We start from the raw sequence: 537252 nt of genomic DNA on the forward strand, positions 1-537252 counted from the left end.
CAAAGCATATTTTTAGTTTAGCCAAGGACTCTTCAATAATAGAATTCCTTAATTCTAGTCTGTTCAAGGTATTAAAAAAGCCCTGAACTGGAATTGAATCTTTTGGCCAGTCATTAGCATAACAAAGCATTAGCTTTGTCTCCATCTCTTGTGTTCAGAGTTTAGGTGTGTTTAACAATTTCTTGCAAAGGTTCTTGAAGAGAAAGACAATACTTTTGTAGTGTCATCCACTTGCAGCACTGAAAAAGGTAGTTCAGGAAAAGCTCAGTTTTGGATGGCTGTTTGGCTGCCACAGCAGTAAACAAAACAGTTGCCCTTGCAAATAAAAGTTCTTGAGTTTGATCCATCTGATTCAGATTTTCAAAGTCCTACCTTTGAACATTTTTCACACTTCTCAGACTTCTGCTTCAGTGCCCTCTCAATGGTTTGGCCCACACCACAGACACACACAGATTCCACATGTACTGTGCAATTCCACGTTGTCCAGCATTCTGTGATTCTGTACATGCACACTGATTGGACCTGCTCTGGTCTTGCATACCTCTGCAATGCACTCACACTTCTCACTGGGAGCAGATAGGGATTTAAGCAGTGCAGCATTTTTGTGCTTCATCCAAGTAGATGTCATCTGTGCAAAACTGGCACTGAAATAACATATTTAAGAATTGCTTAAATCATAATATTAAAACATTCGATATTTTTCTTCATCAAGATGCAGTTTGGATAGCAGAAACTTAAATTTATCTCCAAGTTAAAGTACAGGCAGAGAGAGGAAATGAGCTGGAAAAAAATATCATGTACATGTCTTCACCTGATCACATAAATCACTCGCTTGACGTTATGGAAAAGTCAGTGGCATCCTGCCCACAGAAGAGTCACAAGGCTATGTATATGTGCACATAAATATAGTAGCTGCATACTGAGCTACTTGCTCTGCATATTTACTCTGTATCTCTCACAAACTTTTCCAAAATGGAATGAAGACAAGTGTCAAACATCTTATGGATCCTGTGCAATTATCTTTCCCAACTAAACCCCTCATTATGTGTTAATTAGATTTAGCGATGTCATAGAAAATACTGTGTTTTTAACTGTACTTACATTCAGAGGACTGAAAAAGTACATATCAGATATCCATCCCCTTCTTCCCCCCAAAGTATAAACCCCCTAAAATTAATGTTCTTTTCTCAGTTGTAACTTTTTAGTATGGAATATATGATTCCTTTTGTAGAAATTCATTTTGTAAAAATGAAAGTGTGGAATTCAATGCTTGCTGATCTTGGATGCTCATCAAACTTAAAATATTGTGTTCTTTTTGCTTTTCCTCCAATGTTAGACTAGGAGAAAAATTTTAATATTTAAGGGTTTTTCCTCTTGATTCACAAAACATAACTCAGAAAAAAAACCGTTTCACTGTTTCTTTAAATAATACATGGGGCAAATCAGGAATCTGTGTATCTGTTCTTACTTATGGTTTTCTTACAAAATAGTAGAACGTGTTGTTTATAAATAAATAAACATCTATCAACTTTCTTTGGCCAATGAGTAACACAGCTATTGCTTCAATAGAATAGCTGTGTTCCCAGAAAATGGATCCATTATGAAAAATGGTAAGTGTGTTTGCTTCTTTTCATTTTACAAATCATAGGTGTCCACAGATTTGTTAAAAGGTTTCCAAAATTGATGAAATATATGTATCTATTAAATGCTAAGGACTGTCTTAATGTTAGATAGAACTTGTTCCCAGTACAATGATGTTAATTACTGTTTTGTGGAAGGAAATAGAGCACCTAATCAATATGTTCCTTACTCTGGCTGCAGGTTTTGTTAGTAAGGCCTGCTCTCTAAAGTGAAATGCTGAGAAGGCAAATGTTTCTTTTTCTTCCTTGTTCCATGTATGTTAATGTATGAGGATGATGCATAAAGAAATAATACTCAAGGAAATCTTGTCAAAAGTGACATCTGTAAATCTTCTTAGGTATTTCAAAGGAGATGATATAAGTGACTCCTATCAAAATGAAGTTAGTGAATAGGAACCCTGATAATGTGCGGTTTCCAGTAAGTTCTTCCCATATGAAACAGATAAAGTAATTTCAAAACTCACTTAGTGCCTTAATTTTGTTTTCTATTTTGGAAGCAACTGAAAGTGCCTTCTTCAGAAACAATTGTTTTGCAAGCAGGTTTTAGTTGTATTTAAAAAGGTTGAGGTATCTTGCATATTCAATTGCAGTGGCTCAGATAAGCACCTGAAAAGGCAGCAGCCTTTCAAAAGCCAGTTGCAGCACAAAAACATGGATATTCTTGTGCATACAATTCAATTAATAGCCTATGTTTAAGGTTCTAAAGTTTTTATTGCAAAGTACTGGGGGGGAAAGAGACATTGATAAGGGTGGTGGAAACGTGATTTGATTTTAAGTCATGCTTTAGTGGTTTAACAGTTTAGAATTTTTTAGTTATTTTTAAGCTTAAAGAAAGTGGGAGGGAGAAGGGAATTTAATTTTTTTCCAAAGTATACTTGGAAAAATGGAATTTAAACAAGAATATAATATATAAATATATTTGGGATTCTGTTTTGTTGGTTCTATAAGAACATAGGAGAGCATTTTTTCAGAGAGAAGTTTTATGTGAAGTTCTATTTAATGACTCTCTTGGTTCACATAGTTGATTGGAGGAGGGAGTAAACTGAAAATAGTAATTGAAAGGAGATACAGTAATTATTGTATAGGAATGAATGGAAGTGAGAAGTAAGGGAGACAGCAAAAATGGAAGGAGAGAAAGGAATGGCAAATGTACTCATTTTTTTTACACAGTTTGCAAACTGGCATTTTTAGATAGACTAAGGGACCAGGAAAGAAAGCAGAATTTATGTTACATTGGGTGTGCAGCTACTGCAGAGTACACTGGTAGTACAACACTGGCAGTGTTTGACAAATAATGAACAACAGTAAAGATCGTGAATTTTTTTAAAAGTATTAGGAAATTCCTCCCCATAAAGCACAGTAAAACCTTCCTTAGGTGGCACTTTGAAATTTTAAGTGTTCAAGAAAGAATTAATTTTGTCTTTATACTCTGCCTAGAGTCTTCAGCTTTCAAGGCATCTTCATGTGGACCTTATTAAGGCAGCTCCATGGATCAAGTAATTGGGATTGTTATAATTAATCAAAGTGATTCACACAGAGATTGCAGGTGTCCACACCACAATGTTTCACTGTGTTAAATATCACCTGCTACTCCTTAAATGTCTGGTGGCCTACAATGTACTACATGTACTAAACATTGGCAATATAGAGTTTATACTTCAAGCAGTAGCAGACTGAAGCAAGTGTTGAAATTTTCTATCCCCAAACAAAATGTCTTCCTGACAAAAAATTCTGCTTCATTATCTGGATCTGATTGTTGTTTGATGCTTGAGCAAAGAAACAATGTAATTTTTTACCAGCAGTGTCTTAGCTACACAATAAGACTGAAGTCATCCTTCTGATTTTTCTTGTGGATATGCTATGTGATACAAAACATGTAGAAATCATGTGATATCAATGTGACAGAAAGCATGCAGGATAAGTAATTCATATTTCCTTGAGGACAAGATAAATATTCCACTGTTTTGAAATTTTACTTCTGTATTTAAAGCAAAAAAAATTGAGAAGGTATAAACTTCTCTTGGAATAGAAATAGATTATTAGAAGTAATTTTAAAAGTTTATAAAAAAAGAAGGAACATATTTTTTTAAATACAGCATATCTGTATTTGAATGCAGGAAATTTTTTCCCTTGTAACTATTATTGTTACCAGTCATTGTTGACTTAATGGAAATAGAATATGAAAACATGGAAATGGAAAATGGACATAGGAAGTTCTGACCATCTCAAAATTTCAAAAGTGACAGGTTTTATATTTCTGTCATTTCAAAATGATCATGTATTCATAAACTTTTAAATTTTTTTGTTTGATTTAGACATCATCATTAAGCAGGCTGCATTTTTTAAGTTTGCAAATACTAGCCTGTGTTTTTCTTCAACTTTGAATTTTCACTATTTAAGTGTTTACCTACAGAGAAAAACAACTGTTTGCCAATTTAGCAGGCCTCTGTTTAGAAATAGACATTTTATACTCTTTACACAAGTTTCTTTAGATATTTTTAATACATTTTTTTAAATACAACCTAGCTTCAGCTCCCCCTCATTGCATAGAGTTGCATTTGGTGTCATACAAAGTCATGTACAGAGTGATTAGGCTCTCTGAAATCGTTTTGCAACAAGAAATTAAAAGTGAGCCGTAGTACTCTGACTTTCAGCCACTGTGAGAGTTCAGGTAGTACCAGTGTAGAGACTGTTCCTCCATTTTGTGTTGCTGCTGCATGCCAAGAGTAGCCATGAAGTTGCCACCTTATGGGATGGATGAATTGACTTTCAGATCAAATTTCTGAAGTTATTTTATGAAATTGCAGCAATATGTAATTCCTTATTTCTTTCAGATCTGCAAACTATAACATTAGGACTCCCTTGCAGGAATCACAGCAGTGAAACCCTCTCTCTCTCCTTGGCATTTTCTGCCTCTCTTGCTGGAGGTTTCCTTCAGGTTGTTTTCAAACACAAGTGCAGCTGATAGCACAAAGCTCCAATCTGTGTTTATTTTTCTGCGGTTACCAAGTTCCACTTTTCGATGTGGAACTTGGTAAACGCAGACTGAAGTCTCGTTTTACCAAACCACCTAAGCACATGCTTGATTTTAAGCAAGCAATTTTAAGTAGTCTTATGTGCCAGTTATGTGCTTAAAGAGTGTGCTAGATAGGCAGGAATAGAAACAGGCAGATGAGGCGGTGTGGTGAAACACCTCCCATTCCAGCCCTAAACAAGACTAGTCTCCTAACCCTGATGTCTGTTTCAGAAGCAGCCTCTCTAAAGGCACAACTAGCTGCATAGTGACAAAGCTGGGCTACTGAAGTTCCCAAGCCAATACGCTGTTCCATGGACGGAGGTCTGCAAAAGGCCTACACAGGTCTAGAAAAAAGCTGTTAGACTTAAAATCTTCTTTCTTAAAAATGACAGAATTTGCCCATGTTAATTTACTTAGACAAAATTTCTGTTTGTGCACATTGTATGCTACCGTTTGTTATGCTTAACTGCTGGGAACATCCAACAGGAAAATTGTAAAGGAAACAAGAACAACCCTAGAGAATGAAATCTATACATTAACAAAAAAATTTTACAATTCAAAGTTACAGGGAAAAAACAGTTCAAATGTGTATTCTAATAGTGTGCAGCCACTTGTCTGAGCTCGGCTTACTTATTTAGTCTGGTGATTGACATATGCATTTGGTGTGGCTTCTTGGATGTTTTATAATGAAAGAAAGTAAGGCTGAATCTCAATTTTCCATATGCCCTGTTAAAATGCTTTTTACTGCCTTCTTTGTCTTGTGATTATGAATTAGGAAATTTACAATGTAAACTGCACTTGGTAAACTAAATTGAATTATAAATCAAAAGCTTTGGAATGGCTGAGGTTTCCTCAGTGAATCCCTTTTGTGCCTCCAAAATTAGCATTGTCAGTCAAAACCAACAGGAGGTGTATGGTTACAGAGAGTGAATCCCCTCTCCCAAGAAACTTTCTTTCGGGAAACCAATCAGAAGTGGCACTGACATGATGAGGCAGACGTGTCAGCAGAGCTGGGGTATATAAAGCGAAACAACTATGTTAGCACTTCTGAGCAGTCGTGCATTCCCCGCCTCGCCTCGGGTGTAGGGATTGCAAAAAAACAAAACTACACTGTCAAGACTGTGTAGTTTTGTTTTTATGATTAGAGGCTCTTCAATTCTCATGCTGGGATTGTCTAAAAAAATCTTACTCTGGATAAGGACGTCGTTCAAGAAGATTTCGTTGGGCTTAGCCCACTCTTGCAGGCACTTTGAGAGATCAGGTTAGTAGCATGTTTCTGCTGGTGTAATAAGTGTTTTATCAGTCATTAATAATTCTGATACAATCTGTTATTTATAAATTTTCTCACAGGGGGTTGTAGATTTCAGGGTATAGACATGAAACATTTAAATGCTCTGTCAAGGTTATAGCCTTAATTTCTGGAGTAAGCTTTGATAACTTCTCAGCAAAAAGCTTTTTTTTCCAGGGTATTTTATTGCTAAAGACCACATAAATTACGATTTTAAAAGTGCATGGAAACATGTGCTTAACTTAAAAACTCCTTTCTGTTGGGAGTGTTCAAGGTTATGCTGCTGAGAGATAAACTGAGAAGCTCCAAGAATAGCTCTGATAAAATGCACATGGTATCAGCTAAGTGCTGATGACTTTTTAAGGAAAACAACTGCTAAGGTATCAGTTACACGGCAGCTCTGGAACACTTGTCTGCTGTCATTCATGGCTGCGAAGGTTATTTCTGGAACATGACATTTTAGATGCATACTTTCAATTCTAATTATACAAGAAGCCTTATAAGATCAGATCTTCATCACCAGAATTTGCTTGGACAATGAAATATAGAAACTTTGTGGGATCTCAATAGAACTTATTCTCAATTAAATTATTTCTGTTCTCCTCTGGAAACTACATATAAATATATATATATATATATATATATATACACGAACTTTCATAATGTTTAATTGTATTGTAAAATTATTCCCATTTATTTTAGCTGAGCTTAAAAACATAGTCATAACTGAACCTGAAAATTCCAATTCAATATCCAGTTCTGCCATTATGCTCTTATTGCATGTATGCATCAGGCCCTGTTTTCTATGAAGGAACCCAAGTAATGAAGAATTTTCACCACTGTGAGAGATAGAATAAATTTGACTCCTAGTGAAAGAAACTTCACTTTCTCATTTTAAATTTAACCTTGGGACTGTCACAAAATCAGGCACAAGAGCAAAAGTAAATGGAAGTAAATATATGAGTAAGTTTGCCTTGAAATATTGTGGGATTTTTCTGTTTGTTGATACCAGATATGCTCTGAGTGAATTTTTTTAATGAGAAAAAATGTAACTTTAATGGATGTATGATAATATTAAGAAAGTAATAGCTGCCTTTTTAAAAACTATACAATTCAACATCAGTTAATAAATATGTTATGCAAATATAAAATATCAACACACAAGCTTTTCTAGTGGCAGTGTGTTATTTCAAAGATCTTGTGGCATAGCAAGAGAAAGCAAACTTTCTTTCAGATTTCATATGGCTTTGCAGTTGTTCAAGCCATCAGTGTCAGTGGCTACTTTATATCCTAGCTCACATTTCGAAGGTGGCTGTCTTTCCATACTCAAAATTCCACTGAGATACTCTCTAAGAAAGAGGAGAATTTTGTATGCATCTTTATTGCCAATATGCTTCTGTAAAGTGAAATTATTCACTATTTACAGAGTGATTTAAAAATAGAGTCTTTTGGTATTTTTTGCATTATTGCATTATTAATAATGAAAAAATTAATAATATTATTATTTATTATTACTATTTTATTAATAATTTTAGTAATAATATTACTAATTTTATTAATGCCATTATTGGCATTATTAAGCTAAATACATTGCAGATTTCCACATTTCTTTCAATTGCTTCTTAGTGACCTAGTTGTCTTGTCATTGCAGAATGCAAATATTTTGCATCAGCAAAATATTTTTTAAAATTATACAGGGTAATTTTTTACTGTCAGATAAAACAAGTTAGTAGACAAAGAGAGGCAGCCTGAATGACCTGTGAAAGGTCACACAGTGAGTCAAGCAGAATTTTGTCTCCTGCTGCATACTTGCAGTGCCAAAGCAAGTGCCACAGCTCCACTAAATATAATGGTTTCCCATCCAATTCAGCCAAACATGTTCCAAGAGTAATTTGCAATACAAGTTTGTCAAAACCCACAATATTTGCATTTCACCAGATTGTTCTGATTTAAAACTGAGACGAGTAAATTGTTCAGAGAATAGCTGCATATGTTCTTAAAATCTTGCAAGTGTATGGATATAATAACATTTTCACCATTGATACCTAATTATGGGGTTATTTTCCTTGCAGAGTGCCTGTAAAGATGACGACGAAAGCACCAACATTCACACAGCCATTACAAAGTGTTGTGGCACTGGAGGGTAGTGCCGCAACCTTTGAGGCTCATATTAGTGGTAAGGCTTTGATTCATTCTTCCAAGATTTGCTATTGTTTAGCACTAACTTCTTTTCTAATGTTTATGATGAGAAAAATGATGGCACTTTTCATAGATCATAATCTGGTATGAATGGGTCAAGATGAGTGCTGAAATATGGATAAATATCCATATCATACTGTGCTGAACCGCTCCTTGAAATGTATATGCATAAAAATACATACTGTGCTAATAAGGGAACTTCATGTGGCTGCAGAAACAATAACCTCATTTGGATGATGACTGGGCAGAATTAGAAGTCAGGGTGCAAAAAGCAGGATTTATGCTAGTTCTTCCAAGACCTTTTGTTAAGCTTTACTCTAGCTAAGCTGTATTTCTGCTTCCCTTAAGTTTCTGCCCTTAAGTTTACTTAATTCTAGAGTTCTAGGAGGGGGATTAAAAGCAAAAAATCTAGGCCCAGCTGGCCACTGAAGAGGGCAGAAAACCCTCGTGTGCTAAAAAACAGATGTGTATGGTGATCATGATGTTAGCACAAGGCTGGATTAATATAAGTTGCCTGTGCAATTTAAAGATACCATGCAATTTAAAGGATACTTGATTTCTTTAGTCTACATACTATTCAAACACCCTATCTTGTGCAAAACTCCAAGCAAACCCCTGAGATAGCATTACCAGAGACACAACACCCTGTTCTGAGTGTCTCTGACCTCGGCAGTGACTAAGGAGAAATGACATGTGCTCCTGCTGGTGGAATTATATTGTCTTACAGGCATTAGCAATGTGATGATCCACATACCATAAAGCACTACTCAGATGCTCTGTGACAGGTGCAAACACATGATCTGTGCAGCTATAAAGATCTCTGACATCTATGGTCCATGTATTTCATCCCTTGGTCCCTTTGCGTGACACTGGCTCACACATTTGGTGTTTGAACATGTCCTGCAGTCTCCATCCATGACACTTTTTCATGCCATATTCTATTATTTGGCCCTTATTCTTCACTTAATTGCCCTGATTTTCTCTTCTTGCTTCTACACTGTAAATTTTCTGTGAAATTTTCTTTCATTTTTACAAATGTATTATTATTAGAAATACCTAAAAATATCATCAAAAAAAGTTAGGAGGCTAGTGTTATTATTCAATGTGTGATTTTGGCTAATTTCATTTGTATGATATTATGGAGTACTTGGGAGGGGAACTTGATTTCTTACCAAGTGAAGATACAGCAGTATTTCTAATAACATATGCCATATTTGTATGTTAGTCTTAAATATCTTTTGAGTCAACCTCTTGTTAGGTTTTTTTCACATTGTGAGATTCTGGTATATCCTTCCTGCCCTAAAAGCATCCTCCTGGTTTGAAAGATCTGACAGTGGCTTGGCATTTAGTTTTCTGCAGCATAAAAATCAGGAAAGGCTTTTACTATAACTAATTGCATAAATAAAGGATTACACAGCTTTATCCTGCTGTAATGTCTACCCTTTCTACCTGCAATGAATTACTGTGAGTTTAAAAATCAGAGTTTTTCTCTATCTCTAATAACACTGGTCTATTATAAACAAGTCAAGTGTTAATACACAGCTACAGTTCAAATGTGAAGAGCTCAGTTAATCTAAGAGTATCAAGAAGAGTTTAGCAACCACCTGAGATGTAATTTTGCTGTGTGTAAACTAGAACAAATGAACTGTGCTGGTGTATTAGAAGGTGAATTAAGTGTCACATTATAAAGGGATGATATCAGACGAATAAACCCAGCATGTAGCAGAAAGCACAGAACACACAAACCCTGTTATTAAAAGCAGCAAATGCCAGGCAGCCAGGACACTGTCACAGGGGGAGTCCTACTGGGTCACCAGTGACTGAGTCATGAGACAAGAAAGTCAGAACTGTCGCTGGCATTAGAACAGTGCCAAGCTCATGTCTCCACAGTACTGATCTAGTTCAAATTTTTTCATAAAGAATTAACCTAGGCACTGCTTACCTTTCTTGAACTGGTATTTTCAGGTATTACAAGTGCACAACAGCCTTTTCATAGTACTTCGTTTTGAAAGCAGCACACAGATCATACACAAGTTGGCAGTCCCTCACATCGTTGTCAGGAGAATCTTAATGAATTCAATTACTTAAGTGGTGAATTTGAGGCACTACAGGTCGATTTTCTTCTTTTTGGTATTAAAGTTCAAAAAACCTCAAGTACAGTTTTAAAATTAAAACAATTGTTCTTATCATTAACAGTCAAATCATAGTGTATTTGGGACATGTAGAAGTAAAACCCTACTCTATATAGACTGGGCACATATATCTATAATCTGAGTTAGATCTTACCTAGCTCTGTGACCTGGGACTAGCAGAGTGCTAGTAAATTTGTGGAGTTGAGTTTAAAATATAAACTTGGGCTCAGATTTCTAAAATGGCTTCTAGCTTTGGATGCCTTGTACATAGCAGTTTGAGACATCAAAATAGACTCCATTTTAAAAGTGCAGGCCTTTTTCAACCTGCCACAGAAACTCCCATTTTTGCTAATCATCATATAATACCACCGCAAAAGTTCAAATAGAACTTTTGAAATGTTTCAAGAAATTCACTACTGAGGACATGTTTTGGAGGATTGCCTAGCTTAAAATATTTTTAAACTAATTTTCACAAATATTGAAGACACATAGTTCTGAATGAAACAACTGTGGTCTGCTGCATACTCTAAGTTGATGATGATAATGCCCAAGTTGCCCTACATTATACCATCCCATCAGGACTGTTTGATAACTTCCATCTGTAAATTGACAATTCTTAAATCTACTTTTACTCTTTTGATTTCTAATCCTCCCTAAAACTGTCCACATTTTCTTTCACTCTGTGTGTGTGTTCATTTTACATTTCTCTAAATATCAGTCAGTGCTTTACTGTGAATCAGATTTTAAACTTTCCTAACCAAGTCTGATGGGACTGCAGTGAACCAGTGTAAGCCTCAATCTACATGTCAGCTTCTCTTTCACTTTAGTCTCACACAGTCATTTTCCTTGCACATCAAATTCCTTAATAATTTATTTGGTTTATAGGAAGGATCTAGAAAGGAAGCAGAATTCTGTGTACCTGGGGTTTTCCAAACCACAGACATTAGAACTGGGAAAATTAATTCAAGTCTCAGATCTCATTTCTTAGCCCCCATGCAGTGCAACTGGTGATTTGGGTTGAGTGGAGAAAAAAATGAAGTGAATTTGGGAGGATTTTAATTTTGAAGAAATTATGTTCTAGAACTACAAAAAAGACTTTGAGCTTGAACCATCTCCTTAAATTACCTGTGTGTGGTTATGTGTGGTTATGTGTGTGGTTCATATAAGAATTTTACACGTTCATCAAATGGATTTAAGTAACTCGATAAATTTGGCTGAGTAGAACACTGAGAAGAGAATTTCTGCAGGCAATCTCAAATCACCATTTAAAACCAAAGATCAGCTGTTGTTAAAATTGAATTTTTTCTGGCCCCAAGACTCTTGTTCATGACCCTGATAAAATAGAATAATATATTTGAACAACAGTTGATTCCAGGTGACTGCTGTTGATCAAACCCAAAAAATTGCAGAAAAAGAAATAAAAACCCCCAAAACTTTGCTAGCATTTGATTTTAATATCTACAGCAGTCACTTTTTCTATCACTTCATTTTCTAAAGCCATATTAGTTTTAGAACATATGCTTTATTTGGTTGGAAGTACTGATCTTTACATTATCTCCAGACTACTGGGCAGCATAAATATGCTAGCAATAATCAATCCTACTTAGATACCAGCAAATACATTTTAAAAATACCTCACATTAATTAATTCATCCTCCTCCTGAATTTGATGAACTTCTATTTCCTAGTAAGATTGCTAAATACAACAGTTTTCTCATTATTCAAGTGATTTATTAAACACAGGAGCCAATGCAGCTGCCCTATTGCTCTGTGCATTTTAGAGACCTTTCTAAAACCAAATTCCTTTGCCCCTGTGCCTCTGGACATGTATCTGTGCCTATGGCATTATGCTCCACCGCAACTGTGCACACATGGTAATTTTTTATGTCTGACATTTCATAATGTCTTGATCTCCATTTGTCTTCCTTTTTCTGTAGGTTTCCCAGTTCCTGAGGTGAACTGGTTTCGGGATGGCCAGGTTCTCTCTGCTGCAACTCTGCCCGGTGTGCAGATCTCGTTTAGTGATGGCCGCGCTAGACTGGTGATCCCCACCGTGACAGAAGCCAACAGCGGGAGATACACTGTGCAAGCCACCAATGGATCTGGGCAAGCGACTAGTACTGCTGAGCTGCTTGTCACAGGTACTCAGCAGCTACAGAAAGGCACCTCTCTCTGCCTGCTAGCAGTCTGAGGGAGATTTGAAATAGTTCAGATTTCAAGTACATGATCAGCAAAACATAGCAAAGCACATTCCTTTTCCTAAAGCAGTCTAGAACTCGGGGTGTGTTCTCACCAGTAATGTCTAACAGTGTGCTTTACATTTTAACTGTATCAAGTTTAATCTTGATTTCACAAACTCTTATTCATGATTACATGATTCAAGCTTCTGGCTCAGCCCTTATACATGTAGCTCCTTACGGTCTGTCATGCTGGCTACATTGAAATTGCCCATAAAAGAAAGGATGAATTTCTGCAGGATGGAGCCATTAAGGATATCCAATGGTATCAATGATATTTAACAGAACAAGTCACATAAAGGTCCATACCAAAAGACTGTGCTTAATGCCTATCGTTACAAGCAATATATCTGTAATTCTAGAAACATTTGCAATCATAGGTGTAATCAAAAATAATATTTTGAATGTTCAGAAGGTACTATGGTCGGTCAGTAGCATGTGAAGAAGAAATAGACCTCACACACTTCTAGTAATGAAAGTATCTAGTACCTGCCATTCTTTTTAACAGACACTATTGCTTTTCTATTTACTTCTTTAATAAAAATGCAGCTGCAACAGCACCACCAAACTTTTCACAACGACTACAGAGCATGACTGCAAGACAAGGAAGTCAAGTTCGACTTGACGTGAGAGTGACTGGAATCCCTACACCTGTGGTGAAGTTCTATCGGGATGGAGTAGAAATTAAAAGTTCCCCCGATTTTAAAATTTTACAAGAAGGAGACCTTTACAGCTTAATAATTGCAGAAGCATATCCTGAAGACTCCGGCACCTATTCCGTAAATGCCACAAATAGTGTGGGACGTGCTACTTCAACAGCTGAATTGCTAATTCAAGGTAACAGAGCTGAAGTTGCAGGAGCATTAATGGTAGTGGTGGAATATGCACCACTTCATTGCAGTTATATCAACAAGTTAATTTATCATTTCTTTCTCAAGAGTCATTAACTTGCTGTAAAAAAAAAAAAACAACCAACAGTGTCTTTGATGGAATTTGCCAAAGATTTTTGTCTGAGATTTAAAAATACCTTTTTTCTCCAGAATGGGTCTTTTTTAAGCAGAGAATATAGTTGAAGGAAAAAGTGTGAGACACCTTGAGTTGTTCTCATTTTGGTCTGTAAATCTCTCAAAGTTTTATTTGTAAGTTGGCTTTGATAGAATAGATAAATTAGACTGCATAGCTGTACCTAGTATTGTGAAGGAGGCTGGTAAGGATGAGGACAGTTTTTAGAGAATTGTGGCAGGAAAACATGCTATCCAGAGCACTCTTGCTTGGATTTCACCTCAGTCAGGCATAGAGACTCTGTAGTCATTTAAGATCCAGGACTGATATGAAGAATCTACAATGAATGTATTTTGTTTTGCTTTGAGGTTTTTTTCTAATGGCATGGTAATGAAGTAATATTGTTTCAACTGTTTTTACAACTATCTATCTGTAGATATTGAAGGCAAAAAAGATGGTTGTTTAATTATTTTTCTGTTGTATATGTAAATTTTTATATAATTGGAGTTGACCATTCATTTATTTCTCTGTTTATTGATTAACATATGCAATTCTTCTGACCACATTTTCTTTCCAAAGGTGAGGAAGAAGCCGTTCCTGCTAAAAAGACAAAGACCATTGTATCGACTGCTCAGATTTCACAAACAAGACAAGCCAGAATTGAAAAGGTATAATTTTCAAAAACAAAGCAGGTATGGCTAAAATGTGGAGGATTGCTTCTACAGTCCCTCACCCTAGTTTTCCTTTTCTTGTTTTTCATTGTAGAAGACAGAAGCCCACTTTGATGCCAGATCACTTACAAGTGTTGAAATGATGATAGAAGGTGCAACCACCCAACAGCTCCCACACAAGGCACCTCCACGAATGCCTCCTAGACCTACATCCAAATCACCAACCCCGACAACTGCTGCAAAAGCACAAATGGCACGACAGCAATCACCATCGCCCGTTAGACAATCACCATCACCTGTAAGACATGTCAGAGCACCAACACCTTCACCAGTAAGGTAAAATTACTATTCTTTTGGGCAGTATTGCTTTTGGAATCACTTTTACATATAGAAGTAATGCTGTAGAATGAGAGCACAGTATGAAATGAAAGAATGCACTCACTTAATAATGACTGGTTTTTTTCTGATGGTGAGCTGTAATGTGCTATATTTGCCACTGCTACAGAAGTGTGGGTCCCCTATGTAGACTTCTATCCCCTACTGTAGAAAATCCCATTTGATTGCTCTACATAGAGCCAAAATAGCACTCACAGCTCAATTTCATGATGAAACAGAAAAAAAAAAACCAGTAGAGCAGTTGGCTCTTGATTATTTTAGATGAACAGAGAAAAGAGCAATGACACTGATGAGTGGCAAACAGAATGAAAGGATATGTAAAAAAACCTTGAGCTCGTGTTCCATGTATGTGCTGGTAATAACTACAGAAATAATATTTTGAAGGTAGGCAAGCTAAATGTGGTTATGGAAAAATGAAGTTTATCTCTGCTGTGTAGAAGGGCCAGAGAGGGAAAGTGAGTTATGGGAAGAGCAAGGCTCGTGGTCTGGGAGACCCCATGAGGTCTGTAGTGAGGAACAGGTAAAGCCAAGAGCGTTTTGAAAGTCCTGCAGTTGCAGTATCCTGAAGTACTAGCATCATGGAAGGAATGTCTCCAAGCTAAATACTCAGAAGAGCCCCATTTAAGTTGCCAGAGCTGGGTATGCTGGTGAATTTTACCCCACTGATAATAACTTGCAAGGACAGGAATAAATGGATTGATAGCAACTAGCAGTAACTAACAAACTGCATAAATGAAAAAGGAATTCAATAGCGACATCTAGAGCACATATAGAACTAGAAGTTTGCTGTCCCTTGCTGGTCAGACCCCTTTTAGACATACAACGTTAGAAAAAACTAAATCTAAAAATTAATATGATGCGGCTGCCCCCTACTGCTGCTATTTGTTAATGTTCTCTGGGAAATACAGCACAAATAATTCCACTGAAAGAAATTCTAAGTTAGAAAGCCTGTTTAAGAATTTTGGAAAATGCTTTAAAACTGTCTCCTAGGATTAGGACTGAATTTTTGGAATATCAGAATTTAGAAACTAGCACTTTCCAAGTGGATATAAGTTATTGCATCTGAGATCTGTACATGTAAGTGCAGGGAAAAATATTCAGCACTGATAAAAAATTTGCCCAGATTATGGGTACATATATGGGTGACACATGAAAATAAGATATAGTACAGAAGTACATCCAGTTGTTTTGCTAGGTGGTAGCTACATGATGTTTTTCTCAAGATTGGTTACAATTATGATTTTGTCTCTCTACAGAGACTGGACCATGACTGTATTATGTAGTATTTACAGACTGTGAGCCTTTTCTATTATTCCTATAAGAAGAATTAGGATAGAGCAAATGCAAAATAATTTTTATATCTCAGATATATTTGGTTGGCTGGAATTTATTTTGCCACTTGTTCTTATTTCTTTTTGGAAACTAAGCTACTACAAAGACATGTTCAAGTTATGAGAATTACAACAGTTAAGCATAATGTTATAAAAACAAGTTAGTGTAATTTACAAGTAGAACCTCTCAAAAACCTTTCTTAAAATGAAACTACACATTAGTGGAGATACCCTATATGGGGAGTGAGTTCAAGTTCAGGCTGCAGTTGTTTATACAGTTCTCACTGTGGCAGTAGATTAGTGATATTGATACTGTATTTTTTTTTTAATAGGTCAGTTTCTCCTGCTGGGAGAATCTCCACCTCACCTATTAGACCAGTGAAATCTCCATCTCCAATCCGTAAACCACATGTAGTGACAACAGCTGGGGCTGATGTCCTTCCTCCTTGGAAGCAGGAAGGATATGCTGGAACCATGGAAGCCCAGATGAAGGAAACAAGAGTATCTACAAGCACTACCCAAGTCACTGAGGAAAGATGGGAAGGGAGATATGGGGTCCAAGAACAAGTCACTGTTACTGGCACTGCTGCTGGCGAGGTGGCCGCTGGTGCTAGAGAGGTAAAGTCTCTTTCTGGAAAAAATACTGGGTTTGGTTTGTGCAGGGTCTCACCACTGCTGGATAGATCTGCTAAATGGAATCTGAGAGGCTGTGTGTAAAACCTTGTGTGCATCTGCTGTTGAGAGAGTTCTGCTGCAGATGTGGAAATGCTTCTTTGCAATCTTCTGTCTCTGTACTGGTTTTGTTCTTATGAATGTATGCAAAATATGAAAAAATGTCTTTTGATGTGACTAATATAGGTGAGAAAGGACAGTGAAAAAACAGCAGCTATTGCTACAGTTGTTGCTGCTGTGGATCAAGCCATGGTGAGAGAACCAGCTCCAGGTGTTGCAGAGCAAACTGCTAAAAGGACCGCAATGACTGCAGTCCACGTTCAGCCTGTTCATGAGCAGGTAGAAATAGAGCACAGACATTCTATGGTTTCCCTTTATCCCTTCATCCAACACGCAAACAAGGCATGATTCACTGTGAGGAATTAACAAGATGTTACCCAGTGCACTGCAAAAGCATGCATACTCATCTAGAACACCTAGACTGTAAAGGAATGCTCAGGTTCATTTACACCATTCCATTCCATCATAACAGGATTGAACTAATTACTCTTTTTAAGTTGCTTTCTCTGAAAGTGATCCTCTATTCTCTCTTCTCCTTTATTCTCTAACATTACTCTTAGAATGATGACTTTTTTTTCTCTAATATCTCATTTATAATTTCCCCACTAGAAATAACATCATTCCCCCTTAGTATTTTTCCTTTATTTGAATTCCTCTCTTATTTTTCTTTCTCTTCTTATTTTGATGATCAAACTTTTAAAATGAGTTCTAAGGCTTGGGTTTTTTTTTTGTTTGTTGCTACAAAAATCAGATGAAAAAGGAGGCAATGGTAGTAGTTACCAGTGATAAAACCACAAAACAAACAGTGATATCGAGAACTAGAGAAGGAATTGTAACTTCACAAGAACAAAGACACATCTCTCCTGAAAAGGTGAATACAGATTGTACCTGAGATTTTTTTATGCTCTACCTTGTTCAAAAATCTGATATCTCATACAAAAGACAAGCCTATGGAAAAGAAAAATGAGATACTGTTATTCTTTGTCCCTTTTATATATGTTCACTCTTCCAGGTTACAGTGCTATCTTTTTCCTGTCTCTTCTCTGTGATTACTCTCTTGCATTTTCTATTTCACTTCCATTATTTATACCTAAGAATGTGATGGATAAAGTTGCAATAACTGAGACAACCTCTCTTTTCTCAAGCATTCTTGATAATTTAAAGAATTGACATGTAGAAACCAGCTCTTAAATTTTGTTGGGGGCTGGGTGTGTCTGTGGGGGGCTGTTCTGATACTGTCTCTAAGCTTGCCATTTGTACCTGCTTTGTCTGTTGGCAGCACAGGGGGTCAGAAAAAATGGAGGAAAAACTCATTCTGCATTGGAATCAATTTTGAAAATACAAATGATTGATTTGAATTGAACATGTATTTTATCAGAAAAATATGATTTAATGGAAGATGAGCTTTTATAGCCAATGTTATATTTGCATTATAGTAGAAATGCATGAGGAAGAAAGTGTAACCTCTCTTTAAAGCACTGAGAAACAGAAATCCACCTGGGCATTAATCTGAACTTAGCATTTCAATGCTAAGTCAAATTCTTGTCAAACGAAAGTTTCATTAAACTTATTTTTAGTATCCTACACTTTCTCAAAGTGATTTTAATGCAGGACAGTTTTTCTCTGAGCCTATTTTTTAGTACTGCTTTCAGTAGCAAACCAAGCATTTGTGCAATGTTTTATTATTTTTATGTTAAATGTTTTGTACCAAGTCCGTTTATGTTTATATTGTTGTTTCCAGACTAGATGATTTCAAAATACAGAATGTGACATCTTTGCTTTCTTTAATTTCTATGCTCTTTTCCAAATGTATTGAAATTCACATACCTTATATTTTAAAATAAAAATTAAAAGTTCCTTATTTGTAAATGTCCAGGTGAGAAAAGAACCAGAGAAAACTCCAGTACCGACAGTAATAATTGCCACAGACAAAGCCAAAGAACAAGAAAGAATAACAAGAGCTACAGAAGAAATATCTACCAGACATGAACAAGTGCACATTGCTCATGAACAGGTAAATAAATGTTACAATCTTTAGTTCACTGAGCTACTCTGGTTAATAAAATCTGTTAAGTAACTTTCCTGTCATCTTTTACAAAGAGAAGATTACTACACAAAAACTTTGTGAAACTAGGTATTCCAACCACAATCTCTGCAGGTCCAGTGCTACTGACCTCAAACAGCTCTGCCTGCCGAGGAGTGAGCTGCCCTTCTTACAGATCCTTCGAGCATTAGGGCTTTTATTGCCACAGAATTTCATCTGATGCTTAATGACACATTTATCTCTGAACATAGGTTTCTGAATATAAATTTTAAAGGTTATTTTTCATAGTATGATAGGTAGTGTGGAGCTTGATTTAGTGAAGTTAATATTTGTGTGAAGATGGAATACATCTGTTAGACCATACTGTGGAACCACTCAAGTCATGGGGTTAGCTATTAAGTCAATAATACTAATTTCTATGCAAACAGTTTCTACAAAGCATAATGATAAAAACTAGGAAGTACAAAGTTTCTTCTCTCATTCAAACAAAAATCAATGGAATATTTAATGACTTTGCATGAACTTCTCTCAGCATATAAGATGCGTTATAACTTGAGTACAAAGGTATTACTCCAATTCTGAAGTCATGTTTCTTTCTTCTTGATATGCATTTAGAAACATTATCCTGCTCTCCAAAAAAGTTGTGTAATCGTGACAACAGGCATAATCAATTACTATTATTTTTCTTTACCATAAAAAATAGATAAGAAGGGAAGAAATGAAACCTTCAGTACCAAAGGTAGTAATTACTACTGATAAACCTAAAGCACCGGTCATAATATCGAAAAGTAAAGAAAGAGTTGCCACCAAACAAGAACAAGTGAGCATAACACGTGAAAAGGTGAATAGCACTGTTTTAGCCATAGCTGGTTTTATCCTTTCTTCTTTGCAAACCTCCTGTTTTCCTCAAAAAATACTAACTATACATTTCCAGCTCATTTTTTCTGATTATTCCACTTACAAACTTTTAGACCTACTGCTAATTAGACTAAATAATTTCATCTTGATCTTTCTCTCTTATTTTCATTAATAGGACGCTCATAATTATCTTCTGCTGATGTTTGGAGTGGACTGACTGACTCCTGAAATGCATTTTAACTTTTTTCTTAATCATTACTTTTATTTAAATAGGTGGGAGGGTATAACAATACTTATCACTATAATACAGAGATGTGTGCAGTGCACAAGGATCTAACCCTTCAATTCTCCTTCCCTCTTCCCATTTCAAAATGTTTTCTCATTGTTCAAATATCTTTCAAGACTGAATGTAACTGAAACTTCTATTTCTTCAATAAAAACTAGATTAAAAAGGAAGCTGAGAAAACTACTGTAGTTCCAAAAGTAGTTGCCACTGCTAAAACTAAAGCACCAGTCACAGTGTCCAGAACTGGAGAAGAAATTACAGCCAGTGCACTGTTACAATTTGGTTTATCTGCAAACCTTACATTTTAAGACCTACTTTTGTACAACAGAATGCTCTCAAATTAACTCCTGAAAACATACCCATTCAGTGGGATGATTTTCAAGTAAAAGAGTCAGTAGGATTAACTTTCTAGCACTGACAGGGTTTATATCCCACCCTGCTAGGAAATGTCACACTTTAGGCTGTAGTCTGATTTCTCTGTGACAGTCTCCTCTCTATCAGTGGCTTTTAAGCAACATTTACTTATTCAAATTTCTGATTCTGCAATCTTTTTTTCTACTTGATGATTCCATGTAATTTCATGGTTGTCAGATGAAACAAGTTCTCTTTATTGAGGTATGAATTGTCCTTTGTACAAAAGAAACTTTAACATCCATTCAGGTCTGTCCAGTTTGTTACTTATGACCATCAGACACTTGTTGGCACTGCTTTGTTCCAGTAGGATTCCCACAGTAGGACAGATCCACAATGCAGTCAGGAATTCTTACATATGGAAGAAAAGCATAGTTGACAACAGCTGTTATTTAAAATCTATCTACCTACGGTGTAGTACATTCACAAAATACTTCTATAAAATACAAGTAAATGAGTGAAGCATATAAAACTCACTGAGAGTCAGACTGCTAGGTGAGTTCAGTCCCTTGTTATATGATATAAATTTAGGGCCAAATTCAAGCCAGTATAAAAAATTATTTGGAAAGCAACAGTAATAAGCAACTGAATAAGAGGTCCCTGTTACCTAAACACTGCTTTAATAAGAAAAAAAAATCTCTGTAAAGGATCACATTTTGGCCTCACCTAAGTAATTTTAGTTTAGGCTGGTAATGGTTTTTAAATCAGTATGAAATTATCTTTTAGGGGTTTTTTTCCCTTTTTCAAGGCATACATATCATATGGTCTGTTGCTCTGTCCAGATCAGTTGTGACAGTAATAACAACCAGTAGTAGTAGTCACTATTATCTACTGCTGGCTGACTGGGCAGAAGTTTGGACCCTAATAACAAAGTTGCAAAGTTCACAGTATTTATGAGTTATTAGAAACAAATAGAAGTCCTGATTCAAAAGTATTATTTTCAAATTATCAGACCTCTCAGTCTCCCTTCTTTTGTAAAATCCTTTAAAATAGATCAGTACTGAATTAACAGATATACCTGATGTAAAAATTTTTATGGGTCTGTCTCTTAGTAAATACATTCGCAATAGATGCTAGATGCATTTTTTGCATCCACAAGAGTTATAGGGAGCTGATGAGCATACTTTAAAACTATGTGCACATTTACCTACCTGCATACTCTTGGACACAAATGTGGCTGTAAAGTATTAGAATTAGTCTTGCAGACAAATATTGATATGCATAAAATACAGACGCACAGATATATTCTGAATTTGCAGAGATAGCACTTAGAGAATATATTTGCATTGAATTTACTTATTCTTAAGTGTATTTACAGGTGCATACTTTTGATCTCTTCATCATGACTTTTGCAAAACCATACAACCTCTCTGTGGAACATACTCAACACTATAACGGTGTGTCACATATGCAAGTTTTCAATATAGTTATGAATATGTGTGTAAATTCTGCTGATGTTATTTGCAGACTCAAGCTGGAATAAAGGCTGAAGCTGTAGCTACAGTTGTTGCAGCAGTTGATCAGGCTCGTGTTCGATCACCCTGGCAACCAGAACTAGCAGATGAAGCTTATGTAAAGGAGAAAACTTTGGAATATGGTTATAAAGAGCACACTGTAACAGACCGTGGTTCTGAGGCCCCAGCAGAACGTCATGTTGTCACCAAAGAAGTCAAAACAGTCTATGTTCCTCCTGAGAAACATATCTCAACTCCTGAAAAGCAGGAAGTTCATATATCAAAAGAGGTTAGACTCTTTTTTTACATTACATTCTTTTCCAGGAACTATGTCCCAGCAAAACTTGTTTCAGTTTAAAGAACAGCTTCACTTTCAACAACTTTTTTCCTTACTTTGTGTAGATAAAAAGAACAACAGAACTTGAGAAAACAATTCACGTTGAACCACCGCGGCCTCGCACAGCGAGTCCTCACTTCACGGTCTCCAGAGTCGCTGTTCCTAAACCAGATCATACATATGAGGTAAGCTGAAGCTGCATCCAAGAGGAGCAGCATGCTCATTTTCAATAGCCAGTAAGACATTCATTCCATTTGGATTTCCCCCCACACTCCAGTGTGGTGCTTCCCCAAGAGGAAGAGTTGTGTGCCCCTTGCAATTATTTTTGTTGGCTTGTTTGACTAATAAAGAACACTGCTGTAAACAGACAAAGGAATTGCTAAAATACAATTTGTTGTTATTACTTCTTATTTAAGTAATCTTATAAACTGTTTGAGAGTTTGAGCTTCAGTTCTTAATGACATACAGTGAAATTGTAGCTATTTGTCATGCAAGTTATATTTTTTAAACAGCAGAACTATCCCTCTTTAATCTTATTATGTGAATCGGTTCACTCACACACTGCTTTTTTCTTCCTTGCTAATTAATACATGCTAAGCTAATTTTTAAATAGAAAAAATCCACACTGACTTTAAAATATGATACCATCAATTTTTAAATTTATTATTCCATTTTGCTGTTGGACTCCTTTACATAGCATTAAAATTTTCCAGTTACTAATTTTCTCATTCAAGCATACTTTTTCTCTGCATCTGGAATTTAAAGATTATTTTCCCCCAAATATGATTAAACACTGTTATAAATATTTTTATGTATTTTTAAAAAGTTTTTCCACCTATAAAATATTTTGAAATCTTATAAGTTATTTTAATCATTAGAAGTTATATAATTAGTAGTATTCTTTATTGCAGTATTAGACAGACTAGATGGAAATCTAATGCTTCAAGTGAAAAAACGGAGAGAACATTTCTTGTGGGGCACTTAAGAGCTTCTTGACCATTTAAAGATGAAATTCTATTTGAAAAAGAAAATATTTAAATCTTAGACAGATCAAAAATAATACAGGGATATATGTCTGGCATTCTGCTACTGCAATCTAAAACTACTTCTCTTTTTTACATATAGCTTTTGCAGTGTCAAAACCAAGTAACTAAGGAAGCAGCTGCTGCATTTGCAATCTGCTCAAGAAATGCACTCTCTCCTTTGAAAATAAGACAACCACAAAGCTTTAACTCCTTTTCTTCTGTTCCCTAGGTTTCAATAGCTGGAACTGCCATGGCTACTCTGGAGAAAGAGCTATCAGCTACTTCTGCTGCGCAAAAGATCACCAAGCCTGTGAAGCCACCTCAGCTAAAGCCTCATGAAGTCAGGACTAAAGCAGAGCCAGTTGCCCCTCCACAGTTTCCCTTTGGAGAGGCTGTGGAGACACATAAGGGTCGCTATGATGTTGAGACTAAAAAGGAGACAAGCATTAAAAGTGAAGCAGTGCGGACAGAGCACTTGATGCTGCATAAAGAAGCTGAAGCAAAGGTATGTTTTTAAGCAAATTTCTGTCACTTTGACTGACTTTCATCTTAAAAATATGGAATAGCCTCACTTTTTTGCTGTCTTCTTATCTCAATTTTCCACTTCTAAAGCAATCTGCCGCCTTTTAATTTTTATTTGTTTTACCCAAATCCTTATTAGAACCTAATATTTACTTACAACATGCAAAGAGTTCATATTACCTGATTTATTTTCTTATGTAAATAATTTGTTCATTATTGTCCTCTAAACCACCTAGGTGACAGAAGCTGCCAGAGTTCCTGTGCCTGCAGAAATCCCTGCTACACCACCCACCTTAGTCTCAGTAAGTAATTTGTATGTAGTGTAGGGGAGTTACAGTAGATTTTCACCCATTCTATTTTCTAGTTTTTATCGCTTAATACTTAACCATTAAAAATTGGCTTTATATAATCATTTTAACTTTGAATTAGATTTACTCAGGCATATAATTTATTTCTGATACAAAGTCTTCTTGATGTTTTTTATGGTAGTGATTCTTCACATTTATGTCACATAGGTTGATCTACCTGCATAAATATGAACCTATCTTTTCATGTTGTTAATAACAGCAATGTTCAGAGACCCTAAAAGCCAGTTTCAAATACTTCCCTTTGGAAAATGACTTTTTCTCCCCTGCATTCATTGCTTCACAGAACAGTGTTTTGAACTAGATGTTAAATTTTCCATTCAAACAGGTTTTAGATATTTGAATATCTGTTTAGTATTGAAAAAGTAAACTGACTGTGATACTTAATTTTTGTCACACAGGGCCTCAAAAATAAGACTGTGACTGAAGGTGAGTCTGTCACGCTGGAGTGCCAAATAGCTGGTCATCCTCAACCTACAGTGACATGGTACAGGGAAGACTACAAAATTGAGAGCTCAATGGACTTCCAGATCACTTTCAAAGCAGGACTTGCTCGCCTTGTGATTCGTGAAGCCTTTGCAGAGGACAGCGGAAGATTTACCTGCACTGCTACCAATAAGGCTGGGAGTGTCAGCACTTCCTGCCACTTACATGTGAAAGGTAAGTATATTTATAGAATCATAGGATTATTAAAGTTGGAAAAGACCTTTGAGAGCATTGATTTCAATCATTAGCCCAAAACTGCCAAGTCCATCACTAAACCATATCCCTAGGTGCCACATCTACATGTCTTTTAAATACCTCCAGGGTAGAGAAGGTATCTAAAAGTTGGCCCCAGACTCATGGGCAACTGGTTCCTTGCTTTATAACCCTTGACAGCCTTTTTGGTGAAAGGCTTCTTTATATTCAAACTAAACCTTCCCTGGTGAAACTCAAAGACAGTCCCTCTTGTCACTGTAGGAAGTTAATAATTTAACAAAATAATTGTTAACTGTATATTGCTTGTAATGTATCTTGGACATTTAAAACTTGAGTTGTGTTCTGAGGTTATTAGGTAAAAGGGATGTAAGAATATGAGGAAAAGGCTGATAACTACATATTCTTTTTATGTTAACTGAACTATTGCTTTAGGCCTATTAAGATATTTTAAAATCCACTTTATCAAATTTGCCTTTTAGTTACTGAAGAAACTGAGACTCGAGAAACCATTTCTGAGAAGACTGTTACAGAAGAGAAACGGTAAAGTTACTTTCTAAACAGACTGCTCCTATCGCAGTCATTACGTTCTTGCACTCTTTTTTATGAGAGCTTCGGACATCAGCTCACTCACCTGCACTGAAATCTTGTTTCAGCTATGTGGAGACAAAGGACATTGTAATGGAAGATGTCTCTGCTGCAGCAGAGGAAGTATCGGGAGAACCCATACCTCCTTTCTTCATAAGAAAACCCATGGTACATAAATTAGTTGAAGGTGGGAGCATTATTTTTGAATGCCAAGTAGGGGGCAACCCAAAGCCACATGTCTACTGGAAAAAAGGCGGAGTTCCTCTCACGACTGGCTACAGGTACTATGAATACAATACCCAAAATCCATCTTAACATAATTTTTATGCATATTTAATTGGCAATGTCATAATTTGATTCCCTCAGTTATGCTGAGCCAAATAACGTCCTGATTTCTGTGAAATAAATTATTTTTTAATGTAAAAGTTATAGGCTCATGTCCTTATGTGTGACTTTAAAAGGTCATAAGTTTTAAAATATAAATATTCAAAAGACTATAAAATAAGATATACGGATATGTTATACTTATAAACAAATCAAGAAGCTTTGTATTTGTTTTATTCTGTCTGTTCAATGTTTGCATTCTCGCTAGGTAAGTCTTGTCTGTAGAAAGCAACATACTTTCTAGCTGAGAAAAAAATATTACATTTGTAGCATTCTTGAAATGATATGGTGATGCATACAAGGACACACATTCTGTGTGCACACAAAATATACCATTATATTGTGTTTGATAACTAGACCTCTGATATTTCAATACTGATGTTTGGAACCTATTTATTTAGTGACAACAAAAAGACCAGTATTCTACTTTCAGCATGGTTATTTTTCATATGCTACTCTGTATGCTCATTTATTCAGTGACAACTGCCTGGTAAAGTTTCTCTTTTTGTGCCTTGTACAAGTTAGGAGTATGTCTAACTGTAACTAAAAGCAAATTAACTAAAAATTCTGTCCATAATTATAGAGACTTTTTACTTTTATGTTTTCTATAGATACAAAGTGAGTTACAAAAAAGAAACCGGGGAATGCAAACTTGAAATTTCCATGACTTTTGCCGACGATGCCGGAGAATACACTATCGTTGTTCGTAATAATCTTGGAGAAGCTTCTGCAACGGTCTCCTTACTAGAAGAAGGTACATTTTAGATTAGGAAATGGGAACAACATTTCTTAAAATTAACTTCCACATGGCAAAAAATATTTTAAATTGTGCTGCAAATTCTTTGCAGCTTAGTTTATTCAGTTCAAGAAACATAAAGGGAGATCTAGTGGTTCTGTTTCTGCAAAACAAAATATCTGGCATCAGGCCCTTGAAGTTTGTACTTGTTTTCTCCATTCAGTCCAGTGAAAACTAAAAATTTATCAAAATAAATCTGTTCTCAATTCTTAGCTGATTACGAAGCCTACATAAAATCGCAACAAGAAATGATGTACCAAACTCAAATGACTGCATACGTACAGGAACCTAAAGTGGCTGAGGTAGCCCCACCCATTTCCTATGGTGACTTTGAAAAAGAGTATGAGAAAGAACAAGCTCTAATTAGGAAGAAAATGGCAAAAGATACAGTGATGGTCAGAAGTTTTGTAGAAGATGAGGTATGTCTATCCCTCCATACTAATTTTGGGTACCAACATTTTACCATACAAATCATTTATTTGCAAGGTCATTATTTGACACAGAAAACTAAACGAATGGTCTTGTTTTTCTATATAGGAATTCCATATTTCTTCTTTTGAAGAAAGACTTATCAAAGAAATTGAACTCAGAATTATTAAGACTACTTTACATGAACTTCTCGAAGAAGATGGAGAGGAGATGATGGTTGATATTTCTGAATCTGAAGCTGTAGAAGCAGGATTCGATTTAAGATTAAAGAACTACAGAACCTTTGAAGGGACAGGAGTTACCTTCCATTGCAAGACATCTGGATATCCATTGCCAAAGGTACCCCAAATCTGTATACCTTTTTTTTTTTTGTAAATCATTTGATGCTCTACTTAAATCCCTTAACATCTCATTGTCAAACATTCCACATTCTGCACAGGAAACAGAGACTTTCAAAAGAAATTCAGTCTTCTGGTTTGATATCCAACTGAATTTTCCTTTTGTCCCTTACTAGAATACAGTTAGGTTGGTTAGCCAGTTCAGAGGTAGGCTGGATTTACCAACTAAGTTGGTCTTGATTTTCAGTATCTCTGAGGTAGCCCAGACCAGTGGGGAACATAGTAGCAGTCCAGTCAAGGTTACTTTGCTCTTCATCAAAATGGTCTTTATATCTGTTTCTAGCTCCAAAACTTGTCTTTCAGGTTGCTATGCAAACATCTTACACTAGTCTCACCTATTTCAAGTAAAAATGTTAATGTTTAACACATATATGGTGGGCTGTGATGTTTTCCAGCTGAAAAATTGCAAGTTGTAATATCTCATATTTACTAGCCATTAGTGGATCCTTACCTTTAGGAAAACTCACATAGCAGTCTACTGTTTCTCTCCATTTAGGTTGCATGGTACAAGGATGGCAAACGTATAAGACATGGAGAGCGCTACCACATGGAACTTCTGCAAGATGGCAGCGCCACTCTTCGTTTACCTGTTGTTTTACCTGAAGATGAAGGAATTTATACTGTCTTTGCCAGTAATATGAAAGGAAATGCCATTTGCTCAGCAAAACTCTATGTTGAGCCAGTTGCACCTACAGCAACTCCAGGTTATATGCCAGGACCTGAAGTTATGAGAAGATATAGGTAGGCATACAATAATATAATTTTATGAGACTTCAATCTGCTGTGATAGTTCAAAAGCTCATTACATAGCAGTTAAATAAGCTTAAGCTATTGGAGTTTGCACACCCCTAGAAAAGTTCTAAATGCTGTTTTTATGACTCATATAGATTTATGTGCTAACTCAAATCAGAAAAAGGCAAAGGTTGAAATCTGTTTATCATGTCAGTCCACTGTTTATGACATTGCCATACACATCTGCCTTATCTCTTTCTTCCAGGTCTATCTCTCCACGGTCTCCAAGCCGGTCTCCTGCCCGCAGCTCTCCTTCTCGTTCTCCTGCCCGGAGATTAGAAGAAACTGATGAAGGGCAACTAGAGAGACTATATAAGCCAGTTTTTGTGCTGAAACCAACATCATTTAAATGTTCACAGGGGCAGACAGCAAGATTTGACTTAAAAGTTGTTGGCAGACCTATGCCAGAGACCTACTGGTTCCATAATGGTACATCAGCCTCATTTTCATGAAGAAATAATATTTTGAAAAATTTTTTATGTCTCGTTGAGACTGTCCTTGATTGCAACTCTTTTCTTTTCATCTCTATCTGCAGGCCAACAAGTGATTAATGACTACACCCATAAAATAGTGATTAAAGAAGATGGTACCCAGTCATTGATCATTGTTCCTGCAATGCCTGAAGACTCTGGAGAATGGGCTGTCATTGCTCAAAACAGGGCAGGCAAAGCTTCAGTCTCAATGACACTGACTGTAGAAGGTATTTTCTGTATTTTCTATTATATTCTGTATATCATGTTATTTATGAGTGTTTCTTATTTAAAATCATGGCTTTTTCATTTCTTCTTGTGATAACTAACATTTGCTCTTCCAGCTAAGGAAGACCTTGTCAGACCACACTTTGTGGAAAGGTTGAGAAATGTCAGCGTGAAGGAGGGCTCTAGACTGGAGATGGCAGTGAAAGCTACTGGTAACCCTAATCCTGACATTGTATGGCTCAAGAACAGTGACATCATTGTGCCTCATAAATATCCCAAAATAAAGTAAGGATTTTTATTATATTTAAATCTATTGAAATTTAAATTTTATTTACATTTTGTTTAATTTTATTTAAAATACTTTATATAAATTAAGTAGTAAATAACCACCATCCTGCAAAATGCTTCCTGCAGTTTCACAAAAGGAATTCACTAGGGGCTTTTGCATTGCAGCAAGGATTACAGATATAAAATAGCTTGTAGGATTCATTCAATATTTTTCCAGCATATGTTAGTTTCTAAAAGCCATCACAGAGATTTACTGAACTTTTCCCTGTCTCTGATTTTGAAGACCTCTGCAGGCAAAACTACCACAGAATATAAGACTGTTTTTTATTATTCTTCTCTGTTTGATTCTAAGGCACTGTACTCCCAAACATGAATAAACATAAACAAAATGTTTATTACCTCCAGATATTTACCTTTGGAGGCTTTGAACTAATTTGGAAGAAAGGCAAAAATGAATGACAAAGAAGGGAAAAATAGATAATTTTTTTTTTCATGTTTCAGGATTGAGGGAACCAAAGGGGCAGCTGCCCTTAAAATTGAATCTACTGCCAGGCAAGATGCTGCATGGTATACTGCTACCGCTATCAATAAAGCTGGGCGGGACACCACCCGCTGCAAAGTAAATGTTGAAGTTGAACACACAGAACCTGAACCAGAAAGAAAATTAATAATTCCAAAAGGAACTTACAAAGCCAAGGAGATTGCAGCACCAGAGTTAGAACCTCTCCATCTGCGTTATGGTCAAGAGCAATGGGAGGAAGGAGATCTCTATGACAAAGAAAAGCAACAGAAACCATTTTTTAAGAAGAAGCTCACATCTTTAAGGCTCAAACAATTTGGACCAGCACACTTTGAATGCAGGCTTACACCAATTGGCGACCCAACCATGGTGGTGGAGTGGTTGCATGATGGCAAACCCTTGGCAGCAGCTAACAGACTCCGCATGATCAATGAGTTTGGGTACTGTAGCCTGGACTATGGGGTAGCCTATTCCAGAGACAGTGGAGTGATCACTTGCAGAGCAACTAACAAATATGGTACAGACCACACATCTGCTACTCTGATCGTGAAGGATGAGAAAAGTCTTGTGGAAGAATCCCAGCTGCCAGAAGGCAAAAGGGGACTCCAGAGAATTGAAGAGTTAGAAAGAATGGCCCACGAGGGTGCTCTACCTGCTGTTGCACTGGACCAAAAGGAAAAACAAAAACCAGAAATCGTTTTGGTTCCTGAACCTGCAAGAGTCCTTGAAGGTGAAACAGCACGATTCCGCTGCCGTGTGACTGGCTATCCTATGCCCAAGGTCAACTGGTACCTCAATGGACAGCTCATCCGTAAAAGCAAAAGGTTTAGACTCCGTTATGATGGAATCTACTACCTGGATATTGTAGACTGCAAATCATATGACACAGGAGAGGTGAGAGTCACTGCAGAGAATCCAGAAGGCTTTATTGAACATAAGGTGAAACTTGAGATCCAGCAGAGGGAAGACTTCAGATCTGTTCTTCGTCGTGCTCCTGAACCCAAACATGAGCCTGTAGTTACAGAACCTGGGAAACTTCTGTTTGAGGTACAGAAGGTAGACAAACCTGCAGAAGCAACAACCAAAGAAGTGGTGAAGCTGAAAAGGGCTGAAAGAATCACTCACGAAAAGCTTTCAGAGGAATCTGAAGAGCTGCGTAGTAAATTCAAGCGCAGGACAGAAGAGGGCTACTATGAAGCCATTACAGCTGTGGAACTTAAATCTCGCAAAAAAGATGAATCATATGAAGAAATGCTAAAAAAGACAAAAGAAGAACTTCTCCACTGGACCAAAGAGATCCCAGAGGAAGAGAAGAAAGCACTTCCTCCTGAAGGCAAAATCACCATTCCAACATTCAAACCAGAGAAGGTGGAGCTTAGTCCAAGCATGGAGGCTCCCAAGATACTTGAACGTATTCAAAGCCAGACTGTAGCTCAAGGAACAGACGTACACTTCCGTGTGAGAGTGGTGGGAAAACCTGATCCTGAATGCCAGTGGTTCAAAAATGGTGTTCAAATTGAAAGGACTGATCGTGTGTACTGGTACTGGCCTGAAGATAATGTTTGCGAATTAGTTATCAGAGATGTGACTTCTGATGATTCTGCCAGCATCATGGTGAAAGCAGTCAATATAGCTGGTGAAACTTCTAGCCATGCTTTCCTGTTAGTACAAGGTAATTTCAATTCTTTTACTCATCCTACTGCTCATCATAGTGTGTTAAGTCTGTTTGGTCAGTGCATTGTTGATTGTTATATGTTTTCCAGCCAAGCAGTTAATCAGCTTCACGCAGGAGTTACAAGATGTTGTTGCTAAAGCAAGAGACTCCATGGCAACATTCGAATGTGAAACATCAGAGCCCTTTGTCAAAGTGAAATGGTTTAAGGATGGAATTGAGATTCATTCTGGAGACAAGTACAGGATGCACTCAGACAGAAAGGCTCACTTTCTTTCCGTATTAACAATTGACATGTCTGATGCTGATGACTACAGCTGTGCACTGGTTGAAGATGAATCTGTGAAAACCACTGCAAAGCTTACTGTTGAAGGTAAGAAGCATACAACTCAGTATCATGCCATACTGTTAAAGTGAAATCAGCTTCAGAAAGAAATAAAACTATTTAAACAGACATCTAACACCCTTAGAGATGTGGAGCTGCTTTCATACTTTTGGAATCTAGTATAAAAGTCTAGAGATGTATTTATGTAAAATGGTTGCACTATATATCTATATATATTCCCTTAGGCTCATTTAATAACTTTTTTTTTCTTCAGGAGAATCTAATCAAGCTTATTTACAAATGTAATTATTTGCCTTTAGGTGCTGCAATTGAGTTTATTAAAGAACTTGAGGATGTTGAAGCGCCAGAATCCTTCTCAGCTGAACTTGAATGTGAGATTTTCCCAGAAGATGCGGAGGGGAAATGGTATCATGGTGATGTTGAACTCACTTCTAGTCTTAAACATGTGATTGCATCCCGCCGTGGTCGCCAGACCCTCACTATTAAAGATATTAATAAAGACGATCAAGGAGAATATAGTTATGTTGTTGATGGAAAAAGGACTCAATGCAAACTGAAGATGAAGCGTAAGCATTTCTTACATTGTCTATATATTATCATTTTTCTATTTTATAGCATGTACTATAGCTGTATCATTGTATCCCAGAAAGCTTTAATGATTAATATTCTGCTTCTTATAAGAATTAATTAACTTCATTTAATTCCACAGCTCGTCCCATGGCAATTCTTCAAGGACTAACTGATCAAAGAGTCTGTGAGGGAGATATTGTGCAACTTGAAGTCAAAGTCTCCCTAGAAAATGCAGAAGGTGTCTGGATGAAAGATGGCCAAGAAATTCAGTCCAGTGATCGTATTCATATTGTGCTGGATAAACAATCACATATGTTGCTCATAGAAGATGCCACAAAGGAAGATAGTGGAACTTACTCTTTTAGTGTTCCTGATCTTGAGCTGTCAACCACTGGACAGATCACAGTTTACAGTAAGTCACTATGATGATTTTGAAGGTGTGTTTGATTTTTGGCTCCTTTAGGATTACTTTTTAAACACATAGTTTGTCTCATGATGAATATTTTTGCAACTTGGCAGGTGTGGAAATAGTGGTGCCTCTAGAAGATCTTCATGTAATTGAAGGAACAAAAGCCATCCTTGAATGTAAAGTTTCAGCACCTGATGTGTCCTCCTCAAAATGGTACCTAAATGATAATCAAATAAAGCCTGATGAACGTGTGCAAGCTGTATGTAAAGGTACCAAACAGAGGCTGGTGCTCACCAGAACCCATGCATCAGATGCAGGACGCTATAAGCTAATGGTTGGCAAAGTGGAAACAAGCTGCAATGTCACAGTTGAAGGTTGGTGTTTCTTAAGAAGCACAGTTCTTTGTGAAATGATTTCTTTGAAAACAAAACTAGTGGAAACAACTAATAAATTTATAATTTATTCTTTTTATAGAAATTGAGATTATTAGAGGTCTTCATGACATCACCTGCACTGAAACACAGAATGTGTCCTTTGAGGTTGAGCTCTCCCATTCAGGGATTGATGTAATTTGGCATTTCAAAGGCCAACCCATACAGGCCGGTCCTAAATATAAAATTGAAGCACGTGGCAAAATATACAAATTGACAGTGGTGAAGATGATGAAAGATGATGAAGGAGAATATGTGTTTTATGCTGGAGAGAAGAAAACATCTGGGAAGCTTATAGTAGCAGGTTAGTAGGGTTAAAGTCCAAGGTTTTTATTTCACTGATTTAGAAAGTACCCAATGGACTTGGAGCAATAGTGCTGTTCCAGTGGGAGTTTGTCTTTAATTTATCCATTTCTTTATGTTCTCCTTGCCTTTCCCCTTATCTTTTGTGATTACTATAATTTGAATCCTCAAATCTGCTGGGTTAATATATTTTGCTAGATCAGAAACACAGTATGAAATGCTGTATTATGCTTTTGATGTAAATACTGTAAGAAAGAGGTTTTGTCCTGTGTGTTCTCAGTATACCTGTGCTGATGGTAAAATAAAAGATAATAACTAGGATGGAAATAGGAAACATATATTTGTAATGTTCAGGTCATATTCTACTCCTGATTTTTCCCAGAGCTCAGAATGACTATGGCCATGCTGCAAATTAGGGCAAAGAATTCCAGCATCTACTTTTCATTTCTGTTTGGGGGAAAGCTGAACAGCAACACAACAAAAGAACATGCTTTTTCTTCCCAACAGGCGGTGCCATTTCAAAGCCTCTCAGTGACCTGACTGTGGCTGAGTCCCAGAGAGCTGTTTTTGAATGTGAGGTGGCAAATCCTGAATCAGAGGGCCAGTGGCTACAAAATGGTAGACCATTAGCTACGACAGATCAGTACCATGCTGAATCTGATGGTGTAAAAAGAAGGCTTGTTATCCCTGCCACCAAACTGGAGGATATGGGGGAATACAGCTATGAAATAGCAAGCTCAAAGACATCTGCCAAACTGAAGGTTGAAGGTCAGTACTTTCTATAATTAACTGATGTCTTTGAGACTTATTCCAGCATCACTCGCTCTATCTTGGACCAGTACTTAAGACACAAGTAAAATAAATCAAATAAAAAACCCCAAGCAAACAAAACCCTGAGCCTATCCAATAACAACAATGACAAAAACTAAACAAGCAAATTCCCAACCAACCAACCAACTAACAAAACAGACATATAAAACTCCAAAAACTCCAGAAACCAGATATTTGTCATGGATACTACAAGTAAAGCTTCCTTACTGTGTTCCCAGCACACTACTTTGCTGGAAAGTGTATAAACTACTATATACATAAAATGAACCAGCATTATTCCGTTTTATTAAAATTCAATTTTAGGCTTTAATTTTGATCTATTTTGTAAATTTTTTTTTTCTATTTTCTCCCTTTTTTTTTCTAGCTGTTAAGATAAAGAAAACGCTAAAGAACTTGACTGTGACAGAATCACAGGAGGCAGTTTTCAGTGTAGAACTGACCCACCCTGATGTGAAAGGAGCTCTATGGATTAAAAATGGTGTTGAACTTGAATCAAGTGACAAATATGAAATTACAGTGAAAGGAACTGTTCACACACTGAGAATCAAACACTGTCTTGTCACTGATGAGTCTGTTTACAGCTTTAAACTTGGAAAAATAGGAGCAAATGCCAGACTTCATGTGGAAAGTAAGCCATTCTGCTTTGAATATTTGCTGTAATGTGTGTTTTGAATTCATATCATACACGGTGCTGAATATTGCTAACTTTTTTCCTCAAGCTGTCAAGATCATCAAAAAGCCAAAGGATGTGACTGCTTTGGAAAATGCTGTTGTATCATTTGAACTGAGTGTTTCCCATGATACTGTACCAGTCCGCTGGTTCCACAAAAATATTGAGCTTAAACAAAGTGATAAATACAAGATGATCTCTCAAAGAAAAGTTCACAAGCTTATGCTGCACAACATATCTCCCGATGACGCTGGGGAATACACAGCTCTTGTTGGGCAAATCGAGTGCAAAGCAAAACTGTTTGTGGAAAGTAAGTATTTTAAGAAAGTAGTTATATGAATTGTTACACCAACACTGAGCAACTTGACCTGACATGTCATAGCCTGTTACCCTTGGTTTTTTGCAGTCTTCCAAACATACTAACTTTTAGAAAATTCTCTCTTTTTTCCCTATCCTTTTAGGCATACACATCACAAAGACCATGAAAAATATTGAGATCCCTGAGACCAAAACTGCCTCTTTTGAATGTGAAGTTTCTCATTTCAATGTGCCAGCTGTCTGGCTGAAAAATGGTGTGGAGATTGAAATGAGTGAAAAGTTCAAAATAGTTGTCCAAGGGAAACTCCATCAGCTCAATATAATGAACACAAGCAGTGAAGACTCTGCGGAATACACTTTTGTCTGTGGAAATGATAGAGTCAGCGCAACCCTGACTGTAAAACGTATGTAAAAATTAAATTAACCAGAATACTTTACAGTTACCAGTAATAAGAAGTTTGTGTTAACACATGGGCTTAATGAAATTCTGACAAAACCAGCAGACTGTAGTGGTTTTAAACAACACTAAATAGCTTCAACAGCATTCTTTAAAGAGATATAGAAGTGGTGAACTTGAAAGTCAGATCCTGTGTTATTGTCTTTAGGCCAATATGCCTAAATGTCTGGTCACTGTAGGAGACTGAATTTGGATTCCTGTGTCATTCAGTAGTTGTGGAACATTTAATTGTAATAATCATTCTGAACACAACATGTACTTTTTAATACTTCCAAAATCTTCTTAAAGAAGTTGAAGCATCTCTAATCTGGTTAGCATGCATTTAAAATAAATTAAAATAATGGAAAAAAGCAAACCATGTCCATTCCTTTCCTTTTAGCCATCCTAATTACCTCCATGCTAAAAGACATCAATGCTGAAGAGAAAGATACAATAACCTTTGAAGTTACTGTTAATTATGAAGGCATCTCATATAAATGGTTAAAGAATGGAGTAGAAATAAAATCGACTGATAAATGCCAGATACGAACAAAGAAGCTTACACACTCCCTCTCCATAAGGAATGTGCATTTTGGTGATGCAGCAGAATATACTTTTGTTGCTGGAAAAGCAGCTTCATCAGCCACTTTATATGTGGAAGGTATTTGCTCTCTTGATTTGTACGTTTAGCAATTTCTCAGGCTGAAATAACATCACAGCGCTCACTCTACTTTTTTTCTGCCCTAGCTCGTCACATTGAGTTTAGGAAGCATATTAAAGACATCAAAGTGGTGGAGAAGAAGAGGGCTATTTTTGAATGTGAAGTTTCAGAACCTGACATTCAGGTCCAGTGGATGAAGGATGGGCAAGAACTCCAGATTGGTGATAGGTAAACTATTGCTTCTACACCATATTAACTTCTGGTGTGTGTTTTCCCCCAGGGAATATCTAGCTCACTTTCTTTTCTGATGTGCTCAGGATGAAAATTCAGAGAGAGAAATATGTCCATCGTCTCATCATTGCTTCCACAAAGATGTCTGATGCTGGTCAGTACACTGTAGTAGCAGGTGGAAACACATCCAGTGCCAATTTGATTGTGGAAGGTCGTGACATTCGCATCAGAAGTGCCCAGAAAGATATTCAGGTAAGGTCTATACAGATGAATAAATATTTCATAGCTTTGTCACTCAAAGAATAATCCAAGGGAAGTGCAACAATATCTAACCAGAAAGAGTCATAGCACAAAAATCTGTAATCATAAGGTCAGAACCTTCACCTAAGAAACTGGAAAGTGAGACCAGAGGAAAAACCAATATTACTTCTATTTTTTATTCTTTTTCAAAGGTCATTGAGAGACAAAGAGCTGAAATTGAATTTGAAGTCAATGAAGATGACATTGAGCCACAGTGGTACAAGGATGGTATTGAGATCAACTTCCAATATGAGGAAAGATACAAGTATGTGGTGGAAAGGAGAGTCCATCGAATGAGCATCTTTGAAACCACTTACTCTGACGCTGGAGAATATACTTTTGTTGCGGGACGGAATAGGAGTTCTGTTATTCTTTATGTGAATGGTATGTGGCCCCACAACCAATGTTTTGACTGTATTTATTACTCAGCAGTTTTCTGATTCTTATATGGCCTCTCTGGAATTCTAACTCTTCAAAGAAAAAAAAAAAATTCAAAGAGATCATTTGGAACACTACTGAATTCCTCATGTACATAGGTGTTTCTTACCCTATTGAAGTAACTGGCTAGTGGATGAAAATACCATAGCAGTTCCTTTCCTATGGTATTTAGTTAGGCCAGAAAATTCTTGAGTCTAAATAAAACTACTTTGTTCAAATGGACAAATATGCCTTTCCAGAGTGATCAACCTAACAATTATTGGACACATTTTGCCAGAAACACTTACGCTAACACAGCTAATTATGTTAAGGCACTTGCTGCTAAATCATTCCCCCTGTATCAAGGATGAGGACAGATTTTCATGGACACATAAGATTAGGAATAATAAGGGTTTGTTTTGCTTAATTCTTTGCAAATAATTTTCAATCACTAATAATATCAATAATGAGATTTCTCTCTCTTTCCTTCTTTCTCTTGTCTCTCTTTGCCACCTCACTTTCCCCCAATTTCCAGCTCCAGAGCCACCCCAGATTATTCGGGAGCTAGAGCCAACTACCGTGGAGTCTGGCAAACCTGCCCGCTTTTGTGCTATTGTATCAGGCAAACCCCAGCCCAAAATTTCCTGGTACAAAGATGATCAACAGCTTTCTCCAGGTTTCAAGTGCAAATTTCTTCATGATGCACAAGAATATACTCTATTGCTGATTGAAACTTTCCCTGAAGATGAAGCAGTGTACACCTGTGAAGCAAAAAATGACTATGGAGTAGCTACAACTTCAGCTTCACTTTCAGTCGAAAGTGAGTTTCCTATGCTCTTAACAACGTTTGTGAAATGAAATTTTCATTCTTCATCTTTAAAAATAACTTTTTTCTCTTTTTCTTCAGTCCCTGAAGTTGTCTCTCCTGAGCTAGAAATGCCAGTGTATCCACCTGCTGTCCTAATACCACTACGTGATATTGTTACATCTGAGGGCCATTCTGCTTGTTTTCAGTGCAGAGTTTCTGGAACAGGTGGGTTTAATGACATCCTATACATCTCTCCACCTCTCAAAATTTTTCGTCTTGAACTCAGAAAAAAATTCAGTAATATATGTGCTCAGATCAGTTTTCCCCCAGAAGTACAGATATTTGATACACACACAGCCAAGTGTTACTGACAAGTTTCAGTTAAGCACATCAAAGCATGGAAGTTTTAAACTGTCATAAACATATTAAGTGTTTCTAAAAAGATCTGTTTATCATAATTTCTCATAGTTTATCTTTGGAAACTTCTCAGCATTTTAAATGCTAACTGATGTTAGAAAACTCTGTCAGTGAGAAAGACACAGAGAGAAAAGCAGTACTGAATCAAATAAACATGAATTTCTGAAGACACACACTGCCATGTCCTTAACTACACGAAGTGACTGAAACTGTGACTCAACCTTTCTCCTAATATTTCTAAGTATCATTCTGCAAACACTAAACTCTGGTTACTTTCTTTATCCTAGCACAAAAAGTGTTTGCTAATTGTCCTTTGAGGTGTAGATTTTACTTGAATAAGTTTTTTGATTTAGATACATAGAATGTCCCTCTGCAATTAAAATATCTTTCTCCTTAAGACACATTCAAATAAAGCTACTTTTCTCCATTTAGTAAATGGCCTTGAGTATGACTACTAATGAAATATTCACATAGTAAACTGCAGAGTAATATCCAGTTCACAACCCAAAGAATTTAAAATTATTAACTATTATTTCAAGGCAAACAAAACTCCAAATTAAAAAATAATCCTATTTGACAGCTCAATAAAATCAATACAAATTGGTTATACACATATATATGCAAATATATATAATTTTCATTACCATCCCTTGAAATAAAACTCCATTAAAATAAAAAAAAAAGCTTTAGAACAAATCTGATTCTGCTTCAGAAAATATATGTTGGAAATACTGGCCCACCCTTTGTGCAATGCATGCTAGTGTAATATTTTTTAATAGAACTGTACTTATGTGAATGTGGAACCTGCATTTATAGCACAGAATATAAGGATCCTTTCATCTAGATCACCCATCGTAGAATCATTTAGGTAGAAAAAGACCTCAAAGATCATCCAGTCCAACTATTAACCCAGAACTACTGAGTCCAGAAATAAACCATGTCCCTAACTGCCAAATCTACATTGCTTTTAAATACCTCCAGGGACTGTGACTCTACATTTCACTGGGCAGCCTGCTCAATGCTTGACAACCCTTGCAATGAAGTAATTTTTCCTATTGAAAATCTCCTTTATTGAATACACTATCCAAATGCATTTTCATACCTCTCACTTGTGTTATAAAAACCTTTTATATTAGGTTAGGTAACAGATGATTGCAAGTACAGTTGTTTAATGGTAGGCATTGTGCAACTGGCTATTGAAAACACTCTTCTGACAATAGTAATAACACACTACTTGAGTAACAACATATGATTGATGATGTAGTACAGTGACAGATGGAGAGAAAAAGCTAAAATCTGCTTTAATTCCCTCCCATGTCTACAAGAATCTGTACAAGTAATACATTTTATATAGGAATATATAAATCTTTCTTGAGAAATATGGCAAGTAATGTTTGCAACAAAAAGAGGGAAGGTGCTGTACTTAGCAGAAGAATGATCTGTTTTAATTTCTTAACCTGACTAGCTCAAGCTAGATATTTTATAGCCTGTTTAATCACGCAACTGTAGCAAAATCACATTTTTAAAAAGATATTTTCTCTGACTTTAGCCATACAAAAATATTTTTAAATTTTTACACTAAGAGAGTCAAGGAAGAATGATTTTTAGTCAATAATATATCAGCACCAGAATCAGTTTTCCCATACAAATATTTCCAGTGCACAAATCAAAACCTAAAGCAACAAGTGGGTCACTTTCCACTCATCATATTTTACCAGAATAATACAAGGCACATTTAAATTTAAATGTTTGGGTTTAATACTTTTGAAAGATATAAATATAAAAATAACATTTACTTGCTAATATAATATCATAACTTAGACCTTTTTGTTTTCTATCTTTTGCCTGAGCAGATCTGAAAGTGTCTTGGTACAGCAAAGAGAAGGAGATCAAGCCATCACGTTTTTTCAGAATGACTCAATTTGAAGACACTTACCAGCTGGAGATTGCTGAAGCTTATCCAGAGGATGAAGGGATCTATACCTTTGTGGCGAGCAACTCTGTAGGCCAAGTGACCAGCACTGCCACCTTGAAGTTAGAAGGTACACTGTGCCATTAAAAAATTTGTCTTGTTCAGGTCATGTTCGAATAATTATCTTAATATACACTGATACTGATATGTGAGTTGTTGTCTGTCATGTTGTCTTTTAACTCAATTAATTGCTGCCATTTACAATGTCCACAGTGTACATTTATGTCTCCAAAATATATGCCATGAACAGAAAAAAGTATTTCAAGATTTTTTCATGTCCCATGCCCCCTTTTCATTTACTCCAGTCTTAAAATCTGACATGCACCAAAGGTAAAAACCTTCTTTCTAATGGAATTTTTTTGCTTACACATTCTTTGATTTGCCTTGTGAAGACAATCTAGTAGTTTTTGTATGAAATAAATTACTTTGAAGGTTTTGAAAAACATCTCAAATAGAGGTAAGTAACAGGTACGCGGGCAACTGAGAAGAAATCCTTTACATTCATATGAATTAGTGAAACATTGATCAAAATTTTAGAGCAGAAATACTGTTTGGAGAATTTGCTGTTCTATATTGTTCTTGATGTTATTTAACCATAAATATTTTGTTTTCTTTTTGCATTAGATTTTATAAATGATGAATGAGAATAATTCATGCTGTTGTGAGTTAGAAAAAAAAATTTGAATGAGAGAGAAAATTCATTGTAGTGTAGGGTAAGAAATTAAAAGTTGGCATGCTTCTTTTCAGGATTTAAAAATGTTGAAGAAGTTACATCAGAGTCCCCTTGGCATGTTTCTTCATCTGTTTCACTTAAGGAGGAATCTGTTGGCCAAAGGCCCACCTTTATCCAGCCTATTTCAAGCTGCAGGGTATGCAGCGGGGAATCAGTCAGATTTCAAGCTAGAGTCTCTGGCAGGCCCAAACCAAAAATCCAGTGGTTTCATAATCAACAACTCATGTTGCCAAAAAAAGACTTAGTTTTCCACTTTGATGAGTCTACAGGCACAGCTATACTGATAATAGTAGATGCTTTCTTAGAGCATGCTGGCCAATACTCTTGCAAGGCAAGAAATAGTGCTGGAGAAACAACTTGTACAGCTACACTTACAGTGACTGCAGAAGGTAAAGCCCCATTTTTACTTCAAAGGGATTCAATTTGTTGCATACCACACTTTTATGCTGTTACTAATTTTTTCCTTGTTTCACACCTTTTCTTTCCCACCTAACCTTAATAGAACCCTCAGTAACCCAGCCACTCTCATTTCTTGTCTTTAAGCTGTAACATTTGGAAATTTTCAAGTTTGCATCTCAATATAGGTCAAAGAAAAGAAATGCTTTAATGAAGGCATTCAGGATTTTAAAACAAGTGGTTTAATGATCTTTATAGCAGTGACTGAGGTATTTTGCACTATTCTGTAGGAAAAAAAAAGATAAAAAGGAAAATACCTCCTTTTAAAGTGCCATTAAGTTTCCAATACTAAAATGGACCACTTTGGTGAAAGAAGAGACAAGCACCAACTGAGTATCAACTGCATGACTAGTTTAGGCATCCTTTGTTATTCATACATGTGAATGGATAACTTCTATGTCAACAGAGTAGCATGTCTGGCATGCTGTGTTTTCAAATGAAGATAATTCATTTTCATCCTCCATGCTGTTTGATTTTGTTCAGAGCATGGCCCAGTAAAGTTCTTTAGATACTAATGTTGTTGTTTTTGTTACTTGATTACACAGTGCAAGCCCTAGATAGGCAAAGTTCTGGGAAAGATTTAAAAGAGTCTATCCGGTCACAGTCTATATCAGAACTTCATGTTTCTCCTCTCACAAAGAAGAACATTGAAACTTATCAAAAAGAATTTAAATCAGTGCAACAACCATCACAGGAATTGCATGTACAGGTTTTTGAAAGTGTATCAGAAAGTTTGACCATGAAGGCTACATCAATTGAAGAAATTAAAGCTGTGCACACCTCAGTTCTTTCTCAAACATCTCAGAGCACCAAAATCTCTATGATGACCTCTCAAGAAAACAAAGATGTCCCTCCAAAGATTCTCTTGCAACTCAGAGACCTAACTGTGAAATGTGGTGACACTGCTCAGTTCATATGTGCCCTAGAAAATGAATTCTATGAGTTTCTTTGGGCCCATGAAGGTAAAAAGATAGAATTGTCTGAAAAATTGAAGATATCACAAAACGGAAATGTTCTTCTGCTTACGATCCTGAATGCCCAGCTGCCTGATCAAGGACTGTACAGTTGTACTGTGTATAATGACTATGGAGGGACAACAACATCAGCAATACTAACAGTCAAAGGTGGTTATCTGACTTTTAACATTTTTACTTACTTTTTGCAGCTTCATTATAACTGCCTACAGCCCACTCCTATTACCTTTATTATCAGTATTTAATTGAGAAAGCTCTAGTAATAGTGCTCTGGGGTTTTTCCTCCACATTTACAGCTCTATTCATAAGTAACGTGCAGTACTGGGAAGTTGGTACTGTAACTTTGTGCCTCTTCCCATAAAGTCACAGATGTCTCAAGCTTTTTATTCCTCATATCCTTCATTATATGCAGTGAGATGTAAAGAAAAACAAGCTTGTAGGAATTTTTATATTTTGTTAATTCCTGAAGCAGGAGTTTAAGGAAGAAAAGAATGCCAGATACAATTTTGAATTAGATACCAGGTCATTTCTAACCCCAGCAGATTTCCAACAAATCCAAGATTCCAATTCCAAAGTTTGCAATATAAGTTAATGTACTTGAAAGGATTAATGGGTGGAAGTATTGTATTACTGCAATACTGAACTGTCTTCTACTTTTCACTCTTCCTAATATATTGTATTTACTTTTTGCTTAAACTCCTTCTACCTCTTCCTGACATCCATGTATTAAAATGTTAGTAGTGTTACCACTAGAGAAGACCCAAAAGTGTATTGTTACCACAGGTGATAGTATTTCAGATGAGTTCAAAGGAATCAAGACCAGAAAACTAAGATGAATAATGAAAAGGGCATTGACCCTGTTGATCTGGCTCTTAATTACTGAAACTTCTTTCTTCACTATAGAGCTACCAAAAGCACTTTACATAATCTTCTGCTGCTACTTTCCGAATTAAGGCTCTAGATTAGAAGCAAAGATGTGCTTTTTCTTAGTCACTCTGGGAAAGACCCACAGGCTTAGTTCTGGTACCTAGAACTAGCCCAACAGGAATAGAGCTCTTAAATGTGCCATCACTCATGTTTAATAGCACTGTTTTAGCACTAATATACAGCATAGTCTATCAATACTAACTACTGGGTTTTCTCCCCGTAAGTATAAGGATGTTTTTTATTCCTGCAAAACATCTGAACTAATACTTTTCCTAACTTTATTCTTACCTAGCAAAAGAAGCACAAGCCAAAGCAGTAACAAAAATTACTCTTGAATCAGATTCTAAAAGCTTTAAAGCAGCCAAAGATTGTCAGTTTAAAGCATCTGAAGTTAAGCAAGAATCTCCAAAGAAAACCTCAAGCTTGTTTATATCTACATCCCAAAGACCACATGAAACTGAGAAGCAAAGAAATAGAGTATACTATCCTGATGTTGTGCCATGTGAAGACATCGCAGAAACTGACGCCAAAGCACCAGAGTTTCTTGAAACTCTGCCTTCAGAAACCACTGTAAAAGAAGGAGATGATGTGTTTCTCTTTTGCATAATGAAAGGTGTGCCTACACCTTGCGTAGTCTGGATGTGCAATCAGCTAATAGTTGAGGAGTCTGCACTGTGTTCCCTAAAACACGATGGGCCACTGTGCAGTTTAAGATTGTTGAAAGTTGGTCAGGACCACGAGGGTATATACAAGTGCAGAATAGTTAACCCTGCAGGACAAGCCGAGTGCAGCACCCATCTGAAAGTGACAGGTTGGCAACTGCATGTTCCTTCCGAGTATCAATTCCTCATGCATAGCATCATAACTGCATTCCACTACATTCATTCCCTAGGAGATGATAAGGAACGAGAAGTATCTCATTAGTCTGTGGATTGTTGAATGTTTTCTTCAGGGATTTACGGCATGATAAAGGCATGTTGTTTTAGAAACTTTCCCCCACCCTGCAAAAAGAAAGCAAATTTTAGAGAAAAATGTACATTGCAAACAAGTTTGAAAACATTTGATTACTTTATTCTCAAAATTGATCAAGTGTTTGAATTGTCTGGCATGCATTTATGTGTGTGTGTACATGTGGATTTATGTCTATTTGCAAAACAGATTGGACATTTTTACTATATAAAGTGTTGATCGGGACATTTAACAATTATAGCTCAAAAATATTTGTCTTTTTTATTCTAGCTCCTGAAAAAATTGTTCATGAGAAGCTAGAGGAAGAGGTTGAAATGGAAGTGAAAGGTACAATAACCAATGAAAATAATTATTACCAGTTATTAGTAATGTTGTGGAAAGGTTTTATCAGCTTCCATGAAGTGTCTGATGGGGAAAGACACACTTTAAAGCATATTGGAACATGTTGCATGTTTGTTTTGATATGCAAAGGGTTACCTGCATTATAAGGTTATTTAAGTTTTAAAATATGTTTAAAACTTCAAATCTATAATTGTGCAGCCATATTTTTAACTTTTACTTCATGCTTTGCAGCTGTTCATAGAGCTCATATATGTTCAATTTCCTTTTGAATGCATGGAATAGTTTACTTCAGAAGGAAGTTATACAAATCTTAATTGTATTACTTTTAAACAAGTTAGCAGCCTAACATTAATAGGTTCAATGGACACTATTGGATGGATAGATGAAGTATACTAGAGAGTATTTGTTGTTTAGGATATGTGAAAGCTACACATTCCCATTGATTCCTCGCACTTTTTTTTACATACATTAATTCATCATTATACATCTCTTACCCTGGCTTGCAGATAGCATACGTGGTTCATGTTGCTTGCTTTTCCCCCCGTGCATAACACTGTGGAGTTAGTGGCTGTATTAGTTCGAATAAACGCCTTCTCATTTCATGTCACTTACTTTTAAAAAAATATATTTCAAACTATTTTTTTCAATTGTTTGAACATATCTACAAACAGAGGGGTCAGAAAGGGCGTTTATTCTACTGTCTGCAAGTCAGGTAAGATTTTCTTCTTTGCCACCCAAAGACACACAGCTTTTCCAGGCAACAAAAACATATACGCAGAAGAACATGTTATTTTGAAATTCTTTTTTTGCTTGTTCAAGAAGAAATTTCCAGTCTGAAGAAAGAACAGACAACGAACGATTTTCGTGTCAATCTTTAAAACAGAGCAAGGCGTTGCGTTTATTCGAACAAATATGGTGAGTGAATTACTTTTTTTTCCTGGGTGTGTGATGAAATCTGTTGCATGCCCATTTTTTATTTCAATATATTGCTACTTTTTTACAACCAGGTGGTAGGCAGAGCGTGACATGCTGTAACTCGGTCTCCTTCTCTTGCAGAACGGCGCAGCGTGGACTTCGAGGGACACGGCACAGCGGCGGTGCTGGCTTGCCCCCAGAACCGTAAACCCATCTTCACACAGGGACTGAAGTGTAGGTCTGTCCTGGAGGGGGACCCCGCGTTGTTCCGGTGCAAGCTGGTGGCGTGCCCGGCCCCGCACATGGCCTGGTTCCACAACAACCGGGCCGTGCTCCAGGACTGCCGCAAGGTGATTCGCACCGAGAGCACGGAGCACACGCACTGCGCCAGCCTGGAGCTGCGGGATGTGCGGGAGCACGACGCTGGCAGCTACAGGGTATTTGCCATTAACACTGAGGGCTCAGCCGAGTCCACCGCCTCCCTGCTGGTGTCCCGCAGGGGGGAGCGGCGGGGCCCAGCTCCGGCCGGGAGTGCGGAGTGGATGCGGCCGAGCTGGGGGTGCCTGCTGCAGCAGCGGCGGGAGGAGCGGCTGCGGGTGGTGCTGCGCTGCACCGGCTCCCCCTTCGACAAGGGGCAGGAGGCTGAGCCTGGGCACCTCTCACCAGCCCGGGGCAAGGTACGAACCATCCGTTTCCAGAGCCTGCCGATCGGGAGGCCGTGCCTCCCAGGGCTGGCGCACGGTAGGGAGCACAGGGCCACAGTGGCTAATGCTGAGGAGCTGCTGGATGAGGAGACCCGCTGGAAGCTGCAGAGGCTGCGGGAAGCAAAGAGGGCAGCACTGCAAAAGAAGCAGGAATTCCTCATGTCTACGCCTCAGGAGGCACCTCCTGAGCAGCCCAGCCCACGTAGGGTGGCTGCCAAAATGGTTGGCTCAAAGCCCCTCACAGTGCAGGTAGTGAAGCAATACTCCAGGTCCAAGGACCTGGGGGAGAGATGGCAGGTGCAAGGTGGGCTCCTGGAGCCCTGCCCACCCCTCTTTGTACAGGAGATCAAGCCCCAGGAAGCTGTTGAGGGACAAAGATGCGCTTTCTCCTGCCTCTTCCACGGCCGCCCACAGCCCACCATCACTTGGTACAACAATGACAAGCCCGTGGGGCGCATCCAGGGCACTGCTGTCCACACCACAGGGTGCTGCTCCACACTGACCTTCCCATCTGTGCTCCCACAGCATGGTGGCACTGTCACCTGTGTGATCTTCAACCCCCTGGGCACAGTCAGCACCTCTGCTGGACTCCGTGTGAGGCGGCGAATGCCAGCCTATCAGTACGCAAAGAAGGAAAAGGAGGAGATGAAAGTGGAGGAGAAGAAAGAGGTGAAGGAGGATAAAAGGGAGAAAGAGAAGAAGGAAGAGGAGAAGAAAATGACGGAGGAGGAGGAAGAAATTGGTGTGGTCTTTGCAGCAGAGAAGGGATTGCCAAGTGCAGTTCCAGACTCAGGCTTGCTGTCGCTGCCTGTGGAAATCAAAATCACTGCCCCCACTCCAACTCCAGAGCAAGACACAGAGACAAGAGAGGTCCCACGACTCCCTCCAGAGCAGGCTGCTTCCACCATGAAGCACAAATTTAAGTTTTCATTTGATATGGGAAACGAACCACCCCAAATTGTGACGGAAGCCCCAGCACATACTCATTGCTGTGAAGGAGAGGAAGTGGTGTTGGAGTGTGCTGTGTCTGGGCAGCCCCCACCTGTTGTGAGCTGGTCCTTGAATGGCCAGAGCCTCTCTGTCAGTGAGAGACTGAGATTTGAAGAGGGCAAGAATGGTGTGTACCGCTTACACCTTCAAGAGGTCTCTGTCACAGACGCTGGGCGATATTGTTGTGTGGCCACAAATGTGGCTGGAACAGCACAGACTGCCTCTGAGCTGACAGTGCAGCCCAGGGCACCCAAGCTGTATAGCAAGGGTGAAGGCACTGAGGAACTGCCTGCCATGGACCATGTTCTGCACATGCAAGACCTCAGCATACTTGGTAGGGATGAAGAGGAAAAAATTGCATGCCCCAAGGAGGAGGAAGCCCACCTACCCTGGTCCCTGAGGTTGTCTCCACCTCCTGGTGACCAGTTGGAAGATTGTGAGGAAACACCTCACATCAGGGAAAGTGAGATGGAGGGAAAAATGGTGCTGGATATCACAGAAGTTTATGCAAGGCAAGAAATGGGCAATACAGAAGAAAGGGTGAGTTATACAGATGGTATTTCTGAGATGAGGCAGAACAGGGGAAAAGCTGTCTCTGAGGAACACAGCTTTGGAATTGATACCACTGAATTGCACCCTACTATATCTAGGGAGGGATGTGAATTAGTAGCCAAGGACTCAGGTCACTTTTCTGAGGAACTGGAGCCTGAAGGAAGCAAGGTGCCACCACATACAGATACTCTGTCCTGGGACATCTTGAAGTCACCATTTATGGAAGTGCAAGGGCAAACACATGCTCCTGAGCAGTCTGCTCTGGCAGGGGAGTGTAAGGATTTATCGCTTATGGAAGTACAAGGGCAAATACATGCTACTGAGCAGTCTGCTCTGGCAGGGGAGTGTAAGGATTTATCACTTATGGAAGTGCAAGGGCAAATACATGCTCCTGAGCAGTCTGCTCTGGCAGGGAAGGGGAAGGATTTATCATTTATGGAAGTGCCAGAGCAAATACATGCTCCTGAGCAGTCTGCTCTGGCAAAAGAAGGTAAGGATTTCTCATTTATGGAAGTGCAAGAACAAACACATGTCTTTGAGCAATCTGCTCTAGCAGGGGAGTGCAAGGATTCATCATTTGTGGAAGTGCAAGGGCAAGCACATGCCCCTGAGCAGTCTGCTTTGGCAAGGGAGTGTAAGGTTTCACAATTTTTCATTCCTGTATCGCCTGTGGTGCAAGACAGAAGTGATGTCTGCACAGAGTGTGATGCCCCTGCCAGGGAGGCAGTGACTCCTGATGTGCCTCTTGTGGAAGAGCCAAGTGTGCCCCACCTGCAGGACCACATTGCAAGCACCCCCACAAAGGAGGAGTTTGGCTTTTATGAATTCGATGCAGGAGAGCAGCAGGAGGAACAGGAAAAGGAGCAGGAAAAATCAGTTGGTATTGAACAGAGCATTAAAGCTGATGATAATCTTTCTAAAGAAGAAGTAATTGATGATGGTGATGGCACACATTGGAAAATACAAAGTGACAGGCAAATGCTCAAAGAAATTGAGTGTGATGCATACAGCCCTTCTTTGAATCTAATCCCCACTCCTCCTGGCATAGAAAACTCAGGTCAGGTTTTTACTGAGAAAGCTGAAGAAGTGGAAGAGGTGCATTTCAGAGAGCAGCTGTTGCCCTCTGAGCCTGACACTGAGATCATATTTGATCTGAAGAAGTTTGCAGAGCCTTTCCCAGCTGCAGAGACTGTGCACACAGAACAGGCACAAACCCCCACAGCACTGGAAAGTGTGGAGGTCATCACTGGGATCATCTCCCCCGTGCACCAAGGTGATGTGCTTGAAGGAGAGATGTCTCTGAGTGAGGAGCTGCGTCAGAGCTACAGGATGCAGCAGGAGGAGGTTGATGCCCAGGAAGAGGAAGAGCAAAGAGAAATCACAACAGCTGATTTGCAAACTCCTAATGGGGACCTTGGCAGTGTCATGGTATCTGCTGAGGAGAGACATTCTGCTGAAGAAGTTCAGGATTCAAAGATGAGTGTCTGTGGAGAGGACTCAGAAAAAGTTAATGAATTTCTAGTGGAGCCCACACCAAGTTTCCAAAGAGGAGTTGAGGAAACACATGTATGGGAGAGTGGGGAACGGCTGGAGACCACAGACTCCCAGAGTGACAGCTTCATTATGGACTTGAAAAAAGCTGCACATGAAAAGAACCTCCAGGCTGGGCATGAGGCTGAGGAAGATGGTGGTTCTGAGACAGAAAAGTTCTTTGAGCCAGGAAGGAGCAGCTTCAGCTGTGAGATGGAAAGCACAGATTCCCCTGAGGAGATGCTCAGAGACATCCAGCAGGAACCAAACACAACAAAGGGCTTCTCTTTGGGGAAACTCATCCTTGGGTTAGTAATGGATGATCCTGTGGCACAGAAGGAGCAAAGGAAGGAGTCTTGGGACAAAAAGAGGACTCCCACTGAGGAAGCCTCTGAGAATAATGGAGAAGAAATGTGGGAGGATACTTCTGCAGGTCCAGAGCCCAGTGCTGTTCAAATCTCAGAGCTGGAGCCTGATTTGTCCCTGGCCAATTATTTAAGATCCACTGGGATATATGAAACTCCAACTCTCAAAGGCACAGTTCAGAAGGAGCAGCAAGAAACTATAACTTCACTGGAAGTGGAGGAGGTTACCTTCAGCACGGTTTATGATTATTACAATAACCATCAGGAATTTGCCCGGCCCTTCTCTCCTGAGTCAGAAATGTCTATAGAGCTGGAGAGTGGGAGCAGAGAGGAGTCACCTGATTCAGACCGCTTCTACACACCTCCATCCTCCGTGGAAATCTTCGAAACTGCTTCATCAGCATCCTACCACACGCCGCTCAGCACACCCGAGCGCTACTCCACACCCTCCGAGGGCTCAGGGTACAGCACGCCGCCCGAGCGCTACTCCACACCGTCCGAGGGCTCGGTGTATAGCATGGCCCCTGAGCACTACCCCTCACCTTTCGGCAGTTCAAAATGCAACACACCCTCAGAGCAGTATTTCACACCCTTTGAGGGACCCTACTCTGCATCGGGGGACAGCACTCCACCGGAACGCTACCGGACACCCACTGGGGAGTATATGGATGCCCTGACCATGCTCCCCCTGTGTGAGAGGAGGCATCAGCCTCCAGACCAGCCCCAGTCAAATGGGTTTATGACCCCCTGTGAAGCCCTGGAGCCATCAGGCAGGGACATGCCACCAGCATTCCTGAAGGCATTGAGCGGAAGGAGGTTGTATGAGGGCAGCACACTGATGTTTGTGGCTGAGGTGGTGGGTGTGCCCAAGCCAGGAGTGAAGTGGTATCATAATAAGTCTCTGCTAGAGCTGGATGAGAGAGTGCAAATAGAGAAGGACGGGGACAAATATATTCTGGAAATTACTAATGTCCAGAAAGCTGATGAAGGACAGTATCTGTGCCATGCAGTGAACATTGTCGGGGAAGCTAAAAGTATTGCAGAAGTGGAGGTTTTGCCTGAAGATGGACGGTCACTGGCGCTGCCACCCCCTGTCACCCACCAGCATGTTATACACTTTGACATGGAGCAAAGCACATCTTCGAGGTCCCCTTCACCACAGGAAATCCTCTTGGAAGTGGAGCTGGATGAAAATGAAGTGAAAGAGTTTGAGAAGCAGGTCAAAATCATAACCAGTCCTGAGTTTAGCCCAGACAAGAAGAGCATGGTGGTTTCCCTAGATGTACTTCCACTTGCCTTGTTAGAGCAAGCTGCAAGCTTGGCAGCAGGGGAGAATGAGGATGTAAAAATTGATTTCCAAGTAACTGAAATGCCTCCACGCTTTGCTGTGCCCATTACAGATATCAAGGTGACAGAAGGCTTGGATGCAGTTTTTGAGTGCGTTGTAACAGGTACTCCTGTCCCAGTAGTTCAGTGGTTCAGAGGTGACACATGTGCGACACCTGGCACAGGGAAGTATGTTGTGAGTCAGAAGGAGGGACTTCACAGTCTGAAGGTCAAAAATGTAGGACCTTCTGATAGTGGCTTGTATCGCTGTCAGGCAACTAATAGGCTGGGAGAAGCAACTTGCAAAGGCTCCCTTATGGTCATGGCTCAGCAGGAAGCAAATGCAGTGAGCAGTGAGACAGTCACAGGCTGTGAGCCACACAGGTCCCAGAAGTGTGACTTGCTTTTGAGTACGACTGTGAGCCCAGGTGATCAGTCAGAAATAGAGCTGGAATTTGAGTTTGAGCCGCACAAAGATGACTCAGAAAAAGCAATCCAACTGCTTGCAGTGACTCAACAAGAGCAGGAAGTGGAAGGGGAGAAGCATGTCAACATTAATTTTGATGTGTTTGCAGAGCCATCCAAAGAGGAATGGGTGGAGTTTAGGGCAGAGGACTCAGAGAGCTGCAGCTTTGAGTTCCAGGTCACAGAAGCTCCTCCCAGATTTGTGAGGCTTATTTCTGACTACAGTACATTTGTAGGTGCCTCAGTGTGCTTCCAGTGTCTTGTGACTGGTTCCCCCTGTCCCAGTGTCCACTGGTACAAGGATGGGGTGTTGTTGGAAGGGGATAGGTACTGTGCACAGGAAGAGCAGAACGGCTTGCACAGTCTTACCATTGAAAACCTGGTGCAGAGTGACAGTGGGCAGTACAAATGTATAGCTACTAACAGGGCAGGAACTGCTGAGACTTGTGCTGTGTTAACATTATACTAAATTTCCATCATTTATTTCAGAGTCTGTCTTGAAATACTAAGTGTTTTTATGTTGTTCTTCACTGCAGGTAAAAATGCAGCACTCATTTTAGGGGCATTGTTTTCATCTCTCTAAGGATGAAAACCACTCTGTGGGCATATTTGTATTTCACTTAGGTTTGCCTTCTTTGACAAATTTAAGTGAGATTTAATCCATGCATAGATTTTGTGCACACTTTCTGCACTGAGGGATATTTCAGACTCCTTCTACGCTCCTTGTTCATTCTTGTAAAGATATTTTAATTGACACTCATTTGCGTAGGATTAATTTTTTGGTATAATGTATATATACCATGTGTCTGTAACAGTGCAATCACTATTGTTTTATGTAGGCTAGAAATCACCTGAAAATGTAGACACCACCTTTTTCTTGTGACCTAAAGGTATGGAACGCTAACTTATGTTTGCTGTTTCGTTTGGGTATAGTTCTGTTAAAGAACTCCTTAAATTGTTACTTCCCCTTCTCAAAATGTTGTGTCAGAACATGATTCAAATCCTGTTTATGGTTTCTATCACTGCAAAATTCTTACATCTATGGGCCTCTTTCATGGAATTAAATGCCTTTTTTAAGTCAATGAAATTATGCTGTTGCAAAGAAAAGAGCAGAGCAATGGGAAGAAAAATGAAAATTTTGCACTTGTAGAGACTGAACAGGATTTTCTTCTCTATTACCAAGTAATAAACATGAAAGCATATTTTGTACTGTATTTTTAGAAGTTAAAGGGAAAGGACAAAGGGAGTGTATTAATAACGAATCAATTATATTACTGTAAATTCATTAAAATAATTTTGGTTGTCCCTGTATTCCAGTGTCATTCGTAAAAAAATGCATAGTAGTAAAAACCATAAGATATTTTTATGCAGTATTCTTCTCACATTAGAACTGGATCTCTACATATTCCTTTTTTCTTTCTCTCCTTTTTTTTTATTATTAAGAACAGTTAAGTGTGCTCTGTATCGAGATGACCAGAAATAAGGGGAATATATTCAGTTGTTATGTGTGGCATTTTCTCAGCACAGGAGATTTTTGCATTAATGTTCTCAATGTGAATGTATATTTTTATATTTAAAGTAATGCTAATATTTATGAGGAAGCAGCAGTAGCTGACATAATTGAATCAGAATTAAATCTATCTTACATAAACAATGATAAATTGATTAAGAAAATCTGTTAAATGGAGGAAAGCTATTAATTAACGTTCCTCAGAACCTAAATTACTTTCTAATGCACATACCAACTTTCCAGTCACCTATATGTCAAGATGAGATCTTGAGTTCAAGACCCCTAAGCAAAAATTGGTTTTACTTTATTTATCTGTTAATGAGATTCTTCCAGTTAGTTACAAATTGCTGTCAGTTGCCTTGCAAAAAGTTTTAAGCAGAGTGACTTTAAGCATAAAAACTACTCCTATAGTATGTTCAGTTTTCTTCATACCATTTCTTATTTCTGAGTTTGATGTGTCCTCAAAGTGAGACCAGCATGTCTCAAAAAATCTGTTATCTTCTAATACTATCCCATCACTCACCTGGGATACTAATTTTCATTCAAAAGATTCACTTTGCCCAATCATGATGCCTGATAAAAATTTAAAATCAGGAGTGGGAAGTTCTAATAACCCAGTACCCAGGCAAAATGACTGAAGTGTTTAGGCTAATGCAAATGTGTCACTTCAGTGTCTTCTCAGTCATGAGCCCTCGATAAATATTTAAGATTTGTATGTTAAAAGGCAGAGTTAATTGTGCTTTCTGCCATGGTGGTAGGAAAGAGAAGCATGACTGTCTGACTCGATGTTGTGCTGGGAATGAATTACTCCATGATGTGTCCTTAATCCATTCCTTGTGTAGATGTGTAGCACTAACTGGTTGATTAGACAGCAGAGGTCCTTAGGGAGGTTGGCATGAATTGTCTGATGTTCTATGTCAGCTGGGATGTCAGGGGTGTTTAAGTTCCAAAGTCAAAGAGGTCAGAGGCCCTTTGATTAGGTCCTGCGCAATTGTGAAGTGTGTTTATTTTGCATGTAAATCTGAATATTTTTAGAAGAAAGAGGCCCATAACTTGTTTTTTGAGCCATAAGCCACACAGGTCCAAGTTCATATCTGAACTATATATCTGAAATATATGGCCAAGCATCTTTATCTCTACCCATGTAGTGTTGTTTGTGGTTTATGTAAATTTATAAGTCTTGGTTTAAGTTTTGTACATTAGCCAGGAGCACCTGGTTCACCTAAGCTACAACTATTAAATCTGGAGTAATCCTAGGTTTGAATGAACTTAGTATGGGACAACTGGTATAGCTTGACTATCTCTTTTAAAAATTTTGTGGTTTTCATAGGAATCAAAAAGCTCACAATTTTATTTTCGGATTTAATGTTGTCTTCATTTCTACAAAACAAGTATCTTAAAAAAAGAATTAAGTATGTTTATTTGTCATCAATGTATATTGAATGTTAACATGTATGGTTAATTTGTGAAATAAATATGAAATTATTTATCTCCATTGCTTCTTGTACTTTATTCATTTTACAAACATATCTAAAATATGAAGAAGTATCTGTGTAGTTCTTCTCTCATAAATATCCAGGAACACACAAAAGTGCATTAATTTTTGCCACACTCCTATGTATAAAGCATTCTTCTGTGCTAACATGGGTTTCACTCTGCAATTTTTATATATTTAATTTTTTTATTTTATTGTCCCAATTCTGCCACCCATTCTCGAATTTATTTGCACAATTTATTACTGTTTTAACAAGGTTGGTAAGTTATGCTGAAGGATTGCTCTGATTTTTTTTTACTTAAGCATTTCTTCCCTGCAGTTAATCATTGCATGCTATGTCACTATAATCACTGTGCTATGTCATTTATATTATGGCATTTGTGGTGAGACTAATAATTACTAAAACAAATGAGAAAGAATTGGGTGACAGTTTGTTCTTTTTTTATGTTTGTTGCTGGAGTGCAGCAAAAATTCTTATCTCTCAATAAGTTTTAAAACTGAAGACACTGTAATTGAGAAGCTTCTCAATTACACTGCCTAGAGACATTAATCTGCTCACACTTTTATTCTTTTTTTTTAACTCATATCAATCAAATACTCTGGGCCTTTACTGAGGAAATTTTACTCAGTGAGGACAACTGTATTTGATTTCCAAAGGTTTTCCTTGCATCATGCTTTTCATGAATTTTTCCATTCCTGGAGATTCCATATTTCACTGATGTTTCTGTTGTCAAACATCTGCAGAGATGTTCTTGCCTCTGTTTCCTCTCATTTTAAACAACTGTTGGAACTAAAGTTGTCTAGTGCATAGATCTATAAATTCAAAAAGGCAAGAAAACAAAAAATCTTAAAAGTCTGTTCTCTTTTTCTCTGACATTGTGCGAGTTTTAATATGCCACATCTTGACAGAGAGGAGTTCAAAAGCAGAGACTTAAATCAATTATATTAAATCAAAGGTTTAAACTTGTGATGTTTGTAATAATGATGCTGTAAACTTAAGGGTCTAATGACAAAACCAGGACAAAGCTGTTAAGGTAGAAGTAATCTTTTGGTGTGCTAGACAAAAGATAGAGTTTAAAGAGATGAACTAATGCATCAAAAGAAAGGTTAGTGTGCTGAAAAGATTGCAGGTTTGTTGGTTGGTTTGGTGGAGGGGGGTAGGATTCAATCCTAATTATGGCATTCTGGTTTTTTTTGTTGGTGTTTGGAATTATATCAGGGTCTTAGCACTGTTCTGCTGTATTGTTTGCATAGGTGTACATACAAATATGTTTAAGACATGCTGCTTTAATTATATCTGTGAAATGCATCAATGTTGCTTGATTGTTACTTGCACAGTGCACCCAGGAGGGATATGTCTAACCCATACTGTGATGTCAGGTTTAAAGACACACCCGTCCTGATCAAGATAGGAAATTCTTAAGCAACCTGACAACACAGCATGTCTTACTCATTTTGGCAGGCGTGACAGCAAGGAGACCACACAGACCTCCTGTTCATTGCTAGCTGCTGTATAGTATTGAGAAAGCCTCTAGCTATAGAAAAATAGATGGCCTAACACTGTGTATTGCTATCTACAAGTGTTCTCATAAATATTCCAGTAAAACTAAACAATTTTTTTCCATACAGACATCACTAGGTCTCTTATTGCCTCTTCTGAGGAAGGAAGAAATGAAGGCTACAGCAGCGGCCTTCAGTTGCCTGATAGAGAGAAAACACTTGAATTTGAGCCTGAAAAACCAGTTTATTTCAGCAAAGCAAGGATGAAAATTGAGGAAGAGGGCAAAGCCCCTGTTTTCCTCAAACGGGTCTCAGATGTTGAAGTTTGGCAGGGAGATGTAGCTAGGCTCTCTGTTACTGTTACTGGCAGCCCCACACCCAAAATCCAATGGTTTTTCAATGGTAGGAAGCTAGCCCCATGCATGGACTGTAAGTTAGTATTTACTGGCAGTGACCACAGCCTCATCCTTCCATGCGCGGGAGTGCAGGATGAGGGTGAGTATCTGTGCGTGGCCAGCAATGCTCACGGTGAGACCAGCTGCAGCGCCCAGCTCCACGTGCGCCAGAGGCAGCCGGGCTCCCCCTGCTTTGCCAGGCAGCCGGGCAGCATGCTGTGTGCCCCGGGCTCCACGGCAGTCTTTGAGTACACTGTGGAGGGCAGGCCGTGCCCCGACGTGCTGTGGTCCAAGGGGAGCGAGCGGCTCCTCTCCGACGCCCGTCGCTCCATTGCTCAGCGCCCTGACGGCTCGGGCTCTCTGACGGTGTGGCACTGCGTGGAGGAGGACTCTGGGCTCTACACGTGCAGGGCTGTGAGTGCCCTGGGGGAGGCCACATGCTCTGCTGAGCTCCTGGTGCTGTGCCAGGAGCGCGCTGGGTGCAGCCAGAGCCCAGCCTTGCAGCACTCGGCAGTGGCAGAGGAGCAAAGCCCTCTTTTCTGCGAGGAGGCTGGTGAGCTTTCTGCAATGGAAGAAGCATTTAGTCTTGAGCCCAAGAGGGAGCCTTCAACCCTCCTTCAGCTCCAGATGAGCCAGGCAGTGTACATGCTGCCCAGGGAGGACATCTTGCCTGGCCTGCCACCGACCTGTCTGGCAGCGCAGAGTGTTGAAGAGATGCTCACCCAGGCAGCCACAATACAAGAGAGCAGCAGGCTTCCAGCAGAGCCTCTGGAAACCCTCCCTGCTGGCTCTCAGGGTGTGGTGCCTGCAGCAGTGATGGAGACACAACTGCCAGGCTGCCTTGGGACTGTAGCTGCACAGATACTCATGCCCAAAGAAGAAATCATCCCCAAGGCAGCAGAACAACTGGCTACTCTGAAGACAGAGGCTTCCCAAACCCTTCTACAGGTGTCCAGCACCACTGAGAGCCATGTCATGGATGGTGACCAAATCCAGATCCTTGAGGGCTTTCAGATAGCACAAGGTGAGCTGAAGGCTGAACCAAGATTTCTCTCTGAATTGGCTTCCACTGGGGGCCAAGCTGTCCCCCTGGAGAACATTTCTTTCCTGGAAACAGCAAAGGAAGATTTTGCTGCAAGAATACATGAGGGACAGGCTGTGAGATTTCCCTTGCTGCTGGAAGAAAACCAGTCCATGGAGGAAGAACATGTTGACCTTTCCGAGCCACTTAAGCAGTGGCACAGGACAGAAGGACAATCCCATGAAACAATGTACTCTCATGAGCTCCAGCCAAGCCAAGTCCTCAACAAAGACAGTGAGCTCACTGCTCTGGTTCCCAAGAGCTGCAGCTTAGACATAAAGTCTCAAATCAGAAATGCACTGAAAGCTGCAGTGGTAAGTGGGGAAAACCTCTTGTTTTCAGAATGGTTGGCTGATAAGGAAGATGTTAAAGTACAGGCAATAAACATCACCAAGGACAATACGCATACCTTGTGCACATACGTTGTGACCACAGGAGGATGCAGTCCCATAGAAATCCAAGTCTCCTTGGGAGAAGTGAACATTCAGACAGCTGACCAGAAAAGAGTCTTGAAGGAAGTTTTCTATTCCTTTCTTTGTGAAGATAAATGTTCCCTGACTGGTGAAAAATCCAAAGCATTGCCATTCTCTGCCAGTCCACTTCTGTCAGGAAAATCCTATGATGAAATCTTTGAGCTGGAGCCCCAGCAGGCTGAGAGGACTATGGAGGCAGAAATACAACTGGAACACCTTTTGTCTGCACAAGTAATCAAGGCTGAGCATGATCTAATCAAGGATGTGGGTGCTGATGTAGCCTCTGCAGATGTTCTTACAGAGACACCTACAGAGATACTGAAAAGAAAAGAGAAAAGGGAAGAAAACTGTGAGGAAGAGGGCAGAGAGGGTCTAGAAACTAGAGCTGGAAAGCAAAAGGATGAGCTGGGCAAAGAAGGTTATCCCATCATACACAGCAAACTGGTTGACATTGTTGTGGAGGAAGAGGAGAGTGTCGGGCTGGTGTCTGTCATAACAAACGCCAGAGAGGTGAACTGGTACTTTGAGGGTAAACTGGTCTCTTCAGGCAACAAATTCAAGTGTTTGCAAGATCAGGACACATACACACTAGCAATAAGCAAAGTGTGTGGGGAGATTCACCAAGGACAGTACACCTGTGAGGCGCTGAATCAAGGTGGAAAAAGAGCAACAGCAGCAAAACTCACAGTTGTTAAAAGAGGTTGGATTATGGGGATAAAATAATCTTTTTAATGCACTGCTCTACTAATGAACCTCCCCTACCATGTATATCTTTGGACAGAGATACAGTATTAATACCATCATGCCACTAATCAGAGGGCCCTATTTCTCTCTGGATTGATAGTCTCCTTTTACCACATTGCAAGGCCTCTCACTTCCATTACCCCAGTCTTTGGTCAGGAACTTTTTTGTTTCATTGCACTAGCATGTTCAGGACAAAGCCGTATCTCAATCCCAACCATTTCTCCTATTATTGGCTGAGAAGTGGACCTGCTCTTCCCATTTTTCTCACTGCTGCACCCTCTCTCACTCCTTAGAGTCATTGCACTTCTCGTTCACACCATAGTTGCTCACAAGTCCAGAACAGATTACTATAAATTTATATCCTATTGCTATTGTTCATTGCTATTTCACTTTGTTTTTCCAGTATCACCACTGTTTCCTGATGTCATTATGCACTGTGAGACTGTCTGTCCACTGAGTCTAGTACTGCTTTTAGTACTGCTTTCATTTCTTACAGATATTTTTTCTTTTACAGTCACTTTATGTGAATTGCAAGTATGTCACCTTTTTGGTGGTTTTTTTTTTTCAGTCAGTCAATCACTTAATTTCAGAATGGCAGCAGGCAGGGTTTTGAGTTACTCTCTGCTTCTAATTTCAGTTGCACCGATCCTGAGGAGAAGGCTTGAACCCTTGGAAGTGGCTGTGAATCATGTGGCCAAGTTTACCTGTGAGGTGGAGATGGCTCCCAATGTCAAGTTCCAGTGGTACAAAGCCGGACGAGAGATATATGACGGGGACAAATACTCCATTCGCACCTCCAACTACCTCTCCACACTGGAGATCCCAAGGCCTCAAGTTGTTGACTGTGGGGAATATAGCTGTAAGGCTTCCAACCAGCATGGCAGTGTAAGCTCTACAGCTGTTTTAACAGTAACTGGTAAGTACAGACCTTCAAACTCTTCTCTTTTTCCATAAAATACCTTGGTGTATTGTAATGCCTTCACTGCTATACTTGCATATGTTTATTGTAGGACTCTTGGTTGCCATCATAATACATAATCCATACCTAATTTTGGCAGGCACAAGCATATAAAAGAAATAACTTTTGAGAATGCTGCTTTTAGGGGCTTTCTCTATGAAGGGAATCAGTGTGAAAAAGCTTCAGAGGGAAAGGAAGAAGGGGGAAAGAGAGTAGGAAGAAACAGCATGGGATTGCTTTGCGAATTCATTCTTGAAGAAGGTTTATTTCACAAGAAACACTTTTAAATCTGATTTCTTGGTGTAATAGTCACTGTGTGATTATCCTAGCACCCTAGATTTATCCTGCAACTATACTTGCGACGCAGGTTATGCAGGTTTGCATACCTGAACATCTTTGTGCCGTTGCCAAAGGGGAGCTCTGTGACTGGGGAAATAGATCTTCTTAAATAAAAGGAGGTTTAAAGGGTTTCAATTTGCAAATTTTTTTGTGTCTATTGAGAGCTATACAGTGGGTTTTTTTCTTTAAAGAAAGAAACAAAAAGCTATTATCCTTTGGGAGTTTCTTTTATGATGACTTTTTTTACTCTGACTTTTCTCTTTCTGGGAGGAGTCCTTATGTGGTCTTTGCTACGTGCTAGGTGCTAGAGCCTAGAAAAAGGTGCATGAACAGTGAAATGCATACAAACTTGCCCATCTTGAGAGAACAGTGAGCAAATATCTCAGTCTTGAGGGAGGAATTTAGGGCTTTTTGTTTATTTTCCTTTAGTTCGTGCGTTGCTCCAGAGATTCAAGATGCCTTCAAGCTCTGGAGCAATACATAGACTGAAGAAGTACAAAACCAAAAGCCAAAATTTATCATCTTTAACACCTCTTATCTCCTTCACTGCTATTTTCTTTTGCTTAAGTGTTCAGTGACAAGCTAGCCTCTCTTGCTCTCTATCTCTGGAAAATGTGGCTCTACTCCTCACCTCTTGATAACATTGAACCCCTTTGTTTTGCAGAGGCATTTCCACCAACGTTTCTTACCAGACCTGAACCTATTACTACTTTTGTTGGCAAAAGTGCCAAGTTCCTGTGTACTGTTTCGGGCACTCCAGTCATCGACATCACCTGGCAGAAAGATGGAACAACTATTTCACCTTCAGACCACCATAAGATCTCCAAAGTGGAAAATAAACATGTTTTAGAAATTTCCCTTCTTACTGCTAGTGACAGAGGGGTTTACACTTGCAAAGCTTCCAACAAGTTTGGGGCTGATATTTGCCAGACTGAAATGGTCATTATAGACAAGCCCCACTTCATTAAAGATTTGCAGTCAGTACAGTCAGCAGTTAATAAAAAAATACGCCTTGAATGTCAGGTAGATGAAGACAGGAAAGTAACTGTAGGGTGGACAAAGGATGGAAACAAAATCCCTCCAGGCAAAGATTATAAGATTTACTTTGAAGACAAAATAGCCTCACTTGAGATTCCTCTGGCTAAGCTCAAGGACTCAGGCCACTATGTGTGTACTGCTTCAAATGAGGCAGGAAGCAGCTCCTCTTCTGCCAGCGTCACAGTCAGAGGTAAGATAGTTCTATGTCCCCTTTACCTTTTGTCTTCTTGGGTTCCCCATTTCTTCTTTCACAGGCAAAAGACTTCTTTGGGCTGAAATTACACTGAATTCTTCTCAGACCTGCTACCTGGTCCGTTCCCTGTAAAGTCTTTTCCCCTGCTGCCTTACAGTGCACCATGTGTTACTTCACTATTTCTTTCATCAGAGAAAATCAAGAATTTCTCCTGCCTGCGGGGTAGAGATGGATGAAGAGGGAAAGCAAAGACACAGACGCTGCACCTCAGCAAAGATTATGCTGATCTCTTGTGAAGCTGTATTTTGTTCTTGCTCTGGGAAGCAATCTTTCAAAGCTTTGTATTTCAGCTTTCTTTCCTTTTCCCCCTTACCTTTTCCCCTCCCCCCTTTTTACCATCTCTTCCCCTCTCTTCCCATTTTCAGAACCACCATCCTTTGTGAAGAAGGTTGATCCATCTTATTTACTGACCCCAGGCGACTCTGCACGCCTTCAATGCAAAATCAAAGGGTCTCCTGAAATCCAGGTTACTTGGTTCAAGAACAATAAGGAAATCCATGAAAGTAACACACACAGGATGTCCTTTGTCAATTCTGTGGCTGTGTTAGATATTTTGGAAATGAAAGTTGATGACACTGGGACCTACTCATGTGAAGCTGTCAACGAGGTTGGAAGTGACAGTTGCACCACCGAAGTGGTTGTCAAAGGTCTGTCCTTGTTGCTGCCAGTCACATTCTTGAGAAAAACCTTCCTTCCTTTTTTTTTGGCATGGTTGACTAATTCTTTCTTACTACTTTTATAGAGCCTCCATCTTTCATCCGAACACTTGAACCTGCAGAGCTAGTGAAGGGAACAAACCCCATTCTTCAGTGTGAGGTTGCTGGCACTGGACCCTTTGAGATTAGCTGGTACAAAGACAAGAAACAGATTCGCAGTAGTAAAAAATACAGGTTGACCTCTCAGAAGGCTGTTATTTCTTTGGAGGTGTCTTCATTTAATAGTGCAGATGTCGGTGAATATGAGTGTGTGATAGCTAATGAAGTCGGGAAGTGCATGTGCAGTGCCACATACATCTTGAAAGGTCAGTGGGAGAGAGAAAACTCCATTTACTGAAGGGAATGGCAAAAACCTCTTATTTCATAAAATGTCTTCTCTTTGGATTTGTGGGAGGCTGGGGAGACTGGGGACAAAGAATATCTTCTATTCTTAAAATTCTGTGTGTGTCTTGAGTCTTATCTGGCATCAAACCTGTGAATTTGAAGAACATTGAGATTAATGGGCCATTAGCTCCCAGCTGGAGAAAGCACTTCTCCAACTTGCCTGCTCTTTGGCTGAATTGCAACATGTACTGCACATACTGTCTTACAAAACTATCATTAAGTAGCATATTTTATGTGATGATGTAATAGTAGATGAGTATTTTTCTCTTGTCTCTTCTTTGAACTAGAACCACCATCATTTGTTAAGAAAATCGAAAATGTGACAGCTCTGGCTGGAGATAGTGTTACATTACAGGCCGTGGTGAAAGGGTCAGAGCCTATTTCTGTGACATGGATGAAAGGCAAAGACATTATTAAAGATGATAACAATGTGAGAGTGACATTTGATCATGGTCTAGCAACACTGCAAATTACCGGAGTCCAGCTGAGCTCTGGTGGCAAATACACCTGCGTGGCTGAGAATGATGCAGGAAGTCAGTCCTGCTTTGGTGAACTAGCAGTGAAAGGTCAGTGGAGAAGTGCTGTGATCCCTGCAGTCTGCCACCTGAGAGAAGAAGAAATTTCCTTTTGTCCTTAACACCAGTTGTTTAATTCTGTTGTAGAACCTGCCAAAATAATTGAAAAAGCCGAAATGATCCAGGTTACAGCAGGGGAACCAGCTATTTTGGAGTACACTGTCACAGGCACTCCAGAGCTGAAAACCAAATGGTTCAAAGATGGAAAGCCACTCCCTGCCAGCAAAAAATACAGGATCAGCTTCAAAAATAACATTGCTCAACTCAAGTTTTATGCCGCTGAAATGCAGGACAGTGGTGAATACACCTTTGAGATATCTAATGATGTGGGCATCAGCTCTTGTACTACCAGCTTCACTGTGCTAGGTTGGTACTGCCTCTTTGCAGAGAGCCCTGTTGCTCTGCTCTGTGCCTAACAAAGCCAGAAGCAGAACAGCACTCCTGTTTTGCTCATGTGTTCCTTTCTGTCATTTTTTTCACTCTCAACAGATCGCACTCTCCCTCCCTTCTTTACTAAACCACTGAAGAATATTGACAGCATCATTAGCGCCTCGTGCCGCCTAGACTGCAAAATTTCAGGCTCTCTTCCAATGACTGTCTCATGGTTTAAGCAAGATACTGAGATCACTTCAAGTGCCAAGTATACAGTACACTTTGCAGAAGGCTCAGCATCTCTGGAAATAAAACACCTTGATGCAAATGATGCTGGGGTCTACATTTGCAGAGCCACAAACTCTGCTGGTAGCAAAGAGAGCAGTAGCACTTTGTTTATAAAAGGTTTGGCAATTTGTTTCACTTTTCTTGGAATCTTGCTTATCTTGTGATAATACTTTTCTTTCCCAAAATACAAGCCCTCTCTTACTCATTGCATTTTTTTCCTTTCAACGCAATCCAGAGCCACCCAGCTTCACTGTAGAACCAGAGTCTCAAGATGTATTGCCTGCATCAACTGTACATTTCAAAGGAATGTTTAAAGGCACAACACCACTGACAGTGAAATGGTTTAAAGGTGATACTGAGCTGGTGACAGGAGGAGCCTGCTACATTATGACAGAAGCATTAGCAAGTTACTTGGAGCTTTATGCAGTCAAACCAACTGACTCTGGAAAATACACCTGCAAAGTCTCCAATGTAGCTGGTTCAGTATCATGCAGTGCAAATTTATTTGTGAAAGGTTTGCATTCTTACTCTTATTTAAAATTCTAGTTGCTGGATTAACACAGCAGCACTCTTTCCTGTGTTCTTTCTTCTGAACACTCTTCTTAAATCCACAGAACCTGCTGCCTTTAAGGAAAAGCTAGAGCCAACTCATCTCATAAAGAAAGGTGGATATGCTGAACTGACCTGTGAAGTCACTGGTACTCCTGAGATTAAAATCACGTGGTTCAAGGATGATAGAGAGCTAAAAGAGAGTGACAAATACAGGATATCTTTTACAAAATCTTTGGCAATACTCCGTGTTTCAGAGGTTGATACTGAAGACAGTGGGGAATACATTTGTGAAGCCAAAAATGATGCTGGAAAAGATATCTGCAGTAGCGTTGTTACAGTCAAAGGTGTGTGTGACATCCAGCCACAGAGTTTGTATCTTTACCCTCAGTACAGTGGTACCGGCTTCAAAAGTATGATTAATGCAAATTGCACTTTCTTTTTCATACTGTAGAGTCACCTTATTTTAGCAAGGAGTTTCAATCCATGGAAGTCTTGAAGGATTCTGATGTGGTTTTGCAGTGTGAGGTGCTTGGCACGCCTCCCTTTGAAGTGTTCTGGGTGAAAGATGATAAACCCGTGCGGAGCAGTAAGAAGCACAGAATAAACATTGAGAAATCTTTGATTAGCCTCCATGTTTTCAGGTTTGATGCTTCTGATGTTGGGGAGTATCAGTGTAGAGTAACAAACGATGTTGGGAGCTGCCTCTGCCGTTCAGAGGTCACGCTGAAAGGTTAGTGCAAGGTGCAGAACACCACTAGCATGCTCTTATCTCAGTGTGGTTTTCCATGCCACACTGTTTGTTACACACCAGACTTGTACTTACATAACCACTTTCTTCCTGCCAGAGCCTCCACAATTTTTGAAGAAGATAGAAAACATTAGCTCCCTTCGAGGGGGAACGGTTGTGTTTCAGGCTGCTATTAAAGGTTCCTTGCCCATCACTGTGTCCTGGTTGAAAGACAATGATGAAGTGATTGAAGACAACAATATCAAAATGACCTTTGTGAACAATGTTGCCACTCTTATGGTGAGATCTATTGAGCTGAAACATGATGGGAAATATTTCTGTCAGGCTAAAAACGAGGCAGGAATTCAGAGGTGTTCTGCTCTGCTGACTGTCAAAGGTTGGTCTTACCCTGAAGGCTTGCAATGATCTGGGACAGTTCCCTTGTGATTTTTACAGATGTGCTTAACACTCTATCTCCTTGTTTACAACAGAACCTGCTACAATTGTCGACAAGGCTGTGTCAATAGATGTGACTGAGGGAGACCCAGCAACCTTGCAGTGTAAATTTTCAGGAACAAAACCTATTACAGCCAAATGGTTCAAAGATGGCAAGGAACTGACATTGGGCCCAAAATATAAGATCAGTGTAACAGATACCGTCTCAGTCTTAAAGGTGCTTTATGCAGATAAGAAAGATAGTGGAGAATACATTTTTGAGGTTCAAAATGATGTTGGGAGCAGTAGCTGTTCTGCCAGCATTAATGTCCTAGGTGTGTATGGGCTTTCTCTTATTATTGCTTTTAGATACCAAATATTTTCTCCTGAGCTGACATGCCACAATCGCTGTTGAATTTTTATATTTTGTCTTTTTACTCTGTCTTGGATAGATCTCATTATACCACCTAAATTCACCAAAAAACTCAAGAAAATGGACAGCATTAAGGGGTCTTTTGTCCACCTGGAGTGCATAGTGTCTGGTTCACATCCTATAAGTATTCAGTGGTATAAGGATGGCCAAGAAATAACAACAAGTGAAAAGCATAAATACTCTTTCCATGATAATACTGCATTTCTGGAAATAAATAAACTGGAAGGCACAGACAGTGGCTCTTACACTTGTGAAGCAACAAATAAAGCAGGAAGCAGCCAATGCAGCGGGTTCTTAACAGTAAAAGGTTTGAGTTCCTTCTTTGTCTTCTGTTAGGTCTCTCATGCATGTTTTGGATTTCCCCATCTCAGAGTAATCCCCTTTCTTCCTTTTTGCATGTTATAGAGCCACCATATTTTGTGGAAAAACCCCAGTCTCAAGAGGTTGTGCCCAATGCTAGGGTTCAGTTCAAAGCGCTGGTGAAAGGGTCTACTCCTCTGCAGATAAAGTGGTTTAAAGACAGCCAGGAGCTCTTATCTGGAGCCAGTCGCTCTGTCTGGAAGGATGACACTTCTAGTGTTCTGGAGCTCTTCTCAGCTAGGACATCTGATTCTGGGAACTACACTTGTCAGATAAGCAATGACGTGGGGACTGCAACCTGCAAAGCAACTCTGTTTGTAAAAGGTGTGCAACCCAATCTTCTAATTTTTTTGGTTCTGATTTTTATGTGTAGTTTTGGTGGGAAGGGGAGGAGGCCTTTTAGCCTTTTTTTTTTTAATTTTGGGGTTTTTTTATTTTTTTATTCCTACCTTGAATATCATAAAGCCTCAACTTCTCTGTCCATCTTCTAGAGCCCCCCAGATTTATTCAGATGCCAACTTCTGTAGTAGCTTTGCGTGAAGGACAGTCCACCACTTTTGAGTGCCAGGTAGTAGGCACGCCAGAGATCCACATTACATGGTACCTGGATGGAAATGAAGTGACTGACAAAGCTAAGTACGGCATCTCCTTCATAGATGGTTTAGCCACTTTGAGAGTCACTCAAGCCAGAGTGGCAGATAGTGGGATTTATGTTTGTGAAGCCCACAATGATGCAGGTAGCGAGAGCTGCAGCGTCGAGCTGAAAGTAAAAGGTTGGTTTTGAACATCTTGTCATCTCTGTCACATATCTGGGGTGAGGAAGTAGGAGATACTTCTTCTCCCCTCAAAACTATTTGAGGTTATTATCTACTTTCCCCTCATTCTTCTTTATAGAGCCTCCAACCTTTGTTCGGGAGCTGCGTCCCACCGAGGTAGTGAAGGGCTCAGAGGCCACACTAGAGTGTGAGGTGTCTGGTACCCCTCCATTTGAGGTGAAGTGGCTGAAGAACAATAAGGAGATGTTCAGCAGCAAGAAATACACCATCTCCACCAAAGAATCAGTATTTACTCTTACTGTGACTAACTGTGACGTCTCAGATGTTGGTGAATATCAGTGTATTATATCAAATGAAGGTGGGAGCTGTTCTTGCAGCACAAGACTCAGCTTAAAAGGTCAGTCCTCTAGGAAGCACACCTCAAACATTATATGCCCCAGCTAAAGTGTAGTAAGTGGAATTACTTTATATGATCTCTCTTTCTCCTCTTCCCTTTCCATGATTTCTCTTCTGAACAACAAACAAAACTCACACCACAGAACCACCATCCTTCGTCAAGAAGCTGGAGAACGTCACTAGCATTTTGAAAGGTGATGCATTCTTTCAGTGTGTCGTAGCAGGTGCTCAACCCCTATCTGTGTCATGGATAAAAGATGAGAAAATACTAGAAGATGATGAGCACCACCACATTACCTTCGAGAACAGGGTAGCCACACTGAAGCTTACTAATGTTGACCTCAGCCACCGAGGGAGATACACCTGTCAGGCAAAGAACGAATCTGGCGTGGAGAAGTGTTTTGCTTTGCTTTTTGTACAAGGTGTGTACAAGGCGTAACCTTGATGAGTACTTGGAAAGTCAGTTCCCTACCTATGTAGCTAACTGCTGTAATTTTTATACTCTTTATACCTCAGAGCCCGCACAGATCATAGAAAAGGCTAAATCACTTAAAGTCACTGAAAAAGACCCCGTGACTTTGGAGTGTACTGTGGCTGGGACACCAGAGCTCCGAATAAGATGGTACAAAGATGGCAAACAGCTCCTGCCCAGTAGATACTACACAATGAGCTTTGAAAACAATGTGGCCAGTTTCAGGATTGAACCTGTATCAAAGGAGGATAGTGGCACATACAGTTTTAAGGTTGAAAATGACTTCGGAAGTAGCACCTGTGAAGCTGTTCTGACTGTACTAGGTTTGTATTGCCAATCCATCAAGGAGGAAATGAAAAATAATCTCCGTGAAAGATAAGCAAGAAGTTAACTGGTGTGTTTTTGCTATTTTTTTTGTTGGGCAGATCAATCAATTCCTCCTGTATTTATCAAAAAGCTAACCAAAAAGGATACCATTCTGGGATCTTCTATCCAAATGGAGTGTAAAGTGTCTGGGTCACTCCCAATTGTTGCAAAATGGTTTAAGGATGGAAAAGAAATAACTGACAGTGCAAAATATAGAAGCCTGTGCCATGAGAACACTATGTCACTTGAGATTGCTAACCTAGAGCTGGCAGACAGTGCAAATTACACATGCAGTGTCTCCAATGTTGCTGGAAACGATTCTTGCAGTGCTGTCCTGACTGTGAAAGGTTTGAAACTCTTTTACTACTTCTTATCTATGATAAATGCTGGGAAAATCTTATGCTAACACTCTTATACATCTTAATATTAACACTGGAAACTTGGTCCCCAAGCTTGCCTCACTGATTTTCTTCATTCTTAGACATTTCTGATGTAACTGTGTCTTTTTCTTAAAAACTGCAGAGCCACCAAGCTTCTTAGTAAAACCTGAAAGCCAACAAGCCATACCAGATTCCACAGTGGAGTTTAAGGCCACACTGAAAGGAACACCACCCTTCACAATAAAGTGGTTCAAAGAAGACTTAGAACTTGTATCTGGTCCAACTTGTTTCATTGGGATTGAAGGTTCAACTGGGTTCTTAACCCTCTATTCAGTGGATTCTTCTAGGAGTGGGCACTACACTTGCCATGTTTCAAACGATGTTGGCAGTGACTCTTGCACTACAACACTGTTGGTAACAGGTGTGCACTCTTTCTTGTTGTGTTATCTTTTTGTCTCCTTCTTCTCCTTTCTTTTTTCCAAGCCCACCTTGGTGATCTTTGATACACTGCCAAGTGAATTCCCTACCCTGTGTTTGCAACCCACTGTTGTTTGGCTCTTTTCTTACCATTTTCTCTCCAGTATTAGATCAGATCTTCCTGACCCCACTTTTTTTGGTTTTTTAGAACCCCCCAAGTTTGCTAAGAAGCTAGAGGCAACAAAAGTAGTCAAGCAGGGTGACTCAGCCCGGCTTGAGTGCAAAGTAAGTGGATCTCCAGAGATGAAAGTAGTGTGGTTCAGAAACGACCATGAAATTGTTGCCAGTGAAAAATTCCGGACATCATTCATTGACTCTGTGGCGGTGCTTGAAATGAATCATCTCAGCACTGATGAGAGCGGTGACTACATCTGTGAAGCTCACAATCCTGCCGGCAAGGCCAGCTGTAGCACCAAAGTCACAGTGAAAGGTTAGCTGTCCTCTTGTTTTCCAGCTGCACCTTATTTTTCCCCTGGTGGCTGTATCCCTTAGAAATACACAGGAACATGAGATTAATTAATTTCAGGACTGCCCTGTTCTTCATGTCATGTTTGTTTCTTGATGCCCCCACATCTTCTCTGCCAGTGTCTAAACAAGAGAGATGATGTTCTTAATGCAGATGAGTACTAAGCTAGTTTTTCCGCAGTTCTATAATTTTAATATCCAAGACAGTTCGTAGTGGGAATTGCTATATCAAGATGCTGAAATACAAAGAGAAAGAACAGACACAAACTGACTAGTGTCAGTTTTGCACCCTGTATGGGAGATTATTACCAGCTAAATGAGACCTGTACCCTCTCTGCCAAAGGTCTGTTTACCTTTTCAAAAGGGGAGTTAAGGGCTCTTAATGCTCACTTTTGTACAAGCTCATTTCATATTGTGCACAGAAAAAGAGGGAAGTCTTGCCCATTCTGTAGTTATTCTCAGCAGTCCCGTTTTCCAGAAGCTAGTATCTGTAGACTCTTTGTTGATCAAAGAGCTTCAAACTACTTTCTAAATGTTCCTTTCTTCCCTTGTTAGAACCTCCTGTCTTTAGCAGGAAGCCTTCTCCTGTAGACATTGTCAGAGGCTCTGAGGTTAGCCTGGAATGTGAGATTTCAGGAACACCTCCATTTGATGTTGCCTGGTACAAAGACAGGAGACAAATCCGCAGTAGTAAGAAGTACAAGGTTACAGCCAAAAACTACCACACGAGCGTTCGCATTCTTAATGTCGAAGCTGCAGATGTTGGTGAATATCACTGCAAAGCACAGAACGATGTAGGAAGTGACACTTGTATTTGCACTGTGAAGCTGAAAGGTAAAGTACTGGTACATGTGTCTTCTGCAGTGCTCCCAAGGGCGCTGCATTGCTCTTCCTTGTGGAACCACTGTGAGTATTTACTATAACTGCATATTTCTTCTTCAGAACCACCAAAATTCGTGACTAAAATAAACAGCATGACTGTTGTGGTTGGTGAACCAGTAGAGTTGCAAGCAAGAGTGGAGGGCTCCCAGCCAATTTCTGTGCAGTGGCTTAAAGACAAAGAGGAAATTATCAGAGAAAGTGAGAACACAAAGATAACATTTATAGAAAATATTGCAACTTTGCAATTTGTGCGCACAGAGACCAGCAGTGCTGGAAAATACACCTGTCAGATCACAAATGATGCTGGAAGTCGCGAGTGTATGGCTACCTTAACTATTCTAGGTAGGTAAAAAGCACAAATTCATGGAAGTTTCTTTTTAAAGTTAGAAAAAGTTGGCTTTTTTTATCAGCTGTATACTTTGCTTATGCCTCTGAGCTCAAAACAAAGAAAACAGAATCCTTCTCTCCCCAACAAGCAGAAGTCAGGTTCCATATTTCCAGTAGTCCAGCAATAGAGTTGGAAGGAACCACTCTATATTTCAGTCATGTCTTTTGCTCATGCCTGCTCAGAGAGGGAGATTAAAATACTTTATATTTTAAATTAAAAGATACTTTAAAATTATTTAAATATTTTAAAATAATTTTACTTAGTTTTGGAAAGTATTTGAAATTTGCAGTTTTAGAGTAACAGAAAGGATGGAAAAAACAGGTGTAAAAAACTCCACACCCCAAGAAATCAAAATTTCCTTAGTATTAAATGTGTAAGCCCCATCTCATAGTGTATAATACTTACAGCTAATACTTATCAAACCCTGTTTTAACCATGTATATTACCCATCTCTCCTTCCAGAGCCTGCAGTCATTGTAGACAAAGCAGAGCCAATGAAAGTTACTATAGGAGATGCCTGTACTTTGGAATGCAAAGTAGCAGGCACACCACAGCTTTCCACTGGGTGGTTCAAGGATGGCAAAGAACTGACCAGCAGCCAAAAATACAGAATCACTTTCCTCAATAATGTATCTACACTTAAAATTATGGATGCAGAAAAGGAAGATGGTGGATTGTACACTTTTGCTGTGCAAAACGACGTGGGGAAAAGCAGTTGCACAGCATCAGTTGATGTTTTAGGTTGGTTGGGTAGCTTGTCTTCTATCTTTTACAACAGCTTTTGTTTGGCCATTCTCTGTCTTTTACTCATTTTCTCTCTAACCATGGATTTATTATGTTTTCTTATGCAGACCGAATCATTCCTCCTTCTTTCACAAGAAAACTAAAGGACAGCCCTTGTGTTCTGGGTTCCTCAGCACTGCTGGAATGTAAAGTGTCAGGTTCACCTACTATTTCTGTTGCCTGGTTCCAAAATGGACTTAAGCTAGTCAGTGGAGAAAAACATCAAATGTCCTTTTCAGATAACCTATGTGTTTTAGAAATTAATTCACTGAGTCACTCAGATACTGGCACTTACACCTGCAAAGCTACCAACACAGCTGGCTCAGATGAATGCAGTGCTGTATTGACTGTACAAGGTGGGTATATGATAGTCAGGAAGCTCTCTGAGCTATTCTTTTCTCTTTCTCTCCTGAAATTATCTGCAGTCTTTTGTAAATATTCTTGGGGAAAATTATTGACAGAAAAATAAAGATTTTGCTCTTTATCTTCAGTAGGTGTGTGGAAATACTGGAGCTATGCTGCAGCAATTTGTCTTATCTATCTTTTTCTTTTGTGTATTTAGAGCCACCTTCTTTTGAGAGGACCCCAGAGCCTCTGGATGTACTGCCAGGCACAAGCATCACTTTCACATGCGTTGTCAGAGGAACCCCTCCTTTTAAGGTTAACTGGTTTAGAGGGGCCAATGAACTTGTGCCAGGGGACAAATGCAATATCTACTTGGAGGAGTCCACTGTGGAGCTTGAGTTATTTGATGTAACTCCTCCCCAAAGTGGAGAGTACACTTGTCTAGTGACTAATGATGCTGGCAGGGTAAATTGTACGACACACCTCACAGTAAAAGGTTTGTAAAGATGATGTCTCTCCATTTACCTTAAATTATTGTTTCCTTCTCTCCAATTGGCATGTTGTGCTCAACATTTGTGACTTACTCTCATTAGAGCCAGCTGTCTTTGTAAAGAAACTGAGTGATCAGTATGTGGAGCCTGGCAAGACCATCATCCTAGAGGGCACTTACACAGGCAGCCTGCCCATCTCTGTGACATGGAAGAAGAATGGCCACACCATCACACAATCTCAGAAGTGTAGCATCACCACCACAGAGAAATCCTGCATCCTAGAAATACTTGACAGCACCAAAGAAGATGCAGGAGAATACACTTGCCATGTTGAAAATGAGGCAGGAAGAGATGTTTGTGAGGCTGTAGTCTCTACCCTAGGTGTGTGCTCCCTTTGCTTCTTTTCCTTGCCCTTTTTTTCAAGTGTATGCTTTCCAAAACCTGGCACACAATAAGCCTGTCTAACTGCTTCTCTTTTTTTAGAACCTCCCTACTTTGTTACACACTTGGAACCTCTTGAGGTTTCAGTTGGGTCTTACACAACATTGCAATGCCATGTTGCTGGAACACCAGAAATTACTGTGTCTTGGTACAAAGGTGATACGAAACTCAGGTCTACTCCTGAGTATAAAGTGTTCTTTAAAGACAATGTTGCTACACTTATCTTCAACAAAGTGGCTAGCAGCGACAGTGGAGAATATATCTGCAAGGCAGAAAACAGTGTGGGAACTGCATCTACAAAGGCTCTCTTAACAGTTCAAGGTGATGATTTTATATTAGCTTGCTAAAACTCTTTTTGTCTTGCCAAACTATAAAAAGTTGCTTCCTGGGGTGTATTTATCCTTTACTTGCTTTCTTCCAGAACGCAAACAACCACCTTCCTTTGCAAGAAAATTAAAGGACCTTGAGCACCCTGCTGGTTTGCCCCTTAAGCTCATGTGTCGGCTCAATGGCTCAGAGCCCATTACTGTCACTTGGCACAAAGATGGTGTGCTGCTAAAGGATGACCACAATATGCACACATCCTTTGTAGATAATGTTGCAGTGCTGCAACTGGTGCGAACTGAGATGAATCATACTGGGCAATACACCTGCACAGCAACCAACTCTGTGGGCACTGCCACCTCAAGTGCTAGGCTCACAGTGGCAGGTGTGTTGGCTTATAAAACTTTTACTTGGATCACAGGTTCCTCCCTCTTATTTCATGCATGCAATGGTACCTGTGTGTTGGATTAGCTTTTTTCTGAGGTATGAGTATTACATGGCTTTCTTGTGTTTCTAGAACCCAAGCAAGCACCTGTCTTCGACATCAAACCAGAATCTATTGACGTGCCTTTTGGAGAAAGTGCTGATTTTGAATGCCACGTTACAGGAGCCCAGCCAATACACATAACGTGGTCCAAGGATGGTCGGGAGATCCGAACTGGAGGAAATTTCAATATTACGTTCACAGCCAACACAGCTCACCTTCGAGTGCTCAGAGTGGGTAAAGGAGACTCTGGCCAATATACTTGCCAAGCTAGTAATGAAGCTGGGAAAGACTTCTGCTCAGCCCAACTCAGCGTCAAAGGTATTAAGATTAAGTCACCTTTGTTTGTGCATTTTCTTTTTCTTGGGTAAAGAGACCTCTTTGTCTTTGATCTTCTACCATTTCTAGTTTAGAAATATATAGAAAGTAGCTTTCTAGACTGCAGATATAAATCATGTAATGACCTTCTCCCATCATACTGTGTAACTGCAGAAGTCTTGTGTGCCTGCAAAATCTCAAAGGAGAAAGGTACCTGTATGAACCTGTTTGTATGGAGAGTTGCACTCACACTGCTTTTTACTTTAATAACTATAGCACTGTGGTAGTCACTCATAGCAATTGCTATATGGAAAATTATTAGTAAATACAGCTCTACCTTGCATTTTTTGGCCTGTATAGGTGACTCTTTGAAATTTGATAAAGATTTCAGTTGGAGTTCTGAACTGTTGATTTAATCTAGACTATGAATCATCTAATTTCTTAATGCAGAAATATACTTTAAGGATGTCTAAGCAAGTGAAACGATCCCTACCGTGTTTCCGTTGCTCCCAGGGATGAAGGGCTTGTCAAATCTTTCATGTTGGCCTGGGAACTCTGTTACTTGTTACTACTCAAAGGTAACAGCAAAATTTCAATTGGGTGGAGCAACCATTCTTTGTGTATCTTTTACGGCTTCAACTGTCTGATGCAGCAGGGTCCAAAGCTGGCAGAACAGAGTTTGGCTTGTTGTCTTTGCCTTCTTTTCTTCATCTTCTGTATTCCCTTGGAAGGAAACTCTGGTTGGGAATGCAGCCAACTTCTGTAACGATTTTATTTTTGTGCTGTAGTACTCTTGTGCCTCCCAGAACTCTTGCTCCGTGCTGTAGATTTCACATGGCAAACAGGTAAGTTGTCATTCTCTACATACTTATTCTGTTCTGCAGAACCTCCCAAGTTCATCAAGAAGCCTGAAGCTTTGCGGTTCGTGAAGCAGGGGGACACAGTTCAGCTTGAATGTAAAATCAGTGGCACACCAGAGATCAGAATCGTGTGGTACAAAAACGATCAGGCACTCCAGGCAAGCGAGAGGCTGCACATGTCCTTTGTCGACTCTGTGGCAATGCTGACCATCTTGGGTGCCACTGCTGAAGATGCTGGGGATTACATCTGCGAAGCCCACAACTCTGCAGGCACAGCCAGCTGCAGCACTTCAGTGAAAGTGAAAGGTTAGCACAAGCTCCGCACTCCACCAGAATCCCTGGCTGCCAGGCTGCTCCCAGCTGCACTGCTGCTGCAGCAGCTGGTGCCTGCTGGCCCAGTGTCTCTCCAGCTGATCTTGCATTTAAATGCTGATGTGTTTAAGCAGCAGAGATCAGGCAGGAAACAATGGTGGGCGTTCAGCACTCTGCAGTCATTCCCTCCTCTCCCCATTTAAGTCAGTTGCAGGATGAGCAAGGCAAGCTTTTCAGATTACAGCGGAAGCATGGACTAGGTGGAACACCAGCCATGGTGAGGAAGCTGGGAATACTTTTCAGCCATCCCTCTGCCTCCTTTTTATACACAGTGATACTGACAGGAAGGAAATTTAAGAAGGAAGAGGAGGCTGTGTAGCTAAGCTTCACTGACTGTAGCTTTCATGACTAGAAAGAGTGGGGGGAAAGATGGAATGTAAGATGGAATGACACCCTAGAGTGCAGGAAGAGTGGCTTTTGGGGAAGGACACTGAGCACTGATTCCAAACAGGTGCAGAAGTATCACATTTTCTGCCCTTTCGACACAGAGTGGTGGGATTTTTTTAGAGGAGAGGCCACATATTTAAAAGCTAAATATGTGTTTACAATATAAGCGTAGGCTCCCTTCCTGAATATGTTGCTTCCTACTGCTATCCAGAAAACCACCCAGAGAAGGAAGCTCACACATTATGATGTGATTCTTTTTTTATAGAACCACCTGTTTTTAGCAAGGTGCCAAGCCCTGTGGACACTCTTAAAGGCTCAGATGTTATCCTTCAGTGCGAGATAGCAGGGACTCCACCCTTTGAGGTGGCTTGGTTCAAGGACCGGAGGCAGGTCAGGAGCAGCAAGAAGTTCAAGGTGACAGCAAAGCACTCCATTGCCAGTCTTCATATTCTCAATTTGGAATCTCAAGATACTGGAGAATACCAATGCAAAGCTATGAATGAGGTGGGAAGCGACACTTGCACCTGCCCAGTGAAATTCAAAGGTTTGTATGCCAGGGGATCAGCACTGCCCTCTTTTCTTGATCTCCTGACTGTCGCTTTTTCAAGCAAGCATGTATGATTAATTGTCCTCTGCCTCCTTGTTTTTGCTATCAGAACCTCCACGGTTTGCCAAGAAGCTGAGTGACACAGCAATCTTCATTGGGGAGCCAACAGCCCTGCAGGCAGTAGTGGAAGGATCCCCACCAATTTCTGTTGTCTGGCTCAAGGATAAGGGTGAAGTTATTAGGGAGAGTGAAAATGTTCAAATGTGGTTTATGGACAACATTGCAACTCTTGAGATTGCCAGTGCAGAGGGAGCTGACGTTGGGAAGTACATCTGTCAGATCAAAAATGATGCTGGCATGCGGGAGTGCTCTGCCTTTTTACAGGTCCTAGGTGGGTATAGCCTACTCCACTATAGGTACTGTGTCTTACAGCTTGCACAGCTGGCTCTACCAGCCTTTGCCTTCTGCTTACACCCTGTGCTCACAGGTTTGTGGGTAGATTTCCCTGTGACACACAGACCCCTCCCTTCCTATTTCAGAACCAGCAGTCATCTTAGAGAAGACCGAGCCGATCACAGTAATGGCTGGCAATCCTTTTACCTTGGAGGTCAAAGTAGGAGGAACACCTGAGCTTATCACCAAGTGGTACAAAGATGGCAGAGAACTAAAGAGTGATCGCAAATACCAGATTTCCTTTTTCAACAATATATCCACTTTGAAAGTCTTTTCTGCAGACAGGGGAGACAGGGGCTTGTATACTTTTGAGGTGCACAATGAAGTGGGGGACAGCAGCTGCACTTCTTCAGTTGATGTTTCAGGTCAGCTCTATGTCTTTATTGTTCACTCTTGTCTTTAAAGAAAGCTTTTAATTTTTTCCCCTTTTCTTTCCCTTGAAAGAAACCTCAACACTTGTCTTCCTCTTTTTCCCTGTCCTACTTAGATCGCCTCGTTCCTCCTTCATTTTCAAGAAAACTAAAGGAGACAAATGGGGTGCTGGGATCCTCTGTGCTGCTGGAGTGCAAAGTATCTGGCACAGCTCCCATATCTGTGTCTTGGTTTCAAGATGGGAATGAGATTGTTAGTGGAGAAAAATATGAAATCTCATTCTTGGATAATGTTTGTGCTTTGAAGTTGAATGCCCTGGATGTCACAGATACTGGGTCATACACATGTGTGGCAGCCAACATGGCTGGGTCTGATGAATGCAGTGCCTTCTTGACTGTACAAGGTCAGTGGAAGGATACTGCCATGACTTCAACAAAATTCTTCTTCCCTCTTCTCTTTCTTTTCTCTGGTTTCCCGTGGTTTCTTTTTCATGGTCTGTTTGGTTTGGTTTTTTTTCCCATGGTTTCTTTTTTCTTTTTTTTTCTTTTTGACTCAAACCTGCTCATTTTCCTCCCTGCAGAGACCGTCCTATTAATATCTTTCTCCCTCTTTCACTTCTTTGCATGATCCTTAGAACCACCTTCTTTTGTGAAGACACCTGATCCCCAGGAAGTTTTGCCTGGATCAAATGTGGCTTTCACCAGCTACATCAAGGGCAGTACTCCTTTCAAAGTGACCTGGTTCCGAGGCATCAGGGAGCTGGTGCCAGACAGCAACTGCTCCATCTCTCTCCATGAGTCCGAGGCACAGCTGCAGCTGTACAACGTGGAGCCAGGCCACAGTGGGGACTATGCCTGTGTGGTCACAAATGATGCTGGCAGTGCCTCATGTACAACACAGCTCTTTGTGAAAGGTGTGTTTGGGTGTGCACATGAATGCACAGTTATCTTCATTCATTCCCTGCCTGCAGCTCTTCCACATCTGTCCCTCTTACTATTGATTCATACCTCCCCACAGAGCCTGCAGTCTTTGTGAAGAAATTAAGTGATTTCAGTGTGGAGCAGGGGAAGTCCATTGTGCTAGAAAGCAGCTACATTGGCACCCCTCCCATCTCTGTCACCTGGAAAAGAAATGGGATGCCCATTTCTCAGTCTCAACGCTGCACTGTTACAACTACTGAAAAATCTGGCATTCTTGAAATCTTCAACAGCACAAAGAGTGATGAAGGCGAATATACCTGTGAGGTGGCAAATGAGGCGGGTGGGGACGTTTGCCACAGCCTTGTCTCCATCTTAGGTATTCATCACCCCCGATCCCCCTAACACACCCCAGTGATGCTCTGCCTCTGCTCACCACGTTCTCTCCTTCCCTAGAACCACCTTATTTTGTCACGCACCTGGACCGTGTGGAGGTGAAGGTTGGCGAGCCCTTGACCTTAAAATGCCAGATTGGCGGTTCACCAGAAATCAAGGTGTCCTGGTACAAAGATGACACCAAGCTCAGATCAACACAGGCTTACAAAATGCACTTCAAGAACAATGTGGCAACACTGGCATTCTCTGCTGTAGAGGATAGCAACATTGGAGAATATATCTGCAAAGCAGAAAATAGCATCGGCTTTGCAACCTCCACAGCTTTGCTTGTTGTTAAAGGTGATGGGCCAAGAGCCACTCTTTTGTGGGGTAGTTTGTAGGAGCTCTTTGTTGTCTACAGAAAGGGGGTTTTCTTAATTTTAAAGATAATTAATTCTAGGTTGGCTGCTTACTGATAGTAGTGATTATTACTGTTTTGCAGAACGTCAACTTCCCCCTACATTCACCAGAAAACTTAAAGATATTCAGGAGGTGGTTGGTGCTCCGGTGACATTTGACTGCCGCATAACTGGCTCAGAGCCTATCCAGGTGTCTTGGTACAAAGATGGGGCTCTCTTAAGCGACACTGATAACATGCAATCAGCCTTCTTAAATAATGTTGCGACTTTACAGATCTTAGAAACTAGTATGGATTACTGTGGCCAATATACTTGCTCAGCCCAAAACGCTCTGGGGACTGCCTCTTCCAGTGCCAAACTTCTCCTTACAGGTTTGTAGATCACACTTTAATAAAAATCTTTTGTATGTCTTTGCTCTTTTACTTCTCCACCCTTTTTCCCACTCTACCAATTGAATAGTGGACAATGGGCGTGGTGAGGCAGGCTTGGTGGTGAGCTCTGCCATGCTTTCCTCTTTGCAGAACACCTACGACCTCCCTTCTTTGATAGCAAGCCAGTATCAATCGATGTGGCACTAGGGGAAAGTGCAACTTTTAAGTGCCACGTGACTGGTTCTGCTCCCATGAGGATTACTTGGACCAGAGACAACAGAGAGATTCGTCCAGGTGGCAACTACAAAATGACACTGGTGGAAAACACGGCCAGCTTGACAGTCCTAAAAGTTGGTAAAGGGGATGCTGGACTCTACACATGTACTGCCAGCAACAGCGTTGGAAAGGACACCTGCGCAGCTCAGCTGGCTGTACAAGGTATTGCTGTGGGCTCTGGTGTTTATGAGGTTTTCTTTGCAAGGCAGACACCTGGAAAACACATTCTGTCCTGAATGCAGACATGTGTGCGACTAACAATTTTTAAAAGAGGTTACTCTGAGATGTCTTATTTCACTTAAATGTTATTGTAATACTTAAATACTTACTCATATTTCTTCTGCATTGGTATAGTACCTGATTTTTCTTATCAAAGGGATTCTTCCATTGAAACATTAACTCTTATTTGTTGCGCCTTTATGAATGGTTCTGTTGGACAGCAAAATCTATCTTTCTAAAGTCTTTCTCCGGCAGTGACAGTCACTAGGTTGCCCAGGGGAGTGAAAGGAAACTGAAAGAAATTCAGAAATTGGGGGATTCAGTTTCATATCCATCCCACCCAACACTTCACCTCTCCTTATAATGTGTGGATCTAAAAGTAAAATCCAAATTTATGAGTGGCTCAGACTGTCTTGGTGCAAGTGTCATGTATATTAGTGTAATTTCCTCAGTGTAGGTGGAAACATATTTATAGCTGTTCCGGATATTTCAATTTTACTGATTTTATAAGAGAAGTGAAACATACACTGCTTAGATTATGCCTGAGTTAAAAAGTCCCTGAGCAAAAAGGTTAAAAGTTAAAAGCACTTTCTTTCCTCTTTTTTCTTTCTTTTTCCTCTTTCCTCTGTATGAATTTGGAGTGCAAAGAGGGGGGGAAATATTTCAAGAGTAAATCCTTTTACTCTGTATGAAGAATAACACAGGAAACTAAGCTACTAGTAGCAAGATTTTGTATTAATTATTTGTCAAATATTTTATATATATCAAGTTTTTTCCAGCCATAAGCATTTTTCTTGGTGGGGGTGTAAATACTGTGTAAGACTGAATTACCTGGATTCAGTAATAAGTAGGGCTGCTGTATTATGTAGCTTGACTTCCAAAATGTATTGAAAAATTGTGGCAAGAAATCAAACCTCTTTAAAAGATCTGAAGTTTCTTTCTACCACAATAATTCTGTTTATTATTAATTAAATCATTGCTAATATCTTTATTTGAACACCATTACCATTTGTAAAATGATCCCAGCTGACCTTATTTATTTTTTTTACTCTTCAAATCTTTATTTGTAAAATCCTGAGGAGTATTATTATTTTATTTTTTGATCCTGAATTTACTGACACTTCTTAGTGTCAGTATTTTTTAGAATTTGGACAGTTTCCCCAAGGCTGTAAAATTACTGATGTTGATTTTTTTCAACCAATTACTGTAGAACTTGAAAGGTCAATCTCTTTGGCTGCATTGATTTGCATGTGTTTAATTTGGGCATATGCTGTCTCACTTCTATGACATGCAGCCTTTTGTTGGTAGAAATAAGATCTTCTTTTTAATTGACCTTGAAAACCTCACAGCTTTTTATTAACTTTCTCACTCTAGTATCTAATGTTCCCAATCTGTAGTTTTAATAACTGCTTTGTGTTCTAGAACTGCTTTACATTATAAATATATACCTTACTAATGTGTAGACCCTCATTTTTTGAAAGGAGTAGAATCAGAGTGTGACTACTCAGCAACTGTTAGTATGCAGATAAATAATCAACTCTTTCTCAAAGTGAAATTCGATAGCAAATTGCTAAGGTTCCAAAAGTCCTGATGTTAACCAATCATCATTTCTATTTCTAGAAACTCAGGAAGTTTTGTTTCTAGCAACACAGGATGTTTTGCAACTGTCCCAGGTTGAAATAATCCAAAATTAATTAGATATTCTTCCTACACTTTACAGGCACACAAAGAGGCGCTTCATCCTGTTTTGCAGAGAGATCTGTTTGTTGTGCCCACATTACCACCTCTTGGTTTTACTAGTTATAGCTTTGATCTGTGAGCATTTAGTCTTGTGATTCTAATCATCTAGATGCTACTTTTGATGAAAAGTATCAAACTTCCACTCCTTTCCCCTCCTTATGGAACAAAATGTAACCACCTGTTTTACTTTTTAATAACTGACATTTAACACCAATTCTATAAAACCGGCCATCTCACAATTCTCCTCAGCATGACTATTTCTAATCTCTTTTGTTTGCTACCTAAGCTCCTTAACTTTGAGTCCTTATGTGCAACTTTATGTTTGGTTTTGCATTAAATGTGTGAGGGGTTATAATGCAGATACATTCATTGACTACATTAATTTTTAATTACAGGATATAAAGCAATTGCTATAATACTCAACATAAATGCTTTTAATAACATTTTTTGGCTGAACAATTGGATTCTTGCATTTGCATTGGGCATTTTGATTACACATATTTAACAAGAGCATATTTTGTAAAGAAAATCACCCACATCAACTATCTGTAATGAATGCATACAAGGAGAGGTTAAGTGGGTCAGTAAACTAAGAAGAAACTCACTGAAATGCATATAGAAAACTTGTTTTCTTCTTAATCTGGATTTTAGATGAACTTGAAATCATCTAAAAAAATTTCATAGCAATGGCAAAATCAGAATTTTTGCTTAAGTCCCTAAACTTTGCAGTTTCAGTTACACATCTCCTTGCTTATTCAAACAATTAGTGCAGTTTAAAGCATCATCTCTCCTTTTTGGCTTTCCAGAACCACCAAGGTTTATTAAGAAACTAGACTCCTCAAAACTTGTGAAACAGCACGATTCCACAACGTATGAATGCAAGATAGGTGGATCTCCAGAAATCAAAGTCACCTGGTACAAAGGTGAAATTGAAATCCATCCCAGTGAAAAATACAGAATGTCCTTTGTGGATTCAGTGGCAGTCATTGAAATGCACAACCTCAGTGTTGAAGACAGTGGTGACTACACTTGTGAAGCTCAGAACCCAGCGGGTAGTGCAAGCACCAGTACTACACTGAGAGTAAAAGGTCAGAATCTCAGCTCTTTTCTTCCCTTTCTTACATTAAGGGTCCTCCTTTAGGAAAAGCTCTTAAATTCCACTTTCTTTTGTCAGAGGCCAAAAGCTTTCTGAGTAGATGGCAAATCTCTTTTCTGTTTTTGATCTCTGTGGCAGCTCTTTCTTATCTATTGTCTTTGCTATTTAGCATCAGAAGAGTTACTTCAATCTTCTGTCTTCTTTAATCTCTTTTGCTTAAATAACACAAATGATAACTCTTTTTTCTTTTTTCCAGCACCCCCTATTTTTACCAAGAAGCCCCGTCCAGTTGAGACCTTGAAAGGGTCTGATATTCATCTGGAGTGTGAGCTTCAGGGCACTCCTCCATTCCAGATTTCATGGTATAAAGACAAACGAGAAATTCGGAGCAGCAAGAAGTATAAGGTCATGTCTGAGAACTACATAGCTAGTCTTCACATTCTCAGTGTGGATACTGCAGATGTTGGTGAATATCACTGTAAGGCTGTAAATGATGTGGGAAGTGACTCTTGTATTGGCTCTGTAACACTAAGAGGTTTGTACAAAGATTGGCATCTTCTTGGCATTTCTTTGTTCCTGAAATTCTTCTCCTACTTTTCCACTCCTGGCAGGGTTCTTTACTGTTAAATATCTTCTCTTAAATAGCACCACCAACCTTTGTGAAGAAGCTGAGCGATCTCACAGTCGTAGTTGGGGAGTCGATTGAACTGCAGGCTACAGTACAAGGATCACAGCCCATTTCTGTTCTGTGGTTAAAAGACAAAGGAGAAGTCATCAGAGAAAGTGATAATCTTTGGATCTCCTACTCAGAAAACATTGCAACTATGCAGATTGGAAATGCAGAACCAACCAATGCTGGGAAATACATTTGTCAGATAAAAAATGATGCTGGAGTTCAGGAATGCTTTGCCATGCTGAAAGTGCTAGGTTGGTAGCATGAGATAAAAAACACAAAGTGTTTTAAGATGCTTTGAAATTTAAATTTTAATCATAATAATAACTATTTTCTTGTTCTAAAAGTTTTTCTGACTTGCGTTTCATTGCAGAACCTGCAGTCATTGTAGAGAAACCAGGCCCAGTCAAAGTTACAGCTGGAGACTCTTGTACTCTGGAATGCACAGTAGATGGCACACCAGAGCTGACTGCTAGGTGGTTTAAGGACGGTAATGAACTGTCCACTGACCATAAATATAAAATCAGTTTCTTCAACAAAGTATCTGGGCTTAAGATCCTCAATGCAACACTAGAAGACAGTGGAGAATATACTTTTGAGGTGAAAAACAGTGTTGGTAAAAGCAGCTGCACAGCTTCAGTGCACGTTTCAGGTTAGTTGGCTACTCTTTCTGAGTCACCTCTGATTCTTTAGTTCCTTTACAAAGCCTTCAGATAGCAAAGTGGTTATTGTGATTGGCAACCTAAGTTGTATAAACTTGGGAGTACTTGGCATGCCACTTTGACAGGCACCAAGGATAGATGCCTACCTAAAATCTGAAGGGCAAGAATCATTGAAAGGACTTGATTTCTTCAGCTTTAATCTACATGTTGTCTTGGACAGCTGGTGTAATATTGTCACTTACGAAAAAGAATGGAAAAAACAAACAGTGTTCCTCAAAGATTATGGATGAAAATTCCAGCATATCCTTAACCATTAACTATTTTTCAAATAATTAGCTGTTTCAGAGTATATTGCCAAAGCAGATACAGCAAAAGGTCACTAATTTTATTCTGCACAGAGAACTTCCTGCATTTAAGAATGCTGCATGGTAATTTCCTTTTAATTTCCTTTTTTTTATTTTGGAACAAATGCAGATCGTATGATACCTCCTTCTTTCACAAGAAAACTGAAAGAAACTTATGGTCAGCTGGGTTCTTCTGCTGTACTGGAGTGCAAAGTTTATGGGTCACCACCCATTCTGGTTTCCTGGTTTCATGATGGACAAGAGATTACCAGTGGAGAGAAGTATCAGGCTACTCTTACAGACAATACCTGTTCTCTGAAAGTGAATGGACTTCAGGAGTCTGATATGGGAACTTATTTGTGCACAGCTACTAATGTAGCTGGGTCTGATGAATGCAGTGCATTTTTGAGTGTTATAGGTCAGTATCAGTAAGAGGCCAGAATCAGAGTGTCCAAATTTATTTTCAGAAATATTTAATTTTTTCTTTGTTGAATATTTCTGAACACTGTGATCTTCAAAAGAAGTTCAAATGTACTTATTTTCTGTCTGTTTTATTTGTGTGCTTAGAACCACCATCTTTTGTGAAGAAACCTGAACCACTGGATGTTTTATCTGGGGCAAACATAACCTTTACTAGTATCGTAAAAGGTTCCCCTCCATTGGAAGTTAAATGGTTCAGAGGCAGTGTTGAGCTAGTACCAGGACCCAGATGCAATATCACCTTGCAAGATTCAGTTGCAGAACTGGAGCTGTTTGATGTACATCCACTTGAGACTGGAGACTACACCTGTCAGGTCTCTAATGAGGCAGGGAAAATTTCTTGCACAACACATCTTTTTGTCAAAGGTTTGTCCAGACTACTGCTTCTTATGCTTCTTAAAGATGATCTCTTGGCTTTATTTAATTTGTTTTCTTCCTGTTGTTCATTATAGAACCAGCCAAATTTGTGAAGAAGGTGAATGATTTAAATGTAGAGAAAGGGAAAAATTTAATCTTGGAATGCACATATGTGGGTACTCCACCGATTTCAGTGACATGGAAGAAAAATGGAGTGAAAATAATGCACTCTGAAAAGTGTAGCATCACCACTACAGACACATCTGCCATACTGGAAATCCCTAGCAGCAAACTAGAAGATCAGGGGCAATATTCTTGTTATATTGAAAATGATTCTGGGAAAGATACTTGTCATGGTACAATCACAATACTAGGTGCGTCAAGCCAGCAGCACTTCAACAAGTGTTGTTTGAACAACTAATGGTCTTCATGCAATATTTTTTTATGCTAATGGTGTGTCTTTGTCCTTCAGAACCACCTTACTTCATTAAACCCTTGGAGCCAGTGCAGGTGACTGTTGGGGATTCTGCATCCTTACAGTGCCAGGTTGCTGGAACACCAGAAATGATTGTGTCATGGTACAAAGGCGATACAAAGCTGAGAGGAACTGCTACTGTGAAAATGCACTTTAGGAACCAAATTGCTACTCTGGTTTTCAGCCAGATAGACAGTAGTGACAGTGGGGAGTACATCTGCAAAGTAGAAAACTCTGTTGGGGAGGCTTCTTCATCATCTTTGCTTACAGTTCAAGGTGAATATTTCAATTTTAAATATGAAATGGGAAATGGCCTATTTTTCTTAAGTATGCTTTTCTCTTTTGAAAAACAACAATTACCTCTTCATTGTAAAACACTTTACTGTTTCTTGATGTGTAAGGTACCCTGTGGTACTTTCTTCTACTAACAAAAGCCTTCCTGTAAAGCTAATTGAAATGCAGCACTTACTGACCACAGCTCTTCTGCGGCGTTACAAGCCTCTGTATCTTTCATCCCTGTTCAGGATATTGCTTTGATTGTTTCTAGTATTAGCAGTCCTGAGGCTCATTTGGTCTAAGATTAAAAAAAAAAAGAGACCTCTCTTCCTGCAAGCATATGCACAGGGCTCTTTACAACAAGTTCAAAATAAATTATATGCTAAACAATACTTTTAATTGGAAGTTATGAGCAAAAATCCACTGTACTCTACAGCATATTAGTCAGTGATTGTTGATGAGTACAGCAAGAGGTGCGTGTCTTCTGGAAGACTTCACTGTACAATACTTGTTCTCTTACAGAGCGTAAACTTCCTCCTTCTTTTACACGAAAATTAAGAGACATTCATGAAACTGTTGGCTTACCAGTCGTGTTTGATTGTGGCATTGCTGGCTCAGAACCCATCGAAGTATCTTGGTTTAAAGATGGCGCACGTGTTAAAGAGGACTACAATGTTCACACATCCTTTGTAGATAATGTAGCAACTCTCCAGATTTTGAAGACAGATAGGAGCCTTATTGGGCAATACACCTGCACAGCTGTCAATGCTATTGGGACTGCTTCTTCTAGTGGCAGGCTTGTCCTTACAGGTTGGTGGGCTGTGAAATATTTAATGGAAATGTCTTAAAACTGAGTTTTGCTTTATGTATGAGATTCTTATTTCACACAGTTTTACAGTAAATTGAGATTTTTATGTGACGGTTTTTTATTTCTTTGACACTTCAGAAGGGAAAACTCCTCCGTTCTTTGACATCCCACTTACACCTGTGGATGGCATTATTGGAGAAAGTGCTGATTTTGAGTGTCACGTTTCTGGAACACAGCCTATTAGAGTCACTTGGGCAAAAGATGACCAAGAAATTAGAACAGGAAAGAACTATCAAATCAGTTATGTAGACAACACAGCCCATCTGACCATCTTGAGAGTTGACAGGGGAGATTCTGGAAGATATACATGCTATGCTAGCAATGAAGTTGGAAAGGACTCTTGCACAGCTCAACTGGCTGTTAAAGGTACTGAATAGATAATACGTTGTGTTTACATTTTTCTTCCTTCAGTTATAAAGGAAGTCAGACTATTACTGCAAGATAACTTTGAGAAAACTTTTGGGATGTAGCCTGAGAGTACCTATCTGGAGATACCTATGAATCTTTTATGGGAATTAGGAAGGGTCACTAACAGCAACAGGAGGAGAAATAAAGCATTTTCTTTGGCCTACTTTCTCAATAGGCTCTGGTGTATTTCGTTCTTAAGAGCTTGACAAAACTCTTGGGGTTATCTAAATGGTGTATGACTTTAATCAATGTAAGAGAATTTTTTTCAAACAGGAAAACACAGTGACAATGACTGTAAGAGCAAGACTCCTGCTGTTTATCTTAGCATAATTTCACTTTAAAAATATATCCAGTTTAAATGAGAGTAAATATCAATTCCCCAATGTTCAAATTTTTCTTGAAGCATTGTCTTTAGGATTTTTCATCTCAAGATAGATTCATGGAATTTATGTTTTTTTTACAGAACGAAAAACTCCTCCTACTTTTACTAAGAAACTGTCTGAAGCAGTAGAAGAAACAGAAGGGAATGAACTTAAACTTGAGGGTCGTGTTTCCGGTTCTCAGCCTTTGACTGTTGCTTGGTATAAAAATAATCAGGAAGTCCATTCAAGTGCTCACTGTGAATTATCTTTCAAAAACAATGCCTTGCTTTTACATATCAAGAGTGTAGAGCAATCAGATGCTGGTTTATATACCTGTAAAGTGTCCAATGAAGCAGGAAGCGTGTTGAGTACATCTTCTGTTGTTATCAGAGGTTGGTTGAAGTCTTGTTTTTCTTTGCTTCCTGCTTAAAAAACAATTTCTTTGTTTTATTTAGCTGCAAGCATATAGCATCTCTCTTATGAGCTGGCTTTACTTACCTTAACAGCAGTGATTTGTCCAGAGATTCACATAAACCACAAAGTCAACAAATTCTTTTATATTTGTTTTTTTTTCTCAAGGAGAAACTTCTTCTCCTGTATTTGCTATGACTGATTTAAAGTGAACATTGAAATCTTTGTGAAATTTCTGTTAATTTTTAATCATTCCCCTTCAGTGGAGCAACAGGGGGTTTATGCAATGAAATCTAAGCTTAGGCAGTTGACACTGCATTTTGGTAGCATGACACTTCGTCATAATATTCTTGCAGAAAATTGCCGGTTTATTTCTTTAAAGATTTTTATATAGTTTTGCAACCTAATAGTGCTTTTGTTCTCATACTATTTTTTGCATGTAAAGGTTCTTGCTGAGAGGATAAAGATATTTCTTGCATGATTATATAGCAAATATGCTGTCATGCTCTCTTGATATTTATTCCATTTTACAACATTATGATTGACATTCTCAGACTTCTGTTTATCATCCTCCATTCCTTGCCATTGCCTCCTTAGTGATCACATGTATCTCTCTCTTATATTCTTGATCATACTTTCCTGAGTATTCACTCAAGCATTTTCATATTCCAGAACCCAAAAAGCCTCCAGTTTTTGACCAGCCTCTTCATCCAGCAGCAGCAGAGGAAGGTGATACCCTACAGCTTAGCTGTCATGTCCAGGGATCGCAGCCAATCCGGATCCAGTGGCTGAAGGCAGGAAGAGAAATAAGAGCCTCAGACAAATGCAACTTCAGCTTTGCTAATGGAGTAGCTCTTCTAGAACTTGCTGCTGTTACCAAATCAGATTCAGGAGAATATGTATGCAAAGCTTCAAATGCAGCTGGCACTGATACGTGCAAATCTAAAGTGACAGTCAAAGGTACAGTAACATGGAGAAAATAAGGCATATGACGAAAATGTCAACCAAAACACTATCCCACCTTTTTTTGTGTGGAACAAAAATGTTAATAATCTAATAACAAACAATTATTTATTTTTAGTTTTTTGTAAAATTCTAGAATCTGGTAAAACAGAGTATTTAACAATAATTTATATATCAATGTGACATAAGTGCTGAAAGATCAATGTCAAATCAATAGTACATTCCTACCAAAGAGATTAAAATTTTATTTTCTATCTAAACACGAAATTTACAAAAAATGCAAGCAAAATGGGTTAAATTACTTGGACATGCATGTTTTATGGAAAGCATGTCAAAAGTGGTGTTTATTAAAGGAAAATACAGAAGGAATTCAAGCATGTGGCCTTAGAGGCTAATTGTTTTAAGACTATTACAGCTTTAGACATTTTGACCTTTTAGCTGAAAGTAAATATTGTCTAGACATGAGTCTTTCTGTGTAGTTCTTGCTTTACCACTGCATAAAGGACACAAGAGCCCAGCAGTATGCACAAATATTCTTTTTCACTATATGATTAGCCACTAGGCTAAGGACTAAGACAAAGAAAACCAGGAGAATTTAAGAGATGATTGGTAAAAACCTGCAAGTAGCTCATAGGTCTTGATATCCAGAAATAGAATGGAAAGAGAAGACGTCACAAAAAAAAAACTTACCCATTTTAGAAAATGAGGCTTTCTAATTGCATATCTGTCTATGGATTTGCATCCATGGAGAGTATAAATGGCCTGACTGAACAGGACAGTATGGTCCATTGCGGAGAGTTTCATCTGGAAAGTAAACTGCAAGTTGGTAAAAACAATATGAAAATATTTTGCATTTTTAACTCTTGCATAGTATTTTGTTCCATCTCAGGAATTAATTCCTTTTTCACAATTCCTTCAGAAACATCATCACCTATGAACACTAACTGTTACATGAAGCCGTCTGCTATAACTCTCTGACTCTGTTTTTTTAGAAAAACCAGCAGCTGTTCCAGCAGCTAAGAAAGCAGAAGTGGAAGGCAAACTTTATTTTGTGTCAGAGCCTCAGAGTATCAAAGTCATGGAAAGTAAGAACACTTTTCAAAACAGTACAATGTCTTATATTTGCCTACACCTTTTGTTTGAGATGTCCCTCTGTCATAAACAACTGGATAGACTTAGCTTCCTCATTTGCATCTTTCTGCAGAGACCGTTGCAACATTTATTGCAAAAGTTGGAGGAGATCCAATTCCAAATGTTAAGTGGGTGAAGGGAAAATGGAGGCAACTCAACCAGGGAGGCCGCATTACAATCCAGCAGAGAGGAGATGAAGCCAAACTAGAAATAAAGGACACAATAAAAACTGACTCTGGCATGTACAAATGTGTTGCTTTTAACCAACATGGTGAAATTGAGAGGAGTGTAAACCTGCAAGTTGAAGAAAGAAAGAAAGAAGTTGTTGAAGGGGATCTCAGGGCAAAACTAAAAAGGTATATTGAAAGTTTTTATGGATTAATTTGCTATCAACACAGAAGAAATTTTTTTTATTATGCATCTCAGAACAAGATATAATTTTTAAAAATTCATTACATAGGAATTACTGTACTAAAAATAAAAGCACCTGACTAGACTAAGCTAAAGGATTCTATTGCACGGAACAGCTCTGAGATTATTCAATATTTCATTAAACAGCTTTCAGGAAGGAAATGCTGTGTAGTTAACTTCTGTTATTGATTTGAATAGCACTCCAACAAAAAGAAAAGAAGAGGAAGAGCAACCTATTGATATCTTGGAACTTCTCAAAAATGTAGATCCCAAAGAATATGAGAAATATGCTCGCATGTATGGAATTACAGATTTCCGTGGCCTCCTGCAAGCCTTTGAGTTACTAAAGCAAACCCAAGCAGAAGAAAGCCACAGACTGGTAAGATCCAGTGTGACTGCAGCATTGGTTCTCTTAGGAGTAATATGTTCCCCTTGAACAGACGTGGTGTCCACACTCTGAAGCTCTGAAATTATGATGTGTGGAGAAATTTCTGGTTCCTCTTTAGATCTTTTACTGGCAGTTCTCAATTTCTTGCATGCTCAAATCCAAGAAGAAAAAATGGGCTTCTGGCTAAGTAGGTTCTGTCTTCATAACTTGACTGCAATTGTTAGAATGGGAAGATTTCCTGGTTACAGTACAGTCACATAAAATTTGATGTAGGAATGAACTGTTTTGGATAAACATGACAGCTTGACATTTAGTATCCTTTAATCTTTGAGTATATTCTGCATTTTTATAGGAAATTGAGCTCACAGAGAAAGCTCAAAGGGAAGATCAGGAATTTGATGAACTTGTAGCTTTTATTCAGCAACGACTCACACAAACAGAGGTAAAACATTTTTGGACTGATTTATGAAATATTCAAACCTATAACAGGGAACTTGAAATTAACTTAAACTAATATTTTCCAGCCTATTACTCTGATCAAAGACATTGAAAATCAGACGGTTTTAGCAGATGAGGATGCTATCTTTGAATGTGAGATTAAGATTAACTATCCAGAAATTAAACTGTCATGGTACAAGGGAACACAGAAACTGGACTCCAATGACAAATATGAAATTAGAATTGAAGGTGATCGCCACATACTGAGAATTAGAAACTGCCAGCCTGAAGATCAAGGGAATTTCAGAATAGTGTGTGGACCACATATTGCCAGTGCCAAGCTAACTGTGATTGGTAAGTCTACTTCTGAAGTATATATTTGAATTAGTTTACACTGTATTTATTCCACTATCTGATCTCTGTTAAAATGTGTGTTTTAACACGCTAATAGAACCTGCAGTTGAGCGGCATCTTCATGACACTACTTTCAAGGAAGGAAAAACATGCACACTGACTTGTCAGTTCTCTATCCCAAATGCCAAGTCTCAGTGGTATAGAAATGGGAGACCCATTAAGATAGGAGGGAGATATTCAACACAAGTCTCTGACAAAGTGCACAAACTCATCATCAAGGATGTTAGAACGGAAGACGAGGGACAGTATACCTGCAAGCTTGACAGTCTAGAAACAACCGCAGATCTGGCCATTGAAGGTTTGTAAAGATGCAGAACCTCTTTCTTACAGTAGTGACAATTTCTGAAGGTTTCATTAGCAGAACAAATGAAAATATAAAGAATTTCTGAAAGACAGATTCCAAAACTTGGAAACAGACTAAATAAGAAATTTTACTGTCCTTTCTCTTTGAACAACATGTGACATACTTGTGTAATTCAATTAAGTGTGTTCTTCACTAAACCATGATTAATATCCCATAGCCCACAAGCAATCTGAGTTGTACTAGCTTCTATTTTCTTTGAAACTCTTATATTTTCCTTGGACTTTTTCTTAATTATTCTCTATCGTTAGTTTCCTTAATGGCTTCTCTTACAAAATGTATCGGTACATCAATCTTGTTATAGCTGACCTCTTACATCTTCTAATCTTCATTCTTATCTTCGTAGAAGATGGAATCCTTTTTTTATTACTCTACTTTTTGAAGATCTATTGCAAGTATCTCATTGAAATTTAGCTATTTTGATGACAACAATGAGAAGAATTCAGACACACTAAATGCAGTGGTGGTGCATAACAATTGACATATTTTTTCTTTCTAAAAACAGCGGAACCAATTCAGTTCACCAAGAGCATACAGAACATCGTTGTGAGTGAACACCAGTCTGCAACCTTCGAGTGTGAGGTGTCTTTTGATGATGCAGTTGTGACGTGGTATAAAGGCCCCACTGAACTGAGAGAGAGTCCCAAGTACAGCTTCAGAAGTGAAGGTCGTTGCCATTATATGACTATCCACAATGTTAATGCAGAAGATGAAGGTAAAAATGCATGAAACAGTTGTGCTGGTGCCATTTTTTATCTGTTTCTTTTTCGCCTGGTTTTAAATTATAAAATAATATAAATATGAACATTCTTGACTGCTGCAGGTGTTTATTCTGTAATTGCTCGTCTTGAACCAAGAGGGGAAGCAAGAAGCACTGCAGAGCTCTATCTTGTAACCAAAGGTTAGCAAATTTTCTGAATAAATTTGTGATCATAACCATGTACAAATTTGTCTGTTTGAAACATGATTCTGGAAAAATCAATAGTCCTAAAAGAAATCTAATATTCCTTTGCAGAAATGAAACTGGAGTTGAAGCCACCAGGTAAAGTCCTCAAGCAAGACTGGCATAAGATCTTGTCAATACTCTATCATAAAATTAAAGCATCGCTCTGCTTTTTTATTATTTTCAAATCTTTTTTTTTTTTGCTGGTTAGAGTAAGTATAAACTACATGCTGAAAAACCATTCCTCATCCACAGACATGTGGAGCTATTATTCTCATGAGTAGTGGCAATGAATACTGAGATAAATCCAAAAACAGTGACATTAATAGGGACCCTATTTTTTACAACATGGAATGCCCCATTCACTAAAACACACAAGTTATTTTTTTAACTGCTAAGAAATAGAACAATGAAGATGTAGCAATTAATAGATAGGATCTCCTCTGTGCAACTGAAAAAAATAACCAAGGAGACAAAATAGGTAAAAATCACCTCCTTATGATATGCAGTGATTTTCTTTTTTGAATGTTCTTCAGAGCCTACTCCAAATGCTGCAAGAATTATTTAGAAACAATACATAACATTGTATGGGCTGGTTGAACTGAAAGGTTAATACAATTATTTATCTATCAATTGGCTAGCTTATGCTTGAGGAGCAAGCTGCAATCCCTTTACATTACAAAAAGAAAGATTAAACCACCATCAACTACTAACCTTGAGGAGAGCACAATGAATTTTTTAATTCATACTATTTATTAAGCCAATTAAACATTTGATTTTCTAGATGTTCCTGATGCCAAGGTTGCAGTTCCACCTCAGAAACCAGCTGAAGGTAGGGTAACAAACCATACTTGTCTGTATCTGCACTGAACCAGAAGGCCAGTGGGAACCTCAGAGAAAAATCTTAGCTCAGCCATAAGATCTAGTTAATTGTCCCTGTTGGCAAGACTTGACTTGGATAGGATTCTTTGCTGTGTGAAAGGCAAAAACTCTACACAGGTAGTGGTAGGATTTAATTTAATTCTCTTAAAAAGAGAATTTTTAAGAATTTCTCTTTAAAAGAGAATTTTAATTCTCTTAAAAAGAGAATATTTTCCGTGATGTTTTCCTATCAGTCTGTTACTCATTTCACCTTCCTTCTATTTCCATCCTCCTCTCTGACAATTTTTTTAAAAATTTTTATCTCTTCTTTTTTTGCCACAAAATTATCTTTTAAACAAGCTGTCTGAATTACTGCCTTTTAAAAATATTCTTTTAATTGGACTGGATTCTTTACATTGTATTTTTTACATTGGATTTCATGTCTATGGCAAATGGTCTCCCCCCAGGCTCTGGTTTTGGACTAAAGGCTACAGACAATATTTATACTTCTGCTACATCCAGTAGTTTACTATAAACATCAGCGATTTGAACTTCTTGTGTTTTTTACCAGTATAATTTGGTAAATGCATGCAGTGGCAGCAGGAAGGGAAAGATTTGATATTTAGATGAAGTACAATCAGCAAAGATAGGAGAGTAATGGCAGCAATAAAAATAAAGCTGAAGACATTCAGGGTTCAGAAAAGTAGACTGGGGATTCCCACTCAAATTATATTTATTCAGCTGCTGTAAACTCTCAGAATAAGCACTATGTTTGCTTTTATTCTGCAGCTGCAATAAAATAATATAATCCATTTTACCAAACCTGGATTTTTTTTCATTTACAAGGAAATATCAAACTTAAATTTTGTTCTAAATATTTCATTTTTCCTACAAGCTGCCCCTATTCCCATTCTTCTGCCTCTTGTTCCACCTCCAGAGGAGAAAAAGCCAGGTAAAAGTCCTTACAGTATTTGAATACTATATTAATGTTTCATTATGACAGTTGATTTTTTTGATTTTTGTTTGTTTGGCTTTTTAGGGGTTCTTAAGGTTTTTTAATTCAAATTTTTAAATCTATTCTTTTTAAGCAGAGAAAAAGGTTCCATTAAAGAAAGTCCCCCAAAAGGTGGTTAAAAAAGCTCCTGAAGAAGTCCTGCCACCTAAAGGTAACTTTTTTCCTTTGTAAAAATTTTTAGAAGAGTAAAATTACCTTGTGGAAACAAGGTGTTTTGTTTTGAAATAACTTCCATTTATCACAATTGTTTGATTTCTGGCTTTATGTTAAAAACACACATTTAAAGCCCAAGCTGATTGTGACTGCCTAAAAAATATTCCCTTCTTTAAACCATCCATGAGGGTGAAATACTTTCACTAAAAGTGAACATCCAATATACCTTGCAAATTCCACACTATGATACCAATAATCAATTTATTTATTTTAAGTTCCTGAGGTGCTACCAGAGAAGCCCAAAGAGGTCAAAATAACATCCATGGCAAGGAGAGAGGAGATATATGAAGAAAAGAAAATACATGAAACACCCAAAGAAAGTTATGAAGAATGGGAAGAAGATTATGGTGAAGACCATGACTATTATGTCAAGGAAGAGGGCTATGATGAAGGGGAAGAGGAATGGGAAGAAGCTTACGAGAAAAAAGAAGTGACTTATGAAGAAAAAAGAATAATTCATGAAGAAGGTATTTGAATTATCATGTCATTTTATTTCTTCTCTTTTCTCATATTTATTATTAAGGCCCCAACATTTTGAACCATTTTGAACCAGGCAACATTTTGTTTTGTTTTGTTTTTGCTAAAATATCTGGAACCATAATATGCTGACAAATTTTAAGTGGCACTTGATGATAACACAAGGTATCACAAGGTATGGATGCAGATAGGAATGGATACATTAGAAATTCATTGCCAATGAACTTTGCAGGTCTTTGAAACCTAACATGAGTTAGTAGTTAGTAGTAAGGTTATGTGTCATTTTTAGGCTTTTGGCTATTTCTTCTATCATTTTCCTGTGCTCTTGATTTAATTAAAAATTTCTCACATTTATTGATTGGTGTTAATGGCTGTATTTTGCAATTTCTTGCATGTTAAAACTGTCTCTGGGATTAGTAACATGTATGTCTCCAGGAACAAAATTTGGCTCTCATGAGAAAAATGAAACTTGGAAATAAGCAAAACATTCCACTTCAACAGTTGGATCTCCAAAACTCTCTGTGTGTTTTTAGAATTCATAAAGTATAATGGCATAACTAATACCTTTCTGTCTACAGAGCCTTTAGACAACATACTTTTTATCATTAAGTGATGTTATTTTTTTTTAAGTGACCGAAGTTCCTAAGAAACCCGTGCCTGAACGAAAACCACCAGCCATTATAGCTGAAAAGAAGGAAAAGAAGGAAGTAACAGTTCAAAAAGGTATGACTTTCCCACAAAACTAACAGGAACAGATTAAGTTATGCAGTTTAAGATCTCTCATGCATCTCCTTCAAGCTGAATGGTGCTGGTTATTCACATTTTCTTGAAAAATGAAAATTCTCTTTATGTTGGACAGTGAGATGTGCAAGGGTCATGGCAACTCTCTTCTCCTACCTCATATTTCTGAGCTCTCTGCTCAAAGGTGGTTGAATCAAAACAAGAATTGATGGTAAAATCAAATTGAGCTTCAGTTATCCTTCCTTCTCCCTGTATAGTAGCCTTGGGCATGGGTGTAACTTTTAAGAAATTAAATGCTGCCTGTCTGGGAAGCGTTTTCCACTTGGATCACTGCAGATCTCTCAGGGCAGAGCAGGCCTCACTGCCATCACTGTTCACCACCATTAAACAATGTACTGAACAGAACACAGGTTTAATAGCATCCTAAACAAAAAAAACCCCTGCCAGTTCTATCTGGTTTATATCCAGAAAAAAATTTGCAAGATTACTTGAACAATAAATCTATCTGAATTACTTGCAGTTGTCAAGAAACCTGTCGATGAAAAAGTGGAGGTAACCACCCAGAGGGTTGCAGAAGAAAAAGTCAAAAGGGCTGAGGGTAAATACTGTTATCTTAATGTCATCTTTCTGTGAAAGTTGTGCCTCTTGTTACTTAGCTGATCTGTATATGCTTTGTCTTTACTTAACATGGTCTGATCAATTTTTCAGTCTTAGAAACATCTAATAAAAGCTTCTGCTGAATTCTTTAAAAAGAAGCTTAAAAGCTTTTTAGGGGAAAATACTACATGCTAATATTAACTACCAATGCTTTAAGAAAGTGTGTTTAAAATTGCACTGGGTGAAAAAGTGTGTTTCATTCTAAGCTGAAGATGTGAAATCCCTATCTTGCTCAGCTTTCCATTTTGACCCATCTGTCAAGATTCTTTGGTAAATTCTTTGGTTATAAAATAAATATGCACATTATTCTCTTAGTAGCTACTTCCTTTTGTGTAGCATTTCCCATTCTGCAGCAGGATTCTGTCAGCTGCAATTCAATACATATCAGGAAATTACCTGTGTGCTAAATGCCCTGAGTGCCTTTAGAACATAGCAATAAAAAGAAACAAACACATTCATTATGTTGCTTTATGTGATTCTAAGAAGCCTGACTTGGCTGATGAGTTAGATTGTTTGCCGTGTTGTATTTTCAACATCATTGATAGATTACTGTAGATTTATTTTGATCTCTTTGCTAAATGTTTGACTGAGTAACAAAATTCTAACACCAACAGTTACCAAGAAAGTTCTGCCACCAAAACCTACACCAGTGGTCGTTGAGGAAAAAGTTATGAGAAAGGAAGGTACAGATGAGCATCTTCGAATTGCAGTTTACCCTTTTTTTCAGCACCCAATGTGTTTCTGTGCTTTTTTGGAATATGTGGGCCTGTGTGTATGTATGTGGATCCATAGTAGTAGTCATGCTGTGACTGCTCTCAGTGTTTAATTAGTAAGTCTGCCATGCTTTTGTTTTTTATAAAGTCTGTTTTTAACATATTTGTGGATAGCCTTTTGGTTCTTGTTTAAATAGCCTACGGTCACACTGCAGTGTGACTTAGCTTTTTCTTCATCTATTCTGCTTGCTGGCCTATCCTTACATAATAAATATAATTGTGTCCTCATGCCCAAAAATATCTTTGAAGAACAACCTTTAGAATTCTTCTGATGTACTATTTCCAAAAGCCTGTGCATGCATTTTGTTTCAAATGTTTGGGTTAAAGGTGTCTGTGTCTTTAGTCTTTAACAAATACTAAATATTATTCTTGTGTGCTTGTTCTTTGTTCAGTATTTTACAATATGAATACTGACTGTCTAAATATGTCTAAGACTTTAATGTGCAATATGAATATAGACCTGATAAAAACTCACATGCTGACTACCACTAATGTGGATCTAGAATAATAAATACTAAAACAAAATCCTATCTTTAAAGTACCAACAGTAGAAACATGGACTGTTTCAGAAGAAAAGATGTCAGTTTCTGTCCACAGAGAAGAAGAGTATTCATATGATGTTACAGGTATGTACAAAACCAAAAGTCTGTGTACCCAAATCAACACAATCTATCAATCCTACTATATTTCTTTTCATCTATTTTTATGTATGTCAAATTACATATTTAGACATATTGTACATTTGTCTTTCAGTATGCCTTGCTTTTTTTGTCCATTGTGTTATGTAGCTTTAGTATTATTTAGCTTAATAGAAGGAAATATTTCAACTATTTTATCTTACTATTGTTTAAATACTTTTCTTTGAAGAGCCAACAGAGCATGAGAAAACAGTTGAAGAAAGATTCTTTGAAGCTGTTTACCCAATTGAAGGTAGTTTGATTATTGATGGAAGTCTAATAAATATTTGTCTGCTTGTTTGTTTTAATTTGACTCAAAATTCAGTACATGCTGTTCATTTTCTGGATTAAATTTTTTACATGTTAATATATATGTTTCAGTGATGATTGTGTCATGTACACATAATATCGTCTTGAAGTTTTTCAGATTTACTATGGACATTGATATTTCCTATCTCAACATTTAATATCTTTAAAATTCCTATTGTAGCACACAGAGAGGTTGAGGAGGAGGAAGAAGTTGTTTCTACGGAACTGGAGATCTCTCACGTTGAAGGTGAATGTCTTTGCATCAACATCTGCTCTGTTTTTCTGAACTTTCACATTATCTGTCTGTAACACTGTTTACCAAAAGATAGCATATCAGAACTGAGATCTTTCAATTTCTCTATGGCTCTGCTGTCAAAGCTTCAAGCCTTATTGCATTCTTATCTTATTCCTCTTCATGACTTTAAATAATTCCTTTAATAGCTTTTTGTGAGATGGGTTTGTTGTATCTGTTTGATAAAACAGGTTAGTTTTTGACATTTATTGTTTGCTTATACACCATGTAAAGAGTAGCCAACTGTGGTTTACCAATTATTTTAGCTGTCTCCTAAATGATCACCACCTATCTTTTAAAGTGCCTGAAATACCAGAGAGGCGTGTTCCAGAAGAAAGAAAGCCTGTTCCTGTGCCTAAAGCAAAAGCTCCACCAGTTAAAGGTATTTCTACTGCTCTAGTAAAAAAGAAAGAAGCAAAGCCCAAACAAATTTTCTTTCTTTGTATTACTTTTCATGTTTCTTGCATATATTTAGGAATTTACTCTCTATGTGTCTTTGTTTTGCACTATCTCCATATGCATTATGTGATTTTGCATTGTCTCTGTTGCACAATTTCAGTTTTTCAATTGTGCTATAACTTAGCTTACAGCTTGAATTTGTCTCTACTTGGGTCCTTCTCTCTCTTGACTCTCTTGTGCTTATTATTTCTATTTAAGTTGTGTGGCTTCTTCAGGCAAGTGTAGTGTGTTTTTACTTCAAGAGAGTAAAATGAAAGGAGCTAGTGCAGTGATTTTAACAGGACTTTTATACTGTATCATTATGTCTTTCCTGTACTGTCCACATTTGAACACACAAGGCTGTACATTGTATTGTGTCAGTTGCAGTGCTCATCTCCTTGTCCAAGCACTGTCTTCATTGTATAAAACAATCTTGGATTATTGAAATCTGGATTAGTGTTCCAAAAACTAAAGATCTCTTACTTTAACAATGTTTTCCAAAGTGCCTGAAGCCCCTAAGAAACCTGTTCCAGAAAAGAAAGTTGCTGTTGCTAAAAAGGAGGTGGCTCCCCCAGCAAAAGGTACAGCATCTTTTGAATGTGGGCTTTAACCAGTTCTGTGCTGTTGTCCCCTTTTCCTAACTTCTCTTATATTCTCAACACATATTACAAATGTAATCTTTGTGTGTTATGTGTGAATGTCTGTTCTCATCTAAGGCATTCAAAAGCCTTAGAAATATTACCTAGATGAATTTTAATACCTTTAGAGTTTTTGAAGGGCCTACAAAAACTGTGCCTGAAGAAAAAGGACGTGTTCCTTTTCCCAACACTTACTCAACAAGTGTGCACTACTTGTTGAGTTTTATTTTCTTGTTAGTCTGTATGTGAGCATGTTTGTGTTAGAATTTATATTCTATGTATAATTCTCTGTACATCCATGAGATTTTTTAAAACCCAGTAGTATATTTGAGCATCTCATTCTTCAGTTAAGAAATCAGTCTTAAAGTATTTGATAGTCTTCCAGTGACTGGTTTGATTTTGTTTTGTATCAAATATATGTTGCTTTTGTCATAGATCTTTCTATGTTAAGTGTATGAATGTGTTATGTGGTGTGTCTTGATATTCTTACAAATGGAAGATGTCTATCTATTAATGAAATCTATAATACTCCAATAAATCTTTGAAATTTAGAATACAGTTATCTTATACTTTATGGTTTTTTAAGTGCCAGAGGTTCCTAAGAAAGCTCCCCCAGAGAAAAAGGTTGCTGTTCCAAAAAGAGAGGAAGCTCCAACACCTAAAGGTACACTTTAAAAAATAATGTTCTTTTCTTATTATATTAAGCATCTTGTTTATGTCAAATTTTGGGTTTGATTGCTAAGTTAATCTGGTTATACTGGTACTTCATCTACGTTAATGTGTATCTTTTGTGTCAGTTTTGTGTATAGGTGTGCTGTAGATTTATTCTTTAAAAACTTGCTAATTTAAGCAGATTATATTATAATTAAGATCTTTGAGTGCCAGAAATACCTAAAAAAACAGCTCCAGAAGAAAAATTGCCATATGTTCCTAAAGTAGAAACTCCCCCTGCAAAAGGTACAATACAGCTCACTTTATTATCATTTATTGTAATCTTTAGAACATTGCATTTACCTCATTTTTGTCAACTGTCATGTTTGGTAAGCAAAACATATCCATGTGTAATCTTTCTCAACAACACATTTCTCTTGCGTGATGCATGTGTCAATTTTTACTTCAAATGTTCTAAAACAAATACTTTTTTTAAGTGCCTGCAGTTCCTAAGAAACTTGTCCCTAAAGAAAAAGTATCTCCTGCTGTTCCTAAAAAAATTGAGGCTCCTCCAGCTAAAGGTATGCTTTCCAGTAGAATACAAGAATATGCTATTTCTCAGCTTCTGTCTATGAGTTCTGTGCTATTATTAGTCATTGATTTGTGCTTCTCCTGTGAGTTCTTCTGCTCTGGTTTACACAATGAATCATTACAGTATGTTGTATCTCATGTGCAATACTTACATAGTATTCTTTCTAAATATTGAATCTCTGTTCTATGTTATGTGCTCAGTACCCTTCTTTGGAAACCTAGATTTAGCATTTCAAAACTTTGTTTCACAATGGAATTGGAAAAGCATACTTTAATATCATTATCTTCCAAAGTGCCTGAAGTGCAGAAGAAAGCCACTTTTGAAGAAAGAGTACTTATTACAGAAGAGAGAATATCTGTTGCCATTCCAGAGGAAATCCCGTCACCTGAAGGTACACTATAAGCAGACAATAGTGAGAAACTTGCGCTATGTCTGCAAGTCTGTTGTTCTAATATCACGATCAAAATAACACCAAACATTTTTTGATAGTTATCTTGTATAACTTTTGTGCTGAACTCCCAGTAGTTAAAAGCCTCCTAAAGTGCCATTTACAATTTTAGTTGTGAATGTAAGGGGCCTACCACATTGACATGGAAACTCTACTACTGAATACAATAATCTTCAGATAAGGGCCTCATAAATTTGCAGTAGCAAATTTATTTTACATTTATTTTTAGACTCTACAAATTAGGGCTGTAACCATCCATTTGTCATACTACCAAGCTTTCTGTAGCCCTCAAGATAAAATACTGCTTCTCTTCTCACCAGCTTTCAGTTCACATTCTCGTGTTCAGGGAAGATTGAGATCAGTTGTTTTAAGTTAGAATAATTCCACATAATATCTGCTTCAAGATAACTTCAAGAATGCTGAAACAGCATTTGTCTGTTTTTATGTCTCATTAATAACTACCCAGTCAAGAAAATTTGCACTTTCTTTTCAAAACCATAAATGAATTTTTGGAAGAAAATTCGGAACATGTCTATCTAAAACATGAACTTGCAAATGCACATCCATATGGATACATGCAGTCTTAATTTCTGTTTGTCTCCTGGAAATTAATCTTTTCTCCAGAACTAGCTGAGTTTTTCCCTGATACAGTCACCTTTGTAGATGAGTACATGCCAGGATTTCCTTTCAGTTCTTGACCTATCCATCTCATTTTTTCCTTTCCTCACTTTCATACAGTTGGATCAAGGAGAAACCTCTAATTCTTTGACTATTGTTCCCCCACTTCAGTTATTGTGATGGGGAAATTTGGGGAGCTGAGGCATTCTAATAAACTGACACTTGACAAGTGAATGATATTAGATACAACAACACACAATAGGGAACCTGGTACATGGACAAACCACATAATTTAGAACAAATCATACATATGCATACAGTGCACAGCACTTTCTGGGTTGTTTGCATATCTGTCATTGCCATATGCATATCTGTCATGCCAAGAATTGGACTTCATTTTCTCTATCCATCAACCCTTCCCTCTCTCCATTTATCCATCCTCCAAAAATACTAAAACTAATAATTTTCCTTAAAGAACCAACAGTTGAAGAATGGTCTGAAGAAGAAAGAGAGGAAGTATCTATTTCCATCCACAGAGAAGAAATTTCGGAAGGTATGACAATTCAGGAACACTAGGCAAAAGCAAAAAATTAATCCAAATAGACAGTTTGGATTAATATCTGCTTTATTTATAAGGAAAAAATTACTACTATATAAATATGTTTTGTACTTTACAAATTTTAATTTAAATTTCTTCAATTTCTATTACTTGCTTTTGAAAAGAGGAGTAGCTAATCCTGTTTCAATACGGTGAAAATAATAAGTTATCTCTTTGATAGTGAGATCTATCAGGACTTCTTTCTGTTTACAAAAATCCTCTGTTGGAAGTTCCTCTTCCACCAGGTTGCTTGGATAAAGTACATGTTCTTCCAAATGCCATGATGCACTTGGGTTCCTCAGATAATTTCACTGTAAAATAACAATCTTGGTCACATAATACTGTGAAGGACAGTAACACTGACTGACTCAGTTTCTGTGACTAATGACACCGCAGATTTTTCCAGGGACATCTTTAGTCAAGGAATTTTCTCAGTATTTGGGAAAGAAGGTTTCTCAAAATGGACAAATTTCAACATTAGTGACTTAGTGGAGAGAGGAGTGGAGCATTTTCAAATTCCACGCAAATACAAGATGACAGCTCAGTCTCTCAGTTCCATTTAAGCTGCTTGGAGTGTTTCCATTGGCCTCACTGGAAGCAGGACGGCTTGAATGTAGATTTTGTCATCCCAGAAGAGTCTGTTAATAAAGCATGCTCTTTATTTTTGTCTTACAAATATTTTGTTGCTGACCAGGGCCATAAAGACAGTAATATATATAAAATACTTAAGTATTTTTATATTTTACTCTTTTTAAAAGTGACTGAAGAAGAGTCTTACTACATAGAGGAGACAGTAACAGTTCCAAAAAGAGAGGAAGCCCTACCTAAAAAAGGTATAAGTTCATTTCACTTCAACATATGAGTTGTTTCATCATTCTTAACATTATATTGACGCCATACGTTTATGTCCATTTATGGCGTTTTTGTATGTGTTTGTGCTATAGTGATACTACTCCTCTATGTAAAACTATGTACTGTAATCTTTTAAAGTGCCTGAGAAGCACAGGAGAGTTGTCCCTGAGCCAAAAGTCCCAGCTGCTCCAAAGGAAGCTCCAGGAGCTAAAGGTATAAACCAATTCCTCAACTGGTTGATGTGTCTTCAAAGGGATTATGTTTGTCTTACTGTCTTGCTTGTACATGTTGACATAGGTGTTGTCTTCTCACAGTGATGAATACTGTCTCAAATTCCACCTTGTACTTTGAAAATTCTTGTTTGTGTTAACTCAGTAAAACACATTGTATAGGAGACAATTGCAAATATTACACTTTAATATTCTTTCTCATCTTCCTTCTCATCTTGCTCATTTTTCTAAAGTTCCTGAAGTTCATAAGAAGGCAGTTCCTAAAGAGAAAGTGCCTGTTCCTGTGTCTAAAAAAATTGTGGCTCCACCAGCAAAAGGTATATCAGTGTTTGTTTCTGTTGCAAAAAAAAGAAAAAAGCTTTTTTGCTACATTCCATTTTTAACATATATGCCTTGGCTGGGGATTGTATTGTTGATGCAACATAGATCTCTGGGATCAAATTTCTTCAACATTAAACAGTTTTTTGTGTCTGTTTGTCTACAATGACACCTGTGACCTGTGCTGTCTTGATGAGATTTATATGTCATTTTATGTTATTTTATGTTGTCTCATCTTCTATCTTATACCTGTTGATGAAATGAAACAAATTTTCTAAAGTTACACAATCTTTTTTAAGAACCTGAAGAAGCATTGGTGCCCACTTTTGAGGCAGAATTTGAAGAACCTCCAACAACCAAAGGTAAACAGATTATTACCATTGAGATTTTTTAGTTAGGTCTTGCAGTATTTGTGTTACTTAAATACAGTTTTGTTTGTTAGTATCTGTAACCTTTGTAGGGATCTCCCCTTTCTTTTGACTCTACTCATTTTGGTGCTATGGATGTAAAGGATGCTCTTTAGCAGTGTCTTATTTCTGTTGCTGTTGAAGTTCACTTAGCACTTTTTTAAACAATCAGAATAAGTAGAAGAAACATATATCTGCATTTCAAATATTGTAATTAAATATCCCTGCACATTATTTTTAAGTGACTGAAGTGCACAGGAAAATTATCACAGAAGAAAAAGTTGCAGTTGCTAAAAAAGAAGTGGCTCCACCAAAGAAAGGTATATAAATTTTCAGAGTTACACTAGAGAAGTCTTGTCTCAGAATAGTGGTTTGTATTTATGTCTAGTTATCTAACACAGACTCTAATGTTCAGTGTTTGCTGTCTTTTTTTCTTTTTTTACTTGAAGAAATGTCAAGTCTATGATTTGTGTTTTGTCATCTGCTTATATTTGTATACTGTGATTAATTCAACATCTATTACAATGAACTTTTTTTTACAAACTGCTAGCAGTGCCTAAGAAGCCTGTGCCAGAAGACAAAGTACCTGTTCCAATTTCACAGAAAGTGGCAGCTCCACCAGCTAAAGGTATACAAGTTGTTTTGGAAGTAGAGATGGCTTTTAAATATTAGACATCCATGTGCATCATAGTCACAGTCTGCCTAGTTAATAAAATCTGTGTCTCCTGATTTGGTTATAAATGAAAAGGACCTTCATCTTTTCTCCTTCTATATACTGCTGAATGTGACAGAGAATAGTCATGCACCTTCATTCTTTGCATTTTTTAACTACTATTTAATTTCATTGATCACTCTGGATGCTTAAATGCTTGCAAAGCTGAGTGACAACATTTACTCAGAGAAAAAAAAATTGAACACAAAATTTTTTAAAAAATCAATGTTTATAATATTGTCAATATTCAGTGAAGTGTTTCAAACTTACAAATATGTTCTCTGTTTCTGTGCTGTTCTTGTGTTTGATTTTGTTATGTACCCTGTGTGTGGTGTTCTATGGTTTAATTGAGTTTCTGAAGAGTTTAGAGACAAAGTCTTTTCCTCTTATTTTCATCTTCATTCCATCTTACTTCACAATTTGTGAATATCCTACTCAATTTTTTTGTCTATATATCTATTACTCTACTATTAGATATATTATTTTACTATGTTATCTGTATGTCTCGTGTGATTGTTGTGTTTATTATCTTTTCTTTTAAACAGTGTGCTATTTACTCCTAATTGTTTGTCTATAATTCTTTCATACAAGTTTCAGAATGTGTGTGATTTCTTTTAGAAGGTAGTTTTCTTACAATTACTATCTTTAAAGTGCCAGAAGCACAGAGGAAAACTGCCAGAGAAGAAAGAGTATCCATTGCTGTTCAAAAGAAAAAAGTGACTCCACCACCAGAAGGTAGTCCTGCCCATGGGTTAATCTATGAACAGATTGTGCTGATGAAAGACTACCAGAGCTTCAGGCCTATTGGTCTGGCATGTCTCCTGAGGTTCAAATTTAGGATTATAGAATCATTTAAGTTGGACATTCAGGTCATTGAGTCCAACCATTAACCTTACACAACCAAGTCCATCACTATGATCCATTGTAGTCCCAGAGGAACTTTTACAAAGCCTTTGAGAAATACTAGACACATTTTTCCCAATTAGTCTGGGTGTGGGTGGTGTCAGGAAACAATAGTTATTTTTCTAAGAAACTCCAAATGGGATATTTATTATTGTACATGATATTACACCAGAAAAAAAAATTAATCTTAGACTCTGTCTTTGAAGTACCAACAGAAGAAGAACATTGGGCTATGTCAGAGGAAGTATCTGTTTCTCTCCACACAGAAAAGGAGATTTCATACACAGGTATGAAGACTAAAAAAATTCTGTATCCAAAGTTACATCTCGTCAGCTAGTAAAAAAAACTGAGAGAGAATAAAACTAAATTTCATGTCCTTTGCTACTGCCAGTTTATCACAAAAGTGAAGCTTGTACAATAAAGCAGGACAGTATTTCATTCTCGCAATAAAATACTGTCTCTCATTTCATTCTTTCCCTTGGCTTGCTGCTGTTCACATCATGGAAGCCAAATAATTTCATTAGGTCCTCCTTTTTAAATCTTGCCACCTGTCTGACCTTTGAGGGGAAGCAAGAGACAGTCTTTGCTTTCATTCAAATTAATATGCTTTATTATTCTGAAAAGACAGACAGACCTTTCCTGTTCTGTAAAAGCAACTCCTCACCTAAATCTGAAGGCTAAAGAAAAAATCATTAGCTCTACTGTTGCCTGCATGGCTGAGACACTCAACACAATCCAATGTAATGGATCTGCCTGCTCAACAGTCCATAGCCTTTAAGGAAAATTTATTGCTCTTTTACTTTTGCAGATTATCAATTGATTTGTGAAAAATGACCCACAAGATGCCTCACACTCACTAATTTTAGATCTGATACTTTTGATAAATGGCATTTTCATATTCATATAATGAAAGATTAATACAGACAAATCAGCATGAAGTTAAACTATCTATTTAGTCTCCAAAGTTGGGGGGACAAGCATAATATGAGTACCGAGAGTGTGATGAAAGATGACCTTTGGCTCTCTGTTAGGCAGGTGTAATATGCCATTTGGTCTGGAAAGAAAAGGGTCAAAGCAGAAAGACATTAAAGGCAACAGTTCTCCAATAGGGTACAAACATTGGTGTTTTAGCTGGAAAAAAAAAGAATCCAAAGAAATCTGAGCTGTCTGAAAAGGGCACTCATGCATAATGCAATTTTTTGTTTCAAATCCACCAAAGTATCGGTTCCAAGCAGTTTCAGTTTAAGATTTCAAGTGTAGATGTACCTGGAATTTATAATTAAATATCAGGGAAGGCTGTGCCAGAAAATACTTAGAGAGCTAATGAGTCTTCACATTGCCCCAAAAATAACACCAAGCATCAAGACTTGTGGCAGCCACTCATCTATGCTCACTGTAGCTTGTCATGAATAAAGCTTCTACAAATTCTCAAATCTGTCAGCAACAGAATGCATTCCATCTCTGAAGGTCAGAAAAAAATCTCAAATCTTTTAAGAAAATGCCACAGTTATTCTCTGAATTGACAAGTCTGCCAGATCTTAAAATGCCAAGGTGATTTTCTGTGCAGTTTCCAATTATATTGGTCAAAAATTTTCCAAGACACCTCCCTCAGAAGACAAGACCCACACACTTCTGTGAAAGAGGATATGCTGCTTAAACACAGCATTCTTTCCCGAATAAGTCTTAAAAACTGAACATATCCACATCTTGATCTTTTGGCGATGCCCCTGCTTTTACAGGGAACAGCTCCTTGCCATGTCAGAAGAAGCAAGTCACTTCATAAAGTAATTGAGAGAAGAGGAAAAACACCTTCCTCACTGAGCACGTCATTCTTTTGCTTTTAATTAGACCCGAGCCCTTATCTTATTGCTAGTCACTCTCAAAGTTTTTCTCCATGCATTCCTTCACCTTCATCTAGAGTTTCCTACACAAATCTTTTGTTGCCAGTGAATGAGGACTCTTGATCTCTTCCTGAGGTAGTGCAAAGTGTCACTGCTCTGGCAAGGAGCTGCTTCAGAGAACAATGAAGTTTTTTGATTTTGTAATTGAATGGCTTTGGATTTTGAGTTCTGCCCATCAGCAAACTTAACTTCACTGTTGGCAGCAGTGGATGAAGCAGGAATCATATCAGTTGCTTATATTGGTACCTTGAAAAGTTTGTTGTTTCTTAATTGAAAAGAAGCCTAATGACTTCCCTCACTGCATGTCCAGTGGCAATAAGCATGTTTGTCTTTTACATGTCAGCTGTGTGTTTGTAAGATATCATTTTCTGTTTCTTGCCAATACATTTTCTTTTAAACAATTTGCATATAAAAATTCTTAAATGTAATTGTACTGTATCTTTTAAGTGCCTGATGTACCAGAGAGGGCTATCATTGAAGAAAGAGTACCAATTTATCCTCCTAAAAAAATGGCAAGACCACCAGCCAAAGGTATACTGGATCGAGTATTGAAATATGGTGTAAATGTTTTTTGTGTCTTGTATGTTCCATGTGCAGTGAGTACTGATTTGTTTTCTATGGAATGTTCTTCCTCTGGTTAATTCCTAGTTGACTGTGCCTTGTGATCATTATTATTAGTAAGATCTATGTGCTAAATTTTAAGGTTCTTTTAATTGGTATCTTTTTAAGTGCCCGAAGTACACAAGACAGTTGTCCGAAAAGAAAAAACCTATGTTGAAGTTCCTCAGTATGAGGAGGAGGAAGAGGTTCCAAGGTACGAGGAGGAAGATACCACCAGGTATGAGAGGGAGGTAATCCAATACAAGGAGGAAGTTCGCCATTATGAAGAAGTTAGTCACTATGAGGAGGAGGTCCCTCAGTATGAAGAGGAAGAAGTTCCTCAGTATGAAGAGGAAGAAGAAGTCACATATTATGAAGAAGAGGCTGCTTATTATGGAGAGGAAGTTGCTGAGTATGAGGAGGAAGAGCCACAGGTTCCTCAGTATGAAGAGAAGGCTGCCCTACCAGCCAGAGGTATACTTTAATTTTAGAGTTTGTGTGAGGAAAAGTAGTATCTTTTCTTTTTGTGAAAGTACCAAATATGTTTTAAAATGTTGCAGTGTGCTTTACAGTGTGCATTTTTTAACATGTTTATTGATTATTATATAGCACAGAAAACATGTGATGGCTGTATATCTACTCTTTACTACTAACTCCATAAATTAAAATTTTCCATGTCATACCTGTTCATTCCTCTTTCATATGAACTCTGTATAACCCACTATGAAAATTTAACCAAGCTGAATTTCATCCTCATCTGGGGCTCAATTTTTCTATCAGACTGTGCTTGAAATACTTTAAAATGCTTATGTAAAGTCTGCAATCAGAGACAAAAAATATATTTATCTAGAAAATAGCTAGGGTACTTGAAAATAAGTGATTTAGGAACACATGTCACACCGAATTTTTTTCAGAAATCTTAGAAAGCCCTATGGTTGATGTTTATTTCCATCTTGAAGAGAATAATATACTTTCATGAAAAAGAAAAATATCCGTATTTAAATAATCTTCATTTCAGATGTTTTCCTTAGGACTAATTTTTATGGTATGGGTATAAATTTTCTACATTGTTACTACAGGATGAACACAGTACTCACTACTTAAGAGAACTAGGTCATGCCAAGATCTTGGTAATAAAGCCATTCTGCATCAATATAAAGATATGGATCATGTATATCCAATTTTCCAAAATTACATAATCATCTAAGAGTATAATTTCCAGTCCTGATCCAAATCATTCCACAGTGTCTTTTTCCATCAAAGAATTTCAGAATTTCATTTGACTAATTAATATATGTCAAAATTATATCTAACATTGTTTGCAGTAGAAATTTTGTCATAAACATGAGAAAAGATGAGGCTGTAGACTGCAAAAGCCAGGTTAATCCTGAGCAGGGAGATTAGTGTTGGCTGAAATTTCCATTTAATCTCTCACAGTAGCTAAGTTTAATTCATATGTACTCCAAACTTTTTTCATTATGCTCAGAGACAGTGGAATTATTCTCCTGTCATTGTAAAATTTATATGGGCATTTCTAGGGTTTGGAGTACAAACAAAAGTTTAGATATGTTTTAGTTGAAGCCTTTGCCTCACTGCAGTTAAAGGAAAAGTCTGATTTCAGAAGAGTAAAAGGATTTTTTAAAAAGCATTTCATTTACCCAACAAATGGTGGTATAAACTGCTGGGTACTTATAATGGACAGTTCTGTGCTTGAAGTCAGTCAGTTGATAAACTAGATGTGCTTGGGTTTTTTGCATTTAGAAAGCTCTTGGAAATTTTTCAGGAAGAAAATGCAGTCAACAATTTATATTTAAAACATAGAATATGATCAGATGCAACCTATTACATGCCTGACAAGCATTGAAAACATGTTTTTAATAGCTGATTCAAGAAACTGACTGAATGTCTTTGACTTAATCTTCTTGATCTTCTTCTTTCAAAAAAGCCCTTGAAGTTGAAAACATTTTTATTGATGGTCTCCATGGCTAAGCAGGGAGAATAGACACAATAGCAGCTAAAATGATGAGTTTGTTATTTTATTTTGTCTTAGTGATAAAATCTTTTTAAATCATAGCTGGTTTTTTGAGTACATGGTGTTTGTTTGCATGAGTATATATTTGTGATGTTTGTTTGCACTTTATGTTCCTGTTGTTATGGAAGTAAATACCTAAAACATTAATGGTATCTTTCAAGTGCCTGAGGTTCCCAAGAAGCCTGTTCCAGAGGAAAAAATATCTATTCTGAAGAAAAAAGAACCTCCTCCAGCAAAAGGTATATATCATCTCTTTATGTTAGAAGGCATCCTCTGAATATTTAATTACCATTATTTTTCAGATGCCTTAATTGCTTATTACTTTTTTCTGTTCTTTTTGGAGAGGGGTCTTCATATGAAATATTTGTGTTGTTGTCTTTTTTGTTTCATTTGTGTTTTGAGTAGCATTTGGTTTATTTTTTTAACCAAACTCATGTTTTTGAAGTGCCCGAGGTGCCAAAGAAACCTGTACCTGAAAAGAAAGTCCAAGTGCCGAAGAAGGAAGCTCCCCCAGCTAAAGGTACATGCACTTGTCATTTTCTGTGATCAGAAAGATCTTCTAGAATTCCTTTATCTTCTCACTTGTGTTAAAAACTAGGATAGAAAAAGAATTGTTACTCTTAAGAGCTGTGGTTCTTTTTGTTTGTGTTTAATTGTTTTAGTGTGACTGGTTTGTATGTCATGTTGTTTTGATTTTCATGCCAAGCTCAATATTTAATAATATCTTACTAAGTTCCAGAAGTGCCAAAGAAACCTGTGCCAGAAGAGAAGGTTCCTGTTCCTGTACCAAAAAAGAAGGATGTTCCACCAGCCAAAGGTATAGGACTTGATATAGCTCTTGACTGAATGGTTTATTAAAAAATAATTTAAAAGTCAGTCTTTTTTCATACATGATGTACAGTGAAGAGTTTTCTATTCTTGACAGTTCAGTTCTTCTTTGTCACCCTACTTTATTGATTCATAGCAATATTCTTTACCTTATGGCTCAAAAATGAAATTCTTAAGCTACACTAATATTTTTTCAAGTGCCTGAAGTACCAAAGAAACTTGTGCCGGAAGAGAAGGTACATGTCCCAGTGCCTAAAAAAGTGGAAGAACCTCCACCAGCCAAAGGTATGCCATTTTCTGGTTCAACTGTGTGTTTCCACTTTTGTTTCTTCATCTTTATAAGAAGATTGTTGCTGGCAGTAACAATCCAATTCTTCAGCCTAATGTGTTTGAACCATTCCCTGAGCTGTTTGACACTGTTGTGTCTGTGTCTGTCAGTCATGGGGTCTATCCTTACTCTTTGCTTTGAAAATGTCTTTGTGTTTTGTATGGTCTCTGTCTTTTGGATCTTATATATCTAAATCTTTTAAAGGACTTGTTGCTTCAAAAACAGATGGTCCAAAAGAGAAAAAAATTACCTTAACAGCCAGACTTCCCCCTTAGCATTACCACACCAGTTTGTAGTCTTGTAGTCCCTGTATATTTGTTAGTTTACATCTGTGCATAATTCTGTGGATAAAATCAATGTTAACTTTAATCACATGACTAGATTTTACCCTATTTGTGTAGTTAACTTACTATCAGATATACAGTTATCTTTTTACTAGGTTTTATATTACATTGAAAATTAATTCCCTAAATAAAAATGTCTTTAAAGTGCCTGAAGTGCCCAAGAAGGTTCCAGAAAAGGCAGTACCTGTCCCCGTGCATAAAAAGCCAGAACCTCCACCAGCCAAAGGTATTACTTCCTATAGCTGGACATGTGGGTAATGCTTGTTCTTGGTTTTGTGTATTTGTTGTTAGAATTTAACTGCAGTGTCATAGCATTGTGTGACAAATGTACCTGCTTTAGCTTCTGTGCAAGTTGTGTCTAAGTTTTCTACAATTAAAAACTATCTTTAAAGTGCCAGAAGTACCAAGACGTCCCAGTGAAGAGGTACCTATTTTTGTTCCTGAAGAAGAAGAGGAAAAGGTTCCAGAGGTGCCAGCAAGAGGTACAGCATTGATTCTTGAAGATTATCAGAGCTTTGTTCAATTCATTAATTGATCTTCATCTCCAGTGATTGTTTTAAGCTTGGTATAAATCTCAATTAACCTTTTGAGAGGAGTTTTCTTCTTCTTCTTTCTGGTCTTTGTGACTTTGTTCTGTAGATTTAGTTGTTTTGATGCTCTAAAAGCAATTACCAATTTCTTATCAAAATAATATCTTTGAAGTGCCAGAGATGCGCAAGAGAGCTGTCCCAGAAGAAAAAGTACCTGTTGCAGTTCCTAAAGTAAAGAAAATTCCACCAGCTAAAGGTATATCATATCATGATGTATGCAGATAACTCCTGTCCCTCTTTTTTTTCATATTTCAGTGGAACCTAATTTTAACATTCAATTTATACTCGAGTGAATTCAGGTTCTGCTGTTCCCCTGCAGTGAGCAGTGCTAGGGCTCAGACAGGGCTTGTCTATTCTGTTATTGACTGCAGCCAGCTGAGAATCAGGCCTTGAATCATCTGCTTTTTTCCACTTTCAGTGGTTACTGTGAATGAAATAATTCCTTGTGATATTATCATCCAGAAATAATTTCTAAAGTAATATAAATTTTCTTTAAACAAAATAGCTGAAATTAAATTTTATGGCCCTTTACTTGGAAATTCTTTAATTTAGGGAGATCACTCTTACATATATCTTGAGAATAAGCTATATTCTCAAGGGTTTTAGCTAAAATTATACAAAAATAACATCAATATATAACTCATCATACTAATAACCAGATCCTATGCCCTAAATGTGAAATTCGAAGTGGAAGTAGACTATTGCAAAGGCCACAGTTAGATGACAAGAAGATTCTACCTCAGCAGCTGAGTAATTTAGAAAAAAAAAAAAAAAGAAAAGAAAAGCAGACACTGGAAAGTTTTTATGTAAAAAACCTTAATGCTAATAATGTTTTCTAACTGTGGTTTGTAGCATATCTTGCTAATATTTTCTGATGGCAATGACACTGTGGAATTACAAACTGGGCAAAAGTGCTAGTCCTCATATAAGACTTGCAACACAATTACACATCCCTGGTTTCAGGGAGTAAAAAACACCCAGTAGTTTCCCCTATTTTTTATTTCTATTTCTATTGTTACTTTAAAGTTGGTGTCTTTGTGTTTTATGTTATGGATTTTTCTTTGTGATGTCATGAAAGTAAAGTTCTTAAAACAATATCTTCAAAGTGCCTGAAGTTGCAAAGAAAGTTGTGTCTGAAGAAAAGGTTCCCATTTTTGCTCCTGAGGAAGAAGAAGAATTTATTCCAGAGGAAATTGTACCAGAAAAAGGTACATGATCTTTTCTTGTCACTCATGGCATCTTTTGTGTTCATTAAAATTCACCTCAATTTCTTGTTCTAAGTTTTATGTAACTCTTATATATGTTTTAGGGGGAGTTCGTGGTCTTGTTCTATGTTTTTGTTTTTTTCTTGTTTCCGTGTTCATGTTTTTACTGTTCCAAAAGCAATTTTAACACGTGTTTGCAAAATAATATCTTTAAAGAACCAGAGATTCCTAAGAAACCTGTCCCAAAGGAAAAAACACCTGTACCTCCACCTGAGAAACTGGAGCTTCCTCCAGCAAAAGATGCATAAGTTACCAATATGTTGTTATTCATTTTCTCTGTTTAGTTTGTTTATTATTTATGTTAGCTTTGTGTCCCTGCTGCATTTCTGTATTGATATCTATCTCAGAGTGCTTGTCAAATTCCTAGCACAAAACAAACTCTAAAACTATTTGAGTTGCTCAAGAAGTCTGCCCATGGATGTAAAGTGTCTTTTGTTTGAATTTCTGTTTCATCTTTTGAAAATATATTCTGCAGATCAGTTCTTATTATGTCTCTTTGTACATGTTTTCTGTTCTCTTTCTCATGCTACTGGTGGATGACATTCTTAAAATAAAATGTCTTTAAAGTGCCTGAGATGCCTAAGAAACCCATTCCTGAAGTGAAAGAACCTGTTCCTAAAAAGGTGCCAGCTCCATCAGCCAAAGGTACTGCAGACTGTAAATGCTGTTATGGTTAACTGATAATATTCTTGATCCAAGTTGAGTTTAGCAAGGGACACTTAACTATTTCTGTCCTGTATTGTATTTGTCACTATAGTATTTGTTTGTACGTTTCTGCTCTGTTGTTCATAAACTTCTGGCTTTCTGTCCATTTAAAAATTGTGCAAAAGTACACTGAAGTTAGGTTTTATCTTTAAAGTACCCAAGATGCCTAAGAAGGTTGCTCCTGAAGAGAAGGTGCGGGTTGCTCCTGCTGAAAAAGTGGAGGTTCCAGCTACAAAAGGTATATGTCCTCCTTATAATTAATATTTATGCTAGGAATACTCTTGACCTTCTTCTTTCTAACTTTTGTCTCTGTTGTACAAGATCTTTGTTTGAATTTATGTTTAAACTCTTCATTTTCAATGTTTGTGTTGTTGAACCATAAAGCTGTGTTTCTTGTGCTTTTCTGCTTACATTGCTCTAAGGTGATTTGTTGTTTTTAAATTCCTAAACAAAATCTGTATCTTTTAAGTCACGGAGGTGCGTAAAAGAGCTGTGGCAGAAGAGAAAGTGCAAGCTGTTGTGCCCAAACCCAAAGAACCGACACCAACCAAAGGTACAGGTATATTTCCTCTTATTTTTCCCAAAGATTTTTTGTCCTCTTCATTCTAAAATCTTTTATAATATACATATTTTTTAAGAAGCATAGTTTTATAATTTAATGTAACTTATGCTTGAGGTTGTCATGCATATTCTCTGTTCTTTGTCAGTTATCTTGTCTAACTGTAAAAAAAAAAAATTTAGAATAATTGTCAGGCAGTAACAATGATACTGTTTCTAAAGTGCCCGAAGTATCCAAGAAACTTGTACGGAAAGAAAAAGTCCCTGCTCCTGCACCTGCGGTGGAGAAGTATGAGTATGCCTATGAAGAATATGAGAAGTATGAGACATATGAAACCATTGAAGAATTTGAGAAGATTCAGGAAGCTGAAGAAGTTGAGGCATACGAGGAACCTGAAGAACCTGAGGGGTATAAGGAAATTCTGGAACACGAATATGAAGTAGAGGCTGAGGAGGAAGATGTCTATGAACAGTATGAGTTTAAGGAGAAGGAAGAGATCTATGAGAAGTATGAGGAGGTATATGAGGAGGCTTATGAGACCAAACCAGCTATAGGTAAATCAAGTCATGACTTCTTTGTTCTTATAGTGTGGTGAGTTTTCAGTTGCTGCTTAAGCCTCCTATGGGCGTTTATTTATATTTTGCCTTGTTTGTAGTCCTATGTGTGTCTGTTGCTGGTAATGATAAACCCATTCAGAGTTTGTCTCTATCCTAGTGCTTCCTAAGCAATTCCCTTCCCTGTAAAATGGGAGGGTTCCCTATCTGACTGCCCAAGAGTGAACTAGCAGATATATAACACAAGCAGAGAAAATGTTAATCTTATTATGTAATTCAGCTTCAACCTGAATTACTGTTTATGCATTAATATTTAATTCTTTTGTCCAGTTCAGGTTCTTTGAGTTATAAAGATATTAGGACTCATTTAGAACCTTCTTTCCCATAATTTAAATTTATGATCATAGGATCCCTCACACCAAACAGAAAGTGCATCTACATTGTACTAAATAGATGTACATTGATATTTCTTATTTCATTACTCAAGAATTCTGAGATAACTGCTCCCTCTTTTTATGCATGAATTATGAGATGGCTCCTCTACAAATGAGTGATTGCTCTGCTTGCTGTTTTTATGTGTTTCTTCATAAATAACTTATAATCCAAAATGACATATTTTTAAAGTGCCTGAGTTGCCCAAAAGACCTCTGCCAGAAGAAAAAGTACCTGCTCTTAAAAGAGAAGCTCCACCAGCTAAAGGTACATCATCCATCAGATAAATTTGAAAACACAGCCTTCTGCATGAGTCTCTGAATCCCCAAATCCAGTACTTTACCTGTTCTGACTTGACTGCTAGACTCTTAGCTTTCTTTCACAGTACTGTTAAAGACAAATTACAAAAAAAAAAAAAATTATTTAATAAACAAAAATCAAGCAAATTACTTCCTGGAGACAAAGGGAATGAAGTTAGTAACTTAATTTAATTTTTGCCATCACAACGTATGTGATATTTTAAAGCTCATTGTTAAAACTCTAGTTTCCTGCAGAATCCTAAAAACCTAGAACTTTTTTTAAATTAATGATGTGCTGCAGTGTGTGCTATCTTAATAGGTATTCTCTGTATCAGGCTTTATGAAACATAAGTGTCATGAATAGCAATTGTCAGCAAGTGCTTGAGAAGTTACTGCACTAGTCTAGAGTTCTGTAATTTTCTGTTCAGAGCACTAAATTTGCCAGGAATTTGTTTTAAACTAACTTTTATAGTTATTTCTCATATGAATTGTCAGAATGAAATCAGTGGGAAAAGGTGGGTCAGTTTGCTTGTTTGTTTTTACAAAAAAGCTTGGAGTTATTTGATAGGAAATTGAAACCTTACTGTATTCCCAGCTGCCATTAATTACAGCTGATAGCACATGAAACCTAATTGTTAAGGCTTATCCCCATTCAAAATTCATTCAACAGCAGTGTTTTTCTTTCACTGAATACTGAAACTCTGGCTGCATTAATCCAAGCAAAACAATCCAGATAGTTGGCCTCTTTTCTACAAAATGTATTTATTCATTTAAGAAATATTTTTGTGTTCTGACTGTTTGCGTTGTTTGCTTTTTGTTTAACTTCTATTCTTACATTATACTCATACTGCAAACATTCTTAAAAAAAACTACCAATGTCTTTAAAGTGCCAGCAGTGCCAAAGAAACCTGTTCCAAAAGAGAAAGTACCACCTGCTGTTCCTAAAAAGGAAACACCTCCACCTGCTAAAGGTATACTTCCTCTTCATTGTCCTTGTGAAACATGAACTCTAATGTCAGTCTTTTGTCCTCATTATTTGTTGAGAAACATGTGCATGTTTTATGTCCTCACGGTGGGTCTTTTTTCATTTGTTTGTCATTGAGTCTTTTTTGCCTGTTTGTTTCAACTCATTTGTTGAAAACATGTTAGTCACTTTAAAAATGTGTGTTCTGTCATTAATTTGCACATGAAAAAAGTTCAGAAAGAAATAATAGCTTTATTTCTTCTGGAAAGGAAGAAGAAAAAGTAATCTTTCAAGAATGTAATTTTTAATATGTTATTCTTCTGTCTAATCTTCAAAATTAACATAAATGTTCTTTCAGGAAGGATTTAATTCTTTGATGTTTCAAGAATCTTCCTTGCTAGACTTGCTCTTCTTCTTTTTAACTTCTTTCAAGTAGCTTTGAAAGCCCTAAAAGTAAATTATATCTTAAAGGGCCAGATGATTTCAAAAGACCTGTCCCTGAAGAAAAGAAACCTACACGTACACCTGAAATAGAAGTTCCACCAATGAAAGGTAAAGGAGCCTTTGATATGAGATTTTATGAAAAGGAAATAGTTGTGCCATTTTTTCCCAGCTAACATCACTAAAACCTGTCATGTTTTTTACACCACTGCAATCTCTAAGTGGAGATTGAAATCTCAGTGATAAATCCCAAACTCTGGGGCAAACATTTCAAACATATGCTAGACAGTAAATCCCTGAATTTATGAATGAAAACATGCTGAGGAGGTATTGCTGCTTACAACACCAGTATGTAAAGCTTCAGTGCTTTTCTATTTATAATATAGCTGTGAATTTAGTTTAAACTGGGGTTTTGATACCAATACAAGGTCATGATATTGGTGAAGAAGTAACAGAGCAAGAGCCAGTAAGTTAAGGCTATTAAAGCTGTTGCATCAACCAGAAGTAAGAGCATGACTATGCAGTAAGGAAAGCAAATGGCTCTCTCTTTGAGAGCTGAAACCATAAATTTCTTCACATAGTTCATTGTTCTAGGATGGCAGTTCTAGAACTGTATCATACTTAATTCTTGAAAAGTTTCCAAGACCTCAAAACAACTTAGTTTTCTGGGTTTATTTCTGTTTGGGATATTAAAAGTTGAAAATTACTTTGAAGTTACTAAAAAAAGCTAATATCTTTGAAGTTCCTGAGTTTCATAAGAGAGCTGTCCTTGAAGAGAAAGTACCCAGCATTATCCCTAGAGAAGAGGAGCCTCCTTTATATGAAGGTACATCAATGACTCATTTACCAAATCGTCAGTTGAAGACAATATATCAAGTCATGCTCTATATTATTCTGTAAAATATGAGCTATTTTTAATTCAATTTTAAAACTATTTAAAAGAAGCTTATATCAATATCTTTCAGACCATCTATGTCCTCAAATTTAGATATAATTCAGCATTTAAAAAAATTTTAAACTTAAAACCTTACGCTAAATGTAAAAATGGAGTTTAACATTTTAAAAATGCTATACTTTTTTCCTCGAGTAGAGTGAAAAAGATACATAAAGAAAAGAGAAGCTAAGTTTCTGATTCAGGAAGCACTTGAGTCACATTGGAGCAAAGAAATGAACTTAAGTAGACATTGGTTTAAGAGCCATCCTGAACAACACCTAATTTTTGAGTTGCAATGGAGATAGTCAACTCCAAATGAAGACATACGAAATTCAGTTACAAACTCTATCTAATAGACAGAACTAAGAAACTAGAAAATAAAATGAAATATTTCTGTAAACATATATTTTACTAATTAGGAATGGTAACTTTCAGCAGTAGTAAGTCAATGATCAGGCTGAAAGATATTTAAATAACTTATGCTCAAACAGCTCTTTGTCCATATGCATTTCTGCATGTTTTCATTTTGTCTTTCTACTCCTGTCTTGTAACTAATATTAAAATATGTAAAATAAACTAATATCTTTAAAGAACCTGAAGGTTATGGAGAAGTTCCAACAGAAGAAAAGATGCCTTTTATTACTCCTAGTGAACCAGAAGCTCCAGCAGCTAAAGGTAAACCAACTCTTCAAGCAATCTGTAAAGCAACACATTCCTACAAATTATCCATCTTCATCATTCCATCTGTGTGCTAATCTGTTATTTAATGTTTTCATTCTAATGTTTCTTTAGATGCTATGTGTCTGTTGCTTCTTTGCTACTTACACTTTGTGTATTTTAATGTTCTTTAAAAAATTTAATATCTTTGAAGTATCTGCAGTGACAAAGAAAACTGTCCCACCTAAGAAAATAACTGCTGCTGTACCTGCAGAAGAAGCTCCTCCAGCTAAAGGTACATTACCTCCAAATTAACCCTCTCTAACCTCTTATGAAAGTGAGATATCAAATAAGGAACTCAGCTTGCTTTTTTTCCTTAAACAACACAACTAGATGCTAGAGACACTTTACAGTTGGTTTTTATTTTTTTCCTATAAGTAGTTGCTTAAACAGATTGATACATTCTGCAACAATTTAAAATTTAGGAAGACTAAATTAGACACAGAAATTTAATAGGCATGAGAGTCACGGATTAGTCTTATATTTTTTCGACTTCATATCTCATGTTCTATTTCTCAAAATATTTTCTCTGACAATATATTGGGAAAAAATCTAAAAGTTTGTGAGAGAAGCTTATTTTCAGAAGGACTCTTTGTAGTCATGTAGAGGGCCTAAAGAAAGTCAGGATTAAGGTATCACTTTAAATCAGGACAAAATAGAAAGCCACAAAATTTTTAATAGAAACATAATTTTGTTATATGATTCCAGAATTGAAGAGCCCTATACATGTTGGAACCCTAAAAATTACTTAATTGAACTGGAGTTTTGCCTTGCTTTTATGGGTAATTTTTAAATTTCATAAAAGAAAACCCTTTTTAGTGCCTAAAGTTCTTAAACATACACATACACATGCACACAAAAACATCCCACCAACAAACAAACAAAACCAGGAAAAACAAACAAAAACCCAAACATAAAAAAAACCTCCTACCATCTTTTCAGAGAAGAGCATATCCAGAACCATAAATACTAGGAGTTAGAAAATTACCAGACTCCAGAAGGTGAAGTTGTTAAGTTTTATTCACATTTCAATACCACATATTTTTCCTATTGTTCTAGTAGATTTAATTTTTTTTTACAAAATTGTATTACTTATTTCATTATGCAAATTTCTAAAATAAGCCAATATTTTTAAGTTCCTGAAGTACGAAAGAAAGCTGTCCACAAAGAAAAAATACCTCCTGCTGTACCTAAAGAAGAACCTGCACACTTTACAGGTACAAGAAATTTTAAGTTTATTTGAAGAATTAAAAACACGTTTTCATATATAAATTATTTTGAGAGCATTCTGTTTATCGTGAACTTAACAATTTTGGTTACTTGCAACAGTAAAAAGTAATTAAAAAAACTATTGTCTGTAGATGTTCTTAAAATTAAGTGCTACTTGAGATCAGCCCAAAGGGGAAAAAAATAAAGAAAAAGTGACATAACTGAGATAGACATATCTCTGCACTCAGGGTAGTAGCTCAATTTAGGACACATCACACATCTTTTTTCTGACAAACTGCAGAGTTCAGGTCGGTGAGGGATTTTTCACCCCTTATTTGAAAGCATTCTAATTTTGCACATGGATGTAAAATAAACCTGGATGTGTTCAGAGGAGCTTGAATATTTTATTATGTTTGTTATTTATCTAACATGTTGTCTTGTTTTCTGAAGATACTCTAAGTTAATTTAAGTGTTTAAACTAATATCTTTCAAGTACATGAAGTTTATGAGGAGATTCACATAGAAGAAGAAATTTCTACTGTTCATAGGAAAGAGGAGGCTCCACCATCTAGAGGTATATGCCTTCTTCATCACCTCTTCCTACAATCTGCTAAGTCTTGAACTCCAGGAAAATTAAATTATTCATGTTTGTGTTTTAGTCCTTGTTCAGCATAATTCATATTTGTATTCATTCTTTCAGTACCTTACTTATATGAAAAATTTGAGATTTTTCATGACATGTTTTTCTCTCATTAATTTGAACTAATATCTTTTAAAGTGCCTGCAGCCATTAGGAAAGCTGTTCCAGAAGAAAAAGTACCTATTGTTAAGCCTAAAAAACCAGAACCCACTGCTGTGCCTAAAAGACCAGAATCTCCACCATCTAAAGGTACTTTGAGAGCCTGGTAGAACTGAGGTCTTTCACTGATAAAAATCTTTACTTTTTTCTTTTTCTTACATAGTTTCTGATTTTATAGTTCATGGTCCACATGTCAGATTTGTGGCGTTTATGTTGTATATGTCCCATTTTCTGTTTCTTAAGTTGTGTTTAAGTCATAAAATCAAAATCAGTAAATAGCTTTCAAGTGTCTGAATTGCCTATAAAAAGTATTCCTGAAGAAAAACTCGGCCTAAAAAGCCAGAAGCTGCCAAAGGTATAGGTCAGCATATCCTTTCATTCTTTTTCTACAAGTTTCTTCTGTCCCTTGTACTGTTGCTGTCAAATTATTAAAAATTAATTGAGTTGATCTATTTATTCCACCCAAGAATAACCTAGATATTGTATCAGAAGCCAGTGAAAGGGACTAGAAATAAGGAAAGCTCCAGCCATGTTAACACACAATGACATTTACAGAACGTTTTCACTTTTTGGGTACAGCCTCAGAAATTTGATCATACACTAGCAAGAAGTACATCCTATCCCTCTGTTTCACATTGCTCACGTTAAACTTTGGGGTCAATTGATTTCATTTTGAATGGAAGTAGAATTTGCACAGAAACCAGCTGTTACAATTCAATTCATTCAGGTGTTTTAAAAGCCTGTCAGAAGTGGCAGTTTGAGTGGCAATAACAACTGTCAAGCAGCACAGCTTATCCCACCCTAGTCATTATCACATAGCACTGCCAAGCACAGAACTGTTATGTATGACATTTAAAAGGTATTTCATTGAAGTTCAACTTTTGCCATGACTTCTTTAGCTTGGTTGCATCTTTATGGGGAGCATAGCAAATCTAAACCTGCTTGACAACAGATACCAAGCAAAGTCACTTCCAACTTATTCTTTGCCAGAGGGGTAGAACCATGAAGACTTCTCAGAAATTGTAACTTTTGTCAAAGCATCCTTATCCATCTACTTGTTTTGTCACATCCTTATATATCAATGTGTTTTGTCTTATGTCTCTGTATTGAATGTTTAATTTTTGTAATTTTAAAAACTACACTAATGTCTTTAATGTGTACAAGGTACCTAAGAAATCAATAAATACTGTTATATCTAAAATACCAAGGGTAACACTATCTAAAGCTTATATGTCAATAATAGTGTCTTTCAGAGGAGGAGATTTTTCTCTTGAGCATTAGAGTTTATAGCAAGACTCATTTATCATAATCCAATTAGTGTGTAATTGTATACAACGCTTTTTGCATGACATCTCTCTTTTTACATTTTTCCTTCTGATATGCTTCTTGTGATCCTCTTTCTCCTTTACAATGTACATATTTTAAATGCTTTAATTTTAAAAAATGAATGCTGTTTTCTTTAAAGTGCCAGAGGTGCCCAAGAAAATTCCAGAAGAGAAAGTGCCCACTGCTGTTCCTAAAAAACCAGAACCACCACCAGCCAAAGGTATGTTGTGCTACAGAAAACTAAAATTTGGAAGAGGAAAAACACCTCTATCTTGATTGTGCAGATTAGTTATCTGATTGCTTGTTTGTGTTTTCCTGTTACTTTTACTTTCTGCACCCATATTGTTCTATATATGTTACTGTGTTTAAAATTCTTCTCTTTTGAATCATAGTTGTAATCTGTACCAGAGTGTTAGAAATATTGAAGTAGAAATATTGAGCAGAAATGAGATTGACACTTGAGAACAAAGGAGAAATCTTAGGAGAAGAGGAGAAAAGATGGCCTCTGTGATGTAAAATTGTCCTGACTGACAATGCAAAACTAGCCCCAAAAGAGAGCATAGAATGAGTGATAGAGATGTCTAATATAGAAGAAAACTTGTGTGCAGAGACAAAAAAATTGATACCAAGAAGTCATCACACACAGAAGAATGTGACAAGGAATGCAAAATAGACAATGTCAGTCTCAGTCAAATAGAGATTTGGGAGATGTTTGAATAAAATGGAAAAATAATCTGATGTAGAAGAAGAAACTCCAGAAGACTGAGGTGTTTCCTGAGGCTTTACAGAGACATAAAATAACCTTAAGACAATAAACAAATCAAATCAGAGGTTTTATTAAGAACTTTGGCAATTTCTACTGAAAAGTTTTGAACATAACTGTAAAATTCTATATAATAACTGAAAATAATCTGTTTCCTAAAGGGCCTTAAGGACCCAAGGAAGTAGATGTCAAACAAAAATTCAAAGCTCCTGTGCCTAAAACCTTAAAAGTTACACTAGCTAAAGATACCTGATGTTATGACAAAAGTACAGAATAAAAAAAATTATTTTCTTGTTTTAACAATATAGAAGACAGTATTCAAGACCTCTGTTAGCATTTTCTTGTTGTCAAAAGTTTTTCAAGTGAGAAAATGTTTTGAGTGAAAAAAGTAGATCTTTGTCGTTGTGTTTTCACTGAGATCTGCTGTTATCCTTTAGTGTTTATGAAATTCTGACAGTATAAAGTTATTGTTATTTTTCGAGTGTCTGAGGTACCAAAGGAACTGGTCCCAGAAGAGGTTTAAGTTAAAGTATCAAAGACATCAGAACATCCAGTCACTAAAGTTGTATGTAAGGAAAGAAAACCCCTTCATTTTCTACAGTACCATTTTAACATAATGGTAACTTACTTTTACTATTAATGTCTTATAAATTTTTTTTGTTGTTTCAATTGTAGTTTTTGCATCTGTAACTCAGTGAGGCAACAGAGGGAGTTTTCTCTAGGGAAAGGAGAAATTACATCACTCATGCTTTTGAAGTGCCTGAGATTTACTTTTTCTTAATGTCCGAATGCTGCAGACATACATAAATAAAATTAACTGCTTTTTTTAAAGTGCCTGAGGTGCCCAAGAAAGTGATTTCAGAAGAAAAAATACACATTGAAGTTCCTAAAAAACCAGAACCTCCACCAGCCAAAGGTATATGTTCAACAGTAATAAGACTGCACAAAAACATTAATCTGTTTCTCCAAATATTATCTTGCTTATGTTTGTGTTAGTAGCTTTTTTGTATACTTTATAAGTGTTACAAACTGTGTTGTCTTCTTCCTTTGTGAATAGCTCCTGGTGACAGTGGCTACTAATAGTGTGTGTAAAGCAATATGAAAAAAACCAACAACAAAATGGTTTATAAGGGTGGGCTTTTTTCTGATGCTGTTAGCTATTTTTTTACTTTGGAGCTATTATTGTCTTTTTAATTCCTATTCTTCAAATTCCTGAAATTAAAACAAACAAATATCTTTAAAGAACCCGAGGTGCCGAAGAAAGTTGTTCCAGAAAAGAAAATACCTGTGCAAAAAATACCAGAACCTGTGGTTGTCCCAGAACCAGAGGCTGCACCTGAAGAACCAGAACTCCCACCAAAAGAAGGTAAATCTCAACACTAATAAAATAACAAAAGTAATGTTTTTCCTCTTTTCTTTAACATGTAATTATCCAAGCCTTCTGTTTCCTGAAATTTGAAATTCTGCTTGTTCTAGTTATCTATATATATATAGATATTTGAAATAGACACACATGATTGTTTTTGAAAAAATCTAGTGGCAAATATTGGATGTCTGAATTGCCTGTATGTTATTCTTGCTATTATTCTACTTCAGTTCTTCTTACTATTTTTGCATATTGCTATTCTACCTGCTTGTGTTCAAGAAAACCAACACAGCTAATAACTTAAAAGTTATAATAGGAGAAGAAAACAAAGTACCCATTCTAGTAGCTAAGAGGAGAAGTTATCAATTTAATTGAAATACCAGCAGTTCCACCAAGAAAAACTAGATGCCATCACTGCTGTTTCTTGAAAGAATCTTCAGCTTATTGCCTGCAGTGCAATTAATATCTTTTGTCCTGTCCATTCTGTTGACAATTATCATGGCTTTTACTTATATCTTAAGTTATATTATTAGTGCATGTGTGTACTTCCATATGGGAGCGTGAGTTTTGTGAGGCAGAGTGTGTGTATGTACTCTTGAGAGAAAAGCCAAAATGTTCTATATTCATCTTTTAAAAGGCCAGCATAAATGATTGATATCTGATATGTTTTTAATACTTCATCACAACTGTCTTTTTATGTTTCATGGTTGGCTTAATTTTGGTATGATTGTCCGTGCAGCTCTTAAATTTAGAACTAATATCTTTTATGTACATAAAGCAACCAAGACAACTTTGCCAGAAAAGAAAGTACCTGTTCCAGTTCCTCAAGAACCAAAGTCCATTGCAGGAAAGGCAACACCAAAGCCTCAAGAGAAAGCAAAGCCTTTGGAACCGCAAAAACCAGAAGTGGCTGGAGTGGCCCGAAAACTAAAGCCTGTAAAAGCAGTTCAAAAACTAGAGCCTGATCTGACATCTGAGCAGCCTGAGACTGTTTTGACACACCAAAAATCAGAATCTGTTGTAGCATCCCAAAAAACAGAGCATATTGTGTTCCCTGAGAAACCAGAGTTTGTTGTGGTACCTGAGGAACCCAAGCCTGATGTAGAACCCGAAAAACTAAAACATGGCGTGATGCCCCCAAAACAGAAGCCCATTGTGGAATCCCAAAAACTAGCCCAGGTTGTAGTGCTTGAGAAACAAGAATTTGTTGAGGTACCTGAGGAACTCAAGCCTGATGCTGAACCCGAAAAAGTAAAATATGGTGTGATGCCCCTAGAACAGAAGCCCATTGTGGAATTCCAAAAAGTAGCACATGTGGAAGTGCTTGAAAAACAAGAGTTTGTTGTGGTACCTGAAGAACCCATGCCAGATGTAGAACCCAAAAAACTAAAATATGGCGTGATGCCCCCAAAACAGAAGCCTGTTGTAGAATCCCAAAAACCAAAGCGTGTTATAGTGCCTGAGAAACCAGAGTCTGCTGTGGTACCTGAGGAACCCAAGCCTGATGTAGAACCCGAAAAACTAAAACATGGTGTGACACCCCCAAAACAGAAGCTCATTGTGGAATCCCAAAAACTAGCCCAGGTTGTAGCACTTGAGGAACCAGAGTTTGTTGTGGTACCTGAGGAACCCAAGCCTGATGTAGAGCCCCAAAAACTAAAACTGAAATATGGTGTGATGCCCCCAAAACAGAAGCCCATTGTGGAATTCCAAAAAGTAGCACATGTAGAAGTGCTTGAAAAACAAGAGTTTGTTGTGGTACCTGAGGAACCCAAGCCTGATGTAGAACCCAAAAAACTAAAATATGGCGTGATGCCCCTAGAACAGAAGCCCATTGTGGAATTCCAAAAAGTAGCACATGTGGAAGTGTTTGAAAAACAAGAGTTTGTTGTGGTACCTGAGGAACCCACGCCAGATGTAGAACCCGAAAAACTAAAATATGGCGTGATGCCCCCAAAACAGAAGCCCATTGTGGAATCCCAAAAACTAGCCCAGGTTGTAGTGCTTGAGAAACAAGAATTTGTTGTGGTACCTGAGGAACCCAAGTCTGATGTTCCACCCCAAAAACTAAAATATGGTGTGAAGCCCCCAGAACAAAAGCCAGTTCTAGAATCCCATAAACCAGAACCATTTATGGCCCCTGAGGAATATGAGCTCATAGTAGTGTCTGAGGAGTCAGAGACAGTTGAATCAACTCAAAAATCAAAGCGTGTAGTGGTGCCCCCCAAAACAAAACATTTTGTGCGGGTCCAAAAAACAGAGTTTGTAGCAGCTGAGGAAACAGACCTTGCTGCAGATTTCCAGAAGTCAAGGCCTACTGCAGTGTCCAGAAAATCAAAGCCTTTTGTGCCAGAACCTGTCATGGTGTCTGAGGCACCAGAAACTGTTTTAGAATCCCAAAACCTGAAGCCTTCTACACCTCTTCAAAAACCAAAGCCTGAAGTGGCATCCAAAGAACCAGAGCTGGTTTTGGCACCGGAGGAACCACCACCAGCCAAGGTGGCCGAAAAGGAGCAGCATGTTGCTGCTAAAAAGCGAGCAGCTGCACAGCCTAAAGGTATCTCTTGTGCATAGGATTTCTTTTCCTTCCCTCAAGTATGTTGTTTCACTGCTCATCTTAAAGCTTAATATATGTAACTAATATGTACTAATATCTTCAAAGAACATGCAATGCCCAAAAAGCTGTCCCAGAAAAGAAAATTTGTCTAGCTGTTCCTGAAAAAAATAAAACCTACATCAGTCAAAGCTATGTGTTATCATGAATACATGACAATCACACTGAATCTTCTTTAAGTAATATTTTAACCTCTTTTGTTCTGTCTGTCGTTTTTGATCTGTTTTAAATGATACTAACACTGAGTAAGAGTGTGTGCTAAATTATTACTTCAAAACAAGTCTGTTGTCCTCTGTGTTTCAGTCTTTGTATTTAATACTCAGTTTTATTGTAACTGTAAAATGAAATGCACTAATATCTTTGAAGTGCCTGAGATGGCTGAGAGGACTGCTCCAGAGAAGAAAGTGCCCCCTGCTCTATCTAAAAAAACAGAAGCTTCACTTCCTAAAGGTACATGTCACCACTATTATCATCATAAGTAAGGATGTTATTTGCATTTTAGGGTTATTTTAAATTCATATCAGTTTAAATTGATGTTTCACTGTTTACTCTGATATCAAAAATGTAGGAGAAATGTGCCAAATATGAATTGCTGTGCAGGGGTGTGAAATGTTTTTCTCAACTTAAACCATCCAAACTTTTGTTATACTGGGTTTATGTCATATCAAGCAGATATTATCAATTCCTGTTTATCCTCCTACCAAAAAAATGCCAAAATCTTATAGATGCAAGAGAAGGAGTTTGTAAACAGTTGTTCACATTATTAGTAGGGATGGCTTCATACATGGTTTAGTGGGACTAGGCAGTATTATATTTACAGTTAGATTTGATGATTCTAAAATTTTTTTCCAACCTTGATGATTCTATGAGGAAAGACAAAATAGACAGAAGCTAAAGGTTTCAGCAGAGAGTGGCAGTTTTAGTACATAGAGAAAAATAATCACAAATATCTCTATGTATCTGTATCACAGAGCAGAATATCTTCTTTAAACTGTTATTTCTAATTTGTCTCTATTCAGGTCATACATTAACATTTTCGACTATGGGATTTGCAAAGTTGCTACTTTGTATAAATACCATGAAAGAGCTGTAAACTTACTGTCAGCATGTAAGACAGTGAGCCTTTAAAAAGGCATTTATAATTGAAATACAAAAAAATTACTAAAGACACACTAAACTGAACACACTATCCATTGATGCAGTAATGCATCATTTAATTTCCTTTAGAACTCCCAAGCTCTGGCCAGAAAAAGCATTCCCTCTGCCATCAGATTCTCTCCATCTGAAATACAAAGACATTCCTCAAATGAAGTACCATCTCAAAGTGATGATATAATTTTTAAAAAAAATGAAATTAATATAAGAGAAAACAGTAATAAGCAACATATAGTGATTAGAATGAAAACCAGGGGATGACAGAGGGAAAATATCATAATTTAAAGCAGAGGGGGATAATGCAGAGATAGAAAAAGAAAGGTGAAGTCAACCTGAAGGATAAAAATAGTAATAGTAAAGGGGCAAGTAAAAATATGGCAATGACTGACCAGCACAGAGCGCAGTCATTTATGAAACATGACATTAGGATTCCACAAATAAATCTCTGATCATCTGTTACTAAGAAGCCAGATATATTTTCTACATTTCCACCCCGACCAAGAAACAAAGACCACACACAGATTTCCCATCTCCTGTGGGATGTCTTGGACACCCTGGTCATTCCACAGGTTGGAAGCAAAGCAGAGCTGATGGCTGAATGTAACCACAGCACTTTCTCAAAAAAGACTGTGTGCATTTACTACTGGTTGCTGTATTGTTACATAGCCATCTGCAGTGCCCACAAAACTAAAATACACTAATATCTTTGAAGTTCCCAAGGTGCCCAAGAAAGGTGCTCTGGAAGAGCCTACACCTGTAACTGTGCCCAAACAGCCAGAACCAGCAGCAGTTCGAGGTACCTGTGGCTTTGTGCATCAGTCCAAATGAGACTGTCCTTATTGTCTTACATGTTATTTCTGATGTCTCTTGTTGTCTGTTCATTGGTGATTTCCTGAAGTGTCTGCCCTGTGGGGGTTTGTGTGTGTGAGCCAGTGAGAGAGAGAGGTTGATGCTGTGAGACCACTTTGGTTCCCCTTCATGAGTGCATCTGCAGTCTCCATGTCACTGTGCATCCTCCTGTTGTGTGGACCAAACTGACTGCTACTAATATCTTTGAAGCACCCGAGGTGCCCCGGAAGGCTGCTCGTGAGGAAAAACTACCTGTGCCCTCTGCCAAAGCACCAGAGCTTCCAGCACCCAGAGGTACCTGTCCTCATGGATAACTTAACACAGAATGTACTGAATCCTCTTCTCCTAAGCCTTGTCCTACCCTCTCCTGGCCTGTCTCTGTTCCCTGACTGAGACTGCCAAGGCTGTGTGTGCTGGGACAGGGGTGCTGCTGCGTGGTGTGTGAGGGTCTGAGCTGGCTGCTGTGGTGTTCTGTGTCTGTGTCGCCCTGGCTGTTGTTCCTTCTTGCCATGTCTTCTCAGCTATGTAAAAGTAAATGCACTAATATCTTTGAAGTGCCTGAGGTGCCTGAAGCTGAGGTCCTGGAAGAGGAGGAAGAGGTGGAAGCAGCAGAAGAGGCGGCAGCAGTTGCTGAGCCTGGAGAGCCAGAAGTCTCTCCAGCTGGAGGTATAGGGTGGTGTCCTGCAAGAGCCTGCCATGCCCTGCCCATTGCTGCAGGGCTCAGCGTTCTTTGCCCCCCTGCACTTTTGTGGGAGGGCTGAGAGCAGCATTCTGTCATTTTGTATCTCTGTGTGTCGGCATACTCCCCACGAGAGAGGGTGGGGTTTTCCAGAAACCCCCCTATCAGCAAGCCCATATTTCTGCTCTTTGTGGCTTGTCCACCTTAAGTGGGAGTGATTGGCTGAAGAGGACACCCTGGTAGTCAGTCAAGTGTTCACTTTCCTCCTTTCCTGCTTTGCCATCTGCCTGTTTGCTGACCTTAAGCTCTGTCAAGTAAATGGGTCTAATTTCTTTAAAGTGCCTGAGGTGATTGAGGCGGAAGAGGCAGAAGAAGAGGTGCCAGTGGTCGTTCCCCCAAAACCTGTGGCTGTGCCAAAGAAACCAGAACCTCCTGAAGCTAAAGGTACATCTTTGGGAGAGAGGTTTTTTATTTTACTGTATTGATTAATATTTTCATTTGTTATTCCTTCTTTTGTGTAAGATTTGTTGTTTGTCCTTGACCCTTAACCTCTCCTGGACCAATCTTTGTGCATGACTAACCAACCCGTCACTAGAGGAATTTTATTGTGCTTAAAAATATCTAAACTCTTTGATTGAGTCTTATGATCTTTCCTACTAATTTAACTGTGAAATTAAGATGCAATAATATCTTTAAAGTGCTCAAGGTGCCCAAGAAAGCTGTCCCACAAGAAAAGATGCCTGTTGCAGTAACCAAACAACCAGAACCACCACCAGCCAAAGGTACAGGTCACTATTAGTATCATCATTAGAAAAAAAAACTTGCTTTTCTGGACTTCAGTTTAACTAATTTTTTGATGGTGATCAGAGATAGGTGCCTAAGAAAGATGAAGTGCAATGTGTAGTGTCAAAAACATAGCAGAAAAACTAGATTTAATTCCTTGAAAAAATATCTCTAGCTTACTGAATTTTTAGTAAAGTTTAAGAATTAACATTTATTGACTGTTTAGTTTAAACAGAATAGCTGTTTTTTCTGAAGAAGAGCCTGAAAATAAGTCTTGAGCTTTAAAAAAGAAGCATTATATCCCTGAGGCTTCTAATAGATGACAGCAGCAGAATAAGTTCTCTACCTCTTTAAAAGTAAGATAATGCCAATGTACTTGAGGAATTTCTGCTAGCAAAGGACTGGATATATCTAGTGATTATCTTATTAACACATTAATAGAACAAATAAAAGAAGAGAGAAGTACAAGAAGTATATCCATTTCTACAATAGAATTAAAATGAAAGGAACTGTGGAACATAAAAAGTTAGGAGGAGGTGTGAAGAATGGAAATAATTGATAGGGGATAAAACAGATGCTGATGATGAATCAATTGGTATTTCCTAAAAAAAAGTTGCAATGACAAAGTAGTCGTGATTTATATTGGCTGATACACAAATTCACTAGGATTCCACAAATAAATCTCTGATCATCTGTTACTAAGAAGCCAGATATATTTTCTACATTTCCACCCCGACCAAGAAACAAAGACCACACACAGATTTCCCATCTCCTGTGGGATGTCTTGGACACCCTGGTCATTCCACGGGTTGGAAGCAAAGCAGAGCTGATGGCTGAATGTAACCACAGCACTTTCTCAAAAAAGACTGTGTGCATTTACTACTGGTTGCTGTATTGTTACATAGCCATCTGCAGTGCCCACAAAACTAAAATACACTAATATCTTTGAAGTTCCAAAGGTGCCCAAGAAAGGTGCTCTGGAAGAGCCTACACCTGTAACTGTGCCCAAACAGCCAGAACCAGCAGCAGTTCGAGGTACCTGTGGCTTTGTGCATCAGTCCAAATGAGACTGTCCTTATTGTCTTACATGTTATTTCTGATGTCTCTTGTTGTCTGTTCATTGGTGATTTCCTGAAGTGTCTGCCCTGTGGGGGTTTGTGTGTGTGAGCCAGTGAGAGAGAGAGGTTGATGCTGTGAGACCACTTTGGTTCCCCTTCATGAGTGCATCTGCAGTCTCCATGTCACTGTGCATCCTCCTGTTGTGTGGACCAAACTGACTGCTACTAATATCTTTGAAGCACCCGAGGTGCCCCGGAAGGCTGCTCGTGAGGAAAAACTACCTGTGCCCTCTGCCAAAGCACCAGAGCTTCCAGCACCCAGAGGTACCTGTCCTCATGGATAACTTAACACAGAATGTACTGAATCCTCTTCTCCTAAGCCTTGTCCTACCCTCTCCTGGCCTGTCTCTGTTCCCTGACTGAGACTGCCAAGGCTGTGTGTGCTGGGACAGGGGTGCTGCTGCGTGGTGTGTGAGGGTCTGAGCTGGCTGCTGTGGTGTTCTGTGTCTGTGTCGCCCTGGCTGTTGTTCCTTCTTGCCATGTCTTCTCAGCTATGTAAAAGTAAATGCACTAATATCTTTGAAGTGCCTGAGGTGCCTGAAGCTGAGGTCCTGGAAGAGGAGGAAGAGGTGGAAGCAGCAGAAGAGGCGGCAGCAGTTGCTGAGCCTGGAGAGCCAGAAGTCTCTCCAGCTGAAGGTATAGGGTGGTGTCCTGCAAGAGCCTGCCATGCCCTGGACATTGCTGCAGGCTCAGTGTTCTTTGCCCCCCTGCACTTTTGTGGGAGGGCTGAGAGCAGCATTCTGTCATTTTGTCTGTTTGCATAACATTAAGCTCAGTCAGGTAAACAGATCTAATATCTTTAAAGTCCCTGAGGTGATTGAGGAGGAAGAGGCAGAAGAGGAGGTGCCAGTTGTTATTCCTCAAAAGCCTGTGGCTGTGCCCAAGAAACCTGTGGCTGTGCCCAAGAAACCTGTGGCTGTGCCCAAGAAACCTGTGGCTGTACCCAAGAAACCTGTGGCTGTACCCAAGAAACCTGTGGCTGTACCCAAGGAACCAGAGCCTGTGCCTGTCCTTAAAAAACATGAAGTTCCTTCAGTTAAAGGTACATACATCAGTGACTGAACATCTCCTTATCTCTCTTCTCTGAATACCTTTCCCCTTGTTTCACTGATGCATACATTGCCAGATGAATAATCTGATGCTTAAATTTATTATTCTTCATGTTTTGTATGCTCTCCTCTTTTTAGTCATTGCACTTTTCACTGTTATTTATATATATATGTGTCTTAATATTCAAAAAAATTAACATTTACTAATATCTTTAAAGAAACTGAAGTGCAAGAGAGAACTGTCCCAGAGGAGAAAGTGCCTCTTACAACACCTAAAAAGCCACAATTAGAAAAACCAGAGCTTCCTCCAACCAAAGGTACATATTGCCAGGAGGCATCTCCTGAGAATAAATGTTTTCTATACTCTCTCCTTTCTTTATTCATAGCTGCGTCTATAAAATTTGTCAGTTGAATGTAGCATGCCTTGAGAAAGACTGGAGCACAGCCTTTCATGGTTATGGCTACTGTTACTGTGATTTTGTGTGTGCTAGATGTCCTTGTCTTTTTATGTTTCATATGTACATTTATGTACACAAAAATAAAAGAAACCTAATTTTTTTTTTTAAAGTGGCTGAGGTACCCAAGAAACCTGTCTCAGAGGAGAAAGTACCTTTTCCTATTCCTAAAATACCTGAATCACTACCAAGTGAAGGTTTGTGCTACCCTAGACTTCACTCTAAGAACAATCTTTTGTCCCGTTCTTCTGAGTATAAGCTTTAACGTAAACATTTTCCTTTTTCTCCCATTGTGATGTTTGTAAGTTGCCCACATCATATTTTAGATTATACTAGTCAATATTTCTTGTATCTGTTAGTATATCTTCATATCTGGAAGTAAAATATAGGCTCCTGCACAGGATATGTCTCTTTTTAAGATAATATTAAGTTTCCACTAAATTGGAGTCTCTCAAAAGTTATTATTTATGTTGCTGTTATAATCTTGAATTAATTGAGAGCATTGACATTTTTATTCTTTCCTGTTATGGTAACTCATCCACAAATTTAATGTTTAGCTTATATTTTATACATAAAAAATTCTGTCCTTCATACAAGCTTCACACATGCTTAGAAAGAAAGTGGTTTTCAAAATCTTGCATTAACTGCAAAGGTAACAGATAGAATGATTACTTATCCTAACGTGTATTTGTCTGTGTCTGTTGAAGTAGATTTTAGTTATATCTGTATAACTGTTCATGTGAAACAATCTTATAATTGAAAACTTACACCAGTTGTCAATATTCTTTAAAGAATATGAAATCATAAAGGAGATTGAGCCTGAAGAAGCAGAAGAAATTCCAGTTGTAGAAGTTGAAGAAGCCTTACCAGTTGAAGGTATACCAAGTACTTCCCTAGAGGCTGCCACAGACCTTTCTTTCATCATCATCATCATCATCATCATGTGCAGATTTTTCTTGCTCTCTCATTTTTCACACATGTGCCTGTGTCTTGTAGGTCACCTCTGCATTGTAGGTCTTTCTGTGATTCTTCCATTGTTGTGTTCTGGAAGTTTTTCTGATCATTTAACTCTAAGTACAGCCTGAAGATTATTTTAAATGCTTTCATTTTGTTTCTTGTCCATAAGAGTCTTCCCATCATTTGGTTTTCTACTTTTGTTCTCATGTTATTAACATGCTTTTTAAAGTCAGCTTGGATATTTGTATTGTGTGCATGACTCAAAGCAGTAACCTAAGGCTCTTTCATACTCCCATTTAATTCAATGACATTTTTTCACTGGCTTCACTGGAAATGGAAAATGGTGGTCTTTAGGTTTGTACTACTCTTCTCATAACCACCATCATAGGAAATTTATTCTAAATCTGCCTAATGTTATTTAAAGTGCCGCAACCTGAAAAGAAGATCCCTGAAAAGCGAAAACCACCACCACCACCACCTGCTCCAAAAGAAGATATTAAACTGGCAAAAGATCTACTTAAAGGTATAATCATCTGAAGCCATAAATAATGGTGGAAACTCAATCTTTTAAAATTATACTGATGAACCTTGAAAAGCATGCTTTTAGACTATAATTTTGTGTCTTTTTTATTTCTTTTCTAATGTACTATATTTTAATGGTGCGCCTCACTAATGCTCAGTCCATCATGATTTTTTATCAGCGTTTACATGGGTTCTTTTCAATTATTACGGGTAAAAAAATTATTAAAACCATTTTAATCAAGTTAACACATTCTTCTATCCCTAACATAATTCTTCCCCCTTAACATATTCTTAAAAATGAAAAGAATCCCCAGCAATAATTTGCTGGTGTTATATGACCACGGGTTTCAGATCAATTGTGCTTCCTACAGACCATCTGACTTTTTCTAAACAGTTAATCAGCAAGGATCTTAGCTTTGCAGCTTTTCTCCTTCTTTTACATCAATACTATTAATGAGGTGTTCGGATTTTTTAGAACACTACTTTCTTTTTGGAGTCTAATATGTGTTGTAAAATTCAAATAATTTTCTTTAAAGCTCCTGAGGCAAGGAAGAAAGTTGTGGCTGCAAAACCTGGTGAGCCTCCGAAATTGGAACCTCCACCTGCTAAAGGTACCTAGCTAATATAAGACTCTAGCTTAAAATAATCCTCTCATGACCCCAAAGTTGTAGTTCTTAGTATCTTCTTGTTTAATTTCCTCAAATGTATCAAAACACTGTCTATGTTAGAATGCTCAACATGCATACCCTTCTTGGGCATATGTGTTTGTGTTATATTTATGTCCACTTTAATCATACATCATGCAATCTGTGAGATGTAAGAGACAGAAACACAGAAAAATGAGTTTTTATGAGTTTTATCACTTGTGTAGGTGCTCACTTTGGTTTTCTGCTTAGATACAAATACAAAATAAAATACTCTTTAAATGTATACACCATTGTTTCAACATACTTAGTTTATTATTTTTCTGAAATGTAACTTATTTATGTGAGAGGACACTTTAGTCTAGAGAAGGGAATGAATAATGTATTGAGCCAGCCACTTCACAGGTATGCCTTTATATTATTCATATGTCCTGGAGTTTAAGATAAGCTAAGCAGTGGACATTCCTTCTTAATGCTGTCCCATGTTTAGAGATTAAAGTGGATCCTTAAGAATATCACAGACAAATAGCTCTTAAGAATAGATATGTAACATAAGCCTATAGTGATAGAGGACGAGGAAATAAAAATGTTATGATGATGATTATTCTTGAATACACAACCTTTACAGTTTTCTCAAACCATACTTCTCATCTGTTGATTTGTATGAAAACTTTCTCTTTATCCATAAGCTTAGATGACAGCTGTATGCAAATTATATAGAAAATATATTAAAACTATTGGCTTCAATAGCAACAGTTTAACCTTTGATTTTAATATTCAGTAGTGGACTAGTATTTGATTTGTGTGTTTGGACATATTAGCTGTTGGTTAACTCTTACTGCTGTTATAAACCTATAATAAAATCTGGAATAATATTCTTTTAAGTGCCTGGACTTGTAAAGAAACCTCGCAAAATAATTCCTGAGCCTACTCCCCCACCAAAAGAAGAAGTTGTTTTGAAAAGAGGTATAGTAACTTGGGTCTGTTTTTAAAAACCCAGCATTTTAACATTGACCAGCATAAATCTATCTGATGTCTGTTTCTTGGGAAAAGCAGTTGTAGTTGCAGGGAGGAAGGGGGTAGCCTGAAAGTCTCTCAGATACCAAGGATCTGTAATGAAAACAGAGCAGAACAATGAAAATCTGGTTCCCTCTCTCTCTCTGTTCTGTTTTTCTTATCTCTTTGTACTAGACTTGAGAGTCTTCCACTGCCCACAGTGTAAATGTTATTAAAGTTACATGTGTAGTCTATGTATTCTCTTTTGTACTTTTCTCAAAAGTACCACACAGATCACAAAACCCCATGGTACTATTGGACATCATCCCATTTCCTGCAAAGTCTGGAGCACTCTGAATCATTTTGTGCTCAACTGTTGCTTAGAAAGATGAAGCATTAACTCCAATTCTCTTTGGAATACCACAGAGGGATGATTCATGTTTGTGTACCTTGTACCTTTAAATTTCAGACAACGTAAAAAAAATATAATACTCCATTTTTCAGATGAGAGTGTCATTACATACCCAAGATGGAGAACTGAGAGGACAAAATCAAGTGAAATCAATAAAATGGAAAACAGACATTATATAAATTTGAGCTCTCCAAATACAATTTTTGAGGATTTACATTAAAATTACATTTAAAAAAAATTAAAATCTTTTCTCTCAAATGGACTGCTCTTAATATAAATGTCTTTTTTCCTTAGATGACTTGAATTTTAAATTACTTTCAGAATAGTATCTTGAATAGTTACACAAATCTTCCATTTCTATTGAGCTATATATATTATTTTCTTTATGATTGATGTTTTAATCTTTGTCTTGTTCAATGTCTTATTCTTTTGTTTGCCTGTGCTTTAAAAACTGAGATTTCTTTTCTTTTGAAGTTCTTAAAAAGAAACCTGAAGAGGAAGAACCTAAACCAGAAAAAGAGCCTAAACCAGAAGTTAAACCAGTACCTACACCAATAGAAAAAATTAAGAAACCTGAAGGTACCAGATTACTATCAAATATATATATTGAAATACTTTTTTTTTTTAATCCTACTATTAAGTAGTGTTTTCTTAAGTTCAGGAATGAAACTGGTGTCTTAAAAGATAGCTTGCATTGGCCTAAATGTGCAACTCGCCTGGATGCACAACCAAGTTTGACATCCACATTTGAGTCTGAATTCTGTATTTTGGGACTGTTTCTCAATCTTCATTGTGTATAGAAAAGAGCTTTAAAAATATTTTATATAATACTGATAAAAACATAACTACAGCAAAACAGTTAATCCAAGCAATTTTTAGGTAACATTTTACAAGTATGGGTCCTTTTACCCATTTATAGTTTCTAATTTACTCAAATCTTACTCTAAGAAATGTATGTTCCTAAACCTTATGAACATCTGAAACTGGTTACATGTAAAAACAATGAAAGCTTTTAAATACACTTCAGGGTATTCTATTTAGGGATTTAAGGTGTTTTAATATATCTTAAAAAATAAAAATATTATTTTAAAGTCCCAGAAGTTCCTACAAAGAAAACTGAGATACCTGCCATAAAAAAAGAGGAGAAACCTGTGCTTGAACCAACAAAAGGTACAACTGTGTGGTGCTCTTTTTCCTTACTGCAGCAACTAAACAATATTCAGTGCTGAATATCATGCTATATTAACATAATGCATTACTGTCCTCCAGTCTGTCATGACTACTGTGTCCTCATTAACCATTTTGCAGTCTTCTGGATTTCTTGTTGTCTTTATTCTTCAATGCTTGAAAAAGTCATCTTTTTTCATTGTTTACAATCTTGCTTTACAAGAGTTAATCTCAAGGTAATTTCTTGCTTTTTGGCACAATAAAATAGAAACCAATGAATTCTGTCTTCATTTAGCTCTCTGTGTGTTGTTTATCCTAACTTCTAATGCTCAATGTGTTTGCAAAAAAATGTAAACTAACCTACTTGTAATTTCTGTGTTTGAAATGGCAGAAACTAAGCAAGCATCTGTCCCAGTTCCTGGGCCTGAACCTAAACCTGTAGTAGGTAAGAATTCTTTAGTTGTGAATACTGGTGAAGCTTCTCTTGTGTGTCTAGTATTTTCCATTCAGGGACTTCTTGCTCAAAGGATGTTCATAGAATCATAGAACACCAGGTTGGAAGGTGACTTCACGCGTAATCTGGTCCAACCTTTCTTGGCAAAAGCACATCTTTGACAATATAATTCAGCACCTTGTGCAGCAGAATACTAAAAGTGTCCACACAAAGACCTTTAGAATTAAGAAGAATAGAACTTTCCTACTATCTACATTTTAAAGAATATCATACTTAAAGTAATGTATTAAAACTTTTTTCTCCCATGCAGCTCTAAAATCTCCAAAACCAGCTGAAGAACCCGCTGTTACTGCTCCAGTGACAGCTCCAGTTGTTGGAAAGAAAGCAGGTATTTATATGTATTCTATGCTATTTAGAAGGATTTTCCCTGACATACATAAATACTTTCAGTATAAAAAGAGAGAAGAGCTGTACAATAACTCATTCATTACAGGAAGATTTGAGGTCCTATTCAAGTATTTGTTATTCTAGGTGCTGTCACCTAATTTAAAACAAAAACTGATATACTATGGAGACCAATCTGTGCTCTTTTGTCTGGATAGTAATATGTGTGTCTTTATTTGTTGTCCTACTATGAAATTTGTGTATTTTGTTGTTTTCTTGATGTTCCTCATGTCCTGATATGTGTTATATGAATTGCATCTTGTATTTTCTGTGTAGACAAAGAAAAGTTACACGTTTCTAAATAATTGTTGTGTTGTTTAGTTTCCTGCTTTTGATTTGTCATTGAAGCCCGAGAAAAACCAACAGTGATGTTGAAGAATTAGAGTATTGCTACTTCTGTCTGCTATGCTTAGGACCCTGGAACAAAGCCTGCTGTGAAAAAAAAAAAAAAGAGCTGGGATGGTTCCATTTTCTCTGAAACACTCAGGGAACTGAAGCATTGTGCTCCACCAGCAGAGCTGATGTCCATTCTGCTTGCCCACCATTCAAAGGGCTTCATGTTGCAGTAGAGCTCAGATCTTGGGCATTTGAGAAGCCAAATTATTAAAGTCTCTTGGCCATTGATCTGGTGATGCAGTCTGCAGTGGCACAATTAACCTGTTTTGTGTCAGTGACCAGATAGCTGTCATTTCTGCTACGTTTAACCTACACTGGATTTAAACTGTGTCTAACTGCTAAGAGTGGTTTACTTAGGTTTCTGTTCATGGGTGCTGTTCTTACCTTTGTTTTGTGGTTGTGTTTTAAGTTTCTGTTGTGTAGAGAAGTGTTCTATGTTCATTTTATTTCAGGTATCTTTGTAAAATTTGTCTTAAATGTATTCTTCCTGATTCTTATTCTTATGGATTTTTACTCTCTAAATTACCTATGAAACCTTTGTAGCTGCAGAAAGGCCTGATGCACCGTCTGTACTAAAACATAGAGTTAAAATGCCTCCAGTGGAAGAAGAAAAGCCTGAGTCAATTGTGTTGAAGAAGATTTCAGTTGAAAAAAGCTTGCATGTGAAAGAGAAAGTAAGTCCTAAGGAGACAGTTCCGGCCATAGAGCCACTTGAGTATAAAATCTCACTGGAAACAGCTGGTGGAATACTGAATTCAGAGACAGAGGAGCAGGAGAAAGTATCTCTTAAATATTTTGTCCTGGCTTCTGAGGAAGAGGAACCAGAAATGACACCTGTAGTTTCAGAAAAGACTGCTCTTAGAGGTGAGAAATTTAAAGTTGATATAGATCACATTACTTACACAGAGGAGGAACTACCACTACCTGATGAGGAAGTGAAATTGATTTCTATAATATCTGAACATGTGGAAAGAGATTCTGGAGAAGAAAGGGAAGATGAAATTAAATTGCTTGTTCATAAGGAGGATGCCATAGAGAAGGTCTCCGAAAAGCTTAGTGTTCTTCATGAAGGAGAGATTCCCAGCCATGAAAAAGAAGAAATTGAGTCAACTTGTGTACCTAAACCCAGAAAGCCAGTTCAGCCTAGGGACCAGAAAGGACTTCTAGGAAAAGAGAAAAAAACAAAAAAAGGTTTGCAACCTGAAAAATTTCATATTAAGGATAAAACTTCATTTGTACAGGATATCATAGAGGCAGACATAGCTGAAACTTCTCAGCTTAGAAATGAAGATGAGAGAGGAGGTTTTACTCCAGAGAAAGATGAAATTCCTCTTGGTGAATCCATGAAGGGACATGGCATACAAAGTAAAATTCAGAGGCTGAAGCAATCAGGTGGCACAGTACCTGAAATTGCTATAGATAAGATTCTTAACAAAGAAGCAAAGAAAATGGAAGATATTCAAGGTGATGAGAAAGGTAAGAATCTGGATTTTACATCAGCAGAAGTACATTCCTTAGACCTGTCTGAGGAGGCTCAGCCAGGATTGAGAAAAGATGTTGACCTAGAACACCCCACAGAAGATGAGGAAGTTCCTGGAGAAAAACCTCACACCATCTTTAAACCATCTGTTCTTAAGTCAGAAGTAGTAGAAATTAAAGCAAGAGAAAAATGCTCTACAGAGAAAGAAGCTCATTATGAGGAGGGTTTAGGACAATTGTTGACTGAGAAAGCACTCCTAAGTGATGAAAACACAGGCAAGAAGATTTTACCAGAGAAGGAAGAAAAAATTATCTTCAGCACCCACCTAAAAAAAGGCAAAATTAGGCTGTCAAATGCCCCTGAAAGTCTACCCGTGGAAAAAGAATTTGATACCGTGATTACAGGAGGGATGGGAAGTGAAGTTTCCACAGGAGAACATCAAAAGGGAATCATATCTGAGTCAGTAAAGAAAGTTGCTATTCAGCCACCACAAAGTCAAGATGAAAAACAAATTCAAGTTCATACCCTTCCGGATGAACATAAAGAAACTCTGGCTAACAAAAGCAGAAAAGGTAAAATTGAAGAAAAGCAATCTACAGAAGGTATTTCAGATGAAAAAGCATCACCTGAACATGGCATTGGAAAAAGCACATCTAGTACCATGAAAAAAGAGAAGGGAAAGCTCATAGACAAAGTATCATCAAGCAAAGGGATCCTTGCAAATGGAGAAGATACTCATTCCTCAAGCATAGGTAAGGTAATAACTTCAAAGAAAGCAGAAGGAGAGAAAGAATACCAGAAATCAGAACCTGCTCACCTGACTGAGCAGGCCTCTGGACTTGAGAGTGAAAATAAGAATTTGGATGCACCTGGAGAATCACGTGAGGTTCTGGATGTTCCAGCAAAGTCTCGTGCAAAGCGAGGTGAGGAAGACTGATGCCAAATTCTTCCACGAAGTGCTTGTACCATTTGCTTCAGGAGAGTGCCACCTGCCATTGTGTTTTAGTAACACCATTCGCAATTCCATCAAGTCTGTCAGCTGGCTTTACTGGCATTCAGCCACTCTTCACATGTTTGTCTTACCTGTCTGTACACACAGCTGTGTGATCACTGTTCATTGTCTTGGTCTTACACTTTTCTGAGACTTCATAAATCGTTGTGTGTGCCATTGTCTTCTCAGCAAAACTCACAGTTTTTTTCTAGTATTCATTTTTCCATCCATTGCAACAAAATCTGTCCTGCATTTCATTCATATCATTCTCCCGTTAAAAGTATCTTTCATATTTCCCTTCACAAAAAGGTAACCAGAGGCTTCATAGCACAGGTAATATTTTCAAAAGTCAGTAATGATTCATCACAAATTAGGTTACTAACAGGACATCCCTCACTTGTAAAAGTACTGCATTGTCCTGAAATATATATTTAATTTACACAGCTTATATTTTTGTGGTGTTCATTAGTAAAATTGTGTGGGTTTTAAAAAAAAAAAAACTCATATAATTTTAATAGGCACTTAAACTATTTTGTCAAGGAATGACAGAATTTTACAAATTACGGGCAGGACACCACAATAAGGAAATAGGAGATTTTAAGTTGCCTGTTAGGCTCTGCTGCTGGATAGGTCATTCCCATACTTCAGGATATTGAACTTACTATTGAGATATAAACAGTATATACTCTATAAAAATAGAGATATATTTATATCCTTTCCTCCCCTTTTACGTGTAGGTAACTAAAAGAAGAAAAAATCTGATATATAAAATAAATACTTGTCTTAGTTTTAGTAAGTATGTTTATTTAACTACATTTCTAATAATCTTACTGTTCTACTTCAGAGGCCAAGCCACCAAAAGAAGAATCTCCGAAGGGTATCAGTCCAGTCAAAGGTAGGATATTACAAGCAATACCTTGTCATGGTCTAACTCCAGCTGGCAATCAGGCCCCAAACAGCAACTCACTCACTCCCTTATAGTGGGAAGGAGGAAAGAATAAGGGTTAAATCGAGAAAACTCACAGATTAAGCAAAAGCAGAGCACACAAGCAAAGCAAGGTAAGGAATTCATTCTCTGCTTCCCATGAGCAGGGATGTGTTCACCCATATGCAGGACAGCGGGATGTCCTTCCATCCCTTGAAGGGCAAATGTCATAAATCTGAACGCCCTCCTCCTCCCCCCACCTTCTTCTTTCCCTGCTTTATATACTGAACATAACACCATGTGGTGTAGGATATCACTTTGGTCAGTTGGGATCAGCTTTCTTGGCTGTATCACTTCCCAATTTCTTGTGAACTCCCAGCCTGCTCAGTGGTGGGGCTGTATGAGAAGCAGAAAAGGCCTTAGCTCTGCAAGAGCCTCTCAGCAATCACCAAAATATCTCTCTATTATTAAGACTGCTCTCAACACAAATCCAAAACATTGCCCCATACTAGCTACTTAGAAGACTGTTAAATCTCCCCCAACAAAATCAGCACAGCCTGCAATCAAAAGCAATTAATCAAGACTCGTTTATTAATTTCTGAATCTGAATTACAGCCAAGAAGACACCTTCACCAGCAGATGCAGAAAGAAGGAAACTCAGGCCAGGCAGCGGTGGTGAAAAACCTCCTGAAGAGCCTCCATTTACTTACCAGCTCAAGGCTGTACCACTGAAGTTTGTCAAGGAGATGAAAGATATAGTGCTAAAGGAAGCTGAGTCTGTTGGGTCTTCTGCAATCTTTGAAGTCCTAATTTCACCATCCACTGCAATTACCAGCTGGATGAAAGATGGAAGCAATATCCGAGAGAGCCCAAAACACAAGTTTATTGCTGATGGCAAAGATAGGAAGCTGCATATTATTGATGTCCAGCTGTCTGATGCTGGTGAATATACTTGTGTATTAAAACTGGGGAACAAAGAGAAGACCTCTACAGCCAAACTTATTGTTGAAGGTATTCCCTATTTCAAATTTATCAATAAACTCCTCAAGTTGGTGCTTTGTAATTTTACAGTAGTTGGTAGATGCATGCTTTTGTTTCCCTCAATCACTACACACATTATATAAGGTATTTCTGCATCACATATTCTATGTATAAAGGAGACAAATCAAAATAATTTGTTTCCCACAGAACTCCCAGTGCGGTTTGTAAAAACCCTTGAAGAAGAAGTGACTGTCATTAAAACCCAGCCACTGTACTTAACATGTGAGCTTAACAAAGAAAGAAATGTGGTCTGGAGAAAGGATGGTAAAATCATCAAAGCCACGCCTGGGAAATTTGCTCTGGGTGTTATTGGTTTGGCACATTCCCTCACAGTCATGGATTCAGATGATGCTGATGCTGGCACTTACACTGTTACGGTGGAAGACTCTGAATTGTCATGCTCATCTTGTGTTAAGGTAGTAGGTAAGTAACAAAAATCATGTTCTTTTTTCTCTCAAGGATATTTGGGCTGCTCCAAAATTATGAAAACCTTTTCTCATTGTCTTAGAGTATAAGTGGACAGATAGGATTTTTACAGCTATTAAAAGCTTGTTGTAGTACAAAATCTCTTAGTTCTCTTTATTCTTTTTTATGACGCGTCTGTTTGTAGTAAAAGTCTGCTAAGCTGTTTTCTTGTGTAACTTTTTGTCATGCAGAAGTTATAAGGGACTGGTTAGTAAAACCCATAAGAGACCAGCATGTTAAACCAAAAGGAACAGCTACTTTCAGCTGTGACATTGTCAAGGATACACCAAACATTAAATGGTTCAAAGGAGATGAGGAAATCCCTGCTGAACCCACTGACAAGACAGAAATCTTGAAAGAAGGAAATAAAATTTTCCTGAAAATCAAGAATGCTGGTCCTGCTGATATTGGAGAATATGCAGTGGAAGTTGAAGGTCGCAGATACCCAGCTAAACTGACCCTTGGTGGTAAGGAAGCTTTTATTTGGATTATATTTAATCATCTTGTAGGCCAGTGTTGAAAAACATCTAAATGAACAAACATTAAAGGTAACCTGAATTATTATAAAGCTCTATCAAAACTTGATCTAATTATACATATGTTTATTTGTGCATTGTAGAACGTGAAGTTCAGCTTCTGAAGCCATTAGAGGATGTTACAGTTTATGAGAAGGAAACAGCAAGCTTTGATACAGAAATATCTGAGGATGATATTCCTGGTGAATGGAAGCTGAAAGGAGAAGTCCTGAGACCTTCACCTGTAAGCATCCTTGAATTTAAAAAAAAAATTTATTTAAATTAAATACTGTGAACAGATTCCTTGAATCTTAATATAAAGACTTGTCATTGCTACTCGGTCCAGAATATATGATTTAAAAAACTGATTCTCTAAGTAAGAATTATATTTTATAAAAGCTAAGTTTTGAAGGCCTTCACTTTCTTAAGGTATTACAGCACATAATTCAAGCAATAATAGAAATATCCTACATACACTGTGGGAATGATTCTGACATTCTGAAGAATTCTGTGGATTGCTGAAGAAATGTATTCCATATTTAATTATTGAGTCAAAGTATTAACTTTCCTTGAAAAGCAATTTCATTCTTCCTACCTGACTCTTTACTGTATATACAATGTTTATGAAAATCCCTTTATTAAAAGCACATAGCAGCAAGGCATTTGCATTATGTTGGTATTTGTATTTAACCAAGTCTGTCATCTCTCCAGACATGTGAAATCAAAGCTGAAGGAGGAAAACGCTTCCTAACCTTACACAAAGTCAAGTTAGAGCAAGCTGGTGAAGTCCTTTACCAGGCCCTGAACGCTGTCACTACAGCCATCCTGACAGTAAAAGGTACAATGTCCCACAGGGTGTGACACCAGCTTAGACAGAGTTCATGTGGAGCTCGTTACAAATGGTGTGTTGTCTTTTGCTTCCAGAAATCGAATTGGACTTCGCTGTGCCCCTGAAAGATGTCACTGTTCCTGAGAAGCGCCAAGCAAGGTTTGAATGTGTCCTTACCAGAGAGGCCAATGTTATATGGTCTAAGGGCACTGATATAATCAAGGTTGGAGAAAAATTTGACATCATTGCAGATGGAAAGAAGCACATTCTTGTTATCAATGATTCACAGTTTGATGATGAGGGAGAATACACTGCTGAAGTTGATGGCAAAAAGAGCACAGCAAGACTGTTTGTGGAAGGCAAGTGTTTTCTCATGAACAAAAGAACAACAAGAAGATAAAGAATATATCTTTCAGGACTACATTAGCCTTTTTTCTGAATGTATTTATGTGTCTGCATTACAGGTGTGAGGCTGAAGTTCATATCACCTCTGCAAGATCAAACAGTGAAAGAGGGGGAAACAGCCCACTTTCAGTTTGAGCTTTCTCATGAAGACATGCCTGTGAAATGGTTCAAAAATGACAAGAGACTTCACACAAGCAGAACAGTTTTGATTACTTCAGAAGGCAAAGTTCATAAACTAGAAATGAGAGAAGTAACACTTGATGATATCTCAGAAATAAAGGCCGTAGTCAAGGACTTGAATACACAAGCCAACCTGAAAGTCTTAGGTAATTACAAAAATAATTTGAAATCTGCTATAGAATAAATATTAACCATTTTTATAAGTAGAAAGTGACCAAATATTGACATTTTAGTATATTTGTATAACTAATTTATCTTATTTACTATGACTTTTGTAGAGGCCGATCCATATTTCACTGTGAAATTACAAGACTACAGTGCTGTCGAAAAAGATGATATTACTCTGGAGTGTGAACTTAGCAAAGATGTGCCAGTAAAATGGTACAAAGATGGTGAAGAACTAATAGCTTCCAACAGAATTTCCATAAAAACGGATGGCTTGCGCCGTATCCTGAAGATCAAGAAGGCTGCAGAGAATGACAAAGGTGTTTATGAGTGTGACTGTGGAACTGACAAGACAAGCGCCAATATCAGCGTGGAGTGTAAGTAATCATGTCTTCACTAAGGGAAAATAGCAAAACCTTTGTAAACCAGTGTAGACAGACAGACTGTCCAGAAAGCAAGACCAAAAATGTACCTGTGAAAAGCATGCTGTTACGATGAATGGCTGAAATACCTACATTTAAAGTTATTAACAGTGATTACAGGAGACAATATATTTGACAATTACTGGAGAGAGTTACTCTCTGTGTCCAGTCACCATCAGGAAATAAAAACAGTTTAGTTCACTGTAAGAGGTATCTGGGTAAATTATTAGGAAAAATATTCTTACCAAAAATAACTACATTTTCAGACATAGAAGGAGGTTGTAGACAACCCTTGCTGCTTTTTAGGAAGAGGTTAGATAAACATCTACTGGTCATAGCATTTGAATGCCCAAAAGAAAGAAAAGGGAGAGACTTAAGGTGCTTTCCAATATTACATTTCTATGGTATACAATTTTTGAGTAAACAGATGCAAACTTTTGATTTTTATTTTTTTTTTTAGCTCGCTTAATTAAAGTGGAGCGCCCACTGTATGGAGTGGAAGTATTTGTTGGTGAAACAGCACGCTTTGAAATTGAAATTTCTGAGCCTGATGTCCATCCTGTATGGAAGCTAAAAGGAGAAACCCTAACACCTTCACCTGTAAGAATTCTTCTTTATTGTTAGACCATCATTTCCAGTAGAAAAACATGATTAATAATAATTTTTTCTGAGTGGCATCTTAGAATATTAATATTTACGGTGGGATGTGTGTGTTTCTTTATCACCAGGACTGTGAAATCATTGAAGATGGGAAGAAGCATATTCTTGTCCTTCATAACTGCAAACTTGATATGACTGGAGAAGTGTCTTTCCAAGCTGCCAATGCTAAAAGTGCTGCTAATCTGAAAGTGAAAGGTACAGTCTGCACTTGGCCAACATTTCCATATATATTTCAGGGCATCAGAACAAATGTAGTGTCAGAAAGCACTGTATGAACTGATCTGAAAGAGCTCTTCTTTGATTTCAGAACTGCCTCTTATCTTCATCACTCCACTAAGTGATGTGAAGGTCTTTGAGAAGGATGAAGCTAAGTTTGAATGTGAGGTATCCAGAGAGCCCAAGACTTTCCGCTGGTTGAAAGGAACAGAAGAGATCACTCCTGATGAAAGATTTGAAATCATTTCAGATGGAACAAAGCATGCTCTGATTATTAAATCTGTTGCCTTTGAGGATGAAGTAAAATACACATTTGAAGCTGAGGATAAAAGAACAAGTGCCAAGCTAATTATTGAAGGTTTGTTATACTTTGTCTTTCTAGGAAAGTTTTGCATCATATACTTGCATAGTTTCTATTGATAAAATTATGACACGTTATGTTGTTACAGGTATCCGCCTGAAATTCATCACTCCTCTCAAGGATGTAACAAAGAAGGAAAGAGAAACTGCAGAGTTCACTGTGGAACTCTCCCATGAAAATATCACTGTGGTCTGGTTCAAGAATGACCAACGGTTACATACCAGCAAAGTGGTTTCAATGACAGATGATGGCAAATTCCATACACTCACAATCAAAGATCTTACTATTGATGATACTTCTCAGATAAAAGTGGAAGCTATGGGCAAATCCTCAGAAGCTAAACTCACTGTTCTTGGTAAGAATACCCAAAAAAATTCACCTGATGTATATTATCAGAAGAGTTTTATTAATAAAAATTAGTAATCAGAAGGTCTTGGGATTGGCCTAAATCTAAATTATGATTTTGAAAATCTAACAATTTGTTTTTCTTCCTTGGGTCTCCATTTACCTATTCATGAAGGATGATTATAATAACTTTAAAATTTCATGCAAAGTTGCAAAGTTAGTGAGTACATACTTAAAGCAGTGCTCTAAAACTCCTAGAGCATCAAAAGAATGTTGTCACTAATATTAGTAATGCCCTGAACAATTTATTAGGTGTTTATTGTTTTCTTTTTTGTAACAGAACTATGAAAAAGGACTGTATTTAATCCTTCTTGTGGGAAATATATTTTATGGTAGAAACTAGTTGTTCTTTCTAGAAGACTAAAACTTCAGACTGAAATATATCTTAACTTTTGCTTGCAGAGGGAGACCCTTATTTCACTGGGAAGCTGCAGGATTACACTGCTGTGGAGAAAGATGAAGTAATCCTACAATGTGAAATCAGCAAAGCAGATGCCCCAGTGAAATGGATGAAGGATGGCAAGCCAATTACTGCATCAAAGAATGTTGTTATTAAGGCTGATGGCAAAAAGAGAATCCTTATTCTCAAGAAAGCTTTGAAGAAAGACATTGGACAGTACACTTGTGACTGTGGTACTGACCAAACCTCTGCTAAACTTGATATTGAAGGTATGGCTATTTAAATGGGCTGCTCTGTAGAAGTCTTTTGGGATCTGCTAGAAACTGAGGGAGTCAATTGTGTTTTTCTTCTCCAGACCGGGATATTGAGATTGTGCGACCACTATACAGTGTGGAGGTGATTGAGACAGAGACTGCCCGTTTTGATATTGAAATCTCTGAGGAAGGTGTCCATGGCAATTGGAAGCTAAAAGGAGAACCCCTGACTGAATCAGCTGTAAGCAAATATTTCATTAATTTTTTTATGTGTGTCTCAACACTTTGCACGGAAGTAGAGTATGAGGGAGGGTGACCACAGAAACTAAATTTGATTTCCTGCTTTGAGGAAGAGTCACTATATTAAAAATAGTGGGTTTTTTAATTAATAATGTTTTAAATCTAGTACAAAAGTAATCCAAAATAGCTAAATAATAAATTATTTTCACATGAAATGGTACATTCTGCATTGTTAACAATACCTAACAATCATGTATCCTAAGTGCAAAGACCATGTGGAATTAACTTAAACACAACAGCATTTAAAAATGCAGGCATCAGATTTCATGCTTTTTCCTGTGGGTTTTGAGTTATATTTGGTTTAAATAGATGTAGATCACATTTCCAAACTCTCTTGCATTTCTGTGACAGCTAAAATTGGAGTAAAATGGTATAGAGCTTAATCAAATATAAACTTGTTGGAAAGATCGAGAAAATAAAGAAACAGTACAATCACAGTTGGCAATAATCTGGCTTCTATGTAATGGCATAAATGTGAATAATACAGAAAGACTGGAAGTGTCATGAAAATCACTGTCTCAATAAAAGAAGGAAATGTCTTCTCAAGGAAAGGTCACAGCACAAGCTGAGCAATTTCTAGTTCCCATGGGGGAACTAGGCCTCTGACTGGTCTGCACATATATTTCTATATTTGCTACTCAGTCAGCACAGAAATGTGTTGCCTCTTTCCCTTTCCTTCCAACTGTATTAAGAGAGTTGAAAGGAAAGACCTATGAATGAATGTTTATAAGGTATATTTCACATGGGCCCAAGAGTTGTGAATGGAGTAGAAGAAAACAGATTCATGGTATAAGAAGGAGGGGCTCTTTTGGTGAGTAGTACAAAAAAGATACTGAAAAAACTATTTCAATTCTGTTTCTGCAGGAATGTGAAATCAAGGAGGAAGGAAAAAAGCACTTCCTTACACTGTACAATGTACGCTTAGATCAAGCTGGTGGAGTAGATTTTCAAGCAGCAAATGCCAAGTCTGGTGCTCACCTTCGAGTGAAACGTGAGTGTCTTTTAAACTTTAATTAATTTATTAATTAAGTGAAAACCTGGTACTCACTGCCTCTTTGGAATGGGTAGCAAATCTCTATACTGTATTGAACCCACAGCAATCCTTTCCAAAACAGCAGCTAAGGGATTAGTTACTCAGGTTGTCTTAATTTTTTTTTGTTAAGGAATGTGCTATGTGTTTTTAACCTTATATATCATTTATTCACATAGGAGAAATAAAATTAAGGAGATGGCCTTGAAGGTTGCTTGATGGTCTGCCATCATATATGCTGTTATGAAATCAAATATTGCAAGCAAAGGCTGTGCTGCATCGAAGTGTCACGTTAGCTGGAAAGGATAGGATAACAGTGACATCTGGGGATAGGGTTAAGAGCTTGATGGACAGGGACAGACTACACGGTTGAAGACCACTTGTTTCCCACTCCAATCCTAGCCCTCGCTATTTTGGAAACACATGCCTTATCTAGCCACAGGCATGCAAGGCTTGGCAAGGAGACAGATGCAGAGCAACTTTCCTGCTGACCTTGTTCAATTTAAAGAAACACACTCTGCAAATAGGAAATTGTAGGTGACCAGCCCTCCCCTAAGAACCCAGGGTGGCCTCTTCTATTTAGGGAATTTAAAGAGCAGCATTGCGATGTCTGGCTCTCTTGAGGGAAGCCACCATGGAGATTAGTACGTAAGGGCAGCAGCTCTCTCTTGGGTAGAAGTGACTAATCTAAAAATTATGTCTTCTCCTTACCAAGCTCGAGTAATTGGCTTGCTGAGACCCCTCAAGGATGTAACAGTGACAGCTGGGGAATCAGCAACCTTCGATTGCGAACTCTCTTATGAGGGAATCCCAGTAGAATGGTTCCTGAAAGGAAAGAAACTGGAGCCCGGTGATCAGGTAAAAAACTAAACTTTACTTTTTCTCATGTTTCCTCCTCCTTGTTGTCTTTCAAGTCTCTTCCTCTGCTTTGTTTCTTATTTATTCTCTCCCAGCTGAAGTACTAAGGCACAGAAGTATTTTAGTACTGCTGTGTCAAATGCTAAATCATCCTTAAATCAGATACAACAGTTTTTCCCAGAAATTCCAGTATTCTGGAATGCTACAATTATTTATCATACAAAGGGAAACAAAGGTTCCAAAATATCAATCATTACAACAGTAGTTTTGTACCTGATTCTGTTGGAGACTCAGCCACAAGGATACTGAATAATTTTTACTCAGATTACCTGTGGTTACCGTGAGAGGATTTTGAAAGGTGCAATCAGGAAAAGCCTTTATTTCTCCTGAATGCTGAGTTGCAGTCCAATTCAACATATAAGGGGATTAAGAGGATTCAAATTCCATTTCAGGCATTTGTTCTGGCTCTCCAGATAACTCTCTGGGCAGATTTGCTTGTCAAGCTCTTCTCACTAGCTATTTTTAACACTTCATCAAGTGTTGGCTCTTAACTCTGAGATCTGAGCAGCCTGGAATGCAGTCAATTTAATGTTTAAAGTTAATGATAGGGGAAATAAATAAAGAAACGTAAATTAATAGATTAAGAAATGGAAATAGATATTACTGATTGTAAGACTTCTTTTTCACATACTAGACCCAAAAAAGTAATGCAAATTCAAATAAAAGTTGGAAGCTTAAGACAAAGTAAACTTTCAAGGCATTGCATGACCTAACAAAGTTTCAGAACCTGTAATAATGCTGCTAATAATACTTTGGTACAGATTACCATTTCTTTTAGATACAATTTGTAATTTTTTTTTCAGGTTTTGCTAGATCTTTCTTAGCTTTAAGAAATTTGCATAAATAAATATTTAATTTTTAAAAAATGTAGCAATATCAATACAGATCATTATGACAAGGGACCCTATTAAGGACACATAAACAAAGTTGAAACTCAGCACATGAATCATGAAATAAATCAAGATAATTACTTCTGAGTTTCAGAATAAAAATATGAAAAGCTATTGATCAGTGCAGTGGGTTGATAGTCATGACTGCCTGGCAAGAAAAATATTAATAATAAATAGACAAATTGGCATTTCCAGAGAAGTGTATGTGGGGGGTGCCAAACCTCTTCATAGTTGAAAAAGTTTTTCCTTTACATGTAGCCAGCAGTAATGCCAACTTTTCCCATAAATTTGCTCTTTTTTTTTGTATTTATTAATACCTGTTCAAAATAGACATCATCTCAAGTCAGTCCCAAAATCCTCAAAATTTTGAGGACTGAGTTATATCTAGTATATACAAAAGGAAGTTGTCAAAACTTCACGTGAAAGTGGACAACCGAACTCCACAAATCATAAATAGCATTCTATTTCATGAAATATTTCTTAAATACTTGTTGTAGATGTTCACAGTGGGGTTTTTATGTATTTTGTAAGGTTGTGACCCGTGCTGAAGGGAGAGTTCACACACTTGTTCTCAGAGACGTCAAGTTAACAGATGCAGGAGAAGTATCACTGACAGCAAAAGATTTCAGAACTCAAGCAAATCTTTTTGTGAAAGGTAAGTCAGTCATTTTAGTTAAACCATAATCAACATTATTGTTCCATTCATGCTTCATCCTGGAATAGGAAACTTTGATAAATACACATTATTTTATTAAAGAGTGGTATCGTATATACAATATTCAACTGGTAGATAACTTCCCTGATTAAAAAATCAACCTACATAAAATCTCTTCACAGAAGAGCTGAACAAGGGAAAACACTGGAAATGGGTCAAATCTGGGAGATAAACCAGTTCATTAGGACTTCCAGGGCTTTGCTGCAGTCTTGAACATTCAATTGGCCTCAAGAGGACCCACAAATACCATCCTTTGTGGCTCCCAGTGGCTTTTTCTGTTCTTTTGAATATCCAGAAACCTGTCAGAGTATAACTGCTCCATCAGTCAAGGGACAAGATAACATTGTCTGTACACCCACTTGTACTGCTTGCGGGCTGGGTTTTGTTTCAGAAGGAAAAGAACTGCACACACTGATCCAGTAATTCAAGGAAAAACTGAAAAAAAACCCTAAGCATTCTCTGAGCTCACAGTATAAGTTTAGAGTCTCTGAGATTACATGGGTATGGTTCAGCTAAAGAAATTGAGTTGCAAGTCTTTGTGATGATTTTTAATTAAAAAACCCATGGACAAGGATATCATCCAGTCTAATCTTACAGTAGGCTGAAAATGAGGAAATTAACCTGAATTAACAAAAAATGTCTGTTTATTAAAAATAAAAATTGTTTTAAGAAACCTTCAATAGGGACATCTAAGAGCCTTTTTGTCAAGGAAAATTAGTAAACAGCATAGGATAGTTCTATGCACGCAGAAGACTGCCTGTAGTTTAGATCTTTTCTACCAAAACTGTATCTGTTTCATTTAGAACCCCCAGTTGAATTTACTAAACCACTTGAGGACCAGACTGTTGAAGAGGAAGCCACTGCAGTACTGGAATGTGAAGTCTCCAGGGAAAATGCAAAAGTTAAATGGTTCAAAAATGGAGAAGAAATTCACAAATCAAAGAAGTATGATATCATTTCTGAAGGCAGGGTCAGAAAACTCATCATCCGCGGCTGCACATTGGACGATGCAAAAACATATGCCTGTGATGCTAAGGACTTTAAGACATCATGTTTCCTCAATGTGGAGCGTGAGTAATTCACGGTTTTCTACAAAATGTCTGGGTGCTGTAAAGGCATTGTACAAATGTGTATGACTGGCAGTAGTATCAATGTTGGCAATTTTTTTACTTCTCTAGCATAATTTCCCTCTACTAAAAATTTAAAAAATTCCTATTCTCTTATAGCTATTCGTGTCGACTTCCTTAAACCCCTGACTGACCTTGAGGTTAAAGAAAAAGAATCTGCTCGGTTTGAATGTGAAATTTCTCGTCCAAATGTCAAGGTCTGTAGTGACACTTTTTAATCTCAGTTACTCTTTCAGCTAGAGGGGAAAACTGTGATATATTGCTATAAAAGAACACACTGAAATTTATGATGGGTATGTTTAAACCATGTTAATTTGTTCTGGAACAGGTGAAGTGGTTTAAGGATGGCATGGAAATTAGAAAAGGCAAAAAGTATGACATAATTTCTAAAGGTGCAGAACACATTCTTGTCATCAGTAAATGTGTCTTTGATGATGAAGCTGAATATTCCTGTGAAGCAAAAACAGCTCGAACTTCAGGCCTACTTACAGTGATAGGTAAACACAGTGTTTTCGAATCTAATATGTGAACAATAAAGATGTGAGAGTGGGTTTGTTTTTTTTATGGCAGGCTTTAATCATCTTTTGAAACTCTTTTTGCAGAGGAAGAGGCTGTTTTCACAAAAAATCTTCCTGATCTTGAAGTAAATGAAAATGACACTGTAAAATTGATCTGTGAAGTTTCGAAGCCTAATGCTGAAGTTACTTGGCTTAAAGGAGATGAAGAGGTGCCTGATGGTGGGAGATTTGAACACATTTCTGATGGTAGAAAGAGAATTCTTGTTATACATAATGCTCATCCTGAAGATGCTGCCAAATATACTTGCAAGCTCCCAAGCTCTAGTACAACAGGAAAACTTACTGTACATGGTAAGAGTACTTCTTTGGTGGGCTTGTATCCTGGAAAAAAAAATTAAAATATTTGAAAATCAGTAATAATACACGATTTGGTTTATTGCATTCACAAGTAAAAAATAATATATATATATATATGTACAAAACTGTTTTCTTTCAGAACTTGCAGCAGAATTTCTTACCAGACCACAAAACCTTGAGGTGCTTGAAGGAGAAAAAGCTGAATTTGTCTGTTCAGTATCCAAAGAAGCCATTGCAGTACAGTGGCTAAGGGGTGACACAGTCCTGGAGCCTGGTGATAAGTACGACATCATTTCAGATGGCAAAAAGAGAACACTTGTGGTTAAAGAATCTGTTCTAGGAGATACAGGAATGTATACTGTCATGGTTGGTGAAGCTAAAGCTACAGCACACTTAGCAGTGATTGGTAAGTTTTATTTTATCAATGTGTAGATTTGTTGCATTCTTTATACTACATGATGTCCTATTTCTTCTGTTTTCTCAATTTCAGAAAAACTCAAGATTATAACTCCTCTTAAGGACCAAGAAGTTGCTGAGTGTCAAGAAATTATCTTCAACTGTGAAGTCAATAAAGAAGGTGCCAAAGAGAAGTGGTACAAAAATGACGAGGCAATATTTGATAGTGCAAAGTACATTATTGTTCAGAAGGGTGTAGTCTACACTCTCAGAATCAGAGATGCAGAGTTGAAAGATCAAGCTACCTACACCATCTCACTGACAAACCAGAGAGGTGAACATGTTAAAAGCTCTGCTGCCTTAAAAGTATTAGGTAAATAACTTGCACTACATTAAAATTGTTTCATCATTTACATTCCATTTTATATGAAGTTGTAAAAATATTTGCTTTTTTGTCCTAACAGAGGAGGATCTCAGAATTGTTGAGCCCCTTGAAGACATTGAGACCATGGAAAAGAAAACTGTCACATTCTGGTGCAAAGTCAATCGCCTCAATGCAACTCTCAAATGGACAAAGAATGGAGAAGAGATCACATTTGACAGGCGTATTTTGTACAAAATTGATAAATTCAAGCACTCATTGATCATTAAAGACTGTGGGTTTGTAGATGAAGGTGAATATACTGTTACTGCTGGACAAGACAAATCAGTTGCAGAGCTTCTCATCACAGAAGCACCAGCAGACTTCACTGAACATCTTCAGGACCAGACTGTCACTGAATTTGATGATGCTGTCTTTACATGCCAGCTTTCCAAAGAGAAAGTCAGTGTAAAATGGTACAGAAATGGAAGAGAAATCAAAGAAGGCAAAAAGTATGTACATTTTATTATGCTTCTGAATGTGCTAAACATGCTTGTTTTACTTTATGGCTTTGTCTGGAAACTAAAATACTGCCTATTTTTCTCCTCCATAAAGATACCAGTTTGAAAAGGATGGAAATCTGCACAGGTTAATCATAAAAGACTGTAGACTAGATGATGAGTGTGAATATTCCTGTGGAGTGGATGACAGGAGATCTAGGGCAAGACTTTTTGTTGAAGGTATGTGTAAAATTGGATGGGATTTATTTCAACATTATTTGATAATAGTAGAAACAATTAAAAAATAATACTGAATAAATCAACATTTATTTCAGAAATCCCTGTTGAGATTATTCGACCACCACAAGATATTTATGAAGCTCCTGGTGCAGATGTCATCTTCATGGCTGAATTGAACAAAGATGGTGTGGAGGTCAAGTGGCTGAGAAACAACATGATTATCATCCAAGGTGACAAACATCAGATGATGAGTGAAGGAAAGGTCCACAGGCTGCAGGTGTGTGACATAAAGCCCCGAGACCAAGGGGAATACAGATTTATCGCCAAAGACAAGGAAGCTAGAGCTAAACTTGAATTAGCTGGTAAGTTTCTTGTTTTCTGCTCCTTTTATAAAATCTTAGATTCATGAACTTAGTTTCTAACTAAATTGATTTTTTGCTCTTTCAAGGAGTTGAACTAAAATGAATACACAGTCAGGCTGAGAAAAGTGTTGAACTATTTGAGGATTGTTTAACAAGTCTGTTAAACTATGTGAATATGAATTTAAGGAACAAACCTCTTTTTGTTATTCCATGCTGATCCAGCTGTTGAGGAAAACCCATCACTTTTCAATGTGTATTTGCCAAAGAGCAAGATTAAAGGAACTTAAAGCTTTTATTTAAGTCAATAAAAGCAATGAAAATTATTTGGCCTACTCATTTAAGTCATATTAGATATATAGTTCCTAATTTGTCTATTTTACAGAATAGTTAAATTAGTTCTCAAAAAGCAATTCCTTCTTTCCTGATTTTATAGGAGGACACAGTACATTTCAACCAGCCTGTATTTCTTTCTCTGGAGTTGTTCTACGAGTATATGAAGGCTTTCCTTAGAGTTTACACAGCAGCTCCTTTTACTTTTCTGTGTTAGAGCTTCTTTACTGACTGCACAAATATATCAATTTTTGCATATATATATATGCAAGTACTGAACTTTTCACATTCATCTTTCTTAGCTGCACCTAAAATCAAGACTGGTGATCAAAACCTTGTGGTTGATGTTGGGAAACCTTTAACGATGACTGTTCCATATGATGCCTACCCAAGAGCAGAAGCTGAATGGTTTAAAGCAGGAGAAAGTCTGCCCACAACAACTGTTGATACAACAACTGACTGCACTACCTTCAAAATTTATGAAGCAAAGAAATCAGATAAGGGAAGGTACAGGATTGTGCTTCGAAACAAACATGGCCAGGCAGAAGCATTCATCAATGTAGAGGTCATTGGTAAGTACTCATATTATTAAAACCTTGCTTACCATTATTTCACAGAGTAAAAAGCCATTATTGAGGGGGAAGCCCTCTGCTTCCCCTCATGGGAAAGCTGCAGATCATATTGAGGTCTCCCCTCAAACTCCTCTTCTCTAGCCAGAGGGAAGAAAATCAATGCAATGCCCTGAAGTATTGTCATGTCTTTAATAGATGTTCCAGGTCCAGTAAGAAACTTGGAAGTCACTGAAACTTATGATGGTGAAGTTGGTCTCGCATGGCAAGAACCAGAAAGTGATGGTGGAAGTAAAATCATAGGCTACGTTGTTGAAAGACGTGATATCAAGCGTAAGACCTGGATTGTGGCCACAGATCGTGCTGAAAATTGTGAATACACTGTTACTGGACTTCAGAAAGGAGGAGTTGAGTACCTCTTCCGTGTCAGTGCACGCAACAGAGTGGGCACTGGTGAGCCAGTGGAAACAGACACACCTGTGGAAGCTAAGAGCAAATTTGGTGAGCAGAAGTTACAAAAAACTCAGTGTTTGATGGTTGTGTGGTACAATTTCTAACAGTAGAAGAACCTACATGTCTTTTTTTTCCTTTTTCCTCCTAAAATAAAATGCAGATGTTCCTGGTCCTCCTCAAAATGTAGAAGTTAGTGATGTGAACAGGTTTGGAGCCACACTTAGCTGGGAACCGCCTGAGGATGATGGAGGATCCCCGATTACTGGCTACGTTATTGAACTGCGTAACAGAGGTACCATCAGATGGGAGCCAGCTATGACCACAGGAGCTGATGAACTGTCAGCTGTCCTGACTGATGTTGTGGAAAATGAAGAGTATTTCTTCAGAGTAAGAGCTCAAAACATGGTTGGAGTTGGCAAACCAAGTCCTGCTACACGTGCAGTAAAAATCATGGATCCAATTGGTGAGTATGCAAAGTATATATAATTATGATTGCATTATGAGACAGTAGTATTTTGGATGCCATTTGTGCAGGAAAGTTTAACTGACAAACATCTGTGCTACAAATACTGTGTACAGTTATATTTTCCCTATTCCCTACTTTTGTCCTTCAAACATAGCAGGAATACCTTGCTACCACTTGGTTTAGTAAGAACTGCAAATAATTTTTTTCTCTGAAGTTAGGGTACAACCTCAATTTTAAAAAATCAGTTTAGAAAAAGCTAAGCAAAGGCTTTAAAAACTGTACTGTAAGATAGAAACACTTAATTTGAAGAACGATGCTGCTTTATCAGTTGCATAAACCTGTCTCAATTTTTTTTTTTCAGAGAGACCAAGTCCTCCCATTAACCTTGAGCATTCAGATCAAACTAAGTCATCAGTTCAGCTCACATGGGAGCCCCCTCTCGAAGATGGAGGAAGTCCAATCTTAGGCTATATTATTGAAAGGCAAGAGGAAGGAACAGACAAGTGGATTCGTTGTAACCCAAAACTAGTACCTGCTCTTACTTTTAAGGTACAATGTTCTCTTCATCAACAGGTAAAATGTGCAGATAATTTTTAATATGAGGTAGTAAATGATTGTGTGTTTTTAGGTCACTGGATTGAAACAAGGTTCCAGTTATTACTACAGAGTCTCAGCAGAAAATGCAGCTGGTGTGTCTGACCCAGCAGAAGCTATTGGGCCATTAACTGCAGATGATGTTTTTGGTAAGCCGCATGCCATTTTGTTTAATCAATTAATCGGATAAGGCACACAATTAAAGTGCACCTTGTGGGTAATATGTGTATTTTTCACCAGACAACTGGTACACCTTAGGCATTTGAGATCATGAGCTATTTCTCCTCCATTATAAATTTTGGAGGTAATTATCTGTACTATGAGATAGAGGCCTGTTAGGTTGCCTGAGGAGCAAGGCATGACTTTTTGTCTCCTGACCTACCTCTGTGGAAAGTGAGAGGTAACAGAAAGAAAGAAAGGCAGAGAAGATCCCTAAAAAAAAAAAACATCTCAAGATAATTTATTGAATCCTCTTTCCATTCTATTTCAGTTGAACCTACAATGGACCTAAGTGCATTTAAGGATGGGCTGGAAGTTATTGTACCAGAGCCAATCAAGATCCGTGTTCCCATCACTGGGTACCCTGTGCCAACTGCCACATGGTATTTTGGTGACCAAGTCTTAGAAGAGGGTGATCGTGTAAAAATGAAGACCACTGCCTCCTTTGCAGAACTCGTAATTACTCCGAGTGAGCGCCCAGACAAGGGAATTTATTTCTTGACATTAGAAAATCCTGTGTCATCTGTTACAGGAGAAATTAATGTTAATGTCATTGGTAAGTGGACATGTATATATTTTAGCAGTAACATTCCACATTTGTCTTGTTAAAATCTAATTAGGTTAATAATGTATAATCTTACACCATCCAACCAAGTATATTAAAATATTACTAAAAACTAAAAATCACTCCTCAAAAAACCTCTTTTCTAGTTTTCAATATGTAACTTTGCTGTTTAAAGAGGAATGACTTAACAAGACTAAGTCTTCTGGTAGATACATTACATAGAGATCATCTATCAAACACCAATTAGAAAATAATAGTATTTCTGTGACTTCTAGCTTGTCCAAGTGCACCAAGAGAGCTCAATGTTTTAGAAGTACTCAAGAGTACAGTGCAGCTCGCATGGGAACCTCCAGAAGATGATGGTGGAAGTCCAGTCACTGGCTATATAATTGAAAAACGTGAAGTAAGCCGGAAAACATGGAGCAAAGTAAGTTCATTCTTTCTCATTTGAATTTCTATATTATTTTCACATGTGCTACTGAGTTTTTTGTCTTATTTTTGTAATCACTCTTTGGAAATAAATTTTAAAAACACATTGGAACCTTTCTTCTCTTTAGGTTATGGATCATATTGTTGACCAAGAATTCACTGTACCTGACCTCGTCCAAGGGAAAGAATATTTATTTAGAGTTTTTGCATGCAATAAATGTGGCCCTGGAGAACCTGCATATATTGATGAACCTGTGAATATGTCAGTACCAGCAAGTAAGCATATTTGAAATTTTGCTGATTTTCTTCAAAGTAAGGTATAAAAATAACATATCTTCCTTACACTGGTTTCTAAGACCCCATATGTTTTTAATTTTTAATAGCGGTGCCTGACCCACCAGAAAATGTTAAATGGAGAAATCCAACATCAAAAGGAATCTTCCTAACATGGGAGCCTCCCAAATATGATGGTGGTGCACGCATTAAGGGTTATCTGGTAGAAAAATCCCAACGTGGCACAGACAAGTGGGAGATATGTGGGGAGCCTGTTATTGAAACAAAGTAAGTAAATCAACCCAGTAGATAAATCCTCTTAACTAATTGCGCCATCGTCTTGGCTCTAAATATTTTAATTTTATTTCTTTTTTTGACAGAATGGAAGTAACAAAGCTCCAGGAAGGAGAGTGGTATGCTTATCGGGTTAAGGCTTTGAACAGAATGGGAGCAAGTAGGCCAAGTAAGCCAACTGATGATATTCAGGCCATTGATGCAAAAGGTAACTACTTCACTTGCTAAATTGCCATAGCTGCTTTATTTTTACCAGTCTCTGAAATACTGTTTCTCTAACAACATTTTCATTCTCTCCTAAATCAGAGGCTCCAGAAATTTTCTTAGATGTGAAGCTTCTTGCTGGACTTACTGTGAAAGCTGGAACTAAAATTGAGCTGCCAGCTAAAGTAACTGGAAAGCCTGAGCCCCGGGTTACTTGGACCAAGGCTGACAAAATTTTGAGACCTGACAACAGAATCACCATTGAAAGCCAGCCTAATCATTCTACAGTCACTATTACAGACAGCAAGAGGAGTGACAGTGGAACCTATATCATAGAAGCTGTAAATTCCAGTGGACGTGCTACTGCTGTTGTTGAAGTTAATGTTCTCGGTATGCATATACTTTATGTTATTTATATAAATCATTAGTCATGTATCAAGGTATGCAAGCAGAAAATTAACATTCACATCTTGTTCTCTACAGATAAACCTGGTCCACCAGCTGCATTTGATGTAACAGAAATCACAAACGAATCCTGCCTTCTAACCTGGAATCCTCCACGAGATGATGGGGGTTCTAAAATTACCAACTACGTCCTTGAGAAAAGAGCTACAGACAGTGAAATATGGGACAAGTTGTCATCAACTATTAAAGATACAAAATTCAGAGCTACCAATTTAACTCCTCATAAAGAATATGTGTTTCGAGTCAGTGCTGAAAACATGTATGGTGTTGGGGAGCCAGCACAGTGTAGCCCCATCATTGCCAAATATTCATTTGGTTAGTTAATTAAATTAATGATAAATTATTACAGTATTTTAACAGGAAGGGAAAAAAAAACCTGACTGATGGTTTTGGTTTTTGTTTGTTTGTTTTTTAATTAATTTATACAGATCCGCCAGGCCCTCCAACAGGTCTCAAGCCCACAGAGGTCACTAAAGATTCAGTCACTTTAACATGGAATGAGCCAGATGAAGATGGTGGCAGCCCCATAACTGGCTACTGGGTTGAAAGATATGATCCTGAGCAGGATAAATGGATAAAATGCAACAAAATGCCAGTGAAAGATACAACATTCAAGTAAGACTATAGTCACATTAGGGTGAAATTGATCACAGAGACATAAAAAATTAACAGTAGCTTTTAAAATAAGTTTTACTTTGTTTTTATTTTTTCCTAGTTTCCCTAAGTTTTGATCCAACTACCCCTGGTAGCTTACTTTTTAAATTAGTTTTAATGAGGGGTATCTTTACAGAAGAATTTTTTTTCTTTTAAGTCTTATGCTAAATAATTCCTGTGCTTAATAATTCTGTAAGGTATTCTAACATGGCAGAGACATGGTCATCCCAAGTATAAATTTACCAAAATCCTTAGGGTTTTTTTTCTCCTGATACTCTCATTAACTAAAAACCATGGAACATGCAAAAATCCAAGATAGTTCTCAAAACATTCATTCAACCATTTTAGTGTTGACAATGTGTTGACATCATTAGCTGTAATTTGGATATTTTCAGATTTTCCAAGTAATCTGTGGTATAAATAGTGGAGAGAATGATGTTTTAGAAATTAATTAATGCCTAGGTTTCGTTTAATCAAATTTAATTTTTATTTCCAGAGTTAAAGGTCTTACAAATAAGAAGAAGTATAAGTTCCGTGTCTTGGCAGAGAATCTTGCAGGACCTGGAAAACCAAGCCGGGAAACAGAGCCAATCTTAGTGAAAGATCCAATCGGTACAATAAACACATTTTTTAATGGTTTAATTTAGCAACAATAACAAAAAAAAATTGTTATCAATGACATAATTAATACTGGACTCTTGCCTAGATCCACCATGGCCTCCTGGAAAGCCAACTGTGAAAGATATTGGCAAGACATTCCTTACCCTGAACTGGACAAAGCCAGAACATGATGGAGGGGCAAAAATTGAATCTTACGTCATTGAGCTGTTAAAGACTGGAACAGACGAATGGGTGAGAGTAGCTGAAGGAGTTCCAACAACGGAGCACTTCCTCAAAGATCTTATGGAGAAACAAGAATATTCATTCCGTGTGAGAGCTGTGAACAAGGCTGGCGAGAGCGAGCCCAGTGAGCCCAGTGACCCTGTGCTGTGCAAGGAGAGGCTCTGTGAGTACTGTTTCATGAATGTGCTGCTACTGCAAATACAGTCTCTGACTTTAATAAAGCCCCACGTCTGTCTGTCTTTGTAGGTACTAAATGAACTCTTGGAAGGCTTATGAAATACTAAGATCTGCCCTGCTTCAGTTCAGAAAATACAAAGTTTTGATAGTTTTGGTGTATTCCCTGTCTTCCAAGATCTTTTGTGGGAATTGCAACATTTTGGTTTATTTTTTCTTTTGCTATTTTGCAGATCCTCCTTCACCACCCCGATGGCTTGAAGTTATTAATATTACTAAAAATACAGCAGATCTTAAATGGACAGTACCAGAAAAAGATGGGGGTTCCCCAATTACCAACTACATTGTTGAGAAAAGAGATGTAAGGCGGAAAGGCTGGCAGACAGTTGATACGACAGTGAAGGATACCAAGTACACAGTAAGCCCACTGACTGAAGGCTCCCTCTATGTGTTCCGTGTGGCTGCTGAAAATGCCATTGGACAGAGTGACTACTGTGAAATTGAAGACTCAGTGCTTGCTAAAGATACTTTCAGTAAGTTTTGATTTGCTTACTGAGTGATCACTAGCTTACATGTCATGAATTCATAGTCTTCTAATATGTGCCTTTTTTTTTTACCTTAGCAACACCTGGGCCACCATATGCCCTTACAATAGTTGAAGTGAAAAAAGGCCATGTTGATTTGAAATGGGAACCACCTAAGAATGATGGTGGCAGACCAATTCAAAGGTAAGGTGATTTTAAGTTTGTGCAGGCTCCTGAAGATAAACATCTTTAAACAAGTGAAGACGTTTCTCTCAAAATATTTAAATTTTAAATTGAAACATTTTATATTAAAATTATGTGGATAGATTTAAGAGAAGCAATGAAGGGCTTGATTTTAAAATTTAGAAATGATGCAAATAAAATACCTAATGTGCCTGAGCAGTGAATGTGTGTCAACATCCTTAAAACAGCATATAATAATTAGGAGCTGCGAAAAAAAAAAATAATGTGACCATAGCCTCCAGTTCCTGTAGAATAATAGCCACTTAAAATCATCTAGCACGTAGTATGCTTGTATTTTCCTTCTGCCTTTGTTTGTCATTCAAACTGTATACATTCAGCTAAAATGAGTCTTTTCAGATAATTTTCTTCTTTATAACACTTTTCAAACAGACTGTTTTACTCCTTCGCAGTCACAAAAAGCACAAGAAACAACTACAGAGATCTGCCTGAAGAAACAGAAGTCACTCAATTTGCATTACTTTGCCATAGCCTGTCCTAAGCAGATTTTGACAGCCAAGTAATAGTATCTTCAAATATTCTCAATGGACTGACCACTGAGATCCAAACTAGCAAAGATACAAATATAGCTTGGAGGTTCTTTTGCCTCTGCAGCTCTCTATAACCTGAGAACACAGTTCAGTTCAGTTCTAAAACACAGAACAAATTTCAAGAATTGACAGCCAGACCCGGGTCTGTCAGTGATGTCAGCCCTATTAGGGGCTGAGACCCACTAGGACTAGGTGGCTAAAGTGTGAAGAAATTTAATTAAATCTATTATCCATTATTCTCTTTACTTTTCCACTGTCTAAACTAGTCTAATCTCTTTTAATCTACTTTCTTGAAGAAGTCTGAAATGTTCCTATTTCAAGTGCCTCATAGTATTCTCCCCAATCTCTTCAGATATGTTATTGAAAAGAAAGAAAAGCTAGCTACTCGCTGGGTAAAAGCTGGGAAGACATCTGGTCCAGATTGCAATTTCAGAGTGACAGATGTCATTGAAGGTACAGATGTACAGTTCCAGGTCCGTGCAGAAAATGAAGCTGGATGTGGTCATCCCAGTGAACCAACCGACCTCATTCATATTGAAGATCCAACAAGTAAGTAGAATAATACAGTGTATGAATTTTAGAAGCAGTGTACTGTTCTGGGAGGAAAATCCCACCATACTTTTCCATTTCTGCAGGCCCTCCTTCACCACCTCAGGATTTACACGTCACAGATGCAGGCCGAAAGCACATTTGCATTGCATGGAAACCTCCTGAGAAGAATGGTGGAAGTCCTATTATTGGATACAATGTGGAGATGTGTGAAGCAGGAACAGAAAAATGGATGCGAATCAATTCTCGTCCAATTAAAGATCTAAAATGTAAAGTGGAGGAGGGAGTTGTTCCAGACAAAGAATATGTGCTAAGAGTCAGAGCTGTCAATGCTGTTGGAGCTAGTGAGCCATCAGACATCTCAGAAAAAGTTGTTGCCAAGGACCCAGACTGTAAGAATAAATTCCTTTTTCTTTTCTTTTTTTTTTTTGGTCAGATCTGCATAACTGAAAAACAGAAGGGTGTTTGGCAACTTTCTGATAACATTATGCTTACCTTTACAGGTAATCCAACCATTGATCTACAAACTCGTGACATTGTTGTTGTTAAAGGACAGAAGCTAAGTATCCCTATACCCTTCAGAGCTGTTCCATCCCCAACTATAACATGGCACAAAGATGGCAAGGAGTTGAAAGCTGGTGACAGAACAACAATGAAGAGTGACTACACCTCTGCATTGCTTGAAGTGATAGACAGTGTTCATGCTGATGCTGGTGTTTATACTATCACACTGGAGAACAAGCTGGCATCAACAACTGGCTCAGTCAATGTCAAAGTCATAGGTAACTATGTTCTTCCATTCTGAGAAATATGTTTATCTTCACTTGGGCCCTGCAGCTGACAGAAGACAGGGCTAGAAAGAAATGGCTTCTGCCAGGCAGAAAAATCACTTCTGATTTATCTGATCAATCACATGTAGATTGATGTTATCAAGTCCCATGAAAAAACACTTTGCCTCAAGTTGCTCTAACTATTCAGTGACTACTGAAAGCCCAATTTTTTTGAGAAGTTAGCATATAAATATAAAAATTATTTAAGAATTCAGACTATTTTTCATCTTTGGAAACAGAAGTTCATATAGATGCTGTGTAGTCCACACTTGTGGTCTTTGCTTGCTGCAAAGCAAAGAAATGAAATATAATTTCATATTTATAAGAATACACTTCCACATCTATTTAATTAACTAATTGCTTCATTCTTATTTAAAACAGGTCCACCTGGACAGTGTAAAGACATCAAGGCAAGCGAAGTAACCAAGAATTCTTGCAAAGTATCCTGGGAGCCTCCAGACTTTGATGGTGGTACTCCTATTTTGCATTACGTTCTGGAACGCAGGGAAGCTGGTCGTAAAACATATATCCCAGTCATGTCTGGTGAAAATAAGCTTTCATGGCAAGTCAAAGATCTTATCCCAAACTGTGAATATTACTTCCGTGTTAAAGCTGTCAATAAGATTGGAGGGGGTGATTATCTTGAACTAAGAAACCCCATCATTGCAGAAGACCCAAAACGTAAGTTTGTCTTTCTGTTAAATAATCTAAAAATCTGATTTTTAAATAAAATCTTCATACTCTCTTGTCTCATATGATCCTTCTTTTGATCTACTCTTTCACAGAGCCCCCAGATCCGCCTGTCGACCTTGAAGTCCATAATCCAACATCAAAATCAGTAACTCTTACATGGAAACCACCCCTGTTTGATGGGGGAAGCAAGATTATGGGCTATATAATAGAGAAGCTTGCTAAGGGCAAAGAGAGGTGGGAGAGATGCAATGACTATCTGGTACCCTTACTAACTTACACGGTGAAAGGCCTTGAGGAAGGAAAGGAGTATCAGTTCCGTGCTCGTGCTGAGAATGCTGCTGGCATCAGTGAGCCTTCTCGGATTACTCCTTTTGTGAAAGCTGTGGATCCTATTGGTATGAATTGTTCATTAGATCATTTGTATTAATTGCCATATATCCTCAGACATATTGAAAGATTCTACGCTTCATTTCTCATTCTTTGTTATTACAGAGGCTCCAAAAGTCTTCCTTGCTGCAAACCTACAGTCTGGCCTTGAGGTGAAGAGAGGTGATGAGATCATACTTGAGGCACATATTTCAGGGTCACCCTATCCATCTATTACTTGGCTGAGGAATGATGAAGTTATCAGACCAGAGGATATCAAAAAGAGAGTAACAGCACCTAAAAAGAAGAAGGGTGAAGCTGAAGAAGAGAAACCTTTCCAACTTTCACTGCCAGAACGTATGAGTGTTGACAACCACAAGGAAGGAGAGTCCATACTATCAGTTCGTGACTCCATTAGAGCAGACCATGGCACATTTACAATTAAAGTAGAAAATGATCATGGAGTTGCAAAAGCCTCATGTGAAGTCAATGTGCTGGGTATGTAAAGAATGTCCTCAAAACATCTAGTTGTTCCGAGTATTAGGTAGGAAGTGCGCAAGTTGAGTACTCATCATTTTTCTTGGTTTACTAACAGATACACCTGGGCCACCAGTCAACTTTGTATTTGAAGATTTGAGGAAAAATTCTGTCCTTTGCAAGTGGGAGCCTCCCCTTGATGATGGTGGAAGTGAAATCCTAAACTATGTACTGGAAAAGAAAGACAATACAAAAGCTGAAATGGGCTGGGTCACTGTCAGTTCAACACTCAGGCATTGCAAATTCCATGTAACAAAACTGATTGAAGGAAAAGAGTATCTATTCCGTGTATTTGCTGAAAATAGAGTTGGAGCAGGACCACCATGTGTTTCAAAACCAATGACAGCTAAAGATCCTTTCTGTAAGTTTTAATTTTGAAAAACAACATTTTCAGAAAACAAGGTGTGAAACTTTATCAGACTGTTAGAATACTCAGCTTTATCTGTGCAGATGTTTCCCAGAAGAAACTTGAGCTATGTGATAATTATTGCACATTTTAAACCATTGAAATACAGACAACTATCAAAAATACTCTAATTTCAATGGTAAACACATAAGAATGATGATGACTGTCATAAAACTTTACCCTTAAAACACTTAACATCTGAATAGTGACATTCTTTGTGCTTCATAGACTAGTATTCTTATCAAAAAAGAGAACCATTGCAAATTTGCTTACTGATCACCTTTAGGAATCAAAGGCTCTTAGAGAACAGAAAAACTATGAATTAAAATTAGTAATTTGTTATATCATAGTGCTCTCTTAGCTTTCAATAAGCTCTGAAGAGACAGCAATGATGGCAAAACCACCTTTTTGTTTTTCAGCTCCACCAGATGCACCTAATAAGCCTGATGTGGAAGATGTAACCAGCAACAGTATGCTGGTTAAGTGGAATGAACCAAAAGATAATGGCAGCCCTATCATAGGATACTGGATTGAAAAACGTGAAATCAATAGTACTCATTGGGCTCGGGTCAACAGGAACCTTGTGAATGCTCTGGAAGTAAGAGTTGAAGGACTGTTGGAAGGTTTAACTTACATCTTTAGAGTGTGTGCTGAAAATGCAGCTGGCCCTGGTAAATTTAGTCCACCATCAGATCCAAAAACTGCGCAAGACCCAATAAGTAAGTGGATTAGGAGACGCTAATAGCAGACAGTTGGCAAGATAGGATTCTTTAACTTTTATTTACACGTATTTGTTTGTTTATTTATTTATTTTTTTATAGTGCCACCTGGTCCTCCAATTCCAAGGATTGCTGACACAAGTGCAACTTCCATTGAGCTAGAATGGCAACCTCCTGTGTATAATGGTGGTGGAGATATCACTGGTTACCATGTGTACAAACAACTGATGGGTGTGAATGAGTGGTCACGCTGCACAGCAAAACCCATTAAGGTCCTGCAGTTTACTGTTGGAGAGGTGAGGGAAGGTGCAGACTATAAGCTCCGTGTTACTGCACTCAATGCAGCTGGAGAAGGACCACCTGGGGAAACTGAACCCGCAACTGTTGCAGAACCTAAAGGTATTGAGATTGTATTATTTTTAAGAAATGCCCAGATGCTTAAAAGGTGGGTTTGAATCCCTCCCTCCAACTAATGAGCTTTTTCTCTTTCTTCCACAGAGCCTCCCACTGTTGAGCTGGATGTTTCTGTGAAAGCAGGCATTCAGGTCATGGCTGGACAGACTATTAAAATTCCTGCTACTGTGACAGGGCGTCCTGCTCCTACCATTACATGGGCTATAGACGAGGGGGAATTAGACAAAGATCGAGTTGTTATTGAAAATGTTGGCACAAAATCTGAGTTAACCATTAAGAATGCATTGAGAAAAGACCATGGAAGATATGTAATTACTGCTGCCAATAGCAGTGGTTCAAAATCGGCAGGAACCAGAGTAGAAGTATTTGGTAAGAAAAATATTTTCTCAAATTAAACAAGCGTTTCTTTTGGTCAGTGTAGGCTTTACCTTACTTGTTTGATTTTGTTTTTCAGATGTCCCTGGACCAGTCCTTGACCTAAAGCCAGTAGTCACAAACAGAAAGATGTGTTTGCTTAACTGGTCTGATCCTGAAGATGATGGTGGCAGTGATATCATAGGCTTCATTGTTGAAAGGAAGGATGCCAAAATGCATACATGGAGACTTGCTGTAGACACAGATAGATCTAAATGTGATATTACAGGTCTAATTGAAGGGCAGGAATATAAATTCCGCGTTAGTGCCAAGAACAAATTTGGTACTGGTCCAGCTGTGGAAATAGGACCCATTCTTGCAGTTGATCCATTAGGTAAGATGACTCATTTTGCCGGGTTTTTAAAAAGAAAAAAAATTAATGGCAGATTAATTAGACAATATTTTTGTCTTTCCTTCTATACAGAAAGTGTGTTTATTTTTCAACTACATGGGTAGGCATCTACCTTAGCTTCATTACTTCAGTCAAGTTTCTGAATCAGTTCTCTGAAGCTAGTGTAGTTCTTTACATAGCAAAATACCGGTGCCTACTGAGACACTACTTATTACTTTTTTCTCCACATACATGAGAAACTTTATACGAGCCACAATCATACTCAGATTCTTTGCATGTAAAAACTATGGTTTTAAAAGGCCAGAGCCACTGCATTCTTATGATTTAAAATTCTCTGGAATTTTAATTTTTTCTTATTGTAATTTATCTGTATTAATAGGTCCTCCAACAGCACCTGAGAGGTTCATGTACACAGAGAGGACAAAGTCATCCATTACTCTTGACTGGAAGCCTCCACGCAGTGATGGTGGTAGTCCCATCTTAGGATATATTGTTGAGAAGAGGAGACACGATTCAAAAGATTATGAGAGAGTTAATGCAAGGCTCTGTCCAAAAACGTCTCTTCTCGTTGAAAAACTCGATGAACTTCATATGTATGAGTTTCGTGTGAAAGCTGTCAATGAGATTGGAGAAAGCGAGCCATCCCTGCCCCTCAATGTAGTTATACAAGATGATGAAGGTATATCAACTTTAAATAAATCCATATAAATATCTTTAGAACACTTCAAGGCACTTTCTCTATTTCATCTCCATCTTCACTCTGTCACTTTCCTTCTTTCAGTGCCTCCAACGGTTACATTGCGTTTGGCTGTGAGAGGAGATACTATCAAAGTCAAGGCAGGAGAACCAGTTAGCATTCCTGCTGATGTAACAGGCCTGCCAATGCCGAAGATTGAATGGGACAAGAATGAAGTTTTAATTGACCAAACATCCGATGCACTTAAGATAAGCAAGGAAGAAGTATCTAGAACTGATGCAAAAACAGAACTCACCCTTCCTGCAGCAGTGAGGGGTGATAAAGGCACTTACACTGTGAGAGCTACCAATCGTCTTGGCACTGCATTCCGCAACGTGCATGTCGAAGTGTATGGTAAGGATGCAACATTTTAATAAAATGACAGCTATTTAAATGCCTTTGCCTTCTTTTTAATGTAGTTCCATGCTCTATTGCTTTCATACAGATCGTCCTTCTCCACCAAGAAATCTTGCTGTTTCTGATATTAAAGCAGAATCATGCTATTTAACATGGGATGCACCTCTTGATAATGGTGGTAGTGAAATTACCCATTACATTATTGAAAAACGTGATGCTAGTAAGAAGAAGTCTGAGTGGGAAGAAGTCTCCAAAGGCGCTGTTGAGAGAAGATATGGGGTAATTTATAAAATATTTTTATTACATACTTTAGTATGCATAAAAATAAAATTACTTCATATTTAATGGAAACTGCTACTTGCATAAGTACCTGTGCTCGTGCTCCATTTAGACTCCAGAATTACTGGATGAATGTTTCCCATCCATGCATCTGTCTTATCCCTTATGTGACAAAACAAAAGAAATTGTTCATTTTTGCTATTTAACCTCAGCTGAACTAGAGAGAAGACACCTTCCTTTCCATTTTCCAGAATTATTAATTTTTTTTTACCAACTGCAAGAACAAACATGATGACATTTTTATTTATGTTCAGTCCTATGCACATGAAATAAGAGTATTCTTAGGACATCACATAGAACTATGTAGTACATAAACATAAGTACATCAGTCTGATTGCAAGATAGAATTTGAAGTGAATACTTCTGCTTAAATCCAAATAAGTTGATTCTGAAAGCAGCCAAGTATTGATTTAAGTCCTCTTTTTCAGGTATGGAATCTTGCAACAAATGAAAAATACCAATTTAGAGTCCGGGCTGTAAACAAATATGGAATAAGTGATGAATGCCTCTCCGAAAAAGTTGTCATTAAGGATCCCTATGGTCTTCCTGGACCTCCTGGAAAGCCAAAAATTTTGGATCGCACCAGATCATCTATGCTGGTGACTTGGGAGCCTCCTTTGGACAACGGTGGCAGCCCAATAACTGGCTATTGGTTGGAGAAGAGAGAGGTGGGAGGTGTCTACTGGACACGTGTCAACAGGGCTCCTGTAACAAAACCATCAGTAAAAGGTCTGGAGCACAATGTGCTTCGTTTGGCTGAAGGTGTTGAATACCAGTTTAGAGTTATGGCTGAAAATCTTGCTGGAATTGGCCCTCCCAGTGAACCATCAGATCCAGCTTTGGCAGCAGATCCTATATGTAAGTATATTATTTGTATGACTCTCTTAGAGGACTGTATCACAGCAGAACAAAAACTGTGTTACTACTACTTTTTTAAAATTTATTAATGAAAATTATTAATAATGAAGTATTAATGTACTAACACTAATCAAAGGTTTTGTTTGCATTAAACCTAAGAGAATATATTGACACAAAGTTTCTGATTTTAAAATTTTAAAAGTAATTAGCTTTAATTTTAACTTTTTACCTCTTTTATGTACCTAATACTGTAATAACACCAGTGTAGGCATTGCCAAATAAACTTCTGCCTTGTACATAAGTATCCCTTGCTAACATAGGGAATATATATAATCAGTATGCACATTCCAGGATTTATACTCTATATACAGGTACAGAAATGAAAATACTTGCATTCTTTTAGAAACCTATCTAGAAAAATATAGGAAGACACTAACACTCAGGTAATTTTTACTTGATCTTGTTTTACCAGTTGTGCCTGGTCCACCATCATGCCCAGAGGTCAAAGACAAAACCAAATCATCTGTAGCACTTGCATGGAAGCCTCCTCAAAAGGATGGTGGGAGTCCTATAAAAGGATATATTGTTGAAATGCAAGATGAAGGTAGTACTGATTGGAAGAAGGTGAATGAAGGAGACAAACTCTTTCCTACTTGCGAATGTGTTATTCCCAACTTGAAAGAGCTCAGGAAATACAGATTTAGGGTGAAAGCTGTAAATGCTGCTGGAGAATCAGAACCAAGTCCTGCAACATCAGAGATACCTATCCAAGATATTCTAGGTAAGAGTTCCAAGAACTGATTTCAGTATTTTTATGTAAATGCCACTTACTGCTATGAATGTCCAAAAAGGATGCCAAGCAAGCCAAAGTCAAAACAAAATAAAAAATTATACAAGAATGTAACAAAAGACTGACACACATCTTTGAAAGTTTCATTATTATGCCCATTGCCAGGGAATGCTCCATCAGGAAACTGATGAGCACCTACATACATACTAATGAAATACTGTTTATTTTATGAAAAATTTACAGCAATGAGTTTTTCTATTTGTATACTTCCCAGTTTCCTTTTTGTATGTCCAGCCTTTCTCACATGAGCATGCATTCCACGTTTCTGGGGGATTTCAGCTCAGTGATGATGGGATTTTGCTTTCAGTAGCTCTTAAAATTTATATATTTAAATATTTTTGCAGAGGAACCAGAAATCTTCCTTGATCTTGGAGCACAGGATTTGCTCTCTTGTCGTGCTGGCACAACAATTAAAATCCCAGCTGTTATCAAAGGTCGTCCAGTTCCAAAAACATTTTGGGAGTATGAAGGAAAAGCAAAAACAGCAGCAAAGGTCAGTAAAAGTAATAGGTTTTTTTCCTACACCTCTTTCTAGACATTTAAGCCTATTCCCTTTTACATTTATATTATTTCCATTTGTTTCTAGGAGGGAGGTCATAATGTACCTGAAGAAGCTCAGGTAAAGCAAGCTATACTTTTAACCTCAGTATTGTTGCATTTTTGAAACATAAATAATCAAGTTTGCTCTATAACTTCTTTTTGCTCTTATAATACGCAGGTGGCAGCAACTGATACACGTTCAGAGATTATCATCCCTGACTGCAACAGAAGTCACTCTGGACGATACAGTATTACAGCAAAGAATAAAGCAGGACAAAAGACAGTGCATGTCAGAGTCAATGTGCTTGGTATGGCTTGCATATACTGAAGTATCCAAATGTTAGGGTTTAGTCTTATTTTTCTAAATACTTAAGTAAAATTTTGTCTGTTGTGCTCTTATCTCAACAGATGTCCCTGGTCCACCAAAAGACCTTAAAGTAAGTGATATTACAAGAGGTAGCTGTAAACTCTCATGGAAGATGCCAGATGATGATGGTGGAGATAGAATCAGAGGCTATGTTATAGAGAAGAGAAATATTGATGGGAAGGCCTGGACTAAAGTCAATCCTAACTGTGGCAGTACTTCCTTTGTGGTACCTGATCTCATAACTGGCCAAGAGTATTTCTTCCGGGTACGTGCAGAAAACCGTTTTGGAGTTGGGCCTCCTGCAGAAACCATCCAGCGCACCACAGCCAGAGATCCAATCCGTAAGTAAAATTAAAGTCAAACAAATCCTTTAAACCACATGGTACTGCATGCTGGATTTATTCACTCTTCTGTTTTGTTTGTGAAGATCCTCCTGATCCGCCTATTAAACTGAGGATTGGCCTTGTAACCAAGAACACAGTGAGCCTGACATGGAAACCACCAAAGAATGATGGTGGAGCTCCTGTTACACATTATAATGTTGAGTGTCTCCGCTGGGATCGTACTGGAGAAGTGAAAGAGTCTTGGAAGCAATGCAACAGACGTGATGTGGAAGAAACAAAGTTTACTGTTGAGGATCTTGTAGAAGGTGGAGAATACGAATTCAGAGTCAAAGCTGTAAATATAGCAGGTCCTAGCAGACCTTCAGCCACTGTTGGCCCACTTGTTGTCAAAGACCAGACATGTAAGTAGCGATACTAGAAATACAAATTCCATTTTAAAATTATGAAGTATTTTTGTATACTATTTTTTCAACATTTTGTTGTAGGTCCACCATCTATTGAGCTGAAAGAATTTATGGAAGTTGAAGAAGGAACAGATGTTAAAATTGTGGCCAAGATAAAGGGTGTACCCTTCCCCACATTAACATGGCTAAAAGCTCCTCCAAAGAAACCAGATGACAAATCACCAGTGGTGTATGATCAACATGTCAACAAGATCGTTGATGAAAATACTTGCACTTTATTGATCCAACAGTCTCGCAGAAATGATACAGGCCTATATACTATAACAGCTGTAAATGACCTGGGAACTGCTTCAAAGGAGATGCGCCTGAATGTTCTGGGTACATATCAAGAACTCTTACAATTACATTAATTGATAGCATGCATTTGATACTTGATTAATTATTCTCTCTTAAAACGTATCTTGTAGGTCGTCCTGGACCTCCAGTAGGACCTATTAAATTTGAATCCATTTTGGCTGATAAAATGACAATATCATGGCTTCCTCCATTAGATGATGGTGGTTCTAAGATTACAAACTATGTTATAGAGAAAAAAGAAGCAAATAGGAAGACATGGGTGGCTGTTACTAATGAGCCCAAGGAATGCATATTCACTGTTCCCAAGCTGATGGAAGGCCATGAATATGTGTTCCGCATTATGGCACAAAACAAATATGGTATTGGAGAACCTTTGGACAGTGAGCCAGAAACAGCACGAAATCTTTTCAGTAAGTAGAAATAAGCTTTCAAGTTATGTCCGTTGTTTCCATGTGCAGGTATGCATACAGCATCTGTTAAATACCACTGCTGTTTTCTCTCTTTACTAAGTTTTATAGAATAGCTTGAAGAGTTTTAGCAGTAGTACCTGGTTCTTAAAAGCATGTATAGCGCTTAAAATATTTTTCTGCCTATTTGTGTTATATTAAAGCACAATTTCAATACTTTTAATGCTTAAATACACAAGTAAACATTTGTTTGATAAGATTCAAGTTATTCTATTGTATTTGGACATTATTGATGTCTTGGACCAGAAAGAATCAATTTCCTACCTTCAGTTTTGAAAGATAAGTTATACAGAAAAGCTCAGACCTAGGAGGATTGTTAGGCTGGCAAGAGAAAATGGTTCTTAAAACAGCAAGTGTTAAGCTGAGCACTAAAATGAGGTAGTGATCCAGAAATAGGACAAAAAATTTTTTGACAATTTTTATCTAGAGGAAAGATGTTTCATTTTTCACAGAATTATATGTACCTGAATAGGGGTGAGAAACTGAATGAGGAAAGAAATCTTGTGCAGATGGCTAACTGCCTAGTGCAATGGTGACCATGTGAGTGCATAGCTCTTCTGCACTCTAGCTATTTCCATGTATTTGTAGCATATTTTTTTACAAGCTATGTGTGAATTTTTTCCCTTAGCTGTGCCTGGACCTCCTGACAAGCCAACAGTTAGCAGTATAACACGTGATTCAATGACAGTAAACTGGGAAGAACCAGAACATGATGGTGGCTCTCCTATTACTGGTTACTGGCTGGAGCGCAAAGAGACCACTGGAAAGAGATGGACCAGGGTTAACCGAGATCCTATCAAGCCTATGGCACTGGGGGTTTCATACAAGGTTACAGGCCTTATTGAAGGCTCTGAGTATCAGTTCCGTGTGTCAGCTATCAACGCGGCTGGTGTTGGCCCACCAAGCATGCCATCTGACCCAGCACTTGCTAGAGATCCCATTGGTAAATATTTAAATTATTTTTTTCTAAATTCGAAAGTATTCAAATAACATCATATAATACATTTTAATGCTGTATGATGATATTTTTCAGCCCCACCTGGCCCTCCTATACCAAAAGTTACTGATTGGACAAAGTCTTCTGTGGACTTGGAGTGGTCTCCACCAGTAAAGGACGGTGGTTCTAGAGTCACTGGCTACATTGTTGAGTTTAAAGAGGAAGGAAAGGAAGAATGGGAACGGGTAGGTGGAAAACCATTGCAGAATCAGCACTTCTCTCTGTGTCTATCAATATGAATTGCTCCAGAAAAAATTTCTTTAAAAATTTTTGCTATTCAAGTTATTTTCTAAAAGTTTGTACCATAATTATCTTTGTATGTTTAAAATACCAGACAAAGCTTGTCCTTCCTCAACATGAAGTTTATTTTGCGAATACTAGATATAGAATTTTACAATTTTTATTTCAAGATGTCAGAAAATATGTAGGTAATATGTGATTAAAAAACACAGAAGACCAAGTTAGAACTGTCAGATAAGTAAACCTCAGTGGTATCAGATGATGTCAAAGTGTTTACAACTACTATGTTTCTACATTTTCCTAATTTTTTTCAATAGTGCATTACTGAAAATCTAACTGGTGCACACCTTGGCTATTTTTTGTATCTCCATAAATACATGGGTTCATTTTAAGTAAAACCCATATTTTCTATACTGTTTCCAGGTAAAGAGACTTTCTATTGAATTTTGAAAAGAAAATAAATTAATTCCCTTTTTTTTGTTGCTCTCGCCTATACGAGTTGACGTGTCCAAAAATATATGTAATTCTTCTGATACCAGACTATTGTAATTGCTAAACAGATAATTCTAACAACCTTCTATGTTAGAATATGTTAGAAAAAAGACGAATCTTTAGAGTAGCTTGTAGGTCCATGAGATATATTTCTTTTAAAAATTCTGATGAATTCTGTGTGAGCTAGATCCATGTACATCCATGTACACTTAATACTTTCGTGTTTCTTAATGCTTTCTTGTAAATCTGAAATAATATCTAATGTCAGATTTGTTTCAAACTCTGCAAAGAAATTGATGGTATCTTGATGTTTGCTGATTACGATGTTTTTTTTCCAGGTAAAAGATAGAGAAATTAGAGGAACCAAGTTCGTTGTGACAGGATTAAAAGAAGGTTGTTTTTATAAATTTAGAGTTAGAGCAGTAAATGCTGCTGGCATCGGAGAGCCTGGAGAAGTTACAGACATTATTGAAATGAAGGACAGAATTGGTATTTATCATTTTGATTGACATTCTTAGTATCTCTAACACAAATTAAGAAAAGGAAGTCATTGACTTTTTTTTTTCTCTTCCCTCAGTGGCTCCTGATATTAATTTGGATGCAAGTGTCAGGGACAGAATTGTTGTTCATGCTGGAGGAGTAATTCGGATCATAGCATATGTCTCAGGAAAACCACCTCCAACAGTGAGTTGGAGCAGGGATGAGCAAGCTTTGCCAGAAGAAGCCAAAATTGAAGAAACAGCTATTAGTTCTTCTTTAGTCATCAGGAATTGCAAAAGGAGTCACCAGGGTTTATACACTCTTCTTGCTAAAAATGATGGTGGTGAGAGGAAGAAGACAATTATTGTTGATGTGCTAGGTAAATAGCAGCTTCAGTGCTTGTGAACAAGTACAGTTTCATAAGATTCAGCATGTATGTTTCAATACTCCATTTTTTCCTTTGCTTCCAGATGTGCCAGGCCCAGTTGGAATGCCACTCCTTACAGAGAATCTAACTAATGACTCTTGTAAATTGTCATGGTTTACTCCAGAAGATGATGGTGGTTCTCCTATTACCAACTATGTAATTGAAAAACGTGAATCTGACCACAGAGCTTGGACTCCAGTGACCTACACAGTTACAAGACAGAATGCTACTATTCAGGGACTCATTCAAGGGAAAGCCTACTTTTTCAGAATTGCAGCTGAGAATATAATTGGCATGGGTCCTTTCACAGAAACAACAAAAGAGATTCTCATTAGAGATCCGATAAGTAAGAATTTTTTTTTGTTTGGGAGCTTTCATATGAGATTAATACACAAGGAAGATTCTGAATATGAAGAAAAATGAATCTACCTTATTTTTACTTTATTCACAGCCGTTCCTGACCGTCCAGAAGACCTGGAAGTAAAAGCAGTTACCAAGAACTCTGTTACACTAACTTGGAACCCTCCAAAATATAATGGAGGCTCAGATATCACCATGTATGTTCTAGAGAGCCGCCTCATTGGAAAAGACAAATTCCACAAAGTTACAAAGGAGAAAATGCTTGATAGGAAATTCACTGTAGAAGGCTTGAAAGAAGGTGACTCCTATGAGTTTCGTGTGAGTGCTTGCAATATTGTGGGGCAAGGCAAGCCATCATTTTGCACTAAACCAATCACGTGCAAGGATGAAATTGGTATGTTTCTTTTTCATATTTGTTTTGAAAATAATAATTACATTTACTGATTCCTTACTTTTTCATATAATATTGCTGACATTTGTGGGCTTTGTGTATTTTGTGTTTCAGCTCCTCCCACACTTGACCTTGACTTTAGAGACAAGCTTATTGTCCGAGTTGGTGAAGCTTTCAGCTTGACTGGACGCTACTCAGGCAAACCTGCACCAAAGGTTACTTGGCTAAAGGATGATATTGTTGTGAAAGAAGATGACAGAATAAAGATTAAGACAACTCCTACAACTCTTTGTTTGGGGATAGTAAAATCTGTCCGTGAAGACACAGGCAGATATTGTGTTACTGTAGAGAACAGCACAGGATCAAGAAAAGGATTTTGTCAAGTTCATGTCGTTGGTAGGTTTTACTGAACAATATTGTATGTGATTTTTATTGGTGATTAGAATTCATTGATTTTTATAAAATTTAAGTATTGAAATCTGCTCTTTATTACAATAATTCAATTTACTGCTTTCTCAGTTATACTAAAAAGCTATTTATTTCTTTTAAGCACATATTTAACTCTGAATTTGTTTATTCAGCATGAATCATTTAATCTCTCTACATGCATTTAGAGAATCTCAACACTGTAAAAAATGTTAATCAACAAATACTTTCTAAGCATTGAGGAATTAATTCCAGTATGTCAAACATGTATTACAGAGGAATAACCCTGAAGTCTTGATTCCTTATTATAACTGTGCTGTCAAGTTTCTAATTTTATACTGTATTTGCTGTATTGACAGTGTTTAATCTATGTTGTTTTGTGAAGTTCATAAAAAAAGCATGGGTATGCTTTATTTTTTCTTAAACAGATCGCCCATCACCTCCAGTAGGCCCAGTTATATTTGATGAAGTCTTTAAAGATCATATGGTTGTTTCCTGGAAACCTCCATTAGATGATGGAGGCAGTGAAATTACAAATTACATAATTGAGAAGAAGGATACACACAAAGACTTGTGGATGCCAGTTACATCTGCGACAGTGAAGACAACATGCAAAATTCCCAAGCTGCTTGAAGGAAGAGAATATCAAATTCGAATTTATGCTGAAAATCTTTATGGCATAAGCGATCCTCTCATCTCTGATGAGATGAAAGCCAAGGATCGTTTCCGTAAGCTTTTAGTTTTCAATTTTATTTAGATACTCCAATCTTTAATCTGTTTGTAGTGCTCATACACTCTTTTTTTCTTCTCACCCCAGGTGTTCCTGATGCACCTGAGCAACCAATCATTAAGGATGTAACCAAAGACTCTGCTGTAGTGGTTTGGAACAAACCATATGATGGAGGCAAGCCAATAACAAACTACATTGTAGAAAAGAAGGAAACAATGGCTACAAGATGGGTCAAAGCTACCAAAGACCCAATTTTCCCTGGTACAAAGTTCAAAGTACCTGATCTTCTTGAAGGTTGTCAGTATGAATTCCGTGTTTCAGCAGAAAATGAAATTGGTGTTGGTGATCCTAGTCCACCATCAAAGCCAATTTTCGCTAGAGATCCAATCGGTAAAGTATCACATTTCATTTCTCATTGAATTTTAAATGCACTCAGTTTCAGTTTAAAAATTATTCTAATGGTTTCTTTTTTTTCTCTCCCATTTCTTTATTGTTTTATTTTTATAACAGCAAAACCAAGTCCACCTGTTAATCCAGAAGCAGTAGATAAAACTAAAAATTCAGTTGATTTATCTTGGCAACCACCACGCCATGATGGAAATGGCAAGATAATTGGCTACCTTATAGAATTTCAGAAAGTTGGAGATGAAGAATGGAAACAGGCTAATCTTACAGCAGATTCTTGTCCTGAAACAAACTACAAAGTCACTGGTCTTACTGAGGGATTAACCTATAAATTCAGGGTCAAGGCAGTCAATGCAGCAGGTGAATCTGATCCAGCGCATGTTCCTGATCCAGTAGAAGTAAAGGACAGGCTTGGTGAGTTTAATAAAATCAGATAAGTTAACCTAAGAACAGACCTTTTTTTTCCTCATTTGTAAAAACTTGTATTTTTGATTCCAGAACCTCCTGAGTTAATACTTGATGCTAATATGGCCCGTGAACAGCATGTAAAAGCTGGAGATACCCTGAGACTTAGTGCTGTTATTAAAGGTGTTCCATTCCCAAAAGTTACTTGGAAGAAGGAAGATCATGAGGTCTCACCCAAGGCTGATATTGAAGTTACAGGAGTTGGCAGTAAACTTGAAATCCGTAACACTGTCCATGAAGATGGTGGGATGTACTCCCTGACAGTTGAAAATCCAGCTGGTTCAAAGACTGTTTCAGTAAAAGTTGTGGTCTTAGGTAATCTTTTTGTTTTCCCTTTATACAACATCTTTTTACTCTATAACTGAAGATTAGGAAATAAAGGAATTTCTGGAAAATATCTGTAAACCAAGTTATCAACCAAGTTATATTTTTATTTTTATGCAAATATAAAAAATAGAAAAAGGACTAAAAACAACATAAAACATAATATAGTTTATCTTGAAATTTACAATGTTTTTAAAGAAATGCTTCAGTTACCAAATAAATAACAGATTATATTTTTATCAATGTTAGATAAGCCTGGTCCGCCCAGAAATCTGAATGTCAGTGATGTTAGAAGCGACTCATGCTATCTCACTTGGATGGAACCAGAAGATGATGGTGGCTCTGTGATTACCAACTATGTAGTGGAGAGGAAGGATGTAGCTTCTGCACAGTGGGTAGCCATCTCATCATCCTCCAAGAAACGCAGTCATATGGCTAAATATCTGATGGAAGGCACTCAGTATCTCTTCCGAGTTGCAGCTGAGAATCAGTATGGTAGAGGTCCATATGTGGAAACACTTAAGCCTATCAAAGCTATAGATCCACTGCGTAAGTGTTTTTCAGTTATATGGTTTGATTTTTTTTTATATGGGATTTGGTAATTTTGAGGTTGTCCTGTTGGTATGAACATGATACACTGGTACCGTAGATTTTTCATCCTAGTAACCATTTTGGTTTTGTGTTTCAAAAGATCCTCCAGGGCCACCAAAGAATCTGCATCATGTTGATGTTGACAAGACTGAAGTTTCCCTTGTTTGGAATCGACCAGATCGTGATGGTGGTGCTGAGATAACTGGGTATTTGGTGGAATATCAAGAAGATGGTGCAGATGAATGGACAAAGTTCCAGACAGTCCCTATGCTAGACTGTGTTGTTACAGGCCTACAGAAAGGAAAAATATACAAATTCCGTGTGAGAGCTCAAAACATTGTTGGTCTTAGCCTTCCAGATACAACTATACCAATTGAGTGTCAAGAAAAACTAGGTAATTTTTGTTTTTTCATGTTTTTTCACTGATTTTTTTTCTCTTTTTCTATAAGCATTTGCCCTGAAAAATTAATTTCCATTTTTCTCTAATTTCAGTACCTCCATCTGTGGATCTAGATGTGAAGTTAATTGAAGGTCTTGTTGTTAAAGCTGGAACCACAGTGCGCCTTCCAGCAATTATGAGAGGCGTGCCAGTTCCCACAGCAAAATGGGTTACTGATGACACTGAAATTAAACCAGATGGCAAATACAAGATTGAGACTGACAATTACTCAACTGTGCTTACTATCAAAGACTGTGTAAGAAAAGATACAGGAGAATATCTACTCACAGTATCTAATGCAGCTGGCAGCAAAACTGTGGCTCTGCACCTTACAGTTTTGGATGTTCCAGGCCCACCAACTGGTCCTATTAATATTCTTGAAGTAACACCAGAACATATGGTTATTTCTTGGCGCCCTCCTAAAGATGATGGTGGGAGTCCTATAATAAATTATATTGTTGAGAAGCGTCAATCAAAGAAAGAAACTTGGGGAGTGGTTAGCTCTGGAACAAGTCACACAAAAATTAAGGTTCCACGACTGCAGAAAGGATGTGAATATATTTTCCGTGTCCGTGCAGAAAATAAGATAGGCATTGGTGCACCTCTGGATTCAGAACCAACAGTTGCTAAATACATGTTTGATCCACCATCCCCACCTGGTAAACCAACTGTTTATGATATTACAGAAAATGCTGCAACAGTGTCTTGGACCCTACCAAAATCTGATGGTGGAACTCCAATAACTGGTTATATACTCGAACGTCGGGAAGCATCTGGTAAATGGGTGCGTGTCAATAAGACACCTATACTTGATATGAAATACAGAGTCACCGGTCTTTTCGAAGGCAACACATATGAATTCAGAGTTTTTGCAGAAAACATGGTGGGCTTAAGCAAACCATCCCCAAGCTCTGATCCAATAAAAGCATCACGTCCTATCACTCCTCCTGGACCACCTATAAATCCAAAATTAAAAGACAAAACTAAAGAATCAGCTGATCTTGTGTGGACAAAGCCCCTCAAGGATGGTGGCAGCCCAATTCTGGGATACATTGTGGAATGTCAGAAAAGTGGAACTACACAGTGGAATAGGATTAATAAGGATGAACTCATTAGACAGTGTGCTTTCAGAGTACCTGGATTAATAGAAGGAAATGAATATAAATTCCGAATAAAAGCTGTTAACATCGTGGGAGAAGGAGAACCAAGAGAACTACCAGAAACTGTACTTGCAAAAGATATTCTTTCTCCACCAGAAATAAGCCTAGATGTGACCTGTCGAGACTTAATTACTGTCCGAGTAGGTCAAACAATACGTATTACTGGTAAGGTAAAAGGCAGACCAGATCCTGAAATAACATGGTCTAAAGATGGCAAAGTACTAGTCCAAGAAAAGCATGTTGAAATGCTTCATGACCTACCTAATGTTGAACTGCAAGTGAAGGAAGCCAAAAGATCTGATCATGGCAAATATATAATAGCAGCTAAAAACAGCTGTGGACAGGCTCAAGCTTTTGCTATTGTTAATGTACTTGACAGACCTGGACCATGTCAGAACCTGAAAATAAGCTATGTCACAAAAGACTCTTGTATGATCTCTTGGGAGAGTCCAGCGGATAATGGTGGCTCTGAAATTACAAATTACATAGTAGAATATCGTCAGCCGAATCAGAGGGGGTGGTCAATTGTCTCCTCTGATATTACTAAGCGATTAGTAAAGGCAAATCTTGTAGAGAACCGTGAATACTTCTTCAGAGTTTGTGCAGAGAACAAAATAGGTCCAGGTCCTTGCATTGAGACCAAGACTCCTATTCTTGCTATCAATCCTATTGACAAGCCTGGAGAGCCAGAAAATCTTCACATTGCAGAGAAAGGAAAGACATTTGTATACCTGAAATGGAGAAGGCCAGATTATGATGGCGGAAGTCCCAATTTGAGTTACCATGTTGAAAGAAAACTGAAAGATTCAGATGAATGGGAAAGAGTTCACAAAGGCAGCATTAAGGAAACACACTACATGGTAGATAAATGTGTGGAAAATAAAATTTACCAATTCCGAGTTCAAACTAAGAATGAGGCCGGTGAAAGTAACTGGGTAAAAACAGCTGAAGTTGTTGTGAAGGAAGATCTCCAGAAACCAGTGCTAGATCTGAAGTTAAGTGGGGTTCTAACTGTGAAAGCAGGCGACACAATTAGAATTGAGGCTGGAGTCAGAGGAAAACCACAGCCTGAAGTTGTATGGGCAAAAGATAAAGATGCCACAGATCTCACCAGATCTCCAAGAGTCAGTATTGAAAACACTTCTGAAACATCTAAGTTTGTTCTCACAAAATCAAGGCGCACTGATGGTGGGAAATACGTGATTACAGCAACTAATGCAGCTGGTAGCTTTGTAGCATATGCTACTGTTATTGTCTTGGATAAACCAGGTCCCGTACGAAACTTGAAGGTCACTGACATTTCAAGTGATAGATGTACTGTTACTTGGGATCCTCCAGAAGATGATGGTGGTTGTGAAATACAGAACTACATCCTGGAAAAATGTGAAAGCAAGCGTATGGTTTGGTCTACATTCTCTTCCTCTGTCCTAACAAACTATGCCAAAGTGACACGCCTCATTGAAGGTAATGAATATATATTCAGAGTGCGTGCAGAGAATAAAATGGGCACTGGTCCACCAACAGAAACACATCCAATTATTGCAAAAACAAAATATGATAGACCTGGACGCCCCGATCCTCCAGATGTCACAAGAGTCAGCAAAGAAGAGATGACTGTAGTTTGGAATCCACCAGAATATGATGGTGGCAAATCAATTACAGGATACATTTTAGAGAAGAAAGAGAAGCGATCACTAAGATGGGTTCCTGTTACTAAAACCCCAATCCCAGAGAGACGCAAGAAGGTTACTAATCTCTTCCCTGGTCACGAATACCAGTTCCGCGTCAGTGCTGAAAATGAAGTCGGACTTGGAGAACCAAGCTTGCCATCAAGACCTGTAATAGCCAAAGACCCAATAGGTAAAATCCCACTGTGGTTTTCTGTATTATTTCAATGTTAACAGATTGCTAAACTGTACAGCTGTGTTCTAATCTGTAATTTTTACTGTCTTGCAGAACCACCTGGTCCTCCCACAAACTTGAGAGTGGTTGATAGCACAAAGACTTCCTTAACCCTTGGCTGGGGAAAACCAGTGTATGATGGTGGTGCTCCGATTATTGGATATGTTGTGGAAATGAGACCAAAAGTTGAGGGTGCTGATCCTGAAGCAGGATGGAAACGATGCAATGTTGCTGCTCAAGTTATTCATACAGAATTCACAGCTACCAGCCTGGATGAGAAGCAATTATATGAGTTCAGGGTTTCTGCCCAAAACCAGGTTGGCCTTGGCCGACCAGCAGAATTGAAAGAAGCTGTGTCTCCCAAAGAAATACTTGGTGGGTTTTCCCATCTTCTTTTGGGGTGTTTACATACAACACTTTATTTTCTTTATGCTTATTTTGTTTAATGTGCAAAACTTGCATTTTATTTCTTTGTCTTTCAGAACCTCCTGAGATTGAGCTGGATGCCAGCATGAGAAAGTTAGTCACAGTCAGAGCAGGATGCCCTATTAGACTTTTTGCCATTGTGAGGGGTCGCCCAGCACCAAAAGTCACCTGGAGGAGAATGGGTATTGATAATGTTATCAGAAAAGGACAAGTTGATCTGGTTGACACTATGGCCTTCTGTGTCATTCCCGATTCCACACGTGATGACTCTGGCAAATACTCATTGACACTTGTTAATGCAGCTGGAGAAAAGGCTGTATTTGTGAACGTCAGAGTTCTGGGTAAGTAATGAGAGAAATACCTCAAGACAATTCTAAAACTATTTTGGATGTTCCTTGCAGGAATGTTTATTATCCTCAGGTGCAACAGTTTTTGAGCATAATTGTATCACCTAACACTAACCCCCTCCATGTAGACAACTGTTGATCCCCTTTAATTTTAACTTATTAAAGAAGAAAATACTAACATAAATTGAAATTTCTTCATAGATACTCCTGGACCTGTGTCAGACTTCAAGGTTTCAGATGTCACCAAGATGTCCTGCCATCTTTCATGGGCACCTCCAGAGAATGATGGGGGTAGCCCAGTGACTCATTACATCCTGCAGAAACGGGAAGCTGACAGGAAGACATGGGCAACAGTCACAGCAGAACTAAAGAAAACTAGTTTCCAAATAGCAAACCTTGTGCCTGGAAATGAATATTACTTCAGAGTAACAGCAGTGAATGAATATGGATCAGGTGTTCCAAGTGACATACCAAAACCTGTTCTAGCATCAGATCCTCTAAGTGAGTGTGCCTTTATGTATATTTTATGTTTGCCTCCATGGATGTTTTCTGTTTCTTTTTCTCTAATTTTAGCAGATTTTTGCATTTTTGAGTTACTGCTTCTAAATGGAACAATGCTGCTAACTAATCAAGTATAAACATTAGTATGTCTGTATCAGTTTCTTTCAAATAATATGATCAATGAATATAGTACCTTTGAAATTATTACGAGTTTCCATCTTTTATATATTGTTCTTCTTGAATTTGCATGGATAGCATCCAATATTCAAGAGTAAGAAAATCTTGGAAATTCAGTGTTTAATGTGTTCCTTTTTTCCCCTTAAAGGTGAACCTGATCCACCAAGAAAACTTGAAGTTACTGAAATTACAAAGAATAGTGCTACTTTAGGCTGGCTGCCACCACTGCGTGATGGAGGCTCTAAGATTGACGGATACATTGTCAGCTACAAAGAACATGATCAACCAGCAGATCGCTGGATGGAGTATTCAGTCGTTAAAGATCTCTCCATTGTTGTGGCTGGTCTGAAAGAGGGAAAGAAGTACAACTTTAGAGTGGCAGCTAGAAATGCTGTAGGAGTAAGTTTGCCAATAGAAGCTACAGGAGAATATGAAATTAAAGAACAACTCAGTAAGTAACAATTTGAATACTACTGAATATAGTGCTTCAATAATTAAATGAGTGAGATATACAGGTTTTTGAGTCACAGAAAGATGTTTGCTTTACGGAGTTATCTGGAGGATTATGGTTAACTGCACTGAATATTTTAACAGGTCAGGAAAAAATGAGAGTTGACCACTAAGTCAGAATTATTAAATAATTTTTCAGGTACAGTTGCAGTTAGAACTGAGAGATAAGAATTAGGGAGAAATAAATAAATAAATTTAAAATACCTTCAATTAGGTTTAAATGAAAGAGAAGAAGTGTCAGACTGGTAGTTTGAGAGATAAATTGGAAAGATGGGCTTATTTTAATGTAAGAGAAAATAAGTGGTTTATATTATAAGGTTGATTGGGAATCTAAAACAAAAATCATGGAGGACAGGTTAGCCTATTTAAGGTGGCAGAGTTTCTGAGGCACAGAAAGATGTAGGGTAAGGGCAAGATGAGTAGAATCTTCTTAATTTGGGACATGGGAAGAAAAAGAGAGAGGTACAGGAACAGCAGAATGAAAAGTAGCCAGTGGAAGGAAGTACACCAAACATGCTGCCAAGTTTCTTTTTGGGAAAAATTTGATTTTGTGCAAAAGAAGAAGTAGGAGAAAAATAATTGAAAGATACAGAAAGACTGACTGTGCAAGCAGGTTTATCTCAGTAAGAACTTCCATTTTCTTCTGAATGTTTCTTGTAGAAGGTCAGCAATAAGCAAGCAACAGGTTTCAGATAAAAAGAGAAATTATATTTTGTGCATTAGTAGTGCACAAATCTCTACATAAATGTGTGTGAAGGCAATCCAAAGTCATAAATATTCTCTTATAAACTGTACAATAATAGAGAAGTAAGACTGGAATGGATATTGTCACCTGCATAAACGGAAGTTGTCCATAAGTGGAACCTAAAATAAAGAATTTCTAGTTGTTCATACAGATGATTCCACTTAAGAGAGAAGCAGAGAAGTTTCACATGAAAAAATAAGAAAAGTTAATTAATATGTCAAAGAAGTTGAACTTATTTGCCTCTGTGTGTGGTTTTTTTTTTTTACAGTCCCACCTAAAATTCTGATGCCTGATCACGTTCACATTAAAGCTGGAAAGAAACTGAGAATTGAAGCTCATGTATATGGGAAGCCTCAGCCGGTCTGTAAATGGCTGAAGGGAGATCAAGATGTAGTTACATCCAGTCGCCTTGCTGTGCATAAAGCAGAAAAGTCTTCTGTTCTTATTATTAAGGATGTAACAAGAAAAGATACTGATTTTTATACTCTTACTGCAGAAAATAGCTCTGGTACTGATAGTCAGAAAATCAAAGTGACAGTCATGGGTATGTTCCATTTGGTTATTTTTCAGTCCAGCTTTATACAAAGCTGGTTTTACTATATTCCAGTGGTTGCCTTTTATTTCATCCCTTTTTTCTTGATATACTTTTCTCATGCAGATAAACCAGGTCCGCCACAGCCTCCATTTGATATTTCTGAAATAGATGCTGATGCTTGCACTCTTTCATGGCACATACCTCTTGAAGATGGTGGCAGCAACATTACAAACTATGTAGTTGAGAAATGTGATGTAAGCCGAGGAGACTGGGTAACAGCTTTATCTTCTGTCACAAAGACAAGCTGCAGAATTGGAAAACTGATTCCTGGAGAAGAGTATATGTTCCGTGTTCGTGCTGAAAATCGTTTTGGGATTTCTGAGCCGCTTCCTTCTGACAAGATGATCGCAAGATTCCCATTTGGTATGCTAGTTTTTGATAGCAGCATTTCTCTATTTAAACTTTCTACTAGAAAACACACAATTGATGTCTATCTTCATATTCCTTTCTAGATGTTCCCAGTGAACCAAAGAATGCACGTATTACCAAGGTCAATAAGGACTGCATTTTTGTTGCTTGGGATAGACCAGATAGCGATGGAGGCAGTCCAATCACTGGTTATCTCATTGAGCGCAAAGAAAGAAACAGTTTACTGTGGGTGAAAGCTAACGACACCGCTGTGCGCTCCACAGAATACCCTTGTGTGGGCCTCATCGAAGGTCTTGAGTATACTTTCAGAATTTATGCATTGAACAGAGCTGGAGCAAGTAAACCTAGTAAACCAACTGAGTTTGTCACAGCAAGAGCACCAGTTGGTAAGCCACCCATACCAATACTTTGCAACAGACTGTTTTTATGATAATTTTCAATATATCTGCAACTTATGATCTTTAGTTTGCCCTTCTGTTTATACTTTCCTGTTTATAATGACATCACTCTGGTTGCACTGTCTAGGTATGCAGTAAATAGGATCCAGTAATGTTAAAGCCATTTTTTAATGTATTAGTTCTTTTTTGAAAAATATACTTCAATATGTTTTTATTTGCCATAGATCCCCCTGGAAAACCTGAAGTTATTGATGTCACTAAGAGTACTGCATCACTGGTATGGACAAGACCGAAGCATGATGGTGGTAGCAAACTTATTGGCTACTTTGTGGAGGCTTGCAAATTACCTGGTGATAAGTGGGTTCGGTGCAATACAACTCCATATCAAATACCCCAGGAAGAGTACACTGTGACTGGTTTGGAAGAAAATGCTCAGTACCAATTTAGAGCAATTGCCAAGACAGCAGTTAACATTAGTCGACCTTCAGAACCTTCTGATCCAGTGACCATTCATCCAGAAAATGGTAAGGAATACAAAAGCATTTGATAGCTCTGGAAGGAGTCTGTGCATATTGGGAACTAACACTCATGTGAAGAACGAGACATTCACCGCCTACTAGATCAATTAACTTTTGGACTCTTTCCTTTCAGTTCCTCCCAGAATAGAGTTGGATCTGTCTATGCAATCACAGCTTACAGTAAAAGCTGGAACTAATGTGCGCCTGGAGGCAAATGTGTATGGCAAGCCAATGCCAGCAATCACCTGGAAGAAAGAAGGAGAAGTTTTAAAGCCATCTGAAGGTCTTAAGATCACCACAAAGAGAAATCTTGCTACAGTTGAGTTGTTCAGTGTTAACAGGAAGCAAACAGGAGACTACACTATCACTGCTGAAAATGCAAGTGGATCAAAGTCAGCAACCATTAGGCTTAAAGTACTTGGTAAGCTAAAGACTGACTGTCTATTAATAAACACATTTATAATTAAATTATATAGCAAGAGATAGAACTATAACAATGTGATGTTAATTGTTCTAGATAAGCCTGGCCCACCAGCTTCTGTCAAAGTCAAACATATGTATGCAGATCGTGCAATGCTTTCTTGGGAGCCTCCTTTGGAAGATGGAGGTTCAGAAATTACTAACTACATTGTAGACAAGCGTGAAACAAGCAGACCTAACTGGGCCCAAGTCAGTGCCAATGTACCTATTACAAGCTGCACTGTGGAGAGACTGATAGAAGGACATGAGTATCAGTTCCGCATTTGTGCTGAAAACAAATACGGTGTTGGAGACCCCATCTTAACTGAACCTGCAGTTGCTAAGAACCCGTATGGTAAGTGCTTTGTGGAATAGTTTCATTAATCACTGGGTTTTTGTCTATACTTAAGAATGTGAGTGTAATTTTCAAATAAATCTCCACAGATGTGCCCGGACCTTGTGATCCACCAGTAATTAGCAATGTAACAAAAGACTTTATGACTGTTAGCTGGAAGCCGCCAGCTAGTGATGGTGGATCCCCAATAACTGGTTATATACTTGAGAAGCGTGAAACGAAGGCTCTTAACTGGACAAAAGTAAACAGGAAGCCTGTCATTGAAAGAACTGTTAAAGCTACTGGACTCCAAGAAGGAACAGAGTATGAGTTCCGGGTGATAGCATTGAATAAGGCTGGACCTGGCAAGCCTAGCGCACCGTCTAAAGCTGTGTATGCTCGTGACCCTCAATGTAAGCTAAAAGTCTCAGATATTTTCCATTGTTATTTCCAAATATTATCATGCAGCATTTGGTATGCTAACTTTATGTTGTTTTGATTCCCAGATCCTCCTGGCCCACCTGCTTTCCCAAAAGTGGTTGATACTACTCGTAATTCCATAAGCCTGTCATGGAGCAAACCAGCATATGATGGGGGAAGCCCTATCATTGGTTATCTAGTGGAATCAAAACGAGCTGACACAGACAACTGGGTCAGATGCAATCTACCCAAGAATTTACAGGCTACACAATTTGTGGTAACGGGGCTGATGGAGGGTACAGAGTACCAGTTCCGTGTTTATGCTGTCAATAAGATTGGATACAGCGATCCAAGTGATGTTCCGGATAAACACACTGCCAAAGACATTTTAAGTAAGTTCACTGAAAACACATTGCCTTGTTGGCTTTTGCTTCAATTTATGGGATGAGTTTCAAAGAAACACTTTGTCACAAGTCAGGCACAGATTAATTTGGAACATGTTTTTACTCAAAAAATGTGAGCTAAAGGTGGCTAATTTGGAAGAAAACAGAGCAGTTAGGAACAGAATAGAATTTGGTGTCTGCTTTTTTCATTGTATGCTTTATAGCCTTCTGCCTCCTACTGGATCATCAAGATTTTTTGTCTTTTTTTATAATATTATCACAATAATAATAATCATAATAATAATTTATCATAATAATAATTTATCATAATAATAATAATTATCATAATAATAATTTATCATAATATTAGAATTTTCAGACCTCTCATCTTTCTTAAAACTTTCAGTCACCTTCATATCTTCTAAATAATTCAAAGCCAAGATTACTATTCTAAGCAGCTGTATGATACTCTTTGATTGTATGACACTTGCTCCTTAAGATACAGGCTAGCTTTTGTATACATTTTGCTGTACCTACAAAAGCATTGCTTTATAAAACTATCTTAGTTCAAGAAAAGCATTGAAGTCCAGGGTGCTCTGAAACTCCTTTGAATTCTAGAGAAACTAAGAGCATTTCTAAGATAAATGGTGTAAAGGCAGAAAAAAAAGGAGACGAAATCACTAAAAAAAAAAGTATATTTTCAAATTATCTTCAAACAGGAGTCAGGATACTTACTAACATCATCACAGGCATGAGAAGTTGGGTAGTCAAGCGTAATGCCAGTAAAAGGGGAGTTTTTGTTACTGTAACTTTTGTGATAATCTTAAACATAATGATTTAATTACATGCGTTTTTTTCTTAAACACACAGTTCCACCTGAAGGAGAACTTGATGCAGAACTAAGGAAAGTCCTTGTGCTGCGTGCTGGAGTCACAATGAGACTTTATGTGCCAGTAAGAGGACGTCCACCTCCTAAGATTTCATGGTCTAAAGTGGGTGCCAACCTAAGAGATAGACAAGGATTAGACATCAAATCAACTGATTTTGATACCTTCCTGCGTTGTGAAAATGTAAATAAATATGATGCTGGAAAATATGTCCTCAGTCTGGAGAACAGCTGTGGCAAAAAGTCGTACACCATTGTTGTAAAAGTACTTGGTAAGTTTCAGGGCTTTCCCATTATAATATATTTGTTAACTTTTTAACTGTTTTTCAAAAGTCTGTTACTAAATCAAATATGGTGGTGTTGTGTTTATCCAGATACTCCAGGCCCGCCCATTAACCTGGTTGTAAAGGACGCATCTAAAGATTCTGCCTACATTACATGGGAACCTCCTCTGGTAGATGGGGGCAGTCCAATCACAAATTATGTTGTGGAAAAACGTGATGCAGAAAGAAAATCATGGTCCACGGTAACAACAGAATGTCCAAAGACAAGCTACAGGATAACTAACTTAGAAGAAGGCAAATCTTACTTCTTCAGAGTTTTTGCTGAAAATGAATATGGTATTGGTGATCCTTGTGAAACTCGTGATGCTGTCAAAGCTTCTGGTAGGAAAAATGAATCCTTTTCACCCATTTTTTTGTTCAAATAATCTTTATTTTTAGCTTGAATGAAAGCTTACTATGCTTTTCTTCCTTCCAGAAACACCTGGGCCGGTTGTGGATCTAAAAGCTTCAGCTGTAACAAAATCCTCATGCAATTTGGTATGGAAGAAACCTATCAGTGATGGTGGAAGCCGTATTTCTGCATATATTGTTGAGGTCCTGATTGGTGAAGATAAATGGCAAGAAGTCATGCGGGGAAAGAACCTCCATTTTTCAATGAGAGACTTAAAAGAAGGACAAGAATACACTTTCAGAGTGAGGGCCCAAAATGATGCTGGATATGGAACTCCATCAGAGATCACAATTGTAGCAAGAGATGATGTTGGTGAGAAGCAAGATCATTAATTCAATGCTTTACTTACCCAAATTATATTTTATGCATACTATCATTACCATGTATACATAGAAATAAGATACCTTTAAAACAGCATCTTAATTTTACCACAGAGTTTATGTGTGGTGGAATAACTGGATTCCTTCATTTTTTACAGCGGCACCTGAACTTGACTTAAGAGATCTACCTGATTTGTGCTATACTGCTAAAGAGGGTAGCAATTTCCGTCTTAAAATCCCTATGAAAGGCAAGCCTGTCCCAACCGTAACTTGGAAGAAGGATGAAGACCAGGCAATTACTGAGAGTGGAAGAGTTGCATTTGAATCTACAGCAGTTAACACCACCCTTGTGGTACATGACTGCCAGAAAGCTGATGCAGGAAAATACACAATAACTCTGAAGAATGTTGCTGGCAGCAAGGAAGGCACTATTTTTATGAAAGTTGTTGGCAAACCTGGCATACCAACAGGTCCAGTGAAATTTGAAGAAGTCACAGCTGATGCCATAACCTTAAAATGGGGCCCTCCAAAAGATGATGGTGGTTCAGAAATCACTAACTATGTTCTAGAGAAGAGAGATAATGTAAACAATAAGTGGGTGACTTGTGCCTCTGCGGTCCAGAAAACCACATTTAGAGTTACAAGACTTCATGAAGGAAATGAATATACATTCAGGATCAGGGCTGAAAATAAATATGGAGTAGGAGAAGGTCTTAAATCAGAGCCTGTCATTGCAAAACATCCATTTGGTAAGTATCCATTATAATTTTTGAAATCTAAAAAATTCATTTTAGAGGTAATAACAATTTTTAACACTGCTGCATTTTTTTTCAATATTGTTTAGATGTCCCAGATGCTCCTCCACCTCCCAATATTGTTGCTGTTCGGCATGAGTCTGTAGCCTTAACATGGACTGATCCCAGAAGAACTGGAGGTTCACCAATCACAGGTACATCCCCCAAAACCTCCCTAGCATTTCAGTAGTTAGTGCTACTTAATAGTTCTTTCTCTCTGTCAAAAGGCAAGATAAAAGTAGCAGGTGGTGATGCACTGACTTGATTGATTAATTGCTTGATTGACTGACTGATTAAGTGACTGATTTCACTGGTTTACTTCCTGTTTAAAAAAAGAAATAACTCAAATGTTGGGAAAATACTAACTGAGAAACAATATCTTTTCTCAGAGCCAAAATATGTAAAGAAATAAACACAGATTCACCTGTATGTGACAATACTTGGGTCTACAAAATTAGCAATTTGCATTTACGAACACCTCCTCATTGCAATTATGTACATCCACCATGTATGTCCTCATCCATTTCTTAACCTGATTTTCAGTGCTCCTCTTGCACAATGCATATACAATGTGCAATATGGGCAGTATGATGTTTCACAATGCTGTGAGAAATTCGGATTTCTAGAAACCCCCCCATATTTTTATCTCATAATTTATCTTCTAGGCTATCACATTGAAGTTAAAGAAAGAAATAGTCTTCTGTGGAAGAGAGCAAATACAACACCAATAAGAATGAAAGATTTCAGAGTGACAGGGTTAACTGAAGGTCTGGAATATGAATTCAGAGTAATGGCGATCAATTTGGCTGGAGTAGGTAAACCAAGTCTTCCATCTGAACCAGTTGTGGCACTTGATCCTATTGGTAAGTCATCAGGAGAATAAAAAAGAAAATTCTGAAATTTGAAATAGCTTTTGTTTGACTGCTATTATTTTTTTCCCTCTAGATCCTCCTGGGAAGCCTGAAGTTATCAATGTAACCAGGAGCTCAGTAACACTCATTTGGACAGAACCAAAATATGATGGTGGACATAAATTAACCGGCTATATTGTTGAAAAGCGTGATTTACCCAAAAAGACTTGGATGAAAGCTAATCACGTGAATGTTCCAGACTGTGCATTTACTGTAACTGACCTTACTGAAGGCTGCAAATACGAATTCAGAATTAGAGCAAAGAACACTGCTGGAGCTATCAGTCCTCCATCTGAATCCACAGGAACCATAATATGCAAGGATGAGTATGGTATGTAGATGGCATTGAAAAGGCAGAATTTTACTTGAATAGGTATTATCAGATTTCTTTTGTTTCCTATCTCTGTGTTCTTGTTGTAACAATCAGTATTTTTTGACTTGGTTTTGACAGAGGCACCAAGCATTGTTCTGGATCCTACTTTGAAGGAAGGTTTAACAGTAAAAGCAGGGGAAACCATCACACTATCTGCTATTAGTATCCGTGGCAAACCACCTCCAACTTCAGCATGGTCCAAAGCTGGAAAAGATTTTAGACCCTCAGAGCTTGTGCACATTGAAACCAAACCAACTTCTTCTACTCTAAGTGTCAAATATGCAGCCAGAAAAGATTCTGGAGAATACACCATCACTGCAACCAATCCTTTTGGCACTAAGCAGGAAACTGTACATGTGAAAGTTTTAGATATTCCAGGACCTCCAGGGCCTATTGAGATCAGCAATGTTTCAGCAGAAAAAGCTACTCTTACATGGACACCTCCTGCAGAAGATGGTGGATCACCAGTAAAATCATATGTTCTTGAAAAGAGAGAAACTAGTCGACTGCTCTGGACATTGGTTGCTGAAAACATTGAGAGCTGTAGGCATGTTGTTAGCAAGCTCATTCAAGGAAATGAATATGTTTTCCGTGTCTCAGCTGTAAATCAGTATGGCAAGGGTGAACCAGTACAATCAGAACCAGTTAAAATGGTGGATAGATTTGGTAAGTAGAACAAGCTAAGGAATTCCAGTGTGGTTTTATTAATTTCTAAAGACTTGATTTTTTGTTTAACTATACTTTTTTCTTCCTGAACAGGTCCTCCAGGCCCTCCTGGAAAACCAGAAGTAACAAATGTGACTAAAAATACTGTCACAGTTACCTGGAAAAGGCCAGTCGATGATGGTGGAAGTGAAATCACAGGCTACCATGTCGAGCGAAGAGAAAAGAAAGGTTTAAGATGGGTGAGAGCAACAAAGAAACCAGTTTCAGATCTTAGATGCAAAGTAACTGGTCTTCTGGAAGGAAACGAATATGAATTCCGTGTCAGTGCAGAAAATAGAGCTGGAGTCGGACCACCAAGTGACACTTCAAACTCAGTCCTTTGCAAAGATGTTGCATGTCAGTATCATGCTTTTTCTTTTTGGGGGTGGGTGGGATGCGTAGGGAACACATTCAGAGAGCATATAAATGACTTCTGCTGTAATGTAATGTTTTATCTTTTATTTGCTTTTCAGACCCACCAGGTCCACCTGCAAATCCAAGAGTGACTGATACCACAAAGACAAGTGCATCTTTAGCCTGGAACAAGCCTCACTATGATGGTGGTCTTGAAATCACTGGCTATATAGTAGAGCATCAAAAAGAAGGAGAAGATGAATGGGTGAAAGACACAATAGGGACTGCTTTAAGAATCACTCAATTTGTTGTAGCTCCTCTGCAGACCGGGGCCAAGTATAATTTCCGAATCTCTGCGATGAATGCTGCAGGTGTCGGTGAAGCAGCAATAATTCCAAGTGTGGAAATTGTTGACCGAGAAGAGATTCCTGACTTTGAACTGGATGCTGAGCTAAGAAGAACACTTGTTGTTAGAGCTGGATGCACTATTCGAATTTTTGTACCAATTAAAGGACGTCCAACTCCAGAAGTTACATGGACAAAAGATGATGTTTCACTCAAAGGACGTGCCAGTATTGAAAATACTGACTCTTTTACACTCTTGATTGTCACAGAGTGCACCAGATATGATGCAGGAAAATATGTAATGACTCTTGAAAATGCTGCTGGTAAGAAGACTGGCTTTGTAAATGTAAAAGTCTTGGATACACCAGGTCCACCAATAAACCTTAAGCCTAGAGAAATAACCAAAGACAGCATAACCCTCCAATGGGATATGCCTCTGGTAGATGGAGGCTCACGTATAACCAACTACATTGTTGAGAAACGCGAATCAACTCGGAAGGCATATTCAACAGTCACAACCAACTGCCAGAAGTGTTCCTTCAAGGTTCCTAATTTGGCTGAGGGGTGTGAATACTATTTCAGAGTACTGGCTGAAAATGAGTATGGTATTGGTGAGCCAGCTGAAACTACAGAACCAGTAAAAGCTTCCGAGGCCCCATCCCCACCTGAGAGCCTTAATATTATGGACGTAACACGGAATTCAGTTAGCCTGGCTTGGCCAAAACCAGAACACGATGGTGGCAGCAAGATCACTGGGTATGTAATTGAAGCACAGAGAAAAGGAACCAACCAGTGGGCACACATCACCACTGTAAAAACGCTGGACTGTGTAGTAAAGAATCTAACTGAAAATGAAGAGTATACTTTCCAGGTTATGGCAGTTAACAGTGCTGGAAGAAGTGCCCCAAGGGAAAGCAGACCAGTTATTATCAAGGAGCAAACAATGCTACCAGAGTTTGATCTCCGTGCTATTTACCAGAAAACAGTCATTGCCAAAGCTGGTGACAATATCAAGATTGAAATCCCTGTACTTGGTCGTCCAAGGCCTACTGTGACTTGGAAGAAAGAAGACCAAATACTTAAGCAAACACAAAGGGTAAATTATGAAAATACAGCAACTGCAACCATACTGACCATCAATGAATGCATTCGAAGTGATAGTGGTCAATATCCACTGTCAGCTAAAAATATTGTTGGAGAAGTTAGTGAAGTAATCACAGTTCAAGTTCATGACATACCTGGACCACCTACTGGACCAATCAAATTTGAAGAAATTTCATGTGATTTCCTAACATTCTCGTGGGAGCCTCCTTTGAATGATGGTGGTGTACCAATAAGTAACTATGTTGTAGAAATGCGTCAGACCGACAGTACCACGTGGACTGAATTGGCAACTACAGTGATACGCACTACATTTAAAGCCATTCGTCTCACTACTGGAGTTGAGTATCAGTTCCGCGTTAAAGCTCAAAACAGATATGGAGTTGGTCCAGCCATTACTTCAGAGTCTGTAGTTGCCAACTATCCGTTTAAGGTACCTGGGCCTCCTGGCACTCCTCAGGTGATTGCAGTCACCAAAGAAACCATGACCATTAGCTGGAATGAGCCAGTTAGTGATGGTGGAAGCCCAATACTAGGATATCACATTGAAAGAAAAGAGCGAAACAGCATTGTTTGGCAGACTGTAAGTAAAATGTTGGTGTCAGGAAATATCTTTAAATCATCTGGACTTACCGATGGCATTGCATATGAATTCCGTGTTATAGCAGAAAACCTGGCTGGGAAGAGTAAGCCAAGCAAGCCATCTGAGCCTGTGTTTGCCCTGGACCCAATAGATCCACCTGGTAAGCCGATACCTCTGAACATTACAAGACATGCAGTTACACTGAAGTGGACTAAACCAGAATATAATGGAGGTTTTAAGATAACTGGCTACACTGTTGAAAAAAGAGACCTTCCTAATGGCCGTTGGCTGAAGGCTAATTTCAGCAATATATTAGAGACTGAATTCACTGTAAGTGGTTTGACAGAAGATGCTGCTTATGAATTCCGTGTCATTGCTAGGAATGCTGGTGGAGCTGTTAGTCAGCCCTCAGAGCCATCAGATGCAATCACTTGTAGAGATGACATTGAAGCACCAAGGATAAAGGTGGATGCTAAATACAAGGACACCATAGTGCTGAAAGCAGGTGAAGTTTTCAGACTTGAGGCTGATGTTTCAGGTCGCCCTCCACCAACTATGACATGGACAAAGGGAGAAAAAGAACTTGAAGACACAGCAAAATTAGAAATAAAAATAGCAGATTTCTCTACCGTTCTCACCAACAAAGATTCCTCAAGAAGGGATGGTGGTGCTTACACACTTACTGCAACAAACCCTGGTGGCTTTGCCAAGCATATCTTCAATGTTAAAGTTCTTGATAGACCTGGTCCCCCAGAAGGGCCTTTGGCTGTGTCTGAAGTCACTGCAGAAAAATGTGTGCTGTCGTGGCTACCCCCACTGGATGATGGAGGAGCAAAGATTGACCATTATGTGGTTGAAAAACGTGAAACAAGTAGATTAGCGTGGACATCTGTAGGCACAGAAGTTCCAGTGACTAAACTGAAGGTTACTAAACTGTTGAAGGGCAATGAGTATGTGTTCCGAGTTATGGCTGTTAACAAATACGGAGTCGGTGAGCCTCTGGAATCAGAGCCCATTCTTGCAGTAAATCCATATGTTCCACCTGATCCACCTAAAACACCCGAAGTTACAGCAATTACAAAGGATTCTATGGTTGTCTGTTGGGGCCATCCTGATTCTGATGGTGGGAGCCCAATAACTAACTATATTGTAGAACGTCGAGACAAGACTGGTCTACGGTGGGTGAAATGTAACAAAAGGGTTGTTACTGACTTACGTTTTAAAGTGTCTGGACTGACAGAAGGCCATGAATATGAATACAGAGTCATGGCAGAAAATGCTGCTGGTGTCAGTGAGCCAAGCCCAACCAGTCCGTTCTATAAAGCCTGTGATACTGTGTTTAAGCCTGGTCCCCCAGGTAATCCTCGTGTTTTGGATAGCAGCAAGTCTTCTATTACAATAGCATGGAACAAACCAATATATGATGGTGGTTCAGAGATCACAGGTTACATGGTTGAGATTGCTCTACCTGAAGAAGATGAGTGGAAGATTGTAACTCCACCAGTGGGTCTAAAGGCCACTTCTTTTACCATCACTGACTTGAAAGAAAACCAAGAGTATAAAATACGGATATATGCTATGAACTCTGAAGGTCTTGGGGAACCTGCTCTTGTTCCTGGCACTCCAAAAGCTGAAGAAAGAATGCTACCTCCAGAGATTGAACTTGACGCAGAGCTACGTAAAGTTGTAACTATTAGAGCTTGCTGTACTCTGAGACTCTTTGTCCCAATTAAAGGAAGACCAGCACCTGAAGTTAAATGGACAAGAGAACATGGGGAATCTTTGGATAGAGCAAGCATTGAATCAACAAGTTCTTATACTTTACTTATTGTTGAAAATGTAAATAGATTTGATAGTGGCAAATACATACTGACAATTGAAAACAGCTCAGGTAGTAAAACAGCTTTTGTGAACGTCAGAGTTCTTGATACTCCAGGGGCACCTCAAGATTTGAAAATAAAGGAAGTTACAAAATCTTCAGTTACACTCACATGGGAGCCTCCTCTCATAGATGGTGGCTCTAAAATAAAAAATTACATAGTTGAAAAGCGTGAATCAACAAGAAAAGCTTATTCAACTGTTAATGCGAATTGCCACAAGACCAGCTGGAAAGTTGATTCACTGCAGGAAGGCTGCAACTACTACTTCAGAGTCCTTGCTGAAAATGAGTATGGAATAGGCCTTCCAGTTGAAACTTCAGAATCTGTAAAAGTGTCAGAAAGACCACTTCCACCAGGGAAAATAACTTTGTTGGATGTGACAAGAAATAGTGTAACCTTATCTTGGGAAAAACCCGAACACGATGGTGGTAGCAGAATTCTGGGCTATATTGTAGAAATGCAGAGCAAAGGCAGTGAAAAGTGGTCAACCTGTGCTACCGTAAAAGTTACTGAAGCCACCATCACAGGACTGATCCAAGGTGAAGAATACACCTTCCGTGTTTCAGCTCAGAATGAGAAAGGTATCAGTGATCCTCGCCAGCTGGGTATTCCAGTGGTTGCAAAAGATCTTGTGATCCCCCCAGCTTTCAAACTACTGTTTACCACTTTCAGTGTTCTAGCAGGAGAGGACTTAAAGGTTGATGTTCCTTTTGTTGGTCGACCCAAACCAGCAGTGTCTTGGCATAAAGACAATGTGGCACTGAAGCAAACTACAAGAGTAAATGCAGAAAGCTCAGAAAACAACACAGTGTTAACAATAAAAGAAGCATGCAGAGAAGATGTGGGATCATATTTAGTTAAACTTACAAACTCTGCTGGTGAAGCAGCTGAGACACTAAATATTGTTGTCCTTGACAAACCAGGACCTCCAACTGGACCAGTAAAAGTAGATGAAGTCACAGCAGATAGTATTACCATTTCCTGGGAACCACCCAAGTATGATGGTGGTAGCTCTATCAATAATTACATTGTAGAAAGAAGAGACACTTCCACCACGACTTGGCATATTGTGTCAGCTACTGTTGCTAGAACAACTATAAAAGCATGTCGTTTAAAGACTGGCTGTGAATATCAGTTCAGAATTGCAGCTGAGAACAGATATGGGAAGAGTACGTATCTCACCTCAGAGTCAATAGTAGCCCAATACCCATTTAAAGTTCCTGGTCCACCTGGAACTCCTTTTGTTACAAATATCACAAAAGACAGCATGGTGGTACAATGGCACGAACCGGTCAACGATGGCGGTAGCAGGATCATTGGTTATCACTTGGAGCGCAAAGAAAGAAACAGCATTCTGTGGGCTAAACTGAATAAAACACCTCTTCCAGATACCAAATTTAAGACAACTGGCCTTGAGGAAGGTCTTGAATATGAATTCAGAGTCTCTGCAGAAAACATAGTGGGAATTGGAAAGGCAAGTAGAGCATCTGAATGCTATACTGCACGTGACCCATGTGACCCTCCAGGTCGTCCAGAACCTATAATTGTCACAAGAAGCTCAGTAACACTCCAGTGGAAGAAACCTATATATGATGGTGGAAGTAAAATCACAGGTTATGTTGTTGAAAAGAAGGAATTACCTGATGGCCGTTGGATGAAAGCAAGCTTTACAAATGTCATTGATACTCAGTTTGAAGTAACTGGTCTAGTCGAAAACCAGAGATACGAGTTTCGTGTTATAGCACGAAATGCTGCAGGTGTTTTCAGTGAACCGTCTGAGAGCTCAGGGGCAATTACAGCAAGAGATGAGGTAGAACCACCTCAAATAAGTATGGATCCAAAATTCAGAGACACTATTGTAGTGCATGCCGGTGAGTCATTCAAGCTTGATGCTGATGTTCATGGCAAACCAATACCTTCCATTCAGTGGTTAAAAGGTGATCGTGAGCTGACAAGCACTGCTCATATGGAAATAAAAACTACTGATTTTGCAACAAGCCTCAGTGTGAAGGAAGCCACGAGAGTTGACAGTGGGCAGTATGTACTACTGGCAAAGAATGTTGCAGGTGAAAAGAAGGTTCCTGTTAACGTCAAAGTTCTTGATAGACCTGGACCTCCAGAAGGACCTGTTGAGTTTACAGGTGTTACAGCTGAAAAATGCACACTGTCATGGAAACCTCCACTACAAGATGGTGGTAGCGATATTTCACACTACGTTGTAGAAAAAAGGGAAACCAGTCGCTTGGTGTGGACTATTGTTGACTCAAATGTGCAAACCCTGAACTGCAAAGTTACAAAACTTCTAGAAGGAAATGAGTATGTTTTCCGCATCATGGCAGTAAATAAATACGGTGTTGGTGAACCTCTTGAGTCCGACCCAGTAGTCGCAAAGAACCCATTTGTTGTGCCACTTCCTCCAAAGGCTCCAGAAGTCACAGCAGTTACCAAGGATTCTATGATAGTTGTATGGGAAAGACCAGCCTCAGATGGTGGCAGTGAAATCCTTGGCTACGTCCTTGAAAAACGAGATAAGGAAGGCATTCGCTGGACAAGATGTAACAAACGCCTGATAAGTGAACTGCGATACAGAGTGACTGGTCTTATAGAAAATCATGATTATGAGTACAGAGTTTCAGCTGAAAATGCTGCTGGTCTTAGTGAACCAAGTCCACCTTCTACTTACTACAAAGCATGTGATCCTATTTACAAGCCAGGTCCACCCAATAATCCTAAAGTTACGGATGTCACAAGATCTTCAGTTTTTCTTTCATGGGGTAAACCCATATATGACGGTGGCTCTGAAATTCAGGGATACATTGTGGAAAAATGTGATGTAAGTGATGGTGAATGGTCAATTTGTACCCCTCCAACTGGAATTAAGAATACTCACATGGAAGTAGAAAAATTAGTGGAAAAACACGAATACAAATTCCGCATATGTGCAGTTAATAAAGCAGGAGTTGGAGAGCATGCAGATATTCCTGGTTCTGTTATTGTAGAAGAGAAGATGGAGGCACCAGACCTTGACCTTGACATGGAATTAAGGAAGATTGTAAATGTGAGAGCAGGAGGTTCCTTAAGACTGTTTGTTCCCATCAGAGGTCGTCCAACACCTGAAGTAAAATGGGGTAAAGTGGAAGGTGACATCAGAGAAGCAGCTATTATTGATACCACTAGTAGCTTTACTTCCCTTGTTCTAGATAATGTTAACAGATTTGATAGCGGAAAATATACTCTGACCTTGGAAAACAGCAGTGGAACAAAGTCTGCATTTGTCAGTGTAAGAGTACTGGATACCCCAAGTGCACCTGTTAATTTAAAAATCAGAGAGATCACTAAAGACTCTGTTTCACTTTCATGGGAGCCTCCTCTCTTGGATGGTGGAGCAAAAATAAAGAATTTCATTATTGAAAAGCGTGAAGCAACAAGAAAAGCATATGCAGCTGTTGTAACAAACTGCCACAAGACTTCATGGAAAGTAGATCAACTTCAGGAGGGCTGCTATTACTTCTTCAGAATCTCTGCTGAGAATGAATATGGAATTGGCCTCCCTGCAGAAACTAGCGACCCAATTAAAGTTGCTGAAGTTCCACAGCCTCCTGGGAAAATAACAGTGGATGATGTCACAAGAAACAGTGTCTCACTAAGCTGGGCAAAACCTGAGCATGATGGTGGTAGCAAAATTATACAATATATTGTTGAAATGCAAGCAAAGGGTAGTGAGAAGTGGTCAGAGTGTGCTCGTGTTAAAACACTTGAAGCAGTTGTTACTAATCTAACTCAAGGGGAAGAATATCTTTTTAGAGTAATGGCTGTAAATGAAAAGGGTAAGAGTGATCCTCGAGCACTTGCAGTTCCAATCGTTGCCAAAGACCTGGTGATTGAACCTGATGTAAGACCTGCTTTCCACAGTTACAGTGTTCAGGTGGGACAGGATCTAAAAGTAGAAATACCAATTGCAGGTCGACCTAAGCCAACTGTTACCTGGGTTAAAGATGGCCAGCCATTGAAGCAGACAACAAGAGTCAATGTTAGTGATTCAACTGACCTCACTGTATTGAATCTTAAGGAAACTAGCAAAGAAGACAGTGGCACTTATGAAATCACTGTGGCTAATGTTGTTGGGCAAAAGTCTGCCTCTGTTGAAATTATTACTCTAGACAAACCTGACCCGCCAGTTGGACCTGTGAAGTTTGATGAAATAAGTGCAGAAAGTATTACCCTGTCATGGAATCCCCCAGTGTACACAGGCGGCTGCCAAATCACCAACTATATTGTGCACAAGAGAGATACAACAACCACTGTATGGGAAACAGTTTCAGCTACTGTTGCAAGAACTACACTGAAGGTGACTAAACTGAAAACTGGTTCAGAATACCAGTTCAGAATATTTGCTGAGAACAGGTATGGGCAGAGTTTTGCATTGGAATCTGCACCCGTTGTAGCACAGTATCCCTACAAGGAACCAGGACCTCCTGGCACACCATTTGTGACAACAGTTACAAAAGACTCCATGGTTGTACAATGGCACGAACCAGTAAATGATGGTGGCAGTAGAGTGTTGGGCTACCATCTTGAGAGAAAGGAGAAAAACAGCATCCTATGGACTAAAGTAAACAAGACTATTATTCAGGACACAAGTTTTAAGACAAATAACCTTGAAGAAGGAATTGAGTATGAGTTTCGAGTTTCTGCAGAAAACATTGTTGGTGTAGGCAGAACAAGTAAAGTTTCTGAGTGCTATGTAGCTCGTGATCCATGTGATCCTCCAGGTCGCCCAGAAGCTATAATAATAAAAAGAAGCTCTATTACTCTACAGTGGACCAAACCAGAATATGATGGTGGAAGCAAGGTTACTGGTTATATTGTAGAGAAACGTGACTTACCAGATGGTCGCTGGATGAAAGCGAGCTTCACAAATATCATTGAAACTCAGTTCACTGTAACAGGACTTACTGAAGACCAAAGATATGAATTTAGAGTAATTGCAAAGAATGCTGCAGGTACAATAAGTAAACCTTCTGACAGTACAGGACCAATAACAGCAAGGGACGAAGTTGAACTTCCACGAATTTCAATGGATCCAAAGTACAAAGACACTATTGTTGTAAATGCTGGTGAGACATTCAGACTTGAGGCTGATGTTCATGGAAAGCCACTACCGACCATTAAGTGGTACAAAGGAGATAAAGAGCTTGAGGACACTGCTAGATATGAAATAAAGAACACCGATTTCAGTGCATTAATAATTGTAAAAGATGCTATTAGAGTTGATGGTGGACAGTACATTCTAGAAGCCTCTAATGTTGCAGGAACAAAGACAGTAACAGTAAATGTAAAAGTCTTGGACAGGCCAGGACCTCCAGAGGGCCCAGTGCAAGTGACAGGAGTTACAGCTGAAAAATGTGCACTGGCATGGGGTCCTCCTCTTCATGATGGTGGCAGTGATATTTCTCATTACATTGTAGAGAAGAGAGAAACTAGCCGCCTGGCATGGACTGTGGTTGCTTCAGAAGTTGTACCTACAATGCTGAAAGTAACAAAACTCTTGGAAGGAAATGAATACGTCTTCCGTATCATGGCAGTTAACAAATATGGGGTTGGTGAGCCATTAGAATCTGTGCCAGTAATGATGAGAAATCCATTTGTGGTTCCTGGACCACCAAAGGCCTTGGAAATTACCAACATCACGAAGGATTCTATGACTGTGTGCTGGACCCGGCCAGACAGTGATGGAGGTAGTGAAATCGTAGGTTACATTGTAGAAAAGAGAGACCGAGCAGGCATCAGATGGATAAAATGCAATAAACGCCGCATTACAGATTTGCGATTAAGAGTTACAGGTTTAACAGAGGATCATGAATATGAATTCAGAGTCTCTGCTGAAAATGCTGCTGGAGTTGGTGAACCAAGCCAAGTTTCTCCCTACTTCAAAGCTTGTGACCCGATGTTCAAGCCTGGCCCACCTACAAATGCCCATGTTGTGGATACCACCAAAAGTTCAGTTACACTCGGTTGGAGTAAACCTATTTATGATGGTGGTTGTGAAATCCAGGGATACCTTGTTGAAATCTGTAAAGCAGATGAAGATGAATGGTCGCTTGTTACTCCACAGACAGGCATACGCGCCACTCGATTTGAGATCAAAAAGCTTACTGAACATCAAGAATACAAACTACGAGTATGTGCTCTCAACAAGATCGGTGTGGGAGAGGCTGCATCAGTTCCTGGTACTATTAAACCAGAAGACAAACTTGAAGCTCCAGAACTTGATATTGATTCAGAGCTAAGGAAAGGGATAGTGGTTAGAGCTGGTGGGTCTGCTAGGATTCACATACCATTCAGGGGACGACCAACACCTGACATCACATGGTCCCGAGAAGAAGGTGACTTCTCAGAAAAAGTTCAGATTGATAAAGGCATAAACTACACACAACTTTCAATTGACAACTGTGATAGAAATGATGCTGGAAAGTATATTCTTAAACTGGAGAACAGCAGTGGTTCTAAATCTGCATTTGTTACAGTGAAAGTCTTGGACACACCAGGACCCCCACAAAACTTAGTGGTAAAGGATATAAAGAAGGATTCTGCTGTATTATCTTGGGAGCCACCAATTATTGATGGTGGTGCAAAGGTAAAGAACTATGTAATAGACAAGCGTGAGTCAACCAGGAAGGCATTTGCAAATGTAAGTGCTAAGTGTGCCAAGACAAGTTTTAAAGTTGAAAATCTTACAGAAGGAGCAATTTATTACTTCAGAGTTATGGCTGAAAATGAATATGGAATTGGTGTTCCAGTTGAAACCAGGGATGCTATCAAAGCCTCAGAGCCACCTCTGCCTCCTGGGAAAGTAACACTCACTGATGTCACTCAGAGAAGTGCATCACTTACGTGGGAAAAACCTGAACATGATGGAGGTAGCAGAATTTTGGGATATCTTGTTGAAATGTTGCCTAAAGGAACAGAAAAATGGAGTGTTGTTAGTGAGACCAAAACATGTAATGCAGAGGTGTCTGGTTTGAGTCCAGGACAGGAATATCAATTCCGTGTGATTGCCTACAATGAAAAAGGCAAAAGTGATCCCAGAGCACTTGGAATTCCTGTGATAGCTAAAGACCTGACTATTGAGCCAAGTTTCAAACTGATGTTTAATACATACAGTGTACAAGCTGGAGAAGATCTGAAGGTAGAAGTACCATTTATAGGTAGACCCAAACCTACTATTACTTGGACAAAAGATGAGCAGCCACTGAAACAGACAACCAGATTAAATATTGAGAATACGACAACATCAACTATTTTACATATTAAAGAAAGCAACAGGGAAGACTTTGGTAAATATACCGTGACAGCAACAAATGCAGCAGGTACAGCAACAGAGCACCTGAGCATAATTGTACTAGAAAAGCCTGGCCCACCACGAGGACCCATCCGCTTTGATGAAATTAGTGCAGACTTTGTTGTTTTATCATGGGAACCACCTGATTATACTGGTGGCTGCCAGATAAGCAACTATATAGTAGAAAAGCGTGACACAAGCACTACCACGTGGAACATTGTGTCAGCAACTGTTGCAAGAACAACCATCAAAGCAACAAAGCTTAAAACAGGTTCTGAATACCAGTTCAGGATTTCTGCTGAAAATAGATATGGGAAGAGCTCTCCTTTGGCTTCTAAATCAGTTGTTGTGCAATACCCCTACAAGGTGCCTGGACCACCTGGAACCCCATTTGTTACGGCATCTTCCAAGGACCACATGATTGTACAATGGCATGAACCAGTTAATGACGGAGGAAGCAAAGTTCTTGGCTACCATCTTGAGCGTAAAGATAAGAACAGCATTCTTTGGACAAAACAGAACAAGTCACTTATTGTGGACACCAAATATAAAACAGACGGCCTTGAAGAAGGTCTTGAATATGAGTTCAGAGTTTCTGCTGAAAACATTGTTGGCATTGGCAAAGTCAGCAAAGTATCAGAACTCTATGTTGCCCGAGATCCTTGTGACCCACCTGGCCGCCCAGAGGCCATTGTTGTTACAAGAAGTAATATCACACTGAAGTGGAAAAAGCCAGAATATGATGGTGGAAGCAAAATAACTGGTTATATTGTAGAAAAGAAAGAACTACCAGATGGTCGCTGGATGAAAGCCAGCTTTACAAATGTGTTGGAAACAGAATTTACAGTAAGTGGTCTTGTTGAAAACCAACGATATGAATTCAGAGTAATTGCAAGAAATGCAGCAGGTTGCTTCAGTGAACCATCTGAAAGTACAGGACCTATTACTGCCAGAGATGAAATTGAAGCACCAGGAGCTTCATTGGATCCTAAATACAGAGATGTCATTGTCGTTCATGCTGGAGAAACATTTGTTCTTGAAGCTGATATCCATGGCAAACCTATTCCTGACATTACATGGTCAAAAGATGGTAAAGACCTTGAAGAAACAACTGCAAGAATGGAAATTAAATCTACCATTGAGAAAACAAGTCTCACTGTCAAAGACTGTATAAGAGTAGATGGAGGTCACTATACTCTTAACCTCAAAAATGTTGGTGGCACCAAATCTATACCAATCACTGTGAAAGTGCTTGACAGACCAGGACCTCCAGAAGGACCTTTGAACATTACAGGTGTCACTGCAGAAAAATGCTACTTGTCATGGTCTCCACCTTCACATGACGGTGGTTCTAGTATCTCACATTATATCATTGAGAAGAGAGAGACAAGTAGGCTTTCATGGACACAAGTAGCAACAGATGTGCAGGCTCTAAATCACAAAGTAACCAAACTCCTTCCTGGCAATGAATACATTTTCCGTGTAATGGCAGTGAATAAATATGGAGTTGGAGAACCCTTGGAATCTGAACCAGTTGTGGCTCGTAATCCATACAAGCCCCCTGGTCCTCCTTCAACACCTGAAGTTTCAGCAATCACAAAAGATTCTATGGTGGTAACATGGGGTCGCCCAGAAGACAATGGAGGAGCTGAAATTGAAGGTTACATACTTGAAAAACGAGACAAGGATGGTATCCGGTGGACCAAATGCAATAAGAAAAGGCTGACAGACTTGCGATTCAGAGTAACAGGTCTAACTGATGGGCATTTCTATGAGTTTAGAGTGTCTGCTGAAAATGCTGCAGGGGTAGGGGAACCCAGTGAGCCATCCATTTTCTATCGTGCTTGTGATGTATTATATCCGCCAGGTCCACCTACCAATCCAAAGGTTACAGATACTTCCAGGTCATCAGTTTCCCTTGCCTGGAGTAAGCCCATTTATGATGGTGGCGCTCCTGTTAAAGGATATGTAGTGGAAGTAAAAGAAGCTGCTGCTGATGAATGGACTACCTGTACCCCACCAACAGGCCTACAAGCAAAACAGTTCACCGTGACAAAACTGAAGGAGAACCAGGAGTATAACTTCCGCATCTGTGCCATCAACTCAGAAGGAGTAGGAGAACCTGCAACTATACCTGGTGCAGTCTTGGCAGAGGACAAGACTGAACCTCCTGAAATTGAACTTGATGCGGATCTCAGAAAAGTAGTCACTGTACGTGCTAGTGGTACTTTACGCCTGTTTGTCACCATCAAAGGAAGACCAGAACCTGAAGTTAAATGGGAGAAAGCGGAAGGAACAATTAGTGAGCGAGCTCAGATTGAAGTCACCAGTTCCTACACAATGCTGGTCATTGACAATGTCAATAGATTTGATAGTGGTAGATATAATCTTACTTTAGAGAACAACAGTGGCAAAAAATCCGCTTTTGTTAATGTCAGAGTGCTTGATACACCTAGTGCACCTCTAAACCTGACAGTCAGAGAAGTGAAAAAAGATTTTGTAACTTTAGCCTGGGAAGCACCACTGATTGATGGCGGAGCTAAAATTACCAACTACATAGTTGAAAAGCGAGAATCCACAAGAAAGGCATATGCCACAGTTACAAGCAACTGTACTAAGAATTCCTTCAAGATTACTCAACTACAAGAAGGATGTAGTTATTACTTCCGTGTTCTGGCTGTAAATGAATATGGGGCTGGTTTACCAGCAGAAATTGCTGATCCAGTTAAGGTGTCTGAACCACCTTCTCCACCGTCAAAGGTCATTCTTGTTGACGTGACTCGCAATTCTGCATCGATTAAATGGGAAAAGCCAGAGAGTGATGGTGGTAGTAAAATTACTGGTTATATAGTAGAAATGCAGACTAAAGGAAGCGTAAAATGGAGTGCATGTACTCAGGTGAAAACACTGGAAGCAACAGTAACAGGCTTAAGTATGGGAGAAGAGTACAGTTTCAGGGTGATTGCTATTAATGAAAAAGGAAAAAGTGATCCAAGAGAACTTGGTGTCCCAGTCATTGCAAAAGATATTGAAATCCAGCCATCTGTTGAGCTTCTTTTTAACACATTCACAGTGAAAGCTGGAGATGATCTTAAGATTGACATTCCATTCAGAGGGCGACCTCTTCCCACTGTTAGCTGGAAGAAGGATGGGAATCCCTTAAAACAGACAACCAGGGTAAATGTTCAAACATCAAAGACTTTAACTTCACTGTCCATCAAGGAAGCTACAAATGAAGATCTGGGACAGTATGAATTACATCTTTCAAATACTGCTGGAACAACAACAGTTTCTCTAACCGTAGTTGTCCTTGACAGACCAGGACCACCAACTGATGTTAAAATTGATGAAGTTAGTGCTGATAGTGTAACTCTGTCTTGGAAACCTCCAGCATATGATGGTGGATGTCACATTAGCAATTACATTGTGGAGAAGAGAGATACTACCACAACAACATGGGAAGTTGTATCTGCAGCAGTTGCAAGAACATCAATTAAAGTATCTCGGCTCGTCACTGGATCTGAATATCAGTTCCGTGTTTGTGCAGAAAACCGCTATGGGAAGAGCACTTATACTAATTCTCCTTCTGTTGTGGCAGAGTATCCATTTAAGCCTCCAGGTCCACCAGGAACGCCTCGTGTGGCACATGCAACTAAATCTTTCATGATTGTAACTTGGCAGGTACCAGTTAATGATGGAGGCAGCGTAGTACTAGGATACCATTTGGAGCATAAAGAAAGAAGCAGCATTCTTTGGACAAAAGTCAACAAGAGCCTCATAACTGATACACAAATGAAAGTTACAGGTCTTGATGAAGGACTCATGTATGAATATCGTGTGTATGCAGAAAACATTGCTGGAATAGGCAAATGCAGCAAAGCATGTGAACCAGTTGCTGCAAGAGATCCATGTGATCCTCCTGGTCAACCAGAAGTTACTAATATTACAAGAACATCTGTCTCATTGAAGTGGACTAAACCAGAATACGATGGTGGAGCTAAAGTAACAGGATATATTATTGAACGCCGAGAACTACCGGATGGTCGTTGGCTAAAATGTAATTTTACTAATGTGCAAGAAACATACTTTGATGTAGGTGGACTTACAGAAGACCAGCGCTACGAATTCCATGTGATTGCAAAGAATGCTGCTGGGCTCTTCAGTCAGCCATCTGAATCAACTGGACCTGTGACCGTGAAAGATGACATAGAGGCTCCAAGAATTATGATGGATGCCAAATTCAGGGATGTTGTAGTTGTGAAAGCTGGAGAAGTGTTTAAAGTCAATGCTGATGTTGCAGGACGGCCAATACCAGTGATTTCATGGACAAAGGATGGCAAGGAGCTCGAAGGAAAAGCTAGAGTTGAAATAGTGTCAACAGATTACACTACTGCAATAACCATTAAGGACTGTATCCGAGGGGATTCAGGACAGTATGTACTAACATTACAGAATGTTGCAGGAACAAAATCTTTGGCAATTAATTGCAAAGTACTTGATAGACCTGGCCCACCTGCAGGTCCATTAGAAATAAATGGCCTTACTGCTGAAAAGTGCCATTTGTCATGGGGACCCCCTCAAGAAAATGGTGGTGCAGATATTGATCATTATATTGTGGAAAAACGTGAGACCAGCAGAATTGCATGGACACTTTGTGAAGGAGAGCTTAAAACAACATCTTGTAAAGTGACAAAATTACTGAAAGGTAATGAATATATTTTCAGAGTAATGGGAGTTAACAAATACGGCGTTGGTGAGCCTCTAGAAAGTGTTGCTGTCAAAGCCCTAGACCCATTTACAATTCCAAGCCCACCTACATCTTTAGAGATCACCAGTGTGAGCAAAGATTCAATAACTCTGTGCTGGGCAAGACCTGAGTCTGATGGAGGCAGTGAGATCTCAGGCTATGTAATTGAAAGGCGTGAGAAAACCAGCCTAAGATGGATTCGTGTAAACAAAAAGCCAGTTTATGATTTAAGAGTGAAATCATCGGGTCTCCGTGAGGGATGTGAATATGAATTCCGGGTTTATGCAGAAAATGCTGCTGGCCTAAGTCTCCCAAGTGAAACCACACCATTGATTAAGGCAGAAGATCCAATCTTCCTGCCATCGCCCCCATCTAAACCTAAGATTATGGATTCTACAAGGTCAAATATCACAATTGGTTGGACAAAGCCACTGTTTGATGGAGGTGCTCCAGTAACAGGATACACAGTTGAATACAAGAAAACTGATGAAACTGACTGGACAACAGCTATTCAGAATTTAAGAGGCACAGAATATACCATAAGTGGATTAACGTCAGGCTCTGAGTATGTTTTTAGAGTGAAATCCATTAACAAAATGGGTGTCAGTGAACCAAGTGATGTCTCAGAACCTCAGGTGGCTAAAGAAAGAGAGGAAGAACCTGCCTTTGAAATTGACAGTGAAATGCGGAAGACTTTAATTGTAAAGGCTGGTGGATCATTCACAATGACTGTTCCTTTCAGAGGCAAACCAGTCCCAAATGTAACATGGAACAAACCAGACACTGATCTCCGTACACGTGCAAGCATTGACACTTCAAGTAATTGCACATCTCTTACTATTGAAAAAGCAACAAGAAATGATTCTGGAAAATATACATTAACATTGCAAAACATCCTGAACACTACCGCCTTGACTTTAATGGTCAAAGTTCTTGATACGCCTGGCCCACCATCTAATGTTGCAACAAAAGACATAACTAAAGAATCTGCTGTGTTATCTTGGGATGTTCCTGAAAATGATGGTGGAGCACCTGTAAAGAACTATGTAATTGAAAAACGAGAAGCTAGCAAAAAGGCGTGGGTCACTGTGACAAACAACTGTCATCGCCTGTCCTACAAAGTGACTGGTTTGCAAGAAGGTGCCATTTACTACTTCCGTGTCTCCGGAGAAAATGAATATGGTGTTGGAGTGCCTTCTGAGACCAAAGACGGAACAAAAATAACAGGTATGTTTTACTATGAAAAAATTTGTTAATACTTAAAATAATATGTGTTTTAAAGTGTTTACTTCAAAATAATGTCAAAAGCTTTAAATCTACATACAGTAAAATAGATCATTTTTGTAGATATGTCAGTGGTTTTGCAAATAAAAAAGAGCTAATTAATAGCTTGAATTTTAAATTTTGCTTGGATTTTACTTAACATTTTTCTAATATACAAATTGGCTTAAAACCACATTTTCTTGATGGAGATTGTGTTCCTTTGTAATTGCTAATATAAAAAGCCAGTATCTTCTATATTGTTTAACCTGTTGCACTTTTTTTCTCAGAAAAACCCAGCCCACCAGAAAAGCTAGGAGTCACAAACGTCACAAAGGACAGTGTTTCTCTTTCATGGCTAAAACCAGAACATGATGGTGGAAGCAGAATTGTTAGCTACCTCCTTGAAGCTCTTGAGAAAGGACAGCAAAAATGGGTTAAGTGTGCAGTTGTAAAGACAACTCATCATGTTGTCCATGGTCTTAAGGAAAACGTTGACTATTTCTTCAGGGTGTCTGCAGAAAACCAAGCTGGTTTAAGTGATCCTAAGGAACTGCTGCTCCCCGTTACAGTTAAAGAACAATTAGGTATGCTTCCTGACATGAGACAAAAGTCACATTCAATTGCATTCATATTTTAAAAGATGGAACATCCTTTTTATGGTTTGGAATTGTTTTCTTTTTCAGAATCTCCTGAGATTGACATGAAGGGCTTCCCTCATAACACTGTATATGTTCGAGCAGGATCAAATCTAAAAGTTGAAATTCCAGTTTCTGGAAAACCAGTGCCAAAGGTGACGCTGTCTAGAGATGGTGTTGCACTGAAACCTACCATGAGATTTCACACAGAAACCACTGCAGAAAGTCTCATCATTAACCTTAAAGAAAGTGTGGCTGCTGATGCTGGCAGATATGACATTACTGCTGCAAACTCAAGTGGCACCACAAAATCATTTGTTAATATTGTTGTGCTGGATAGACCTGGTCCTCCTGTTGGTCCTGTTGTCCTTAGCGATGTCACTGAAGAGAGTGTAACACTCAGATGGCAACCACCAGCTTATGATGGTGGAAGTCAGGTTACCAATTATATCGTACTGAAAAGAGAAACAAGTACTGCTGCTTGGTCTGAAGTGTCTGCCACTGTTGCTAGAACCGTTATCAAAGTTATGAGGCTCACAACAGGAGAAGAGTACCAATTCCGCATCAAAGCTGAGAACCGCTTTGGCATCAGCGATCACATAGACTCACAGTGTGTGGTTGTCAAGCTTCCTTACAGTGAGTAACATGCTTCTCATGGTATACGTTGATGTTTTAGTGCTGTCATGTTGAAAATACAGTTTTGTTAACAATCAATTCTTTTGTTATCATCAGCTACACCGGGCCCTCCTTCTACACCATGGGTCACTAATGTTACCCGAGAGAGTATTACTGTTGGATGGCATGAACCAGTCACTAATGGTGGTAGTGCTATCACTGGATATCACCTGGAAATGAAAGACAGAAATAGCATATTATGGCAGAAGGCTAACAAGACCCTTATTCGTACCACTCATTTCAAAGTCACCACAATCAGCGCTGGCCTTATCTATGAATTTAGAGTTTATGCAGAAAATGCAGCTGGCATTGGAAAAGCAAGTCGTCCTTCTGATCCAGTCCTTGCAATTGATGCTTGTGGTATGTACTCTCTATGAAATAATGAAGCCCAGCCATTTTGTTCCCCTGTGATAATCTGTTCTGTACAATAAGACAACATTCGAAATAGCTGTTAATTATTGGCAATATTGTTGTTTTCTTCTGCAGAACCACCAAGAAACGTTCGTGCCTCAGATATTTCCAAGACCGCTATCACTCTCTCCTGGCAGAAGCCAGCATTTGATGGTGGTAGCAAAATCACTGGATACATCGTAGAAAAACGTGATCTCCCAGATGGCAGATGGACAAAAGCTAGCTTCACCAATGTTATTGAGACTCAGTTCACAGTATCTGGCCTGACACAGAATTCCAAGTATGAATTCCGGGTCTTTGCAAAGAATGCTGTCGGTTCCATCAGTAATCCCTCAGATGTTGTGGGTCCTATCACATGTGTTGATACATACGGTAAGAGTTTTGCAATGATATAATGATATCATTTTGGTGTACTAGAACAATGGCTGTGCTGTTTTGTAGATTCACGGTCTTTTAAATATATGGAAGGTTAGTTTACCGTGGTTGATTCAAGAAGCATGACTGTGAGCATTTGGGCATGATTGTAAGGAGCATCTTTGGCTGTATCTCCGTTTTTAAAGTCTTCTGGTATCTTTATTCTCTGAGCAAAAGAAGTCTGCCAATGGTTCAAGTGGTTATATTTATACATGTAATGGTCTTTTCATCATAGGATAAGTTCTACCTTATTCTAGGTTTATGATTAAAGTTATATATGCACTCTTACTTTGATCTGTATTTTTTAAATACCTTTAACTATTAGATTAAATAAGGTAGTGTTATTGGCGGATTTTATTAAATACAGGGCTACAATAAACATGTTTTTAACTTATTCTTATTTTTTCTTAAGGTGCACCTGAAATCGATGTGCCACCAGAATATACAGAAGTGGTGAAATACAAAGCAGGAACTTCAGTTAAGCTAAAACTAGGCATCTCAGGCAAGCCTATACCCACAATTGAATGGTTCAAAAATGGCAATGAGGTACTAACCAGTGCACTAGTGTCTTTTGAAAGCACAACAGAATTTGCTTCTATACTCATCAAGGATGCAAATCGACTCGACAGTGGCACCTATGAATTAAAATTGAAGAATGCCATGGGTTCAGCATCAGCCCATATTAGAGTACAGATACTTGGTAAGTCTTGAGATGCACCTGCATTTTACTATTAAACAATAATTCAGTAGTGAATACTTAACATCTTCTTTCTTCTGCCTTCCACAGACAAGCCAGGACCCCCAGGTGGACCTATACAGTTTAAGACAGTCACTGCTGAAAAGATTACAATAATGTGGGACCCACCAGCAGATGATGGTGGTGCACCTATAACACACTATGTTGTTGAAAAGCGGGAAACAAGTCGGGTTGTATGGTCTTTAATTTCTGAAAAACTGGAGGGATGTATCATAACTACAACAAAACTCATCAAAGGAAATGAGTATGTGTTCCGTGTCCGTGGTGTGAACAAGTTTGGAATTGGTGATCCACTGGAATCTGAGCCCGTTATAGCCAAAAATTCATTTGGTAAGAAATAAATTCTATAAAATAACTTATGCAACTGAATTTTTTTGTGTACTGTTTAAGTACTTTTTGTGTACTGTGTAAGTAGCTCTGATTTACTGCCATATGATTTTTTATTCAGTTACACCTGGACCACCTAGTACACCAGAAGTCACGAAGATAACCAAGAATTCAATGACTGTCGTCTGGAGTAGGCCCACTGTTGATGGAGGCAGTGAAATATCAGGATATTTTCTGGAGAAACGAGACAAGAAGAGTCTGAGTTGGTTCAAGGTCTCTAAAGAAACCATTCGGGACACCAGACAGAAAGTAACAGGTCTGACCGAAAATAGCGAATATCATTTCCGAGTTTGTGCCGTCAATGCAGCTGGACCAGGTCCCTTCTCTGAGGCTTCTGACTTCTACAAAGCTGCAGATCCTGTTGGTAAGAGTCAATGTGCATTTCTTCCAATAGGTTAGAAAGCAATGGAAAATTAGTAGCTAGGCTGGGATTATACCAATGTAATTGAAGGCAGATTTTCTTCCTCTTACAATTAATGGGATTCTGATTGGTGTTTTTTCCCCCATAAACTATCATTTACAGATAAGCCAGGCACACCAACAAAGCTGAAAGTTGTGGATACAACCAAGACATCTGTTACCCTTGGCTGGATTAAACCTGCCTATGATGGAGGAAGTCCAATTACCCACTATGTGGTGGAGAAGAGGGAAGGTGAAGAGCAAGAATGGACTGTAGTCAGTACCAAGGGAGAAGTGAGAACAACTGAATATGTAGTATCCCACCTTCAGCCAAGTGTTAATTACTATTTCCGTGTATCTGCTATGAATTGTGCTGGACAAGGAGAGCCTATTGAAATGATGGAACCCGTTCAAGCTAAAGATATTCTTGGTACTGTATTTCTTTGTGATTTATCATTTTCCTGTGTGTTTGGGGTTTTTTTTAAACCATTTCTTATTTTACATTCCAAGTATGCATTATTAATTTTTTATTTATTTCCACAGTGGCACCAGAGATTGATCTGGATGTTGCTCTTCGGACATCTATTGTCGCTAAAGCAGGTGAAGATGTGGAAATAATGATTCCGTTCAAGGGAAGACCTCCGCCAACAGTCACATGGAGAAAGGGGGACAAGAATCTTGGGACTGATGAAAGATATATCATCCAAAACACAGAATCATCTACACTAGTTGTTATTCCTCAAGTTACACGAAATGATACAGGAAAATATGTTCTTACAATTGAAAATGGAGTTGGAGAAGCAAAATCATCATTTGTGAATGTAAAAGTACTTGACACACCTTCTGCATGCCAGAAGCTGCAGCTCAAGCATGTTTCTCGTGGCACAGTTACACTGGTCTGGGAGCCACCTCTCATCAATGGTGGCTCTGAAATAACAAATTATGTTGTTGAAAGAAGAGATGCTACAAAGAGGGCCTGGTCAACTGTTACAACAAAGTGTTCTCATACCACCTTTAAACTGACTAACCTGTCAGAAAAGACTGCATTCTTTTTCCGTGTTCTTGCTGAAAATGAAATTGGATTAGGTGAACCTTGTGAGACAACTGAACCAGTGAAAGCTGCTGACGTACCTGGACCTGTAAAAGACCTAACCATGAAAGACTCTACAAAGAGTTCTGTTAAATTGCAGTGGAGCAAACCTGACTATGATGGTGGTAGCATTATATCAGACTATGTTATTGAAAAGAAACTTCAGGAAGAGAAAGAATGGACATATGCAGGCACAAGCAAGAGCTGTGAATTTGTAGCTGACAAACTTAAAGAGCTTTCTGTCATGGAATTCAGAGTATTTGCTAAAAACGAAAAAGGCATGAGTGACTCTGTTACTGTTGGACCTATTACTGTGAAAGAACTTATAATAACACCTGAGGCTGACCTTTCTGATATTCCTGGAGGTCAGATTGCAGTAAGAATTGGACATAATCTGCACGCTGAATTGCCCTATAAAGGTAAACCTAATCCATCAATGAGCTGGCTCAAGGACAATCTCCCTCTTAAAGAAACAGAACATCTTCGTTTCAAGAAAACTGAAAACAAGATAAGTTTAAGTATCAAGAATGTGAAAAAGGAGCATGGTGGCAAATATACTTTAATTCTTGATAATGTAGTCTGCAGAAAGTCATTCACAATCACTGTAATCACTCTTGGTCCACCGTCTAAGCCAAAAGCACCTTTAAGAATAGATGAAATCAAAGCAGATAGTGTAGTTTTGTCATGGGAGGCTCCTGATGATGACGGGGGAGGAGAAATTACTGGCTACAGTATTGAGAAGAGAGAAACATCACAAATGAACTGGAAGCTGGTGTGTTCAAGTGCTGCAAGAACAACCTTCAAAGTACCAAACCTTGTAAAAGATACTGAATATCAGTTTAGAGTTCGTGCAGAAAACAGATACGGAGTGAGCCCACCTCTTGTCTCAGCAGATGTTGTGGCAAAGCACCAGTTTAAACCACCAGGTGCCCCAGGCAAGCCTGTTGTATACAACGTAACTGCTGATGGAATGAGCATTTCTTGGGATGCTCCCGTTTATGATGGCGGTTCAGAGATTATGGGATACCATGTTGAAAAGAAGGAAAGAAACAGTATTTTGTGGCAGAAGGTTAATGTTGCATTAATATCTAACAGAGAATACAGGATTACTGGACTGCTTGAGGGCCTGGATTACCAATTCCAAGTATATGCTGAAAACGCTGCAGGTCTAAGCCGAGCTAGTGAGCCAAGCAAATTTACTTTGGCAGTTTCTCCAGTGGGTAAGTGAATAACTAATCACTCATCCAAGAAAATTCTGTTCTTGTAGATTATTGTGAGCAGTAATAAAAATAAATCTTCATTATTTCCCTTTCAGACCCACCTGGTACTCCTGATTACATTGATGTCACTAGGGAAACCATCACCCTGAAATGGAACCCTCCTCTGCGTGACGGAGGCAGTAAGATTGTGGCTTACAGCATTGAGAAGCGGCAAGGAAGTGCAGACCGCTGGCTCAGGTGTAACTTTACTGATGTCAGTGAGTGCCAATACACAGTCACAGGGCTCAGTCCAGGTGACCGATATGAATTCAGAGTGCTCGCAAGAAATGCTGTTGGTACCATCAGCCCACCTTCACAGTCTTCAGGCTATATCATGACAAGAGATGAAAATGGTAAGAATTATATTTAATATGCTTGGGTATTGAAGCCAGATAGCTTCTGGCTGTACTGATGGGAAGTGGGAAGTTAAGGGGCAAAGAACTTGTGACTGAGGTCCTCCCAGTCAATTCAGAACATTTATGTTCATACTCCAAGGTGGGAAGGTCTAAATTAAAGATCCAAATCTGGCAGACATACATAATCAATTGCTGAAAAGCATAGCACTCTACATTGCTCTTGGATAAGCAGCAGCAGCAAAATTGGAAAGAAGGCATGGACTGTAATATTCCAATGCACAGAATAATTTCAAAATTAAAATGTGCCTTAGGTCTCTTGGCATACTATTAACACCACATATCAACCGTACCTTTCACCTTTATATATGTGCAAATATATATATATATGATGCACTTATGGATACTTAGAGGAAAAATAAGTTTTTCATTCATATAATAACTGCTATTTAGAGAATGCCATTTTGTAAGGGAAATAATTTTATATTTCACAGACTTTTATAATTAATACATTTAGAAGAGTACCAGAAAAATATTATAAATTGATTTATATTTTCCTTTTTTAGTTGCTCCAACAATTGAATTTGGTGCTGAACACTTTGAAGGCCTTACTGTTAAAGCTGGAGAGAGCATTAGACTTAAAGCTCTAATCAGAGGACGTCCAGTACCTAAAGTGACATGGTTTAAGGATGGTAAAGAGATTGATAAAATGATGAATATAGAAATAACTACAGCTATTGGACATAGTACAATCTTCATTAGAGATGCTGTCCGGGAACATCGTGGAGTGTACACAGTAGAAGCCAAAAATGCATCAGGCACTAAACGAGAAGATATTACCATCAGAGTACAAGGTACTGCACCAAGCACTTTCAGCATGCTTTTTTAAAAATAGTATTTTATTCTAAGTGTCAGCAAATTATAACTCTGAACCTTTGATATTGCAGACACACCAGGAAAAGTTGGTGGACCAATACGATTCACAAACATCACTGGAGAAAAAGTCACATTATGGTGGGAGCCTCCAGCTAATGATGGCTGTGCTTCTATTTCTCACTACATAATTGAAAAACGTGAAACCAGCAGGATTGCTTGGGCATTAGTTGAAGATAAATGTGAAGCTTGCAGCTATACAGCACTTAAATTAATTAAGGGCAATGAGTATCAGTTCCGTGTCTCTGCAGTGAACAAATTCGGAGTTGGCAGACCATTGGAGTCTGATCCAGTTATCGCACAAATACCTTACAGTAAGTTTCCCCCTCCTTCTGCACAAATACCCATGGAGTTACCATCTTGTCCTTCTAATGACATTTTTCTTTGTTTTTAGCTCTCCCTGATGCACCAGGAACTCCAGAGCCTACCAATGTAACAGGAGACAGTATCACACTCACATGGGCAAGACCAGAGTCAGATGGTGGAAGCGAGATAAATGAGTACATTCTTGAAAGGAGAGAAAAGAAGAGCATGCGCTGGGTTAAAGTATCCAGTAAGAGGCCCATTACTGAGAACAGATACAGAGTAACTGGCCTTATTGAAGGCAATGAGTATGAGTTCCATGTCATGGCTGAAAACGCTGCAGGGGTCGGACCTCCAAGCGATGTTTCGAAGCTGATTAAATGCAGAGAACCAGTCAGCCCACCAAGTGCTCCTAATGTTGTCAAGGTGACAGACACATCAAAGACTAGTGTGAGCTTAGAGTGGACAAAGCCAGTTTTTGATGGAGGCATGGAAATAATTGGGTACATCATTGAGATGTGCAAAGCTGATCTTGAAGCATGGCAGAAAGTCAATGCAGAGACTGTTATTGCTACTAAATATACCGTTGTTGATTTGGAGGCAGGAGAACACTATAAATTCAGAGTTAGTGCTGTCAATGGTGCCGGCAGAGGAGAAAGTTGCGAAGTTCCTGCTTCAGTCCAAACTGTGGACAGGCTTTCTGCACCTGAAATTGACATTGATGCAAACTTCAAGCAGACTCATATTGTAAGAGCAGGTGCAAGCATTCGTCTGTTTATTGCCTTCTCTGGAAGGCCAGTTCCTACTGCAGTGTGGTCCAAAGCAGATGCTAATCTTAGTTTGCGTGCTGACATTCAAACAACTGATTCATTCAGCACATTGACTGTAGAGGAATGCAATAGAAATGATGCTGGCAAGTATGTCTTTACTGTAGAAAACAACAGTGGAAGCAAGTCTATTACATTTACTGTCAAGGTTTTGGACACACCTGGTCCACCAGGTCCTATTACCTTTAAAGATGTGACTCGAACATCTATTACTTTAATGTGGGATGCTCCTGTTCTGGATGGAGGTTCTCGTATCCATCACTATGTTGTGGAAAAACGTGAAGCAAGTCGTCGTAGCTGGCAAGTAGTGAGTTCAAAATGCACTCGACAAATCTTTAAGGTCACAGATCTAGCAGAAGGTATGCCATATTACTACCGAGTATCAGCAGAAAATGAATATGGTGTAGGTGAACCCTGTGAATTAACAGAACCAGTTGTGGCCACAGAAGAACCTGCTCCACCTAAGAGACTAGATATTGTTGATACAACCAAATCTTCTGTAGTTTTAGCTTGGCTTAAACCTGATCATGATGGTGGTAGCCGTATTACTGGATACCTTCTTGAAATGAGACAAAAAGGATCTGACTCCTGGACTGGAGCTGGACAAACCAAGCAACTTACTTTCACTGTTGAAGGCCTAGTGGAGAACACAGAATATGAGTTCCGGGTCAAGGCGAAGAATGATGCTGGCTACAGTGAGCCAAGAGAAGCTTTCTCTTCTGTTATTGTTAAGGAGCCACAGATTGAACCAACAGCAGATCTCAGTGACATAAGCAGACAGCTTATAACATGCAAGGCTGGAAGCACCTTTACTATTGATATACCAATCAGTGGGCGCCCAGCTCCAAAAGTGACATGGAAACTTGAGGAGATGAGGCTGAAGGAAACTGAAAGAGTGACCATCAAGACAACAAAAGACCGAACCACGCTGACTGTAAAAGACAGTATGAGAGGTGACTCTGGTAAATACTACCTTACACTTGAGAACACTGCTGGCGTGAAAACGTTTACTGTCACAGTGGTAGTCATAGGAAGGCCAGGTCCTGTCACTGGCCCAATTGAAATATCGTCTGTATCTGCTGAGTCCTGTGTGTTGACCTGGAAAGAACCTGAAGATGATGGTGGCAGTGACATTACAAACTACATTGTAGAGAAACGTGAATCTGGCACAACAGCATGGCAGCTGGTGAATTCCAGTGTGAAACGCACACAGATCAAAGTCAGTCATCTCACAAAATATCAAGAGTACAGTTTCCGAGTGAGCTCAGAAAATAGATTTGGTGTCAGCAAGCCAGTTGAATCAAAAACAGTAGTTGCTGAGCATCCATTTGGTAAGTGAAACACTTCTGAATTTGTTCTTTTCTTCCGACTGAGGTGTTTATAATTACTAACATTTTCCTCCCCACCTTTTTCATGTTTAGTCCCACCAAGCCCACCCTCAAGGCCAGAAGTCTATTCTGTGTCTGCAAGTGCCATGGCCATTCGCTGGGAGGAACCCTATCATGATGGTGGCAGCAAAGTCATTGGATATTGGGTGGAAAAGAAGGAGCGCAACACCATCCTTTGGGTGAAGGAGAACAAAGTACCATGCTGTGACTGCAACTATAAAGTCACAGGGTTGGTGGAAGGCCTAGAATATCAATTCAGAACCTATGCTCTAAATGCTGCGGGTGTTAGCAAAGCTAGTGAAGCTTCCAGACCTGTAGTGGCTCAAAATCCAGTTGGTAAGTATTACTTTTAGAGTTATGTTGTTACTTAAGCTAAAATAGGATTGCATTTCTCATTTTTTCTGCTCTATTCCTCCAGATCCACCAGGAAGACCAGAAGTAACAGATGTCACCAGATCTACAGTGTCGCTGAGCTGGTCACCTCCACTTTATGATGGTGGAAGCAAAATAATTGGATATATTGTTGAGCGCAAACCATATAACGAATCTGGTGATGGACGTTGGCTGAAATGCAATTATACCATTGTCTCAGAAAACTTTTTTACTGTGACAGCTCTTAGTGAAGATGAAGCCTATGAATTCCGTGTACTGGCAAAGAATGCTGCTGGTGTGATTAGCAAAGGATCCGAATCAACTGGTGCTGTAATTTGCAAAGATGAATACAGTAAGGAATATTTACTTGGAACAATTAAAAACATAATGTTCTATTTTTAGTACTGTCATGTAATTCTTTTTCCAAATCTCGTTTTCCAGCACCACCAAAGGCTGAACTTGATGCCAGACTGCACGGAGAAGTTTTGAGCATTAGGGCTGGATCAGATCTTGTTCTTGATGCAGCTGTTGGTGGAAAACCAGAACCAAAAGTCTTCTGGTCCAAAGGTGACAGGGAACTGGAGCTATGTGAAAAGATATCTCTGCAATATACCAACAAACGAGCTATTGCAATTATCAAGTTCTGTGACAGAAGTGATAGTGGAAAATATACCCTAACAGTTAAAAATGCCAGTGGAATGAAACAAATTTCTGTTCTTGTCAAAGTGCTTGGTATGTATCCCGTGATTAGTATTAATACTTAGTATACTGAAAAAAAATCAGCATTCTTTTAAATGAGAAGCTTTTCCTTAGCCACTAATGACAGTATTTATTTTGATTCATACACAGATTCACCAGGTCCATGTGCAGGCAAAATCACAGTTAGCAGAGTAACAGAAGAGAAATGTACTCTGGCATGGAACATTCCTGAGGAAGATGGAGGTGCAGAAATCACTCACTACGTCATAGAAAGGCGTGAAACCAGCAGACTTCACTGGGTTATTGTTGAGGCTGAATGCCAGACTTTATCAACTGTGGTAACAAAACTTATTAAAAATAATGAATACATTTTCCGTGTGAGAGCTGTCAACAAATATGGACCAGGTGTTCCACTTGAATCAGAAACTGTGATTGCCAGGAATGCTTTCAGTGAGTGTTACTACTTCCCTTCTGCATCAGAATTTGTGGAATAATTCTCATGGATAAACAATGTGCTGAACAATCTCTTTTTTTTTCTCACCTTTTTGAAAAATAGCTATTCCAACACAGCCTGGTGCTCCTGAAGAAGTGAGTGTTGGCAAGGAGCATATCATTATTCAGTGGTCGAAACCGGAATCAGATGGTGGCAGTGAGATTAAGGACTATCTTGTGGACAAACGTGAAAGGAAGAGTCTGCGCTGGACACGAGTGAATAGAGATTATACCATTTATGACACCAGACTGAAAGTCACTGGTCTCATGGAAGGGGGCCAGTACCAGTTCCGTGTCACTGCAGTGAATGCTGCTGGAAACAGTGAACCTAGTGAAGCTTCACAATACATGTTATGTAAAGAACCATCATGTAAGTTTCTATATTTAAAACATGTTTTAATATTTATTTATAATAATGGAGCATTAACTCACATTGACACTTTAACTAAGAAACCTATAACCACACATAAACTCACTGAACTAGATAGTATTGGATAGTATAGTTTTCGTTCATATTAAATGCATTTCCTAGAATTAGCTGTCTGGAAATTGGTTTTGACTGTAAAATGTTTTCTGTACCAATATAAAATGCATTTTCTTCTTTTTCAAAGACACTCCTGCATCACCTTCAGTTCCAAGAGTTGTGGATACTACAATGCACAGCATCAGTTTAGCATGGTCAAAACCCACATATGATGGTGGTGCTGACCTCTTAGGCTATGTTCTTGAAATGAAAGAAGAAGGCAGTGAACAGTGGTATCGAGCACATACAACCGCCACTCTGAGGAATGCTGAATTCACCGTGACTGGTCTTAAAACAAACCAGAAATACCAATTCCGAGTTGCTGCAACAAACGTGAATGGTATGAGTGAATTTAGCGAATCATCAGCAGAAATAGAACCTGTGGAAAGAATAGGTAATTTGAAAACCTAATATATGTTTTAAGGAACTTATATTTTCCTTTGAGACTTCTGTAAGATTAACTAATTCCATATTTCTTATACCCTTCATCAGAAACACCAGAACTTGAGCTTGCTGATGATCTGAAGAAGACAGTTACAGTCAGAGCTGGTGGTTCCCTGCGTCTAATGGTCTCTGTATCTGGCAGACCTGCTCCTGTAATCACATGGAGCAAGCAAGGTGTTGACCTTGTGAGTCGAGGCATTATTGATACTACAGACAGCTACACTCTGCTTATTGTGGATAAAGTTAATCGGTATGATGCTGGAAAATACATCATTGAGGCTGAAAATCAATCAGGAAAAAAATCTGCAACTATTTCTGTGAAAGTTTACGGTAAGTACTGCTACAATTGTCTGTGAGCATTACAGCACTCTGCATGCTCATTGCTCAGAAATGTGTCATTCATTTCCAAAGGAAGTTTGCATTTAAATAGCATGAGAATGAGAAGTCAGAGAAACAATCTAATCCAAAGGAAAATACATAATTCCTGGAGCTGTGTTAGTTTACAAATCAAATCCCAGCATTTTTGTTTTATGCAGAAGTAATCATTGACTGTAAAATGAAAGGATCCAAAAAGGGAAAAAAAATCTTGTTTGTTTGTTTTAGACACACCTGGTCCACCACCTGCAGTGAGAGTTAAGGAAGTATCAAAAGATTCTGTGACACTTACTTGGGACATTCCAGTCATTGATGGTGGAGCCCCAGTCAACAATTACATAATTGAGAAACGTGAAGCTTCCATGAGAGCTTACAAGACTGTCACTACCAAATGCAGCAAGACATTTTACAGAGTTACTGGACTTCTGGAAGGAGCTTTGTATTATTTCAGAGTACTACCAGAAAATATTTACGGCATTGGTGAAGGCTGTGAAACATCTGATGCAGTACTGGTATCTGATGTCCCCATGATACCACAAAAACTTGAAGTGATTGACACCACTAAATCAACTGTTACACTTGCCTGGGAGAAGCCACTGCATGATGGTGGCAGCAGATTGACTGGCTATGTCATCGAGGCCAGCAAAGCTGGAACAGAAAGATGGTTGAAGGTAGTGACGTTGAAGCCTACTGTCTACGAGCATACCATTATTTCTCTCAATGAAGGTGAACAGTACTTATTCAGGGTCAGAGCACAGAATCAGAAGGGCGTGTCAGAGCCACGTGAGATTGTCACAGCAGTGACAGTTCAAGACCGAAAAGGTAGGTGTCTACTGTTGAAAACAATAGGGTCAAGCTTACACCAAAAGAATGTGATAGGTACAAAACAGGTATTTAAAATATCAATTACTTGCTTTCCTTAGTTCTACCAACGATTGACTTCACTGGAATACCTCAGAAGACAATCCATGTACCTGCTGGCAAGCCCATTGAATTAGCCATTCCAATTGAAGGACGACCACCTCCAACTGCATCTTGGTTCTTTGCTGGTTCTAAACTAAAAGAATCAGAACGCATCAAAATGGAGACTTCTGCCAAAATGGCCAAATTAACTGTGCGTGAGACCACCATACATGACACAGGGGAGTATACACTTGAACTGAAGAACACAAGTGGAACAGTTACTGATGCAGTAAAGGTTATAATTCTTGGTAAGAGTTCATCAAAATAATTGTCCATAACCTTCCTCCATTTAAACTTTTACATGAGAAATATGATTCTTTTTTTGCACCTGTTTTGTAAGCTTCTTTTCTTTTTCTTTTTTTTTCCCTAGACAAGCCTGGACCTCCTATTGGACCTATCAGAATTGATGAGATTGATGCAAATTATGTAACCATCTCATGGGAGCCTCCTGAGCTGGATGGTGGAGCTGCCCTTAGTGGGTATGTGGTAGAACAGCGTGATGCTCACCGTCCTGGATGGTTGCCAGTTTCAGAGTCAGTAACCAGGACAACATTTAAGTTCACCAGACTTGTTGAAGGTGCAGAATATGTGTTCCGTGTAGCTGCTACAAACCGCTTTGGAATTGGATCTTACCTGCAGTCTGAAATTATAGAATGCAAGAGCAGAATCCGTAAGTCTTAATTTTTGTTCAATCTCTATCTTTAAAATTGAAAATATATATTTAAATTGGCTTATATATCCACACATATACTAGAATTTTCTAGATGTTGCTACTTCCTTTTGCCAGATAAAATTGTACATTATAATGCACAGTAATGGTGTTATTTTCCAGAGGAAAAAATTCCATCCATAAATCTGTATAGGTATTATAGATGTACTGCAGAGAATGTGGATGGTAAACTTGGATTTTCTGCTCAGGTCTACCATCAGTCTTGAAAAAGTTCTCTACCCCATTAAAAACAAGAAGTTTTACCTGATTTGTAAATAACTTAGGTACCTGCTCATAAAAGAGTTTGATAAGACATTGATATTACATTGTTATTCACAATATGCCACATCATACTAGTGTATAAAGTTGTCTGACACTTTCTTCACTAATTCCATGTCATGTTTTTGCAGGTATTCCTGGTCCTCCTGGCACTCCAGAAGTGTTTGATATCTCTCGGGATGGCATGACATTGACTTGGTATCCTCCAGAAGATGACGGTGACTCACAGATTACAGGTTATATTGTGGAACGCAAAGAAGTTAGAGCAGATAGATGGATCCGTGCAAATAAAGTTCCAGTCACCATGACTCGTTACCGTTCCACTGGGTTGGTTGAAGGATTAGAATATGAACACCGAGTCACAGCAATCAATGCCAGAGGCACTGGGAAACCCAGCCGTCCTTCCAAGTCTGCTGTTGCCAGAGATCCAATTGGTAAGTAATTTCCTACAAATATTAAACACATGATGGTAGAAGGGAATGGCATTATGGCAGAATTAATTCTAATTTGGAAATTTTTCTGGGTGTACTAACAAATGAGATTCTGACTGGAGAAAACAAAGAAAATATTAGTGAAAATCTTTCATTCAAAGTTTTTCTTTTTAAATTCACTATAGACATATTACAGATTGTAAGTTGAAAGTTAGCATTTATTTCATCTTTTGAATATTCATAGAAACAAATCCCACCTGCCTATCTAATCTTCTCTTCCAGCTCCTCCAGGTAAACCTCAGAATCCGAGAGTCACCGATACTACAAGAACATCTGTCTCCCTGGCTTGGAGTCCACCAGAAGATGAAGGTGGTTCTAAAGTTACTGGCTACTTAATTGAGATGCAGAAGGTTGATCAATTTGAATGGACCAAATGCAATACTACACCAACCAAGATTCGGGAATACACCTTGACACATCTTCCTCAAGGTGCAGAGTACAGATTCCGAGTGCTAGCCTGTAATGCTGGCGGGCCAGGAGAACCTGCTGAAGTGCCAGGAACAGTCAAAATTACAGAAATGCTTGGTAAGACATTTCAAGCCTTAGCTCTTGTTGAAAGCTGTCCTAAAAATTTTTTTTGCCTAAAGCAGGTATGATATCATCTGTAGAAGGACATAGCATGACATGTTATTTTTGTTTGCAGAATATCCTGACTATGAACTTGATGAAAAATACCAAGAAGGTCTCATGGTGAGACAAGGAGGAGTAATTAGGCTTACAATACCCATTAAGGGTAAGCCCATCCCAGTATGCAAATGGACAAAAGAAGGACAGGACATCAGCAAGAGGGCCATGATTGCGACTTCTGAGACTCACACAGAACTTGTGATCAAAGATGCAGAAAGAGAAGATTCGGGCACCTATGATTTGGTACTGGAAAACAAGTGTGGCAAGAAAGCCGTGTACATTAAAGTCAGAGTGATTGGCATTCCAAATCCACCAGAAGGACCACTTGAGTATGATGATATACAAGCTCGTTCTGTCAGAGTGAGCTGGAGACCTCCTACAGATGATGGTGGTGCAGATATTCTGGGTTATATTGTTGAGAGAAGAGAAGTACCGAAGACTGCCTGGTACACTGTTGATTCTAGAGTGAAAGGGACATCACTAGTGGTGAAAGGACTCAAAGAAAATGTGGAATATCACTTCCGTGTTTCTGCTGAAAACCATTTCGGTATTAGCAAATCTCTCAAATCTGAAGAACCAGCCATACCAAAGACACCTCTAAGTAAGTTTTCTTTTAGACTCAACCCCTCCCCCCCCCCCCCCAAATTAATAACTACATTATGATTTAAAAGTGCAGCAATATATGCAGAAATATTAATGCTATGTCACTGTTATTTTTTTTTATTATTATTATTACCATTATTAACAGATCCACCAGAGCCTCCAAACAATCCACCTGAAGTCCTTGATGTTACAAAGAGTTCTGTCAACTTGTCCTGGTCCAGACCTAAAGATGATGGTGGTTCTCGTGTAACTGGCTACTATATTGAACGGAAAGAGACATCTACAGAAAAATGGGTCCGGCATAATAAGACACAGATTACCACTACAATGTACACAGTCACAGGACTTGTTCCAGATGCTGAATATCAATTCCGTGTCATTGCTCAAAATGACATTGGTGAAAGTGAAGCAAGTCCTGCTTCTGAACCAGTTGTATGCAAGGATCCATTCGGTAAGATAATGTTCGCATTAACAGATCTTTTGAAGAGCATCTTAATGACATTTTGAGAAAAACTGATTTTCTGTTTTATTTTAATTTTCAGACAAACCAAGCCAACCTGGAGAAATTGAGATCACTTCTATCTTTAAGGACAGCATTACATTAGAATGGGAACGACCTGAAAGTGATGGTGGCAAAGAGATCCTTGGCTATTGGGTTGAATATCGCCAGTCTGGAGAAAGCACCTGGAAAAAATGCAATAAGGAACGCATCAAGGACAGGCAGTTTACAGTAGGAGGTTTGCTAGAGGCCACAGAATATGAGTTCCGTGTTTTTGCAGAAAATCAGACTGGCCTCAGCAGACCTCGAAGAACTGCTATGGCAGTGAAAACTAAATTAACATGTAAGCAAAAATACACTGTCACATTTACTGCTGTAATATTGTTGTAATATTGGTACGTCATAAACCATGGTGCTGCATTTAAGATGCTTCCTATGCGATATTTGCTAACATGACTATCCCAAAGGACAGTTTCTCAAGAGGATCAAGTATAAATGAAAACTAATTTACAGTAATATAGTAATAGAGGAAAATGTCATAGTAATCATCATTATTTTCTTCTTACTTTCTTTGTCACAGCTGGAGAAGCACCTGCCATTAAAAAAGAAATGCAGGATGTTACAACTAAACTGGGTGAGGCAGCTCAGCTGACATGCCAGATTGTTGGGAGACCTTTGCCTGATATTAAATGGTACCGCTTTGGCAAAGAGCTGGTACAAAGCAGAAAATACAAAATGTCGTCTGATGGACGCAATCATACGCTGACAGTAATGACAGATGAACAGGAGGATGAAGGTCTCTACACTTGTATGGCTACCAATGATGTTGGAGAAATTGAAACTAGTGGCAAGCTACTATTGCAGGCTCCTCCTCAGTTCCACCCTGGCTTCCCATTGAAAGAGAAATACTATGCAGGTGCAGGTGGCACCCTCCGCCTTCATGTTGTGTATATTGGCCGGCCAGTACCAGCAATAACTTGGTTCCATGGCAACAAGCCTTTGAGAGGATCAGAAACAATTACTATTGAGAACACAGAACAGTATACTCATCTTGCTATTAAGAATGTCCAGCACAAGACTCATGCTGGGAAGTACAAAGTACAACTCAGTAACACATTTGGAACAGTTGACACTGTACTTAATGTGGAAATACAAGGTAATTCATTTTCTTTTCAGTATTTTGTGGAATTTTTTTTTCAAATATTGACTGGAAATACAAATAAAAATTTTGTGCTTTTTCTTGTACAGATAAACCAGATAAACCAGTAGGACCAATTGTTATAGAGTCTATACTGAAGAATTCTGTGGTGATAAGCTGGAAACCACCAGAGGATGATGGAGGTGTTATGATAACCAATTACATCATAGAGAAACGTGAAGCCAAGGAAGGAGCAGAATGGCAACTTGTGTCTTCAAGTATTTCAGGCACAACCTGTAGAATTGTTAACCTAACTGAAAATGCAGGCTATTATTTCCGTGTTTCTGCTCAGAATATGTATGGCATTAGTGAAGCACTGGAGGTCTCATCAGTAGTTTTTATAAAGCCTCCATTTGGTAAGTAGAGCCTAACATATTAATGCCTGTACGCTCCTGTGTTTCCATTTAAGCCCAGCCCCACACAGCTGTTTGATCACTGCTGTTGGATCAGGGGAGAATTAGAAGGGTAAAAGCTGAAGAACTCTTAGGTTGAGATAAAGACAATTTAATAGGAAAAGGGAAAGCTGCTTACATCAGCAATGCAAAAGAAGGAATTAATTCCCTGCTTCCCATGTGTTTAGCCATCTCCAGGAGAGCAGGGCCCCCATCACACGTAACAGTGGCTTGGGAAGACAAATGCCATCACTTCCAATGTCCCACCCTTCCCCCCTTTTATTACTGAGCATGGTGTCATATGTCTGGAATATCCCTTTGGTCAGCTGGGCTCACCTGTCCTGGCTGTGTCTCCTCTCACCTTCCCAGGCACCCCCAACTTCCTTACCAGCATGGCAGTGCAAAAAGAAGAAATGGCTTTGTCTCTGTGTAAGCTCTGCTCAGCAATAACAAAAACATCTCTGTATTATCAATCTTGTGTTCAGCACAAATCCAAAACACAGCCCCATAGTAGCCATTGTGAAGAAAGTTAACTCTACCCCAGCCAAAACCAGCATACCCTGTAATTAATTAGTAACGCAAGCTCACTTCAGTTTTTGACCTTTGTTATTCTTTACAGATAAACCAGGACAACCTGGCCAGCCAGTAGCAAGTGCTATCACAAAGGATTCTTGCGTTGTCTCATGGAAACCACCTGCAAGTGATGGCGGCGCAAAGATTAGAACTTACTATCTTGAGAAGCGTGAGAAAAAACAAAACAAGTGGATTTCTGTAACAACAGATGAAATTCGTGAAACAGTCTACTCTGTGAAAGATCTTATTGAAGGTCTTGAATATGAGTTCCGTGTAAAATGTGAAAATCTTGGTGGTGAAAGTGAGTGGAGTGAGGTATCCGAACCAGTCATTCCAAAATCTGATGTACCAATTAAAGCTCCACATTTCAAGGAAGAACTAAGAAATTTGAATGTGAAATTTCAAGCTAATGCCACATTTGTCTGCAAAGTCACTGGTCATCCTAAGCCAATTGTCAAGTGGTACAGACAGGGCAAAGAAATCATGCCAGATGGGGAAAAGATCAAGATACAGGAATTCAAGGGAGGATATCACCAGCTGGTCATCACGAATGTAACAGATGATGATGCCACAGTATATCAAGTTAGAGCTACCAACCAAGGAGGATCTGTGTCTGGCACTGCCTCTCTGGATGTTGAAGGTGAATGAAGGGTCTTGATAATCAAGACAAATTCATTTTAATTTTGAATATTTAGACTGTTGATGCTCTTCTCATGTGCTTTTGGTTACATGTTTTTTCTTCCTCTTTCTATTCTAGTTCCTGCAAAGATTCATTTGCCCAAAAACTTGGAAGGCATGGGAGCTGTTCATGCCCTCCGAGGGGAAGTGGTGAGCATCAAGATTCCATTCAGTGGCAAGCCAGCCCCTGTGATCACATGGCAGAAGGGACAAGATCTCATTGATACTAATGGACACTACCAAGTCATTGTTACACGGTCATTCACATCTCTTGTTTTCCCAAATGGTGTTGACAGAAAAGATGCAGGGTTTTACATTGTTTGTGCCAAAAACAGATTTGGAATTGATCAAAAAACAGTTGAATTAGATGTGGCTGATGTGCCTGATCCACCAAGAGGTTTGAAGGTAACTGACATTTCAAGGGATTCAGTCAACTTAACCTGGAATGAACCAGCTACTGATGGTGGAAGCAGGATCATAAACTACATTGTTGAGAAACGTGCTACAACAGCAGAGCGATGGATTCGTGTTGCACAAGCTCGTGATACACGATACACAGTGGTGAACCTATTTGGCAAGACCACCTACCAGTTCCGTGTAATTGCAGAGAACAAGTTTGGCCAAAGTCAGCCTTCTGAACCCACTGATCCAATTGTAACAAAGGAAGATAAGACCAGAGTATTGAACTATGATGAAGAAGTTGACGAAACCAGAGAAATTACGGCAGCTAAAGCAGGTCACTATTCTACAAAGGAGCTCTATGACAAATACATGATTGCAGAAGAGCTTGGACGTGGGCAGTTTGGCATTGCACACCGCTGTGTTGAGGCAGTTTCAAAAAAGACTTACCTAGCCAAATTTGTCAAAGTAAAGGGTGCAGACCAAGTTTTGGTAAAGAAAGAAATTTCCATCCTAAACATTGCTAGGCACCGAAATATCCTGTATCTTCATGAGTCATTTGAGAGCCTAGAAGAGTTGGTCATGATCTTTGAATTCATTTCGGGGGTTGACATCTTTGAAAGAATTAGCACAGCTTCATTCGAACTTAATGAAAGAGAAATAGTAAATTATGTACGCCAGGTCTGTGATGCACTAGAATTTTTACATCGTCATAGCATTGGACATTTTGATATTAAACCAGACAATATAATTTACTTCACAAGAAGAAGCTCTGTAATTAAAATTGTTGAATTTGGTCAAGCCAGACAGTTGAGGCCTGGAGACAGCTTTAGACTCCAGTTCACTTCTCCTGAATATTATGCACCTGAAGTACATCACCATGACTTGGTCAGCACAGCTACGGACATGTGGTCAGTTGGTGCTCTAACATACATACTTCTCAGTGGCCTTAACCCTTTCATCGCTGAAACAAACCAACAAGTTATTGAAAATATTCTAAATGCTGAATACAGCTTTGAGGATGAAGCATTCAAAGACATAAGCATCGAAGCCATGGACTTCATTGATCGCCTACTGGTAAAGGAAAGAAAATCTCGGATGACAGCTGCTGAAGCGCTTAATCACGTGTGGCTAAAACAGCAGACAGAAAAGACCAGCACCAAAACTATTAAGACCTTAAGGCACAGGCGTTACTATCAAACTCTAGTAAAGAAGGAGTGGAACACAGTTGTGTCAGTAGCCCGCATTTCCTGTGGAGGTGCAATTAGATCCCAGAAAGGCATAACAGTGGCTAAAGTTAAAGTTGCCCCAATAGACATTGGGCCTATTGCTGGGCAGATAAAACATAATGTTGCAGAAGAAGGAGGCCATGCCAAATATGTATGTACGATTGAAAACTATGATGAGTCCACACAAGTCACATGGTACTTTGGTATGAGGCAATTAGAAAGCAATGAGAAATACGAAATCAAATATGAAGATGGTGTGGCAACCATGTATGTCAAAGATGTTTCTAAATCAGATGATGGTACCTACAGATGCAAGGTGGTGAATGATTATGGTGAGGACAGCTCTTATGCAGAACTTTTTGTTAAAGGTGTGAGAGAAATTTCTGAGCACTACAGATGCAGAACTGTTAGAAAAGTGAAACGACGGGTTGATACTATGAGACTGTTAGAGCATCCCCCAGAATTTACTCTGCCTTTGTATAACCGCACTGCATATGTTGGAGAAAATGTCAGGTTTGGAGTAACAATAACAGTTCACCCAGAACCTCGTGTAACATGGTACAAATCAGGCCAGAAAATCAAACCTGGGGATGATGATAGGAAGTATACTTTCGAATCAGATAAGGGTCTTTATCAACTTGTCATCAATAATGTCACCGAAGAGGATGATGCTGAATACAGTATTGTGGCACGCAATAAATATGGTGAAGACAGCTGCAAAGCTAAGCTGACTGTGATTCCGCATCCCCCTCCAGCAGATGCCACACTCAGGCCAATGTTTAAAAGACTGCTGGCAAATGCTGAATGTCAAGAAGGCCAAAATGTCAGTTTTGAGATCAGGGTATCTGGTGTGCCAAAACCAACGTTGACATGGGAGAAAGATGGTCAACCTCTGTCCTTTGGTCCCAACTTTGATATAATTCATGAAGGTTTAGATTACTATGCTCTGCACATCAGAGATACTTTACCAGAAGACAGTGGCTACTACAGAGTTACTGCTACAAACAGTGCTGGATCTACAAGCTGTCAGGCTTATCTAAAAGTTGAACGCTTGAAATATGTCAAGCGTGAGTACAAGACAGAAGAAGAGCGGGAGAAACATGTACAGAGGCAAATTGACAAGACCTTACGAATGGCAGAAATCCTTTCTGGGGTTGAAGCTGTTCCATTGACACAAACTGCACAAGAGGCTCTCAGAGAAGCTGCTATCTTATATAAACCAGCTGTTAGCACAAAGACCGTTAAAGGTGAATATGAAGTTCAGAAAGAAGAAAAGAAGGAGAAGGAGGAAAGGAGACTTCGTATGCCATATGAGATCCCAGAGCCTCGCAAACATGCTGCTCTTGAGGAAGATCAGCAAATTAAACACTTTGTGCCTCTGTCAGACATGAAGTGGTACAAGAGGCTGCGAGACCAGTATGAAATGCCAGGAAAACTTGAGAGGACTGTTCAGAAACGCCAGAAACGCATACGTCTTTCCAGGTGGGAGCAATTCTATGTGATGCCGCTGCCTCGCATTTCTGATCAGTACAAGCCTAAATGGCGCATACCAAAGCTGACACAAGACGATCTTGAAATTGTGAGACCAGCACGCCGGCGTATGCCATCTCCAGAGTATGAATATCACTATAGACCAAGAAGGCGCTCGCTTGGTGACTTGTCTGATGAGGAATTGCTCATGCCGATAGATGACTACTTAGCCATGAAGAGAACTGAAGAGGAAAGACTGCGCCTTGAAGAGGAGCTGGAGTTAGGCTTTTCTGCTTCCCCACCAAGCAGAAGCCCCCCACGCTTTGAACTGTCTGCCCTTCGATATTCTACTGCAGGAGCACAGGTCAGTTCAGAGGAAGAAAGAAAAAGAGAGCTGAGGTATTCAAGCTATCACATTCCAACTAAAGCTGAGACAAGTGCAAGCTATGCAGAGCTTCGTCAACGTCACGACAGGGCTGCCTACAGACCACCTAAACAAAAGCAAAGAATAATGGATGAGCGGGAGGATGAAGAATTGCTCCGGCCTGTTGGCACTGATCAGCGACTCTCTGGATACAGGAGTGAGCTTCAATATATGGCAGAGGAAGAAAAGAGTAGACTCAGGAGAAGGAGGGAAAGAGAAATAATGGAGATCACATCAGAAGAAGAAGAAGAAATAGAAATGGTGCAATATGGTCGCAGGGAATTTTCACCCTCCTCTAGATTACTAAGGAGAAGAAGATCCCTGTCTCCAACTTACATTGAGTTGATGCGTCCTGTATCTGAATTAATTCGACCTCGCTCACGGCCTCCTGAAGAAAGTGAGAGAAGATCCCCAACGCCAGAGAGAACTCGACCACGCTCACCTAGCCCAGTTTCTAGTGAAAGATCTCTCTCCCGGTTTGAGAGGATGGCAAGATTTGATATATTTTCTAGATACGAGTCCATGAAATCTGCTCTGAAAACTCAAAAAACGATGGAAAGGAAATATGAAGTTCTGACCCAGCAGCCTTTCACCCTTGACCACGCTCCTCGCATTACCCTGAGGATGCGCTCACACCGCGTACCGTGTGGCCATAATACTAGGTTCATTCTCAATGTCCAGTCAAAACCAACCGCCGAAGTGAAGTGGTACCACAATGGTATTGAGCTCCAAGAGAGCAGTAAGATACACTTCACCAATACGAGTGGTGTATTAACTCTGGAGATTCTCGACTGCCACATTGATGACAGTGGAACATACCGAGCCGTATGCACCAACTACAAAGGGGAATGCTCTGATTATGCAACACTAGATGTTACTGGAGGAGATTACACTACATACTCTTCCCAGAGGAGAGATGAAGAAGTACCAAGGTCAATTTTGCCTGACTTGACAAAAACAGAGGCATATGCAATCTCCTCGTTTAAGAAAGCATCTGAAACAGAAGCAAGTTCCTCAGTAAGAGAGGTCAAATCAGAAGTGTCATCAACAAGAGAATCACTTTTATCTTATGAACACTATGCTGCTTCTGAAGAAAAAGTCACTGCAGCTGAAAAAAAATCACTGGAAGAAAGGACTTCACACAAAGCATTTAAAAGCACTCTGCCAGCAACAATCCTTACAAAGCCGCGGTCAATCACAGTTTCTGAAGGGGAGACTGCAAGATTTTCCTGTGATGTTGATGGTGAACCAGCACCAACAATAACATGGCTCCGTACAGGTCAACCTATTGTTTCTTCAAGGCGCTTCCAAGTAACACGAACACAGTACAAGTCTACCTTTGAAATTTCTTCCGTCCAGGTATCAGATGAAGGAAGTTACACTGTTGTGGTGGAAAACTCTGAAGGAAGACAGGAAGCCCACTTTACTTTGACCATTCAAAGAAAAACAATTCCTGAAAAAACAATTATATCACCTCCAAGGATCAAATCTCCTGAGCCTCGTGTAAAGTCACCAGAGCCAGTTAAGTCCCCTAAACGAGTGAAATCTCCTGAACCCATCAGCAGTCCCCCAAAAGCTAAGTCACCACCTGCAGACAAAATGGTAACAGAGAAAGTACAATTACCAACTGCTTCTCCACCAAAGATTAAACAACATCTGAAAGCAGAAACTCTTGGAGATAAGGTAAAGTTATCCTGTGCAGTTGAAAGCAATGTTTTAAGTGTCAAAGAAGTGGCTTGGTATAAGGATGGTAAAAAACTGAAAGAAGACCATCATTTCAAGTTTCATTATGCAGCAGATGGCACTTATGAGCTCAAAATCCACGACCTCATGGAATCTGACAAAGGAGAATACACCTGTGAAATTATTGGGGAAGGAGGTGTTTCAAAAACTAACTTCCAGTTTACTGGCCAAGTATTTAAAAATATCTATTCCCAGGTAAGAGGTGTAACTGAATCTCATAAAACAGTCCAGAAAGAAGATGAGTTACTTATGGTTTCTAGCCAGAAGAAATCAGTAGTGGCAACTGAAGAGAAATCTGCAGTTCAAGAAGTCATTAAAAAGTCAGCTGTTACAGAAGATATCAGGCAAATGAAAGAAATTACAGCTTCTTCAACTAAAATGACAATGTCTGCAGGGCAAAAAGTGACAGTGAAGGCCAACATTCCTGGTGCCTCTGAAGTAAAATGGGTGCTAAATGGAATGGAGCTGAGAAATTCAGATGATTACAGATACGGCGTTTCTGGAACTGATCACACGCTAACTATCAAAAAGGCCAGTAATAAGGATGAAGGTATACTCACCTGTGAGGGTAAAACTGATGAAGGCATTATTAAATGCCAGTATGTTGTGACCCTTTCTAAAGAGCGCTCCAGTGAACCAGCATTCATCATGCAGCCTAAGTCTCAAAATGTCAATGAAGGACAAGACGTGTTGTTCACTTGTGAAGTCTCTGGGGAGCCTTCTCCTGAAGTTGAGTGGTTAAAGAATAATCAACCTGTAAGTAATCATTTAATATGTTTACTTGAAAAAATAGAATTAATAAAATTTATCCTAATGAAACCATTTTTGTTCCCCTCCTTAGATTGCAGTTTCATCACATCTCAGAGTATCTCGCTCTAAAAATATATATTCGCTTGAGATTCGAAATGCCACAGTGAGTGACACTGGAAAATACACAGTCAAGGCAAAAAATTACCATGGGCAGTGTTCTGCTACAGCATCTTTGACTGTACTCCGTAAGTTTGTTCTTCAGATCTTGTGTTCAGCATAGTCACAACTTTTTGCTGTGGTGTGTCTACTAAAATTACTTACAATAAAATCCACTGGCAGTGTTGACTTCAGTATTTTAAGATGTTCATCTTTCTTTTAAATATTACATATATAGCCCTAAAACAGCATTAGAAATCTTTTTAACACCCAGAGTAGCACAGAGGTGCTCTATTACATCAACAGGTGCATGGTAAGAGAAAGCTATGAGCATTTGTTCTAGGATGAGTATGTTAAGACCTTGGTGCTGGTAATTATTCTTTCCTCTAAAAGGAAAAAAAATCTGTTTACTAAAAAAATCTGTTACAATAAAATGAAGTCATTCCACAGTTAAAGATTTTTATTTAATAGAACTGGGTTAACTATTTTATTGGCTATACCATAATCCCAGTTCCTAGCATCAAGGTGTGGTTGTGATTTGCTTGCATGACTGTGTGTGGGTTTAAAGCAAAGCTGCAGTGATTGAGCTTTCCTGTTGCCCTTTATAGCAACAAAACAATGCAGTGAAGTAGATTTTACTATTCTGTTTTTAAGAGCTTGAAAATGTTTCACAGCTTCTACAAATATGAACTGAGCACACACAATTAATTTCTCAGTGTCTAATTCTAGTAATGGTTCTAATAAGAAACACTGTGTGATGACTTGTTTTTTCTTAAGTATGTATGGTTTTCCTTGAAGCTCATACATATTGTAAGTTACATTGCCTATTTTTTAATTTCTAAATTACTGCTTGTGATTTGGATATCTTGACTCAAATGACTGTAAACAAGTGTATACTCCACTGCAGTTTTCCACTGAAAGCAAAGTATGCCATCTTCATTTCTGTAAAATTAACCATACAGAACTGCATGACTTTGTTAGTTAATGTGATGTTGTTGCTTTTTCCCTCTATGTTTGCAATGCTCCTCAGCTCTAGTTGAAGAACCTCCGAAAGAGGTAGTATTGAAGACCAGTGGCGACGCAAGCATGCACGAAAGTTTTTCTTCTCAGTCCTTTCAAATGGCTTCTTCTAAACAAGAGGCTTCATTCAGCAGTTTCAGCAGTAGCAGCATGACTGAAATGAAATTTGAAAGCATGTCTGCCAAAAGCATGTCCTCCATGAAAGAATCCTTTGTAGAGATGAGCTCCAGCAGTATTATGGGGAAATCTAGCATGGCTCAACTGGAGAGTTCAACCAGTAAAATGCTTAAATCAGGTCTGAGAGGTGAGCATTACAATTATTGGTAGAGTTAGTGCTTCAGCTATCCTGAAGTAGTCCTCAGAGTAAAGCTGCTTCATGGCTTAGTGAAAACAGACTAACTTGGTATTTCTTCCCCTATTTTGTAAAGGAGTACCACCCAAAATCGAAGCTCTCCCATCTGATATCAGCATTGAGGAAGGAAAAGTTCTCACACTATCCTGTGCCTTTTCGGGTGAACCTGCTCCTGAAATAACATGGTACTGCAGAGGGAGAAAAATTACCAGTCAGGACCAGCAAGGCAGATTCCACATCGAAACCAGTGAAGATCTAACCACCCTGATCATCATGGATGTCCAGAAGAACGATGGTGGACTTTATACTCTGAATTTAGGGAATGAATTTGGTACCGATTCTGCCACTGTGAATATAAATATCCGATCACCTTAGAGAGCTTAATCTGTATTATTTACACTTGTATTTTTACAAGTGATTCATATATGGACTGAAATATCTGATATGTAAATATAAAAGAAAAATATTTTTTTACCTACCTGAACGAGACAAAGTCCAGATCTATACATTATGACTTATAGTCATTATTGACCTAAGAATTTAAACCACTTTTTTCACTGACATGTACATACTGTATATAGCCGAAGTTAACGGTTATGAAGTTTTGTACCGTTTATTTTATGACATTTTGAAATGTAACTTTTGGAACTAACAGTTGGCAGGGGAAAGTTTCCTAGCAAACGACTACCCTGCTCAACATTTAACTAATTTTTGCGCCTCAACTCATTGTTGATGTCTAAGAATGCCTCAACAGGTAGAGAGGCTCCCTGTTGAAGATTACTTACACCTAAGACATGATACTGTGCACAGTATTTCATACGTGCACAAATATTTATTTTGAATCAGAAATGTAAGGCATTGGTGATGTTTGCAATTACCCTCCTGTAAGCATTGCTTTAATGTTTTACATTGGCTCTGATTATGTCATAATTTTCCTACCTGACTGACAATTTCTGGACAAAGTGCGAGCGGCCAGCACTTTGTTCACCCACTGTGTACTGTTTCTGACATATTGACTGCCTGAATAGCTTTTAAAAAAGTAACATCACCTGGCCATCCCCTTAATCAACAAAGCTATTTAGGTATTCAAGTGCAGCAGCAGTACCCCATCTCGGAGGTTCTTAGGGTGCAGTGAGTGAGTTTGTGTGGTAGTATTAGACACCCAGTAGTCACTTCCGGGCAACTAAGCAATGAACCACAGTTTGAAAACAAACTGTTGCTACAACACCAAATACCAGCCTTCACTTCAATTTGCTTTAGTTCTCCTAATGTAGTGATAGAGCTTAGTAGTTGTTGAACCTCCTTGAGATAGAATTGTTCATTTGAAATAAAGCATGCTTTCTGCACCATAAAGTCTGTGACTCCTTTATTTATTATGCTGCTGTTCCTGTACTACACTACAGAAAAAGAGTTGCTGAAACAAAAGATGAGACAGAAATGCAGTTCACCAATGTAAACCAGGTAGTTAACTGCTGACAATCAGGCCATCTGTCAGAAGCAGCCTATCCACTAGCCAGCCTTGGAAAGTTACTTCAAAAAAAAATGTTCTTCACAGGTTCCTTATTGACAAAGGATAAATTCTAGCACATGCCTAAGCATTGTGCTGTTCTTACCCTTCTGTTATTTCCAGGCTTTCCTCTACACCATCTTGGTTTTTTGGCAGCTTCAACCTGTACAGACTAGTTGACCCTAATTGCCTGGACCAACAAGTTGTCACCTGCAGTGGGTGATTAATCAATTCTTCATCCCACAAGTCAGATGACTTATCTGTCAGAGCAAAGCCTGTCTTCACATTTGGGGAGCTGTGGGAGGGGTTGGGATATGTTATCCATGGGGAAAAGAGTATCAAGGTCAAAGGAGCAAGTCTGCTTCTAGAATTCACTCTGTAGAAAAAGCTTGAGAGCAAACACATTCACAGAAATGCAACACTTCAGGAGCTGTAAAATTCTCTGAAGTGGAGCAAGAGCATTACTTAGCAAACATGATGTCATCGCTGTGATTCTCAACATATCACTAACACTAAAAAAAAAAACAACACCACAAACAAACTCAAGTTCATCAGAAGAAATGGAGCAGATAAAATATTTAAAAACCTATGCCAAAAAGACTCACTGTAGAATCTTTTTTTATACTTTCCTATAACCCTATATATTATCACTCTCTATCATGCAGGGAAGCTAAGAAATAGGGACAAAACAAGGATTATTGTAAAAAAAAAGGATTTCAGAAAAGCTAAGCTCGGGATCAGGACTAAATCCAAATTTTCTGAAGTGATGGAAGCAATAATTATAAGTATGAAAGTGTTTAAGAGGACATGGTATTTCTTCCTTAGAGAGAAAAGTTTAAAAAAAATTAAGTTTAAAAGGCTGTTTATTTTAATCTTTAAACCATTCAAAGAAAAAAAATATAACTCAAGAAAGTTTCTAATTCTTATTTCTTTAGATGTTTAAAAACACACCAACCAACAAACTCAATACAAGAAAAAAATGCATAGGTACAGTCTTGTTTAGCTAACAAGTAACTTGTGCACACAGGTACATAATAAAGCTAACACTAAAAACACACTAGATATTTAATTATCTCAGCAGAAGGAGATAAGTGATAGACAGCATCTGCAGATTTAACCATGGCCTCTTCTACACAAAGGCTGCTGGAAACTAAATCTCACATGGCCTCTAAACACTCAGTCAATGAAAAGGAAACACACTGTGTGTTGTTGTGTGTGATGGTGTAAGCAAGTTCATCCTGCCAGCACCTCTCTGGCCCAACTCTGCACAGCACTTAAAAGCAAGCACTTTCGGCAAATGAGTCACTCATGTCTAAAAATAGGATTTAAAATGCTTAGGGGCTTTGCTGAAACACAGCTTGAATAGATAATGTTGCAGGCCGACCAGCTGAGCCAGTGTTTTTCCACAAGACTGCTAAGCAAATGCTAACCTACAGTGACATTGCTGAAGTCACAACCCAAAGCTTTGATATCCCATTGCACAGAACACATCCCTAAGAATAACATTTTTCAAGACAATAGATTAAGCAATCTTTGGGTGAAAAGACATAAACATTTTGAATTATTTACTTATTATATCCAGGTCAAATACTGGGATTTCTAACTATACACGCTGACATTTGCTTTCTTAGATAGACAGATCAGATCTATTGTGCTATAGGACCAAATTTATAAAAGTATCTCACCACTGATATAGTGTATGAAAGCCTTTGGCATTCATGTTTCCTGAGTGCTGATGCGTAAGGAAAAACTTTTTAACAAAGCTCTGTGAGCTGCTGTATAAATCCTACTATAAAGCTATGTATTTTCCACTACCATTTTACATGTGGCAGCCTGAGAAAAATAATGTAATGGTGGAGAGTAATAATAACACTGAGAGATGAATTTTATTGCATTCTAGCTGGTTTTCAGACATAGACATTTCCTTTATTCAGGTATCATACCCCTTTTAAAAGTTTCTAAGTTGCACCAACAGGAAAAACAGCTTACACCAGAATATTCAGTGATAGGGGTGTAGCAAAACTCAAGTTTATAATTTGTGAAAATGATCTTTAAAAAACAAATAGGTGTGATTTCAATTTTTAAGTAAGGAATAACATTGTTTCCAGAAGCAACCACTGAAGCATTCCTATCTCAAAGATTGCTTTCTCTGAGGAAAAAAAGTTTAAAAAGTGAAGCTGAATTACTAAGTTGAAAGACATAACATTAATTTACAGTACTTTAAAAGCCCCTGAACACTGAAATCTCAGTATTCATAGCTCTCCAAATCACTGAATGCCTCCCCATTAATTCTTTATAATTGAAGCTGGTAATTTCCTAGCATTCTATTTCTAATTATCTGATGTTAGGAGCTTTAGAGATATAACCAAAGTTACTGCTTTTCATCTAAATATATGTCCCACGCTTATATTCTTTAGGTGATGAAATTTGAGCTAGTTTCAGACTGATCTCAGAAGCACATGAGATCAAAACTAGAAGTACCAACTACCTATGCTGCTGAGACTCAGCTCTCATTCTGCACTAGCAAGAATGATGCAATCAGGCATTCCTGATAAGCTCTCCCATAAATTTGGAAATTAAATATGTAAGAGCAGCCAGGTATTTTTTAGTCTTACTTTGCATGGATCATTGTGATTCAGCCAGATAATTTTCAGAAATTATTTCTTAACTTCAGTTACCAAAAAATATGACAGCATATTATCTTCACTAATGTCACTGAAATATATTTTAGGATGTTTGGTACAGATATCTATATAAAGGCTGATTAAATAGAAACATCACACATATAAACATAAAGCTGAAATGATGGCTTTGTGGACCTAGAAAACTCCAAAACAGCACTGAAGCAATTACATGCAAATTTTGTGCTTGGATGTGATCACAACAACTTTTGTCTTGTGGCACTATTTAAAATTATTACCTACATTCACTGATCAGTCTCACTTTGTTTTTGCACAACATGTAGTCCAGCCTCTTTTCTTCACAGTAGGTGGAAGAAGAAAAAGGTATCTGTCATTGTGGCATATAATTAACACTGCAGAAACTGGCAGAAACCTCAGTGAAGTTTCAAAAAGCACTTCTGACAGTGTATAATTCAAGACAACACTCTCACTGCAGTATGTAGTTTACTTCTCTGAACATCTTCTTTAATACTTATTTTTACATTTGTCATGTCATACAGAATACATTAAAGCAAACATTCAGAAAAAAAAATGTACAAGCATGTGTGTGGCTGATATGCATATGCCAGTTTGCATGAAAACAGAACTGAGCACAAATGACAGCTCTGAGCTGGTATCCACAAACCCCTTTTACAAACCATTCCATTCCACTTGAACCTGACATAATGCTTTATAAACTGGCATTTTATATAAGGCCAACAGCTCATATGTTTTTCCTCAATATTTGGACCTATTTTGATTTAGATAAATCAATATTCCAAAAATTTATAAGGAAAGCTCCTATGCCCATCTGTTCTTTCCAGCCTGCTTCAAATCATTTATATACACAAAAGGAAGACTAGTTAAACCAAATTAAAGATCTGATTATAAAAACAGATTTTGGTATGTGCTTGAGTACAAAAAACCCTGTACATTTATTTAGCAATTGTGTAAATCAAGAACAGTAAATGGCTTGCTTCAAGTGCTCTACAGCTAAGACTTCATAGACCAAGTTCATTCCTAAACAAACACCCTAAAAATCCCCAAAAACTTACAATGCTAATATTAACAACCTTCTTGACCAAGGTGCTAGTAGGCACTATTGTATTATATTACTCATTAATTATTAAGAGAGTCAGACTCTGACCTCACTTACAGTTAATGCAAATTTACACTGATGTAACTGAGAGCAGAATCCATCTTCTGGTGTATGCCATCCTCAAATGATATAAAGGAGTTGCAAAAACAGACCCTCCCTTTTGTATAAATATGTCATAAATAAAACATTTATAGATACAAATATTCATTACTACAGCAGCTTAGAACGGTCTAACATTTCAGCTCTTGTTTTTATCACACTTTGCTAAAAACACATCTTAAGTAAGCAGAGTAAATCTTAACAGCACTGTATTAATTATTTGTGATGCTACACACCCCAGAAACAATTTATGCACATTTTGAAGCTTTCAGTAGATCTTTAGACCTTTAGTAGTGAAAGTAGGTAGAAATTTTTGATGCAAAAAAGAATAAATAAATAAAAACTATTAAATATCCCATGTTTGGTACAAATACTTCATATTAAGTTATTTTTATACATTTGTTTAGAAAAATACACTAAATATTTCTACTTTCATTGCCTAAAAATAAGGACTGGATTATGTATATCCTTGTGTTTTTAAAGGCAGCAATGACAATTACTGCCAAGCTGCTGGAGCAGAGCCATCAGTGCCCATTCCCACAGCCCTTACACTGGCAAACAAAAAGCCATTGTGGGGCTAATCACAGCTCCAGGTGGATGACCTGGTACAAATGACCAAGAGGCCCATGGCACAAGTTGCATTTTCTCCAAAAAAATGAAAACTTTTTGCTGAATTTTATAATGCTTGTTTACTAACCTATCGGTCAGACCTCCACACTTTTTTTAAAAAGAGCTGCATTTACAAATGTGGATGCTTATCTGTTAAAGCCATCATTTGTTCCAAAAAATGCACATTCAAACTGTGAAATATTAGGAAAATACTCTTGCAAATAAACTATATAAAGATAAAATACACTTCAAAGATAGTATTTACGTTATTCTATAAAGTGCAGAGAAATCCTTCTAAAAAGGGAAATAACTACTTCCTATAACAACAGTATAATTACAGCAGCTTTTGCATAGCATTATTTATAGAAAATTTAATACTTTCAGTTGCTTCAGGAGGAAAAGGATGTAAGAGTCTCTTCCAGTTCAGATCTTTCCTTTGACACTGATTTACTTTCTTCAGGAATGGTTGATGATACCAGATCTCCATTGACAGCACCTCTAGAACAATGGGCAGATCCTATAAAGAGATCAACTAAGTATTTAATTTTCAATCCCTGAAAGTATCATCCAATCTGTCAATTATTGTATTTGTAAAGTATTTCCTAAATATAATCAATCAGAAGTCATGTTAAAGTCTGCTTGAGAGGAGTTATAATGGAGTCAAAATGCCAGCAAGATTCAGAAGGAAAAACCATCAAAGAACTGACTACTAATTCAGCCCATCTAATCAGGGACTAAATTCTGATCATGATCTTTATTACTGGCAAGGATGTGTGCCTTCAGAGCTGTGCAGTTCTCTACAAAAGGCAAGAAGCCACTGAAATGAACGACCTGTCCACAATGCACTGAGTGAACTATCCCTGCAATTCACAGAAGTCAAAAGAAGGTAATTTCTTCTGTGACAATAAGCAGGTGGCAAACAGCAATTTCCACATCACTTACCAGATAATCATTCATGTGAACAAACATCCCTTTTCTAGATAGGTCTTAATTTTATCTTGCCAGTAATCCTACTGTTCTCAATATAACTACTCCAGCTGCAAGATCATTTTTAATATCGACGGAAGCCAGCCCAAGTCAACAGGTAACGAACTATACAAGTGCTCCGATTTATAATATAGGAATCTTACAAACAAAACAATTTTCCTCATGCCAATATCAGTGCTGCTCTAAACAAGGAAATAAATTGTACTGGAAGATACAAAAACTCCCTTCCTTTCAAACTTACTCTGAGACTCTTCAGAAGGTGTATCACTGTAAGATTCTGTATCCGAGTACGTTCTTCTGCGCCGCTGAGAAAATCGGTGAAGAGATGAACCCGGTTCTTTTACAGAGTGATTAATCCTACACAGGAAGTGAGATCTATTAGCAAGCAAAATCTGTAATAACCCACACAAATTTTATATACTTTAAATTTGAAATAATTTTGGTTATTTCCCCCCCAACCAATTTTATATACTTTAAATTGGAAATAACTTTGGTGCTTAGATTAAATTGTCAGTATTAATGCTTTTTTGCTAGTCTACCATAGCAGACTAAAAATAGCACAGTCAACAATCTTAGTTTCACAACTAGAAAGCCTGAAAGTGGAAATAAAAATGAAGGAAATAATTTGAGAAACTGAAATACTGAGTGAAAAATAATGTTAGCGTTTCAAGCTCTAATTTCATGAACTTGTCAAAACTAGCCATTTGCATAAAGCTTCTAGCATGATGCAATTTTGGTACTGTATTAAAAATAGAAGCTGCCACCAATAGCTGATAATCTGCACCTTTTGTTTTTAAAATAAGATCAATTTATCATTTTTAATTTTTTCTCCATGCAAACAATTCTTCTCACATTTTGATTTTGATGCTAGCAAGTTCAGGGAGGTCTTTTGAGACACAAGAAAAAAATTTAAGGAAACAGAAAATTACCTTTCTGAATAGCAAGGACCAGGGTGGCTAATGGAACGCTTCATCTAGGGAGAAAAAAATTCCAAAGAACAAACAACACCAAAAATGTCACAAGCTACTCAGAAGAATGATATAGATATCTACACTACTCCTTGTTTTATTTACAGTCTTTACAAAGAGAGACGGCAATATTTTTTTTATAAAAAGCAACCACTCTCAGTTAAAAATCTGATTAAACTATATGAAAATAGATGGATTGCCATCAATATTAAAAATTTTAGAACATTCACACAGGAAATAGTTTACTACAAAAAGATGCTATCTCCTGTCTATGGAATTCATTCCCTCTTTCACTGAAGCTTCTCAAGGAGCCATTGTTAATTGCTATGATATACAGAACTATCAAGACATTTTTCCTTTACCAAATGGAAGTTCAAATTCCTCATTACACAATAAAGCCAAATTATGCCTCTTGATTCCTTGTGGTTTCTCTGCTATTACTGTCAAATCTCTATGCATATCAAAGAAAGTTACTATTTTAAATCATAATGATCAGCTTTGTAAGTAAAGTGATTGAAGATAAAGAGATGAGAGATCCATATGGAAAGAAAGAGATTCCCACAACAGAATTGCACAATACATCTCATCTTGGAATACATACACAGAACTGAGAAAGCATTTGATTGCCCATACATTGTCCTCCTAAAGGAATTAATTCATAGTGAATAGTTATGCAAGTAATATCTTAATCATTATATATCTTTTTGTTAAATAAGGGAATGATATATTAATACAAACAAATTACACTGAAACATATGCTATCTTGCTAAAGTGCTTGAAGTCACAAACCACTTAAGCAAGAGGTGAAGTTATGTAATTTTTATGATCAGTGTATAGTTAGCACTCTAGAAAAACCTAACAGTTGAACTGAGGAAAAGTTAAACCTCATTCATTTATGAGATACCTCATTAGAGGGCCTTGACACGTATGATAAACTACTCTGATGATGTAAAGGCTAGCAAACTGCAAAGCAAAAGACTGAGAATGGAAAACTGATTTATATTTGGGACCAGTACTGATTTATAACTCAGTCAAGATTTCAACTGTGGACATCATAGCATGTAACAATAGCACAGGGTTCTGCTACTCCTCCCCCCCAGTCTAACCACCAGTATGACACTTAGAAAAGATAATATTTCAAAATGTCTAAACCATTTGAATAGGTGATGGTGACACAGGAGAAACCAAGGGATCAGGGTGAGGCAGCTGGAACATTTCTGGCTTAAACTTGGCATTAGCAATCTTCACACATTCTTCAAGTGTTGTGATAAATGTATTACATGTGGCACTAAGCAAGGAAGAGGCTTCATTCATGTTCTGAAAGTAAATGAAAGCACAAGCATAAGCAAGGAAAAAAAAAAATATTCAAATACAACTTTCCTCCACCACCTCTCCCAGACACACTCATCTCCCTCATTACCACTAAGAATTTTTATTTCCCATTTTTTTAATCAAATGTATGCCTTACCATAAGGCCAATTTAAGAAAACACATGCAACAGCATTGCAATTTCTTTCTGACATCTGAATTTCTTTAGGGTACCAGCCAACAATGCCTTACTGCAAAGCTTGTCTCAGAGTAACTAACTGGTATCAGAAGATCATTCAGTGAAACAAATGAATTGCAGCAGAAGGTGTGAACAGTTTTCTCACTCTAGAGCAAGGAGATGCAGGTCCATTTCACCTATCTAAACTGAAAACTTGCTCTGTTGTGACCAAGTGTCAACCCCTAGCTTTGCACTAAAGGACCAACAACATTGCTCACATGCTGCTCAAGAGTGCAAAGAATGGAGTCATTCAGTTTCCAGTCCTTTCATTCAAAAGCAGGAATACATTCTAGCATTGTACTTGTGCACATTCAGAGACAGATATCTACACTGCATGTTTCCAATGCCTGGAACACTACCTTTCACTGATAAGAAAATGGAATACCATCCCACATAAGAAAGTAAGAATGGACAAACTAAGATTGTTTCAACTACTCGAACAGAGATGCAAAACAAGACAAAATATTGTATTTCTCATATGATAGCTCTACTGGCCTTTCAACCAAATGGCTCAGGAACACAACTGGTTCCTAACACCTGGCACAATTACAGTTAAACCATCCAGGCACTTTACACACAGAAAATCACTATTAGTACATCTACACACAAGCATTCAAAAATTGACATTAACACTGGGGAGATTAATAAGGTTTAAGACAACAACAGTAACTTGTTGTGAGGTGTATTATATAATGGAATGAAAACAAATTCTAGAATTGTGCACCTCAATGCTGGGAGGAGAGCGAGTCTCATCATGGTGAACAAATTCTTGTATGGTATGAACTTGCTGCATCAAAAGATCACAGTAGAGACGAAGTTCAGACATTTTGGTTTTAAGAGATTCATTGGTCTCACTTATTTCTATGGAAAAAAATGGAAATATAAATTTATTGCATACAATGTACATATACATTGTAATATTTAAGCACTTTTCACTTAAAGATCAATTTAAAAATCCACTTAAACCTCCACTTGATTTTGAGGAAAACTGGATTCTGCAATGAATCAAGAATTACACTTGAAGCAAATAATACTTTCGGATAACTGGTGCTAATTTAATCACTATTATGAAAAAGGCACATTATCAGGAAAAATAAAGGTTGAAATCTTTCTTGGCTGCTATGTAATGTCGAAAAAAATATTGGATAAAACTTATGCCACTCACCAGAATGGCTGGAAACAGCTACATTAAGCCTTTCAAGAGAAATTATGGAAAAAGTAATAGTTACTATAAAGAGTTAATATAACATCAGAAATGAAATGTCTTCACAACAACTACAAACAATATGTTTATTCTAGTGACAACAACACCTTGTAGTATTTCAGCTTCTTAAGATACAAGAGATCAATGCAGGTGACTTCTAACTCTAGCTCTGAGGGGGAATTTATCATAGAGATGACTACAAATAATTACAACTTATATTAAAAGACTTTGTACCACAACATTTGTACTATGATTATTGGAAGAAGTGTTACCTACTAACTAGTTACTCTAGGTAACATACATACCTTTTTCTTTTTTTGTTCTGGTATCTGCTAAACAGGCTTTTGCACTCCCCAGTGCCACCAGCCATCTTTGCCTTTCAGCTGCATTAACTGCTTTCATATAGAAATGCTGCTCCCCCGGGATGATTAGCTCCATTCTTGTGTTGTCTGTAGCATGAACTTGTGTTAGAAGAGAAAAAAAAAAAATTGAAATAATAACCTCAACTGAGTACCAATCATTTATTAAATACTGCTCAAAGTGTTTTAAAATGCTTATGATAATCCCACAGTAATACAGTAAATCACAAAGCACCACTGTTAAGTAAGGAAAAGCTGCTCAGCCTTTCTCCCCCTTTTCTTCACCGAAAGAACAAAATAACAAGCAAAATCAAGTGGAATGGCAAAAAGAAAAAAATTTTTAAAAGTGATCCTCTAAACTAAAGAAACACTAACAAAAAGGAGCTACCACATGAAAAATTGATTGGGCCACTTGGTGGTCCATGTAAAATAAGTTCCACTTTTTAATATGAAAGTACCCACATCACAAGCTGAGTTACCTGTGAGGATCTGGAAAAAATTCATAGTCAACAGCAATAGGAAGCTAGAAAACTCCTTGCTATTAGCCAAGGAGGCTGACCTACAGTTAGGAATACTCTAAAGACTAAACTCTTACTTCAGAACAAACCATTCACTTACTGACTGAAATACACCCATCACCTGTGCATATGTGCAGCTGCTAACAGTGACAAAAGTAAAAATTACTCAGGAAACTGAAAGACTAAACACTTCTGGTTTATAAGAATGCCACTTTTGGATCACTGCTGCTACTCTTCTGGAAAACTGGCTTTCATGATTCAGTCTCTATCCCTGGTCATAAGAGGAAAAAGCAGTAGAACTAAGCACCTAGCTGACATAACTTTAAGCATGAACCATGTGCACATAACTATTAAAAACAAAAAGTAACAAATGGTGTGTACTAAATCTCAACAGAACTCTATTATCATATATTAATAATTCATTATTATCTGTGCTAATGAATATTATTAATATTGATAACATTAACTATTAATATCTGTGATAATTCATTATTATCTATGAACTATGAAGCTGACACACTGGACTATAGGTAAACAAAAACAGAGGAGGAAAAACATGTGATGCAAAAATGTATGGTTGGTGGTCTTTTCTATTTCCATAGCAGCTAAAATTTTCTCAAGCAGAAATCTATTAATTCTTACCTTTTATTTCACACACAGCCATCTTTATACTTCCTTTGCTGCCTTTGCAAACATCATCCTGGGAATCATAGTATGACAATATCCCATTGTCTAAAACAAACCACCGAGGCTGCCAACCTAGGGAGACCAAAAATGTGAAAGTTTAGTCTAATTCCTAAACTGTAAATAAAATTAATCTATTTGGCTGATAAAAGAGGCAAACATTAAATTATTTTTGTAACACACCAGGAAGTAACCAATCTGAGCAGTCTGGAGACCAAAGCCACTCAATTAACAGACTACTGTTATATGTAAGCCTAAGGAAGGGTTCTGAAGTTGACTGGTTTAGAGCTTCCAGCAGAAGTTAGCTGCATGCTAACAGTCCATGGCATGTATAGCATTCACAGCTACTGTTGAGTTTTTGCTTATTAAATAACAGACTTAAAAGAGGAGCAAACACCACAAGAGTTCATTGCCCTTATCCATTTATCTTTTGCTACAGAAACGTTTTCAGTAATGTAAGTGAAAGTGATAACTTTCATTGTTTTGAAAACAACTTTGCACTCATTCTTTCTCTCATAACCACAACTTTTCCACTATGTGCTTTCTCTATAGTTACTGTGAAGAAGAGACAAAGACATCAAATATCTATTTAGTTACAGTACAACTGCTCCCTTGTACGAAAAGACCCATATCTGTGGACACATAATTGCTCTGAAAAATGCAAGATTACACTCTGTACACTTCATTTCACAGCACATCCATACAATCCTCACAACGTGGCCCACATTTTTTATAATCCCTCAGAACCAAGTTTCCCACCACTTCACACTCACAAGCTGCATATGCTGAAACAGAATTCCCCATATGAAGTGCTGAAGAACCAGAGGGCAAAGATACTGCCAAAGCAGTGTAATAAGAGGCACGATAAAGCATGATCCAATGCTGATCTGCTTGGGAGAGACAATTAGTCCTATCACAGTGGCGGAGGAGAAATGTTTCACCTTGACACCAGTGCCTGCCCACTGCCTGCCCCAGAGGGAGATGGTGTCTCTATTACAGCAGAGGATCAGTCAAAGAGAACAAGGCAAATGCTGATATTCGGTACACTTTTTGTCTGCAGCGCCTCCAAAAACACATTTAACGAAACTGATGTTCATCATGCGCTTTCCAGGCTGGGATACAGGAGCTCGCTGTCCCGCTGAGAGTCTCTGACTAACTCGGCAAGGCGCAATCCAGGTGGCGAGAGGTTCTCGGCAGAAGGCCAGGGCCGGCACCGCTCCGTGCGGCTGCCGGGGCACTGCGTTCACCCGGCCCGGCCCGGCCGCCGCCCGCACCGGGCGAGAGCGAGGAGCGCTGGCGCTGCCCCCTCCTGCCCGGCCCCGGGGCCGGCTCCAGGCCACCGCCGCCCCAGGGCCGCCTCCGTGGCGACGCTCGGCTGCTCTCCGGGGCTTGTATCCGAGCACCAATGTCTCAGGCAACGCGCTACCGACAGCTCCGGCCGGCCGCAGTACGCCGGGACCCCCCGAGGCTCAGCAGCAGCAGCAACAGCAGCGGCGCATCACGGCCGGAGCCGAGCCGAGCCCCAACCGCCGCCCCCGGGCCCGGCCCCCGCGCCTACCCGCTAGATAGTTGGTCCACTTGTACAGGACCCCCTCCATCGCTCAGAGCCCGGCGCCGGGCCGCATCCTCCTGCTCCGCCGCGGGGAACGGGCGGCCGCGGCCGCCGCGGGGATGGCGCTCCCCTCCCGGCCCCACCGCTGCCTCCCCCGCGCGGAGGCGGAGCCGCTCAGCTCAGGCGCGGCGGCCGCGGCGGCTCCGGCGGCGCCGCCTGCCCCGCGGGGCGCTCTGCATCCCCCATGCGCGCCCGGCCGCGCTCCCGGCCCCGCCGCCCCGCGGCCGCTTCCGACGTCCCTTCCACTTCCTGAGCGGAGAGGGCGGCCCGAAGAATCGCCCGCCCCGCGGCCGCTGCTGGAGCCGGGCTCCTCCCCACGTCCGGGGCGGCTGAGACGGAGCGGCGGCGCTGGCTCGGCCCCCGCCCCTCGGCGCGGCGGGGACAGTGCCACGCCGGCGGCCGCCTCGGAGCGATATGGGCCGAGAGCTGACCCTGCTCCTGCTGCCGCTGGCGCTCCTCGCGGCCCCGGCGCGGGCCGAGGGCGGCACAGCGGCAGCGGAGGAGGTTAAGATAGAGGTGCTGCACCTCCCCGAGACCTGCAGCCCGAAGAGCAAGAAGGGCGACCTGCTGAACGCGCACTATGACGGATTCCTGGCCAGCGACGGATCCAAGTTTTACTGCAGGTGAGCGCCGTGGCACCGGGCCGGAGGACGGGCGGTGGGCCCTGCCCGGTGGGTGCTTGGCACAGCCGATCCGCTCCCCCGAACAAGCGGGACATGTTCGGGGTGGGCACAACTCGGGGCCCGTACTGACCACACCAGCAATAGTACTTTACTTTTCCTCAGCCGAGTGTTGAAGGATGCAGAGTTTCCCTAAAGTCAAATTAGGGAGTTCCTAGGAGTCCTAGGGTCCCTAGGGAGAAACTTCGAGAGCCTGTAGCCCACGCCTCACATGGAGCCCCCCTTTGTCAGAGTGGAAAAAATAACCCGTTCTGTTGATAATTGCCCTGTTCTGTGCTGTAACCTGTGCAGAAAAACTCGGGTTGGGAGGAGGAGCTCCTGGTAGGAATGCACACTGACAATTTTAGGCAGAAACTTTTATATAGCATCCACTTCCACATAGTTGGCGCTGTGCAGTGCAACCACATTATTATACTGGTGGTTTGCAGCCTTTTTGCCTCGTGCCTGTTGCTGTTTCCCTTCTTGATTTGTTGTGCCGCCCATTTTACCACAAAGTTACCATTTCGTCTTTTGCTTTTTTGATGTTGCCTCTTCCATCTATCCTCAGGCAATAGCTTAGCTCATTACAAAATCTTGATCCATTCCCCCACTTCTATAATTTAAGAAAAAAACTCAGTATATAGGATAATTCTGCATTTAACAGTACCATTTAAGTTGCATTTCTTTGCCTGTTGAGGTGGCTGACTGGTACATAGAGCATTGTTCTCTGGATGTTTTGCTCAGTTGCTGTTCGGTGTAGTGCCCATACTGGGGAGGCTTCATGTGACCAGAAGCTGCCTCAAGCACTGGCTGTCTGAGCTGGCCAGAGTGGTTGGTGAGCACACAGTACTGCAGTCAGCATTGCCAGGTTCCACCAGCACACACCTGCACTCTCAGTCCCATCCCGTCCTACAGTGTTGTGAACTGCTGAGAACATTTTCACTTTCCAGTGCTCCCCACTTGTAGACTTCCTGCAGTGGCACCTTGTTTCTGGCATGCAGCCTGCATGATCAGGAAGATCGGATGTTTTTATAAGAAGTTCAAAAACGAGGTTTTGTTTTTTTTTTAAAAAAGGAAGTTTCCCCTTACATATATCAAAATCTGACCTTAAATTATAAATGTAGCAGAAAAAGTGTTTATACTTTGTATTCTTGCACTCTTAATATTCTTGTGTCTTAATAATCTATGTTCTTACTAGCTGCAACTAAAAGTTATATTTATGATAAAAATATTATGTTAATATTACTCATACACAATTTTTTTTTAATAGTCGGACACAAAATGAAGGTCATCCAAAATGGTTTGTTCTGGGTGTTGGACAAGTCATAAAAGGCTTAGATATTGCTATGATGAACATGTGTCCTGGAGAAAAACGGAAAGTGACAATTCCTCCATCATTAGCATACGGACAGCAAGGATATGGTAAAAGTTCTAACTCTAAACTTTGTCTTTCCTGTGTTTTTTACCCTTTGAAACACACAATACGTAGTATTGTAAATGTCTGTGAGAACTGGTGCTCCCATTTGGAGGCAGTGCAGCTGTGCAGCCCCTGCTCATTGCTGTGCAGTTTAAGTAGTCCTGACACAGACCCACACCCAGGCCTTGCAGTTCCCATTAGAATTCAGTACATGCCACCCAATGTGTTTTCCCAAGTGTTGCCATAGTGTGAAGCAAAAGGAAGATCTCTATGAGCAAGATTAGCATTATTGTGTTAAAATATTAAATTCCAGTCACATTTCGTTTTATTATTTGACTGCTACCTGTTTAGCCTTCTAATGAAAATCTACATCTTCTGAGTAAAATGGAACATAATGCAGTACAATTAATCTAAATAGAAATAATTTGCTTAAAATACTGCTTATATTCTGAATAGTTAATGGCTCTCATTATCACATTACACAGTAATTGCAACAGCGCAGTGCATGAAATCTGATTTGAATATAAGATAATTCAGTGTGCAGATTACTTTAAAAAAGTTCCAGTACAAGTTTTATGCAGTGTTTGAGCACTCAAATGTAGATAAGTTCAGCTCTGACCTGGGTGTAGGAGTTCCTGTGAAAAGGCAGCTCCTGCTCTATAATAATATTTTGGTACTGATATGTCAGAATTCAATGCATCAGTTTTGTCTTTAATACAATTTCATACAAAAAGGAAAAACACTGTTACAAATAAAAACTGTTCTTTAATATTAGTGTTAACTGTTTGTTCCAGGTAGCACTTGAAGGAAGAAGTAGTATTTTCCTAGAGCACCCCTGTCCTCTGTCTCAGCGTATTCCTGCATGCTGGGGAAGATACCTGCCTAATCTTGAATTAAAAAAGATGCATGTGGCTTTCTAAATCTTTACATGTCTTTCCTTTGTTGGTATGTATATTTGTAAACTGCTGGCACTGAATTCTAGTATTGTAATCTTTCTTTTATAAGGTATATTTAAATCTTGATTTATATTCAGATGTATTTAAAGCTACTTTTCTAAAGCATGGAAAGTTAAAACCTTTTGAACTCTGTTATTTTTTCTATGGCTACTTTAGATGAGTAGTGTAAGAGTTTTGTTTATCTTCTGTTTACAAACAGTGTAGATTCTTTAGCTTTTCTTCAGTTTATGAAGAATGAACACAAGCTCAAAATTCTGAGGTTACAGTGTCATGCTTACTGGCTTTGGCAGCTTGCATGTTTGCATTTTAATTTTACACTGCATGATTTTTTATGCTCTTTTGGCACTATTTTAGACTGCATTGGTTTGTTGCTGTCTCTTTTCAGGTCCCTTTTTTTGCCAGAGGCATGATACGTGGACCTGTGTTTGTAGGCAGTGCTGGTTTTACATCAGGTGGCAGAAAATGCTTTGATCCAGGAACAAAGAATTCTAACAGTTGTTTTCTTAATTCAGAGGCCAGACAAATTATTCCAGTAGTTTGAAGCTTCTGTGGGGATTTTTAGCAAGTCAGATGACTTACATTCCATTGCTGCTTTTTGAGATGTACATTTTAAACAGCATACCTGTTTTATATATAATATTATTTTACAGCATACGTAAAGTACCTTTTACCATACCTGTGAATTTATCATATATGTGATCTCTGCCCATAGTGTCTGATTCCTTAAACACTTTTTTCTTTTATTCATAGCACAGGGCAAGATTCCACCCAATGCAACACTGATCTTTGAGATTGAACTTTACGCAGTAAATAAAGGACCTCGTAGTGTTGAGGCATTTAATCAAATAGACAAAGATGGTGACAAGAAGCTCTCTGAACTTGAGGTAATATGATACAAATAATTTATAAAACTATAGGTGTGGCTGCATCAGTTTTATCTTTACCTGAGCTCTCTCTGCTGCAGCTGATCACCTAAGGTTTCTGTGTGTTTACACAAACTACACTGTGCTGTAGTTTGCTGAAATTTGCTTTAATACATTAGTAAATCTCACACTTCCTGTAGACAAGCTGTGGATGTATCTGCACTGGAATCACAATACATTACTTGTATACCCCCAGTGTCCTTGAAGATAGCTAGATTGAGTACTGACATAAAAGTCACAATGATTTGACGTTTTTCTTTTCTTCTAGATAAGCCACTATTTGAAAGAAGAATTTGCAAGAGATGGCAAAAAACGTCATCCTTCTGCCCATGATGAAATCTTAGCTGATATATTTAAGAAGAATGACCATGATAGAGATGGCTTCATATCAGCAAAGGAGTACAATGTCTACCAGCATGATGAACTCTAAGTACTTTAAAAAATCTTTTGCTGTCTTCTGCACACTGAATTCTAAATAATAATACTTTGTCACAGAATTTTTGTATTTTTTTTATAGTGGAACCTTTTTATATCTCTTAGGGTGACTGTAAAAATCTTATTTTTAACATTCAGCTAATAAAATGTGTCAGATGTTTCAAAAGAAAGAAATAAAATTGAAGTACACCATGATCTAATATTTGTGGTGCTTATAACATGTTCCAATCTACAGTATTGCTCGCACTGAGCAATACAGCACACAAAAGTGTGCTGTTGTATTGAGCACACAAAAGTTACAGTAATCTTTGACATAGCTGGAATATAATTGCTGAACACTTCTAAATCCCCTCTAAAATAAAAAAGTAAAATCTCAATCCCCTGTAAAGTAAAAAGGGAATCCCAGGAATATAACTCTTAGACCCCTGCAGGCTCCAGGCCTAGCTTCTTGAGGAAAAGCCATTAGCAGCAACTAACTATAAAAGGCCTTAAAATGGGCCAACTCTGTTTATAGAATGTTAAGATAAAAACAAAAATGTTTTTAAAACAAAATAACCTCTTTGATGTAATATTAACAAGAAGAATTTGGTGTTGAAGAAAAAGCAGTATTTTAAGTGAGTGTTTAAACTTTGACTTAGTAAAATGATGATGTTAGCCAGTTTATTTAGCAGCACCAAGTTAAAAATCTACACTATCGTAATTTAATTGAATGACGCTGAAGATGATGGAATATGCTGTTTATAAGCATAAGTAATTAATTCTTTGGCATCATTCTGGTTTTCCTCACTGGAAAAATGCAAAGAAGTAGGAATAGTTAATAGGCAGTACTTGTATCTGTTAACTGTTCTGCTTGTGCAGAACACATCATACCACTTGTGAAACATGCTTCACTCTTCTCACATGAAAAGCAATGGCTGTACTCATTTCAACATGTAATAATCAGATGTACACAGTGAAAGTGGCAGCACAAGTGAAAAAAGTTTCCATACCTAGGTTATCCTTGAAGTAATTTTAAAAGGTAGAAAAAGGTTTTTTGCTCTGCCAGTGTAAAACAGTGTGGTGAGAGGTTTAACAGCACCCTGCCCCACAGTCCAATCCTAGCCCTGGACACAGCTCTGTGGTGTTCCAGTCCTCAACAGACTCAGTTTTCCTTGGATGCACCTGTTAAAGACATTCACCCCTGAAGTCTTGTTGGAGTGAGCAGTTCCATTATTTTCATAAGCTTCCAAAACATTTTCTGCTAAGCAGTTTTTTTTCTGAGCACATAAAAGAAAGTCAAGAGCAGCTGTGACATAGAATCCAACTGCAGCAGGTAAACTGGCTGGTACCTTCTCATAATTAAACAAACTTGATATTCGGCAACAGCACCCTAATATGAAGCTCCCATCCATAGTTCCAGTTGTTCCCTTTTGTAACTGAAACATTAGACTGAGCTAAGTTTTAGCATGTTTTTTAATCTGATACTTCAATTAAACATTCATGAGAACACTAAATTATTAACAAATATTCTCATTTAACCATCATATGCCAGTGTAGAGAAAGGCAACATTTTGGGGTTTAACAACAAGTTTGTGTAAACAACTTTTAAGTTCTAGCATATATTCTGACAATATGAAAATACTATTTAAAAGTATGTTTTTCATTATCATGATAATGAGAAGGTTCTAGGAAAAACAGCAATGTCAGGAAATTCATGTGCATTTTAAAGTAGAGGTCATTGACTGCGAAGCACAGAATTTGAAGAAAACAGCATAATAAAATGTTTTGCACTTTCACTGTTTTGCATGTCACAATTGGAGACATATTTACTAACTCTGAAAAGTTTGTGGCACAGTTATGCCCATGTCTGTGATAACAGGCACTTACCCAGATCAGTTACTTCATTCTCTTATGCCAGAGGTCAAAACAGGGCACGGCGTGCAGTCGTACATACTTCTGTCCATTAAAAGAACACTCCAGGCATCCATAGACTGTCTCCCTTTTTGAACTTCCCATTCCACAGAGGACACAGGGGCCTTTGGGGATGTTGTTATTAAGTAAATTAATTCGGATGTGAGAACCGTCTCTGAGATAGCTTGTAGAGAGATCAGTCATGCTTGCAGCTTTTTCATAATAATCTGTAAAAAGGTCCTCCAAGTAAGGATCAGAGTTAGCAACGATTTCCACTACTCCTTTATCTGAAAAAGAACACACAAGGAAAAGAAGCAGTATTTTGTTATAATATTATGATTTGTTGTTTAAAAAATATCAGTTTAATTATAGAAATAACAACTGATGCACAAAACTGTTCTAAGCATGCCATATAGATTGCTTCCCATCAAAAACCCTGTGTGATGAAAATTTTTCTTCACTTAAGACACTGAAGAAAGCTAGAATGTTTTGTATTTGATTTATGTAATTACATTTTTAGAAATATACCTAAAGGGTAGGCATGCAGCAGGCTTCTGAGAAATTGGTGCAAAGTCAAACTGCAGTGTACTTCCTTGTTTCTATTTTTGCATTTCTAGTTGTATGTTCTAAACATTGTAAATTCACTTTTATTTCCTATTATTTGCAAAAAAATCCCACTACTACTTAATATGTTTAGAAAACAGAGGACTCCTTGTTAACCTCCTAGCAGATTTCTGAGGATCCAGATGTGCCAGGTAGGAACCTTTCCTTCTCTCTTCAGGGACTTACTAGATTGAGTGAAGAACATTTAGGCAGCTACAGCTCCTGAGATGTATCATACCCACTGAAGATTTATTCCCCTTGTGTGGACTGCAGCAGCACTGAAGGCTTGGTCCATAAAAGTCCTTTGATCAAGAATGGACTACAGTGGAGGAGGAACACCTAATCACAGCATTTTTGGGACATGTTTACTGCTCAGTATTTATCTTCACACTCAGATCTGCAGATTTCCAAAGTACTTGGACTAAGGAGTGTTAAAAGTTTAAGATCTTAGTCTAAAGCTGCATATAGGGATCTGCATTTTTGTTGGATGCTATGTTCATATTAGAATGAAAAAGAGGACTATGATGGTATCCTGTCATGGGAACATAGTGCCTAAGGAGTACATTCAATTATTACAGTTAATATTGTTTGATATTTAAAATTACAGCTTTTGCCTTCAACTATTACTATAATTATAACTTGTATAATATGAGCTGTAAATGGCAAACACATGAAATAGGCTCAATGTTATGCTAGCTGTGTAATTACTCACTACCAGTTTACCAACAGCCATACGTTTTAAGATCTTTAGAGTTTAATGAACAGATTTGTTATTTCTGAGAGACAGGTTCCCAAATGTAAATTTTAATAACTCTATAATCATTTCAATACACAGAAATAGAATTTCAATTAATTTCAATAGAAATTGAGAGGTTCAATTTGCATCAAAGGTTTTTTCTTTAAACATTCATCTTGGACAGAAATTAAAGAAACAAAGGTACACTTTTAAATAAGACATTTGTGTATAAATATCAAAAGTCATACTTCGATGAAACAGATTATTCTTTAATCTCCTGAATTTGGTCAGTGAAGATGATCCAGATTTCTCTCTTTCAAATCCTCCTTTTGCAATTGGAGTCACACAGAGTTCTGCAAAAATGAAAAGTTTTTAAAAGGACTAAATATAAAAGCCATAATTGCACAACAATTTAATATGCTTTCTAATCAATAAGGTTAACAGTGATTAAATTTAGCTTTGCTAATGTTTTTAATGGCTAGTATAACTTTTTAAAACAAGTCTGCACACAGTAACAGCTCACAGAATCAAGTAACACAGATTTGATGGGAATTTTTAACTGTTGGTGGCTTTCAATTAAAATCCTCAGAGCCTGTTTTGGTTCATACACAAATTATGGTCATGTTAAGGGGTCAGGACAGTCAGTAGCATACCAATGGAAGCCCTGGTTCTAAAGGACAAACATTTCTGTAGTTTTACTTGAAAGTAGAAATGAAACATTGTAAGCAAGGCTGTGAGTTCTGTACTTACCGCTTCCAGTACTGAATTCTATCCATAACTTGAAAGAAATACTTTAAGGTAAAATCTATGCTATGCAAATTTTTTATTTGTTTCCAATTGCTGCAATTAATTCCATAATTAATTAATTATGTGCAAATGATATGTCAGACTGAAATTAAAGCCCCAACAGAAAAAAAGTTATTAGTTTAGATGTTCTGTACACTTTTTTCTTCACTTGTATCTTTGTACTTGCCTATTTTATGCAAAACTTATCAGATAGTCTCAGAAACCTGTTCCTCACCAGCTAGAAATATAACTAAGTGGGGCTTTTTGTTCCATGCAACCACAGAATTTAAAAAATACCAAGTCTAACTTTTAAGAAATGTTCCCACAGCAGACTATTTTCTAGCACCTGCTTTGTTTTCTTTGCAAGCACCATTTCTGTCAGAATGTCAGAATACTTATGTGCATAAAATTAAAACATCCCATTGTATGGGATTAGGGCTTCTGTATATCAAGAGCAATAAAACAGATTTTAAAACTTAGATCATTATAAGTAATAGCAGTAATGACAGTAATTCACATCACTTACCAAAATTACCATCCAAATGAATGTAGAGTTCAAATACACTAAAAGCAATAGTTGTATGTGCAGGAAAAACAATGGCTTTGTCCCGCCCTTTATAATTCTGATCTTCAATTATGTGAAACTATAATTTAGAGAAGGATAGAAAGAAAAAACCATTACAAATTGAAATGAATGAACAAACAAAATACTAATCTTAACTCCATATATTGAGAATTATAATGCCAGCGGGAAACTTTGAAATTGCAGATCAAATTTCACAAATGAAGAATTTTCTATTAACTACTTTGCATTTTAATAAATTTTGATACAGAGAGAGTAATTTGTATCACTTAGTGAAAATTATGTGAATGATTTATTAGTACTAGAAAGAGTGAAGTTAGAAGACTTGTAAGTTTAATTATTGAAACACATCAAGGGGGAAGGGGGAGGAAGAGCATTAGACAGGGAACAAGATGCCAACCCTTCAAATAATAACCTGAAATTCCAATGCGCTACAGAAGATGACTGTAATAATGAAATAATAATGAAAGAAAGGTTATGCATTTATTAGAAAGTCAAACTAAGAAGTAGTAAACTCCACTTTTTTGCTGAGGCTTTACCCCAGGCAATGGCTCATTGTCTAGCCATCTTTTCATGCATTTCCCATCCCTCTGTCATATAAGTACTGCTAACAAAAGACCAACTTTTAAGCCACTTTACATTAGTACAATAATATTGATTTACTTTAGATTTTTTACGAGCTTACATTATAAAAACACAATTAAATCAAACCATAAAATTTATAATAATGAGCTTTTTATGCTTGATCATTTGAGTTACAGAACTTTGTCAAACATATTTACCCTCATTGTCTCTCCACGCATTCCAGTATGGACAGTTAATGAGCACTGCCTTGTAGTTCGAATACTTTCCATGACCACACACAAAATTTCCATCCTACTTTTTCTTGATTGATGGACTAGACAATGATCAAAGTTTATTTTTCTAAAATCAAGAGGGAGGCAGGAAGGAAATTCAGACATAATTAGCAGTTTACAAAGCAGCTAAGTAACTTTAAATCAGTAAATAAATCACCACAATGTCTGTTTCATAGCAGTAAAACAACTGAGCAAGGAGATCTCTGGAAACTTAATATTGGGTTTCACTGTTTGGGAACAGAATTAAGAAATTCAAGGAAAGCCAGTATTCTACAGATATTAGAGAGGATATCTGGGACACCCTGGAAAATTCAAAGCCTGTCCATCTGACTCTGGTTTTAGTGCCATTAACTGAAAAAAAACTATATCACTTATAAACAGTACTGAACAAGTGACTGTAGAAGAATTTCTACAAAGAGTGGCAGTTATTTCTATGGCACTGAATCTTTTTTTCAGGAGACTAGGTCCTCTTCCCTCACCCCCATTTATTAATGATAACATTTGGAGGTTACAAATAAACTAGGAAAATAGGGAAGGAGAAGTTACAGATACAAAATGCCATGCACTTCTTGGTAAATACCAACAAGGTAACAATATATATTTGCAAATGCCAAATGTTGCATCATGCATAGTAAATGATTTACTGGGATGCACTGCTGGGATTCACTGGGATGCCATTGTTACCAAGGGACAATCTTTGAAATATAAAAAAAATAATTACCCCTAGAATTAGTCACATCATATTTCTACACATTTGACATCTGTGCTAGCACCACAGGAACAAGAAGTTCATTTTCAATCTCCACGACTCAACAAGAATGTTGATAGAAGAGACTTGATTTAAAGAAAAGTCACAGAAGGTTATGAAAATTTAAGTAGATAAACTTATTTTGCTTTTTGCAGAAAAGGCTGTGTAATAGCTTCATAAAACCTCAAAGTACCTACAATGGCAATAACACATATGGCTCTCTAGTTCATCAAAGGCAAAGAAATCCTATTTCTGGAACCTGAAGTTAGGTAATGTCATTCAAAGTAGGCTTCAAATTTTCAATACTATGGTATAACACGATAGGAGTTTTAATGGACCCTTCCTTTCTGAATTTTCTTTTTTTGTGTTTTCCTGAGACATGCACTGTAATTCAAAGAATTCAGAAAAATTTTACAGCCTGTATTATACAGGTCATATGTCTAATCCTAGTGATCCAACCTGATACACTTGAAAATATCAGATGGCAACTGCTACTGATTGACTAAAAATAATCAAAACCTAAAAACTTCAGACTTGCAACCTAATTGTATGAAATAGAATTATGGAAACAGAAATCAAAACACAGAATACAACCTTGTAGTAAGTTCTCTCAGTAATGTCGGTACTTCGACTTCGTGTTTGGTCACTATGCCAAATGAAGCTTTAAAGGCAATGGAATCTGATCCAGCAACATCAAAACCAACATCATTCATTATCTGATTTCCTCTTCTGCCATTAAGTGAAACATCTGATTTGTCTTCATAGTTGAGCAACTGGTAAGACGAGACACCTGAGTAAAAGAAGATAACCTTGTGTGATGATGAAAAGTCTGAACACAGTATTTACACATAGCCAGAATAAACGGTACCAATCTTACCAGGCTTAATCATTTTGATATGAAATTCAGAGCTGCATTGAGCACTTGTTTATTGATGTTACTTCTGATGATTGATGGAAGGAGTACATGGGAGTCCTGGTTTTGAATAGAGCTATTTTCAAATTTCTGTGTTCATCATTATTCTCCTCGAGTACTTCCACCTGTAACTATGATGCTGATATGTATAAACGAGACATGTGGTGTGTTTTGGCTTTAATGACAAAGGCTCTGAAACCCAAAATGACTCAGTGGAGGCCACACAGAATATTAAAACTAGGAATAAAATGAAAGCCACTGTATAAAAAGTATTAGGGAATTCTGAATTCTGTCTAGATGCTACACAAAGACCCCAATTTTTCTTCATTTTTGCAGTACATGAATGAGACATGGGTCTGCCCAGTAACATTAACTCTGCCCAGGGACTACATCACTTTGTTTTGAAGGAAAACAACAGCTTAATTCTGACTCATTTTGCTTTCAATTATTGTACAACCAAAAGGTAGGTACCAAAACACCGCTTCAAAAATTTCTTTATAATATCAAATACATTTCCTTTACACTAACAGAAAAAATACTATAACACATTGGTTACCAAATTAAAATGAACACAGGGATTAGATTTCCAAATACATCTAAGAATCTGTGTTTTACTCCTTTTTTCTTGTTTTTAATCCTTTGAAGATATTAGGATAAGCTGACATTGTGAAGTCACCTACTATGAATCTTGTTTGTGTTTATTTTTAACCAAAAAGAATATTAATATATTCTTTTAAATATATTTTAATATATTTAATATTAATATATTTTTTCATTATTCTTAAAGGATTGGAAATGCTTGTCTTTGTCACATAAAAAAAAATTCAACTACAAATCTCCTTGCTTATGTTAAAGGACTTTCTTAATACTTTCTGCACCTGACATTTAACCTTTACAGAAAAGACTAGTAAGGTTTTGTGAGAATTTTTAATGAGATTTTGCAACCTTTTTCCCGGACTTTTTAACGAGATTTTTGATTTTTTTTTTCATTCAGGATAAACCAGCTGACTTCTCCTGAATGTAAGACATGGGATTAAAATTTTTCTTATCATGCTTGTGTCCTGAAATCCCCTCTTGTGGGATCAAGTGGTATTTCCTGTGCTTATATTAGTTTGTCTTAGTAGAATTTTTAACTGATGCATTTGTTGTGCAAGTAATATCATCAATAATTTTGCCAAAATTGACATTTAAAAAAAAATAAAGCAATGAAACTGTTTTGAGAGAACCTGTAGACATGAATTACACACTTTTCAAAGGAATGTACAGGAAGATACAGGTCATATAGTTCAATTTTGCAATTCATAATTCTATTAAAATCTCCTCAAAATTTACACTATGGCATAGAAAAAGGAATTTAAAAAACAGTTAAACTCTTTAAGTACACCACAAAGATTGCAAACATGGAAAAAGTCTTATGAAAATCCAATTACACCAGTCAGATGTAATAGCTGTTTTCAAATGCTTCTGCCTGTAGAGAGCTCAGTTCAGCACCAGGGACTGCCAGCATGGAAGAGCTGTGGAACTGATTCTTACACACTTCAAAGTGAGTATACAGACAAAGGGGTACATTTCTAAACAAATTTTATGTAGCAATTAATCAACATACATCAGTACATCTGTCAGGAATTGGAGGTTTGTGGAAAAAAAAAAAAGGCTTAACTGAATTTGTTTAATACTAGTTCAGAAAATATCAAGGCTTTTTAATACAAATTACTTTCTTTTTTTTACTCTTTTCCTATAAAGTCCTTTTTTCCCCTTTCCTCTTACCATTTTGATTTATATTTTTTTTCTTAAATATTTATTACATGACTAAGCTAGAAAAATGTTATTACCCATTTACTAAGGAAACTTCATCCTACCTGCACAGTTTAGACTATGTTCACTATGTCTACTAGAAAACATGCATTTTTCCACTTTGAAAAAAGATAAAAATCTTACCTGCAGAAATTTCTTTCTCCCCTTGAAGAATGTCTTTTAATGTGAAAGGTGTTGAAGCAAATTTAGATTTTTTTGAAAGCAAACATTTTCTTTTTTTAATCACAAGGCTCAGAGGTTGGTATCTGTCAGCTTCACTGAGGCTGGGCACGGGAACTAATCTTCCTCCATCACCAACCTGTTTAACGAAGTTTTTGGTTGCAGCAGCAAACATATTATGACATTAGTAATGATAAAAATAGAAAACTCTGTATCAAGTGTAGCTTCCAGACATCGAGCCCATGTTCAATTCTTCTTAAATTGTTCTTGCAAGCAAATTACCATGCTTTGGGAAAAAAAAAATCTGTCAAACTGCTTGTTTTTAGACTGAGTCATATCTCACTTTTAAAGAATCAACAGCATCTTAGCTACTGAACAACTATGGTGTACTGCTTGAGACTTCTCTCAGAGACCTTCAGTTAAGCTCTCTAATTCTGCATGATGAATAATGAATTAACAGTGTAAACTGAGAGGGAAATGGTGCCCTTTTCTTGGCAGTTCATTGCCACTCTTTAAAAGACCAAATTTACTGTCATAGAAACAGAAAACTAACTTCCATAACCCTCAACTTCCCACTAGGAGTTACTGGTGTACTGCTGTTTGTTGGGTCCTGGCTGCAGCTGAATTCTGGTGTTTTAGCAACACCAACAAAGCAGCCCAGGCGTGCTCTGGGAGGGCACTGGAATTACAGCTGGCTGAGCACTGGCAGCTCTGTGAGATGGTGTTGCCTTTCACAGCACTGGCATAACCTGCCTGGGAGAGCTCAGCTGGGGCTGAGTGCTGTGCTGGCCTGAAGTGTAAGATCAGAGCAGGCTGGGGGCAGGGGGAAACACCAGTATAACAATAATTTGTTATTAATCTCCTATGGACTTAGCTGTCTGTGACCCCAGGGCAAGGCTTGAGCTGCATGTGTTTAGCTCAGACTACTGAAAACCTCATTCAATTGTGAGAATTATGTAAAATAATAAAATTGCAGAAAGAAGTGACAGTATTGATAGAGGAATGAGGAGCAACTCAAGAATCCAAGATATAAAGCCCCAGTGTAAAAAGACAGAAAATTGTAGAGAAGAAAGACAGACAGTAGAGAGCACTGTGGAGGATCTCTGAGAGAGGCAGAAGGAGCTGACCCACCTCCATGAAAACAATTACTTGATTTTCTAGTGAGATTGATGAACACAGAACTGGTTAAACCTTGCAGGTCTTCTTCCCTTTGCAGTTACACTATGTAAAGCATCAGGCTTGTAAAGTTACACTCCAGTAGGAATATTGTCCCTGGTTGCCAGGTAACAATTGTTTCACTGGGCTTTTTTTCTGAAGTAAGGTTTTTATGTGAAAGTATCTTAAGGACTGTTTTTATAATATGAACACACAATTCATCATGTTTCAATACTTCCATAATATTTTTAAAGGTTCAGAGTATCAGAAAATCCAACAAAATGGCAAAAAGAGGAGGGCATTACTTCAGCTATCTAAGATGAAAGGAAAGGCTGCTGGATCGTTCTACTTACTCTAGAGGGTGCTGAAAAATCAAGTCAGGTTATATATAGACTTTGAATTGAAAGCATGGGAAAGGCTGCAATTAATTCTGGCTGTAATTCATACTACACTATCTGAAAAACCCTGTACATATTTACTCAATCAAAACACATTAACAGAACTGAAAAGCTTTCAAAGGGAAGAAATATCTAAGGGAACTCTAAAATGAAAAATGCCTGTTGATCCTTGGTTTAGATTAATCCTGTATATATATATATATATATATATACACATATATATATATACACATATATATATATACACATATATATATATATATGTGTATATATATATATATGTTTTACAGGATACTATTTCTCTACAAATTGTTAAGACCAGCTGGCACTGTTTATTCAACATGCATTTGTATTTTTCTTACTCAGTATGTGGTCATAGATCATACTCAGTGTGATCTAGCTCTAATTTTGATAATGAATAGTTTCATTTGATATGTTTACCTGCTGTTCCTGTTACTCTAACACCCTATAATCCATCATAAATGCTTCAGCAGATGTTTGTGCTGTCCTCATGCCACAGATCAGAGAACAGGAGTCCAAGTACAGGAGCATTGCCATGATCTGAAAATGTTCACTAATTTTGCACATCCAAGTGAAGAAAAATAAGGTATTTCCCTGCTCCTCCAGCACTAGACACTTTTGTACTTGGCACACTAGTGTACTTTATGAACTTCCAGCATTTCTGCAGCTCTGGTGTGCTCTCATTTTGGGCAACCAATTAACTAAAAACATTTAATTTCCAAGTGCACAAGTTAGGCCTGAGTCACCACTGGAATAGAAAAATCTTGCCTTGTCTCGCCAAATTGTGCAGATGAAAATCCTTGCTCACATTTGCTCCCTAGGGAGGATCTGGGCTGAAATGTTCCATTCCCCCCAGCACAGAGCCACACAAGGGCACTGACAAGGCTCCCCTCTGCACAGCCCTCCACAGAAGAGCAAGGGGACTTTCCTAGCCTGATTACCTTCCCCTGAAGGGAAGAGCAAGAGAGGTTATTTCCTACACAAGATCAGCTGTGTTTTTTCAGAGGGGGTGTTGGCCATGAAGTAGTAACATAGCAAGTATTAGCTATATGGAGTGGAGAATATTTTATGCCTAAATACTGTATTTCTTTCCTTACATCATATTTATAAAAACATGGAGATTTTTTAAGAGTAAAACCTAGAGGACAATCCTGCTCTCTGCATGGTGTTGGAAGATGCAGAAGGTTTTGTTAAAAGATAATTCCATAATGATTTTTGGTTTAATATTAGATAGTTATCCTACATTATCCCTTGCAGGAATGTCTGTCACCTGTAATTATAGTGTCTAAAGAGGGATTTATAATGTGATCCAAGGAAGTGCAAACTAGACATTTGTCCAAGGAACTGCAAATGTGGAATTATTTCATTATTTTCAATCCAGACATCTTAAACCATTTGTAATCCACTTTAACTGATCTGACTTTAATTTATTTCTTGTCACAGTCAACCATATCATAAGATTAGCATGATTAAGCAGTCAATTGAAGGGAGAAAAGAAATCTTAAGTGTTAACTGACTGGATAAACTTAGTTGATGTTTCACTTGAAAGGATTAAACCCACAATCTACACCAAATTATGCTGGTAATTTGTTTAATATCTTCTTAGTGCCATCAGTTGCCAGATCTCCTGGCAACTGAACAGGAGTGTATCATGTACACTTCAAATACATTTGAACTGCAGTACATTTACCTGCTAATCTCTGCAGAAGAACAAGTGCAAGAATTTAACATATAAAAAACAGCAAAAGAAAATGTTACTGAAAAAATTACTCACAAAATTCCATAACTTTCCAGCATATGGCATGAGTATTTCCCTAGAAACACAGGATCTGAGCAATACAGACACTGTTATATTTCAGGAGGTAACAAACATAACATTTTATGGGGGAAAATATGGTTCTAATTACATACACACTTTTTGGGTTTTTCCAACAACTTGAGTGGGTTTAACAGCACTTGATTTCTTTTTTGGTTGTTTTTTTGTTTTTTTTTTTTTTTTTGAGGTGGCATTGTCTAGAAATTCTCAGGTATGAGCAAAACCAGCCAGTTTAATACCATGGCTTACATAACTTCAGAGCTCCTGGAGTACAAATTCTGGTGATTGTTTTATATGCTCTTCCACAGACTTACCTTTCAGGTTCCAGACCTTTGTTCACGGACATACAGATTACTTAATCTATGTTTCATGTGTCCATCTTTAGAGTGCATGAAATATCCCAGCTTTTTCTTCTTTGTAACTGCCCCAGTATGAATGGCAATATTTTCAATGGAGAGATGGATGTGTTAACTGTGAAGCCTTTACTAAACAGGAATGCAAAGTAGTCCTCCAGGGACAGATATGCTGAGGAAGTATGCTTGTAGTTACACTTACCACCTGTGAGAAGAAGGCACATCTTTCAGCTCTCAGCCTGGCAACTGACAGCATCTTTTTGCTCATTAAGAAGATATTAAACAAATTACCAGCATAATATGGTGCAAACTTTGGGTTTCATCTTTTCAATACCAGCTCAGTTTATCCAGTCAGTTAACACTTAAGATTTCTTTTCTCTCTTCATCTTCCAGCTTTCAATTGTTACGTAAACATTACTGTATGCAACAAAGCTACTTTCATCATGTAGCATTATTAGCTTGTGAAGAAAAATCTGGAAAAAAAACCAAGCCAGTGTGATCTAAAGTTAACTGTTTAATACTTCCTTTCCTTTGAAGGATGCTGCCCAAATGGCTAAATCTTTTTTAAGCAGCATCTGTCAGTGGGTGTGCCTGTGTGAGAGGACAGCTTTGTGGGCTTGCCCATTCACCTGTATGAGGATGTAGAACTGTAGATGCTGCTGTGCCACTATATCTGAAGAAAAGTTACAAAACAAAGGATTTGTCTGCTATGTTATAACTCACATTGTCCATTTTAAGCTGTCTGATGGGTGCTGGTACAGTTACATCTATATAAAATTTCCCTCAGTCATAGACATCTTGTTCCTTGCTGCTTCTCCTTATGTTTTAAACTGAGCAGCAGGACTGCTTTTATTTTTGGCATTGACACCAGCTGTTCTGTGATACTGGGCAATTAACCTCTATGAAACCTACTGCATGTGGCTGTGCTAATGTGTCACTTCTCAGGGAAGGATACTGCAAGAGCTGATTATTACTATTACAAAGCACTCTCAGATCTTTGGATACAGAGTATTTATAAACAGACAAAATTAAATCAGTGTTTGTAGGGCATGCGAGAATTCAGCATCCTCTTTCATAATCACCTCTATGTTTATTCAGCCGGTTCCTTTTCATGCTTTCAAGACAAGAATATATCTTCATCTAGTTTCCTAATTCATTTTTTCCACACGCCTGTAGGCATAGATTAATAAATTAGAGCAGTTTCCAGATACTAAACATTTTAACAGACAGGTGACATAAAAAATTCTTGTCACCAAACAAGAAAAGTAGCCTGATACTGTTATTCTAGGTCAGCTGATTTAAGTGAAGGCAGCTCTTGAACTAGAACTGAAGAATGGATGTGCTTTTCTGCTCTTGAATTTCTTTGACTGCTAGAAGTAATGCAAGGCCCCCAGAAATAACTTACTTAAAGAAGAACTTAAAAGACAATTAACACCTTAAATTTTATCAGTTGAAAGAAATAACCAAACATACTTACCAGAATTTACAGTCCACCTACAGTCCAACAAGTAACCTTTTGAGAATGTTTAATTATAATTTTTTCCTCCACTGACTTGTCAAAAAACCTGCTCAAGAAGCCTAGGGTGGTTGTGAAATTTGAGCTAGTAATTAGTTTCTTTTCTTTACCAAAGGAAATGTAGCCAGACTCTCGTCAGTGAGAAAAGCAACTAAATATTTGGTTTTGCTTTGGAACTTATACTTGTAAATACAAATATAATCTAATGTAGTCTCATCACAGGCACAAAGCATCTTCACAACAGATTCATGTCTGTAACATGAATTTATGCATAACTTTTTTTTCTTAATTTTTTTAATATACTACTATTAATATGCACTCGGGATTTAGATATGGAATATACAACCTAACCTGTCTCTTTATCTACTCTAAGTTAAATCTTAGACATAGCTCTCAGAAAAAAAAAATGACAGTCCAAATAGAAGACATTTTATTTGCTGCCCTTGAGTAAAATTAGACTCATTACTCAATTAAAATAGAGTCCCTTCTCAGCTAGCACCTGGTACTCTGGGTTTGAATGATATCTTAGTTTAGTTTCTTTTAACCTGACTTAGTAATAATTACTTACCTGAAAAATAATTTTCCATATTGAAGTGCAGTGCTTTTAACATTCAGACCAACTTAAATATTTAGTAAGATCATGAGCACTTGAAGAACCACGCAGATTGATATGTTGCTGTGCAAAAATGCAATGTATCATCATATCAGAACAGATTTTTGTACCAGCAGTGGAACTTGGAACAGCTTTCTGTGGGCAACTCCTTTAGCTGAGTCAGGATGAAATCCTGTCAATAGCTTCCCACACTGTCTCACTTCACCACACCACAGCGCCTACATGTTTGTGGCTATGAAGAAGCATCACCTGTCTCCTGCTTTGATTAAATCTAAACATGTAATTTGCTTTCATACCTGAAGTAATAGTTTTGATGCTAAATTAGGTGTCAGGTTGCTGGTGCTGCCTCTCAGGCCTCTGGTGCTCTATTCCCAAAGGTTTGCTGTGTTGATTTTTTTACCATTTAAGTAATGACATAAGACCTTTCACACTTCACTCATGCACAGTAATTCTGCTGAGTCACAGCCATCCAAAGCATTCAGAGCTGAAGGACAGATCTCTACTGGACAAAGGTGAAAGCAGAGCTGAGTTTCCCTTGTGGAATGGTTTAACAGGGAAAAAGCTCCTAGCAGGCCCTTCCCACAGAGCACGGCTTTGGACAAGATGTGTACTTTGACACGAGACAGAAAGCGCTGCCATTCATGAAAAAAGCCTTTTCCCTTCCTTTGCAATTGCTTCCATTCAGGCAGCATTCCAGACTGTTTGAACACTTGTTCTTTCTACAATGCCAAGAAATAACAAAAACCTTAATTTCTCCTCCCAACCAAATTCTTATTTTTCATTATGCTTTCATTTTGAGGGCTGAACAGCTGACAAGAACACATAATGGAAAAACCTCAAAATCCCACATACTGTTATTTTTCCAAGAGGCCAGACAGGGTGGGTGTCAAGTAATTTTTTTTTCTTTCATTTCCACTTTTTTCAAATCTATTAGAGAACATCAGAACAATTTTTTCTACACCCTCTCTCAAAACTTGAGAAGCATACTGCAAGCTCCCTTTAACCACAAAGAAAAAACTGAAGTGAAAAAAAAAGAAGAAAAAGGCTCTTATCAGCTGCAATATGAAGATATAACTAGGAAATGTCAAAAAGAAAATTACGTTCTTAGAGACTGCATTTGGTGGTTCCTGACAGATGTAAAGAAACTGCACAGAGAATCACATGGAAAAAATTTTATAAAAATATTCCTGCAGTGAAAAAAAGGCTAGAAAGGAAAAGGCATCATTTCAGTGCTTTTGCTACCACTATCAACCACCTCTTCTTAATATATATTTTACAGATTGATTTTGAATTTTATGATTAATAATCAATTGATCTAACTAGTTACAAATACTTTATTCAAGAACCATTGCCTCGAGTGTTTCTTATATTAATAAATCAGAACACAGATGACAGCAGTTTAAACAGTGTACATTGAGATTTATTAGAACAAGCACTAATAGCAGCAGTGTACAGAGTGATGGAGACAATGTACTGTATGCACTGAACAATAGTAATTATACAATTGCACTTCTTCAGAGATCTATTAGAAAATGCTTTTCAGTAAACAGTTTCCCAAATCTAGCATTGTTTGGATTTGCCTCTGAGGAAAAAAAAATACAAAAAATATGCTTTATCTTTTTTTTTTTTGGTAAGGCATTAGCAACATTCATTGGCAGGCTACACAAGTCATTTGTACATGCATTATCCAATTACATTGCAACAGGTAAAAAGAGCGTCATGTTTCCTCAAAAATTAGAATTGTGTGTATGTTTTGGACACAATATCCTGGGAAGTCTGACTTAGCCTGAAGGAAACAGATGACTTCTTTTGTTACATTTTAGAGCACAACAAAAACTATAGCGTAGCCAAATTCACTTTTTATTTCCTACCAGAAGCTGTAGGACCTCCTTCAGTTGGAGTTGGTATTATGGGTATCGTGTATACCACAAACATGACTGGAATAAAGTCTTTGTTATTGTTTCTTGTTTACTCTTCCCCCCACTACCACCTCCCTGAATGATGTGGCCAAAGGATGCTCAGCTGTAATCAATATTAACTACTGAATGAGCCTGGGTTTTATTGCATGAGAGGTAGTCAGTGTGAGGCCCCATCTGCCCTCTGGATTACTACAACAGGACGTTCAAAACCAACTGATGAGTGCAAAGACACAGAATAAGTGTTGCAGCTGCATTACATGGAAACTTAAAACTGTTTTATTACTGCTCTTTTCTGGCTAGGTTTAATCTCAGAAGTAGCCAGAGAACTCAAAATACCAAAAGAAAGCAATTCTATGTACGTGCTGAAGCCTAGACAGAGAGAGGTACTTTCTCACATTCATCCTTTTCTGGGCTAAGATTAAGAGCGTGCTCTTTGTCTGCCACCCCCTGCTCCACAAATCAGAAAGATTAGACTCCTTTTTGTCACTGGCATACTGTACTAGCAACTCCCAGCTCTGGGCTGGCACCATCCTGGGGAAAGCACAGGGAAACAGGAACAGGGATTGCAAATATTCTTACAATTAAGCTTGCCAGAATGAGACATAATATGATGAATTGTTATTGTTTTAATGTACTGTTCTTTATTCCAAATGTCATATCTAACTGAGCTTTGCAGAGACATGAAGTTAACTTGTTTTTAAAAACTACAAGCTCCAGAATAAGATTCCAAAATGCAAGAGGAAAGTCAAATATATTGCTTGGAGTGGCAAGCAGTCAAACCAACTGTATTTCACACATTTTATCTTCCACAACATGGCACATATGTTCAAAATTAAGCTTAAGGGCAACTAGTTGAATCCCTAGGCTTGACTGCACATTAGGCCTACAGCTGAAATAGAATTGGGCAGCTAGATCATCCACTCACCTGGATGCTCACTGGGTTCAAGGGGAACAGAGTACCAACAGCAGCTCAGCCTCTGCATGGGTCCTCATTTGGTTAAGCACGTAGGAATCAGAAATCAAGTGCTACAAAACCTGGGCTAACCAGGTAAGCCAGTACATTGTTTTCTTAGGAATGTCAGTGTAGAGTGTTTTTATTTGAACTTAAGCATCTTCATCTTTTAAACTGTTGTGAATGAGAACTGTTTGCAGTGTTAATGCTAAGTACACATCGATGCCTGTCAGAGTCCAAGCAGATGGAGCAGGGAAAAAATCTGATGTGCATTGCTGATTAACTCCTGCACTGAAATAAAAGTCTATGGATTTAGAATACACAAATTATATCCTTTCTGTATTGCTCCTCAGCTCCTGATGTTTACAAATCATAAGCAATAAAATTGCTTTTACAGGCATAATCAGCTCACATTGGGAATCAGAATTAATAAGATGTAAAGAATCATCATGAAGACTTCTCCAATGTGTAAACAGTCAAGAACAGATGAATACATTTGCAGGAAATCAATCAAGAACAATTAACAATCTTTTTTTAATGTTAAATTACTGAATGTACTACAAAGGACCAAAATTATGCTTTTAAAAATTGCTATACTATAAGTAGGTTATATAATTTTCACTACAAATATCTGTAAATTAGTTTTCTATTACTTAGGGTTATTTAAATTATGGTACTGATTTTTCTTTTTCCAGTATCCTATTCTTCATCATCTCATTATGGAAGTCCACAGGAAACTTTTGAGTATAAAATTGGGAGTGCTGCATGTGAGATTTAATACTGAAGTAGTCCAAAAACAATACATTCTGCTACATTTGGGTAGATAGGTACATAAATGCTTCTCACTGCCCTTCTTTCCCTTAAGTAAATTTCTTCTCAACAGAAAAAAATTTATCTGGTGCATCTCTCAGACCCTTTCTCACTACAGTCTGTTATTTCCCTTTAAAACAGACACTATCTACCCACTACTCCAAAGTAGCACTGGCTCTGTATACTTATAAAAGCAACTTTTGCCTTTAAATTAATCTTAAAAACCACAAAGCAAGTTTCTGCTTGCCTTTGTACCTGACACAATAGCATATTCACAGTAGAAAGACTCTGAGGATCTCCTTTTACAGGTAAGCTACCCAAAGATGTGCACAAGGAATCAACAGATATGGTTTGTTTTGCTTTTTTTTTTTTTTTCAGAATGACCACAATAGATACTGGCAATCAGCAAAGAATGTTCTTTCAGCTCTTTAGGTTCTGACATTTTGGCCTGCTAAAGAATTGGCACAGGGTAACCTACCACCTGAAAGGTTTTTACAAGCAAAGCTTAGTAAGGCAGTACTGAGCTTAATAATAACTAATCTAAACCTTACCCTTCTAATGGCATTCTCAGAATATGAGCAAGGTAAAAATACTAACATTACAACATTTCATACATGTGCACGTGGGATCTAATCACACCAGAAACGTGTGACATTATTCCCAATTTATATTAGCTTTGTGCAAAAGTGACAGAAAATAAAGAATTCTTTGCTGTTGAAATACTGAGAAATTATAAATCACCAGTTAATTATATGAAGAAAAGAAGATGGAGACCCAGGGAAGAGTCTTGCTACTGGTTGCAACAAATAAAATATACAAACAGAACTATCACAGTAGTACAGAACTATTATAATAATCTTTCTTGATACCACAGTAGTTTCATTTTATGATGGCTTTTCAGATGCTAAATAAAGTATCCCTTCAGACCATCTAGCAGTAACAGATAAAGAACAGGTAGTTTGCTATGCAATTCTGGGGAAGAAAAATATTTCAGACATCAAATGCTGGCAGCCTGACTTCTTACTTATTTTACAGTAAATGACATAGACACAAATCCATATACAAAGAAGAATCCCACTGGAAAAGCCCACTGATATATATTTTTGGCCTGAGAGTGAAATTTTAGTGGTCCGTCCTTAGAAGCGGACATTTAGCATGACATGAACACCAACCTTCATGTCTGCAAATTTCAAACACGGTCTACTTTGCAAAAATCAACTCCACTGGATTAATTCTTAGTGTGGAAAAAATGTTTGAAAGTAAGTAGTCTAGAAATTATTAAAAAGGAACAAGAGCAGTAGTTTTGCTAATTAGAGATAAAGCTTACTAAGGTAGAAGTTTGCATTTTTGCCTGCATACCAAAATACACTCATCAGCATTTATTTTTCTGCTCAGTCAGGTCTTCTGTGAGACTCAGCAGAAAAGAAAATTTATTGTGATCTCAATTTGTTATACTGTATCTCAACTACTAAAGAATACAAGTAGCACTTATTTTAAAAACTAAATAGACTTGTTTTCTAACCTCAAATTGGAATGACAATTTTCAATGTCAACTTCAAGATAGGGGATAAAGTAATTTTAATATATTTATTGTGATCCAATCTCAAAATATTTTATAAAATATTAAGCAAACACAAGGATAATAAAAGATATAATCTGTATTTCTTCCACATAGTTAAAGAAGCTATCCTGAATTTTCCTTTCCCTGGAAAATACTGAGGATTAATCTTGTATTTGCTATGTTAATGCTACTATAATATTCCTTGATCAAGTGACTTTAACAAAGAAAGAGAGTGTGTTCAGCACAGGACTACTAAACAAGAAATCTGAGTTTGCAGTCCTGACTCAAGCACTGATTATTCTTGGTGGACATGACAAAGCAACCCTTGGGACACAAGCACAATCCTAAAAAGAGATGCAATTTCAGAACAAGAGGTTGCATGTGTAGCTACACTGACTGGCACCAGAAGCAAGCAGCTCAGTGAAGAACAGTTCTGCTTGAATATTTGCCTTTTTTTTTTTTTTCGTGTTCTGCTCTTGTAGAGCAGAATATCATTTTGATTCTCAGAGAATTTACCCATTGCTGAGTTTCTAAAGGAATTTCCTCACCTCTTCCCATTTTGCATGCCTAATGTTCCGGGCCAGCAACATTATACACTAGAGTAAGATATGCTCTTTATGCTCTTTCACTAATGCAGACCACTAAAAGTAGCAGTCAATATGAAAATACATTTTAGTGTTTCACAGGAGATACCTGAGTCATTGCTCCAGGAGTACCAATAAGTAGCTTTACCATACTTCAGTGAGCTATTCACAGGTCAGCAAGAACATATTACACACTGCTGATTATATATTCAGACTATGTAACTCTCTTTCTTGTCCAAGTTACCAAGACATCTTCAGCCAAATGCTGGCTACAGTAATTTTTTATTTATGAAAGGAATAAAAACTTCCCTTCACCTTCAGCATTAATTCTGAGCAAATGTCTCTAATCTTCCCTTTTTTCATGCTGTCATGGATCAGTGGAAAGAAAAATAGTATTAAGACAACCAGCCTAAAACAAATGCAGCAGCTCTGCCGACAGTTTAATTCCTACAAGTTAGAAAACTTTCTCCTTTGTTACATATCACACTGAGAGAGCTCCTGTGACAAGTTTCACCATTCTGCATTGCTGTCTCTCCCTTGCCTTTTTTTTCCGAGGTTTGACAAAGATTGCAAGGAAAGTTTAGTTTTTTTGGTTTTTTTTTAATTAGAGATGGTGAGTTTGTAGTGCCACAAAATTTGACAAAATAGGAGGCTGGTATATAAAACACAAGTACATCAATATTACTTTTTAAACTTGCAAGAACTGTATAAAAATCCTTTTATAAAGATACTTTTCAGTTTAATGAAAGAAATATATCATTTCTACTAAAGCAAATAAATAAAGGTTTTACATACCCTAGTTTAAAAGTAAATAATGTGTTTGCTTTTGTAAGTAGATTCCTTACAATATATAATACAAAAATAAGATAAATTGCTGTAAATGTGCAATTTCTCTGACCTTACTCAGATTTGCAGCATTCTCCTGGGTGCCAGTCACTGTTGTATGGAGCTTTTGGAGATACTCTCACCAGGAATAATTATACCTTTATTAACACAGTCTAGATTCTTCCATTTAAAAAAAAAAAAAGAGAGGAAAATGAAAAAAAAAAAAAACAAAAAAAAACAAAAAACAAAAAAAAAAAAAAAAAAAAAAAAAAACAAAAAAAAAAAAAAAACAAAAAAAAAAAAAAAAACAAAAAAAAAAAACAAAAAACCCATGCTTTCTTCACAAAAATACTGACTGGTATCCAAATTACCAGAAAAGTAACCAGGAATGCTGAAGTAGAAAATTATACTACTTTTTATACTAAATATACCTTGAAAATATCAATACGTGCACTGAAGTGTAAATTTACGTTTTACACAGTTTTGATGACTGTTACTTAATGACAGACAGAAAGAAAGAACAAGGAAGTGTTTTCCAGCCCTAGCAGCTGCCAAGGTAAGTGCTTATGACATAGCAAATTTTCTGAGCTTTCTCATGGGTCTGTGCATTACACAAGGTTACCAGTGAGGCCATTCCAGTGTTTCTGATACACTTTTGTCAATATTAATCTTATTCCCCCAGGTGGGCAAAACTCTCCAGCTTAACCCCTCCTAACATTTTAGCATATGAGTACAAATACACTTTCAGATGGATTTAATCTGAAAACCTCTCCTTTGCTTTAATTATGCAGCTCCATTATTACTAATGGCATCTAAAATAGTTCATTCCTCAGATTACAACTGCTGCCAACATGTGTAAAATAGCTATTCTTTATTGTTGCACCAGAAAATGTCTAAAATCCAGTAAAACAAGGAGAGCACACAAACATTCCCTTTACTAGTGAGAGCAAGTTTTGCAATACAGAGAATGGATATATTCAGCCCTCCTGGCTATTGTGCAATTGCAAGTGAACCTCTCCTCCAGGGCAATCCTAAAAATTCTGATTTTTTGAGGAGAAGCTCAGTGTAAGACTGCAATTGTGCTGGGCTCCACTGGTGAGAGGTGAGAAAATCCCATTCCCTCCTGGGGAACAGAGGACATGCCCCAGATGCAAGGTGCTCACAGTTGCCCATGGGCAGGACCAGAGCTGCCTCCTAGTTTGCCTTAAGGTTTGTGTAGTTTGCTTCCATAAAGCACTGACAGTGCTCAGTAGGGAATTAAGGATAATATCTTTCAACACTGTGCCATGTTTACATACTGCAGTACTTGACAAATGCCTGGCATGTGCTACTCACATAAACCCCACAGGTGCCATACAGGCTTATTCAGAGTCAGAAGTTCAAAAGGAGAAAAAAAAAGGGTAACATTATTTGTATGATGAAAATACTATTATAATGGAAATTTCAGTTTTAAAGCCAAATACAAAAAAAGTTTATTTCATGCAACTTACATCTGTCCAAAATTAGAATGGGTGCCTAGATGACTTTTTAATCACAGTGATACTTCATGAAAATCAACTCAAATCATCTTTTCCTGTGAGATAAAAATTTCTAATATGCCAAAATTCTGCCATCTTGGTAATACTAATCTAAAATAAGAATGAAGCTATTTAAATCTTTGTAAGACTTTGCATTTGATGAAAATAGCTACTATTACCTTATCATATCCAAAGTACCAGAACAAGGAAGAAATTAAGGTACACTTTTAAAATATTAATAGAAAGTACAGCTCATTATTGTGAAACTAAAGCATAAGTATTGTGTATTTTTATACAGAAATAAATGTTTTGAGAAAACACAGGAGAAAAGCATATGTCTTTGAAGCGAAAGAACTTCTTGAATTGCATTAAAAGTTTTATGTGTCAATGATATATACTAATTTTCAACATTTAGCAAGCATATAGCAATTAAATCTACTGAGTTGGATAGTGTTTTTCATGCCTTCCAAAAGGAAATACTGCCTGGATGAATGGAGTGAGTGGGGCTGAAAACTGCTTGAATCCCAGGCTGTAAGGGCACTCAGTGATCAATGGTTTCTGCCCTGCTGGCAGCCAGCAGTGAGGACAGCCCTGCAGGGGTCACTTCTGTGGCCATGACAATCAACATCTCACCAGTGACCTGGACAAGGACATGGTGACACATGATAACTGTTCACAGATGACATCAAAGTAGGAGGATGAGATGGCATGCCAGATGGCAAAGCTTCAGCTAGAAGGACACTGCTCAACTTGAGGGCTGGGCCAGGAAACACTTCACAAGGTTCAGTAGAAATGAAAAGTTCTGCTCCTGGAGCAGAAAAATCCCACATGCCGGGAAGAGATGTCTGAGCAGCAGCCCTGCCAAAAACCAGACAGCATTTACACAAAATGCCAGGCTGCAGAACAGCCAGTGGTGCACTCTCCTTGCAGCATGGGATACTCAATTCTGCACTACACGGGCAGGGGATGGGGAAAACTCACCATGCCCTCTCACTCAATGCTGTAAAATGTCACAGGTTGACTAAAAATTATAATTTGGATAGAAGCCCTCATACCTATCCACCTTAGAAACAGAACAAAATATTCCATGATGTCTGCCAATGTTAGAGGAAAAATGCAATAACAGATTTTACACTGAATACAGAGAAGGATTCTGCACTATGAGAAACTGCTCCATGGTACATCTGCTTGAACTTTTTCATTTCTGATATAGACTGCAAATACCTTGTGTTGCATTATTTTATGTCTTTTCTACTTACTAAGCAACTAATTTAACATCCTCTTGGCTTAGAAAGTACCTTCAATAGAAATATTTAGCATTTCACAGATTTTCTAGAATATGGAAATGTTAGCATTATTTTTCTTTCAATGAATGTCAAATGAACAATTGTAAAAGACAATTCAGTGATAGCATTTTTAATGTCCACCAAGTTTCAGTTTGCATTGCAAATAAAGGCATTCACAGAGCACTGCCAGAATGCTTGTAAAACTCAAGACCTTCTTTCTGTATTTAAATTAAAGATTTGAGGACATGCAGTTCTGTCCCTCAGATGTGCTTGCAGTCATACACAAATAATACTTCCTCATATCACGGTGAACTGCACACAAGGACTGGAGCAAAGGATGGGCAAATGTTTAATAGAGTTGGCTTTAAAGAAAACTACATAGAATAATTAATTGCTATTTTACACACAATGTGCCAATTTGATTCCTAGTGTAATATTGTTAAAGCAAGCAGGATGACCTTAACTAAATATTATTTAAAAAATCAACTTTCTTTTGATATATTTTCATTTTCTTATAATAACAATTGCAGAACTAAAGAATAAATCAGACTAGGTTCAACTAGAAAAGAGAAAGATAACATTCTTTGAATAACTTATAATTTTCTTTGGAAGAAATCCCATTAATCTACATAGGGATTTTTATACCAAATTTTTTTTAAAAATTCACGTGCAGTCTCAATTCATAAAAAGTCTACTTACTATTTTCTGTAGGTTTTCATAGTTCTTTCTGATAACAGAAGTGTGTGAAGAAATTGGAACTGATTAACAGCTAGTTGCCCTGCTAGTTACTTTGCTATACCATCAACAGGGAGGTCTAAATTTATCTTAAATCACCAAAGTAATCTCAGTTGTATGGGGACCTGACTCGGAAAAAGGAAGAAGCAGGCTGAGAGCTGGGGGTGTGTGGTAATGCACTGACAACTGTTCAAGCAGCTCTGCTGGCAGACCAAATACCTATCTAGTAATTTTATTTTTGGTCTCAGGACTGGAATCTCAAATAGAAAAATCATATGTTATATATGTGCAGAAAGGAATACAGAGTCTGTGCATGAAATCTAACCCATCACCAGTGGTGGGATGTGTAACACATGCACAAATGGAAGACTAGATCATACCATATGGAATGTAGCTCTTATCTAACAAATTACTGTTTGTTTCTTTTATTAAGATCTGCCCTCCTATTGTTTAATGTTTCAGAGATTTTCAAATAGAAAGTGCCAAGTCTTCTCCCACTTATATTAACTGAGGCTTAGCAATACATAAGAGACTTTCTAAAATCAAAAAATATAGAACCATTTTATGAAAAAATGTAAAGTATATTTTGCACAAGAGCTGTTTTGGCAACACAAGTAGAAGTTGTTAGCTATAACACATGGGAGCCTCTGCCATACTCTACAACATAATTTTAGATAAGAAAAGTGGATGGGGAAAAAACAGAGCCAGGAAAATAAACATAGTGTGTGACAGAAAACAGTTGCATTTACAGTACTATCCAGCTTCTGGAGAGAAGCCAGAGACCTTCACATGAAATCCTTCTGTGCTTTTAACACTGTTGCAAAGCTTCAGGGATTTCTAATTGTATAAACAGTTAGGGGAAAATGAGATTCACTGAGAGATCTGTGTCCAGGCAGTACTAAATGTGATGACTGCATCTCAGCATCAGTCATTTAGAATATGAACTTTCTGACTAGCAACTCATATGCATTTACCAAAACTGAAATTCAACCAGCTAGCAGTTTCTTTTCAGTCTGATTATACAGTCAGCATCCCAAAGCTAAAGCATGTGCACTAGGTCTCATACCTCTGAAATGCAGTTGGATGTTTGGTTATCTTTTGATTTCAAATAAAGCAGGTCTTCCAGTATTTATATTGTGATAAAATTCTAGAGCTTTAAAAATCTGCCCTTCACACAAGCCTAAGCATAGATATTTTAAAATTACTTAATGTACATCTTCATATTTTGTTAAGGCATGAACAATGGCATATGAATGGGAACAGCTTCCAGAAAAGCATCTTTTTGACAAAGGCCAGTCCAAGCATATCACACCAAAGGACTAACCTGAAGCCAGAAATGACAGTGTTGTGACCCAAGAGTTTTTAACAAAAATAGTTGAAACAAAATGGAACTTTTTTCTATTTTTTCTTTTTTTTTTTTTACTTTAAATTGTATTACTCTTAATGTCTGTTTAAAGCACCGGTTGCAGTTTTGCGCTTACCACCTCTTCCGAGTGACTTTGGATACTTCATCTGCTTCTTTATTTCTGAATTTTCGGCGTATGAAACTTCAAAAGGTTTCTGTTTCCTTTTTTTTTCTTTTTTTTTTTTATTTTTTAGTTTTGATGGCTGCTGCAAAATTAGAAAGATCCAGAAGTGGTCAGGGGCCTGGTCTAATGCACTTCCAAAAGTCCATTATAAAGATGAATATAAATGCGTATGATATGGTTTTTCCGTAGACCCACAAACCACGCTTAGCTATAAGAAACATATTGTGCATAGTTATTTTTTTTCTTCAGAGTGATATGTTTACTAGGTCTACATTCTCAGTTCACCAGAGTACAGGAATGTCTACTTTACTAAAGCCAGGATCCTTTCGCAGTTCCCAGTAGGTTTCATTGGTAACCCAGGCTTCTCTTTGATTAGCGTCAATTACTTTTCTGTAGAAAGGGGAAAAAAAAGAGAGAAAGAGACAAAAAATATTGCTCTTATGCAATATAAAATCAAATTCCACACTTCTCTGATCTAACCCCATATTAAATCAAATTTCATATTTCTAAAGGACACAACAGTCAGAAATTTAAAAACAAAAATCAACCTTTACCTATATCAAAAGAGGAAGACAGAGAAGACATCTGAGACTGAAAATCTGTTGTTTGTTCTGTAAGAGCAGGTCCTAGAGCCACCTAAAACCCCTTTGCTCACTACAGATTCTGATTATGTGAAAGGTATTATCCAACAGATATAGCTTACAGAATGTAAGCCTTTAACCATTTATTTTTTTGTCCCTGCATTTTGCTTATATTATGCTACAACTGGATCGAGCACATTCAGTCTTTTCACTTTTGATTCCCCATGTTAGACATGAGGCTACTTGGCATGACTATTCCTTGTTTCAGAAAAATGCTTAATTAAAAAACAGCCAACAAAAACACTTCATTCAAAAATTAATGTATTTTAAGTGTATACATATAGATTTATATTTATCTACATCTTGTAGATATATATATATGTATGATGTTGCTGTTGATGTCACATGGTATTACTTGTCTAGGCAATGACTTTAAAATGCCCCTAGTTAAATCTTAGGTTCTAATATTATACTTCTAATTCCACTTCAGTAGGAAAGCTTATATAGCTGAGGCTCATTATGAGAAAATGATCATTCAATTATGAATCTTAACTGTGTAAAAACTGCTTCAGAGAAGCAGGTGTCAGATATCTTTCTTAAAACTTTCATGATTCTCAGTCTGTGTTGGTGGTAATTCTTGTAGTACTTCATCCAGTTACAAGCTGGAAAACAGAGACTTACTACTCAAATGAAAAGACTCACTTAAAAAACTTGGGTACATATTCAATGCCGTTTTCCTCCATGTACCGCCTCCGAGCTCTCTGGAGTTCCTCTATTCTTTGTTTCTCAGATGCTGCTGCTTCTATATTTCCTTCCTCCAGAAGCCTGTAGGAATAACAGCAGGCTGTATAGCAATCACACAGTGTCTAGTCCAAGGGATTTTCCAGTATCCATCATCACAAAAGACATGCAGAAGCCAAGTGTGTTGTCAGTGTTGTACTTTCAGATCCAGCCTGAGATGTGACTCCCCAGCTATGTGTACCTGACCTACAGCCTAAGGCACAGGCTTTGTTCAGCAACTTCAGCATATCACACTGAAGGACTATGAACTGAGAATTCGGAGGGAATTAGTGCTGATTCCATCCATAGCAGAAGTGCACAGCATTTCAGAGCCTGTTTTCCAGTTTGTCATGAGCAATCTGCCCCAAGGTTGCACTACAGCTCTATAGCATCAACAAGAAGCTTTCTAATTTCCCTCAGCTGGGTTAAGCAGAAATTTGAGTGTAATACTGACTATCTTCTCTACTAGCAGAATCCTCTACAGCTTAATTCAGACTGCAGTGAAGATACAGACAGAATTCAAGACTCAGCCAAACTCAGCCTTGAGCCCACCAAATATTAAATGTATAAATAAGCATTCTTGCCTTTGATCTGGCCTGAATCGTGCATCTGTTGCAGGAAGAAGATCTTTCAGTAAAGGATCTAATTCATTGAGCTCAATAGCAAACCTTGTGAAGCCGTAATAACGCTCATAATTGGTTGGCATGGAGCCTGAACACATAAGACAAAGAAAAAAGCTTTTAAGCTATTACTCTAAATATGCAAGAGATTCCTTTATTTATACACTTTTAACAGAAAAATAGTTAATATATTTTACTCTTACAGTTAAAAAGCACCAAAAGCTATTCTGTAAGAGAAACAAAATTCACTAAATATTAGTATCAATTGCTTATCCTGCAGAGATTGTAATTACATGTTAATAGACTCAAAGCTTCTATGATCTTCCTCCCATTTTAAATAAAAACTAATGTTTTCAAGCTTTCCAAATTAAAAACAGTTTTCTGTTCCCCAGAAAGTGGGTCTATCAAATGTCTGTCTAAAACCTAACCTTAACTGATCTTTAGAGTTCATTTTGGAACTTAGCACACACTCACAGCCTGATTCACCACTACAAGGAGTCAGAACAGACAGTCAGGAAGAGAGCAGGGTGCAAAGTACCGTTCAAAATACCAAAAATACAAAGTAGGATTCAAAATTATAAGAAAAATAATTCCTGGATAACGCACGTATGAAAGATACAGGTGCAAAGGATGACTAATTCAACCTCAGGCCTCTAAGCAAGCAGGAAGTTGAAAACTCAATAAACCCCTGTTTGGTGAATCCAAAAAAGTTACCCTGCTCTCTGTCAAAAGGCAGACAGGCCTCCCCAGATGCCCAATTTTTTTCTTAATTTTATTCTTCTGTTGACCCCAAGGTCCCAGCACATCTCACCAGGAGTCAGACTGAGATGCTAAAGATTATGCCCTGTAAGAACATTTCCATTTACCATTATTATACACCCATGTAAACTGCTGTTTGTCTAGCCAGGGATTTAAACTTCTCTAGTATTATTTTGTGTATTTAAAATGTAGGCTAAAACAGCTTCACACCTTCCAGAATTTTTTACAAGCTTCTTACCTGGCCTCCATATGCATTTGGCTGAAGGTGCAACCCCACAGTAGAGGCCTTCGTGCCACTTTCCAAAAAGGCGGTGAACCACCTTCCCTTCTTGATCTATCACAACACCCTGGACCTCATTTACATTGGAATTCCAGTAGTTCACCTGCAAGTTTAACCAAGAATTACTAGCTCACACTGCTTTTCCAACAGCCCATTGTAACAATACACATAATGAATGTCTCTCAGCTGTGGTGCCCGCTGTCCAAATTCTGTGTTGGAACAGCTCACCTGGAACTAAGAATACCAAAATTTAAAAATCATATGGTCCTAACACTAACTGATTTATTAAACGGAGAAACACTTGCAATGTGGTTTTGACATAAAATTAACTGCACATCTGGGAACAACATTCTCAGTCATAATCACAAATCCCACACAATTCTGCAAAAATGACCTTTTGCCTCTAACAGTCCTCTTCCTATACGAGGAGGTATTAAATATACCTGTACTTGTGTAGGAATCCTTTCATGGGTGCTGAACACTACTGTAAGCAGCAGGGAAGACATTACATTATTACACATTGTTTCTTTCTGTTTCTCTTCTCTGTTTTGCTTTTCTTAGACACATTTAGCTCTAGCACCTTCATCCAAGAGCCAGTTGCCCATTCTCAGATTATCCAACAAAACACAAATTTCAGATTTATGTTAACATCCCATTGTTAACACTAAAATGGTATCGATATCTTTTGTTGCAATGTGAAGACAAATTTATTTTTAGGGAAAATACTTGCTAGTAAGATAGCTATATAAACTTCTATTTTTATATATGATCCTTGCCTGGATATTACAGTACTATGAACCAAAGCAGCAATACATAATGTAAAGAGAGAAAATATTGGCCGAAAAATTCTAGTAGAAGGAGAAGCAAAATGGCATGGCAGTGTACAGTGACTTTGTGTTTTCATTGTGTTACTATAAAAAAATGTTGACATTTAATTTTTAATCAAAAACCAGCAACAGTACAGCACACAGCTATACAGCAATGGAACACACTGACATCAAATGTTCAGAGGAACAGAATCTTACTAATTGACATCGCATTCTCATTTGAGAATTTACATTTTATGAATACTGATAAAAGGAACAAAAGATAACATGTGGAATATGGACTTCAGGAATAGTGAAGAAACAGCTTGATGTACCCTTAAATTACAGTTATATGAATATAAGATATATATTAACATCCATATGTTACCTTGACAAAAGTGAGTTTACAAATACAAACACTGCTTTTTGTGTTTCTGATAGTTATCTCTCCGTAGTGTTCTATCCATCTCCTTCCACTAAGAATATTATGTATACAAGTAGTGACTTTGTTCCAGACATAGTAATCTCCGTACCTAAGAACAGATTAAGAAGTAGTTGGTAATATCTATTCATCATGAACATTGCTGACAAAAAAGTAAAACATTCCTTCTTTATTGTAAAAACAAACCACATTTCCCAAAAATACCCACACAGATGACAAAGTCCTGTATCTGGTTACATCACTAATCCTCCTTAGAGAAGCTCACCTAAGCTCCAGAACTACAAAAAGGTGCTATAAACCACAAATAAAAACACATTATGAGCCACTGAAGCCCTGCATGGCCTATTCACTGTCCTCAGAGCATGAAGTGCTATGGCCACGATTCCTATAGGGGCAGGACCAAAAGATCAACAAAAGGGGCTGAATTGAGATTATAAACAGAAAATGCAATTAAATCACAAACAGAACAAAATAAATATGAAAACCATACTACAAGTGTGGGAAATTTGGACAGGAGATCAAGGAAAGGAAGTAGAAAGCCAGGAGCACACTGGCCCATCATCCCTCTGACTATCCAGTCAGAGCATGTCTAACATCAAACAAGAGAATAAAACCAGAGGATTATATTATGCAAAGCATATTCTCCTTCAGAGTTTAGGGGAAGGCATGAAGACAGAAGACAAAGCTGCTCCAGAGTGCATTTACTTTAATTTTATGAGATGGATAAAGAGGCGAAGTGATGCTATATTGGTAGAGGCAGAAAGAAAGGCTGGCTGCAATGTACAGGAGCAAGAACACCACTACAAAACCAGAAGACACGTTTAAAGTACCCACTCCTGGCATATTCTTAGGATTTACAAGCTGCAAGTAGTCTCACTGGCGGTGAAGCTACTGCCTCTCACTGCTCTGCCAACATCTCCATACAAAGTATGGAGAATATACATCGGTTTATCGACATTTTGAAAAAAGACCTTTCATGATCTTGTGGTTCTGAGGGAACACTCAGAGGCACTGAGAGCCTTAGGACAACACCAGCTGCTGACAGTCCTGCACAGCAGCCTTGTTCTGAACAGCTCATCACTGCTGTACACATAAAACATGGGTTCCCTCTCCCAAAACATTCCTATCTCTCTCTCTCCATCACTTTGCATATTCTTCCTCCAAAACCTAAAATGGATCTTCAGGCTCAAAAATGTTCCAGTAGCCCCACATGAACACTAAGGAAAGATTAAAGCTGGGCACAAACCCTCACCAGTACAATCCACATCATATCTGCTTACTCCAACCCATTCACAAGGCAGCCCAGACTGGAGTGCACCAAAGCTTGAAAACAAGAGAGTAGCTTACTTTGGAAGAGTCACATTCAAGGTTCCAACAGGCAGAATTTCCATTGATTTCCCCCAGAATTTGTTTTTCCACCTGATATCTGAATATAACAGTGAAATACTTAAAATGCTGAAATGACCAAGGTCTCCCCCTTGCACTGATCTGTGTGGCACCAGACCATCTGTGCTGGACTATCCAATTCAAAACAGGGCAGTAGGTAGTATGAATTTGCCAAGAAAATACTAAAGAAAAAAATACTAGAAAATTACATTAGGTCAGAAAAACTAAATGTAAGTTTAATTAAGAATTGTGTCTGTGTTGCATGATTGTCAAATATCTTGTGCAAACATTCAATACAAATTAAAGGCATACACCAGTAGGTACAAGGAAAGAAAGAGTAATTTTTTCTACTGTAAAAAGAACTGCTTGTGTTTGTAAGAAATAGTAATTTTATTGGTAAAAACCTTTTAAATGGGAGAGTATAAACAGGCTGCAAGTGACAGAGGAAGTTGTAATATGTTTGCTCACTCTTAATGAGAATTTGGAGTAAAATAAATCAGATCATCAGTTTATAATATGTCACTTCAAAATAATAAGTATAGAAATTCTGAGTAAGTTCCAAATCCAAAGCTCAGCTTTTACAAGTTTTATTTGACAATAAAAAAGGAGTTATGCTTTTGAATTAAAAAGCATACCTTGCCAAAACACAAAGTTTTTCGATTCACAGTGACAGGCCGAAATGGGAGGATGGTGGCTAACCTGAAACACAATTTGGTTGAGTCAAAAACATTTAATTTTCATTCCTAAGACAGTACAATTGTTATTGCAATATGAAAATACTAAACAGCTCATGTTGCTATGAAAACAGATACAACTTAAGTGATTGTACTTAAAACAGCTCCTAGTGATTACTATAAAGATGTATTCCTTCTAGCCCTTAAAGAAGTCCACTCATATTAACAATATTTATTTACTTCTAAGAAAGCAAACCATTCTAAGTAGAAAGAAAAATAGGATTATATATAAAATGAAGAACAAAAAAGATAAATCTAAACAGGAGTGTCTATCTAAAAACAAGGTTTACCTGCTCTGAGAAAAATCGAAATCCTTTGTCTTCTCTAATACATTCATAAGTTTCACCAAGCACAGGGTTAAATGGCTTGCTTCCCGCTCTAAAGTATGTAGAGGCATAGCCTGATGCTGCAAAGGCAGCTATGAGAACCTGTAAAAATACAGACCAGAACATGAGAACAGGCAGACACTCCTGTGTATGTGCCATCACTGTGTGGTACCACACAACTCATTCTGCTCAGAGTCACAGCTGGAATAATGAAGCATGCCTGACAGTGAAACCATGCATCCCAGCCAGAACAAGTATAAACTTTATTTCTTCTGTTGATATAATTTCTTTTTCTTCATGGCCTCATTCAGTCTTTCAACAGTCCCTTAAAATGACAATCTGCAAATGACACAGTTTTTCTGGCTTTCACCAGGCTTATCATTAGTGACCTGAAGCTCTAGTCCTTCTTTCTGTGAATAAATAGTATGTAATAAATTCTAATTATGAGATCACATATCATTTTCCTATGGGAATTATTTTATTTAGTGCCAAACATGAACAGCTCCCACTTAGCATGCTCTTAACCCAGAGTTATCTCCAAATCTTCCACACATATGCAGCCCTAACAGCCAGCCCCCTTGTCTACATGTACAATAACAATAATCTCTAAGCCATGCCTGACTGGAAGTAATAAGTGAAGTGGGATGCCATGGTTATTTAGTTTACAAGGTCCCATTTTCAGAGTTTTAAAAAAAATCACATCAGCCAGTCAGAAGTCCAAACAAAACTTCAGAAAACAACACAGGGATAAAAATGAGTCAGCTATTGGCAATATGCTACCAATGGGGCAAATGTGCTTTGTTTTTGTCCCACTGTGTAATAGGTGCTCCATTCTCTTTTCATTTTGTATTATTCAGAAATGCAGCATCAACAAAATTAACAGTTTTTTCACAGGCTTTTCTTCAACAGTAAAAACCTTCATTCCTCTAAAACTGTTTTCAGATTCATTTCAACTTCCTTTTCAATTTAACTATAAGACACTGGAGTTTACTATCCTTGTGATATAGAGAGCAGTGTGAAAAAAAAAGATTTCCACTGCTTATTGAAGATAGCAAAGTCCTGCTCTTTCAGAGAACAGTGAACAAGCAGTAATGTATTCACAGCATTGCTGCCACAAGCTTTGGGTATTCAGCTCTTTTCCAAGTAGTTCCATATGCTTCAGCTCAGGTATGCAGTTTGCATTTTTAGGGATGCTGTTTAAAAGTTTGGTTGTATTCCCAAGTACTGCAGTAGACATCTGTATTAGAGAAGGGGACTGAATCCACCTTTCCAAGGAAGCTTTCAGTTGCACCATGGCTTCTCCTTCCAGAATTCTCCCTACTACTTCAATACTGACCTTCCAAACTTTTTAATAAAGGTAGCAATCAGTGTGCTTTACTCATTACTTCTTACAGAATCTCCCTCCTTTTGTGAGGGACAGAATCACAGAATACTCTGAGTTGGAAGGGACCCACTATGATCACCTCCTGAGTCTTGTAAGAAAACAGAATGTGATGATAATGAATAATTCAACTCCCTTTCTCAAGGTAGCTTCAACTTCTTCAGTGCTTAGGACTCCTCACTCTCCTGCAGGCCTTGTGAACACAGCAGAACAGGGACTTGAGTGTGTGATTGTGTGACAGCCAAATGCAACCTCTCTTCTCTCAGCTATCCACAGTGCTGCAAACCCATACCAGGGAGCAGCAGATATGTTCAGCAACAACACTGCCAACTTCCCCTTACAGCCTTTCCCTGTATCTTCTGAGGAAAAGGAGACATGACAGATAAAAGAACCCTGAGAGTTGAGCACAGGCTGCTGGCTGTCACTAAAAAAACCAAAACAGACTTACAGGGGAGCTGGTCAGGCTACCCAGGCAAACTTTCTTCTGGTGTTTTAAAACTTCTCTCCTAGAAATTGCCTGGGAGGACATCTTATTCACACCTATAGTGATCATAAGGCAGCCACAGACTTTATTAACTCTTGAAGGCTGCTAGATTTGACCACTGAAAGCCAGGAAAGGATGCTGCAGAATTAGAAACTGCCAATGCCTACATCTACAGTCACGGAGCATGAGATTAATCCTAAATAAATGAGTTACAACTGCAGGACTTGGTTTGAGGTCAAGAAAAATCCCGCAGCCTTGCTCAGATCAAACCTACCACCTGTAACTGTTGACAACACTTTTGTGACCCAGCAGGGAGGTCTGTTGTCTGTGACCAGGAGGAGAAAGAGAGGACCCTGCATAGACCCCACTGAACAGCTCCCTTTTTAACACAGCCAGAAGTGCTACACTAAAAGCATTACCATGCGCTCATAAGGATCATCTGTTTCAGCAGCCTTGTCCAAGAGTTCACTGTATTCCAGCTCTTCACAAAGATGTTGCAAGGTATTCAGAGGTTCATTTAGCTCAACTGGCATGGATACTTTGGAAAGATCTTTGCCAATGTTATTTCTCAAAATATTCCACAGATTGATGTTACTGGTGTCAGGGCTGGGAGCTGGGAGACAAGTCCTCCGTCCATTTCTGAACGCGCCTCCTGTCAGCTCACCATTAAGAACTGGGAAGGGAAGAAAAATATTGTCATAAGAAAGCACCAGACTAAGAAAAACAGAGCTCTCAATTCAACCAAATAACTGCCAGAACAAGCAAGCCCAACTTCATTGTTTTCAGCTGAGTTGGACTTGTTTTGACATGCAGTAGTTCTGGTACATGAATATAACCAAGGTAATTTCTCAAAGTTTGAAACACAGTATACTTTGCCGAGAAATGTTGTCTGCAACACTGGTGTTGTCCTCAGATATATTGTCACTCACATCACTGATATAAGATTCATCATCAGAAGCCTAAAACATAAATAAAACATCCATTAACTCAAATACATATAAAATATACAGGCAAAACAGACAAAAATAACTGAAACACAGATATTAAAAAAAATATTCTTTATCCAATTAAAACTATTAGCTAAATGAACTGAATGTTTCAATCTGTCCATAGTGCCAATGCAGTAAAAGGGTCAAAAAAAATGCTACGTTGTCCTCACGTTCCTGAATTCCTTATTATCCAAATACAGACATGAGATCTGCAAAAGGTGGCTTCAAGTAAGATCAGGGATGAAAAGAAATTGATAACATAATGTTCTAGGGATGGGAGATGAAAAGAAATAGTCAGATTTGTGCTATTTATAAAGAACCAAACAATAAAATGTGACTTACGTTTCAGCAAACAAATTATGTAAACATTGATCTATTATTTTGAAAAACAAGAATCTCATCAGCATTAAGAATATTTTAAATTTTTTTTTTTACAAAACTGTTTTTTCAAGAAATATTACTTTTTTGTCTATTTCTCTCATTACAGAGAATAATTTTATACACATATGTAGTATAAGATTTTTTAAAGAATATTTGAAAATCTAAATTTAATTAACTGCACAGCCAGCTGTAACTGCCTATGTCATCCTTCAGTGGAACTGCCATAGCCTGGAAAGGACATATGCTGAGCCTAAGTTACTGACACAACTAACTTTCAACTCAGTTTTACACTTCAGGGAACTCCTGCACCTCTTTATGTGATCTCAGGTTTGTTTATCTACACTTTACACATTCTGATACCTTTTTATTCTAAGTAGCATTACTAAAAAATTCACTTGTGGTAGCACTACCTAACTGTGTCCAGCAGCACAGCCGCCACTTGCTGTCACAGCCTACCTCGTTTTCTGACGAGCTGGCAGACAGAAGCACTTCCTGTGCATCAAAGAACTCTGAAACAGATTCAGACATAGAGAGCCTGCTTTCATTAGAAACTTGCTGAGACAGTGGCAAACTGACATGAATTTGTTCACCTGTCTGTAAATAAAGCACAGAAAAGTAGAAGTATTATTTCTCATATTAAAGAAATACATGTAGAAGGGGTAAATCACCTGAGTAAGATTTCTATGGCAAATACAAGTACAGGGAGTAAAGACAGCATGCTACTAGGACTTTGTGTGTACCTAACAGATGACACTATGCATGACAAAATAAAGTGCATTTTGAACAATGAGATACATGTCTTCATTTGAGTCCTGCCCAGCATCTACTGCCAAGTTTTAGCAGTATGAAATTGCAGATCTACTTCTCTATGCAGAGAATTGATTTTGTGGACAATAGTTGGATTGTGTCAGACAAATTCAACCATGAACTTCAGATTAAATTACCTCTAGTAATAACAAATTACATCACTGAGAGCTAGCTTTGATACAACTAAAATTTAATTATAAAGATTTATAAGGTCTGGGAGTTATGTTACTTTCCAAATAAATGACCATGTGAACCAGTTTAGTAACAATGCATGAAATGTTTGAATATTTAGGAGGATAGCTATAATATGTATTTTTATGGGCTTTTATTCTATGTTTATACTCCTAATCTCATTTGCATTATGCCATTAACACTGACCCAATACTACTTAAAGAAATGAACTCTCTATGGTTTATTATAAAGAAATGTAACAGTGAAGTCCAGGATTCAAAACTGTGCCATGTTGATGTCAGTAGCGCAGCAGGCTAAAACAGGGAAATATACCCTCCTCTTCCTGTAGTGGTGGGTGGGACACCAGATTTCAATGTTACCCTGCAGGCTATCCCATTAAGAAAAAATTAAGATGCTCTCCCTGTACCATTTTACCACAGGATCTGTTGCTGTGGAGGGAAACAGATCTTGGACCTAATCCCTAACTTCCTACAGCATGTTGTCCCTGGGAGATAATACAGATGAAACTACTGAAATCCTTTTAAACACAATACAGATGAAACTACTGAAATCCTTTTAAACATAGTTAACTCTTCAGATTGCAACACAATCCCAGTTAATCTTATTCCAGAATTCCTGCATATGGTTTTGTTGACATCGTAATTCTGCAGAATTATTCCATTCAGTTACCTCAAAAAGCACTAACAAAACATCCCAAAAAAGCATAAACAAGCCAAGAAGTCAAAACCCATTCTTTTTTCATTAGGACTTAAAAGATGGATTGTGATGCTTGATGACTTATAATGAAAACAGAGTCTCATTTTACTGTAATCATTACAGGAAGTGACAAAAATTTTGAGGTTTCACATAAACTAGAGGGACTTGGAAAAATACACATGTTCCTACCTGAAAAAGACCCTCACACAAGCATTATCTATGCAGCAAGATTATAGAGATATATATAAAACAAGCAAGATAAGTAAATGAGAGATCTGGAAACTTTGAAAAACTTCTTCAGTCAGGCTTACTTCTACCAAGACAATGATGAACAAATGAAAAAGAAACAGCTAATCAACAAAAAATACAGAACAGAAGAGAAGGTCATTGCCCAGAACTTCACTGTAGATTGCTGTGCTGTGGCACCACTTCACTTCTATGTTCTGTTGCTAGCCTCCAACATGCTGGATTCTTGGAAAAATTGCTTAGACATTTTCAGAAAGCAAATAAACAAAAACAATTTTACCTTTCTTGCCTGTTGGAAGAAATAACTAGGAGACAAGACTATGTTAACTGAAATGACATATGCATAGAAAAAAAATAGTGGAAATGACAAATCAAAAACATTTTTGTAAAATGCATACAGAATGGTTGCCAAAGTGACCATACTAATCATAATATATTACAGTCCACAAATTCAGATTTGTCACAAGGGAAGCTCACTGTTATTAATACAAATGTTTGTTGATCTGCTGACTAAGGAAAGCAAAACAAGGAAAACTAGATGTTGCAAAAAATATTAGTGCAGTGCTTGGTTCATGGACTGAAGCTTTTGATTTTAACAGTACCACTCAAGATTCTAAACGTGAGGCCCTTTAGACACTTGCAAAATCAGGTCATTAAATAATTAATCGTTCTGTTGATTTGTCAAGAAACTAAGATGCAGAATTGGTTAGCTACTGTGTGATACATTCAAATACAGTAAAACCTCACTAATTCCCACAGCCAACAATTACTATTCCAAAACTGGAGTCCTTCTCTGCTCCTCTAAAGAGACCAAGCTGAGTTCTTTCATGTCTGATGTATGGAAAACAAAAGACTGAAGTTTTATTATAGGTAAGGAAATACAACCTGACTTTTTCTATGATTGAACATTTGCCAATGTGAAAAATTCAATAATTTTTCAGGTGTGTTTCATCTATGTAGTGAGAATTAGCAAGGTTTGTTTGTACTCTAAATCCATTAAAGGCCAAAGTCTTACCTCATCAGGACTAGGAATAATATTTACACTGACAACCTGATCACAAATAACAGATTCTGAATGTATTCTGTTCAAGCGACTCCTTAGTTCAGCATTCTGGTTGAGAGCCTTAAAATAAAAATTGCACATTTCATTTAAAATTAAAATGTAAACATTAGGAAAAAGAAAAGTTAAAAAAAAAAGAAAAAACAAAAGAAGGAGAAAAAAAGCTTCTTTCCAGCAATTTCCTAAAAAAATCACAGAACCTCCTTTCTTTCATTTATAGGGAGATACCTATTTTGAGATCCTCTCCAACATGATTTCATCTTTGGTTACTTTGCCTTCACTGCTTTTCAGGAGATGGGGGGACAGATGTTCTCCCACAATGTAACACTGGCATTCTACCTCAGCTCTTCAGAGAGCTCTTTGGCAGGTGTACTGGTGGGTTATGTACATTATGGAAATGGGGAGTGAATACAGCAACAAAGAGTGAAACTGCAGAACAACACATGGGAACTAGCCACAAGATGCCCAAAAGGCAATTGTTGGTTTACAACTACACAGCCTCTCCTGAGTCAAGGTTATCAGCACTAAGAGGCTGCAAATGGAAATTGCTTTCTTTCCAGTAAAACCAACATTGCTAGTATCATTGTCTACCCACCCAGATCAATTTTATAGGTTTACCCTTGTACTTATTTCAAACTACTGATCCACTACATAACAAATACCAGCAAAATTCAACTGGTGTCTGCTACCTGCTGATTTTTCTCCTATTTTAAAGTCCAACCTAGATTACAAATTTGGATGCATAAATACGTATTATCTGTTGGTTGGAAAGACTAGTGGGTGAGATTCTGAAATCCAGAAGTATAATATGCTACATATCTAGAACATGGCTGATTTAACATTAATATATCCCCAGCACCGAGGATTATAGAAAATAAGAACAGAGATTCATTTTGTTTCTGTAGAAAAGGACTATTGTAATGGAGTAAGAACCTTCTTCTGTCTCCCCCTACTGCAGACTGAGGAATAGATTGCATGAATGTACTAAAACAAAGAAAGACAAAGGAAAATAGGTAAGTTTAAACTGTCACTGAACAGCTTAAATCACCCAATTTTGCTTTGTTCTGAAATGGTCTGAGCATGTTCCTAGTTGCCATCCCTCAGAGAGGGAAGGTAATGACTAACAGCAGCCTGACAGTAGCTTCTTCAAAAGCTCAACCCTGGTCAGGAGACTGGACAAACCCAGTCACAGTCAATTTTCCACTTCCTCTCCACTGAGGCTGTGAACTAATGTGTGACAGTGACTTTCAAACTAACCTTGGAAGCCAGGACCAAGAAGAAAACATGATTCCCTATTTCATCTAAGTTTTTAATAAATATCCACAGGTCTTAGATAAATTTGTGTCAATAACCAAAAATGCTTACCTTATCTCTTGCTCCTAACCCTTTTTTATCACAATGCACAGCAATCAATCTGCATAACATGATATGCATCTGCATCTAAAGAAAGGTTTGTCTTTAAACATCTGCTCATTCTTCTTGCAGATGCAGTCCTCCACACCAATCCAGCAAATGCTTTTATGCTTCCTTGACAATGAATTTTGAAAAATTGAGTTATTTTGCAACCTGAGGACTTATTGTTGCTAATTTCTTCTCCCCCACTAAAGCAAATTATATTTTTTCCTTTAGCTTAAGTGGGAGAGATGCTGGAGAGTTAATAGGTCTGTATCTGGAAATCCAATTTACCCATGACTATATTGCAACCCAGGATTCATTTGCATTTAGAGACACGGACATATAAAACAAATCTGACAATATACGGTCAAAATTTAAAACTTAATTACAAAAACAAGACTATTTCCTTAGCTGTGCTGGAACAGCTCCAAGAAAGACATCTAGCATGTGTATAAAAACATTTGATCCTTTTTCTTTACTTTGGAAAATCATAACAGATACATGCTTACACAAATGATATCCTTCACCTCCACATGCAGTGAGGTTATATCTACATTGTAACAGAATATGCCATAGTTCTGGCTGAGAACTTGGCTTTTTCTTGGCTCCTTTGACGTGAAAGGAAATGGCTAAAATACAAAAGAAATAGTGCACCAGGAAAGATAGATGTGCTTGAAATCAAATCAAGAACATACCTGAGAGAGGGACTGTCTGAGGTGAGCTATTTGAGCATTGTGGCCTGTAAGATCCTGCTCCGAAACAATCTGTTTAAGCTTCTCCTTCTCTATAGCTATGCTGTTAAAGGCAGACTTCAAAAGAGAATGCACTAAGCAAAAAGAAAAAAAATAAAATAGGTGTTTTCTTGGCTACAGAAATCACATTGCCATCTCTTACAATATTTCAGCAATAAACACAGAGTGAGACTTCCATCCCACAGTAATGGACATTTGAAACAAGGGCCTGAACTTCAAGTAATCCATGCCAAATTAAGTACAAACACCTACAGCTTGCGATTGCAATGTGCGTACTGGATGCTCACACATATCTCATCTGAACATATTCTTGGTGCTGAACATATGGAAAGGTGCACATTTGGAAAAATTGTGTCCAATGTGTGTTATTTTCTTTCTGGTTTTTATTTGTACTTTTCAGAGTAACAGAAACATCAGTTCTGCTAGACTTAATATTGTACTAATAAAGATGATTGCTTGGTCTTTAAACAGGTTTAGAATTTTTTAAGATGTCAGTCTCACATTTTTTTCTATGCTTGTTATGTAATAGCAAACTGTTAAGAAAACCTTCTTAAAATGGTATTTTTTTCTTTGTAGGATCATTCATTTATGGGCAATAAAATTGCAATTCAAAAGTACATTCCTGTAATAAGCTCTTTTCCCATTGATTCCATTGACATGGAAAACATTGCACAAAAATGATTTCACAGGATTATGTGCAGCAGTTACATTCTGAATCATCTTTGGGGAGAAATAATACATTTTGTTGAGGAAAAAAATGTTTTCAAATTCAGTCACTTATTTACAGAATGGAGAAAGCAGTTCAGAAGACTTGGAAAGCAATTTCAAAGTTTACCCAGCTCTACATTTATGACATGCATGGAAAATATAAGAAGGTTAATAAAAAAGCAGCTAAAAACTCTTATACAGTGTCACCCAATGCAGATGAAAGCCCTGGCCACAACTAAGTGAGGGCAACAAAGAAACACAACAGAGAAGCACGTTACATGGAAGGCTTGGCATCTCCAGCTACCTTTTTGTGCCATCAAGCAGAATTCTTCTTGAAGCTTCATGTACTCAGTAGAGCACTCCAGAGGGTCTGCCACATGGCTTGGGGGAGCCTGAAACTCAATGTCTGCACAGAGGTTGGGGTTGGATGAATGCAATCGAACGGGTGACATCGTAGCACTGAAAGGGACCTACAGTGAGAAACAGAGAAGAAATGCTGTATAGGGTGTAAACAAACTTTTGACTCTGTTGAAGCAAAACAAAATTTTTTTCTGAAAAGACTTAGTTCACAATGTGAAGAATATGGCAAGAGTGAACATGTAACTTCTTACTCTCCTAAATCTCAATAGAGCTGATGCAGATTTCTCTAGAATTTTTTCACTGAGATAGAAAAAAGAAGGCCTAAACACACAGCTAATGATGGAGTATTTAAATTCTAACGTTTACAAAAAATGGATGATTTCCTAATGCTTAGAAGATTACTGGAAAACTGAACCATGAGACATGTCCTTTATATTTGGACATTTTGACAGTAATTGTAGATGAGTCTGTTGTTGCAATACCAACATTTGAAGTATGTAAGTTCCTCCACAGATCCAGAAATAGGATATAATATCATATTTACCATTGAAGTTTTTCAAAACTACTTCTAAATTTTCAGTTGGAACTCACTGTACTGGCAATTATGAAGAGGGAAGAAGCACAGTCTTTCTATTTTCTTTTAACTAAACAAATAAACAATGACAACAAAATAAAATCAAAACTTTGCCTGATTTGCATTTAAAATACATGGACCATAAATAAATGCAGAGAGATACAGCTTAGTAAGATGGAGCAAAGAATTTAGTTTATTATCTTTCCACTTCACTTTCTCCTCTAATTTTCAGGTACAGTAATAAAAATAAAAGTACATGCAAGACCTTCTAAGTTATATATACATGTATCATGTACCGAGCAGTTACCTCTATGCTACATATGCACTGTATGGCTACCACTGCTATGTAAGTGATACGTGTGCAAGAGTATTTCATATTTTACTTTAATGTTACCATTTACATGCATTCATATGAAAATGAGGCCAAGAACACAATTTTCAACTGTAAAAGCAACAGAAAGACATGCAGAACTACATTTTGTCATTAACCACTGTTTAATGTATCAAGCACTGTTTAGTACATTAAATCGAATTAATTTCATTAGATTGATCAAATGCGTAAAGCAAGAATTTCACACTGCAGCCCAATGTAATTATTCAAATATGAAAAATGGGGCAAAAATATAAAATGTCTATTCCAAGGCATGATAGAGAGCAGAAGATAACTTAAAAAGTCATATTACTAAGAATTATTATCAACAGATGAGTTCTAGAACCACTGTCATCAGTGGTTGAACTTGTTACTTTGTTATTTGATTAGATCAGGAAACAGTTTTATCAATTCCTTCCTGTAAAAACTTACATCAGTACACATTTTAGGTTTAGGTTCTGATTCTCCAATGAAACCCTCAAAATCCTGTTGGATCTATTAATCATTCCACTCATGAGTGTACTCTGTGAAATACGTTTTCCACTCTGTTTTTCTCAGTTTCCAGATACATCTAGTACATTAAATAATAACTCTGTGGCACCTATCTAATATAAGGTATATTCCTGCTCTCATGTATTTTGATTTCCAGCTATATCAACAAAGTGCATATTTTTTTACTGGACCTCATTTTATCCTCATATCAAGAAAAATTTGTTAACAGAAGATGTAAAATAAATTCCTTCTATTCATACTGGAGATGTAACCCTTTATCTTCTTCACAATTACCAGATGACCTGTCTCAAGAGCCCAGCAACATTAGGTAAATGGACTACTGTGGTTAATTTCTAATTAAACATAGGTTAATTTCTAATTTGTTTTCCAAAAATTTTCCTTTCCTTAAATGGGAGATCATGTTTCCAGAACTTTGACTGGGAGCATCACAAAGCTTCAACTGCTCCAGGTGGCTGCAGGAGGGCAGAGTAGGTATCTACACTGTACCTGCGTGTATGGAGAACACACCCAACCCTCTAGCCCATCCAGAAGGCAGGAAAGAAGTTGGCACCAGCTGTCATGCCAGAGCTTGAGGGAGAGTCTGCCCAGCCCCACAAGCCTGTGGTGATGGGGGAGACTCCCCAGACCCACAGGGAGTGGCAGAGCTGCAGGCAGGCTGCCCACACATACAGGGGGGGCTCTTTAGTCACTCTCTGATGAATCAAGCTGAAGAGATCTGCTTCAGATCCACCATTTCTGCCTCAAACCTCAGCTGGCCAGGCTGAAAAGAAAGTTCTCTGCAATGGTGTTTATTGAAAAAATACTATTTTCAATTATGCCCTAGAAACAGAATTTCCATGTTCTACAAATACGTCACACTACTTGCAAGAAATATACATTCACATGGCAGAGACAAGTAGCCTTGCTGACTGCTTTAAATTCAAGAACCAAAAATACTGAGCTGTTGATTGACATGAACTCTCCTCATAAGCACTTTTTAGAAAAGTTTCCAAGCTACTTTCCATAACAGATGAAAATAAAACCACATTAAACAGCCATTTTCATTCTCTTGAATAGGCAACAGTCCAGGAAACACTGCTGATGTAATTCTCTTCCCCTTTTCTCCTTACACGGCTGTGCTTTCTCTCTGTATTAATGGTGACTTGATCCTGACTTTACTATCCATTCGCTTTTTGGTTGTTTTTTATTGTTGGTTTTTTGTAGGTTTTTGAAAAAATATTTAGCTTCTTGATCCATCTCTCTAGTTTTCTCCATAGAGACACTTCTAGACACGACCTCAGATGAACCTTGTCCCAACTTCCTGCTTTACACCAGAGGCCTTGCACCCACTCATCCATCACCTTCCTCAGAATTACATGCTCAGTTAGGAACAGACTGTTCCTGGCCGAGTGGGTTGTAAGGAAAACCTCTTTCTGCTGTGCATTTAGCTGATATAATTCTGTATCCCTCAGTCTATGCACACAGCTTCACTGTCTGGGAGAAACAACCATTTTGTGCATCATCCTGGAAGAACAGGCCATGGCCAGGAGCACCGCAACAGCCTCAGAGTCATTTTGGTGCCTCTAGCTTTCCTTCCTCTAGCATTTTTTCCAGCTCCTCCAAAACTTCCCTCAACAGGTCCTCACTTGAGCTGCAGGTAACAACTCAGCCATTCTCTGTTCTCTTAGTGCCTTCCAACCCCAGTCCAGCTGCATTTGTCTACTGAAGCACTCCCTGGTAAGAAGTACAGCCCTTGCAAAGGCTATTTAACTGCTCCTGAGCCTTCTGGTTAGAGCCTCCCACCAACACTGCTCAGCTGTAAACTGGGAATCAGGCAGATTTCTGTGCTAGGCAAGCAGAACAACACAGTCAAAACAGCAATCAATTACAGAGCACGCATTGAGCATCAACTGATTACAGAGGAATAAATTTAGATGAGTTCATTTCGAAGCTGGATAAACACTGATATGTCTCATATGTTTTAAAAGAGCATAGCAATAACTGAGTTTGTGGTTCAGGTAGCAGAAGCTCAAGATAGTTATGCTTAAGCAGAAGCTATGTCAGATCTAGGGGATTTTAGCTTCTGCCTGGAGCAGTTGGAATACTTCAGCCTGGTGAAGACATTCACTGCTTGGGCTAGATAAGGAGTTAAAGCTCACTTCAGTCTTAGGCTGAACAGTCCTCCCTATCTAGCTGTTGTACTTATCTGTTGATGGATTAGTACAAATGTCTACATTGGGCCTTCCTAATGAGTACTTTCTTGATAAAGCAGCAGCTGAAGATATTCTCTTGATGGCAATTCAATTTCACAAACAGGACTTCTCACAACTAATTCCCAGCCCTGGTGCTGATTTCATAGCTCCCTATTTTCTGACAAAGATTTAGAGAATTAGCAAAACTACATACAGACACTGAGGTAGTAATATGACTTTTTGGGATTATGGAACATAAACAGAAAGTGCCTCAAACAAAAAGGCTAACCTTATACTACTTATAAAAATATAAGGAAATGTTATAATTTCATGGATATTTGTAACAAATCTCCTTAGTTCTATTGTCTTGCTAAAACTGTCACAACATCTTTTAACAGAATTTGATCTTTTTTCTTCTATTTTGTATAGTCTGTCAAAGACTTATTGCGTGCAGGGCCTTAGTCTGTCACTTGCACTTACATAAAGGAGGAGGAGGGACATGTACCATGTAAACAAGCTCAGACCCACATTTATGGAACACATTTGTATTGGGCCTGACCACTTCTAAGAAACTCAGCTGAAAGTGGGTAGCATGGACACCTCCAAAAAGTGCAAGGAACATTTTTATAAGCTTATTACACAATCAAGTTACACAGCTTCCCATCCTTAGAGCTATCCCTTGATTTTTAAATCCACTCACTGTTGTAGCCACGGCAGCTGCCAGTCTCTGCCGGCGTCGTGTTGTGCTGAACTGGCCCTTCGGTGCCGGCCCTTCCTGACAGTGAATGCAAGAAAAGAAGGAAGTAGAAAAAGAGAAGGGAAGGGATTGAGGGGACACAGGAAGATGAAAGGTAATCAGAAAAGGGAGAGGGAGAGTCTTTAAGTGGGTTTCCATTTTGTTAAGTCTTATGGCCTACACATGTTGAGGACATATCGTGTTTTCAGCTGTGCATGCCAGAGACATAAAAAGCTGGATACTTCACTAAAATTATCTCCAGATGAGTTGGACTGCAGTGTACTCACTAAGGCTACAAAAAAAAAAATCAACTAGCATTGCCATTCAGAGTTATAAGGCAATAATGGAATAAGAGAACAAAAAGGATGCTACAGCATGCCAGAAAATAAAACAAAAATCAAACTCCTTCTGGAGCCACTTGACCATTTAGAAGGTGAATTCTGAAAGAGGTCACTTTGCAATAGTGGAAGTGCATAAACTCTGGTCACTGAAGATGCATGTGGCTCAATGGTAAAATTTTTCAGTGTGTATGTTATCTAGTGAGTTTTCTTAAGTAAACATTCCTGTACATAGCTCTGGCATTTCCACATCCATCCTTCATCCATCCTTTTCTCCATAAATCACTTTTTAAAGTTCCACCTGCTTTTCACATACATTATTGAAGCCTTGACTTCCAAACCAAGGCAAAAACTCAGATAAAGGAGCACAAATAAAAACTAAGTATTTCAACAACTGCTTCCTTTTCTGCATGTCTAACTTGTGGCCTCATCCTTCTTAATTTTACCTTTATTTTACTTGCAAGAAAATTTTTCACAGTACATTAAAGTCAAGCAAGTGACTGTCTAATGCAGAGGAGCTCCACATCTGTCATAAAGTAATTCTATTTAATCTTTAATCAAAATGCCATTATTTTGAAGCCATTTTAAGATTTTGGAAGACTAGGAAATACACCTTTCTGCCTTTAGAAAACAATTCTCAATTCCTTTACATTTTTTTTCCCCTGTATCCTCTAGTCACTACATCATTTTTAGATCTATGCACATTTTTACTTTTTCTGCAAGAAGCCTGATGGTCATACAAATAACAACGTGTAGATTGGATACATGGACACCATGCTGAAGAACAGGATATTGTATTTCAATTATTAGCTGAACTGTCTTGCTTCTATGACATTCCCAGCAGGGTTGCTACAGTGGATAATGGCCAAGCACTTCACCCTCTGGCTGATATTAGTGGCCATGCCACTGACATTTGGAAAGGTTTTCTAATGATCACAGTAAAAGACTTGTGGTGCAATATTCTATACAATTCTCACATTAAAATGACATGTGAATAACCTCTAAAATACTGAGAACAAATTCTGTTAAAGCAGAGAACAGATCATTTGCATGATGTAAAGCTCTTTGTGCTCCACAAAAATATTTCCATCCTGTGAATAAGAGTATGGAAGAATATTCTTATTTAAATAGTAGGGACAGACCTATGTACAGAGAGATGCACAAATTTATATGTATATAAGATTATTAATGAAGGTATGCATTACTAAAATGGGAATAGTCAGTTTTGCAGAACCATACACTCTCCTCAACACAATAGAAAGTGAGGTCAATCTGAGTTGCCATAAAAAGCAATACTTACTTAAGGGAAAAAGTAATAACTAGTCTGGGTCTGGTTTCAGTTCTGACCTGAAAGCTTCAGTAAAGCAAGATATTTTTTCAGATTACTCCATAACACACAGCTCTCTATTAAATTATTCCCCCTGCGAAGTCTTGAACTTTAGAACTTTGAGCTCTTGTGGGAAACCAAAATATCACTGGTTCTTTATTATTTTGCAGTAATGTCTTTTTTTTCTTCCTTTGAAGCTGTCATGAGAATGATAACTTTGCCCTTTACTCAAAGGGAAATTATTATCAATTTTTAAAAAACCCCAAAAAAGCACAAAAAAACCCCCAAAACAAAACCCATGGCTCAGTTCTTGCACAAAAGTATAATTTGTCAAATGAATTAATACAGATCAACAAACCTGTTGTTGCAGGCCATTTTCACAAAATTTTAAATAGGCTTTTTAAAAACAAAGTGAACCTCCTTCATGAAAGTAATCTTTCTTAAGAGAAGCAGTGAATGTATTACTCTTGAGTAAAGTCCTGTAAATTCAGCTGTTAATTTTAAACAACTTAACAATAGTAAACACCCAAACCTGCAAATGTATAGACACATGCTATGCTTAGTTTTACTTCAGGGAGTAACCCCACTCAAGTTACAGGGATCAGCTGTATGGGAAAAGTCAACTGCACACAAAACTGGCATATTTCAGTGGTAAATATTAATGTCTAGGAAAAAAATCAACCAGCTTTACTTACAAGAAAAGGTATGTTTTAAATACATCACGCACCTAGCATTCATACTGCAAGAATGTGTTAGCAGGAATCCAATAAAAGCTATCTCATTAACAAAAGAATGTTCACAAGCACAACACAAAGCCTGGATGGGAGAATTCCCTCCTTGCCTCATATGCAGAGGATACTGACCCAGCAGAAATCACACCCTCATTCCCCATCCCTAACAAAGCACACACCTTTATATAAAGCTCCCTAATTTTATGCTCCTCAAAAGGATGCTCTCAACTTTGTACTATCAGAATGTCTTTGATGTAGTTAAAAACTGCTCAATCTTAAAAAAATAGGTTCAAGTGCTCCAAATGGAATTAACAGTGAAACTAGCTTAAAGTTAGTTTGTTAAAATTAGCATTATTCCCTAAAACTAACAAGATTTATGGAGGTATGAGGAAAGTAATAGTAGAACAGAAATCTTACTAGTACCAAATGTCAACCATTCAATAGCAAATCATGTGTGAGCAACATGAAAACAATGATCACAAATCAGACAAAATGATTCTCAGCAGGGGATATCCTGATAAACAGTTCAGAAAGACTTGAAGCAGTCTTGAAAACATGAGAAATAAGGAAGACCAAGAAGTAGGAGTGTCTAACAGAAGAGCAAAATGGGAATTAGCTTAAAGGGCTTGTAGGCATCAGAGGACATCCACATTTTAGTGGCAGCCTAAGCCAATTAGGAATAACACAATGAGTCTGTGAGGCTATCTTCCTACAGACCACAGATCTAGCACTCAGGAGACAGGACAGCCCTTGGAAGAATTAACTGAGACTATCAAACTAGGCAAGATAATGGAGTAGCCCTCAAGGATTCTTTGTCTTCCATACAATTCAGAACAATTTTATTGTTTCTGTTTCACTGCAAATTAATTTATAGATCAGACAACAATAACTTAATACTGTGCCATAACAAAATAAACTTTATATTTGCAGTATGAACCTTGGCAGGAATTAATGCTGACCCAAGTTAGGCAGAGTTCATTATCAATACAGAAGTGACAGACCCACGTAGAGCAGTGTCATGCACACAAACTCTCTCAAGGGAACCCTATTTGAAATTTTCAGGAGCTAAGGCAGACCCCTGCCAAACCACAAACAGCAGTTTCATGGAAGCCCAGGCCAGTGCTACTTTGGCAAAGTGTAGGTAACATGGGAACAGCTCATTATTCACTATGACCAACCATAAATCATAATACACTGACTGCTTTCATCACTTTTGTGGATAGGACTTCTCTGAGGTTACTGTGGCATGAAAGAAGAGCATATGCAGTGGTGACTGACTCTTCACAGGCATGAAGTACTTGCATGCATTTTACTGATATTTTAATTTCCCTGTGTTATTCAGCACCAGGGAAAAACTGTGATCCTTCAACTGCATGACATGACATCAATCACAAAAATTCCTTTGTTAATAAACTGTTTTAATCCCAACAGATGCCTCATTGTGATTATCAAAGTATAATAGGTAAAAAGAAAAATAAACTACAAGAGCTGCAATGAGAAAGCTGATGCAACTATCAACTCTTCCTTCCTTAAGATTATTGATCTTAAATGAAAACCCCTTAATGTGCCTACTGGGGACATATTAAAAGCTTTCGAAGTTTGTACTAATTTCAAGATATTTGAATGGATTACATTTATTTACTCAGTAGCAGACATCACAGTGGTGATTGTTGGCTCCCAAAGCCAGTTGAATAGTCCTCATTATCAGTTGCTTAATTATAAAAAAGATCAGGTTTTGGATCAAACCTCAGAATACACAAGTGCTTCCAACAAAACACATGGCAGTAATACATGCACATTATGCTTATTTATTTCTGTGCTTTCAGTTCTAGGGAAGGATGGAGTAAATTCTTCTTTCACATAATTTATTTCTTGGTTATTTTATTTGTTCCCATATGAGCCTTCTCCATTACAGAAGGCTTGTGAAAGTACTTATAACTGGTAATATTCCAAGTATAGGTCTTGACAAAGACTACTGGTGTGTTCGGTATTTCATTCTGCTTTTAACTTGATGTCACTTGTTCACTTGAAGGCAGTTGCCCTTCTTTGCAACTTTGATTTGGAATAGCAATATCCCCATATGATGTGTGTATATTGAGTTTTGAATACCTTAATTGACTAATATTCAGATCCCCCTCCTTTCCCTAGATGGCAATGTTTTCATATGAATGAAAATAAAATCAGTACTTTTCTCACTATCTTCTCTAGGTTTTGAACAACAAAATGAGATTTAATTTACTTCATCAGAAACATGGAAGACAGCACACTGACTTCCTACTTTCAGCTAATACACAATTTCATGCTTAGAATTTAATCTTAAAGTACAGTGAAAAGTAAAACATTGTGCATTCAGTACCTGAAGTTGAATTTTTGCATCTTTGCTGACACTTTTTGTTCTCCATCGTCTCGTGACCCGCTTGTCTTTCTTTGAAATATCTACACAGTTAGCCTACATTACACAAATAGTTAAAAGCAACAAAGTGCTATTAAGTTGACACAAGCAACACAGACAATACAGCAAGTTAGTAAAGAATTGTAGCATTAGACAGGTACAAATTTGAAAGTAAGGAGAAGAATGCTGCTGCTAGGCCCGAAATTGGAGCAGGGATCAGCTGTAGCTATCTGTACACTTTCATAAACACATGGTACAGTTAGCTCCTTTAGCAAAACTACTGGTGCCCTTTATTTTCATGGCTACATAATATTTAGGACATGATCTCGAAATCCTCATGGATTTCTGTTGTGGTACTACTCAGGTCATTTGTACAGACAAGAAGATTCAGTGAAAATGGAAGAAAGTATTTAAGATTTAGGATCTGCTGTTGCTTTCTGGTAAAAGGAAAACTCACCCTGAACTGGGAAACAGTCCAAAACTTGGGACCTTTGTACTATGCCCCCTTTTCTAGAGCATGCAACTTCATCTTTGAGGGTCTTTGGGTCTCCAATCCTTAAAAAACTTAAAATGTTATCTCAACACAACAAAAACTCCTTAAATACAACTTCAATTTATAAATGTGTTCTATTGCAACAGTCCTCAGTTTTGTTTTGCAAATTACTTATCATTTGATTTGCCCTATTTAACTCAAATACTGAATACATCTTAATTACTTGTTTACACATGAAACAGAAACAGTACTACACAAGATTACAACAGACGTATAAGATAAGCATTTCATCCAAGATTCACTATTACTTCAGAAAAACATTCTGAGTTAACAGGCAACATCTCTATATTTCCCTTAACAGAAAGAACAAATATTTCAGTGTAATGATTTATGTTCAATCATATTTACCTGCATGTCTGTGAAATTTGGTGCTGACTGAGTCCTCTGTAGTATTTCTAAATTTTGAAGAAGTTTACTGAGTTCCACAAGGTTAGACTGACAATGAGCAAGATCTAAGAGATATAAAATAAAAATACATTACGTGCTTCAATTAAGACTTTTTATTGCCGTGGTGTCCATTGTTTGCACTTAATTGCATTATAAAAGTTAAGTGTCCAAACCCCTTGTGGAAAGGTATCCAAGTAAAAGTTTTATTTTGTTAGACACTTGTTATTTCTATAGGAGTCAGCAACGGCTCTGGACCTCAAGAAGTAATCACATTTGAACCATGACATCCATCAAAATAGCACAGATTATTAGGATAAATTTTAAAAGCAACATCCCAAAACATATAGAGAGCAAAGTTCCCACCATGAGGTAAAAGTTTCCAATTACCTGAAGAGCTACTACATGTTCATATAAAGATGTAATTTAACCACTTTACTTACAGGACTCTTTCTTATATCAACAAGAGGTTTTGCTGAAAGAACAAGGCTTGAAAAGATAAAGTCTAACCTTCTGCACATCTGTCCATCTCTTCAGAGTCCTGCAACCAGGCTGCTACTTTACTCTGACCAGTAGTGCAGGTGACAGGAAGGCTGTTACTGCAAGGTATAGGAGGCTGCCAGGGGAAGTTATTTTGTTGCACCTAAAGCATAATAAAATGCTTACATTTACTGAGGCTGTGTTGCCTTGTCAGTGTAATGACCATATTACTTCAGCATAGAAACCAAATTATGCATTGCGTTTTCAGTGAAATCTGCAATTTGTCTCCATAGTTCCCAAAGACACGGATTTTTCAGAATAGCATCTAGGAGAATCAAACCAGGAGCCTCACAAGTGGACTGTGCTAGGTACCAGTTAAGAAAGCTGTTGTTTAAGAGGAAGAACATAATCAGCAGTGAGACAGATTTATACCTGATGTCAAAGGCTAGTGCAAATTGTATGGGTGGTGAATACTTTGCAAGATCTCTTCAGCAGCCTACTCTAATGAAGTAAGGCTAAATTAGAGAGTATTTCAGCTGATTTCAGCTGCACACCCTCACAGCTTTTCTCTGGCCATTGGTTCCCACAGTGGAAGCTCCTGTCCTTTTGGCATTAGAAGAAAAGCCCACTGAAACTACCCAAAAGCCAGCCAGGAGTTTTCAACCAAAGAACACTGCACACCTTTCCATCTGACACATTGGCAGCTGGTGAAGACTCTGTAGTAGATGCTGAGGGGAATATGTGGAAGCTGGCATCCCTGGGAGACCTCACAATCTCATTCTGACGGTACAACCGGTGGTGCCGCAACTTTGAAACCCATGCATCAAACGAATCCTGTGATTTCACCTGGAGAAAAATTTACCATCAAGAAAGCATCCAAGATACTGCTTTTCTGCACAATCCTTTACAATTTTATTTGTTTCTGTTGAGGATGAAAAAACATTATGTAGTTTTACTTTTTACCTTTAGGTGATAGATATGTTCTTCTGTGTCAAGATCTATCCTACGAGCCTTTTTTTTTATAGACATGACTGATAAACCAACATCAATGCTCCCATGGACCTTTCCTTTCTGTATCTACAATAAAAATATCAGGGCAAAAATTTAGAAGTATCACACACTTTTTCTATATATTTAACAGAAAACTATCTAGTACTGAAATGGTTTCCCGTTTTATAACATTTTAGCACAAAGCCATTTTAAAAAATAAAGCTGCACTCAGACTAACCATTTAACCACTTATTATATTTATAGTCAGAGAAAAGTATCTCATAAGAAATGCTGGTACAAAGCCAACTCCAAAGTTTGGGTGTGTTAAGTTGTTCACACCAGTGCACAGGCACAGGTAAGTGAGGAGAAGAGAAAATTAGACAGTACTTGACACCCTACTGCTACGACCTGGTCAAATATAAATAATTGGTATTAATTCTTTATCCTATCCACATGTCTCAGAATAATCAGCTCTGGCTGACATAAAAATTAGAAAAGAAAAATACATGGCCAGGTTAATCTCTCAAGCTGCTATATTCAAGAAACTACCCTTATTAATTTTACTTATATTTCCACAGAAGTAAAAAAAGGTAGAATTCTTGGAAGAGATAACCACAATTATTTATCTTTAAATCCATCAGCAACATTATTTATCTTTAAATCCATCAACAACTTTCATGTGTGTACTTTCATAAATATGCCTAGAGTGAGTATGAGCAGGTAGAACTTCATTAGAAGTTTTAAAGTCTTCAGCTCTACTTACATCAATTGGTGACTTTGAATATTTCAACATTCCATTATCCAGGACAAAAAATCTCTGAAATTATAAGAAAAAAATCCAACAACATTCTTTCTTAATGAGCAGATGCAATTTAAACTGTGTACAACAATTCATCTGGAGAAGGATTACCCTGTAAAAATTAAGGAATTTTTGGGGGTTGAAAGGAGAGGATAAACACAGTATTAAATAAATTTCTTGCTTGTTTTTTGACAAAAATTATCTCTTAAACAAAAAAAGAACCTAGATTCTCTTTTTTCAACATTATGTTCTAGGCTTTTCTTAACAAACTTTGATAACGAAGGTGGGGTTTTTTCAGTTTTCCAGGCAATGTAATAAACTTTCCAAGAGACTGTAGGACAAGAGACTTGTATCTGTTTCTTTATTTTGTTCCTGGTTTTTTTCCCACAAAAGCTGGTCACATTTCAAATTAGCAACCTACCTTCCCTACCCAGAAACTGAGAAGTTTTTCCTAGTGCAAGATCTACATCTCAAAAGGAAGCCCATATGAGACACCCTGGTCTACCATGCCAAACCTTGTGCCTTCTGGCAGACCTGTACTCAGTGAAGTACAGATGAGATTGCAACTCCTGCTGAAGACAGCTTGTCTAGTGTTAATCCAGGTATTTGTACCAAAACAAATATTGCAGCATTCCCAGGAACATCCCCAGGTGATGGGAGGGCTGATGTCACAGGTGTTGGTGATACAGGGTGAGCCACTGCACCTTCACTGACATGGGTACCAGGACTGGCCTAACCTGATGATGCCTGTGCTATTGCTGCACCTTTATTGCTCTGAGCAGAATCCCCTATTCAAGCTGTATTTCTCCCTCAATTAAAGCTGCCCTAGCTTGTCTGTACCAGATCACTCAAGCTGCTTTGCAGCAAGCTAATGCAGACTTTGGCACACAGCGTAAAGCCTAGCAGAAAATGGGACTTGAAATGACATTTGCTAACTCATGTTTATCATCATTAACTTTAAAAACATGCAAAGTAATAGCAAATAACTCATATTTTTAGAGTGTAACCTAAAGCATTAATCTATGTTAAAATCCCAGAACACAGCAAAATACTCTGCTTGATTCTCAAAGCTGTCATGACATGGGAAGGAAGGGCAATGGTTTCTTCAGGTAAACCTGCTAATTTAACACTATGAGCAGGGTCAGTAGTTGGACAGCAGAAAATCCCCCTCAAAGATGGTTCTAGAAATTCCACCAGTCACACAACAGATGGTAGCAATATCTCACACAGGGCAGGAAAACAGTGCTTTTCCCTACCCCAGCTGAAACCAGCACATTTGGAGATATAACTTCTTGAATAAGATGTCAAAACAACAGGAACATTTTGGGGTTTTTTTTCCATAGGTATGGTCACTAACAACCTTCACAAGAACATGATATTCATGTCATATTGCTCTGTCGCTCTAAGCTGCATACACAAAAGAAAATTACCTTTCATCATAATTTCATTCCAACGCACACTGCACTTCAGAGGATGATAAATTCACCAAGCTGTGCACATTGTACCTGGTATGCCACCAAAGCACATTCAGGACTGTCAGAATATGACATGCAGTGTTCAACAGATATTGTATATGGCTTTGCTAGTAGAACACTAACACAGCACATGCTGCAATTATTGTCTCTGAAGTTCCTCACTGACTCTCAGCAAAAAGTATTATTACAGAAACTCCAAGATACCCAGGCGGCATTGCAAAACAAATAAACTTATTAACAAACCCAAAGTTTCAAAACTTAAGTTCAGCATAGTTCCCAAGGTTAAATGTAAGGCAGAGTAGAGGAGGATGTTAAAATGTGAAGTTCTTAATCACATTAAAAATTATCAACACAGGTAACTGCTCTAAATTCATCTAGATCATCAGCAGTGATTGCCTTTACAGAACTGTGAAAGTTGGACTTCTTTGCTCTCCTATAAATTAGTTCCTTACCAAAATAGACACTTTGCCAAATAGTAACACATTAATATAATGTATTTTAAAAGTGTGGGAACAGTGGTTTATTCCATAAATTCTTATATACCTCATCAATTGATTTTTTTGGAGGGTCAGATCAATTTTATTCACAACTTCCCTCTGGATTTTAAATACAACCTTAGGCAGCAGGGACTGTGATTTGAGAGATATGAACTGTCTGCAAACTAATTCAATACACAGGTGGAAGAAAAAGTCATACACCAAAATCATGGGTATTTATTTGACATCCTAATTTTGTCTAGACAAAAAAATCCCGCTAATAAAATAAGGTAATAATGTTCTGACTGGTTTATGGGACATTTACCTTGTGCCAACCTTTTAATGGCCATTTTCTCTTCTTCAGCATGAAACCCTCATGTTTGTCTGGCTTCTGCACATTGGTCTGGCCTATTTTCAGACCCTCTATGATTTCCCAGCTGTCAGGCTCCTGATGAAAAAGCATGAAGACACATTAATTAATTTTGCACATACATGGCAAAAAATTGCACTTAAGAGTGGCACAAATTCTTCAATGCAAGACAAAGAGGAGGAACCAGGCTTTTAAACCAACCTATTTAGGTACCAAACTACACGGCCACTATGTTATGTCTAGATGTATCTCATTTAAAACTATTAAATACAAACATTTTCTGATGTCTAACCCTTACCAGGTATGATGCATAGTAAGAGTGCCCTTTGTGATTTCTTAATTATAGAGAAATATAAATTTTCTTTAAAGTACAAGCTACATTGGTTCTGGATGGCCCAGTTTTTCCTCCAAATCAGAAAAACTAGCAGAAGATGTTGCTTCATCGTTGATTTTGAGTGTAGCTAGCGATAATCTTCAAAGGCATTTTATGGCAGTTTCACTTGCTAATTGAGCCTTCAGAAATCTGCAAAAAGATTTTTTTCCCTGCATTCATTTTCACTGTATTATGAGAAATTTATAGGAAAGCTAACTAATTTTCTCTCTAGAGAAAAACAGAGGAACACTATCATTTGAGATACAACCAGTTGTATGCCTTTCATGGAGCCAATTAAAGCATATTTCTGGTACATACCACTTGTTTTGCATGGTGACTCAAGCCAGATTTACAATGTAACACAGTGAACAGGTAAAGAACAATATTTTTAAAGAAAAAAAGATGGAGTCATATTTTCTCTTAGAATGTATTTCTATCCTCTTACTACTACTCTAATTAAAAAAATTCTACACCAGTTTAAAAATCTCTTACTGCCAGATTCCTCAGACTAGGTTTTACTAATTATACCTTACAAACAGTTTTGTAAGGTATAATTAGTAAATAATATTAAACTTGCATTTTCCCAGTTGATCTGTCATAACTCCTAGCAATGTTATGAAAAGTTAACAAGAGAGGAAGGAGGTCATATAGCATCAAACATTTAAAGGGAAAAAAAAATTGTCTCCACATTTCCAATGAAACTGTTCAGAGCCAAGTGCTGTCAGTCTTTCACAACACCTCCAAATAAATTACACAGCCCTGATAACATCAACATTACTGTAACAAAAATATAGTTGCAAAAGTAACAGCAAATTTCAAAACTATAATTTTGAATAAAGTCTTGGTATTTTGAGAAGGGTGAAAAGCTCTATCCCAAATAATAAACACTGCCGTAAATTTTAATAGAAATCTTCATTCAGCTTAGTTTCCCCTGAATAACCATGAACTAATTATCTCATTGTCTGTAAATCCCCTACTCAAAATGCAGCTTTGTTTTACTTCAGTGTTCTCTTTCCATTCTCTAGAGGAAGCACATATGTATTATTTTTTCCCTACATGGAAGTACTTGGCACTTGAGGGGAACAAATTAAACTCTAAGTTATACACCAGCAGAGAGTCTTTGCATCTCTGCCAACTGATTTTTCACCATATTGATTTCTCCTTTAGATGATCAACTGCAGGCATAAGCCTTTTATCTACTAGATAACATCAGTATTGATTAATTCTCAACTAGAAATCACACAATCTCATATAGCTATTCATTTAAACAAAAGACCAGATACAGAGGGATAAAATGAGCAATTATTCAGTGCAGTGAGGATACTTGTCTCCTGCTGCATCAGTGCTACAAGCTGCTCTTAAAACCCTCCTAACAATCCTACCTGTGCCTCATCCCACAGTTTTGGTGTGTTGAGATATGCCCAATACAAAGGCCATTATGGAGGAGAGACAAAAATGGGGAAAAAACAGAGTGAAAGTGATACACCTGAAGAGTCCTCATCCAAGGCCAGTTCTCAAGCAAAGCAGCAGTATTTTAGGACTTCAGTGATTCCATAGGTATTCCATGAGAAACAGCCCTGTGCAAAGCACCACAACTGGGAGAGCACAATCACAGCTTTCAGTGCCTGCCTCTGCACATGCCTCTTGTTTGGGGATTAAAGGAGCCACCACCAACTGCTTTCTCAAGTTTTGACTGCAAAATATTTATTTTCCAAATAAAAATTAATAAATTATTTCATTTTCCCTGGATGAACAGAATACTTCCTTTTGAAATTGTTTTACCAGGTCTGTTTCAAAAATTACAGATATTTAGTCTCAGATTTTTATTTTCCACCAAATATTCCATCACAGCACCCTCACCTTTTCAGAAACAATCTTACTCTTGCATCTGAAGTATCTTAAAATGAAGCTTTCTTTACGTGGAATTAGACTTGTTTGGAATCACTTATTCCAAAACTGAGCAATTTACCCAGAAAGAAGTTGGCTTCAAAACAACACACACAAGGCTTCACTTTTTACGAGGGTGATGTCACCCCTGCAGTTGCATCCTTTACTCTGCCTCAGGAAAGAAAATCTCAGCAAGAGCTTTTAAATTTCAAACTACACACAAGGGATGTTATTAGGACATATTTTTTAAACTAATATTTATTGGCAGCATTTTTAGATTTGGATATTATTTGTTCTACATAGTAAGAGGATTGAACTGGAAAACTTCTCAAAGTCATAGAATCATATCCTATCCTGACTTGGAGGGGTCCCACAAGGATCACCAAGGTCCCTTCTAGCCCCATTTTCTGAGAAAGTAGAATTTGTTCATGGGGCCATCCATGTAAAAAAAAAACAACCAGAAAAACAAACCAATCCTTAATTTTGTTAATATAACATCTACTGAAGATTACATGCTCTTCTTACACCTCATTTATAGAACAATAAGCTCCAGGGCAGACTCCCAATATACTCAAATGGTAGTAGCATACAAAACACTGGACACAAAACACCTGAAGTGTTAGTCAAACTACTTTGTAACTCTAGAGGGAAACTCACTGCCCAGACTCCATCCCAGGCTTTTGCTTACCTTGGATAGAGAGAGATGATCACTTTCAAGGAACTGCTTGCTTAAAGAAGGGTCTGTGCTTCCTGAAGAAGCCTTTCGCTCCAAAATATGAACACTCTAAAAAAATAATTAAAGACAACATCATGGCTCAAAACATACAAAATAACCACCTATCCATGATTTACATGCACAAATGGCTTGCCTGCATACTTCTCTTTCTTTATTACTGGATTTTTAATTAATTACTCTGTTTAACCTAGAAATGATGGTGAACTAAAAAAAGCCAGGAAAGATGAGTAATGCAGTTCTTACCTCTACAGAGATTCAAAGTGCTCCTAACCACACCTATCATGTTTTCTGTTAATATACAAGACACTGAGTGCACATACTCTGCAGTCAGCACTGCCCTACATTCACTACACATAAGATATTACTGCCTCTAAAATATTCATTATCACACCTCAGCATTTTGTTATTGGCTTCTCAGCTGAGAAAAAGTAACACACTACACAAATGCTTTTGAACAGATTACAGGTATTAACAAGATCAGTTACTGTGTCTCAGTTGATGGCCTTGCTGCTGAACATTCATGGAACACTGGGATCTTAAACCACTGCAGCTGCTTTTACATATGACAGTCCTATAAAATTTTATATCTTCAAAGCATTGTAATAAAAATGAAATACACAATGTCACAACTAGTCCTGAAAAGACTGCTATTCTTAAAACACACCTAAACATGTCTTTCCATTTTCCAAAAACCCCTACTTTATAAAAGAAAAAAGAGAAAAATGTGGTAAAAGAGAAAATTACCACAATCCACAGGCATGGATCTGCATTTCATTCTCTAGTGAAATTTTGCTACATCTCATCCTACTATCTGGTAAGATTTCTACCACAACATGTCATTAGTATCTCTTTGGCATAAAATAAAACTACTTCATTTCTAGGACAAACAGTACAATGACAAACTTGCAATTACCCTCTGAGAAGCATATGTTTTTCTCAGCTGAAAATGCCAATTAAGTTTTGTTCACAATTAAGCTTCTTTACATTGACTGCAGAGGAGATTACCCAGGTACCAGCAGCAGCAGAAACAATCGGGAAATATAAAGGTACATACAAATTGCAGTGTAAATATTATTGTTTATTTAAATTATTAAGTACAGAAAGGACCATAACCAAACTAAATTAAACACAGCTATTCATTTAAATGCATATATATAACACAGACCCAATCTTGCTGCAGAGCAACACACAGACCTTCATTGTTCTCTTTCAAGTTGCAACTGTGAATGAGAATATGAAAACATGGGGAGTGTCTCTGTTTTCAGTGGGGATTAATAAACATCCCTACCACTATGCAACAATAATCAGCATTTATTTTCAGTTACTTTTTAGAATTAAATTTTACAGTGAAGAATGTGAAAAAATAGCAGTATTAAGTTACTCCAGGGCCAACCAGCAAAAAGCTTTGTCATTTATGTTTTAAAAACTTCTGCTTTATCAAAGGAAGTTCAACCTACTTATTTAGTCCAGTGTATTTTACTAGTCAGATGACAGAAAAAGTGTATATATGTAGCACAAGTGTCTATGTTATATATCAAATAATTTAATAAACTAATTTGAGCTGAGAACCACAAAGTTCCTAATAATAATGATAAACTTTCTCACCAAATAAAGGAAATCCTACTTATGTACACAGTATGACATTTTAACAATATACAGAAGAACCTAAATCTGTTCCTCCAAAGAAGATTAAAATGTCTCTTGATTAGCATAATCAGGATGATTCCAACATTCTTGCCAGCTTTGTCTGGCAGGGAGGAATCCATCCATCCTGAGATGGAGCAATGCCCAACACAGATGTTCTGAAGGTCTCATGTTCTCTCAGCTGGTGCAGTTTGTTGTTACATAACTGCTATTTCATTTTGTACAATATTTAGAGAGGAGTAGCCCAACAGCCCTTAGCTTGCCAGATTTCCAGTGACATTTTAAATTACATAATTTTAAGTCAGGAAGGTTTTGTGCCTTTTGTTTTGTTTTTTTAATTAGCCCTCAGTCATTACAGTTCTGCTTCTGTTGAGAAACAAATTATTAGCCAGCAGCACTTTAATGAATGCTGACTTATTTAATTACATGTTTGAAAATTAGAAAATGAACACCTTTTAAGTAAAATTCCCTTTTTTACGTTCCTTTCTTTCAGGAGTGTTGGCTTGTTGTCTATAGATGTTTGCTTTTCAATTCTCCTTACTCATGACCACAATTACACTGATACAAGATCATTTCTTTAGATTTGTGACCTGTCTCTAGCATAATACTAAGAGACCATACTTGGTGCAAAATGCTTTCCATTAACACATGTTATTTTTCTGCAAAATTACAGCTAGAAATCACACAATTGCTTGACATTTTGAAAAGCAGCTAATTTTACAGTGCAAGAGTTTAGTTATTTAGAATCAAATAAATAAAAATTATTTAAATCTTGACATTATTGTCAAGGGGTTTTTTTCATTTTAACATGAAAAACAGAGTTGGGAAAGAAGCAGTAAAAAAAAAAAAGCTGATAAGAAGGAATAAAGAGGCATGTCAACACTGTTTCTGGGGTTTATTTATAATCAAAACAAAAAATGGATAATAGTCCATTAAACTAGGCACATCAACCAACATGGTACTCTTATTCTTCTTCTAAAAATACAGACAGGCAAAATCAACGTCAGCATTGCTGCATTCCAGATTCCCCTCATATTTCAGGATCACCACACTATAGCTGGCTTCCCTTGGAGGAAAACACCAGCACCAGCATATTCTGTGTGCTCTTGAAAAACAATTCAACATAATTACAAGTTTAACTCCAATTACTATGTAATTCCATTGCAAAATCTTCATCCTAAGTACAATCCTTCATCTTTATGATTATCCAAACATGCATTATGTAGGTGGCACACATTTGCCTCAAAATACCCCTAGCAAGCCAACTTATGGGGAGCACAAACGCTTGTCCCACCCTGCATTGTTTTGTTTTTTTTTTTTCCCCAAATGAGGGGGAAAGAAATTGATGGAGAAAACAAAATAGCACTAGGATGTTGCACCATATTCTCATTTTCTCTGGAAGACAAGAATGGAAAACATATTTTACAATATCCTTCCATGTATATTGCCAACTTCTTTTCTCACTTTGGGCTTTAATGACTCATACAGCTCATTATCCTGGTTTTGGCCGGGACAGAGCTCATTTTCTTCCAAGTAGCTGGTATAGCGCTGCATTTTGGATTCAGTACAACGTTGAAGGCACAGTGATGTTTTGGCTGTTGCTGAGTAGCTCTTACCCTCAATCAAGGACTCTGCAGTGTCCCATGCTCTGCCAGTGAGGAGGTGCATGAGGAGCTGGCAGGGGCATGGCCAGGACAGGTGACATGGACTGGTCCAAGGGATATTCCATACCCCAGAACACCAAGGCCAGGGTATAAACTGGGGGAGTTGGATGTGAGAGGGCAATCACTGCTGGGGAGTGGGCTGGGCCTGGGCCTGCAGGTGGTGAGCCATTGTACTGGGCATCACATGCCTTTCTTGGGGTTTATTTCTCTCTTTCTTGTCCTTTCTTTCCCTTACAATCATTATTATATTTTATTTCAATTATTGAATTCTTCCTATTTCAAATCTCAGGTTTTCCCTTTTCTTTCCTCTGCTTCTCCTCCCCATTCCACCAGTAGGGCTGGTCTCCATCAGACCAGAGGGTGAAGACCCTGATTTAACTTTACTGAATCTGACTTCCCATTAAAACAAAAAGACAATCAACTGTTTTCACAGGAAGGGCAAGGAAAGAAAGCCAATTTTGAGTAAGTAGAGACAGAAAAATCCAGTGAATAACAAGTCTGACACTCATGCCTCTCCCTTCTGCTTCACTCTCATTTACTTAATGGAATGAATTATATTTAATGCAAAGATGTCTCTATAATTTGTAATTTATTAATTTCCAAGAAAAATACAAACTGGTGAGGATTTCATCACTTACATTGGACAAAGACTATCTGTAGTTCAGAAATGTGCACAACAGGTGGTTAATTATTTAGTTAATTAATGAAAAAGATCTGATGGATCATTTTGCTTGCTCACAGCATTCTAGCAGTCTCCAACACCCATAACTGTGGGGCCTAGGTATACACTGTCCTACAACAGCAATTCAAAATAGAGCTTTTCTGTCTGACATTTTTGTCTTGTTTTCTTTCAATCCAAAGTACTAACTAGTGCATCTTTTATTATTTGCTAGTCACTGGAATTCTTTTTGCAACCTAACAAAACTGTACTCTTACTTGAATTCCACTTAGTATGAAGTGCAATGTTTAATCTCTTTCTCTCAATTAAAACCACACTATTTTCTGTTTATCTGAAACACAGCAAAAGTAGTAAGGTAGACACAGATTTGACTGCATACATGCCAATTTTAGCTACCTTCTAAACAAGCTGTGATATGTGCTGAGTAAATCTGCAATATTATTTGCAAAGGGAATAACCTTGAAACTTGCTTTTCTCTTAGGATGCTTCTTAGCCAGCTCTGGCTTTCCTCCTGCTAATGGAAGAAAGACAGATTCTTCAATATAATTGTGAGAGAAGAGTGAGTGCAAAGCAAAACAACCATATCTCATCAATGTATATCTCCTTTCTATCTTCTAGCACAGTTTTTTAATTTTTGCAAAGCAGTCATGGTTCTATGCTTACCCTCAGTCTCTTCTATTGGCATTGTTCCACAGCCGTTTTCAGCAATCTCAGCATCAACTAACTGACAAAGAAACTTAGCAATACTTTGTGAATAGCACATAGAGTTAGCATTTTTTTTCTTCTTGTAAGACATGTTCATCTTGTACAGAAATTTTTCAATTTTCTCTTTGTAACCTTTTTACTGAAAGATAAGTCTATATAAGATGCAGTTCTGTAGCATATGAATAATATCCAGGTATGTATGCCTACTTCTTTCCTGGGATATGCAAAGTAAACCCTTATTGTGTAACAGAAATGTCAAGGATTTGTTAGTCAGGAGCTTTCTGTCAGCCCTTTCCAGCTTTGGATTGTGCTTCATGTCAATGCTTTTAGGCTCTAGCAGCAAGGAAGCCTTTGCTTTTCAAGGTCCTTTTTGACAAATTCTGAAGACAAATAAGCTCTTGCTCTCATGAAGAGCTTCTTGGAGGGAATCATTAGCACAACTGGATAAAACAGAAAACAGCTATCCATCATTGTACCAGCAACCTTTCTTTTGCCAGAACTATGGTTTGGAACAACTGCCAAGTCACAGCCTGAGTGTTAATTACAATCTCCTCCCTTTGCACCTATCTTAAGATAGCATAAACAGATTAATTTACAGTGTCTGACAGAATTCAAATTTTAGTTGATGATACAAAGCTTTTATTATGATTATTGAATGGTCATGATTAAAAGGCTTGATATTTTGTTAAAAAGCCTCAGGCTACAAGTTCATTTTAATGATGCTAATAAGGTTTAAAAGAAAAAAGGGAGAAAAATAAAATTATATACACAAAAGAAAATAATTCCTTGATGTGTTAGGTTTTTTTTGTGAATGAAAACATTATAGACATGAAAGGGAGTCAATGTTAGCACAAATGATAATTGAAGAAGCTGGACCTGACTTTAAAAAGTGCATAGGTTCAGAAGAAGAAAGACCTTTCTTCCTGTGACTCTCTCTCACTTCTTTCTGTAAGCTACCTACTTATCCTTTCTCAATAGCCTTTAAACTTCAATTTACACAGTATAAAAATATAGGAGATAGGAAAAAGAGAGGCTGAAAAACTTTTAATCCTATTTTTTTTTTTTACATGAAATATTATTCTACTGGGGGGAAAAAGTTTTTATGTAATCACTTCATTTAAAATTTCAAGGTAAAGTACTTAACAAAAATAGGAACAGAGAATGTCAAAACAGCAAATAGCATTACTAAGGCACACAGTTATCTGTCTAATACATTTGTATACTTTGCATGTGGATAATCCCAACCACACATGACTGACTGGAAAACAGAAGCCTCCATATCATATCTGCCATCACCCTCCCTCTTCACCCCTTGTGCTTTTCCTCTCCACTGAAGAAATGAAAATACAATCATGCTTCTCTTTCTTCTCCCCCATTTGTTTCCCAGAAATCCCAAATGACACTTCAGAAGAGTTGCACTTTTTCCTTCCAGATTTATGTGTGTTTTTGTATTCTGAAGGAAAGTGAGACATGCTTATGTAGGACATGTATGCATGAGGGAAAAAAATGAGACAGGAGGAATGCCAAAGTGACCATGTTCTGGAAACACAACCTGAAATTATCTGTCATAATTTGCATGGGTAATTAAGCTTTTATGAGAGCAATTTCCCTGATTTTGTAATAGAAGACAGCTACAGGCACCATTTCTAATCAAACTGACATATTTTTAAAAGACAAATCTTTCTTCATAGCCCACATCTGAACTTCAGCATACTCCATGCAACCTGCAAAGCACTCCTAGAGGTAGGATAACTGAGGTGGCAGTGTTTATGAAGCTCAGAGAACACGTACACTAAGTCCCCTGGGACAGCCTGGTATGAATGCTCTCACTGCCTCTCCTTGACTGCTCCAGACCATTTTATTTCCTCAAAGCTTTAAGGCCAAGTCTTTCTTATGAAGAGGCAGCATCTCCATCTATTAATCTCCAGGTCTGTGCTCTGGATCTTGTCTCTACACCATTATAGTATCACCAAAGGCAGGAGCACATGGACAGATGTACTTCTTCTGTTTGCTGTCTATCTCTCAGGTAAATTCTAGGCAGAAAGACAGGCACCACATGAAGGATATCTGCTGTGTGCCTGCAAGCTAGCTTCACACACACACTCAGAGCCAGCCTGATGCACCCAGGTGTACTGGGATCCTGGGCACGTGCTCTGCCACTGCATGCCAGCAGCCTTCCCACAAGGATTCCCAGCACTGCAGAAAGTCTCGTACCTTCAATGCACACATCAGCATCAGTACTTGGGGGTCTGCCTCCCCCCTGGGATCAACCTGTACCTATTCCCTCCCACTCTCACTTGCAGGGGTTCCTATCCCATCCCCAGACAAACCTGTACTCCAGAGAGCTTCACTTTGTAAGTTCAGCCAGTTGCTGATTGTATGTAGAGTCTTGTTCACTCACCAATCTTATCACTGAAATGATAAAAATCTTACCGGTCTGAAATTTATGATTTCATTTTTAAAAGGTGCTATGACATTGAACCTAACCCAACATTCACATGAATATTCTACAGCTTGAAAAGTTACACTGCTTCAGACATTTTGTCAGGCACTGAAGTAAGACCCACTACCTTCCAAACCTAAGGAAAATTTTCACACTCTACCATGGGCACAGGAAAAAAAATGTTGTAGAGTAGCAGCAACTAATCAATTTAAAGAATAATTGCATGTTTTTGTTAAGAATTTTGCTATTTCATTCTTTGGCTCCCTCAGAACATTTGCTTGCTCCAGTGAGTTGTTGACTTTAAAGTACTAAACACTTCCTGCTCTAATCCTGCTTCAGTAGTTTTATGCAAAGAGAGTTAATTAGGAAAGCAAGCAAAAGAGAATTACATCACTATAACAACAGCACTTGGCATTTAGTAGCCTCTTTAGTTTGAAACTCTCAGAAAGATTAATAATTATTATTAAAATAATCCTCACAAACTACTGCAAAATAAAAAGGCTTCTCAAAGTCTATGCTTTGCTACAGAGCAAAGCTAGGAGTATTGCTGCACATTCTCAGGTCTGTACTATGTCTACCAGACTGTCCTTCCTTGCCTTTCTTTTTTTGAAGTCACAGAGAGACAGGAACAAGTGGAAATTACAGGTAACCAACAAGAATATTTTTCCCAGATGTCACATCAGGCTGACAGCCATGAGCAAGCATGTAGGCTGCTACCCACTTTCAGAATACAAAGGTACATAAATGTGCTCAGACGTCTCTTCCACATGGAATACATTAGGTTATGTCACATTGCAATCTTGTATGAGCAGCACTGTCCATAAGCATCTCCAAAATGCTGATACCCACCTTAGGAAATGCCACTTTCAGGAGACCACTTTGACAATTAAAACACAGTGATTGCAAAAAGCTAAGTGGGCATTTTCCAGTGCAGACCTTTAGACAAGACCAGAGCCTTGGAATCACGCTCTGCTTTTAAATTTCATGGCCAGATAAACATTTTCAGCCCGAACTCAGTCCTTTGTGAATCCCTTGTGTACACCCCTGCTATTAGTCAATACTGCTTGTGCAGAAGGGAAAAAAAAACCTCAACCTAAAACAAACAACAAGCCATATTAAAACCTGAAAAGCAGAACTCTGCTCTGGAAAATCTTTTTTCCTTTTCCTTCAAAGCCCCCACCCTTCACTCTTTACATATGGCTAAAAGACAACAGTTGTTTGAAATATGAAAGCTCTCCAGGTAGAGAGGTGACAACACAAGGCTAAATGTAATAGGACTAAAAGCTTTTCTTCTTTTGAGATTGCTGTGTAGGAAAAGAACCAAGGATTTGTTGAAAAAGCAAACTGGTAAAGAAAAACACAAAAAGAGTGAGAGAATGCTGATCTCCCCCATAAAAGGCCAAAAGGAAAATTAAGACATTAGAAGAGAACTCACACTTAAAATAGAAAACATTGCTATATCCATGTTTACATTATGTATTAGCTAGCCTTTAGGTGATGGCCAGAAAAGTCAAAACCTCCCCTTTGTTCACAGTTTCAATATGATTCCTCTCATTCTGTATCACTCCCTCAGTTTAGTAGCCTGAGGTCAGGCTCCAATTTGCCAAACTGCACATTATTAACCCTGTGATGTATTTACTTCTTTCTTCTCAGCACAATATTTCAACCCACACATTGCAGAGAATATATAATGTATTACAGTCTGCCTCATGAGCTACATACTTGGTCAACAAATAAAATATAGAACATTCATAAAGAACTTACACCTATAAAACTGAATATACAACATATGATTTTATCATATTCAGCTGTACATCTAAGAGTTGTTAGTTTTCCTCCATGCTGCTGTGCAGCAATATATACAGCCAGAGTTTTCAGAGTTTCCTCAGGGATGAAACACAAGAATCTGCCTTGTCAGTATGGCCCACAAAAAAGGCTATCAGAATTTAACTTTTATGCTACCTTTTGTACGATGACTCTTATTCACAGTGGAAGTGACAGGTTTCATGCTCTGCAACAGTTCCATAGTAGGAAAAACTGTTGCTTCTCCCTTCTGAAGTACTCCTTATTAAGGGTATCACAACTGCCTTGCCACCCCGTCCAACTCAGGGGTTAAACAAAACAGGTCCTTTCTGGGTCTTCTACTGTCTAATCATCCAAATTAAACACCCTTTAATGAAAATGAATAAGAAAAATCTGAAATCAGGTTTTTTTTGTTATTGTTGGCTTAATTATTAGTCATGGAGCCTGCAAATTGGCAATGTCAAAGCTTTTGCTGACTGCTAATTCTCTTAGGTGATGTATATTGTACAAATAAAACAGACACATTAAAATGCCAACATTATATACAGCATGACACTTTCCACTCTCCCTAAAATGATTTACCATAGTCATGTTCATACTCATTCAGCCTCCTGTACCATAATTTATTGGGAAACTGTTCCTTAATTGCTGGTCTGACTTTGACAAGAATTATATGATGAGAAGGTTTCAATCATTAACCATCCTGAAATATCCAGTGTTATCCTCACATATGACAATAAAAGCTACATTGGCACTTCATCCAGTCACATTATTTTCCATATTCATTTATATTACCAGTTTAGTGCTTTTCCACTAGCTGCTCTGAAAAGTCCAAGGAGGCAGCAAGATAAAGTTTTAAAGCTTTTCAAAGTAAAATCCAATGGCCCCTGAACCAAAATCCCCTACCCCCTAGTTATCACTGTGTTTGGGCAAAAGGGCAATGAAAACCAATATATATATAAACCAACATATATAAAAACAATACTATAAGGAAAGAAATTTGTTTGAAAGACAGTTGTTACAGTGAATGGTGGGATGAAATGGATGTTTCACTGTGTCTGCATGCAGAGAGGAAGTGTGCATGCTCCATTCCCTGGGTACAGCACCACTGCAGTCCATGCTGCATTGCATGCTGCAGCTCCGTTTCTTTCTGCAGAAGAAATTGCTCACCCATTCATTCTCCTGCTTTAACACTGAGAGCACTGAGGCAAAAAAACAAATGCCTCGGAGTAGCCCTTCCAGCCCACATTTACATGCCTAAGTACTCATTAAGCAGCATCACACTTTATGGGATCCTCTGGATGCATCACACCATCAACACTTACAGCATGATTTTAAAATCATGCTTCAGTTGTCCGTGATCAAATATGGACTTAAAGTTAAGCATCCATTTCATTATGATGACAGGTATACCTTGCTCTGTACTGTTGCTATGGTAACAGATGTGGTAGCCATCAGATTTATGGTAAAATGTATTCACAAGAGATTTTTGGTTTGGCTTTTTTTTCTTCCTAGTTGCATGGTTGTGTCAAACTAATTACAAAGAAAGCTCAGAGAATATGCTCTTAGCTGAGACCAGCAGCTCCTGCTAGTCTTGCATTTACCTTCTTTGGGCTTAAATATGGGAGATAAAATACACAGATGCTTTAAACAAATTATATCAAAATTCTTGCTCCAGATGGAACTAATGAAAAACTAAAAGGTTATATCCAAGACTTAATTAACTAACTACAGCTATCCAAAGTCCTGTACACTGTGAATGGGAAAATATTTATCACCTGTGAGAAAATACTTTTTGGACCTACTTAAGCAATGGAAATTATTAAAAAATTGCACACACATTTCCTGCCTGTTATTGAGCATACATCAGAATTCTTCTCCTGATTTAACGTTTAAAAAGTACCTTGTGGTGAGACTATTTACATTCAAACCTGTAAATTTTACAGTTTTTCATTAAAAACTCTTGAGTTTCAAAATTTTCTTAAGAGGTAAGGGAAGAAACTTCCTCAGCAGCAGCTAAGAAAATAGTATCAGAGCTGCCATACAAGTAGCTGGGAAAATATTCCTAAGCCAATGATTTTTATTTGAATTTTTTAAAATTATTTGCCTCTTGCATGGATCACACTTTTAAAATATGTTTCTGTTCTAAACCAATTTTTCTGTATCAACCTTTGCATTTGTAAAATATATGTTGTAAGAACTTATCTGAAATCAAATAGACAGTTCTGATATTTTCTGAAGTGCTCCCACCGATCACGCGGCCACACTGTACACCCAGCCCCCAAAAAAACCCCACAGGAAAGCTCAGGTCATGAGGGGAATTAATACAGTCTTCATCTCAAAGAGATCCTGGAGAATTGTATCAACACAAACAAGAGTCTCTTAAAAATGGAAGTTTAACATAACTGGATTAGTACTCTATGAGGTAGTACAATCAGTGTTAATTTGTAGTGAAACAAATAATATTTAAAATGTTAGGTGCTTACAGACAGGATGAACAATATGGTATTTAAACTGAATTACCAATTTCTAAAACAATAACGTATCGCTGTTGTTGGATTTACAAAAAGAGATATTCACAGATGACACACAACGACTTCAAGGAACTGTAGGCTCATGCTGCCAAAGAAATCACTTCCCAAAAGACTACAGAGCATGTTTTCTACTTGTCCTGTTCCAATGCTGTACACTAGTGCCCATGCTGCTTCTAAATCTTTTTCAAGCCATGTTAGGAAATGGGAAAAGTAAATTCAAAAACCCAACAATTGTTGGCTGTAGTGCTATCATCCAATGTTATAAGCAAGCAAATCTAGAGCTAACAAAACCAGCCACATTACAGGAATAAATCTATCATCCCACCAGATGGTATCAACAACTGGAATATTTCCTTACCTGCCTCCTGTCTCTCTGAGACGATGATGAGGAGGAGGCACTTCTATGTGATGGAGTGGATGTTTTGTGAGCTGGAGATATACTCTTCTCCTCTGAACTCATCTTTGCAGCAGACTTGTATTAATGATCTTGTGCTCTTATCACTCATGGACAAAAATGCAGGGGATAGTCTTCTGCATCCTTCTGTTTCACAGTTTATGGACAGCCAAAGACAGTCTCAGCTGAACTCCACCTTAATAACGAAAAATGGGAGAGAAAGAGTGGATGAATTTACCCTTGCTCCAAAGTAGCTCTGCAGCAAAGAAATCTGTTAACTATTTAATCCAACACATGTCTCAGTCTTTTACTCCCCTTCCCAACAACTTCCCAGCACAAATACAAATGCATTGTTCTGCATTCTCGCAGAAGAGAATGCAGAAGTGGTATTATTTAAAAATAACAACCAGAAGTGGTTAAAGTGGTATTATTTAAAAAAACCCTAAGGAAAGGCTTAAGTAATTTACAGCAATTCTCAGGCTAAGTTTACAAGCCCTTGATAAGGGGGTATTATCCTGCATAACATCATGACATAATCAAGTAACTCCTCAGGACTTCCCTGCCCTATAGCACAGATACCACTGAACACCCCATTATAATCAGTACCTTGTAAAAATCCTGCAGTTTGATCAAGAACTCTGCAAGTATTTTAAAAAGCAGGTGCCTCTCTCCAAGGTGTGCCCTCACCTGCAGGATCAGAGGCTTCACTGAGGCAGGGGGAGTGTGTAGCTGGGGGTCCTTTGGCTGTGGCCAGGGCTCACCCACCCCAGCACAGGGGTGTTCCCTTCCCTGTTTACTCAGCCACTGCTGGGTACACCACTGCTTTACAAATAGCAGGAAACTTCTCTCACTTCTCTCCACCCAAAGCTTTCATTTCCACCCAGAAAGAGAAAAACAGATACTTAGAGCAGCACAGAGGATATTTGTGTCAATAAATAGTCAAACAGTTCCTGTCAAACCCTATCAAAATGCTGCAAGTACACCATGACAGTTCAGGAATGGAGCTAGCCTTCTCCACGTTTAACAGATCACTGTGATCTTGCTTCAGCTGACTGATACAGAGTCTGATCTTCCATTAACCTTGGATAAAACTGTGTCCCTGAATGAGATGCTAGCTTCAGGCAGATGACATATCTTCTCCACTGCCCTCCTAATTTTGAAATAGTGCCCTTCCACATTCACTGTGCTGACAGCACACCAAAGGTCAGCACAGCACAGCTAGCTGCAGATGGGTGTGGAGAAAGGTGCTGCCCTGCACCATGTTAAATCAGATCAGGACAAACATACATTAACACTCAGACATCACTGCACACTCAAAAAATTATGTCATATTGAAGACAAAGCTCTAGCTTCTCCAGACATAAGAGATAACCATGGAAGAATATCATCCTGAGCCCAGATACCCACACAGAGGCAGCTAAATAATGATTTACATACTGCCACCAGCTTCTGAATACTGCACCCTAAGAAAAATGCTCCTGCTGGAGCCAAGATCTGTGATTACTCAAAACCTTTTCTGTTTGCTGTACTAAGGGAGAGTAGAATGACTTCAGTTTATTTGCTACCAGTACTTTTGCAAGTATGAATATCATCCATATCTTATGAATGAGTTTCAATCTCCATCAAGGAGTCTCCCATAGAATTACAAACCCACATATTATCCACAGAGGCCACACAGCATCCCAGTGATGACATGAGTGGGAGGACATGGCTGTTCCCACAGCAAAGGCTGCCCACATTCCCTGAACATCTTGGTGAATTCTGTGTTCTTTCCAGGATGACAAGTTCTTCCTACAAGAAGCCTAAGAAGATTGGTTATGCTGGAGCTGCCAACGCCAGCTACAAGACTAGAGGTTGCAGGAAGAACGAAACAAGACACACAGCACATTTGTTTCAGAACTTCAGAGAGAAAACCTAATGAAGATGAATCCAAAGAAAGGCTTTTCCTTTTATCCTAGCATACCAAGGGACTGCTGGTCTAGTTTAACAGCATTTTCATATCCTACTAATGCATTGGGGAAATTTCAGTCAAAGAGGTGTACCAACAGGGATATATCAAGGTCTATGCAACTTTCATTTAAATCAAAAATGAAATTACAAAAATTAGAACAAAAATATAATCCTAGTTCACAGAGCTGGGCAGAACACTTGAGGTATTTAATAGGAAATCTAAAGTCACATTCACCTCACTATGAGGTCATTGAATTTTTTTTTAGCAGAGTAGCCTTCGGGCAAATAAAAATCAAACCCTTTTTAAAACATCTGATCTTCACTCAGTTGACTCAAGTGGAAAAATTTATATTTAGTAATAGCACAGAAGGACAGTGGTCTAGCACTTCAAGTGTGTTCTGAAGGCTCTTGAAGCAGTAAATGCTGTTGTAAGAATCAACCACAATGCTAGCAAGCAGTACACAAGAAAAACTGTTCTGTAAATAGCTGCCAAGTTTGGGATTCTGTCAAGTATGGACTTTTTCTTTTGAAGGGTATTAAATAAAAGTAGTGGCTTACACCTGAGCCAAGCTCCACAATGGTTCTGTTGTGCTCTCCAAGCACTAAGAGCTGAACCTAACCAGCAACTTGTTCAAACCACACTGACTTGTGACCACAACAAAACAAAAAAAAAAACCACCAAAAATACTAAACCACCCCCCTTCACAAGAAAAGAAGCAAACATTTCTTCTTACCCTATTTCACAGCAAAAATAGCTTCAATACTAAACCACTATTACTTATACATAGAAATTTCTGATTAAGAAACAGTGCAGTTCAGGGTTAAAAATCAAAAAAAGACAACTGGAATATTTGAGAAAACATGACTTGTAAGAGCAGCAAAAAAAAATCATGCAAATTAGCAAAACTTAGAACAGAGCTCTTTCTTATTGTTCTTGAACACTGAATTTGGACTCTTTCTATATTGCTAAGGGTCTATCTTCCAATTTTTGCTTAAAATTTGAGCAATAGATCTTTTTTAGAGCATGTTAGAAGGAATAAATCTAGTGGAACTGACATAAAGAGATGCCAGTCTCTCTGTAACTATGATTGAAGCAAACAATTAGAAATCTAATTTTTGGCCAAGAAATTGAATTTCCCAAAATGAAAACGATGCTTTTGAAACATTTTTAACAGGCTTTTTCCATCAGTCACTGGCAATTTTGCTGTTGATTTTAATGGGAACAGAAGCCCTGAACATGGTAGTATGTTTCTAGAGAGCAACAGAAAACCTTAAAACACATTCAAAAACTATGATGATGGGTTTTGGGTGAGTGGGGATGACCTCCTCCTGGTAATCATACATTTTTTCTGATACTGTTTCCTGACAAATAAAAGGCAAATTGTATTATCCCTTTACTTCACAGCAACTATATCCTCTACATGGAAGTACTTTAATCAATTTCATTGGAAATCAATCAGAAAAAGAATAATGACATAGGCAAGGGTAACAGCAGTGGCTGTTGGTTATTAATTGCTGCGTATCCAAGTAACATCAACTTGTAAGCTGCATTTTGCACACAGCAGTTAAATCACCCATAAGCTGCTCAGAACCACCTGTCAGCTCAGGACCATGGGTGGATTCAGCCCAGAAGATGTGACAGGGCATTGGACTGCTTGAAAGTTGCTTTGCCATGAGTTCCCAAGGCAGGGATCATTCACTGCTTCCAGCATACAAGAAGAGACAGACAGCCTGGAATGCAAACACCAGACACTACAGAGAGATTTTGGCCATTCAGAAGTTTCAGTGGCCCAGCTGAGAGTTTTGTCCTCAACTTCATTTTGTTGGTATCTCAACTATTTTGAATTTAAAACATGGTAATTATCTACTGGTTCTGCAGTACATTGTTTTTTAAAGTTCTTTACGTATTTGTTATGTAAGGTGATGGGAGTCAAAATGCTACAGATTCCCCATTCTTCATCCTTTCTCTACTTCAACCAAGATCTGAATATTTTTTCCTATACAGTTTTTTTTTTTAATCTCATTTATTCTCAGTTCATTAATGGTGTGGTTTGAGACTTCCCCCCCCACCCTCTGGCATCTTAAATCAAGCACTAAACAGATCTAAAAAAACCTTCGTTCTTTTCTGTCCTCAAAGGATTACTGTCTTTTTCTGTCTAAATAAACAAAGGAAAATGACACTTTATTTTTCATATTGGAAACCACTAATTTTTACACTAGAAATATTTTGCTTACCCAGAAGTCCTGCTGTCTATCATATGAAACAAAATTATTTCAAATTTATTAAAATAATGACCAATCCACTACCAAGCTGTGTAGTGTGATTATTTTTATATTAATATTACTAAATAGCTTGAAAGACAAGGGAGCACTGAGACCTGCTTAGCGATTTCTCATGGCCTTTTGTCTTGGGTTACAATGCTTGATTTACATCTTTTAAAAGTATTTCCTGGAATTTTGTATACTGAACTGCTCAGTAGTGTCAAAATACTGAAGGAGACAATGAATCTCTGTATAAAAATTCATTACTAGTCATTTTCTTCAATGAACAAATGACATTGGATCTGAGGTTGCATAGATTGTCATTATTTGAAATTTCATTTTAAAATTGAGTATTTTTTCCCTATGTGCTAAAACTTAAAAAACAAAAGGGAGAGGGGGAGTAATGAAATGGAGAAAGGTTATTTTTACTGGGGAGAAAAAACATTTTTTTGAATGACAAGAGACAGTGCACCAGGGAGTACACTGGGCAAAGACTTGGAAACACAAGCTGTATAAACCGCACAAAATAATTGGGTGGCACAGAGCAGAAAAGCAGGATGGGGAATTGAGTATAAGCAAATTAAAGGTAGGAATATTTGGCTATCATGCTTCACAAGCCATCGCTGTATGGCAAGTCCAGTGACACCGAATAGGAAATCTCTGTCCTGTCCCATAATCTAAAAATGTTCCACCAAACCTGGACCACTGCATCAACTGCCAAGTGGTTTGTGAAAAGCTATTAGCAGAAATGATGAAAAAGTACAGATACATAAATTGTATCAATCCAGAGTGCTAAATAAATGCATGTCATATAAAAGATAAAGTTTTCAATCTGTAACTCAAAATGAAGTCTGGACTCAAATAACAGACTTCTGTGATTAATGTTATGTTGCTCCTCACTCTGATTGAGTCTTTTCTGCAAGACTGCCCAGAATACTTCAGTGTTTAATATCTCTTGTGGTAGTAGAGTAATTTGAGAAGACAATTTAGAGTGCAGAGATGAATCTTTAGACATAAATGAGACATAAGTATGCAACTGTCACTGGCATTCATTCAAGGAAAACATTCAAACTATCAGGGGCTGCTTTTCACTTGGGAAGGAAGAGGTTTTCTCTGGTGCTGTGTAACACAGTCTTTCAATATTTGAGCACTCACTGAAGGCCAACCTTTGTTCTCACACAATGAGCAATATGCAACTGCCTCTTTCCCTCTTCACTGCTGACCTTCCATGCAGGAAAATCATAACCTGCCCTTGTTACAGTACATTAATGCTGCAAACACAAAAATATAATGGAAATAAAACTCTCATTGCAGTAGCAATGATGTGATGATTTAACAGACTACTTGTGGGAAATAAGCAGTTTGTTGTTTTTCTTTTTTAACAACAAGAGAACCAATCCCTTTACATACACTATTTGAGAATCAGCCACATTACTTAGCAAAGTATTAACTTCTTAAGAAAAGGTTTTAATCAATTCATTTTAAGTTTTGTTTGCAGACCTCTGAGCAGTGAATTTTAAATAACTGATTAAAAGATAGCAAAACAACACTCGATCTAAGGGAGACACTCATGATTTATTTTGAGGTCCAATATTTATAAGTTGGAATAAATGAGGTGTTGCAGGAAAAATGGGAAATCTAGATAGTACTAAATGATTTTTAAGGTAGAAGATATTAGAATTCATATGACTGTATTACCATTGCTCTTTTCAGGTATTCTTATGAACTGCCTACTGAAGGTTTGGATAACAAACGTACATGTCTAATCTCAGGCATTCATAACAACATTGGCATATGCAAAGTCTCAATCTGATATTCTACACAGCAATGCATACAGTGCCTAAATACTGCCACAAATCATTCTCTATCCCTTATTCAAGGGGCTCTAGATCCTGCCTGTTAGCTAGGAAATGAGTCCCATGCAGCATTACCCTGGAAAGGAGCTCTGATATAGACCAAACTCCTGCACTTAGCACAATTTTCAATTTCCATGATCACAGAATCATTTAAGTTGGAAATATCTTTAAGATCATGTCTAAAGACCTTTAACCATTTGCAATGCTACAGGCTTGGCAAAAAGCATCTGGAAAAGGGCCTGGAGGTGTTGGTCAACAGCAGCTGAACATGAGCCAGGGTGTGCCCAGGTGGCCAAGAAGGCCAGTGGCATCCTGGCCTGTATCAGGAGTGGCCAGCACGACCAGGGCAGTGATTGTCCCCCTGTACTCAGCACTGGTAAGGCCACACCTCGAATCCTGTCTCCAGTTCTGGGTCTCTCACTAAAAGAAGGACATGGAGGCTGTCCCAAGAAGCAGCCCAGTCACCATCCCTGAAGGTATTTAAAAGACATGTAGCTGCAGTACTTGGTGACATGGTTTAGTGACAAACCTGGCAGTATTAAGTTGTGTTTTCATTCTATGATCTTACAGGTCTTTTCCAAATGTAATGATGGAAATGGCAAATGATGGTGACCAAACAGTCGGCAGCTGGGCTGATGGTCTGCCTTAGATCACGGTGTGATCAGCAGTGCCTCCGCTGCAGGGTGATCAAGGCACACTCTCAGCCTTTCTCCTACAGTCACCTCACTGCTGGCCTTCAGCACAACTCTGCTATCTCGTGCTTGCTTACAAGGCTTGCTGTGGGCTTGGATGTGGGCACTTGTCTCCTTCACCTCATTGACTGCTCTGTTTGCTAATTTAGCTAAATATATAACCAGATGTACACAGTAGCAATGCAACCACTAAACTCAACTGATAACAAACTCAGGGGTTTTTATGTCTTATTTCATATGGTGACAGACAAGAACAGCACTTACCTATTTTACACATGCAGTTTCCTGCAAACTCTTTCAAGACTAAATAGTTAATTGGCTAAAACACATTGTTTATGTCAACAAGAGCAAAGTCTAAAGTACCACTATTCTTAATTAGGATACCACTTCTCCTTGACTGATTGATAGTTAGCAACGCGGTGAAAGTAAGGGAATAAAGAAAGGTTTTCATAGATGTCATCTTTTACAGCCCTACATTTCACAATCTCCCATGACAAGCATTTGTTGGAAGAATTATGAAGGAAATTAAAATAAATTAACATGGTGTTTCCCAGATGAGCAACCAAGTGTATTAAATGCAGTGGTTTTTTTAAGTCCTTAGGCTTTGGTTTGGTGCTCAGATTACAGGGTGGTTTTGATTTTGTGGTTTTGGGGTGTTTTGGTTTGTTTGTTTTTTGAGGGGGACAGTGTGAAGGTAAGGAAATCTTGCAGGTTTTTAGCTTTTAAGGTCTTCTTCTGTATGTAATCCTACATCATACAGGGCATATTCCACAGGAGATAGCTGTACCAGCAAAGATTCAAAAACTCTTATTTCATGTCCTCCTTAACAGAAGGCTGTGTGCCCCAACACTTGGTATAATTTCTTTAACTCTGAGTTATGATTTTTTCCCTGAGTGGCTAGCCAAAGCATGTCTCAATAATATAAAAACTATAACAATATTAAGAAAATTACTTGCATGGGCATGTATCTCTGTAAAAGACACAACTGTGACAGACTTCATCAAATAGACAGATGAGGTCAAAAACCAGATAATCAGATTCAGACAAGAAGAGGACAGCACAACATCTGTCTTTTCTATTTTCTGCTTGCCTACATGATTAAGCAGGGTTTCCTGCCCTTCCAGGGGCCCCGAAGCATTCATGGCAATTAGCTGAGCCCCAGTATGTCCAAACCTCCGGTTTAGATGACAAGTTCAAAACAAACCCTCAACCCATTTGCAGCCTCTGAGGAGTACCTCAGCAGCTGATGTGATCCTAGGATTTTCATTTTGTTGCTCCTCAGGCTGTTGCAGTAATGGAGTACTATTGATCAGTATGGCACAGAAATGTTTTGCATAGCACAGAGTCAGCATTATCAGCCTCTGTCACGTGCATTTGGAACAGACTGCTGAGAGCAGAGGGTTCAGTGCTACACAGATTCACAAATACACACAAATAAACACAAATGTACAATCTATGCCAGCTAAACATTAAAAAGGAAAAACTAACTGCTGGATGCTATCATCCTTTCTGGACTAACTTACATCTAGGACATATTTTTCAAAAGAAAAACCAAAGAAGAAGAATGCAGTACATGCTATAATATCCCTTTTTTAAAACTGAAAATACTGATGGGGACTTTTTCATTTCCATCCAGAATTTTTCAGAGAATTTTTCAATTAAAAAAAAATTAATCAAAACTCAGGAAGTGCTTTAAAGAATAAAACATTTTCATGCGTCTTTTTTTTTTTCCTATTGGAAAAACCCTCAAAATTTTCAACAAACTCTTAAAAAATAAAAATCAGAAATCCTTTTTTTCCTTATTTTACTAATTATTTCTTTCTTCACCACTCAGCAACGTAGACAAAAAAAAAATAGGTTAGAACTCTCAAGACACTTCAGTAGGTTTTTAATAAAATTTCAACTGAACAGCAATCTAAGCAGAGAAACTAATTTCCCTTATAAAAGAGCTAAAAAATATTTTCACAAAAATTGTACTAATCTTTCAGAGCACAGGAGGCTAAAAGTTTCTTGTGACCCTTGAAATCCATATTGTCTGGCTTCATTTTTCTGCCCTTCATTTATTAAGTTATCTATTATTTCTCTGCATGTTTTATTTCTACTACCACAAAAACATTACATTTTTTCTGAATGTTTCAAAACTACCAGTAAAAATTCGATTCACAGCAAATTAAGAGCTTCCTATTTTACTGATCTTGGACATTAACATCAAATGTTGGTAGGATGGATTTAAAAAAAATCAGTCCTGTCTCAATATAAACACAATGTTTTTATGGGAAGGAATAAAAGGCTAGAACTGATGGATTTTGATCAGGTCATAGAGAACAGAGAGAGGAGACACAAAACCAGCAGATTAGTCAGAGCTTCACCAACCAAGGTTTTTGGGGTGCTACGTGGAAGGTCACATCCAGGATCAAAAATCAGAATGCAGATTTATTCCTAGAAGTAATTAGCTTGACAAATAATAAGGAGATCACAGCTGCACGGGATAATGTGGTTAATGGCTTATAGGTAATCTGGGAATATTGAGAAGGAATAGGGAGGCTGTATTGCCTCTGTGACTGCTACTAAATCACTGCATCCAGTTCTGCTGTCAGCATTTCAAAGACATTCATAAATGGGTTCTAGAGAGAACCATAAGCATGACCACAAGATTGAAAAACATCACTACTAATAAAAGATTTATAGAGGTCAATCTATTTAGTTTGTCAAATAGAAGATTGAAGTGTCACTGGATGACAATCTATAGCCCACTACATGGGGGGAAGGAATTTATTGTTAGAATTCCTCTCAAAGGTATAGCAAAATCTTAGGGGGAAAAAAGGGAGATAAACATATGCAGGTTAGAAAGAAAGCACAGATTTATAATGGCGAAGATAATTAATACTGATAAAATAGACTGAGGCTTACAATGGGTATTTGTGTAGAGGTATGAGAAGACATTTTCAGATCCAGACCACAATTTTCAAGGTCTGGGGGTTTTTTAAACATATTCCAAAGCTCAGTCATCACTGCTGATTTGGAAGAAGAAATTCATTCTGGGCAGCCTAATGACCCATTCCACGGTGAGAGTTCAGGTTAGACTGTAATGCAGCCTCTCCCTTTCCACAACTGAAACCAACCAACCCAGAAAAAACCAAAGCAACACAGAAAAAGAGTGATAAAATAAAAGGAATTTTTTTTTGTTAATTGTACCTCTGGTGCAGCCCAATTAACTTTCCACTTAAGGTTTTCCAATTTTATCCTCATCTGTCACTAGGCATTTATTAAGTCTGATCTTTTGTCTGGAACAATGTTAAATGTTCTTCAAGTGTAGAGAAAGAGACATTCTGAAAAAATTATATTTGTTTTTCTTACTGACACATGTCTAAAACCTAACTTTTCATGGAAGAGCAGGAGCACATCACAAAGTAATTCTTTTTATCTCATTACTACACAAATTTCTCTGTGCCTCACTCAGAGATCTTTTCATTAGAAAGTCAGAAAAGAAAAATAGAGAATTAATGCTAATGGCAAAAAAATACCAAAAATGTCTTCAACACTTGACAAATACATTAGGAATCACAGACATGGCTGAAAAGAGCCTGAGATTAAATAATCACTATTGAAGTTCCTGCAAAATCTAAGACACATTGACTGAAATTAAACTGAAAATAAAAGCAGGCAGTTGCTCAAAAGTAGTTTCCTGACAGAGCAAATTAGTGACAAAAAAACCCCACAACAACAAAAGACCCCCTTTTCTGCTAATGCCCAGCTGGTTATCCCTTGACTCCCTTCCATGATGGAAACACATCATATTGCCTATCCTCATGCTAAGTCCTGCACACATGAATTGCTAGATATGCTTAATTCTTCCTACCTTTGGAATACTAATCAATCAACATTCAGCTTCACTGACCAAAACCACAGCATACTCAAAAGTAACATTTATTTATAGAAGAAACTCATAGAAGAAACTCTCTCCTTCTAACATTGCTAATAATTTCAGCTGAAATCACACCACACTGATTTGCTTTTGCCTGTGCACAAAGCATGATTTAATCTGAGGACAGCAATGCCCTAAGGCACCTGGCACAGAAGGAAATTTCTGAGTCGTTCTAGAATATTCTCATCATTGAAAAGTTGCGTGTTTTCCATCAGGCATTCATTTCCCAAACATATGAAAGACAGAAAATGACTGCTAATATGTATTGATTTTTATACATACACAGATTATAAAACCAGAAAAGAATAATGGAGTCATATAACATAAAAAAGACCAAAGGAATTTTCCAGCCTAGCTCCTGTTTGAAATAAACCATACAACATAGCAAATCATCCAGCTCCAATTCAAAAGCTTTCAGTGCTGCAAACCAACCACAAATCCAAAAAACTCTTGCAAAAATTAATTTTCCTGCATTATTAAGAATGTGAAAATTATTTCCTGCATTAAGAATGTGAAAATTATTTCTCCTTTAAATATGTCTACACTCAAGTCTTAGTCAAGAGTCTTTGTCAAACTTTTGCCTACTACACAGAAGAGCTCTCTACAAATGCAAAATTTGCTAGTGCACCAATACACTGTTTTTATAACACTTCAGTCACCTAACTTCAGTTTTCTCAGGTTTCTAAAAGATTTTTAATAAGCTAGACTAAGTTTAAAGAAAAACTGGCATAACTGAAGAATTGACAAATATTTTATAGTGAGATGTGCAGAAAGGCTTGTATTTAGTAAATTAAGAGAAGGGCTGAAAGCTTGCTTGAGCCCAGTGGTATCTGCCCTAGTTCCCAGAGCCGTCCTTGTTTATACAACCTAGGCATCAACATGATGATTAATCATACTGGACACAGTAGCAAACATGTTGTGCTTCAAGAGGATATTGGACAAAAAGTACCAAAATCTTTGGCCACAATTAACAGTTACACATCCATAAATTAGCAAACATGCCAACTGGCAAAGAACCCATCCTTCCCTTTTGACATCAAACACTGCCGTTCTCTTTGAGCATTACTCTACTTGCCCTTCCCCAGAATTTGGGACAGGGCACATACATTTTGGTGGCTTATAAAAAGCACCACGGTTAGTAATGCCCAGCTGAAAACCCTGTTTCACCTGTCTAAAACCAACTTGCCTTTTAACACTTCAGTAAGTGAATGATGATCATTATTGCAAGACCTGCTGGATTAGCGTCACTTGCAAGACATGAAGTTAGTTTTCCTCTACTGGACACAAAACAACCCATAATATGTACAACAGCAGCCAAGAATAAGACTGAGACATTCAGATAGAGATCAGTCTGAAATAGGCTAAATAAAGCTCAGTCAACCAACTGAGAAACAGACTAATTTTACAGTCTAGAGAAGAGGACTATTCTGTGCTAATGATCAATGTTCACACCTGCCAGCCTCAATGGGTGCTTGTGAGATATTTGGGGCTTTAAGAACCTTTCTATCTCCCAAGTGACATATAAATAACCAGTGATAACCAGCACAAAAGATTTGTAGGGATAACAGAGCAGTAGAAACACAAATCCCTACCATGCCACTATATATTATTAATATCTTAACTTTTTACTATTCTTTCCCCCCACCCCGTTCTTATCTTGCATCACCCCAAATTCTCACAAAGGCTCTGTGATCTGCAAGCCCATCCCCACCAAAGATAAATCTCTCTGCCTCCACTCCAGTATTTTACATTCTTCCTCTCCCTCACCCTGCAACAATGAAGCACAGACTACCTCCCTACCGACCCAGTTATTCCTTTATATCTCATGACCATGTCAGGCCCCCTTTCCTCTTTCTTTGTTCATGTCCTCTCATAAATTGCACACAATCATGATCCTTTGAATTTATCTTTCCATTTCTAACCCAAGCTCTATAGATGCCCCACTTTTCAATGTCACAGAGCACTGCCTAGAAGTTCAGCTAACAGCAAAAAATTCTTTAGAAAAAATTTTAAAATAATCTGCATTTGCAAAAATCTGCTCTTCAAGGGAGAGGCCATGACTGCAGATTCTAATCATAAGGAAAAAAAGGAATTTACAAAGGGAATCTAAAATTAGGATTTAAAGATTTAATGGCCGTACCCTGTCACTTTGCAATAGCTGGTCTTTCTCTCTCCAGGGCTGAGATATGAGGAAGTTTTTCTTCAGCTTCATCTAAACAAAAAAGGAATGGTATAACAGCAAGCAAAAGATGTTTTATTTTAACACAACTAAACCTCTGGTACACTATCACATTATCACAAAATATCTGTAATTTTCTTTGCAAAATAGTTTGTATTGAGAGGCTTAAAGTTGTGCCAGCAACATCAGCACTGACTCTGGGTCAGCTGTACTTCACAAAAGCATTTTAAGGAGTATAATTTTAGCATGGAGTCAGTTAGGCCAGCTACAGAAGATACAGAGTTTGCAGGTTGCAATGAATTCTCTCTAAGTACTCATTAATGCTCCAACATAATAGTGCCATTCACGCCCTAAAAGACAAGTGCTTGCCAATTCTTTACAACACTTTGACATTGTGCTTTACCAGAATATTTACTAGGAACTAATACATTTTCTTCTGTGTCCAAATGCAAAATTCCCAAACTGATCTCAAAAGAGAATTCCAAAATGCCTAGTTTCACTATGACTTTAAAAGGCTCAGAATAATTCTTCAGTTTCACTAGTAAAAAACAAATTCCGTTTTTGACAAATCATGTTCCAGGTTTGCATCTAATTCACTAATGTTGTCAGTCAATTGCCTAATTTTATCAACATACATGGTTGCTGGTATTAATATTTTGCACACGTTCTTAATTTAAAACACCATTCATGTACAATATCTTATATTCAGCTCTAAATTTTTGAAACTTTGATTTAGCAGTTCATTAGCCCAATATAAGAACCTTTCAAATCATGCCATATTTACCAGGTGCTTACATATTTTTCATTCTACCTACACTATATTGGTATGAATGAAATAGTTTTTTAAAGCCCCTTGATTATATAAGGTGAATTTAAATCTTTTTTAAAATGTTACCACACATAAAAAAATTAATTGTTCTTCTATCTGTGAATGTCAGGATTTAATATTTTACATTTATAGAAGTAAATATCATTGGAGAGGTGCCTTTTGGAGAACTTCTCAGAGTATCAGTGAGGTAGACTGAATGCAAAACCTGCTCCAAGCTCTCATACATGCCACAGAACTTGGAGGGTGAAAAACCCAAGTTTATTTTTAGGTGAGAGAGAAAGCAAATTACTAGTACTGGGGAAAATAAAATGAATTGCTTCCTTCTTTTCCTGAGCAAGCACAAGGGCCCAGGGTTGGTCAGCTGCTAAGCAAGTATGAGCAGCCAAAAGCGAGGCTCAGTGGTGAAAGCAGCACTCAGCACTTTGCTGGCTGATGTGCATTAACGTCACAGCAAACGCCGCAGCGGAAAGGAACAGCCAGGAGGCAAATCCAGCACTGGCCAAAGGCAGTGACTCAGCTGCACTCAGGGCACAGCAAGGGAGGGATGCAAAACCTAGCAGTCAACAGAATTGCTGCTCTATTTCAGAAAAGTGATGATGTTAACCAGGAGAGCTGAGAGGGCTCACCTGCAGGCCTGACAATTTCCATGCTGGTCAGAGGGATGGGGTGGATCACAAGTACCAGTGAATAGCAACCTTGCTTTATTCGTACAGGAAATGTAAGGTTTCTGTCTCTAATACATTCAGATAAAAGTAAGGTCTATCAGGAATGAATTTAGATTTAAGGTCTGTCTGAATTAAAAATAATTGAAAACCTCAGGTCATCTAAAAAAACATCTTGTCCTCTGATGCTTGTGAACCTCAATGACATAACAGAAAGTCTTGACTGTTCCACTGTTCTGTGCTTCCTGTTTTAGAAGGCAGCTGATGTTCATATGAATGGGGAAGTCTAAAAATTCACAAAATAAGTCCATGAGCTCCATGGGGTTTTTACTGACTCAGATAATGTAATCTTTAGAGCAGTAGAGCTAATATGACATTGACCAAGAGTGACTAAACTACAATGCAGGTGACCTAAATCTGTTGCCTTTCCAGCTCACGGAAAGATGAACTGTGCAGGAACAAATTTAGAGAAGGGAATTAAAGAAAAAAAACCTGAAACAGTTTTTCCCTTCTGGTACTGCAATTATTCAAAGTATGCTTTTTTGGACTGTTGCAATGAAAGCACTATCATCTCTTAATCAACAAAATGGTAATAGCAGTGGATAGTTAATTATAATTATATATAATAATTTATAGAAATTGTGACTGTTGGAACATGGATTATGGCTAATTTTTCATAATGCAATTTTTATATGCACACTTCTTACAGAAAAGAAAAAAAGCAGAAAAGCATTAAAATACTTCATAACTCTTGGAATATTTCTCTAAAGCCAAATGTTGAAATTAAATATTATTTATTTATTTGTCTTCAGTTGCTTGTCTTCTCCTCTGTATGGTAACTATCCAGAAGACCACATAAGAAAATGAGCAATTCAGTGAAAGTGGTTTATTCAAACAACCACATTGCCCTGAACAGAGGGGACTCCCCTCTCCTCATGTTCTGGATGACACCATTGGTCCCAGATATGGCAGAAGTGTTGGGATTGTTTCACCTCTGTGTGAAAATTCCCAGATATTCTTCTGCTATATATAGCCCATAAAACAATTTTCTATCAATCTGTTAATTACGGTATCATTTTATCATACCTGAAATAGAAATGAGAATAGCAAAATTATTCCTATGTACTTTTAACTCAATTAAATTGAACCAAAGCACAATTTTATTCCACCTAGGAAAGCAGAGTTCACTGCACTCAAAGAGTCTCCAAACCCCAGAGGGACTGGAGAATTAAGTACCAGCATCAGATGTCAGCAGGGACTGTCACATCCTCACTTGCTTACAGTATCCCTGCATCAGATGGCCATGCTGCACCTCTGTTTTCTGCATGGTATCAAGTAAGTTATGATGAGGGTATGAAATATTCACTTCCTGAAAAGACCAGTAACACTAAATTCTATTTTTTTCCAATCTAAGTTTAGTAAGCAAATAACTATAAATTGGACCTCTGCACTTAGAACAGTGAGCTGCAAACAAACTGGAACTGCAGAGGCAATGAAGTCAGTATGACTCTGCAGTATTTCAATCTTCCTTAGTAATTCCTCACATATGGGGCAGCCTACTCAGGAGGAGGATGGTTGCTTCTTTTGTGATGGGTTTGTAATGAAAAGATACACTGAAAAGTATTTCAGAGGTATAAAATTTTTAAGTAGTGGATAAAGCACCAAAGAAAATCATTGAATTTACATGTACCAACTACCTCAAACCATCAAGATGATGTGTTTGCTGTGCTGTACACACAGGATACTCTGTACAACATCCAGAGACATGGCTGTGTAAGTACCAAGCACTCCCAGCACAGAGCCAGGCAGGTTGCAGCATTCTGTCTTTAAAAAAAAAAAAAATTAAATAGAATATGATTGCAACAGTTCTCGAGTTTGCCATCAGAAGCTTTTACAACCTGAAGTATTAATGGGACCATGTAAGGCTGTGGCTTCCTAGAAACAACGTGAAGCATTTTCAGTTCGTGTTAATGGAGAAATGGAAAACAAAAACAAAACAAGCAAACCAAACAGAAATACATAATTTTCTATTATTGTACAGCAACTGGTGAAAATATGTCATTCATTAAAAGAATGTCCTCCTGTTTATCCCATACTCACACAAAACTGGTTTCAAAATGACATAAGCCACTGGTATTTGTGCTTCCACTGCTGCAATAGAATCCCACTAGCAAGTTCACAGGGGCTCTGCATTGCACACATCTCACTTTTCCTCTGGTACCTCTGCCTCAATCTTTCCCTGAAGTTTCACCGCTGATAATGCAGGAGCATTGCAACCCACATTCATCCCTTGCTTTCTGGAATACTGTCTGGAACAATTGATCCATTTACTCTCCACCACCTATCTAGTTTGCAATGAAAAGCTACACACACAACAACTAAACCAACACAGACATATGGGTTGTGCTACAGCAGCTATTACTAATAATTCAATACTTACATTAATTTATATCACAGGCCTCAATGGAAAAAAAAATCTCTTAAGTATGACCAATTAAAGATTAAAAATCTGTGCAGCTAGTACATTCCAAAAATAAAACTGATCAATAACTCCAAACATCTCTGAGATTATTCATCCTTGACTGGAAAGGCCTTTGTAGGAACCTTTTACGTCAAAACTGGCATCTACAAATTTCCACTTTGAAGAAGCAGGGAGAAGACTTGGGGAATATTAACTGTATACAGATCCCTCACATCTGCATGTTTTCTAGAATAACAGTATCAAATTTCAGATGGGTATTTCCCTGACATAATATATTCCATAAATTAGAGATGATAGAGCTAATTGACTGTTTATAAATAAAGTCTGCCTGCTGCAGCACAGAGATGTAAAAACAGAATGTACAACAGAGTTCTCCACATGGCAATGATGAACCAAAAAAGATTTTGTCAATGTTTGGTAAATTATAGCTGGATATGACTCTGCTGTGGCCTATTTAGGTCTTTTTAGAACTATTTTTGCCTGCTTTCTAAGTGTTGTTCTTTACACAAGCAAACCACTAACAGATTGTGTTTGTCAATGTGATCTGCAAAAAACTTGTTTCTTCTCACACTCCACAATAAACTGCTGCCCTGTTTAAAATGCTGTTTGTGGCACAAGGTGTTAAGTCAAGTTCTGCCTCCAGAGAACAGCACAGCAGGAGCTAACTCTCAAGCCCATATTTATAAAGATAATAAGCCTGCTTTTCCAGACCATATTTTCAGGCAGAGGTTTAAATAAAAATCCTCTTTCATTATTTATAACAATGATTTCTAACTTGTCATAATGAATCCAAAATGGAAGTCATATAAAACTAAAGAGCTTTTATATTAATTAACAAAGTTAATGCTGTTGGTTTTTGCTTAAACAAGCTATTTCAGTCTGCAGTGGTTACCGGTAGGAACCCATGATAGCCAAGTGCCAATATTTGCCATACACTGTATTAATTCACATGCCAAAAAAATCATAGGCTAAGGATGTCACAGAGATCACAGCAATATTAATTTTACCTGCTAATGGTACCAGCTTCTTTAATCACATCCATTGGACAAAGAGAACTTAAAAGTACAAAGAAATGGCATAGCAGAAAGGTAGAGAGCTGCAGCAGCTATGTAAGACCACCTGCGTGGTAATGAACTGCTGGAGGAAAAGGAATCTGAGGCAAGTTTTCAGTGGTCATAAACATTTTGGGAGAGATGGCTTTCCAACATACACAGAAATCTGAATCCAGCACTACCAAGGACGGTAAACACTTGAGGAAACGCAGTTTATGACCAAAGCCAGAAATCCCCATAGGATCAACATTGTGTGGAGGCCTCCTTTAGTTTTAGCATAGCAAAACTGAATGCTGAAGTGCTGACAAGACAGACCATGTTCCTGAGATGCTACTTCTAACACAGTCATCTCCTTCCTCCATTGAGAAGGAAATAGCAAAATCATAAAGCAGGAACAAATAGAAACAAAAACTCCTAGATGAAATGCTTGATGGTTCTTTTTTTCTGGCCCTTCTAAGATGAGATAACGATGTCTTCAGCTGGAAAGGAGACAAAAATCCAATAAAAGGATTATCCAGCAACTTTAGTGTAAGATTAAGACTGCAATATTCACAATTGCAGCACTATATAGCACAGAAGATAATAAGAGAAGGATGTGTTATAAACTATTTACACATTTTCTATGAAATTTGATTCAGACAAATAAAATTATTAACCCAGCCTGTCCTCTAAGCGGGGAAGATGCATAAGAAAGAACAAGTGAAAGAAACATCAAGTAAAATACTCCCAGTTTTCATTTTTCTGTGTGTATACAGCAAATATTCAGCTACCTCCCATGACTTTAAAACATTAAGCAAAAGCAAGTACCCAGTATATATGTAATAAGTCTAATATTGTTTCATTTTCTTAAAATATCGGCATGTTTTCTCAAGTCCTTTAGGAAGCTACATACATTTGTCCACCACAAATATCTTACTTTCTCCTCTTCCATCTCCTGCTGCTCTGAGGGCTTCACCAAGCTGGAGCTGGTACTTCAGTAAGATGCTTTTCAAAGAAAAAAAAATCACTGATTTTTGAATGGCTTGTGACTGCTGGCAAGGCCAATAACAGGGAATGTAGATTTTAACTCTACCTTCCACAAAAAGGACAATGGCACAAATGGCACTGATGTTGATGAGCTGCTCTGTAAATCCTCACAAAAGGATAAAGGACAAGTAATAAGGCCTTTTCCTGGGACTTTTACATCAAAGAAACCATAAGGGCTTCACATTTGTATGGTCTATGCATCACAGCAAAAGGGCTGTCACTCCATTTCTGCTGCCTTCTTCTTCTTCTACTCCCACCTCTATATATTTGTGTGGCAACCATCACCTCACTGTCCCAAGGGAAGTAAACTGAAAGTTAACAGTTCAAAGAATCTAGCAGAAAAAAGCCTATCATATATTGTACTGCATTAAGTAAACTACTGCTGGTTATACAAGGAGAACTAGTTAAAGAATAGTTCATTAAAGCATTCATAGCATTCATTCTATTACCATATTGACAGTAGCTTTCATTAATTGGAGGGAGATTTTCAAGGTTTTTCTTTATAATTTCATTCACTAGACAAATAAAAGCATACTAAATGGAGATACTACAGAATTACATATCCAGGTTTCCAACATTTCCTTATTTTAGTCTGTCGTGACTGTCATTTCAAATCTTGGGTTTCATTATAGATTGATTCTTTGCTCTTTGTCTAATCAGAAATGACTCATCACCTAAATTATGATGAAAAATTCCAATAATGGTACATTCAATCAAATTGAATAGAGCCAAAGACTTGAGGTATCACTTTCTTGAAGAATCTTCCAAATATAAATATATTATCTGTTCCAGAGAGGGATAAGTTACTACTGTTGCCTTTAAAAGCTCTAATCATGATTTTACTGCATAAAATAAAGGGGCAAAAACCAACCTGCTGACACTGAATGTTCTAGGTTCACATCATCAGCTAAAATACTCCTACTTTTTGTTACACAACATTGGGATAAGATTTTTATTTACAAATCAAAAGGAAAATGTCACCTAAACTAATGGCATGTGAAAGTCTGCCACAAACAGAAGCTCCAGTATAGGATCAGTTACCTGGATGTCTCTCTCTCTCTACAATTTTGAAGCTGAAAATAATGCAAGACAAAAAGAACTGTAGAAAAAGCTCTGATTCCTTATGCTGTCCTGAAAGCAATACACAATGATAAACAGAAATCACAAATTTGAAAAAAAAATCCATTATTCTTTACCATGAAGAAGCTATAAATAGAATTTCTAGGTAGCCCACAACTGTCAGTTCAATTCTCCTTGATCTAACTGCTGTGTACACTGCACAGCCCCATCTCTACTGAGCCTTCGCAGGGACCTGCTGGAACATCCTGACAAGAGCAGTGGTCAGTGAAGGGCCTGCCACTGACCATCAGGGAGACTGGTCTCCTTTTGTTTCCTTGGAAATGATAAAGTCCCATGGCCACTTCCAGTAGAATAGATTTAGTGAAATTGGGGAGCTCAAAGCATCACATTTGAAAGTGAAGAACAGAGGAATTGGTCATCAGGTCCATACTTGTCCTCTTCATTCAGTTCACTGCAATTGAGTAAATAACTCACAGTTCCTCTAAAAGAAAAAGCCACCACCAAACCCACACCCCAAAGTATGAACTATGCTCCAAGAGAAACAAATATTGCATGCAATTACATTTCTCTCTGTGGATTACTAAACATGGGAACATATTAAGATGTAAAAGCAAAGTGACATTCTACAACTAAAAACCAGGACAGAAACAACACCTACATTCTGCAGTACTGTCCCTACAGGCCTGTATCTATTTAATGGTATTTTAATTGTCCAAGAAGGTTGAAGTAGCTCTCTTTGAGCTGTTTTTTCAATACAATAAGGGTAGTGGCTTATTGATCTGCAAATATCCAAACAGCCCTTATCTAGCATTTGGAAAAAATTATACAATATCATGCCAGGAAAAAAAAAAAAGAAAAAACTTTACAGTAATTTTTTATTACACTTGGAAATAAAAGAGAAATAAGAAGCAGAAATTAGAGGAATGTGGGATGTTTTTTAAAAGTTCCTATCTTTGTTTGGTTTAGCATGTTTCCATACCAGCATAAACCCAGGATTCATCATTTCATTTCTAAAAGGAATGTTATTAATTTCCTACCTGGCAAAGCTGGCACACCCACGTCAAATACAAGAGCAGTAATTCAAAACTTGGGAATGGTCAGAGCCCACTGAGTCCCATATTAAAAGCAAACTGACAGCAACCAAATCTCACTCTTCACTAACACCAGGTCTGCCATGCCAGAAAAGGTGCTGGTGTGACCCATGCACTCAGTAAAAGCTTTGCCAACACAAAAGCCACTGTGACTGCTGCCACTCTGCTTTGCCTGAAAGCCCCTGGAAAGAAGCCAGGACTCAGGAACACCACACTTCCATTATGCTCCCTCCTGAAGACTGTGAAGGTAGGAGAGCATTTATGACTCACTGCCTATGCTCCACTCTGCAGATACCAGGGATATTCTGCAGTGTCCTAAACTCTACAGGCACACAGAAAAATTAAGAGTTTTAGTCACAGCGACACTATGACAGTTAACTGTTCTAATCTGAAATATTTATCCTGGAATGCTTTAGACTTTTACTGTTTGCCCATCTGAAAGGGCTGAAAGGCCACAAAAGCCAATTATTACAGAAATACTTTAGCTCTAATATACAGATTTAATGTAATATGAAAAAATGCATCCTAATTGAGGTGATTTAATAAATGCTTCAAAACTGAAGTATTGACAAAACTTCAGGGAAAGGGAAAAACATCACACCCATATTGGGTCACTCTGTCCTTCTGAACTACAAATGAAGGTTGAAATATGCAGGGAGCTAAAGGAGCAAGACTTCTTTCCAGGAATTAACTAGCACCACCAGAAATGCCAGCACTTCCTGACCACCTACAAGCATCCCCAGACAATTACTGTATAAATACTATTTCTATACATGACAACTGTCATCACAGAAATCCAGATTAATTATCTAAGTAGCATATTCACACATCAGACAAAGAAGCAGAGCTGAATCCTAGATGCCTTTTTCAGAGAAAGACAGCTCCAGTATATCTTGATTTACAAGCTCACCTTGGAAAATTGCAATTAAAAAAAAAGTCCATGTATTAGTACAGCCAGTTCAAGGATATTACACATGTATGTATTTGTTACCAGTGAGACTCATTGAAATCAACACTGACATTTAATGGGTCTCATTTCTTACTCAAAAGATACACGGAAAACACAGAAATCCTCACCATGATTTACCACACAAAAGAAACAGACTTGTTCCTCAGGAACACATCACATACAAAGCAAACCCACCAAGGAGAAAACAGTGCTGTGAAGTAGTTATTCATTGGAAGAATCTGACACACTTATGAAGATTGAAGCTGCTGCAAAAACGCTTCAAAGCTGCAGATGCTGCTTGCATTGCCTTTCTTGAACCAGAAAAGCCACTATTAGAGCCAGAACAAATAGAGCACATAATGACCAAATACATCATCTTTACATCTGCAATGCTACAAACCAAGTCTTTAAAGCCACATGGGAGATAAGGGTGCAGCAGCTCCCGGCTAAGGCAAAATACAAATCACTTAAAGAGCACCTTCACACTTCATACAAAAAATCATCAAAGAAAAAGCCCCTCAGAATTATGAATAAATTGCTGTTTTGTTACTTCTTTGGGAAAGCATTTTAGTCATAATTATTCAAGTACCAAAATGGAAAACTGAGCATTCTAAATATCATAAAAAATTGTTTTCTCTTAGTACAGATAATCAAATTACTATTTCTCAAAAGCTCTTCACATGCTCATATTCACTGATCAACTGTATAGCATTATCCAGTCATTGTTGTTCAGAATTCAGAAAGAAAGAAAGGAGAAAGGCACATGATATGTGAGTATGAGCTCCTTGCTGGGGCATATGCCTCCAAGGCACTGGGGTACCTCAAGACAATGGTGACAGGCTTGCTCTCTTGGTAGCATCATTCATTCTTTTATCTCTGGGATTTTTACACAATAGGATTTATGATGTTGGGTGTATTTCTGACTTCTGGCCACAGCAGGTATTTTTACAGATGTTCAGGAATTATTGCCCACTGCAGAACTGCATGTGATGTGATTCAGTAACACGGGTGGTTTTGTTGCCCACAAAATTCAGTCTCACTACCCAGTGTGCAACTAGCCAATAATGACACACTTGAGAGAGACCTGGGTGCTCAGTGGTATTCCCCAAATCAAGCACACCAACTAGCAAAACGTTTTGCAAGTTGTACATTTTAGCAAACAAAGGAATTTGTATGTATTGACTACAAGTTACATAGTTTTGTTATTAATCAGTATTCTATCTTCTATTGGCTAATGATTCTCTCATTTCAAATGCTAAACAGTCCACGGCTCTCTCTCACTTCTTCTGAGCCGGTGATCCTGAGTCTGGTCCTGATCTCCCCCTGCTGGAGGCACCTCTTACCCAGCCGGAGCTGATCCAGCACAGTTGCTGAGTTTGTTTTATTAGTTTCTGCCTTACCTTGAGAGTTCTGCCAAATGTCCTCGTGGCTTGTAAATTCTGCTTTCTTTGTGTCCACTACCCTTCTTCCCAAGCTTTGGCAACCCTCTGAGATCACCGATGCATGTCAAGCCTTAAACCTTAACAAGGCAATTCTACCAACAAGTAATTTGTAAATTGTCTTTCAAACACCTAGGCATCACTTGGACCTTGTTGGCTGCTCTCTGTTTCACACATCAAATCTCCCTTCTTGCTATTTAAGCTTGAAAATATAAAAAGATAAAACATCAAAGAACATCCTTTCATAAGTAAATCTTACATATTCCACATTTGCAACAGTTACTTCTGCTTCTGTCTTGTTATGTTTCTAAATGGAATTGGTGTAAGCAGAGAGTAGAATTATTGCAGATGATGCAGTGCAGATGAATTAGATGGTTGCAGGAATTTTAAGTGGAGGTTTTTCTGTTGTCTCACGTAGCACACCAAGCAAGACATCCATCATCTCTTCCTAGACTTAAATATTCCCTAATGCCTACAAAAGTGCAGCTCTGTTCTGAGAGCTGCCTGAAAAAAATGTAACTTGACTAATTTCAAAATATAAAACCTCATTATGTAGTGATTAAAAAAAGTTTTAGGTGTCAGTCCTAGAAGCATATTTTGAACTGCACTGCACAGAAAAGTTCTGCAGCCAGTGCTGAGTTAGCAGCTCTCAGTTATGGCATGCATCCTAGCAAATATCCCATCCCAGTTTGTTCTGTATCATCTGCCACAGTAACAAACTTTTCAGAAATACCAGGAATTTATCAGTGAAGTTGAGAGAGATGACTCATCAGCAGTGACCATACACCACCAAAGAGTTGAGTAAGATGGGAGAAGCTGACTGTAATCTGACTTGAACACCACAGTGACTCACCCAGCCACTTGACTTGCATATGACAAGGCACTCCAGCACAGGAACACACACAAATAAATAAATTTTAAAAGCCCACAGAGTCCCTTCCCAATCACATTAATAGCTGACATATAGAAAATGTATCCAGAATTCTATTTTAATCTAATAAAAATAATAATACATAGAGATCTTCTGAGCAATATGGGGTCAGAAGAATGGAAAATAAGATCACACAGGCTGCATGTAGAAGAGACAATGGAAGAGGAAAAAAATATTTCTACAATTACAGAATCATAACTTTATTTTTCAAAAGGAGACCATCATAAATGTATTTTTTAAACACAGAAATTCTAGGTGTAGAACTTAGAATTTACTGAACAACTCATAAAATATACAGCTTTGCAAAGTATAAAGTACCCAATTTTTGTAGTAAAGACTAAATAAACCCTTTTCTTATTTTTATATCTATTTATATTTTTAGTCAAGAGACAAAAATTATAAATCTTTATGTGCACATACCATAAAAAAGATTTTTATTCCAAGGGAGAGAGAGAAAATAAATCAAAACAGTTCAGTAAAATTTATACTATTCCCTCAATGTTAAGGAAAATACCCTAGGTCTCTGTTTATTATTTATAACATCTATACGTATCTTCATTTAAAGATATGAAGAATTTTATCTGCAACTACACTTCAAAAATGTACTGTTCTTCATTCAAATAAATAAATAAATACCTCTATTTATATAAACAGAGATTCCTTTTGCTGAGGACAGTGCAACCAAGCATTATTTTCATTCTATTTATTTTTACCTTAGACATAAGAGTAAATTTTTTTATTAGCTAGGTGCGTCCTAAAATTAACCTCCTAAATTTGCATTTAGCCTTGATTTAGACTTGAAATTTAAATAAGCAACAATTCTCAATGGCAGACTTGATGCTCTTACAAGAAACCTGCTCCCATTCCCACAGTGGGGTGGCTATTGCATGTGCCCAGTCACTGCAATTGCTTCCAGCTTTATAAACAAGCTTCACAGGGCAAAAAAGGAACCCCAACCAAGTGCAGATCCTCTAACAGAAAAAGACAGGTCCTTTTAAGAGGGATGTTCTGAAAACTTAATTTTGAGACACAGGAGAGGGAAACCTGTATAGGTGCTTTTATGGAGTGGGTTTCTCATTTTCTGTTACTTTGGTAGCTGATATTTGCATAAGAAGCTGATAGAGCCATCAGAACTTTACCTTTCCTTCAGGAGATGCTGGTGAGATTACAATATAAAAAAGACAAGAACAGAAGTTGGATACCATGAAGTAGAAAATAAATTCATGTCAACTATTAAGCTATTTAGGGAAGAGAGATGAGCTTTTCTGTAGCTGGCATTAGAGCTCTGTAACATATAAACCTGATTTCTAAACCAAATTGCACATGCACAAGTCCTTTGTCATTTTGACTGCTCCCAGTAGCAGCTACATTAAAAGCATCTGATAGAGCAGAGCACTACAGCAACCAGCAAAAATGAGATTTTAATATATTAGAACACGCCTCAATGTAAAGATGTTTTTGATGCCATCAGACCACACTACCGGAGAGGAAAAAATAAAAGCTTCGAAGATTACATCATTCATAATGAAATTACATAGCAGAAAAGCTGTTAAAGTAGAACACAAACACTTCTGGACAAGGAATATCTTTCTGTAAAAATTGAACAAGCTAGCACCTAAGTGGCAGAAGAAACTGAGTCTTAAGTTAGACCTCAGGTAGTTAAAATTCAAACACATACACCCCACTCAGGAAAAACACTGAAGAAAATATTTCATAGAATTGTAGAACGGTTTGGGATGGAAGGGACCTTAAAAATCATCTAGTTTCAATATTCCTTATTTCCTATTTAGTCTATCGTGTTATTCTCTTCTCACAGCCTAGCTTTTATTTTGAAAGACTTCCACATAACTCTTTACTGGCTGAAAAAAAATAGTCAAGTTCTAAACCTATGAATTGCTCTGAATTTATTATATAAAGCTCAAATGTTCTGAACAGATGGAACAAGTATTTCATACAGCACATGAGCTATCCAAAAATTCACGGGCTATATATGTATAAAATAAGGGAAATTAGGTGGGTTAACAGCAGGGAAGTAGCTAGAGGATCTCTGTGCGATGTAGCGACGTGACTGTGAGCCCTTTGTCTGGACGGGTGCCAAGGCCTCCCCACAGTTATCCTAGCTGTAAATAGGTAGTTCTTCATTCAAGCTGAGAAGAAAAAAGGCAGACAGATGTGCTAGCAGCCATATTGCTCCCTTGTGAGCTGTTGGCTGCAAAATACAAGTGGGCCTTAACCACACAGGATCAATAAGCAACTGAATCCAGAAGAGATCTTTGCTAGGTTTTGTTTTAGGGAAACTTACCCAAGTATCAAAGCATCAATAAGTCTGTTGGTTTCTTTATAATTAACAAAAACTAAAACAAATAACAACACAGATTTTTCAGCAAAACAGAGTTAACAAATCTCATTAGTTAATGCAGCTTTAATGTAAGAGCATTACATGCGTGAAAAAAAGATATTTCCCATTTTTACCCATTTACACTGCTCCTCCAGCATCGCCCATGTTTTCTTTCTCCCTCATTTCTTTTCTAAATGACTTTGTTCTGTTTAAGTGCTTCTTCCACATGGACAATCTTTTCTGCCAGATTTTTTCCACTTCTTTGTTCCTATACCCAAAACGCAGAGCATTCCCACCTCTGTTTCCCACAGGATTCCTTTCTTTGTTCATGTTGCCCTTTTTTTTATCCTCTACTCCTCTGTTTACTCTATGCCTTTGCTTATTTTCTACCACTTCAGCAGAAGCGAGTCCAAGCAAAGATGAAAAACAAACGGGAAGCAAAACCATTCCTTTGCTAGTTGACGGTTTTGTGCATGGAAGTGTGCCATTTCTGGGAGAACAGTCCAACTGGCATCACAGCCTTCCCTGTGGCACTGGACAACGATGTTGTGTTGCTCAGGCAACCATTCCTAATTGGCTTTTGGGATGCTGAGAAAACAAGATGTATTTTTTGTTGCTGGTCTGTCTGAAGGTCACAGTAGCGTGGTGACACTGCACACAGGTTGCTGCCACAGCAAGTGAGGCACTGAAAGAACCACATCAGGCAGCCCTACGAGCACAAACACATCAATCACACAGAAAACCCCATCCCTTCTGCAGCCTCCGTCGTGTAAAACAATGTGTACAACAGTTGTCATGCAAGACTACAACAACTACTATGCCAGAGACAATGTTATTCTAGACTCATGCTGAAAGCAAATCTGAATGTTTCTCCTGGCTTGAAAAATTAGACATAAAAAAGGCGCTATTTATATCTAACAGTATCCTACCAGAAACAGATTGTCAACAACAGTTTGGCAGGGCACCGTGAACGTCTTTTAGAAATTGGGAAGAAAAATCTTCAGAATGTAAACGTCTGCTGAAACAAATGAAGACAGAAGCTTTAAGAGCAAGAGCTACTGCCTCAAAGTTCCTCCAGAGGGTTCATCTCAGTATATGTATATTTTGCATCTTAAAAGAAACACACCATATGCTAGGATGACTTTTCTTAACTAGAAAAGTCTGCCTTATATTTTTGGAACAAGCAAGTTTTTCCTTGGGCATGTTTATTGACATGTTTCATAAACCTCAAATCCTTAACTGAAAAAAAGAACCTATTTTGGCTGCATGAGAAGCAGATTCTTTTTTAGTTCAGAGACCGAGAGGAGGAAGGAAGGAGAAATTTCAAGTTAAAAATACTTTTAAACATCAAGACACACCAAAATGAACATTTCATTGAAAATACATTCAGATAAAATTTCAGTTTCCCAAAATTTTCTCCCTTTTTACCTTTTATGAAAAATATTTTTAAACTTAATACAAATTCAGTAACAAAGGCAAAAAACTGAAGCATTTTTCAGAGTACAACAAACCAATAAATTGCACTTCCTTATCCAACAGAGTCACAAATCCTTTTCTGTGGATCCCTGAACTGTCTCTCTATTTTCTGCAGGGCCCACAGGAGGCTCAGATCCACCTGAACCTCCCTGGCTTCCCTTGGCCCCAGAGCCATGCAGAAACTTACAGCCTATCCTCTAAGGCTAGCAGAAGGATGGGAAATGGCCCACATTTTTCTTTTAATTGTGTTTACTCTGTTTTCACTTTGGTGTCTGCCCTGCACCATGAGGTTTCCCCAGCCCCCATTACTGGATGGGATGTCTCTGGGTTTCTTCAAGCCTACACACACTGCAGCACTCTATTATAAGCATGTACACGTGCCAAATTTAAGGAAGAGACTGGACCAGCTGGGTGGGTGGGGGACATAGGTATTTTGAGCTCCCTGTGATGCTTCCCAGTCCAACAGCAGGGGGAAAGCTTGGTAAGGGCAGGATGTTGTGCTCCCTGCCCTGAGTTACTGCCATGGGCAGGACACCAGGCTCAGCAGACCCGATGCACCACATCCAGCCTGTGCTCATCTTTCATGTCTAGGAGAGGCAAAAAATATTTTCAAACTCATTAGCTGTATTTTTCAAAGGATCCTGTCTTAATTACTTTTTCCACCACAGATAATCTCAGTTCCCAATGCCTGGGAATAGCTCCCACTATACAGAAAAAGAGATAAAACTCTAGAAATCTTGTACTTATTTATCCACAACTGGTCAGAAAGCTCTCATATACTGTTTGTTTAACTAGATTTGCTTGTACTTGCAACTATTTTTGTCAAAATAACTTTCTTAGCCTCCATTATTTCCACAGTGGGTGGCTCCTTCCATGTGTTTCACCTTTTCAGAAATATTCCCCTATCCGAGGAAAGCACTCCAGTTCTCTAACATAAGCAAGCAGATTTTACCACTGAGAACACTTGAACAAGACCATCTGAGAGGCCCACATCACAGAAAACTGACTATCAAGATGTTCTGCATCCCAAAACACAGCCACTAGTACTTAAAACACCAACAAGGTCAACAATGTCCTGCCACTGTCACTCAGGGGCTTTCAACTTCCACAAAACATACTCAGAGGCATTTTCAGGTTCATAATGACACTTTAACATACACAATATAAATAGATATGACAAAACATTCTTATTTAAGCCTGGAGGAAGAGACAAGGGCAGTCACATTTCTCTATTATAAATTATTATGCACTCTGAAACATTAATGAAACAAATGACATTGGTGGACTGTATTCAGAAGATAAATAACAGGAAAATTAAAGACTTGTCTTTAGAACTACATCTATTGGAAGTGTGTTAATTGTGTTAATTTTCTGAAGAGCTGTGTGAGCAAATGATGAGTTACAACTTTACTTGCACAAATTTGGTGTTACAAAGAAAAAAGGTAACTCTTGTGGGTTTTTTCTATTTGCATTCTGTTTTCAATTGCGAGCCAATATATGGAAGACACTTTTCCTTGTACAGTATTTATGGGCAGACCTCAAAGTTTGCTATGCACACATAGCTCCTCATCTGTCTCAGGAGGGCTCAAGGAAGACACTGCTTGCACCCTTCAAGCTGCAGGACAGAGATATTAGAGACTCATAGGCTCTTGCTGCACTTGTGCGTCCCTGATGATTGCCAATAAAACAAGCATTTTTAAGGACTTTGTACCATACATAAAAGCAGGAATATAAGAAGATGCCCAAAATAAATTAATGCACACTGTAAGCTATCAAATTATTTTAAAAGCCCTTTCATTCTTATATCAAACAGACATTTCATAAAATACACTAGCACCAAAATGAACAGCATCCTCTAGACATTCTGTACAGACAGAGTCAAGAGAAAAAGCATTTGTGGTCTCTTTTACTTAGACTAAAGGGTGACCTAAATTAACACTGAGTTAAAGATAACAAAAAGACCTCCAGCAGTAAGCAGCTGAGCATAAATCTGATTGTTTCAATTACTGTCATCATGATTTCTCAGAAGGAAGCAGCTCAGCCTTCACCTGCAATTCTGTTAGGACTGATTCTCAGCCTGGAAAGGGGGCATTTATCACTGCTGGGTGTATACTCATGCTCAAGACAGGATACTAAAAATTTTCTTTCATGACGACATCTGACTTCATTCACGTAACACAAATCCCTCAGTTGCCAGGATTCCATCCACACCTCCAACTTTGCTGTTAACAACCACCATAAGATTTTATCTGTGATCTTGGCTGAGCCAAGAAGATGTGCTGGCTGACACAAACTCCAGTCAAGCTGAGTTCATTAAGTATTCCTCCTCCCTCTGCTCATTGACTTTGACAAATCAGGGAGCACTGTTCCCACTCAGAGTTTCTTATTCCCATGTAAGATGGTTGACAAATTTGGATTTTCCAGAAGAAGCTCAACAAAATATGGGCAGAATTCTAGTGATAAACTTGCATGAATAAAACTGGCGACCAAACTACAAGCATTCCCTTTTCTCTTTTCAGGAATCACACATTTATGAAACAAATTATTTAGGCACCACCACCACCACCAAAGCAGAAAAATAATAGAAGGGTTCACTTCATATTTTGCTAGCAATGAAAACCTACATATAGAATCACAGAATGGTTTGAGTAAAAAGGAACCTTAAAGATCATCAAGTTCCAACCCTCTGCCATGGGCTGGGCACCTTTCACTAGAGCTGATGGAGCTGCTCAGAGCCCTGTCCGAACTGGCCTTGAACACTGCCAAGGATGGGGCAGCCACAGCTGCTCTGGGCAACCTGAGGCACCCTCATAGTGAAGGATTTCTTCCTTACATCTGACCTTAACCCACTCTTGATCCGTTTATTTACTTGCTCCTTGTCCTGCCCCTTTAGGTAAGGACAGGTGCTATAAAGTCTCCCTGGAGCCTTCTCTTCTCCAGGCTGAACAAACCCAACTCCCCCAGCCTGTCTTCACGGGAGATGTGCTCCAGCCCTCACAATTTGTGTCAGAGGCTCCAACTCAAGTCCTCAGGTTTTTCTGAACTTCTAATGCCATGGTTTGAAGTTCAGCATCTCCTTTTTAAGCTTCCTGTTTGCCTACTGATTTCTTAGTTGCTGAAAAATCTCCTACTATTATCTGGCAACAACATCTAGGCATAAGAATAGTCCTGAAAACAATACTTTATGCAAGATTAATGCCAGAAGTATAAACAATAAAATGCTAATAAAATATTAAAAGCCATAAAAGATAGCAAAAATATAGAAATAGAGGTGAAATTTCTCCCTCCCCTCCTTGTTACTATTCACAAATTATAAACTCAGTATTTGTAAATTCATTAGAATAAAAAGCATTGATTCTGAGTAATCTATCATTTAGAAACTGAAAATCTATTGTGATATACATAAATGCTATCCCAAAAAGATTTTTATCAGCATTTGTAATACTTTCATTATCATAAGTAAATATATCTTGAGAAAGTTATACCAGAAAACTGAATTAGAACATCCAAGTTCTACTCAAAAGCGAGACTTAGTGTTTTTCCATTCAAACATTTCATTAATGTGTATATTGCCACAGAATGAACAAGATACTGAACTAAGACACTTTTTTTAAGGTACTTTAGGACAATGTCATACCTCAACATAGTACAGTATTTTGTTACCCTTGACATTTGTTTTATCTCAATACCGGCTTTCAATTTCTGTTGCAATTTTTGCAATTTCTTTTTCTTCCTTGAGAGGAGAAATTACTCCAGCTGTAAGGACAACAGTAATTTTCTTAAGTAACTCAGTTAATTTTTTCAACGTTCTTCAGTCCTTCACAATAGCTGGTAAATCAGCATTTAGCCAAATATGTGTCAGTAACCCCAGCCAAGATGCCCATAGCCATTTACACAGAAGAGAAACTCCCCTGCTGTATGCAATACCTGTTCCAAAATTAATCAACACCAGAAGATAGCAGTAAAATAATTCTTGAAAGACTACCAAGCAAATACACTAAGGAAGTACAAAGGACTCGTAAGGTTAATTGCATTACTGCTACATAGTGACACCTGATAAATATGTTTTGGGACAGCTTTCCAATTATAAAAAATCTAAAAGGCAGCTTAAAAACGAGGGGAGAAAAGCACTGTAGATATTCAGTTGGAAATTGCAGTGTTCCAGAAAGAAATTTTCAAATTCATCCTTATTTTCTCTGATTTTTAACAAGCATCCTGAAACAGGAAAACTGTACCTATTTTTAAAAGCAGACCTTTGCCTGTGCATTTGGAAAACTTAGGAAGGTCATTTTCCTTTTCTTTTTCACTCTACAGATCCAGGGCAGTGGTCTCCACTTCCCCAGTCAGACCCTCAGAAGACAAAAGGCTACGTAGAGTACAAGTCTATAGTAGAAGTTTGAAACCTACATCCATTCATTTCCTTCAAATATTTATGGTTTAGCCTTTGAAATTATTTGTAAAATGCCTATTATGTCTCATAATATTTTTGTTTATAAAAATTAAATGCAAGACCAGACCCTGCAAAGCACCAGTACTTAAACACTGATAAATGTCAGTGACTACAAAGATAACATGAGCCAGCACATTCCCAAGTAAGTCAAAATCTAAGCCATGATAGGGATCATTTTCAGTTTCCTACAAAGTTTAATTTCCTCAAATAAAATATTCACCCTCTTAGTTGAACAAAGGCTTTTAAAACACACACAGTTGCATCATGATTTGATTATTTAATTCATAAGTACAAGCAATGGCTGGTCATGGGAACGACAAGCACTAAGTACACACTATACAAAATATAAAGATAAATTAAAACCAGCTGTCTGGGAAGCACACAGAAGTCTGAGAAGACTGGAAGCTTCACACTTCCTCATTTATCTTTTAATGGAAAAAATTGACATTAGCTGAAAAAGTATTGATTTTCTGTGCTGTTACCTGTGGGTAACTAAAGATTTTAAATTCATTTTTGCAGCATACCAAGACTGCTTAAAAAGAAAAATTTCACAGAAGTCTGCTTGAATTACTTTCTGGGTCTCACAACACATACAGACATTTATTTCTGTTAAGACTTGTCCTCCTAAATGAGAAACCTGCATTTGGAAGTTGCACCATTATGTTTAAATCTGCTTCAGCATGGCTGAGATGTATAACCCACCTTGACAGAAACACCAACCTAAAGTGCAAAAATATTTCACTTGCTGCTAAGAAAGAAGAAATGGCACCTTTCACTGCTTCTAGGCATAAGAGATGGCAGGAAAATAACCCATTTTCCTGGGTATGCTTGCACTGTGACTATCCAGGCCTTTTGTTCTCCAAGGTTTTTTTCCTTTTATACCCCCAGCCCCTGGCACTGCCCCCCAAGGACCTCAGGAGAAGCACACAGGCGTGGCAGCTGGAGGGAACAGGCATGGAGCAGCACCAGCCTGGCCAAAAGGACATGCTTGTGTCACCAGGGAGCCTGGGCACAGGTCTGCAATTCCAGGAGCAGTGAGTTAACAGGTGGGGACTGACCTGTGCAGGACAGGCAGAATGATAGAGAGGACAAGAGCTGTGGAAGATGTCTCAGTGCTGGAAAGCCAGAAGGGATGAACACACCCGTGATGCATTTGGATTTTAAAAAATTAGTTTTCAAAATAAGTTTGTACTCATTACATTTCTTTATAAGAAACTAAATTTCACCTACAAACAGATTTAGCAATGTTGGTGGTTTTCTCCGTGTTATATCACACAGCTATGACACATTTTTCATGGCAAACCACCCAAGAATCAGCCAAGAAAGCAGAACTCTGTGTTCCTCAAGATATCTGCAGCCTTAAGAGCAGTTTGTTTCCACTAGTTTCCAAAATGGGAAGGCTGCCATAGATGTTGAAGAATAAAATCTCGGAAGCTGCCATACCCCCCCACGAGCATGCTCAGTGTTTCTCAGCACTGAGCGCAGGGCCCACAACCAGACAAAGCACAACACAAAACAAAAACATAATTTTTAACTATGTTCATTGCCTTTGAGCTTATGCAATGGCATAAAAAAAAAAAAAGCTTCTTTCTTATGAGATACTGCCTTTTTTCTATAGAGATCTATGAACCTAATATACATCAATCACAACCTCAATAGTTCTGGTTTACTGTATGTAAAGCCCCTTTATCTGGTGTTAGCTAGAGCTGCTCCCCTTAGGGGAAATCCACCACGTTTATCAAGTTATTGTTATTATCTACCTGCATTTTACACAGCATTATTCCTTACTCCATCTTTGAAATTATTTTTAACTGATTTACTACAAAAAGACGTGAAAAAGAATGAAGAAAATGTAGAAGATTCAATGGATTCATACTTTACAAAAGAATTCTGTGTAACTTTAAAATAATTCAAAGAGTCAATAATATCTAGAATAGTAAAGAGATAGAGCACAGGTTTATGACTGGTATTTGACAGCTTTATGCAAGATGACAGAGCTAAAGTGCTCACAAAGTTAAGAAGAAAGCATAAAAATCTGAAAACACTGTATGAATCTTTAAAAATGCTGAAGAACATTGAGGGGGAAATCTAATCATGAATATATCAGAAGGTAATTTCACCAGAAATACCATAAGGTGGCAGGGAATAATAGTATCTCCATGCCTTTGCACCACAAGGCAGCAGCCAAGGGCCAGTACAGCTCTGGGCTGGGAAGGCAGCAGGAATCAGAGCTGGAGGCAACAATCCCTCCCTCCTTCCCTCTCTGCCCCGTGCTGCCCTCATACAGAGCAACATTCCAACTATTAGAATGTGCTCCTGTCAGAGAGGACAAGTGGGTGTTTGGCTCTACAAAGGTCATACAGCTGGGAGAAAAATGAGGCACTCAGCAAGGCACAAAACATCAGGAGAACCATGAGCAGGGATCTGTTACACAGCCTCTGCAGATCTGCACTGGGCATCTCAGCTGGAAACCTAAACCCAAGGGTATTAAGAAAAATATCACAGCTTTAGGAAAGGCCACATGATTACAACTGGCTGTTTTAGCTGAACGTACTCTTTCTAGATTGATGTTACATTGTTTTGGCCAAAACACTATGAAAACCCAAAGAAATTGATGAATAGGAATTCATTCATTTTAAAGGCAAAAAAATCTGACACCCTGTCCTCTTCCAAATGTAGTTCAGAAAATTTAGATTTGCAGCAGGCAGGCAGACACACAGCAGCTGTGATGGAAAGGGTAGGAGCTATGAACCCAAGCTGCCATGTCATTGCTACATTTCAGAGCATCTGCAGATCCAACCAAAACCTTTGCATCACCAGAAAAGGCAATTAAAGGCATATCATAGATTACTTCTGTTTCTTTCCCTTAAACTCACAGATACTGCACAACCATTTGGAGCTACTGGGGAATTCTGTAAGGGTCTCAGGGTTGGTCAGCAGGGCTAATTCTCACCCTCATTTCTGACTTGGTTTGAGGCCTCCCCCAATAATCCTCAATACACATCAAAAGAAAGAAAAACCATTATTGTATTATTTAGAGACTGAAGCCACTCTTTTTATTAATTGCAAGCTCTGTCACAAAACAGTATTTATGGTGACTGGGCAAGAGGCAGAGTATGCAGCTACTAGAGAAAATACCTTGTTTGGGTTTTTTTGAAGATTATTTTGCATTGCAAATAATAATTGCATTGCCTTGCATGTCACTGAATTGCATACTGCAAACTGACCATGGGTTTTGTATGTAGGCTACGCTACCAATTATTAGGAGAACCAAGAAAAGCCTGCTCAGTGGAACAGCATGTAATTTACATTTAGCTTTCCACAGCATATTTGCACACCCACACAATATAGGTCACAGTTAGGGAGAGTTAGAGAACTCTTTTTTTTTTTTCCCTTCAGTCAGAGAATGCATTATTTTTCCCCATGATTATGTCACCCAGGAATATTACACCAGGTAGCAACTGTGACCTGCCTAAACTTCCTGGAAGTTACACACAGAGCAGAGTTGTCAGGCACAAGTGAATGTGGAAAGACAACTTGTATTTAACTGACAGGAAGGGGTAGGGGGGAAAGGAGATGGATTTTTGCATTCTTCAGTCATTACATAGAACGAAAAATAATTTGTCTGGCTACAGACAGACTCATCCTCTGACTGCTCTACAGCTCTATTTCACATCATTCCTATCCTTCTGTTTTTAGTAAGCATCTTATGAAGCTTGTTCTCCAGAAACAGAATAAATTCCAGAAGCATGGATTTAAAGAGAAAAGCAACATAATTACTTACCAGAGGGATGTATATGTCATGCTCACATTGGGGTCAGAGGGACTTCACGATGACTCAACACCAACTGCTGCTGTTTCGGATCTCAGCAAGCTGCTTTATGTTGAAGCTTCTTCCTTTTAACTAAGTATCATTTCCACCATTAGCCACCACTTTCTCACCCAGCTGAGCCACTCTACTCTGAAAGAAACATTTGTCACTGAACTAACCACTCCAGCTTCCCATTTTCAAGATGGAAGTCCCTTTATCTAGTCCATTTCTTGCCATTTCTGTAGCTCTCCATCAGTGATCCTGCCTTTCCATTTTCCCTAGATCTATCCTTACCATGTGACAACACAGCTAACTGGCTCTCTAAATACCAACTTATACAAGAAAATAAGTTGCTCTCCACCATTTTCCCTCAAAATAAATTAATTAAAGAAACTTTTATCTTGTGCCTAAAATCTCAAAAATTGCAATCTAGGAAGATAAGCCACAGTCTCTCTGGGTTAATTGCTCTCCCACTTCTTATAACACTGCCATTTCTTTCCAAACAAGGTTGAATTTGATTTTCAAAGACAGAAGGGAAGAAAGAGTTAAACGCTGCTTTCCTGAAAAAAGATCAAAAGGATGCCACACATCCCTGAGAAGGTCAGCTATAAAAATCCTAATAAAGTGGGGCTGCATTTGCAGCCCCACTGCAGATGCAGGTTGACTACACACAGGACAGACACAGTAAAGGCAGAGAGAAAACAAGAAGAAGAATCACCAGCCTGGAACCATTCCTGTAGGATGTTAACAGAAACTTCTCTTGACCCAAATTCCATATCACATCACCTTATCCATACTGGGTTGTCACAGGAGAAGAGGTTGGGGTAGCAACAAGAATTGAGAGACACCGCTGCATCACATAATCTGAATAAAATAAAGTCATGTTATATTAAGCAGGATGAGTGTGGCATTTCTATCCCAGCCTGTCTAGTCCATGATTCACAAAAATCAAGACCCAGGCGACCCTGCCACAAGAGATGCTGAGGAACAGAATGCTCACTGCAGCTGCTCAGTGTGTCCAAGTGCTGACCAGTGGCCTGGACCCCACACCGAGCTGTTCCCTTCCAAGTGGCATGGCCCTTGTCATGCTTCCCCACACCTGGGGCTACTGCCTAAATTTCTCTCATTTATTTATTATTTAGCCCTTTCTGATTTATACTGTCAGCATGAGCCACGAAAGTCCCACCAATTTCACTGCCCATATCTAAGGTCAATCAGCACCAACATTTCTGTAACTCTTCAGGCTCCCACTGCAAACATTTTGCAGGAAGCAGGAACTGCTACAGAGCAAAGCCCTTCTATTGCCTTTTTCCAGTATTGATCAGGTCAGCTGCTGCTGGGCAGATGCAGCCAAGGCCTCCTCTGTCTGAGCAGGTAGGCTTCACTCCATGGCACAGGTTTCATACAGACTCTTCTTTGGGCAACCTGAGCTCGTTAGATTTTCTGTTGAGAAATGTTTCAGTTCATCATCTGAAAAAGTGTATCACATTTCAAGATAAGGTTTCTTGAAATTGATCTTTAGATCATTCTTAGACAAATGTTACCTACTTTGGGCTGACTTGTTTTCATAACAAAGCAGTCCCAGATCTATGCTCTACTCTACTGATGTAAAGGATCCAATTCATCATTTTAACACCTCTGCATCCTTCACAACCATACTGTACCTTTTACTTGCTTCCTTCAACAACTATGCTGATGTGGCAAATTTAACACACAAACACACACACAACCCAAAAAAAAAGTATGCATTTACTTTAGTATTCCACTATGAGGGATTTTTTTAAATCTCATTAAACTTAGCTTACGAAAGAAACACAAGCCTGAAGGAAATTCTTGGAGAAATTCCTTTTTGAAGTCTAATTACCCAGAGTAACATTTCCCATGAAAATTATCTACAGAAACTGCTGCCTTTTCCCATACCAAGATAGTCAAAAGCTTCAAAATCAGAAAACATTTAGTTACAAGGAAAAGAAAAAAAAATTAAAAACAAACTTTCAGAAATCTCTAGGAACAGTTTGATTTGTTCAGTGTTTTAAAAAAATATTAGAAAATACAGGAGTAACGTACAAGTATTTGCCACCCTATACATGAGGCAGAGGGGCTAATTAAATCATTAGGACAGGCTCATTTTATACATACACACACATTAAAAATATAAACACACACATCTTTAGCAGCTGGCAGTTCCTTCCTGTCTCCCACTGCAGGGACAGCAGGATCTCCAGCATGGCACAGGCACAGAAGGCTGCCTAAAGCCCTCCTGAGACAAAGCGCCATGGTAAAGAAGCATAAATTCCCAGGGAAAAACCCTTGCTGATATCCCATGTGCTTGCAAGAACAAGAACAAAATCATTCACTTCCACCACACTAAGAAGCCTATCGGTAGGCTGTGGCTCAGCTGAAATGTATAGCACCCAGGGGTACACACACACCTGGGCCAGAGGAATAAAGGAAGATGCAGTATGAACACTCTCTGCTCATCCCCAGAGTGGCCTGGAGAAAGAAGTGGCACAGGAGAGCAGTCTCATGCCTGCCACCATTTGCAATAGAGCAGGAGGCCAGAGACTGCCCTGTCACACCAGTCACAGAGCTTTAACTTTCCACAGCATGGCAGCGTTGTAATAATGTAATATTTAATGTCATAATGTCCAAATCGCTTCTCAGATGGAGAGCAACTCTGACACCTGTGAGTAAAGTTGTGTTTTGATGGCTGTATAAAAACACCTCTGAGCATATAAATATATAGAGTACAGCCCTTCAGCACTTGGGAAAAAACCCCACATGCATTCCTACAAGTATATGCAAAGAAGTGTTCACATCACAGATATTTATGAATGAGCTCCCAGAATGGGCTAAGAGCAAAATATCCCAGCAACAAGCAAGGCTGCAGCCAAGGCCCCCCACAGTACAGCTAAAGGTGCTCTGGAGGATCTGGGAGAGCAATAGCAAATTAATGGGAAGTGGAAGAAGCATGCTTGATGAACTACAGTACAACAAAGGGTGCCTTTTTCAGCCTTCAGTAGCAAGGGGAAATGTTTAGGGAAGCTTCAATAATAAACCCTCCAATACCATTTTCCAGATATCCATCCTGCCATGTACTTGGAAAGAAAAGGTTGTTTAAATATAAAACTGTTACAGTTTTCAAATCATCAGTGTTGTACACATCTCTGGTAATTTATCTAAGGTGCAGAGAAAAGATAAAGTAGTCGCCTTGTGTAGTTTTTAAACAAAAAGAAAAGAAATCAGTATTTATTACATATACATAAAAATGCTTCACTAAACATATAAGATCCATAACAATGACATCTGTTTAACCTCTAAAGGTCAAGGTCATGTCATTTACACCAAGATAAAAAGTCTAATTATAGCATCTACAGCTGTATGGGCAAAGGCTGGTTATTAGAAAAGAACTATTATAAACCAAACACAATTACACTGTAGAGAAACCATTAGATACTTGATGAGATTTTAATCTTTGAGCTGGTATCATTCTGCAAGTTAATCATCTAGAGAACAGAAAATCTGTTAGGAATGCAATTAAATGTACTAGTTCCATTAAAATTGAGCTGATATAGTTAATTGTAGTCCTAAAATAGCAATTTCCTCACACCTTCACTAAGCAATTTTTTTCATCTACTGAGTAATAGTCTATTTAAGGATCACTTTTCGCTTAAACTCTCAAATAAGATTTGTGAATACTTTTGTTCTCTCACGCTACCCCATACAAGTTGCACTGACGTTTGCTATTTGACCTTGGCTTCCTAATTTGCTCTACGAAGTCCAGCAAGGTCTTTTGTTTCAGTTACTCTTAGTCCATGGTACCTGCATTGCTGAAGCTTTCGGGAAGAAAATCACCAATGTATCCTCCCAGCACACGACAGCAATTAGAAACTGTCATGAAATGACGAGCCAATGGCAAAGCTCACGTCATACAGTCATTTTAAGCATCAGCACTTTGAGCAAACACATGATTTGCAAACATCTATTTTAATGAATACATTTTCAAAGTACTTGGAAGGGATTTGCAGCCCTGCTAGCAAATTGGGAACACAGGCCGTTCCTGCCTTTTTTGGAGAGAAACAGAATGAAAGCAAAAAGGTATCCTAAGAGTGCATCAACTTGGCAATAGCTAATCTGTAACTGTACCTCACAGACCACACAGTTTATTGGAGCATTTTAAATTGCTCTGCAGGGAAAGGCGAAAAAATCACGACTTCGGGGAGCGCCAGGGAAGCCGGGGCTGACACCAGCGCATCTCTCTGCGCGGATGCCGTTACGTAACCCCGGCCCGGCCCGGCCCCCCCGGTCCGGATGCTCAGGCTGCGCCCCGGGGCCTCAGAGCCACGGCCGGGCCGGGCCCAAGCCCCAGCCCCAGCCCCAGCCCCGGCCCTGGTCCCGGCCCCAGCCCCTGCCCCGGCCCCAGCCCCGGTCCCGGCCTCGGGCTCGCCGCCGCCGCGCCCCGGCCGCTCCCGCCTCCCCCGGCGGCCCCGCCGCGGCACCGGCACCGGCAGCGGCAGCGCCCGCCGAGCCCGGCTCCGCCGCCGCCCGCCCCGGGACTCCCCGCACGGCCCGGCCCGGCCCGGCCCGGCGCTCCAGCCCCGCGCCCCCAGCGCCGCCGCTCCGCGCCCACCTCCTGGCCGGGATCCGCGGCGCATCCCCGCTGCGGCCCGGGAGGCTGCGCCCCGCCGCTCCCGCTCCCTCCCGCCGCAGCTCCCCGCCCGCCTGACGGAGGGAGGGAGGGAGGGAGGGAGGGGGCGGGCAGCCGCAGCCCCGCCGCGCCGCCCCCCGCCCCCGCCCGCCGGCCAAGGTGCCCTCGGCCGGCCGTACCTACCTGCGGCAGCGCCCCGGGCCCGGGCACAGGTGCGGGAACAGGTGCGGCACCGCGCTGAGGAGGGGCTGGGGCAGGGATGCTCCGCCGAGCGCGGCTGCGGCCCTCTGCGCGCAGCGGCGGGGCGGTGCCGCGGCTCGGCTCCGCACCTCGCCGTCTCTCCCGCAGCCGGCCCCGGTGCGCCCAGCAAAGCCCCGAGTCCGGGTGCTGCCGGCGTGACGGAGAAAGCGGGCAGCGGCGGGGACCGCGTAACGGGCTTGGGTCATGACATCAGGTCTGGAATGAAACGGGAAAGCACGTGCTGTGCTGGAGCAGAGGGATCTCCGTGCCAGGGGCGGGAGGACGGTGCCAGACAAAGGGGTGCCGCCGAGGGACGGGGCTCTCAGCAGCAGCCTGAGCGCCTTTCCCCACCCAGGCTTGGTGACACAAGCACGACACCCAGCCTTGCACCGTCACCCTCCCGGAGTGGTCACTGCGTTAGCCGATCAATCTTTGTCTGCTGATAATGGGAGGTTGTAAAAAACCACATTACATGCGCCAGAAAGCTGCCGTAGAAATGACTCCTCTGATTTAATTTCTATTAGGTTTTTGGGGGTTGTTGTGTTTTGGTCGGTTGGATTTTTCGGGACGGGGAATTGCTTTTTTTTCCCTGTAGGTCCTCCATCACAGCTTTTTCAACATCCTTGATAGCTTAAACCCACCTTTGGAAAGGGGAAGCTGGACTAGCTTGTGTAGAGAACCTGTGGAGTGGAACAGGTCACCCTGCTGTGGAGCAGGCAGGTTGCAGGCTCATCTGTCTGGTTGTGACATGCCTCTGGCACCCTGGGCACTCCCTGTCCCCAGGGCTGGTGCACCTCCTGCCCTCCAGAGGTGGCTCTGAGGCCTCCTTTAGCAAACTCTACTCGGACTATTTACATCCCCCACCTCAGCCCTGCTCTCTGGTTCACAGTAACAAGATTGGAAATAGATGTTGTCATCCAAGAAAATCAATTTAAATCCCTGGAGAACCACATGCCACCACCAGCAAATTTCAATAAGAGAATGGGAAAAAGGGCAAATACTGCAGAAAAAAAGTATATTTACAGAATTCTATAAATTATTGAACCTACACTATTCATTAGGCAAAGACAGGCTGTGTGATGCTGATTTATGTTTTTCCTATTTCTCAAACTGGCAGTTGCAGATTTTGGAGTATCATTGTGCAACAAAGGGCATCCTGGCATACAAAGCCTTAGTCATTTTCCTATTAAAGCAGAGACCTCCATAGAAGGATCCCTTGACATAGTATTTTTTGTGTAACTTCTCAGATAAGCTTCTTGGAAAAAAAGATTTATTCTTTCAGCTGAACCTGAAAGTGTCATTTTCAATGTGGTTGAATAAAGCTAGGACATTCATTAAGTAACACTTCTTTTTTTTCTTTTTGGTGTTCAGTTTCCAAGAGCTGGAGCAGGAAGAATATTAAGCGGGACTTTGGTGAGTGTCAGAGTAAGTTTTCAGGTAAAATCCACAGAAATATTAAGCATGAAGCCACACACATTATAAGACACATTTAAGATTGGATTATTAGAGCACGATGCCTCTCCCCAAGTTAAGGGGCAAACGAGGCGATGTGCCAATGTCAGTAGTACCTTGGATATTATTTACCAGTAGATGGAGAGGAGAGAGAAAAAAGGAAGCAGGGGGCATCGGGAGGGAAGAGAATGACAGAGGCGCATCACTGTGATAGAAAGTGATCCAGTGGATCCAGACTCCAGAGACAGTTACTCCTCTCTTGGTCTTCTCCATTGGGGGGTGCCATGAAATGTGGGGTTCAATGGGTTAACACCTTCAGGGATCCATGGGAACACCCAAGCACCTCCCCTCCATGGGAAGGGATGTTTTACACTGTCTTTTGCTACACTGGATCTGTTGCATCGTCGTGGTGGAATGCCTCAGAAATGAGTCTGGGGGTGCTTTGGGGGTCTTTAATGGCTCACACATGACAGCTGCCTCTGACACCAGTGAAGTCAAGCCATCTTGACTTCGCTGGGATCACAAGGGATGCATGTGTGTGAATGTTCATGTCCCTTGTGGATGTCCCCCTGCCCCAAGGAGGGGAGGTGGCAATGTCACAACTGGGCCAGTTGCATGCTGGACAATTGGCATGATAAAAACACCATCCCTTCTCTGGAGGGTCTGCTTCTTGTCTGGCTCAAAGCTCAGCTTGCAGCCTCCAAGGGGGGGTGTTCATTCCCTCTGTCTCATGTGGAGCAGAGGCTTCACCAGCACATCCCCAAAACCTCTCCCCATCCACCCTGGCCACGGAGGGAAGAGTGCAAACCCTGCCTCAGAGAGTCTGTGGCTACGGCTCCCCCTGCCAGACCCAGCCAGAGCTGATGTTCCAGCACAGCTGCTCAGCTGGCTTTCCTTGTGGATACACTCTTCTTCCCCAGCCTTGGTTACTTCTCCTTAGGCCTGAGATTGACTGGACAACAGTACCACCTTTATCTTACGTCAAGTTCCCATCAGGTATCATAAGTCACAGTTCAGTTTCCCAGATTCAGGCAGGGTGGGCTTCCTGCAGCTTCTTTAGAGACTTTGCCATAGTGGGCAAAGTCCTTTGATGAACGTAACAGTGTTTAACACAATAATGATTTTTAAGTCTCTTAGAAACAATAATACCAATAATGTAGTAACTGATTTTTCTTCTAAAATAAATAAATAACAGGGCAGGGAGGTAGACGTGTCTTAAGGTTCATTCAAAAACACCATTTCAGACAAGAGGTTACTCAGCCTTTGTGACCTGAAAGAAATTCCAGAAAACTGTATTGTTAATTAGCTCACTTGTTTCTGAATAATTTATTCTTTAATACTCTCTAATGATCTTGATACCAAATTCTTAAGTGTCTATTCTGCAGAGGGCTTTGGGTTTTTTTCACTCATTTGCCTATACTTAGACCAAAGAGAAACAAACATGTAGAAGGGCAGCTTAAATTGTTTTAAAATAACACAGTTACATTACATAGATGGTAAACAAAGATGGATGACAAAGTGCCATGTTTACACACAGGTACCCTCATCTTCTAAGGTCTTAACTGATAGAACTTATATAGAACGTATATAAGTTCTATCAGCTAATAGAACTGATTCTTAGATAACTGTAATCATTCCCATTCTTTACATCAGGCACCAGGGAATTTTACTAAATATAAAATGAAACCTTTTCTTACCAGCCCTATGCTGAGGATAAGCAGATCTATGGACATTGAAAATATTTACTTACAGAACTGTAAGAAAATACTTTTTTTTTCTCCTGTAATAAGCAATATTGTTGTTTCAGCGCTGTCAATTATTGTTAGGGGGGTGTGTGTTTGGCCAAACAGTACCCTTAGTCAAGGCATAGGTAAGAGACACGTTTTTTAAAAAAGATTTTTGTAAATTATACCTTGCATTTTTGCCAATTCATTGAATTATGAAAATCTGTGAGAGTACAGTAGTAATAATAAGTGAATGGAAGTGCTTTAAAGAAAAAGCATGAAGTAGAGCACCAAAGAACATTTAAGAGTGCGTGATAATAAACAATTGAGGCAGAGGGAGACCTTGGGAGGCAGGCTCATAGCAGGCAGAAGCTGTGAAAAGGAAAGGCAGGCATCTTGGAAACTGGATGTGCCCTAGATTAGGGAGTGCTACAGGAGTCAAGAGCCATCTCCAGGAATCAGAAAGCACAGCTGCCATTAGGACTGGATCCAGTAACCAGATCAACATCCTCTTTTTTTGACAGATACTGACCACCCAGCACAACATTATTTACTTTCCTCTTTGAGCCCTCTTTAGGACTGAATCGCTTAGAATACTTCTAGATGAGCACTGTTGCACCTAAATAGCCAAAAATTACTTGTGTGAAAACAGTTTCCTGATGATGCAAAATTACTCAAGGTAGGCAAAATGAAAACTGACTCTAAGCAGCTGTAGAAAGATCTGACAATAGTGAGCAATAGGGCAATGAGACGGTGGCTGAAAGTCTGTCAATAAATAGGAACTCATAAATAAAACTCATAAATAGAAATAATGTAAACAACCCTAATGAATATAATGAAAATAATGAAAGTGATGAAAATAACCCTAACTAAACTTACATAACAATGGGCTATAAATTAGCCTTTATTACTTGGAGTCATTGTGAGTAGTTTTCTGCAAACATTGGTTTGCTACTCAGCAGTAGTCCAAAAGGCAAACAGTGTTAGAAATTGCTTCAAAAGCAGCAGAAAACAAAGTTGGAAAGCTCATTACAACCCTCCATAAATGTATTTGCACTTGAGGGCTGTGTACAGTTCCAGTTCCTTTATATGATAATGTGAAACTAGAAAATGCATGTATGCAACTGAAAAAATATATGCAGAGGTATGGGAGTGCATCTGTGTGAGGAGATAATTCTAGCTGAAGAGCAGACTGAGAAAGGATTGTCTTTTGATCTATAAAATCCCCAAAGATACACAGGAGGCTGACAGGAAGCAATCACGTGCTGGTTTTTATCACACAAGACTTTGGGAAGACTCAATGAAAGATCAGGCAGAGGGTTTAAAACAACAGCTGGGAAAAAGTTTTCATACAGTCTTATTAAATCAGAGTTCTATTTAGAATATCCCTATCAAATAAAAGAAACCAGAAAAACAAACCTGAAATGCAGTTTGTCAGAACTCCAAGAATCTCTGAAGACAAACGTGATAAATCAGCTGGAGTGTTCAATCTCACATAAACAAAGTCTGTATGGTTGATAGTATACTTAACTGTATCCACTCAAAAATAACACAAAGTTTGTTTCATACTTGATTTTGGCAGTGGTTAGCGGTCCCACTACTCATTTTCAGCACAATGCATGGTTTCTTTACTGCACAGAGTGCAAAACCAAAGCAGTTTAAACACTGAGCTATACATTTTAAACAACAGAGAAAAAAATCTCTGGTTGGAAGCGTTGTAACTACAATCCTTATAACCCTGCTGGCTATTACCAGCCCTCTGCTTTCTATTCTAGACTCAGTTCTTTCAAGCTTCAGTATTAAGGGACTTGTGCTTAGTAACTCCACTAGAATAGCTTTAAAAGGGTCACAGTGGTACAGTTTCCTCTGCACTCCCTGAGAACTACCTAATAATTTATTTTTCCAAAGCAACAGCCTCAAAGAGTTTCAGAGGGTCTCCAGGATAAAATTCCAAGAATGCTGTTATAGATGGGCATTGACACCATTTTTGGATCCTTGGCCTTTAAACAGGCAAAGGGTAAAACCTAGTGACAGCTGTTTATGGATAACCCATGTCTAAAATTCTGGCCATAATTTTAAGTAGCTTAGTTAGTACGCTACCACATATAAGAAAGGCAGCAAATGTTAATGTCCTCAGCATTATTATAAGAAGTGAATTCAGAACAGAAGTGAATTTTGTGGACTTGATTAAAATTTAAAAATATCAGTGGGTCAAAACACACACTGCATGTATTCACATGTCATTGCCTTTGATTTTGTTTTGCTGATTAAACATAACTTCCCTCCTGCTATCCTTAGCCATAAGAGACACATAAGAAAGGGGATTTAGTGTTCCCAGCATGAAGATAAATCAGCATTCCAATACTTAAAATAACCTTCAGCCATCTTGCAATTTTATTTGTGAAGCTGCTTATAATTTGAAGTTTAGAAAATATTTCGAGCATATATTTGCATTTTCAATAGTTTTGATGTACACATACTCTGCTCTGTTAACACTTCCCTGTATCTTTTAAAATGGCATCTGAAAAATTTACTATCACTTTCCAAAGACAGAACTTGGCCAGAAGAGCTGGAAGAATTCCCAGTGAAACTTCTGTACTCCCAAGCTCAGAATTTGTAAACACTTTCTCTAAATATAGAGTAGGATCTGATCAGCAGTTAACTCTTCAGTCTTAATAAAGCCCTGCAGATATTGTGTATTAACTATTGCATGTTAACACTGGACCTTCCCAAGGTCTGCAGAATTTGAAGATAAATTCCTAATAAAAGAATTCAGGTGTGGGAGCAGGAAGATGTATAAAATAGATTAAATCAAAATCTTGTAGCAATATTTATTTCTTACTTTTTTACAATCATAAAATTATTTCTACTGGACATAATTTAGTGTGATTTGTGAAATCTCTATTATCTCATTTTCAAAGGTACAAGAGTCTTGTTCAACACCAACAGAAACTATGGCTGATGTACACAGCTAAAATCTAAGTCACTTATAGGTAAGCACACTAACTTCTACTTGTCAGCATCAAAGCACTGATACTGCAAAATAACACACCAGAAACCTCAGATAGTTTTGGTGAATTCACTCACCAGCATCAAAGGGAATTATGAGTGACACAGGTTTTTTTTCCAGTACAGGAACCTAAGGCTCACTCTGACAACAGACAGAGTTTTTACTTACCAGTGCAAGGACCTAGAAAAGCAGCCTGCCACTCATCAGCAGTGCTATGTAACAATTCAACAGGGAGTGATGGTATCATATCCAATCAAGTGTATTTACACAAACTGTTACTTAGCCAAAGAATGGATCACGAATGTTTTCAGGAAATACACTGAACTCTGAGAGCAATAATGATTTTATTCTAAGCGCCTTCAAAAAACCTTTACTTGAATACTAAAAATGACTCCACACGAGTCACTTGATAGCCTGGTTTAGCAGTGACTAAAAGGGAGACACCTGAAAACCAAACTCTACAAACAGTGTCTTGAACCCTTAGAAATGAAAGTGGGAAGAAGGTTTTTTTGAGCTCCAGCCAAATTCTGTTCAGTTGCAGACCTGCCTGAACAAGCTGGCAAGGGAGTTCCATAGACCAAAGCACGACTGCACAGAGAGCACTGACCTTCCATGCCCAGGGATGCCATAGCCCACTGTTCCCAGAGACATGTAGTAATAAAAAGAAGATTGAGAACAACTAGAAAATGGCATTGTTCTAATTTGTAACATCACTTCAAGCTGTAAAGGATATCTTCCAACCCTCTGTGTGTGTTGAATGCTCCCTCAAGCAACCATTAGGACCTTTCCAACATGATTCTTCTTCCCCATCTTGGGTGGCCAAATACCACCACCAGTTACTCAATTTTTGAATGTTTACCCTCCTACCCCCTAAAGACTCAGGCATCCACCGCACTAAGCTGGGGGTTTTGGCACAGGAGACTCATCAAGAGGCCGATTCTACCAACAAAATATTTAAGAATGTACTTTGAATTATTTTCTTGATTACAGCAATTTTCTTAAATCTAGATGAATACTTTCATGTCTGCTGGCATTGTTAAAGTTACTTTATTTTCTTTGAATTAACTGCCATACTTCACTTTTCAATGCAATTTAGATCATGAGAGATGTCTTCTATTTTAACAGAATCTGAATCATTATCAATTAACCACTCAAGTCAGAAAATGCTGGCTCCTTTATTTCCTCCATCATTGTAATTTCCATCTTATAGGAAGGATTCAGGTAAAAACAAAAGCTATTTCTGTAATACAAGGTATAATACTATTACAAGAACAACCACCAGTTTACAGTTTTTAATGCCTACAGAATTTTCAAAACTGCATGTCTGCATATTCAGAAAGAAAAAGGATCATAGAGAGATCAACTAAGTAACAATTAACAAATAAAAAGTTGTCACTGAAAAAAGCTGTCACTGTCCACAGGAACCATGTCTAGTCACGTTTTCAGTCAGTCAGTCAGCTAGCTGAGGGTCATGTCATTACTTAGTTTCTGTAGAAAAAACACAAGCACAAAAATAGTATGAAAAAGCAACATACCTATTTTTATTTAAAAGTACATATTATAAAATATAATTATTACAACAGCATATAAAGTCTTTCAATATCTTTAGAAGAATAATACTAAAGTTTTAAGCATGCTTCTTTAACTTTTAAAGAAGTGCCTCTCTCTTAGCTGTGTGTAAAAGCCACCATTTTTTCTGCAGTATACTGTTGATACAAAACATAGCTATTTTTTTCAATGTATACCACAACTATGACACAATTACCTTTTAAAAACATTTTTGCAGAGCAGTAAATCATTAATATATATTCATACTAATATCAGGATTTCAATAAAGGTTTAAGTCAAAAAAATGGATGCAAATGAAATCAGTGATGCAGTACTTCTTCCAGACAAGAATAAAGAAAGACAAAAATAACCAAGTATTTTATGACAGAAAAAAAAAAAATTCAACTTAATCAGTAACTAAATAATTATTAAAAATACCCAGTTTTTTTCAGCAGGGGAAAAATGCAATGAATCCATTTTCTGTGGGTTGAAGTCAATCAGCAATGAGTATCAAAAGCCACAGAACTTCGCTCCACATATCTATGCCTGGCATTTCTAACAGAAGCTGGTTAGAAACTCTGCTTTCTAAGGACTATTTTAAAATCTTATGACAAACATTTTGGGAGGGTTTGGGGTTTTAGTTCTGTTTGCTTGTGGGTCTCCTGCTTAGTAGTTTGGGGGGGGAGGGGATTTTCAAGGGTGGGGGTGGTATTTAAATAGAACTACTAGGTAGCAATGAAGAGATTAATTGGAATGCCACAATGCATTCTTCTGACAGATAGCAAATTCTTCCCTTCCTCTTCTATTTTTGAATGACACTGTGTGTGTAACCAGCATCAGATACTGCAGTGAGCTTTTCACAAAATATCCAAGTAACACAAAGCCCTTGTGCTCTCAGCCCTCTTGAGCTGAGAGCACAAGCTGCTCAACAGCAACATTTTTAAGAAAGGTCTGCTTTTAGCAACTGACTAGAAGTAATCACTGTAGTTATCTTCTCAAGCCTACACTGATGTAAACCAAGATAGTTTGAAGTGATTATTTCAGCCATAAATATTTGCTTAGCAAAAAAAGGGAAATAACCTCACACCTCGAAAAACTTACATTAGAACTTAAAGTGGTGAAGAGAATCCTACTAGTCTGTATTTCCATCTTTTCTCTGCTACTTTTAACTATTCACATAAACAAATTAGTTTTCATTGACTTGTAGAAGAACCAGAACCAGTAAAATTCATTAGTGGATTAGTTCAGAATATTAATAGATGTGTATTCAAATTTGCCTGATAAACTAAGTTTGTTGCAAGGTAACAGAAAGTTCTTATAGTCAGAAGTTTGCACTGCAAAAGCATTATGAGTAGCATACTGTTACCATAAAACCTTTTTTAAGAAACAGTTTTGTAAACTGTATTTTAAAAGAGGCTGTTTGCATAAGAAGGTGTTGGGGCAAAACTTCAAGTGTGTTAAAAATTTAATATTTTACTTAATTGTTACATTGTATGACATTTATTTTCATAAAGATTCTAGAATTCACAGATCTTATGAATTTTCATCAGAAAACCTTGTATAGAAAAGACTATTTCAGAAATTCAGTCACCTTGTTAGAGACAAAAGGCAAGCAGCACAACAGGACTTTAGAAAGGATTTTTTTGTTAAGATGTAATGATTTCCTTAAGTGAAAACTCACAGAAGTTTTAGCTAGGAAGGTTATTTCCTACAGCTAAAATTGAAAATGAAAAAAGTTAGTATTCTCACATCTTTAAAAAAAACCCACAACTGTTTCAGAGGTAGGGAGAATTGCATCTCTTTTCACATGCACAATTTAACACTTTAATCAAAAGCAAAATATAAGCCCCTAAATTACTGCAAGTTTGTCAGTCAGTCCAGTGCAAAGTCAGGCAGTGGGAAAATCACTTTTATGGGCAAGCCCTTTTGAAAGGCAATCTTTCCTTTTAGGTACCACTTCATTTGTATTTAAGAAACCAACTAAGGGACAAATGAACAAGTAATTCTGTCTGTCTATCCTGAAAAGAGATAGATGCCAAGACAACCTGATAAGAAACTTGGAATCAGGAGCCTGATGTACAGAAAAAATGGGGATAAATAATTTTTCTAATTTCAGATGCATGTTGTATTTACACTTCTCTAGTAAAAAGACCTGATATTATATTACCCTTCACTCATAGTTATTCCTGCAGGGACACAGAGGCTGGGCTTTTATTGCTAAGAGCAAAAGCCACATTAAAAACAAACAAAATGTTGTACAAAGATAAGAGTATGGATACAAGTTACTTAAAATTGCATTCATCAGAGCTGCTGATTAAAAAAAAAAGTTTCAATTAAGTTTTAGCTATAATTCCATGCAGAAAAAGAATGCCCAGAAATCCAACTTATTAAAACAAAAGTTTTGTACAAAAACTAAGGCCATGTTTAGTATCTGCTGCTTATCAAAAAAGCTACTGGGAGGACCTTAGAAGAAAAGGAGAAAAAGAACACTTTGGGCAAAAGCTTTTTTTGGTCTTTGCAACTCTGGGGTCACAAAGAACATCTATACAAAGAAAGGTACAAAGAGTGAAGCTTAGAGGGAAAATACTGATGCAAAGACAGTCATGTGATATTTTCTGAATTAGTTAAATCAACACTTCATATTCCCGAGGAAGACGTATGGTACTGCAAATATCTGGAAGCTATAGTAATATTTGAGAGTTATTTTGTAGAAAAAAGAGCTTAGGCTTTTCTCCCCCACTTAGGCTTTTCTCCCCCAACTATATTCACCTTTGGCAACAGTCCTAATGCTGAAAAAAATTATTCAAAAATGTGATGAAAGTCAATACAATTTGAAGGAAAGCAATGTTTTAAAAGAACAATAGAATTTTGGTTCCTGAAGGCAGTAAGATATAAAACATCTCTAGGAGTTTAGCTAGATTTCACAGGCCATAAGCATAAAATAATTAAGTTCTCAAATACCTATCCCAATTCCTTAACCACAGGCTCTGCTTTATTTTCTCGGCAATCACGTATTTCAGCTACACCTGATTTCTGAGACCCAAATATCCCAAGCCTTTGGTTTCACCTGACAATCTTACCTGTCCCCCCCATCCTTTTTTAATTTACCCTGTCACTCCTCTGCCCTTCAAGGGCTCAACCTTTCATCTTTAACCAATGCCACTGAGGGCATATGATAGTAATGAAAAAAAAGACACACACAAGCTTATGTCTGTTTCACTGTTTATTTTTTGCATACTCTTTTCAATGTCAACTGATTCTCCCAAATACAAAAGTGATATTTCTATGAACATCCAGATTGATTTTTATCAACTGGTTCATTTTGTTTTTCAAGAATTATAAAAATTGATTTTTATAAAATAAAGTGCACGTGCGTATATATATAAAAGCATACACACACCCTTATATATATAGATATATATGTATGTATGTGTGTGTGCGTATACACACACAGATATATCAAAAATTATATATATGGAATATATATATTACATATATAACTAAAGTAATATATATATATATTCATATATTCTATATATATACATACACACATGTGTGTATGCACACACAGATATATCAAAAATTCTATTTCAGTTTGTTAGCTAAGAACAGATTTAGAGTTTATCCTTCTATGTTTGTATCTAACTCCAAACTCTTTGCCTGTCCCTGTGTGTGAGGTAGCTGACTGCAGCCTGGGTAAGGAAGAGCCCAGGCTGGGTGGGGGCACTCACCTGCTCAGTAAGTTCTCTGGCGCTTGTTGGGCTCCTCGGAGGGTGAGTCTGCCAGCCTCACCTTCAGCCTCACACCATTCACAATCTTGCCATGCAATGCAGTTATGGCCTCGCTGGCACTTGCTCTGTCTGCAAATTTTGCATAGGCCACATTTTTTCCAGCCACAAGATAAACACTTATCAATTGTCCAAAACGACTGGGGGAGAAGAAAAAAGAAAAGGTCATTTACAGATTTTCCTGCAAAAAAATTTCCAGTCCAAAGCACATATGATTTGTTAACTGCAAAACCAGGATTTTTATAACTATGCTCCCAATTTGCATATTCCCCTCTCTTGAATTAGGAGCAGAAGTACAAATGAACACCAAAAGTCCACAGATGTTTTCTACAAAATATTACCATAGAACCACAAATATCAGTGATCTCTCTTCTTTACAAGAATATGTAAAGCTGATCAATACTACAGTCCCCAAACACTAAATGGCACTCAAAACACCCCACAGAAACAAAACAAGAAGAAATCCCAAACCATCCAAAAGTAAGACATACACACCCAAGCTGGCAGATAATTTAGAAGCTAAATCTGCATCTCACTTAAATGAACTTGCTCAGTTGTGATTTTATCTTTGAAAAGGTGTCACTGAAATGACTCAGAAAGCAAGCACTGCAGCTTCAGGGAAAAACAGAGGTGGGTTTTTTTCTGTTTTTTAGGAAAAATACTCAGGAGATTCTTAAACAGATCTGTAAGTATTTTTTAAAAATTGTCTGCTTGCTTCTTACAGAAGTTATACTGAAGTGTCAAGACTCAGGTCCATAGCCTTTTCCTCCTCCAGTATCTGATTAAGAAAATTGAAAATTCACTATATCATTTAAGTACAATTTTGACTTCCACACAAAATGCTTTCCTCTCCTGACGCTTTTAAAATATTTTGGTTTTCCAAAGATTTATTGCAAATTCAAGCTATTATAAAAGGAAAATGTCTCTTTTTTTCAAGAGTATACTACAAATTAATAATATAAAATATTGGAGAACTGCTAATTACAGATTTTTTAAAAGACGGCAAAAATTATCTCAAGTCTTTGCTCCACATAGGGAGATACAAAGAACAGTTGAAATAGTGTTAGGAGGATGCAAACCATTATAGTGGATCAGGAAAAAACCAACACCCTACACTTGCTCCCCCTAGGTTACTGTGGAAATTTATCAAAATAGTTAAATGCCTAACAAAAATAAGCAAAAGAAAATGTAAAATGAATAAGGAAATAGCAACTGGAAGTACTGCATTTTTTGGTTAAAAATCTGCATCAGAAGAATAGACATTTTACTTCAGATTAAGTAAATTGATAATAAAGTTGCTATACTGATGATACTGTAGATGTGCTTCAAGGTGAACCTCATGACACACATCTTTCAAAAAGTAACTTACTACTGTTCACTTATGACTTCATAGTCACTGTGCACTGCCTTTTCTGGAAAGAGTTTTCAGGCCCTCTTTTTTATTTTCAATATTTACTTTCAGCGTTTCACAGTTTGTTTCCTTTTTGTTAGGGAACACTTATTTGTCTTACCAGAACACATCCTCCAGTACATTTACTGGTAAAGGATGGGGATGAAAAAGTATGAAAAGCCTTTCCTTCACAGAAGTGTCAGGTGGAACTTTTTTTTTGGGTGGTGGAAGTATGGCATCTGTTTGGGGCTGCAGCAACTGTGGGGCAGAAGCTCCTCCAAATGCTTGCTGAAACAAGGGAAAAAAATGCAAGTATAAGTTAACTGGTGGTGGGGGGCAGACGAAGTAATTTTACCTTTCTTACCATTTTTGTTCCATTACAGGACATAAATAGGCTCTGTGAGTTCTAATCTTCATTACTTTATTTACTTTAGTTATTTCATTAAACTGGACAACAAATTCAAGCAAGGTCAGACACGTTTTTAGGGAATAAGGATGCAGCACGTAGAACAGTTTGCAGAAGCAGGTGAGCAGTGCTCTTTATTGGCATATGTGAGGTTTCTTACAACAATTCAGAAGCATACCAACGCCGTCCATGATCGGAACTTACAGGAGGCGTCCTGTACTGCTGAACCATGGCGCTGTTACCGCGCAGCGCTGACGACACCTGCGCTGTCACCAGCTGCGTTGCCATCTTCCTGATCAGGCTGCAAGCAGAAGTGATAACAAACTGCTTTCAAGAAAGAGCTAAGTAATCTTAAATTTAGCAAGAAAAATAAGTTTTAATACACATCAGTGTATCTCTAGAAATCTGTAATGTCATGTAGATAACGAAAATCACGACAGGCTTTCATCACAGCCTACGGAGAGATCTGAAAGCCTGCACACTAGCTGCAACTCACTGAAAACATTCATTCATTACCACTTGGAGATACACAGAACTACTCTTTGAGGCTTTTTAACACTCTAGGGGGAAAAAAAATATTTAATTATCTCTGCAAGAGCCCACTACATTTTGTGAGGCAGGCCTAAAAAGCAAAACAGACAAAAAAATTTCTATGTGTTTTCATAAAGAACACAGAGATTCAGTTCAGAGATCAAAATATTACCATAGAAAGTTTACTTCCAGCTCTCATTTTCCAGTGATTTTTCTTTGTTCTGTTTCAGAGTAAGAAAAAGCAATTGCTCTTTTTGCATAGATACACAGCCTGTGTTGCAAGACCATGTAGGAATTATTGAAGAATGAAGATTGCAATGTCAGATCAGCCACGCACTTCTGAAGTGAATCACTCCACTGCCCCTCCTTACTGTCTTAATCTCCCAGAACAGGTCTGACGTGAACTAGACTCCTTTAGGATGAAACTAAGGCAAAACACTCACTGCAGGAGATTGCTTAAGCTGCTCCACCTTGTACTGGGCATTTAAAACACAGGAAGAAGTCAGAGATGGTCAAACAGCTCAGAATTCCCCATACTGTGCCAATATCAGATCCTCAGCACCCAGAAGTTTTACTCTACATATGTGCTTCACAAAACTACTATTTGCACTACTGTAAATGCAAGCAAGAGATGAAGCACATAAATCTAGTTCTAATTCATAAACCTCATCAAAAATACATTCCAGCCTTGTTACATGTTACAGATATATTGACAGATTCTTGCCAAATCCTAAAATTTTAGATAGTATCTTAAGATTATGTATTTTAATATTTTCTTAATCTACCAAGATTACTAAGTTTCAAAAGGTTTGTTCTAAACCACTCAAGAAGAAAACCCCAAACCGAACCGTTTCAGAAAATACTACCAGCAAGCATGGCACAAGCTCACAGTGATAACTGATGTTACATCTTATGTTAAAAATGTGTTTATTTTATATTTTGCTCTCCAGAATGTAACTTCCAACTTTGTAAGTTGTACTTACTCTGAGCTGTCATTCCCATCTTCTAGGAAAATGACAGTTAGTCGATTTCCAGGAGGATACTCAAAGCCGTGCAGTTTGTACTTGGCATATATAGCTGAGGCAGCAGTGCTGTACTGAATCACAGCATACCCTGCAAGCACCGTGCACACAGCGTCAGCAGGAAACAGGGAACTCCTCAGAACAAACTATACTCACATGAGCAATACATTTAAACTGCACATCAGTCATGGATGACACAAAATTCTTAAGTCTTTTGAGCACACATCATTATTACTTCATCACTTTTATTTGTGAAGGAAGCTTCAGTGAAATTTACTAGTGACAGATGAGCTGTATTTATGCTAGCTTGAAAAGCTGAAAAGTAAAACCATACAAGTGAAAACACATCTTCCTCACTACTCCAGAACTAGTAACAAAAGGATACATAACTTTATTTAAAAATGCAATTATCCCATCAACAGTGAATTTCAAGAACTGTAAAGTTATATTTTAACTTTCTGAATCATTTACATTTCAAGTATCTTGGAGAAGAGATCACTTCCATATTTGCCTCAGCAGCAGTAAAACAAGACTGAAACCAAACAACCTTTCAGTAGAAAACATGATCCATTTTAGAATTATTTAATCCCCATTTACCCATGTCAACTTCTACACACACACATATTTCAGAATAAAAAATTCTGAAGATCTGTTTAGAGAACATTTTATTTTAATGTATAATAATTTCTGAAACGTCTTCATTTATTCTGCCTCAAACTATTAATTTGACCAAAACCCACTTAGCATGACTTTGATTCCATCCTTCTTGAGTTTTTATTATCTGAAGGTAAAGGTATAAGCCCTTAAGGGCTATGTGTAAACAGGGGTTCAAACAAAACTGAATTTTTGGGTGTATGCAGTGATAGCAGCAACAACCGCTTGTTTCCAACAAATGTACTGTATTTTGCAGTGGAAATTAATTAAGCATAATTACAAGGGATTCCCTTCAGAGAAAAAAAAAAGACAAAAACCCGTTGTACTTTTACTTACCACTATTGGTATGAGGGTCTCTCTGAACATCACAATATTCCAGACCTGGAACTAAATCGAAGAGGGCAAACAGCTGCTCTTGAATAAAGGGGAGCCGAGACACCACCGACAGGCGCTTCGAGACTGGCTCTTGAATTCGGGTCTCAGCTTTTTCAAAGCTACAATATTCTGGCTGCATACCTCAAGAATCAACAAAATAATCTGAGTCATCATATTTGCATGCCTACATTTCACGCCTATGTTACATTAGACTTTTAAAAGTAATCCAAGTCAACTATATGCTGAAGGTCACATGTTGATTTCACCAGTGCAGGTCACAAAATAACTGGGCAACCAGAGCAAAGCAAGCCATAAAAGTAGAGAGATGAAATTCCTGGCCAGTTTCTAACTTCAACATCAAATCTACTATTTAAGTGTTGACCTAAGCCTCCATCAGCTTCCCTTGCTCCAAACCACATTATTACTTAGTAACTATACTGGAGACTACAAATCATTTTTAGTGTAAAAAGCTGTGACTTACAAAATGGAAGCGTATTTCCTCTTAGTTCTGGTCTCATGACATTACTGTAATAATCGTGTTCAAAAGACTCAGATGACTTATTTTTCGGTTCAGCCAAAATGGCCCTGTAGCCTGAAAGAAACAACCACACAGATAACAACACCTCAGCACATCTCAGTTATATGACCAGGCCCACATTCTTCAAGTTCCATATTTAGAAACATATAATTCAGATAACCCAGTACGTGCTAGCTTTAGAGGAATAACTAAATTATAACTCTTGAAGTCTGCCCAAATAATTTTATGAAAGTTAACAGCTTTCAAATTGAATTACTCCTACTCACAAGTTAAGCACGACAGAGGCTAATTGCCATGAGAGTGACTGAGCACTGGGACAGGTTGCCCAGAAAGGTGATGGAGTCTCCACGCATGGAGATATTCAGAAGTCACCTGGACATGATCCTGGGCCACCAGTAGCCAGGTGACCCAGCCTGAGCCAAGTGGTTGAGCAAGATAACCTCCAGAGTTCCCTTCCAACTTCAACCATTCTGTGATACTTAGCAGGATTCTGAGATGCTCCAGAAGCCATCACCTGAACTTCAGTGCTAAAACAGCAGTTTATGGATGTTTTACACTGATCTAGGTTTTGCTTTTATGAAAGAAAGAGGTATTACACTCAAGCTATCCAACTAATTTCATTTTAACCTCACAGCAAAAAAGAAATACAATTTGACTGCTAAATAATCTCAGGCTCCTATTCCTATGCAAAAATATAATTTCTGTAGAACCACTTATAATAGATACAACGCAGAACCACCAAACACATTACTGAGGAAAAAAGAACCAAAGCAAGCCATAAAAAACATCAGAACAACAAATAACCACACCTACACCTCAAGTTGATTCGTATCTGTGATTAAGCAACACTGAACAGGAGGTAGGACTGGAGGACAGCTCTTAGGCTTTTGGGAAAACCTTTCTTCTCCTGGATGAGCAACCCCAAATCCCTCTGCCTCTCCTCCAAAGTCTTGTGATTCCAGCCCCTGACATCTTTCCACCAGCCTCACTCAAATTCATAAACTTTTGGTACTAGAGCATAAGTGACAAATTATAGAATCACAGAATGGTTTGGATTGGAAGGAAACTTCCGTATCGCCAAGTTCCAGCTCCCTGCCTTGGGGAGGGACACCTTCCACTACACCAGGTTGCTCAGAGCCCTATCCAACTGGCCTATAACACTTCCAGGGATGGGACATCCACAACTTCTGTGAGCAACCTGTTCCAGTGCCTCCCCAAGTGGCTGGTAATAAATAAAGCATACAAAGTCTTTCACTCTGTAACTGATAAATCACGACACTAAACAAAATCACTGTTCCCCCAGTTTCAGGTAGCATGAATTTGTTCTTAAATAAGTGTGATCACAACAGAGTCCCTATGTATCATGAAATATATTTTATATAGTAATCAATTTTATATCAAAAATGTTTTATTAAAACTGCCTATTTGCAAAGACAAATTAAAATATTTTCCTATATATGAAGCCTACACTACAGGCCAATAATAATGCATAAAAGAAAACTCTGTGCCCATTTCCAAACTCTTCTCAGTGATCCTACTTCCAGTTTGGTCCTGAAAAATCATAATCAGGTGATTGTTCTCAAAGAATGTTAACAATGCTATAATTTATTTGCAAGAGAACATTGTCTTAACATGTTTCTGCATCATGAATAATTTACCTGCAAACAAAACTAAAAATTATAGGTATATTATAATGATGCACCCTTATTGCAAAAAAAAAAACCCTTAAAGAATTCACTCGGATTCTTACTTCGATCACACTCCTCAATTGCTAGGGCAGCTTGTGATGGTTTCAGGTACCTGACATAGCCCAAACCTTTACTTTCTCCAGTAGTCTTGTTTTTAATAATGCTGCAATATTCAATGTCTCCATACATCTAGAACAATGAAAAAACGTATTAATTTCCAATATTTGAAAACCATTAAAAGTTCCATGTGGTATGCCCTTCTAATAAGTTTATAAAAAGGCATTTTAAAATAACAACAAACAGCGAATCAGAACCTTGAACTTCTCCCGCAGATCCTCCTCCGTGTAGGTTTTTGGTATCATAACAAAGATTCGTGTAAGCTCCTCATCTTCAAGATCTCGGTGGCTTCCAGAAGCTCTTGACTGTGCAATAAACACCTAACAAAATAATTACATAGTTAGCAATTACTGGCAAAAGGGTCTAAGACACATATCAACAAGCAAGTGAAATAGTTTAACTGTCTTTATATTTATTGTTCACATAAGCTGCCTTAGCATGGCGAGAAAAGAACACTTGTGACCACCTGTGATAAAAGACCTACAAATATAATAAATCCCAAACAGGACAGGAGCCAGAGAAGTTCCTTACTGGGGATAATGAGGACTGGTGAGAAATACCACTGCTGATTCAGCAGCACTGTCAACATCACCGGTGACATGTCAGGTAGCAAAGAATGCATTATTGTAACAGACCTAGTACAGCAGTAGTGGGAACAAATAAGCAAGCAAGGAAACAAGAAAGCCTAGCAGCTTAATAAAACCGGACTACTGCAGCTCAGTGTGAAGCTGTGCCTAAGTTTACAGGTCTACTGCTCTATCACAGGAGGATCATAGCTTCTCATATCTGTTAGTATTAAAATCTTTTTTAGTTATTGAAATAAATTTCATCTCAGAAGTGCACACCGGAAGACAACCAAGAAAAAAAGCCCAAACAAATCACAAACAAAAACAAACAAACAAAAGAAACAAAAACAAAACAAACAAGTAAGAAAGACTTTCAAAGCAAGCCTCCTATTCAAAAGTAGCAACTGATGTCACGGAGCTCTTATCTTTTGGCTTCTGATGGCAAGCTCTTCAGAAAAGATTTCACAGACTCAATACAAACTCATTCATACTTTCTTAGTACTGATGAATGATGAACAGGAAAGCAAAATCAAGAAGCTGAAAGCTGACGTTACAGTTCCATAGATTTAAAAAAAAAAAAGTTTTGAAAAGGGTTCACAAACTGCAAAACCAAAACATACTGGCAAAACCAGCTCTATTTATTCTCAACTATTTTGCTTACAACATTTAAAATATAGTAAACAATCTTTGTCACGAACACGCCCTCACTTCCGGGTGCGGCATTTTCCGCAGGCCTGCTTCAGCGCAGGCCGCCCGTGGGACTCGGGGAGCGGCCCGGCCTCACGGGAGCCGCGTGCCCGGGAGGGGCCGGGCCGCCCCGGCAGCGCGGCCAGGCAAGGCCGGCCAGGCGGCGGCTCCCCGGGCCTGCGCCCCGCCCACGGCTCCCGCTGCCCCCGCTCGGCCCGGCCCGGCCCGGCCCGCGAGCCCCCCAGCCCGCCCCCGGCCGCACCTTGATGGGCTTGCTGTCGGGGAGCAGGCTGCGGCCGTGCATCTCCTCCATGGCCCGGCAGGCCTGCGAGCTGCGGGCGAACTTGATGAAGGCGATGCCGCGGGACTCGTTGGTGCGCCTGTCCCGCAGGAGCCAGATGTTCTGGATGTCCCCGAAAGGCGAGAAGCGCTCCCGGATCAGCGCCTCGCCCGTGTCCTTGCCCAGCACCACGAAGACGCGGCTGTTGGGCGGCTCGTCCAGGCACTCGGCCGACAGGCGGATGCCGCTGCTCTCCTCCATGGCGGCGCCGCCGACCACCGCAGGCTTCTCCAGGGCTACAGCAGGGAAGGGCAGCAGCGCCTTTTCCGCCGCCGATACAGCGCGCCCGCCCCTTCCACCGCCCTTTCCGCCGCCGCTTCCGCCGCCGCTTCCGCCGCAGCGCCCCGCACCGCGCCCACCGCACCGCACGCACACCGCACCGCGCGCACACCGCACCACACCGCGCGCACACCGCACCACACCGCACACACCGCACCGCACACACACCGCACCGCACCGCGCGCACCGCACCGCACGCACACCGCACCGCACACACACCGCACCGCGCACACCGCACCGCGCGCACACCGCACCCCACCGCACAGACACTGCATCGCGCGGCTTCGCGGTGCATGCAAGGACGGACGGAGGGCGGGCAGCGAGCGTTCTGCCTGCTCTTTTTCACAAGCAAATTAAATATTCAGAAATCCTCCCTCCCTGTCACATAAGCAGATGCAGTTGTCAAGTAGAAGGACGTGATAACATTTGCTACTTTTTCCATAGATCTACACGGGCTGTGTTGAAAAAAGTAACATGTTTTCTATTCAGGAATATTATCAGTGCTACACTGTTGGAAAAGATGGAAAGCCCAAGACAGGACCAAATCTTTGGGGTTTATTTGGCTGTACAAAACAAAGGCAAAACTAAGAGGTGACATAAGTAAGATGCAGTGTTGGAGGGGACATACATAAATTTAAAAAGCTTTTTCTTTTAGGGGGATGATAGCCTTACAAGGATTTACTATCACAACTGTCAATTTTCCAGGACTGCTGATGAACTTGAACTACAGTTCCACAGAAACAAAAATCTTCATTCCCTGTATTAAAATATTGGTACGATTTCCAGTACTCTGTGCACCAGGTCAGAAGGTTTATAGCTTTCCTAGAACGCTGTAGTGCCAATGGGCAAGTTTTAATTTCTGATTCTGGAGAGTTTTTAGATTTTGTTTGCTGGTCACTACCCCCTACTGGCATCGTGTTGTGCTGCAGTTGTTGCTTGACTAAATACCATCCAGCATACTGGTATGCTATGACTGTTGGTTTTTCTTGTGCTTTTCACAGAGAAAGTCTTGAAAAACAGTGAAACATCTAAAAGGGAAAGTATTCTGTGTGAGTTTCATTGGTTTTGTTTATATTACTTGAATATAAATTATATTAATTGAATCAAGCTATTAATTACATACACAGTCCTGTGTCCTGTTGTTATTTTGGGGTCTTTTTCTGATTACTAAAGTGCTTTAGAATTGTGTGGCTTTTTTTTCCCCTGATTTCTATGAGATGTTTTGTGACATTCACTTTATACTGGAATTTCCTTCAATACATCATCAGCACATAGTAACTATTTTTTTCTAGTAAAATTGTAGTGAACAAATCATACAGATGTTAGTACAAGTTTTGAAAAGAAAGCAAGCGAACTGATATCTAAATTCACTTTAGACAATGGGAAGAGTCAGCTCTGGAGGACAGAAGAGAAATGTGAGCATGTCATTGCAGTAGTCTTCAGTACAAGAGAAGGCTTCTGTTGAAAAAGAGAGGTTTTAGCAGGTATGGAAAGAAACAATAATGACTTTTCAACTTCTGTCAAGAGATTCCAGGAACTGGCTATTGACAACCCTTTTTCTAATGCCCTTCAATGGAGCACAGCCTTGTGGAACTCTATGTCAATCTCATGATCATTTAAAAAAAACCAAAAAACTGTATGAAATTAAATTTGGATATTCTGGATATTGGGATTGCAAAGATATTCACGTAGTTTAGAAGCGGTAAGTAGTTGTATATGAAATTATATGAAGAACTGCAACTCTCCATGATGCAAAAAGGATTTATATTTTACTTATTAAAGTGACACAAAGTATACCTTGTGCCTTTTATACTATGCATCATTTATGCTCCTATCCTCCTGGATTCTACTGGACTGCTTCCCCCTTTCAGACTAGAGTAATGTTTCGTGTTTAGAGTAATAAAGTGTCTCCCCAAATGACAACATTTTCTCAAGTGGTTTTCCCAATTGCATTTTGAGGAGTGATATTCCATTGCCTTCCACAAAGAAACACACTGCACCTGAGAAATTCACTGACATTTCTCCTTGTCATTCTTTTAGGGCATCTTAGAGCATTTCTCTGTGTTGTACCCAAGGAAACCAGATGCAACTGGCTAAAGCCTGCACTGCTGTCTGAGCTGGCATTGTGCATCCCTGCTGACAAAAAGTACATCATACCTCAGATGCATCAGATGTAAGATGCTTGTACCTCACTGCAGCATACCGATAAAATTACAATGGTGGCACAATCCCACGGCATTGACAAATTCCATTTTCCTATTTTTGCCCTCCCACAAAAGGCTGCAACTAATCTACCTCAATCCAACACGAGGCTGCAGCCCAGTGCACACTGTGCTTTTTTAACTCGCCCTGCAGACAGAAGAGAAACCCCAGTTTTCTCCTAACATCCATCAATGCACACCAGGCCAGGCTTCTGAAGGTTTTATCCAGGTTTTTACAGCATGTCCAAAGCCTGGGCAAGTTACAGAACAGTCAAACCTGTGTGATCATCTTTGTCATATTTCATCTCTACACGGATTTCAGGTTCCACAGTTCTTTACTGTTAACTGTTACAGTAATTTTTTTCCTATGTATTCCATGCAATGGAGACAACTGCAGTTTTACTTTCTTCAGTCTTGACTGCTATTTGAGAGATTGTCAATATGCAGATTTCTGATGCAGGCAAATCCAATGCATAGAATCCCAGCAAAAGAAACTAAAGATGTTGCAAGACTTCGAAGGACCTTGTTTATACCTAGGCTTACAGAAACACTAAGTTGCTTTAAGTGTTTACATACAGAACTGCTACATAGTAGCCATTTTGCAGTAAACACTGGTGTGCGTGTTCAAACCAAACCTTACCGCAACGAGATGGTAAAAATTATATGCATATGATTATTTCGCACCCAAGGTCCTCGTTTGAGAGCTGGGGGTACGCGCCGGGCTGGCCTCCAGCAGCTCACGCGATTTCTTTGTGCAAGTGGAGCGTTTGTGCCAGCGCTGCAACACCGCAAATGCAGCCCGGGGGGCTCGGGGCAGCCCGGGGGGCTCGGGGCAGCCCGGGGCGCTCGGGGGCTCAGGGGGGGCGGTCTCCGACAGCGCGGCCGCCCCGGCGCTGTGACAGCGGCGGCTCCCTCAGCCCGAGGGGCTGCGCCCGCCGCCGCCTGCGAAACCCCTGTGCGTCACAGCTCCGGCAGCGCGCTGGGAAACGCTCACCGAGCCTTGCCCTCCCGAGATGCGCTGCCTCGTCATACCCGAGCTACCTGCAAGGAAAAGCTCGGCTTCTTCAGAGGTGCGAGCAGCTCGGGGACGAATCCCTAGAGCGTGTCCTCCGACCTCCCCGCTTTCCGCCCCCTCGCCCCGCAGCCCACTCGCCGCGGGTTCTGCAGCCGGGCGCCCTCCGCAAGTCGGGCGGGGCACGGTGCGGCGGCCGGGAGCGTTCTTTCCCCGCCGCCGCGCACCGCCCAGGGCCGGGCTGGCCCCCGGCTCCCCCCTCCGGCCCCCGAGCGCCGGGGCTGCTGCCGGGGCTGCTGCCGGGGCTGCGCCCCCCGCCCCCGCTGCCCGTGCGCCTGCGCGCCGCCCCCGCTGCCCTATTGCCGGTGTGTGCCGGCGGCGGCGGGGTTTCTCAATGGAGAGAGAGCGAGCCCGTCCTCCTGCGGCAGCATCCCTGCGCGGTGGGGAGAGTCCGAGAGCTGTGTGAAACCCCGCCGAGAGCGGGGGGCAAGCACGGCGCCCTGCCGCCAAGCGGCCCGGGACCCGCGGCGGCGAGGGTACCGCTGCTCAGCCTGCAAGGGCGCGGGCACCGAGACTGGGAGCCGAAATCCTTTGTCTGTGGCTTCGTAAGCTGCCTCCGAGCTGCTCAAGCCGAAGCATCTACACGGAGCCCCTGAGGGTCACCCTTGCTGCCGCGGGAGACGCGGCGTCCTCCGGGACACACACGTAGCCCTTCCATCCCCCTGACACCCACGCACCAGCCTGCGCTATCGACACGTGTCCCAAAAGTGCTCCCTCTCCTTGCAAGCACTGCCCGCGCCCCGCGCCGTAAGGGGCAGCTGCAGGGACAGGGTCCCCGGCAGGTCGGAATCTCGTTCGAGTGAAGATTAGCCCTGTGTTTTCCCAGCCACCCGAACTCCCATTCATGAATTTCTGAAGCCGCCTTCATTCAGTCTTTGGTGAGCGCATGAAAAACATTTTCACGTGTTAAGATCCATGACTTGTTTTTTCAATCGCTTATGCGTAGGCATTGATTTAGCAATGAAAAGTGCTCCACGTGCGCATAAAAATAACCCTTGTCCGTCTGCCGGCGGTGGATACGGTCGGTTTCCGTCTGGCAGCCGGTGATGCCCCAGCGGTCACCCAGGAGCGCCTGGGCGCGCCCGCTCCCGCCGAGCCGCCCCGGGGAGCAGCGGCTTGCGGCAGAAAGCCCTGGGCGGCTCCGGGCGAGCAGAGCCCGCTGTGCCCCTCGGACCCCGCGGGAACCGTGCGCACCGGGCTGACTCGGGGCTCCGCACGGGTGAGGCTATCCGCAAATCAACTCAGTGAATCAAGAAACGGAATTCACTCAGGATTCTTGGAAGGGCTCCGTTTTTCTAAGTACTAAAGCCGCTCAGACAATGGTATAAATGAGAGCTCTTAAACGGGAGCGCTTCTATTACGTCCCGCTGCCTCTCCCGCGGACCGCGGGCGGGAGCCGCGGCACGGTTCGTCCCCTCCCCGAAGGAGCATCACAGACAAAAGGCCCCTCCCTTTCCCCCGATGTTGTTGAATGAAACTCCCTAGCACAGCTCCCCACTGCCGGGGGTCCTCCCGCCGGGGGAGGCTGCGCGCCCCGCCCGCCCTGCCGAGGCGGCTGCTGCCAGGCGGGCGGCAGTGCCCCCCCACCCGCAGCGGGGTTTGCCAGCGCTCCCGCCAGCCCTCCCTCCTCCCCGCCTGCCCCCCCGCTCGGCTCACGCGTCCTCCCCTCCCTCCTTCTCAGTGGTCTGCCGGCTGGCTTACGCAGGAGCCGCCGCCAGCACTGACAGCACTTGGCAGAAGGGGTTTGCCCGAGCGCTCCCGGAGCATCTCCAGAGGCGCGGCGGCACCGCCTGCCCGACTCAGCACGGGAGCGGCCCAGAACCGGGAACCGAGGTCAGAACTGGCGAAAGGCTGAAAACCGGGAAGCACAAAAAAATACCTAGAAAAATACCAATACTACTGCTACTAATAATAAAGAGTGGTGGGCAGGGAAAGGAGGTCGCGGGGGAAAGCAGAAGGCGAGAAGAAGGCGCACCGCGGAGGAGGAGCCCGGGCAAGGGGCAGAAGCGGCCCCTCGCCGGGGCTGCCGGCATCCCCCCTGCCCCGGGGCGGCCGTCGGGGCGGCGGCAGCAGCACGTGGCGGCGGCGGGGCATGGCCAGCGCGGGAGCTCCCGCGGCCTGAGCCGCCCCCGCCGCCGGCACCATGGCAGCCGCCGGCGATGCCGGCCTCGACGTGGCGGCGGTGGAAAGTTTCCTAGAGGGGCACCCGGAGCTGGTGGAGAAGTGGCTGCAGAGGAAGAACTCGCTCCCTAAAGCGCCTGCCGTCCCCGCCGTCCCCGCCGGCGGCCCGTCGGAGGAGCGGCGGAGCAGCGACGGCCCCGGCGGCAGCTGGGGGAGCGCGGGCGGCCCCGGCGGTCCCGGCCCCGGGGGGCTGCAGCGCCGAGCGTCCCAGAAGGAGCTGCGGAAGAGCTTCGCCCGCTCCAAAGCCATCCACGTCAACCTCACCTACGACGAGCATGTGCACGCCCGGGCGCAGGAGCCGCTGAGCAGCGTGCGGCGGCGGGCGCTGCTGCGGAAGGCCAGCTCCTTGCCCCCCACCACCGCGCACATCCTCAGCGCCCTGCTGGAGTCCCGCGTCAGCCTGCCCCAGTACCCCCCCACCGCCCTGGACTACAAGCGCTACCTCAAGGAGCACAACGAGCGACAGTTCTTCCTGGAACTGGTCAAGGACATCTCCAATGACCTGGACCTCACCAGCCTCAGCTACAAGATCCTCATCTTCGTCTGCCTCATGGTGGACGCGGACCGGGGATCCCTCTTCCTCGTGGAGGGGACCTCCGCCGGCAAGAAGACCCTGGTGTCCAAGTTCTTCGACGTGCACGCCGGCACCCCGCTGCTGCCCTGCGGCTCCACCGAGGACAGCAACGAGGTGCAGGTGCCCTGGGGCAAGGGCATCATCGGCTACGTGGCGGAGCACGGCGAGACGGTCAACATTCCCGACGCCTACCAGGTAGGAGCCGGGCAGGCTCCCCGGGCCGCGGCGGCGGAGGCGCGGACCGAGCAGCCCCCAGTGGCCTGGCCCTGCCTCCCCCCGGGCTGTCCCTCCCTCCCTCCCGCAGCCCCGCCCGGGGTGGCCCGGCCGGGAATGGCGCGGTGGGCGCGGGGCGAGTGCCGGGGGGACGCCGGGGACAGCGGGAGGGGAAGCCCCGCCTGGGTGGCCGATGGGGCTGAAGGGGCCCTACAGTGGCACAGCAGTGCTCCGGATTTCGCAGGAGCGACAGGCGCTTCATGTGTTTCTAAAGCACGTTTTGGAACCGCCTGAAGAAAAGTTAAAAAAAATGCTCGTGACAGTCCCAATGATGGTGTTATTAAATTTCTGTCTCAGTGATCCCTGGCTCTCCGCTGCTGAAAAAGTCTCTTTGCTTTTAAAAGATCATATATTTTCACCTTTGCATATGCCCACTCAGCCCACATGGTACATGTTCTCAAACGCATTCCTAACAGTGTCCTGTTATTCTCCAGCAAAGACTTTGCCCACCTTTTACTTCTTTAGAGGCTTCAGTGTGAATTGTGAAAATGCAGTTCTGGCTTCAAGGCAGAATTGACGAGCCTTTGCCCAAATGTGCCAATGTAGAGCAGAGCCTTCAGTTTCCTGGCTTGAAATTTACCTCTCTTTCGGGGGGGGGGGGGGGGGTCTGTTGCTAGTGTTTATTTGTGCAAGACACTATCAGCAATTGAAGGTTCTCGAGAAAATGAAGAACCACAAAGTGGCACGTTTTCTCAGTTAGGATCTTGGTAAGCTTGAGAAAGGTGGCAGATGTATGTCTCGAAGAATTTTAGTAATAAACATTGTCCAGTGTCTTGTTTTAATCTACAATAATAACAAAACCAATAAACGTTAAAAAGCTGATGATGCTTTACAGCGTACTACAAGGAAGAAACTGGAAAAATAAGATTTGGTTATTTTTGCCTTTTAAATACAGAAGAAGAACCAGGGTATATGTATTTGGGGCTGAATATTTATTTGTCAAGCAGTATTTGAAAAATACTAGGCACCTCACAGATCCAGACTGACAGAGGTTCCCAACCCACAGATTTCAAAGGGAATGGTAAAAATGCTCGACTAAAATGAGTACTGGATCACCTTTGAAAAAAATTCAACTGGCTTTCTTCCTTTCTTTTTTTTCCCCTTTTCTGCATTATACACTTTTTCTTGCAATCTGATTTTGTTACTTTCACTTGTAGAACTGTGCAAATCCCAGAATATCTGCGGTTGTAGGTGAAGCAGTATGTTCTCAATACTCTCAACTTGCTAAACAGATAAAGGATATCTGAGTTTGGCTAGGAAGGAACTTGATCCCTCCTTCTAAGCCCTGGATAGCTCCAGACACCCTTTTTTTGAAGGTGAGAATGCCACTGAAAGGGCATTGCTTTCTAGTCCTAGGGATATATATTGTTTTATTTTAAATTTTTTTCTTCAGTGTTTCTTCACTTTGTGTTCACTTCTCTGTGAAAAAGTCCAGCTTCTTTGAACAGTTTATTTTCTGTTTCATCCACAGAGAAAAGTGAAAAGCAATCCATCCAGTTGCCATTCCCAGTGCTATTTATGTTATACTTTTGTCTGGCTCTTATTCAAAATCAATTTAAATATTATAAATAATACAGTTCATTGTATCCTTAAGCCCTAAGTACATTAGTTGCAGTAGATGGGCAAGTTCTAATCCAAGTCCATCCTGTAATTACATCAAATGCAGCTTCCCTACTTTCAGTGGAGCTACTTTGATTTACTTTAGTGCAAATGAAACTTAAGACCTTCCAACTGTAATGAAAGTTTTGCTGGATAATAAAACAGGGCCCGGCTTTCAGTCATGTTTCTGAGTTAGTGCAGTTTATTTTCTCTTACTTGGCAACACTTACCATTGTGCCTCATCAAAAGGAGACATTTCTAATTGAAGGGTCTAAGGAGCTCTGTGGAAGCCCAGGTACCTGTGCGTGAAGAGGTGACAGCTGTTCCATTTCAGGTCATTGTATTGCTCACAATGGAGCACTTAAAAAATTAATAAATATGATAATATTATTTTCTGCCACTGATGATGAAAGTGTTTAATCAACTGTCACATAAAAAACAGCACCACCAGGAAACTCTGTCAGGTGGAGCTGAAGAAAAGGGGTGACAGAAGAGCACCATTTTTTTGTCCATTGAAGAAGGTTTCTACACTGATGCTAACTGTTTGGCAAGAAAAGGCCTTACACAAGGTCAGAGGAACTTCTAGATTAATTTAAACTTCTTTTGCTTGCTTTTTTAAATTAACAAACTTATTTAAAATAGGTAAACATACTTCCATATCATCAATTAGTTAGTTTACTGTACTGGGAAATTTATTATTATTCAACCATCTCTGTTTTCTCAGAGCCTGATCAAATACCATTTGGAATTCTACCACTGAGTACAAATTGGGTTGCCTGCTTGTACTGTCAGCTATGACTGACATTAATGGTACTTCAGTGCAATCAACATTACAATTAAATGCTGTCATGTCTTGTAATGTGTTCCATGCAGGCAGTCCCCTGTGCCCATCAGCCTGATTGTTTTGGGGAGTATTTGTAAATGACTGCTTGTGGCTTTATCAGAGGCAGCATACTATTTCAATTACACATTTATTCTTCTAAAAAGAAAAAATGCAAACAAAATATTATTAGATGGGGCTTTTCCACAATCCAGGTGATTGTTAGTATTGTTGAGTGGGACTTTCAAAATCTGCTCTTGTGAACAATCTTTCTTAATTCAATAAACATACATAGATACAAGGTTTGGAATTAGTATCACATATTGAGGACTGTATAATAAATACTTCTTTTAATACTAAACAATGACCATATAAGATCTCACAGTAGTTTAATTGATGAAGTTCAGCTTTGGCTGAATAAACTTTTGGAGGCTCACAGCAATAGAAAATTCGACAAATAATTTATAGAAAGGTTTAAATGAATGTCACATAACTGATTCAAAAGTTGCACAATTTCATTCATGGCATTAAAAGCTTTATTTATTGCATTGCAAAGTCATTTGATGAAAGTGAGTTTATAATTTTAGCTGCAACATGCATGATCTGATATGCAAGTGTTAGCAGTACAGAGAATTTGAGAAAAGGAAAGCAATTAGATACTTTCTTTCATTTTCATTTTGAAGCCAGTCTAAAACTGTTTCTCCTGAAATTAATCCAGTTGAATTGTAAATCAAACTTTCAGTCACTTTAAGTTCTAAAATAAGGCCTTGGACGCTCCCATATGTAAATTTTTGGAAGTATTTCTGACTCCTTTTTCATATGGGAATAATGAACTATATCTTGAGCACACACGTTGGAAGAAGAATCAGATCTTAACTGGCAAGGGAATTTGGGGCCTAAATGTCTATTGAGGCTCCTTTTGACAGAGAATCGATGTAGCTTCCATCATCACATATGAAGACTATTATGCCCATTTTAAGTACACAGACAGAGACCATTACCTGTAGTTCTTAGAAGCTGTCTTCAAATTTAAGGTTTTTTTCCCATTTGAAGCTGTGGATTTTTAATGTCATCCATTCTTCTCATAGGACATCCACGGTGTTTAGCTGAAATTACTGATAATTTAAATTTTGTTCCGTCTCTTAGAGCAGTATTTAAATAATAAACATTTTAAATTGCAAGTAATGTTTGGTTTTTGATATACCATTAGCTGTGCAAAAATTAGGAAACAATTTAATAGCATCCCAAATCTTTCTAACTAGTGGAAAAAACTAGTGGAAAAAATATTACCCTCTAGAATAGTAAGCATATATCAGAAAGTGGTGAAATGTGTGTTCTGCCATTTTCCAGTGTCAGCAGAATAAAGTTTCTGCACATTTTATGTTAACTTTGGAATTTTAAAAGTAGCTTTAAAAGACAAAAGACAAAAATGGCTTACCAGATGGATGTTTTAATAAAGCATGTAGCAAAGAGGAGAAATATTAAATGGAGTCACGCTAAGACATGAGTTTTGTAAGTTAGAGAAAGTGCTGTAAAATATGATCAATTGTTTTTCAATATAGTTCAATTCCTCAAAAATAAAATATAACCACATTACTGCAACTGAAATCAAGGAAAGTAAAATTGAGCTCTCTTTGTACAGGACTTTCCCGTTAGCTCTTTCAAGCTTAGGCCAAGTGTAACATAGTTAATGCACACACAACCCTTCACTGCAGGTTTTAAACATCCTCCAGTACCTGGCTACAGGCATGGGTGTTGTCTTTTTCAAGCCCTCTTGGTGAGCTCTGAGCATTCAGAGTCTCCTGCTGTGCCAGGACAGCATCACAGAGATGCTGCTCAGAGATGCAAACCTTTGAGCCTGGGGGGCCTGTGTGGGGCTGCCTGTGGGTGCAGAAGGTCAGAAGAGGCACATTCCCTTACACAGGGTAGCTGCTTGCTATCAGCAGTATTAACAGCAGATCTCTCTCAGTTTCTAAGAGCACTTAAAGCACTAAAACCCCAGGGCCTGGGAGGTTCAGCTCTGCAAGTGGGAAGCACTTCCTTCTACTCAGTAGCATCAGACAGTGGCACCAACACAAATTCCAGTGTTGACTCTTAACAGGAGAGAGGTTGCTCTTAAGAGAGCAAAGATTGTAAGACCTGGCAAGCAGAATACACAGTGGTGTTTAAAGTTTCCATGTAATATAGAAAAAATTAAAAATCAGGTTTTCTTTGCTGTACATTAAATAGGATTAGGAAGCGCCATGGGGAATGCAGGAAATAACTGCAACAGTAAAGACTAAGATGTTCTGATGTGCTTTGCATAAAAAGACACTCCAGCCCATCATGCAAAATTTAGGAAAACTTGGAATTCTAAGTACAAGTCCATAAATTGGTGAGGGGGTGTTGAAATCATACCTGTGTCTGCAGCCCACTGGCTGTGAACATGACCTTCATCCTTCATGTCACAGTGGTGCTGGCCTGGGAGAGAGATCTTTCTACAGGAGGCAGGTCCTGGGAAGGAAAGGCAGAGATCCCTCAGGGCAGCAGCTGAGGATGTCTCTCACCTCCTGTCACCTCCCTCACTCCATAAGTCTTCTCCAGGAGCAGTTTCTGACTGATGCATTCAACATCCTAAGACCTTCCCAGCTCACATCACCACAGCTCTCTGCAGATGCCCACCAGGGGCAGGAGCTCCTGGCTGACACCAGGGACACAAAACAGCAAAGGCTCAGTTGTTTCATGTCCCTGTGCTGCTGCTGTGGATCCCCAGGACAGACAGGGCTGTGCAGTGCAGTGTACACTGCTGGTGGCAGCCCTCAGGCATGGTGAGGAGTCACACCTTCCCCCCACAGTTGTGTGAGCAGGTGAGGCTGCCTCCCCCACCAGGCAGGCAGTGGCCTGGCCCCCAGGGTTGCTGTCATTACTCTGTGGATCCTCACCAGGTGCTTGCTGCCCCAGGTGTGCTCACCGTGCATCTGATGCTGAGATATTTGGGATGAGCAGTCGGTGGCCCAGCAGTGGCTGTGCTCAGGGTGCCCCAGCTGGGCTTCTTTGTCACAAGTGTCTGCACTAGTCCCCAGCTCTCCTTCCTGCAACAGGTCCCTGGGCTGCTGGCCCTGCAGAGCTTTGGCAGGAAAAATTTTTGGAGAGCTGGGGTGGTTTTCCTTTTGGTAAGCTGATAGACATCAACTGGTTTATTGCTCAGCCGATCCATCTGTCTGAAGAGTACAGATGTTCTCAATTTTTTTTTTTGCCTCAGACATTCTAGAATGTCTTTGTAGAACAGATGTGAAATTGGTGACATTCTGTAGCCTATAGTTCCTCATGAGAAAATAGTAGATATATTTGATGAAAGCAGGTCAGTGACCTGAATGAGTCAAAAACTGCAGGATTTGGCCCTTCAGATTTTAGCTGAGCTCCTGTTACAAGCACAAGACTGAGTAAAGCTGTAGTTTTGTGCGGTAAATAATTTTGGTATGTTCTGCTTGATTGGCTTTCAATTTTTCAAAACAAATGGATATTTCATTTTGGTTATTTACAGTTATATGCTATTGCATAGCTTTTCTACAGAATAACAAATTTAAGAAGTATACATGCATTGTTATGCAAGTTAATTTGTTTTACTTTTCTAAAATAGCCCTATTGGAAAACGATGAAAAACAAATGAAAGTAATGGCTCTGTAGCTATGTGCTAACAGGGCAACAGCAACTCTGTGCAGTCTGAGCTTCATGTCTCTAGAGTGTGCATTTCAAAATGAGTGCTGCTTTGTCACAGTAAGACTGCAGCTGTAACACTTGAAACTGTGTTGCCCACCTGAGTAATCTCCAGCAGGTGCTAGGTTTAAACCCATACACAGATTTCTCTTGCAACACCCAGGACTCTTGTTCGTTTCCTTGCACAGAGGAGTATTAGCTTTCTAAAGCCACGTGTGTGTACATTTCTTGTATCATTATTATTTAGGAGGTCAGCACAAAGCCCTGTCCCAAAGAAATGCTGGAACAAGATGGGAACATAGGCATGGTTATAGTTGGTGCCCAGTGGGGCATAGTCAGGGCTGGTACAGGAGAGGAGAGAGAACCACCACAGATGTCATCTCTAAATATTGAAAATTAGAGGAAAAATATTTTTCTTTGTAAACAATTTATTTAATACTGATACAATCAGACTGGAAGTGCACAGAATCTGCTGTACGTAGGGCCACAGCTTGACTCACTGTCGTGCTATTGGTGATCTCTCTGGAGTTTGTTTTGAAGGAAGAAAACAAAATCCCTATGTGATGGATGTAGCTAATGTCCTACAGGGGAATATTTTCTGACCCCTACTGCTGATCAGTTCAGACTATGAAGCATGAGTTGTAATTATACTTATTAGCTAGGCACTCGTATTTGCAGACTTGCTTATAAAGTCTTTTCTTCCTGTTTAAGACTATTTGATTTTTTACACATCAATTTTGTGCAAGTCATAATTAGATAAACGTGCATTGTTACTAATGCCCATTGTCAAACTAATAACTGAAACAGTGCTCAGAAAGAGGGCTCATAAGTCATATGAGACACTCCCACCAATCAAACTAAAAAAAGCCCCAAAGTCCTGACATATGTGGGGAAAAAAACACCAAAATAAATTTTAGTATTGCATTGTTACAAATCAACACCTTTTCCTTTTTTACAAAGTAAGCCACTGTATAAATTCCCACTATAAATGGTCTTAGTTTTAAATCTGGAACTTAATTTTTTTAAAATCAATGTTCTCTCCTTTTATAAAAATTGTTTTGGAAGTAAAGAAATAGGAGTTGGCTGAGCTGTTTCATGCGTCCTATCTGTTGCAATAATTTTTTTGCTATAAGAAATATTGCTGTCACTGTATAAATAGTCACAATATAACTGTACTGTGCTTATTTACTTGGGAGAATTAGGTTTGCAATGCTGCTGCCTGGTACTAGTTTGTTCTGCTGCCTTTGTCTCTGGGGATTTAGGGATTTTGGGGCAGATGACAGGAATACCTTCAGCAGTCCTGACATGGCAGTCTTGTCAGAGATTGCTTTATTACTTGTGTTTTGTGTGTGAGTTTCATGTCTACAAGGTTTCCCCTTATCTCCTTTAGTGGTTTTTTGCTTGAGTTTTGTTTCCTGTTTATGCACAATGTAATTTGCACCATATGTGACTTTTTAGAAAAGTGTATCTAGAACAGACTGCGTGCCCTAATTTTTTTTATTTGTATTTAGCTTTTTTTAATGTTATGCTTTGAATCTAGAGAACTTGCTGTCTTTTAGATTGCTCTTTTAGCTTTCTTGCTCTTTTTTCTTTCTATAAAAGCTTATGTATTACACTTACAGGAAGTGTGATTAGGAAAGCGAATCAAGTTATGAAATCTTCCAACTTCAGTTTCTTTATTTTTGTAAAGGCTCTTGGAGGATGGCTTTCTATAAATTCACTCAAACTTGTCTATCCCATGCAGTTTGGTATTCCAGTAATACTCAGGTGTTAACAATGCTGTCATAATACTTGTATTAGTTATTTTTGATGCAACTTAATCAGGAACTTAAATACAGTATAATCCAGGAAATTTTGATTCAAGTTTGTCTGTTTGTTTTTTTTAATAGAGCCCTTTCTAAAAAAAAAAAAAAAAGCAAAAAAATGGTGCTGTAAATGGTAAAATAGAATGGGCCAGGCCTGTTAATACAGTATTTTTTGTAGTGTTCTCTTCTATCATGAAAATCTTTGAAAGGTGTTTTCAAATAATAAAATCAAAAATATCCTTCTCTTTTAGCTGTCAGCTTTGGCTGAGGCACTTGGTGCATTTCACTAGATTCAACACTTTTCCTTAGATACTGAAGAAAGAGGAAGTGGCTTTGTCATGAAGGCTTAATTCCTGGAAATGTTATCAAGCAGGTTTCATCCTCCATTATAATATTTGATTCTTAGCTAACTTAGGTTATGGTTATACTTTTTTCTTTTGTTCTAAATCATGGTAATAATGCTCACACAAAATTGACTAGTTTTAATCTTTTAACCTAGATAAGGTTAAAAGATGAACTTGAAAAACATGTCTTTATAACCTTATCTTTTAACCTAGATAAGGTTATAAAGACATGTTTTCAAGTTCAAAGAGTTATCCTATGTTGAAAAAAACAGAAAAAAAACAGTGAAACTTTTATGTTTGCTAACAGTGTATGAGCTACCAACTTTAACTGAAAATAAACACCAAAAGGCAGTTGGTGAAACTGCTCAGAAGACAAAACTTTAGCTGAAAGTTGAGATTCTGATAATATATAATTGTAGAACCCTAATGGAAAAATAAACCTCTCTGTACCTTAATCTGGTCTTCTACAGAATAAAACCATGAAGTTATTTATCTGTTTTCATTCACTGGCAATCTTCAAATATATCCAAAACCCCAGGACTACATTGTTCCTGAGCTGGTAACTGGATTACCAGCACTTGGATGGATGGATCAAACTTGCTCTCTTCTGTGTCTTTACTTCATTCACCTTTCACAGGGCAACACTGACAATCAATAAATATCCTTAAAGCCAGGATAGGGTTTGTCTTACAGAGTAACTTTTCCTTGATGGCAGATGTGAAATTCCACTTAAAAATGCCTCAGCCTTCACATTTTTAATATCTCTGTGTAGAAAACTCATTATATAGAACCAAAGCAGTATTTAGTAGCTCTTTAAACAGTTAGTGGAAGACTTTAATCCATGAGTGTTCTTGCATAAAAATACTGTAAGTACAATTACAATTATGGTGAAGTCTCTCTCTCAAAAGCTTTTATCTAGTCTGCCCCTGATTTTTGAGTATATGTTTTAATTGTAAAAAACTTAAAAGCAAGGGCTGCATTGCTGCCATGAACACTGGTACTCCTTACTACCCAGGAGCCTGGTGCAAATGAGGACCCTGTTGTGTTGCAGGCTGTTCCAACATGTGGGATAATACAGTTTATATCTCAAAATGTTTGCAATCTGACAGAGTTTCTCTCTGATTTACCAGCTTTGTTGAGAGCTGCTAAACAGGCCTCCTTGTTCAAGGTTACCACCCTGTGAGGAGAGGGGGGGTATAAATATTGTCCATTCTTGGCCATCACAGTTCTCACCTGGGCATTAAAGTCTTTACTGGTACTGTTAAATTCAGTAAAACCACTCTCTTAGATCCTGCCATGTATGTTCTATTATGACAATAACTGATGAAAGAAGAGAGTGTGGGGATAAGTGGTTTGGAACATAATGCAGGTCATCCAGTCACTGCTTTCTGTGCATATTGCATGGTTCAACAATAACAATGCTGCCAGGAACAGCATTTTATTTTGTTCACTTATATGTCTCACCTCATCACTTATTCAAATGTCACCCAAATGAAATTCTGGCATGCTTTTCCACAAAAGAGTAGGGGTAGGTTCACTTCACATCTTGATGATTCTCAGCTTTTACCAAGTTATTGGGTTTTTTGTAAATAGTGCCTCATTTTTCCAATTAAGCACATTAGCTTTCTTCGACTGCTGTGCCTTTAGTTTCGGCTCCAAGACGCAATACCCTTCTGCTAAAGGTCATCCAGTTCTCTAGCATCAGAGGATATAATCTGATATCCTGCTTCCTCCTGGTGTGCAGGCTCCAGGGAGAGAGACAAACAGAAAACTTCCATGATCTGCCTGAGAAGAGAAGCAAAGCAGCAGGAATGATCTGTACATTAAAGAGCATGCCAACACTTTTCAGGCTGCTAATCCCGCTTGTGTCTCTGCTACTCCACAGCATCCATGAAGGAACTGTGGCTCCATAGCTGGTCATTACATCTGTTGCTAACCCTGCCAGCTGTACAGTGTGTGACTCATTCAGACATGTTCACCAGCCCCTGTCCTGTGTGCCACCACACCCTGCTGATCAAACAGCACTTCTCATGTTAATCTTGAGGCCTGCTGAAAAGGCAGTGACTGCATACAACACATGCATGGAGAGTATTCAGATGAGAAAATCTCAACTCACTTCTGGAGTGACCAACAGCTGGTTTGGTTTTTTCAGCTAAACTGCCTCTTGAAGGTTTGCTTTTTTGTAAGACCCACTAGGTGTCCGTCAATCAACAACAGTACTGCTACTCAAGGCACACTGTTGTTGTTTCAGTGTTCTCCCCATGTACTCTGATTTGCTTGGTACAAAATTAGTAGAGCAGGGATTGTGTCTTCAGTCGCACAAAATATCTTATCAATATTTCAGCAACAGCAGCTAATTCCAAATAGTAGTTCAGACACTACCAGGAAGTACTGGAAGGAATATTTAATTTATTCATTAGTGAAGCCTACTGTGTGATAATTGCACTGCATTTTCCTTTTTTTCTGTTTTAGAAGAACCGTATCTTTCTAGGCAGGATTCTCTATGATGCAGAACAGTTCAGCTTCTACTGAAGTTGATATAAAAGTGTTTAGAAGCATTTGGAAAGATCACAAGATCAGGCAGATCTGCACCCTTGATGCTGTTATTAAAAAACATTCATCATGGGAGTTCTGGCTCTCCCAAAGAACTTGTTGGGTACATTTGGTATTAGTTCCTTCAGATTGAGATGTTGGAAAATGTGTAATAAGTAATAAAGTAGCCAAATGTATATGTTAATTTTTATAATGGGTAAAAATAGAGCATTTCTATATCATGTCTCAAAGTGAAGAGAAGACACTATTTCTATAGTATCTGGAATTTACAACAAGGAAATAGAAATAGATAAAAATTTGTCAAGGAAAAAAATTGTCAGTTTTTAGTATCAGTAAAAAAATTATTGAATTGCTCATCACAATCAAAATAAGGACGGTGTGGATTGCTTTCATGACGAGTCAAATATAGGCATTATTTCACAGCCAATATTGATTAAACTTTTGAAAAGAAGAAGTTGTGCCTAATTTTGTTCAACGGCTTAGTTTCCTTATGTTAGGAGAATCTGAGCTGGTCTAACTATTGCCTGCAGCACAATGCTAACTTCACCCTTTGGAAGGGTGAACAGAGGAACAGAGCTGCTGCCAGTGAAAAGCAGTAATTTCCTCTCTGGCTGATAGAAGAGCTGTTGAAGACTATGCTCCACGAAGATGAACAAAAGTCATGTCAGCACTACCTCTTAAGTTTTCATCCTCCTTTGAGTTACTTTATGATCTGCAATTTGGGCTTTACTGTTCCAGAGAATGGATTGCTGCACAGTGCCTTTATTGAACAGGGACATTCCTGTACTTAGTTTTCCAGAAAGAGCTGAGGTTTTGACTGCATTTCTTTGAGTATAAGTTTGTACTGGATCCAGTCCACATAACCAGTCATACTTGAACAGACAGAAATGGGGCATAAATGAGTTTCCATTTACTTGAGAGAGACATTGTGAGCATCTACAGAATATGGGTGTGAAATGGTGGCAGGGCTTAGCAGAAGTGTGTGTGTATGATCACATTACTAATGGCAGATATCAGTCTGTGCTGACACTCTTCTAACTGAGGTAGAAATGTGGGACTTCAGTGAATGTGATTGTGTAATGGTAAATTTGTATTGATCCCCTGAGAAAAGAGGAAAAACAGCTAATAAAGAATGGGCTGATAACAGAGAAGCAAGAGCCTAATGCTACTGAAAAATACCATATCAGACATTGATAAATGACTTCAGCTGTCTGAAGAAAGCTTAGATATATGAAATGTATGTTAATGTTCCCTTATTTCCTTTTGAAGGATCGACGCTTTAATGATGAGATTGACAAACTGACTGGATACAAGACAAAGTCACTCTTGTGCATGCCCATAAGAAACAGTGATGGAGAGATTATTGGTGTTGCCCAAGCAATAAATAAGACTCCAGGAGGTGCCCCTTTTTCTGATGATGATGAAAAGGTAAGGTTACCTTTACTTTTGCATGCTTTCTAATTTTTTTCTCTAATTCAGTAGACTTGTCTTTACTTACTTAATCTAAATTAGTAAATAGAACATGATTTGTGTTATGCACTTCTGGAAGTGCATAACAAAGTGTACAATTTTGTTGTTTACAATAGAAAATGAAATAGAAATAAGAAAGAAAAAAGAAAATAGAAAATTTGTTCTATTAATGTCTGAGTTCCTCTGTTAATCTTATGCAGACCTTTTTTTGTAGTAGACCTTAGTAGGAAGTCTTTTTTATTTTTGAAAACTTCACCTGTAAGAATTAGTTTGGGGGGAAATTATCATAGAGATACTCCTAAGTTGGCTGACTCTAAAAATTGAGATCTTCTTTTAGTACTTTCCATGGGATAAATGCCTGTAGCATATGCAAAAGAAATTTTATTTTAGAGGAAATTATGCATATACAAATCTGCTATTCCAAAATATTTGAGACTTGCCAATACTTAAAGAAAAAGAGGATGGGAAGGAACACCAGGCATGTGTATCTCAGGGGGAATTTGGAGAGTAAAGTAAGCTCAAAAGGCAGGAAAGTAGAAGTATCTGCAAAGAAGGAACTTGAATTAAAGACAGGGGGAAATAGGAAATGCTGCTGATGAAGGCAAATGTATTCAGCTGACCTCGGAGGGAAAATGTGCAGGAAGCCAAAATGTGACTGGGGAAGAGAATGGTAGAGGGCAGCAAACTGGGGACGAACAGAACTGCAACTCTTTCAGCCCAGGAGAGAGAAATGGAATCTCCTTTAAGCACCTAATAGGGAGCTACTCTTCTGTATTGAAATAGTGTTGAATCTCATTTTTGTGGAAGTGTAGTTAGAAGCAGACTTTTCCTCCAAAAAGCTCTTTATCTTGATTCAAATGCAGTTAATGTTACGCACCCTTTTTAAAAAATAAAAATAATTAACTTTTGTTTTTTATTTCTGCAAGGTGTTTGTGTAACTGATTTAGCATAGTGATTTAGATTGAATTAACTAACTTTAAGTATAACTCTCAATTTTCAGATGGTACTTTATCTGAAAGTTATCCAGTACTTCTTAAATTCCTTCTTTAAAAGCTATCTAAACTTGTGTAACCATAGGTTACTTCTGAGTTACTTTTGATTCTTGAGAATCCTGGATGTTGAATATTGATTTATTAGCACTGTATGCCTCAATGGGTAACTAAATGGAAATTAAACCTTCCCTGAACAGGGGTTTTCAGCACTTCTTTTTGTTAGTACTGTCCTTGTAAAGGGAATTTTATTTAAAATACAGCTTTTAATATGGATCCTGTATTTGATTATTATACATTCAACCAGCAAAACAACTGTGTATATTTGAATTGTGTATTACCTAAATATTCTAATGTATGAGTATCTGATGCTAATGTTGAGGCATTTGCTCCCATTCAGTGACTACCAAATATTATCTAAAAATCAGCAAATTGCCCATACTGTGTCGTCTTTATTTTGTTCTTAGTAATTTAGATCACTCTTAAGAGTTATAAGCCTCTATGTTAGAACTCTTCAAGAATACATTGAATGGGTTCTGACATGTATATTTTATGGAAAAGTAAATGTGAATTTAACCATCATTTTGCCCTGTAATACATCTTGGATTTAATGAGGCCTGGCAGTCCAAGTGCTGTTATTTCAAAACTCATGCTTTTAAGTTTTTTTGCTCAGTTGGTAACATAGAAAGCATGATATACCTCTGGGAAGCAAGAGAGCACATACTTTCAGGAGAACTGTCTTGCAGGATTAGCAGGTATTTTTAACCATAATATCAACAAAGATGTTTGTGAGGAAAGGAGGCAGGTGAAAACTGAGAAACCCTCTTCAGAGTAAGAAAAGAAAACTTTGGAAGCCTGGGTATTGAGGTGGCTTGTGCAGAAAAGTCTGATGAGTAGCTGGCAAAAGACCTATATGCAGCTTTATGTTGATGTTACAGTTTCTGACAATCAGCAACTTCAGAATGGTTAGAAAATGAAAATGTAAATTAGCAGTCTTTTTCCTACCCCCAAAAACCTCTCAGAGAAATAGAAGTATCATTTGAGTCTGGCTTTTGTTTGCAAGTGTCATTCCTCTCTTAGTATTGTGTGAAGCAATTAAAATAATCTGTTGGAGTTTTTTTATAAAATGATAAGACTATATTGTCTAATGAAATGTCTCTTGGCAGCACTGCTGTCTCGAGTCAATAAGAAACCAAGACTTATGTTTTCAATTAGAATTAAGTAGATGCTAGCATCATTTTTATGTACTCTTAGTTGTTTTCAGGAATTTAATAGCAAATAAAATATTTAAGGTTTGAGGAGTTTTTAATGCTCTCAAGCTGTAACCAAGTTTATATTTTGCAGTATCTAAAATGGAGTATTATATTGCAGAGTTCTTTTGGTTTTGCTTTTCGTGGCAAATTCTCAGGGTTTTCTTTTACATATCTGACCACAGTGTTAAAAGCACGGCACTAAGAACAAATAGAAGTGAATTTTCCACATTTAATATTGTTTCCCACTGCCAAATTTCTTTTCTCCTTTTAGTGTTAGGGATGTTTTAGCCAATTCATTTTTTAAGTGCAGAATTAGATGACAGCCACAGGCATGAGAGAAAGATGCTCAGTGTCACAATGTTTTTTGTCACCCCAGCATCAGTGGCTCAGTTGAACAAACTGATTTTGGAGATCTTCAGTTTGATACAAACAATATTGGAATACCTTATTACACATAATAGTCATCACTATTACATTATGTTGTGTAATTGGTAACTTTTTGGAAAAATAGCACTTTTACATATATTTTGCAAATGAAGAGACCTGTTCACTTGCACAAAGAGTAGAGAGATAAAAGTCCTGAACCCTTGGAAAGAACTATGCACCCAACATGCATTCCCTGGACTGGGCTGAAGATGCACTGAAGGGTATGTGCCGTTTGCTGGTGAGTCATACATGTTCCAGGACTGCTGAGAAAAGCCTAACAAGACTTTGACAGTCTGTGGTTTCGATTATTGTCTGCCCTTTAGAGTCTTCTGAAACTCAGTGCCAGAACAAATCTAGTCCTCCATCAGAGAGGCTTAACAAACAGCAACAGCAGCTCCGTGGTCACTTAAATTGGCATCCTGTTCTCTCTGCCTCTGACATCCTCCTCCTCTGAGAGAAGTGAATTGACTGCAGGGAAAGTACCCAGGGCTGCCATCTCGAGTTAAACCCTGCTGGCTTTGCTGAAAACCAGTAGTCTGAATGCAGTGAGACCTGGGAGGGGGAAGTAAAAACTGGATTTGTTGTCTGTGCTCTGTGGGTAGTTTTATTAAGTATATATGTCTATAGAGTACAGGATTTATCTGATGTGCATTTGGTTTGTGGGAGCTTGCAGATCAATGTTCTCATGCTCCAACATCTTATTTCTCACATTCCTAATAGCAGCCTTGTGATTCTGAATTTTCCAATTTATTGTGCTCTTCTTGGTCCATATTCATTAAAGCTTAAATATATCCTACATCAGGTCTACCATAATGATGAATGATTTCCAGGGATTTTGCTGTACCTGCTAATTCATTTTCTGTGAGTTTTTGCATGATGAGCTTACAATCACGCTGGCAGATAGCAATTTTAAAGTCAGTATGGACCATTCCTTCATCTTAGGGAAGTAATCAACTGTAAATAAAACTACTAGGAAAGGAAGTGATCCAGAACAAGCAAGCATCTCTTCCTTGCTGTGAAAATGATAACTCCAGCTCTATGAATGTGTGGAATTTACAAAAAAAAAAAAAAGTCACCTGAAAATAATTGATGGATCTACTACAAAGGAACAAATGAGAAACAAATTAGGTAAAGACATTTTTTTGTATGTTCCATGTATGGCAGTATGTGTCAACCTCCTGCTAATACCTGCCTTGGTTCTCTCGCTTGGCAGTGACACTCCAAAATCTATTATTTAAAAATGGCATAATCCTCAAAGGTATCATGTGGCCCATATGTCACATATCTCCCAGTGCAAGAGACAAATTTCCTGAAAGAAGACTGAAAATAACGAAGACATTTGAAGGATGAAGGTGCTGAAGCACCACAGCTATGTGGGAAAACTCTAATGGTCTATTAGGCACACTTCTAGAAAAGTACATGCTGCACAAACCTAAATTAAAATAAATCACAGTAACTGAACTGTCTTGCTGAGGGAGTTTAAAGCAATTTGCCACTAGGATATTTGCTTTATCAAGGCAGCTTAACACCACTGGTTTGCAACCAACAGTACAAAATGACTGCCATGACAGACATTGGCACGGACTTCTTTCAGTCTTGCATACATTCAGTCACACTTTCAAGTTAAGCTGGAAGTCTAGATTTCTTTTTAATTACAGAACTTGAAACATACTCAAAACTTAAAAACCTCCCTATATCAGTACCTCTGTTTTGAGACTGGTGGTTAATATTTGAATTGGGCATCTTTATCTCTGAGGTATGGAAACCTGCCTAAGATGTGTTGCAGGGATATTTCAGTGAACCATATATTTTTCCAAATATAAAAGTGTATTTTCCTAGACTAATGGGATGCTTTGTTTCGGTGTATTTATGGTACATTTTACACTAAATTCTTGATACTTGCTTGATGCCTCCAGATATCATCATAAAACAAATAAACAAATGGTCAGAGTTGGTGTCAGGAAGGGCTTCCTCTATAGAACAGCTCAAGACAAATTGTGATGGGTTTTTTTGTGGGGACTGGAGTTTTGTTCTTACCTTCCTTACTCTATTATACATGTGGATTCTTCCTGCTATTGCCAGTGGGAATCTGAACCTGTTGGTTCTTTCCATATTGTCTGTGCTTGTATCTTCCTAATTAATATGGAGAGACTTGAATAAATAAGAGCTCTTATCTGTAAGCCTTGATTGTCATTTGGCTAATATTCGTAGTATTTGACTCAGACCTCACTAAACTAAAGAATCTCTGCTGACTTAATGGGCTTTTTAAAATCAAACCTCTGTTCCTTTCTAACATAGGAACATTTAATTAATGCAGACTCCCAAGTCTATTTATGAAGCTTAAATTCATCCATGTCAGATCACTGAAAAGAGATTGGTTAAGGAGCAGTTTTGGCTCTTATTGCTTCCACTGGAGGACACAGGTTCACAGTCGACTATGCTGCTTTCCTTCATGCTTTTTCAGTCACATTATCAAAAATTACTTTTACTAATTATATCCATCTTAGAAAAAAATCCAGAGGAGTGATGAGGATAACTCATATATTCAGAGACATGAATTATGAAGCATTCAGTAGTACCTTCAGACTAAATCTTATTAAGAGAAATGTTGGGTGTTCCTGCAGATTCTGAAGCACAGAAATAGCCCTGGAGCTTGTGTTCTGTTTTCTCCTCTCGTTAGTATTCACAAGGCACTGCAGCAGGAGAAAGGCGCCCAGATCTCTACTGGTCAAACACAACAACTTCTCAGGAAGACTGGTAATGCAGCCAAATGCCATGATCATGGAAGCCTTTGTGCAGCCATACTACATTATTCAATCAGAAGGGAATAAATTTTTCAACAGGAAGCCTAAAAGCTAAGAATTCTGCAGTTCTGATGTAACTCTCAGACACCTTAGTAACTAGAAAGGGTGATGTTAATACATTTTTTTATTAATAGATTTTCCACTTCAAAGCTTGGAATACCAAAACAACAATAATACAAAGGCTCGGGAGGATCAGAATTTTGTTTTATACATCTGTCATAAAAAAAGAAAGAAAGCCTGCGGGTCTCGAAAGCCGTGATGTGTACTTGTGTTACAGTGTAACACCTAGGTACTGTCTATATAAGGAATTGATTAGAAAATCAGGTTTTATTGTTTGTTTGATGGTTTGTTTCAGGGGTTTTTTTCTGGAGAAAACCCTGTACTTCCATTACCTAAGAAATAAAGTTTTTACTTTCAGCTGTCTTTCTTTTCTTGGCAAAACTCCCTTAAACCAAGTAAATTATTTTGATCAGATGGCTTATTAGAAAAATCTTGTTTGCTTGAAGTGAAATCTGCACTAGGGCCTTGTTACAGAAGCATGTAAGAGGAAACCTTTGTGGTCAACAGCTGGTGAAACCTTTATTTCTGACAGTTACTGGAGATGTGCCCTGTGGGCTGGATGGGAGGACTTGGTCCCTAGTGAAGTGTTTTCTGAACTTCTGTCAGTCTATTCAGTTCTCCCTAGATGTTCTTCATAATAACTTCAAGGCTTGATATACTTTTAGAAAATAGCATTTTGCATCTCCTGTGAATTGCCTATCTTTCCTGAAGCAGAATGAAATGTTCATACAGCAGTTCCTGCCATCAAAAGTATTTCCCCCTGGAATAGTGATGCAGAGCCTATCTGTAGCTATAGGTTACACGATGAGATACTGGAAACTTCTTAGCAAATAATTTTGCTAAAAATTAAGTCAACCTCTGACCTTCAGCAAGTTAATACAGGCTTAATAAGAAACTGTAATTAAAACAGAATTGTTGTTCTAGCACTGATTCACAGTATCCCCTTGAGCGAATCACTTTACAGTGATCTCTCTCCTGAATCTTCCTAATTCTAAAAATGGCATTAGGTTGTTCCATATGTGCTATTAGATTTTCAATTTTAAGTATTCTTACTTTATTATAAGGAAACTATTTTCCTTTTTTTGACTCAGTCTGAGCTTTTGAAGCCTTGTTGACTACTTGCTTTGCATGTAGCATCCCTTATTCAAACAGATGTGTTAAAAAACACCAAAACAATTTTTAAAAAATCCATTTCAGCAGTTTGTTTAATAGTTCCAGCTTTGCATATAGTATTTCACATCTCTGTCCCAGCTTTAACTATAGTGTTTCTCCCTCCCATGAAAATTGTGCCACCCTGTTGTCTTTGGTTTGCAAAAGTGTAGCTGCCCTTTAACTGGCAAACTCCTGACTGTACATTAGAAGGAATTCAGCCCTCATCTATGCTATCTTAGCAATTGTCCACCTGAGAAATTCCTGTCTGCATCCCAGCAGCTGGAGTATGTAAGCAGCAACATAGCTGTAATGCCTGTTAGGAGGATACAGCAATGTGTCTCCCCTATATCTGGGAAATGGCTGTTTAAATCTGTAGCCACAAATGAATAAAACTCTTGTCCTTGTCTTTCATGGGACCTTTCTCTGTCAGCAGCTGAAAGCAATTGCCTGGAATGAGGCAACCATGGGATGGTATTTCTCTCATATAGCCCAACAGTTTACAGCACTTTGCAAGTCAGGACCAGACATGGTATCTGTGTATTTAATACCAGCCCAGAGACTTTTTGCTTAGGAATTTATTCCGGCATTTCTTGAAGCAGGAAAAGTTACAAATTTCACAATATCCTGCACATTGTATGAAGAACTGCCATGTGACTTTAATTAATTTAATATTATTCCTTCTTGTTTTGCTTTTAGTGAACAGAGTGAAAAGTCATTCCCTATTCATTTTCATCCCAGTTGTTGTGCCCTAAAAATCTTCACCAGTTCCCACCTGGTGCAGCAGTTTTTTCTGTAGTCATCTGTTTGCTTTGGCAGGAGGGGTGCCTGCTCCCTAAAACCCCTGGTCAGTGCCTCTTCACTGCTCTTACTGTTGGTACTTTTCATGTCTGGAAAAGCAGAAGACGTTTGAACCAATTTTTGTACACTTGAGCCTGATAAAACATCAACTGCACTTTTCTTAGCATTTTAAAACTACCTTTAAGTTATGCCCAGAACTGTTTTTGAAAGCCTGGGCATGTCTTCATTGCTTCTTTTGACACCTTGCTGTCACTGCATTACCATGAATTTGTTTTTTGTTTGTCCCTTAACTAGCTAGTTCATTTTGCTGATTGTTAGTTTTAGCAAAAACTGTGTCTTTTCATATGAAAGATTCCATAGCTCCCTGAATCACTGAGAATGCCGTGTTTTTAATTTAAGAAACCCCAACCTACAAAAAAGCATGAAAAACATGGGTTACCAGTAAAATCAGTCAACAAGATTAAGAGTTACTGGGCAGCCAGATTACATGTTCTAGACTGGAGCTTACTCAAATTATGAAGGCTGAAGTAATTTAACCATTAATGATAATAATTTGGCATCTCTTGCATAGCTGGCAAGAACTAAACTAGGGTTAAAACAATTTTATGATGATTTTTGTGCTTGAAATGTTGGAGCTGTAAGAGAATTGAGCCACATTGTTCATAACAGTGAATGGTGGTCAGAAATTTCATGCAGTGAATTATTCAGTGCACTTCAGGTAACTCTTAACAGGTTTATTGAACTGTGCTTAGAAAAATGTTTCCTGTGAACAGCGTGGTGAGAGAGGCGGGGCACCAGGAAGAATGCTTCATTTAACAGTGCTTTGTGAAAGCTCTGAGTAGGACCCTTAATTGTTAATTTGGTCTCTGGGAAACCTTATTACTTAGAATAATTATCCAAATACATTTTTAGTGAAACAAAACAATATTTATATTGACAGCTATTAAAGCTAAAGTCTTTGGACTAAATTTGACATAGATTTAACCTTAATATTAATTTGCTGGCAACTTGCTGTCCCTGTGATAGAATGGGTAAAAACAAACCTTGTTCTTTTCTGGTTTTTTGGGGTGGGTTTGTGTTGAGTTTTGGGGTTTTTTTGTATGAAAAAGCTTTTGCTGTATGAAAACAGACTGGCATTTTGCAAAGCTGGTGTCATGGTTACAAAGCAAATTCATTGATAATAGCTCTCCAGAGTTGTGGCATGATTTTAGTGCCAAGCAGCGATGGGCTTGTGGACATCCAAGAGCTGAGGATGTCCTAGGTGCCATGTGGTGAGTGTCAGTGGGATATCTTACAGGACAGCAGGGCCACATGTTGTGGTCTGAGCTGGAGCAGCCCTGCAGCCTTGCCCCACTGAGCAGAACAGCTGTGAATATGGAACTGCTCCCTACTGAGGAGAGGAGGCTTTGAAAGGAGGAAGCTTGCCAAGACATGTTACCATAAACACAATCTGAATTTTCTTTTTCTGTCACCCCAAGTAGAAAGTATAGCTAGTGGGGGCCTTTGTATTTCCTTCTGTGCTTGAATCCCAAAGGCTGGTAATCTGCTCTAACCTAGCATTTCAGGGCTTCTTCAACTCAAATTGTAAAGTTATGAGCTTTTAATCCTGAACGTCCAGAAATTTTGACTTTCAGTGGTGGCAAAGTTTGTTGCTACCCTACTGGACATGCACAGCAGCTGAAATGTCACCTCTATAATACAGCTGTTTCAAGGGTAAACTCTGATCCCTAGTCTCTTAAACAATATCAAATAATTCTGAACGTCAAGAAGTTGGTAAAATTAGAGCAGTGAAGATGTGGATGACTTACAAAAGCTGAAGTCTGCCTGCAGAAGCATTAAACCAGCAGACTGAGGAGAAGCTTCTCACTAACAAATTACAGCAACTGCATTTAACCTACATTTTGGAAAAACATACATGTTTTTATAGAGACTGTAGTTTGGCCTATAAGTGGAGAAATTACTTCTAGTTTTGTGTGATTTCATTAACATCTGACCACTGGGTGATGAACTCAGTAGTTTCTGCCAGACCAAGCAGTTCATATAGAAATGGAAAGCATTTTATTTTTCTGAATTGGATTTTGGAAATCACTGCACATAGGAAGCAGAGGCCATTCCAGTGGGATATGAAAAGCCACCATAAAAGCCTATGGGAATGAACTTGAGCATTTTATGTGTTCATCTATCAGTTTGAATTTGTTGCATTAATGCTTGCTTTTGGAAGAATAAAGAGGGTTGGGGTTGTTGGTTGGTTGGGGTTTTTTCCCCCCCTCAACCTATTACAGCTTTTAACATTCTTTAAAAATTAAAATTATAATTTAAAAATTAAATTCCATTCTCAGAGTAGGAATGGTGAGGAACTTATTTGATAAGCCTCTGCGTATAAGGAGGATTCAATAAAATGAATATGAAAATGAGTTCCACTGAGTAAGTACTCTGTGATCATGTTCCTCACTGATGTCATACTTCAGTAGTATGTCCTGAATATTAAAACAAAATACTTCAATTATTGTTCCATCAGGTACTTAGACTTTCTTTTAATGAAAACTGAACTAGAGATGAATAATCAGAATTGATTCTAATTTAATTTTATTATAATATGCATGGCCTTCTGTTTTGCATCTGCTGTCAGTTTTGCGGATTTTATTAGAATAGATACGTCAAGTCAGATACTAAGATCTATTTTTGCTTATATAAAAAGATTAAATGTTTGATGCTTGTAGTAGAATGTGATGTTGGAGCAGGAAGCATCTAACTGTTAAAACAGTATCTCATGAATATTTTTAAACAGAACCTGCTTTTTTGGCATAGTTGCTGTACTTCTGATGGGAAGTTACAGTGAGACTTTATATAAATATAATTGTGGGCACTTGAATATAATTGTGAATCATGAAAGTGAATATCAGGAACAATAACCGGAACATTGTGTATCTGGATGTATCTTTTACAATGGCAGAGTTACAACAGCAGAACTGTGTTAGGTTTTTTGCTTTAATGGAATTATTTTGCATTTCCTTTTCTCTCAATATTTTAATTTTGTGAGTTGATTCTGCTTTTCTTGGAAGAGAGAGGTCTCTGAAGCAGCTGCTGCGAGTATCCACTGCCATGTTTAATGGCATGGTTATAATTCTCCTGTTAGTATGGCAGTGGGATTACTAAATTAATACTCAAATCTGTGGTCTTGTGATTGTACTTTTGCAGTAACCAAAGCTGCATGCTGATACTTTCATTTGTCACAGAAAAAAACCCACCAAACAACAGGAACGGGCTGATTGTTAAATAGCATTTAGAAGCACGAGCAGGGATACAGAAACTGTTACCTCTTCAAGAGTGGTTTTTGCAGCAGGGAGAGAGGAAGTGGAGGCAGGAATGGACAGGGCTGAGGGAGTGAAAAGCTGTGGCACACCCAGGCTGAGGACACAGCCCAAGTGACGGAAAGCATCCTGCGCTCTAGTGCTTGAGGCTTGCACTCGTGTGCTACCAGAAAAGGGTCTCACCCCCTCTAGTGGCTTGCATTCCTCTCTGGTGGTGATAATACTACAAACTTAAGTGAGCATGTATAGCTAGAGTACGGGCTCCCAAAGATAAGGGGTGACTCTCCTATAGCTTCATGGTTCGGCTATTTTTTGTACACTTTTAGCACGGCAGCATGTTTTGTAAGTATTAATTAAGCATAAACCGAGTTAGCCACCATCCTTCTGGTGGCTCTGCGCTTTGCGACTGACTCCGTGTGAGTGCGGGCCAGCTTCAGGCCGGCCCGGCTCCGACACCCCCGTTCGCAGCTGTCCCGCCGCCCCCGCTCTCTGCCCTCAGCCGCGGGGCCGCGCCCGGAGCTGTCCCCGCCGCACAGCGCCACCCAGCGGGTGCCGGGCGCCACGGCAGCAGCCGCCGCCTCGGGCTTGTACCTTTTATTACCTCAAAGTCCTGCTGAACCTCACCAACTCGTACTTCTAACACCTGCCTACGAGAGGCTTCTCATGTCTGACTTAAATGCTGAACGAACGATGTTTGCTGTTTCTTTGTCCTGGCTTTGTTGTGTAGCCTCAGACCTTATTTGCCTCCCACTTTTCAGCTTTCCTCTGAGACTGACAAGTTGAAGAGACTTCAAGTGTGCTTCAGGTATCATCACTCAAAAACAGTCTTATGGCTACCTGATCTGAGAAATGGCTTGCACTCAATAGCTGTCTCCCTGTTTGTCCATAAAGTTATCCAGCATCTCTGCATGTATTGGTGCTTCAGTACAGCAGTATCATCAATGATTAAAAATTGAACAACATTTCCTTTTGACAGATGCTGAAAGTGGCTGAACATTTTCCGACAGAGTATTTTTTCAGTGGCTTATAGCTTCATCACATTTTATATGTTTAAGGTGAATGCATTTTTTCCTCAGTAAGAAACTCCTTTGAATTTTTCCTATTTTCTTTTAGTCTATTTAATTTTTTTTTTTTCTTAAACTGTTTTTGAAAATATTTTCTTTGACAAGCTATTGCACATTGGTCACTGGCAGAGCTGAGAAAGAAACCATAACTGACTGTTTACTTCTATGTGTCCAGGCTACTGGGCCTAATCTTCTCTTCCATTTAAAAGAGAGAAAAAAATTGTATGCTGACTATATTCTGAGTGAGATGGCGACATTGAAGGCAGCATAACTGCAGCTATCATGAAGAAAAGTGAATTGTTGAATTTGGTTAAAGAACATGAAGAACTCAGTGTAATTGTTGAGTAGACAGCTGAGTATTTGGAGACAAGTAAAGCTACTCTCCCCAGGTGTTTAAGGACAGTCCCTTGGAGCAGTGAGGATTGTGACCTGCCAGGTCAGTCTGGGGAGAGGGTATAAAGGCACCCCAGGCTTTTAGGCTTCATTTGTTTGCAGTTCCTGTTGCAGAACAGCAGGAATATGCCCTGCAGTGCTTGTGGGGCCCCGTGTGCTGCTCTGCACAAGTGGCACTGCTCAGCCACCAGTGAGACCATGGGACACTGCTGGTGGTCACAGCAGAGACTGCCTGCCAGCCACATGCATGAAAGCAGATAAAATCAGAAATACTCCTGTGCTCTGGAGCCTCCTTTCCCCTATCAATATGGATTTGGTTTTTGGCTTTCCATGAATCTGCACAGGGGTAAAAGTGGATAGATGGGGAGGAAGGAGCAGCAGTGCCAATGCCAGGAAAGGCTACCTGTTAGACCAGCAGCTGTGAGAAACAGGAGACTGGAAAAGTGAGTGTAAGTGGGTTTTGGGTTTTTTTTTCCCCCCAGTGGTTTGGTGGAGGGAGGGTTGGGTTTTTTCCTTAGGCTTGTTTTGTTCTTGATTTTTTTTCCCAGCATATGAAATCAGATTTAAAGTTACAAATTAAAAATTATTTGTTTTCAGAATCGATAAAGTCTTTACTGCAAGCTTTTTATTTATAAAATGCCTTAGGCAATTTTTATAAGGTTATGGAGTTCTTTGATTCTTTGCATTTGATAGTACTGCACCATCTATTGGTCTTTCTCAGTGAAATCAATTTATGCTTTGAGTTCAGTTCCTAAAAACAACATAAAATTCCCTGTGACACAGGTACTGGTAAAAATTTCATCATGAAAAAGTAGCAAGAACAAATCCCATTTACAAGACTGTGTAGTATTTCAGGGCAATTGACAGGCAGGCCTCCAGAATTCAGCCATTCTTTCTTGGGCTGTTCTAGTCCATGAATAAAGAAAATACTTTCCTTATAAAAGTAGTGAATTTCTTACTATTAAAAAATAGTACCTAATGAATTAAAGACATTTTTTATTTTGATAAATATTAGATAAATTAATTGCTTCATAAGAAGAGATGAAGTTGAAAATAATAATTTTGAGGCAAGAATAAACTATAAAAGAAGATAGAAAAGATGGAAAAATGAGTGGGTGTAAGAACTGAACAAGACTGAATGCATATCAAAAGATACTCTAAACTAAGAATTATAGTTTCTTAAGCAGATAAGAAAAACGGGGTATTAGGAAAATATTTAAACTCATGGAAAAGAAATAAAAGCAGAAGGAGAGAAAATATGGACAAATGTGCAGTGAACTGAATTTGAATTTTTTTGTCGTACTTCTACTCAGCTTTAAGAAGCAGGGGTATGTGACCCAGGGCACTTCCCTGATCAGACAGCCTTGCCTTGGTGAGTATTCATTGCTTGATGAATGTCAACTTGTGCAGTCCAAAATTATGGAGACAAAAAAAGAGGAAACCTACTCAAACCTTAATTTAATCAAAGAAGACTTTTCTATTCTTGCACTTTTTATTAAAATATCTATGAGGGGTGCATAGATGCTCTTCCATTCTGTATGATGAATGGAAATAGTTTTCCTACTATTTCTGCACCTTAAAGACAAGATATTCTTACTCAGTTTATGATGTATTTTGACCTCTGGTACTACAGAATCAAGCTACATTAACTCTGATACTACTTAAAGGCTAATTAACCATGATACTACTTAACTGGATGCAAAGCCTTATTTTGCTGAGTGATCGGTAAAAGTTTAAAATAATTTGGCCCTTACTGAACTGCTAATAATGTAGGCAGAAGCAAACCCTTAACATCAGTAAATCTGCACCAGGGAAGACAGCAGCACATTGATTTCTGAACACAACTCAGCTACCTGAAATCCAGGGCTCTCCAGTGTGCCATTCAACAGCCATATTAATATCGATACCCTACGGTTTTTCTTCTCAGGCACACAGTGAGAAGTGTACATAAGTATATGAGTGGAAGGACCTTGTGTTGCTGGAAGCAAAATGCCTGTCTGTAAGTAACAGGAACAGGCTTGCTGACATACCTGATTTTCTGTATAAAGACTTCATTGTTTGTTTTTTTGGTTTTTGGGTTTTTTTTCTTTCATTTAAACAGAGCTTTGTTTAAATTAAAAAAAATCACTTCAATCCAAGATTAAAACATTATATGATTTTCAGAATTAAGGGGCAGGATGCTGTGTGCTTAGTAGGCTTGAAATTAATAGCTTTGAAAATTTTCACTGCAGCAGATGACTGTTTTACTCTCTGAAGGTGTATCCCATTGTATGTTTCATAATGCTCTTTCCACAGAAGGGTCATTTAGGCAGTTGTTCTGAACTCCTCCTCTTCTGTGCTCTTCACCAAGTTGCCCCAAAGAAAGAAAGGAAGGCAAATGGTCTCATGTGAAGCTGTAGGAAAAACATGGCCACTTGCAGATGAAGGAGAAAGAGATATGTAATTGGTACCAAATGCTGATGCTTCCACAATCATAGCTAGAAAAAGCCTGAGCACCGGGGAAGAGTGTCTGAAGGCAGAGACTGTAATGTGAAAATTTAAATACTTTTCTGGACCATTGACTGAGACACTCTAGGCAAGACTGTAATCATAAGCTTGGGACAACCGTATTTTTGCTTGATTTAAATAACTTTTTTTTTTAAGTCTGCAACATGCAAGTCTCCAAGTATAAAAAACCACTATAGGAAATAATTCCAATAGCTGCTGTGAGAGAAGATAGGATGGGTTTTTTCTGTGCGTGTGTGATCCTGGAATCCTGTGTTTATCTAGCAGTCATGTGAAAAGTAATATGTTACCACATCAAATCCATAGATATCTGCAAGATAAAATTGCACTGTGGGTTTTATCAGGGAGAAGCTGCAGCCAGTTTTCATGGCTCCTCAAAGGCCAGCAAACTCAGTGTCCCCAAATTGTCTATGCTTCACAGACAAGCACTTCAGGTAAATAATGACTGCTGTAGTTACACCACCAGAATTCAGCAGTGCTGTTCCAGTTTATAAATAGCTTTGTCTAGAAATCAGATAGCAGCATGTGCAGGTGTGAGTCATTAGTGCAGGAGACACAATGATGTGTGGAAAAAGCATGGCTCACATCCAAACCAGCCCACACACTTTCATCAGCCCCTTGAAGTCTGCAGCACAGAAAATAAATTTTTCAAGTCAGGATGCTGAAGCCCACCCAGACTTAAAACTCAAAGGTGCAGTAATATGGAATTCAGTGCTTCTTCCAGTACCTTGTTGATCAGTCATGCTCAAAAGGCAGTTTTTAAAGTCAGTAATTTACTGTCTTGAGTTAATTACCACAATTTCAATTAACATACACAAATATGTGTCAAACCTGCTTTCTGTAAATCATTGTTTTAGAACACATACTTGTAAATTCTAAGGGATTAAGGAAATGTCCAAATTATTATTTGATTTTCTTTTTAAAATTTCACGAGTTGAAACTGGAAACAGTTAATGATATTGACCTCCTTGGCTGGAGAGTTAATGGAGGGTGTAATGAAGAAATCAACAAGTACCAAAATAGCACTTAGGATAAGGTGCCGGTTTTGGAGAGAATTCAAAGGAAAGGAAAAAGGAGCTTTTAGTTCAAGAACATTTAGTTTTAACTATTCTGGCAAATTTTATCTTTTCAAGGCTTAACTTAAGCTGAAAGGGGATACCTTGAGTCCTGATGCCAGGTGAGGATTCTCAGCAAAACAACTGAATTTTCAAACAGGATTCAAGTTATTTTTGCAAATAAAGTTAAAAGACAGAAGTGAATCCTTATTCATATGAAAGAACATTTGCATCCTAGAACTTGTATGTTTTCAATACTGAATCATTGTTTATCTTCATAAATTGTACATTTTACTATTTGTTGGACAATCTTTTTTGCCATATGTTTTCTTTTTCCTATTTTTGCAGTGAAGTAAAAAGAGAAAATTGAAGCACAAGTTTGGATCACTTTCTCTAAATCTGAGGTTAGGTCTTGCCAGAAGGTACTATATACTTTTTTGCTTACTGTCATTGAGATTACATTTAGGATTCAAAGTTCTGTGCAGAGATTAGAATCTTCTTTCCTTTTTCTATCGGCACATTCTTGTGTATGGACTAAACAAAAGAAATGTGGTATTTGGACATCCTGGTAAACATAGGAGAGCATTATCCAAAAAGCAGGGAATAATGTCAAACCATTCAGGCTGTATGAAAAACCACCTGGTTCCACAGAAATTGTTAATATTTATGCTCAGCTTCTTCTGACTGACATCTGCCAGGAAAGGGTGAAGAAAATTTAACATCAGCCTGCCTTCTGTGAAATTGGTACAGCCAGAATTGATTAAAAATAGCCTGAGGCATAAATCATCTTTCCACATTTTAAAGAATACAAATTTCTGTAAAGCCATGTAAATCCAAATTATGATGTCAGAGGTATAACTACAGTGATGTAGATCAGAGCACTATTTGGGTGAGTTACATTTCTGCTATTGTTTCTTGAAACTGTGCTTATCATGAAGGAGAGGTAATACGTAATTGTTCAATACTTTTCTGTAAATAGTTTTATTAAGAAAGCAGTTCAGGAATTTTTCTGTACTTTGTGATGGGCTTTCAAAATCTTATTTCATCTGAAACAAATAAAAATTAGCCTTTTTCTTCCTTCTTGGGGTTTTAGAAGTTATTCTGTTGTTTTGGAATCAGGTTACTTTTAATTTGTCACCAATTCAGTAGTTGCCAACCTCAAACCACTAAGAATAGATAAGTTTCCTTCCAGCAAATTCTCTGTCACTTTACATAGTAACTCTTCTAAAGATATTATTACTATATAGTGCTTTTTTTCTTTCTCAGATATGAACACAATGTGAAGGTTTGAGCTGTTTTGTTAAAGGCAAAGATTTGTTGGGTTTATTCCCCTACTTCCTCATCTGAAACATTATCACAATGTAATGGGTACAGATTACAATATATGTTAGAAATGCTTTTAATCAGGTCTGGAGATGCAAGATAGATACCAATTCAGATTGCCTAATTTGTATAATCAGATTCAAATGGCAACATGTGTCAAGCGTGTCCAGCTGTATAATCAATTCTGCTAGAATAAGATTCTGTGCTTTTGCAGAAACATTGCATTCCTAAGAAAAATTTTTTGAGTAAAAATGGTACATTGAAAATACACTACATTCCTCGCCATTATTTTTCGTCTTAAAAAGTGGAAAAAAGAGTTAGAGCAACTCTCTGTAGAAATGTATGAAGAGTAGACAGGTGCCACCAGCATGAAGTGCCATGACATTCAGTACAATATTAGTCACTAAAGATACATAAATTCAAAATAGGCAAATGGAGAAGACCACTGGCAAATTTCCCAATGTTGAGGAGAAACTCAATAAAATTATGTAAGGATGTATGTAAAAAGTGTGATGTGATTATGTTGTGTTATGGTGCTTCTAGGTATTATGGAAGAAAGGGTCAAGGTACAGACGCATCTTGGTTGGAAGACAGATGTAAAATTATGTGATGAAAGGAAGGGGCACTTATGCTATTTGTTGTCCTTTGTGGGATATTTCCATTCAGTTGAAGATTTTTTCTGTTTGAGGGTAAAATTTTTGTTGCCTAAGAAACACTAGAGGCTCTCTGTTTGACAAGCAGTAGTGTAAGGGAATACAGTTGGTATCTTGAGTCCCTGGCTTTCTTTTAAGCTGTCACCAAATTATGCATCTCACTTAAGAAAAATTGCTTCACTTTTTTTTTCTAGTGGAACAGAACCAGCCATTTCCATCCCCCTGGAACCAATGCAAACAGTGAGAAGTTGGGTGAGCTAAACTTATTCACATCAGGCACAATGTAATCTGGTTGGTTAACGTGCTGGATTCAGGCTTTTCTGTTCCAGTTGGAGCTTCAGCTGGAACGGTTTTGCTGACATTGGCTACTTCAGTCAGGCAAAAATGGCCACCTTGCTGAAAGAGGAGCTCAGCATGGCAAAGGATCAGACTTCTGCAGTAAGTTCTGCCAGAAACATTCGCTCTTAAACAAAGCCAAATATGAAAAAAAGGCTACTGTTCAAGTAATTTCTTCTTCAAAAATCACAAAACACATCTTGAAGTATGTGAGAGAAGAACCTGAATAAGAACTTATTAATACCACTGGAATCTCAGTGCAGACTGTGATATATAAATTAGCTAAATTTTTTCTTTGTTAAACTGCACACAGCATTCATACAACAGCAGGATTAAGTTTCTCTCATGACTCTACACAACATGTCCAGTTGTGGGCTCCCCAGTACAAGAATGTACTGGATAGAGTCCAATAAAGGTACAGAAAGAGGATTAAGGAACTGAAGTGTCTCCCCTGTGAGGAAGGGCTTAGGGAGCTGGGATTGTTTAGCAAAGAAGAGAATGCTCATGGGGGGATCTCATCACTGTGTATAAATGGGGGATGATACAATACAAAGACGCATATCAAGGCTCTTTTCAGTGGTGCCAAGTGACAGGACAAGAGGCAATACATACACTTAAACATGGAAAACTCTGTCTGAAAGTCAGGATACACTTTTTTTATTGTGAGAGAGACAGACAAGTTGCTCAGAGAGGTTGTGAAATCACCACCCTTGGAGATATTCAAAAGCTGTCTAGACAAAATCCTAACAAAAAGCTTTAGGCAGTCCTGCTTGAGCACAGAATGTTGGACCAGGTGACCTCCAAAGGCCCCATCCAGTCTCAGCCAGTTTGTGATTCTGGTCCTGTATCTGCACTGTGACTCTAAAGAGAAGATTTTAATCCATACAAAAGTGAAAGAAGGCATCTTCATTCAGTTATGGATAAGTCAAGAATTAGTAGAAGTAATTTTCAGTTTGTGTACTCCAATACTTAAGGCCTCCGGGAGGAAGTAAGTGGATAAATCTATTTCTCATCTTAAACAAGAATTGGGAATTGGTAACTGAGTTATAAGTAGAACTGTGACTTGAAGATGATATTCTCTTTGTATGGATGCATGAGGAATTTATCTCTTGGTTTCAATGCCATTCAATTAGCATGGTCAATTATTATATATATTGTCTGCCAGATGACAGATGAGTGCAACTTGAAATGGTAAGATCAAAGCCTGCAATTGTGTTGTAGGAACGATAGCTTTGAGGTGATACTTATTAATTCACCTATGCTAATTTAAAGTTCTGATCTGCAATTCCTATTTTTGGTATTGGTAGTATCAGTCTTCACAGCTCTCACTTTGCCAATATGAAGATCTTCCCAACTCATGCAGTGACATTTATAAAGCTGGTTCCACTGATTCAAGCATAGTGGAAGCCAGGAGTCTTTCAAAAATTTTGACAAAATCTTTCTTTGTGACCTTTTTCCTCCCTTCAGATATCAGTTAATTTTTTCTTTGGCTCAGTTTTGCTGTCTCTAGATAAAAATTACTACCTGACATTGCTGCTGTAAAACTTTGTTCATGGTCTGCCAAAGTGCTTTGAGACACTGAGATTTGGGCACTGCAGAACTGCCTGCCTTACATAACAGCTGCAGGCTCCTGTGCCTGGGGGCTGGCCTCTAGTGACTCTTCTTCAAACAGGGCAGGGCAGAGCAGAGCAGCCAGGCAGTAACAGCCCCTCTTGGTCTCTCGGGAAAGCATTACTCTGGTTAAATGTCCTCTGTGAATTATCTCAGAGGATATATACCTTGGGGTTTTTTTTGTTTTTTTTAAAGGTGATGATATAATTTAGATTTTTCAAATAAAACTGATATTCATCCTTTGAAGGAGAGGAACTTAATTTGTGGGTAGGAGTTGTGGTTTTGAAGATTCACGGCCTTTGTGATTCTTATCCCTGTTATTTCAGATGTGCTAATAAAAGCTGCTTAGCATTTCTCCTTAAGACTTTGCTACAATGCCTTGCTAATGTCCAATGGGTGGAAACTCTAGAGTTGATAAAGAAACATAATTTATAACTGTTGGGTTGATTTAAGGCATTCTCCCTGCATGTGGTCCCAGAGACATAGCCCACATCTCCACCATCCAGGTCTGAGAGTCCTCAGTAGCCTTTGCAGTGAAGAGTCTTCATGGCTGTCAGTATGTTTATGACACAGAAACATGTTAGTTCACAGCTTTGATCACACTGCTGCAACTTTGCAGCCCTCCTTCAGGCTGCCTGTAAGCTGACTTTTCCTTGCTTTACAGCTCAATGTGCATTTGCTGAAGCCCTGGGGCTAAGGGCCAATGCCAGGCATTGGCCTTACAGGTGCTTACACTGGCATGATGATGCTCCTTACCTGCTACCTCTGCTCTTTTTCAGTTCATACACGTCTGATTTTAATAGAACCACTGTCAGTCCTTGCGTAACTTTTTTCCTCCTCTTGTCCTCATTTTCCCTTCTGGAAATCCTGGCTTAATATCACATGTTGAAACACTCAAAAACTGAGTGGCAGTTTGATGTATTTGCTGGGATGGGGGCTTATTAGTGGGCATCACTGATTCAGGTTTGTGTAAAATATAGAGACATTTCCAGTGAAAATAGCTGGATTTTGCATGTAGGAGATCAGATGAAGGGATCCTAGAATAGCAGACATTTTACATATATTTATTTTTGGCTTTCTAGTCTTTAGCAGAAATGTTTTTATATTTCAGATTAATTTGGGGCAGCACCATTTAAAATGAGGTGCTGTAAGGAAATTTACGGTATAGTTATTCTTCTTTTCACTTTATACCGAATACTAAATGTAATGCAATGTTAAAATGTTTCTGTCTTACCAAATATTGTTAAAAATAGGCTTAGTGGCAAGTTCCAATGTTTTTGGGTTTTTTGACAGTATAATTCAGCATTGCTTGTTTAAATTTTTTGAGGTTCACACCCTGGTAGTGAGGGGAATAATGGATAATATCTAGCTGTAAAGTGACTGGGTCAAGAAATCATCCAATACCTGCCAGAAAAAAAATACGATTTGTAGATGTGTTCTGACTGTATAAACATTTTTACAAGTGTATTATTATAAATCAAGTTCACTTGTTTTCCCAGTTTAAAGACCTTGGGTGCATAGCAGGAAAGAGAGAAGATGAGGTTTGTTGAACAACTAGAGGGCAGTGATGGGGCCTGCAGAAAAGTCAGAGTTGAGCACATTTGGCTGCACTCCCACCCTTTCCTGCCCCTTGCTCCTGCATGCAGCAGTCTCTCAGTGCCATGGCTTGTGAGGACAGTGACCTACATAGGAGTCAGGCTTTAAAACTGTAATAAGTCTGCTTCTACCAGAGACTTGTTTTGTAATCTGTCTGGTGACGCAGTTATCTAGTTTGAATGTGTGCCAGTAATTCTGTGAGGCAGGCAAGTACAGAGCAGTGCTGAAGGATTGCTCCCGTGGTTCTTTTCAGGCTGTTTACAGACACCAAAAGCTTCCAGAGTTAGAGAGTGAGCTTTATAGGGCAGAGATGCTGCTCTATGTTTGCAAGCATTAGCACATTTTTATGGTACTGCATTAATAATCACATGCAAATACAAACTTTAAAAAAAAAAAAGAAAAAGGCAGTAGGAGATTGGCCCAGAAGCCTCTGCAGGTTCAGTAATACAAGCAGAAGCTGTGTATCCTGTTTGGGTGCCTACAATTCATGGAGTGTTTTACCAACCAATTGCTCTTCCCATGCTTGGGGTGGAAAAATAATTTTGGTAAATATTTCTTGGATTTGTGAACTTAGATGACAATTAGATTTTATCAGATGTGTGGCTAGCCAGACCCTGCACACCTGGCAGGAGGTAATGGAATTTGGATGAGCGCTTGTGTTTAACCATTTTGCAATTGGATTTGGTTTATTGCTTTCAGAATTCAGTAGAATATTTCATTCTCTGAACCTATTTTGAACACATTAGGAAATGTTTTAAAGGGCAGCTGGCTTCCCTGATTTGGTTTCAAGTATGTCCACAAAACATTTATCACTTTAAACTATAGCAAAAACTTTTCCTTTGAAAGGACTTCTTTTCTCTTTCTAGGAAGGCTGTACTAGCTCCTTTCCCCACAGGCTCACCAAGAAAGCTGTGTAAAGAGAAGTGGCTCCTGTGGCCGCTAAAGAAAACAACTGAACCAGACAGGCATTTGCTGAGAGCTCAACCTGGAGTTTGTGCCAGAGTGAGTACACAAGCATTACTGAGAAGCTTCTTTCTTCTGTCAGACATCAGAATTGTTTTCTTTTCTGACCACAGGCAGGGGGTGCTTGGAGCGTGCCAGAAGCTGTGAGTTAGACTCCACTGGATAGCTATGGCAGCGTGTGCTCTCGGAGAAGGCTCCGTGAGGGCCAAGCTGATGCGGGGGAGGCAGGGTAAATGTCACTGCATTTGCTGAAGCTGAAGTCAGGGCTGCTTTCCAGCCAGAAAGCTCACATTTCACCTCTGCAGTGTGCTGCCATTGCAGCACTGGCTGGTTTTCACCATTAGCTAATAACTTTCTGCATTGCAGCTCTGCACCCATGCAACTTTGTTGCTTTTATATTTTCCTCTCATAAGAGAAAATTTCAGAACTTACTTCCTGTGAGGCACACAATTCTAGAAAATTGCCTTCTTTTTCAGCTGGAACCAGCAGGGTTTTTTCTTATGCAGCAAGGGAAGAGTTTTACAGATTCCATAAGGACCCTCATCTCCAGGCTGTGCAGTGAAAGGAAAGGTGGTATCTCTCGATAACATGCATTGTCAGAAAGGGCTTGGCCAGAGGTCTCCTTGCTGTTTCTGATGATAGAAAGATTTGTATTGTGTGTGAAGTGATTGTGAAATCCAAACCCAGATGATGAAAAGAAACCCTAATTTTTAGCAGTTCAGAGGAACACTAAGAAGCATTTTACTAACTCATGTATTCTATGTCTCATCATCTGTGAAAAGCTGGATGAAAGGAAAATGAGTGTCACATCTCAAGACATTGTGCTGCTGTAGTGTAGGTGTCCAGAGGCTGATGTGCCCAGACAACTGTGTAACCAGGTGTGGAACTTTTGACCTGTAAAACTGTCATCATGAAGAGGAAACATATGGAAGACTGCCCTTTAAAATTCTGAGGGAGCGCTGCTGTGGTTCTGAACTGATGCCGTAAAATAAAAGTATCCACTAACAAGCACAGTTTGTAGCTGACTTGTCCTAGTATTTAATACTGCAGAATCTGGAAATGTTTCATACTTCCAAATACCAAGCTCCTGCTTCAGTTATTGTTGTGGATTTGAAGGTCTAACTTTGGGGCTACAATTCTGGAAGTGTGTGGAGATACTAAAGCAATGGAAATATATCCTGTGGGAAGCCAAAAGTAACTATGGTCAGGGCAGACATCTGATCTTACTGGTGTAGTTTCGAAGTAAAGATAAGTAATCTTCAAGACCTAGCTGAAAATGTAAGTAGTTATGTAACTGAATACTAAAATTTCTTGTAATTATACTGTTTGTTTCCTTGGTAGTTGTGTTTTAATACTCCTAACATACAATAATGAAATAATAGAATTTTAAAAAGAAAAAAGTGAGATATTGAAGGTTCCCATTACTACTACTTCTTTTCATAGGTTTCCTACCCTGATAAAATATTGAACAGTTTGTGAGTTCACCTTTTTAGCTTTTGAATGTTGCTGTGAATTTGTGAGGTCAGTGTATCTGCTACCCAAGGGGGTACTTATGGGGGGTTAATTAAGAGAAACTGGGCCAGGTCACCTGGACCCTGAATGTCCAAGTAATTCACAATATAAACTTGTTAACCTGAAGTTACTGTATCTGAATACCTTATAGTTGTTATGAAAAAAATCCAGTAACAACTAGTGTCTTTCAGTATCTCAGCACATTCATTAGGTTGTTATTCAGCCTAAACACCATTTTTATAAAATCTACTATTACATACTTACTGATGTGTTTATCAATATGTCACATAGAACTGTGATGAATCATTGCAGCTACTCCTATTAGACAAAATAATTTAATGAGGCACATCTGTTAAAGCTGGTTTTGATTTTTTTAATTCTGCCTATTTGCTTTCTTAGAAAATAACTTTAGTAAATCTGCAGAATATTTTCCTTTAATTAATTCAAAATAGATGTGGAAGGAAATTATCTTTCAGATATATTCCCTTTTGCTTCAAAACTATTTTTTAATAGCCTTCAGTTTAACAAAGGGAAATTACTTTATGTACTTCAGAGGGGTATGCTGCATGTTCTTCCATGAGTTTCACACAAAAACATTGGTGAAATGGAAGCATGTAGCATACTCAACCTTTGGGCCAGTTTTTACCCAGGAGCAGCAGGAAATTAGTAATTAGTTATCTTTCACTTAAAAGGAGGGGGAAAGGATGTGTCTATCTCATGGTGTTATGTGCCATTTCCTCAACTTTTGACAATCTCTTTGGAGGGAAAATCCCTGAAGAGTGAATCTGGCATAAAAGTACCAGCTGTGGCTCAGACAGATAAGTTGAATATGACATTATTCCATATTTTTATGGAGCGTCCACAGTCATAGCAAAACATGTTAGAGGTGCTTGTAAAATAGCCTTAATACTGCAGATCTAAATCTGTAATCTGAAATAATGCAATAACTGCTTTCTATCCCATTGAGCAATTTTGGTTTAAAAAGTCTTACTTAAAATTAAGCCACCATTAGAAACATGTTCATTCTTTGTGTAGTTGGTGCTGTATTACAACTTGCCAAAAGAGGTTTAAGGAAAAGTCACTTTGACCATTCAGAGAGTACAAAAGTGTAAGAACAGTAGGCTTTTGTTTTGTCAATTTTAGGTAAACAGGAATAATTGAACCACAGGGTGATTCCTCTCTACCTGACAGTTTTTTTCTTGGTTTTTTTCTTCATAATTGTTTACATTTATTTATTTTCTTCTACTGGTTTTCTTAAACAACTTGGTGTCCTTCTTAATTGTGCTGCGCCTTATACAATTAGTTTGAGTGGTGACAAGAGTGATGTGTGTCAGTGGCTTTCCAAGCTCTTAAGATGTCATAAAACAGTGTTTTATGGATGGTAATTTCTGTGTATAGATCCAGTGCCTTGGAGTTTGGGTTCCAGAGACCAGTGGTTTTCAATATTGCAAGGTTTTATTTTCTTTTCACTAAAAAGAAATTTTGGCTAGCTGGTTTTGTGAGGTCTGAAGGTTCATAAGCTCCTCTTGTGCTTTCCTTTGTCACAGGGCCACATTAATTTTGGGAATAGAGATTCCAGGTGGAGACAATAAATACTAGTATTTCCCTATTAAGTAAAAATATATCCAGTCTCATTAAGGTATTCAAAATTTCACTAAAGGCCAGATTTTTCTGAAGTTAACTTTTTCTGCTCTGATCTCTTACTTGGCTGTGGTTTTTAGTACTATTACAAGAAAATATAGATAGGGAGGTTTTTTGTTTCATTTGAAAATAAAAACTAAACTGAAATAAGCAAAATTCTCTCAGAGAAACTCTGACTATTAAAAAAGTTAATCCCCCTTATCAGTTTTTTACATTTGTACTTTATTTTTCATTTTGTGTACTCTGTCCTGTAGATCTGGTGTGATAGTTGCCTACTTTAATTACTGCCTCTTCAGAAAGGTGAGTGTTTGTAGAGTCTAAAGTGTCATTTTCCTTACAGCCATAGGTAGCTGTGATGGGAAGAGGACTAAAGTAGGGTGTTTCCAAATGAGCAGTATAATTGTGCATCCTTAAAGTCTGCAGTTACTGTGACAGAGTGCCAAGTGTAAAGGTACAAAATTCAGAGGATCTGAGGATCCTTTCCAAAAGCTCATCATTACTCAAACACAGACTAAGCAGGTATGGAACCAGTGGAGTGCTCAAGGTAGATAAAGTATAATAACAGCAGTTGCTGCTGCTTCTGTTCTTCTGGCTTCTTTCCTCAGGTAATCTCAATAGCCCATGTCTCTGGGTTGGCAGTTTTTTCTAATTAAATAGATTTTCAAAGACAAATGCCACTCTCTTAATGCCAAAATTTGTCACAGACAGGATTTCTTACAATAGACAGAGCAAAGTGAAGAAAGGTTAGCTGCTGCAGCATTCTTTTGGCTCTGTAAACAGCAGAGTGCCTCAACTCCCACTGGCTTTGCAAATGTTAAGGCTATTCAGCAGCTGTAAAATTTACTAAAAGTCTCAGACCTAACCCTGGGAACCACTCAGGAGTGACAGTATGTTACAGATTTCTTACCAGTGTGTGGCTTAAAAATGCTGGGTTTCTACTTTGATCCATTGTCATCCTTGTGAAGTGCCAGTCCCACAGGTATTCAACTGTTTGACTGGTCCAGTTTACTAACTTCACACAGCCAACCTAAAATCATCTTGGGCACCTCAAACTGTGTTCCCAGTCACTCCTTTTCAATCTTTTTTAATGTATGATGATGTATTAAGGCCCAGTTTTTCAAGCATGTTCTTTTAACTCTTTTTTTTAACCTTCTTTGAGAAGACAATCAGTTTTCTGACTAATAGTGTAGGATCAATGTGCTGTGTTCCACTGTGCTGGTATTCTCCAAAATCTATGTACTCCAGATGTACTCAACAGGAATGTGACTCAAACTTGCTTCTTGAGCTCAGAACAAAAAAGCAGTCCAGAAAAATAAAGAACATTTTTCTCAGGAAGCTGTACTGTCTACAGTAATTTAAAATAGTCTTCAGAAGATATTTTATAGAGTTGAGAATCCACAGATTCCCAGAGAAATTGTGGAGGACCCAGACTTCTGGGACCTGTCAGCTTAATTGTATTTGTTCTTTCCTAGACATTTGATTTCTTTCCATGCACCTGATCTGCCTTGCCCATGATAATTTTGTTTTGTGTTTAGTACTCTGCTGAAGAGTGAGCTGAGACCTTCCTGTGATCTGTCCCCTAAGTTTGGGTCTCTTTATAAGAAATTGCTGTAAACAATTGCAGTTGTTTTTAATGACTGCAAGTTTCTTTCCATACTAGGTGATGCAGATGTACCTCCCCTTCTGTGGGATTGCCATATCCAATGCCCAGCTATTTGCAGCTTCAAGAAAGGAATATGACAGAAGCAGGGTAAGTGCAAAGTGTACAGTGGACCAACATCAAACTTCAGTCTTTTGTTCCTGCAGGTTCCAGCTATGCATATGTGTTTGCTAAGCAGACAGTTCTATTTCAAAAACTGTATTTTCAAAAGATCCCTGTTTTGAATGAGGCAGCAAGCAGACAGTGTGGGAGGGAAATCCACTTGTAGTAGTGGTTGTGGTTTCCTGATATCAGTTCCACATCTTGAGGTGCTGAAACAATTGCATTTGTGGCACAGACACACGAGAAAGTGTGAATCTCTGTGCTTTCTCACAAGAAAGTGTGTGCATGAGAAAGTGTTACTTAGGCAGAGATTCAAGCTCTCATAAAATTCTACTCATCTCAAGCCTCTGCCATTCTGAATTTTTAATATTTAGTTCATGTGCAAATAATGTGGATATATCTTTATAAAATTAAGCAGGGAAAATAAACCCCTATATTTGAAGGGTTTTGACAGCATGTCTCCATGGAATATACACTCATGATTGCTGGTGCTGTGCATGCATTGGGACAGGAGGCTCTGAAGTGAAAATAATGCTCTGCTACCCTGTCATTCCCTTGTCAGAGAGGTCTTTTATTTTTTGAAGAAACAAAAGGGTAATTTTGAGGGGTTTTTAATAATTGTTGGCTTCTTTTTTATCATCCTTTCTACAATGACAGGGAATTATATTTTTGTTAGCTTGCATCACAGGTCTAGAACTTCAGTAGAAATACCTCTAGCAGTATTGAACCTGCTATTCCTTGACAAAATATTAAAATTCATTTCAATTTTGTTGCCATAGTCATTAAGACCTTTCTTTGAATGAAGATTTCGATGGATCACTCATATAAAATCCATCCCAGATATGACACTTCCTTTGCAATGCTCCATGTATTTATTAATTCTACAACCAATACAAGAGTTTTCTGTCCTTGTATACAGGCTTTACTGGAAGTAGTGAATGACCTCTTTGAGGAACAGACTGACTTAGAGAAAATTGTCAAGAAAATTATGCATCGGGCCCAGACTCTCCTGAAGTGTGAGCGGTGCTCAGTGTTACTTCTGGAAGACATTGACTCACCAGTAAGTAGAGTTGAATGCCATATGTAAGTACAGAACAGCAGGTGTTTTTCAGGGTGTTGTTCCTAAATGTAACTTAGGTATATACTGAAACTTTATCTACACCCCTGTTGTGTCTCTATCCCAGTAGGCTTATACTGTGATAGCAGTAAGTTTTTACATTGAGCAGGTGAAATGGAAATCCAACTTTCAGAATAATTGAAGTATTTTTGGTTTTTTGCAATTATTCTGTCTACTTGACCCATGAATAATTATTTCATTTGCAGAGTTCTGTTGAACAGATGGATGTAAACTGCATGAAAGTATTTGACAGTTTTGACAGGGTCTTTCACTGGGACTTTGCAGTAAACTATAGTCATAGGGTGTGAGAGCTTCTTAAAAAATATTTGAAGTTTTTATGAATATTGTTATTAGTAATAAATTAAGTGGCTGCCTTTATATTGGTAGCTCCCTCCAGTGTTTTCAGGCTATTCAATTTAAGCTACCCTCCTTTCCACTGATTTGAGAAGTCGCTGAAGGATAAAACATTGTTTGTAATATCTCTTTTTCCCTACACAATTATTATTTTTGTATTCACTGATTCTGCAGTTAATTATTTGTTGCTAGGCTTTGACAAGTCAGAGACAGAATCGTAAATTTGTTTGTATGGCAGAAAAAAATCCCCATTCTTTTCCTTGGAGGAAAGATATGATTCACATTTCATTTCAGTTAATAAAAATTAAGAACTTTCATTTGAGTATGCCCTAAATTATACCAGCTTTCCTAAAAGCAAGATCAAAGTTTTTATTTCACTTATGTTCTCTACTATAGAATTTTAATGTTTCTAGTTAATTTTCTCTTTCTAGGTTCCCCTAGCTACCCTCCTCCCCAATTTTAGAATTACAATATATAGTTCTACTACTTTCTTACGAAATGTCACTGTGTTTATAAGTATAATATGATTTTTATTTTTCACATAAATGTCCATTGTGTTAGGAAGTTGTGGGTGGCAGTTCATTTTTCTGCTCTTGGTACTATTTCTGCCTTTGAGCTTGGAGGGGCTTTTCCCAAACCACAAGCAATGAGTTCTTATTCCTCTAGACAAAATTTTGAAATATGGACAAAAATCTTAAACTTTTTCTAGATGGTCATAAATCTTAGGTTAATTTGGAGTATGAGAATAGCATCTTACCACCCACTTGGTAATTTTTACAAGTGGCAAAACAGTTATTTTCCTGACTTTCTCCTGTTTTGGAGGGTTAACATATATACCAGAATAGATCTCCTTAGAGTAACCCAATGTCTAACCATGTCTAAAATACTGTCATTTGTACATTGGGCAGAAAGCTTTTATGATTCAGAAACAAAGTGAAGATGGGAACACATCCAAAAATAAGGCCTCTCTTCTGTCACTTTTTGCCACTCCTAAGATGTTTCACTTATGTGTTCCTGACACATATGTTCAAGTGTGATTGGTTGCAGTTAGTAATGCAAAGCTGCCTTTCTGTTTATTTTCCTATATTAAAAAAGTGAAGTTTGAGTAAAGCTCCACAATACGTGTCCCAAAAGCCTTTAAAGCGAAGCATATACACTTGTGGAAAAGAGTTTTCTGAGGGAATCTGAAGATATCATTTGATTTGATATTGATTTTTAGGGAACTGTGCACAGCGTGTATTTTAAACATGAATTCTCCATTGAGAGAATACAAATTTGTACCTTTATCCTAAGACTATTGTATAAAAATACAGTTTAAGCAGAGGAACCTTACTGGTTTTTTAGATGTTTATTTATCTTAATAGCAATCTTAAGTTACTTCTTTTGTGACAGGTGGTGAAATTTACAAAATCTTTCGAATTGTTATCTCCAAAATGCAGTGCTGATACTGACAACAGGTTAGTGCTCATGTCTTCTGTGGTGATGGATAACTACATTTTTCACATCGTTTTAAGGTCTGCTTGGTCAAGATTTTATTTTCTTATGGAACTTTGTGTAGATTTGATTGAAGAGTGTGAGCCTCTGTTTTTTACTCAGACAAGACACCTGCTTGCTTCAAATGGAGGCTTGCTTGACTAAATATATGTGCCTATATTTTTTTTTGTATGTATGTTTGTGTGTGTATACATGCACTAATGTTCTATCAGTGTCTCAGGTAAGAAAGCAAGGGAAAACTGATTTTTTTATGGTTGAACTCATTGATAACATGAAATTGTTGTTTTGCTTGATTAATATAGAAGTAAAAATTACAAAATTATTTTAGATTGTTGATCTCTTACAAAATTGTTTTGTACAATTGTGTTGAGAGGTTTTCAGTAAAATTTTATTTCTGCTGTTGTCAAATTGGAAAGCCTAGAAACCGCAGAGCATATGTATTTCCTAGAAACTGTGCTCCTGTGACTAAATCTTGTTTGGGAGCCCAGTCAAAATGGAAGTATATGTTTTGCTTAGTAGGATCTGTAAACACTTATAAAGGGCCAATTTTAAGTAGCAAAAGAAAGATTTTTGTTCATGTGAGGTTGTTATATCAATCCCTGCAAGGTTCCACCGCTGGTAGCAGTTCACATAAAATGTCCTATATACCAAATGAGGGGATGAGGATGCAGGACTATTGTGAGCACATTTCTTCCATCTTTCAGGGCTCAGTGTTTATCACACAGGTTTTATGCAGATTAATTCATACTGATTCTGAAGGAGAATTTTCCATATCAAATGGCTGTCATGGTGATAAACCTTTTCATGGATTGATTTCACATCATTAGAAATGGGTAGTGTTAGAAAATTTCTAAGATGTGCAAGCTCACATCAGAGTCCAGCGCCACATAGAAATATGGGTAGAAGCTATCTCCTTTCCATGTCCTGGTATGGGAATGATGAAGCAAATGGAAAACAAGCAATAAAAAAATAGGAAGATTTAAATATGATTAAATAATCTGTTGATTCATCTGGGAATCACAAGTTGCTTTTGACAAAGAGTTCTAGAGTAGCAGTTGGTCTTTCCTAGGGGGTGAAAATACATTTCTTTTATTCAGGGACAGGAGTATGAATCAAGGAATGTGGTTGTTATTCCTGTTTTTCTCAAACTTGATCAGTAGCCAGATTAGTCAAAACAATGTAGAGTGGTATCAAGATAACCAAGCTGGCTCATTTCTTGTTACCATAGTTATATTAGCATGTTGCCACAGCAGTTTGTAGTAGCCTGCTCTGCTTACAGTCAAGTCAAGAATATTTTAACTTTATTCCAAGACATGAATAAACACATAACCTGGTAGCTAGCCTGCATAAGATTCCTAAAGGTATATTTCTGTGCATTTTAACATAAAGATGTATCACTTTTTCTGTGATTATTTTTTCCTGTGGAAAGTGAAGTTGCTTTTACAAAGACCAAGGTTAGACTGGCAGATATGATGTCACATTTGGATCTAGCACAGGCACAGCTTGAGTTATTGGCACTATTGTGAAAAAATAAAGGTTATTTAGGATACAGAACAATGCCGCGAGCCCTTGACATTTGAGCATTTTCCTAGTGAGTTTTGCCCTTTTCATTCTGCATTATGCAGCTGTAAGTGATGTCAAGTCATGAGACTTTTCATGTGGGGAAAAGAAGATGAGTTTCTTCATCATTACAGCAGTTAAGAAAAACATTATTTCTTTGAAATTTTAGTTGAAATCCAGACATTTCAGGCTGAGAACAGTTCTCATTATGTTTTATCTAAATGAGAAAGAACGTCCTAAGACAATATTTCATGCATGCCCCAATGCATGCCCCAATATACTTTCTCACACAGTTTTAGAAGTTGGCTTTTCTTTTGCCTTCATAAATCTGCATGATGGCAGCTCACCTGTTAAATACCTAAATATCATAATTGAATATTCATACTTATTTTCTTTGCTGTTGTTTGTAAAGAAATGTCTTGCAAGGCCACACTTGCCTTTTTTTGTTCAGTTTCCAAGTTTTCATCACACACCACAATCAAGTTTCTTTATTATCCATACTGGCACACTGATGCTTTTGTTTTTCCCAGTGATTTTCTTCTTGAAGTACAAGTTTGCCAAGTCCCCTAAATTTTCTCTCCCTTTGAAAAAATATTACATAAATGTCAGAATCCTTGGGGGCTCAGTTCTGGTATGATCTAGATGAAGATGAGCCTGATGGAATGTGCTGTGAAGTGTGCCTTTCCTGCACAGAAGCAGCAGTTTTGGCAGATGAGATTCCATTTTAGCAGGTAGCTGAGATGACAGCTCTCTAACCTGGGTACCAGTGCTAGTGGACAAGTCTCCTGCCTGGGCCAGAGTATGAGTTGTGTGGGCAAAAATATCTGTGCTCCTTCCCACTTGGGCTGGTACAGAGGAAGGGCTGAAATCCCTCAACTGTTTTACTGCCCCTGGGATGATGTGCCTGTCTTCTGGAGTATGGGTGTAGAGTGCTTGCTAGGAATGGAGAGACCATAATAGAACCTGCTTTTAAAACTTAATTATGAATGTTATCTTGTTTCTTTTACTGGAATTAATTTGCTGCTTAAAATGCTTGACACCTATATACAGTCCTGATGTATGTGTCTTACATGATAGTATCATTCAGATAAGTTATGGACTGGGAACTATGCATTCTAAATTAGATCTTTATCCTTAAAGATTTTTGCCTCCGAAGTATTTGAAACAAATTAAATTATGAATTAAATGTTAAATTATAAATGTGATTTTTTTACTTAGCTTAAAACCCATTATATTTATGTAAAGGTCTCTGTCAAAGTGTACACATAACATTTATTACAGTCATTCAAAATTATTATCCCAAATGAAAGTGGATTCCTCTAGATTTCTGTAAATCATTATTATTTTTACTTATAGCCTTTTAAGAATATTACGTTTTCTTTTAGATGAGTGACGTAGTTGAATTAGTCTCCAGAAAATCAATGCAGCCAACAAAAATCAATCCTTTCACTTTGATTGAGTCTTTCAAGGATTTTACTGTTCAGCCTGCTTTCATTCATGAGGAATGCTTCAAAGCCTCAAACTATTGTATTCTCCATAGCTTCTTAGTAACTTTTTTCTAAGAAATGTTTCTCAGGTGTTAAAAATTTACCAGTTTTTCTTTTTAAAACTAAGACAACAGGCATTTTTTTATTATTCAGTCATGAGTAGCCAGACATTGCCAGTGTCAAGAACCTGCCTGAAATAAGTTAAAGAGAACTTTCCTGCTGATTAGGTGAGGAATTTAAGGTCTGCTAAACACTGAGTTTTCTGAGAAGCTGCAGTGGACTGTGGTGAGTTGAGGCCATCATTTTACTGTCTTTTGCTCATTTAGTGATAGCTCTTGAGCCCCTCAGTAACCATGGCAGAAGCTCAACCAGGTAAAAAAAAGGAATCCTTCGTGTCTTGTGTGACTACTTGGATCTACCTGCTGCAATATACTTGCAGGATTGATTTAAGGCTTATTCAATGATCCCTTTTTCAGCCATTCAGATATGGCATTTCAGATGCCAAAATTTTTTCAAAAGTCATTTTGACAACAAAATTACTGAAAATAAAAATTGAAAATATCACAGATTATTAGATTAATTTAAAAATGCTAAAAAGTATATATTTTAGGTTACTCTACTGAAAATATTTTTTAGAACTGGTTGCTTTTCATGAGCAGTCCTGTATTCTACAGAAACTTAGAACACAGTCCACTGGTGATTCATAGGTAAAATCTATCAAATATTTTATTTACTTGAGACACCAATGCTGTTTTCAATAGAAAGAGTTATGTAAAGGAGAGAATTTTTGAGGTACCACTTCAATAATACCAAATTATTGTTCTATAGTTAATTTTTGGTAACTATTAATAATTGTGAATGCTGTTCCTATTAATGTGCATTTGAGACATGCTGGACTTGCAGTTAACGTTGACTCTCTACTTTTCTTCCCTTGTCCTGCATTTTGATAGTTTCAAAGACAGCGTGGAAAAATCATCTTATTCAGACTGGCTAATAAACAACAGCATTGCTGAACTCGTCGCCTCCACAGGTCTCCCAGTGAACATCAGTGATGCCTATCAGGACCCCCGCTTTGATGCTGAGGTGGGAGATTTTTACAAATGGAATTTATTATATATTACTTTTGAGCATCACAACTAATATAAAAATTTTGGTTTTATAGCCAAGTGGCTGTGAGACATGTGAATATTTATTGAATTATTTTTTTCTATCCAGTAAGTTATCCTTCTGGTCTTCTATGGTTTTATAATGCAAACACAGATCACTGAATTAGCATATTACTTTGAGTAGCTTGTCCATGATTCCTTTTTTTTTCCTGTTTATAAGTGATTCCCCTACCAATTGCCTTGATACCTATGCAAACTGATTTTTATTGCTGAAAATTTGTTGGTGTTCAGTGTTAGCAGCACCAGCGTTGTTAGCTGTTGGGGTGACTGGGGCTGCACACAGACAGAATGTGAGCAGAGCTGGTATCCAGACAGACAAATGTTGTTTGTGATCTAACTTAGCCAACCAACAGTTTAATTTGCTCAAATACACACTGGATTGGGTACTTCTTCAAGATACATTCACTCCCAATAAAAGTTGTTTGTGTATCTTAAGGTATTCATTTCCCATTAGAAAGGTGTAGATAAAAATGTAAGTATACTTAACATCTAAATAAATGTTAGAGGTGTATGGAAGGACAAAATCTTCACTGAATTCTAATCCAGCATTACTGTGGAGGACTTGGCCAGCACTCGGACAGCACATTAATCACAGCCTTGGTCAGAAAGCCTCCTAAAATATATTGCTACAGTAAGTGTTCTTGGAAGTGTTTCATGTTGAGAGTTTGCTTGGTTCCAATTTTATTCCACGTGTCATTAAAGGGATTATCTCTCAAACCAGCAGAATTTTTTGAAACAAGAAAAAATAAAAGGGCCCTGCTGTAGAAGTATAAAAGAAAACTGCATTGATGTTAATCTGTTCAGAATTGCAAGTACAATTAATGCCTGGGGTGTTTAGATATGCTAACTTAAAGCATGCCAGTCCTTGATGTTTGCAATTTTACTTGTATTATATCATCTCCTGAATAATTCAGCTATCTCTTATTTGTTTCACAGTTAGTTCTTTCCAAGTTGGAGGCGCTACCCAATATATATAAAGAAAATGATACAAAGGGCAATAATAATTTTCTTTTGATGGGTTCCTATGAAAATTTAATTCTTAAATTCAGTCTTTCTACTCAATTATTTCTATAGACAAGAGTATTAAGAGGAACATAGTATCCCTTATTACTTAGATAGAATCAAACATGTATTTGTAGTTATGAACAGAAATTCTCTGTTCTCTGCTTCAGTTGAAAATCATCTCTTATTTTTTTCTCAGAACACTACTTCTCATCTGCAAATGTTGATGCTCAATTTTCAACTCATTCATCAAGAATTTAATGCAAAAGTATTTTGCAGTTCATTTCAAGACATACATTTTAATCAACTATTGCCCCATTCCCATGGATTTTAGGTGGCACTCCACACCAGTTTCAGTGATGAGTTCTGAGTATGTACAAATAGGCAGTAATCTAATTAAAACCTGAGTTATATCTTTTGCTAGCTAGGACATCACAGTGATCCCATCCTGCTTCCCATATATGAATTAATGCTGGTCTTTTAGTTCTCTTCTATTAAACACTGCCTGTAGCAGTGGCAGTTTTAGTAAGAGACCATCTCCTGATCTTCTCTGAGTGGACCCATTCTGCTCTCTGATCTCTTTTGAAAAACTGTTTTCTGTTCACATTTCAATGCAGTGACACTAAAGAATAATGTTACTAATTGTAGAAAAAAGAGAATCAGTGAAATTTGAAATAAATTGTGAAGTTGTATACTGTATTAGCTAGAAAACAATAAATGAGGCAGTAAATTGTCATTGGAACAAAAGGACCATTTATCTCAAATCTAGGGTTTGGCTCCATCCTTACATTTTTTACTAACTTGCACTTCTGCACAATTCCCTACATACTCTCACCTTTCTTCTGAAAATGTGTATTTCCTGTAAGCCTCCTTCTACAGCTGCCTTGCTAAGTCCAATTTCAGTTTGACAGCTGGGAAGGGTACTTCTAAGGCAAACTTGTTCAGTGAAAGTTATCTCTACTAATCCACCAGTGTAAGTAATCCAAAATTTGTCTGGATATTGCCTCAATTATAGTTTGTCTTTAGTGCCAAATCAGTCAAATAGTGCAAGCTTAATGTGCCAAAGATGCTAATGTTTTTATATTCTTTGGCAATTTTTAAAATAATCCTTTTGACTTTTGGTTACTGCAGATGAAGTTTCAGCAGATTTTTTTTTTTCTGAGAGCTGATTCATATGAAATGACATTTATAATGTAAACTTACTCCTTGACATTTCTATTACTATGATTTTAAAAAATGAAAACAGCACCACTAATGGAAGCTCTCATTTCTACATTTTAGGCTGACCAAATTTCTGGCTTTCACATAAGATCTGTTCTTTGTGTTCCAATATGGAACAGCACCCACCAAATAATTGGTAAGACTTCCTTCATGGCTGCATAATTTTTGTGCTAATGTAAATTTAGTTTTATCTTTTTAATTCTGTGTTCCTTTACCTTCTTTTTCCCAGCTGAAGATTGTTAAGTTACAGTACCTAGGATGCATGCTAAGTATCCAAGAAGGGATGTTTTGACTTGGATACTTTATGGACTTTTTCAGCTTTCCAGCCGTGTTGTTATTAAGTTATATATTGTACTCAACTTTAATAAGATGAAAACAGTAATTCTAACCATATTAGTGAAAAATGTTTTATATGCATTGATTTCCTTGGGTCTCCTTCTTTAGTACATGGGCAACTGTCTGCAGTAAAGCTAAGTGTTCATTTCCCTCTAATGATAAACTCTGGGCGCAGTCAGGGAAGATTTGCTGGAGGGGCTTGGCAGTGGTCGGAGTTGCCTGTTGCAGTGGTGGTTGCTGGATCAGGATGTGACAGAGTTTCAGAGGATCTTTGATAGGATTCTTTGCAGCTATGCTACACCAGCAGTTGGCCCTGTGTTATTACCTGCTTTTGGCACAAAAAGGACTGCTTGTAAATAACAGTGCCAGATTCCTCTGCTAATGCTCCTCAGAACTGACGTCAAAGCAATCACAATTTATACTGGCAGGGCAAGAGTAGATGCCTGTGCCTTGTGGCTGCCAGGGAGAGCTGAGATCAGAAGTGCATTGCTGAAGGCACTTGGTGTCATGCAGGCTCTTTGAGCATCTTTAGCAGAGGTGACGTGGGAGTTGTGCCTTTAAAAACACATCATGTTTTTTGTTGTGAACTGTGCCTTATCTTCAAGAATGAGAAATAATTTGAACTCTTGTCAGTGGATTACTCTTACAGTATTTTTCTAAGGGCTTATTGTACCTAAATGAAATAGAAATGTTTGTTGTAGAAATCAGCATTAGTTTGGAAAATGCATTTTTTCATTGGCTGAGTAAATTAATGAACCAGTCATGAGTATAAAAGGGTTTATATACCCAGGTGATGCTAAACTAAGTAAGATTTTAGGGATGAAAGTACTGATTTAGTAAATTGTATTTGTAACTCCAAATTTTTTAGGACAACTTATGTGATTGCTGTTAGCAAAGTGAAGCAAAGTGATCAAGATCTTTCTCAAATAGATCTTTAACCTTTTGTGAAAAGCACTGTGAGTAACTTTTAGATTTGCAGTATTATACTTAGAGAGTAAAGCATAACAGCTGAAAGTACAAGTATCAAAACAATCAAATTATTGCACATCTGTGTCTAATTATTTTCAGAATAAATATTTGCATTTTGCTTTTCAGTTTGAAATATGTGGTTTACATTTTACCAATGAATAAAACATTCTGCATTGTGCATTAATGAATGAAGATTATAACTCATATTAACTCTTTCTAAAGGGGTAGCTCAAGTGTTGAACAGGCTTGATGGGAAATCCTTTGACGACGCTGACCAGCGACTGTTTGAAGTAAGAGACATTCAGTTCAGCATTAACATACATTTCAGTGGCATTTGGTATTTCTCAGTAATCTGCTTCAGTCCACTCCAGGGATGGGGAGAGAATATCTTGTCTATATTCGCAGTTTGACATTAATTCTCAGAAATCCTCCCTTAGAAGGTGGCATCCTAATTAAAACAAGTTTCTGGCATCTAATCTCTCATCTGGAGGCCAGTGACTCACCTGCATTCTTAAAATAACCTGTTTAAACATGATTATTCCTAATATTTCAATGTAATTTCTTTTAATGATTAAGCCAGTGTTCATCTTTGTGCTTGTATTATAACTGATTCATAATTGACTCTCTTTTCTCTCTTTTTAAATTTTAGGCTTTTGTTATTTTTTGCGGCCTGGGTATCAACAACACAATTATGTATGACCAAGTGAAGAAATCCTGGGCAAAACAATCTGTGGCTCTTGATGTATGTGTACATCTTTGTGAAACCTTTTCTTGCTCCTAACTCTCACATGTAAAGAAGCCCACTATATTTTTAAAAACTATGATTATTTAAGCTTCTCTAACAAAATTCAACAATGTAGCACAGTGGTCTATTATATATCTGGAGATTTTAAACATTATCACATTAAAAATAATCTTGGTGAGAAAAAAGCCAGGAGTTTTGAGGATAGCTTAAGAAATTTACATTATTCCTACTATAACAATAATTAAGAGCAGTTTGAATGAAATTTCAGATCTCTCGAAAAAAGCATTATGCAAGACTGATTAATCTTAAAACATTGCTCTGAGGAAAGGGTAACATCACTAAGATATTGGTATTGTTTTATATTTCACATGTGACAAGAGAAGAAAATAATCTAGTTATGTCTGATATGTGCACCTTTTACCCGTGTAATTCCTTTGAGTTTCTCCAGTACTCACCATTACAATATGAACCACAAAAATAACATTGACCTCAATGAGATATGAAATTCTTTCTATTAAAAGAAAAATCAAACCCAACTGAATTCCTGTAAAGACGCTTTTTTTTTTCTTTGCTTTGGGGTTTGAGATAATTCTCTGCATAGTGGGGTTGCATCCTGTGCTGCACACAGGCCTGTTAAAGCTTTCCAAAGTCAGTAAGGCTGTTGGTGTTAGTAATCCTAAGCACAAGCGGCTTTCTTTATTATTTGTATATATCTACCCATGTAGGAGGAAAAGTTAAAAACTTACCTTTTCATGCCTCCTTCAAGAATCCTTATACTTTACATGTCATTGTCATGGATAAGTCTTCATATGTCCCAGATATTTGTGGAATATGACACCTAAGAATGAGTGCTCCTCCTGGCAAGAAAAGCAAGCAGAAATAGATGTCACACACAGATATATAAGGATGAAACTTCACATAGAAGTTTATTTGCTACTGAAATAAAAGAAAACTAAATATTTTTAGTTTAAAATACAGCTTCTTTCTTTGATCTAAAAAAGGACTAATAACCATATAGCTTATATGTAGAGTATAGATTTGATAAATAGCCATTAATCTTCAATTAAGAGTAATTCTTTCTATAAATGGGCAACAGCTCTTGATTATATTTACATAAAGTGATGGAAGATGCAGGAGAAAAGTACTGAACACTAGAATGGTATGAGATGAAGGACTGTGGATTTTCACTAATAGAATACTTCGTTAGTATTTATGTGTTTAGCTAAAATGGCAATCAAAGGCACTTGAAAATTACATTGATATCAGATGTAAAATAAATGAACTTGTTATATATCATAATAAGATTCTTATTATGATTCCATATATGCTGATACAGGTTTTCATACAATATTCTGATAAGAGTGACTAATAAACAGAAGAGCAAAACATAAATTATCAGGAAAGTTTGCCATGATTCAAAGCCAGGCTAAATCCTTTTTTTTATACTATGGACACTAAATTTGCAAATTTATTTAAAGATTAGAATAATAAATACTTAGGAAGACTGTTAAAACCTAAAGAGATATAATGAATACAGATCAAGGAGAATTTGGTTGTTAAGTGTAATCTGTCATAGCATAAGATATAATTTGACTAATCTTACCAGTTTCTAAGAGAAGTTGCAGAATGGTTGGACAGAAAAATAGATACTATTTGAGAAAGGACATGATGTACAGAACAAATGAGTTTATGGTTTTTATTTATTATTTTATAGTGCAGGAATGAATTCCTGTTACTGTAAAAGGTGGCATCCCTAAAACTGAGAAGAGTAAAAATGTCTTGGGACTTAGTGCCACAAGGTGTTGCAAATCAACACGCCATGCGACACAGTTTAGGTGTTTGTATGAATAACACAGACATTCATAGATGAAAATTATTTCCAAGTGAGAAGCCTGTATCAAAGCTGTAGCACATCAGCAGGTCAGGTGTTGCATGTGGGGAAGAACCTGTCCTTGCTGGGAGTGCTCTGGCTCTGGGAGCTCCCTCACAAGAGCAGGTGTGCAGTACTTTGTACATTTTATTTGATGCTGCTCTCTGCAGAATGGTATTGAAGAGAATGTCAGACACACCACAGAGGTGCTGATATTTGGATGCAGCGATGTGCCACTAGTATAGGCATTAAAGCTTTTCAGTACAGGAAAAGGCATTATTAAAAGTCCATAAATCTACTGTTATTTTTACATTAAATTCTTTCTCTTTTGATGCAGAACTTCAGGAGAACAATGTAGGAATCCTTATAATATTAAATTACTTACTGTTCATTATTCCCTATAAAATTCCCTGCAGTATAACTGCCAAATGTATGCCTGATAACCTGTAATTAGCTATTACATGCTGTCAATCAGAACAGAATTATCACACAAATGCTAATAAAATTTGCTTTAAACATAACTGATTAGACTGCAGTACAGAGCCCTGATATTGCTACTTAACAAGTGTACAAAAATGGTTTTTCTCTTTTGTTCTGGGGCAGGTGTTGTCTTATCATGCAACATGTTCGAAGGCAGAAGTTGATAAATTCAAGGTAAGATTTAAGTTTTTGATATACTAATTTCTGAAACTATAACTGTAAATTCATATTTGTCTTCACTATCTGAGAGAAGTTTTACATCATAAGCAGAAAATCTTAATTAAAAATTATTTACAGTGTATATATTACATGTAAGGCTGTTAAGCAGGGAAGGTGGATAAGGGATAAAGAGGACAAAGAGCTGCAGTGCACAGCAGCGAAGTCCCATTGTCCCAGCACCAGCTACTGGAACTGCATGTCATTGTGGGTTTGGTGGCCTCCTAAGCAGAAACCATCACAGGGAAGTCATACCACGTAGGAGATGAGAGGGAGACTACAGAAAAAGAAAGGAACTTGAGACTTTACATGCTTACAGCTTGGAAGCTGCCCTGTGTTTGCTAAAAAAGTGGAGCATTCACTATCCAGATTATGCATAGGCTCAGAAGGCTGGACAGGAAGGTGAGGGATCTTCAAACTCTTGTAAGCACCCTTGGCAGAATGTGAAAGTGATGTGTTCTGAGTATAGCATTGGTAGGGACCAATAATTACATGTTCTCACTGAATCCTGCCTTGCCTTGGGCTAGAAAGTAGGGGGAGCAGTGCCCTTGATCTTTCATCACTGCCAGCACTCCAGTGCTGCTTTTGTGATAGACTATTTCTCTTTTCCTGCTTGAGGAGGCACTTGGGAAATTTGGTGATGCTTCCCTTGGCTAAGAGGAGGCAATGCTGGTAGAGGGCTCCTCAAAGCTCCCATGGGAGACTCCCATGGTGGGTATCACTGTTGGTCTCCTGGACACACAGTGCATCAGAGACTGTAGTGAGGTCTGGGAAGGAGATCTGGACTGCTGTGACCCATTGCACATTGCTGGCACTCCCTGCTCTGGAGCTCTGGCATCTGTCTAGCTGAAGAATAGCTAGCTGTTGGGTGCTTATTTTGACACTTGGCTGTCAGGCTGCAACCTGCTTTCTGCACCACACATGGCTGGCATAGAGCTGATCCTGCTGAGTGATCTGGGCTGAGGAAGGGCAGCTTTTGCTAGTTAATGAGTTTGTAGATTATTGCCCAGATGATGGCTGTGCCTGGTATCTGTATTGATACCTGGTGATAAGGGTGTAATACTCTCCCTCCACTGTAATTACTGGTACAATTACCCACACTTGTGTATGCTTAAGATGAGATTACTGAAGTATTTCTGGATTCAGCATGCTTGAAGATCATGCAACACTACAGGAAGTACTTTTGTGTGTGCAGTAATTGTATTTAGTGTTCGGCAAAAAGAACTGAACACTTTTGAGAAAGAGGAAAGAAAGGGGTAAAGGACCATCAATTTTCTGTTTTGCTTTTATATTTCAATTTACCTTAGACTACACATCTGTAATATAGTTTCTATGACTCTCAGGATTCCATCAGTATCTTTGTATGTACAAGAGGGCCATACTTGATTTCTGCCAGCCATTGAAAGATAACTCTCCTTCATAGCCTCTGTAGTTGAAATAACAGCCTGCTATGTTACTCTTTGGACACAGATGCTCATGTGATAAGAAGCTATTCTACTTGTTTTCCCAGGTGACTTCATGACAAAGACATCTCTTTTCATTATCCATTTACCTTGAAGGCATGCAACTATCCATTTAATGGCTAATAATAATGTAAAAGGAAATGAAAAGCACTTATTCAGTAATAATTCCAAAAGATATAACTCCAAAAGACGTGTCATATAAAGAACATAGGTGAGAAAATAAGGAACATAACCAAGCTATGCCTAAAGTAAGTTAGGCTGTTCTTCAAGTAACATTGTCACTTCTCTATGTCTATATCCAGTTGTCTCACTTAATTCCTGACAAAATGTCTCTGAAGTAGTTTTTGTTAATGCTTTTGCACCACTGGATGTAAGCAAAACAAAAGAACAAAAACCCAGAGACAACCAGCATGTCTTGTGGGCCTGTGACACGGAGCTCATCCCAGAGAGGCCCATCCATCCGGGGGATGAAATTGCTCCCATCTCCCTGCTCACAGCTGGCCTCCCTGCTGCGGTCTCCCAAGGCATCCTACCCTGAAATCACTGCTCTTTTCCCTGTTTGTTATATTGTTATATTTTGTTTAAGCCCTTTGTTATATTAGGATCATCTTCTAGACTTGACTGGCTAATAAACTATCCTTCCCTCTGGGGGTGTTTGGGGCTAAATGTGTCCCCTCTCTCTGTGGTGATTTATTGGCAGGTGTCAGAGCAAATGTCTGTTCTGATTTACCCAATGTCCTGGTGCAGTCAGAGCAGAGGCACACACACCACAGAAACATCAAAATGAGAGTGATGCCAGGAGATCACTATTGGCTCCTGACTGACACCCAGCAGTAATTAATGACTTTGCAGTGACAATACCCTGGATTTGACAACTTCTCAACATTATCCCAAACATACTGTAACTGGATCCCAGGATCTTGGAAATAATTACATACTCTTGTAGTACAAGATTTTCTTTCCCTCTTTTTAATCTCACTTTTTATAGTTTTCATAAAATGTTTTTCCATTAATTTTTATTTGCACAGGATCTTGAGAATATTCTGATAAAAAGTGAAAAATTACAAGTGTACTTAAAGTTTATTTTTCCTCTGGCTTTTACTAGTGAATTATTTCATTGCATTATAAAAAGCCCAGCAAGAGTAGCTAAAGTTGATTTTTTTTACCTGAAATTTCATCATTAATTTCTTACTGTCAGTGGATGAATTCACAAACACACAAATTCACAAATATAGCCATCTTTTTAATAATTAAACATAATCACTGTGACCAAGTTCTGTAAAATAAATAACATTTATTTCTGTTTTTTGTAATCCCATCTAAGAATTAGTGAAGAAAACCCCACCTTAATAAGAAACCCTTAAGATATTAAGCCTTTCTCCAGATGTTTGTCTGGGAAAAAGTGCAAAGCACTATTGCTGGTGGAGCTGGAAAAATACAGAGGAAGTTCACAGTATGCAACAATAAAACATGAGTGTATGAAAATAGACCATGCCATACAATTGGATACTAAATATTTTTAGATTTTTTTTAATTTTCAGGTTTAGATTATTATAGCTTCAAAAAAGATATAAATTAAATATACTGCTAAATTCACACAAACTGCATAATATTTTTTTAGGTTTTCTGATATGTGCCACATTACTGTGGTTTCTGATACCATTCTTCCAGGTACAGGAAGAAAAACTAAACTTTACTTTTCATGGGCATTTGCAAGCAAAACAAAAGAAACATCACCTAGAGTGCAATTTTTTTCTGAGAATGTCTGAAGTCTTCAGCCTGGTTTATCACAATGCTTCTCCTCTCTTGCATCTACATAACTATGCTAAATTCAAACTGAATTTTGGCAGGATAAGCTAAAGCAATGCACCATTGAATCATATCCACATCAATATCAATTTTATTAATTAATGCATAAGAACTTAGAAGAAGTTAGAAATAGCTGTGATTTTAAAAACTGTGGCAACTTACTTCTCCCTTGTATTTTAGACTTAAAAGACTATTCTGTCATTTCTGCTGTGTACTAGTGCTAGTGCTATAAACATTTGTGTCATTGGAACAGACAAGGCACTTGAGATCTGATTAATCTGAGATTGAAGCTATTCTGTAGCAGCCTATAGCAAGCCTGTGCCAGGTTTTTTCTTACTGAAATTCAGGTTCTGCAAGCCTAAATATAGTTATGTGTTAGACAAATATAGATACATGAGTAAAGAACGGAGAATTGTGTTCAGGACAGGATATTTATAGCAAGAGTTACTGATTTATGAGACAGTGATGAACAAGTCCCATGACTTAGCAAGCAGCCCCACAAACACACACCTCCTTTAAATTTCACCAATGTAGTTTCCAAAGAGAATATGTAAACGCTGTCCTATTATGGGAAATGTACAAGAAGCTATTTTTAAGAAGCAAGCCTAATTGCGCAGCTGTCAATGGCATAAGCCAGATCAATATTTAATGACTATGATGCATTATTTATAGCCCTGGGAGAGATTCCCTTTTTTAGGTCAAACAGCACACAGGAGAGATGCACAATGGAAAATAATGTATCACCTGCTTTACAGAATCTTCAGTTCAAAATGTAGCATGAATAACAATAACAATTTCTGCATTTCTCAGTTTTGTAGCCTTCTTGATGTGTGGCTATTTAAGATCTACCTTCACGTAGGGAGGCTTTTGTGTCTTTCTTAAAAACACTCCTTTAACTACAGAATGATGAAAAAAGTTTTAACCAAAAAAAAAAGAAACTACTTTTAAGACTGCTACTGTATATGACAATGGTTGAATCCACAAAAGATGATGGATCTATGTGATTTTGATACTTGGAGTGAGTTATGTATGATTTAACATTTGTTATTCATGCCTTATGCACCCTTAAATGTATAACGATGGGCAGCACAATGAGAACAAATGAAATTTTTGTACTGGTTTTATCTTCAATATTTGAAACAATAGAGAAAGCATTCCTTGGCTATGTTATTCTCTGCTGTGATGTCATCTTTCACTTTAGAACTACTTTTACTACTTTTTTATACGCTTGTAATTAAATAATTTTAGTAGTTTAAAATAATTACTTCATAGTCTTCCTCAGTAACTAAACTTCAGAAAGGCAATCTGGTCTTGGTTTTGGAGCATGTATGAAACATTGCCAGAGAATTCAGGGGGTTATGCATTGTTGCTTTTTATGGCACTGCTGTGTCAATCAGTTTGGTACCCTGTGTTCCCCTTCATGTGTGGGGAAACACGAAGCTCTTCACACGCTGCAGGATTTGCCAGATTGGCCTCCAAGGCTGCTCACACTCACTTCTCTTTGGCTGGCACTGAGCTTTTCCATAGTGCTATTCCAGCTGCTCAGGTTCCACTGAGAATAGCAACAATAGGAAAAAAAATAAAGAAAAAATTTGAGAGTAACCAGGGCTTAAGTGTTAATATTGAATTGTGTTCCCTTTTCCCCTTTTGAGAAAGGTACATGATCGCAAGATGTAAAACACAGTTAATTTCTCTGCTTTTCAACATCCACTGCCCACGTAAGACAAGAACTAAAGCACTGTGTTAAGAGTTTCATAGTTCATCAAACCAAGGTCTTCTTTGTATTACATTATTTAGTACGCTTTGACATGTGCCCATGTCTTCAGTTGTCATGGAAACAAGAAGTCAAGAACACATTTGCAATGTGTTACACTGAAAATTATAAACAATGATAAAATAAAATACTGAGTGTTTATACTAGATTCTGAAAGGTGAGGCTGTCATCTGACTTCAGACAAGTGCTCTGTAGTTCCATTTTTTTCCAATTTCAGTGAACAGGGAATGGCTTGGAGAAGTGGAGTAGGGAAAGATTGTTCATGGTGTTTTCTCATAAAATGTCTGGATTTAGAGAAATGAAATTAGGGTGGAGATTATAATCTAATTCAAAATCTCTCTTCAGCAAACTTGTAGTTAAACTACATGGCCTATCAGTGTAGATAGAGTTAAATGTGTTAAAACGAGGAATTGGCAGAAGGAAAAGACAAATTGAGACTGATCTTCTCTGGGTCAGGGAACTCCAATGTGCAGCTCACCAAAGCAGAAAGGAGCACACCAGGGGGGTATGTTTTTTCAGTTCAAATAATATTACCTGAGGGTTTTTGCTTATTTTCTTTCAGGAAGTGTTTTATGAGAAATAAAGATTGTTGGATGAATTCCGCATGTCACAGACATGAGAGGCACCTTTCAGGAGTTACTGCTGGAGCTGTCCTGCTAGACTGGTGCCATACTACTGTGCCTACCCTAATTCAAGGAATAGTAATTGAAAAAGCTAGTGGGAATTCTGAATTTGGTTTCAGAAACTTAAACATTCAGTTTTATTAAAATTTCAGCATTTGAGTTTATTGACTTCATAGGGAATCGAGATTACACTGCTGCAAAATATCACAGAGGGGACTCCTCTTGTAAAATTTCTAAAATGGCCATATTTATTATTTCAGGTGAAAACATAGAGCTCCTACAGGAAAATACTACCTTTCCTCCAGGGCAAATGGAATATGAATTTTCTAGGATGTTGTGGAGGGAAGGCTCACAAGGAATGCTTTAGCCTGGTGAGGCTCCAGCACTGTGCTGCCCTCTTGGGTGCAGCCAGCCCTGCCTGTTGGCTCTGGAGGGGTCCAAGGGAGGCTGCAGTGGTTGTGAGGACAGATCCACCCTCTGAAGATTTGCAGTTTAACTGGGCAAGTTCCTTGTCCCTGTGTTGCCAAATCATCTGAGCAGGGCAGGGCACTACTTCATGGTTTGCTTTCCCATTTGCAAAGAGGGCACAGAAATATTAAAACATCTGTGAAAGTTTCGACAATTCTACTTTAGGACTGCAACAAATTTGTGTGATGCAACTGTATTGCATTTATATGATAAGCCTGCATAAAACTAGTTTGTTTTCTAGTGTAGGGGATAAGTAAATCCTCTTTTAAAATAAATCTTTATCTTGAAGAAAAGCTGTATATGATTTAGGAGAGTTAAGGCCAAGTTAAGAAAGAAGCCTGGGGCCTGGAAGCTAGATAAAGCCCACAATTTAATCATATACCCATGCCCAGACGACTTTTTCTGTTAATTTATGAGTTTAGCACAAGTCATTAAATGAATTTTTAAAAGAGATAGGCTTCTTTCAGCAAGGAATAGATTCTGGTCTGGATTGCTTCAGGGCAAGAACATTGCAGAAGTCAATAAGGAACTTCTGTGGAATTTTTTTAATATGCAAAAGCAAAGTATATTTATTCCAGCATGTTTATGCTATGCAGAATAATCTTTGGATATATTTGTGCTGTAGGTTAAAAAGAAGGGATCTTAAAGGCTATGATTTAAAAAAGAAGTGAAAAATCACCATTTATATTCTAACTGCAAACACACAGTAACTAGAAATATTAAAAAATAAATTACTCTTTCCAAGATCAGCTACTTCATAGTTAGATAAAAGCTTAAATCTCCTCATTAAATACCTTAAAAATAATAAACTTTAATAAATTAAAATAACAGAAAATTAAAGTACGTGCATGATCAAAACAGTCTTTGTACTAGTTGCTTTAAAAAGCCTTCTTCTCTAAAGCTAAAGTAGATTTCAATTGATCTAGATAACCCTAATTATTTCTGCTACACTCTAATATTTACAGTACTAAAATAAAAACATTCCAAGTAGTTGAAAAATATTACTGACTTACTGCCTTTAATAGTGGCTGTTTTTCAGTTTCTTAGTAATTATGCACAGTAATACAGTGATACTTAAACAACAGACATTTTCAGCAGAGAAGTAATAAAACACTTGGATTATTAAGTTGTCCATACTAAAAAACGCATGTTGCTACTGTGCTGCTCTCAGATACTGGATTTTTGTTATTCACGTGGGAAATCTTGTGTTTCTTGCATCTGTTTCCATACACAAACCCCTAACTGGTCCAGGTCTTGATAATGCTTAGGAAAAACAAGTTCGAAAAAGCAATTGTTGGAACACAACATTGCTCCCAAGTGAAGATGATTTAGTACCCAACAGACCTGTTGTCTGTCCTTCAATCTGATCGGTCATCATGCTCCATAAGAATCCCTTGTCAGATGGAAAACATCAAGGAATAAACAGAATTCAGCATTGCTACACTATTTTGCCAGCAACCATGCAAAAATGATAAGGCATGGAATGCATTTAAACTGCCATGCAAGCCACAGGGGTATCTGATGGATGATTAAAAAAGGAAAAAATATTAACACTTGTCAAATAATAAAGTAGTGTACTTCAGTCAGTGACAGACTTAGGAATTTGTATTAGGAAAAATTTTCAAACAGGAAGAAAAATTTATCTAGCAGACTCATGTACTGGAAGTGGGCCAGCATAATTTAAAACTCTGAGGTACTTCAGTGAAAGATGGTAATTTAGGAGTTCTTCAGTGTGACTTTACCATGGTTCTTTTGCCACCAACAAGGAGCAAATTATTCCCCACACAGCTGATGAGAGATCCCTTGGGCTGGCCCTGTGTGTCACAGGTCACTCTTCTGAGACCTGCATTCCCAACTGCTCCAGAAAGACCATTTTAGTGTTTATTTTATCTCATGGAGGAAAGAAATTTTCAAAGAAATCTATAAAAATGGCATAATACTTCACATTTTAAATTATTCCTTATTTATCTGTGCTTAATTTCTTGTGTAGTCCCAGTAGGCTGAGAATTGTAAGTAGGAATTTTGTGGTTGAAAAATAGAGGTGCTTTGCACCAAAATTTATATAGATAGAAACTTTTTATTTGGCATTGATATTATCAATATTAATTTTTAAATTAAATAATTAATATTATCAATGTTAATTTTAAAATTAAAAACTTAGTTGTACTGAATTTTAAAACAGGAATTATTGTTTTTCTTAGCATATACCCTACAAATGGAAAAAATATTTTTCGTTGTTTATTTCTGCCTCTATGCAGTGTTCCAGCTGCAAGCAGTTGTTTGTCATAAATGCTTGCTTGTGTTGATTTTGAATTATTAATGGCAAAATTTCTACAGGCTTTTTAAAAAAATATTTTACAGCGATAAATGTTCCCCAAAGGAAGAAGGCAGTGTCCTTTAAAAGCTTTTGACGTTTCCAATAAGTTGATATTAGAGCTAGAACCTTTTTATAAGTAAAACTCTCCGAAGTGAAGAATGGGAGACGTTTTTCTGAGATGAGTCTGTTTGGCCACTGGGTGCCATCCTTGCTCCACTTTAAGGCTGGTCGCCAAGCAGCATTTCTGTTCAGCCGTAAAATCCTGGGAAAATGTAATGCCAGTGCAATTTCACACCATCATAATGTTTGTGTGTGTGCATGTGGCAGAATATGTTCCCAGCACAAGGCAGCATGCCTTTCTTGCACATGCCACTGAGAGACTGGAGAGAAATATCCTTACAGGTTCAGCCATGTTGTATCCTGCAATTTTTTTCTTTTTCATTCCTCCATCAACTGGTGAGAATAAGGCTGTGCTGAAAGGGCTGTCCCACACATGAGCATGTAAGTGACCGTGCTTCTATGCAGTATTAACTTAGGCTCTGGCATTATTTGAAAGAAAATAATTCCCTGGATGCACACTTGCTTTCTAGATCAATTTGGGATGTATGGGCCTAGGTCATCCAAGCAAAACATTATCCAGACTATATTATGTACAAAAATATTTGTAATTGCAATCTTGTATAGGTTATTTATTACACTGTTTCATTGGCTGCTCCGGGGGGCGTCTGCTATTGGTTTCGTCTGGGCAAAACCCCTGGCAGAGTAAACAGCTTCTAAGAGAAATGGTGTCAGCAGTTCTGCAGGTTTAGTCTTTCCAGTTTAAACTGCAAACACTTTACATGTATGAGAAACAGACTGTAGTACACACACCCCATCGTAATCTGCCTGTGTGTACAACAGCCTGCCTAACTCACCTACCCTGCTTCCTCTGCTGCCACACAGCTGTGTGTGTTCTGTGCCTGCAACAAGCTCAGGGCAAACCAAAACCCCACCCCAAAAATAACAAAAAATCCATTCCTATCTATGGCCTTCATAAACTCTACTGTTAAGCTGATTCCAGTAGCTACTTGTGCTACCTCTACCTTCCCCAAAGGAAACCTGTTGTTGTGAGGAGTGGTAAGGAAAAGATAAAGCAGCAAAAGAGTATACATGTATTCAGAACATGACTGTCAAGAAACAAGTGTTTATGACAGTGTTACAGCCTTTTACCTCAAAGCAGTGATATATGAAAGCAACCATAAACCTTAGTTTAGAGAAAAATTATAAAGCTAGTAGTATGTGGGTAGTAAATAAGGAGCTAAATAAAGATTTAAGAGCCTATTATTTGTTTTTTGTTGAAAGAATGGGATCTGTACTTTTTGGATTTTGTCAAAAAGCTTGTGGTGCTGAGGCTGTGAGTTGTGCATGAACCAGAGGCCGTGCTGCAGTGCAGGGTGCTTAGGCACCTAGGTGCTTAGGCTTTCTCTGCTGGGGAGCTTTGTGGATGAAGGGGGCAGTGCAGGATGTACGTTCTGCTCTGGGGAGAGGAGCTGGGCAGGAGAGGAGCCTGCCCTGCAGAAGTCCCACATGGAGTAAGCCTTGGCTTGTGAAGATGTAGTGAGATGAACCTCTGGTTTGGGGAGAAAGCTCTTTTGGGCACTCCTGAGTGCTCCTAGGGAGTGATTTATGGGTTCAGAATAGGATGGCTGGATTTCTTTTAAACCTGCAATCAGAACTTGACAAAAAGTAAGGACAAAAAGACAAAAGCAGACTTTCGGGAGAATTACAGAAATGTTCTCTGTAGGATTCCTGTAAACGTACGAAGTAAGGTTGAAGGTATTGTCAATATTATTTATTGTCCACCTGACAGTATTCTGCTATAGCTGTCACTCTAGCAGGTCTGAAATAGGACTTTCTCCCCAGTGGAGCAGTAACCCACTCATACATTTGCATAACTTTCCCCACCAGTCACTGCACTGCCAGCCTGATTTGTCACAGCTGCTCGGAAAGAAAATTTCAGTGGCTCCCAGGAAATCCCATCCAGCACCATTGTGCCCCTGCGGCACCACCATGGCCCTGGGGTGACACAGGACTGGTGGTCCTGCATGTTGGCTTTGGTGCACTGAGAGCTGCTGCAGTGTGCTGGGATCACAAAATTAGTGTGATACCAGTGCACATTGTGGCTCTGATTTCTGAGGTTCTGGCTTTGGGGTTTTTTTCAGTGTCTGATCTTGGCAACCCCTTCACTTTTTTCACATGCTCTCTTCCACCATGTGCCAAATTGAAAGTTGCAGAGCACATTCTGGGCTCTTTTCACCAAATGTGTGAGTTTCCCCCTATGCCTTCACGTTACGTCACCATGAGAAGAAACCTGTCCGTGCTCCTTCCACCCTTAATCATGTTTTTCCTCTTCTGAGTCTTCAAGGAAGGAGCCGGAACTTTTCCTCCACTTTCTGGGTAGGAAAAGGCTATGTTGTATCCCACTTTTCTCACCCTCCCAAATTTACAGGCATAAGGGGGAGGGCTAGTCCACATTACCCATTCTGCTCTTCATGGGAGTAACAAAGCTGACTTTTTGCCACCAAAACCAAGTAAAGCTTTGTGGGAAATGGCAGCCTGACACTTTTGTAGTACAGAGAAATAGTTGCCCTAGGTTTGGTGCTTGTGTTTGTTTGAAATTCTGAAACAGAGACTGAATAGACCCTTTTGTACAAACTTCTCATCTGCACTGATGGCCATAAAAACTCGACAGTTGCTAGCCTGCAGTATGTGACACACTGGTTCTTTCCTAATCACCATCAGCCAAAAGGACGTGAACACTCCCCAGCGCGCCTTGGGAGATCATTGTGTCCAATGTGCATGCCCTGTAAAACTCCAGTCCTGGGCTGCTGTGGTTATGGACTTTGGCCTTAAGAATAATAGATGCCTAGACCATTAATTTTTTTTATTTTATGCCTCTGTTCTTTTAAAATCAAAATTTCTTGTTCCTTTTATTGACTGCCATATATTTTGTTTCTGTCTACTAGGAAACAACCCTAGCATCAAGGATTGATTTTTAGTAACATAAAATAACGTTTTTTGCACCTATTATAGTTTGAAACAAAATTTTATATGTCATTTTTATCTCTGAAATGTATTATTTCTTTTTGATGGGTCCCAATTTCAGAAAGCAGTATGTTCAGATAGGATTGATTGACTGATTAGAAATATTCAAAATGCTTTCTGTTTTTAGCTATAGTTCTGGGGCTAGCTTTTTAAATAGCACGTTTAACACTGTGACAATGACATACCTTCCTTTGCCCTTTTAAAATGAAAATTATAAGACAAATCCTTTCCTCAGGCACATACAGTTTGATCCCCAAAGCAGAAAGTAAATACCATACTTTTGTCCTAAGTCCACACTGCATGATAATAAAAAAAAATCCTAAATTCTATATTTGATAGTTATATATTGCTTAATGTCTACTTTTCTTGTTCTGATAGAAGCAGACTAAATAGCTTTCTTAATGCTGTGAAGTTTCTCTTTTAATTAAAAGAAATACCAGCATCATACTAAGCAGTAGTTGTATTTGGTAAATGGTCAAACACAACTTTTTGAAACTAGTCTAAATGCAACTTTCTTTGTTCTACATTTCATGTCTAAAGTACATGTTAAGCTGTTAGTTTGCCATTCAAAGGTGGAGCAGTTGCACTACATACACATACATGCTTCAGCTGCAGATTTTGAAGCTGGATGCATGTACTGCATTATTCTTGGTTTACAGATGTAAAACTGACTAAATCAAGGAATGACCTTTTCCAGCAAGGGGCTTAGACACCTACTGTGGGACCTGGGGCAGAGTTTGGACTTTTGATCTCACAACTGCAACCTTCTGTTTATGTAGGGTTAATCTGAGGAGGTATAAAATACACAAATCCTGTTCCACCCTGCCTTCCATCCAACAACTGCTCAGATATAAGACATTCACAGAGACTGGAACATCGAAGGAGTCTGGTAGAGCTGACAGCTCCAAAGTGTGTTTATATGGCAGCATGAGGTTTCCTTGGGCAGAGGCATAGGACTGGTTGGTCTCAAAAGCTCTCCCAAACTAAACATGTTTCTGGGTGATTTCACTACTGAAGGCAGAGCAATGCTTCTGTGATAATCATGTTAAAAAAATTGTTAAAATCAAGAGGAAAATACACATCAGTCATTTCCATACCCATTCCCCTTTACTGTAAATTTTGTAAAATTCCCTTTTAATGCCACTATCCTGCCTCTACTTCAGTTAGTCATTTGAAAAGAGGTTCTAACTCAGCTTTGTGAAGGGCAAAGAGTTGCTATCCACAGTCTCCAGAAACAGATGGAGGCCTTTAAAAGCCAGTTTGCTCTGGGCATTAAACATGCTGGAGCTGCAACATTTGATTCTTTCTCTTTTGGAGAGAGTAAATGTGTCAGACTGGAATATAACAGGCTTTGGTCTTCCATGGCTATGAAGAAGTACAAAATCTGTCCACTGGTGTTAATAACTGCCTATAAAGATATATTTTAAAAGGTGCCTGCCTGCAGCTATAAATATAAGCAAGTATTTTAGAGGCCTTTATATATGAAAAGAACCTTTCACAAATAAAAATCTTTGCCATCAGAAAATGATGTCTTCAAAATGGCTTCATGGAATCATAGAAGATTATGTGAGAGATAATGAAGGCATCACATTTAAATATTCTTCACTTTGATACTTTCTCTTCAGCTTTTGATGATCATCCTTTAAGGTTTTTCAGATCCTAATCTTCTGAGAGAGATTTGCGATGAAGAGGTACTTGAAAAGGCAATTTTATTTCTTCTCTGTGTGTCATGTTGTCTGGAGCTGCAGTTTCACTCCAGAATGTGCATGAGGTCAGATCCTGACCTGCTATTCGAATAGTACGTGGACTCTGGACTCTAACGGTGCCCCTGGGATTTTAAGATGTACACCACATTATTTTGCCAGGTTATTGTGCTACATTGGAATATATATTGCATGAGATATCTTTATAGGTGTTAAATATTATCAAGTTCCTTTTTACTTCTTTCCATCAGTCAGGCAGTATTTTCTGATGAGGAAATCTTGCTGATCATTCCACATGCCACTGTAAATAAGGCTATCCAAATGGTGGACTACATTCAGTAAGTGGAAGTTGCTGTTACAGAATAATTCTGGTACCACATAGGAAGGAAGCTGAGTATGTCAAATGGCAGAATGTACCTTTTTCTTAAACAAAGCCATACTAATATGCTTATCAGTATGTTTCAAAATACTTTCCTTGCATAATATGCACTGATGTCTTATCCACACAGGTACTAAAACCAAAGTAGAGAAATTTTAAGATGACATGGCAAAGTAGGATGTCAGTGTTTTCTGTTTTTAGCTGGACTGGTTGTCCATGGTTGTGCACATTTTACAAAGGAAGAATGCTTTGGGAAGAACTCGCCAGTTTCTTTACAACCAATTTTATCACATTATCAAATATTGATACAGAAGATTGTGAAGAATATGCTATTAGATGAGTTAGTGCAAAATCATTTAGTAAGCATTTTCCTTCTTAGGCTTTATTCATCCACAGGAGCCCAAAGGCTTATTAATACTGAACCAAAAATGTTATTTTTCTGTTCCCATGGACTGTCTTCTACAGTGGCCAGAATTGTGACTGTATGGTGAAAGCCACTTTGATGTTCCACGTGTTTTGCAGTAAGAGGGTCATTAATGACATATGGCCTTTTGTGATGGCTGATGGAAACTAAGGCTCAACCAGTCCCTTGTCTCTCACCTGTTCACAAGTAAGAAGCAGGCTGTGACAGAATTTAGGTGGTAGCAAAGAGCAATGAGGAAAGGAGAATCTTGTCTCCCACCTGAACTGAGTACAAAGGTGCTTTTCCTCCCCCTATGTATTCATTCCACCCTATTCCATGCATGCCTGAGTATGGAGTAACCACAGATCTTATCCTTATGCTCTTTTTTGGAGGCATGACATCCTTTTTTTCAAGCTACCTACAACTGATGATATTTTCCTAGTCTGGCAACTGCTGAGTTTGTATTTTATTAGGCAAGACCAGTTGCCTTCCATGTGTTCAGCCAAACTTGTGTTCCTGATTCCCTTCAAGACAAATTTCTGGGTTAGTACTGGACATATGGAAATGTGACCAGAGGACGCACATCTGGCTTTAACTTGCCATAAGCTCACAGAAGAGTCATATGAATTTTCCTCGAGGATACAAAGAGCATTGAAATTGAAGATTCACAGGGTGAAAAGATTTCCGAGAAAAATGTTCTTAATTGTTTTAAGGAAGAGGAAATTGAACTTCTAAATGTTCAAAAACCCACAGCCTTTTAAGGGATTGTAAATCACTGGGGTGCTTAAAAAAAATAATTTCACTGTAACTTGAATTTTAATTGCCTGCCCCTTCCTTTTGCTGTCATGGTACTTTCATCACTTCTGTTTTCCTAAAAGGGAGTGTTGCTATTGTTGTTTATTTTAAGAAATCCACTGAAATTTTTCCTGCAGTGCTGCAAAATTTCAGGGAGGGATATGTCTTAGTATTCAGTGTTACTAATATTTTTTATATATCTCTCTAATTTTAAAATATGAAGTTTTAATGAATGTTCTCCTCTAAACCCTGGACTTTTGCATTTCTAGCCTGAGAAGCTGAGGATAGTCAATGCCAGGTGCAGCCAGAATACTGCTGCAGCCCCACAACATATAATTTTTTTAACATTATTCAAATTAGGCTCTGCACTCATAATTCTGTTGTTTCCTTTATTGCTGTTGTAAAGCAAATGGTTCTTTTATACAAATGTTATCTCCTGGCTATTAATTCAGCAGTTATTTTGGATTATGGCACTCCTGTTAAATTTAGGAATGTAATACCTCATAAATATTTAAAAGTTTCAGACTGACGTGGGAAGAAATTTTTTTTACTTGCTTTGTTAATATCCTGTTGTTCAATTTCTAATAGATTTGGAGTATATTCTTTCTCCACTGTTTGACAAATGGAAAAACAATTATAGTTGAGCAACTGCTTCAAGTGTTCTACCTTGAATTGCAACAGGCTAATAAAAGTGTTGGTTTCCAGAAAAAATAGCAAGGAAAAGATCTGTTTTTCTTTAAAAGGCCAAAAATTCTGACAGTGTTAATTAGATCCCACTTCAAAGTTAACGAAAATGCAGCAGGAGGTTTGCAAAGATTGTTTGATAAACAATTTCAAGAATCAAGTGTGTCTCTTTCAGCTTGCTATTTAAGCTTTTCACTAAGGAGCTAAGGAGTATGCTGTACAAATGTGTTTCTTCCCCAAAAACCAATTATATTGAGTCTTATTTCTATCCAGTGAGTGTGTTCATAGACTTAATATTAATGTGCATCTCCAGTATCCCCGAAGTCTTTGAAGAATAACTGAATGATAAAAAAGTCACAAGTTTTGTAAGATTGCTGAAGGTCTGGACAGCACAATCTCAGGGCCAGCATTCCTGCTTCACACCTAACCTGGCTCATGCAGGTGCTGCCATTGAGCAAGCCACAGCACATCTCTGTGTTCAACTAAATACATCAGCCAGGCCAGCACACATTCCTGTGTTTGTGTGTGCAAGAGCGGCTCATTCTGCTCTTACAAACAGAAGTCCCTGTTATACAGACAAAGCAAAACGTATGGCTTTTGCTGTTGTTTTATTGACTGACTATAAAATCAGCATGTTGAAAATTCTTTTATTTTACTTTGGAGTGTACTTCTGCTAGACATGTCTTGTTTTCCTCTTCTTCTGGCTCTGTGTGTGCATAGTGAACAGTGTAAAGCAAAGGGCACTTGTATGCTTATTGTGAAGGCATTTGGATGAAGAAATTCTGCAGAGCAGTATATTTACTTTGCATTTGTAAATGGTAGCAATTAAAACTCCCAGCTTCTGGCTATCCAGATGTTTCTTGCATTACAGCACTGTAATTTGCATTGGAATATATTGTGTTACTGCAGTGGCTGTAAAGTGGTCAGCTTTCAGTCTAAATGCTGTATCAGGGCTCCAGTTGGGATGGTGAGCATATTTCCTGCTCATACCAGGTTCTTCTCCTTCCCACTGTTTCCACACTCTATTAGCTTGACGTGTTTGTGTTTCTCAGATGAAGACTTTTACTGCTCAGCATTTGAATCAAGCAGGGAATGTATCGGCAGGTCAGAACTGATGTACGGTCTGTTTCTTGTAAGAGTGAAGAAAAAGGAAAAAAGGACGGAAGTTTTGAATCAGAAATTTCCCTTTGGCATTTTCAGGCAGCAAACATCCCTCTGGTGTCAGAGCTTGGCATTGACGATATCCATTTTGATGACTTCTCGCTCGATGTGGATGCCATGATTACTGCAGCCCTGCGGATGTTCATGGAACTTGGAATGGTTCAGAAATTTAAAATTGACTACGAGGTAACCATCTGCGCTGCAAATATCTGCTGCTTTTGCCTTGGCACTGCTCTGTCCATTTGTACACATTTAGTAGCCCTGCTACAAATTGCACTTTGAATTTCAGACGCTGTGTAGGTGGCTTTTGACAGTGCGGAAGAACTATCGAATGGTCCTGTATCACAACTGGAGGCACGCTTTCAACGTCTGCCAGCTGATGTTTGCCATGTTAACTGTGAGTACCCAGCCACACAGCCCCCAAGAGCTTTTACTGCCACACTGCCTAACCTGTCTAAACATTTTCCAGCATTCCATTTCTTTTCTAGTTATTATGCTACTCATTTCCAATAGCAAAGCAGACAGAATTTATTCAACTTAAGGCAGCACATATTTGCCAAAACCTTATAGTGTTTTAGTGACAGTGATATCATAGGCACATTAAAGTGATTGAAAACAGATGGCAGTCTTGGAGTGCTCTTGTTATTACAGATCTTAATCTCAAGAAATGTTTTTCTTTTGGAACTCTTTGATTTGACATTTATTTCAAACTCCTAATTGAGAAGTACAAAACCAAGGATTAGAATCCCAAAGTATTTATTATGTTGATATTTATTATCTCCTTATCCAGCTTAATCTAAATAGTTTTAGAAGATATTGCCTCAAAACATTTGAAAATTATCTTCCAGCATAGTGATCTAAGTGAATCTTGAGTCTCCACTGGACATTGTTAGCACTTAGGGATTTTATTAGCATGTATCTCCAGCAGTACCTGTAGCTCCTTTAGCATACAAGTAAATTCTACTGAAATTTAAAGTAAATTCTGCTGAAAGTACCACTAGAACAAGCATACTGCTCTCTCTCCCTACCCCACAGCGACTTCAGTGCAGGAAATAACCCATGTTTGACTAGCTCATTCTTGTAAATGTACCAACAAAAAACTCACGGGTCCCGGATGCCAGAACTTTGCGTGTTGGGCAAGAAAAAGAGACTCTGACTTCCCCTAGCAGGTGAAGATGTCATTCTAGTGCTTGGGCAGTCCCAGCAGGGTCGGTGTGTTTCTGTGAGTGTTGATGGAGGCATAGTGAAGCTATACCATGCATCATGAGACAAAGGAAAGGAAGACATCCAACGAAAGAACCTCTTCCTCTGGACATTAGGCTGCTCAGCTGCGCTGAAGGAACATTGTTTCAGCAGGTGATTGCTGATGCTCTCTAAGGAAATTCGATGGTAAGGCCTGGGTGTAGGTAGTTTTTATGGTTTTACAAATTTGATATGCATTTTTTTCCCAGTTTTAGACAAAGGAAAAGCATTTTACTCTGATGAGCACGGGCAAAGGCGGGCAGCGCTGCTGGGTGTGAATTACAGTGATTTCTGCCGGAGGCTGCCGGGCGGGGAGCCCCCAGCCCCGACGGTGGCACCCCTAGGTGGAGCTCCGAGGCCAGGTTTGCAGCACGCTGCTCTGCCGGTGGGACCGGGCACCTCCATCCCGGCTAAAGTGCCCCTCCTGGGGCCAGCAGACAGGGAGAGGGGCCCTGCTGCTCCAGCAGCCACCAGCCGCCTGCCCGGCATCCACCGACAGATGCTCTGACCGTGCCTCTCACGGCGTAATTTCAGAACCCTTTTAGCAGTCAGCACAGGAGTGCAACTGTGTGAGATGTGATCCAGCGTTTTAAGCCAAGTTTGTTTCCTTGCCCACACTCTTGGTAATAAACAGAATGAGCAATTCCATGTGAAGGGCTGGATGTGAGTGGTCACAGCACTGGTGTCTCCACACATCCCACCCCGCTTTGCTCTGGCTCTGGCTGGGAACAGGGTAAGTTCAGTGCATGATCTGTTTGGTCTGCTCTCCCTTCCAGACACAGGAACGTGCAAAAAAACACACAAAAGAGAAACTTGACATTAGGAATAATCCAAGGCTTGCTCCTACTGCATTTGTCATGGGGATACCATCCAAGTTAGCATGTGCCTTCTTTTTTCACTGGTAAAAGGGGGGAAATTCTTAGACAAACCCCTTGAAGGGCTTCTCAGAGTCCTTCTCTGCCGCTCAAGAAGGCACTGCTTTGTGCAGTTATTGCAGTTTATTTCTGATTTCTCCATGATAGTGAGCAATGTAGACTGCCCCACAAACAGAAACCAGTAATTCTATTTTAGGGCATTTTCAGGTAGGATTTACCATAGTATAGTCATGTCTAACCTATAGTGCAGTAGCCTCTAAGGGCCCCAACCTACTCCCACTGAATACACAAGGAAAATTCAGCTGTGTTGAACAAGCCAAACAAGAGAAATTCAACAAAGAGCAGACCATTGTTTCACTCCTGGTAAATTCAGCCTTTTGCATATCTAAAGCATGTTCCTGAATGTCTAAGTATGTATTCTCTCTCCTGAACGATCATAAGCCCAGTTCTACAAGCTATAGTTCTGTATTTCACATGCCCAAGAATTCTGAAGACAGCACTGCAGCAAGGCTGCTCCTGCAAGTTAAGGGAGTACCTGAGAGTAAAGTGCAGGATCAAGCCCAGGCTTGATTATCAATGCCTTTGCCAACACAGTTCACATTGATACTTATTTCAAAGGGCAAAAATGAACAAGTAAGCAATACCAAATTAAAATCCCATCTGGTGTGCTAATAACAAAACATATAGATGTGGGGCAAGGTATAATGAATGCAATTCATTTCCTCACATGAAAGAATGACCTCCATAACTCACTGGAGACTCTGCCACTCATGAGTTATGGGTCATTCCTTTTCTGCTGAAAATAAATTTTACTGCACCATCGTCTATAGCCATGTTTTTGTTTTTCCTCTTGTAAATTCTGAAATTGGGAAATGTAATCCTCTATTTACCTGCATTATGTTCAAAGAAGATATCTCCTTACTGTAGTATTGTTTTAAATGAAATATTTTTTTACTACGTGACAGATGCTGTATTTCTTTCATATATTCAGTGACAAGACTTTTCATTAAATAAAATGTGGCATTTATTTTTGAGATATTGCTACTGTTAATAAATTCCTTAATTGGTTTCCCTGAATTTGCAATACAGGTTGAATCCTTGAATTTAATCAAAGTTTGGATTACACAAAAGAATATTTATTACAACATCAATTTCATATTATAAAACATCCCTTTTAAGTTATTTTAACTTAGCCATGAATATTTTCTCTAGACTGAAACTTGATACATGGTGTGTTGTCAGTTACAAACTATTTTTAATCCCTTTTTATAACTAGATCTTTATTACTATTTGTTATAGAAGAGCTGTGTTTAAAAAAAATAAAAAGAGAAAATGCTATTTTTAGAGGATTTTTTTCTGCTTGGGTAGATGTTACCAAAACAAAAACAAAAGCAATGCCACTAGAAATCAGGTGAACCTCTTTCCTAATATCCAAGTTATTCTGTACACTGGTGGATTCTACACAAAATTAATTAATCTTTTTTTTCTTCATGCTTGATCATCTTTTCTGCTGTGTAAATTTTAAGGAATTATAAAGTTTTTGTAGCAAGTCTTGCACTTCATCAATTCCCACTGAAGTGCATTCCTGAGCACCTGGGGGAGCTTGGCTCCCTGTACTGTTTATGTAGTAACTGTGGCCACATTTCAGACTGTCTACACAGAGGATACTTAGATTTGAATGTGCATTTCTCTAAGTAGAATTTGTGGTCTTTGGGGTGACTAGCAGAGCTTTCACAGAGTATTGCAGCAATTTACTGGTGTTTCTGAGTGCAAGTTCCTACCAAGGAAGGGCAACAAGTCCCCCTGTATCACTTAAACTCTTCTTGCCAGTGGGTGAAATTATGCCCCTTTGAAAATCAGTGATATTTGGGAATTCTTGTGTGGTGTTGGTGTTCAGCCTTGGTTTGCTCCTCCAATACAAATACATTTTGTATCTCTTGTATATAATTTCCTTTCATGCTAACTAGATCATGTGGCTAATTGAGGAGTGTCACTGGAGACTGACACTGTGAAAAGACAAGTGTTACAATTTTCCAGCTCACCCAGTCATTTTTGCAGGTATTATGCCCTTCTGCTTCTGAAGAACCAGGTTGTTTCTACCATGGGTGAGAGGCACAGCACCAGTGGTGCCCCACAGAGGCTTTAGAACCTCCTCCAGACAGGATCTGTTCACGATGCTTGAGATTAGCAATAGCAGTAAGGGTTTTTTTCTCTGCCATGAGCCCGTTCAGGCAGGAAGACTGCTATGACAAGTATCCAAGAGGAGAAGCATAGTGATAAAAAAATGTTTCTAGGATTAACTCCCCCATTCACACAGTCATGTCTGAGATGCTTGTAGGGAATTTCATTGCATCCGTTTTCAAATGCCTCTCCCAAATTCAAGTGGGTATCTGCAGCAGAAATTTGAGACATTCCATCTTTAAATCGTGCCTCTTCATTTCAAAGTGCCAGATTGAAAAGAAATCTAATAGTTCATAACAGTTCCACAGAGTATATTTCATCTGGGTTCTTTTAAAGAACCAGCTTAACATGTCCACTATCTCTGACAGTAGGGATTGACTAAGATGGTCATCTCAGGATTGAAGAAATCTTTCTAAGTACTTCTTTGAATTTCAAAATTTTATCAGTTTAGTTTTGGGTTTTTTATTTCTCTGATTAAAAAATCCAGTTCCTGTCTCAGTTTGCAGTTACTGGTATTTGTTTTCAGCTCTTTTTGCCTTTAGTGCCTCCTGGCTAGCAGAGAAATGGCATGCTGGAAATGCAACAAAGAGATAATAACAGATCACTCCAAGGACATTATCTATTCTGCTAACCATCTGACATACAGCAGGGAATAGAATATGACAATAAAGCATTTATCTTCTCCTTACTGAAACGTTCATGGTATCAAAACGAAGTTGACTGTTCCTGGATGGACTAACATTACTTATCCCTTTTGCTACTGATAGTTACAGCCGCTATTTTTTTTTTCTGCTCTCAGACCGCAGGATTTCAGGAGATTCTAACTGAAATTGAAATTTTAGCTTTGATTGTGGGATGCTTGTGTCACGACCTTGACCACAGGGGAACCAACAATGCCTTCCAAGCCAAGTAAGCTTTCTAATTCTTACTATTTTAATTTGGTTTTCTTCCACAGGAGAGCAAAAGGTGACCAGGATAAAGAATGAAGCATTAATTTCAAGCCTTCTAGGCCAAGGCCAAGTACTCTTATTCCTGTGTGCAGTGAGGGACTATCCATCTTTATCATTCTCTGTTCCTTTAAGTAATTGCTGGCTTGTCCTTTGTAGCTGGCTGTTGAACTGACACCACATATTGAAATGTGGTGCCAAAACTTGATGTTCTTTTCAGGCTCAGCTGTTATTGATTCTGGTTTTCAACCCAAGAAGCACCTAAATTGTCTGTCTGGGTTGTTCTTGCTGACTGGGGCGCATGGCATTAAGAAAAACCTTGTTCTGCTATTGCAGAGAAAAGAAAATAAGTGAAACTGAAATAATGCTTTCACAGAAACCAGGCTGCTGCCCTCAGGCACAGTGAAGGAGAAGTAGGTTTGCAGAAAGTTTAAGAGTGGTACTTCTTACTCTGTAGGTAGGGGAACTTCTTAGACTAGGGTCAAATTCATTCCAAAATCTGCCTTCCCTGAGAATAGGAGGGACAATAAAAAATGTCCCCAGCAACATCCTGGCCAAGCTGTGAAATAAAGCTGCCAGACACAGAGATTCCTTCAAATCCCATGTTGTTTTTTTGTTCACTCCCCAGTTCCTCTACAGTCAGAATACGAGACCCCAAGGCATTCCTGTCCTGCAGATCCCAGAGAGCATTTGTAGCTTTTTTTGTTCTGCTTTACTGCTAATCCTCCAGTATGATTGGGGAGTGTTCAGATGGTTGTCCAGAGATATTTGAAAGGCAGAGTGATGCTGTATTAGCCTATTTTGTCCTACTTTTGCAGAAGTACTCTGCTGCAATGTGTGTATGCAGGGGCTGCTGCATTTCTGGGGGCAAGGTGCCTCAGTGACCATCACTCAAACTGATGTTTCTGATGTTCACTAAGCTGCCATTTCCTGAGGTATTGGTGTTGCCATACAATCTCAATGAAACAATGACACTGTCTGGATCTTCAATCACCATAGCAGGGAAAATCAATTGCAGTGCTCAAAAGACAGAGCTCGTGGTGCAAAGGTTACCAAGCACTGCTAGATGCCTTTTTGCAGCTGAGTCTTGAAGAGAATCAAAATAGACGAGACAAATGGGAAGGAAGCTCAGCTGATTGATGTTTATGTTCCCAATTTACAAAAACGAGACCTAAGATTTACATCCTGGCCATTTTAGGCCCTGATTAAATTAACCACTTCTCTGCTGCACCATTATACAAGAGTATCTTTTGTGCAGAGGAATGGCTGAGTTAAAGGTACAGGGTTCAGCATTAGACTGCTATCACTCATACTTGTTGTTTGACAACAGAGTACAGAGAGGAGGCTACCATTTTATGACTCCATAAAGAAACTGCTGAAGACATTTAATGAAAGACAAACATTACCACACATGTATAAAACATCCCTGAAAACAGAAGCTGGAGTTTTCATAATGCTAACTATGATTTATTCCTCTAACCTGACATAAATTTAAGCATCACATTTTCCTATTTTATCTTCAGTGTCCAATACTGCTGTTGTGTATGATGAAGGTTCAAGAGGTATATGATGGAGGCAATATCACAGTTGTCTCAAATGGCTCTGTTATATATGTCAAGATCACATTCTCTGCATTCTCTAGGGATGATGTTTCCTGGACATCCTTTTCTCTCATATAGCTGCATCTGATAATTAAGTATCAGTATGGTGCAGTTTTATGGTATATGCTCCTAGGAGACTCCTTCTGTGTCTAGCATAATCTCTTATTCTCATTTCTTTGGAAAGAAAACCCATCTTGTCACTTTAGGCTGGGTCCCAGAAGTGAAGTACTTTTCCTGAACTACTTTGGTACTTGGTGAACAGTGACCATTCTGACAGTCCAGTTCCATTCTCTGCACTTCCCAGCGATTTGCAATTTTATAATATTATTCCATATATTTTTGTCCTTTACATAGAAAACTGACCTGCTCTGTTCATTTTGAATCTGATCTTGGTTTAGACAATAAATGTGATGAGAAAATACATTCTAGAGCTTTACTTCAATATTCACTGCTCTCACTTGTGGGTTTTTTTGTTTACCTTAGTATTCGCAGTTGGGTTCTTTGTTGTTGTGTTTTGGGGTTTTAATTTCAGAGTTTGTAGTTGGCCATTGTAACCCCTTATGTTTATATCTATTAAGAATTAAAAATAAAAGGTAGCAGGGAAAGAGCTGATCCCAGCTCAAGGACATTACCTTGTGTCTTTACTGCACAGTTCTGTATCTGTGCTGTTGCTGAGGAACTTTGAAAGCTGCATTACAAAATTTCTTGTAGTTCCAGAAAAATCTTTATTCAGCTGACAACATTTCACAAAGACTGGAACATAAATGTTTCGTATCTGGATTTAAATTAGTATTTTGATCTCATCAGCTGTCTTAAGTGAGGTTGCTGAAGTGGAGGTGGAGAGTGTGGGTATGTGCTTTTGTCACTACATTGTCTCTGAAACCTGCTTTGTAAGCAGACGAGCAGGATTTGTTGACTTCCCATGTTCTGTTTCAGGAGTGGATCAGCCTTAGCTCAGCTCTACGGCACCTCTGCTACCTTGGAGCACCACCATTTCAATCATGCTGTCATGATTCTCCAAAGTGAGGTACAAAAGCATTACTATTAATCTCACTGTAAGCTGTTGGGCAGTTTCAGCTGGAGAAAGGAAATACCATGTACAGTACCTTTTTAATGCCCTCTCCTTGAGCAATTATTTATTGGTTACCACAAAGGTCACAACTAGCACAAAATTAAACAACTGCAAATGCTGATCACAGAGCCCACAGATTATATCTGTCTCAATCAGCAAGGGGCAAGGAGAATACATCCTAATCATATTGTCAGCTTTTCTCACTCTTCTTACATATATCCTGTTCAGTGGTTTAGAGGTAGCTGAAACAGGGCCTTACCTTTCTCCACAGGTGTCATACTCAGAGTATCAGAGCCATCCTTTACTGCACCAATTAAATTTCTTTGGCAGCCTTTCTGTAATCAGTACTTTTATTATTTTTTCATAATTTAATACACTATTTTAAAAAATTAAAATCAGTAATATCATGCTGTCCCAAAGTGTACTAATTGCTTTGCAGATAGTTGTGAAGACAGAGCTCTTGCCTAGAATATCTTGCATATAACACTATACAGCACATACTACACCATGTATTTAATAACTGAGAAAATTGGAAGAATGGACATGGAGTCCTTTCAAAAGAACAGATGCATTTTCTTAATTTACAGAGATTGGTTGTTACAAAATGCATTTAGTAAATAGAAACCCAAAACTGCTATTCATGCAGCACAATTGCAGACCACAGCCTGATCTGCAGTAACTTCTGAAGAGATCTGGAATGTCTCATGATCACAGACAAATGGGAACAGGGTGTTGGCTTTACCTCTGTGTACACTGCCAGGGAGATTTGTCACGGAACTGCACCTCCCCAGACCTTATCTCATATATGTCCTCATATCATCACGATTATAGTAACCCTGTTGCTGGAAAATTCTTGGTTTTAAGGGCATTTTAAACTTCCTAAGCAGTAGATGGCAGTGCATACTGAATGTGGGCACTACAGGACTAAATATCACCAAAATAAGACTCTGGTTAGAAGAACTTCAATATTTATGTAGATGATTAGGAGAAAAAGACCTGTAATACATTTATGTATACTGATATATGTGACTATTGTCACAAAGATAATTTCTTAAGCTTACATTTAGAGTTTTTCATTAATTTTGTTTCTTTCATCTTATTTTCTCAAGAATTTTACAGAGGAATCATAGGATCTCTGTCCCTTTTGTTTTCAGAAATCCAGTTACAAAAGAACCTTCCCCCTCTCAAATAGCAATACCAAATAATTCATTTCCTTTCATTTTGGCCATAGAGCATCTTTCAAATTCTTAATCCACAATCCCTTAAAAAGCAGCCAGTTGGGCCCACAAAGGGTGTTTAAATTGCATATAAAATTGTGGTTCTTCAGTCCACATAGGCAATGGCTGTATACACTGTAGGACAAAACAGTAATGGGCAGAGTGAGCAAAAAGCCTGCTTTGAATGAAAAACTGATTTAGTGTCCTTGACTGCTCCAACAGCAGTTTGTGTGCATGCAAGCAGCAGCACAGATAAATCTATTAGGATCACTACTCAAAAGCTCCAATACACAGCTCCCCAAAACATTTAATAAGATGAGAGATTGAGAGGTATCCATAGTTTTTCCTCATAAACTGAGTCTGTGCAGGGTCAGAGCAGAGAGTAAATCTTTACTTGACAGGCTATCATTTCAGCAGAGTTTAGAAAAACATATCAGATGCTTGATAACAATCATCAACTCTTCTGCCTCAATGTAATCTTAGCAGTATTAGCATTATTATTTCATCATAGTTTTGCCATGAATCAGAAAAGGCTTGTGTTACAGAGCAACAGTAGATTAACAAGTTAGAAAACTTTTTAAAAAACTATATTGATTGTTAGCCCTTTACCTCTTTTATCTCTTTCATTATAGGGTCACAACATCTTTGCTAACTTGTCCTCTAAGGACTACAGTGACCTTATGCAGCTTCTAAAGCAATCAATATTGGCAACAGACCTCACTCTGTATTTTGAGTAAGTATTGGCATTTCTGGTATTTGATGAATGAAAATTCAGAGAACTTACTCTAATGACCTATTAAATACCAATAAGGATATATAATATGAGAAATTAGTGTTCAGCTATGGTTGAAGAGATTTAGTCTAATACTTAGTATCTTTTAGACTAATAGATATATCTCAAGTGTCCAAATAAGTTTTGCTTAAATGTGTAACATGTCTGTATCAACCAAAAGCAAGTGAAATCTTAGGTTTGTACTTCAAAGGAATCCCAGGAACCAGTTGCAGCTCAGTTCCATAATTTTTCTGTCCCTTCTATGATCATTTCTTCAGGCACATAGAAAATCAATGACATTTGAGAATACTTTTCCACCATTTCAGCATCTCTAAACATTTGTGCTAAGAAATATTGTATTTAGTTACAGACCCAGTTACAGAGGTAATAAAGGAGACACTTTGCTGCTTTGAAGACGATTCACATCACGTGATGAGAATGGGTCTTAAAAAGCTTAACTGTGGAGAAGTACACCAGGATCTCTCTCACTCAGTTTTCTTCCATTTCCTTGTTTGCAAATTAAATCTCAAAATAGATTTCAAGTTGGTCCTGTATTTCAAATACTGTTGATTATTACCAAGCTCATCCCACTGAGGATGTGTGGGAGGATGCACGTAGTCAGAGGAGTAATGGTGTCACCATCACAGTGCACTTCTGACATCTGGCATTAGCAGTGCTGACAGATGTGCAGTTTCAGTGCACTGCCTTCCCAGTCATGACAATAAGTCATCCTTAGAAATTTTTGTCTGGCGTCCATTAGCATTCTATTCTGTCTTTCTGCTATGTCTCAAGTGAAAGGATTAGAGTTGTACCAGGGGAAGTTTAGCTTAGATATTAGAGGAAAAAAAATTTACTGAAAGAGTGGTTAGACATTGGAATAAGTTGTCCAGGGAGATGGTGGAGTCACCACCTTTGGAAGTATTGAAGAGTGGTCTTGATATGGTGCTTAGGGGGAATATGGTTTAGGGGTGATGATGGTGGTGCTGGGTTGATGGTTGGACTTGATGACCTTGAAGCTCTTCCATTCTGTGAGATACAAGGACCATAGGTCCTCTTGTCTCATCATAAATAAATGCTGTAGAAATTGTGCTCTCAAGAAGGAGATGAGTGACAGGGACTGAGACGACAGCTGCCCTAGCTCCATGTGCTCCCCCTCGCCAAGATCCTGGAGACCCTGGAGGAGCCAGAGGGGGTTCACAGCCATGCCTTGGGATAGACTCCATTCAGACCCAGATGTGATGGAGCTCTCTTCCCTGCCTGCCTTAAGCTGAAAAACTATGTGGTCAATTTGTTTGTCTAGTTCTAGTACAGAGAAATAACGGGACATAATGAATTTCGAGATTATTTTTTCTTACTTGCATAATTGATTTTTCGTGCTGCATAAATCAGAAGACTTTTAGCAAATGAGGCCTCTTTACTCAAAAGTCTGCAGATAAATTATTTTTTCCTCTTGTGTTACTATGATTCATTAATGAGGTGGTAGCTATGCTAGTTTATTTCCAGAAGTGCCTGAAAATCACTCTCTAGAAACATTGGTGCTTTACATTTCTTAAAGCCACCCTATGTGAACAGATGTTTCTACACAAATACCTAATTTGTTTTTTCAGTTTGCTACATCTTCAAGATTTTTGTAGAGAGGGGAATTCTCATATCAGTATTCTTAAAATGACTGAATCTAATGATCACAAGCTCCAGGTATTAAAACAGCAACAAAACTGTTGCAGAGCAGGACTTTATGACTTTCTCAAGGCATTACTTTTATACAAACAAACAAAAAGATGACTCTCACTGAAAGATCAGATGGGAAATATATTGATTTTAGTTTATAATTCTAGATAAAGACACTTGTAGATAATACAGAAAGTAAAAGCATGGAGCCAAAATGAAGTTTATGGAAATTCATCCAAATGATGTCTTGAGCCAGTGGACTGTAGAGCAAATGAATTTGTTATACATAGGAAAACAACCTTCCTTCGAGGCAAAATGCAGCCAGAGTCAATGTTACTCAAAGACCCTGGAAAATTATAATAATTCAGTTTGTTTCTGAAATTCTACCATATTATATTTGCTTATTAATAGAAAACCTCATCATTTTGGATATCAAAAAAAAAGTCGGAAATGCTAAATTGTTTCATCATACATGGCTGCTTTCCTCTGGTTCAGTCCTTCCTACACTGAAACTTCTCTGTGGAGCTGGACTACTACTTCTGTATCCATTTAAATGGATTTCAAAGAAAATCCTTAAAGCTTTTAGCCTAACATAACGCCTTGAGACTCACATTTTCAGTTACTGTTTATGAATCTCTACATTTTAAATATAAATATTTTAGGTTTTTGGAGTGTCACCTTCCTGTGCTTTCAGCTTAAAACATTCTTGCCTGGTTTTTGTTCAGGAACAAATTAATTTCTCAGAATATCCAATACTTCAAAATGAAATCTTTTATTTCACAAAGTATAAGGGATTAGATATCATCATGCAGTCATTTATAGCCCTCTTCTAGCTGCTGAATGAAATCCATTATAGAAAGGCCCTGTAGTGGGAGTGACTGGTCATATATATAACCATGATAGTCAGGGACCAGAATAATGCAACCTGCCCCACACAATGTTCAGGAACACAGAGTTTCTGGAAGTGTGCATCTCCTTGTATGCAAATATGTACTGGCTCCCATGAGACTGCACTGTCAATAATCACTGTCCAAAGTTTCAGTCTATTTGAAGTAAACGTAGAAAATACAAGACTGCAAACTCTCTCCTGTTGAGGAATCTAACTACATTTCCTCTTGAAAAAGAGCACAGTCTCATATGAGATGGGGCACTGCACTGTCACTCAGGATGTAGGTATTTATTTGCTTTCCAGCTTTGATACTCATATGTTGTGTCACTGGGGGCAAGTTGCTCCAAGTTTTTGTACCTGAGCTTCTGTTACATCTTGGGCAGGATCTATTAAATACTGTAGTAACATTGCAAGCAGTAAGAGCTGGTTGGAGTCTCAGTGCCATAAAAGATTACAGACTATGATGAATCAGAATTGTGATGCTTAAAGGCAACAATCAAGCATTAGTATTTTCTGTCCATCTCACGTTTTGTCTGTGTTTGAGGACATGAAGAAGGTGTGAGAAGACAAACCATAAGGACTAAGTAGGGAGACCTAGTTTCCAGTCTATAAGAACTATGAACTCAAGACAGCAGCAGCTCCTGTGTGTCTCTGTTTCTTTCTGTGTGCTGGAAATAACAGGAATTGCACAGCTCTGAAAAACCCTTCAGGATATAGAAGTAAAAAACATTTTGCAAGGACAAGAAAACAGAAGCATGTGTGTATTTCTGGGGTGTTTCTATTGTCTGTCTGTCCACTGCTGTAGGTGAACATTTCATGCTTCCATGGAAGACTGAACATTTCAGAGCCATTCATTTCCTTATTTGTGGAGACCATAAATCCAATATTGCTTTTACTAGGCAACTGTGACATTGATAACAGACATTTATAGAACGTGTTCGGAAATTAGTATGTTTCGCTTAAATGGACTGTCAGTGTAACGGCCTTAACAATAATACATGAGGTGCAGTGATTCCGTATCACACAGAGAGCTGTGTTTCTGCTGCAGTGCTGCCCTGGAAGTGTCTTATTTCCTTCTCTGACAATCTGGTTTTTTGCAGGAGAAGGACCGAGTTTTTTGAGCTTGTCAGTAAAGGTGGTTATGATTGGAATATAAAAAGCCACCGAGAAGTATTTCGGTAAGCACCGTTTTTTCTTGCTTTCTGGTTATTTCGAAGTGTAGCCATATTTGTTAAAGGAATTTCATGTATTGTGGACTGGAGGCTTAGAATAAAAGAGAAAGCATCTTGCTTTAAAAATACAATCCATGCTATGAAATACATGGTATGATTTTTTCAACATTAGCCAACAGCTGGGATTAATCAACATGACTTCACCTTCTCCATATCTCCTACACACTCAGTCCTGTTTTCGTCCCTTTCTCCCAGCCTCACCAGTTCCTGTTCAGCCCTTCTGCTCTTTTTCCAGAAAGTATCAATATTCTGCCTCTCTACACAAAGATCTTTCCTGTCTGTTTCCCTGATCCCTCTTCCTCTCATCTGTCTTTTTTCACTAGCCATGCACTTCTCTGCTCTTCCAGTGTGTACCTGGGAATTTTCTTATACAGAGTACTCTTCCAACCCTCAGGAATGCCCTGAGCATGCATCCTATTGAATATCTCAGACATTGTGGGTGGTTTGAGTAGATCACACTTTGTAGACAATAAAACGTGTGTATTTGCATATGCATGCCTGGTTATGTCTCATTTTATCTGAAATTTCATTAAAATTCTGTTATCTTTTGGTCTTTTGACAAAATATTGGCCATTTTCTATTTTCCATACCATTTCACCCATTCCTAATTTTAGATTCAGGCAATATATTTGATGCTTCATTTTCAGTGCCCTTGTTCTTCATTTAAACTTTCTTAGACTTTTATCTGCATCATGTACTGTACATAAACGCTTTCTACAGCTGAACGGTTTCCTTCTCCTAATGCATATAAAACATGGTTGTAGCTAGATATTAAACTACAGTGGAACCATATAGCTCACAGTAAATCTTCAATTTTTATTGTAGATGAGCAGTAGAAACTGCTTAAACAGTGTCTGGGATGCCTCCTGTGATTATAGGCTCTCTTGCTACAGCAGTCACTTACAAATAGGCATATAAATTAATCCAGTTGCAGGTGTTATTATGTAATAATACCCTTACTTATATCATGTGAAGCACATGCTTTCTAATATATTATAGGTATTAATGTAAGTAGTGTTAGAAGTATTGCAAAATTAGCAGTTACTCCCTTGCAATATCATTTCTTTTCTACTGTGCAATGCAGAATACCAAAATTCATCATCTTATGACCTGCAACACATTAGGATTCTGAGGCACAATTGTAATGTAAAAGCCACGCTGATGGCTAAGATTTCAAACATGTCATTCTTTTCTGGAGGAAAAGAAGGTGCCAGGGCTGACATTTTACATAGGTATTATTTATTTATGCGTCCAGAGCAGAGTTGTTTAGAAATTCAACAAAGGTTGATTCAGCTTGTATTGTTCATTTCTGTTTTTCAGATCAATGCTAATGACAGCCTGTGACCTTGGAGCTGTGACCAAACCGTGGGAGATTTCAAGACAGGCAAGCCATGATTAATAGCAGGGCTGGGAGGAGGCGGGACTGGCAGGACAATATTCCCAGGGCCCTGGCTTGCAAGGGACCAAAACTGGAATCAATTTACAGCAGTATTAATGCTATAAAAAAATAGCAGGGGGTTTCTGCAAAAAATGGTTTATTGCATAATCCGTTCCCTGTACACATGCTGCTGTGTGCATCTGGCTTTACAACCTCTCCTCTTACTAACATTTTAAATCCATACCCAAAAATGGATGGATTAAACAAAAAAGGCATTTAGCCACATAAAGCTGAATTTACTTGTTTCATCCCAAAGTTTTCCTTGGCAGTAGCAGGGTCTTCCCTAAATCAAAAATACCAACATATTATCTGCAAATTTTCATTTGCATAGAATCTTCAGTAGATATGATAAAAGAAATGTGTTCATTTTCTTAAGAATGTTGCAAAACTCCAAGTGTAGTATAGGGGTTTCTTTTACATCCTGTACGTAGAAACCAACAAATAAAAATTCAGAGTTCTGCTGATGACTAGGCTCTTTAGAAATATACATAAAAAATAGATCCAGCATTGGCAAACAGGTACAATATAAGAAAGCAACCTGTCCCAAAACTCTTGTCCTTTGTCCCATGATTTTCTCTCTTCTAGACATCTTTTTCTACCCAGAAACCATCCTTAGTATTTCCAGTAACCATGCCAGTCATTCTCTGTCCTTCAGTGAGGCCCAGAACAAGCCAGTAGAAGACAGACTGTGTCAGGTTTTGGAGGAACTGACAGCATCAAGAAGCAAACAGAAAATATACCAGTGTAGCTGGGTTTGGGTACACAGCTGGAGGAAGTTTAGTGTAACAGCAAGTAATAGTTACAAAGATGGGGTGGAAAAGAGAAAACTAAGCCAGGTAACTAGAGATGCAAGAGCAGCCAAATTCCTTGGACAAGGAAGTATTAGAAGCTGAAAAGGATCTATGCAAGTTACATGCACATCAACTGAATAAAAATAACATTTATGGAGGGAGGGCTTCACCTCAGCTTTCAGTTTTGCCAGGTGAGTCTTTTTTGCTTTATCAGCAGACTGTGACAACAGTTCTTAGGCTGTTGCACCACTTGGCCAGAACACAGTCACCTTGCATGGAAATCAGGAAAGCTGCTTCTATCCTGCAGGGGGAAATTGAGTAACAAGATTTTTCATTGCCACCTGGCCACTGCTGCAGTGTGTGCAATCCCTCCTCATTTTTCCTCCTTAACCCAGTTAACTTCTGCATTTTCATTGACAGCCAAATGTCAGGTAGGGTCTGATTTCCTAGTTGTGAATCTTTGTGCTATGCTGGTGAATTAGTGCTGGAGTCTCTAGCAAACTGGGGATTTTTATACTTGTCACTCTTGAGGTCTACAGGTGAAAAGTCCCCTGCAGCTTAGTTATACAGGTTTACTTTATATTGAAAAATTCCACCTGGGATTTCTTGAAACATTACTCAATTGAGCAGAAGTGCTAGTAAGTCCACAGAGGTAAAACAGGAAATAGCTGAACCTTAACTGTGCCGCAAGAAAAAAAACAAACATATTTGAAAAATGGGAATAAAGGCCAGATGTAAGATGGAAAAATTCAGGAAGAGAAGGTGGAAAGGATGAGAAAAAGCAGAACAGGATCTGAATAGCACTGAGGGAGAGAGATGATACTATGCCGTGATTATTTTTATACAATACACTTAGCAAACCCTTAATTGCTGCTAAATTATTCAATCATTCCTCTTATCTGGAATATTGATCCAGAATTTTTTAAGATTTAAGAGTACTTTCTAGCATCACCTACTTCCAAATTATTTTGGTACTCCCCATTCCAACTGCAACAAGCTTGGCATTTGTGAACGTTATCTACCGTGCAGTTGCTAAAGCAAGAAATGTTGAGATTTTATGAAGTACAGGTTCTCTGCTTAGTTTACCCTCTAGTTCCTTGGCATTATGAAATAATTTGCTAGCTTAAAAACAATACACTGGCAAGACAAGAGTTTAGTATGTGAATGCCTCTTCAGTAGATTGGCTTCCAGTTTTTTTCCATCTCAAAATGTCACATGTGCTTAACGTTCAAAGCCTCACACATGGCAAAAAAAATTGAAGCCTAGTGGGGGAAAAAACCCTTTATTAATTCATATTAGATTAAACAACAGAGAGTATTGGTTAATTAAGTTTCTTTGATAAGCAAAATTATTTTTATAGGGCAACAGCCCATAAATAACCAAAGAGCTCTTGCATGTTTTCCAAAGCATTTTTACAAATGTAATAGTGGATGCCAACAAGAAGCTATCATTTTCTGGCTTGGTCTCAGTTCTTGAGTAAGTTGTTATAACTGCATTGAGTGCTACCTTGGCAGGGCAATGTAATTCCCCAAGTCAATTCCCTATCAAAAAGGGATAAGTCCCTGTGCCTGACCATGGCTGTTTATACCCCTTGTGATCCCAGTTGAAAAAACTAATGAACACACGCCTGATGTCAGTCCTGTAAGTGAGGTTATTCACTTCTTTACAGTTAAGCACAGGCTGAAGTCATAGTCTGAGCAAAACCTCATTATCCTAAAATTGTGTAACAAGAACTCTAATCTTTTATCATGACTTTTATTTTAGGCAGCTGAGCTGGTAACCAGTGAGTTCTTTGAACAAGGAGACAGAGAAAGATCTGAACTCAAACTCACCCCTTCAGTAAGTTTTTTATCATTTCTGAAATAGTTACTAATTTGAATAGAGGAAAAAAATATCATTGGGCTCATTCAGAAAAATGAACTGCATTTTGTACACAAATAGAAACCTTAGAATAAATAAAAGCTCTGTCCACTAAGGATATGCATTTATAACCACATATAAAGTAGCTCTCCAGTCAATACAGTCACTTTTGCCCTTTCACAGTCCTTGAGCCCTTTTACTAGTTTTCTGTATCTATTCCTAAGGTGATCCTATCAGTGAATTTTCTAAGCAGCAGGTGTTGAGTTTAATACACAGAACTGAACTAAAAACTCACAGCTACCTATGGAAATCAAAATTGTCAGATTTACTTCATGTTGCAGCTGTATATCTGTGTTATTTGAAATGCATTTCTATAAATATACATGTAAATATACTACTGTGATTGAAGGGATAAAATGGAATTGAGTGGAGTAAAGCCAGATAGGTATACAGTGTCAAACAAGAACTAGGAAAGTATCATAAATATTTTCACTGAACAATTGGAAGAGAAAGCCTTATCCAGGTTGAATAACTCAAAAAGTTGAGCAACCATTATCTGGAGGCAACAGGAGAAGGGTAACAGAAAGTATTCTAAAGAAGTTAACTGGGAGGAAGAGAGCCAGCCCAGATCCATCACTGTTTTGCTGAGCTGCAAAACCCTATGTGAGAAAAGAGAAAATTCTACTCAAAGGTATCTGCTTTACATTCCTACAGGAGGTTACTTACCACCTCAGCTCCAACTGTGGAGCATTTATTTTACACTACAGAATTATAAACACAAAACACATTCAGCTTAAAAGTTTCAAAACAGAATTGAAAATAAACAGTTTATTTTTCATGCCAGGCAAAGCAGTAGGAAGGCACCTGCAAAGATTGATTGTGGTTTACAAAGTGTTCTGGTTGTGAGAATTTGACCATAGCTGCAAAGTGCTGGATGATGTGTCTGTAAAATACTCCAGTGTAATTAAAGTACGACAATTCTGTTTCCTTCTCAATTCAGGCCATATTTGATCGGAACAGGAAGCATGAACTACCCAGGTTGCAGCTCGAGTGGATTGATAGCATCTGCATGCCATTGTATGAGGTAATTTTACTTACTGCTCCTGTAGATTTCAGAGGAGATTATTCTTGTCTCTCAGAGTTAGCTTTCAGAGCAGCCTTGAAGGCTATTTGAACTCTTGTCTTACTTTGACTTTACCAAAAGTCTGAATTCCATTAAGAAATCTTCAGATTCCCTGAATCTGCCTGTAAATATCTCTAATGTCTGTAAATTCCTCTCTAAGTTATAAAAGCTGATAGGGTTTATTATGTTTGAGACAAACTGATTCTCATCATGGTGAGGTATGGAGCACTAGAGGGACAGTCTCAGTAGGTGTTGTCAAACTTGTCCAAATCTGTGTGATGCAAAAGGAAACTCAAGGCTGAGCCTTTGCACTTTCTTCTGACCCTAAAGGCTTGGCCTAGAGTGCACCTTCCCAAACTGTTACAGGGCACTTCTAGGCCAAGCCTTTAGGGTCTGTGATAGAACAATCTGTGGTTTAACCTGTGCTTCTTAAGTCAGTTTACTCTTTTAATTGTGCTTCTGCACAGACTGCCTGGGTGCTTGGCACACAGTGTGTAAATGCCCAAATACTCCTTTATTAAGGCTAGAGATAACCACAGAACCATTAAGGTTTGAAAAGACCTCTAAGATCATCGAGTCCAACCATTAATCTGGCACTGCCAGGTCCACACTAAACCATATTCCTAAGCAGCACATCTACAGGTTTTCTGAACATTTCCAGGTGTGGTGATTCCACCACTTCCCTGGGCAGCCTGTTCCAATGTTTGACCACCCTTTCAGAAGATTTTTTTCCTATCAGAACAATGCTTCTGCCTTCTTAGATTAAACAGCTTCAGGATTTGACTGAAACAACACAGACTGCCTTATGCCAGCAAAGACTGACTAGCCAGTGATATCTGAGAAAACAGGAGGATGTTCTCATTCAGCATCTTTGGGGAACTGCAGCAAGTTCTCCCTGTTCCCACTGCACCCTAAACTGCCCAAGACCTGAAAGCAATGAACGGGTCAGCGATGATATACAGCAATAACAGCTCCCATGTTAACATCAAAATTATCAACTTGTGCCTGAATGTAGCTTCCCTACAAACAAATAAAAATGGATTGGCAGTTCCTTTCATTTTATAGACCAGATATAAAACCAATATCATACAATAAGGACACAAGAAGGCCCATAAGAAGGACAACGTGCCCTCTCCCCTCCATACCTTGTGGCATATGAGGCTGCCACCATGGAAATAATGAAATGACTACCCAGCAGCAATGGCAATTCCTGTTGTGACACGGAAAGCAGACACTTATGTAAGCAACAAGCCAGGCTGCTGCTTTGCCAAGAGATCCTGTCCCTTTCTAAGGTCAGTCTTTGTCCTGACAAAATAAACTACAGTTACCGTTTTCAAACAATTAAGGCAAAGCAAGCAGGGAAGAAGAATATACATCTATATTGTTTAAAAGTCCAAGAACATTTTAGACAATATGGAGGAGGGGTGATGGACACTGATCTTGGACAGACACTCTTTAAAAATAATGTTCCTTTCAATAAAATAGCTCATATTGCACTAGAATGCACATTATACCAGAATTCATTATTTCTAATGGCATCTGTAATCCAAAAATGTACAGTAAAGCAGGAAGAGCTGATAATCAGCCCATCCTCTGCACGAGAAAACTACATCTGAGCACTAAAGCTCTGGTTAGTTAGCTCTATCTTAGCAGGAGATCTCTGGGGAATATATTCACATCTGATTTCCCTGCTTTCCACTGTGTTTGCATCATGCTGTGCAGCCATTAGCCTGCTGCTCAACAACTTCAAAAAGAGACACCATCAAACCTGGAAGTCATAGCAGCACCAGCCTTAGGGGTAAACAGAAAACTTCATGCCATAGTATCACACTGCAGGAGATTCTCTCTTCAGTGTGGAGCCAAGTTTTAATTTTCATATCCAGCTTAATCAAACTTCAACACACATATCCCATCAGGAGAATATTCAGGCACTGTAAATCCACTGTTTAGGGCTGGCTGAACATTACAAATCTGGCCATATCCTAGATTTTGGGTTGGCGTATTTTTACATTCATTGAAATACTTGCCATTGTAATACATTGAGGGGACTGCATGTGGGGAGAGAACAGGTTATATCACTACAAATGCAATATAAAGAGATGGAGTGGTATCTGATAAATCAGTAAAATATTAGTGGTACTATAGCTCACTACTACAGTACTTAGAAAAACCATCTTTGAAAAACCCACAAACATTTGATGCTTATTTTCATACCAAAATTAAAACATTAAACTATAGAGAACAAAATCAAGGCTTTTCTATTTATTTTTTTCCACACTAGTGGTTAGAAATCCTGAATCCACGTGGGATTCTATAGCATCCAGATCCCTAAAGGGAATGCTGTGGGGAATGCACCAGTTCCTACCAATGCAGTTGCTAGAGCAGGACCTCATGCTGTGCTCTGTGTTATTTCACACACACACAGCAGAGAGCCCAGCAACCACTGAATACTGGCAGCTCCCATTAAAGAGATCAGCAGAGCTCCCTGAAGTTCTTTGCTCAAAGTAACTCCCAGGAGCAGGCTGTTCCTGGCAGCTGAGGATGTCTGAAGTATGCAACACTGAAGGAACTTCACAGCCCAAACTTCTGTGAGTGGTCTGACACCATCCCAGTGCCTCTCACAGTACCAGAACAAACTGCATCCTCTCTGCAGTCCAAGCTAATGAACTAGGCTACACCAGAGTACCTTTGAGGAGTGGTTCATACTTAAAACAATATATAAACTTTGCAGTACATTTTAGTTATGGCTTTTCTTAGCCTTATCATTTTCCTCAGGTCTGAAACCTTCTTTGTGGAGATTTGGCTCTATCTGCTCTGCTTTCTGCATTTCCTTAAGATAGCTCAAGACAACTCATTTGGAGGTGCAGCAGTTCTCCCAAGTAAAGGGTAGTGAAATCTCCTTTATTGGTGAACATGGATCACATTCTTCTGCTTACTTGGCTAGGACTGTCCCTGAGTTTGCCCCCTTTTTGTGAGAAGGGTTACAAGTGACTAGCAAATCACCAAGATCTATACAACTTCCATTAGCAGTCCTGTCTGACTGCCCCTTGGAATGCCCCTCCCACCCAGAAGAAAGAAGGTCAGTGATACACAAAATGTACTACACCATGAGCCACAGTAAAGACTGAAGGTGGATATAGCTATATATATTAAAAAAATATATATTCCCTGGAATTATGCACAGTTTTTCTATATCCAAGTGTCTAAATCAAAAACCTTTGTGCTTGCTCTGTAAACCTGACTCTGCTCCTGGCACAAGGTAAGCTATGGCTCTGATCCCTTGCTCTCTCCCCTATCTGCTACTCAATGTAGCAATCAAGTCACATCCAATTTCATATCTTAGTAATCAAATCCATTTCCCTCACACTGTGGATCAAAGGTCTGGGAAGATAAAAGCATCCCAATTTTTTGTTCATTGCATTTTATTACACTTAGGATATTATAATTTTGTTATTTACATTTTTTGTTACTGTAATGATCCCAGATCAGAGTATTTTTATGTAACAGTGGAACTTTAGCCTTGAGTAGCAGAACAGCAATCCATTACACTGAATTTCAGATTTTAGGGGCTTTAGTTACACTTTAGTGCATTACATTTGCTCTTAATTCAAAACTCATAGTAAGGAAAGCATTTATCAGTAGAGATGAGAAACAAGCTTATTAGAATCATAATTTCTAAAGAAAAATGCACTTTTCTGAAACTGTAGAGTATTTCAAACCTACTAATGTAGCTTTGGTATAAAACAATCCCTTGTTTTGTTAGAATATCCTATAAAGAGGAAGTATATGCAACTAAAGCAGAAAATTTAAAGCATCTCACTGAAAATAAAACACCATGGCTTTGCTGACAGCTGTGTTCACACGGAGAAAGTATTCTGTACCTATTTATAAGTGTTTGCATAACAGGAAACAGAATTTTGATCATTAAGACAAATCACCCCTCTGATCCTCCAGTAAAGAGATGCTAAGAGTTTCAACACTAACAGATTTCTCTTCTGGACTCTGTCATTTGTGTCTTCCTAAGACAGGATCAGTCACAGATTTTTTCCCAACTCAGATAAGATTTCTCTGTGGGGAGCACACAGAGTGGGAGAGTGAAGATCTTATTCTTTTAAATCATTATATTTCTCACAAACAACATCAAAGCTTCAGCGATTCACATCAAACAAAAGATGCTAACAGAAACCCAGCTCTGTTCAGGGCATTGTTAGGCAGAGACAGTAGCACTATGAATAGCAGGGCCAAAGGCCATGCACTCTGCTTCTGGGCAGATAAATACATAGTCAGGTAGTCAGTGACAATGACAGCAGCTATTTAAATTTAAGGGAGATGTCTTTGTGGAAGATAAAGCAGCTCATGGCTTTTACAACTTATGCGTGCCTGAGATTGCCCTGCTCACCTCTACCTTGGTGCTCCCTTGAACTGCTCCATTTTAGTGCTATTTTTAGAGCTATTCAAGATTTTCTTGGGTATTGAGAACTTCAAGCATATAATAGAATCTACAGAATTGAATTTGCATTACTCCATCCAGGATTCTGGGGGGAACCTGGGAAGAGTAGAAACATGCAGCCTAGCAAGTACTTTAAATGTTTTGAATGGAATGTGGAGGGACAGATTCCTTCTTTATCATACTGTTGGAAGGACTTAGAAAGAAATGTAATCGCTGTCTGCAACTCCAAGAGCTCTGATATGCCTGCCTTCCTATAGAAGATAATATCTGGCCTTGTAATTAAATCTATTTATTGTTTATGATAATGTAGCTGCAAAAGCATATGTTCTGCTTGTAAACTTAGATTAAATGCACAGGGTGGCATAAATGGTAGACCCTCTACAAAGCACACTAAAAATGCACGAAGTCTTTAACAGTCATGGCTTTCTGTGTTTTAACTTCTCTGGTTCAAGAGCTGACTTTGACACTTGAATTGGAAGTACATACACACACTGTGATTTTTCTTTTTTCCAAAGGTATATACTCTACTTGAAATTATTAGACAGGAGATTAATTCTCCTTCACAGAGAACATTAAAAAGGCGTTCTTCAACAATCATGCTCACACTGCTATATCCTGATCCCTTCCTCAGTTACCACTTCTATCCCTTTCCCTCTGTCCTTCAATTATAGTTTTGCATGATGAAATACTGTATAAGAAATTCAGGACTTGCACCTCTCCTCTGAGAAGCCCTGCCTGTCCAGAATGGACTGTATGGCATGGCTTAGTCCTTACCCAGGCAAGAGTCACTGGATGCAGCCAACATAATGACTTCTTCCTTCAGTTGTTTCTGTTCTGTCTATACAATTAGAAAAACTTCTACAATTTTTTAACCAATAAGACTTTATCTGTATGAACATTTTGGAAATGGCTTTCCACCATTCACCCATATCTGGGATTGTTGATACAAAAGTCAGGGCACTGCTCTTATATTTTAAGTTAGCAAATAGTCAGGGGGCAGAGAACTCACTAGCTGTTCACCATGCACCTATATAGACAGTCCACGAAACATGTTCATAAATTGTCACGTGTTTTAACCAAAAAAAAACCACCCAAAACAAACAAACAAACAAACAAAAATTTAAAAAATCGGGACCAAGCTGTTTGGAAAGATCTGTTCAATGGAAGCAATTTGATCAGCTCTGTGTGATTCTCATTGACGCCAGCTTTTCCTTTGTAGCATGATGAAGGAAGAGGAAGATAACTTTTAATAGTTTCTAAGGAATACCATAAAGATGCACCTCTTTGGCAGGGTTTATTTCTGACCTTTTATTTGGACATAGAGAGTGGGAGATAAAGCATTTATGCTTCCTGAGAGCACCTGGCTGACAAGGATTAGTAAGCACATCAGCCTGGGATGCAGTTTGTGATACCAGGGACTGAGGCAGATCAAACAGATGTTGGCAGATCAAATTAGGCTCCCTCCTTGTTGAAGTCCAGTGGGTAATATTATCCAAGGAAGAGCAGGTGCAACATATTCTGCTGTGTTTGTAAGAAATCTGCTTCAGAGGAAACTTAATCAGGCCAAATGCCAGTGCTGGGGGGAAGTTTGTAGCTAAGGATTATGTTAGGAAAAAGGGTTTGGCCCAGAGAAAAGAGATTTTTAGCACAGTCGAAGGATCTCTCTGTTGCCTTGAAGGAGGAACTTAAGTAGGTTCAGCACTTTCCTTGCTTTGTTTCTTGTCTGCTAATGATGAATCTATATGAGGCCATACAGAATGAATTCTGTGGAACTTGCAGAAAACTCAAATATTATCCCTGTAATAAAACTTCCGGTAATGGAACAAGCATTACCAAATAATTGTTCTAACCTATTGTCCTTAATCTGAGAAGCTTTTGTCTGCTACTTTCTTACTAATAGAAAAGGTTAAGAAGAACCATACAAGAAAGAAAAAACAGGAAAAGAAGAAGGAATGATTTTATTTGCAATTTCAGTTTAAGTCCATTACTGTTTCACAGTATAATATGGTAAAGCAGTTTTGGTGGTTTCAGAGCAAAGACATTTTTGTCTGTGACTATCATGAACATCTTTTTTACAGAAGATGCAAGGATCCTGATCCTCTTTTTCTGCTTCCTGAGAACAGGAAGGGTTTCATTTTGCCTTTGAAAACTAGAATAATATTTTTGTTATGGTTTTCATAACTTGGTGAGATTATTGATGCAACATTGTATTACAATCAACAATTTTAAGAGTTTACAAGTTTGTCGAAAATGTTTAGAAGAGGCAGCAGAAAGGAGTACTTTTTTTCGTTCAGACAGGAGTACTTCAGCTTACTTCTGAGTCATCTTATGCCAAAACAGTCTCAGCTGAAAGGGCAGTTCATCAACAAAGGTATTTGGGAGAAGACAGAAAAACAAACATTTCCCATTGACTTCAGTGAAGCTAAGCTTTACTAAAGACTTTCACCCTAATCTGTGAGAAAAATTGAATCATTCATAATATTATAATTTCTGTTGCTGTTTCACTTAGAATTATCTGCCCAATGTGTTGTGAAGGACATGGCAGTCATGTATGGAAACGTATATAAAGATCTGAGGAAGTAGATTGAAAAGTTGGCAAATAAGGTAGAAGAGACAGCCAATAGAGGGAACTCAAATTGTACAGCAAATCTGAAAGAAGATAAATGGATAATTTAACAGCCATTCAGTTTTCAAGAAAGACAAAGCACAAAGTACATTGCATCAGAAAAGGACTAGAAATGATGATGGATGAAACACTTCAAGTAAGTGTTTAACACAACAGAATCACAGTTGCTTGCAGAATTCCCAGCTGAGGGTAAATTCAAATAATTAAATCGGCATATGAGACTGATATGATTTGAAGAATTTTTCAAAATCCATTTAATAGCAAGGCAGAAGACATTGATCAGCTACTTGGTTAAAATGTTGAAAGCAAAGGAGTTAGAAACATTCTGTCTCTAGCATGCTCCAGACATAGAATCAAAACCTTGAACAGCAGAGCTAAATAAGAAGTTATTATTTCATAAACAACTCCTCCAAGCAAACCCTTGATTTCATGAAATTGTAATGAACAACAGATGAATCCTTTGCAACTGTAGCAATACATCAGTAGAGCTACTTCAGTAGGTCCCATTCCTTCAGAATCACTCTCCCTTTGGCCGCATACCCTGTGTGATATTGGTCAGAGCACATTTTGCTACCAGGAGCTCTGTACATACTTTCCTCCCTGAAATACCCAGCACATTTCACCAATGGTTAATCTTAATTTATAATCATCCCTCTTTAGTTTACTTCCAAAGGAGTACAGTATTATTCTTGCCAGTGTACCATCACCAGAAAGAAGCCTAACATTAATTCACAGAGGAAGAGCAGAACACTTGTGCATGTATTAGATTAATTTCCAGTCACCATTAACAATTTTTAGAGAGAAGCTAAAAGAAACTCCTGTTTTCTACAAGGGAAATTAGTAATATATTAATTTCTTCTAATTACATTTTTAGGCATCAGAAAAAAAAAAATTCCCTGATAGAAATGAAAAAGTAATCCACTAATGCATTATGTATGTGATGACCTGGACCCTTCCTCATTAAGCCCTAAAAGGAATAAACAAAGTCCCCTTCAAACACAGGGAGACTGCAATAATGTTTTTTTCATGAACTCAACCCCCTCACAAATACTGTACGTTTTTGAAGAACATAATGATTAAATACAGTCCTGAATCACTAGGGCAAATAATTAATTCATATACACATACAGTCAAGGGTTCATAGAAGTTAATCCCTACATCTTCTCTGTATCACTTTGTCTTCTGTATTCTACTATGGATGGTAGAATTCTAGCAATGTTTTTGGGTTTAGTATATGGACATATATTCAGAAATACTTTTGAGTTTTCTAAACAACTTCCACAAAGTATTTGTATTATGAAGATAAAATCTGTGGATGACTGCAGCACAGGTTCCCTTTTATCTGAACTAATCTGAAGTTCAAGGACTTTCTGATAGATGGCTCACCTTTGGCCTATGTATTCTCATGTGAAAGCCACTTCAGCAAAACTCAGGAGTCCAATTCAGCTTTGCTGTAACTGGTCATGACTCTCTTGACTTCAACAATGCTTCATATGCTTACACCGAGTCTGAATTTATCCCCATGGCTTCTCGGTCACTGGTCCTCCCTTCCAACTAAGAAACTGCCTACATAATAAAAGTGATTCATTAGAAACCACTGGGTTCCAAAGTAGAGTGAACACTGAGACCTATAACTTTTTTATATGTGCTCAGTCATAAAAATGAATTTATATGGTCTTATTCCATAAACTCACTTTACAAATATTAGCCCCGCAACCATACTTTCATGAGCTGTAATCTTGTCAAAGCTCATAAGTTAAGCAAGGTCAGAACTGGTCAATATTTGGATGAGAATCTCTGGGAGGGAGGGGGCAAAAAGAAAAGTCATGCAGTGTTTGTAAGGTAGGACATATTGCGCTCCTCTTTAAAGAAATTTGGCACTAGTCTTATAATACAACAAAATTTGGTATTTGCTTTAGCAATAAGTTTAGCCTCTGACCACAGCTGTGCTGCATCTAGGCAGTTTCACTAATATCCTTGCCCAGAGATGAAGGTAATGTAGCAGATGAAGTCTTCTTCCCCCTACACCCCACTTCAACTCAGAAAGTTGGCACCCAGAGGAAGAAACAAATGCCTCCACTGCTCCCCATCACCCTCTCTCTGAAAGGGGTTTGTTTCTACTGCTACTACTCCTGCATTCTATATGCTTTATCTACCAAAATACACATCTCTATACACAAGGAAAGAAAGAAAAGAATGGAAAGAAAAACCAAACCACTCTGCCCTCCTTCCCTGCTCCCATAAATAGCTTCCTCTGAGTATCTTATGTTCTTTCCCATTTGTGCTCTTCCTTCAGGCAGCCCTGCCCCTCTCCCAGGTGTACACAATGTAGTGCTGAAGTGCTGTTAACATTTTCTTGTGCTGAGGAGTTTATAGATAAGCGGAGCTATACTTTGGGAAAGAATGCTGTGGGCAGAGTAGTACACAGTCCCAAAAGACATCTAAATAATTGAAGGTGCTAAGAAAAAGGCACTGCTATACAGTAACTTTCTGACAAAAGCTTAGTCACACATCTGAGGTAATACATGGATGCAGAAGGGAACTGCAAACCTCTCTGGCTCTTCCTAATGCTGGAGCAGGCAGTGCCTCCCCCACCCTTTATCACTCTGCAGCTAAGAACAGCTTTTACAGTAAAGGGGCTGGAATGGGAAAGGTCACCGATCCTGTACCTATTGCTGCACAGCAAGGCAGGTGCACTGCAGGGAAGGACTGCAAGTGGGCAGTGAGAGCCCAGGCCTCGGGAGACAGGAACTCCCCCAGGCAAGGGCTCCCTCTCCCCGAGCCCAGCTGCCTGCCAGCTCCCAGCCTGCCCACAGCACCAAGCTGGGATAGAACAGGGCATTTCTGCAGCTACTGAGGTTAGGTGGTGGTATCCCACGTCAGACAGCTGGTGAGGACCAAGCCTTTTCCTAGGAAGGCAAGTAATAAATAAGGCATTAAGAACCTAGATACCAAATTAGACAGATCATGAGCAAAGCTGTTTGTAAGAGGCATGCATCAAAAATAGTAGCATGGAGGAGCAGTACATCAAGGGGCTCTCATTCAGTAAAACAGAAAGCAAAAACTGCAGCCAGGAGGTGGAAAACCCTGACAAGGCTACAGCCAAATAAACTTAAAGAGCTTTGGGAATAAATTGGTGGTTTAATCCGGATCAGGAACAGGTGCAATGAATGTAATTCAGTAAATGGTCCAGACCCTGCCAGAAGGGAGAGAAATGTGTTGCTTTTGAGATAATTTCCCAGAAGCTTCATAAAAGCAAATTGATTACTGGAGTTTAATAATTAAAACAGGGCCAGATATATAGTAATCAAATGAGTTTTTAATTACATCTCAAGAAGAAATAAAATCCAATTTGTGCACTTTGTATCAGAGAAGCCCTACTGAAATGCTTTGGTAGCTGGAAAAAATAAAATAAAAGCTAATTTCCATAGGAATTATAGTAGTCAGTTTAATTAAAAGACTAGATCAGAATGAAAAAATCCCAAAGTGAAAGGATACTAAATACAGAAGCAGTGGTTCAAACATCAAATCAATGTCTGAATAAAGACATTTTATAGACCAAGTGCAAAATCTGCACTGTCAAGTATCACTAATCTAAATTAATGTGTAACAAAATAAAGTTTCTTAGAATTACACTATATATTTTGTATGTATTCCATTGAATTAATTGCTGGTGCCATGGTAAAAATTAATATCAAAGACATGGTTTATTCTTTCTTAAATACTCCTTATAATCTGTTTCATCAAAGTTAATGTTAGTAGTTAACCATTCTTGTTATTTACCTGGTAGCATCTGTTGCACCTGGGTTATTAGACTCTAATGTCCGCTTAGATCTATATTTCTAAGAAATATATGTGTATTTACTTACAGATTTAAAGTATGTTTACAGCTCATAGGATAACAGTGATTACCACAGAACTGTGGGGGTGCTTCCTGAATCTATTCCCAGCCTACTTGGGCTCCTGGTCCCTGCTGTAGTCAATGCAAAGCTAATTGCTGTGAGTACCTCGAGCACTCGCAGCCATCCTGGCACAGTCCGTGACAGGGCTGTCTCCTGCCATAAGCCATGGCAGATGCCAGTGCCTGCAGGGACAGGCACAGCAGGAGGTCATGCCCAGACCTCTGCAACTGCTCCCTGGAACTAGGCTGGAAAACATCACAGTCTTGTGGTCAGCCTTGGCAAAAAAGCAAGGTTACAGAAAGGACACAGACATAGTTGAGAGCTGCACAGCCACACTGAGGCAGAGCCCGCAGTCCCAGTGAGCTCCATCTTCTCCATACTGCCTGTAGCTGCTATAGATTCCTGGGTATAGTGTGTATATATATAGTGTATATAGTATATATACTATATATGGAGAGAGAGAGAGAGAGAAAATATACTATATATGTGTACACATACATACACATATACACATATATATATATATATATACACATATATATATATATATACAGGAACAGCCTGTACTGCTATTTTGTACTTACAGATCCTGGGGCTGACAGGATGAGAGTGCAGAACATCTTTGGGCTTACAGAGGTTTGAAGCATACCAATTTTTAAAGAGTGATTTAACCAGGCTGCTTGCTTATATGTATTTCTTAATATTTATTTATTTGATGTTTTTAATTAAAGGTGTATATTGGAAAAATACTTCACAAAAACTTTTTGAAGGTACCGGCTGTGCACAGAAAGGATCTGATATGCTGCCGTCAAGGGCTGAGTATCACATGTGCTATCTCTAGACACTGAGCTGGCCGTGGTAATGCAGGTGCTAATGGTAATGGCAGTGAGCTTTTCAGATACTTTCAGCTGTTTATAATACATTACTGCCCCTCTGTTTTAGACTCTGCCAAATCAGATTTAAGGAATACATAACAGTCTGAAATAAAGATATACAAATGCAGAGTTGTGAGGCATGGTGATGGGAAAGTTGAAAATCCTTATCCATTCTGTAAAATGAATGACCATCAGCAGCAAGCAGTGCTCTAGGGGGCAGAGACTGCAGTGAACCCTGCCTCTTACGCCAGGCCCAAGACTGCAAAATTATCTGCCCAGTCTGGGCCATATTCTAAGGAAATAATTTTGAAGTGAATTTGATTAAAGTTCCAGCTTCTTCCTCATGATGTGATTTTTCATAAGTGCTGAGCATTCATATTTCCTACGGAAGTCAACTGAAATTGCAAGTTTTCAGCACATCTTAAAATCAGGCCATTAACCCTTAATTATCATATAATAGCTCAATTAAAAATCTACCAATACTTACTTCAAGCCAAGCTCCCATGGCTTGCAAGCTAGCTATAAAAAAATCCAGTTCTTTAGTGCTGTCTGGTCTCTTGGGACCATTTAAAGCGGCTCCTGTTAACCCTGCTATTTAAAGCAAAAACTGATCAACTGCAAAGGTACCTGCTCCCCCTTTCCTTTCATTTTCTTATCATTCTCTGCACTTTTAGAAGAGCAACTTTTGCTGTCTTCTTTGTCCTTTTTGGTTTTTAATCTGGCACCGATCCTTTTTTTCCAATGACAAATACATAGTTTCCATGCTATAGGAGAAAGCGTGCTGCCCAGCTCTCAGCAAAAGCCACTGCCTGCTAACCAGAAAAGCTGCCAAAGAACACTCTGTCCTGAGAGGACACATTACATGACCACTTGGGAGGCAAGTGGTTAACCCTTTCCTGACATCCAGTGCTGCTGTTAATTTCTGTCTCTCTTTAATATAGATACAAAACCAAGTGAAGTACTTGTGGTCTTTGCACATAAGCAGGTGATATTAAAGGGGAAGGTAAAATAACCTGTAGCAAAGGTGTGCAGGAATTCCATAATTCCGGGATGTATTCTAAGCCAGATGAAACAGATTAAAGATTCTTACTGACCACTGTGATCATTGGGCTGGATATGTAAACAAGAGGTGATTTCAGTGCAACCTCAAAGAAAACCCATTTATATTTCTTTAATTTGAGCACACTAATTGTTTTTCCTGCCAGCTTGGGAAAGCACAGTACTGTTGTGGTTTAGTCATCTATAGGAAAAAAGAATTGAGCACTAGGGAGATTATTTCAGCTTTGTCCAGCTTGTCATACAGCCAGTGGACCTTCCTGCTCATAGATGCCATAGCTGGCAGCCTCAGGCACTTGGGGATCCCTCAAAAGGACTATCTTTAAGGATTGCAGGAATGCTAAAGTAGTTGAGCGGCATCTCTGCCATTTTGTGTGCCTTTTTCTACATTTTTGGTGGCTTAAAGACTTATGTAAAATGAGTCAGATAGATAAAGAGAACTCAATGGGGACAATAAATTTACCTCCACAGGTATTTACAAATGGGAATGAGGAGGGTAAGGACATAGTGCAGATTAAACTCTTTTTTCCCCATTATGCCATGGACTGTCCTTAAAAGGAGTGGATATACTATCAGTATTTTTCCTCTCATTCTCTTTTTAATCTTCTTCCAGTGCCTAGTGAAGCTGAATGTGAAACTGAAGCCTATGCTGGACTCTGTGGCAGTAAATAGAGGTAAATGGGAGGAGCTGCACCAGAAAAGACTTCCTTCTCAGACAGCATCCTTGTCCTCCTTTTCCTCTAGCTTCACCACATCTCTCAAAGACATAAACTAAGCCTGCAAATATCAGTGTCACTTTACAATAAGAGCTGTCTGAAATGTTTTCATAAGCTTAGACCCACCAATTTTTAAGAAATGCTTTCCCAGACATGCCTAATTGATGGGATATTATCTTGACGGCAGCACAGTTTGCTTTTCCTGGAAGGCTTAGTGGGACTGAACGGAAGCCTGCAGTGGGACTGCGCTGGTATCTGGAGCGACACGCAACACTGAACAGAAGAAGCGTTCATTCAGCTCCACTACATTTCAACTGCTGCTGTAAAAATCTGTAAAGCTGACAACAGACTGAAATATAAGAACTCACAGCTTAATAAAATTAATAATACAGAGCAGGACTGGGATGCAAGCTGGCCAATTCATATGCAAGGAGCTGCAGAAAACAGAATAGTGTGTAATTACATTGTTGTTTTGCATCTCTTCAGTACATGTTATGAATCAATTATGCCTGCTTTTGTGATGCTCCTCTCTTATTCTCCCTCCTCTTTTATGCCTGAATGTTCTGAAAAGCCTGCTTTGTATTTTGAAGAAGTATTTTTTTACAACAAAGCTTCTTAGTGATTGATCAGGGCCTTTAGAATTGCCTACCTTTGCTACATTTAAAAACAAACTTTATTATCTTTAAAAACACCAAGCTGTCCCTTCTTCCCTGAGAAATTCATATTAACACTGCAGCAAATCTTTCAGCAAGAGGAAGTTTGCATAAAGGCAAAATATTGCATGGTAATTTTAGAGTGGGTTGCTTTTTTTTCTTTTCAAAAATGCTCTTATAACACATTCTTTTTTTTTTTTAATTATAGCATTGCCTAAGGAAAAGATTAATGTTTTTTTTTTTTTGAAAATAGAATACAAATAAAAAAGGAAATCTGTTGCTTTGAGCTTCAGGTTTATATTACATTGAAAAGCAGAACATGGATAAGCCTTTCTAGGATAATTTCCAGTAGAAATTAGTATTTAGAAATGGTGGAGAGGTAGAATATCATCACACTGGACTACCCCTTACTCTCTCACAGTTCTTTCAGTACAATTTCAAGTGCTATTACTACAGCTAGCACAGCACTAGTTAAGGCTCACATGTTGACACCCGTGGTAAAGGTGTGCCTAAAAATCTAATCAAATATGATAGGTCACAAAACCAAATGTCTCTCTGTGATGACCCTAGTATTACCTGAAAGTTGGTCTCCTTCCATTAGTGTCAAGATCACTAATGCAGCAAACCTGTGATCTGTGATTTGAGGGTGTTTTCTCTGCTGCATGACCAGGCACAAGAGGAGTCATGTTGCAGTGCTTATGAGTGCCCATTCATGGGGGGGGAAAAAAGCCTTTGTACTTCATGAAAAATGGGATTCTAAATATAGAATCTGTCTGGCAGCAGAAATTAAAGCTGAATTCAGCTTAGTTTTACACCTGTGCCAAACTCCATTTACTTAAGTGGAATTACCTTGAACTGGCAGCAGCTTAATGGAAATCAGAACCTGGCCCAACTGACCAGATGCTAAAAGAGCTTTTATCCTTTCTAAGGAAACTGAGTTGTTAGAGCCTTAGAAAAGCTGACTACATCAAACAGAAACAACAAATCTGCTGATCGCTTCTTTAGAAGAAGCACAACAAAACAAAAATGCTCTGTGCTTCTAATGGTGTGTAGGACAATAGCTGGAAATTCAGTAGCATTGTGAGCCAATCTGTTAGTGCACAACTGAACCACATCACTTTCTAGCAGAAGGAAGCAGGGAAGGAGCAGAAATGCAAACTGCACAGCAGTGAGTACACACACCAAATGGAAATGTTTCTGCTGTTCTTTTACCACTTCTTTCTTCTCTGAATAAAGCCAGAGCAGTTTAGCAAGCAGCAAGCCATACAAACCTGCAACACATACTTTATTGGAAAAACAGCTACTAGGAACCAACAGTACTGCTGGTAGGTACACACAGCTTTCCTGAATTTTGATATTGCATACTGCTAAGTGTAACTTAATTTATAATGCATACCCTACGGCCTCCCCGAAGGTTGAGTCTCCCCTCATTTCCTCTCCTTTTATTGGCTTCAGTGCACTGTTGCCCATGGCAACACCCACTGCCAGGGATGGGGACTCGGCAGCACCGCAGCCTGACACACAGCTGAAGCCCTAACAATGTCAACCATCAATCAAGTGACTGTTTGTAATTGCCTCCATCTATTTCTCCTGTCTTTTGGTATCTTTGCCATTGTGGGTCAAAATTCAGAAACTGCTGACTAATGTTATGGTTCTGTTCCTCCATCACAAGGAAGAAAATGAGAGCACACGGCTTGATCTTATCAGATTGTTCTCAGGAAAAATGAAGCAACCCTACTGAAACTGGGGGGCCCAGCAGTGCATCTCAGAACAGCATTCAGTCTCTGAAAGTCATTTAGCTCAATCTTAAAAAAACCAACCAACTAAACAAATAAAAACCTTATCTCCTTTTTTTAAGACTTAGCTTAGGAAACAGCAAAAAAAAAAGTGAGAAAAACATGATTCTTTGTGGAAGCATGTAGTACATTAAAGAAACATATTTTAAGTCTATTATATTTTAAGATTGTTGGAAACATTTTTTAGCTAATGCTTATAAACTTGATGATCAGAAATTGTATCTGCTTTTCATTATTTCTGATAGGGAAACAATTTCCCAGTATTTCAGTCAGTTCTGCCAGACTCTCTGAGATATGCACAAAAGACATAATTGTGTAGGTTATTTAATCTCATTCTCTGTCTTTTACTTGCTTCCCTGCCTGCTGAACAAGGAGAGATTAAAAAAAAAAAAAACTAAAACATTGAAATCAGCCTAATTCTGTGAATGCATATAAAACACTGGTCCACAAGAGGCAAGGACAAATCAAGAGAGCTTGTGGAGAACATAGCTGTTACCTGGGATAGGGCTGCTTGGCCTTTCCCTTGAGATGCCCAGCACATCAGCAAAAGATAAGTCACCATTTCTTTGTCCCAGCTGTAAGTGGAAATCCAGCCATGAATGAGGCCTCTAGCATTTACAAATCCAGTGCTAAAATTTGATGGGCACATGGATTGCCATAGAACACCCAGAGGTGCTTCAGGTTGTTGTGGCAATGCCTTTTTTTCTAGGTGTCCTACTGACTCGTGCCAACTGCTGCCTGAATTGGGTCAGGTTTCTAGCCCATGAACTTGAAGTCTCACAAGAGCCAAGCAGCAGCCTTAATTTTGTCACCAGAAAATGATCAGGTCTTCATCCCCATCCTCAAAGGTAGTTCAGGCCAAATAGTAATTTCACTTAGGATTCCCACTTGTGAAACTACTTACCAAAATCACCCTTTCCTCACAAAAAATGAAACCCAAATAAAACAATCATTTTAAAAAATCCACCATAAATGTTCTACAATTGCAAAGGCTAATCAGGAATGAACTAGACAATCAAATCCTGCTTGACTTTGAGCAGGCTTCTGAACTGCAGGTGCATCTGCCCCACCAGCTGATGGTAACAAGGGTGGGCTTGTCTCCTGTCCTTCTGCCAAGGGCCCTTTCATATGCTCAGCAAGGAGACAAGGATGTCCACTGGGTACAGCCCCAATTTTGGCTTCACTCCTGAGGGGGGCATGGAGCAGACAGGCTTTGGTGGAAGAGCTCAGGTCTTGTCTGTGCACTCCCTTGGACCAAAGTGTTCCCCTGCAACACGACAATGTGACCCCACCAGAAAACTGAACGCTGTTTGAGGCAAGGAGCACCTGGAGTAGAGGCTCCCCAGTGGCTGAGACAGAAGAACCTCCCAAGAACAAGATGTTCAAAAGGTGTCTTTGGCCATAAGTCGAGTAGTGCAACCAGCCAATTCCCTCCCAGCCTGGACCTACAGACAAGTAAGAACAGCTTCACAATGTGATGGAGATGCAGACTCTGCTTGTCAGGACGTGGTTTTGCTCCTGCTCCGAAGCAGAGCTGCACAAGGTCAGCAGCAGTAGCTCACTGGGGTTTAAAGTGGCTGCCTCATGTGGCAGGCAGGCACAGAACTCCCCACACAGCTCTGTCTCAGCCAACCCCTACAATTTACAGGGCCAGGGGTCTTGCCAAGAAGGTCAGTTGTGTGTTTTGTAACCACAGTGTACACAAGTGTTTCTAGCTCAGGTATTTCTTCAGATGGTGTCCTTGGTACAGCAGATGCATTTTTCTGGTCTGGTGACCTTGCTAATTGCACCTTCTTAGAGAGCACTGCAATCTCATAATGTGCCTGTAGTTACCAACAAAGCCAATACTAGTACTCACAAATTGTTTTTGAAAACTGCAACCAGCAGTGCCTAATGTAATTTGTAATGTTTAGATTAATTCATTCTCGTGGAAAAACAGGAGTGTTTCAGTCTACAGGCCAAATACTTATTTTCCCTTTATAAATTCAAACCAGTTTTAGTTCCTGATAAGTCATTTGTGCATTGTGTGAAAGTTTACAACAGGTTTATTTCAAAGATACATAAAACATACTAACAGGCGCTTCAATGCCTAAAGTGTTATGGGCAAGAAATAGAGAACAATAAGGTTTTTTTAATGGCTGTTTCAAAGGAAGAGTTTTCAAAGAGTAAAATCATGTGAATGGTTTCTAACATAGCAATGAAGTGGGATGTAAGAGATGCCCCAGAGATTCCCCGTCGCTGGAATGTACCACTGTTGGAATACATCCTGTATATTGCTTGTTACCTTTCCTTTCTTGGATTACTTTGTATTTAATTATGAATTCTTAAGCATGTAGGCCATTATATCCTACAGTTTTCTGGGGAATATGCCTGTGGGAGACAGCTGACAAATGCACAGAAATACCATGTGTCTGTTCTAAGGCAAGTGAATCCCAGATACTTGCAAAATGTGTAACTTAAAAGATTTCTGCATCAGTCTCCTTTTTTTTTTTTTTTTTAATCTTAAAACTGTTACTGTTTTGCTAAGTAGATCAAACTATGCTGGTTCAGCTTTCAAAGCATGCTTTTGAAATTAGCAGCTTGGGTTTACCTAGGCTTTAAAAAGATAAATAATTTTAACAGCTTACTATGATTTTCTTTTATTATTATTACTACTTTTGATTGAAACTTGTTGGTATCAACCAGAGCTGTATCTATTGATTCCTGAATCTCTCAAATAGAAGATCCTGAAAACATGTGAGACTGAGCGGCCCAGATATGATTTTTGACACACAGCCTTGCAGCACTCATTCCTGGGGGCAAGCCAAACTCCTTCCCTGGATATGTTTGGCATTAGTCCGGAATGACCAGAAGCCAGATCTGCCTGGGGACCCTAAGGGAGCTATTCACATGCACAGAAATTACACACATTATACAGTCTGTGCTCTAGAGTATCCCTCCCTGGTCAGCAGAAATACCATGGGGGGAAAGAAGTGCTGCCAAAGCACTAATACATTGTTGAATAAGAAAAGTTGGAGTAATTTTTTCTGCTTCTGAAAGTTGCAGGAAACCTGTCGGATTGTTCCAAGGTAGAGACATACTTCCTGCCACCTACCAGCCTTAACCAACTTTGGATCTTAATGGGCTGTAAAGGGGATGTTTCATGTGGGCAAAGCCCAAGACAGTGGTTAAATGGCTCCTGCCCTGGGCTATGTGTTTAGCTTAGGGCGTACTTTTACACCACTTACTGCTTAAGGGAACTATTACACTGCGTTTAGAAATACAGGAGCTTTTTACTCTTCATTCCTCCCGGCTGCACGAGATCCCGAAATGAGGGAAACATTCTGGCCCAGGCAGCGACTTCGGGAGGCTCCAGTTCTTCGCGGCAGTTCGGAACCGGCTCTGAACACGCGGTGTCAGCGCTCGGGATATGGGCGCAGGGAGGAGAGCAGAGGAGGGCAGGCAAAGGCAGAGGACGCGGCTCCGCTGCCGGCACCAGCTCCCAGTGGCGGCAGGGCGGCCGTACAGGCCCGGGCAGGGCAGCCGCCGCCATCTCCGCCACACGGCATCGCCCGCGCCGCCGCTTCCGGGGCAGCGCCCGCCCGCACGGGAGCACTTCCGCCCCGGCTGCGCCGTTGCCATGGCAGCGATGGCGCCGCTTCCGCCGCCGCCGAGGCAGTGCCGGGGCCGGCGATGGAGGCCGCGCCGGTGCCCGAGGGGCAGCACACAGCCGTGGTGTACGGGCTCATCGCCAGCGGGCGATTCGCGGAGGCGGTGTCGCTGCTGAACCGCGGGCTGCAGAAGAGCTGCCGCTCCAGGGGCTGCCTCTCGCTGCTGGGCTACTGCCACTACCAGCTGCAGGAGTTCGCGGCGGCGGCCGAGTGCTACGAGCAGCTGGTGGCGCTGCACCCGCAGCTGCTCCCGTACCGCCTGTGCCACGCGCAGGCCCTCTACAAGGCCGGGCTGTTCGCCGAGGCCCTGCGGGTCGCCAGCCCGCTGCTGGACGTGCCCGCCTTCCACCGCCGGGCCCTGCGCCTCCAGGCCGCTGTCCACTATGCCCAGGGCGACCTTCCGGCGGCCCAGAGCCTGGTGGAGGAGGAGCTCGCCGCCGCTGCTGATGGCGGCTCCGGAGCGGCCGAGGACCCGTCGGAGCGCGCCGATGCCGAGGTCAACCTGGGCTGCCTGCTGTACCGGCAGGGCCGGCACGAAGAGGCCAGCGGCAAGTTTGCCAGCGCCATGCAAGTGCTGGGCTACTGCCCGGAGCTGTCCTACAACATGGCGCTGTGCTCCTACGCGGCCAAGCAGTACCACGCTGCCCTCAAGTACATATCCGACATCATCAAGCGCGGCATCCACCAGCACCCGGAGCTCAACGTGGGCATGACCACCGAGGGCATCGACGTGCGCAGCGTGGGCAACACGCTGCTCCTGCACCGCACGGCCCTGGTGGAGGCCTTCAACCTCAAGGCGGCCATCGAGTACCAGCTGCGCAACGTGCGAGCAGCGCAGGAAGCGCTCACGGATATGCCACCGAGGGCCGAGGAAGAGCTGGATCCCGTCACGCTGCACAACCAGGCACTCATGAACATGGACAGCCAGCCCACTGATGGGTTTGGGAAGCTGCAGTTTCTTCTCCTGCAGAACCCCTGTCCACCAGAAACTTTTGGTAACTTGCTGCTTCTCTATTGCAAGCATCAATACTATGACCTGGCAGCTGATGTGCTGGCAGAGAATGCCCATCTGACTTACAAACTGCTCACACCTTATCTGTACAACTTCTTGGATGCCATTATTACTTGTCAAACTGCCCCTGAGGAGGCTTTCCACAAGCTAGATGATTCAGCAGGGACAATGACTGAGCAGCTGAGAAAACTCACAAAACAGGTACAAGAAGCTAGGCAAAATTGGGATGATGAAGCTCTAAAAAAGGCAATTAATGAATATGATGAGACTCTGGATAAATATATACCTGTCTTGATGGCCCAGGCAAAGATTTACTGGGACATGAAGAACTACACAATGGTAGAAAAGATCTTCCACAAATCAGTGGAGTTCTGCAAGGAACACGAGGTGTGGAAGCTCAATGTGGCTCACGTGCTCTTCATGCAGGAGAACAAGTATAAAGAGGCTATTAGCTTCTATGAGCCAATAGTTAAAAAGCACTACGACAACATTCTCGATGTCAGTGCCATTGTGTTAGCAAACCTCTGCGTTTCCTACATCCTGACAAGCCAGAATGAGGATGCAGAGGAACTAATGAGGAAGATTGAGAAGGCAGAAGAGCAGCTGTCTTATGATCACCCTGATAAAAACACCTACCATCTTTGCATTGTCAATCTAGTCATTGGTACCCTGTACTGTGTGAAGGGAAACTACGACTTTGGTATTTCAAGGATCATTAAAAGCCTGGAGCCCTACAACAAAAAGCTGAGCACGGACACGTGGTATTACGCTAAGCGGTGTTTCCTGTCTTTGCTGGAGAACATGTCCAAGCACATGATCATGCTGCGGGACAGTGCGATCCAGGAGTGCCTGCAGTTTCTGAAGCAGTGTGAACAGTATGGAAGAAACATCCCAGCTGTCATTGAGCACCCTCTGGAAGAGAGTGGGATGCACAATGGGAAAAACACAGTCACCTATGAAGCCAGGCTTTTGAGGGCACTGATGTATAAGATCACTGGGTGGGCTGAGTAATTGTTGTTATCATACAGCAGAAATGAGAACCTTCTTCTTTTCTTGTGCTTGTGAGGTAATGCTAACCCTCACAAAAATCTCTAAGAATTTTTTGCTGTATTTTAACAACGTTCAGTAGAAAATAGAATATTTTCACGAAATTAAGCCGTACCAGATAACTAGGAGCATTCTCTCTTGCTAGGAGTAACCTTTCATGTTAAATACCACTTAAGATGTGTTGACCAAGAATATCATTATAGAAATACCATAGAGTTTTCACCCATAAGATAATACTTTATCCTTCTTAAAATTAGAGCAAGTTTCTTTTCATTGGTTGACATTTGAAAAAATTTGTTGTCTGTCTCTTCTAGAATAGAATTTGAAGAAGCTGTTGTTTTAATTCTCTAATTTGTGTCTATGTGTGAAACATTTCTTCTGCTTTTTGTAAGGTATTTTTAATATGTTGCAGATCACGTCAGTAGTCTATTTAAACACAAGAAATGGCTTTATATTAAAAAAACAGTTCTACAAACATAAACATTTCCTTTTGCTGACTCATTAATAATGCATGAGTGTTCTAGCAAATTCTATAACTAATACAGGGACCAGGAATGAAGCCTTCCAAGAAGGCTTATTAGGATGATACCTCAGTGTAGATCTACCTTTGAAATAAAATTTGTTATGACAACTGGCTTGAGAGACACTGCTCAGTGCTGCCCTCAGAGTCCCAGTGCCCACACCATCTGGGTGGCAGCGATTGCCCTGAAAACCTGTTCAGTAGCAAGGGCTTACTTAGTAATTCAGTCCTCTGTGTGCAGCCCTTCCAATCCAAATACTATTCTTAAAACAGTCTCTGGTAAGAGACCTGTGAATGTGAAATTATATTCTTTAAGAAAAACCCATTGTAACTTCCATTTCATGCAAGGCTTACAACCTGTACCCTTGGGTGGAAGAAATCTGCTTCTCTTTCCTTCTTGTGTTACACTCTTCCTGCACCTCTCAACACTTCTCCAAAACCCTGTTTATTTGCTTAGTTTCTTTACTTGGCATTTCCTTCACCCTGGCATCACTCAGTGTATTTTCTCAACAGTCTTCCCATCCCTTTTCAAACATATGTGTTCTGCAGTGAAGTGTGACCAAAATGTTTTCCAGTGCTTTTATGCAGTCTGGTTCTCTGCTCCATGGCTGCTGTCCTTTTTGTGTATTCTGCCCTTTGAAGCAATGTGTGAGTTGAAGTTTTTAAAATAAGGATCAAAAATCCTTGGCTTTAAATCACTTGCTTACCTTTGATACTGGCTCCCTGAAGAGCTGTCCTGAGGGGATATTTGAATCAGTCTGCATGTCCCTCAGAATCCAGTTTCTATGCCCCAGTTTACCTGAGAAGAAAGAGAACAGCATTTCTGAAGTTTTGAAGCTATTATAAAGGAATAGAATAATTAATCCTTCCAGAGACTTAATGTATATACGAACTGCACAGGCCTGCAGCCATTTCAACACAGAGAAAGTCAACTCTTGTCTGCTGGGTGAGAAACTTGTCAGGGCTGAGCATATCATGTACGACTAAAGGAAATGCTGTGGGTTAGGTAATGCTACAGTTTACCCTAAATATCCTATAACAGTAAATTAAAATAAAATTTAACAGTGTTAAGAATGGAAAAATGTTCTAGAGAGACTAGAGAGCAGGCAGGAGATGCAGCAAGGTGTCCTAGAGAGGCCTCCATAGCTCATCACTAGGCCATTAAGCCCTGATTATTGTGATATTAAATATTTCCCACAACTGTTTCCCCATGGGGAGGAGACCTGTGATTTCAAATTTTGTTCACCTCCATGAAGCACAGCAGCAGGCTGTAAAGCATGTCTCTAATTTACAGTGCAATTGTATCATATATTATGCAGCATAAACAGCATGACCTTTAAAAAAAAGTTTTTAAAAAATCATACCACATAACAGTGTCTGAAGTGCACTAATAGGCAATGCCCTTTATTTAATATTCATTGTGTGTTTTCTGTAAAAGTCACTGGACATTTAAAAAAAAATTCACTTTGCAGATTCGTGCCCCTGCAAATGTTGAATGCCCTCTAATGGAGAGCAGTTCAGACACTAATATGCTCTTGGTTTTCCATACAGCCAGAGTGTGGCTTTCACGAGGGCACTGCTGCCAGGATTTGCAGCCCCAAGTGCTTCATCACTTCCTTGCCTCCCGTGCCCACAGGGCTGCACTGCGAATAGGCAGCTGTGGCACCAGCTCTGGCACCAGCTCTGCCCGCTGCAGCCAAGGCACCGGCCCCACAGGCTGGGCAGGGAGATGAGCCACCCTCCCAATGGAAACGTCCCCAAAAAAAGCTGTGGAGTTTTGCAAGCTGTGGCTGTTTTAGAAGATACGGCAGTCGGCATGCCTGGAATTTGCTTCATCCTGTTACATCACAACAGAAGTGCCAAGAGCAGCATTTTTCCTGTTCTTCCCTTTTCCTGCTCTTTTTATGTGCTTTTCTTCAGGGAGTATGCTGTGCCCACAGACAACCCAGGGCTTCTGAGCAGGTTGAGTGATGCTGAACACAAGGACCTCAAAGTGAAGAGGCCTCTGCTGCAGAAAGAAGAGGGAGAGCTGAGGTACAATGAGGAGGAGGCCTGGGACAGGCACTTCCTCCTCTGCTGCATCAAGAGATGCTTCTGCATGGAGCCTCCTCTGCATTCCAGCAGCATTTTCCATCCTGTCCACCATGGCCTCTTCCTCAGCAGTAGCACCCAACCTTCCCACAGCAGTGACATGCTGGGGCAGACACCCTCACCCTCGTTTTGTCCTGGAGAGCTGCCTGCCCACACACTCTGTGCCTGGAAGAGCTAGGGCCTGCGCTCATGTGGCTGACATCTTTTGCAGTGTAGGACTGTTGCTTCCTCCAGTGGCAAGCACATGTTTATAGCATCTCCCACTGCAAAGCACTTTGGTCATGAAAAATATATAAATGTTACAACCACTTTTATTACCATCTTTATACCACATTTAATGTTATCACTATGTGACTTACACACAAAATACATTTTTAAAGGAAAGCATATACATTTTTATTTACAGAGGAAGGAAGATAGCAAGTAACAGTTTATGCTCCCTATACATATAGTAAAATCTGCCTAAATTAATGCCTTAAGCCAGCAGAGTCCTTTTGTTCCAAAAAAATATCAAAAACACTACCCAGAAACATATGACCATATTTACAGGGCCTGCAATGGGCAAACAGCTGCAGATAAGCTCAGAGTCCTAAGTAAGAGCCTCTGTTGGTTTGGGGTTTTTTTTTATTATTGGGAGCAAGGGGAAAGAAGCCTTCTGTTGCAGCATCAGTGTCTGAAAGGTGAGCAGCACAAGATGCCTCCCATGTACATCACCACCATACTAGGATTTTGCACTAATAGCCTCTTTTGCACCTTGTCCTTACAGGTCATCTTGTGAAATGTCCTTGTCCTCAAAACTTGCATGGGCTTGTCACCCATGTTTCAGGTGACAAACTGTGTGGTACTGCAGTGGACACATCTTTTTGTACAATTACCTTTGCAGTAATCACAGCACACAGTGCACAAGCAAAGGGCTCAGACCAACGTTCTGACAGCAGCCCACGTGCACTGGCAGGAGCAGGAGAGGCACAGAAGGCCTGAGATACAAGTTACTTCATGTCCCTTGGTGCTCAAATCTTCATCAAATGTCTGCTGGCACCATCAGCACAACACAGGTAGTGAATGCCAGGGACCCTTGTGATCAGCTCCACAGTCAGAGCTGACCCAAAAACTTCTGTAATCAAGGGGTGGCTGACTTTATGGTAAGACAGAGATAAAAGGTAAGACAGCAGAGTCTTCCTATACAGTGCTAGGAGGAAGATGATGACTGTCTTCCTTGGGAATGTTGTGCATACTTCTACTGGGTAAGCAGGCTCCTTTTAGCAGGAGAACAAGCAATGTTATTTCTCTAAAAATGGTGAAGTTACATACAAGAATAAAAGCTGGTTTTGACAGCCCATTCCACAATAGATTACTGACAACATCCTATTTTAGAAACCTGAGTTCAAAACTTCCACAAATCCATATTGGCTTTAGATTCAAGCAAAGGCAGAAGAGTCTAACCCTGAAAAAATCAGATTTGGAACACTGATGTCATAATGTGGCTGTGTGGACTGAAAGATCCATCCCTTCCTCTCCCTCAGGCTTCTCGTCCTTTATTTCTCTTTAACCATTCAGTAAATGAAATACCTCTATATTTTGGGACTCTGCTAAAACCTGCTATCTTCCTAAGGAGTAGGTATGGCCAGGACAATGTGCATCATTATGTTTTTGAAGGAAGTGTTTTTGCACCTCATTTGGACGACCGATTCTAAACAAAGAAACAGTTTCTAAATGAAGTAAAAGAGGCTTTAACTACTGACAAACTTTTCAGGCTCTATTTTCAGCAAAGCATTTCTTTTTTTGGCTGATGCTTTTCCATTAAGTAGAGAAATTGAGACATTTGGACTCATTTCCTTAAGAACCTTTTGATTAGCATAATTTTCCTAGATCTTGCCTGAATTTAAACTAATAAAGCCTTAGAGCAGGCTTTGCCAAACCAAACCAAACAGTCCAGAATATTTCTATTTTTGAAGATCTTCCCCTAAATTCACTGTAGTTTATAGTCCCAACTGCAGGCCAGGAAAATCAATTAAAAAGTTCAAATTTACTTCAATGAATCTTAAATTGGCACCTTAAAAATACTAATTTTCACATACTATTTCAAGCCATTCAAGTGCAGCTTCTGGAAAGTACTGGAATGCTGCAATTCCAGTCTTATTCAATGACGAAACGCCTTGTTTCTACCCGCTTAAAATGCTGCTTAGAAATCAGCTAACCCCACGTTTCCCATGGCACAGCTGCTGTACATTAAGCAAACATCACTGTTGCACAAAGAGAAGCAGAAGTTGGCAGGGGATTCTGATCCTTCACCTGGAGCTGGCCAGGCTCAGCCTCCGGCAGCAAGCACGGAGCCGCCGCGGCTCTGAGCGCAGGGCTGAGCGCTGCGAGCCCGCTCGCACAGGATTAGCCCTGCAGCACAGCCCCGGCCCCGGGATACCCGTGTGCCCACAGCCACCCTGCCAGGAACGGCTCGGAAAGGGAAATCGAAAAGACAATTGCCACATTTTCTCTGGAACATGGGAATCATCACTCAGCATCACAAACTTTTAAGCTTCCTGTGATGAATGTGTGCACTGGCTCTGAACGGTCTGAGCCTCTCATGGCTTTTTTGTCCTCTGCTGTGCATAGTCATCGGCCTTCCTGAATTTCAGCCTTTTTTGCTGCTTACCTTCTCCTTTCCCCCAGCTCTGCCCCTAGGACCCTTTCCAGCCTGTGTCACGAGCAGGGAACAGGTTGACGAACAGCTTTTTATGAGTCGGTTTTATTTTATAGCTCTCTTTCCCGTGGGAGAGGGCAGAGGGAGTTGGCTAACACTCAGATCCTGTTGGGTTGAACTGTTTACTAACAGCCGTTTTCCAAATTAAAATTAGCACAGCTCGGATTTTTCTGAGCTGCACGTCTCTGGTGTCTCCCAGAGCTCTTTGTGTGCCGCTCGGCTGATTCACGGCCGCTCACACGGCCGGCAAACGGGAACGCGAGAGCTCGACACGGCGTGTCGGATTTTCTTGCTCTGTCAATAGTATTTATCACCGCGGCCCCCACGCGGAGCAGGAGGAGATGGAGAAGCACCATCAGCGCTGAGGGACGGGGCATTCAGGGCGCACATAAATCCTCTGCTCTTCCCCTGCTGAGCAGCTCAAGGCACATGGCGTTTTACAGCGTCGAGCGCCACACTCTGATGGCCGGCCCGGCAGCAAAGGCGCAGCCAGCACACCGACAGCCCCGCGCCGCTGCCGCAGGTGCGGAGACACGGCATTCCCCCGGGAAGCACCAGGAACCGGGTCCCGGTCCAGCGGGTCCGAGGGACCCTTGCGGCAGGGCCGGGCCGTGCTGCAGAGGGCGCTGCTGCGGCGGCCTGGGCCGGGGCCCGCGGGCCGGAAAGGGGAACGGGAGTGGGCCGGGAGCCGGAACGGCCGAGAACGGGAACGAGCCGGGAGCCGGAACGGGCCGTGCCGGGGGCGCAGGGCCGCTCCCGACTCAAAGGGGAGCGGAACCCCGCCCTTCCCAGCCCAAGGTAGAGCTCCCTGCGTCGCATGGCTGGAGAGAAGGAATGTCCCAACCGAGCGGTGACAGGCCCGGCGCTGGCCTGGCCTCGGCTCTCCAGGAAATCCCGACTGCCCTTTCCCCGCGTTTAGGAGGAGCAAGGACATGCACGTCCCAGCAGAGAGGCGCCTGTGACGCCTCTCAGCATCAGCAGGAGGACAGCAATTTTGGGTACCAGTGCGTTCAGCCCACGGATGCTGGCATTGCCATGCACCACCGCAGCCTCCTGCAGCACCTTACAGGGAGTGGACACTGCAGAGGAACCTGCCCCTAAGCAGCGCAGTCTGACCTCTAGGCAGGTTTTTGTTCAGTCCTGTGCACAGCTGACCTCAGCGGAGCGCCCCGGATTTGTGCCGGTGGCACCGCGGGGAGCGTTCGTTCACACGCGGCAGCACCGCCCCGCCCGCCTCTGCTGTGCGCTCGCAATCGTGTGCAAGACAACAATCATCCTCCCTTTAGAGATGGGGAGCAGCCACAGCTCTACCCGACATAACCGGGGCCACCTTCTGTTCTGCCTCTCAGCCTGCGCAAGAGTGTATCAGGGCTTCGGAGGGCACGAAATGCTGGTAACAAGAGTCGGTAGCAGTGAAACAGTCAAGAAAATATAAAGCTGTTACAGCGGGATGGCGTCTCTGGGAAGGGAAGATGCGGGAGCCCTGCCCTCTGCCTTTGTGCTCAATCCAGGGCAGAACGCGTAGAGACGCCTCCCTGATCTTGTGAAATGCCTGCCAGCGAGCATGTGTAATGTACTGTGAAATTTTTTGTGACTTGCTAGGTTATAAAGCTGGTTATAGGAGAATTTAATAAAAAAAGGAAACCAGTTTATCTCTTTCTGATAATTTCTCTATGGCTTTAGGGTCTCATTCTAGCTTCCTCTCCATGCCTGGAGAGGTGATCCTAATATTCAGCATAAAATGTACAGATTCCCTGAAGGGAACTTGAAAGAAATTCTCTGCTTCAGATTCAAACCTGACAGTATATATCACATCAGGGGATCCCTTTTATCAGCAGGATATTCAGAAGGGATGAATGATTTACTCACATAATCTCTTAAACCTTTCACTTGCAGAGTCTGAGATAGAATTTATAGCATTTTTATCATTTGTGCCCAAAAAACCCCAGTAAAATTCCTCTATGAAATCTGAAACCCTACTCACTGATTTTCTAGCTGATGAAATTTCAAAGAAACATGTTTTTCTGTGGTAGAGTAATAGCAGGCCTTTGCCTTGGCTTTGGTGTTTTCTCATGTTAGAGATCAGGTAATTCCTCCCTAGGGAGACACATTAAATAGAAACCTCCCATCTTCTGCAATTGAAAACACTGAGGATGTGTATTAACCTTCTGTAATTTAAGACTGTACCGTGTTTTGCAGAATTATTTTCTCGGATTTCCATTTTTCAATTAGATGCATATTTACACAAGAAACCTAAATAACCAATGCTTTTATTCTGAGTTTTAACCTAAGTAATTAGTCTTGCTTCTAGATGATGAGGAAAGCAACTTATGTGACAACACTTGCTTAATATTTCTGCCATAAAATTACTGCAGAAATGTAAACCAAAAATGGGCTGTGACATATTTCTCTTCCTAAAATATTTTTCCTGCCTGATATGTTCTCTTTTTTCTGATGAAAATATAAGCTGAGTTGAGTCCAGGTTGTTTGTCCTGTTGTACCAATAGAGTGCTATCACATTTTTTATTCTTCTAAAGTAATTCTTGAATTAAATTGGTGGAAATGAGCCCAGAATGAGGATGCAAAACAGATCATCATCTTATTTGCTAACATTGTCATTTTCTTTGTTGTTTGAACCCAGAACATCGAGTCTTAATCTGGGCCAATACAAATAAATATGTAATAGTGCCAATAACTGTTTCTATATTTGAACTTAAAGGTTCCAGGGGCAGGAACAAATGAGCATGACTGGACTGGTAATCAACACATTGGAAACAACCAGAAGTACAAAGCAGAGCAACAAAAACTGAGATTTCATTTGAGCTGTTCGTGAATGTGTGCTCACCCCTTAGAAGGGGGTTGCTGGCTCTGAACTAATCTCCAGAAGGTTGTCTGCAAACAGGGATGCAATTCTGGCAAGGACTTCCCACCTCAGACCGCATTTCTGTCCAGCCCGCAGGGGGCCCCTCACCCCTGCTTTTCTGCCTTACAGAGCTCCTGCTTGAGCTGGGGGTTTGCTCAGTCGGGACGCCACTGACCTCCACGAGGCAGGGTCCTCACTGAGTGCTAAACTGTGCTCACACTCACCTAGTGCAAGCCCCAGTAATTCCATGCAGTTCAGCAAAACAGAGTCAAATTTACACCAGCATAAGTGACAGCAGGATTTGGCCCTGTGGAGCAGGGTCTTTAAGGCCAGATCCTCCATGGGTATAAGTTAATTTGGCTCAGTTTGCATTTGCAGTGCCAAATTTACTTCTTTCCATTTAGTATGTGGCCAAAGGTCAAGTTAAGAAAATATTTCACTGTCATAATTATTCCCATGAAATCCAGAGCAGTTTGTATTTGGCAGCCAATGTCATTTCCCATGCTTTAAGAAGCTGGCATTAATTTCCTGACACTGAACAAAGACAGATTCATTTACCCATTTTCCTGACTGCCATTTTCTTCACCTGGCGTGTCTAAATCCCTGCAATCCTGGAGAAGAGCCTTCCTGGGCTCTACTATAGCACTAACAATAACTATATCTCCATTTAGTGAAGATTTGTGCTGGATTTCATTCAGGGGGAGTTTCACTTTAAACCTGGGGTGTAGGTCTGACAGCTTTGCCTCCCAAGGGCTCTTTGCTGCTGCATTTTCTCCCCGAGAGCCTGCCCACCGTCATTAGCGAGCAGAGGCGGGATGTCACAGGAGGTGATTCCAAGGCTGCCGCTGTGTGTCAGTAGCCCTGCAGCTGGATAATGCCGTGCGGAGAGCAGCCCTTGGGCACAGCTCAGTGCTTCTGGCACGGACCCTCCCGCACCTTCCCTCTCCCAGCATCCTGTGCACGCAGCAAGGCTCCCAGGGAGAAGCACGCTGCCATTTTTCCTATTGAAATGAATCCCAGACTGGGAGCAGCCAAAGCAGGAGCACTGACGGCAGCGAGGGCACTGGGATGGAATAAAGTCTTTAAGGGCTGCCGGGGAGCCAGGGTGCACTTCCGTGCCTCCGAGGGACTGAGTTTTGGCTCTGTCTACAAATGCAGTTGCAAACAGCCACCCCCTTTCTTTTTCACAGACATATTTCAGTCCATGACATGTAGCTAATATACTCAGCTGATGCTGGCTTGCCTGGCTCCCCTGAAGCAATGAATATTTATACTAGCTAAGTACCAGCATACATTTCATATCCTTCTGATTATTGCTTACAGCTATTCCTGTTTGTTTTCCCATAGTACTCAGAAGGCTGAATACCTTTTTCATGCAGCATGTTTTCACCATCATTTTTTCCCCTGTAGGTTTCTGATTTACACATTTTGAGTTCCCATCACAATTTCACATTAATTTAAATTGGGCACTGGCAAAATTACCTAAAGTGCATTTGTCCCGCTCTGACACAGAAAAAACCACATCACCCCTCTCTGCTCCCTGCACAAAAAAAAAAAATAAAAAGAAGAAAATTGAAGCCAGATAATTCTGCACATCCATGGCAACAACATAGGCATGGAAACAGCAGGGTGGACCCTCCCACACCCTGGCCAGTGCTGCAGGATTTCAGTAAATTTTCCCATTTCTCAGGATATTAAGTTTGACTGCAAGGAAATCTAGACATCATGTAATCCCAGTGCAGCCTTGGAGCTAATAAACACACATAAAACATGCCACAGCCTGGAAGCTTGCTCAGAGGTGCATCTGTGGGTTTTGAAATGAGGACAAGTACAGCAAGGGTGCAACAGGGCACGAAGAACAAAGGAGGAAGACTCAAATACAGATAACATAAGGAGGCACAGCCTGTTGGAAAAATACAAATTTTCATAAGCAGGGAAGTCCAGCTCAGGTTTGGATCTCACAGTTGCCACACTATGGCAGCTCAGCCACTTCCCTCTGCTCCTTTGTCCCCCAAAGGGACCACCCAGGGCAGGGACCCACTCGGGGTGCCCTGAGTAGGAAAATGGCCCCCAGCGCAGTGAGCAGCAGCTCTTCTCCCTCCCTCCAGGACAGGGAAGTGCCACCTGAACCATGCAGGCATCAAGGCTGGGTTCTGACCACAGAAGTGGCTTTTAAGGATCATCACACTCCCTCTGCCATTTCACTCACTAGCCCAAAGTCAGGGGTGAAGTAACTGTGTGGATGAAGCAACAGAGCCCTCAGGCCAAGATCTGCAAGGCATTCAGGCACCTGAGCTTCACTGTTTCAGCAGGAGATTCCCAAATCCCTGTGGGAATCTGTGCCTGAGGACACAGCATGCTGAGACAGCACCTTGAAGCACACACCTGTGCTGGGGCTGCAAGTGCAAGGTTGCTCACCCCTGTGCAGAGCAAGGGGCTGGCCAGGCTCTGGCTCCTGGGGCCAGGCAGCAGCATCCTGATGCCTGCAGAGCAGCCCCTCACCTCCTGCTTTGGGCCTTAGCAGATGGAATGCTGAGCTCACTGGGCTGCTGACAGCACATTTTAAATAGTTCAGTTTATTGTCCATCTTAACCCCTCTCTTCTTCAATCCTTCAGCTGTGGGTTTGAAAACAAGCGCTGTCATGAAACACAGACTGGGATTTGTTTATTCCCACACCTGCAACACTAGAGCCAATCTCACCAAATCCATGACCACAACTTTGTGGCAGCAAAGCATTGAGGCAAAATGCACAGGGATGAGGAGAAGTGTGGTTTCTATCACACAAGCTCATGACACACAAGAGCACTTCCTTATGTGCTCAGGAAGCATAAGATGGTCTCCTCACACAGCTTGGGTGGACATCTGAATCTGAGATGGAACTGTATGTGAGACACAACACTCCCTGGGCATGGGCTGGTGGAAAGACACAGGGGTGAGAGGAGAACAAGCCTTGCAAGCCAGCAGGACAAAGTCCAGAGAAGGTACAGGCACTCTGGGTGGCTGGGATTTCCCTTGACTTTAGCAATGCTTGTACAACTTGTCATGTCAGGACAGCCTCCCATACATATCTGGTTTCCGCAAGCTTTTATTTGCTTTTGTGGGGGGTTATTTTTGGTTGGTTTTTTTTTTTTTTTTAAAACTAATAGCTTTCATCATGCAGCAATGGACACCCACCTCAGTTTTTATAGGGCCATTACAGCAGAAGCTGACAGAGGTGCTAAGAAACCTCATGATTTTAAAAGAGTTTTGTAAGTTTCATACCTCAAGGTAGATTTTACATTTTCTGTGTTCATTTGCAGTAAATATATTTGTTATCCCTTGCCTCACCCTGCACTTGGTCACTGATAGAAGCTTCTTGTGTCTCTTCTCTCCAGGAGGAAATTCCCAGCTGGACACAGGCAATGATATGCTGGTTTAGATAAGAAAAATGGCTGCAGAGTGTATAATTCAGCTCTGAATCATCATGTCTTAAGGGTTTAGTGAGGAAATCTAATTGACACATATGAGTGTTCAGGAGTTAAAACCATGTGGTGGGGGCTGTCTGGTGATTTTGCAGAGCTGCTGGCAGGAGCTGGGCTGAGGGAAATCCCCCTGGTGATTTGTAGTTTTGGAGAAGGAGGACCAGAGCTGCTGAACTGCCAGGAATTTGATTTCTGGCCACAGCTGTTTATTCCATCTAGTAGTGTTCCCTCTCACAAGGCAAACCCACACCTTCTGAAGAGGCTGTAACACGCACTGCTTATTTTTACCACATCACAGAAACATCTGACTTGGCTCTCCCCCTGTATTTTTAATGCTTGCCAGTTCTAACACTTCAGATATAAAACTTGCAGATCATCCTCTGCCTAGCTTTTGGGTTTCAGTGTGGTTTTTCCCTAGCAATGGGACGTGCCCCAATGTATTTCTGAGGAGAGCGACTCTCTCATCTTAACCAACGAGAAGCCATTGGCTCTGTATGATATATGCCCTAGTTAAAGTAAACAATAACGTTCATATTTTTCTGTAGGCTGCATCAGAGCACTGGTCAACCATTCAGTAAGTAACCCATATTTCTTATTGCAATTTATGGCCTTGAGGTGGACAGGAGCTAATGCAAATGTCCTGGGCTTTTGTGAGGGATGGTGCAGGGCACATAATGGCTTTGCAGTTACAAATGCTGAGCAGATACACAGTTCACTGATCTGTTAAGCACTTTTGAGATCATGCAGTGTGTAAAAGAAAATAGTATGTACTTGTAAATGTCAAGAGGAGTTACTGATATTTATAGAAAAGAAACTGTTTTACTACTTCCAGTTCTGTGGAGCAAATATGCTGGATACTTTAGGGTTCAGCTCCATCAGCCCAGTAGTTTCCATGTGGATCAGATTTTTAAGGTCATAAATTGATTGAGGTGACCCCAGCAATGCAGCTCCATGCCTGAACCAAGCCCCTGGTCATTTAAAGCCCAGGGAAAGGCAAGTGACATTTAACGGTGGGAAAACAAGCAAAGCAAAGGGAATGTGGAGGTTTGTAATATGACAAAAAAACAAGGCATGTGCATTTCATCAGCTGGATTTCACAAAGGGCTTGATCTTGCAGGCTCTCTTTTGCAACATATGCATGGGCGTAGGAATTTAGCATAGAATGCCAAAGAGCTCACTAACAGGACTTGCCAAACACAGAATCAAGGCAAGCAAGACAAGAAGGGATCAAGTCTGACAATAAACACAACATTCTGGAAATTACAACTCTAATTTAATGCACCACATGGATGGCTTTGCATTTTAATTTATCAGTTTCTTTTTAATTGACCAGATTAATTATTTCCACCTTGCCATTTGGCAGGTAGGTCACTGTTCTTTTTCACAGCATTAATGAACTAATTCCATTTTTCCCCCCTGTAATTAAAAGTGCTAGTTACAGAGACCACATTTATAAATTGGCTTGGTGCACAATAAAATTTACTCTTTATTAAAGAAAATATAACATCATTTCCCATGTCAAAAGGGATTTCTTTTCTTTGTGTTTCTCCACCAGCAAATCCATGACTAGAAAAAAATCCCCTCAACCCTGTACTTTTCAATCAGTAATAAAAATGGGTAAAATAAGATTACCAGTGAACTCCTAAACATCCACAATCTCCCTTGGGCACACCATGCTCAAGCAGAAATGTGAAAACAATTGAAAGCTCCCATTACCGATATTTTGTGCTCTAATCAAGGGCTCCCAGGATCAGGTGAAAAAGCAGGACTCAGCAGGATCCTGCTGTGTCAGCCCAGTTGCTCACTTTGAGAGGCTGGAGAAACATCAACACTTGTTCATTGCAACCAGTACAAGTCACACTCTCTGGGGTGGGCTGATTTGGGGGCTGCCACACCTTCAAAAGCTCATTTTAATTCTTAACTTACCCTCTCAAATGACTTTTTGTGCTTTTCCTATCTTTAAATGTCATAACCCAGTGAGCTCACCTAATGGAGCCCTTTTCAGGTAGAGGCTGGATCTCACCGGTTGTAGTGGCTAAAAATACACAGGATAAGACAGGAAAACTGGAGGAAGAGGAAGAAGCAGAGGGCTTTGAATAGGAGTGGAGCTGGACAGATACTACAAACAATGGCCTGAAAACATTATTTTGTATTTCTAATGAATTCACCAAAGTCTGGCTGAAGGCTTTCTGGTTTAGATGTCTAAAAGGCTCCTAGAAATTGCATTTGAGAGCCAAGTCCAAAGGTAAACCTCACATCAACACCTTCTGCCACCATTTCCACATCTTCTCATGTATGTGCTGGCACTGAAAATACCTGAATTTTTCCAGTCAGAGATTAGACAAAACAATGTCTTTTTAAAAGATGTATATGATCTAGCTGCAAGGTAAAAAAAAATAAAATTATATGTAAATATGTTTCAGGAATGCATCTACCTGTGAATTCTTGTGCTTGTGAAGGAACGTGAATGTTTCCTTATCTAATCCCTTGCCTTTCTCTAGAGTAGCTATCACAGGGCTTGAAGAGGGGGTGCAGAATGAAGAAGAATTGTAAGGGTGGCAGAGAAAAGAAAAGAGATACCAAAGGAATAGGATAAAGTCAGGGAGTGCCAAAGAGAGTTAGAAAAGGTACTGGTGCTAGCCCAGGAAAATAAGTATCCCAGTCCCCAGAATTACAGCTGCCCAAGGCCAAATGTGGCTGACAGCCCCTGTCCCTTTCTGGTGTGTGCATCTGAAGCCCAGCTGTTACAGAACATGGTTTTCTCTCTACAGACTGCATTTCCCCCCCCCCCCCCCCAAAGAAATAGGCAAATATTTAAACCTGCAAAACTGCCTTAGGACTGGTTCTCTGTGCATCTGGGAGAGTGAGATTAATTCAACAGGATTGTGAATAAAAATACAGCAACTGGTACTTCTAATTCCATTTCTCAGTGGAAAGCTTCTAGTAACAGCTAATAACTAAGTCATACTAATCAACTCAGTGACAAAACCTCTAAAGTATGTAATATAACACAGTTTCTGATTTTTTTTTTAATCGAACCTCCATGTTGCAATCTACTCTGCAGTCATAAAACTTTATAGTCTTCTCTTTTGTCTACTGAGATTTCAGGTGTTTAACCACTAACTTCCACCCAAAGAAAGTCTGTAGTAAGAATAATGCTGTCCATGTGCTGCAGTAAATGAGCATTTCAGCTTGGCTGGCAGTGACAGCTTTTACATACAAAGGCAAGCAGAGTAGTCTGAATTTTGCCCTCTGCCTGTGTAACTTCACTGCAGTGTTCATGGCTGTCAGTGGAGTTACTTCTGATTAACTTCAGTGCAACTGAGGAAAGAGTTTGACCCAGTTTGTCTATATTTATGGAAAGAAGCCTAGAGAACAGCATCTGTTCTTGTTTAAAGTGCAGGAGGAATTCCAGCGTTGCTGAAGGAAAGCATGCAAGCCAAGACTGCAGCCAGCAGCACCGTTGCTATGGCACATCATCCTCAGGATGTTCTTAAAATGCCTGGAAGTTTGGTACCTTGCCCACTGTACCTGGGGGACCAAGGCATGCTAAAGCATTTATGTTAAATGACTTTTCAATTCAGCTCCGACCCAGAGGCACCTCTGGAGAGACTGGGTGGAGGAGGAGGAACAGCGGATGGGAATATGAAACAAGTAAAGCTGTTCCATGCTCCCCTCATCCATGAACTGCCTCACATCATGTTGAAGCCAGGAAAGTTTGGTAATAAAAACACAGCAGTTCAATTAAATAAACTCTTAAGGCACAGGAATGTAACAAAACTAGGGAGTCATCTAAACTCATTACTAGTCCAGACTGGCCAGCACTGCTGTAATGATACACAGTCATTACAAAAACCTGTAATTTATTTTCCATGACATATCTTGCAAGAATGGTCAAGGGACCCTTCTAGCAAGCAGGGTCCCATTATCCATGGGGAAATGGTCACTTGCTAAGGTTCTACACTCTGGATTCCCTTTGGGTAGTAATAGACACCAGTCACAGCACTCAGTGCTATTACGCATCATTGCAACCCCTACTAGCATAGATCCTGTCAAAGGCAGTTTTAGCACTACTTTCAATCAAATAATTTGTTTGAGGGGTTTTGAACCTGATTATAAAAATTTGTTTAAGGTTAAAACATTATGCTCTGGTACTAGAAAATGGCAAAAAAATAAACTAAGAACTAAAAAATAGAGCTTGGTACTTTCAAGGTTAACAATGCAGAGAGAAGGAAAATGAAGCAAATCTGGAACTGCAAGATTTGGATTCAGGTCTGCAAAGATCTGACATCTGTTTTCTTCATTCAGTCCTTGACAGGAAGAATTTGAACTCTAGAAAAGAGCTGCCTTAAAACCTGAGAAATAATAAGCCTTGAAATCTTTGTTTAGATTTTACCACCACACTCCCAAGTTTACAAATTTCCTGAATTTTCTGGACTGAAATTTGTTCTTTTCTACCAAGGGTCTCTTGGCAATATGAGGAGAGGAAGCCAGAGTCCTCCTGCCATGTTACATTTGCATGCTTTACCTCTAAGTATCAGTTCTTACTGTTCCCTAAACATCAGAAATGTGCAAAATGAGGGCTTGAAAGGATCAAAATAAAACTCTTCCATGTGGATGCACATACTCCAAAGTGGCCTTTCCCACTGTTAGTCCCTGCTGACTTCTTCGACACCAGTGAAGCTCAGCCAAAGCCAGCAGCACACCCCCACCACCAACTCAAGCAATCCCACCTGAATTCTTACACACCCTCACGACTAAGCCAATCTTGGACAGCTACAAAATCCACCCACAGCCTTTCCCTCCAAAATAGTTTCTCCTGACACTAGTTATCCCCTCCTCAGCTGTCACCACTCACATTAATTCCTGACTTGTGGCCAGGTGGAGTCACCAAGCCTGGTGACAAAACAGAAATGCCCACTCCAGAGCAGTATGGGAGTTTTCCCTGTGTGTCCCAAATATCTCTGAATCTTCATGCTGCTAGTTATGTGACTGGAAACAGCCTCTGCTGCATTGAGCTCACCAAGGGATGCATGTGAAGGGAGAAGGGACAGTGCACAAAGGCACCTACTGAGAAAATGTCTCTCTTGATGCCAGCAGCCTTCATGGGCAGCCAGGAGCCAGAGACACAGCTGTCCATGGGTGCCCAGGGTCAGTATGGACTCATGAGGTGTTAGGGTAGCATCTTTGCCTGGTAATATCAAACTCTGTAAAATTGTTTCAGGAAGTCACTGGTGTAAATTTTCAGGTGCCCAGTTATTTTGATTTAGAGGTTTAGTTTATTTTTTATATTTTACAGTCCCAATCCAGAGAAAAAAATAAACTGAGGTGTAAGAGTAATGCAAAAGGAGATTTTAAATACACACTTGGCTTTTTCCTGGAGCATTATCACTTACAGCCTGGTAATAAGAAAAGTTAAAAAGCACCAAAGGAAAATAAGTAAAACATGTCAGCGCACATCACATTTCTGTTGTTTCCAGATCTTTTGATCCCAATTAGTTTGCCTACAAAACTATGGAGACCTCATATGATTTTATTAATCAGAGCCATCCTCACACCTGACTTGCTGTGTTCCTGTAAAAGCACTCTATGGTTTGTTTGGGTGGGCTGCAGGTAATTAGTGTCAGGATCCCTGCAGACAGATTTTCGCTCCTGCCAGCTCAGGGTTTCTCAGAGAATTTCCTGTTCCAAGGCCTTCCAGTTCTCCTCAGACTGACAGTCCAAGTACTGCTCTTAGAGAGGAATAAGGATTTTGGCTAATCAGGTGTTGTTCTGCTCCCAAATACAAATCAAATACATCGGGAGAACCTGCACCTTTTCATCCATCTTGTAGTATCATCCAGGTACAGGCAGGACCTGAAACCAAACCCAGCTCTTCTGAGGAGTCTGGCAAGAAACACTGAACTACTTTGAGTCCCACACCAGGTGCTGGGGATGAGGGTAACTATTTTTTTCGGTTTTTTTTTCTTTTTCTCCTTCATCCCCGCAGGAGTTTCCCATCAGATTCATTAATCCAAGCACTGGGCCGGGCTGGAGCTGAGGAAGAGGTGATCAGGAGGGGGTCAGGGAGGACCTGCCCTTTGTGTCTAGGGCCACACTGTAACTCAGCATCACAGAGAAGAGGCACATCAACAAGCACCACAGAAGAGAAAACTTAATGCTTAAGTGCAGTCGATACTAAAAAAAACTTTAAAGCAAGGAAATTAAAATCTTTAGACTCAGCATGGAAGTTATTTAAGAACCTTGTTTGTGATTGTGGAGAGCACCAGAAAAGAGGTGTTCTTTAGGGAGAGGAGGCAGGAAAGTATGGGATAAAGCAATAAAATGGTTAAATTGTAAGATAGCGTTCAAGCCAAACAGGTGCCTTTCAAAAAAAAAAAAAAAAAAAAAGAGAAAACGTGAAGACTGACTGAAGCCAAAAGGAAGGGAATATAAGCTATAACAAATGAAAGACATAAAATTAAATAACTAGAAATTCTTTTAGCAAATCAGCTGGTTTACTATGGATTAGAAGCAGCATTTTGTAGTAAGGAGGCAGCAGATTTGCTACACAATTTCTTTGCACTGGGGAGAATTTCAGAAACACCTCCTGCAGCTGCAGCCTTACCCATGGCCAGGCTGAGAAGCTGTCAAAAGAGTGGTTAATAAAACTGAAGCACTAAACCCCATGGGTGCAGGCAGAGAGGCAGGGTATATAAAACTCTGCTCTGGCACAAAAGGCTGGGGGGGTCTTTCCCCTGTGGTTGTTAGTGCTGCCATATTAAGCCTGAGCATGTTTACTGGTGTGAACTGGAAAGGTTTGAGTGGTGATGATTCATACTAGGGCAAGATGATTCATATTAGCACTCTCAACAGCACTTCTTTCCAGGAAAGAATTATTGCTTTGGTGGTCCGGAAGCACACAAGTCTCTTTTCAAGAGTAAAGAACAGGGCCCATCAATGGGCAATTCTCTGAACACTAAAAATCAACTAAGAAAAGTCTCTGGAATGGCATTGCAAGTAGTGAATCATTACACCACTCACTCCTCAACTAATTTAGATAACCTGATCTCAATACCCAGTCTGGAAAAGAAACCTGGTTACAAGACATCTTACATTTTTGCTTTTCCTAATTCTCTGTGTAGATCTGGTAACAGTAGTTTATTGGTAAATTCATGTCAATGTAAGTTTGGCCAGTGCATTGATCACACTGTTTAATGCATCTTCTGTATCTCCTAGAGGGTCTAGAAATAAAAGTAATCCCTTATCAGCAGTACTAAAAAAGCAATATGAATTCACAGATGACTGAAATCCTGCCAGACACAGGCAGCCAGGCATGCTCAGTATCCATTGTCGCTCTGATTTCAAATTAGCTGAAATGAAGAAAAGGTGAAACAGACACAGAACATTTGGTCTGCATGAAGAAAATAAGGGTTTCTGCATAATAACTTAAGGTCCTCATACTTGCAGCATTTGGACTGAGGTGGCCACAAGGTGTGATTCAGTTTGGTTTTTAATTCTGTTTGCTGTACTGTAAATGTAGGCACTGCTACGGGTCTCAGTAAAAAAATCAAAGGCTGGCGTGGGTAGGCAGACATGTGTAAAACGTTCCCCTGGGATCTAGAAATGCGGGGACTGGATTCAAAAAGTACTAAACAAGAAAGCCATCAAAAAGTGAGGGGGTGGGAAGAGAGAGAAAAAAACTATCCCTTAAAATGACATAAATATTTAAGAGTAGGAAGCTTGTAACTTCTTTTCAGTTTCACTGAAATTGAAGGTCCGAAAATCTTGGTGGTGGAGAGCACAACTGGACCCACACACATTCAGCTCTGAAAAGGAGAGTTCACCTGTGGGCCATCAGCTTCCTGCCTTGCTACCTGACCCAGTAATAAAAGCAAGCAAAACCGAGCAGAGGCTTTGTTTTGTTTTGTTTTAAAATAACTTCATCTATTCGAGTTCTCCAAGATTTTGAAGATAATCCAGGCAGAAGTGGGGGCATGAAAAGGGTCTCATGAATTGCAAATACCATAGCTGGCTTTAAAGTCATGGCTGAAATCAGAGCAGTTCTGTCCTCAGGAGAGGACTCTGTAGGATTTTGCCATTTGGTTCATTTGTCTGAGAAGAGCCAAAAGAGAAATAAATCCCTCTGGACTTGGAATTAACCCAAATGTTAAAGGATTTTTCCCTCATGTTGAAGATCAGTGAGAATATTATGTTTAGCAGTAGGATGCTTTATGTGTAGACCACACCAGGTAGGGTGAAAATCCAGCACTCAGGCTGTAAATTGCCTCAAATTGATCACTCTGGGAAATCAAGCTACAGAGCCAGGTGTAGTTTGGGACCAAAGGTGACAGGAATCCTCACCTTTAATGTCACTCTGTGTAGAAAGTACAGCTCAACAGCAAATCCCACACAGTCTGCACTATGAAATACTTCATGAACAGTATCAGAAAAGAGGCTGAGCTTGCACTTCTAGTCCATTCTGGAGTTATTCTAGCACTTTTATTTCATATAAAAATTCAGAATTAAATAGAACCAACCAGAGGTAGGTTACACCTTTGCAGCCTTTGAACTTAGGAGAAGTTGCCTCCAGGTGGGTTTTATCTCCAGAGCAGAAAACATCTGCCAAAGGGCACTGTCACAACAAAACTGGCTTGAAGATCAACTGTTGCAAGCTTATTTACATTAAACAGTTGCATTAAGGAGATGTCAACAACATCCTTTAATTCCTGCCTGAATGACTGCCCTTACAGCTGGTAACCAAAGTCAACCACAGTTTAAAATTTGATGCCAGGATGCAGCAAGCTGAAGGAAGCTGCTCATTAGTGAATCTCTGCTCACTGTTGCTTAAACTGAAATAGTTGCACAATACACAAATGCAAGCTAGAAAATTCCTGAGGCAGCATGTGAAATCCTAGCATGCTGCTACTTCTGAAACACCTAAGGATCCAAGATTGAATTCAACTGGCACAGCCTTTTGAAGAAGCAGCTATAAATAGCACAAGAAAATTACTGAGGAAGACCTGTCCTTCTGACAGGCAAGCTAGTTGGCCAAAAATACCATCATGGAAAGAAGGGCCAAATGGGGTGATGGAGAATTCATTACTTATCAATGGATCACTCCAAATCACAGAGCTCTGTCATTCTAATTTTCCCTTGAAAAACTGCCATTTTTGGTACATCCAGCTCCACAGTGCGGTTCCTGAGCCTGATATTCTCAGCAGAAATTGCTGCTACTCAAGGCAGACATATTACTGAGAGGAAAACTACCTACCTTACAGTAAGACTTCATGAAAAATGTTAACTATGACTCCTGCTGATTTGTTGAGCAATGCTGTGTTTTCATCAGCTAATCAAATTGAGCAAAGTCTTCTGTATCAGAATAAGCCAAATCATTACAATCGTATTTCAAACACACATGCTGTGTTTATACCTCTCATGAGACACGCTGTCCACTCCATTAAAACTAACAACCTTTGTAGTTATGCATGCTAAAGTATCAGTAATCAAATCTCATGCTTCATGGTGTAAGATGATCACTAGAAGTGTCAGGAGAAATTATTTCCTAAGAGATGGCACAGCAAGATGTGTTTGCCTTTGAATCATCACATGTTGTCAGTAACAGCATACTCACGTGTTAGATCATTGATCCAACAATTTGTTATAGCAAATTCTATCTTCGGATGTTCAGCAAATCAGTCACTCCAATGCCAGCAAAATATAAATCTGATTTCACTACAAAGTAAGCAGCCCTAAATGTAGAGATGGTGAAGAATGCAAAGCTACCTTCTATGCAAGTTTTAAAGTACTTCTAGAACTGGCTAAATCAAATCTCCAGGTTTAAGAATCGAATCTTCTTGAGTTTTCAGGCATCAAGATTTGGCTCTGAAATTTGCTACTTGGTGCCAATCTCTCTCAGTATACTATTAACTTTTTGTTACAATCTCTATGGCTGAAATAATTTCCCTTTGTCCCCTGTTTTTCTGATTATTCCTAGGGAAATTAAATGTAGAACTGTCACTCCCATACCAGACTAACACCGTATAATAGCTGGAAGTAGGCAGGGAGAGGATTGCTGACCCAGTGGTGTATTCCTTCACACTTCACATTAGCCTTGTTTGCCACTGATGAGCTTTTGATAACTACAGGAGTCAAGAGAAAATCTGTAGCTGATGGGATCTTTCCCAACAGATGAAGATATCAGTAACAAAGATGCATGACTTTGTTGCTGTGATACAGATGTTATTAATCCTGTTGTAAATCTGGTATTTTAAATTCATCAATGAGTATTTCTAGAAGAGAACCAGAGCATTTGCTCTTTGATAAATCTACCCCAGAAGTCTAAAAATTACCTTTACAAAACCATGAGATTTCTTAAATTTAACATAGACTGTTAATTCCTGGAAGTGCCTTCAGAAGCAGTGTTTTATTATCATCCTGGCACTTCTTGCTCCCACTGGCTGCTGTTAAAAACCACCTTGGCACCAGAGTTCTGGCCTAGCTGTAGCTTCACATCACCTGGCATCAATAGGCTGGAAACAGTCCTTTGAGATAAATTACTACGGCACCAAATAGTGGCATAAAACTGGACAATAAAATGTTTTCCTTTCAATGAAGAACTCTGATGCTGTGAGGCTTTGCTGTCCTCTCCTGCCAACTCCCCAGAAGCTGTCCATGCACAGTCTACTCATGGCAGGCACCCTTGCAGAGCCTGAAAACACAACTGCCCTCCAAAGAAAGGTGCTCAAGCATTACTGCAGCAGCATGGCCCCATGTGGCTCTTCCTCTCTCACAGACTTACATGAGGTAGAAAGTACCTGTGGCTTGGTTTTCAGAAGATCCATGAAAGGATCTTCCAGTCTAGCATTTCCCTTCCAGCTCACTGCCAGTAGGCACTTCAGTACCACAACATCACACTCACCTCCACACCCAGCACTTGGTCACATAACCCCCCCATCCCCTGCAACAAGGGGAAGTCCTCTTAACCCCTGCAGTTCCCTATCCTATTTTGGGTTGTGGGCAAGAAGCTGCTTGCCTCATGTGTGCTGGGCTGTCCTGTCTGCAGTTGGACATTCTTTGGCACAACTAAGATAACAAAAATCACAGGTTTGGTATCATAGAGAAATGAACAGACATCACCCAGGCTAAAAGTCCATGAAGACAAAGAGCACAGACGTATGCAAGAGGGTTTGTCTCTGCTGAAACACCACTGTTCTGAGTGTTGAGCAGTGTTTCTCTGGGCTAGCTGGGAAGGCAGCTCTGCCTGGAGCCCGGTGTGCAGCCCCGCACACCCACCCAGGCTGGCGTATGGTCCGTGCAGCTGCTGCTGGCTACCAGGGCCAGCGTCTGGCCAGGATTATCTGTAACTGCAAAGCCTTACTGTCAGCCCACCCACGCTGGCCAGGGCTGGCAATTACCTTGTTTATACAAAATACCTTTTGATTAATGGTTAGAGAAATAAAAGCTGTAACATATGTTGCTCTCCATATAAAATCATAAGTCTGTCAGGCTTACAGTGCATCTGGCCAGGAAGGGGGGAACAAAGATTTATTCTCCTGCTATACCCTGTTCCCCCTGCATTTAAGTCTGAGCTCTCTCCATCATTTCACTTATTACATTCTCGTCTAGTTTAGCAAAGAAATCTAGGCATGGCCTCTGCAGCAAACCCCACCAGGTATCAGAAAACATGAAGAAGGTGGGATGTGTTCCTGCTGACAAGACCAAGTGGTAAATCTTCACTAGAGAAGCACAGCTGGGACACCTGCTGGCAGTGGCTGATGAGGATTCCCAGAAAGGCATTATTTCACTCTCTCCTAGGGAAACTGAGGAAGCGGTTCTTGCTTATGAAATTCCTGCTTTATACATGGGACTCTGAACACTTGGTGCACACAACCATTGAAAGGCATTGTTGCCATCTCTGTTTCATGGGGCTCTGTCATGCCAGTTGTACTGACAGCCAAAATCCCACACCAACCCTGGTGTTCACACACGCTGACCTGGCAGCTCTGGCTGCCTGGAGAAACAGACAGCAGCCCTCACCTCACTGTGTCCTCAGGGAAAGCCCTCTGTGGTGCCACCACTGCTGAACCCACACCTCAGAGGGGCACTGGCACTGCCCACTCATTCAGTCTTGTCTATCTTGTTTTCAAGCCCCCTTTGAAGAGGTCTTGGGTTAATAGCTCCAAGAATACATCCAAATTCATATTTTCTAATTGCATCTGATTAGTTGTGAGGTACAAACAGCAGTGCTGGACATGTCATAGTAAAACAAACCAAGACTTGTCCTAGGAGCTGCTGGAGAGGGTGAAGTCACAAGCCCCAGCCTATCTGTGTAAACCCAACGAGATGGTTTTGTGTGCTCTCTTCTTTCAAGGGAAGGGAGAAGCAGCACTCCCAGGAAGGCACAGCCAGTTACCACACCAACCCTAACACAGAGACCAGCTTGAGGAAGAAATAGGGTCAGCTGGATGGGGCAGTGTCACATCTGGGGAGAGATGACCACAAGTCTTCTTTTCCCCAGGTCAGACAACTGTGACAAAAGGGGAGGGCTCAGTGCAGGGAAGAGTGCAGGACCCAGGAGAGAAAGCTCAATGCTTCATCATTATTCACACTTTTTTCATGCATCTCTTTGCTGTGAATTGACTGTAATAACAATTTCTGTAGCATCTTCAGAAGATGAGGATACTAAAGATATGTCCCCCTGAAAAGAGTCTTACATGCCCAAAAAATTCTGTTTCCCACCTCCCCTGCACTCCATCCTCAAATAAATCAAGGGGATCTAATAAAAGGTATTATCTCTCTCTGAAAATTTTATCTCAGCTATAAATAAGACATCAGCCCAGATTCTCAGCTGGCAGATATTTTGGGTCACTGAATCTAAGCTCAGGAGAATTGCACTGATCTGGCCTTTTGCCTGTAATGCAGATTAATAGAGGGATGGGGCTCTAAAACAGTATCAGCAGCCAGACCACAACTTCAGGCACTTCCTTGCCAGTTCCTTGTGTGTATTCAAGCTGTATTGTAGAGAGAATGAAGCAAAGCCCCAAAGAAAACCCTAAGGTGCTCCAGGGCACAGGATTGCTCGGCCAGGACCCATTAATGCCATGCAATTGTAACCCAGCACCCACAGAAAGAATTATGGTTTTCTATAAAGCAACATGAAAACCCATCTAAGCTCAGTAAAGCACCAAAAGGTAAATCAGAGTAGCTAATAGAACTCAATTATTTCAAAAAAAGGGATGTAATATGAAGAAAGGAAAGTATCCTAAAATTTTGGAGTGGTCAATCTGGAAAATCTCATGGATAGTCCTTGATTCAGAGCCACTTATTATTAGTATTGCTGCACAACTTGGACCTGTGCTTTTGTATGGGAAGGGAAATATCCCACAACAGGAGAACTCCTCTTGGGGACCGTGTGCCTTGTTGGCAGTGAGACCACAATGTGGGAGAGACCAGGAGAACAAACCTAGAAGCAACTACGGTGAAACTGAAGGATTCCTCAGCAGAGGTGACATCCTCTGTCACTAGGGATGGGGGAACACAACAGGCTAGATCTTCTTTCCAAATGAAGCCTTTCCCCAGGTTTTTTCTGTCATCATCCCTTCAATGTGGCAGCCTTGCATCTTGTGGTTGCACCTAAAATGCTTCCCTCAGCCAGTGATTAAAAGATGGTCCTGAACTGCAATGTTTGTACAAAGACAAACATTTGAATGTCTTGGCTTTGAATGTCTTGGAGTTTGAGATCTTTGGAGCAGATCCTTTGGCTAGGTCTGTGAGAGAGATAAAGATACCTGTCAAAAGGGGAGCCAGTGAATTTCTGTTTATAGCAAACTGCCCTGTGTGGGCTCAATTCACATCAGAGTTTGTCAGGGACAGTTCATTACTCACAACTGGGCTAGGGGCCCACCAAACATCTGAGGAGCTGCTGGCCTTTAGTAAGGCCATTAAAAACAAAAAGCAGTAATAAATACTGTTGTTATGTCTCCAGAAAGCCCAAAGGTTAAATGAACTGGGAATCTTCCTGTCTGTCTAGAGTTCCTCGTGATCACAACAGCCTCTGTAACAGAGCTGACTGAAGCTTGCCTGCCATAGCTGGCACTTTTCTAAGGTACACTGGCATCAGGAGTCATCAGTTTTTCCCATGACATGTTATGATTGTTACATAGTAGGCAAGTTATGGGGGAAAAAAATAAGGACTTTGAAAGGCATCTACTAAAAAAAAAACAAACCAAACAACAAAATCAAACAAAGCAGCTTGCTATTTGTCTTTAAAAATTTTGTGTTAATATGAAGCACCTTAAATCCATTTCAGAAAATGGAAATATTTGTACTAATCTTTGCCTGCTGCATGGTGGCAATAGGAAATGCTTTTTAAGGTCAGAGAAGTCCATCAACTCTGAGTAAATACTCCACTATGCAGTTTTTGTTCAATATCTTTCCTCTCAGCAATCAAACCTGGCCTTAAGAGGGACTAAACTTTCTCTGAAATCATAAGATGATCTTTGAGCTAGAGTTAATTAAAGATTTACTTTCAGACTGCTTTTGGCCAGCCCTGGAGAAGACAGAGGAGAGAGGCTTGCTCATCCAGCATGTTATTCCAGCATGGCTGGTAGGAGACAGCTGCAGCTTTAGCAGTCAGTCAGAGAGTGCTGAGTTCCAGTGCTAGGGAAGGGGCTTGCTTGCGCTGCCAGTGAGCCTTGAGACAGCATTTCCTGTAG

At 38.8% G+C, this 537252-nt stretch overlaps 8 protein-coding genes across 17 annotated transcripts; 4 read left to right on the forward strand and 4 right to left on the reverse strand.

The window, feature by feature from the left end:
- The first annotated feature begins 8029 nt into the window (after positions 1 to 8029).
- TTN (titin) lies at positions 8030 to 242986 on the forward strand. The gene is made up of 312 exons (XM_077181862.1): positions 8030 to 8120; positions 12213 to 12416; positions 13062 to 13349; positions 14094 to 14182; positions 14280 to 14521; positions 16245 to 16535; positions 16776 to 16923; positions 17396 to 17515; positions 18521 to 18658; positions 19392 to 19529; positions 19991 to 20092; positions 21711 to 21986; positions 22100 to 22219; positions 23289 to 23564; positions 23818 to 23883; positions 24348 to 24606; positions 25125 to 25185; positions 25299 to 25511; positions 26226 to 26368; positions 26624 to 26829; positions 26948 to 27178; positions 27734 to 27978; positions 28235 to 28458; positions 28565 to 28729; positions 28844 to 29012; positions 29517 to 31207; positions 31299 to 31580; positions 31853 to 32119; positions 32263 to 32535; positions 32643 to 32906; positions 33007 to 33267; positions 33774 to 34034; positions 34462 to 34725; positions 34817 to 35077; positions 35229 to 35489; positions 35922 to 36182; positions 36269 to 36410; positions 36500 to 36665; positions 36866 to 37097; positions 37666 to 37950; positions 38038 to 38163; positions 40209 to 40397; positions 44657 to 44713; positions 56210 to 58729; positions 59411 to 59689; positions 60735 to 61298; positions 61727 to 62008; positions 62104 to 62382; positions 62749 to 63027; positions 63124 to 63402; positions 63526 to 63813; positions 63932 to 64210; positions 64311 to 64592; positions 64700 to 64978; positions 65094 to 65372; positions 65467 to 65745; positions 65863 to 66150; positions 66249 to 66527; positions 66695 to 66976; positions 67098 to 67376; positions 67519 to 67797; positions 67892 to 68170; positions 68273 to 68560; positions 68736 to 69014; positions 69219 to 69500; positions 70091 to 70369; positions 70478 to 70759; positions 71268 to 71546; positions 71657 to 71944; positions 72151 to 72429; positions 72527 to 72805; positions 72908 to 73186; positions 73287 to 73574; positions 73707 to 73994; positions 74876 to 75157; positions 75876 to 76154; positions 76267 to 76548; positions 76697 to 76975; positions 77098 to 77385; positions 77617 to 77895; positions 78000 to 78278; positions 78356 to 78634; positions 78777 to 79064; positions 79215 to 79502; positions 82106 to 82387; positions 82652 to 82930; positions 83041 to 83322; positions 83442 to 83720; positions 84205 to 84492; positions 84642 to 84920; positions 85007 to 85285; positions 85384 to 85662; positions 86185 to 86472; positions 86609 to 86896; positions 87402 to 87692; positions 88384 to 88671; positions 89667 to 89759; positions 89879 to 90161; positions 90415 to 90595; positions 90957 to 91046; positions 91129 to 91396; positions 91494 to 91754; positions 92323 to 92532; positions 92641 to 92718; positions 92833 to 92859; positions 93545 to 93592; positions 94517 to 94573; positions 94710 to 94787; positions 95065 to 95316; positions 95957 to 96049; positions 96588 to 96665; positions 97339 to 97407; positions 98037 to 98123; positions 98365 to 98427; positions 98665 to 98730; positions 99077 to 99157; positions 99717 to 99794; positions 100438 to 100515; positions 100731 to 100808; positions 101000 to 101083; positions 101387 to 101485; positions 102636 to 102713; positions 103517 to 103591; positions 103749 to 103823; positions 104074 to 104157; positions 104458 to 104520; positions 104808 to 104885; positions 105116 to 105193; positions 105929 to 106012; positions 106387 to 106467; positions 108529 to 108612; positions 108811 to 109155; positions 110875 to 110952; positions 111159 to 111233; positions 111447 to 111530; positions 111740 to 111826; positions 112359 to 112439; positions 112606 to 112695; positions 112916 to 112999; positions 113910 to 114011; positions 114225 to 114303; positions 114631 to 114713; positions 114928 to 115011; positions 115243 to 115326; positions 115554 to 115886; positions 116511 to 116585; positions 117505 to 117588; positions 118053 to 118133; positions 118765 to 118848; positions 119548 to 119631; positions 119828 to 119908; positions 120810 to 120890; positions 121376 to 121456; positions 121661 to 121771; positions 123147 to 123227; positions 124603 to 124686; positions 125014 to 125136; positions 125915 to 127693; positions 129618 to 129701; positions 130310 to 130420; positions 130773 to 130877; positions 131132 to 131215; positions 132168 to 132251; positions 132515 to 132598; positions 132860 to 132970; positions 133140 to 133376; positions 134631 to 134714; positions 135220 to 135318; positions 135854 to 135928; positions 136847 to 136927; positions 137844 to 137948; positions 138928 to 138981; positions 139301 to 139378; positions 143146 to 143196; positions 143394 to 143399; positions 143842 to 144237; positions 144415 to 144690; positions 144924 to 145199; positions 145352 to 145491; positions 145959 to 146085; positions 146172 to 146435; positions 146541 to 146807; positions 146940 to 147203; positions 147709 to 147848; positions 147977 to 148103; positions 148216 to 148482; positions 148574 to 148840; positions 149293 to 149559; positions 149646 to 149785; positions 150709 to 150835; positions 151590 to 151732; positions 153214 to 153337; positions 154201 to 154467; positions 154624 to 154721; positions 154853 to 155021; positions 155127 to 155393; positions 155539 to 155805; positions 155890 to 156168; positions 156260 to 156668; positions 156772 to 156896; positions 156992 to 157258; positions 157891 to 158160; positions 158356 to 158658; positions 158771 to 159073; positions 159438 to 159625; positions 159705 to 159819; positions 160161 to 160445; positions 160730 to 160881; positions 161012 to 161159; positions 161267 to 161444; positions 161537 to 161658; positions 161757 to 162044; positions 162138 to 162434; positions 162548 to 162734; positions 163270 to 163385; positions 163480 to 163779; positions 164024 to 164323; positions 164413 to 164518; positions 165458 to 165654; positions 165741 to 166046; positions 166158 to 166436; positions 166866 to 167165; positions 167270 to 167572; positions 167670 to 168041; positions 168139 to 168441; positions 168906 to 169205; positions 169308 to 169604; positions 169704 to 169988; positions 170074 to 170367; positions 170765 to 171064; positions 171167 to 171475; positions 171567 to 171757; positions 172246 to 172675; positions 173148 to 173456; positions 173870 to 174018; positions 174112 to 174144; positions 174244 to 174373; positions 174474 to 174773; positions 174860 to 175177; positions 175262 to 175558; positions 175648 to 175947; positions 176633 to 176947; positions 177038 to 177186; positions 178072 to 178222; positions 178311 to 178592; positions 178684 to 178986; positions 179092 to 179394; positions 179506 to 179787; positions 180246 to 180545; positions 180635 to 180937; positions 181058 to 181366; positions 181451 to 181732; positions 181991 to 182290; positions 182433 to 182726; positions 182825 to 185791; positions 185888 to 186208; positions 186316 to 186600; positions 186808 to 187107; positions 187433 to 187735; positions 188808 to 189083; positions 189198 to 189497; positions 189587 to 189889; positions 190126 to 190425; positions 190553 to 190840; positions 190937 to 191233; positions 191323 to 191625; positions 191719 to 192024; positions 192886 to 193173; positions 193276 to 193566; positions 193661 to 193948; positions 194115 to 194705; positions 194801 to 194905; positions 195416 to 195613; positions 195696 to 195992; positions 196113 to 196700; positions 196794 to 197096; positions 197213 to 214318; positions 214642 to 214938; positions 215038 to 215625; positions 215722 to 216024; positions 216151 to 216447; positions 216902 to 217189; positions 217277 to 217576; positions 217695 to 217997; positions 218157 to 218462; positions 218576 to 220342; positions 220438 to 220734; positions 221301 to 221588; positions 221682 to 221981; positions 222062 to 224128; positions 224219 to 224521; positions 224604 to 224909; positions 224999 to 225289; positions 225407 to 225706; positions 225813 to 226118; positions 226360 to 226665; positions 226764 to 227045; positions 227319 to 227912; positions 228014 to 228301; positions 228424 to 228723; positions 229173 to 229475; positions 229755 to 230057; positions 230176 to 230760; positions 230908 to 231213; positions 231305 to 231604; positions 231842 to 232417; positions 232510 to 232815; positions 233471 to 234064; positions 234182 to 240123; positions 240209 to 240362; positions 241304 to 241597; positions 241722 to 242986. Exons 1-312 carry the CDS (start codon positions 8030 to 8032, stop codon positions 242018 to 242020), a joined length of 103764 nt encoding a protein of 34587 aa, XP_077037977.1. The 3' UTR covers positions 242021 to 242986.
- A 3285-nt stretch (positions 242987 to 246271) lies between these two features.
- Positions 246272 to 255721, reverse strand: PLEKHA3 (pleckstrin homology domain containing A3). Its single transcript, XM_054636358.2, has 8 exons — positions 255444 to 255721; positions 253844 to 253960; positions 252630 to 252785; positions 251845 to 251981; positions 250727 to 250891; positions 249536 to 249579; positions 248848 to 248963; positions 246272 to 248136 (listed from the first exon to the last, which is right to left on the reverse strand). The coding sequence occupies exons 1-8, from the start codon at positions 255481 to 255483 to the stop codon at positions 248009 to 248011; spliced, it is 903 nt and encodes a 300-aa protein (XP_054492333.1). The 5' UTR covers positions 255484 to 255721; the 3' UTR covers positions 246272 to 248008.
- Positions 255722 to 255772: 51 nt separating this feature from the next.
- On the forward strand, positions 255773 to 260082 carry FKBP7 (FKBP prolyl isomerase 7). Its single transcript, XM_054636360.2, has 4 exons — positions 255773 to 256120; positions 257427 to 257578; positions 259280 to 259413; positions 259721 to 260082. The coding sequence occupies exons 1-4, from the start codon at positions 255912 to 255914 to the stop codon at positions 259880 to 259882; spliced, it is 657 nt and encodes a 218-aa protein (XP_054492335.1). The 5' UTR covers positions 255773 to 255911; the 3' UTR covers positions 259883 to 260082.
- Positions 260083 to 261340: 1258 nt separating this feature from the next.
- Positions 261341 to 269560, reverse strand: PJVK (pejvakin). The gene is made up of 6 exons (XM_054636768.2): positions 268942 to 269560; positions 266685 to 266880; positions 265268 to 265409; positions 264429 to 264546; positions 263365 to 263469; positions 261341 to 262064 (listed from the first exon to the last, which is right to left on the reverse strand). Exons 1-6 carry the CDS (start codon positions 269150 to 269152, stop codon positions 261763 to 261765), a joined length of 1074 nt encoding a protein of 357 aa, XP_054492743.1. The 5' UTR covers positions 269153 to 269560; the 3' UTR covers positions 261341 to 261762.
- A 6687-nt stretch (positions 269561 to 276247) lies between these two features.
- Positions 276248 to 373830, reverse strand: OSBPL6 (oxysterol binding protein like 6). 8 transcript variants are annotated; one of them, XM_077181365.1, is made up of 25 exons: positions 373585 to 373830; positions 332238 to 332469; positions 320360 to 320455; positions 317367 to 317489; positions 315055 to 315108; positions 314265 to 314378; positions 313983 to 314147; positions 313332 to 313464; positions 312786 to 312889; positions 311849 to 311941; positions 307061 to 307135; positions 302677 to 302842; positions 301608 to 301738; positions 299473 to 299580; positions 296973 to 297110; positions 296018 to 296105; positions 295566 to 295819; positions 293246 to 293383; positions 292857 to 292920; positions 292183 to 292261; positions 290782 to 290926; positions 289546 to 289690; positions 288513 to 288639; positions 287851 to 287973; positions 276248 to 286957 (listed from the first exon to the last, which is right to left on the reverse strand). In XM_077181365.1, exons 2-25 carry the CDS (start codon positions 332337 to 332339, stop codon positions 286849 to 286851), a joined length of 2874 nt encoding a protein of 957 aa, XP_077037480.1. In that variant the 5' UTR covers positions 332340 to 332469; positions 373585 to 373830; the 3' UTR covers positions 276248 to 286848. The 8 variants fall into 8 exon arrangements, 7 of the variants coding, with proteins under 7 accessions (XP_077037480.1, XP_077037479.1, XP_077037481.1 ...); XM_077181364.1 differs by lacking the exon at positions 373585 to 373830 and adding an exon at positions 373384 to 373485; XM_077181366.1 differs by lacking the exon at positions 373585 to 373830 and adding an exon at positions 368727 to 368966.
- A 7153-nt stretch (positions 373831 to 380983) lies between these two features.
- Positions 380984 to 393788, reverse strand: RBM45 (RNA binding motif protein 45). 2 transcript variants are annotated; one of them, XM_054636769.2, is made up of 10 exons: positions 393400 to 393788; positions 392082 to 392204; positions 391830 to 391956; positions 390023 to 390133; positions 389503 to 389682; positions 388474 to 388603; positions 387164 to 387260; positions 386675 to 386841; positions 385107 to 385303; positions 380984 to 381315 (listed from the first exon to the last, which is right to left on the reverse strand). In XM_054636769.2, exons 1-9 carry the CDS (start codon positions 393676 to 393678, stop codon positions 385111 to 385113), a joined length of 1407 nt encoding a protein of 468 aa, XP_054492744.1. In that variant the 5' UTR covers positions 393679 to 393788; the 3' UTR covers positions 380984 to 381315; positions 385107 to 385110. The 2 variants fall into 2 exon arrangements, with proteins under 2 accessions (XP_054492744.1, XP_077037486.1); XM_077181371.1 differs by lacking the exon at positions 380984 to 381315 and having other exon boundaries at positions 381345 to 385303.
- Positions 393789 to 398510: 4722 nt separating this feature from the next.
- On the forward strand, positions 398511 to 503268 carry PDE11A (phosphodiesterase 11A). Of its 2 annotated transcripts, none has more exons than XM_054636474.2 (20): positions 398511 to 399979; positions 412144 to 412302; positions 439450 to 439539; positions 440471 to 440611; positions 442415 to 442479; positions 446514 to 446646; positions 449013 to 449088; positions 450480 to 450547; positions 450907 to 450999; positions 453476 to 453526; positions 470271 to 470417; positions 470521 to 470628; positions 475329 to 475438; positions 478014 to 478104; positions 479999 to 480099; positions 483796 to 483873; positions 485248 to 485311; positions 487921 to 487995; positions 489017 to 489100; positions 502662 to 503268. In XM_054636474.2, the coding sequence occupies exons 1-20, from the start codon at positions 399173 to 399175 to the stop codon at positions 502821 to 502823; spliced, it is 2703 nt and encodes a 900-aa protein (XP_054492449.2). In that variant the 5' UTR covers positions 398511 to 399172; the 3' UTR covers positions 502824 to 503268. The 2 variants fall into 2 exon arrangements, with proteins under 2 accessions (XP_054492449.2, XP_077037487.1); XM_077181372.1 differs by lacking the exon at positions 398511 to 399979 and adding an exon at positions 434540 to 434675 and having other exon boundaries at positions 412156 to 412302.
- Positions 503269 to 508812: 5544 nt separating this feature from the next.
- On the forward strand, positions 508813 to 511403 carry LOC129122626 (intraflagellar transport protein 70B-like). Its single transcript, XM_054636564.2, has one exon. The coding sequence runs from the start codon at positions 508886 to 508888 to the stop codon at positions 510884 to 510886; it is 2001 nt and encodes a 666-aa protein (XP_054492539.2). The 5' UTR covers positions 508813 to 508885; the 3' UTR covers positions 510887 to 511403.
- The last annotated feature ends 25849 nt before the right edge of the window (positions 511404 to 537252 follow it).

The sequence above is a fragment of the Agelaius phoeniceus genome, chromosome 7, assembly GCF_051311805.1.
Source record: "Agelaius phoeniceus isolate bAgePho1 chromosome 7, bAgePho1.hap1, whole genome shotgun sequence".
Classification (NCBI taxonomy): domain Eukaryota; kingdom Metazoa; phylum Chordata; class Aves; order Passeriformes; family Icteridae; genus Agelaius; species Agelaius phoeniceus.

Coding starts and splice junctions, on each gene's coding strand:
- LOC129122626 (XM_054636564.2), top strand. CDS start 508,886: ATGGAGGCCGCGCCGGTGCCCGAGGGGCAGCACACAGCCGTGGTGTAC.
- RBM45 (XM_054636769.2), bottom strand. CDS start 393,678: ATGGAGGAGAGCAGCGGCATCCGCCTGTCGGCCGAGTGCCTGGACGAG. Junction 390,134..391,829: donor AATTGAGGAGTGTGATCGAA/GTAAGAATCCGA, acceptor TGTTTCTTTCAG/GCTACAGGGCCATTTTGGCT. Junction 387,261..388,473: donor GATGGGAATGACAGCTCAGA/GTAAGTACAACT, acceptor TTCTGCTTGCAG/CCTGATCAGGAAGATGGCAA.
- FKBP7 (XM_054636360.2), top strand. CDS start 255,912: ATGGGCCGAGAGCTGACCCTGCTCCTGCTGCCGCTGGCGCTCCTCGCG. Junction 256,121..257,426: donor GGATCCAAGTTTTACTGCAG/GTGAGCGCCGTG, acceptor TTTTTTTAATAG/TCGGACACAAAATGAAGGTC. Junction 259,414..259,720: donor AGAAGCTCTCTGAACTTGAG/GTAATATGATAC, acceptor CTTTTCTTCTAG/ATAAGCCACTATTTGAAAGA.
- PDE11A (XM_054636474.2), top strand. CDS start 399,173: ATGGCAGCCGCCGGCGATGCCGGCCTCGACGTGGCGGCGGTGGAAAGT. Junction 412,303..439,449: donor TTTCTGATGATGATGAAAAG/GTAAGGTTACCT, acceptor TTTCCATACTAG/GTGATGCAGATGTACCTCCC. Junction 450,548..450,906: donor CTGACCAGCGACTGTTTGAA/GTAAGAGACATT, acceptor TTTAAATTTTAG/GCTTTTGTTATTTTTTGCGG.
- OSBPL6 (XM_077181365.1), bottom strand. CDS start 332,339: ATGAGTTCAGAGGAGAAGAGTATATCTCCAGCTCACAAAACATCCACT. Junction 314,379..315,054: donor ATTCAAAGTCACCAATTGAT/GTAAGTAGAGCT, acceptor TTTTTATTGTAG/ATACAGAAAGGAAAGGTCCA. Junction 289,691..290,781: donor GTAAACTCACTTTTGTCAAG/GTAACATATGGA, acceptor TTAAACTTGCAG/GTGAACTACTGGAATTCCAA.
- PJVK (XM_054636768.2), bottom strand. CDS start 269,152: ATGTTTGCTGCTGCAACCAAAAACTTCGTTAAACAGGTTGGTGATGGA. Junction 266,881..268,941: donor GGAGAAAGAAATTTCTGCAG/GTAAGATTTTTA, acceptor TCTTTTACTCAG/GTGTCTCGTCTTACCAGTTG. Junction 263,470..264,428: donor TCATTTGGATGGTAATTTTG/GTAAGTGATGTG, acceptor TCATTTTTGCAG/AACTCTGTGTGACTCCAATT.
- TTN (XM_077181862.1), top strand. CDS start 8,030: ATGACGACGAAAGCACCAACATTCACACAGCCATTACAAAGTGTTGTG. Junction 38,164..40,208: donor GTGCAGAGTTTCTGGAACAG/GTGGGTTTAATG, acceptor TTGCCTGAGCAG/ATCTGAAAGTGTCTTGGTAC. Junction 73,995..74,875: donor AGCCCAACTCAGCGTCAAAG/GTATTAAGATTA, acceptor TCTGTTCTGCAG/AACCTCCCAAGTTCATCAAG.
- PLEKHA3 (XM_054636358.2), bottom strand. CDS start 255,483: ATGGAGGGGGTCCTGTACAAGTGGACCAACTATCTAGCGG. Junction 252,786..253,843: donor GGCTGTGTGTGAAATAAAAG/GTAAGAATTAAT, acceptor TTCTAACACAAG/TTCATGCTACAGACAACACA. Junction 250,892..251,844: donor GCTCTCCTCCCAGCATTGAG/GTGCACAATTCT, acceptor ATTTACTTTCAG/AACATGAATGAAGCCTCTTC.